Source organism: Sylvia atricapilla, chromosome 13, assembly GCF_009819655.1.
Source record: "Sylvia atricapilla isolate bSylAtr1 chromosome 13, bSylAtr1.pri, whole genome shotgun sequence".
Lineage (NCBI taxonomy): Eukaryota > Metazoa > Chordata > Aves > Passeriformes > Sylviidae > Sylvia > Sylvia atricapilla.
The window spans coordinates 2,718,867-3,141,759 of NC_089152.1; the positions used below are offsets into that span (position 1 = coordinate 2,718,867).

At 46.9% G+C, this 422,893-nt stretch overlaps 18 protein-coding genes and 1 long non-coding RNA gene across 24 annotated transcripts; 9 read left to right on the forward strand and 10 right to left on the reverse strand.

The window, feature by feature from the left end:
* Positions 1 to 4,834: 4,834 nt before the first annotated feature.
* Positions 4,835 to 6,517, reverse strand: LOC136366767 (gonadotropin-releasing hormone II receptor-like). Its single transcript, XM_066328028.1, has 3 exons — positions 6,011 to 6,517; positions 5,549 to 5,750; positions 4,835 to 5,261 (listed from the first exon to the last, which is right to left on the reverse strand). Exons 1-3 carry the CDS (start codon positions 6,515 to 6,517, stop codon positions 4,855 to 4,857), a joined length of 1,116 nt encoding a protein of 371 aa, XP_066184125.1. The 3' UTR covers positions 4,835 to 4,854.
* An 11,180-nt stretch (positions 6,518 to 17,697) lies between these two features.
* Positions 17,698 to 29,264, forward strand: CILP (cartilage intermediate layer protein). Of its 2 annotated transcripts, XM_066328223.1 has the most exons (10): positions 17,698 to 17,912; positions 19,416 to 19,539; positions 20,346 to 20,429; positions 21,171 to 21,224; positions 22,681 to 22,866; positions 23,975 to 24,289; positions 24,396 to 24,504; positions 24,953 to 25,110; positions 25,705 to 27,999; positions 28,480 to 29,264. In XM_066328223.1, the coding sequence occupies exons 2-10, from the start codon at positions 19,482 to 19,484 to the stop codon at positions 28,578 to 28,580; spliced, it is 3,360 nt and encodes a 1,119-aa protein (XP_066184320.1). In that variant the 5' UTR covers positions 17,698 to 17,912; positions 19,416 to 19,481; the 3' UTR covers positions 28,581 to 29,264. The 2 variants fall into 2 exon arrangements, with proteins under 2 accessions (XP_066184320.1, XP_066184321.1); XM_066328224.1 differs by lacking the exon at positions 17,698 to 17,912 and having other exon boundaries at positions 19,420 to 19,539; positions 25,705 to 27,967; positions 28,424 to 29,264.
* Positions 29,265 to 33,981: 4,717 nt separating this feature from the next.
* On the reverse strand, positions 33,982 to 39,155 carry MTFMT (mitochondrial methionyl-tRNA formyltransferase). The gene is made up of 9 exons (XM_066328225.1): positions 39,027 to 39,155; positions 38,402 to 38,614; positions 37,863 to 37,985; positions 36,974 to 37,076; positions 36,365 to 36,440; positions 35,750 to 35,841; positions 35,137 to 35,218; positions 34,745 to 34,827; positions 33,982 to 34,430 (listed from the first exon to the last, which is right to left on the reverse strand). Exons 1-9 carry the CDS (start codon positions 39,149 to 39,151, stop codon positions 34,230 to 34,232), a joined length of 1,098 nt encoding a protein of 365 aa, XP_066184322.1. The 5' UTR covers positions 39,152 to 39,155; the 3' UTR covers positions 33,982 to 34,229.
* A 3,962-nt stretch (positions 39,156 to 43,117) lies between these two features.
* Positions 43,118 to 50,058, forward strand: SLC51B (SLC51 subunit beta). 2 transcript variants are annotated; one of them, XM_066328229.1, is made up of 5 exons: positions 43,118 to 43,500; positions 46,915 to 47,013; positions 47,680 to 47,820; positions 48,244 to 48,334; positions 49,095 to 50,058. In XM_066328229.1, exons 2-5 carry the CDS (start codon positions 46,974 to 46,976, stop codon positions 49,312 to 49,314), a joined length of 492 nt encoding a protein of 163 aa, XP_066184326.1. In that variant the 5' UTR covers positions 43,118 to 43,500; positions 46,915 to 46,973; the 3' UTR covers positions 49,315 to 50,058. The 2 variants fall into 2 exon arrangements, with proteins under 2 accessions (XP_066184326.1, XP_066184327.1); XM_066328230.1 differs by having other exon boundaries at positions 49,101 to 50,058.
* A 159-nt stretch (positions 50,059 to 50,217) lies between these two features.
* Positions 50,218 to 54,630, reverse strand: RASL12 (RAS like family 12). 2 transcript variants are annotated; one of them, XM_066328227.1, is made up of 6 exons: positions 54,434 to 54,630; positions 53,444 to 53,560; positions 53,296 to 53,352; positions 52,147 to 52,220; positions 51,872 to 52,062; positions 50,218 to 51,103 (listed from the first exon to the last, which is right to left on the reverse strand). In XM_066328227.1, exons 2-6 carry the CDS (start codon positions 53,550 to 53,552, stop codon positions 50,719 to 50,721), a joined length of 816 nt encoding a protein of 271 aa, XP_066184324.1. In that variant the 5' UTR covers positions 53,553 to 53,560; positions 54,434 to 54,630; the 3' UTR covers positions 50,218 to 50,718. The 2 variants fall into 2 exon arrangements, with proteins under 2 accessions (XP_066184324.1, XP_066184325.1); XM_066328228.1 differs by lacking the exon at positions 54,434 to 54,630 and adding an exon at positions 53,832 to 53,991.
* Positions 54,631 to 55,939: 1,309 nt separating this feature from the next.
* KBTBD13 (kelch repeat and BTB domain containing 13) lies at positions 55,940 to 57,815 on the forward strand. Its single transcript, XM_066328226.1, has one exon. The coding sequence runs from the start codon at positions 56,049 to 56,051 to the stop codon at positions 57,429 to 57,431; it is 1,383 nt and encodes a 460-aa protein (XP_066184323.1). The 5' UTR covers positions 55,940 to 56,048; the 3' UTR covers positions 57,432 to 57,815.
* A 2,355-nt stretch (positions 57,816 to 60,170) lies between these two features.
* On the reverse strand, positions 60,171 to 68,412 carry UBAP1L (ubiquitin associated protein 1 like). Its single transcript, XM_066328233.1, has 5 exons — positions 68,258 to 68,412; positions 66,268 to 67,011; positions 65,186 to 65,395; positions 62,164 to 62,265; positions 60,171 to 61,303 (listed from the first exon to the last, which is right to left on the reverse strand). The coding sequence occupies exons 1-5, from the start codon at positions 68,387 to 68,389 to the stop codon at positions 61,169 to 61,171; spliced, it is 1,323 nt and encodes a 440-aa protein (XP_066184330.1). The 5' UTR covers positions 68,390 to 68,412; the 3' UTR covers positions 60,171 to 61,168.
* A 3,448-nt stretch (positions 68,413 to 71,860) lies between these two features.
* PDCD7 (programmed cell death 7) lies at positions 71,861 to 76,247 on the reverse strand. Its single transcript, XM_066328232.1, has 5 exons — positions 75,526 to 76,247; positions 74,314 to 74,452; positions 73,754 to 73,990; positions 73,061 to 73,148; positions 71,861 to 72,688 (listed from the first exon to the last, which is right to left on the reverse strand). Exons 1-5 carry the CDS (start codon positions 76,207 to 76,209, stop codon positions 72,571 to 72,573), a joined length of 1,266 nt encoding a protein of 421 aa, XP_066184329.1. The 5' UTR covers positions 76,210 to 76,247; the 3' UTR covers positions 71,861 to 72,570.
* Positions 76,248 to 76,403: 156 nt separating this feature from the next.
* On the reverse strand, positions 76,404 to 96,026 carry CLPX (caseinolytic mitochondrial matrix peptidase chaperone subunit X). Of its 3 annotated transcripts, none has more exons than XM_066328234.1 (14): positions 95,872 to 96,026; positions 92,042 to 92,202; positions 90,565 to 90,673; positions 86,016 to 86,170; positions 85,036 to 85,195; positions 83,817 to 83,858; positions 83,168 to 83,344; positions 81,833 to 81,997; positions 81,433 to 81,521; positions 80,739 to 80,903; positions 79,827 to 80,126; positions 79,598 to 79,690; positions 79,254 to 79,360; positions 76,404 to 78,217 (listed from the first exon to the last, which is right to left on the reverse strand). In XM_066328234.1, the coding sequence occupies exons 1-14, from the start codon at positions 95,939 to 95,941 to the stop codon at positions 78,127 to 78,129; spliced, it is 1,884 nt and encodes a 627-aa protein (XP_066184331.1). In that variant the 5' UTR covers positions 95,942 to 96,026; the 3' UTR covers positions 76,404 to 78,126. The 3 variants fall into 3 exon arrangements, with proteins under 3 accessions (XP_066184331.1, XP_066184333.1, XP_066184332.1); XM_066328236.1 differs by having other exon boundaries at positions 79,204 to 79,360; XM_066328235.1 differs by lacking the exon at positions 83,817 to 83,858.
* A 119-nt stretch (positions 96,027 to 96,145) lies between these two features.
* LOC136366768 (uncharacterized) lies at positions 96,146 to 96,822 on the forward strand. The gene is made up of 2 exons (XR_010744569.1): positions 96,146 to 96,248; positions 96,345 to 96,822. It is a non-coding gene; the product is annotated as an uncharacterized lncRNA (long non-coding RNA).
* A 171-nt stretch (positions 96,823 to 96,993) lies between these two features.
* SPG21 (SPG21 abhydrolase domain containing, maspardin) lies at positions 96,994 to 107,922 on the forward strand. The gene is made up of 9 exons (XM_066328237.1): positions 96,994 to 97,147; positions 100,131 to 100,224; positions 103,586 to 103,747; positions 104,545 to 104,625; positions 105,220 to 105,365; positions 105,818 to 105,926; positions 106,365 to 106,472; positions 106,835 to 106,975; positions 107,262 to 107,922. The coding sequence occupies exons 2-9, from the start codon at positions 100,162 to 100,164 to the stop codon at positions 107,382 to 107,384; spliced, it is 933 nt and encodes a 310-aa protein (XP_066184334.1). The 5' UTR covers positions 96,994 to 97,147; positions 100,131 to 100,161; the 3' UTR covers positions 107,385 to 107,922.
* A 205-nt stretch (positions 107,923 to 108,127) lies between these two features.
* On the reverse strand, positions 108,128 to 120,658 carry ANKDD1A (ankyrin repeat and death domain containing 1A). Its single transcript, XM_066328238.1, has 15 exons — positions 120,598 to 120,658; positions 118,113 to 118,216; positions 117,383 to 117,481; positions 116,668 to 116,766; positions 116,104 to 116,208; positions 115,766 to 115,864; positions 115,245 to 115,343; positions 114,011 to 114,109; positions 113,581 to 113,679; positions 113,270 to 113,368; positions 112,600 to 112,698; positions 111,208 to 111,303; positions 109,981 to 110,182; positions 109,144 to 109,275; positions 108,128 to 108,903 (listed from the first exon to the last, which is right to left on the reverse strand). Exons 1-15 carry the CDS (start codon positions 120,629 to 120,631, stop codon positions 108,842 to 108,844), a joined length of 1,527 nt encoding a protein of 508 aa, XP_066184335.1. The 5' UTR covers positions 120,632 to 120,658; the 3' UTR covers positions 108,128 to 108,841.
* Positions 120,659 to 133,838: 13,180 nt separating this feature from the next.
* On the reverse strand, positions 133,839 to 160,821 carry PLEKHO2 (pleckstrin homology domain containing O2). Its single transcript, XM_066328240.1, has 6 exons — positions 160,607 to 160,821; positions 156,024 to 156,176; positions 149,595 to 149,711; positions 142,603 to 142,707; positions 140,603 to 140,701; positions 133,839 to 138,323 (listed from the first exon to the last, which is right to left on the reverse strand). Exons 1-6 carry the CDS (start codon positions 160,613 to 160,615, stop codon positions 137,091 to 137,093), a joined length of 1,716 nt encoding a protein of 571 aa, XP_066184337.1. The 5' UTR covers positions 160,616 to 160,821; the 3' UTR covers positions 133,839 to 137,090.
* Positions 160,822 to 178,091: 17,270 nt separating this feature from the next.
* Positions 178,092 to 211,643, forward strand: PCSK6 (proprotein convertase subtilisin/kexin type 6). The gene is made up of 21 exons (XM_066328241.1): positions 178,092 to 178,310; positions 183,281 to 183,385; positions 187,952 to 188,062; positions 188,678 to 188,821; positions 189,382 to 189,458; positions 190,085 to 190,173; positions 193,255 to 193,427; positions 197,083 to 197,295; positions 198,083 to 198,183; positions 199,736 to 199,839; positions 200,309 to 200,426; positions 201,215 to 201,403; positions 201,652 to 201,788; positions 203,702 to 203,881; positions 204,468 to 204,570; positions 205,141 to 205,337; positions 205,774 to 205,861; positions 206,945 to 207,036; positions 208,300 to 208,429; positions 209,433 to 209,545; positions 209,985 to 211,643. Exons 1-21 carry the CDS (start codon positions 178,092 to 178,094, stop codon positions 210,080 to 210,082), a joined length of 2,781 nt encoding a protein of 926 aa, XP_066184338.1. The 3' UTR covers positions 210,083 to 211,643.
* A 3,213-nt stretch (positions 211,644 to 214,856) lies between these two features.
* Positions 214,857 to 220,792, forward strand: SNRPA1 (small nuclear ribonucleoprotein polypeptide A'). The gene is made up of 9 exons (XM_066328242.1): positions 214,857 to 215,014; positions 215,737 to 215,884; positions 216,392 to 216,470; positions 216,936 to 216,982; positions 217,671 to 217,773; positions 218,321 to 218,400; positions 219,549 to 219,624; positions 219,995 to 220,088; positions 220,620 to 220,792. Exons 1-9 carry the CDS (start codon positions 214,933 to 214,935, stop codon positions 220,676 to 220,678), a joined length of 768 nt encoding a protein of 255 aa, XP_066184339.1. The 5' UTR covers positions 214,857 to 214,932; the 3' UTR covers positions 220,679 to 220,792.
* Positions 220,793 to 220,994: 202 nt separating this feature from the next.
* Positions 220,995 to 226,496, forward strand: SELENOS (selenoprotein S). Its single transcript, XM_066328243.1, has 6 exons — positions 220,995 to 221,116; positions 221,248 to 221,379; positions 222,868 to 222,974; positions 223,815 to 223,904; positions 223,995 to 224,070; positions 225,662 to 226,496. The coding sequence occupies exons 1-6, from the start codon at positions 221,035 to 221,037 to the stop codon at positions 225,739 to 225,741; spliced, it is 567 nt and encodes a 188-aa protein (XP_066184340.1). The 5' UTR covers positions 220,995 to 221,034; the 3' UTR covers positions 225,742 to 226,496.
* A 7,740-nt stretch (positions 226,497 to 234,236) lies between these two features.
* On the forward strand, positions 234,237 to 310,530 carry CHSY1 (chondroitin sulfate synthase 1). The gene is made up of 3 exons (XM_066328244.1): positions 234,237 to 234,502; positions 243,322 to 243,817; positions 306,387 to 310,530. Exons 1-3 carry the CDS (start codon positions 234,237 to 234,239, stop codon positions 307,977 to 307,979), a joined length of 2,355 nt encoding a protein of 784 aa, XP_066184341.1. The 3' UTR covers positions 307,980 to 310,530.
* A 4,878-nt stretch (positions 310,531 to 315,408) lies between these two features.
* LRRK1 (leucine rich repeat kinase 1) lies at positions 315,409 to 387,620 on the reverse strand. The gene is made up of 34 exons (XM_066328245.1): positions 387,574 to 387,620; positions 384,623 to 384,831; positions 368,256 to 368,419; positions 367,234 to 367,405; positions 364,776 to 364,955; positions 364,019 to 364,167; positions 359,186 to 359,412; positions 358,579 to 358,706; positions 358,277 to 358,440; positions 357,446 to 357,583; positions 354,606 to 354,718; positions 353,424 to 353,500; positions 350,041 to 350,170; positions 349,399 to 349,511; positions 348,347 to 348,561; positions 346,287 to 346,451; positions 344,160 to 344,332; positions 342,090 to 342,210; positions 341,701 to 341,860; positions 340,770 to 341,046; positions 337,650 to 337,821; positions 336,098 to 336,261; positions 334,818 to 334,957; positions 333,174 to 333,423; positions 331,609 to 331,775; positions 330,401 to 330,598; positions 329,521 to 329,798; positions 329,142 to 329,336; positions 328,212 to 328,363; positions 326,509 to 326,626; positions 325,101 to 325,217; positions 319,308 to 320,146; positions 318,625 to 318,726; positions 315,409 to 316,832 (listed from the first exon to the last, which is right to left on the reverse strand). The coding sequence occupies exons 2-34, from the start codon at positions 384,687 to 384,689 to the stop codon at positions 316,655 to 316,657; spliced, it is 6,003 nt and encodes a 2,000-aa protein (XP_066184342.1). The 5' UTR covers positions 384,690 to 384,831; positions 387,574 to 387,620; the 3' UTR covers positions 315,409 to 316,654.
* Positions 387,621 to 389,347: 1,727 nt separating this feature from the next.
* Positions 389,348 to 422,543, reverse strand: ALDH1A3 (aldehyde dehydrogenase 1 family member A3). Its single transcript, XM_066328246.1, has 13 exons — positions 422,432 to 422,543; positions 418,954 to 419,058; positions 413,491 to 413,631; positions 411,221 to 411,350; positions 409,926 to 409,987; positions 406,978 to 407,106; positions 404,488 to 404,601; positions 402,009 to 402,111; positions 400,842 to 401,026; positions 396,376 to 396,540; positions 394,678 to 394,835; positions 393,379 to 393,453; positions 389,348 to 392,020 (listed from the first exon to the last, which is right to left on the reverse strand). The coding sequence occupies exons 1-13, from the start codon at positions 422,528 to 422,530 to the stop codon at positions 391,948 to 391,950; spliced, it is 1,539 nt and encodes a 512-aa protein (XP_066184343.1). The 5' UTR covers positions 422,531 to 422,543; the 3' UTR covers positions 389,348 to 391,947.
* Positions 422,544 to 422,893: the final 350 nt, after the last annotated feature.

The window sequence follows — 422,893 nt, forward strand, 5'->3', positions numbered from 1 at the left end:
ATGTGCCACAGTTCAGTCTCTCAGTCCAGCCTTAAACACAGATTTTCATTGCACAGTGAACCCTAACCACAAAAAAACCCCAACTCATCACATATTTCCAGCAAATGAGTCTGTGATTACTACCCTACTCATTAAATATTTCAAAGAAAATCTCTTTTTTTTCTGATGTTGTTCTGGTACCTAATTGCCAGAAATAATGTCCTGGTAATCAGGCTTTTTAATTCAAGGCTGAGAACAAGTTCATTTACAGCAACCCCTCTTCTTGGTGACTGGAGCTAGACACATTTATCCCAGTTAATTTTGCTGCCAGAACAAATTTATTTATTCACCATACAGCCTGCAAAACAAGAACATTATAATCCAATTCCCCATTGCCTTTTACAGCCCGTTAATAATGCTCACTGTCAAAGCACACTGCAGCACCTCAGCCCAAGAAGTGTCTGTGCTAATTATAGCAGAGATTTGCAATTAAAATGTACATAAACAAATAATTTATTGTGCAACAGGTTCAACTACTTTATAGTTTAGTCCTTGATATTTCAATGCAAAAACTTGGGGTTTGAGACGTGCATGGGGGTCCTGGGAATATTTGCCCACTTCTGGTCATCCTCAGCATGTTATAGTAAATGTGCCATGTAAATATACAAGTTTAGGGGAGGTAATGTGCCAGCCAGAAAACGTGGAGGTATTCGAAGCTGTCTAAATGGTACTGCTTTGTTAAAAGCTTGGTTTGCCTGAAAAAAACCCCATCTTTTGGAACAGATGGGCTATTTGGGGCCTTTTGGAAAAGGAGGTTGAGCAGCAGTTGTGGGATGGCTGTCTGCTGGCACTGCAGGGAAAGGCACAAACCTGGGAGCTCCTGAGCCAGATAAAAAGAACACAGCAGGGATTTAAAGTTCTTTTCTTAGGGTTTCTTTGCATAGGAAAGTTTCTGAGAGTAAGCAGAAGAAGTAATAATAGTTCCAGGCTATGTCCCCGGAGAGAAAGCATTGTGGGGGCTCATGGCAGACACGCACAGTCCAGATCTACAATGAAATCAGCAGGTATCAAAGGAAAAAACCCAGCTTTTTCCACTTTGATCAGTTTGAATAGACCCAAAAAAAAGGAGGTGGTTGCAGGTGGGGGCTGAGTCCTGATGGATGTGTCTGGAGTATCCCTTGGAGAGCTTGTAGCCCCTCATGCTCAGGCCTGCAGGGATTCTGGGCACAGCCTCATCATTGCTTCAGCTCCACAGCTGCGGAGCGAGGCAACAGCAGTGGGAAAATATTTTAAATACATTTAAGGTGCTCAGATCCTACCTAGCAGCCTGGCAAAATACTTAATATCCTACTCCCACGCTTGTTTTCTGAGCTCCCTGCTGATTTCAGCATGTGTTTCCCAACGTGGCGAGGTGCAGTCAGCTGGATTAATGCGGGTATTGTGCTGAGTAACTAACAGTATTATGAATTAACCCAAGGTTTGTGTTAGCCTCTTAAGCCACTTGCGTGGCTCTTTGAACATGCACAGGGCTATAAAAACACTAACAGGGAATGAATCAGAATTTCCTCCTGAACAAAGGGCCGCTGTATTTGAAGCAGGCGGCCCAGGGTGAGGTCGAGGAGTCGTAAAATACAGAGCTACCTGCTCTTATTAATATGTCCATTACATTACTGTGATGAATATTAAGGAATTGTTACTCAATCAGACAAATCTGATCCTGGCTGGGACTGCAAGAAGTGTGGTAATTGGTGTTTCCTTGGTGGGAACGAGCAGGTTTGAGGAACTGGGAGAATTTTCCTCCAACAAGCAGAAATAGATAATATATATAAAAAGTAACTTTTTCTCTCTCTCTTTTATATATATTTATATACAGAGATCTCAGGAGCCAGCTGAGGAGAAGGGCAGGTGCTGTTGGAGACAAAGGGTTTGAGGCAATTTGGGGAGAGAGAGGGAAGCACCACAGAAAGCAGGACCAGCCCTGGGGGTGAGGGGGAAAAGCGAGGCTTGGGGATTCATGCTCCCAAAAAGTGATGCAAAAAATCTTGCGCTCTTTAAAGTGTGAGCAAATATAAGGAAAGCAGAATCAGAAATGCAGGAATATTTAAACCAAGCCTAGGCTTTGGTCCACCTCTGGCAGGACCCAGACTGATCCCAGCTTCCCTAGGGAAGTGCTGCCCACCTGCTTGTTCCCCCTTCCTGCATGAAGTGGGCCATGGCTTGGCAGCACATGCTTCCAGTGACATTTTCCTTCTCTCATGAAAGCTGTCACTTTGGGCACCTTGCCCACACTCCAGGCTCCACAAGATGTCACTTCAAACATCAGCAACAGGAAGGAAGGTATGAAAGAGATGGGCAAAAGGAGCAGCGCTAGAGTGCCTGCAAAAATCCCAAGGAATGTGCCATGCTTCCCCTAAAGACTAAGGTACATATGCTTGCCAGAATGCCCATTTTCCTAGTCTTCATAGAGATCTTTTCCAACCTAAATTATTGTAAGATCACCGAGTCCCCCTGAAGCCAAACCCGCTTTTGCCTTTTCACTGTACCCATGGGGTGTAAAGGTCGTGAATCCTTCCCACAAGGAAAAAAGTGTTTCTTGCTCCTCAGAGAAGACCTCTGAGCTCTCCTGTTGCTGGGCAAGAGGAGACATGTGCATGAGCAATGTTGGATCTGTTCTCTCCCACTCAGCAAAAAGTGGATGAAGACAGTTTTCAGTAGATTAAAGACACTTTCCTGCTTATTCAAGGTTTGCCAGAAAACCAACTGCACCTTCAAGGTCTGCCTCCCATCAGCAGTATAAACAAAGAGACCAAAGGAGTGTCTGATGAATAGGTAAGCTTCCCCTACTGCCAGCCATTCCCATCACCTTACAAGAAGCCCTATTTTGCCAGGCTGGTATCAGCCAACCCCCACTCCATTAACATTGGGTAATTAGCATTGAGCAGAACAAGCCCAGGAAAGCCAAACTGCGATTATGCATCTCATTGGAGTTTGGATGCCTCCTAAATGGCTCACGCTAATCCCCACCAGTTGGTCTGGGCTCCTGCAGTTCTAATTGATTTTTTTTCTCCTTGGGCTACATGTTTTGCATAAATAATAATTAGTACCAGAAAGGCAACCCAGCATCACCCTAAGCACTGTGGCTTCCTGTGTCCTCACTGTCCAGCCTCAGCCAGTGGCAGGGACTGCTTGCCACCCCTCCAATTTCAATAATTTGTAGCTAGGGCACTGGGAGGCCAGCGCAGATCCTTTCTGGCTGACAGGGAGCCAACACCTCTTGGAAACAGGGTTGAGAAAAAGCCCCCTCAGTGCCCAAAGGAGATTTGTTTTCTTAAGGGGAAGACATCTCCCTGCTCCCTACACATGCAACCACAGCAAGACGAGTTGTTTTTAAAACAAAGCTCTTTCATCCTGATAAAGTCCAGATGCTCAATCAAAGCTGAGATGGCCACAAAAATAGCTAAGGAACTGCCTCCTGCCAAGTCCAGAGCCCCTGAGCTGTCCAACCATTTAACTAAGCTAAGAAAACAATCCACCTGGCTTAAAACGAAATTTCTCTTCAAAAGCAAACCCCACATTTAATAACAATCATCAGAGAATGAAGAAAAAAAGAAATAATCCACTATTTCTAATTACCTGGAAAGGACAACACAGTTGAATAAACTCATCTCTTCAACCCACACCCAGAGAAGAGACCTCTGCCTTCACAAGCAACGTTTGGCACAATAGTAGAAAGCAAACAACCCATGTTACTCACCACAGCTCAGCTGATCCCTCCAGAAGCCCTCCTTGCCCTCATTTGCCTCCATCTGGCACTAACGGTGCTGATGAACCCCTCCACCTACCAGCTGCTTCCCATCACTTCCACTTTCATTGGTACACCTTGGACAACACCTGTGGGGTGGCTGCAGCTGCTCTTCTGGGGCAGAGTCCAGGGGCTGGTGTTGCTTAAGGCAAAGCAAATGTGCCCATCATGTGGCCTGCAGCCTGCCAGCTTGTGCTCTGGGACATGGGGACAGAAAGGTCTAGGGAGGCTGGGCAGAGTCAGGTCTGGTTCTCATTACCCCAAATACCCTCCCTCCTGGTTTACCCTATGTCCCACAGAGCTACTGTGTAATGATGTACCATCCCCTTCACACCAGAAAAAGGTAGCAGGGACTGTTTTCCCTTCTGGCTCTTTTAAAAAGAGAGAAGAAACCTCACCTCGCCCCAGTGTGGTTCTTTGTACCACTCTTGCCTGAGTCCTTCCATCCCCACAGCACTCACACCCTGCCCACCACACCTGGGGCATGAATACCCCTACATTAGTCAACCTCCAGATATTTAGATCTTTCTCAGGGCTTGTCACACAGCCATGGGAGAACCAGGCAGATTCTGAGTCAGGAGATCAGAAATTTCCAGGGAGCTTCTCCTACAATGAAAAGAAAACAGAGTAAAAGCCTGTGATCACACCTTTGCAGGCTCAGGGTGACACCATCCATGCAGCTCTACAGCTGGGTGTAGGTGCAAAGGGCACTTGAAGATCATCCACTTCAGAGACATGACCCTGGACCACAGAGGAGATGGTAAATTTTCTCTCAGGGGTTGATGCTAGAAGTGTGGAGAAGCTTGATCCCAGAATCAGGGCAGGTCAGGTAAAAAAAATGGTGTTCTTCTCTTTGTCACGGTGCTGCCAGAACACAGCAGAATGACCATAAATACCCCCAAATATTTTTCACCCTGAGTACAGGCAGGAGACACATTCTCCAAAGTGTGCCAAAGACCTTCACTCACCAAAGCTGAGTAGGGAACCTCATCATGACAGTCTTTATAATGTTCCTACAGGACAAAACAGTCCCAAAACTGTGCCTGCCATCCCCTTGTGGGTACATCTCTTCATCAGACCATGCTGACAGTTGTCCCATTGGAGCCTCCTGATGCCACCCCACCATTTGCAGCACCATCCTTGATGTTCTTCTCTGAAGCTGAGATGGGTTTGTGTCTCTTTTGCCTAGTGATGGCTGTTTCAATGCCCCTGAGACACAGCTGCACGTCCTCCCGAAAGGAAGGGGTGTACAGTCCATAAATGATAGGGTCAGTGCAAGTGTGCAGCAAGCCAAAGAGGAAGAAGCTGTGGTTGACATACTCTGGCATCTTCTGGATCATGGCTGGCTGGAACCAGTACCACAAGCCCAGGAGATAGTAAGGGGTCCAGCAGATGATGAAGGTGGCAACAATCACTATGGTCATCTTGAGAGTCTTCATGCGTGCCTTGGAGATGTGGTCGTTTTGATTTCTTGTCAAACCTGCCAAGGAGAGCCAAAAAGATAGTTGAAGATAGGGGAAAACCAAAACAACACAATCATACATGACTCTGCTTCTGCCAGAGAGTGAAGACCATCTCATAATCTGGTCCATGTCCCACGGGAACCAGAAGACAGCAAGGACTGGGGCTGGTAAGTTTGTGCAAAACCTCTTGGCTGGTTTGTGCAAAACTTCTTAGCTTTCAAAGGATGTTGTGACAGGCCCAACAACAATTCCAGCATGGAGAAGTTCAGTCATGGAGGACATTAAAGGGCTGGGATCTACTTACCTTTATTGACCTTTAGCTGCTTACTGATCTCCCAAAGGATCCGGATGTAGCAAATGATCATGACACTCAGGGGGGTGATGTAGAGGGTGGTGAAGGTGAACATGTTGTAGACTGTTTCCTCCCAGTGTGCTCGGAAGCTTCCATGTGTAACACACTGGGTGAAATTCCCTCCTGGGACTGTGTTCAGGTGGAAGAGGAAAAGCTGAAATGGAGAACCAAGGAATAACTCAGAGAGGATTTGGAACAGAGCACCACATCCTGGAGATGCTGCTAGCTGTGCATGGAGAGCACCTCCCTGCTGCTGTTAGACTGGTAGATGGGCTCTGGGCACTCATGGCATATTCTGGTGCTGGTGGAGTCCCCAGATTGGGATGGACTGGTTGGGGATGTTGGGATGGAGAGGTCTTTCTCCAAAACCACCCCAGCCTAGGCAAACTCCATGGGGAAGGCACTGAACTTTACCTGGGGCAAAGCCAGGAGCACGCTGCCAGCCCAGGCAGCACGGAGCAGCATCCCATTGCGGCGGTGAGCACGGGAGAAAGGATGGAGGATGGCTGCATGCCGGTCCAGGCTGATGACCACCAGTACCAGGGCAGCCGCGTACATAGCAAACAGCTTGAGAAAGTTGAGGATCTTGCAGGAGATGTCCCCTCCATACCACTGCACTGTCACGTTCCACGCCGCATCCAGGGGCATCACCATCACTGTCACCAGCAGGTCGGCCAGTGCCAGGCTGAGGATCAGTGGCTGCACATGGGATTTCCTCCTCTTCCTCAGCAGGCTGCCCAGCACTGCCGTGTTGCTGCCCGCTGCCAGCAGGAAGAAGATGGCTGTGATGATCACACGGACCTTTGCTGCTTGGGTGAACCGGGGCTCCACCCAGTACTGGGGGTACTCGGAGGCTGAGACATTGGTGTCCTCCCGTGCGGTGGGGCAGTGGGGAGATGCAGGGAGCTGCTCCTCACTCATCCCCTGCTGAAACGAAAGCAGCAAAGTGAATCCCTTCTTAGGGGCTGTGTACAGTGCTGCAGCTTCAACATATGGACAAGTGGGGAGATGGTGGGATCTGCACTGGAGGTACCAGCAGCAGTCTGTCCCATCCTGTCTTGTTCTGTCCTGCCTCTGCCTGAGCCCTCTGTGTTGCCCATTTTGTGAAGCCACCACATCCCCCCACCACGGTGACCTAGCCTGGCTGCCCTGTCTGGCTCACCCCTGCTGTAGCTACAGTGACTGCTCACACAGACATATATTTTTAGTTCTTAGCGAGGTGGCTGAGCAGCTGGGAAAGCAGGAGTGGTGGCCAGGACCATGGAACCAGTCACTATCTGCCAGCATCCTGCTGGGAATGGGTCATACCAGAGCTGGCTGAGCCTGTGCTGGGGCAGCTGTGCTCTGCTCAAGGACTTGTCCTTGCAAAGGGGGTTTGTAAGCAGGGCTCAGCTTTTTAGAAACCCCACAGCCTTTCCCATTAGTGTGTTAAACTTTAATGGTCCATTTCTGTCTCCAGTGCCAGATCTGGCGTTGTGGGCAAGAGCAGCTGAGAGTAAACAGGCAAGGAGAAGGGACATCCCACATTTTCCAGAGTCTGACAGTGTCTCCTGGAAGAGGATCACAGTGGCATTTAGGAGCCTGGACCTTCCCAGAACCCAAGCAGCACCAGCACAACACCTCTGTCCCTTTCTATTCTGGAGGCAGAGGGGAAGGTAGAACCCTCCCTAAACCGGGGGTGGTTGGGAAGTGATGAGCAGTGTGGTTGTCCCCCACACTTGATTTCATTGCCCTTTTTACCTGAGCAGAACTCACGTTTTAAGGGCAAATACTTTCAACTCCTGTGGCCACAAGCTGTTTACAGTCCCAGCTGCAGGTACAGCACATCTCCTACTGTTTCAAGCACCTTCCTGTTTGCTGATTCGAAAATAGAGCATTCCTTACCTTTGTACAAATAAAGTAACAGCAGAGATTAAATCTGTCTCCCCAGCTCTGCAGGATGGAGATGCCAACACCTTGCAGCAATGCGCCCTCCTCCAGCCCCATCACGTACACCCCGAGCCCCCTTCCCCTCACTGCCTTCACCCCCTCCCTCCCCAAAGACAAATCTAACAAACAAGCAGCAAAAAGAACAGCTAAAAAGCACCAAGTTGCTTGCCTGGAAGAAACAAGAAATCCGTGTCCAGGTCAGGATTTATCCCAGCTGATGGGAACATACCTGGCATCCGCATGCCCTGATGCTGAGAGAAGACGCTCCGTGCCTTTCCCACGGGTCTCCCACCGCTGCGGTGCTGAGTCAGGATGCTCCAACGTTTCCTTGCATCAGATCCCTGCAACAAACCTTGAAGCAGTAAAATTTCCCCTTGCCAGCGGCCAAGCCGGGAGCGACACTGCTGTTAGCACAGGCATATGCAGGCATCTGGAGATGGGAATGCTGCTGCAAACACCCCCTGCACTGGCAAACCAGGAGCAGGGCACTGCGAGTTGGGCACCTATGGGCAGCCTGGCTCAGGCAGCCATCATCACCCCTGCCCTTGTTAGCTTAATGAGCTGCCCACTTAATGAGCAGGCAGCAGGGATGATGACAAAGCCGCTGTAATGCAAGAAATGGCCAAAATTCAAAATGTTGTGGCCAAATGTGGCTCCATCAGGGATAGGTGCCAACACTCCCTGTACTGGTTTGCTATAAATACAGGAAAATGAGTTAATTATCCTGGGAGTTAGTGATGAACGTCCCGTTGCTCAGACAACCGAAAGACTCGCAGACACGCGCACACACACACACCTCAGAGATGCTCCTGGACCACATGGGTCCGTGGACACATCACAGGTACATGCCTGGACTGGAAATGCTGTAAGGAGGGAATTAATAAGGGGAAATGTGGTTCATTTTGCCAATTTAATGACTACACTTTTTTTCCTGCAGTCTATCAGTTCCCATCATGTTTTTTTCTGTATTTCTTGCAGCATAACACGGTGAGAGGGAAGGACCTTGGGAGGGACAAAGAGCTCACAAGAGCTTAAAAAATACAATGTGCAATGTGAGGACAGGGAGGGAAACTGAGGACATGCTGCTCTTCTGGCCAGCAAAGAAGCTGTGGGGATGAAAGAGGGACAGCCCCAAGCCCTACTGGGGCCAGAACTGGCAAACACACTCCCAGAGGCTTCACCGGGACTTTAATAACATACAGATAGATCTTCACATTTTCCAGGCTATTAAATTAAAGAGTACGTAGTATACAAGTCCCTGCAGATCTCAGGCTGGCAGTGGTGGCTCTGCATTGTTCCCCAAGAGGAGGAGATTCCCTTTCTGGAATAGGTTTTCCATCATTAAAATTATTCCCACTTATTTCAGAGGGAAACGCCTGAGCTCTGAGGGTGGTTGCACCATCTCTGAGGCTGCTGTGCTGGCAGGAGTGCTCCCGGGCACAAACAGAAAAGATATTTTCCCTTTTTCCAATTTGACTCTTAAGTCTTTGTGGGTTTAAGAGTCAAATGTGTGGCAGAGGGACCAGCTCCTGAGACCCAGGAGATGCTGCAGGCACTGGACCATGTTTGCCCTAGAATCCCCTAAACTCTCCATCACTTCTGCATGGAGCTGCCAAAAGGGATCAGGATGGAAACTCTCTGTTCAGAGCCACAGAGGGCAAGTCCTACATCCAAAGTGCTTTTCATACAAGGAGAAAGAGGGAAACAGACCCTGCTGACACTGCGAATGAGCACCAGCCAGCCCTGTCACATGGGATTGGACTGTCCCCATCACCTCCTTACTGATGAGGGCATCACCCACCAGTACCTGGGGAATGAGCCTAGCCCTTGGGGGAAAAATAGCACAAAATCTACCTAGAAATTGGGTGGAAGCCTGTTTGTTCCAGCAGCCACCTCCTCCTGACATTAGGTTCTTGCTTAAAACTGAGATTAATTTGGCCCCACATACTCATCTTTATTTTTCTTTTCATTTAGCCCTTTGCACCTGCAAAAAAGCAATTAAATAGCAAGTAAGGAATGTATTCCCTGTTTGTCCTTTGTCCTGGCTGATGGCCTTATTGTCTAGAAATGTCCTCTCCATCATCCATCATGATGCAAGAAAGGGACAGGATTTTTCTTGGGAACTGTAAGCCTTGCTCATGCCACAACAAAGCCTTTAGTCCCTGTTCACAGAGGATTTTTTTAGCATACCATCACACAGAAATGTCCTGGGCATGCATTAGCAATAAGTCTTATTTTAAGGGTGGGGTCCCTTATTGAAATGACTGCTTTTCTCCAGCGTTTGCACAGTAACCCCCTTGTGTTTTCTCTCTTTTTCTTTTTTTGCTCATCTCCTCAAAGGTCAGTTTGGATGTTGTCTGCATGGCAGCCTTCAGCCGAATCTCTGAACACTGGTTTAACGATCAGAGGGTTTTGGTGTCCAGGATTAGGAAACAGTGCTGGCAGGCAGGGCTTGTTTCCATACATCCCAGCTTGGGTCTTCCAGAAATCTCCTCCTCTTGGGATGCTGCCCCAGTACCTCCCCAGAGCTGCAGTCCAGTGCTGGGTCATGAGGGGACATAGCATCCCCCAGCGTCCCCAAATAGGACTGGTCTCCTCAAATCCATATGGATCATCCTGGGATGCTGGAGAACACAGAAATCAGGGACCACACTGGGTAATATAGTCAGTGACAATTTCTGCACGAGTAGACCTTGAATAAACATGCAATGCTGTGTTTTTCCATCGGACACCCTGTATATACTGGGATCTCATCCAGGGAGAGCAGCGTGGGATATAATTTTCATTAACCTATTGCAAACATGGGGAAGGGAACCTGCTGCTGTTTATCGTAATAAATCACGGCCGGGGGCTTGGCTTCCCAAAGAGAAAAACTTGTATTTTCCTCTCTGAGAGAAACTCCAGTTGCTGGTTGTTGTGGGGGGTAAGGATGGGTGATTCTTCTGCTGCACTCATCAACCACACCCTCCCCCCAGGCAGGTGCTTCTGCCAGGCTGGCTGCCCAAAAACTTCCCTTTATTAAGAAAAACCTCATGATTCCAGAGCGTTTTTAATGCTGATTCTTTTTTTTCCCCCCTGTAATTCTTCTCCTTCTTCTCCAAACCTTGAATTGTCTTAGGAGCAGCTCATCCAAGGAAATTTTTGTCTCATACTGGACTCGAAACAGAAAGTCTAGTCAGGGACATCTGACATGCAATGTTTTTGTGAGTAAATACCAGCGTCCATGAAGTCATTTCCCGGGGTTAGAAATGAGCTCACCTCTGGAACAGCTTCTCTTCTTACCCAAAGTTCACAAGTCAAGCGATTGGGAAGCTCCCAGTTTTTCAGCCTTTTCATTAAATAACAGCATCATAAAAATTAGCACGGTGCCACTGTGCTGTAAGTTACAAACTAGTCTGAAACGGGGCATCACCCCAAATTCCCCAAAATCTCTGCAGCAAAAGACAGAGACACAAAGCCCAATGATCACCAGGGGTAAACCAGCACCTCATTCTGCCTGCTCAGCCAGCCCTGGCCGCCCTGCTGAACCTGCCAAGGAGGGATGGTAATTGCTGCCGCTCCTGGGGATAATCTGGATCACCCCATCCCCCTCCTAAAAACCCGTGTTTAAAGCAGAGGGAGGGCTCTCTCCTGCCTTCGGGGCTCAATTACTTTGTAAACTGTGGTTTTAGACCACTTCTTGGTGAGACAATGGTCTGTTTCTGCTCCGGTTTTGTGTATCAAAACCTCATTGATAAAAACCCTTCTCTGCGGGGTATCACATCATCAGACAGCGGTACAGGGAAAAGCATGCTCAAACCTGCTGCAATTCCCACCTTTCAATACCACAGCCTGGTGCTTCTGATCCTGCTGAGATCAGATGTCCAGAGCATCATTCCCAAGGGTTCCCCAAATTTATATCTTCCCATGCAGAGCAGCAGCTCTCAGGGTCTTTCCTCCGTCTTTCACCAGGACAGGTCTACTAGAGAAACATCCCCCTCCTCATCCTTAAACTGGAAAAGAAAGAGGAGAAAATGTATCACCCCATACCAAATCCTGAGGTCAAGCCCCAAGAAACGTGGTGGGATCTGGTGCTGAGCCCCATCTGCTCATCACCAAGCAATAAGATCTGGTGTTGTGTATCACTGCTCCACTCAGTTCAGCTTCCCCACAGCAGCTTTGCTTTCCTGCCCAGGCTGGAATTTATTTGGGGGGGGAAAATATTTGGGAACTTTCACCTGGCACCCCAGTCCTCAGTAAAGCAAGAAAATCACCCACAGGGTCAGTACAGGGGCCATGGGTCCCCTTCACCTTCAGCACTTACTGCCCTAACGGGGTATTTTTCTTGAGCTGGAAGAAATGATGAAATGCCAATGTTTTCGTTGTGACTAACCATGGAAGTGAACAATTTTGCCCTTGTATTTGGACAGGGTTTAGTTGCTCTCCTTGCCCTTGCCTTCCGTGCCCTCTTTTATCCTCTGCTTTTTTTATTCCCTGTGGGACCTTGTCCATCGTGTTGCTCCAAATATCCTCCCTCCAAACTCTCAAATAGGATTGTGTGTCCCAAAGCCATATTTCACTGCTCCCTTTAGATGCTCCTTCCCAAACATTGGCCAGATTCAAGGGCCGCTCTCCTCTGTTGCTCTAGGGGAGAGGTGAGATGTGGGGAAAGCTGACATCCCTGTGGGACCATTGGCAGAGTTACACAGGGCTTGCAGGAGCAAAAAGCAGTGAACACCTCCCCTGACACCTCTTTCTCATGAGCTTCATATCTCCAAGCAGTTTTCAAAGTCTAAAGATAATCCTGGGTGAACTTTATGCAGGCACATGATCCTTCTCTATGCTTTTAGGAAAGGATCAGTGTCTTGGTGGGGACAGACATCATCAGTGCTGAATTTAATAAGCCAGAGGGATATAATTTCTGCTCCCCAACCCTGCTTTTACCCTCATGCAAGAAATGTGCTCTGAGCCAAGCTATGGGACTGCAGGAACCCAGTGACTATCCCTTAGGATGAGCATTAGTGCTGACATCTCCCCCTATCCAGATTTGGCCTCCCAGGGAGGTGTTTCTGGGAGCCAGCATTCCATCTGCTCCTGCTGTTTCTGCAGAAGTGCTCATCTCCCACGCTGCATGCATGATCTGCTCCCAGCAGTTCTTGTCTCAGATGGGACAAGGTGCTCACAACCACCAAGAGCTGCCAGGCCTTCCTTCAGCTGCTCTTGGCCCCACCAAACCCTTTGGTGTGCTCCCAGCAAACACAGATTTACCCTCCAGTGAAAGCTGATATGACCATGTATTCCAGGGGGAATCCCAGCAGTGCTGGAATTAGCTCAGCAGAGAGTGGCTTTTCCAAGCATGTCCTTGGCATAGTGCACGAGGTCGTGAGATATTTTACATCTCCGGTCACCCCCATGACCACAGGCACTCCAGGAAGGTGAGGCATTTCCATGCTCTCTTTTGCCAGTGAGGATTCTGGGAAACTCTTTTGGAGCTGAAATCTGGGGGTGGATCAACCCCAATTACCCCAGTCCAGGCACGGCTTCACATTGCTCAGTGCAATAATTATCTTGACAGAAATTCCCACGTGGTTCAACGAGGAGTGCCCACCACCCTCATGGCTCCCCCTCTTCTCACCTTTCTGTCCATTCCATGTGGAGGCTCGTCTGAACACTAAAAAACACTTTTTACTCAAAGCTTCACTTTCACTGCCATCACTGTTACTTCTGGTCTGACTTACACAGCCTACACCTCTCCAATGTGCTGCCAGTGCAATCCCTGCAAAACAGGAGAAAGACAAAGTGGAGGAACCAAGCCCTACCTTGCACACTCATGGATGAGGCAGGATTTTTGCTGGTTTTTTAGGAAAAACTGGCTGTCATTTTGCTGGTGTAAATCACTGCAAACCTGCCCACTTCAACTTGGTTTATAGCAAGAATATGGAGGAAAAGTCACAAATGAGACCAGGGATCACCATCCCATGTGTGGGAGGCTGCTCCCCATGCCAGCATGGGTGCACAGCCTGGAGTGCATCCCAGCCCAAAGCCAATACCCATAAACAGGAGCAGTAAATCAAGGATTTCTTCAGGAGAAATTAATTCCCCAAATCAACATGGATTTTGACACAGGATGGTCTTTGTCCATCCAACCCTGTCCAGAGCTAAAGCAAACAGCCAGTGAACTGTGGGTTGGAGCTCTGCTCCTGCCCTTCCTTTGCAGTGTAAATGTCCCCATTGAGGTGCTGTCCTGGCTTGGACCTGGCCATATTCCCATCACGCCTGTTCCCATCACGCCTGTACCCATCCTGTGACCGCTTTTACATCATTGATCAGAGGTTGTGCAATAGCTCAGGCCCTGCCACATCTGTGAGCAGGATGTTCCCCACACCATGATGCTGCCCTGCAAATGTCCCTGAGAGGCTGGGATATGCATTATTCATAGAGGGCTTGAAAATAATAGCCTTCTCCATCTTGAAGAGAGTTTCTAAGTGAGTCAGAATTCTTATCTTAATTTCCTTAGCTCAGACACATAATTAAAAAGGGATTCACTATTGAGGCACTTCTGGTGCTCTCACAGAATCATGTTTTCTGATCCTCCAAGCTCTGACTGAGAAGGAGAGACAGCAGATATGGCCATGGCACCTAGGAGTGAAACACCAGTAGGACCTTCTGCAGTCCAGGACATCCCAGTGACTCCCTCCCCAGGGTATGTGGGTCTATATGTGTGCAGCAGGGTGTAAGGTGACAATCCCTGGATACTCCAATAGCAAACATGCCCTGAAAAAGCACTAGGAAAAGTCCTTTTCCTTTACAGATGGAATCATGGAACAGAGGGCACCCTCTTTTACATGTCAGGGGTGAGTTGTGTGCTCTTCTGCTGACAGCAGACATTTGCAGGCTTACCCCGTGGAACAGACCCCACAGCCAGCACAGACACTTACTGTCTCCTCTCTTCTGACTCTTTCACCACTGCAGAAAAAGCCTTCCTGAGCTCCAGAGTTAAAATCAGTCTTTCCCTGGATTCTGGATCTCCTGGTGTCCCCACTGTGCACTGCCTTTTGTATCTGTTCCATAAATGATGTTTATGGAGCTGAGCACTACTGAGCCCCAGCAGAAGCTTTAGCTCTGCTAAGCAAATCCTTCCAGAGGGGAAAAAGGTCCACTCACTCCTTTTCTCCCAGTCACAGCCTGTAAATCCTCATCCACACAATGAAAACAAGCTCCAGTAATTCATTTTTTTGGCTCTTTTCCAAAGATTTTAGGCCGCTGGACTGCGATTTTGTGCTGATGAAGCGGTGGAGGAGGGCTTAAGTGAAACAATATTGCGGTGGCTGTGAGGTTTGCTGGTGTTTCAGAGCTCAGAGAGAACCTCAGGGACCTGCCACATCTCCAAGTTCTCCTACAAACCATGGAAATCGCCACTCCGGCTCCCGGGATAGCAAAACAGGATTTAAAAAACAACATTAGCCACCCCTGGAGCATGGCTGGAGAAGTGCCGGGAGCCAAGTGCTTAATGAAATCCCAGCTCCCAACTCTCCCTTCTAAACCACGCAAACTTCCCCAAAGTGTTTGGGATGGAACAAAGTCATCAATCAGTTATTTTAACTCCCATCTCCGTAAACAGAAGCAAGCCCAGAAACATGCAGCAGGGGAAAATAACCGTCAGCTCCCTTTGGCAGAGCGGAGAGGGCGCAGGGAGGGAGGACAAGGGCAGCCGGCAGGGAATTAGGCATGGCCTTGACCCAAAGGGGATTTACAGGCCTCACAGAGAATTTCAGAGACCCCACAGCCTGTGAATTCCACATGCAGCCCCGAGAGCAGCCTCTCCAACCCTGCTATCCTCCTGGCATGGTGCAGCTGGCTTTTGGGGGTGGTCACTCAGCCCATGCTGTACTAGAAACAGTGGGAGGCATGAAGAACCAGGATGAGCGTTACTAGCCAGTTTTCCCCTGGATTTATTAGATGAACACAAGAGAAGTTATGGATACAACCACAAAGGAGTGTGGGGAGGGAGATGCTGGCACCATCTGCTGTCACACTCCTCTGACGCTGCCCCAGCCTCAGCACTGGCCAGAGGGAGCATTAAGCATGGCAGCATTCACATAAATATCTTACGGCTTTGTAATTACACATCAGTGATGAAACCATGGAAAAAACCCATGAGATTTGGGTAGGCTCCCCAGCATTAATCCAGGAGGGGAATGAGTCCAAGAGGCTGTGGATCTGCTGCTTTCTGATGGGAAGCAGCAGCCTTAGGCAGCTGAAGCCACTGTTGATGGGCAGAAAGGCAGGAGCAGTTTGGTCTGGGATGCATCCTTGTCATTTGCCACAGGTACTAGAGCCCTTACAGACTACCCCAGGCGTGGGGCAGCCCCTGACTTGTCCTCTCCACCCCATGGGTTGGGGTATTGTTCACCTCCAGGCAGATGGAAAGCATCTCCCAGAGCCGGTGGTGCTCAGCACTAAGAACATCTGGGGCTCTTCTCCAACTGTTCCCTCCAAAGTCAGCCACATGTCGGAGCTGCAGCAAGAGATGGTCAAGTCAAGAGAGACTGTGCAAACGAACTTTTCTAGAGACTTGGGGTTGGCATGAACTCACATGTCCCAAACCTGATCCTAAAGCCACCCATGTCTCCAGAGCTTGTCTTGAAGGAGACATGCTAGAGAGAAAACAGACATGCTGAGGAGGCTGCAAAATCTCCTGCAGAAATGCCGGCACCTGCACTGGGTTAGAGCTATTATCCCATTTCCATAACGTAAGGAATAACATTTTATTCCTTTTGCAGAACACCACATTTCCTTATCCAGCAGTGTGACCCATAGAAATTGATGCCAGGATGTGGGCAAGCAGCTGGTGGTACTGGAGATGTCTTGCCAAGGCATCAGTGCTGCTAAGGCTTAGTGTGGGTCAGCTGTGGTGGGAGGTAGGTTCCCGGGGAAGATTAATTTCTTGCTCTCTGTCTCCTTCCCTTTCCCACATCTTGTCCTCATCACAGAGGAGAAACAAAGACGATCTCCGTGTTTATGTCAGAGGTCTGGAGCTTCCAGCTCACTGGGCACTCCTTGCCCACCAGATAAACACTCTGCCGTTTTTTGGCACATCTCAGGTGTTTTTTCCTTTTCCCTTGTAAACATAAACAGGAGCTGGTGTAAGGTCATCGCTGATTATTTTTTATGTGACATCTTGATCTGTGTTCCTCCTCCACCACTCCCTCTGGCAGCAGGGCTGACAAGGATTACTAGGAGACAGCTTGGGACACCACTGGCCCCGACTGGCTGCCCCAACACCATCCCCTTCTTTTGGGGATTGCTCCTGACACATAAATAACATGCCTTCACATCACATTCCTGCAGCAACTCTCTGCACAGTCCAGTGGCTCCAGGGTTGCATGCATGGGTGGCAGCCACTTGCACAAGGCCACATGCTTTTGTCAACAGCCAGGACCCCTGTGTCCATGGACCAGTTGCCACGAGTTACATGAGAAAAATGTGGCTGCAAGGGGAGGAAAAGCCTGGAAGGCTGAAGCTAGACTTGGGCAAGCAGGAAACTCTGGTTAGGGGTCATTGCTAGATCTCCCCATGGCTCGAGATGCAGTCACACTCATTTACAAGGATGGTCCTGCCTCTGCAGCTCTGTGCTACCCCGGGTGTTCAAACTAATCCCACTTGCTTTGTCCCACACCCTCACATCCCCACATCATCCTCGTTTGACCCCTGCCAGAGCCAGCACAGGGGCAGAGGTGGGCAGGCAGTGCAGGGAACAGTGCCCAGCTGAGCCATACCCCACATCTGCAAAACGGGGCAAATCCAGGTGCACTGCTGAGTGGGCACCACGTTTGCTCCAGAATGTGTAAAGGCAAAAAAGCATCCCCAAAACTCATTGCCTGTTCGCTGTATCTCCACCTTCAACACTCAGTAGCATCTATTTCAGATCCAGACCCCGGGTGAACCCCTAACACTGACGGTACTGTGCTGGGATGCAGTGCCCACACCAGGACGGGGTACCCACGCTGTGCCCTGTCCCACCACCAGCTGCAGCTGCCACGCCGTGGCATCGCCACAGGTTTCTGTTTACCATCACCTTATTAAGGGATTATTCCGGCTGCGGTTCTCTTGCGCGCCCGATCTGTTTGTGCTCGCGGCCGGTGGCTCGCTGCCATCCCCTAAGCTACACGCCGGGCTATATAAGCGACCTCACCGCCTCGGCGGCGGGAGGTTCGCACACAGCCCGGCTCCGCTCGGCGCAGGGGAGGTTTCTCTAAGCTGCAGCTCTCTCTTCTTTCCAACCGGCTGCAAATCCCCGAACCCGCAGCTGACAAGCTCTCGTCTCGCCCGCGGATCTCAGCTCGGCTGGTGGCTCCGTGGTTAGAAGACGGGACTCTACTTAAGTGGGGTTTTTATGGCTTTTTAGGTAAGAGAAAAAAACCCAACTCAATCCTGCTGTTTTCCCTTCTGTGGCAGATAGTTGTTATAGAATTCTCTTGTGTTAAGGCTGTATAATTAAGAGCGACTGTAATTGAAGGTGAGGTGGAAATTAATTACTGGGCAGATGACGGCACAGAGGCTGAAAAATACCGATGGGGATGCAGTTCCCTGCGTCCCGCTCCTCCCAGCTAATGGGCTCGGGAAAGGGTTACTGGGACAGCGGGGGTTTGGGGGGCTTTGCTCACGTGGGGCTGTTTCATCTCCCACGGCTCTGTCCCGTGATGGCTTCCTCAGCCCCCTGCCAGACAGGGGACACAGGCAGTTCCAAACCTTTCCTGATGCCAAGATCCAGCCGCTTGAACTCCCCTCTTCTAGCACAGCATATGTGGGTACAGAGGGATGTATCCCAAACCAGTGCTGAACAAGCCGCTGTCAGCTCCAAAAATTGTCGCCAAGTGGGAAACAGGATTAATTTTTTCCTGGTTATTGTCTGGCTGCGAGTTCACAACCCCACCGTAAGCCCACAAAACACCACTCATGTGTTGCTTGTTATTTTTGCTTGACTGGGATTTGCTGAGCCATAATCAAAGTATTTCCTAGTCCCACATTCCCCAGTCTTAGAGAGGATGGTTAGTACCACTTACAAATAACAATATTCTTGCCACTGGCTGCTTTTTGTCAGCCCCATTTTATGGGTAAACTGAGGCACTGAGGCAATATTCTCCTCCCAGTTCATTAATTTTGGGTCCATAAAATAAAGCACCTGGAATTCCAGCTGGTGTCACTAGGGATAACACCAGCTCCACAGGTACATTCAGAAATTAAATACCCCAATGCATGATGCTCTAGGGCAAAGGGACTCACTGAAAACAAAATCCAAAGTGTCTGAGCTGGTGAATAGTAACACAAACCTCAGTCCCATATCTATCTGTGCCTGCAAGTAAAGAAAAATATTGAGCTTCTTGCTACATTTGCTGGAAAGACTTGGCTTGTGCATGGGGTTTTCTGCTTTCAGAGGTGCTCAGAAGCCTTCCCTCTGCTCACACTCTGGGATGTACTGGGATAAGATGCTATTCTCACACTATGCCGAGTTTGCAGGCAGAGGGATGGAGCCATGGGGCTGTCCCTGCTCCTGTGGGGAGTAGAGCTGGGTGCTGGGGGGCCTGCAGAGCTGCGTGGGTTGTCAGAGATCCCTGCAGAAGTATTTAAGCTGTTCCAAGGCATGTTAAGGAGATGCTGTTACAAAGCAGTGCTCTGCAGAATAGATTTGGCCTCAGATGTGATGGTGAGCAGCAGGGGAGATGAGAGCACAGATGTGGAGCCCCTGCTGCTCCCCACTGGTGAAGTAAATGAAGAGCTGCTGGGGGTGGGTGAGCAGGGGGTATATAGCGGCCCTGTGGCATGTTTTGGAGTGGCTCAGCCTGGGAGAAGCTCCCCGAAAGCAGCAGCACCTGGGTGAGCATCGACATGGTTGGGCTTGTCTCTGCAGGACGGGGGAAGGCGTGGGACAGCTGCGGAAACTCCAGGAAGCCCCTGGTCACCTCTGGAGACAACGATGGTCACCATGAAAGGCTGGATTCTCCTCCTCCTCTTGGGAGCCACATCTGTTTTAGGTGAAGGTTAAACATTTCCATTCCAGTCACCACACTGTCCCCTGCCCACGCCAGTTCAGGCACGTCTGTTGGCAGCTGCTGAGCCAGCAGACACAGCCCAATATCGATGCTGGGTGCTGGTCTGGGTCACTGCGGCGTTTGCTTGGCCAGACAACTTCCACACATGGGCTGGCTCCCATCCAGCTTCCAGAGTTTGAGCAAAGCCTGTCTGCGAGTTAGTGAGCCTCTGGTTGACCAGGGATGAGCTCCCAGGCCCACTGGCCATGCTGGGACCATCCCTGCCTGCTGTCTCTGAGATCCCATAGTGTCCACTCTGCACCCAGAGGAGCTGGGCACAGGGCAGAGCTGGTGCTGGGGCTTAGCTCCCCAGTTTATATGGGACTGGTCCCAGCAAGCACCTCAGGAACTAACCATGGCCATCAGCTCCCCTTTGGGCACACAGCAAGTTCAGAAACCAGTTCTTGTCCCATAGAAACAACCAGCATTATCCACCTTGGATTCATTTTTCCTTGCGCAAGGACAGGAAGGATATATTTTCTCTCTCCAGCAATAAAAAGATTGAGCTGCTCCAACACAAGAAGTACAAAAAGGTTTTCTTGGGTGATAAGGGAAATAGAAAATTTGTATCATACCTGAGCTGCAGTGATGCTGTGGGACATCTCCATTACATCCTTCTCTTGGCATCTCCTGCACTGCATATTACAGGAGATCTAACCAGTCAGAGTCCAATGAGAAAGCTGTAATGTTGAACCTAAGGATGCCTAATTCCTTGAATCTAATTTATTCTTTCATTTACTGACCCTTAGGACAAAGGATTCTGAAACCAGCCCTCAGCAGGGTCCAGATAGGACAGAGAACCTTCAGCCCGCTGGTAATGCTCAGCTTGGAGAGTAAGTTAATTCCCACCTTGGGTGGATTTTCCTGACTGGACAGTTTTCCCAACAATTTACAACTAACCAATATTATGTGAGTAGAAGAGGACATTTAGGGTTAGAATCATTCTGTGACTCTATGATTTAGGCAATGGAATAAATGTTAATCATCCGCGACCTCCTGTAGGGTTTTGGCTATCACTGACACACGCTGTTGGCTCCTCTCCTGGAAAAGGGAAGGTCAACGTGTGACCACAGCCCCAACTCCTGCGGGAGGCATGCGCAGGCTGGGAGGGTGAGAAGAGCCCAGGGATGGGCCAGCACATGCTCTGACCTGCCTTTACCCTGCCCAGCCTGTCCCCACACCCTGGGTGGTTTGTGACACCATGCCTTTAAAATCAAAGCCTGTGGGGGATTAATTACCTGCAGAACCCACTCTGCTCATTAACCCCCAGGAGATGCCCCGACCTCTCATCTTTACTGTCCAGGGCTCAGAATTTAAATTCCAGCAGGCACTGAAAGGGCTGGCCATGTCGAAGGATTTGGGATTTGCCCAGCTTTTTGTCCAGCTCCCAGCAGCTCTCTTAGCCACTGGGAAGAATCAAAACACCAAAACCATGGACACTTGAGAGGTCCCTCCACTTGCTGAGAGGTATTTTCAGGAAAATTACAAGTAAAATAGTGGATGGCACAAGGCAGTGATGCTGGGGCTGGTTCCCTGGCTGGCAAACCCTGCCTGAATCACCCCTCTACCCACAGGTACGAGGAGCAGCTCTCGCCGGGGAAACCCAACCATCACCTACGTCAGACGCAGTATGTTGCTGCTGGCCAGTGCCACGGGGCAGCCCTGTTCCTTCCCATGTCCCCACCAATGCTCGATACCTCAGCTTCTCCCTCATCCTCCACTTTCTGCTTTTCCTGCTGTCAAAACGCTACCCAGAGCCATGTAATGCCATTTTCCTCCAAGAAAATGCTCATTTCCTATCATCACCAGCCCTGCGGATTAAAGCAGCTGATCCCAAACAAGCTTAGGATCTTGCTGAGATCCCACTTTAATCTGTTGCACATTCAGTTTTTGCTTGGGGCAAGCATAAACAGGCATTTATCCACAGGATGTGACCACGTCCCCAAGCCCACCTCCTCCTGCATGTCTCAAATTGCTAAATAATAAATCATGGATCCCACTGCTTGGGATGCTGAACTAGAGATGCTGATGTGCCAACAGATGAAACCCCATCTAAGCCAAGTGCTCACTCCAAGCCAGACATGACACTCCCATATCTGTTCTCACTTAAAGGGTCTTTTCCACTCACCTGCTTTTATAAGCCAGGATTGTTTTCAACCATCCATTCACAATTTGAACAGTCCAGCCCTGTGCCTGTCTGCCTTTCTAGGAAACAAATCAACCTTCTCTATTACAAATTGGGTGGAAGAATAGGTATGGGAGATGACATAGCACATGTCTCCAAGAAACTTCATTTTTAGAAACTTTAGTCAGTAGCGGATCCTCATAAACATTATTAGAACACTGTCATTTTATAAAAAAAACCCAAACCACAGACTTGGAGTGGATCTCATCCATTCAAAGTACCTTGAATTAATAACATCTAGTAGCCTGGTTAAAAAAATTCCCTTAAAAATCTAACCTCATATTAAATTCTCAATGTGTTTTGCAAATTTTCTCTGTTTTACCCATCAGCTGGCTCCTGACATGTTCAGTCTGCTCGGTAGCATCTTAAGCTTCTGGTTTGCACTCAGTAAAAGTGTGCAAAAGGACACATACTGCCCCTATAGAAAACATATGTTGAAATTTGGTTAAAGGCATTCAACAAGATCATACCAACAATTTTACCCTTTTTTTGTAACTATTTAACCATTTTATTTTAAACTATTTAACCACATTTTAAACAGACAAGTGTTGCCCCTCAAACAACATTTAAATGAGAATGTGTGTTTGATTTACTTAAGCCGAAGTTACTCAACACTAAGCATGAGCTGCCTGCACTTTGCTCCCCTTGGGTTTATCTTAATCATCCTGAATTTGGTAGCCTGTGGGGAATTAAGTCAGAAGCCTTCAGATGCCTTCTCATGCTTTAATTCCCAGCTCCCTGAACATGCTTTGAGTTTGTTTAATCCATATGGTTTAATCCATATAATATCCAAATGTATAGTCTGAGCTCTACAGAAGCTGCTAAAACCCAACCGCCTGTTTTTGGTCAGCTGTATGTATAATGTGCATCTCAGTAACACACCACTGATGTTATTCAAGGTCCACTGGTGCAAGATTCAAAAAGGTTTTTGTCTCCGTGGTCGAAATGGAGCGAGTGCTCAGCAAAGTGTGGCCAAACCGGGGTGCAGAAGCGGACCAGATCCTGCCTAGCTGAGCCGCTCTGGGGCGTGCACTGCAATGAAGCAACTGAGGAAGGGCGGCTCTGCATTGGACATGTTTGCTCAGGTGCTCCTATAAACTCACTTACGGGCAGGGGAGGATGTTGTGGTCTCACCACTGCTCAGGTGTTGTACTCCCTTTGCTGTCATTTTTACCATTTTTCTCTCCTTTGACAGAATTTAGTGATTCCCGAACAGGGCTGGAGAGTACAAGGAGCAGAGCAAGGGCAAGTTTACAGCCAAACAGAAAGATAACAGCGACTCACAATATCTTGGGGATATACAAAAAAACCTCATTAATTTTGTTACAACAGCAGCTCTCAAGGTGGAGTCAGTGAATGCAGACAGCTGCCTCCATGCAACCTCCAGGAAAGAGATGATGTGGGAATATCAAATTGCCATAGTCCCTATGAAGGGGCTTGTAATTAATTATATTATTCTTATAATCACCTTTTAACCAAATAATTCTAAAAAAATTCTGAAAACATGTTTTTTGGAGAAAAGTTGTTTCAGGTTTTTCCCTGATTTCTTACATTTATTTCCATCTTCAAAATATCAGATAGCTCCTGGACAGGGGTGCTCTGTGATTGTAAAAGGAATGATCTGAGCCTGGGAAAAGACAGATTATTATTTAGGATTAATGACTATAGGTAAATGAGAACAGAGTAATATTTGTAGCCCAAATGTTAAACCCATTGGCTAATGCTCACTTGGCAATTACCCCACATCCTGCCCAAGCCAGGATACCATTGAATAAGGGGAGACAACTTTTGGGATTGACTAAAATCACAACTTCTGGGCATGCACTGGTAACAGAAACCTAGAAAGTTTATGACATTGAATTTGTAATTTTGCCAGGATTGAGCTAAGAGCTCACATGCTGATCTGGATTCAAATTTCACTGAAATTCAGCCCTTTGGGGAAGGTAAATAACAGTTCCTAGCTGTAATTATATCCACGTGGCTGATTTCTACTAATTGTCAGGTTCAAAATGACATCGTCTCTGCCTTTCTAACGCACAGCTGTGAATAATCAGGAAAAATATGTTTTGGATACAATTTACTCCTTATGCGGTATTTGCCTTATTGCATCTAAATTAAAAGCAGACACAAGAACGTGCTGTGAGTGTTGCAGGGACTTAGGGCTGGTTTTTGACCTGTCTGCTTCTCCTCTAGCCTGCAATATCACCTGCCCCATGGGCCATGTCAACGCCGACTGTGACACCTGCATGTGTGAGGATGCCACCCTGCACGGGAAGGTGTCTCTCGAGGACGGGTCACCTGCTGCCGATGCCCGGGTCTACCTGCAAGCCAAGAAACTCAAGCTGTTGACAATGGCTGATAACAGAGGCATGTTTAGGATCCCAGGGGTTTGTCCTGATGGGAAAAACACGCTTAAAATAAAGAAAGCCAAATATGCAACAGCGACTGTCACGGTGCCTGAGAGCAACCGGAGAAACCTGGCAATCCAAGTGCAGCTGCACCGATCAGGTAGCCCCAAAAAGGGGGGATGCAGGAAGCTTTATGCAGGCATCAGAAATAAACCATGCTTTTATGAGACGGAGAGTAATGAGATGGCCTTTTCCTTCTCCTGCAGGCAAACCCTACGTTTTCAGGAGCCCTGAGGACAAAGCCAGGAGAGTGGGACAGAGTGTGTCACTCTGCTGCGATGCCCGAGGGAGCCCAGCTCCCGACCGCTACCTCTGGTAAGGAGCTTGAATTTGATCTGCCAGAGCTCTTAGCTGTCCAAAGGGTGCCAGTTTTGTCTCCTTACCATCTCCATAAATGGGGAGGGTTAGCTATAAAACAGTTAAGTGCACTGAGAACTGATGGCTGCAAGTGATGGCTTCCTTGTAATGGCACAGTAATGTCATCTGCTGAGGGATTCACTGGAAAAACAAAGAAAGAAAGAGTTTAAAGATCTTGTCAGACATAACTGGCAGCTCTGCCTGCCTGCCAGCTGTCCAGGAGCCATACTGCAGTACTGCCAGTGGTAGGGGAAAAATTTTTAGGTGATGCCACCTAGCCAAACTAAAACCTCAGGGAAACTGAGGCAGGAAATCTGGGAAAATCCACATGGTAGGATGCAGGATTAGGCCATTGCTGTGCTCCAGCCAGACGTTCAGTCTCTGTCCCCTTAACTGTTCCTGGCAGGTACCACAATGGCTCTCTGCTGGATCCCTCCTTGTACAAATATAAAAACAACCTGATTCTGAAGAACCTGAAGAGAGAACAGTCAGGAGAGTATTTCTGCAAGGCCAGCAGTGCTGGGGGGTCAGCAAAGTCCCAAGTTGCCAAGCTGGCTGTCATAGGTAAGAGAAAATGCGCCTGATGTTCTCCAAACAGCTGGGGAGGTGTTGGTGTGCAGGAACCAGAAACTGTGGTACATCTGGTAAAGTCACAGGAAAAATACTTGAGGTTTATATCATTCATCTGTTTGCAGATAAGCTTGAGTGAGCTGGTTATGAAGCAGACATCCCCTACAAACCAGAGCTCTGGATTGCAGGTGGCCTATCAACCTCAACCTGCTGCTATCAGATTTCTCACTGTACTTGCTGCCTGACATGGGAATATTTGTTTATTTATAGTTGTTTAGAAAGTCTTGGGATATATTCCAGTCTTGCCATAGTCAAAAAGCCAGGCAGCAACAGAGCATCTAGCCGAGGGTGGGCTGGATGACCATAGTGGATAAGCAGGAGCACGGAGGATCCTGCAAACAGCCCTTAATCAGGGTCCTAAAGCTAAAGCTGAGCTACTTGCTTCAGTGAAATGAGTCAACCAGCTCACCGAAATCCTGCAAAAACCTCACTGCCTTTAGGAGCAATGTTTAGCTCTGAGGTTTCATACAACATAGCGATGACTGTACAATTATTTCATGCTGCTCATTAAGAAATCCTATTCAACAGGAAGAGAAGAGGCAGCCTGTGACCCCCAACCCCAAAGCCACCTCATCCGACTTCCTCATGATTGCTTCCAAAAAGCAACAAACTCCTTCTACTATGACGTGGGCAAGTGCCCAGCAAAGACCTGTGTGGGGAAGCTGGATAAGGGACTTCGGTGTAAGGACAATGTCTCCTACTGCTGTGGGGTATCCAAGATGGAAACCAGGGACATCTCCTGCGATGGCTACACACTCCCCACTAAAGTCATCACTGAATGTGGTTGCAAAATATGCACCGAGACCAAAATAATGGTTCGAGGCAGAGCCACAGCAGCAGATAATGGTGAGCCACTGAGGTTTGGCCACATCTACATGGGGAACAAGAGAGTGAGTATGACTGGCTACAAGGGAACCTTCTCCATCCACGTCCCAGCAGATATGGAGAGACTGGTTCTAACTTTTGTGGACCGGCTGCAGAAGTTTGTGAACACAACAAAAGTTCTGCCTTTCAAGGAAAATGGAGGTGCTGTATTTCATGAGATCAAGCTTCTAAGAAAGAAAGCCCCTGTTACACTGGAATCCACTGAAACCAATGTGATTTCTCTGGGGGAAATGGAAGAAGATGATCCAATTGCTGAATTAGAAATTCCTCCCAATGCATTTTATAGGAAAAACGGAGAGGTCTACAGTGGCAAAGTGAAAGCCAGCGTGACATTTCTGGACCCAAGAAACATTTCCATAGCCCCTGTGACACAAAGTGACCTCAACTTTGTAGATGAGGAAGGAGATGTATTTCCACTCCGCACGTACGGCATGTTTTCTGTGGACTTCACGGATGAACAGGGCACCGAGTCCCTCAATGCAGAAGAGGTGAAGATTCATTTGGATGCTGCTCAGGTCAAGATGCCAGAGCATGTGCAAGAGATGAAGCTTTGGTCCCTGAACCCAGAGACAGGGTTATGGGAGGAAGAAGGGGATTTCAACGTTGAGAAAAGCACACGGCGCAAAAGGGAGGAGAGAACCTTTTTGGTTGGGAACATGGAGATCAAAGAGAGGCGTCTTTTCAATCTGGATGTCCCTGAGAGCAGACGGTGCTATGTCAAAGTCCGAGCTTACAGAAGCGAGAGATTTCTGCAAAGTGAGCAGATCCAAGGGGTTGTGATTTCTATTATAAACATGGAGCCAGAACCAGGGTTCTCCTCCAACCCCAGAGCATGGGGCCGCTTCGACAGCGTAGTCACTGGTCCCAACGGCGCCTGTGTGCCCGCCTTCTGCGATGAGCAAAACCCTGAAGCCTATGGAGCTTATATCTTGGCAAGCATGGGGGGTGAAGAGCTTGAAGCTGTGCCCTCTGCTCCCAAACTCAACCCTGCTGCTATTGGGGTCCCACAGCCATACCTCAACAAGCTCAACTACAGGAGGACAGACCACGAGGACTCCAACATCAAGAAAACGGCATTCAGCATTAACATGGCCAAGCCAAGCCCTAATTCCCCAGAAGAGAACAATGGCCCTATTTATGCCTACGAAAACCTCAGTGAATGCGAGGAAGCTCCACACAGTGCTGCTCACTTCAGGTTTTACAGGATAGAAGGAGACCGGTATGACTTCAACACTGTTCCCTTCAGTGAAGATGACCTCATGAGCTGGACCGATGACTACCTGGCGTGGTGGCCCAAGCCCATGGAATTTAGAGCCTGCTACATTAAAGTAAAAATAAACGGACCCCAGGAAGTGAATGTAAGATCTCGTAACATGGGTGGGACACACCCACGCACCATTGGCAAGCTCTACGGCATCAGGGATGTGCGCAGCATCCGTGACCCCCAGCAGCAGGATGTGTCTGCAGCCTGCCTGGAGTTCAAGTGCAGTGGAATGCTCTTTGACCAGGACCGTGTGGACCGCACGCTCGTCAAAGTGGTCCCACAAGGCAACTGCCGTCGAGTGAGTGTCAACAGCATGCTCCACGAGTACCTGGTGAACCACCTCCCCATGGCCACCAACAACGACACCAGCGAGTACACAATGCTGGCACCTCTTGACCCACTGGGACACAACTATGGCATCTACACAGTCACTGATCAAGACCCGAGGATCGCCAAGGAAATTGCCCTGGGTAGGTGTTTTGATGGCACATCTGATGGCACGTCCAGAACCATGAAGAGCGATGTCGGCGTTGGGTTGACTTTTACCTGTACAGAGAGGAGCACAACAGAGCAAAGCATCTTCCAGTCTCAGAGGAACTTGGGCCAGCAGTCTCCAAGAGACTCAGGCCAGCAACCTCCAAGGTACTTGGGCCAGCAGTCTCCAAGGGACTCGAGTCAGCAGCCTCCAAGGTACATGGGTCAGCCATCTCCAAGGGACTCAGGCCAGCAACCTCCAAGGTACTTGGGCCAGCAGCCTCCAAGGGAATCGAGTCAGCAGCGTCCTAGGTACATGGGTCAGCCATCTCCGAGGGACTCAAGTCAGCAGCCTCCGAGGTACATGGGCCAGCAGTCTCTGAGGGACTTGGGTCAGCCGTCTCCGAGGGACTCAAGCCAGCAGCCTCCGAGGTACATGGGCCAGCAGTCTCTGAGGGACTTGGGTCAGCCGTCTCCGAGGGACTCAAGCCAGCAGCGTCCGAGGTATGTAGGTCAGCCGTCTCCGAGGGACTCGACCCAGCAGCCTCCAAGGTACATGGGCCAGCAGTCTCTGAGGGACTTGGGTCAGCCGTCTCCAAGGGACTCAAGCCAGCAGCCTCCAAGGTACATGGGCCAGCAGTCTCTGAGGGACTTGGGTCAGCCGTCTCCGAGGGACTCAGGCCAGCAGTCCATCCTGGTTCTGCCAGGGGAGAGCCCCGCGTACCGGAGGCCACCAGCAAGCCGTCGAAACAACCAAGCCAAGATCCCAACGACAGGTTAACGTCCCACCTACTAGAGCTGTATTGGAGCATTGGTAAAGTCGCTCACACTCAATTAAGTATAATTTGAAAGTAACATCAACTGCTAAGTAATGTAATTGAAAGCTGGTAGGTGTCATTATTTATGAGACATAATTAAGGTGCCATTTTTTTCCCCACCAGAAAGGAAAGACGTAAGGCGAGAACTGGGGGCCAGCAGAGGTAGTGAGTTTGTGTCTTATTAAATGCATCCACAAAAATCTTCTTTCTGCCTGACATTAAACAGCTTCACATGATAGCCTAAAGGGAAGACTAAACACATGATTCAATTAAGTCATGTACATAAAACATGCTTCTGTTCTGCATCTGCAGAGTTTGCCAGCCCAAGTACCTGTACAGTAGTTGGTAACATGAAAAGGAATAAACTGATTTCCTCATACTGAATTCAACTGCAAGGTTTTGTACTTGAAATGTAAGTATTTTATTTATTTCTAGCTTGTTTTAGAATGACTGTATTCAAGCTAAACTACTGGCAGCTGCATTTCTAAGAACTCACATTCTCAACAGTACAGAGAAGCCATGTGGATTTGTAGGCTCCACATAGATACAGCTAGAGTTTTCTCTTGCTTCTTGCATTATTTGACAAGAAAATCCATGCTCTATGATAGGGTAGATTAATAAAAAAAGTAATTTTGTAACTTCAACAACGTGTGTCATTTTTGTGTTTGAAATGCCCAAGTAAACAAACCACATGTAGAGCTGAGCAAAGAATAACCTGCAGGATTTCATCTTTCTGTTCACCAACAGGTCACAACTTTATCAGTGTGAGACTGATCCTGGATATTGGTGAGGGGTTTTGTAGGTGCCTGGCTCTCCTGCAGCTCCAGGGTTTGGCCATGGCATACTGCAGTCAGGGAATCTCTCTGCAGCTTGACATGTGGAGAGTCAGCAATGGTCCTAGGAGAATCAGAGCAGCAGGTCTGGGCAGCGATGAATTAAGGAGTGGCACAAGGAGAGGAAAGAGGGCTGGGAATTCGTGCTTTAAGGATGACAGGAAACCAGGCAATGTAGAGCAGTGCTGGGTGGAGATACAGAGAAGACAGGCTTCCCTCCACACTCAGCAGCAGTGAGCATAAGGAGCTGGCAAGAAGCTGCTCTTAGCTGAAGGTACAGCTGCCCACAGAAGGGGTCAGCAATCCCTCTCCAAGTGACCTATTAAATTGTCCTTTTAATCCCCACCCTTTCTAGAGTGAAATTAAGGACCTCACAGCACAGAAACATGTCTACAGGCAAACACTGGCAATAAACTTTTGGGGTGCAGACAGGCCAGCAAGTATCTGACACCAAAATTCCTACCAAGAAAGACAATAAAAAAGTGGACAGTGCTATTGGATGCAAACTGGAATTCAAACACATGCTCTAGCATGGATTTCCCTCTCCTACCCAATCCCCTCCTATGGATATGAAGCCAGTTCTATGCCTATGCAGCCATACCTACAGCCCATCAAGGGCACAAGTAATCTTTCATTAGTGTTTAGCAAGCCTCAGAACAGTTTCTCAGGTCTGACACGGGGCAGGCTGAATTATGCTTTAACATGTAAAAACACCCCTTAACAATTCACTTTTTAATGCAAATTGACAGTTATCAAAGAAAAGCAGAAAAGGAAGAGCTGTGGAATACTCTGGCACATCCTCTTCATACCAATGAATTTAGACTCTGTGTGTTTTCTTTTGTGTCTAGTCTGCTGCAAGGGCTTGGCAGGAGCCGGAGCCAAAGTGGCCAGTGGGGAGCATTAGCTTGGACCTTCCCACAGAGCTCTTGGCTTGTGCAGAGAAATGTCTCTTCCCTCGGCTCCCCTCCTCCTCTGCAGACAGACAGCCAAATCCCAAACTTAGTTTCATCACTTTGAAAGTGAAGTAACACAAATGACTTCTACAGACTAACCCAAGAGATAAATGGATGAAAGCAAACTCAGGATCTGATCCCTGTGCTGCATGTGGGCTTGCCAGTCAAACACAACAGAGTACAGGGCTCTTCCTTCTGGGGAGAAATGTGTGTTTAACAGCACTGAAATGGTCACGGCCCTACAGCCTGGAACAGCCAGAAGCTCTCCAAGTTTCCCCAAACTGTCCCCCTCTGCAGCTTAGCACTGTCTTGGAGGAACAAACTAATCTGTGCACTCACTGAGTCCCTGAGCTCTCCCAGGAGGCTGCTGGCAGACTGTGTTGGACACAGAGCAAGACAGAGGTTTCAAACACGGGTGTTTAAGCACTACCAACAGAAAACAAACCTTGACACAGCCACCACTCAGTGCTAACACTTCACCATTACTGATGAGCCACCATCCCAAATACATTAAGCAAAGTTTATATAGAAGCAAAGCTACAGCAGGGTGCTGGCATCTGCTACTCACACAAATTTTATGCTACAGTTCAACGTCAGTTCTGACTCCTCCAGCTTGTGTTTATGGTCAGTGTATGGCAGTGTCCTTTCTGAAACCTAACCCACACTCAGAGAGCATCATCTGGAGGAATGCAGGAAGGCTGGGACTCAGCTCCTCCCTTGGCCTTAGCCTTTGGACCACCAACCTTGAGGAACAGACTGAAGGAGACCTGGCTCCTAAACATCAGTAGGTTTGTGGCTAATGGCAAAGCAATCTCCCATTAAGGTCACTTAGTTTCCAATCTGCAGATGAATCCAGTGACCTATCCCTCCTGTTTTTAAAGGAAACTACTGCGTCTCAGAAGCTATCAGGATGCTAGCAGATAGGATAAACAAAAGGAGAGATATTCTTGTCTGGCCTCAACCAGCAAATTATGGGGGGATTTTGCAAGTAACTTTATAAAAAGGCTCAAGTACTTTGATTAGTCACTTACACTTTTTGTTTATTTGTAGTATATTCAGAAAACAGGAACAAAGAGGTTTCCTAGGAAGCAGAGGGAGCAGTAAGGTTGCGGAACATGAAACAGATGCATCTAATTGTGAGTCACCAGCATCCTAGGAAATATCACTCCCTCTATTAACATTTGTTTGAAATCCATGATGAAATCATCCCTATCTAACACCAGAGCCCTTCTGGCGCCCAAATATTTTGCAGTTCTGCCTGTAATTTGGTCCCAGTGATGTTAAATTGAGCCACAGTGGATGATGGGTCTGTGAATACCTCTGTTTCTTTCTCTCTCTCCTCCGAGAGGAGGACAGCTGTTTTATTTTGCTGCCAGGGTAGCTGCACTCAACCTCACCAGTGGTACTGGGGATCGAATCACTGTGTCTGTGTTCCACAGTCAACCCTGACATGCTATTCCACACCTCATCAGTGAATGCCCCATTTTTGTTTTGTCTGTTCTGCAAAAATAATCAGATTTTCATTACTTACTGAGCTAAATCCCTGCAGAGCCAGGTGAAAGCAAAGTTTCCAATGAGACATTTTGGCTAACAGCTGCCTGGGGAACACCAATTCCATTAAAAACTTCTCTGCCATGCCAAAAATAGCATGCCAAAGACTTTCTCCATTAAAAAATAAATTATTCTTACCTTCTTTTGCGCCACAAAATGACCTGGGTAAAGTTGTGCATATTCAGAGCTAGGACATTAACTGTTAAACAACACAGAATGATCTAATCTTTTATAACCTCTCACACAGAAAGCAAAAGAAGCCTTAAAGCGAACTCTGCACAGATCAAAAGATTAAGTTACAAGTACATGGGATCCTGGCTGCAATATGGTTTAGACATTATTCACTATTAAACAACTAACTGAAGGCGTTCTGTACCGGATTTTCACCATCTTCTGTCCAGCTGTCCCTGGTTTTCACCCAAAACGGATGCAGCGAGCTCCATCTACAGGGATTCTGGCACATGCTACCTCAAACTTCCCAAAAACACAGGGAAACTCTTCCTGTTGCTTTATGCTTGAGAGAGAATCAGATAATTATTGTCTGCCAGCAATAGGTCTCACACCGGGCATGACCTAAAACTGAGGATGAGAGATACACAAAGGAGTTAAAAGATTTTTCCTCAAGTCACTGCTAGGAAGAAGCTGCTGATAAAACAGTTTGGTTATCTAAAAGCCTTTAACCTGGACTCTTTAGCCTGAACTTTTAACACTCTATTCTTTCTGTGGGAATCATGCCTCATTGTTCATTTTGCTTGGGTTATAATGAGCAAGAGCTAATATTCCAGTGCCTAGGGATCTGGAACATCTGAAAAGTTGGATCCTGAAACACTGAAATTGCTGAGTCTTTTAACTAAAACATTTAAGTTCAAAACTCTTTATCATTAGTGCTTAAAATTATCTCTAAATTGTGGTGGTGTGGTTTTGCTACACGGTGAGGGAGCAAGCCCCAGAAAGCTGTCCAAACCACCCACCATCCCCACAGACACACAAAAAACTCACTGACCCACCCATCCTTCTACTGGCATAAAGCAGTTACTAACTTTTACAGACTGATCTGAACAGAGTAAAAACAGACTGACTCCACAACTTTCACTTGCAAAAAGTAGCAGGGAGCAAAACACAAAAATACATCATTTTCTTGGAAGGAAACTTGCCGGATTTAGAATTTCTGCAGCACGAATTGCACAGACTCTGCGGTCAGGAACAACAGGAATTCTCCACAGGAGCCTGACTTCCACCTTGCTGTTGTTTCCAGTTTTTGACTCTGATTCATAGGCTTGGATTTCTTGGAGGACCATGTGTTTTGGAAAACCTGTCAGAGGCAATTAATTGATGGACTAATGGCAATAGAAGAAAAATACTGCAGCAGCTGCTTTAACAGATGCTTCTTCAGAAACATTTTAATCCTTGTGATATGACAAATTTTTCTAGATTTTTTTGCTTTTACTTCAGTAGAACTCAGAAAAAGAAGGAAAAAGTTAGCAAATACTAGAACAGCTTCTAAGATACAGCCAGTCTTTGCTCTGCTGTTATGCTCAGTGCTACATTACTTTTCTTAAGACAAGAAAGTGTAAGAATCACAAGTTTTAGGATTCTTGACATGAAATACTTCTTGTGTATGCCATTAAGCAAAAACAGATTGAGGAAAATCTTGGATTAGATTAACAACTCCTCTTCAGGTAAAAACCTCTCCCATTAGAAAGTGAAATAGTAGAACATAAATCTTCTGGATGGAGGGCACAAAAAATTTAAATGGGACATGTCCCAAGATATGGAAACAGAAAGGGGAAGGAAGAAAACCATCATGGACAGGAAAAGGTTCTCTTATGTTCCCAGCTAAGTTATTCAACTCAATGCAGGAACACAAAGAGAATTTTAGGATCAAGAATATCAAACTAGACAGCCTAAGTCTCAGTAAGCAAGAAAAGCTCCCTGGATTTTAGTATTTCCAGATTAAAGTAACTGTCCAAAACTTATGCCTGAAGAAAATTATACCAAAGCCCTCAAAAAAAAAAACCCCTCGGAAATGTTGTATAAAAATAAATTTATTTCTCAACAGTGGAAACAGGGATTTATTCAATATCTACAGGAGTCATGGAGATTCTCTTCCTTAACAGAAAAAGAGAACAAGTATTTTCAGGAAGCCACCATGAAAACATGTGGATGACGATAAGATCAAACATTTGGGAAGAAATCCCTTCATTAAGTTGAATGCTATAGGTGGGCTTTGAAATATTTTATATTACCATTACCTTACAGACATTAAAAAATACATTTACTGCTTTATATCCTGTGCCAATGTTCCCCTCTCTTTCAGAGTCTTTTTTCCCATGTTAAGTTTGAGTGTTTGAAATCTGCATTCCTGATGAACTGTCCTTGGATTTTTCTGGAACCAAGGGTGCATATATCCATTGTAGAAGTCAACAGCTGTAAGCTTCTTCTTTAAAATGACTGTTTTGATTCCAACCCAGCCTTCCTTAAAAACAAACAAACAAACAAAAGGTGTAAGCTTCTTCCATGTTTAAAGCTATCTTTAGCTCCCATAGGCTGGCTTACAGAACACATTTTATTCAATGTCATTCAGGCTTACAGGTCAAATTCTTGCTTGCAAATATGCAAAGCCTGTTAATGGAAATCAAAAGTTTAAGGTATCAAATAAAACATCTGGTGCTGGTCTAAACTAGTACACAGACTGACAATGGACAATTAAGACAGAAGTTAGGCACCACACAAATACTAAAAACCTGATCTTTAGGGCAGTGAATATAAAACAAATGGGGAAAAGCCTACCTTGCAGCGAGCTATCAATGTTTGGGACATTTTATGGAACAGCACTGAACCAGGAACAACTTCACAGTCATTTACTATTTGATCTAAAAGCAAAGAAAGATCATCCTGCATTTTTATGCCAACAAGTACAGAAAAGGTTTGAACCACTTCTGTTCTTTTGAAGCACAATAACCATCTTGAGTCACTATTTTGCTAAAAAAATATTTTATTGTATTCTGTGTTTTATTATAACCAAATGAACAGAAACAATCAGAACAGTCATTCTCTGGCACTGCTCCATATTTGATCTGGGGACAGTCACTAAGCCCTGATCAGTCACACACCTTGGCCCACATGGCACTCAGATTCCTTAAGAAAATGTTTTTAAAAATTAATAATTTAAGAGTAAATACCAGAAAAACCAGGGATATTATCCACTTCCACAAAATCCAGGAGTTTAATGGTAGTACCCTTCCAGAGCGTCTGCAAAGGAAACTGCAAACAGAAACAGGTAACACATTGAGAATATTTTCACATTTACAGGCATTTATTTTCCTTTGGCAAAATACTTGTGATAATAACATTGGGGGAAAATTTAGCTGTATGTCTAGATAAGAGATTTTCCTTATCAGACTTAGTTTTCCTTACCCTTCCTCAACTGAAACCATTAGCCTATGCAGAAATGAGTTAAGCAATTAGCTACAACAGCTCTTGTTTGCACTGTTTACTGCCACACAGAGATGTCACTGCAGCATTCCAAACCTTCTCAAATACATCAGGGAAAATCACAGAGCTAATGAAACAATGTAAAATTTTTGAGCTGATTTCACAGTTGGGATCAAGTCTATGAAAATTCTCCCGCACATTAATTCCACCTCTAATGATAAACTACCAGGATTTTAGAACACATGCAAGATTACAGAGGCTAAAATAATTAAAATTGAGGTTTAGTAATTAGTTAAAATATCTACACCAAACTCAGCCATGCTATAGGACAGAAAAGGGTTCCAAAAAATCCAGTCTCACCATACTTCCTATTGCACGATGCAGTTGAATTATTTGTGCAGCTGTTTGCTCTTCCCATTTTATACAACTCTTTGCTATAGAGATTTTAGGAGCTGGGGGGAAAAGAAAAAGTAGAAGCCTTCTTATTTTGCTTTGCATCTTTTAGCAAGCAGCTGTACTACTTTATCCTATTTTAAACCTCAGTTTTTCTTGACCAATAATGGATCTACCATCCAGCCAAGGTACCTCAGACAAAAAGTGGAGAAAAGATTTTGTAAACAATTTGGATTATTTTTTATTTACTTGTTGCACTGCAAACTTGTATCATGCTTACAAGCACAGCTGTAACCCTTCTGTCTGCATTACAACCATGAAGAATAACAAACTCAGATTTTGTGACATCAATAGTGATTTTGATATTGTACAAGTAACTTGGAAAATTATTGTAGTAAGTCTGAAGAATTCTGAAGCATTTTTCTCCTGTATAACTTTTCTAAGCCAGAGAAAGCAGTGAAGAGAGCATATTGAGAAATGAAACAACAAAAAAAAATACAACCCAGGATGGAAGGAAACTTTCATTTTCCAGCTGATAAATGAAAAAATGAACAAGTCACATTAAAAACAATGTGTACCTACCAAATGTTACTCCTTCTTTTGGCTGCTCTTTTTTATTTCTTAAACTTTCAGGCAAGTTCTTCAAAACTGCTAACAGCTGCAAAATTAGATTTTGTGCAGAGTATTAGTCAAGCTAAGTTTAAGCAATAATAAACAAAGTAAAACTTAATTCTTCAACAGTGAAACCATCCTGTGAGCTTTTACAAAATTAGCTCAGATATTCAGAAGATGTGCATCCTACACACAGTAAAGACATCTTTCCCACTGAATCACAATTTAAAAATGCAAGGTTTTTTTACAGGTGATCTGTTCTCTGATATTAATCCCAGAACAGGACAAAAGATGTCTATTTAAATAAAAAAGCAGATATTCATTTAAATGAAAGAACCTGCACTGTTTCCACAGGCAACATTTGGGTTCTTTCACTGAACAGAAACACAACAGCAACACACAGGACTGACACTAATCACAGTCTTCTCAGCAAGGCAAAATGCTCACAAAACACCAAATTTCACATCATCCTCCCCCTAAACCTGAAGTCAGCTCAGAACAAGATTAGCAAGAATTCTGTTTGCACATGCTAAAAGCAAAGTATCAGTCAAAAGGGACACAGCTGGCAGGAGACTTTACCATGTTTGCACCCATCTTTGCCAACATCCCTTCCAGCTCCTGTGCTGTACAGTGGGGAGGAACAGCAACCTCTTCTTGCTTAATAATTGGACCTACATCAAACCTGCAAGGCAGAAAACATACAACCTTACTGGAGAAGCTGAAGCTTAATTAGCAATTCAAAAGTCTGCATTCGATACATTAGCTCAGTTACTAACTACCCTTTTTTATTCCCTCTAAAACTAATTTTCCAACTAATTTGCCATTATCAAATGTTTGATATCAAACACAAAGAAGAGAATACCAGACCTCTCCTGGCAGCAAGATTCTCCTCAGCAAGCTGAGACTGATATGAACATACAATTTACATGAGATCTCAGAAGAAACAACCTGAAATACTCTGAGGAAATTTGTTTCACACTTTCCTGAGATCTATTATTAGACAAGCATCCAAGAAAGAAAAGGTAACTAGAGTAATATATTTTCACAAGCCTCTTAAGCGAGAGTTTGGGCTGAAACTACAACATATAATGACAGGCAATTTCTTGCCTTCTGTTCACTTACAGGACATTACAGGCAACTCTAAAGTCTGAATACCAGATCTTTTCTGTTCTGTCACACCAAGCCTATACAACTTGTGCGACTGTCCTCTGTCTGTTCCCTGTGACAATGTTAAGAATTAGAGAACAGGCCTGGAGTACAAATTACACACTTACTAAAATACCGTAATTGTGGCAAACCTCATATAGTTAGATGAACGTTTTTAAGTGTTTCAAACTTTAAAATTAATCACACACATTAAAAAAAGTGGTTATGTAGAGTGACTTAAATGATGACTTCAGCAGTGATTATTTGAAGTCCTGAGAGGCAACAGCAACAGTGTGTAATCTGTAAAGCACACTAAACCTACCTTTTTGGTCTTATTTCCATAATTGTCACCCCAGTCACCTTATCACCGTGAAGCACTGTGTGGACTATGGGTGCAGGACCACGCCATCGTGGGAGACAGCTGGGATGGACATTCAGCACACCACTGGAGTGAAATATTCACAAGTTAGAATAGGAATGGCACCTGAAACATACGTAAATGGAGTGCAACAAACATTACAATGAAACTACTATCTGCTCATCCCTTCTCATGTGTTACTGGCTTAAATATGCACTTGAAGGAAAATTCACACCATATAAATGTCAGTTTCTCAGTGAACTGACTGAGAGATAATAAACAGTGAACTGAAAGAGAGATAATAAAGGCAAACATATTCTGCTGAATATTTGCATAAATTTATACCCATGTGTCAAATTACACAATGACAGCAACAGGGCGCAGGCTAAGCATGTGAACCCAGGGAAGCTGACCTCACCTACTGCAAGTCACAGATGCCACCTCAAAATGAGAGTGCAGCTTTGCTAACGAAGCGCTGACAGATGTCCTGTCCACACACTTACTATGGGAACTGCAGAATGAGGTCCTCGCTTAGAAGACGTCCGAAAGATGCCACCACTCCCACATCAAACTGCCCCACGGGTCCCGTGTGTGGCCACTCGTGCACAGGCAGCTGGAGCTCCTTGGCACAGCTCCTCACGGGCAGGTCCCTGGGCAGGCGGGAGGGCAGGGTCACCACCTCCAGCCGGGACACGAGCGAGTCCTCGCTGGGCTCCCTGGGGTGGACAAGGTGTTGAAGACCTCGTGCAGACAGTCTGAGGCGAGGGCTGGGTCGCCTCCGCCCCTCGCTGTGCCCCTGTGCCAATCCTCACAGTTTTCTGTGATCCCTGGTCCCTGTCCCACGCTCAGGCTCCTTCCCCCTCCCTTCTCTGCCATCCTCCGTGCCCAACCCCGCGACTCCACCTCATCCGTCAATAACCTCTGAGCCTCATCCCGAGCCCTCATTTCCCATCCCTCGGTGCCCAGCCCTATCTCACTCTCCTCAGCCCCTACCGTGACCCTCAGGCTCCGCGTCCCTCACGTCCCCGTCCCCCCTTCAGGCTCCTCCCTCACGTCCCCGTCTCCCGTTTCCCCTCTCTCCGGGCCCCGTCTCCCCTCAGACCCCTCTCCCCCGTGCCCGGGCGGTACCCGGCGGCCCGCAGGGCTCGCAGGGCGGTGACGGCGAAGCGATCGGTGCCGAAGAACAGGACCCGCCATGGCGGCCCCGGCGCCCTCCCGCCCTGGCGCCAGGCGCGCAGCAGCCGGGCCCGCATCGCGGGGCTCCCGCCGCGCGCGGCGATGACGCCGCGGGACCCGCCCCGCGCCGGGGCCGCCCTCAGCGCTGGGCCGGAGCCGCCGCGGTTGTGAAATTATAGAAATATAGAATTATAGAATTATAGGGGGGCCTGAGCGCGAAGGGATCCACAAGGATCGTGAAGTCCAATCCACAGCCCTGCGCAGGACACCCCAGTAATCCCACTCTGTGCCTGAGAGCGTTGTCAGAACGCTTCTTGAGCTCTGGCAGCCGTGGGGTCGTGGCCATTCCCTGCAGAGCCACTTCCAGTGGATGACCACCCTCTGAAAAACCTTTTCCTGACATATAACCTAAATCTCCCCTGATTCATCTTTATGTCGTTCCCCCAGTCCTGCCACGGGTCGCGAGAGTGAAGGGAACAGTGTCTGCCGCTCTGCTGTCCCTCGGGAGGATGCTGAAGACCACCATGAGGTCCCTCAGGCTCTTCCAGGCTGAACAAAATAAATTCCCTCAGCTGCTGCTCATAGAGCTTCCCTTCCACACCCACCCATCCTCCTTTGGATGCTCTCTAAGAGCATAATGCTTTTATATCGTGGTCAGCTGGAGAAGATTGACAGGGGATCTCGTTAATGCATCAAATGATCTCCTAGGGTGCTGAGGTACTAGTGCAAGGGAATTTTGGGTGGTACTCAGCAACAGGATGAGGAGCACTTAAATAAATTAAAAATACAAGAAGTTCCATCTCAGCATGAGGAAGGACTTCTTTATGTTGAGGGTGACAGAGCACTGGGTCATCTGCCCAGAGAGGGCATGGAGTCTCCCTGTCTGGAGACGGTCCAAACCCACCCGGACACCTTCACCCGTGTCACTTCCAGTTGGACTGGGTGATTTCCAGAGGTCTTTCCCAACAATTCTGTGATTTTGGTGTGGCCCTGACAGCTGCAGCCCCACAGTGTCGATGCTCCTGAGTGGTGTCACCCGTGGCCCCTTAACCCTGACCAGGAATTGTCCGCGCTGCCTCGGTGCAAAGATAATGCAGAAAAACGTCAGAGACTGAAAGGGCTGTTGACCCCACGGCCGCTGATCTGGCTCTGACACCATTCGAAAAACAGATCCATGGACAGCTTCATTTCAACAGTGACAGTGACTCAAAGAATGTTTTCTTGTAAACTATGGGGTCAAAATCACCACTTAAAGTAACTGTCTCCTCCCATAACGTAAGTATGAAAATATTTTATCATTCTGCAAAGTACATTCTTTCCCCCCATGGGAAGATGGCTTATTTGTATAGGTTTTAATGTAAATCACATAAATTCCCTGCGCATATAAATAAATCACAGTCTATCCTACAATCTTTGACACTAGGAATTTCTGCAGCATGGAGTGTGAGAATCTGTAATTGTCCTTTATGCCAGTGAAAATATGTAAATTACTTGGAAAATGGATGGCAGAATTTTATGTCAGATACATGAGAGAAAGATCAATAAAAAATTGAATTTTTCTGCCTTACTAAGTAATGCTATGTATATTCCTTCCCTTTTTCATGTCTGTTTGCCCATCATTAGGGTTTTCTTCTCTCAGGCATTGAAGATGCCACTGTCTCCTGTGGTGGTAAAAAGGAGAAAAGAATGAAAAATTGCTGTTACAGGAAAAAAAAATTAGTCAGGCCATCCTAACTGAGGTGCTTACATTCCTGCACCCTGAGAAAAGCAGAATATGCTACCAAGTACTGAGGTAATTTCCTAATCAGTATGTAAAAATCAAATGCTAAAAAACCCCTACAATTCTTTATTACCTGAGGAGTCCCATGAAAATACTTGGTTTAGTCACAGGCAGGACACTTCAACTCTGGGCACCTCATCTCAGTGTGTAAATGAAAAGTTATAGTAAAAACAAAAAATAAATGTAAACAGGAGGCTAGCAAGGATGAAGGAATGGCTTGTGCCTGAGAAGAGATTAAAACTCCCAGGGTGGTTCATGTTGGAAGGTGGATTGGAAAGAAAGGAAAGGCGAACAGTCTGACTTATCATAAATAGGGAACAATTCGTCATTGCACAATAACCAAGTGATTACAGGCAGTCATAGCTGTCAGGCCCCAAATGAGAGGAGCACTGTTCAGCACAGACTGTAATTTCAGGCCTTATCTCAGATGATGAAAAATACTCATGGTTTCCAGAGGCAGTGAGGGCAATTGCTGGAAAAAAAGGCTGGAAGGAGATGTCCTTTGTGGTGACAGCCAATACCAGTTCTCTGAGGTCTTGGGTGAAGCCCAGGATTTATCAACAACACTTCAGAAAGGCCAGGGACGTACATTTGTGTCTGGATTGCCCAAAAGTTGTGAGCTTGAAGCCAGAATCCAGCTGCTGCTCGATGTTAATTTCCAGGTATCAGATCCAGGCACTGAAGGTGTCATTGACACGGTATGTTGAGTTTCACCTGCTGTTCCTCCAGGACTTAAGCCCTGAGATGGATTCTCACTTCTGGCTGTAGTTAAGGCTCCTGGAAATGCTGTAACTCCATGCTGAGCTTTTGCCAGACTTACGCACAAACTAATTAAAGTTTCATTTGTAGTGAGTTTTTGAAGTGGACTTAAATTCCCTGCAGTACACTTGCTCCCACGTAATTCATCCTTGGCTCTGCTATGACAGCACATTTCAAACACATTATGGCTGTTATTCATTATTATGCCTTCGACGCAGTGTTCGTGAATTTTAACTGAAGATTTATTTTGATAGAAATTTTTTCAGAATGAAAGCAACTATCTAATTGTTTCACAAAAAGAAAAAAATCTGGCTTTCCTGCTGTATTTGAACTCTGCTTTTATACATGGAAAGGAAAAAAAAAAAAACCCAGCCCTGAATGTTTAGTTATTCTGTAACCAGGCATTTCAGGTCAAAGACACTGAAGGGATCAAAAAGATAAGCAAAATTAAAACACCAAGGTCAGACAAATTCTTCCCAAGAGTAGTGAAGACAAATCCAAGGAGGAAACAGGACACAAATCAGATCTTATCTCCACTTTCCTTCCTGGCCAAAGACACTGAAAGTGTCTCCAAGAAGTAAAAAGATATCTCCCATTAACCAGTGCCAGTGTTGTTGGGGGAGACACAGAATCAAATACGCACAGCCTCGCTGGAGAGGAGCCCTTCTGAGCACGTTTGTGGTTCTCTGGAAAAGGAGAGGATTACTGGGCACAAGAGCCAACTCTAACCAGTGTGGAACTGTTTTTATTTCCATGTACATCATGTCCTAAATATATCTCAGCCACCTGCCTGCATCCTGACCCTAGATATATACATCAAGCCATGTAGAAAATTGGGATGAAAGGGAATCTTCTGGGCTTTTGCAGTCACCCATTCTTGTGTTATAGTCTCTTCACCATAGCCAGTGCCAAATATCATAGAATCATAGACTGGACTGGGTTGGAAGGGATCCTAAAGATCATTTCTTTCCAACACCCTTGCCGTGGGCAGGGATACCTTCCACTAGACCAGATTGCCCCAGACCCTGTCAAATATGGCCTTGAAGACTTTATTTCAAGCTGAAAAACACGAAGAACAGGACAAACATAAGGATACTACACCCACCATCTGCAGTTCAGCTGGAGCTAACCAGAGCTAGCTGTGTGTCCCAAGCCCATTGGTGAGATGCATCTCTCTTGCTTTGCAGTGTGCAGCTCCATCCATGAATCAGGTAGCTCAGGGAGGAGGAATGCTCCTTTCCCAATGTGGCTGGCACAAAAAGCAGTGCATGAGTCTGCACAGCCTCTTAGCAGAATTAGCCAGGCATTACCAGTACCTGTGAAAAAGAGATGGAAAAACCTCTGACTGGTGCTTCAAGCTTTGCATGCAAAGTTGTTTGCTCTGCTAAGATTCTCTGACAGCCTTAGAATGGCCAGTCATTGGGGGAAAAAAAAAAAAAGGATAGTATCTGCTTTATCAGGACATGCTTCCTGTATGCAATGAGGACTGAGACAAGCAGAGTGAACATTGTGATTTATTTAACTGCAGAGTAACTTATTACTGAGTGTCATTCTACTCAGCATGCTCTTTTAATACTAATTATGCCAATAACTTGAGCAAATAAACTGGAAGTTGCTACAGCTCATTCTTTGGCAAAAGGTCATTCACCTCGTGCTGTAAATGGTCCCACTAAAGAGGTGTGTTTTTTCAGGGGCTGGAGTGCACCTCACCTGTTGAACTGGCCTTCACACATGACTCAGGAGCAGAATGAATCACGGCTTGTAGCATACCCAGAGCAGGAGCACAGGGAACCTTGTATCACCACGGTGCTCAGAGGAGATGTCTTCGGATGACAGGGCTTAAAGAAGAAATGTAGCTTCCTCCCCGCTGGGAACTGCATGTTTCTGGTGAGTTGGCAGAGATTAACGGGCTTTCCTGCTGCACTGGCTGCTGGGTTAATTTATAGCTATCTGTAAAGAAAGGCTTATTTATTTATTCCCGTTAGAAAGCTTGAATCCTTGGAAATTTTAAGTGAAGGCAGACTTTTTAAGGAGAGACTGTCTGAATGGCGAGTAAGAAGCAGGCTTTATATGCAGGGATAACTCCTGCATATAAAAGCAGTCAAAGGAAAATGTGTAATATAACTTAGATTTGCTCTTTAGCTTTTTACTTTACAGTGGTTAAAAAATAGCACAGACTGCCTTCTTGCCTTAATATTTTAAATATTAAACAATTCCTTGTGTTCTTTAATGGAGCTCAGACCTAATGTAATGTACCTTTATAAACCATACCATCCATCTGCATGTCTGTGGTGTGACATTGTATATATATCCTCTATAATCCCAAAGACAGGAGATCCCACTTTAACACTGTATTTGGAATAACTGACCCATTTTAATGCAATCAGCTAAGATAAGATAACCACCAGAAAAGAGTCTGGATGACAAGAGGGGACTAATTTAAACAGACTGAGATATTCTAAATGCATTGTCCCATATTGTGTAGTGAGTTTTGAATACAGAACCTAGAGGGACATCTTAACAGAAGCTGTACTTGATGGTCTTTCCGAAAGATTTTCCCCCAACTTTACTTAAACCAGTATAATACGTATCTAAAGTCTTCTCATTTGCAGAATGAGGGAAAAATGTGTCTTAGTGAGCAACCACGAAAATCAGAGCTGGCAAAAACCACCATCGAAAGCACAGGGTGGTTTCACAGCACCACGTGCTGTGCCCTGGCTGGAAAGAGGCCACGTGCAGCTGTGGATGTGCGTGTCCTTGTGTTCCCACATGGCACAGCCCCCTTGCTGGATTATGTCAACCTTTAGAGCACCAATCCCTCAGCTCTGCCTTCTGCATTTGATATGTCTCAGATCTTCAAGGGCTTCCATTAGGAGAAAGTTTTTTACCATTTAAGTGCTGGGATCAATGCATGCAGCAAAAAAGCAGTCCCTTGCCATTTTCCTGTAGTATCTTGAGATTTCAATGAATGCTAGCAGAGTCCACAGATCCACAGAAGGATTTGAAATAGCATTGGTGTGTAACTCTTTGTTCCTGAAATACATAATACTGTACAGATTTTGCAGCTTTTGATGTTAAAATTCCATTTGCGAAAAGAAAGTATTTACAAAGATGTTCAGATGTCAATATAAACTCCAAAGAACACAGGTAAAATGTTTCTTGAGAGGCACTAGCCTCTTTGTTCTTTCTGCCTCCTTCCATACGAGCATAAAATTGATGAGCTCTCTCTCATTTGAGCTTCCCCTGTTGTACCCAAGCTGGGAAGCAACCTCAGAAGGGTCTTGGGTGCCTTCAGGAGACCAAAGTGCACACTCAGAGTTGCAGAGGCCTGGATCTCAGGGCTCATCCCTGTCCATCAGCCACCAGAGTCAGTGCTGAGATGTGCAGGCAGGGGAGCAATGGGGAACATCCCTCATGCTCTCCCAGCTGGTCTTGTGCTGGTCACTCCCAGCTGTGCTCACCCACTTTGGGATGTGGGCAGCAGGGCAGAGCAGCTGTGTGGGGGAGGCTGGAGGAGGTGCCTCTAACAGAGTCTTTCAGGCTAGAAGATCCAAACTCCACAAGCATGTCCAGCCCAACTGTGGGAGTCACTGTTTCCTTACTGGGGAAATTGGTGGTTTAGGCAGAATCCTGCTCAGACTCCACTGGAGTAGACACACTGACCTGACAACTTTGTTTTGTAACTTTGATGAATTAAATGAATTTTTGTGAATTGATTTAGATGTAAAAGAAAACAGGAGTTTCCATAAAGTCTTTTAATATAACAGGAGTTTCCATGAAGTCTTTTACCTAAATGTCTTGTAAATGCACAATAAGTGTCCATTCTGCTGCTGTGTTTTACCTGCGAAGTTCTGGCCTCCCATGTCTGGGGAGATTTGGCAGTTGGTCACTGCTTGATGAAGTAGTGAAGTACTTCCAGCAGCTTTTCAGCATCCCTGCTGTGCATAGACACCAGGAGGTAACCCACAACTTATGAAACACCTTAGGGGAAAATCAGCACCATGCTTGTCAAATATTCCTCTGCTAGCAAATGATTACTCAGAAGCCTTGCACAGCAAGATTTAACACATTCAAGTGCCACTTCTTATTAGGGTGTAGTTGACTTGTAACTTATTTTCATTGGCACCAAGGCCTTATTTCCTCCTTTGTGAGGGGTGATCCATGTGAATAAGCTAAAGGTTACCTGGATGGAAAGGTAATTGGCACACCTAACTGCAGGGTGCAGCTTTACCCGTATTTTCTGAAATACAAAATGGACCATGTACTTGAGAGTCCCCTCCTCAAAGAATTGCTAGCAGGTGGTTTTCTGGCAGCAGGGAGTAAGCTTGCATGCCTGGTTAGCTATAAAATGTGAACTTTGAATTGTGAAGACATTGAGAATGGGGGGTAAAATAGTAGCAATCATTAGGTCTATAACCGAGGGGACAAATGCTTCCCTGAGGAGTCAGCAACAGTGTTGTGACACGCCTGGCACAGTGGAACATGCTTGTGAGCAAGTTTCAGACAGCACCGGGCCACACAGCAAAGGCAAGTAGAAGTTGAAAGTATCAGACTGTCGTAAAAGTGTTCATATAATAATTAATGGCCTGTGGGGCCAGAATGTCTGAGGGACACACGTGTGTTGTGGTGTCATTGACCTGGCAGTGGGTGATGGCCAGCGAGCAGTGGGCTGGGGAGAGCCACCTCAACTTCTCACCAATTCACAGTGGACAGCCAGAAACCCCTGCTCAGGGCAGGTCCCTTCAAAGGAGACTGAAAAACTGATTTGGACAAACAGCCATAGAACTTGGATTGATGCCACTAACAAATGAGGGACTAAAGGTCAAGGAGGACTTATTGTTTCCCTGAAGGATGGAAGACACCGTAGCCTCAATGGCAAGCAGCCTTGCCTCCTCTTGGAGCTCAGCCTTCCATTTCCTCATGTCCACACCCTTATTCTGCCATCCATGGGTTGGCATTAGGTAGCCACATGCAAAGTATGTATTTTCTAGGGATCATAGCAGGGGAACAAGCAGGGAAGCTTTGTCAGTTGGGGAGGGGCTGGCTCACAGCAGCTGAACTCTCATCTGCACACGTTCACCTCAGCAAGGCGTCCAACCCCAGGCAGCAGACACCGTGCCAGACCCCTCTGCTGTCTCCTTGGTGGTCCAGGGATTTCTGCACCCTGTCCTGGCAGCTCAGACTCACATTCATAGGAGGAAACAGATGCTGAGGTACATGAAATCCTCTCTCTGAATAGAGCTGGAGTAGGGAGGGGAATCAGGTTCTCTCTCAATTTCTTTGTTTCTCTGTCTTTTGCAGGCATCTCCGCACTGAAGAAATACTGTGAAGGTGTGATCCATCCCACCTACATATAAAATATGAAGTTTTTCTGGATAATCCCATTTTTCCTGCTGCAAGGTATAGTCTTGGCCTAAAGCATGAGAGTGTGGGTGAAGTAAGTCATATGTGCAAAGACCTTAACTTCCTAGAAATACAGTTCCTTTCTATGGGGCTATTTTCCTCAGTATATACCAGCAGCAGCCTGACTGAGCCAAGGAAAAAGTTGCATCCCAGTTCCAGAATTTGGTGTCGTTCCCATCGGCATTCTGTGTGTATGTTCTGTGCTTGGGGTTGGCCACACTTGTATGTTGGTTTCTTTGCAGACACTGAAGCTTTTCTGGTAAAAAATGCTAGAGTCAAGCTGTGTATACAAGCCAGCCTGACAAATAGGAATTTATTGCTGGAGGACTGCAGTCAATAGTCAGATTTCCAGGACTGGTCTTGGCAAGGCAACTCTTCGGTGAATTGTGGCACACAGAGCTGCCTCTCCACGGTGGGAGATGGGGAATGTGGAAAGGCCTTTTCAGCATCCTGGAGTCTTTGCAGCCCTGATGCCCCAACATAATGGGGTCTGCAGCCAAAAACACTCTCCACATCTCAATACATGAGATCAGGCTGTGCACTCAGGGCTGTATTCTGTCTGCTTGGAGAGACTGGGCAACCCTAGGAGTGAAGTGGGGAAAGTCACTTCCAGTCTGAAGGGCTGCAGTGAGTGACTATTGCATTTTTTTCTTTCCACCACAGCTGAGGCAGAGCACAAGTACCTCCCAACCACCCTGGCCAGCACACATGTGGACGAGCACACAGCAGCAAACGTTACCCTTCCACTGGGCTTGGAACTGCAAGAGTTGGAGGAGCTGCTCTGGTTCTTCCGCAGAGAAGACCGTAAGTCCCATCAGTGTTCCTGGGCTGAGACACAGTCCTTGGCTGTTAACTTTTCTGCCTAACAGAGATGCCTGAGGGCACTACCTGAGGAGGTGATTTACCCCAGACACATAAACCCCTCAGTCTTGCCTCTAGAATAAGCAGGCCATAGGTGAAGACAGGCAGGAGGCTTTGCTGAGATAGTGTCTCTGGGGTTCAGCCTCTTTCCCGGCAGAGCCTGCCAAAAGAGCAAAGGTCTCTTGTGATTTTGGCAGGGTGGAGGGAGCAGATTGACATAGCAGCAGGTCAGCGTCATGAGGATCAACTTCAAAGCCACAAAAATCAAGGACAGAGCATCCTGGGTGTCCTCAGAAAACCCCTGGCCAGGCTCTGTGGATCACAGTGTGCTGTGCCTGCTAACACTGCCTCTCTGCTTTCCCTCAGCCTCAACATGGAATTACTCTGTACTTGCACTTTCCCTCGCAACCCTGATTTTGGGTCTTGTTCTTCTGACCATTAACATTGTGCGAAACAGGTGAGACAGGAAAATCTGAGAATCTTTTGGTGTGTGGTGGTGCCCTGAAACCCTCCCAGGCAGACAGACACAGGGGTTTGGCAGGGCAGGACAAGCTCTGAGTGATGGGGAGAACAGCCATGACAAACTCCCACTGAACCATTTTGTTATAAAACCTTGCCTGATGCCTGCTCGCTTTGTGTCACTTGGAACAAGCACTTTCTCTGAGCCTTGCATCAAATAATGTTCTGCACAACTCTGCCCAGCCCAACAGGGCTGCTGGGAGGTGATGGTAAACGTGGTGGGAGGTGCTTTCCCCTAAGTATTGGCGCTCTGGAGCAGGACTCCCGACCTTTCCCAATCCACATCCCCACACAGCTCCTCAGTTGCTGCACAACCCCGCAGCTGAGGAGCAACTCGCTGTTTGCTACGGCGCGAAAACTTAGCACTGTGTCTGTCAGAGCTGCCGTCCTCAGACCAGAGAAAAAGTAACGCCGTGAGCCTGCCTCGCTCTCCCTCTAGTGACGGCTGGCTGCTTGCTGCTCCTGCCGTCAGGAGCTGGGTGCTCTCCAAGTGTGAATCCTACAGCTGTGTGTGCTCAAACACTTCAGAGCACTTACCTGGCACAGCTCACCTGGCGGCAGTTTGCCCACAAGCAGCTGACGTGTTCCAGGGACACAATGCAAACTGATGGCTGTGACCCTCACTGGGGTAGGTGCCCTCAGATGTGGGCTGGGCTTGCTGCTTCACTCTGTGTGTCCTTGCTGTGCCTTCCTTGCAGGAAAAGGAAGATGCTCGTGAACGGAGGAGCAGCACAAACCACGCAGGAGGCTGACCTGGATGCCAAGCAAGCCCTGATGCCTGTGCAGGAATACAGCCTGGCCGAGCCCCTAAAGCAGGAGCCAGGGCCCCAGGAGCAGAGACCAGGGGATGTCATGGTGCAGTGGAAGGATGGGACTGTCACATCCCTGTACACAGAGGTGTCTGAGGCAGCCATATAGTGGCAGCTGAAGTCAGCCCATTTAGGCCTTAAGGAAGGTGTTGGAATTCAGTTCATAGGGGTGCAAGCTTAAAAAAGCAGTTTAGCCTGGGGAAAGGGTGAAACAAGAAAGGAGCAGAGTTGTACCTGCAGGAGGTGCTCTGGGCTCCTGCCTGGCTGGTGTTCCCCCACTGCTCTTGGCTGCTTCCAGCCTTCCCTCCAGTGCCAGCTTCGTCTCCTCCCTCAGGTGCTGCAAACAGGTGAAAGCTGAGTCACTGGAGGAAGTGGGAAGCTTGTCCTGCAGTCAGCCAGGGAAAGCACCCTCACTTCCCATCAGGAAAACAGCAACACTGAAGCTGAGGCATTTTTATTCTTTTCAGAATCCTCTTTATTAAAATACTTTCCAAAGTGGTTGATCAAAATGCCATATTGATTCTCTCAGTCAGTAAGGTCATATATATATATATATATATATATTTATATGGCTATATGTACAAATGTAGACATGGACGTTTTACTCTGCAAAGTTACTGCAACTCCAGGGAGAAGCAGAACATTTAACCTGATAGAGCACCTGAAACCAAACACCCAGCCCTTGGCCCTGGCTTGGGCACAGGTAGAGCCTGGTCTGCTCCAGGATTCCCTTTGTGTCCTTCACTGGGCATGTGTAGAAGCCATGAAATAATTTAGGACATTGTTGGAAATGCATCTTTTAAACAAAGGCTTTTCAGACCATGTCCTTATCAGCAAAGTGTATCCTTGCAAAGCCTTTGGAAAGGGATGCTATAGTGTAAAAAGTTTATTAAAAAATAAAAAAGCAGCAATTTTGATGTGACTTTGCTTGATGTGTGGGTATCAGTTTCAGGCCACCTGAGGCCTTTAAGCAGCTGAAACAGTATTTGCACCTTTTTTATCTGGATTAAAAAAAAAAAATTCTTCTTACTTATTGCTTAGTCAGGGACCTGTGGGATGAACAAGATGGGTGCCTCCATGCTGGATTAATGATTAATTCCCTCTTCCTGGGCTCCTGTAGCTGTGTGTGAGGTACCCAAGCTGGCTGGTGGCCATGGGGCTGGTCCTTGCCCTCCCAATGGTATCCACAGCTCCGGCTTCTCTGGGAGCTGTGGCATCCTCACAGAAAACTGAGCTGGCCCTAGTGCCAGTGGCAGGACAGGGTGAAAACACCACAGCAGCACTGGGCAGGGGCAGGCAGAGTGATGCCACAGCCCATGTCAGACCCTTGGCACTCTGCCTGCATGCCAAGTTGCCACTGCTGGCTTTGCCCCAGCGTGGAGACTGAGGCCACCATCTGCCAGCAGCTGCTACAATGCCTGTGAGTCCACCATGGAAGGTCTCAGCCTCTGTAGAGCTGGAGGGATGGATGACGGTCTCTCCCCTCCCTCTCTGCAGCCCACAGGGATGTGTCCTAAAATATCTTGAAGCCTTTCAGCAAGGTGAGCGTGGGAGCCTTCCTTTTGCTCTGAGCCCGCGAGGACTTGACAGTGACCAGCTTGGCCTGGGCCACCGAGGGGATCTCCTTGTAGTTGACCGTGGAGAGAGTGTTGAAGGTGCAGGTGGCCAAGCTGTGGTGGGTGGGCAGGACCACGGGGGTGGCCACGGGTGGGCAGGGACGCTCCTCGGAGATGAAGAGTGGCCGCACGGGCAGGTTCCACTCCGCCTGGCGCCGCACCTCGCGCACGGCCTCGTGGAAGACGTGCTGCACCCGAGCGAAGTCCTGGCATGCTGACACCTCATGGAAGAGGCACCCAAACCTGCTGGCGAGGGACATCCCTTCTGCTGAGGGCACCTGCCTGGCGAGAGGGGAGAGGATGAGTGCAAGATCCCTTGAGGCATGGCAGCCACCCGGAAAGGGTGCAGGTAAAAGATCCTGCCTCCTTCCCAAAGAGCACCAAGGTAGCATCTGCTCATCCTTGCCCTGGGACAAGCAGGTACATGAATCCAAAAGAGTTTTGCCTTTCCCAAAATCCCAGAGTAATGGTCTCTTTGTGGCCCTGGGGAATCATGCAGCTTCTCCTGTTAGGGATGTGTTCCAGGAACCCAGGAATGGGTGTGATGACAGTGTGCTGAGAAGCAGGGAGGAGGAGATGGAACAGGTCCTTGCTTTGGGGAGGGGGATACCTCCATCCTGGGAGCGCAGGGGTTCCAGCAATGCATGTGACTCAGGGACCCGTGGGACCACAGAGCAGCACAAAAGGCCAGAAAAACATATTGGGCACATCCAGTCCTGGCAGTGGGGCTGGAACTAGAGGGCTCCAGGGAAAGGAAGGGCATGTCCAGAGGGGCTCCACTGGCTCAAGCCCTGCCAGGGATGGTGACGCTGCCTCACCACTCAGCCAAAAAACATCCTACTGAAAATACCGATGGGCTCAAAATAAACACATCAGCCCTCGGGCAGGAGGGCAGAAACTTCAGAGATGTGGGAGGATGTTGCAAATACTAACGGGGGTGGAAATAACCATAAAAAAAACAGATTTGGGTTTTGCATCCCAGCTGGAGGGATTGGGGATCTGTGAGCTCTCTCCCACGGGGAACAGGCAGCCTTACCGTGTGCCCCATACCTGTACTGCTCCATGTCCAGCTTGTTTCCCAGCAGGAGCACGGGACAACGGCGCTGGCAGCCCCGTGCATGCAGGGTGAGCACCTCGAGGTAGCGCTGGCAGCCCTCGAAGCTCTTCCTGTTGTCGATGCTGTAGACAACAAGGAAGGCACTGGCCCAGCACAGGTAGCGCTCGCAGTTCCCGGGGCCATCCTGGGGGTGAGAGGACAGGCTGAGCTACAGTCCTGTCATGGCCCAGCCATAGTCCAGCTGGTCATCAACCCCCCAGTGCCTTACCTGGTCAGCAGTGTCCATCACCTTCAAGAGCACAGGCTGCTGGTCCACCAGCTCCTCTGAGGAGTAGGTGTCCTCTGCAAGAAGAAGGGTGGTTGTATGAGGATGGGCTGGCACATCCCGTCTTCTTCAAAGCCAAGCAAAGCCCAGGATGCTTGGGACACCGTGGAAAAAATTTCAGCCCTGATGAGGAGCATCCTCCACCAATGCCTCCCACCTTACTCCTTCCTGAGACAACATTATTTTGGGGGATTGGTGGTGATGTTGCTGGGCAAGCCTGGCTAGCAGCGCTTATTTTTCCCCACGTGCTGCAAGCGTGGGCTCCCACAGGAGAAGGAGGGGAGGGGAAGGAGCTTGGCACAACAGCACCCAGCGCTTGGCCCTTATCAAAAAGCCATGGCCTGATGAGATAAAGTGAGCTGAGGGCTTGACATGGGACTGTTTCCCAATAAATCAAATGAGAGGAGCAGTCCTTTTTTTTGGAAGAAGGACAGGCAGGGAGAGCCGTTGAACCATTCCCCCAGGAGAAAGATGCTTTCTTTGGGCCAGCTTTTAACGGATGTGTTTCGGAAAGGTTTTGACGTGGGAAGATTAAACCACATTCCCAAAAATATCTGAGGAAGAAAGGATTTATCCTTCTTTCTAAGAGTCACTGAATTATGAGGGGCTGGAGTTGGTTCCTGGACATGGTCCATATCTCTCTAATGTCCTCAATAAATCATTTATGGTTCTTCCCCACGGCCTGGAGTCAGGCCTAGGAAAATAGTTATTAATTACTCAAATGAGTGGAAAAAAAATGCCCAGAACTCTCACTGCAAAACTCAGCCCCAGGGTCGCCTGGTGTGCACCCGTCCTCATTCCCTCAGCTTTTTCCCTGCCCAAGAGACATGAGATGCTCCTCAAAGAGCCCCAAGAATGCAGCTTTTGGGTTTTTGGGGTCAATGCAAGAAGTCAGCTTTCCCCATGGGAAGTACCCCGGAGAGGGCACTGCTTTCACTCCTATTTTCACGATGGTTTTGAGTCAAATCCAGCCCTTCTTGTTTTTTATGTAATTTTGGGTGCGTTGTTTTTTCTTTCCCCTTACATGCCACATTCATGGGAAACGTGGGACATGGGAAGGAGGATGCTCTATGGGATTAGAACGCGCCTTACCCAAGTTGGGATCATATTCACTGATGAACCTCTTGGTTAGAAACTTCACGGTCAGAGCTGCAGGAGGTGAAAGAGGCAGGTGAGGCAGGTGACCCCTCAGAGCACCTCGATGTTGTGCCCTGCCCGTGGCTGCGGGTGCCCGTCTCACCTGACTTGCCGGCGCCTCTGCACCCCAGGATGGCCACGTTGCACTCGGGGAGGGGACTCTGGGGCGGCCGCTCGCTGCTGGCTCGGGGTTTGCCGAACATCGAGGACATCCTCGGTCCTGCGGGACAGAGCGGGGGGGACGTGGAGCACCCGCTGCCGTGGGATGGGGACCTTCTCACTGCCTGGCTCGTGGGTGCCCCAGCCTGGGGGAGAGAAGGGCTCAGCGGCACCAGAGTAGGAGGTCTCCTCTCTTCCATCCGCATCCTGAAGCGAGGCTGGCTGGCATCCTCATCCCACGGTGGCGGACGGCACCCATCCAAAGAGAAGGACCCCCAGCCCTCTACCCACCCATCACACCCCAGAAAGAGAAGAGAACCGCGGCCTCCCACCTTAAAACCCACGGCCGGAGGGGACGCGGGTTCTCCGTAGGCGCGGGGCCGGGACAGCAGCAGCCCCTGCACGGCCGGGGCTGCGATGAATGAGGCGGAGGCGAGTGCGGCTCCCGCTGCTCGGGCTCCAGCCAAACTCCTTGTAAGGAAAGCTGCCACGCCGCGGGGCTGGACACGCTGCACCGGCCACCCCGAGGACGGTCCCCCCGGCAGAACACACGCCGGCACCCCGAGCTCCCCCGGCTTCGGGCGGGGACCCCGGGCCCGAGACCTGCCGTGCCTCGGCTTGGCGACCACCTCGCCATGTCCCGGCACCTTCTTGAGCTCTCAGCTCCTTGCCGTGTCCCCAGCAAGCCCAAGCCTTGGTCTCTGTGTCCTGGCTGAGGCCGGCGCACTCATCACACCTCCGGGAGGCAGGAGCGGCGCCCGGAGCTGCTGTCCAGCCACTCCTGCCCGCACCACCTGCCCGGCTCCTTCGGGTGCAGCTAAGCACGGACACCTTCTGCTGCCGGCAGAGGCTTTCGAGGGAGAAAAATACCCTTTTCCCACCCAAAAGACTCTGTCCCATGAGGAAAAAAAAAGGGAGCCCGGGGAGTACTCACCAGTGCCCGCACCAATCCATCAGCCGGCACCCAGTGGCTCTGAGCCTGAGTAGGTGGCGGAGGCTGAAGTCAGCGTTGTCATGGTGATCACAGCCATTTGGGATAGGGCTCAATGCCCGGGACCACAGGATACGGCCCCCGGGCCGGCCCCGAGGGACCGCGGGGGGGCCACAGCCGAGGCTGGGGGGCGACGGCTGCAGCGCCCTTGGGAATATTGCCCGTTAATACACGCAGGATATTTTTAAACTCTCCCAAAATAGTCTGGGAGTGTGGAAGTCCCTGCAAAGCCCCAAGGATGGGGAGGACGGGGATCACAGGGATAACTCCCCTGTGGGAAGCAGAGCCCCTCTGAGGACCCTTTACCCTAGACCCTCTTTGGTCACAGGTCTAGGGTGCTTAAAAGCAATTAGAACTAAACGTGGTGTTTTAAGCTGGGTATCTGTGAGGATCAGTGACAGTGGTGCAAGTGCAAAACTCTCCCATTCCCCCCTAAACTCAGATTTTTGGGGGAACCTGCTTGTTACCATGACTCTGAGGCAACAGTTTTGCTATCATGCACTGCCTGGAAAGTTCCCAGCTGCTGGGATGAGGGGGTTAAGGAAGGAGCAAAAAATAGACCTTCAACAGGATGAGCTGCTCAGGTTAAATTATCCATCAAAACAAAGCACCAGCTGCAAATTAATCACAGGTAGTGATGGGGAGATCCAGGAAGGAGCCCCTGCATGAGCCCTGCTGTCAGCCTTCCTTGGCACCCCATGGGGGAGCTGTAATGGGATTTCTAGCCAGAAAAAGCAGTGATTAGCACACAAACAAGAGATGTGCCGCAAGTAACAGTTTTCCTCCCTGTCCAAGCTCTGTGTCAGTAAACAGGGGTTTATCTCTTCGTACAGCCAGGTATTGTGGGGAGCTGAGCAAGCCCTGAGGCCAGAGGGAAGCTTTTTTTTTTGTGAGAAGAGGTTGCTGCACTTCCTTTTTCTCACCATGAAATCCCCAGGTAAAGCACAGGCTGGCTTATGGCTCCTTGCAGCTGGGATGGATGTTGCAGATGCCGCTGCCATGGGGAGGGTCACAAAGGAAGGTCTCTCCTTGCCCATGGCAACATCTGAGGAACAGCCAAGCCCCTTTCCCATGAGATTTGCTGATGTTGTTTACCTCCCTGGGCTGCAAACTCAGGAAAGTTTTAAAGGAAAAGAAAATAGTGTGGCCATATGCTCTTCCCAGCCATGCAAGCGTGTTGCCCTCCCCAGGCTGAGGACTGTTCCTTAGGGCATCATAAGGAGGATGCCTGAGAGTGGAGAGAGCAGAACCTGGTTTCCCCTGAGTGGCTGGGCATACTCCACGGGATGATCCAGGCACCTCTGCTGTGCCCAGCGCTGGCTGGTGACACTGGAACCCTGCCTGAGTTTGGGGGGGCAGCTGAGCCTGGCGGATGCCTTTGAAGGGCCCCAGTCACGAGCTCAGCTATCTTTAGCCCAAGGTATTTATATTACAAGGCCTCCAGGCAGTGCAGCAACGGCATCAAAGGGTGGAGAAGGCCGGAGGGCGCTGTGGCAGGGCACAGAGGGGGCATTGGGTGCTCCCTCACTCCTGAGATCTGCTGAGATCCTGGGTGAGGATGACCCCAGAGGAGGAAGGTTCCCAGGCAAGGCCCCCGGAGCGGGTGCGTATCCGGGTGGAGGAGCAGTCATTCTCGGTGGAGAAGACCTTGCTGGTGGAGAGCAGTGAGTACTTCCGTGCCCTCTTCCGCTCGGGCATGAGGGAGAGCACGCAGGAGGAGATCGGGCTGGGGGAGCTGAGCGCAGCCGGGTTCCTCGCCATGCTGCGGGTGCTGGCGGGCGAGAGGCCCATCCTTGGCAGCGAGGAGACCTTCCAGGCTGTGGAATGTGCTGCCTTCCTGCAGGTGAAGCCCTTGGCCAAGTACTTGATCCACTCCATCAACTCTGACAACTGCATCCTGCTGTACCAAGCTGCTGCCATCTTCGGCCTTCTGGATCTCTTCCACTGCGCTGCACTCTACATCAGGGACAGCTACGCTGAGCTGGAGGAGTACCTGGACTGCCTCTCCGATGACCTGCTGGCCTATGTGGAAGCCCTCCTACCCAGCACCTTTGTGGCAGTGGGAGCCCACACACCCACCTTCGAGTTCTTGGAGGACCTCTCCAGGACCATCTGCTACCTGGACGAGGAGACCAACACCTGGAGGACCCTCTCCTGCCTTCCGCTGAGTGCCAGCACATTCCTAGCCGGCATGGCAACCATGGATAATAAGATCTACATCGTGGGTGGAGTCTACGGGGCCAACAAGCAGGTGGTGGAGAGCAGCTTCTGCTACGATGCTGATGCCAACTCCTGGAGCCAGTTCCCCAGCCCTCACCAGCTGCGCTACGATGTCAGGCTGGTGGGCCACGAGGGCTACCTCTACGCCATCGGTGGCGAGTACGAGAAGATCTCGCTCAAGTCCGTGGAGAGGTACGACCTGGCCTCCAACACCTGGACATTTGTCTCTGACCTGCCTCAACCGAGCACGGCAGCGCCCTGTGCCCAAGCCTTGGGGCAGATCTTCGTTTGCCTGTGGCAGCCGCTGGACACCACCGTCATCTACGAGTACGAAACGCAGCAAGACGCGTGGCTCCCCGTCACCGAGCTCAAGCGGCACCAGAGCTACGGGCACTGCATGGTGGCCCATCGTGACAACCTCTACGTCATGCGCAACGGCCCCTACGACGACTTCTTGCGTTGTGTCATCGACTGCTTTAACCTGACGTCCCGGCAGTGGAGCGCCCTGCCCGGGCAGTTCATGAACAGCAAGGGAGCTCTCTTCACCGCTGTCGTCAGGGGTGACACCATCTACACCGTCAACAAGATGCTGACGCTGCTCTACTCTGTGGAAGAGGAGACCTGGAAGCAGAAGAAGGAGCGGGCAGGTTTCCCACGCAGCGGCTCCCTGCAGACCTTCCTCCTGCGGCTGCCAAGACGTGACCATGACATCGCGACGTAGCTGGTCCCTCATGTCAGGATGCTCTCCTTACACATGGCCTCAGCTCTGCACTCACTGCTCCCCTGGGCTCCTCTCCTCCTCCCCAGAGGTGTGCTCAGGTCCAGAGATGTGTCATGTTGGACCTTGGAGGTGACATTAGACACTGCCAGAGGGGAAGGGCAGCTGCTGTATGGCTCTTCCTGCCCTGCATGAGTACAAAGTCCTGTCAGCCATGAGCTCACAAGCCAGCTGTGTACAGGACATCATGGCTTCTGCAGAGGACAGATACCACAGATATGCAAACATGGGATTTATTTATTCTGACTGCACTCTGAGGGTGTGCAGCATTCCACCTCCTCTCTGCCTTGATGGGAAATCATTCATTACATGCCAGAATTAAAAGGAAAGCTATAGAAAAGCTTCTCATTACTGTGTTTTTTATCACTCTTGGGTTTGGGGTTTTTTTTCTCCTGTCCTTGTGAAGGAAAATACCTCCTAACAGAGATCTGTGACAGGACTCACTTCTGCCCCTGAATGCTTTTTCAGCTGTGGCTGTTTCAGAGCCTTACGTGAGAGCGCGGTTCCCACAAAGCCCCACGCTCCCCTGGGAATTCTCTGTGGCTGCAGCGGGGTCCTGGGAGGAGGAGGGGAGATGGGGAGTGAAGGAAAGCAACTCCTGGGCATCAGGTGCTTAATGTGCCAAGGGTTTTCTGGGACCTGGGAACCATCAATCACCCCCCTGCCCAGGCACAGCACAGACCCAACGGGGTGGCAAGTGCTGGCTCTCACCAGAGACTTGCTTGAGCCAAGTCAGGGTCTTTTGAGGACATGGCAAAGCTTGGAAGTACAGAGAGTGCCACAAGGGAATGAGGGGGAGGGAGCCATTACATGGTGATACCAGGCTTGCAGAGCTCCACAGCCAGAGGAGCTGTTCACATAAGATCCCACCACCTGGTGTTGAGGGTTCACAGCCTTCAACACCAGCTCTGGAGATAGCTGGGCAGTGCAGAGCTCCCCTTTGTGACCACAGGGACCAGGGCAGCGGCAAACCCAGACCCTGGCTCAGCTGGTTTCCCCTCCATGGGGCAGGCTTTGGGCTGCCTGTGCTGTCCAGGCCGGGAGAGAGCGGAAGGGATACCAGCTGGGATGCCTCAAATACCTCTGCTGCTGATTCCCGCCAAGTTCTCAGCATTTTCAAAACAGTTCCCGCATTTAAGAATAAACCCACTCAATGCAACTGCAAACCAAAACAAACCAGAAAACCCCAGCTTGCACCCACAGCCAGATGGAAAACCACTGGATGCATCTTGTCCCCATTTGCTCTCTGCCATTGGGCCAGGCCACCACCCCGATGTCACCCCTGAGGAGACTGCTGCTGGTGGAGCTGCAGGTCTGGCGGTGGCACGGAAGAGGCAGGGGACAGTGACAGACTTGTCCCAGCTCTGCACTGTGGGCATTGTGAGCTGAGCACCATTGCAGTCCCCAGGTGGAATGTTACAGCAACCCATCAAATCAAATCATTGTCCCCTTCCCAGACAAAGCCAATTAACATTTCACGTTGTCTTCTCCTGAGAGCAGCACATGGAAACGTGTTGCTTTAAAACAATTTTAAGTTGAACAAACAGCTTAAACATCCATTAAAATGAAGTTAAAATAATTCTGTTACTAAAATATTTATGTTGGGCTCCTCACACAACTTGGCAGGCTCACCCCTTCCCTCCAGCTCTGACACCAAGTGCCACAACCTCCTCCCCACCTCCACATGCTGCTTCTTGACAGTTCAGAGGTTTACAAAGATATTTGTCAACAAAATGCAAAAGGTTTTAAGATTTCAAGTGTGGCACTTGAAGGAAAGTGTGAGTCTTGGCAGGCAGCTGAGTATGGCATGGATGCTCCCAAGAGCCATTTATTGCATCCATCAATCCAGACTGTGATCCAGGAAGTAACACAAGATAATTTTAGGTGTAAAGGGAGGAAAAAAGATACATTTCTTACCTCTGCAAGAAAGGATCCAAGATTCAGGACCAAGCAAGCCACTAAGGAGGGTGAGAAGCTGCTCGCCTTTGCGCAGTGAGTTGGCACAATGCTGCCCCAGTGTGCTTTGTTCCACCAGAATTCAGCACCACTGGCACCAGCACAGCACCTTTATCTTCCCCTTTCCATCTTCACGGTGTTCTCTCCTCCAAAGATCACACTGGAGGCGACACAATCTGCCTAACCACAGTTTAACCTTTTGCAAGTCTCTTTTTTAAGGTGACATCATCTTGGCAAGGGGGAATGTAAGGAAAAACTGTCTGTAGATGGACTTGCCTTATAAGGGCCGTATCAGAAATAAAAGCTTGTATAACCAAGGGAAAGCAAGAGGAAAAACAGAGCTGGGAGTTCCAAGAAGAGCCTGTGAGCTCCCCAGAAATACTTCCCTAGGACAGACAGGGTGCCACATTTTGCATTTTGATGCCATTAAAGAAGAGCAGGAATAAAACATCCTTGGAAATGGATGGTAAAATCTCCCTGGATGCCAAATTTCCTTGTGGCATCCAGGCAAGAATGAAGGCAGCCATGGGGAGCTGTACCTTCCTGTTGTTGTCTGGCACACACCTGGAGATCCAGGGAGAAGGGACATAGTGTTTTACCTTGATGGCAGCACATTGCACTGGGAGATTGTTTGGAAGGGTACAATGGAAAATGGTACTAATACAACTAAGGATTTTCTCTGCTGGGTTGTGCCAGTTGGCATCCTGACAGAAAAAGACAAACATATTGCAGAAGAATGCCCCCAAGCATCTTCACTCAAAGAAATTACATCTGTATCTAATTCACAGGAAAATATCATACTTTATGTGAAAAACACTGTCCACTGTTCCACTGCCAAGCCAAGACACACATCCTGTACAGTGATCTGAATCTCCCATTCTCTGTCCTTCAGTTACATACAGAAATTCCCTTGGGCATCCAGATGTTCCTGATGCTGACATTCATGTTTCACTTCATTTAGAGCCACTGTCTTCACAGTTTAGGGAAGCATCCCCTGAATTTTCCTGATTTGGGCAGAGCATGAAGGCAGTGAGCAGTTGCCCATCTCTCTGTTCTGATTTCATGAAGTTGCCTGAGGACACCTTTGCCTCCACCATTTCTCATTGCACTGGATAAACCTCACATATTTCAGAACAAGGGCAGCTTGTTTTCTTTCTTCTTTTACCCACATGGAACTGTGTATTTTCCTCACATTTCTGGTTTAAAAGAAGCTAATGCCATCAAAGTAGATTTCAATTACAATATTCAACCATGACTAAGTCAGCTGAGACTCTTCCCAAGCCAGGATCAACACATGTTCCTGCAGAGCCTTCAGATTTTAGGAAAACAATTTCTTCTTTTGATTTATATAATCATTTAAGAATCCCCATTTGATTGCAGCTGAAAACATGGCACCCATCACCCCAGGTGGAGGGAGAACACTGGTTTGGTTTGGGTTTTGCAAAAATCTAAGCCGAAGGCGGTTTGGATCTTCTTTCATCTAATCTGAACAGCTGAGATGATCAAGGGTGGGGATGTGTGGGTGAGGAGACAAACATTCCTGCTATGCAGTCGGTGCCTGAATGACAAACACTCTTATGATGGAGCTCCATAAAATGAGACACCAAGGCAGAGCTGTGAAGTCGTGTGTCTGGTGCTTCCAGGGGTGGGGATGGAGCAACAAAATCCTTCTAGTCCTTCTAGTCTGGTGGAGAGGGGAAGCTGTGATTGCTCCAGGATGCTGCTCAGTGGGTTTTCATCACAAGCTCTTCCAGAGCCCTCTCCCTCTGGTTCCCACAAAGCAAAAGAACTTCTTTGATTTCATTTTGCTGGAAGCCCATATCATTAAACTGAGCCAACAGATGCAAGAATTCAGCTGCCTGGAGGAAGAAGGAGAATGATGTTATCATGGCTGGATATATTGTGTGATTGCAGCAAAAGCAGTGCTGTGGGACAAGGCTGCAGCCAGAAGATCTGGCTGGGTTGCATCATCAAGACAGCAGACAGAGGACACATATATCCCTGGTAGCATTGAAACTTCTTAAAAAAGAAATATTTCATAAAGTCAGCCTCTAGCTTCACTATCCTTTTAACATTTATATCAATTCCATGCAGTGTTTGCCCGCATTATGAAGAGAGCAGGGAATGGCAGTGAGCACAGCTGGAATTCATTTGTCCTGCTCACCCCCTTTGCTCAGGCTGGGCCTCAGCACCACAACATCACATGGAGCTGTGTCCTTAATGAATAAACCCTTCCCTGACACTGAGACCCAGGTGCCCTCCCACTGCCACTGCCCTAAGGAGGGGTGACACAGCAATCCTACAGCACTGGCACCCTGGCAAATGAATTTCATGCAGCTCTACCTCCCCAGGCTCTTCATTACCCCCAGGGGGAGACTGATGGAGACAAATGCCCAGTTCTCCATGGTTCTCCTCCCTGGGGGTAGAAGGAAGAGCTGGCAGGGCAGGAGAGAGCCTGAGTGCTGGTGGGCTCATTATGGGATTCCCTGTGTGGGGCTGAGTGAGCATTGTGCCATACAACAGGGGGTGAAGAAGGGCAGAGAAGAGTGAAGAAGCAGGTGTCCTTCCCCAGGAGTCCTTATGGTGACACTGCCCTAGAGGTCTGGCCCTCCATGAGGCTGCAGGAGGGCCTCTGGAGGCAGAGGGAAGCGTGCATCCCACTGAAAAAGAGTGTGGAGGACACAGCACAAAGGGCTGGGCTGTGCCATCCCATTCTGACCTTTTTCTCTGAGTACTGGAACATTTCCATGGCTTCCTCCACCTGCCCTTCCTCATAGCCCTGCTTCAGCAGCCGCTCACAGGCACCCAGGTAGCTCAGGAACTGCAGAGGAAGACAGACAGGTTAATCCAGCCTTGGGGATGGGGAGCAAGGCCAGCCAGAAGCCCCCTTGCCACCTCCCAGGGACCCACCATGGGGAGTACATGAGCCACCATCATCTTGCCAGTTTCCATCCAATGCTCAGCCAGGGTGGTCTGTCTGTCTGCAGGATTTCCAGTGGGAGACAACATCTTGGTCTCTCTTCACCCTCCCAGGGTGGGAATGGGAACAAGGTGGAGGGAGGACAAGGAGAAAACCAAACATGGGATGACTTTGCTCAGCTGACCCTGCATCCCTTTGATGCACTGGGGTTCAGGCACCCTTGGGTTTGATCCAGGGTCCAAGTGCAAAACCCACCCCAGGGGAGACCTGTGTGCTGTCATTACTGAAAGTAAACAGTTATTTTTGGCTTTCCTCGTTGATTCTTGGAGTGCTGACAGCACAATTCCCAGCAGCATCTTTTAAATACTGCAAGAATCACTCACTGTCCAAAAACATATGGGACAGGCAATAATAAACACAATATACAATAGCAGGGGGAATAAAAACATCCCACAGGTCTCTCCAAAGCTTCTTCATCCAAGGAGAAGCTGATTAGTTTCTCCCCAGGTTCACCAGCACACAGACCTCCATCCTCCCCAGCACTGCCATAGACAAGGAGAAGGACTCAGTGAAAGGCCATAAAACATATGAAAAAGACAAAAATCTCTCTCAAACACTGAGTTGATCTCTTTTGGCTGAACAGTCGAGTAGGGATTTTCAGAAATGTCAGCCTTAAGGAGCCCAGTAATTCAGAAAGGAGACAGTCACTGGTCATTGGCATTCCTCACCTCATGTTATTTCCCTTGTTACCAGGCTAATGACAGCCCCAGATCACTGCTGTATTTTCTTCCCCTGCTGTGGAAGAACAGCCACTCACCCACAGCATAACACAGATAGTCCTGGCAGCTTGGGTCAAGCCCAGCATGAGATCAGTGCCTTTGTCAACTTTTTTATCACTAAAAATATATCTATATATCTCAATATATCTCTATATCTATCTTCTCAAGACTTAACAAGAAGAGTGTTGTTTTTGACACTGACCAGCTGCAGCCTTTGTTATGTCTCAGCTCACATGTACATTGAGAGCTCCATGGATCAGTGATGCATTTTGAATTGACCAATGATCATTAAATCAAAATGCAATGGTGCCTTTTTGGCCACGACATCCTACATGATGAACCTCTGGCACACTGGGGAAAGTAATCCTGCTTGAGCCTTTCAGAGAAGTTCTCCCACCAAAATTAGGACAGCATTGCTTCTAAAGAAGGCTACACAAGACCTTGCCTTCTCTACTAGGGTGGGCTCTGCCAGTTTCACTTGACACTGCAAAGAAGTTGAGCAATTTTTGGCTACCATTTGGTACTTCCATCAATCCTCACAGTTGAAGTAGTCATTGTCACACATCGAAACCTCAGGTGTCTCCAGCAAGCAATAAAGAGCATAGGTCTTCTTTTTATCTTCAGCGGAACATATTTTCCAGGAAGATTTAGACTAATTTGGTAGTTTGGTACTTGTAAATGATGCATGAAGGGTCAGGCTTTATCTTGATTACACTGGGCATAAATGGGAAAGATGGGAACTGCTGTGAAGAAGGGATAGAAGCCAGACCTTGTCTTTTGGTGCAGTAATCTCTTCTCCAAGGGAGTGGGAGTCCTGGTGTTTATACAGAAGGGAGCAGGCTGTACCCATTTCCATCCTTAATAAGATGAACCGTTTCTTCATTTTGAAGCCAGCAGTTGCTCCGAGACACTCTCGCATGGCTCTGTGAAACAATGTGGGCTGGGCTCTGCCCCTCTCTCTGTGCCTAGATGAAACCTCTATGGTCTGAGGACATTAAGCTTCCCTTCCCACCTCAGCTCTTTGAAACTCCAGCGAGCCCTGGGGAGCTGGTCCAGCCAGGGTGAGCAGGGAGGGAGCCGGAAGCTGCAGATGACTCAGCCACAGAGCAGCTCCCAGGCGGGTGAGAGCTGGCCCACGCAGCAGAGGCAGCTCCCAGGGGAATGGGAAGGAGACTGGCAGCTGGCAGCAGCTGCTCAGGGCTCTGCCTGCTCATGCCCTGCCAGGATTCTCCCTCTTTTGACAGCCCCATGGATATCCCTCTTGCTCAGCTGTGATTAAGACCCTTCTCTCTCTGCAAGAACTATTTGGACAATTTAGCCCTAAAATGCTCTGCTGGGATGGGCAGGTCCGGCCCAAATTTGTCAAGGGAGTCAGAGCCAGCAGCCTCCCTCATGTCATGGATGCTCTGAGGACATCTCTAACAATCATCTGGACAGAGACATTGGGAATGAGGATGCAGCACAGCAGGCAGGGATGTACTCGCATACCAGGGGTAGGAAGAGGCTGAATGTTAAGTATTTTCAATAAATTTCAGGTTATTATAGAGGGTTCCTCAGGAAAAGAGCTCTGGGACTACACTGCAATGTTTGCATGGATTCCCTGCTTGCTTCAACACAGGGAAGTTGTGTCTTGGAGAGAGCCCAACCAAATCTCCAAGGTATTCCTATAGTCCCACTCTGACAGGATGAGCCATGGCAATAATCACACGAATCCAACAGCTGGGAAAAATTATGTGCAAAAAGTTTCCATATATGGGGGGAAAATGTGTACCTCAAAAGGACATGAAGCTTCACACAACAGATTGAACAGATAACAAAGCCAGCCGTGATAATGCGCTGAAAAGCTGAGGGCGACTCATTGCTCTTTTATTACAGCAAAAGTGTAATCTCACGGGAAGTCCTGTCAGCTGTGGTCTAACACCAAAGTGGAAAGGCAAGGCCATCAAAAATCTACCCCAAAGAAGACAGCCATTCCTTTCTCCATGAAAATCAAGTTTGCCTTTACCAAAAGTTTCTCACTGTGCTGTGGCAGCTCCACTAACCTGACTCAAGCTTTGCCTTCCCGTCTTCTGGAGGGTGAGGATGGCTTTTTGGGTGGGGTAGCCCAGGGCTATGACAGGCTCGATGAGATCTCGCTCCTCTTGGCTCAGTGCAGAGAGCAGGTCAGCCGAGGAATCCGGCTGGGATCTGTGGCAGCTGAGAGGTCGTCCAGGTGTGGAGGCAGGGGGGAGGCAAGTGTAGGGGCTGAGGGACTGCAAGGAAAAAAACAGATGGTCTTATTGCTTCCAGGTCATGGAATGAGGTGAAAAAACCCAGGCTGAGGCAATGCTTCTGAATGCTGGTGGTTACCTTGCTCTCTCCAGAAGAGGAAAATTCCCATACAAGGAACATCAAATGGGCATCAAATGAGACTGGACTTAATTAAATCCAGGCTCAGCTATAGATACAGGTCAGAGAAGTGTGCTCAGGGTGGGTGTTGTACAAATACACATGGGCATTTAATCTTCCTTAATTACTCCATGTCAAATGCAACTACATATAAATAACCTGGTCATTCATGTGTCTGATGGTTTTATTGCAGGTTTTCAGTAATTCATCTCCTAAATCTCTCAAGCAGCTGGATTAGAATTTCTTAAAAGCAGGGTGCATTTCAGATTTAAGGTGACAGCATATTATTTACTTCATCCTTTCACATCACTGTCTCTATCACTAAATGATCTGTATTTCTAGTAGGACTATGAAGTCCAAAGTTTCCTAGAAAAGACATAATGAGTGTAAAGGGACATTTCCCTATAAACTTTGCTTATTTCTCTTAGAATGGGATAATGTGGCAAAAAGAGGACAAACCTCCCATATTTCACTCTTTTTTAATGCTTCAATTGAAAATAAGATTAGACCCTGCTTGGGGAAAACACGGATGTTTTGGACAGAGCAAGTAAATGTGCACCCAGAAACCTTCTCTCAACCTCAGTGAAAAAATCAAACCCTTTCTTCACTTCTTGTGAAAACTTCAGCAATTCCTCATGGAACCTATTTCGGTTCCTTTTTGCTGGCCAGCCCCCACTAAACGAGACTCCCTCCTCTCTCAGCAATGAATAAAAGGCCACCAAAGTAAGCTTCTCACCGGTACAGTGGGCTTGTGCTGTTTGATGGGAGGGATGGGTGTGGCTGGAGGAGTTGGCAGGACTGTCCCCTGCTGGGCCACGTCCAGATCTGGCCCGTACTTGACGCTGGAGTTGGTGCTGGGGCACTGGGGGAGCAGCCGTGGCATCGGGATCCCCCTGCTCCCTGTGGCAGCTCTGTTCAAAGGATGCACCAAAGCAGCCAGCTTCCTCCTGGCAGCTTCCAGCTCATTCTTCATGTTGTTAAATATCACCATGGATCTTCTCTGCTTGCTGGGGTCTGGGCTGGCTGGGCTGTGGACATTGTTCTCTGGTGAGGGCTCCAGCAACCCGGGTGATGTCTTTGGTCGGGTCTGGTAAAAGCCCCGTGAAGACACACTTCTCGCAGAGCTTCTCCTCCTGGAGAGGAGCGTTTCATCCCTGTCATTCTCTTCCCAGGAGGTTGAGGAGTACTCATCATCCGAGTACTCACCCTCCTCTGAGTGCCAGGTGTCACTCTCGGTGTCGGACAGGACCGCCCTGCCTTTGCTGTGCCCGTAGGAGCTGTCGGCAGCGCTCAGGCTGATGGAGCGCCGCACCGCCCCGTCCCGACCCCGGCCCCCGTAGCTGTCAGCAGGGTCCACCAGCAGCAGCCAGCACGGCGGAGCCGTGGGGACCACTTCAGAGGTGACTCGATGGCGGGAGGTTTGCTGCTGAGAGGCCACCTCCACCCAGTACAGCACTTTCCTTTCCAGCGAGAAGTCGTGCTGCGGAAGAGCGAGAGGCAGCTGGTGAGGACGTGTGAAACCAGACCACATGGCACGGCACAAACCGTGCACTCCACGAGGGATTTTAAGAGATGCAGTCTTCCCGTATCAGCTCCTATTTCCTTGAACATTAGGGCTGGCTGTAGGATTGAGCAGTGCCAGCCTGATCTCTATAGGGAACCCCCAAATTTATACTTGAAAACAGTCTATGAAGTCATTACTATTGTGAGTTGCACCTACAATTCTTTGGAAAAGTGTTTTATGCTTGTGAAGGTGTTTGTGTCATTCTGACTGTGGAAGGCAGGAGTGTGCAGACATCCCAATTTTAGGCATCTGCAGACAGGCACCACCTCCAGCCCCAGGCTGCCCCCAGCATGGTGGCAGTTTGTTTGTGACCCTCATTAGCAGCACTTGGCAAAGACACTTCAGGGGCTCAGAAGCCACCAAGAAGGGAGATGCCACCTCGGGCAGAAGCAGAACCAGCCATGGGATTCTCTAGTGGCGCCAGGGTCTCGGCTGGTCCCCAAACAGAGTTGTCATTTCCACATAGTTCAGCTTAAAATATAAGTGTGTTTGTGACTGAAATCTGAGGGTTTTCCTGGAACAAACAAGCCTTGCCCGTCCCAGAGCTCTCCAAACAAGGTCTCCTCCTGACAGGCAGGCAAGTACATTCACAGCCCAGGAATGCTGTTTTTACTGTTCCTGCCACTTGGGTCAGCTGTGGACCCAAATCAGCCTCCCTGAGGAAAACACCCTCACATCCCCCCATAAGAACCAGCAGCACAATGGCTTGGCCTCGGAGGGGAACATCAAAACATCCCCAAATAGGGAGAAACACGGGGTGTATATATGTATATATAAACACTATCTATATGCTTCCAGCACAGGTAGTATTGCCTGCTTACAGCTGGTAGATTTATTGGTAAATATTTAATAAATATTGTTAATAAGTGAGAAAGTGGTAACTGCAAAGTAGAAAACAATTCCAGAGCAGAGTCTGAAGTTTGTCCTCCTATCGCAGAAAAACTTAACCCTCCTGCTTGGAAAGGATCTTTTAGAAAGCAGCCCCAAACCAACCTCATCATCACTATCACACGCCACAAACCATCCTCACCTCTTCCCAATACTGCTGCAAACCAGCCAGTGAAGAGGAGATCAGTTAAGAGGTTTCTTTTCCCTTCTTTCAGGAGAACACTGCTGACATCCCTTTGAGCATCCCCCAGCAGTGACCCGAGTGTGGACTCACCATGGTGCTCATGAGGATGTCGGTGCAGTCAGGGAGCTCAATGTCTGGGGCAGTGACTAAAGGGGTTTCTCCCTCTGAGTCCCCACTGAGGCTCACGGCCATCCGGAAGGGAACTTCATCCAGGTAGTTCATTGCTGCTGCCTGATTTCTTGCTGCTGGAGGAAAGGAAACAGAAACTTTAAGAGGAAGGAGGACTAGCATCTTTTAAGTTGCCTGGAAGGAGAGAAAGATGAGCTGTTTCAAGTGCCAGCTGGGTAAAAACATTGGGAAAATCTTAATTACTGACACCAGGATGTTTTGTCTGAACTAACCTTTGCTATTCTCAGCTTGAGCCAGCAGGACTTGACCAAGCTTATGGCTTCCTTTGGCAGAGATCCTGAGTATTTTTCTCCTCCATGCTTGCCCTGCTGCTTCCCATCTCTCCTGTCTCTCCCTCTCCCTCTGGTGCCATTGCACGCTCTCTTCCCCAAGCTGGGGACAGACTGAGCACTTTTTCCACTTACAGAGGGAGAAAGCACAGCCAAGGAGGACTCCCTGTCTGTACAACGTGACAGAGCTCATGCACACAGCCTCGTGCTGCTAAGCCATCACAGGGAACATCCTGAGGGAGCTGGGGTGAGGGCATCCCTTTGGGCACCACAGCAGCTTACTGGGAGCCAGGCAAGGGGCCTGGTGCATCAGTCAAGCTTGGGAATTAGGAGGATGTCAAGCCATTTTTAAGATTAGCTTTTAGGAACCATGCATTCATTTTAAGAGTGGTGATGGTTTTAGGTCAGGAATTGCAGGGGAGAGAAAAATTGCTGGTGAATGGGGAATGCTGTCAGGGAAAATATTACTGCAAGTGTCTCCATCAGGTCTCTATAAATGTCTCAATTTACTAAAAAGCCATTACTGGCTGCATGAAGCCTTGAGCTTTCAGCTTCCCAGTGATGACAGTGTGTAAAATCACTTCTTTTATAGATTATAAACTATAATCTGTTAGGAGCTGGTAGACAGTCTTCCACTGAGTTCTAGTACTGGTAGCATGTGCCTAATCATTCCAAAGTCCTCAGCACTCATCCTCAGGTCACACAGTAAATACGTATGTGACATCCCTAAGTGCTTTTCCCAATTATTTTTTTTCCTTTAAAAACAAACAGCTTCTATGACAACAAGGATAAACATTCCACTAAAAGGAAACATGCAGAAGAATATACACAAAGATGACAAAACTGCCTGTTTAAAGCAAAAATAGGAGTCTGTAATGGGAGATGAGGTTCAGAGTAGTTTCCTGTCTTGGCAAAGGATTCACAAAGAGCTTCCAGGGCACAGAGAGTGACATACACAATCAATGTGCACAATCACTTGGTGCAGCTCAGCTGGTCATACCAGAATGACAACAGGGTTGTCACTTTGCCTGCTTACGCCAGGAGCCTTTAATGCCCCTACACAAGCAGAGCCCCTAACGAGCTTTGTGCTCCTGCACATGTCCTGCCACTAACATGCCACACAGGCAACGTGTTGGGATCCCACATGGAGCCAGGCCATCTGCTCAGCTTAAGAGGGCTCAGCCTAAGGGACAATCCACGTCAGCACTGACAAAGGTGACGCTTGAAAACATCTGTAAGCAAAGCCACCTTCCCTCAGCTTTCTGCTGCTCCTTGAGCAGCTCCTGCCTGCAAGGGGGACTGACCTTCCCTGCAGCGTGGGCTCTAAACTGGCCCTTCCCAAAACCCCTGGGTGCTGAGGAAAGGAGTGTCAGCATCTGTCACCCAGAATGGCTCCACTCAGGTTCAAATTATACTTTGAGGGATGGTGATGGGTAGTGAGTGTGTCTGAAGCCATGATGAAGAACATATGAGGAGATGATGGTACTGTACCTCGCTGTATTTTGCTGCGTAAATACTGTGCCTTAAGAGAGGCTCACACAAGTGTTAATTCCCAAAACCACAGTTTAGAAAACAAGAAGTACTTTAGGGCAGGAGCAATCACAACAAAAACACTACTGGAAAAGGATAAGAGGGTCAATCATAAACACTAACTCTCACCAAAAGGGGACTCCTACAAAAGCTCTGATCTCATGTTCTCCACATCAGCCCTGCCCACTTCCACATCGCGGACACCAGCCAGTGCAGAAACCAGTTCATACCAGGAAGAGGATGTGCCTAAACATCAGGAGAAACCCAAACTGCACCAGGACCAGGGGAGGAATAGAATACAAACGAATCTTGGAAACTCACAGCCAACCTCTCTCTTCTGGGCTACACTAAGTTTTTAAAACTTAAAAACAGTGGGAAATACTATACTGAGAAAAACGGGAATCAAGTCTGAACACACACTTTTTCAATTAATACCCTGTGTCCATGTATTTTATGAGTTGAGATTTTAAACATTCCTCCCCATCTATGGCTGCAATGACTTCCTCACTAAAGCAATTAAACATTTTAATGCAGACATCATTAGACAGGAGCAAATACACAGAACACACCTAAGGGCAGATCCACCCCAGGCATTTTCAAGCCCTGTGTTTATTAGCAATATGAAGCTTTCCTTACCGTCAGATGAACTCATGGGGCTCTCTCCTCACAGGGCAGGGAGAACAGGGCTGCTGCTCTGCTGCCTCCTTATCAGCTCCTTAAATTCCTGCAGTGTCAGACAAGCAGCTGACTTGGACAGCTTTAAGATAATCGTAGCTTAAGTGGTAGGCCTGTTCCATCAGACATGCTGATGGGATAAGGAGCCTAATTATTTAAGCAGAGCATCCTCTGGTCACTAAGCTGCCTGGACTGAAAGTGTTTGGTTTGTATTGGTTTTATGCAGTTGTTTTTATTTTTTTATTAGATCTTGGGCGTTTTCATCAGGGAAGACTCCCCAGGATCTGACTCTGCCTTGGGTCTGGAGTAATGAGATGCTGGAAGTGACACTAGGGATGGGAGGATGTAGGGAAGAAGAGCAGATCAGAACACCACCTGCAGAGGATCTCACAGCAATCTGTATTTTGGGGTGTTACAGATGAGCAAGAACTGCAAACTTCTGCACTCATGTTCTATCAGGAACTACCAGTTTGTGTCTCTTCCTGACAGAACCCAGTGCAAAGGTTCAGCCAGGGCACCTACTAACCTTACCCCTAAGGCCCAAGGATTGAATTTAGGCAATGACACACATGAATTACGCACTGTTGTGACGCCAAGAGGCAAAGCACTGGAGAGATTAACTCGATTCCCACACACTGGGGCTAAGCAAGAATAAGGACTGCAGCTCTGGAAAGGTGCCACAGCAATCTGTGCAGAACAGCAAAGCTTCAAATCCATATGGGCTGTCACAGTTACAAGCAAACTGTCCAGAACATGGAAAGCTGACCTCTGTCACCTTGCAGGAGGGAGAAGTTCCTTCACACAAACCTTTTCCCAACAATTCCCTCCTTGCTGGAGTCATATTTGATGCAAAGTACTCAAACAAATCTCTCCCTTGGCGTGAAAATTCTTCAAACAGAAAAACAAAAATCCATTTTCCTCTATTTGTTCTGTACAAAAAAACCAACATACAAAATAAAGCTGTGGTTTTTAATCAAATATTATAGGCATGATATACCTCTGTACAAAAATATCTATTCAGTCAAAACACTTACAGTAGATTAGACTTCAGATTTTATTAGTTTTTTTTCCAGCAGGCTTATTCATCAAATTTGTATTTATTCACATGGCTGTCTGACCTATTTCACCACAACTGGGAATTTTTTCCATGTTTTGGTATCAGTTTTAGTCCACAAAAGTAAAATGTCAACAGCTGCTTTAATCAACCTTGAAAAACCCTGTCTTGTTTGTACTTCAGAATTCGTTTAAACTTGTAATAGGTTTGTCTCTACACCCAAAAATACAGGAACTATTTTGACAGTGATGCTTGACATGCTTCATTTAAGAAGAAAAACATGTTTACTAATGATCTCTTCTTTTTTAAAAATTTTCTTTATTTCTGAAGTTTTCATCATCCTTTATAAAGATAAAAGCCACTAAAAATAGTATGTTAATACTGGCACAAATACCTCCATCAGCAATGTTCCTTTATTAAGATTGAGATTTAACAAGAACTCACAGCTGGATTGTAATTCCACACCACAAGAGGCCTGGCAGCTCTGGGCTTGCCCAGCCATCTCCCTGCACAGTCAATCAGCAAAAACAATCCTTAAAACTTTTTTTTTTCAAGCTGTTCCAGTAAGGACATTCCATTACCTGCCTGCTGAAAGAGAGGAACGAGACTTCCCCTTTGGACCCTCTCATATTTACACGTAATTATGATGAAGCGATCCTCCAAGGTTGAAATAATTTATTACTAAATTATCTGACAGCAGTGGCCCAAGTGTCATTGGTGGGGAGGCTTGGGAGAACCCATCCTGGAGGGATGCAGCTTCCGTCAGGGTGGTCAGCTGGCACCAAGTACTGATCCCATTCATGCCTTTAACAGAGAGAGAGGGTTGTTTGAGAGGAGAGTTGGGATTCATTTCGTGGTAAGATTTATTACACACCCACAGAGATGTTACTGATCGATACAAAACCCACAATACTTGGTACTCTTAAACTTGTTTTTCAAAAGACAAATGTGAAATTTCAGTGTTCTGGTGTTAAATGGAATGGTTATGCATGGAAATGCACTCTGCCTCACACGGGCATATGCTGGATATGACTCAAGCAAGAAACTTGAAAAGAACAGAACAATCCATTGCATAACCATATTTGGAAGCTGACAAACCAAAAGGGGCACTGAATTTACAATTGCAAGAAACAGTGTTTGCCATCTCTGATGATGAAATACTTTCTTTGGGTTTACCTGATCTGGATTAGAGCTGCTACAGAATGTTCAGCTTGTAAGTAGTAGTCTCTAAAAGGCTGCAGTAGATGGCCAAGTGGGAATTCAGCTGTGAAAACACAGACACAGAAGTTGTTTAATAATCCAGAAAAACCTTCCATTCCAGTGAATCTCAGAAGCCCCAAATTTGCAAAATAATTTTCTACTGCCCAGCTGTAATTTGATATCAGGTCCCTAGGTAATGTATGAAAGACTGTTTACATGTTACACATCTCCTATCCATACCACAGCTGTCAGAGGGAAGCCAAAACTAGCAAAACTTCCTGACTCCACCATCTAAAAAAGAGGAACATATGGACACTGAATCTTTACAGATTACCCAACTCACACTTACCAAAGCACCAGACTAAAGCTTCTACTGGGTTCTGGAAGTCTTCAATCTATTCTGTTTATTCTCACTTCAATTTAATCTACAACCTCTTCTTGCAAAACATTATGAAACCAGCTTGAGATGTGCTGCAGTCCATGTCAAAGAGCTCGACAGCTCCTCTTACACCACAGGCATTAAATGTTTATCCCCCATTCTCAGACCATAAATTACTCCAGTGGATGATTCCTTTCTCAACTAGATCTGTGCCTGCATTTCAAATCCAGTGTCTGTGAGATGGGGATGTAAGTGGAAAAAGAGTGTTAAGAAGAGGATGCAGAATTTACCTGGATCCCCAAACAGCTTGGAATCCATTTCCAGTTTCTGCTGTAGCAGCTTTTCTCTTTCCTTCTTCTGTTTCTTTTCCATTTCCCTCTTCCTTTCCTCTTCCTGTTCTCCCTCCAGCATAACCCTTAATGCTCTTTCCTCAGCTTCATACAGTTCTGTGCGAGTTTTGAGCAATGTTTTGAGACTTTCCACCTGATTTTCAAATGCTTCATCTGCTGAAGGAGGTGGACAAACACCTGAACAGAAAGAGAAGTGATTTTAAGTTTTCAGATTAAGAAGGGCGGTTGATACCAGACCTGAGCTGGCAAAATCTCAGAGGAATATGAGCTTAATCTTGATTACAGATGGAATTCTTACTGGAATAATCCTTCTTCTAGAAAGGGCTTGGAAACATAGGAACACAACCACTGAATTCAGCATTTTGTACATACTCTTGTAATTAAGATCACAATGAAGACACAGCTTTTTGAAGCTGCACCTAGCAAATCAACACGGGGGCACCCTCATCTTATTTCCCGTGTGTGCAATTAAAAAAGTTTGGATCAATCTTGTAATGAACCTTTTCTGGCAGCAGCTTCTTTCCTCAGCTTCCGAAGCTTTTCCAACCCGCGCAGGATGTCCATCATCCTCTTTGTATCTGCCTGTTTCTTCCTGACTTCAGACAGGACACTGTCAGCAGCAGCCTTCAGCTCTCGTTCCTATGAAAGGAAGGGAAAAAAACTGGATGAGAGGCGTGAAATATCCCTCAAAGACAAGAATCAAATGGTGTTTTCAGAGATTAGCGAAGCACTGGAGAGCAGAGCGACTTCACAGTCACAGCAACAAGTCATGGCAACCATCCTTTTCATGAAAAAAAGGCTAAAACACCACAGACTTCAGAAGACAAAAAAGAATGCTGTGGGACTCATAAATCTGGGCCAAACCACAGAATCATGGAATTGTTAAGGCTGGAAAAGACCATCAAGTCCATCTGTCAACCCAGCACCCACCATGCTCCCCACTAAACCATGTCCTAGAGTGCCACATCCATACATTTTTGAACACTTCCTAGATGATTTATGGATTATGAAAGCCTGAGAGCCTTTAACCACAGAAATTTAGGGTAAATATTTTACAATAAACAGACATCATCCTGATTCCACAGTTCTGCAATTAAAGACCATTACCTGTCTGACCACAAACCCTTCCTCAGCAGCTGCTCTGGACCATCCCAGCAGCAGACCAGCAGAAAGGGAGCTCTTTAGCCAAAAACCAACAGAAAGGTGCCTACAGCACTTCCTAACAAGCCTAATTTGAGGTGGTATTTTTTGCTTTGGAGGTGTTTTACTTCCCCATGAGATCAAAAAGCTTGTAAGCCACAAGGTTTAGCAGGAGGCAAGGCTGATGGATACTGAAACAGCACTGACCACCACAGGGTAGCTGTGAGCTGTATGGACAGGCTGACACTTGGGACCAGAGAAGAAAACCTCCAGGAGTTGGGAAACAACTTAAACCTCAATTTCATGTCAAAGCCTGGAATAAGAGAATGGCAAAACCTAGATGCCCACCAAGACTTCTAAGCGAGAAGCAGGGCTGCAGGCCTTGGAAACAGCACGTGTCTCAGTATGCTGAAATCATCCAGCACCTCAGTGGCACCCTGAAGCACGGGGGTCAAAGCCAGGTGTGGGGCAGGCACAACCCGCCGTGACCCTGTTACGGGCAGGTCACCTCTGCTCCACCGCGCTGTCCTGGAGCCCCGGGGAGAGGCAGAACCAGGCACTCGGGAGCGTACCCGGTTCTTTTCCTCCACCTCCTGGATGCACTTCGCCCGCCACTGGTCGATCTTGGCCTCCCTCTCGGCGGCCCGGGCCGCCTCCTCCTCCTTGGCCGCTCTGGCTTCATGCTTCCTCCGCTGCAGGCGCAGCCTCCTCTTCCTCGCCCTCTCGGCCTTCCTGCGCAGCGCCTCGTGGTACCCGGGCTCCCGCAGGGGCCGCACAACCTCCCGCAGCTCCTGCAGCACCGCCTCCGCCTCCTCCCGGCACCGGGCCCAGCCCGGTTCGTCGGCCTCGTCCTCGCAGCGCCGCAGGGCGCGGCACAGCGCGGTCACCCGGGCCACCCGCCCCAGCGCCGCCACCGCCGCGGCCCGGGCGCTGCTGGGGCTGGCGGCGGCGGGCGGCGGAGGCGGCGGGGCAGCGGAGCGGCGGCGGCCCAGGAACTGCGACAGCCACAGCTCATCCTGCTGCCGCTGCACCGCCTCCTCCTCGGCCGCTGCCCGCGGCGGGGCCGCCGCTAGGTAGGGGACGCCCGGTGGGAAACGCGGTCCTCCCTCACCCGTAGGCGGCGGCAAGAAGAAAGGCGGCGGTGCCACCGGTCCCACCGCGAAGGGCGCTGGGCGGACGGCGGGGCCGGGGAAGGGCGGCGGGAAGGCGCGGAAGGGCGGCGGGAGGCGGGCGGGGAACGGCGGCGGCTGCGCCATGATCCCGCCACGATCCGCCACGGCCCTCAGCGCGCCGCCATGATTCCCGCCTCAGCGCCCGCCGCGGCACAGCGCCGCCTAGCGGCCGGGAGGACCCGCCCCGCCCGCCTCTCGCTCCAAAAATTTTTTATTTCAAAAACTATTCCTAAAACTTCAAAAATGTGGGGATGGCGTCAGGGATGACAACTCTCCGCTGCTTGAATATTCGCTTTTATTCAAACGCCAGAGGTGAAGTACAAACTGTAGTTACACGGCATTTTTGTTTCCTTAAAAACAGTTCTTGGTTACAGAATTCCAAACAACTTTCAAAACTAAGTTGTTGAACAGTTTCACCTAAAATGTGGTAGTTTTTTCTAGCTGTTTAAAAAAGGATTTGAATTAAAGGATTCAGAATTAAAAGCTGTTATATTTTTTCACTCTACAAAAAGGAAAGTGAGGATGCAGTTACAGATAGTTCACCACAGATTCCCATTTCAAGGGGAACAAGTTTCTAGAAATATCCTCAACTCCAAACACAGCTTTTTCTGAACCATTAGTGGGTCATTTAACCTGAAAAAAAATCTGAAATCCCACGGGACCTATCTGTTGCACCTGGCTACAACTGCATGTCACACTGCTGCTAGGGAAGAACAGAGGTACTACATAAAATTTACATGACAAAAATAGGGTCAATAGGTTTTCAGTATCCTTTCCTGTCCTAAAACATCCACTAGACTGAAAAGAAGGATGAAAGCTTTATTTAAATAGTGTGAATTAAAGTCTTAGGGAAACTCAAGTCCACATTTTCACTGAAGGACAAAACAAATTGTAAGCGACAATTTTAATTCCTGAAACAAATCAAAAACATACAGGTCCTTTAGTGTTTTTACAAAGGCTTTCCTAAAGGATTGGATTAATTTTGGTGGAGAACAGAAGAGGGAGGATTGCTTGCTGTGAGACTAAAAATCAAAGACAAACCCACAAGATGCAATACTAGCATTTGAGAATATAACTTAAAAGCACTGTCATGTGAACAATCACTACTGATTACAGCAAAAATATTATACATTTACTTCTTTCATCTCTTAACATTATAAGATAGGTTGGGCAAATACCTGGCACCAAAAAATTGATGCATGATAGTTCCAATATGTTAAACAAAATGTACTATATTAGAACATTAATATTTAAAAATTTATGGCGACTTCTCATCCAAATTTAGATGGTTTTACTGCTTCCTAGGAATCTTGTTTACCCCCTCTGGAAAACCAGCAAATGAGTGAATTCACCTTCTTTCACAGTATCCAAGGTGTCTAAAGTTCCCAACAGAGAAGTGAAGGGTATTATTCGATATTCAAATTACTGTAACAAACCAGTGTCACATTTCAGCAGAATCTCCCAGCAGTGTCACAAAGTGTATCCCAGTTTTTCCAAAAGGGCTTTCTCCCCCACCAATGTAACAAATCACTCCAGCGCCCGCTGCGTTTCACACACCAGCAGGATTCTAACACTGACCTGAACAAAACCCCCTGTGAGCCATACCAGGAGCTAAGATAGTTTACTCACCCTCTACTAATTATTAATTTTAATTTCCCATTTGTAGAGTAACATTATTGTTAAATCTAACTATTGGCAGCACCTGCACTGCTGGTTTAGTTTCTGGCAAAGGGCAGTGCAGGTGCTGCTGCATTTGTTATACATTTTAATTGAACAAGTGTAATATACAATTCGTTTTTGAACATTATGCCATCCCAGTCCACACTCTGTCCATCAAATCAGTGTGATGCTGCAATAAAATACACGATCTGATTTAGCTAATGAAATTCCTCATCACGCATCGTATCCGAGAGATCCGGTGCCTTTAGGATCAGGCTGGAGCCAGAGGCAATCGTAAGGAAAGAACCGAGTGAGCTTTTTGCAGGTGAGAGTTCTGAGTGTTTAATGGTTTGCAGCATCTGCCTGCCGAGGCCAGCCTTCCTCCTCCACTCCAGAGTCATACTCCTCTTCTGATGAGTCCTTGGTGGGAGCCCTAGGATTGAAAGGTATGATCAGACACCTTAGACATAGAGGGGGGGGAAAAACAAGAGACACTTTCCATGGCTTCTGACAAACATGTGACATGCACAGCGCCCCGTGACAAACGTTCTGACCTTCTGATCTGGAAATGCTGCTGTGCACATGCCAGAACAGCAGGCTCATTAACTGAATTCAATTAGCCTTCTGACTTTCAGTAAGTTGTTCGATTTGATCAATAGATTTAGTATTTCTGGTGTTGTACAAAATCACTTCAAGCAACCACCAGCGTAGTATTTTTCACTCCCTCAAACAATACAAGGCTGAGCCAAGCTTCAGCACAGACAAGGTGTTGAAATGAGTAAATGTACCTTAGTGGAGAATGCCAGTCAACATTGTCAGTGATAGAAACCAAAACAAAGTTCCTAAATTTCACACCTGAAATTTGGGAACTAATCTTTAAACCAGCTTTAACCTGACCCATTGTCTCACAATTCCATCCTTCATTCACTGAAATTGTTGCATTTCTTTTAAAATGCAGATTTGTCCAGTGTTTTCAACATTTCACATCATTACCATACCCTTTACAACATTAAATTGATTATTTTAACAAGAGTTCAGCAAATCAACAGATGTGCCTTTGTGGCTCTCCACTGCTGAAAGAATAATGTAGAAAACTGTTGCAGAGTGGAGCTTGTATCAAAAAACCCACATCAGTGATAAGCAGTAAGAAGAAAGAAACAGTTTCATTTCACTGATTTCAGCACAGTCAAACTGAATTTCAATTTTTTACTATTAAAATTTACTTCCATTTCTACAGGTATACACACACAAATGTAACTTCACATATGTTTATTTTAAAATTTCTGTTTAAAAACGAAAGCAATACAAATCCAAAGTATCTAGGACAGAACAGGCACTAATTCAGCTGCGTACAATATACAGAACATTGAATCTTTTTTAGGTTGTGTGCACGGATTTGTGTTTATTCCATCAGAATACCTGTCTAGTTGTATTACTGGTCTGTTCTGCTACTTCTGTTACGGTTTTACCTAATGTATCCTGGCTCTTTTTTGCCTTCTACAACATCTTTGTCAACTTCCACACATACGATGTCAGAATTGGGCACTTCAAACATGGGCTCCAGCAGCAGCTTTTCCTACAAGAAAATAGAAAGAAAAGTATTTCTGTATGTCCTCTTCTACATAAAAAGTGATTTTCAGAGCTAGAGAGTCTTCTTGGAAGAACTCTGAATATTCACAGCATTAGAAAGACTTATTGTATCCATGTAAGGGGCAGAACCAAGTGTGGTTTTCACTGGAAATGGTCACAATTAGGTCCACACACACAAATTCAGGAAAGTTCATTTATTGTTTATAAGACCTAATTTACTCACCATTATAGATCGAAGACCTCTGGCACCAGTTTTTCTGTCCAGGGCCAGTCTGGCTATAGCCTTCAATGCATCTTCGGTTACATTTAATTCACACTACAACACAGAGCAAAATGAGAAGTCCAGTTAATGACTTCATTTATAACTCAGCGTGTTGAGTACAAACATTACTGAAAACAATGCTGTGTTTGTAAACATGAACACCAAAGAGTCATCAAATAAACCCTCTGACCTTATCCATGCTGAACAGTGCCTGGTACTGAGGAACCACAGCATTCCGTGGCTCCGTAAGAATCCGTACGAGGGTTTTCTCATCCAGGCTGTGCAGAGGAACCACAACAGGCAAACGGCCCACAAATTCAGGAATCATGCCAAACTCGATGAGATCCCTGGCTTCCACGTGGCGCAGCAAGCGATCCTTCTCCTCAATATCCTCCTGGGGGTCAGACTCTCCACTGATATTGGCAAGATCAGCTGCTGCTGCAGCCCTTCTGCCTTTCCCCATGTTAGACGGTGTCCCAAATCCTAGGTACTGCAAAACAAACACGTTCTGCTTAGAGAACTGTAATAACTGGCTTTTCTTGATGTAAATAAATCACTTTCCGTGAGTATTAAAAAATCTGCAGTGACTGATTATGTCATTACATACTAAGTCGAGCTCAAGAAAATACTTAGAGTAAAATTAGATCCCTTGCATACAATCAGTTTCTTATAAAATTCAATTTCCTCAGTAAAGGATTAATACAAGAGCAATTTTTTTTTAAAATAAAGAAGGTTATCAACATGTTCTCATCATATTACAAGTACTAGTGACACTTCATAACTGAAGCAAATGCAGGCAAGTTTGCTTACATGGGAAGCTGCATCAATTACATGAACAGTAACTTGAATTTCAGTCACTCCTTCAGTGCTAGAGACAGGGAGCACATTTTGTCAGAATGCTACAGCCAGAACCCTGTCTCCCAGACAGTAATCTACAAAACAGTGAACTGCAAGACCAGGTTAAGATGATAATGGCTTTTAGCACCATTTGCTGAAATAAATTTAGTGTGTTTACAAACACAGCAAGACCTGTTAAAGTCTGTAGTGCAAACAGTAATCAAGATGATGATTTTTCAGCCCAAATACAGCCTGATGCACTCACTTTTTCATTTTTCCTCCTGCTGATAATTCTGTCAAGACCATTAAAAGCACCAGAAGCTACAAACAGGATGTTTGTTGTGTCAACCTGCACCGTTTCTCCACGTAGTTTCCGAGAATTCTTTTCTGGAACATTTACTATTGTGCCTTCAAGTAATTTTAACAAGCCCTAAGAGGGAAAGAAGAAATAAGCAATAAAAAATTTCTATTGTGTAGCATCATGTAAAAGGGCACACCATGGTATGTCCACTTTCACAAATACACCTGTATTTTTTTGTCTCTTATGCCTTTATAGTAACAGTAAGTGTCCAAAAAAGTCAGTTTGCCCTATAAGACAATCCCACTCAAGGACAAAAACGTTCCTGTAATGTGGCTCCCATGCACATTATGCATATAATGATTAGCTGCTTTAAGAGCTTTGTTTAAATAGGAAATGTTACCTGTCCTTGCCTACATTATGAACTGGCTGTCTGAATGCTGCAAAGACATTTTTGAACTAAAATGTTTCCATAAGGATGCCTCAAACTGCTTTTGAGATTATGTTTTTTAATGAAGTCAAGAGGAAAGATGTGTCTTTTGAAGGTGAATAATTAAGGAACTGAAGAACTATGACTCCATACATTCCCATGCTGTTTGACATGACAGGCTCCTATGGTCTGTTCACTCAAGAAGTAAAATCACTCCGTGGAAGTATTTACCTGTTGAACACCTTCTCCCCCAACATCCCGTAATTGATGGATACCAGGAACGCTGCCAATCTTATCTACTTCATCCAGAAAAACAATTCCTGCAGTTACAGAAAAGGGGTTTAAAGAAGACCCTACTTGTAAAGAGAAGCAAGAATTTACACAGAATAATAAGACTTGAGAGAGCAGCAGTCTGTTCTACCTGCTGACTGCAAAAACGTGTAATCTTGTCCAATTACGGACAAAAATAAAACTACAAGGTACACATTGAGCTCTTTTCAGGTTTATTTTATCTGACTTAAACTTTGGGTACATGCATCAGGAACACAAATTTCAGGAATACTGGTGGTCTCGAAAGCTTAGAGCACTTCAACAAAATTAGCAGTCTCTGAAACACACATTAAAAGTTTACCTTGTTGTGCTTTTTCTACATTGTAGTTGGCATCTTGCAGGAGTTTTGCGATGACAGATTCAATGTCTTCCCCAACATAGCCAGCTTGAGTCAAGGTGGTACAATCACAGATAGCAAAAGGGACATCTAGGCATTTAGCCAGAGTCTGAGCCAGCAGGGTTTTACCTGGTAAAATAAAAGCTGCATGTTAGAACTGCCACACATTTCTCTTAGAGCACACATATCCAAGTACTTGGACGGGGACTTTAACAAGGGTGTGTAGGGACAGGACAAGGGAGAAGGGCTTCAAATTGAAAGAGGGTGAGTTTAGATGAGATATTGGGAAGAAATATTTTTCTGTGAGGGTGGGGAGGCCTTGGCACAGGGTGCCCAGAGAAGCTGTGGGTGCCCCTGGATCCCTGGAAGTGTTCAAGGCCAGGTTGGATGGGGCTTGAAACAACCTTGGATAGTGGAAGGTGTCCCTGCCCATGGCATGGGTGGAACGAGAGGAGCTTTAAGGTACCCTCCAACCCAAACCATTCAAGGATTTGCCACAGGATCATCATTACTCTTATAAGACATCCTGAATCATACCAGCATCTTAATATAAGAATATTTTCCAAGGGAGATAGCTTTTGTGAGCAGTGGTTTTTACATTGGCAGGCTGTATTTCTAGTTTTAGTTTAATAATACACATTTAAGGCAGCTTGAAATGCATACAGTCTTACAAAATGTCACAATATAAAAACCATAATACATGTACTTGCAGAGTTTAAAGATTAAATAAATCAGTAGTCCTTTGCAGACACTCAGGGTGCAGTGCAAAGTCCAATTGCTCCTGCTTTGAAGTTGGGAAGAAACAGAATTAAAATACTGTTTAGTAAATGTTCTCCCAAAAAGTCTGCAAAATGCCATCACCTCAGCACAAACACTCCCAAGTCTTATGATTGTACAAAATAATCTCTTTCCAACCCCCTGCAACTAATCTGTCCCAGAGGTGAAACAGCACTAACTGCAGCATCTCAGCTTGCCAGCTAAAGCAGAGAAACTATAAATGCATTTTATGCCAGCTTATTCAAAACAGCATCTTTTATTCAGTCAGTAAATATGGGCATTAAAAAAAGAAAAAAAAAAAAGAAAAAAAGAAAACTACACAACTACTGCTCATTCCTTTTTAAGGCCACTAGCTCAGCCATGTTAACATGGCATGAAAACACTAGAATGAAAATTTAAAATTCAGAATTTAGGGGTTTTTTTTAATAAACTGAATCTGAATAATCACAAAAGAGGAAAATCACTCATTAGCAACAAATTCCATTAAAAATAGGACACCTATAGAAAGATGCAGCTGTATACCTGATCCCGTTGGTCCAAGCAGCAAAATATTACTTTTTTCAAGTTTAATGTCATCGTTGGGTGAATCTAGTACTTCTCCTCCCCGTTTTTCCTGAGGTATCTGCTGGTTCATTTGTTGCTGCATTGATGCTCCCAAAGCATTACCGTGTGGACTGATTCCAGCAATCTGCAGGAGTTCTGAAAGGAACAAAAACAGCACTGTTTGAGCACCAACAAGGTCTGTCACTACCTTAAACACACAATAACTGCTTGGTTCTTCTGCAAACCTAGAATTCTCTCTGTACTGAAGTTTACAGAGAGGAAAGCAACAGAAATACAGTACAATTATTATACAAACAGGAGTACCAATCATACTTTTGCAGAGGCACATAGGAAAAGTATTTCCAATGGCAAGGTGGATTACCTAAAATATTCCTCTACGTTAAAAGAGAAAGACATTTTCAGTCCTTACAAATTTACTCATATTAAGTGTAATTTCTTTTACTTTTTTTAACATATTAGAAGAAATAAACCCAAGTTGATTTCCATGACGAAAAAGTACAAGCACTTCACTTCACCCAACATTTCAAACTAGCAGTCACTAAAGACTCTTCTCCATGTCATGAAAGTAGGTATTGCAGAGGAGGACATGAGGAGAGGGTTCACTTACTTGTAAATCTGTACTCATCCTCCCGTCTTCTGATTTCTAATTCTAAGAGAGAGGATGAAAACAGTCATAAAAAAGTAAGTTTATAAAAGCTTATAAATTCTCCACCTCTTGCCCTCTTCTGAATACATCTCATCACTGTCTGTGAATGTATTTCTAACAAGAAATCCCCACAAGAGCTATTTTTATTGCTGTCAAAATTAACCCAAACCCCAAATTGCATGTTTTTAAATATGCCAGCAAGCTATCGACTTCTAAAAACAACAACCTATTTCCACTAATTAGATTTTCACTTCAAACCCAATTATAGAAGGGGAAAAAAATGCAATAACAGTTTTGAAGAGGCCTCCTTAAACTCTCCCTGAGTGTTACAATGTAAGACTTTGTTATAAGACAGAACTCTGAAATATGTAAACACGCACTGTCAGTCTCTGGGTATGGACCTTGGTATCTCCCTGTGGAGGGACGGGAACTTCCTAGTGCCAGGTACACAACTGCTCTCTCACCATTACCAGAAAAGTGCTACTAATGTTCCCCCCTCATTTAAAAGACTTCTTTATGTTAATTAAAAAAAAACAAAGAAGATTTCTATGGTAACTTTTGCAAGACAGAACAAAACACATTAAAAAAAAAAACACCCAAGGTACACGTTGTGAGTCTGAGATGGTAAATTAATCCTACTTCTAAAAATAAATTAGATCAACATAGCTACACACTTACTCAGCAGCAAAAGTACTGCCAGGAGTAACTCCATCTACACCTGCTAGATATGGAACAATGCTGTGGTGACCAGCAAATGCTGCCAGCAGGAGCAAGGGAAGTTAGAGATTCAGGTACTCATCAGTTTGCAACACCTATGCAAAATATCACCTTCCTGATCTGCATTGCAGCTTACAGATTAAGCAGCAGATTGACCATTAAGTAGTAAATGAGATTAGAAAGAAAAAATTAGGAGACTCACTTTAGAAAGTTAAAGGAGAATACCCCATAATATGTATCAGTGAAAAAGGCTAAGCATTAACATGGTAAGTACCATAAACTTTCTGATTACCATTTAAATAAATCAGAGAAGTTCACAGTGAAAATTGTTTTTAGTAGAAATTCTTATAGATCATTTCAATTATAGAACATGTACTGTCAGGGTAAAACCCTTCTTAGATTTAAATTAGGGCCCTGAAATGGTAATTTATTTGATCAGAAAAATACCAAATATGATACAAACCTCTTGGTGTTAAAGAAGTCTGTTTCTCAACTTCTGCTTGCTGTCTCAGGTTAGATGGGATATTATTGTAGATTCTTTTGTAATGATTATACACAGCAACTGAAAGCACCTTCTTTGCAAAACACTGACCAACAACATATTTGTCGAGGTAGTTGTAAATCTGAAAAATAGCTTTATCTTAGTAACACTTCTAAATCATCTTGCAGCAGAAAATAAAAAAATAGCATATTGTGCTAAAGATGGACTGGTCTGAATCATTACAGACCTGAGAAATAGAAACTAACATCTAAAAGACAAAACATATTCCTGTTGATAAATTTACTTTAAAAACATGGTGCTTACACACTCATATTGTGTCTTGTCAGTTCTGCCCTACTAATATGTAAGCCCATTGCCATTTTCATCCAAATTTTCAAGAGGAACAGAAATTTTAAGAACACTTCTTTCCTTAAAAGAGGTACATTAAGGAGCTGTGTGCAGGTTCAGCAACCATGACAGTCCACCAGGAACTGAGAAACGTAAAAGGCTTCCTCACTCACTTCCAGAGGGAAACCAAATGACTTCAGAAGCACCACAGCCACAAGTTAATCAGCTACAGCTCTCACCCAAACCCACACCCAAATAAAAGGCTCTGCAGCTACAGAAAGGAGCTGCTAAAATAAGGATACAGAATGCAAGGCTACAGTGAGAAAGAAAAGTTACTATGGCTGGTGAGGGCTGAGGCCAGCCTCAAGGTCACAGGAGAAAATGAAGTCACAAAACAAAGAGGAAAACAAGCCCAAATAACTTTATTGGCTTTACTTGTTCCCTTTATCAGTGCTCTGCTGGGTCACACAGCTCACAAAGGTTTAATCTTGAGCTAATCATCTTTATTGTTTGTTGCTTTGTCCCAGCAGCCCATTACACACCTGATGCAGATTAAGGGAAGCATTTCTCCAAGCTGCAACACAAGGGGACTCTGGGTGGAATTAAGAACATACCTTTTTCGGTGGAGGTGGTGGCTTCTGCTGGAATGCCAATTTCACAGCTTCTGCTGCTGACTCGGGCTCTTTAATGATGCTCTTTTTTGTGTCTGCCTCTGACAGGACAACAAAAAAGTGGTGACACTTTTCACACTTCACAAAACGGGTGGAAGCTGCAGAAAAAGTCAAATAAAATAGTAAGGGGAATTGCTTCTGTCCAAGTTCATCACACAGGATGAGCACTTGTAAGAGAGCACAGCCACTCAGTGTTTACACAACACTTCTCCCTTGCTCACCTTAGAACATTTAAAAGCTACTATTGGCCTATGAAATTTGACATAGAGGGAACATAATTTTCCCCCAAAAAAGCAGAATGCTGGTCAGCAACCAGACAATGGATTAAACACAAAACTCTTTTTGATACTTATCCAGTAGCACCACACTCAGGAGAAGACACTTTGCACTTTGGAGAGAGACAAAATTAATGAGAATTTAGCTATGCAGGCAATGTTCCTAACTCTCAAACTGACAGCAAAATAAAATATTGTGGTTAGGCACAGACTAAAGTGCAGGGAAGCAGTCTAGACTATCAAAGACAGCATTACAGGAGGGCTCTGGCAGCTCCTGCTCTCTGCATCCCACTGGCTTTGGAACCCTGTGGGTCAGGCCCGAGTCACCCAAGCCCAGGACACAGAGCACAGGGGGGTCACCCAAAGGGCTCATCCCAACAAGAGGCAGCTGTGGTATGCAACAGACCATCAGGACTTTGATGTTATGCAAGATCTTCTGCTTATTTATTTTTACTGTCAAGACTAGAACAAATTTCTTTCAAATTCCAAAAGCTAAACCCTCCTACCGTTGACTTTGTGAACTGTGTCTCAAGAAATCTGCAAAGGTTGGTTTCATAAGCCTGAAAATGAGAACCTGCATTTCTTCTCTTTTCCTCTGGCAAAGCAAAGTTGAAATAATAAACACAGACAGTAGGGAAGAATAATAGAAGTAATTCAGAATAGATTCTCTCTAGCCATATTACTATGCAACTAAATGCAAATCACAAGCAATAGGATAGATTGAAAGGAAATATACTAGTAAAGGTATTTATTTAGAAGTAAAGTAAATGTAGAAAAACAACCCTGTGAAAACATCAATGTCAGAACTTCTGAAACCATAAAAAGTTTTTAGCAAACGGCTTTAACACTGTAGCCCCAGCTGACTGTAACAACACCCTCTAGCAATAAACAAGCTGCTTATTTATAACTTCTTGTCTCCCATAGGACTGGCATCAGCAAGAGAGGAGTGGGTGGGGCTTTTCTTACCATTAATCCCACCTTATACCTGGATAAGCAAGACCAATAGATTAAGAATGTAGCAAGTAATACTGTGACCAACACAGCTGTATTAACTTTACTTCAAAGAAATTCCGGGTAACAGCCTGAAAGTTCTCCTGGCAACTTTCCAAATTACTGTTATCTGCCACATGGGAATGTGATGGAAATCCACTTGCACAAACCCATTCCTCTTATGTAACTATTATTTAGCAACAATATTGCTGGGAAAAACATCAACCCAACCTTTCTCCCAGGGCTCACTAAAAACACCTCTGATATTCATGATGACTGCAGTGCTGTGAGGCTGCTCTCCTCCATTTTACAAGGCTTATTTAGGATAGAAGAGTCATGAGAATGGTTGTTCCCTTTATAGATCCACATGAATGATTAAAAAAACCCAGAAAATAAGGAATGGGCTGTAAGAATACCATTGGGGCATCTTTAAAATTTCACTAAAAGAAAAATGAACACACAATTGAGTTGCAGGCAACTTTGCTAATCCTCAATACCAGCATGTTTTCATGTGTTCTTTTACCAAACACATAAAAGCACAACAAAGAATACCCACGTCAAATTACCTCCCTGTCTTTAAGATGCCTGCAAATATTTACAGTGTGCCAAAATGCAAGTGTTGTTTTTAATCAGACAACATGGCCACAGAGGCTGCATTAGCAAATGCATTTCTAAAGTCTGTGTGAGCTGACCTTGCCAAAAAGAAATTTTACAAAACATACAGGAAACAGAAACAACCAGAGGATTAAACTGAAAAAGAGTTGTAGGGCTGAGATAATGGGTTACTATCAAACTGCTTTAGGGTAAAAAAAAAAAAACCCAAACCAGGAAAAAGAAAGCAGGGAAGCTTCTGAGTATGTACAGCACCAGGGAAGTGCTAATTTGGAGGATGGAGTAACCTGATGGCATCAGATGGAGACAGTAAAAGCAGAATCCAGATAAGGCTTCTTATGTCAATCAGCTTTACAGCTATTGGATTTCACTCCACATCTGAGGATCAAGTCTTATTTCATTGATCACAAACTCTCCTTACAGACTTTCACAGCCCAAAACAGTACAGGCACTGCTGAGAAAGGAGGTCAAAGCAAAATGACTTTTTGTTTGCCTCATATTTTCCCTTCATTGTTAATTACTGGAAAACCATTGCCAAGCAAATCTTTCTGCAAGATTTGCAGATACAAAATGATGCTCCATCAAAAACAAACTCCACTAGAAAACCAGCTTGTCACACTGCCACTCAGTAGCAATTAATTTTCTAATGAACATGGCTTTTATTCAGTATTTTGTTTCTCTACTTCTCCCAAAATGACTGAAAACCTAATATTTAAACTAAAACAAATGCTTAATTGAATGTTTTCCTTTGGTTTTAGATATTTATTTAAGGCCCTGCAGGTTGGCAATTCAAACCAGAACTGTGCAAATCCATAATTTTTCCTGACTAAGCAACAACAAAGGCTTATCCAAAAAAATCAACTACAGTAGGCTTAATACAACTTGCAAACCATCCATTTTGGACAGAATGGGACAGATTTTTTTTTTCCAAATAAATTTTGAGATAATTAAAACTTCTGTTTTCCACCTGCTTTATAGAGTGGTTGGGAAGCAGTGTGCTCAAATTAACAGACTAAACCAGAATAACACAGGTCCAGAAAAAAACTTCACCAGGACTCACAGGAACTTTGGAAAAAAGTGGGTTTCCAGTCCCAAGCTGTTTACAGAACCTGTGTTATTCTGATGCTGCAGTTCAAGTGGGCTCACTACTTGGGAATTTTAGATTGTATCTAACAAGATACATTCTCCCATAGTGTTGGGATGAATAAATCCTGTTCCCAAGGAAGTTTCCAGGCATGCTTAACTGTTCCCAGCAACACTGACAAAACACTCAATCACATCTCTGCTTTCCAGGGATCGTTCTGGGACAATGCTCCAATGGTATTTCCAGATAAAAGCACAAACTGCAGCACCAAGGGAAACACACCAGTGAAGTGAGAGAGTTTCAAAAACATCTCTGGCCTGCTCATGAATCATAAGAAGGTAAATGAGATTAAAAATCGTTCTGCTGTTTCCAACCACACCTAGTCCAGGGAGAGACCACACTGAACACCAGACAGGATCATATTTCTAGTTCCATGAACTAGTGCCAGGTTTTGCAGAATACTTTGTTGCCCATAGTTTCAAACAAACTGGAAAAACAACCTTATTTCTGCAGGGAAAAAGTAACTGAAGACTGATCCTTTCTCTAACATAAAGAAATATACTGTTGTTTTTATTACTATGTAACTGTCTTGTGATTCATGACATTTGATCATTTTAAATACTATTTTATATGAGTAGCAGCAAATAATAGCACATCCACTCATTCTTTTTGCCAGCTGTTATATTAACAACTGCTGAACACGTTTATGCTGACCTTGTCCTAAGCCTCTTAGTGCACAAGAAGTCTGATTATGACTTGATACTTCCTCCTTGAGCCCCACCAACTAACAATGGGTATTTGCTTTCTGACAATAGTTTTTGTTTTCCAAGCTGGTCTCATTAGTGATGAAATAAGGTGTGAAATGTCTTAAAGTCTGACAGAACTTAAAGAATAAATGGCATTAATTTAGATTCTACTAAAAATAAAAAACAAAAAACATACAAACAAAAAAAACCCCAAAACACAGGAAAAGAAAAGTAGCAATTACTGCTGAAGAACAGCCATTTGGGATTTTTCTAGCTGGACTTTCCAGACTACTATTTGGAATGTATTATAGCTCTGACTTTGCCATGGGAGACTGTTCTAGTAAGCCATCTGTCAGATACTAATTCCTCTGCTGGATAAGCACTTTGGTTATAGTACATGCAGGATTAAAGTTTCATTATTTAGGAAAGAAAGGACAGACATTACAAATGCACATATAGAAAGTATATGCTTATATAATAGAGACATGAAAGTATCTGTAGTTAAAATGGTATTAAGTATAAAATGCCATCAACAATTTTAAAAATGCATAGTCACAGATGCAACGTGAATTCCACTACCACATTCCCACCCATCATGGGAATTACACAAATGTACCAAGGAGACAAGAAACAGTTACACCAAGAAAGCCAAACAAAAACAAAGCATAACAAAATTTCTGACATCATGTAATTAGGCAGGCTAACACTTAGCTATCAGGACTATGTTCAATCACAAAGTGGCATCTGTGCCTATTTAAAAAGAAGAAGTTTTAAGGAAAACTTACACACGAAGGTCTCCACGTGTGTGCACAAGTCCCCACACTTTGGGCAGCGCAGTTGGTTCCCTCCTTTCCCAGAGCTTGACTTTTTACCACCACCCTCACCAACAGATTTCTAAAAGAGAGATTTCCAGACAATTAGCCCCAAACAATGGAGCTGGTACAGTAGGCATTTTGCAGTGCGCTTATGGAATCAAATCATTTGAATTTTGCAATAGCTGAATGACAAAGTAGCTATTATCAGGATTTTTTTAAAGGCTGTGGAAACTTAGAAGAATTTTAACATAGACAGTTGGAAGTGTTTTACGTTTACAAATTATTTAGAAATACATCTGCAATTCCCAGGTCTGCCAGTCTGGGATGCCCATGGAAGAGCTATTCCATAGCTGCATTAGAGCTGCTTGACTGGCACTAGAACAGTAACGAGCTGTGTCAACAGTATTGTAACACTGTGTTTTAATGTTTTAATGCCAGACAAGAAAACAAATCATATTTAGAGTATTTCATTATCTCAGCTGTGTGGATTCTAAGGGTTTCTGAAGCCACAGCTCCTCTCACTTCCTTGGCAGGTGTAGCAATCCATGCTAAAACATGCATTTCAAAGTGCTTGAAAATACTGCATTTTTTACATATATCTGCATCTATGCCTTCAAACGCTGATTAATACAAAGTATTATATTTTAAGAAACAGCAAAAATCTCTCTTCCCCTTTCTAAGGCAGTTAATTTTTTAAACCTGCCTTGCCTACTGATTTCTCCTCACAACCCTTTTCAAGAAAAAAAAAACACTACTAATTTTTAAAATCTTTTTTATTAAAAAAAAAAAAAAAAAAAGTTTAATTGCACCTTCAGAACAAGCCCGTGTCCCCTGGACTGTTCCTCAGGTTCACAACACACCATACTAAGGCAAAGTTATTGCCTGTGAACTCTCAAAATGTTATTTGCTGACTAAAGAGCAGTTTTATTCTCAGGTAATCATTTATCTGAAGAAGCTGTTTATTAACTATAATTATAGAGAATGACTAGGATAAAAATAGACTACAACTGACTAACAAGAGGTGAGCTCATATCCTCACTGACTTGTCTTCACTTAAAGACAAATCAGTTCTAAACCCAGAAACATTTAAAATGCACTTTTAAAATGTCTGCTTTGGAGCACCAGGCTTTTGAAGGAGAACAGTTCTGATTATTACTCTTTCCTGACATCATGAAACTTGTTCTTTATGACATCCAATAAAGTTTTCAAGTGTACGCTGGGCAAAAAGATTTCATAAAACTAGGAAAAGCATTGTGGGATATTTACAAGGTTTATCTCCTAACAAATTCACAATACAGTTTATTTTTTCTCCTGCCAGTTGCAGCAATTTCAAGGATTTGAAATGTCAGTTGGCCAAAATTTTGAGATTAATTTTAAGTAAAAAATTTTTTAAAATTTAAGGAACACTTTACATAAACTATTGAAACTCCCAGTTTGTGGAGATTACCTTGCTTCCATCTCCAGAACCATCCTTGCTTGCACCATCCTTTGAAGCAAAATATGCTGGTGTTTCTGAAAAGTTTCTAAGAGGAATTCGTTTTAGGGAACAAGTTTCAAAAGTCCCAAGTTTTCCTAAAACGGGGATGCGTGTACGACCACAAGTGATACCTAAAAAAACAAAAACAAAAAGAAAAGGAAAAAAAGAAAAAGTTAAATACTGAAAATACTTCCAATTTAATTCCATTGCCACCAAATCTCAAAACTGATTTACTTTAAGTGAAGTTTAAACGTTTTGGCAACACAATTCAGCTCTGAACATCCATATTTTAGTCATTCAAAGTAAATGATTTTTACCACCTTAATGTTCATCTCATTAAAAGCTGCCTGCATTTTCCAAAAAAGATCCCAAAGTAATTCCAGGTCCTCTAACATCAGACAATTGAGAGTCCCGTTGTGACATGAAATAGGGAACATACCAATTATGAAACTGATCCTCAGAATGATAAACACAATCAGCTTACAGCTTTTATTGTGAAATAACTCAACCTGCCAAAAGAAACCTTTGAAGAGTCTCTTTGTTATGCAAATTCAGGTGTTTCACACTCAATGACTGCACGTCTGGATTTGGCTTTTACTCGGGAACTCCACTAAAAATTAGTTTCCAGGAATTTGAGGCACCTCTTGGCAACAGAAAGTGCGCTGAGGAAAAGTGAGAAGCCGTGTCCTATTTGGCACTCACCGACGGGCCGGGACCGGCAAATTCAGCGTCATCTTAACTCGGCTGAAATACCTTATTGCCAACACGGGGGGAAAAAAAAACAACAACCAACCTAATTGAGAAATTAAACAGCCTTTTCCTCCTCTTGCAACACGGGCAGGATTGCATTTCATGGCTGGGTATGATGTGAGCCAACATATGTTGTGCTTGTGATTTCAACATCAACAGCAGCCTGCAATCCGTATCTCATCTGTCGCATTTAAAGTGGCAAATTTCTCACTTGCTCTCTGGTTTTGATAAGGACTCTGTGCCTTACTGACAGCTCAGCTACACAGCAACAACGGCAATTACAAACTTGCTGACAACACATAGTTTTATTTTCATAGGGATGAGAGAATCCTATGGAAAAATCCAAAAACTCTTCCAAAAATTAAGAAAAAGTAAGAATGGCAAGAGAAGCACAGCTCGTTTGCTCTGAAAGAGGAAACAACAGCAACCAAGAGTTGGGAACTTAGCTGAAAGAGGATACTCTGAAAATTCACCTTGTCACTACAACAAGAAGGGAGAAAATTAAGAAGAGGAACCTTAATTTGCCAAGGAATCTCTTACAGGCCTCTGCAAACTCAATGAAGATGACAGTGTCAAATGAGATTTGAAGCTGGTTTATTAATTTACATGCTGCTGAAGATTCCTGAACCTGAAGATGACTTGTTGCTATTTTTAACACGACTAAAAATTAATCTTAAAAAAAAAAAAATCTTTTAACAGCATTGCTTCTGCCTGCAAACGTGAGGGAGGAATCGCAATCAATGAGCTTCCCCATTTTAAATTCCTCTTCTGAATGCCACTGCAACACATTTTAGATTACACAGGATAAGCGATGAAAACATCACAGAAAACTTGCAAACACTGGCTGGCTCTCAGAAGCAGTTGTGCCTTTTAAGTGAATGTGCAGAGAACTCTGATGACTCCGTGTGCCAAGAGCACTTGTCAGTAAAGAATAAGCTCTGGTGAGTGTTTACAATGCAATAGCTGTTCTGAGCAGCTCCTCGTCTTGGAGGCTCACTCCTCAGAGATGGTTCCTTTACTGAGATTTGGTTTAGAGACTAGAAAAGACCCCTTAATATAGAAAACAACGACCACCTCCCCTGCCTTGAACAAAAGCTGAAGTCACACAACTTTCCTTGTAGCACAGGGAGGTTTGGCCTGTGGAGAGAGGCTGAAGCATTAACACAAAAGCTCAAACATTTCAGCTCTCATTTTAATTCAGAGTGCTCTTGTGAGACAGAAAATGCACTGAGAACTGTATGTGATAAACTATGAAACCTTACACAGCACGGAGTACTGAGTTGTGAAGACTAAATCAGACAAAAAAAAAAAAAAAAAACACACTACTGCTACATCAGCTTGTGGCTAAGCATGAAAAGCCTCACATGTTTATTGTGAGGTCTGAGTGGTGTTTTTTCGACAAAGTATCACTGCATAATTACACAATGAAGCCGTAAGGAAGTTATCACCACGACTTCCTTGTGTCAATAAACCCAGGAGGAGATTTGCAGGGGAAATCAACATTCCAGCCCAATGCCTGGCAGCTGCCACTGACCTATCCAGACTCTGATAAATGTTCCAACACGTAGCAGTTGGCAGGATTTGCTCACACACACCTGGCACGGTGGCTCAGGTGATTTTTTTTTTTTTTTTCTGGAGCACTAAATTCAAAGGACGTGCCCCTAACGTTGCTGGCAGCAATGGAACCGATCCAGGGTGCTGGGATTTGTGTGTTAAGAAACGATGGGAAGCTCCTTAACACCCTATTAACCTCTAATTGATACTTGATGAAATAAATACTGACTTTTGGCCCAAACCTGAGGGATCTGGCAGGCATCTATTGCTCAGGAAAGTGACAGGGAGACTGTAACCAACTGTAACTGTCCCACATAACACTCGATTGATCCCATTGATCTGTGCACTCTGAACTCTCCCAAGTTTGCATACACCAGCAGCAGCAAACAAAGCTCCTGGCAGAAGACACAATTTAATATAAAAGGTACACAAATATAAGATACATTTATTTTTAAATAACTTTCAATGAAAGCTGATGGATAAATAATTGTATTGTTCTATCTGCATTTTATTCTCATTTGCTCTTTCACATAATCGCTTAGAATCTTAGATCTGACCAAAACCCCCCCAAAATTAAAAAATAAAAAAAAAAAGATAATTCTGTAGTGGATTCCAAATCGCACTTGCTTTAAAGTTGATTGTTTCAGAGGGATTGCATACGGCCAAACAGGCTGAGCTTGAAAGTACAGGTTCAAACATTTCAGCACAGGTGATATTTGAGATTCAAATGTAAAGTCACCTACAAAGAGTTAACTCACCTCTTAATGGCAGTAAATGATCTCTGAGTCATCAGCCTATTGCTAAGGGTAGTAATTGAAAACATTGCTCCAAATGTGGCAAAAAGAGATGTTTTTCAGCACAATTTGGGGGTGGCTCTACCGGTCCCTCAAAGCAGCACACGGTTTGTCTGCTCTCAGTAACCCCAAGAATACCAGGAAAAGGATAAACGAGGGAAAAAAGTAAATAAGTAAATAATGAACAGCCCTCAACTTCCAGGGAGTAGCTGGCACAGTCTCGTCCTTCGACCAAGTTGGAAATAATTAATTTTGCTAACTAAGCCTATCTCTATGAGAAATAGTTCAAGTTTAGGCGATCGCAAAGATAGGCTTTTAATTAATTAAGGTAATTAAATCATTTTTAAGCCAACTGAGCACATTTTCTCGCACTGCAGAGTAACACACACTGGCCGACAGCTGCTGAGCATCACTTCTGTTGAAATAAACTCCATTCTCGCATTACATTTCCCCACAGCGAGGGCAAATTCTCCGACACTTCACACCACGTAAAGCTGCCCTTACCCCGACTCGCACCGCGCGGGCGACACCAGCAAACGGTTAAAAGGAGGGAAAAATAAGAAGGAAAGGCCGCCGTGTCCCGCCGCTGTCACAGCGCGATAAGGGCAGCGGCGGGGCCGGGGCTCCCCTCAGGGCCGCGGGCCGAAGGGCCCGACCCCGCCGGGCCCGGTGAGGGACGGCCAGCGCCCGGAGCGCGGTTACCTCTGCGAGCGGAGGGCAGCGTGGAGCCGAAGAGGCGGGCGGCGGCGGCGCAGCTGTGGCAGGCGGACATGGTGCAGCGGCCGCGGGCCCGGCCGGCTCCCCCCGCCGCCGACAAGGCCTCGCTGGCGGTGCTCCGGCCCCGCCCGCCCCGGTAACGCCCCCGTGACGGCACCGCGCGTCACCGCGGGACTGCAGATCCCAGCGGGCATCGCGCCGCGCCGCGCCCCGCATGAACGCGCTTCTCGCGCGATGTCTCATGGGAAGTGTAGTCCCGGCAGTGAACGGTTGCGTGAGGGCTGTGTGGTATTAGAGGAAATGTAGTCTGCGAGCAGCAGCGCCCCCGGACACTCTCGGTCTGTCCTGGGTGCGCCGTCCAGGTGTGTGTATTCACGGTGATTCTTCCCTTTAATTCCTCTTTCCAAATGCGATATGCGAGGAATATTTCCATTTGATCACAGAAATTTTTTTTAAAGGTTTGCGTGAAAATATCAGGCTAAGACGGGAGCAGAAAAATTTCAGGCAAGCCGAAGGGATTTTGGGAGCGAATAGAAAATGATGCCGCGTGTTGTGGGGTGGTCTTCAAGCAGGGAAGAGGACCGTATGAATGTATATTATCTAATGAAGTGTATCCTTTAGGCATGCCTTATGGAGAACACACCTATATCTGCAGGTTAACTATAGGTCAGTTTCTTTCAGCTCACCTTCGACTCCTATTTATTACCTACCAATTAAACGTGGCTAATTGACTCCACCTGTTCATTAGAGGAATGACTCAGTATCACCTCTCGCGCTCCTTAATTAACCTGAGCTACCCCACAGCGAACAGGTTGCCCAAGAAGCTGCGGCTCATCCCGAGAAGTATTCAAGGCCAGGTTAGAGGAGGCTCAGAGCAACGTGTTCTAGTAGTCCCTGACCAAGGAGAGGATGGAATAAAACGAGTTGTAAAAAGTCCCTTCCAAGGCAAATTATTACATGAAGTACAACGGGGGGCACGTGACTTCCGCCTCGGTAACAATGGCTCCCCTCTGACTCACTTCCGCCTCGGTAGCTATGGCGCCCCAGCTCACTTCCGCCTCGGTAGCCATGGCGGCGGAGCTGTTTCCGCCCCGCCCACGCCCCGCCCAGGGGCGCAGCGCAGCTCCCGGAAGTGGCGGCCGGCGGGTGCCCCCGGCTGGGCGCGTGGGGCGGGAGGGGGAGACAGGAGAGCGGCGGCGGCCCCGGAGCTCCTGGTCCTGCTCCTCCGGTCCTGCTCCTCGTCCCCGGGCCCTGCCAGCCGGTGAGCGCCCAGCAGTGATGGGAAAGGCGGCGGTCGTCGCTGTGGAGACGGGCCTGCCCCTATTCTCAACGCCCCGCACCAAGGAGAGAGCTCTGAGGGGCCGGGTGGGCGCTGAGGGGAGCGGGGCGGTCTCTGCTCCTTCGGGACAGTGACAACCCCGGAAAAGCTGCGCCGGAGGGGACGGGGGATTGTGCAAGGCGGGGGATGTCTTTTGGGCTCTGGAGCGGGGTCGTTGCGATCCCTGAGGGAGGGAAGGGAAAAGGTCGGGACGCGGCCCCGCAGGGAGCCCAAAGCTCCCCCTTGGGCCTCCGTTTTCTGGGGGTCTCTCTGGGGAAGGGGCTGCCTCAGTCTGTGCTACAGAGGGGAAAGCCTGAGCTGAGTGTGGGCTTTTGTCCGCTTCTCCCTGCAAAGCTGTGGAGCCAAATGTGGTTGAGAATTGGGGGAAGGAGCAGGGGCTGAGGGCAGCGTGGGGCCGGGTTGGTGGAAGCAGCACTGGGTGAGAGGAAGGTGCCGTTGCCATATCCCAGTTCCCCTTATATCTTCTTTCTCGTTGTCTTTTTACATCAATAATGAATGGAGTATGTCATTAGTGTAGTGGAATAGCTCACAAGGAGACTATTATCAAGTGCTCTGAGCACATCCGTAGGTGATTCTTCTTTCAGGGGAATTGTTTTTAAGATGTCAAAGTTCATCAGGTTGTTTGGTTTCACTAAAAATGAAACTTGGGCGTTCAGAGGCTGATCATGACCAGCACAAGGCTCTTTATTGTCCGAGTTACCTTCAGGAGCTTAATCCCTGGTTTGAGTTCATGGCTCAGCTTCTCTGTGGCTGGAAAGCAGATGTAGTTGTTGTTAATATGAGTATTTGTGTGTACGAATTTAATGCTGCATTTCTGTGCAAAGGAGGAAAAACCCCATTTTAGTAACAGGACATTGTCTAATCCAAGTTTCCTCTTTCCTGGAAAGAAAGGAGTGGTGATCACAGATGCTCCTTTTGAAGAAGGCTGGTGGGAATCAGCCCAGGTGTTAGTGGCCAGTGCCTCACTTCTGTGAGTGGGAACATGTGAACTAGGAAGTTCAAAATTTGGGTTTCAGGTGGACTCTAAGCTCACTGTGGTACCAGACAAGGTACAGGGACAGCACAAAGTCCACCTGCATGGTCTCTTTTCCTTACAGACCATAATGACACAGCTCTGTGCTCCCAGCCCCCAGCAATTAGCTTAAGGGTGCTGCCAGCCTGAGGTGGCAGAAGTAAGTGAGGTGATCACAGCAGGAAGAGGTTTCCAACCCTCTCTGGCAACCAGAGCAAACAGCAGGAAAAATCTCCCTCTCAGGCGCCTCAGTGTCCATGCAGGGCCCTGACTGTGACTTCTGCTTCTTGGCTCTGCCACTGAAACAGTCCAGGATAATGTGTGTTTTAAGGCATTTCCTGTAATTTATCTGCCACAATTTTGTCACACTGTCGTTTGCTGAAGAGCTTTTAGAAAGCCATTGATGTGTGGTTATGGAAAAGAATGAGTCTGAACCGTGGTTTCCTCATTCCAGTGACTGTTGTCCCCCAGCCCAGGAAAGCATCCTTGCACCTGCTCTGCTTTGCAGATTGTTGGAATAGATGTTTTGTTACCCTTGCTGTAGTTTTACCTGCTGCCAGACTTTGACAGAGAGCAGAACAGCTGGTGCAAGCAGCAAAGTGAAAGCACACGAATTTGAAACAACAGCCACGCAGCTGAACGTCCCACCTTTGAACATGGGAGGTGTAGCACATGACCTATGGAAGATGTGTGTTTCTCATGCAATTTAGAAAGTACTTCCGCTTTTAAAATGCAAGTTTCCTGCACTTGGAAGACGGCAAATAAAGACTGAAAGATGAGGAAATTGTAATTAACTGTTAATCCAGCTGTAACCCCATAAATTGGTTAAGCTGCCCACCGGCAGCTCTCCTGCAGGGACAAATGAATTGGAGTGACTCACAGAACACAATGAGGTCTTATTTTATGCAGAATTAAGAAACAAAACCTATTGATTTAGACTTAGTGACTGTTAAGTAACAAGAGCAAAAGTTTCTTTGTTTTTCTTTGCTCGGTGCTGTGTGTAAATGCATGAAAATAATCTCCCAAGGCAGCTGGCTTTCAGGGTGAAGCTGTTGGTCTGCAGACTTCAGAAGTGTTTGATGCCATTTGTTGTATAAATGGAAGCTAATGGTCTCTTGCTGCTTAAAAAGAACCAGTTAAATCTTGGAGCTACTTCAGTGTTTATTACTAATTAATGGAGTATTATAAGATACTCATTATATATGCTTGGACATTCTGGCTGGGAAGTGAATTAGTGGCACTCCTGTGTGGACCCAACTCAGAATCAATTTGTGCTGTATTAATTGGTGTGCTTCAAGGATTTCTTCATTGGTAACTCCTGACAAGAGCCTGCTTCTGTGTAGATAGAATTAAAATTTCAAGGATTTTCTGTAAATTAAGGCTCGGATCAGGTGATGTTTCTGATGTGCTTTGGGACTCATTTGGGTCAGTTATACTCAGATGGCAAAACGTGACCTGAATACTGAGTAGGTTCATGAAATAATGTCTGTGGTGTGAATTCCTGAGTGAATTGTATAAATATTTATTAGCTATAAACTTGGAGTGCCTTATCAATTTAAAAGAAACCAAGAACATGCTTTAGGTTTTAAAGCCACTTACAGCCTGCAAGACAATTGACTTTCTCTGCAGCTGTCACACGGGAATGCTGCTACAGAAGCATCATCATTTCATAATTAGGTTGGTGCAGTAAGGCAGTCAGGTGACTGCCTCTTGGGAGAGTAATTGCATGGTTTGATGAAAACTGAGTAAAAGTGAACTCGGTGTGAGTCAGAGGTAGTGCCATTGAGTGATAAGGGCAGATCACCCTGCACTGCTTTATTTACATAGCACAGCTTTCCAGAGCTGCCCACGGTGAAACTGTGGTATTGATTTCTCATTCTCTCTCTTTTGCAGGCTGACCCAAACTGAGGTTTTTCTAAACATCATGGGAGAGATTAAAGTCTCTCCTGACTATAACTGGTTCAGAAGCACAGTTCCTCTTAAAAAGGTATGTACATCTTGTGTGTCAAATATCTCCTATAGTTTTCTAGGGGGAGAGACTCAGTGTGGTTAATGCAGAGCAGTTGTGGTTGTGCTTCTGAGCTGCTTTATCTCCTGAACTGTTGTCCCACGTGTCATGTGAGTGCATGAAAGCACACCCTTCATTTTCACATGCTTCTTGGAGGTCACTTCTGTCTGTGGTGGGGAGCACAGGGCAGTGGTGCCAGCCATGGCTGAGGAGGGGCTCCAGGGGAGTGGTGTGTGCTGAGCATCACGTGTGTGGCCTCCCAGAGCTGCCTGGGTGCACTGGACTGAGCTGCCAGAGCCACCTCCACTGTTCCTGCCCATTGTCCTCAGGACAAAGCAGTGTCCAAAGGCACCTTCCCAGCAGTCAGGCTGCACACAGAGTCCTGAGAGTGGGAATGTCCTTAACCACGAGGGAAAAACCCAGACAGTTTCTTCTGCTTAATCACACTGTCCAGCCACTTTCTCCTCTTGCTTGCATTTCCCCACTTGCTTTCACTGAGCCACAGGAGAATGTTTGAGGTGTGCAGGGCTCTAGTATTTGCTCTCAGCATGCTGAGTGGCAGAGGGCATGCAGAGCAGTAACTCCTGACCCAGTAAAGCACTCGTGTACCTTCTGCAGGTCAGGTTTGCTGGGGCTGTGGTTACAGAGTGACCTGCAGCAGCCCAGACTGCTCCAGACAGAGAGACAGCCCTGCCTTTACACCCTGCTGCTGCAAGCATGGCACTGCTGTGGCTGTACAGGCTGAGCAGCAGTGTCCTGTCTAGCCTGAGGTGTGGTATAGTTTGATTTTGGGCTAAGCTCACTTCGGTGTGGTTCCCGTATCTGGATGACTTGTGTGGGCTGCAGAAGCATTTTTAGAGAAGGGCTGTAGGATTCTCATTAATTTTTGCCAGTGTGTCTTCTGTAGATAAGAAAGGTGCATTGCTGTTGACCCCATGTGCTCTGTTGTTGCCTTCAGGCAGTGCCTCACTGGTCACCAAAGCCAGGGGCCAGTATTTCAGCACAAAGATGGGTGATCTGAGGCTCTGTTCTGTGGGATACAGGGTGGTGAACGGAAGGAGCTGGAGGCTGTAGTTCCAAGGGAACATGGTCCTGCTGCAGCTCAGTGCCAGCAGCCACTGCCTTCAGCTGCTGCCAGTGCTCAGGGTTTCATAACTGAGGACGTGTGTAAGCTGAAGCTGATGGTGACCTGGTGGCCTTCAGGCTCAGCCTCACCCTCTTGAGTGTTTCTGTCTCCTCAAAAGGCAAATCATGCCACAGTGGTGAATGTGGGGTACGAAGAAATAAACTAACTAGTCCTTGTTATTGGAGCAAGCATTTTAAAGTAAGCCCAATTTGAAAATGTAATTAATATCTGAAGCAGTGTTTGGGAGTACATTTGCCTGTATTATCCCCCCCAGAAGTGCAAAACATGTGCAGTACAGAGTGGGGAATGATCAGCCTTGGTAATTGCTGTCAGATCTAAGGAAGCAGAGCCCGAGCAGTTTGTTTGAGAATGTGCTGAGATGTTTCTCCTGACAGGCACAGGAAATGCACAGTTCCATCCTCCTTCCTGCCCTGGTCAGATATAGGAAGTATAGCACAGAAAATAATACTTTTAAACTGAATCTCCTCCTTTGCTTGTGTGCCTCTATTTGCATACATCACCTGCTCTCTTATCTGAGTCCTTCTTAAAAGTTTTCATCGAGGGACACTCTGGTCCTGCTAAAAACGTTCTGCTCTTTGTTTTGGGGCAGTGCAGATTTTACCTTCTATGTGAACTGTAGCTGATCCTGATCAATCAGCCAGAGCAAGACAACAGTTGGTGACCTCCCAAGTCAGGAGTTAATCACACTGCTGCCTTCACAGCTCAGGAGCTAGAGTTAAACTGTCCAGCATGTGGCTAGAAATCAACCAGAACAAGTGCTTAAATCATTGATTCACTGTCTAGGCTTGAGGAAAGAAATATTCTCTCTCACCCTCAGCTCTCTTGGCATGAACTAACTTCGGTGTCGTTATTTCAAAGACTATGGTCTGCCTTTGGAAATACTCCTAAAGGTAAACTTGGTAGTAGCCACCCTGAATGGATCCAACATTGCTGATGGAATAACAGCTGAGAACAGCAAGGCCTGGAGCCCAGGGGTTGTGTGCAAGGAGTTGTGGTGGGGATTGGGAGGGCTTTTTTACAAGGTTTATGTTTAAATGGTTTCAGTGGTCTGGAAGCTCTGGTATGCAGTCTTTTTTTATAGAGACTTTGGGAAACAACATTATCATGTGATTCCTCACATGCTCCCAGAGCCTGAAATACTGGCTTTATTAGGAGCAGATTTGTTAGTCAAGCAAATCTGATTTGTAATGCACTGTTCTTCTCTGATTGTTGAGAAGCTTAACTGCTGCGTTGGAAAAGCAAATTGTGTGTGTATATTACCATTCAAAAAGTTACAAAATCTCGATACAGAGGAGATGCTTTCTGACTGCTTGACTCAGGCTTTCTCCAGAGGTTTGTGCTTGTTCATCTGGTACAAGATGCAGCTTCTGCTGGATTGTGGAGTTGAAAGAACATATGGAATATAGAAAGCAGTTTCTGGTAGAACAGGCCTTGTCAAAACAAGTCATGGTTTGGTGCTGCTAAAAGAAGACACAATTCTTAACACTTCTGAAGATACTAATTATGCTAGGACGTGTGGTACTGTATGAGGAGCTGCTCATTAAGGATGGCACCTCATGTGTGAGTAATCTCTCTCAGCCAGCCACGTGTCCTGGGCAATCCAGATGCTCCTGAGATGCTGCCAGATGATGGAAGCATTTTTCCCTCCAGGTCAGCCTTGCAGTGCTGCCCTGGGAGTTGTATGTGTCTATGTTTCTGGCAGGCAGCTGTAAGTGTTTCAGATCAATAATTTGTGGTGATAGCTGCTTAATTCCACAGACCTGTGTGATTCCAGACCTGTAACATCTTCTGTCCGTGGATGCAAATATCAATGGTTGTTTAAAAAGCTGTCCCTGGGGCAGTGCTGGCTCTTCCAGCCCCCAGCTGCTGCTTTTGGTACCCTGAACTGACCTCCTGGGTCTCTCCTGAGCATGGTGGCTCCTTTCCTGAGGTGCAGTTCATTATCCAGCTTATGTCACAATGCACAAAATGTTCAGTCTGATGGTGTGTGGCCACAATTCTGTTCCAGCTGTATCCACATTGTCATTTCCAGTTAGAAAACAGCCTGAAAGCTATTGTGAAGAAGAGTAAAAGAAGGTCTTGAGTATTATAACGTTTACTAGAAGTTGGAAATTTCTAGAAGCCATCCTGGAAGCTGACTGAAGAACCTCACTTGTCTTGTGTTTCTTCTCCCCTGTGTGTCTCTCTTTCCAGATAATAGTAGACGATGATGACAGTAAAGTCTGGTCACTGTATGATGCAGGACCAAGGAGCATTCGCTGCCCACTCATATTTCTCCCTCCTGTGAGTGGAACTGCAGATGTATTTTTCCAGCAAATTCTGGCACTGACTGGATGGGGCTACAGAGTTATTGCTGTGAGTATTCTCAGTCCTGTGTCAAAGGTGGTTGCTCTGATTAGAGATTGGGTAATGAGCTTCTTAGTTTTGACTTAGAGAATCCACTAAAAATCTTCATGCTAAGTTGTACTACAGAGTAGCACTCTGTGGATCCAGGCTGGAATCTGCTCTATGTCCACAGCAGAATTTACCTAAAACCTTGTGCGTGCACACTGTTGACTTCTCAGACTACTTTTCTCCTTTTGTGTCCTGGGCACAAGTACTTTTTGCCTCCAGCTGCATCTTTGTTAGCCCTGAGGCAAACCACGAGTTAGTTCAGGGTTTCCATGTTTTCCTTAGGGATGGTGGATAACATGGTTCTTAGACTGTATAATAGCTGCGGATGCTATTTCACTCCTTAAATCCTACCAGCCTGCTCTTCTGGGGCTTCTCAGCTCCTGAGCTGAACTGAAGTGTTGATTTGTACAGTATATTAAACAGCCTGGCTTTTTAGGAGTACTGCTGTCTTTTGCAGCAGTTAATGATTTCTGTATGTTACACTCTACAAAATCACTGAAGAACCATTCCAGCCTCCCCTGCCACTGATCACAGAGTGAAGTAATGCTGCACTTTCCCCAGCAAACTGCTCTGTGGCACTTTCTGTGTTTTTTGTGTAACTGAGGGGGAGGTGTTGGCACCCTTGGACTCTGGGGACCTTGAAGAGGAACTTCATAACATGGGAGAGGCACAGCACTGTCTTGAAACCTTGACTGTGAGAACTGGTACAACTTTGAAGCAGATTGATCTCAATTTTTTCTATCTTTGTGTTATTTTAGTTGCAGTATCCAGTGTACTGGGATCACCTCGAGTTCTGTGATGGGTTCAGGAAACTCTTAGACCACCTTCAGCTGGATAAAGTGAGTGCTCCCAAAGAAGTGGACAAATTGTTGCAGTAAAAACCTGTTGTTTTGAAACAGCCTCATTTAAGAGCCAGTGCAAAAAACGGGATCCAAAAATACAGCCTGCAAATAAAAGAGGCTGTGTTGCAATTTCACATTTGAAACTAGTTTATTTTTGAAGGTGAATGCCCTTGGCAATTGTCATACTTGGCCTAAATTTAACTGCTATTCCAGGCCTATTAAATTGTATGGGTTAACTTCATTTTTTTGTGAGATCCTGTGGAAGTTCCTAACTCACATAGTACAGAACACCACAGTCGAGTCTCTTGGGCTGGAATAGCTATAGAGAACAAAGTGAAATGTTTGGGGTTTTCCTTAAGCTTGATAACACAAAGAAATTGGCACTGTGAGTCTGTGGGAAGCATTTCCTTTCATTAGTATTTATCATATTTATATTGCACATAAAACCAGGAGCTGAATGGAACAGTGATTCTTTCAAAAAATGGGTTATAAGGACAAGGTAAATTTGAATGACCTATTTTTGTAATAAAGCACTGTGCTCAGAGGTCACATTTCATCATCTGTTTGTTTGGGTTTTTTCTCTTGCATTAGGTTCACCTTTTTGGAGCTTCTCTGGGAGGCTTTCTGGCTCAAAAGTTTGCTGAATACACACACAAATCTCCCAGAGTCCAGTCTCTGATCTTGTGTAATGCCTTTAGTGACACTTCAATTTTCAATCAGACATGGACAGCAAACAGGTAAAGACAGACAAGCAAGCAGACTCGTGGCATTATTTTTTTTGCAATGAAATGCCACATCAATTAGTTGGATGTGTGTCTAACCTGATTCCAGCTTGGTGGAGGAGGGTGTGGGATGGAATACTTGTGACTTTTAAAAGCACACCACAAGGAGAATGGAAATATTAACAATTGAGAGTGTGGAATTAGACAAATCGTTCTGTGATCCTCTGTGGATGTGTGGCCAGATTTCAGAACTATGCCTGTTGTCTAACAAAACCATTTAGAGCAAGAAGAGTGTTTTTCACCATGTTTAAATTATACTTTTTCCATGTAACTAGAAGTTATTCCAAGGATTTGATTTGAAGTTAAAACACAAAGTCTGTGCAAGGAAAGGAAGCATTTACAATACAGTATCTTGATGTTGAGTCCTTGGTGGTTGAAGATATTGTTACATCTTATTTCTGTTTTAGCTTTTGGCTCATGCCTGCTTTTATGCTGAAAAAAATTGTCCTTGGGAATTTTGCATCTGGTCCTCTAGATCCTGAAATGGCTGATGGCATTGATTTCATGGTGGACAGGGTAGGTAGCTCTGTGCTCTGATGGCTGTGGTCTCACTCTGTATTTACTGGGTGGGAGGTTGTAGATACTTCTGCTGCTTTCTTCATTCGCTGACCCAGGAGGGAGGGATGAGAAATGGATCTTTAGCAGGTGCTGACTGTCACTTTAACTGATTCACTGACCCTCTAGCTTAGTTCTGTTTATTTGTGTCAATCAAGAGGAGTTAAGGAGCTGAGGTGGAAAGGGAGAAAATGCTGGGCTAGATCTGTAGGCCAGGCTCTGGGGACAGGAACAACTCATGGAACGTGGTTTAGGCATTTGCCTCATGCAGAGTAATACTAAATTTGAATTACAACCTTCATCCCTTTAAAGCTATCTTCTCTTTGGCTGTACTGTTAATATTGTATTAAGTTCCTGCAGTGAAATATGTTGTTAATCAGTGTTTCTCTCTACTGCAAGCTGGAGAGCCTGGGCCAGAGCGAGCTAGCCTCAAGACTCACCCTCAACTGCCAGAACTCCTACGTAGAACCTCACAAAATCCGAGACATCCCTGTAACCATTATGGATGTAAGTGAATCTCAATTTTTTAATTAAACACTGTTTCTTCCCTTTGGCACATGGAGCCACAATATTCATTTAGCAACTTAGCAAGCATTTGCAGCATGTAACTTCCTATTTAGGGAAGCCTTCTGCTGACTGGGCAACAGAGACTTTCCTGTGCTAAGTTATGAATTAGATATTCTGTGCCATATGTTTCAGTATTACAGTATTGGCTTTCTAGCTGTCAATGCCCAGGTTTGCTTGTTTTCTGTTTCATTAACACCATTCCACAAAGAAGCTGAGGGTCTCTTCTAGGAGCAGCATGCAGCCAGTCTGACGTAACACCAAAATCTGTGGTTCAGAACTCACTGCTGGGACTTGTTCCTCAGGTGTTTGACCAAAGCGCACTTTCAACGGAAGCAAAAGAAGAAATGTATAAACTTTACCCTAATGCCAGAAGAGCTCACCTCAAAACAGGAGGCAACTTCCCCTACCTCTGCAGGAGTGCTGAGGTCAACCTGTACATTCAAGTGAGTTCCTGAATTTAATCTATGAACGTGTTTAGCCACAACAGCAGAAGGAAACTCCTGTTGAGCTTCCTTTTGTTTCTTAACTTTCCTGTGTACTCAGTGCTGCTGATACTGAAGGGCAGGGCTCAGAGCAGCTGTGTTCAGCTTTGGGGGTTTTCTGTCTCTGAACTCTTGTACTCCAGAACCGTGGTTTCAGCCTCACAAAAGCTGCTCAGAAGGAATGTTTCTATTTTTCCAAACGCTGTGCTCTTACACCCATTTCTGTGTTATTTCCTCTGTCCAACAGATCCATTTGCTGCAGTTCCACGGTACCCGGTACGCAGCCATCGATCCCTCCATGGTCAGTGCAGAAGAGCTGGAAGTCCAAAAGATCAGCCTTCACACCAGCAATGAGCAAGAAGAGCAGTAGGCTTGGGAGTGCCAGTGAAACAGAGGCATTGGTTTGGTGGTCTTCCTGTGTACAATCAACTGTTCCCACTCTGCCTTTTCCCTTGTGTTAGCCGATTATCACTGTGTGATTCCAACAGGATCAACAGTCGGTGAACTACCCGTGGACAGCAACCTCCAGCAGTGTAATGGGATAGATCTGTTTAATTTTTAGTCTTTGGATTCAAGGAAGCATCTTTGAAGACTACACTTTTAAAAATAAAGACATTTTTTCTACCAAAGTCTTCACTATATCATGTTCTTAAGCAGAACGGTATTTCTTTTTATATTTTTCACTCAGCTGTATATATTCCCACATGCAGATTTGTGTACTTATAAGCTGACATATATTTTTGTTGAATATTTGATTTAAAAGATGTTTAAGTGTCAATGTTGCCGTCACTTACTTGCTTCGTACATTGTGTTGTAAGTTAGTTGGTTTCTATTTGAAATAAAGCATTTGATTTTTTAACTTTCTTGCTGCTTAAAAATGGTTTTCAATAAAACTTCACTTTCAGCAAGTGTCTCTTGTTTTGACTCCAAAACAGCAGCTGAGCTCACTGCAGTCCTGGTTTGCCTCTACAAACACCTCTGGAAATGAAGAAAATCATCACCATCTGCTTGAATTCCTCTCAAGCTTTAACTACAAGGTTGTACTGGTTTAGGTCTAAGAAAGAAGGCTGTAGTTATTTTTTTTAATAAAGATGATAAGATATAACCTGCAACTTTAAAGGGTAAAATCTAGATTTATTGAATTACAGACATTATTTTCCCCTTAAGATGCTGTAAAAAATAAACATGAAGGATTACATAAAAATTAAAAGATGTTTTGAAAAGATTAGTCACCTATCTTTGATTTATAAACAGTACATGTTCATGTACATTTATAAACAGCATATGTTAATATTCTTCTCAAACTTTTTGTGAAGAGTCAAAACATTAAAGATCCCAACACCTCAGGTTCCGAAAGGACCAAAGAGTGGCTTTGATTTTGCTTAAGTTCTCTTATGGTGGGAATGTATGGACATGCTTATGACATGAGACACCTCCCCACAAATAAGGTAAGTAAAGAACATTCCTGAAAACAAAGCCTTTGCCCTCATTAACTTAAAAACCTGACAAATGGAAATTTATATATAAAAATGTGCTGTAGACAAGTTACAGTAAAACTGTAATATTTCCTGATGCAGTACGACAAGGCTTGCTCACCAAACTCATTACAGTTCCCAGACAATTTGAAATTGCTGATAAAAATCTCCCTTCTGTGTAGAGGCATTTTTGACCATGAGCATTTGTTTTACCCTTGTCATTTCCTGTCTAGAATGCTGCAGCAGCGCCAGCAGTTTGTGACAAGAAGCCCTTGGGTTGCATCTGCCTTCTCTCAGCAGCAGAGAACTGTTTTTCCTGTAGCTCTGAGACCAGCTGAGGATGCCCCTGGTGTTACATTGCTGTGCACTTCCGTGGAGAGGTGGAGTCTGCATTTGCTTTTTTCCGGATACTTTCTGTAAGAGAGAATGATCTGCTGCAGAGAAGAATAAAGCCACGGCATTATGCTCATTCCTCGAACTTAAGAGAAAGTGATTACATGTAATGGAAGCAAGGGGGCAGAGCAGGTGCTTTCAGCTCATGTGAGTTGGCTTCACTGAAGTTTTCCTCTGTGTATGTTGTCTAAGTACAGAATTTGGGTAAATTAATTCGATAATGCTCAGTGTGTGTTATTTGAAGGAAGACAGAAGTATTACCTGCCAAATCTCTTCTCCCGATCCCCACCAGGCCTTCATACAGTCCCTTGATTGGATTTTCTCCTGCAGTGATCACACCATGGAGCCAGATCAGCAACATTCTGTGGCCGTGTTCCCTGTAGCTTTTAGTGCCTGGCAGGATCAAGCCACAGATGAAATCCCACACTCAGAGTGCACAGCCACAACCAGAGCAGATTCTGCCTTGGTGGGTTTGCACACCCCTCCCTCCCCTCTGGATTTTACCAGGAGGCTGTAAAGCATGGTTTTAATTCCTGCTTGTGATGTGATTGCTGGGTTTGTGTGGAACTTAATGAGAGTGGCTATGGCTGAGCTTGGGTTTCTTGCACAGCCTTCGATGGCAATACAGTTTCTGCCTTCAGCAGAGCACAGCTTGGCCCCTTACTCACATCATCCAGAGTTCTTGCAGCAGCCAAACTAGCAGTGATTGGTTTATGACCCTCAGTCCTTGCTTCTGATAATGTATTTCTTAAATGCTAAAGAATTCACTTCACTGTCTTCTAGCCACTCAAAAAAGTAAAACCAGCAACTTTCTTCTGTTCTACAGAACAAGAATTGTAGCAAGAACTCACAGGCCTGCCAAATATCTCATAAGGAGCAAAGAACCACTAATTCCCCTGCTTGTGTGCTTTATTCCTAGACAAATTACAGTGTGTAGGTAATTCCACGTTCAGTAAAACCAGAATTTTTAACCTAATCTTTTGGTTGCTTCAAATAAACCATCTGGCTTTCTTCATGCTTTGCTTTTACTGCAGCTTCATCTCCCAGAAACAAAGTCCAAGGAAAGAAAGGAAAATACCTGGCAAACTTTTTTTGTACCTGCCCATTGTTGCTCAATGGCCTTTATATGATCATCCGTGAATTTCCAGTAATGTGCCAGCTTCTTCCATTCCCCGGGTTTGAGGTACTTAGTGGCTAATCTCCACATGACTGAGCGAATGTGCTGTGTTTCCAGCCTGTGATCCTGCTTAAAGGTCAAGGGCTTTGCCACCCATGAGCCAGAGTTGCTGTTCAGGTTGTCCTGCAAAGCCAGAACAGAGGGGTCAGTTGGGTGCAGCAGCGGTGCCTGTGGTTCTGCAGTCTCCCACATCCTCAGCTCTGTGGTCCCTGCGAGCCCATTCTGGCACAGCTCATTTTCTTATTCTCTTTATTCTCATTTCACTCTGTGCTCATCAACGTTAAAACACCATTAATGGCCACTTGGATGTGGAAGCCCTTTCGGATCACGATTTGCGTTTCCACACTCACTGCCTTTTATCTGGGGTTTGGGGCAGAATCATTTAACTAAATCTCCTGCTTCCCTGCAGCATCAGCTCCTGCTCACAGTGCTTACACGCCAGGCTGCAGAGGCTGCACGACGTTCCCTAGGGCTGCATGGGAAGCCAATGCAAGGGCCTGATACACTGAGCATGACTCCCAAAGGTGCACCTGAGCGACAGGCACGGGCCCTCCTTTCCTTCCTTTTCTTCCTCCTCTAGAGCACTGCTGCGGGAGGACAACAAAAATCTTAAGAACGTGCAAGGGATGTGACACTGGGCTGTACTTTCAGCTCACTCTGCTCAGCTTGGCTTGGGCACAGGCTTGGGGCAGGCAGGGTTTCAGAGGGGAGATTGGGGCTGAGAGGCTGCACTTCGAGAGAGATTGGTTGGTTGTATGACTCCAACAAGAGCTGTCTCCTTCCACTGCTGAAAAACTCTCAAAATCCCATTTTGGTGACCTCAGGCCAAGCATTTTCCTGCTCAGTTCTTCAGCTTCTCCTTCTGGGAAAAGCATCTAATTCTATCCCTCTGGGAGCAGCTGTTAAATAATTTTTGGAAACCCCTATTCCCATCAGTGCTGCCTGGGATTTCTAACAACAGAGGCCTTTTTAAATAAGGAAAGCCTTAAGTAGATGCTGTTGTCATGGTGAGGACTTCTGTTTTTCTTAAGGGGATGAAAATAGAGGTCAGGTCATGGGATGTCCTGTATTTCTTTTTCTTTGACAGCTGGTATGTGGAGTCTCAATGGAGAAGAGAAAGCACAGGAGCTGTTGTGTAAGCTGCTCACCTTCTCCCATTTGTAAAATCGATCAGCTTTGATAATCATATCCACCAAGATGATGTGATTGCCTCGGGCAGCAACATCCAGAGATGTTTTCCCTTGCTGAAATCAAAAAGGGAAAAGACTTTGCAGCTCAGGAGGTACAATCTCCATGCCCACTCAGCATCTGCAGCAGCAGGCACATGGGACTATTGGTAATGCACCAGCCAGGACCTGTTCTATTCTGTGAATACTTCAGATGTGAGCTGGTGTCAAGCCCTTGCATTCAGGATATGGGAAGTGGTTTTCCAGGCTCTGCAGCGTCTCCTCTGTTGCTACAAGGGATCTGCCTGTTTTGCAGGAGCTTTTGCAGGAAAAGCTTCCTGCAACCCACCAACATGAGAGTAAACATCAGAGGACCAGCTCAGCTCTGCAGTCCAAGGCATTTTATAGCTTTTTACACAGCAGGCTTGCTGACACATGAAACCAAAGTGATTTATACAACCTCATTAACTTTACAGGCTCCAGATACACATGATTAGAAATGGTCTCCTAGGAGAAGCACAGGCTGATGGGACTATGAAAATGTGGCTACGTTCCTTTCATGAATATGATCGTCGATTGGGCACAGGGAGATTTCTATTTCTATCTAAAATCAGAAGGCAGAAATGAATGAGATTTGTAAGTGACATGAAGGAAAGCAAGCCAGCCCAGGCACCAGGCATAACAGGAAGAACAGTTCTAGCCTCAGATGTGAGCAGAAACCCAATTTCATACAGAAAAGTGTGAATGTGTCCCCTGTGCTGAGTGCCACTGCAGTTCCACAGAGTGCTGAAAGGTGACAAACACTCACCACGGCTGAAGGCCAATTCAGGTGGCTTCAGATCTGCACTTGCTCTAACCCACTGTGAATGGCAAACACCAATCTTTGCCCAAGGCCCTCCAGCAGCATCTGGGCACACGCTACATTTTCAGACCTCTTGTAATTCGTTCTGTTGATTTTATTAAATATCAAAAGCCCCAGAACCATACCAGATCTATACCAAACAGATCTCTTCAACCTATCAGAATATGTGTGCTGAAATTTTACAGGTATATTACTTATCATTGTTTGAGAAAGTCTTTGATATTACTGTTCATGATAGTACAAGTAGAAGGAACTAGAACAACTTTGAGAAGGAAAGCATTGTCCATTGTGTTATCTATTTGCTACCTGTCTGAGAACCAGTCACTTCTTTCCTGGAAAACACATCAAAATAACCTACTTAGCCATGTTTTAAGGGCTTATCCCTGGAAATATCCAAATTTTAATATTACTAGCCTTCCTTGAAAATTATGAGAAACATTAGCAAAGACCATCTATGTATATTTTCCCTCTCAGATTCCCACAGACCCTGTTTCACCCATGGAGGCCTTTACCTTGTCTGTTAGCTTCAGATTAACTCCTGCAATGAGAATCATCTCAGCAATGTCCTGCCTGCCATGCTCTGCAGCGATGTGGAGTGAGGTCTGCTGCCTCTGCAGAAGGAGGGAGAAAGGACTACACTTCAGAGAATGACAAGTGTGAGCCCGGAAGGACAGAACACTACCAGGAGGAGCCTTGGGACTGTTTAATGGAAACCAGTAAAATTGAACATAAAATGTGTCAATTTTATGGTATCATCAGGAGAGAACATTGCTACAAGTACAAAGATTAACTGAAACAAGCTACACAAAGCCCTCCTTCAGAAAATTACAATTTGGTGAGACAACCAGCTACCTCCAGGCTTGCCTCCTATTCTCAGCCCTCCAAACATTTTGCAGAATATCTTCCATCTTGAAATTTCTCCTAGCTGCTTCCAGCAAGGAGGAGAAAGCCTGACTATGCAGTGTTGCAGGGGACACAGCACAGCCCTCATGTTGAATACCATCAAGCGATTACCTCACTGCAACACTTAGAATCATTTCACAGGTTTTACATTTCCTAAGCTGCGCTTCCAGGTTCTCCACATTTTAAAGCACTCCTCTTTAATCCTGTCCCTAAGGTGATAAAAACCCCCATGAAACTGCTTCACATTTCAAACACAAAGAACAGGAGCTCCAGTCTTACATTATCTGGAATGTCAAGGTCACACTCTGCACTGATGAACAGCTTCACCATGGCTGGGAAGTTCTGCAGGACTGCGATGTGTGTTGCTGATGCATTTTGCTGTGGAAAGAAGATCCTGCACTTAGGGAGAGCTTAGCTCATAGCTCTGAAAGGACCATGCTCTGCCTACTCTATCACAGCTGCCAGTCTGCACTGGGGGCTGATAGGGATACTGCAGCACTGGTCCTTCCAGAGTTGCTTTGTGCTCTTGAACACAAGCTCCACAAACTGGTTTTACCTTGTTAGTGGTGAGAGCACTGAGAGGGACTCACATGATTGAGAGCATCTGTGTGTATTCCTGCATCCATGAGAATCCTGGCTATCTCCTCATAGCCATGCAGTGCTGCATAATGAAGGCAGTTCATCTTTTTCTGAGAGGCAAGGCAGAAGAGAGGAGTGTTACTCAGGGATTCTTCCCAGAGGCTGCAGTTGTTACATACTATCCACAAAGAGCTCCCTGCTCCCTCCAGCACAATTTCTATGCCCCAGCACTGACAAATTCATGGGGATTGTATCCAGCAAAACCAGTCCCAGTGAGCTTCATCTGTACAAAACCACGTTTACCTTCCTCTAAACTCCCTCTACTATTCCTAAATGCAGGGCTCCACATGACCTCTCTCTATAATGGATGACCTGGGAAGCCAGATGTCTGGGATCCACTAAGTAGGTATTGGGAATGGAAATCAGCTCCATGGAGCTAACCTGGGTTTGGGCATTGACATCAGCTCCTGCTTCCACGAGCAGCTTCACACAGTGGCTGTGTCCTGCCTCAGCAGCCAGGTGCAGAGCCGTGAGTCCTTCCTGAACAAGGCAAGAAAAGACACAAGCAGCATTTCTGTAGACAAGGCTGAGACAGAGCAGCAGAATGAGTCAGGCTCTACCCCATCTTCTGAATCCATGACATGTTACAGTACCAGTTCTGAGGGCCAGGGATCTCCAGTTGATTGTTACAAAAATAGAGGACACAATTATCTGCCCTGGACATACCAGAGTGCTGCTCTGTCCTGAATGTCACCGGCTGTGGGCCACAAGACAGACACTGTGTTCACCAACTTTCCTCCCCTCCAGCCTATCAATAAACCAAAAGGGATTTCACATGGACAGTAAAGACAAACCATGCTCCTGGAATAGCCCAGAGACAGAACTAAAAACCTGTGACCCTCTATCACTGGTTTTCCCTTCTGAGGACTGCAGCTCATTTCATTACAAGAAACAAAAGCAAGCAAGCAGAATTTCTAAGTGATTTAATCTGGTTTTATCATTGCTCTTTGCACAAAGGGCAGCTCATGTGGGGGTAGACAAATGCTGCCAGTTACCACAGAAGGTGGCTCCCCCTTTCCTTCAGATCTTAATCACCATCAAATACACTTTTCAAAGACAGTAACCAAATAAGACTAAAAAAAAATGCTGATAAACTTAATTGGGAGTGTGCCCTGGAATAAATAACAGTGATACTAAGCCAATATTTGCTATCTAAGTCATTAACTGTGTTCCAGCCACATAATTTTCCAGAGCGGATCTGTCAAAAGAGCAATCTCAAACAGAAGGTCCATATGTTCAGTGACTAAGTCAATACTTTAAAGCACGGTGAAGTTCAGTTTAAAACACACTCAATAACCATTTAGGCCCTTGAATGTACAAGGGTCAGGGAGAGAAAGGGAGATTAAATAGAGTGATAAGGTAGGTGAGCAGATACAGCAGGAAGAGAAGGCAACATTTTAAAGATGGAAATTGGTCCAAGACGGATGTCACCTTTCACTGATACTCTGCAAGTGTGACCTGCTTTTACCCACATAGGCTTTAGATAAAATCAGCTATTTTCTAGACCTCTCCTGGCAATACTGGCTTTTCAGCCTGATGACTGTGGCAGTAGAGTATTTCTAGGGAGGAAAAGGGCAAAACTAATGTGGTTTTGATTTAATTTAAGTGTACTTACTGAGTTTTTTTCATCAAGGTCCACTCCAACATCTATAATCTTCTCCAGCACAGAGAGGTGTCCATTTTTAGCAGCCAAATGCAATGCTGTATTTTCTTCCTGAAAGTAAACACTACCTTATAAATATATGTCTCACAGAACTGAGTGCTCATAAACCACAACCTTGCACAGAGAATATCCAGTGTGGCTGAAAAGGAGGTTGTTACCAGTAGCACAAATACGAAGCAATCTTCCTACAGTCGCAGCAGTGAGGGAAGAACCCCTCCTACCTTAAACTGGAGCATGGTTCACCAGACTTACTGTATATCCTGCCTGAAAAGCCCTGGTGAAAAATCATGAACTAAGCAAGAAAATGGCTTGAAGTGGATAGGCAAGAAAAGTCCTAACACACCACAGCCATAGTAACAACTGTGAACAACTTGCCTGCCTGAGCCTCATTTGGTATTCTGTTCCCTGTTTTTCACATTCCCTAATCCTTGGACTTCACCTCCCTTGCATGTGGTTTGGTTTTGTGCCTGTACCTTGTCTTTGGCACTGTGAGAACAACCCAGTCGAATGAGGAACTCCACCACCTCCAGCTGCCCGTACTCTGCGGCCAGGTGAAACGCTGTCCTGTCCATCTTTGAAAAGAAACAGAGAAACAAAATGCAAAAGGCTCAGAAAGCACAAGATCAGATCATCTGCTGCAAGAAGCTTGACCAGAGCCAGAACCCCCACGATCCCTAAGCTCACTCTGCAGGAAGATTTCTGGGAGTAGCATCTGACTAATTCTCTTCCCAAGACCAAGGGCAACACTCCTGCTAAGCTCAGCAGAGCAAGACCAGACTTCATGAAACAAAGCTGTGAAGACCCTTCCTACCTTGTCTGTCTCATCCACACACACGTCCTCCAAGTCCTCCATGATGAACTCCATGACCTGGATGTGTCCCCTCTGAGCTGCACAGTGAAGCAGGTTCCTGCCGTTCTGGAGAGGAGACAAAGGACTGCTTGTTCAACAAGTCCAAGACTGTGGGACAGTCAGTCTCTTTTGACAACCTGTTTCTGTTAGGAAAGGCCCATTTCATCCCTCCCTGCACCTCTAGGGCTAAACTTCCTTGCGCTGCAGACAGCAAGTTATGACTGAAATATTAATAGCCCTTTTCCTAGAGAAGGTCTGCTTTAGAATACAAGGACTGCTAATTCACTAAACCCACTTCCCATTTCTGTAACACCTTCCACATCAGCACTGGACAAACACGAGGTGAGGAAGCTGTGTGCATCTCTAGAGCTCCAATTATTACACCTGCTTCAGGGACAAGTCAGAGTGCAGGTGGCAGACCCCAGAGCAGATGCTGTCACACACGACTGAGCTCACAGGTAAACCTCTCTCTGTCCCCCAACACTGTCTAGAGCCAAGTGATGGATCCACACAGGGAGACCTCACCCTATTGACACGGTTAATCTTGGCCCCAGCATTGACAAGGATTTGCAGGACACGGAGGTGGCCAAACCAGGCAGACAGGAGAAGAGCATTCATTCCAAACTGGGCAAAAAAGAAGATACTTACAGTTAAACTGCAGCCACCACCATCCCCACCCTGGAGGGAAGCTGTCCTCTTAGCTTAATGAAGTTTTCCACATCTATTTGTTTCTCATTGGTATATTTTTTAGTTGCACTTTCTCCAGTTATTATTATTCCTGTCACAAATATTCACAGATAATTCACAGCAACTGCTGAAGAAGATATTCAGCAACTGAGCAGAGACCTGCTTCTTGGCAGGTACTACTTATTTAATGGTGTGTATTAGCCTGGCTGTATGGGGGAGAGAAAACTTGTTGGCTGTCACTGTCATCCCACAAGTACCATCAACACAATGACAAGAAGCCAAGCATATCCATGCTCCATGGAAAACTTCGCAGATTCTACCAGCCTATTCCAAGTCACTGTGCATGCAAGGAAGAGGCCAAAATACAGAGCACAGACACCTGTGCCAACAAGGCTTGCTTTGGCCCCTTGCTCAGCAGGTGCAGCGTGCCACCCTGTGCCACCCACCCAGGGCTAAGGCGCAGTCTGTAACTGCTGGCCTAGCACCCAGTCCCTGGTGCTGCCCCAGCACTGAGCACATCTGCAGCACATGCAAGGGAGAGTTGCCTCTGTACACTGTCTTCATCTTCCACAGGGACATCGTGCTCCAGGAGCAGTCGCACAGCATCCACGCTCCCTGCTCCCGCAGCCCAGTGCAGGGCACTCCGGTCTGTCTGCAAGGGAAGGACAGAGGCAGGGAAGGCTGATGTATGCAGAGTGTGTGTGTCCACCAGCCTTTCTGAAGCCCAAAATAGCCTTGGCCATCTATGAAGCCAGAATTTCTTGTACTGTGCAGAGTTTTCTTTGGATGCAGCTCTCTGTCTCTGCTCTCCTGTCAGGCAGACAGGTGTTAGTCACTTTCTACTCAGGATCTGCAGTTCTGGGCTATACTGACAGCACAGAGAGAAGGACGTTGCTGACCATAAATGGACAGATTGAAACACTAAGGATGGGTGCAATGAACCTACTAGTCAACAAGGAAAGACCTGCACTGGAAACAGAGTTTGTCCCACAGTTTTACTGTACAGACAGCAAAATCAAAGCCTTTCATGGCAATCATGTCTATCTGGCACCTGCAGCTTTCCAGTGTGGCTGGATGATAGTGCTGGGAGTCTCAGTGCTGGAGGTCTCAGTGTGTTGTGAAAACTGTTTGGTTGCCACAGGCTGTATTTGACACTGAGTGTTGTATTTCAAAGTGTTGACAAATTAAGCAGTTAATGAGAAGAGTAGCGTTAAGGAGCTGCAGTTCTGAAACACACCCTCGGCACATCCTGCAGCTTGGAGGTGGAAAAACCCAGGACTTACATTGTTTTTGGCTTTGATGTCAACTCCTCTCCTGATGAGTTCCTCCATCCTGGCCGTATCATTTCGCTTCGCCGCATCATGGAACTCCTTCTCTGACTGAAGCACTGCAGCAGAGCAGAACAGTGAGCATTAAAACAGTGCTGGCAAGGACCATGGAGCAGCATGCCTCAACAAACCTCCCCTTCATCTCACCGGCCAGGTGGCTTCAGGGAAGGATGACTGCAGAAAGAGTCTTCCAGGAAGGATCCCAGCCCTACAGAAGTTGGCATGTTTGGTGGATTTATATTCTACCACTGTCTCTCCTTCCCTGAGTACCCCTGTGCCACATCAGTGTTCTTCCAGCCCTACCCACTTCTCTTCTAATTCAGTGTCTTTCTCTGCATGGAGTTGCTCCAGCTGCAAAACCTTTTGATCCATGAGGTCCATATCCTCTGGGCACCCTCAGTGTGAAGGCTCTGAGATGACACAGACCCTTTCCTCCATCCTTCCTCTTACATCCCACTGCTCTACAAGGAGGCCTTTACACATGGTCCCCCTCCAGGCAACCTCAACCAGCCAAGCAGCACAAAACTGCCAGCCTGGCCTGTGATTAGTGTTGCATCTCCTAATAAACCGTGGCAGTTCTGCACATAACTTACCATGACTGGCAGTATTTGTCCTGCACAGTTAGGCACAATTTAAGAGTGTTTACTCTCCATGCTGGGCCTTGCCCCAGCAATCTTCTCCTTGATTGAATAAACCTTCCTGCCAAGAAACAAGAGCAAGGCTGTGACTGCCACAGCCCAACAGGGAGGGTCTGAAGGGTTTTGGCAAGGCTGGTGTCAGCGTTTGTTGGACTCAGTCTCTGTCCTACTGCTTTTGGGGAATTCTTTCAAGAAGTGCTTGAGTCAGACCCTTGGCCTGTCACATCCCTCTGGAGAGCTGGCCCAGAGGCTCTGCTCTCCTCTACACTTCTGCAGAGCCCAGGCTGCAGTTTGAGGGGCTCAGTGCTACTTCAGTTTGTTCCAGCATATCAACTGCTCACTAACCATATGCCATACAAAAGGCATCAAAACATATTATTGTTCCCATTCCACCACACTGAGGGAGGCAAACAGGAGATCTGCTGCCTAAATGGCACTATTAATCTTTTTGGAGGGCACAGAAGAAAGGCATCCCTATCGTGGAATCTTAGAGCAACAGAGATATAATCTCATCCTCCAGTTTCCATTCCTCTTGCCTTCAAAGAAAAAGACTTTAGCTCAAGAAAAACACAAATAGCATAAATTTTAATGCTAGACAGGATCATTCAATAGTGTGTTTATCCACTTAACACCAGACATGGTCATCTGAGAGGGTGTATTCAAGAGTGCTGGACCTGCTTTTACAATGAAGGCAGTAGGATTTGGACACTGATTTCTGCAAGAAACAGGATTTTCGATACTGTATATTAAGACTTTTTTATCACCTTTTCAGCTGTGTTAACAGGATTGCATTTGACCCTGCATGGACCCTTCATTTGAGACGAAATATCAAGAGAATTTGAGAAAACACATTGAGTTTTGGTTAATTATTAACACCAATGGCTACACACATACCACCTCCTTGCACATGCTTATCTCCCTTTAGTGGAGTAAATCCTATGTTTCAATTAAGAAAACGCTGCTGACCCTGCTCTCCAGGTGACAGGAATGTGCTCTTACATTTTATGGTCATCATTCTCAAGAGATGCCAAACCATCTTAGTTATTCTTTGCACTAGCTGTGAAGATGCATAACAAATCTGGCATCACTACGGCCATAGAAGTCGCAATTTCTTTATTTTCAGCAACACGTGAGTAACACTTTGATGGTCTGAGTCTCCTATTTAAGATCCACAGTGGCTCTGTAAGTGTAAATGCACTCCTCATCATGGCATGCACCTGTCCAACAGCAACAATTCAGTGAGTATTTAGGAGTTTTCCTTCTCTTTCAAGCTTAGATTCCACAGCACTTCATAGCTTACTGAATAGGAATCCAGTTACTGAATAGAAATTCAGTTATCACAAACAGTGTGGAAAACATTTTAAATCATTCATCCTCAGTGCAATGCACCAACTCACAGGCAGTTTATTACGCAAGAGATGTCGAAAAACAGCAAAGGAGGCGAAAGACATGCAAAGAAACGTGCCAAACCCATCCACCGGGCCCTACCTGGGGCTGCAGGACACACAGACAACATGGGATGGGGACCGAGGGACCAAAGGGGCCAAAACCCCCAAGTGCGGGGTACCACAGTCATGTGCAGCATCTCAGCGGCGCGGGATGCTTTGGGGAGACAGCAGCCTTGATTCACGGGTGGGTTTATCCACCTGTTTTGCTTCCGAGCGGATTTTCAGCCGTCCGGTTATTTTTTAGAGCATCCCGGCTCTGCCCCTCAGCCCCGCCATGCCCCCGCCACACGAATCGCCCCTCACGGCGCTGCGCCTCGGCCCCGCTGGGGCAGCCCCGGCCTCGGCCCCACTCACGGGTGTCGCCTTCTGACGCTAAGTCGTCCCCCATGTCGCGACACAGCGGGCTGCGAGGCGCGTCCCCGCCGCCTCGGGGCGGGCTGCGAGGCGCGTCCCCGCCGCCTCGGGGCGGGCTGAGAGGCGCATCCCCGCCTCCTCGGCCGCCGCCGAGCTGCTCTTTCGCTGCTCTTTAAAGTAAAATATCACAAACCAAGCGCATTTTCCGGCAAACGCGGCGTTTTCGGGCCGTTCGGGGAGGAGTTGAGCGGCGACATTCAACTGCTGCCATTTCGGCCGGGTACCGCCCTTCGCCTCAGCGCGGCTCTGCTGAGTGCTGCTGCTTCGAGGTGCTGGGTGGTTTAATTCAAAATTATTTTCATTCTGTTTCCAGAGCAATTTGGTAGGAGAGGGGTTTATAATCAGTAGGAAATGCGGGGGGTTGTTTTTTTTTTTCCCTGAAAGCAGGGCTCGGGTTGATGTTTCCCAGGAATGAGGTGCTCTTGGTACCACACCTCCCTCAGCCGGTGCAGGACGGGGCAAAAGGCCTTTTCCCTCAAAGTTTTAGTGAATTCTCCAGTTTCAGCCTCTGGAATGTTTTGGGTTTTTGGGGTTTTTTTTTGGTTTTTTTTTTTTTGTTTTTTGTTTTTTTTTTTTTTTTTTTTTTTTTTTGTTTTTTTGTTTTTTTTTTTTTTCCCTTCCCTCCGTTTCGATAGTGGGATAAGGAAGAAACCAGGGTGAGCTGAGGTTGGGGGGATAATCAGATCTGTTTCTGTGGGTCCCCCAAAGTACTCCTGACTCTGCTTCAATCTCTGGGGGTCCCATAAGAAGGACGTGGAGCAGCTGGAGTGAGTCCAGAGGAGGCCACAGAAATTCTCCGGGGGCTGGAGCACCTCTGCTCTGGAGCCAGACTGGGAGAGCTGGGGATGTTCAGCCTGGAGAAGAGACAACTCTGGGGAGACCTTATATCCATCCCTGAAAGCATCCAGGGCAAGGTTGGGTGGGGCTCGGAGAACCCTGGGATACTGGAAGGTGTCCCTGCCCATGGAAGGTGGTGGAACTGGATGATCCTTAAGGTCCCTTCCAACCCAGACGATTCTGTGATTCTTTGCTGAAGGTGACATCAGGTTTGTATCCCCTAGACCATGCTGGCCCACAGATATGGTCCTTGTCAGGACTCCCTGGACAAGTGTCCTGGAGAAGTGTCTGTGTCTGTACCACTGATTTTGGCTGTGAGCTCACTCTGATGCCTGTCACCACATGAGGGTGCCAGTGCTGTTCACCTGCCACGACTTCCTGCTCTAGCAATAAAGTCCAGGATGAAGATGGGGCTGTTCCCTGGGCTCGGGACAGTTTTGGGGTACATCCCGATCTCGAGGATCCTTGTGTGGGTCCGTGCTGCTCCTGTGAGAGAGCGTGGGGCGTTTGGTGTGTTGGGAGATGAGGGGAGGCGGGTTATGTCCTAGGGGTATGTAGATAAGAAGAGACCCTCTTCTTCTCCAAACATGTCCCTCAGTGCACACAACTACACCAGAACCGTCTTCAGGGCAGGCAGACGGTGGTTTCCATTTATTGAAACCCACCACTGAAGTATTCAGTAGCCAAGTGCTTGCTGATGCAGTTGGACCACTACGGCTTGGCCTGCCCAGCTGTGAAATGGGGAGGTGGACCCTAAGCTCTTGAGCAAATACAGAATATTATGTGGGGGTTTATGGATAGCTGCTGCTCTCAGAGATTTGGATTTGTGCTTTGTTTGCCTTTTATTCAAACTGAAGTAAAACCAAAACAAAACCCAAAAAATCACCCAAAAACCCCCACTCTCTCTGATAGGAAAAGTGAACATAAGGTCTGTCTGGATAAAGAGGAGGCCCTTCTTTTGTACAATAGCTTAACGGGTAGAGCATCCTCCCCGAGGAAAGGGGAAAGCTGGGCTTGATCCTTGTTTCTGCCGGAGGGGAGATGCAAACCTCGGGTCACACAAGACCCCAGAGAGCACCGTAAACAACAGGCTGCAAGCATGTCTGGTGCGGAGAGTTTTTCTTGGTCTTTCCTGTTATTTTAAATAATTAATGATTTGATGGAGCAGGGAGTGGAGAAGGCAGGTGTCCCGTCTCCCTGGAGAGCAGTCTGTGCACCCGGCAAGAAGGAGTCTTGCTCTTTCTCGATGAATATTTAAGTGTCTTCAGACAAACTGGAACGGCGCCAGCAGGAATGACTGAGAAGGGCTGAGCCCTTCCCACTGGGTATCCTAGTGCCTGGGGGCTGGGGAAACAGCCCTGAATAGGGCAGGGAATAATCCCTGCTTGCACGGACTGTGGGGATACTGTGCATCCCAGCCTTAGGTGGGACCTCTGGCTCTTTGCTAGCCTTTTGTTATGCTGTAAGAGATCCTTGGAAGGAAAACTGTCTGGATTTAACCTGCCACTGTTAATGTCATTGTCTTCCAGAGCTTGAATCAGCCAGGACTCATCACCCACGGCTCTCCTGCGGGTTAATGCTGATCTCGGAGGAGGAATAGCGCAGATGCACTGAGAGTTCGCATCTGTTTGTGAGCTTGGATGTTTCCAGCAGGCAGAAAAAAAAAGGCAATGTAGGCAGTTCCTTCTGCCCTTCCCAAAGCGGTATGTGTTCAAATGTGGAAGGGACCAAGACTTTCTGCTGATACTAAGTACAGAATGCTGTGAGGATTTATTAAGGACAATGAACATTTGCCTAGCGATCCATTTATTAGCTAACAGACCTAAAAGAGCTCTTGGATTTTTCCACTAATGTTGTAGCATAAGAATGACAGGGGGAGGTGGTAATTTGAGCCCTTTTTGAAATATATTCCAGACATTGACCCCATCTTCAAAATGGTGTTAAAATCTTTGACTTTATTTCACTTGAAGAATAATTTTAGCTGAGCCAGCTTTGTGCTCTTTCTCACTTAGAAGTGAAGCTCTCTGTCAGAGAATTTTGTGCTCTTATTTTGCCTGCACAATTTTTATGTATTGCTTTAGGATAATCATTATTTTTGATCATATTCAAAAATCATGAGCCAGGCTGCTTAAATTCATGTAATTTTAAAATGTGCCTGTTAGCTCCCTGGTTTAGTTGTATACACTGTGATTTTCAAGCCAGTCAGATTTGCAGTTAGCCATGTAATACAGCCCACAAACCAGTATGTGTTTATGCAGAAACAGTTGCTTACCTAGAGGTTTAGCAAATTGGACTTTAATTTATAATCTGCCTTTGGAAGCAAAACTGGAAGGTGACTCCTCCTGCCTGCAGCTGCCTGTAGTTTGGGAAGCCAAGCTTCTGCTTCTCTGGAGCTGCCCACAGCAGGGGAGCCTGGCTTGAGGAACAGCCTCCATCCTTGGAGGATTGTCTTTTCTGGCATATGTTGCCACAGACAGGAAATGGAATATTGCATGGGAGAGGGGATGACCACGTTCCCCTTTCAGTGCTGATGGACTGTTTTTACATGACAGAGTGTCTAACAGTCCAGTGTACTGAGGTAGCAGCCATGGGCTCTGCCTGGCAGCACCTGAACCAGATCTTTGGGCACTGTGGTACACAGCTGCCATTGATGAGGAACTCTATGTTTGTGCTTCTTTATGTCCCTGCTGTGGGTATTCAAAAGAGACCAACCATGCCAGTTCTGTACTCTTTCAGACATGTCCCATTAGAATGGGATACACGTTACAGCTCTGGCTACATGGCTTCATGTGTGGCTCCAGCTTATTTATTTTTTGTCTGGGTTTGGCTTTTAGTTGTTCTGTAGACTAGGTTATTTTTGGTGCTTTCTTTGATAACTCTGTTCCTGTGACATGCTGCAGAGCCAGAACTCCTCTGGGAACATCCCAGAAATGCACACAAACATCAGCCCTGTAGCTTCTAACACTCAACATATGAAGCTTTCAGAAGGCCTGGACACCTAACGGGACTCCACAAACCCACTCTGGAAGCCTGAGAAGGATTCCAGCAGTTTCCTCAAAGGCTGCATTCATTTCCTTGCAAGGCTTCCACAGAGGAACAGCTTGTTAGAGGGACCTGTGGAGCTTGGAAGCTTTGCCAATAATAATTCAGGCCCAATTCTGAAATCAAATATTTAGCTAAACAGAGACTGTCTGATGACTGGATTAAACACAGACTGCATCTGAGTGAGCTCGACATTTCAGGTTTTTGTCAGTGTCCATTTCAAGAGCCTATAATTCCATTTTTCCTGTCTTCCCAGACTCAGCTCATGCTGTGTAGTGTTTCAGGCAGCACAGAATGAGGCATTTCAGGAGCGCTGTTGCTCCTAGCTCAGGAAGCAGCCTGAATCACAAAATTATACTCTTCGCTTTAGGTATAGGAATAATCCAGTATTATGGGATTGGGAGGAAATCATGTTAGAGAAACTGAAGGGTTTGTTTGTTTGTCAGTAAGAAAAAGTCTCAAGGAACCAGGCAGAGATGTCAGAGAGGGTTAGTGAGTGAGGCTTGCCAGCGTGCTGCATGGTGCTGACACAGATAGCTCAGTCTGTATTAACAGCAGCTGGAAGTTGGAACTGGTGATTTGGCACTTCCCTCTCCTGTCACTCTCACTTCCCAAAGCTGATAGGCCTTTAAATCCCTTGTAAAGATAAATGAACTTAAGCTTGTACGTAGCTTTGAAAGTGAAGCTTACATGTAATTAGCACCGTGGCAGGGGTTGTTCCTGACCTTCAGGCCACTCCTGTTGATCCCTGACCTCCACATGGAGCTTACTGACACGAGTCTACTACATCTTCCAACTCAGTATGTTCTCCTACCAACTGTGGAGAATTGGGCTCACATCTGCCGTGCAGGAATATGTGAGAGGCAGAAAAATACCTCCCCAGCATCTTTTGTACCTGAATGATGCCTTAGAAATAGCTATAGGAGAAAAAATTTATTTCTGTGATGCTTGGTGGAGGGAGGTCTATATGAGCCCATTGTGTTCAGACGTTCTTAGTGCCAGAGTACCAGGTTTGAGCAGTAGCTGGGAGATTACTGGTTTGACAATCTGTGTCTCATGGTGGTGATCAGATCGCAGTGCTCATTCTGTCTGTGCTTTGAACTTTGTGTTTGCCGTACTGGAATCGTGGAACCTGGTCTTTCAATGCCAGGAATGTAACAGTAGTATGGTCTTAAAACATCTACTGTGCGACCAGAAGCAAATGTAGCAGGAAAGGATCTAAAGGCAGAATATTATTTTTTGAGTTTAAGAAAAGAAATTGGGTGACGGAGCTGGAGTCACTGCCCTCCCTCGTTTGAATGTGATGGTTAATTGAGCAAGTGTTTGGTTATGGGAGGTGGGAACGGCTGCCGGGTATAAACCAAGCAATAATCGGGACACTGAATCCTAATCCCCTCGCTGACATGCCTGCGGGCAATGTTTTTATTCTCACTTTACTGCATGTGTTAAAAGAGGGAGGATCCTCTACTTCCTGGGCCTTTGAGGATTGTCTGGCTCCTAAGGCCATCTCTCCCTGTTCTTTTCAAGACAAAAGTGCATCTGAAATGTAGGATCTTTTAACTATAAACCCAAAGTGCTGAAACCTACTTCCAGAGGCACAGCCCTGAGCTGCTCTTATGCCACGCTGAAGGACTCAGTGCAAAACTTGAAGTGAAACAGAAAATTGTGTTTGAGGATTTAATAAAAGCTAAGTGGAAGCAAAGGGTTGCTCAGTGATGCCATCACTCCCTTCTAATCTGACCCCATGGAAAACCATGGAGTCCAACAGGAGCAGGCAAGCACAGTGCAGCTTTGGATGTGTTTCATTTCTGTCTCTCAGCAATTTTCTTCCAGAGCCCAGAACATCTGTCTCTGCCTTCAGCCACATGCAAGTGCACCGAGAGCGTTTTGTTCCAAGCCTAATGAGTAATTTTATGGTCTTGGAATTGGAGGCAGGGGGAGGGGGCTGGGACAGCAGCTGGAGTCGTGTTCCACAAGGAGCTCTGCTGATGTCAAATTGTAGCCTGATGATTTTTACTTTACTGCAGCCCACCAGGCTTCCCTTTAAAGTCCTCTGCTAGAGTTGCTGGTGATCAGTGCAGGAACAGCTCTGACATCGGCTTCTGCATTCCCAGGGCTTCTTCACTGCTGGGTTCAACAAGCAACATGGAAAATAATGACATCAGTGGAGGGGAGGTGGGGGAGCTCAGCTGGGCGTCAGCTCCACTCTCTGTGTGTGGAGAGAGCACACGTGAATGCAGAAAGCACACTTTGCCTATCCTGCCTCTGGCTTCAGTGCTCAGGAGGGATGAGGGAACAAACAACCTCAGGCAGATGTGTGATCACATCACTCAGGTGTCGAGCAGATGGTGCTGAGATGTGGTGATACATGTGGTCTGAGAAGAGGTACAGAATGAATCGATTCAAATTGTCACTAGTCTCAGCAGTGTTTTTAAAGCACAACCCCAGCTTTGTCTTTGAGAAGAACAGGGTTATCTGTAGAGAGAGATAATCTGTACAGGAAACAGAAGGCAGATGTTGTCATATGTTTATCATATATTTCCAACACAGAGTCTTCCTTTGGGACAGGCTCGCAGATCCTAAGCCCCGGAGCAGGACTTGCACATGGAGGGACCATGCTGTGTTTATCCAGAGCACATAATACAGAGCTCTTCCTCCACCTGCCCAAGTTCTCTTGGTCTGAAAAGCAAGTTTATATTCAGTCACTGTGACTCAGCCATAGAATCTGACTCATTTTCTTGCTGTTACTCATAGAAAGGAAAAGCCAAATGGTAACCAGTCTGTGCCTGTAGCCACCTGTAATTCTCCAGCTTTCTGCTGTTATTTTCTGGATGAATTTCTGCTTATCGACACTAACACACTTAATTTGCTGAAGCTTTTAATACTTCTTTCTACAGAGGAAGACTGATTAGAAAATAAAATTTTCTACCCCTAAAGTGAAGAGGAAGTGTGCTGAATCTCCATGGCTGCTTGTGGAGTTCCTGAAATGGGACTATTTCAAGTGGACACTTCACAAAGGTAGCAACAGGATGGGACTAGATGGATCAACCACCAGGCAAAACTGGGAGCAGCTGCGGAACTGCTGCAGCTCCTGAGCTGACCTCTGTGGTCTGGAGGAGGGTGCTGGTGGTCTGTATCTTAAAGGTGCTCAGTGCTAGGAGATCCTGCTTCCAGCACGTGTTGATCACCAGAAATGTGTCTCACCCACACTCTGGGCTGGACTCCCCACTGCAGTGGAAGGACTTCAGCTGCTTGGGGTTCTGTGGGCTGCCAGACCTCAAAGAAAGGGATGGTGTTTTACTCTGTGTAAGCCTCTGTTGCACTGCCAGCTCAGGAGTCTCTGCTTATTTCAGACCTGACTGTTACTCACTTGCACGTATTTTGTCATCTCATCAGGGTGCAGCGAAACACCAGGCCCCGGTTCCTTCTCTTACAGTGTGATATGTGGCTTATTCTGTGCTAGAGACTGCAGGAGCATGAGTCAGAGCCTGCCACTATAGCTGTGCCAAACCCAGCCTTTCCCATTTCAGCTTCATTCCATGTAAAAACTGCAAAAGAAAGCACAGTGCAAAGCTCCAGGTGGGTGGGCTGTCCAGAGGACATGGAGGTATCCTGGGTATGGACACAAGACTGGTAATACATGTCCCTGGTAACACAGGGCTGTGTTAGAGCTAAGGCAGTTTCCTCTCTTGGTTGTGGGATGCTGAGGTTCAAGTCAACAGGCTGTGTGTTCCAGAGGGGGACTTGGCCTTAAACCTGGCTCTCCCTTCTCAGTGACCTGCTGCTGGGCTGGCAGGCCACCATAGCATTCTGCTCTTTCATCATTCCTCTGGATCCCATCTTAAGAGTTTTGATAAGAATTGTTCCACAAACTCTCAAATGAAAAGCTGTGATTTTGGTTATTTTCTGGTGGAAAAATATTTAATTGGAAATATTCCTTGGCATGCTTTCAGCTGGAGCACTGCTACCCCCTCTGAAAATATTGCTCATTTTGAGTGCAAATGCTTCTTGTGAGGGTGGGGTGTTTTTTTTGTTTGTTTGTTTGGTTGGTTTTTTTTTTATTGCAATCCCTCACTTGAGTTTCTTCTTGCCTCAAGCAGATGATGGGAATTGGCCTCTTGTTACATGGCACTGAGGTGACCTCCTGGGGCTGCTGCGTGTCTTTGCTGCCCTTCATGGCAGAGCATGGCTGAGAGAGGCTGGAGTAGTTGTGTAGCATGTAGGGAGCAGGCACTGCCCTGCTGCTCCTGGCTGTCTGCTCTTAATACCCGCCACCGCCCCCAGCTCTGGCAGCCGTGTTTGCAAAAAGCTCTGCGGGCAGTGGAAGTGAGCTGGTTTCTTCATGACAATGTAGTTATCCTTTTAAGGGAAAATTCCCTCTGGGAGCCAACCCTCAATTACCTCCTGCTCCAGTGCCTTCTTGCTGGAGATGGCTTGTAACGCAGCTGAGTTACAGCCACAGGAACTCAGCTGAGTGCCCAACTGCTTGGAAAAAATAATAATTAAACTCTGTTGGCCTCTGTTGTTTGCTGAATCTAGAAATTCGGGTCAGAACCCGATGGCTGGCTCTCCTCATCAGCGCATTTGTGCAGAACCAATCTGTGGATGCTACATCTTCAAACCCAGATGCTATCTATTCCCGCAGTATTTCTGGCATGTGCAGACCCCTGTGTGCTTGTTCTTCCCTAAAGCAGTTTGTTGCAATATTTGGGAGCTCTAGGTAGGACTGGACGGGTGATAATTAGCCAATGCAAGTATCTGCTAAATGCCAGGGAACTGGGGAAGGCAATGGCTGCATTTCAATTTGCTGTTATTCACTGTGGTGAATGGGAAGGGTCCTCTAAGGGTCCTGATTTGGAGGCTGAGAAATTCCTTCTATTCTGCTGACATGTCTCACAGTTCACGGGAAGGATGTCTAACAGCAGGATGGGGCTGCTGTGGATGTTGCCCTCTGCCTCTGTCTCAATGAGCAGAACAGGAGCTGTGGAGAACAGCCTGTGCTCTATTCTATAGGAGCGGTGGCCTTGGCTGCAAGCCCCTAAATTTACATGTCTTGTGTTTAGTGCTGAAAATACTTTAATTCCAAACAAGCAGCTTACTAGGAGAACATGACATTCTTGAATGCAAACTTGCCACAGGAACGAGACCAGACTCCTTACAGACGTTCTAGGGATTCCTTTTGATGTCTGCAAATTTACTGGGATTGTTGTGGGCATTTTCTCTCATTTAAAAAACCAACCACCTGTGCAGCTTCTGTTGTCTGGAGACAAAATAAATGGACCACAGCTCGTGGCCTGACTGGCTCATCTGAGAATGAAACAATGCCCCTTTGAAGAGCAGAGGAGCCAGGCTGGAACCTTGAGCCTCATTTTGAATGAAATGGACAGGAATCCTACTTTGCCTAGCTCAAACGGAAGAAGATTTCACATCTTCTCAGCTTTCCCAAGGGCTTAAATTTTTCCCTTTATATAGGGCAAGGAAAAACATTTTAAAAAATTTAAAACTTTAGTGAGAAAACAATTAGTAATTACATGGGCTCCATCAAAATATATAATTTAATATTTTTTAAAATGTTTGGATTAGTTACTTAAGAAATTGTAAACCAAAGTGTTAAAATCATGTTTTTGAGCTGCAGAGCAGAATTGTTACCTTTTGAAATGTCAACTTCTCAAAATTATTTTTTGTATTAGCTTTTGAAATTAGTTTTTGAAACCAGCACACCTTTCCATATCTGCAGTCCTCTGATAACAGTCTTGCATTGCTGTTTTGACCTGAAAATATTTTGCCTGAAAATTTCTCAGCAACTCCCATGAGGCCTTGATTCCACCCTCGAAGGTGGGTTGGTTTTGAATTCACCTAGATGGAAGAGCAGAAGTGTGGCTAAGCTGAGAGCAGTCCTGCCCTTTGAATACATGACTGTTGTTTGCATTGCTGACCTTTCACAAGTTCATTAGCTCCTGGCCATGGAAAACAAGTGGAATATATTTGCCTTGTTCAGGAAATTCAATCCATACTGTTGAAAATTCAGTATTGCTCCAGAGAAAGAGCCCATCGAAAGCTCTGTGGTTGGACACAAAGGTTATCCACTGGCTGAGGTATCTCCTGTGATCTCCCATATGACATCTGGCTGTGTTTTTTCCTTGAGCTTCCCCTCACCACTGTCTCTTGCAAAGCTGTACAATACATGAAGAACTGGGCCGTGCTTTGCTGTCATGGTGATGTGGTCTAAACAAACCCAGAAGACTTTGCCAGCATTTCAAAACTCACTTCTTGTTGCAAATGAAATAGCTGAGGAACTTACAGTTTTGTTTGCACAGATCCTTGCCCAGTTAGTCATGCTGGCTTGCATATCTGTTGAACTTCTGGAGATCTTCTGATGTTTTATCAGTTTCAGTGATAAATATCCCAGTGTGCGGTGGTGTGCTAGATAACTTGTATCTAAAACAGATTAGAATTTGTCCTCTAAGAAACATTTCTTTCTGTGCAAGGCATGTTTCTCTGGAAGGAAAGAAAAATCTTTCTTCCAAAGCTAAAGTTTTTGTGGAAAGGAAAAATACTAATACAGTTAAGAATTTCACAAGTGTCTGAAGCTATTTAGAGACCAAAAGGGAATTAAATGTTTCCAAGCCCCTTAAATAAAGGGTAAAGGAAAGTCAGTTATCAGCATTCAAATATCCTAATTTCTGGATATGCCCTGCTGTGTAGTTCTGTGGGGAAGGAGAGTTTGAATCTGTTTGCATTGCATAAATGTCATATCCTCACCCATGAATGACAGCTAGTACTTGGCACTGCATTCCCATGTCTTGCCCTCTTTCTGCCTCTGACCTCTTCTCCTCATAGTCTCTGCTCCACATGGCTTTGTGTTTTCCCCCAGAGCATCTCCAAAATATTTCAAGTTCTCATTTCTTGTTTTAAATGAACAATATCTGAGATATTATAGATATATACAGTATTTTCATAGTATGCCTTATCCACTTATGGGCTAGGAATCAAAGTCCTTTAACTGTCATATTGTCCAAAACAAGCAGGATTTGGAGGTCCATCCCAATCCCTGCTAAGGGTTAGAAGGGCCATCAAAGGACAAGTTCTCAGAATTGGCTTTTTTTGTTGTTTGTTTTTTTCTGTTTTTAGAGGCACTTCATGTGGTCATCTGATACTCTGGTTATTCAATGTTTATTACAAAATGTCACTAGTTCACCAACTAAAAATAAAAGTATCTGCTGCAGGAGAATGGGTTTGTAGCCCACCTCTTCAATGCTCTGTGCCTTTGCCTTCATTCTTCAGGGTGAGAAGCTCTGTCATCTCTCCTGGGTGTACCACAAGGCAAAATTAATTCATGGCTACAAAACACCTTTAGGTCTTTGTACCGGAAGACACTATAAAAGAACCATCAAGAGAGGTAGTTCTAGCTTTGAATGTTTTGATGCCTTTAATTCATTTATTTTGAGCTAGTAATTTTAAAATTCATTTCAAGAATGCCCAAGTTCTGAAGCACAAATGTCGTTCATGGGCATGGGGTGGGAAGAGCAAATGTAAAAATGGGGATTGTAGATGCAGGGGATGTAGAAACTGGATTGTGAATCTGATGACGGTGGGAGTAAGGATTTTCTTGGCAGCAGCACAACTAAAACTTTTGGAAGTTTCTGTCAACACAGTTTTGAGCTTTCTAGAGCTCAGTTGTTCTGGCAGAGAAGGGGCATGAGATGGAAAAGTAGGGAAAGATGAGAACTGAAATGTGGAGCAGAAGAAGAGGATCCATTTTGGGAGAAATGGCTGCAGTGGTGTGTGCAGGGTCTGCAGGGGCATCACATTTATCTCACAGCTCCTCAGTGAGAGGGAGGCCAGGGTTAAAGACCTGAATAGCCTGTGAAGTTTATAATTCCTTGAGTCTGTTAATGTTTTGTAACATCACCTACCAGTGGTTATCACAGGAATATGGTGCCTTGTAGCTGTGAGGTAAGATGCTAGGACACAGTGACTAAGTTTCCTGGAATAAATTATGCACTGGCTTTTTGAAGTGTGTGAATTTTCACAGCATAACAAAACAGTGATTTCCTTTCTTTAACACTGTGGGTACCTCTCACATCTATGAATTTTCTGACTCTTAAACTGGAAAGGGGAAATGTTGGAGAACTTCACTCTTGATGACTCATGGTTAAGCTAAAACACGCATTTTTTAATAGCAAGAATAATTAGTCATCAGTGTGGGCTAGCTCAGGCTGTAGTAAATCTTTTGGCCCCCTGGGACTGGAAGAGATCTTTCTGCTCCTTTTCAGTTGCAAATTACTGAGTTCTGTAGGATCACAGTAAGGAATCTAGGACCTGCATTGTCTATTGCAGAGTCTATTGCAGAAGACAGTCTCTTTGAACCAGTAAAACGTAACTACCCATTGAATTAAGAGCAAGTCAGGCAAATTATTCATTTGCCAATACTATGCATGTTTTCTTTTGCATATTTTTACAGTTTTTTATTGTTTCATACAGACATTTGCCTTCCTTTTCAACACCAATTTCAGGCCAAAATGTGATGTGTTGTGTGTTTTCTTAATGAGAGAAGAATGTTTTTCTCTACAGCATATCTGTAGAAATCACCCTGTGTTTTGGAGGTTCCTTTGAGGAACAGCCCCCTTCCCAACAAGGGATTAGAGGATTTGCTAACCAAAAAATGTTTAGCCAAATGAAGTGTTCTTATTGTGCAACAGGATGGCACATACACTTGCAGTCTTTTCCCTGCTTCCTTGTCACTTTTGAACCTACTTCCTACCTACTTTTGACCAATTTCTGACCTGTTATTGCAGAAAGGAAGCACTGTGATACCACCCCCTTCTCGTGCTGCAGCTTCCTGGCATCAGGGCAGAGGAACAAGGCTCTAGTGTGGCTCACCACCAAGGGAACGAATGCTGAGTGGGCTCCACATTCTGTAGACACCAGTAAGTCCACACGAAGGCGTTAAGAGCAGCCCAGCCAGCTCTGCTGGAGACTGCACTGAGTGAGGTGATGCTTCCCACTGCTTTCCAGAAGGAAATCCTGGCCTCAGCCACACTTTCTGGCCAGGGCAGCCAAGCTGGCAGGCAGGGATGAGCCAGGAGCTGCCCTGTGCACAGCAGCTGCCCCAGCTCTGTGCCAGCTGCAGCCCCCAGCGTTCCTCCTTCCTCCTGTCTTGTGGTTAGCACAGCACCAAGCTCACCTCAGCCTGACCACAGCCTGTGCAGTGTTCCCTTCTCCAGAGCAAACCCTAATGTGCTGCTTCTGGTGGCATTTCCTTGCTCCACTTTAGGACAAAATTACTCTGAAACAGCAGATTTTTAAAAGGAGGTTTTATTGCCAAATCTCAAAGCTCTTTACAAGCAGGAGACAAAAGTGCTGCCTTTCCACGGGCTGCAGCAGCTGCTATTCAGACCGTCATCCACACTTGCTCACTTGCAAACTCACTTCCTTCCTGTCACAGACATGTAAACTGGTGGCACAGCCCAAAACACAGACTCACACTCCAGCACTCCAAGCCCAGAGGGTTTTCAGGCACAGAACTCCCAAGCCTTAGTGCAGCCAGGAATTAAATGCAAGTTTAAATGCATATTTAAAGGAAGATTAAAAAAAAAAAGTGCATGGTGGCAGGATGTACACTGAAGATGGGAGTTGCCATAGAAGGCTGGATGTTTTAGAATGAAATTGCTAAACCTATTAGAAAAAATAGTTAAACCCAAGAGTCTCTAACATAGCATTTGCAGCAGTAAAATTACTGGGTGATACAGAGATTCCACTTAAGTTATACCTATTTACAGGACATAATAAAAATCTAGTAAGATCTGTTAGTACGGCACATACAGTCATTAGCTGTAGGTTGTAAAATTATTTAATTTGCCCACTTCCTAACAGGTAGAGGGTATTTATCTGTTAGGATTCCTACTGATGGCTATTCAGTAAAATGTCAGACATTTATTCATTAGAATATTGAGTATAATATAAAAATATACAGTAAAATATAAGCACATCCTGTAGGTTTGGCTGTAATAGAGAGGGATGTCTGGGTATTTTCACCAGCGTTTTGCCAGACTAGTATCCACAGAACACACTGCCACAAGGAAACAATGGGGAGAGCAAAAGCATTTGTGTATAAATTAGAAGACTGAACAACCGCATAAGCTGTTGTCATTCTCCTAAATTTCAGTTCCAGGCTTTGATTTGCCTGTCCTGAAGTTGAGGATTGGCTTCAGTTTTGGGATATGAACCTGTACCCAGAGTTTGCCCTGGTTTGTGTATACTCCTGTTAGTGTGAACTGGGTTTTCCCCCGTCTACCTATTGTTATAGAAGTGCATCTTGCAAAAGCCTGCCTGCTCTCTGGAGCTGATGTTCCTTGACTTCCAGTGCACACCAGGTTCTGACAGCTCACATTCATACCACACAGTGTTCGGTAAACAAAAGTGCACATGCAGAAAAATACATTTAGATAGCAGATAGGCACTGAATATTGTCTGTGTTCTTAGCCCTTGTCCTAAGTGTGTCTGGAAAGGTGAATATGACCCATAGTTCATATTGAACCCACAGCAGCAAATGGCAGAGGTCCAGAGTTTGCTCCAGGCTGTGTGCCTTGGGGTGGGCTTAGGACATTGGAAACTTCTTGTCCCAAAGCAAAGCTTTTTGGCACCTGAGTCCTGAGTGTTCGACCATGGAAAACTTTGCATGTGACAGAATAACAAGTGAACACAGATCTATGGCTTTCCTGAGAGGGGGACTCATTACCAAAACCAAGGTTAATTTAACCAAAAGAGGCAGAAGCATCAGTTATGGTCACCATCTGTCTTGCTGGCTCCATGTAGTAGAAACCAGGGTATTTGGAAGCCCAAATCCAACCTTTATGTGCTCAGATCTGAAGTACCTATGCCTAGCCTAAGAGGAGACTCAGATGAAACTTTACTGCTGCTGTGGGTGCTGTTTGCAGCCCCCTGCAGACTTGTGGGACCTGGGAAATTAGGAGAAAAAGGAATGGATGAGCTAAGAACAAAGTGCTGGCAAAGGAGAATAAAGAGTTTAGGTAGCATGTCACTCCTCAGAATCAGAGTGGGGAGATTGCCATTTTCCATGTTTCCAGAGCTTGGCTCAAGCAAAGGAGAAGCCCTCTGGGATGTCACACTACTCTCCTCAAGCAACTCTGGAGAATAGAAGAGAGGACCCAGCTCGGGTATGGAGCTATACAGTAGCAGTGCAAAGACACGATTTTGCCACTGCTGTAATCACTGAAGACCACAGGAACTTGTGGCGGACAGGGGAGGCTGTAGGAATTGTGCTGGGGCCTTCTGCCATGCCTTCCTCAGACCCTTCCATAGCAATGCATTTTTATTTTCATATACTTAAGCCATTGGGACCAGCCCCAAAGTTTTGTGTGCAAATGCCTTTCCCTCCATGTGTGTCAATTAGAGAGATCTGGGCCAAACCATGGCTCTCAGGCTGGCCAGGTGACAGCAGGTAAAGACACGTTCAGTGGGAAGGGGGATCTCATCCAGACCCACTGCCTGATGTGCATGCTCCTGTCAGTTACATCCCAAGACAACACTAAGCAAACACACATCCCCAAAACTCCTTTGTGACAGCTCTCCTAGGAAGCTCCTGGGGATCTCCTGGACACAAGTTCTCCAAATGCCTGGCTATTTGTTCCTAACAACGCTGAGGGCATCAGGTCATCAGTGTCATCAGATAGGTATGGTCCTCAATAATAAACATGTTGTCCTGGTAGAAGACACTTTCACAGGACAAGTGTAATCTCTATTTTCAATGAGATTACACTTTTCCCTATCAATAAAAGAGGAACAATCCATACTTGCCTGGCAATGATGCTTTGAGACTTGTGTTCACTCACACAGTGCTTAGCACACCTAAAGCACTGCAGAGCCAGAGTCAAAGTGCCTGCATACAGCTGCTCCACATCGAGGACACTGCTTGGAGTCAGGAATTGGACAGTTTGGTTTGCCTCTGTGTGAGGTCACTTTTTAACTGTGGATGTGGTTTTATGAGTATCTTTGGAGAAGATTAAACTGTTTGTCTTTACATTCCTGGATGTCACTGGGCCAGGTGGTCTGGGAAACCATGCCAGCAAGTGAACAAACACTGACTACATTTATCCTTAAATGATTTAACCGGGAAAACCAGATAGGTGCCAGTGTAATCTGGTATTTGCTTGTCTGTAAATACAGAGAGACAGGGGCTTTTGCTACAACAGCCATTCTACGCCTTTCAAAAAGTCTGGCTTGGTCTGATTGCCAGTAATTTTTAAGGCCTGATCCATTGAAAGGACTTTGGACAGAATCCTTAAGGAGCATTCACATTTTTGAAACTTTTCACTGTCCTGTAACCTTCTGCTGTGCTAAGAGGATTAGAACCAGATTGGTATGTACAACATGAAGAAAGAAAGATGCTATAACTGAAAGCTCAGTTCTGTCCCAGAAACATGATGGGTGCACAGCAAAACACCATCTTTAAACACTGGCCTAGCAATGGTACAAATCATAAATGCAAATGTTTAGCTTTGATTTTGGGAAAGAAGTCTCTGCAGAGTGTGTCAGGGAGCACTTCTCCTATATAGAGTCACTAGATCCTTTTGCTTTTCTCTCTGTTTCTGTGCTCCTTCTTTTTTCAGTTCTCCAAGACCTTTAATTTCTTGCAAAACTTGTGAAGCTTGCCGAAGCTGTTCTACTGCCTCATTGAGCAACGTCTCTGCCATCACTGGGGGTCCATTCCCCTCCTGGGCCTGTTCCAACCCTTCACGTAAAACCTTCTGCAGAAGCTTTTCTGTTTTTTCCCTTTCATTAGCAACTTTCTCCTCCATTTTAGCTAAGCACTGACGAGAATCCTTTGGGGAACCTTGGCCTGGAAGTGCTCTCTGTTTATTTTTGGAATCAGAGAGCAAGTCTCCCAGAGAAGAACAGCGAAGTTTGAGACCTGAGGTGTTTTCTGTAGAATCTTTCTTCTCAATAGTTGCTTTTACACTCTCATGGTCTGTTTCTGTAGCTAAGGAAGTCTCTGTCTCTTCTGCTGAAGTTTGCTGTTCCTTCTCGGTCCTCCCATTTCCTTCTTCTGTTTCAGTTGTCAGGGATGTGAACTCTGCCACCTCGCTGGCTGTGATCCCGTTCACTGGGGGCTTGGAGCTGCCAGACTCCTGCTCTTCCCAGCCCCCAGCTTCCAGGTCACCGTGGCTGGAGTTCACTGTGGCAAGCATTTTCTCTGGCAAAACCTTAGCAGGAACAGGAGGCTTTGAAACATCTGCAGCAGCAATCTCATCCAGGTTGTCTTTGCTATCATCTCCTGACGATTCCAAGTCTTCTGTCTTTATAGGTTCAATGGTTGGTTGGTCCCAAGCTACTTTCAGCTTGTCTGGCACACTCTTAGGAAGTGGAATTGGAGCTTTTGATGTAACTCTGTTGCTGACCTCAATGAGGTTCTCCTTGTTCTCCTCACTTGGTGCTTGGGATTCTTCCATGTTCTCCTCTGGACTTACAGAGTCTTCTTCCTTAGCATTTACACTGTCCTTTGATGTGATGCCTTCCTTAAGCTTCTTATCTGGAGGCAGTGGAGGAGATAGCGGTTTTTTATGCTCCTGGTCAGGAACATTATTCTCTGCCTCTTGGTTTTCTTTTGTGCCAGTGGGTTTTGTAGGTGGCATAGGGGGCTTTGGAGTTTCTTTTTGAGGTGGTTCATTGTCACTTTCACTGATAGTGGAATGAAAGGTTGGTGGTCCATTGTCTACTACATCCAGATCTAGTCTCAGGATACCATCTGATGTACACTTGGCAGCCTGAAAAACATGAGAGGAAGTTTTCAATATCTATCATTCTGTGTTTCATCCTTAAACTTCAAGTTAAAGTGCAAAACCCTCACAAACAGCATGGCAAGCAAGGGATTGCTGCTTCAAGCTGAGAGTTGAGGCTGTTCAGCCAGGAGAAGAGAAGGCTTCAGGGAGACCTTAAAGCCCCTTCCAGTGTCTAAAGGGGGCTTCCAAGAGAGCTGGAGAGGGATTTTTCACAAGGCCGTGGAGTGATAGAACAAGGGGGAATGGCCTTAGGTTGAAAGGCTGAAGGTTTAGATCAGATATTCAGAAGAAATTCTTCACTCTAAGGTTGGCTAGGCCCTGGCACAGGTTACCCAGAGAACCTGTGCACTCTCCATCCCTGGAGTGTTCAAGGTCAGGCTGGAAGGGGCTCTGAGTAACCTGCTCTAGTGAAAGGTTCTTTGCCTTTGCAGATGACTTTTAAGGTCCCTTCCAAACCCAAAGTAGCCCTTGACTCTAAGAAAAGCACACAACTTATTTTACTACTTCCTTTGAAAAGAATGTCTTAAAGCCTGTTCCACAATAACCTAATGTCTTGGTTTTCCTGTGGGCACTAGTGTTAAGCTCTGCCATTTTATTCTTTGTCCTGTGGTAGTGGGATCCCTCTACCCCCTTCCTTTACAATGTGCATCCCCAAAGGCTCACTTTTCTGCTTTTGAGCTTGTCATAAACAAAGTTGATCTTTAGATTGCTTGGCCAGGGATTGTAATCTTGCTGCCTTTTGCCTGCTTGCTCTAACTTGATGTCATCCCAACCTGACCAGGGCCAAGCCTCAGCTGGTTAAACCTCCTTCAGACCACAGACTGTGTGCAAATCTCACTAGTAGGGAGGTTTTCCTAAAAAGGATGGGCTTAACAAAGACATTGCAGTGTGTAAGCTCAGAGCACCACAGGGAGAACTGTGGTGACAGTTCCTGTGTGAGGGAACCCGAAACCACACGAAGGCATAGCTGCAGCCAGGGCCATATAGTGCAGAGCATTTAGTTAAAGCCTCTCTTTGCCTTTCTAGCCCATCAGAGAGACAGAGGCAAGCTGTATCCTGGCAACTTGGCCCTAACCCATCCTCACCTGGCCTGCTTTTAACATTGAAAATCCATGTTCATGCCACTTCCTTCATGAATCTGCAGCCAGCAGCCATGATACACATCTTTCTGCAGGCTCTATCCCCTCATTCATACTGCTAAATTTGTAAGCCAGTTTCCCCTGATTTTGGCTGAGGGTGAGAAGTCTTAGAGGTATTAACCTCGGAGGTATCTTGTGAAAATAGTGATCTGAGCAGGGAAGAGAGATGTTTTTAGTGCCTAGGGAAGGGCTCCCCACCTTACTGAACCCATATTAGGCAACAGAATCCACACTTCATTGTTGCTGTGACTTTTGTCATGTTTTCTTCTGCGGTTTTCTGGAGGATGGGAATCTATGATTCATTCTCATGAATTTCTCTGGGAGAGACACTCTCCCTCCATTTCTATGCAAAGTAAAAAGTCCCAAGGTATCTCATTTTCTGCACAAGGGTCATCTGAGTGTTGTGCAGGCACATAAGTCAGAGTCTTGGAAGTCTGAAGAAAGAAGGTTTGATTTAAAAACCTTCCTTGCTTGCGATTAATGCTCTGCTTAAATATCAATCTGTCTGTAGAAACTTTTTCATAAATCACAGGAATCAAATATTAGTAAGAACCTCTCCCCTGGAAATGAAATGCAGATTTTTTTTTTTTTTTTAAGTGACAGACCCAGAAAATCAGTTAAAAGTAGACAGGTTAGTCTATAAAACTGCCTAGGAGAATAATGTATTCTGTTTCAGACCTAGGGAAGGGCTTGTAAGCTTGAAAGCTCGTGTGCTTTCTCTGGTTAGCTTAGTAAAAATACATTTTCTCCCTGTGGACCATGCATTTCTTCTACCTTTAGACCACTGTGGCTACAAAATTATCACATCTTTGAAAATAAATATAGGAGCTTTGGTCTCTTCTGATGAAAATGAAACTAATGGCTCAGACCAGATGGTGAAGCAGCTTATGAGTTATGAAAAGCTAAATATATGGTAACGTGCTGCAGCAGATAAAGATCTATGGGAACCTGGAGCTTCATTAGAGGTGCTGGCACAGTCTTCCCTGCAGGAAGTTGTTTCCCTTGTCAGCTTTCTCTGGGCCGTTGATACCTGGAACTTCCCCTGGGGTTTGGTACCTGAAGGGAAGGAGCAGCTTTTGGTGATCCCAGCTGGTGGGATGGCTCACTCCAACAGGGTGCACTTACCTCCTTTAGGTGACTTCTCGTGGGTGGCCGACGTCCGTGGGACACCTTCACCCTGTCCCGAGTCACATGGTCCAAGGAAAGGCTCTCATCTACCTTCACCTTTAACAGGGGGAAGAGGAGGGAAACGAAAAAGGAAAAGGGTCACTAATTTCTCACGATATGTCTGTAAAGTTGTCACTGTCACACATGAAATGTTGAAGCATTTGGAGAATATTTCACCTCTAGTCTTTACCTCAGAGCTCAATTACAGCCCGCCTGCAAAGCCTTGCATGTATGTGATGGATATTTAAGGTCTCAGAGGTTTGCAATGGCTAAACTTGTCTCCACCTAAGAGGCAGGGGAAAAAAGGACACAAGGAGCTTTGTCCTCACTGCACCCTGTGCTTGGACCAGCTCCTGCATGTGGCAGAACACAGCACCAAAACTGCTGTTTCCATCTTAGAGGTGAAAGCTCATTAATAACTGTGACCTGACTGTGAACTGTATCAGCAGCACTTCGTTACAGCCCTTCCCTTCCACAGCCCTAATGACTGCAGGATACTGAGGAGAAGGTGTGAGCAGTGACCTGGATTAATTGCAGCTCCAGCTGAATTAACAAATTTATTTCCTGGAATCAGACAAGAAATCCAATGCCCCACACTCCTAAGGAGGGAGGTCCCAATGCCCTGACAGGTATTTCTCTGTGCTGGCTCTATGACCATCCACCCACCCACACTGTAATGGCCAAGGGCTGGAGTCTGCTCCCCATGGAGGGGCAGCACCAGTGACCAGGGACACTGAAACATCTGTGTGTCCTTGGTACCACAAGTTTGTACAATAGGAAAGCTGGCGAGGGTGAAATAGGGATTTAAAGATAAAAACGGCTGGTATGGCAGAGTGGTTTTTAAAGCTCCTTCAGGGGAGAACAGATAATCCAAGCTAGCTGAGGGCTTGACCCATTGGCCTGTGCCTGGCCTGTGTGGAAATACTTCAAATCTGAGGTTTGATCCTTACTGGAATGAATGAGAATTAGAGGCTGGCTCCCTCTGTAAGGAGGACAACCCCGTATCACAGGGCAGGGAGGTGATCTGAGATCCCACCCTGCTGTGCTGCTGAAGGGTGTGCAGAGTTCACTGCCCACTGTACCCACATGCTTTTGCCCTCTGCTGAAGAAAAGCAAAGCCCAACCTTGCAGAGTTTACACTTCTAGCACTGTATCTACACCAGTTAGCCTTTTCTTCAAAACTTTTACTGATTGCTTTGGTTTCCTTAGCTAAACAGAACTTGCTGATTGCTTTGTCACTTGTTACCCTACTAATTTTTTTTGTGTGTAATTTCCATGATCGTGGTTTTGTTCATTTCCTTTCAGTTACTGAAAGAACTGCAGAAGAGATGCTGCTCCTTTGATTTAGCTCAGGGTTCATTTACAGACTAAGAGGGAGCAGGGCAAGGTTAAACAGGCTCTAGGTTGTGCAATTTTCATCCTCCCCTCTGTGCAGCAGAATGGGAGGAGAATTTGAAAGTGCAGGTGTGCTGGGGCCAGCTGAGAGGCAGGCAGGTTTAGCCAGGGCCATGGTGTAACTTTCCACCAGACTTCTCTCCAGACTGCAGGCAGAATAGCTGGTGGACTGAGTCACTTCAGATTTTTCCAGTCCTGAAGACTGGGCTTTATCCTAACCAAGTACCTCCATTTCCTGGCTGCTTGGTGCTGAAGATCATGGCAGTGTAGGGAAGGTGAGTCCCTCCAGGCTGCATCCCAGCTCTACACAACTCAGCACTGCAGCTGCTTCTCTGCACCAGGCGCTTCAACTGGGAGAGGGGAACTCCCAGAGATCCTCTGATCCCAAGCTCTGAAGGGGAGGAACATGCCCTACCTTGCACACCACCTTTCTTTTTCCTTGGACAACGGCTGACATGCAGGAAGGATGAGGAGAACAGGAGCTCAGGCAAGTTCTAGTTTTAAGTAAAGGAACTATGGATGAGGACACAGAAACAGAGGAGTTTGAAAACTGTTTCTCTTACCTCATCAAATACTTTGTTTTTGCCTCTATTGATCCCTTCATTAAGAGCTTTTATCCACGATTCCTTTTCTTCCAAAGTTGGAGCTTGAAATTTGATATCATGAACCTGCAAGAGCAGAAAGAGACTTTTTGCCTGAGCATTCCTTGTCAAGACCAGAGGTACCTCTGAATTACTTCAGTTTCTATATAACATCCAGTTCTAGCCTGTGTTTAAACTACAGATACCTTTGTGCTTTGGCATAGCTCCCATGAACAGGACTTTGTAATGCTGGACAGCTTTTTGTTGTAGTTTTATTTTGGTAACTACTAAAGTAGTAAAAAAGTAAGTTTCTTTCTTCTACAAAACATTTGGAATGGCTCTTGGAGCATCAGTGAGTGGTACAGCAAATAGTCACACTGCATAGTCAGACTGAAAGTCCAAGTAACACTGGTTGCTTCAGTTGGAGTAAAATCCCTTATCTCCCACTTCCCCCAGAATACAAGGAACGGAAAGGCTGCATGCAGTGGGCTCTGCCTGCTTCCCTGTTCCTGTGGCTCTGCAGAACAGAACTGATACAGGAATGTGCGGCACTGACACTGGCTGCTCTAACCCTGACCCAGCTGGGCACAGACATGATGAGGCATAAAGGCAAAAGAAGTGCAAAAATTCATCGTATCTTTTTCTGTTTGCAAATGGAATCCTGCAGCAGTGAATGCTGCAGACAGGCAATCTTTGGGGTCTGAAGAGCTGCCCCAAGAAGAAGGGAAGAGCTGGCCACATAAGAGGGAACTGGGAAGAAGTATGGGTCACAGGATGGGTGGGTGATGGGTGGATGGGTGATTGTACGGCCTGTCCTCCAGCCAGCCAGCTCTTCCCTTCCTCCAGGACAGCCCCATGGCTTTGCTCAGTGTTTCTAATCACTTCTTGCCCACAGCAGGGACAATAGGCAGGGTGTTAATTCATTGCTGTTTTCTCTGAGCACCTCACCAGTATTATGTAGCTTTGCCACAGAGTACACCTCAGGTGAGAGAAATATCATCTTCACTTTATGGGTGGCTCCATGGCAGACCAGCGGGGATCCAAACAGCTCCATGTGGTGCCCTAATCCACACTGCACAGGAATACTCCTGTGCTAAAGGACATCAGCAACATTGCAAAATGAAGCACTTAAAAGTTAGACACTCCCAGTGTTTCCAGGCTGGAGGGATGTCAGCCTGCTGTGTGTGTTCCTCCGAGCACCATCCCTAACAACAGGGTGGCACTTCTTACTGAGTTATTCCATCATGTGTTTTATCCTCTTGGGTCAATATGTCTTATTGATTTCACTCTGCTCCAGCCCTGCCCTGAAAACATAATTACTGATTCCCCTGACAGTCTTTTTTCTTTCCTGCTTATCACTACAATATCTAGGGGGCTTCACAAATTCCTTTTCAGAGCAACTGAAATTACCCACCTCTTACAGGTGGAGAAGTGATCTACAGAGAGGCTTGCTCAAAACACAGCCTCTGGGGACAGCTTTTTGGGGGTATTTAATATCCTGTAAGTACTCTGCATTTTCCCATTGCCTTCAAGAGCCTCAGCCTTTTTGTAAATGAGGCCCTACATTCCAAAATCACAGCACTGTCTATATTAAACAGGGACTATATTAAAAGAGGGGGACAAAGCTAATGGTGACTGACAGTCAAGTGCTCTTAGCAGCTCCCTGTTCATGGCACAACAAAGCAGCAACTGTTCTGGGTCTCAGCAACTTCTGAAGGGACCATCAGAAATTCTGCAGAACTAAAGCCTGATCTCCTTACACCCACTCTTGCTGCTAGAAACCAACTGTTCTTCCTTTCTGTATTTATTTCTCGTGTCAATGCCATGGATTTACATCACAGCTGCCAAGTGCCAGACACTCACAACCACTATGGCAAGCAGGGAGTTAAGGAGTAATTTGGGGAAAGAGTCTTTATTCGATTAGTTTGCATGTAAGGTGACAGGACCACTGCCTTCCTGAGAGCTCAGAGGGGAGGTGAGGGCCTGACCCACAGCCCTCTGGAAAAAGAGCCCTTTGTCTGGGATGCTGAAGGGCCACTCTAACCAGGGAATGTAAGGGAAGGCAAGGCTCCAAAACAGAGCGACGGCCAGATTTTGTTTTAGTCCGAGCTGGCCTGGTTTTGCGTGTGCTTAAAAACTTTTTTTTTTTTTGTTTGGAAATGATTTTGCCCCAAAGCCTTGTGATTATAAAAGCTTATGAGAAAGCTCTACTTGTGAGCAGCTGAGCTGCTGCACTGCCTGGCAAAGACCTGGCAGCCTGCACCAGGGTTTAGAAATCTCCGTACATGTTGTCCAGGGGAAGGATTCCTGCCTCACTTCAAGCTTCCTCTTCCAATGCCACTTTCTGTGCCTCATTCCAAATAAAGCCTCCCAGACTCTGACTAAGCACTGGTGTCAGCAACTCTGTGGCAGAGCAGAGTGAAGCTCAGGGGGGTGGTTCCTCGTTAATGAGAAGCTGAGATGTCCCTCTGGCATGCAACCCTTTGCCATCAAGTACAGATCCAGTGGATGGTGAGAGAAAGGGACTCATGGTGGCAGCAGAAGGGAGATGGGTGAGGGAGGATGAGCAGCACAGCAAGACCCAATGGGCCGTGTGGGCAGTGCCAGCCTCATGTTGCTGCAGCCCTGCTCCCTGCTTGCACAGCTCCCTGGAGCTGTGACACAGAGGGGCAGGTTCCCCCCAGTGCCCAGGTATCTTAGAAATGTTTTCTCTCCCTTTTGTAACACACACCCACCCACAGACACCAAGGCAGAGTCAGGCTGCTGGGGCTCTGAGGTTCATGCTCAGGCTGCTGCCAGCCACAGCTTCTTTGCTGCCTTGCAGCCCTGGTCTGTCCGCATCCATCTGTGTCTCCTGTCCTCGGCCAAGGCACTGAGGAGAGGAAGCTCACCCAAACCGGGATAAGAGCTCTCTATAAAGCAGGAAGCAGCAGAGGAGAGGCAGGAAGAAGCTGGTCTCAGTTCTGCCTGTCACTGGGACTCTGCACAGTACTCTGAGACTCCCAGGCTATCAACAAACAAGAAACAAGTGAATTTCTCTTGTCTGTACCTCTACTCATTTGAATATTTACAGGTACCAACAGGTGCATCTATAGATAGGTATTTTCTACAAAACACTAAACAGGGTCTGCTCTCCAGCAGGAATTTAAGGCAGAGTCAGTGACACCAATATGAAAGGGCAGCAGGCAGGGTAACACATTTGCACTCCTTCTTGCTAAGCCAGCTGAGACTGAGTCATGCCATAAACAACAGGCTGGTGTGCCAGGAAAAGCTGTCGTGGCCAAACCTAGTGACCATTGTAAGCCATGAATGCAGGCTACGCAATTTACTGACAGTTACTCAGAGCACGGCACAGGCAGTCAGCTCCTGCTGAATCACTGCCGAGATGTCAGGCAACAAGAGCTCCCACAAGGATCACTGTCCGTGACGGCAGCGGGCACTGGCTCCCTCATTGCTCCTTGTCCTCCCTGAGACATCAGTCTTCTCCAGCACTGACAGTCTGATGGCAATGCTGAGCCTGCTTTCCAGGAAAGAGAAGTGTTCCTGGGGTCAGTCTGTTGTACCTGTGCTAAGTGATTTAACAGGGAAGTTCTGGAGAGCTGTGTAGCTGCAATTTAAGACTGTTTTCAACACTTTGCTGAGCAATTCTGCAGATCTGCTGCAGAGGTAGTGACACAAACCTGTGCTTGGTCCTTATCTGTTTCAGTGCAAAGCCTGGTGGAGCTGGGCTAAACTGGACTGTGAATTGCCAGTGAACAGCTGCAGGGGACGTGTTCCCTTCTGCTGACTTTCAGTACAGGGTGGTCACCTCCAGCAGAAGCTGGAGCAGAGCTGGATCAGTAACATCTTCAACTAGCATGAGTGCAGCAAAGTCTATCTGCCAGATGGGAAGTAATTTCCTTCCTTCTTCCACATGACTTTTTCAGGTTATATCATGAAGGGGAAAGGAGAAGACAAGGGACTCCCTAACTATGACAGAGAGGTTGGAACTAAGTGATCTTCAATATCCCTTTCAACCCAAACCATTCCATGTTCCTATGTGATGACTGTCAGAGGATTCTGTGGTTTTCCGTAGCTGAACCAAGAGCTACATCATCCCTGGGAATAATGCAGCATCTCTGCCAGACTGGCAGACCCCAGGAGCAGACTCCCCTAAGCCTCACTGCATTCTGCTGCAGCTTCCAGACTGGGCCCCTGGTGAAGGCAGTTCCAGGTACCTCAAAATTTGATGGAGAAAAAAAAAAAGCAATGGAAGTTTCCATCCCTGACCACACGTGCGAGGATGCATGGGGAGCTGCAGGACTTCCTGGTGGACTCTTTCCTTACTACTACTCTTTTCCCAATATTAATTTTTCCCTGCAGCTGAAGTTTTTCAGATCCACTGAACACCAGACTTATGCCAATCTCGGTAATTTTCACAGTTTCCACCAAGCAACATTTACACTGCTTTTTTGCATTGTGAATAGTACATTCACAATGTCTCCAAGCCAAGGCTGCTGCCCTTTCTTAGAAGCCCAACTCTCTGCATCCAAAAGTTTTCATTTAATTGCTGTGGATGGAATGAAGCATTTGAGATTTCTAAGCAGAACGGGGCTTTTGCACACTGCCAGCTTCCTTCACTGAAGAATTGAAGCTCTGGGAGCAGTGCTTTCTTTCAGTTCCATACCAGTGCAGGCGTGTGACATGCTCATATTGTCACAGCTTAACAAAAATGTCATCCTTGTGAACAGGCCAAGCAGAATCTGGGGTACATTCATCAATGACCAGTGTTTAGGCAAGACAACTTATTTATTCAGGTGCAACTTCAGCTGTAGAGTAGTTTTAACTGACTGATTCAATCTCTGCTCAAAAACATCCCATCCAAGATTTAAACTGGGATTCTCCTACAATTAAACTGGGCTCCCTGTATTCAGGATTTGTGCACTGAAACAAAAAATGGCCTTTCCTAGCTTATTCCTAAATCCCTTGAACTCATTCCTCAGCATTATGCTCAGGAGAGAGGGTGAAAAAAAAACCCAAAAAACTAGCAAGATGTGGCAGGATTTGGCAAGCTGGCTCACAAGGTGATTTTAAACTGGGGATGGCAGCAAGCCTCTCAAATGGAAAATGTTTAACTGATATATATCGCCACAGCTGCGATTTCAAAACAGAAGAAGGACAGTTGTGTACGTTTGCCTCCTAATTGAAGCCTGTGCTAACATCTGCCAAAGTATGTTGTGTGTCAACACCCTCACCAGATCCCCAGCCAAAAGAAGGGCGGGAGGGGAGCTACAAACAGGGAACTTTTCATTTATAAAAGCCCTTCCTTTCACCAAAAGAGCCTTATGAAAAGTAGCCTCTATCTAGGTCTCTATTGAATCAGTGGCATGAAAAACAGGGTAGCTGAAAACTTGCCAGCATGCCAAAAAGATGAAGTTACCCTTCTGGGCACAGTTTGGGCATATTTTTCTCATAGCAAGAAATGAAAGGTTTAGGAACAGGTCTCATGCCCTGTATTGATTCATGGAGCAGCGCAGAGACACATGCATCTATTACACAATTCTCTCTCAGTAACATACTAGCAGATAATACCTTTTCCTCCTGTGCTGCCCATCCCTGAGCACACACACAGTACTATTTGCCTCCTTGGGAATAGGTGTACACTTAGAATCACAGAATCCTAGAATCATTTGGGTTGGAAGAGACCTCAAAAAACATCTAGTTCCACTCCTCCTGCCATGGGCAGCAACATCTTCCACCATCCCAGGTTGCTCCAAGCCCCGTCCAGCCTGGCCTTGGACACTTCCAGGGATGGGGCAGCCACAGCTTCTCTGGGCACCCCGTGCCAGGGCCTCACCATCCTTGCAGAGAAGAATTCCTTCCTAATTTGTTCTGGGCTCCAACACTCTGCTGGAACTCACTAGGCCAGGATTTGGAGCAGGAAAGTCCTTGTTTTGTTGTCCTGAATGAAGTTTAGCACAATAATGCTCTGAACTCAGCTGGGGTCTTATTATATGAGTAAACACTAAGTGACTGGAGTGAAAGAATAAGCAACAGTGACAACAAGGACTAAACAATCTCCATTTATTTAAACAAAATGGAGATGGGGGAATGCAGCAAGTTGGTATTTTTGCCTGTTCTTGTTCTTATGGAAATGAATGTGTTTTGTCCCACACAACTTCACAGATTTGCATGGGGAAATTTAGTAAGAACTCTGAGGCCAAAAAAAATCATATTGAAATTAGAAAGCGAAGTGTGATACCCCAAAGAAACAATGAAGAATTCTAGCCCATAAAGATGCTGAAAGGGATAGCAGGCAAGTAGGAGCTAAGGAGAACATCCAAAGATGTGTAATGATAATAAATATAGACAGGACGTAAAGCAGGATGTCCTTGCATACACCCAGTGCTCAGATGGATGTATAGTCTCTTTGCAATGCCAGCCTGGTTTTTAGCTTCTGGATCTAACCAGATGCTGTGCAGGAAGCTACAGATGTAGGATTTCATGAATTCTGCAAAATAAATCTTTTCTCCTAGGAATTGTTTGGCTGCAAGTAACTTTGCAGTGGAGTTTCTCAGATCAATGGTTCTGACTCCAGGAACTGTCTCAGTACATGGATTGGAATTATTGATTTCATTGGAACTTGGGCAAAGCTGCAGCATCTACAGGTGCTCAGAGGACATGGAGGAACCATAGGGAATGATCATTCTCCACTTCTTAGGGAAGTATCGCAAGAAAGAAAATGCTAAGGCAGGAAAAAAAATCAAGAGGAAAAAAGTTGAGCCTCAGGAAGACCCTTTCCCCACAACAAGATATAAATCTACATCACAGTGGCTTTCCTTCTTACACACTGCAGACCCTTCACAGTTACAGGTCATTTCTCCCAGCTGCCAAGGAGCTCAGACTCAGAGCTTTTCATCTGCTCTGGGCACAGCTGGCTGGAACTCACTTTGGAGTTAGCTAAGACTCGAGGGTGATGAGAAAGGCAATCCTACCTTCTTACCCGGGGAGCGGATTAAAATGAAACGATTTTTCCTTTTTAGTAGTGCACGCAACTCCTGGCACTTGTCATAACTCTCCAGTTCCACCGTTTCTATGCACTTCTGCTCATCCTGCAGAGAGGGAATGAAACATTATTATGAATAGGAGGCATTGAAATCAATCATAGACCATCAAATTCTGCATTTCTTCCCTTTGCAACTGTCTAAAAGCTCTTCTGCCTTAAAAATAACCTGCATGAAAACAGAAAGCCCCATAAATCAGGCTGGCATCTCATTAAGAAAACACCCTGGTCTTTAAGCTACAGGCCTAGTGGTCCACAGTGGCTGAGCAAATAACAGGTTGGGGACAGTAACACCAGCTTCTGCCATTGCTGTTGGCCTCATCCAGGGATCTGCAGCCAGAAGTGACACTACCTCCCTCCCACAATGAAAGGAGGAGATGTGGTTCTGCTTTTTTACCGGGAAGATGACACAAGCATCAGGATGGTCCAAGCAGCCCCCTCAGGAAGCCTGAGCCAGAGCAGGGATAAGAGGGGAGCCCTGCTACCACACTGAGCTGGGACAGACTGGTGCTCACATCACAAAGGTCAGCAGGAGCCATGTGTGATGGACACAGTCCTCTTGCAGACACGCTCTGAGCTGTCAAAATGCTTAGGATTGGAAATACAGCCCTGTACAGCCAGCAAAACTGTCTGGGCCAGCATCTCAGTGGGGAATATTTATCTCTGGAGTATCTCCACTGATGACTGCCGGCCGCAATCTTGGCTCATTTCTCCCAGTAACATAACTAAAATTCCACACGTGGTGCGTGGCTCAGTTCAGCTGCAGAGCACCATCCCTAATAGGAATCGCAGCGTAACACTGGGCAGATAATATTCTTCATGTCTCAGTAGCCCAGCAGAGACCAAAGCTCCCTTTTGCTAAGCACAAATGACCAGTGAGAATCTCAGAACAGTTCTTGCCAGTGAAGTGCTAAAGTCAGCATGGCTCATGAACCTCTCAAGTACCATTCTGAATTAAAATCGCTGGCCATAACCACCCCCAGTTCAGGCTCTGCTCCCAAGGCAGCTCCTTGTGCCCGTATGAGTTTGTATTTAGCAATTCCTGTAGCGGAGAAGGGGTGTGGGATGAGGAAACATGTCGTAGCCAGGAAGCTGCTGCGTGGCTGGAGGCAGGGAATGGAGAGCTCAGAGGGAAGTGGGCTGCGGGGAATTTCCTCCCTTTACCACTTGACATTTAAGTCACTGTGCAGAACTCAGCCTGTGTTTCAGGTCTTTTAACCCTCCTATCTGGGGATGGGGGCCCAGCAGAGCTGATACCAGTACACAGAGCAAATCCTGAGCCACCGAGGGATGTCTGGATCTAATTTAGGTTTATTATTTTAATGACATTACTGTTTATTTCATTTAACACTGAGTAGGTGAATGTGAACTGGGAAAACGCATACTCGGAGGAGGAGATTAATCCTGCCCAAACCTAAAACCCAGCCGATAAAATCCTGCTGACGCTACTGGGCCCTTTGAAGGCTCCTGCTGCAATCCTGGTATCGCAATGTCACTGCAAAAGGACAGGGATGGAAATAATAACCCCTCCGCGGCCAACAAATGACAGAGAAGGGTGAGGTCAGGAATACATGCCTCGGGGATGGGTGATCTCATCCTGGCCTTCGGAGGACGACCGCCCACGTTACAGCCCTGCCGCACGGCCGGTGCAGCTCCCAGCTCCTTCCCTGGGCTCAGGATGCAGAGAGCTCAGCAGCGCTCTGAGCAGAGACCAGCCCTAAGTCTCCTGCCCACTCTCCCTGCTCTTTAGAGCAGCTCTGTGCCCAGCAGAGCCCCTGTCACCCTCCTCCTCCATGCCATCCATCTTGCCTCTAGGACAGGAACTCTTCCTCTGACCCCATGTAAGCCATGCTCCACTTCCTAAAGGCTGTGGAACACCAAGCTGGGAAACAAGGGGACTCGGCAGGATGGAGAGATGTGGGTTTGCTGTGAGATTGCCTCTTGCCTTCCAGCTGCCTGTCTTCTCCCTGGGGAGGCTTTGTGAACTGTGACAGGTTCAGGGAACAAGGGCAGAGAAGATGGGGACATGCAGGATGCTGTCTCTCAACAGACACTTTGACTGTTCATGCTATGGGTCCTTCATCTCAGGGACCTGAACTTCACAAGTGAGTTATCCTCTTCAGGGAAAGCAGGGAAGAAAGCAGCCAGAGAATTATAAAAACTCCATGTATGAGGCAAAGGAAAAGCATCTGAGTTCAGGGAGCACCAGAATGGGGCTTTTGTCTATGTTTTACCCTTGGCAAGCAGCCACCCCCTCTCTGTGAGCCTACCTGGGTCACAAAGAGATCCTTTATGTCTGTCCTGCACCACTAAGATAAAGAATGAAAGACCAAACCCTGACGCAGGTCCCCAGGTCCCTTCAGCCTCCTGGGACCTGAGGGATACACAGCACCATGCAGAGACAAGGTCACTTCCAGAGTCCTGCCCTGACACATGTTCTGGACAAGCTCAATCCTGGTACAGAATCCTTACAGTCATGATTTAATGCAGAAAAACTATTCCATTAACCCCTCATGGAGCAGATCCTGTGACAAACATATCTGTATCTGCTGGCTTGGCCCATAGGAAGAAAGTTACTGAACATCAGGACATACTAATGCATGTGCTTAACCAAAGAATCACACTTGGCAAACAGCTTCCTTAAGGAAAAGTTTATAAAAAGGCAGAGGGAAAAGACTCCTTGAACTTTTTATTTATACGAAGGTGTAATTCCCAGCAAAAACCTTTTCACTGACATACACTCAGGGGCTGAGACCCTCCATTCAGTGTAAAATGTCTAGACCTGAAACAATAATTTATTTCTTTATTTGAGGCTCTCAAAGTGTTTTAACAAATCAGTTTTGGGTATGCCTTGCTATCACTTTACCAGGGGCAAAATGCAGATGTTAAGTGTCCAACTGTTGAATGCCAAGTGGATCCTCTGGTCTCTAGAATCTAGTAGGATTTTTTCCTATCAAATAATACACTCACAAAGAAACCCTAAAACAACAAGAAAACAGCTTTAAGCACTAGCTGCACTGTTTAGGGGGCAAAAAAAAAAAAAAAATCCAAATTCAAGACTGATGCTTTCTAATCCATGAAGTGATGATATTGATCTGTCTAGTTAGCCTACATAGGACTGCCTGGTCTTCAGACACTCTCTGTAGGTTTTTTAATTCTCACAAGAATATGCAGAGACAATAAGACAAGAAACCCCACTAGAAAATAACCTGCTTGGTTCTGTGCAGACCTGCACAGCAGTTTCTTGGGATCCGAGCACCCTGTGTTTGCATCAGTGCCTCCTTTCCTGACATTTGGGTATGTGATACACAAACAACTTGCTGAACTGCATCTTCATTTAGGCGAGGGTACAGATGCAGGGTGCTGTAGATGGAGGCACAGCAGAGAACAAGAAATCCATCTCCCTTCATTCCCCATCCACTGAAAGAAACCTGAAGCCGTGTGGCATGAGTTTCACCCCATCTGCTCCAGGTAACACAATCGGTATTTGCCATTTGCCTTCAGGAGGTGGCTCTGCTTTAAACCAAACCCAAAGCCTGATTAGCAGATGCAACTTGGGGAACACGTTCCCAGGGCAGGCCAGGAGCACACTGTGGAGATTGCTACTGACGATGATACACGGTGTTTGTGTGCTGCTCAGACTGTACTTTTCAGTAACACTGTACAATGTTCTTGTCTGTATCTCGTCTTGGCTGTCCCCTCTGCACTTGTTTTGCACCTAAACCTCAGCTACAAGTGCAGCCAGGCTTATGCAACTGCATCAGCAAGGTGGCCCGCATTGCAAACTGCTAAAGGCAACATTAGCACCTCTTTGTGAAGGACTGGACATGGGAGGGACTGAGAAAAGCACACTGAGTTCAAGGGACTACTCAGTTCCTGGAAATCTGATGGGCCTCAGACCAGCTGAAATGCTCAGCCTCCAAACCTGCCTGCTCGCATGGAAGCTGACCCTCCGTTTAACCCATCTAAGTCTAATTTAGGATACATATGGAGAGATGCCTTTTATTCCTGTTGCCTGAGGTTTTATCTCTCTTTTTTTTTTTTTTTTTTTTTTTTTTTTTTTTTTTTTTTTTTTTTTTTTTTTTTTTTTTTTTTTTTTCCAGCAAGCACTGAACAACCCCATTTGTAAATGTTTCAGCCTGAGGATGGTCCAGAATGCTGTGTCCTTCTCCAGGGTCACACAGAGCAGATATGTGGAGAAGGTCCAGTGGGAAAAATGGCACCTTGAACTCCAGAAATGCAAACCACCATAGCATACTGCACCACAGACTCTGCTTAGACATTGACCCTTCCCATCTCAAAAACTTAGTTCCCCGTTTGTAAGACAGAGACAGCCACACTGCCCTGACTCACATTAAAGGAAGATAAATACAGTAATAAACATGAACTGCCTCAATTCTCTTGCAACAAGACCCCTCCTGAGTGCAGAAAATTGCCATTTCCTTTGGTTTCCCTGTAGTAAGTCTGCACAATCACATGTTATCCTATTGTGCTACTAGATAATTTTGCAGCAATTTCCTCTCCTAAGACATTTGACTTCACTGTAAGCCAGTTTAATAGCCTATAGATATTAACATGATCCCTTATTTACAATAATGGGACCTTGCAGCTACTGTAGCTTACAGATGCAATTTATTACAGGATGTTACCACAATCCGCAGGCTACCAGAAAACATTATGCCTGGTTGTTACAAATGCCATTTTCCTGGTTGAGATAATAAAATAACCCTTTAAATGATTGGGATTTTTCCTTCTTCTGAATGTCTGTGAAAATTAATCTTACTTTAAAAGCCTCCTTTTCCCTTGTGGTAATGAGAGCCTCCATGTATCTTGTTTTTAAAGGCATGCCCTTTAAAAAAAAATCCCTACGTCATGTTTATAGATTTTGAATCTTTGAGTTCCTGAAGCTTCAGCTGGAGTCAACAGGTGTCCAGGGCACTGAGAAATGATCTACACAGAGTCAACAGTTTGGAGGACCAGGCTGCATCCCTCCAGGTAAGAGAATCCCCCCCTTGCTTTTCCTGCCTTCTGAACTGCTCATCACCTGACATTGACTTCTCCTGTCATTATTCTTGCACTCTTCATGACATTTCTCAGCTAAGAACAAATGACACCAGAAAGCCTTGGGATTTGGGAATAGCAGAAGTGTCAAGTGTAAGGGGAGAGGTAGTACCCTTTAACCTAGATTGTTTATAAGAAATCTTCTTTATTAGGCAAGAGTATGTTTTTAAAAAAGAGAACTGAACTCACTGTCAGTCCTGTTGTTCCTGAAACCACAGCAGCAATGCAGCTGCTGAAACATTTCCCCATTCTTCTTCCCTTGACACACTGCACATGAAGCTTTACATGATTTTGCTTTTATATCATCCTGATGCCCACACATGACCCAGATCCTCTTGGGCCAGACACCTCACAGGCACGTGGTCCTTGTGCAGACCAGGACCCCACCCTGCTGCACACAAGCCACCACAGGGCTCAGACCTACCCAGCCCTCTTCTCAAACCTCTCTTGCTTGTAGCTTGTGCTCTGCACTGCAATTTCTAACTTTTTGGGCAATCTCTGCTCTTTCAGAAAGCTGCTTCCAGCCCAGGAACAAGGGTTTGACTCAGGACAAAGCTACCTTTGGATCCTGGCAAGACCAGCCCTGCGCTTTTCATTCTTCTCGCCTGAAACTGCAGGACAGATTTGGCTTGGCTCTTTTTCCTCATTTGTCTGGAAACAGCTCTAAGTGCGGCCATGAACTTAAGGCATGCAGTTTATCTAGGGAAGTCCAGGGACAAGGCTCCCAGGGGTCCTTCACTCAGAACTGGCTCAAGTAAAGGGAAAAGATGAGCCAAATCCAGACTGTCCGTTTTTAAGGAGGACAGCAAGCACTCACAATCTCACTCTGCATCTTTCAGTGGCTAAAAGAAACCTTGAAGAGTCTGGCTGGCAACAATTTGAGCTGCTTGAGGGATGCCAAACAGCTGCAGGGTTGCCTGCCATCCCCTCAAGTGGCAGGTGGGAAGTCAGCCTGCTACAATCACTTTTATCCTTCAAAAGCCAAAACCTCACTGCACATATCCTGCTTCCGCCCAAAGCTTTACTCCGATCACCTTCTCACAGGATGTCCTGCCCCCCATTTTTTATTATTTTGGCAACGGCTCTGTCAAAATATTCAGTGGCTAAAATATTTATAATGTATAATATATTTAAAACGCAGCTGCCGTCTCTTTTACAGAGTTTACCCTTCCTGGAGATATCTGGAGAAGCCCTTTCAAAAGGAATGGGCTGGAGGGAAGAGTAAAAAACACAGGGACATGCATGTGTCCCCAGGGGCCTGCTCCTGCCCCTCATTCAAGGCCATTAGCTGTGACCATACCTCGTCCTCGTAGACCACGAGCTGTGTTTTCCGTAGCTGGATGTAACGATCCTTCCACAGTCCCAGGAGCCCCCCGCTGCTTTTTTTAATCCAGCCATATTTCTCTGCAGTTGGAGCACACTTTGGTTTCTCTGAGACCTCTTCCTTTGTATCCTGCAAGGATAGAAGGCATAAGGAGTTTCCATCATCAGAAAACCAGCCCAGAGAAGATTTTGGCACCCACCAAATGTGGTCCCTCCCCACCATATCATAACAGGAGACTGGCATCTTCTAGAGGAAAATTCAACCAGCTCCCACAGGACTGGGAAGTGGGCACAGACCCCAGCCATCCCTGGAGACACTGTGGGGATGGCAACAAGTCCACCTTGCTCCTCTGCTCCCCCAGGGGCTCTGCTTCCCTCTCTGGGGAGGCACCCCTTGCTCACTTGTGCACCAGATGCAGCTTGAAAAAGAACAGTCTCCTCTCCTCTTTGCTCCTCCAGCTTTCTGATGAATCCCAGCATGATGGATTCTGCTGGCATCAGGAGCAACACTCATATTTAGGCCACTTCTGCAAGCTTCTCTTCTAGGCATCTATCCTTGTTCATCATCCCCAAACCAACTCCCGTGGGCAAATCCATGGCATGAGGGGACAGACCTTCATCACATCCAACTAAAATGTTCCTAGCAGGTTAAAGATGAAAGCTTTCATCCTCTGCAGTGCACTGGAAGAGCCTTTGCAAAGGCAGGATCCCGGTACCCCTCCCTTGGAGCACTCTGCCACTCCCCACACCCCATGGACCCCTCAATAAGCCTCTTTCCCTGGAGCAAGGCAAGGGGAAACCCTTGCTGAGCCAAATCCCCTTACACAATTGCCTCACCAACCTTGTGATTTGTCAGAAGAGGCCAAGTCCAAATCCTCCAACCTCTTCCCAGGGACCCCACTGTCCCCCAGACTCAGCTTTCTCCATGCCCTCACATGTAATAGCAGCAATCCTGCTGCAGAGAACAGGCACACCAAAAGAGTATGTGTGACAAGAGAGCCCCAAACATTCCAAAAAAGCCCTCACTGCACAAACTGGACTGGCTGGAGCTCAGACATCTTGTTTCATAACATGAGAAAATCCCAAGTGCATGGAACAGAGGCAGAGCTGGACACTCCCCAGCCAGGACAGAGCAAGTGTGTATGGACGAGCTTCAAAACTTTGGAGGAGAGCCTTGCTAACGAATGTTTTCATGCTCCAAATTCCCACTGAACACACCCTTGGACAGCAGCTTTCATCAGGGTAAGCTCTTACTCCAAAGTGGGAGCTCGCACCCCATAAAAAGAAGAAAAACAGCTTAAACACCCTGTGCACTCACATTTATTCTGACCTCCACTAAGATCTGGAAGGGGCTGGGCTTTGTCGGTAAGCTTGAGTACAGACTGGGAACAAGAAAATCAAATACACTGTGTTTTACCTAAAAGAAAATTGGGCTGAAACCTTTAACAACCTTGGTGGCTTTTGTAGAAGTTATTTCAGTTGTACTGAGATGCATCTGAAATGGCCACAATACAGGATGACTGAGCATCAAAAAGTTTTCCGGGAAATGGAGGGACTGCGTGGGGGGGTTTTTTAAACCTGACTTTTTAGGTTGCCAGGAAGTTGTATTCAGTTGAGATATGCGACTTCAGCAAACATCAATTCCTGCACAAATACAGACCTGCTGGTTTCCTGATCGAGAACCCTTCTGATGTAATTTTTAGATAATTGGGCATGGACTTTAACCTCCCTCGTAGCACTTGTGCATGGATGTAGCTGCATAAGAGTTTATTCAAGTGAGTGCAGACCAACAACTGCTAAAATGTTTTTACTCTTTAAGGCTTTTTTCTGCTTGGCAGGTGAATTTTTGCTGGGGTTTTTTTTCCCACCTGGCATAAAGGCTGAAGTCACATGGTAAATATGTCTATCCATGCTCTGCTCTGCAGAGCGAAAACTACTCTGGTTTTAAAATAACAGTACTCCCTGTGAAGACACAGAACCTAACATCTACTGCTGAAAAACAACCTGCCCCAGCAGATATGCAGCTCATGTTAGCACCTCTGCACAGTGAAGACAGAGCTGGTTTGAGGTCTGGCTCTCCAGCCTATCAGGGACTGTACCTCAGCTCCTTGGCATTGAAGGGTTGCCTTGGAGTTCCCCAGATCACTCAGGAGCCCTGGCTGGAATCCCTGCCTGAAAGGAGCCATGCATGGGGGAACCTTCCTGCTGTTCCAGCACATGGGAGCATCCACAGAGAGGATCCATGACTCCAAGCCACAGCTGAGTAGCCCAGGAGAGGGAAGGTGCAGTGAGATGGAGAGTGATAACAGCCACAAGTGGGGGGCTCTGCCCCTTGCACTGCACAGGAGTCACCTGAGCCTGAGCCACCCTTCTCCAGTCCCTGCTACAAGGCAGATGTGAGGGGTGAGATCCAGCACTCAGAGGGATGCTGAGCTGCTGGGCTTTGGGTCAGCAGCTTCCCCCTCACATGTACACACCACGTCCCACAAGGGGGGACAGGTGCTGTAATCCCTCACCTGCAGTTTAAGGACACAAAACCCCAGATGATTCAACTGGGAACTTTGATCCTGCAAAAGCAAGAAGAGTCTCAGAGATGGTGCCTGACATTTTTGCAGATTATTTTTATGCCAGCCTTGCCCCAAATTGGAAAGGAGAGGTTGGCCAGGGAAGCGCACTGGCAGCAGGGAATGTGTTCATCCTGTGTTCTCTGCCTGCAATTCCACAATTAAAATGGGAGCATGACATAAAGACATGAGCTGATGTTGTTAACTCAGCCGTATATGAGCATTCTACAAGAAATATTCAGATATCCTTCCTGGGATACTCTTGGGCTGGATTCATTCCTGTGGTAATTCCATGAGAAGAAGCCCCCCGACATCAGCCAAGTGAGCCAGTGGAAAGGAAGGAAGAACCAAGTTATCCTGGTGCTGGTTCATGCCAAAGGCATCCCTCCCAAAAACAATCCATAAGAGTCATTTTTACATTTTATATCATGGCAGCATTAGAAACGAAACATGAGTTCCCCTCCTTCAGCTCGGTTTAGCCTCACATTTTGCAGCTCAGCAGAGAGCCCAAATCAGACAGGATGGCTTTTTATTTAACAATTAGGCAGTTTTTTCTCCCCTCCCCTGCCCTGTATTTTATGGGCCCACAAACCCACATAGTCTTCACGTCTTCCAACAAAACCAACCCCCAAGAGCTGAATCGCAGTGGTGCTTTTAAAGTTACACAGAGCACAGAAGTGCCTTAGCCAGTTACATCAACTTCATTTCAATCAAGCATCTCACTTATCCCACACTCCTTTCTACCAAAGTGCTGATGAACAACTCCCAGGAGACAACCTGCATCCCCACACGTCCACTCTTTTTCTCCCTTTCCACATTATCTCCCAGACCCTGCTGTTAGCACTTCCACTCCTCCCCAGCCTGCTGGAGCAGAACAGTTTGTTTCACTGGAAACCAATTGCTCAGATCCACACGGAACTTGGGGAACTGCCTGTGACACCCCTTCTACAAGCAATCCTTGGAGGATTCGTGTATCACTAAAGAAGAGAAGCCCGTGAGACAGTCAGTCAGTGCCGGGGTAGGTGTGAAGCCCCTTTGGCCGGTGGCCACCAGCTGGAAGCAGTTTCTCTGCTGTGGATTAATTTCATGGATGCCAGCGGATAATAACAACTCTCAGTCACTACCAACTTGGGCTGCTTTGCCGTCTCCCTGCTGTTTTAAAAGAGCTTTCATTCTTGCCACAGAATGTTGGGAGCTGAAATAAGGGAGTGTGAGGGGGGGAGAGACAAGCCACAGCTACAGGGATAGCATGTACCAGACACAGCCTGAAGTCCTCCAGCAGTCTGTCCTACCGGGAGCTTTCTTTGTGCACGAGCAGCAAAACCTCATCCAAGGAAAGGAAGCAGGAATAATTGCGTGGCCAGACGAGGGGAGAAAGCGACCTGTTTAAATTGCTAACAAATTTGTGGCGTCTTAATCAGTCGTCACAGGGACGGATTATTGGGGTGTCTGATCCCATGGACATGAAAACCGTGTGCAGAAGAAGCACCGCTGCCCTTCTCCGAGTTAAACCCGTCCCAAACGGAAAGGAAGAGCAGAAGTGGGGAAGGCTGGAGGTGCGTAGACATGTCCAAGCTGGCGATCTGACCGAGGGCCGGCTCCAGCAGGGCCGGACAACACCCCAGCGGGAGCCACTCGGGGTGGCCCGAGCACGCGTGGAACCAGCCCGGCTCTGCCAGCGCCGGCCGAGCCCGGCAGCCCCTCCCGGCCGGGTCCAACACCCCGAGGGCTCCGGGGATGCGCCGCCGAGGCTCTGTCCGAGCCGCTCCGGGGGCTGCTGGTGATGTGGAACCCCCCACCCCACGGTCTCCTTCGCTGTCCCCCGGGCGCCGCGGGGCCGGGATGTCCCAGCGCCGGCAAACACCAGAAAACACCCCGAAGTGGCCGGTTGCGGTCCCTCTGCCCCGGCAGACGCTTCTCCCTCCCTGTCCCGAGGGTCCCCCCTCCCTGTCCCGGGGTCACCCCCGCTCCCCGTCCCGCTCCCGGCCGGACTCACTTGCTCCATGGCTCCTCGCCGCCCGCTCAGGGGCTCGGCCGCCGCCCCGCTGCCCCGCTGGGCTCCGGGCGGACGGTCATGCCGGGCGGGCCGGGGGCTGCCGGCCCGGGCCCCGCCGCTCTCCCTCCGCAACAACTTCTCGGGGAGCCACAGCCGCCGCGGCAGCAGCAGCACCGCCGGGTTTCCGGCGGCTCCGGCGCTGCCAGCGAGGAGGCGGGGATGCCCCCGCCGCCGGCCCCGGCCCCGCCGCCGCCTGGCCCGGCCCCCCCGCCCGGCCCGGCCCCGGCTCCCCCCGCCGACGTGGGGCTGGAGCCCCCGGGACGGGCTGGGACCGAGCCCAGGGGACGGCGATGAACGGGGTCCCTGCGGTCAGACGGCGGCCAAGGGGTGGGACGTGGACCCTGGGGTGGGCCAGGATAACCGGGGATGACAGGATAGCCGGAGTGAGACATGGAGTTTGGGGTGGGAGAGATCCCCCCGGGGTCGGATAGGGTCACCAGGGATCAGGCAAAACCCCCGTGGTAGGACAATATCCCTGAAACAGGAGGATCCCTGAAATCAGAAGCCCCCAGTGTCTTGTCGGGGTTCCCAGGGTCCAATAGGTTCCCCAGGGTTAGGCAGGGTGCCCCGGGTCAGATACAGTTCCTGAGGTCAGACAGGATCCCCAGGGATCAGGCTAGACCCCATGGTAGGAGAGTCCCTGAAATCAGCAGGTCCCAAAGGTCAGGGGTCTCCCCAGTGTCTCACAGGGTCCTCTGGGATCAGAGAGGGTCCCATGAGATCAGGCCGGACCCTTGCAGTAAGACAGTGCCTGAAATCAGAGGGTCCTCAGGGTCAGGCAGGGTCCCGGAGCTGAGGCAGGGTCCAGGGTGGCACAGTGTCCCTGGGGCTGGGGTCAGGTCAGGCCCCAAGAGCAGCAGGACAGAGCACAGGGTGTCAAGAGGCGAGGGATGCTCCATGAAGCCAGCATGGAGCAATGTCCAGGGCTCAGGTCTGTGTAGCCACAGGGATCAGCTCCCTCAGCCACAACAGTGGCTCCTGGCCATGGGGTGGTCTCTGGACAGTGGATTTTGGCAGAGGAGTGATGCCACTCATCCAACCCTAGGTGGACAGCTGGGAAATGGTCTTTGGTAGCAGAACTGGTTAACACTACTCATGCTCAGAGCTATTGTTCTCCACTGGTATTCAGCTTTGCAGACTTCTGCAGCTATTTCAGGCCTGCTGGAGGGCTCATGTACCCAACAGCCTGCCTGGTTTTTCTTCTAATTATTTCAGTCAGTCTAAAAAAAGACATTACCTCCCTCTGCAAACCTTGCCTCCATTGTACTTAGCACAGAAAATAAGAAGGAAAGGAGAATAAAAGTCTGACACCCTCTATCTCCGGGTTAAATGCTCTTCTGCATAGGTATGGCAAGTGCTGAGAGGAAAAACAGGAGGCAGCTTCTGCTAACCAGAGGTAGAAGGGATAGCAGAGTATCCATCAGGGCAGGCTACCCTCATCCTGCAGGGCCAGGGGTTAATGGAGGAGCTGGGAATCACCCTGGGGCACACCAGGACTTGAAATGAGAAATCCTGGTACTGTCAAGGCACGCTGACAGGAGAATGATTGCCGTGTCAGCAGAAAGACATCTCACATGGGAGGGAGCAGCTAATAGCTGTGCTGTGATGAATCTGGGTTTTGACAAGAGGCTGAGGCACCAAACACACTCGGAGAAGCCAAAGGAGGACAGACAATGTCTAACTGGTCATAACTGGTGTGAGCAGGGAGAGAACATCAAGAGGGAGGTTGCATTGTGCTGAGCACCATGGTCAGGGTATTGCCCAAGCGTTGCCCTTGCCCTCCCTCTCCTCTCACCTGCAAGATTTTGGGGTAGGACCTTCCCGTTTGCTCCAGTTGCACAGGGCTGCAAGAGCAGCAGGAGCTGAGCCAGGACTGGGGCTCCTAAGAGAAACTACACACAAATAATTATTAGTGATAATTAGCAAAAACACACTGATGACATCTCCTTCCTATCAGCTTAGCTCAGTTTGGCAAAGGCTCTGGTCTCGCCGAGACAATCCCCATGTTGTATAAACAGCTTCTGTGGCCTCCCCTGCTCCTCCTCCATGGCCAAGAGCCAAATTAGGCAAAGAAAATGCTGCCACAAGCATCAGTGATGGCACAGAGGGGCCTGGCCAGTGGCCAGGGGTTTGACAGCATCCTTCAGGTTCCTTCTTTACCTGACACAACAGGCACCTCTGAAAGATATGACAAGAAAATCGTGACTGGCCATCAGCACGCAGAGCTGTCACCAAGCCAGCATTAGCTCTCTGCTGCCTAACACCAGGTGGGAGCTGGTTTTAAAACATATTTTCTTTGTTTAATTTCCTGAGCCATCAGAATGGGATTTTGGGTGGGAAGTGGGATCATCCCAGCTCACCCACAGCGTTCTCAGTGGGAGTGTGAGAGCATGACAGGGTGCCAAGTTTGGCTCCAGAATGGTGCCAGACATCACTAAATAAACTATTGAAAAAAGATTATATTTTAGCCAGGCTTTTAAAAGAACCAAAAACCCCCAAATTACCGGAACTGTTGTTCAGTATTCTCTGTTTTCCTGGCAGGGCTGGGGGAGGTGAGGGGAAGCCTCTGGCTGTACAGATAGGGTGAGGCTGTGGTTCCAGCTCTCCTGGAAAATTTTAATCGGTCAAAAAGTGAAGAATATTTTTAGCATGTTGTCAATGTGCGTGTGAAGACGTGTGTGCTGTGAGAGCATGTGGTGCAGAGGCCATGTCCCTGTGATTTATCAGCTGTCCTCACCCTTGCAGGCAGACCTGGAGAAACCCACTCTGACCCCCTCCAGCTTTGCAGGGGAACCTGTTGTTTGCAAGAGGATGTTCAGTTCACAACAGTGGGAAGGTTGGTCGAAAAATGCTGCAGGGAGAGATGTTGGACACGTGTCTGCAGCTGGGACAGGCTGCCCTGTTGTCTTCTGCATTGATAAGAGATGGTGAAATGCTGCTGCAGCAAAGTCTAATGGAGTCACGAGTGACACCAGGGAGGGTGGGATGGTGAGTCATGAACTGAGGAAGTTTTTTTGCAAGGGGACCCATGAGTCCTCCTGCTCTGTGCCTCAATGGCTGCATTTGGGCTCTTGCAAAACTTGGAGTGCAGGATGTAGAGGAGTTCCACGAAGGCGGGTGTCAGGAGTGCTGACTTACAGAGACACAACTTCCCCAAAGCCACTCAGGGATGAGGCAGGACTGGGATGGGTGGGGAGTCCCTCCTGCCCTCCCAAACGTGGACAAACCAGTCTCTCCAGCCACAGACACCACATTAGAGAGCTGTGGTCGCCCTCGTGTCTACCTGCCATCCTTTCCCTGATCCAGGCAGGGAGCTCTGTCTCCTGCATCCAACCCAGGGTACCGTGTGACCAGGGTCAGCCACTCCACCTGCTCTCACCTTGGTTTTCCTCCACTACAGATGGCAATGACCCATCTCTGGGGCACTCTGAAGCCAAGTTCATTAGTGGCTGGCTTTGTTAATTGCTTTGAGCAGGGCTGGACAGACAGAGACTCATTATGGCAATTGCCCTGTTATCTGTTCAGCATTGGGAAGGGAGGAAGTGAACATGCCTGTGAGTCTGGAAGCCAGTGCTGGGCTCAGGGCCACAGGGCTCCTGAGCTGGAGGAGAAATCTTCAACCCCTTAAAATGCATGGCAAATTAATGGGGTTGTTCTTAATTTCATCTGTTTGGTTGGGGCTAAAACAAAGATGCCCAGAGAAAGTGCTGGATCTGAATGGATGTGCGAAGGTAGAGCTCAATTTAGGCTCTTGATGCCAAGCAGAGCCTGTGTCACCTTCTCAAACTGCAGCGTGATTGTGGGACTATATCAGTTCTCAGGTGGACTGCAGTCCTCCAAACTACCTGTGCTAGACAAGTGTGGGAGTAGCCAAATCCTCAGGTGATGATACATGGGGAGTTAGCAGCAGCAAAGGCTGGAGGAGATGGGAAACCACACATCTGGAGCTGGCAGGGAAGAAAGTCTCTCTTCACCTATCCACCAGCTTTTTGGGCTTAAATCTTGTATTTTATGGACAAACCATGTAAAAGGATGGTGCTTCCAGCCACATTCCCTGCTGCAGTGGTGCAGTCAGGGTTATCTGGGCTTCCCCCAGGAGACTGGTAGTACTGGAAGAAAAAAGCATTTTTCATGAGCAGGGTTATCACACCTGGTCTGAGGCTTGGCCAGTACCTCCTGACCTGCCCAAATCCTGGTTTTACCTGTTTTCCTCTTGGCTGATACCAGTCCAAGCTTCTGCCCAAATCAAACTTGCGCTTTTCAGCTACTCATGCCCCCTATTTTAGTTACATGTCTGGAAGAGAAGACCCAGCTATCTGCCAAAGCCATCAGCCTGCAAGCACTCTCAGGAACTCGTGTGCTCTCCCTGTTGATCTTGCTGGTTCTGTAAAGAAAAGCAGTCCTGGCTGCAGAGGATGTCCGGTGCTCACAGGAGGGACAAAGCAGATCCAAAACTGTAGGTAAGGAGGTCACTTGCTGGGGGAAAATGGGAGAGGTGAGTGGTTTAAATGATCTTAAAACCAGCAGTGAGTGGAAGGACTGTGGCCAAGCCCTGTGGCACAATGGCAAGTGGGCAATGAGAGATGCTGCTTTGTGCTCTCTTCTTCCTTTCTGTTTTAACACCGCATGAGCAGTAAGCCCTGATGAAAGACAGCAAGTGCAGGCTGGAAGAGGTGACTGGTGATGCCAGAACATCCCTGCTGGTGTCCAGGTGATGGCCACAGTCCATGCACAGGCAGGAAAGGTGGGAAGGAGTGGAGCACCTGGTGGGTGAGGGCTCAGGATGACACTCCTCCATTGCTGCACAGGGTGTATGGGAGCAGTGTGGGGCTGGAATAGGATGGTCCATGCTGCTCTTAGTCCCCAGGTGTTTTGAGGCCAGGGCTGTGCTCCACATCCTGCAGGCAAAACCCAATCCCTGTGTAAATGGTTTGGAGGCACTGCCCACATCCCTCATCTCATCATCCTGTACCTGGGGCAGTTGCCTCTGGGCTTTCCCAACAGCTCTGCGCTGTTCCTGGCCTTCACTGACGTCTCCACCAATGACAAAATATGCCAAAAATAACCCCTGCTCTCCGGCAGGAAGGTGGGATATAAACACACTGACTGTTTGTTAGTGTTAGTGCTTGCCAGGCTTTCAAAGCAGACTGAGTTTGGGGGGGATCACTTCCTGCTCCACAGTCCTGACCTCTCACTGCCTCCCTACTCTATCTTAGCATGGGAGCTCCCCAAAACACCTCTGCTCTGGGCATGCCACTTTGAGAAGGGGAAGCTGCAGCCCCAAAGGTGCTGGAGGGATTTTTCTGGGTGAGTTTAAAGTAAAGCAGCATCTCTGGGTGAATTGCAGCCACTGGCTTTCCTGTATGCAATCCTGGAGCTGCTGGGATATATAAAAAATACTACATATATATATATATATATGATAATATCCTCAGAACCTGATTTTGTTTGCTGTGGCAAGAAGCAAACCCTCAGAGAAGTGTAATCTGCTACCTGAAGAACTGATGATCCCTGGTAACATGATTCTGCTTTGTGCAGTCTGGGTCTCAGGGCCATCCTGATTCTGATCCCTACCTGCCACCCTGCCTGGATCCTGAGCACAAAGGAACCCCGGAGTTTTGGGGACTAATGGCTTGTACGGCAAGAAACCATGGAGTTTGTCTGAAACTATATTCTCTCTGATTTGGATAAACATGTGAGGAACACAGAGAGGCAGCAGAATGGGTTAAATCAATAGTTACATTTAAATCAATATTCTGATTTATGCACCTGTCCCAGTGGTGCCGACTTCCTTTGCCCCCTGATTGGAGGGTGCAGACCTCAGTGGCTCATTCTGAGCCCCCGTTTCTGTGCTGAACATGGATTTTGACAGACATGGTGCAGGATTGGGCAGGTTTGTTGTTTTTTTGTTGAGAAGAGGGGGAGCAAAAATTAAACAACTTGACCATGGCTGTGGTCTATGCACCTAACTCACTGGTGAGACCAGCTCCCCAAAATTTAGTGTAAAAACATGTATACAGTTGTTTCTCACATCTGGGTTTCCCTGCAGATGCTGATGGCCAAATTCCCGCTGCTGGTGCTTGGGTCCCTGCAGGAGGAGGCTGGAAAAATCTTATCTCTTGGATCAGGATTTCAGGGTGATGCTTTCCCTGAAGATGCCTTGTGCAGTGGCTGTGGAAACAAGCTGAGTCTTGGTGTGAGGAGGGAGGAGGTGAGATTTACAGCTGTGCCCTGGTTTTGGTGGTGATTCATGAGGTAGGATTGGATCAAGTGAATTCTATAAAGATTTACAGCAAGTAAACCCTTTCACGTGCAGGGCTTATTGCATTGGCCCGTTCTGTCTGAGACAGATTCTGGAGGTACTGGCCATGGCTGAGCAGCCAGTGTGAAACACTTGCCTGTGATGGAGTTTTCCTCCTGACATGGATTCATTCCTCCTCAGCTCAGCAGTGAGGTCATACTGAGACCACAAGCACTTTGCATCCCTGTCCCAGCACTGTGGCCACCTCCCAGCCTTCCCAGTGAGGCCAAAAGCTTGGTGACCAACTGCCCAGCTCTCAGCTGTGCCAGTGTCCCACTGTAGCACAGACCCGTGGATGGAACAAGCTGTCGGATGCAGAAGGTCTGAGTGAGAACATGTGGGAAATACTTCCTTTCTAAAATTTCAAAACGTAAGGAATGTCAGTAATAACTGATACCAGCCTGAGTGGGGCGAGGAGAGGGGCTCAGACTGTCTCACAGCCCCAGCCTTTGCAACAATGCCTGATTTGGCTGCCTGATGCGGTACCGGGTCCGTGCTGCCTCCGCCACTGTCTCCCAGATCCACTCTGCTTCCAGCGTCCCGGCCATACCGCCCGCATCCCTGCCCCATCCCTCCCCTCAGCCTTTCCCTAGAGCCCCTCTCAGCCCATCCCATCAGTCCCGCAGCCCGAGCCCCTGCTGCTCCCCGGGCAGCAGCAGCAGCAGCACAGCCCGAGCCCGGCGCTGCCCTTCCTCCTGCCCTTCCTCCTCCCCGCGGCGTGGTGCCATCCCCACCTAGTGCCGGCCCGGCGCACCGGCCGCGGGCAGCCTTGGCGCTCCCCGGGCTCCCCGGGCTCCCGGGACCCTGGCGTCTCCTGCCCGCCCCCAGCTGTACCCGGACACCCGCGGCACGGCCCTGCGACCGATTTTCGTGCCCTGGTCCCGAGGGATGCTTCGGGGTAAAGGAACGGTGGGAGGAAATGAGCTGATGCAGTCTTTGCGCTGCTCCAGAGGACGGGGATAGGCAGAGGCCACAATAGATCCCACGCCTGCTAGGGCTGTTGGTCTCCTCATGCACCAGCTTGTGGTCCATGAAAACGGGATTCCCCGCTTTTCCAGGAGGGGGAACCCAGCCGGGGAGGAGGGAAAGGGCCACATCTCATCCACAGTCACCGACCTTTTCTCATCATCAGGGCTGGATCTCTTTGGGTATCACTTTGGCGATGCTCCTTCCTGCACATCACAGGTTTGGAGTTCTTAGTGGCATTTCCCAAGGACACATCACCATGGACCTCACAAATCTGAGTGCCCGGGGAGCATCACTCCCTCACCCCCCTCCAGACCCTGTAAGCACCAGCTGTAGATGTTTAGGGCAGAGTAAGAAGCCAGGAAATGCCTTGAGCAGTGCCCCCCTGTACTGGGTCTGCTCTTGTTCCCCTCTAGCCCATCAGAGACTCCCAGAGCCGCAATGTCTTTAGATTTTCCTTTCACTCTGTTGCACCTCAGATCCACACACAGCTTCTTACCAGCCCTGTCCCTTTGGCCACGGGCTGTTTTCTCTGCCCAGGTGCTATGCAAGCCAGCCAAAGCATCCAGAGGTGTCTTCTCCTCACCTGGAACAAGGAGATGAGCAGTCATCCTCTGCTTAACCACACCAGCTTCCCTGGGCTTGCTACATCCTTCATCCAGTATAATTTTGGTTGAATGGACCCTCTACATGTTGCTGCACTCAGCCCTTGGAAGGAAGTGGCTCCTTGCACAGACATTTTCTGAAATTTTTATTTGTGCTTTTCTATCTTTTGTTTGACTCCCCCTTCCCTGGCCATAGGGACTATGGAGGGTTTCATAGGCACTTTCCTCAGCTCTCTTGGGTGCTGTGGCCTTGATGTCCCAGCCCCACGGGAGATACCGAGGTCCCCTGGAGTTTCTCCATGGCTCAGGGGTATTCAAAGGGAGGATGCTCTGCAGGGGGATGCTCCTGCTTGCCCATGGCATCCTATGGAAATCTGGGAATATGCTCTGAAATTTCTGAAGACCACAGGAAAGCACAGGAAAGACAAACTGCAGGATGGGAGAGGAGGCAGGAAGAAAAGAAGATTAAGGGGCGATGTGGCCTCCTTCATATTTCCTGATGAAACAAGGAAAAAGCCCAACACTGCCTCTATTTTTCCTTGGAAAACCCCTTGCAGCTCAGCCCTGAAAGCAGGATTCAGCAGCTTGGCGCAACTCAAACGTTTCCTCTGCTGCTTTAAAGAAAATGTTGAAACAGAGCAGGCTTAAAGCCTGCTGAAGCGGCCCATTTATCTGGGAACTGAAAGAAAATATTGGGATAATATTTGGAAAAGCCTGTGAATGGGCATGGCTCAGCATGTGCTGGGCAGCAGCAACCTGTGAGCTGCGGGGGAGAAGCCACCCTCTGCGTGTGGTTAATTTTCCCCTTTTCCCTCATTTCCTTCCCATTTCCTTCCCTGCTCTGAAAGGTTTTGCCGTGCCTAGGTGGGTCTTTGAGATGTGTTTCCCCCAGGAGAGTGGTAGTGCTGGAAGAATAAGCAATTTTTCATGAGCAGGGTGGGCACAAACCCAGCCCAATCTGAGTATCCAGGGGGGTTGATGGGGAGAAGGTGTTTCTTTCCCCTGGTTAACAACTGAGGCTGATCTGCAGGATGCACTTAATCAGATATCACTAAAAACAGGGTTGATTCCTGACTAATTGGTCAGTAATAACCATTTAATTGGCAAAGCTGCAGTGAAGCTCCAGCCCTCCCTTCCCAGAGCCATTAGCAGCATCAATTTTAACATTTGGAGCCTGGCTGGGATTCAATAAATGGGTTTTTGTTGTTTTTTTCACATTTAAAAACATTAATGTGTGTTCAGAATTCAGTTGGACATCTCATTTGGCTTTGAAGCATAATTATGCTTGATGAGGACTAATAAGCAGCTTTCAAATCGAGACCAGGTTAGCATCTCTCCTGCTGTCTCCTGCAGGGAAGCCGATATTCCACAAGAGCTGATTTTTATGGGATTAGTCCAGATATGTCCAGGGCTCCATAGAACGCTGCTTTGTCTTTGAGAGGCTTTAAAAAAAAAAAAAAGTTATTTTTCTACCTAGGATGAGTTTTTATTGTTGTGAAGTTTTGCTCTGTGTGGGATTTCCACCCACTGTGGGTCTCAGGGTGCTTTTGCAGGATGCAAAGGGTGATTTGCTGAAAACAGACTTTTTAAACCCCCAGCCTCATTAGGAAAGAAAATAAACATTGGAGGGGATTTATTTTCAAAGTTACTAAGGGAAACTCTAAATTCTCAGCCCCAAATTGATCCCAAGCCTTGAGACCCTGATGTTGGCTCGAAGCCTGGCTGCAGGCTGAAGCAGATGTCGCCAGTCCCTGGCACAGATGATGGCTCATGGGTGATGGCTGATGGTTGAATTGGTGTCGAGGTCGGCCCTGCTCCAGCACCAGCGCCTGCCCTAAGGTGGAGCTGCTTCTCTTTCAGCATCGTGGCGGCCCAGAGAACACTGGATCCAGTCTGGTCACCCAAACACCGCCTGCCTGCAGCTTCTGAGCAGGGCTCAGACAAAAGAAAACCCATCCAAACTGTGGGTTTATGTTTGTTTTCCACGCTCCCCCCGTTGAAATTCCATGTCAGAGGTAAACTTGCTTCTAGAATAGGCTTTGGCAAGTCTTGCTGTGCTGCTGAAACTTCCAGAAATGCCCTTGGTGAGCCTCAAGCATGCTCTGCCCTGGGATGGGGAGTGAATCCTAGTCCTGGCTTGCAGGGGATGAGGGGACACAAACCCATGGGACATTCCCTTCTTCACCAAAATCTGTCCCTTCCCAGTGGGGGCCCTCCTGTCCTTTGCCAGCAGAGCCCCTCCACTGTCCCATGGGGCTGCTCTCACCCATGTCACCCAGAGCTTTCTCTCTGGCAAACCCCGAAGCTGCTACTCTAAACCCCTCAGATTCCCAGCTGAGTCAAAATACTCCCAAAATCTAAAGGTGGCAAAGGAGAAAACCCCTCCTGTCCTGTTCTGTCATGGCTCTGGGGGCTGGTAGAGAGGTTAATGGCTACCAGCCAAAAGCTGTGGAGGAAAGACCTTCAGTTGTGAGCCCTTGGTGCTTGGGCAGCTCTCCTGCATTTTTTTCTAAGACATTTTGCAGCTATTAAAAAGCTGCAGATAAATGCCAAACCCCAAATCCTGGCAAAGATGCCAGCTGCTCTGCAGTCAGGACAGACCCAGCCACTGACTCCGGGCTGACCATGTTCCAGCCTTAAATAGCTGCTTTTCAGGGACAGGTGTGTCACGGGAAACTTTATTTTTCTGGAAACAGCAAGCACATTGTGCAGGGCAGGCTTTCCAAGGATGCTCCCCACACCCTTTTCAGGAAATACCATGCAGCTCTCCTTCGTGCCATGCCAATTTTTTTTTTTTTTAATTGGCATAAATGATAGCCTCAGCAAGAACACACCGTGTTTTCCCTGGGCTGTTGGATTTTATTTTGAAATCGCTGCTGGTTTGATCTTTGCATTTCTCCACCCCCAGGCTCATCGCTCTCCTCTTGTGTTTCTGCTCCTGGTGCTTGCTCCAGTGCAGTGGGGTTTGCTGGGAAGTGAAAATGCAGTGGGGAGATTCATCCTGTGCTGGTCACAGCTGGGTCCTTGGTATATCATCCCACCTGGGGTGTAATAGAAAAGTTGTGTTTGAACTGACAAAGCCACCATAGAGAGCAGACAGCAGCTGTCCCTTCCTGGTGACCTCCAGCCCCTTCTGGGAGTCCAGCTTTTGATCCCTCCAGCCCTGGAGCCATCATTCCAACAGCAACAGCCATGCTTCCTTTGGGGTAACCTGAAATAGCCTCCCCTGCATGGTGACAACACATCCCCCACGTGGCACCGGTGTAACCGGCTTTTCCAAGACCTGCTCTTCCAGGGGTGGGGTTGGCTTGGCTCCGTTTATTACCAGCACCCTCTTGACTCTGATGCTTCTCCCTGGTACAGTGCTCTCAGATGAAGTGGGATGGTGGGAGCAACCAGGAGAGGTGGAAGAAGGATTCTTATTTCACATGTGGGATGGGTGCCACCAGGACACATCCTTGTGGTCTCCTCCCTGTCCCAGCACCCTCTCCAGGTGAAGCATCTCCCCATTCTACCACCCCTTGCTTAGGCATTTCCTTCCTTGTCCTAATTTCCAAAATAACAGTAAACCCTAAACCTACTTGAGATGAGTGAAAAAGCTTGGCTTTGTTTCCTTTTAGTTTAAGACCAGCACACAGTCAATTATCTTTGATTGATTTCCCCACCCTATGAATGTGTTTGCTGGGCCCAGCAGTCCCCAGAGTGCCCTTCGGCCACCGAGCTTCAATTGTTTCTAAACTTCAGGATCCATCTTTTGGATACTTTTTCAGGCCTGAGTCCATAATGGGCCCTTTCTCTTTTTTTTGGTTTTGTTTTTTTTTTTTTTTATTACGAGCATTTTTACTAGGATGACATTTGGACGAGGCAGGGAAATCTTCTTGCCTGCTTCACCAGTACCTGACAATCAAGATTTAATCTTTCTGGAGAGGAAGAGCGCATCAGATAGAAAAAAAAAAAAAAAATCTGATATCTGTGAAATTGCAGAAAAGCGGAGCAGGAGGAGCCTGTGGGAAATCTCCAGCCCAGCCTGGAGCAACACAGCGACTGCGCAAGCCTCGACCATCGCTGGACAGATGTTGGTCTAATTACAGGTAAAACCTCTGGCACTGGGGATGCTCTGCTCCCCGTACCCTGAGTGTATCATTGCAGCCAGGCAGCCTCTCTAATCCCAATTTAAATCCCTTTGGCTGCTGCCTTCAGTGCTTGGAAGAGGTGCTGGATGGCAGAAAACCATAGGCACATCCTCCTTAGTGATCCCTGTTCTGAGCTCTTCTACCCTGGCAGGAGCGCTTTTTCCTCTGTAATTTTTCCCATTTCTCACTGAGAGCTGCCAGGGATCAGAGGTTTATAAAATGGGTATTTCAAAGATTTGGAAATTAATTTCCCTGTACCTGCAGTGTTGTGACTAGGGCTGGGCACCAACACACAGCTGCCGCTTGTCCACACCTCCATGGGCCTTGCTCCACCTTATCCCCCCCTTCTGCTCCATCACATCTGATGTCACCTCTTCAGACTGAAAGCTTAATCCAGATTTAGAAAGGGAAGGAAAAAGGCAGGGACAGGATTTTTCCAGTGAGCATGAATCTCCTGGGAATTCACCCAGGGCTTTCCCAGCTGCAAAGCTGGTGGCTGCTGCACGCTGACAGCAGTGGTGGCATTGCCAGAGCCCAAGTGCTGCTGTGACACATCAGCCGTGGGGATGAAGCTCCACGGAGGCTCCAAATCTTATTTTCCACTGGCAAGTTTCACTGGCAGCTCACTTGTGTGCAGGATTTTACCATTAATATCCCCAAAAACATCTGGCCGCTAGTGAATCTGGGGTTATTTTAACACCTAAAAGGGCAAGCAGAGGAAAAAAAAAAAATTGTTTGAGATGAGTGAACATAAATGTGCCGTGATTTAACACAGTAAAAAAGGAAGAATACTGATTTCTCTTGCAGATTTACAAGTCCCTGGAGAGGAGCAGGGACTGCAGCCGAGAGAGCCCGGTGCTTTGCCATCGCTGCTGTGCGCTGGAGTGAGCCGGGGCAGCTGCCGGGGGACGCTGGAGGCATCGTGCTGCCGAACAGGTTTGAAGGCTGGTGTTAATGAACTGGTGTTAATGGGCTGGTGTTAATGGGCACCCTGATGGTGAGAAGTCAGCACTGGAGCCGTGCAGGGGCTGGAGCTGGGGGTTCTTTCACGTGGCTGTCAGCGGAGAGTGAAGAGTCAAGCTGCAGTAACTCCCCGGTGCAGGCAAGATCCCGAACCGCATCGCTTTAATTACACCAGCGCAAATTTCATTCATTTGGTTAAGCCTGGGAGCTACAGAAAGAGCTATTTCCAGGTGTGCTGGTTTAATTATTGCATGCCCTGGATTACCCACCGTGCACAGCTGCATGGCCGGGGTTTGTCGGGCTCTCCGGCAGACCGGGACAAGTTTGTAGCCATCAGCACCCACTCACGCCTCTGCACATCCCAGCACATAGCTTCTGCTTGGGTCAGATAAATGGGTTTTAACCTGATTTGTGCTGTGATCTCCATGTCGACAGGCTTTCATCACGCACAGGATAAAACCTCAGCTCCTGTGGCCGGGGCCCTGTGGGATTTCACTGGGCAGCTCCTGCCAGCAAGGCTGGCCTATGACTCCAAGCCAAGTGGCTTCCCCTGTCCTGGCATCCCAGGGACACCTCTGCACCGTGGGTGTTTGCAAAACGGCTTTTGTTTGCTTAACTCCTTGCACTGGAGCAGGCAGAGGCACATCTCCCACTGTCCTGTCCCTCCTCCACAGGCAGGAACAGGGTGACAATCCTGCTGCCCTGGGCAGGCAGCTCAGTGCCAGCCCTGCATCCCACCCCTGGAAAAAATAGCACCTTCTGGGTGCATTATTTGTACTTTCCTTTTCGGAACATGCCCTAAAAAGAAGGGCTTGGTTTTCAAAGGAGCAGCATTTAAATTACATTCTTGCCTGCTCGTCCAGCTCTTCGCTGTAATCCTGTTGCTGTACAGAGCAAGGAGTGTGTGTGGGATGTGGTGGGATTTTAACTGTAATTCATGGACAGATATAAAATGTCAGGGTTATTATGAATTTTATTCAGGAGAGTTTAAATGTTACTGGTTCAGCAGTGCCTCTTTCCATGCTTCCTTTGCAGCAGCTTCTGTTTTAACCTCTCAGCTCACAAAATTTATTGTATTGTTGGTGGCTCACTGTAATTCTCCAGGTTTTCAAATAATCCCAGGAAAAGAGTTAACTGGAGCCTCTGCCTTAGCCTACATCCACTGTAAAGCATGTGGAGCCAAAGTCTGTCTTTCCTGACACCCCTGCTAAAATCCCTTGTCTTCATCTGGGAAAACTGCCACTCTGAATTTCAAAATTATGTCAGTGGGGAACAGGTCAGGAGCCGTGCAGGGACCAGGGAGCACCAAAACCTGGGTGCCAACATTGCAGTCAGCATTTAGGCAAGGGTTTCACCCAGCTCACATGGCCTTGCAGGATGAGCTGGCACCACTGGACCCACAGCAGGGCACAGAGTTTTACTGGTACCAGTAACTATTCCCCAGGCAGATACACTGGGAGTCATGGTAAAAGGTCTTGGGACGGAAGGTCTGTGATGTAGCTTGGAGCTAGGTTTTGATGGCAATGATGATCACTGATAACCATTGCAGTGGGAGGCAGAGCACTCCCAGACATGGATTTGGCCTGATTCTCCTGGGATTTGCCAATTTTTCACCTAACAGAGACACAATGAGGTTTTGCACACACATCCCCACAAAGGCAACACCTTTCCTATCTTCATCCTCTTCTGAAGAGCTTCAGAAAGCTTTTCCCACTGCCACAACCTAAACCCTCCCTACTGTTGCCAGAGCTCATTCACCCTTTTCTGCTCCCTGTGGAGATACTTTGCCCCTCCTTTGCATCCCCTGCTGACATCCCTCAGACCTTCCCCAGCAGAGTGAGGTGAGGTGGATGTTTTGAAACCAAAGGCTTTTCTTTCATCTATTCCCACCTCTCCTCTGGCTCTGCCCCGCTGCATCTCTCTGGATGTGCATCGCACACACGTAGCACACCCAGCACCCGCCAGCCCTGCTCATCCATCTCACACACCTTAATCAATGGGAAACTTGAGGAAAAACCCATAAACCGGATGGGAAGTGAGGATTGGATTTGCAATGTGCTGGTGCTAATGGAAACCATCCTTCACTGCATAATCAGAAGGAATGGCCATACAAAATGCATCATTTCTGCCCAGGGTGCCCACAGGGCAGCCCTGTGAGGACGTGTGGGGTGATGAGCCCTGGATGCTCCAGTGTCCCTGCAGTGATAACCCACAGTGATTTCCCTGAGCAACATCTTCTGGTGAGCGCAGAGTCACCAAACTCCCCATTGCCTGCAAATTATGGCAGCAAATTGTCACATCCCTAATGCCAGCACAATACTGCACACAGAAACCCTCCAAATCCCCATTTTGCTGATATTTGCAATTTCCCAGGATAAGCCTGCTTGTAGCAGAAGGACTCACCTCCGTCTGGCCCCTGCATGTATTTGCTGCCTGCAAATGGGTCAAAGCCAGTCCAGCACAAGAGCTGCCAGAGGATTTTGGCCCCGTTTGATGCAGGACAGGCTCCCTATAAATTTCCCTTGGATTAATCTCACAGCTGAGCTGGGAGTACTTCCCTATTTCCTCAGGCTGTCACTAGCTCACCTGCCCAGTGGCAGGGCTGGTACAAGTGCGTGGCACCGGACTGTTATTTTTCCCTCCATCTCCAGTGGTGGGTTGTACTTATTGCTCCTTGGACACCCCCTCCCCCTCCCACACCTGGGTGGGTTTTGCAAATCTGTTTGGGGCCCAGGAAGATGTTTGTATTCAGATGGATGGGGTGTGGGGCTCGTGCTCCAAATACCAGCCAAATCTGGTCAGGGTCTGGAAAACAAACACCCTGAGACCATCTCTGCTGGACCCTGTGGATGCAGCTGCTCATTGTCGGGGCCCTGGGAGCCCCGGGCACATTTCTGAAGCTAGAATAGGATTCAGGTGAAGCTCTGGTGTGCTGTGAGTGAATGCAATGCCACTAAAACATCCTCTCATTTTGGGTAGTCATCAGGTCCCTGCCAGCCTCGGCCCGCATTGGCAGGGAGGGCTGTGGAACAGAACATCCCTGGCCCGCTCCTGAGCCCGACCTTTGTATGTGCAGACACCTTCTCCAAACAAAGCCCAGTTTCTAATATCCCACGAGGTCTCTGCTGTTCCCTGAATGCCATCCGTGGGAGGCAGAGTCAGCACTCCAGTCCGTCAGTCCCAGCCCGTGGCTTATGGTGGTGCCCCTCGGGTGTCCACGGCCAGGTTTATCCCCACTCCTGTCCCCAAACCCTCCCCACTGGCCAGTTCCTCCTGGCCTTTCCCAAGCCCTCGAGGAGCTGGCTGGGGTTTGCCTGGGGGTGCAGGGGGTGGGGGTGGGATGCCCAGGGAATGTGGGGGCAGTGCTGGAGGGATGCAGGGGGAAGGTGCAGTGGTATGTGCTTATGGGGGTAGTACAGAGGGATGGAGGGTGAGGGAGATGCCTAGGGGGATGCAGGGGGAGTGGGGCGGGGGAGATGCTGGCAGTGCCAACGCATTCCAGGGAGACAGAGGGGGAGGGGGACTCAGACTGGCTGCCCTGGGGGATACAGGCGGAATATGGGGAGTGGAGCCAGGGAATGTTATGCTGGGCTGGCTGAGGGAATGCAGGGGGAATGGGGGAGTCTCTCCGCGGGGTTCAGGAGGTACCTGGAGAGCAGATCTGGGAGGATGCATGGAGGGCTTCCCTGGGAGAATGCAGATGCACGAAAGAAGATGCAGCGCCGGGGCATGCAGGGGGATGTGGGGGCGATGCGGGGGCTCTCTCTGAAGGGTGCCATGGGTTACCTGAGGAGCAGAGCTAGGAGGACGCATGGGGGCTGTCCATGGGGGAAGACGGTTTTGGGGAGTCGGAAATCGGGAGCACAAAGGAGACCATGAAGTGAGGCGCAGGGGAAACCCAGAGGGCAGTGCTGGGGCGTGCAGAGGGATGCGGGCGGGCGCGGGGGGGATGCAATCGGCTGTTCACGGAGCAGCACCGGGGCGCGCAGGGGAGGATGCCGAGGACAGAGGGGATTGTCCGGTCACATGCAGGGGAGGCAGGGGGGGTTCCGGGGAGCAGCACCGCGGCACGCGAGGGTTCGCAGGGGGTCTGCTCGGGGGCCAGCGCCGGGACGTGTAGGGGGGATACCGAGGGGCACACGGAGTTGTCTGGACATTCGCGGGGAAGGGACACAGAGCCATGCACGGAGATGTCCGGGGAGCTGCCCGGAGTCTGGCAGCGGGGCTGCAGAGGTGAGCGGGAGGCTTTCCGGGGAGCAGCGCCGGGTACGCGGCGGGGCTGCCCGGCGGCAGGCGGGGGTGGGGGGCAGTGCCGGGGGCCGCCCCGTCCGTCCGCCTGCTCTCCCGGGCCCTCCCCGCCTCTCTCCCCCCCCGAGCATCCCCCCGCCCCCGCGGGCTGCGGGGCCGGTTAAAAGGCGCAGCGCCCCGCTCCGCCCAGCCCGGCCCGGCCCCGCACCATGCCCGCCGCCGGCCCCGGCGCGGGGAGCGCGGCCGCCCCGCTGCCCGCCCGCCTCTGCCTGCTGGTCCTGGCGCTGCCGCTGGCGCTGCCCGGGCGCGGGGCCGCCGCCGAGCCCGCCCGCACCGTCTACACCAACCACTGGGCCGTGCGGGTGCGGGGGGGCCCCGCCGAGGCCGCCCGCCTCGCCGCCGCCTACGGGTACATCAGCCTGGGGCAGGTAAGGGGCGGCGGGGGGCTCCGGGAGCGGGCAGGTGCTGGGGCGCCGGGAGCGGGGGATGCGGGGCTGGGGGGTCGCGCTGGGACCGGCGGGTCGACCGGGGAGTTGCCGGGGGTTCTGGCACCGCGAGCCTGCGGGGGATCGGGAAGATGCCGGAGGTCTCACCCCGGGGGTCCCGCAACCGGAGAGGAGCCGAGGGTTCCGGGAAGATAGCGAGGGTCCCGGGATCGGAAAGGCGGAGCGGTCTCGGGAAACTGCCGGGGATTCCGGCACTGGGAGCCTGCGGCAGATCCCTGGAGTGGGGAGCTGCCCGAGGTCTCGCACTGGGACTCCCGGTACCGGGAAACTGACGGTGATCCCGGGACCGGGGAGGCGTCGGGGGTCCCGCGGAATTGCCGGCACTCCCGGGACCGGAACAGGATCCCAGGAGCTGGAGATGGACCCCGAGATCTCCCCGCCGGCGGAGATCTCGGCGAGCTGCACGGTCTCCCCGGGACCAACCCGGTGTCGGGGGTCCCAGCAGCGGGAGATGAGCCCCCGGAGCGGTGGGGTGAGAAAGGGGAGCATGTGGAGATGCTGTCGGAGCGCTTTGGCCCGGGGGCGGGCTCCCCCCGGAGGGATGCCCCTCCTCGGGGTGCCCTAGCCCCGCACCGCTGGGGGGTTGCACAAGTTCCTCCCACCCCGGAAAGTTGTATTTGTGGGTTGAACAAACTTTGGACTCTCTGGCCCGGGTTTATCGGAGATCTTGGGAACACAGAGAACTTTTGCTTTCAAATCCCCGCAGTACACTGGTGTCTTAAAAGCGATTTTCCGCACAGCAGCTCGTTTTCCTCTCGATTTCTTCATCCTCTGCAATCCCAGATGCAGGCTGGTGTCCTCGGAGTTTGTTCCAGAGTTTATTGCTATGGCGCTGCCCGGTGCTTTTTTGGCTGAGTGACACTTCAGGTTGTCCTCCTGCCCAAGGTGTCTCCCGGACTACAAATTATAACCTTGCTTTATATCGCAACCCTGCTTTTAACTATAATTAAAGTCACAGGGTGCTGCATAAACAATTTTTTGGGGGGAGGCTGAATTGGGCACATTGTCTCCTTCACCCGTGACTGTGACCTCCCGTGGGGGATAACCCCTCACATCCCACCCTCAGTCTCCCATCTGCGTGCTCAGATCCCGTCCCACCAAGGAGAAGATCACATGTATTGTTCAGTTGCCTCTATCACAGGGTTGGGCGAAGGTAGTTGTGCAACCCGAAGGGCTTTTCAGTGTTTATTCCTCTTCAGTCAGAGAATATCTTGATTGAACTTCCCACTCTCCCAAGTTGCATCAGCCTAACGTCAGCTCCTGTTTTGGGGTTTTGCTGTGTCCCTTCCCTGCTGGAGTGTCTGTCACCCCTCCCTCCTTCCCCAGCATCCCGGTTCTGTGAGCTCATCCCTATAATGCTTGTAGCATTTGGCCCATGGGCACAATGTGGCTCCACTGGAGCATCCATCCTTCCCCCGAGCCCTTTCCCCGGGGCAGCCCCGTGCAGGCTGGAGAGCAAGGGAAATACTTCTGTGCTTGCATCAGGGTGTTCCTGGCTCCCGCCTTTCCCGTGGATACTGGGAGCTCGTGCACCACTGGGGCTTCCCCAGCTGCTCTCAACGCCCTGCCTTAATCTCTCCACCTCTCCAAGCTCTTCCCACTGGGTTTTGGGCTTTTTCCACTGTGTCCTGTCCAGAGTCAAACCTTGTGGAACTGCTTTCCCTGCACGTGTGCTCATGTGTGACATTTGCAGTGTTGTGCTCAAGGTTCATGGTGTGTTGAGCCTCGTGGGGACCTGGGTGTCCCCCTCTTGTCCTCCTGCATCATCAGCTTGTGGAGCTGCTGGTGTTGGCACTGTCCCCAGTGAGATGTGCCCTCCTGGGGGGCCTGATTTGGGACAAAACCTGCTGGAAAACTCTGCCAAGGATGTTATCAGCCTGGGAAGATGTTTGAGTGGAGTCCAAAGAGGTGAGGGAGGAGGAGAGGTGATGGACGCTGGAAGACCCATCTGGGTGCAAGGAGGCTCAGCCCTGCCTTGGTGGCTGGTGACCTCTTTGCCATGCAATCCTGGAGGCTCCTGGCATGATAGTGCCCGGGAAAGGCGCTGCTGGGGTTGGCACACACAGCTCTGAGCTCTACCAGCATTTTCTCGTGCCCAAACCAAGAGCCAGGACACTCTAAACCCTTCTGGGTCATGGCAGAGTGACATTTCCCTTGGGGAATCACTTGCGTCAACTTCTATTTAAGTGAAGCAAACAACTAAACAAAAGAAACGGCTTTTACACCCTCGAACGCCTGCTCATTCCTCGCCTGCTCGTTCCTCCCCGCCGGGCTTTGTTCCCTGGCCGTGCCGGGGCGAGCCGGGACAGGCCCTGGCCGAGGGCGCTGCGGGGACGGTGCCGGAGCCCGGGGCAGCGCCGCCGGCTCGGGGGTGATGGGGAACCCCTTCCTATCCTGGTTGCAGCGTTTGTATGGGTTTTTCTATGTATGGTTTCCAACACTAAGTTTTGGAAGGGCTGGTGCATCCTCAGGGGTCTCACCTGCAGTGCAGGAGAGGGGTGGGGTTAATTTTGGGCTCTATTTGGAGCTTTCCTGGATTCCTGTCATTTTGCAACTCTTGGCTTGATCCTTAGTGAGCTGAACACATCCGTGATCATTTGAGAATTACATTCCTGAAGGCAAGAGTTCAGCGACTGGACCCCTTGTCCCTGATGGGAGTGGGTGGTATCCTCAAGAGGGGAGTGCTCACTGCCTTCCTATTTGGATCCACCCTTCTGGAAGGCACCAGTGCTGGCATAGCTGTACTTTGCACAGATGAAATTATTTGGGTGAGATGGGGTTGCACTGCAGAGCCCTTACTGTGCTAACTGACCACAAAGAGGACAACAAATCCTTTTTCATTTAAAAGTAAAATGACATTTACAAGTTTTTCTGCTTAGAATATCTTAGGTAGAGCAGGACGTTTGGAGGTCTACCAGGTTGGTCCACTGGGATCAACCTCTGCTCAGACTTTCAAGGTATTCCCAACATAAGAAGGTTTTTCTTATTTTTCCACCCATAAATCCCAGGAGGATGAAGTAGTGGGGCACAGAGTTCTTTTCCTGCTGCTCTGGCTGTGTATCCCCAGAGCCCGTGATGAGGTCATTACCTTCCCTGTGCTCTTGCTGCTTTGCATTGCATTGTAATTTTGCATTTATTTGTGAAAAGAAAGGAAGAAATTCTTTACCTAGGAAGGAATTGTTTACTGTGTGCATGGTGAGCCACTGGCACAGGTGGCCCAGAGAAGCTGTGGATGCCCCATCTCTACTTCAGGCCAGTCTGGATGAAGCTTGGAGCAAGCTGGTCTAGTGGAAGGTGGTCTGCCCATGGCAGGGAGTTGGAACTGGATGTCTTTAAGATCCCTTCCAACCCAAACCATTGCAGGATTGTATGGTAAGCCCTGTGCTCTGATTTCCAGGCAGAGTGAGCAGGAGGCAGGATGGCCTCATCAAGGTTTCCTTAAAATATGGAGAGGTTGAAGCACCCTCCTTCTCTTTTTTAAATGCAAATGAATTTGAAGAATGGGCTTAAAAGGCAAATGCAGATTGCAAAGAGCAACCTCTTTATGTGGATGTTAAAGAAAATGTCCAGCTATGCTGTACTGTAAAGGGGGAAGAGGAAGGGTTTAAATTAATTTGAGTGGAAATAAATTATAAAAATCACACTAAACAGCAGTAAAGTTGGTGAAATGACATCCTGGCATAAAAGGCAGAGCAAGACTAATTAAATATTTAATGCCTGTAAGAGACACTGGCAGACCTCAAGGTATCAAGTGTGATAAAGATGTAAGTAGTTGTCATCTGCCTTAGCATCTGATCCAGACAAACCTGTTTGTCCCCTGCTGTTCCATTGCAACCAGCTCTAGTCTGGCCTCAGGAATGTCACCCTGGCCCCTGGGTCACACGTGGTCTTAAAGATGTTGCTTGTGGGCTGCAGATGGATGCTTGGAGGATGGCCTTTTCTGGTCCTTGTGAGCAAGACACAGGGAATGTCACTGGCTCCCAACACCCAGCTCCTGACATGGAATGTGGGGATTTTTTTTGGCAGGGAGAAAAAAAAGAAAACCGAACTCAGGCAAAAGTGAATTTATAGCAAATTGTACCCAAATTATGTGATCTGGGAGCCACATACAAGTGACTGCAGATTTTGGGTCATTCCTGTCCCTCTGGCTGTGAATCCCCATGGGATGTTTCACATTCGGTGTCTGGTGTCTGGCTGAAATCCCTCGATTCATTGCATAGCCCCAGGACTTTATCCTATCCGTGCTTTTAGGATGAAAAAAGAGGAGTTGTGGTGTCTCCAGATGCCAGGATGAGAGGGCCGGAGGCAGCGCAGCCACCCCGGGGCTTGGCAGGGTGGTGTGTCTGGCACCGTGTTTTCCTGCAAATGCTGCCATCCCTCGCTCCAGGCTATGCACATTTATATCCCACGCTTCCCAGGAGCATCCCAGGGTGAGCAGAGATCGCATCACCTTTCCTTATGTGCAGCCGGGGCGAAGCCGGAGCGTCGGGTGGAGAAGGCAGGAGGATGAGGCACAACTCCCCTGGCTGCGCCGCAGCTGCTGAGCTCATTTTTAGCTCATTATTTCTGCTTGGGAGCCGATGAAAGGCAGTTTTCAAAGATGCATTTAATGGGTGAAAATTCATAAAAATGTTTTCCGGGCTCTGTTGTGCCAGCGCAGTGTCCGACCACCAACGCTGTTTGTCACAGCAGTGGCACCGGGGCTCGTGCCAGCATCCTGCATCCTCCCGAGCCCCGGGAGCTCTGTTGTGAGTGAGGGATTTGGGGTGCAGGGCACGGCTGCACTGATGCTGCCAGTACAAAATGGGGGGGGCAGCCACGGGAAAACAGACTTGAAAAAAAACCAACCCAAACAACCTCTTTTTGTTGTTGTTGTTTGGTTTTTTTTGCAGATTGGAAGCTTGGAAGACTACTACCACTTTCACCACAGCAAGACATTTAAGCGCTCCACGCTGAGCAGCCGGGGACCGCACAACTTCCTCCGCATGGACCCCAAGGTATGGGGCTGGGCACCCTGGGGTCCCCACCTGTCCCTGGAGAAGGCTGTTGGCTTGATCTGGGTCAAGTGTGAGCTGGAGCATCTTGGGATGACATGTAAGCCTTGAGCCACAGCCCTGTGCCCACAGGAGTGACTCATTGGACACGGGTACGGAGAGCGGTGGTGAAAAATACGTAAAAGTGACTAAACACTAACATCTGCCTGAAAGCCAGGAGGAAGAAAAGGGGGAAAAGCTTTCCAGGACAGAAAGGCTGTTGCATGCTCGGGGTGTTGATCCAGTTGCCACAACACTTGCTGCCTCAATGGTTGCTATGTGTGAAATCCTTGGCAATAGCTCTGCATTGCTTTTTTTCCTAGAGCAAGCATCCAAAGGGATTTTCAGTGCAGCTGAATTGACAAAAGTAATGGGGAGTGGGGGGAAAGAGGCAAGGAGGGACCTGGGCGAGCTGGGTTTGGGGTGGTGGGGAGGGCTTGGGGCTCCCCTTTGGCTATCCTCCTCCCCCAGTTCCCCCTGAGCACTGCGAGATGTAACTTGTGCAGACCAGGGGAAGGGTTAATGGTGAGGAGGGGTTTTTTTGGGAGAGGGGGACATAAAAGCAGAAAAAGCTGCTTTGGTGAAGGTACCAATGCTTTAGCAAGCTACTGGTGCCTGCAGTGCTGCCTGGCCATCCTTGGGGTGCTCAGACACCCTTGGGATGCTCTTTCCCAAGACATCTCCAACCCACTCTGCACCACATGTCCCATCCACATCTCTCCAGACACACGCAGCAGCCCAGCCCTCCCCAGGCTTTCCGGAGAGATTTGCTGTTAAATATTTGGACAAGGTCTGTAGCACATTTTTGAGGAGGAGGCGAACGCGTGGCTGCATTGCCAGCGGGGGAAACCTCTGCGAGGGGAGCCTGGTGCCCTGGAAGTGTGCTGGGCTTTAATTAAAGCTGTTCGCCCTCAGGGGGGTGCATAGGAATCCCAGCAAACGATGAATTCTCTGCATTTGAAATACCCCCATTTAAATGAGTCTGGTTATAATGCAAACTAAATCAATTGGCTTTTAGTCATATTAACCTTTACCTTACCTTGCTCTGTGGGCTCCAAGCTGGAGCAATTAACTCCTTTTCTCTTAATCTTTCCTTATCAGTTCAAAACCTGTTGGCATGTCTTGTCTCTCCAACTCTCCCCCCTACATTTACAAATCGTTTAAGTGATGCATTTGGATGGCACCAGCTTTGCATGCATGCAGGAAAACATCACCTCGAGGCAGGAGGATGGGAGCTGAAATAGGAAAGATGGAAACAAATCTTGCAGAAATCCTGATGAACCAGCCAATCCGGTTGTTTGCAGATGTTGGGTGGTTCCATGCCTTCCAGGGGCTATTGTTTCCAGTGCTGGTATTTGTTTGCTGTGGGGGTCGGTGGCATGAGCTGGGCAGGAGGACCACAGCCAAGCTCTTCACCCCCAGGAGAAGTCTGGGAAAGGGGAAACTCCAGAACACACAGGGAAGCAGCCAGGGTCCTGATCCTTGTGTGACCACACTGCTGCTGAGCTGCCCTGTTGCCTCAGGAGACCCTGCAGCTGGCTGCTTCTTCTGGGGCTGATATGAGCCAAGAGATGTGGCAGGTGATGAAAAGAGAGACAGGTTGTGGTGGGGAGGGGCAGTGGGATGCAGAGTGGGGTCACATCATGCTGTGCCACCCCCCTTAGGGCTCCACTTGCAGCTCTTACTGCCATAAGCTTTCCTTGCTCACTGGAATGCTTGTGTTGGTCCATGAACTCCTTGAGTCTCCATCCTCACTGCTCCAGTCTCTTCATCCTCATCAGGGGTTGCCATGGCCTTGTCCCTGTGCCTCTGGCCATGCACCGTGGCAAAATCAACCCCATCTGAATAGTTTGCTGTGCTTTATGGCAAACATGTGCTGGAACCATCTTGTTAATGCTGGATCTCCACTTTAACTCCTGCACACCCACTGGGATAAGTCAGGCTATCATTGTTCTGGAGCTGGAAAGGGAGTTGCACCCTCACATGTGCTGGTTTATTGTGTTTGGTGGAGCCTCCCAGGCTGGCCAGATCCAGGCCTCATTCACTGAAAATCTCAGAGTGAGGGGAAACATAAAAAGCTCCTGCTCTGTTTCCAGCAAGGGTGAAGGGTCCATCTTGGGGCTGCCTGTGCTGCCTCCTCATGGGGTCTTTTGGTGCCACTCACAGTCACCTCCTTACTGCTAATTGCTGCCAGTACCTAAAGGAGCTCCAGGAGAGCTGGAGAGGGACTTTGGATGAGGGCCTGGAGTGTCAGGACAAGGGAGAATGGCTTCACACTGACAGAGGGCACAGTAAGATGAGATACCAGGAAGAAATTCTTGGCTGCAAAGGTTGTGAGGCCCTGACACGGGTTATCCAGAGAAGCTGTGGCTGTTCCATCCCTGGGAAGTGTTCAAGGCCAGGTTGGATGGGGCTTGGAGCAGCCTGGGATAGTGGAAGCTGTCCCTGCTCATGGCAGAAGATTTGGAATGAGATAAACTTTAAGGTCCTCCCCAACCCAAACCAGGCTGTGATTCTGCAATAATTAGGGTTTGCAGGGTTAGAGCCAGGGCCCTGGGTCTCAGGACTATAACAGTTTGGGCCATTTCTAGTAGTATAAAGTCTTTCTTTTCTTTTTACATTTCCAAGAAGCTTTCCCCCACCCTGGATCAGCAAAGGAAGTCGATCTGAGTTTCATGAGCTGCAGGAGCTGTTGCAGGGATGCCTCTTTTCTGCTTGCCCATTTTCCCATGCCAGCCACACTGATTTATCAACTCTTCCTTGAAATCAATGTCCTTAAACTGTTGATTTCTCTGTGTCCACACATGATGTCTCCATTGACTCCTGGCTGGCAGCACTGGGGTCGATCAGGAGCCTGTTTGAGATGAAGACATCCCTGTGAGGCAGCTCCTGGCAAAACCCCCCAAAATCCCACACCTTACCATCGCTCCTGCATCCTGCAACACAGCAGGGAAAGGTGCTAGCTGTAACTTGGGCAGTGAGACTCATGGAAATGCTGCCAGGGAGTGGTGCTTTAAAGAAAAAAGCCCGTTATTTGGGCCATAACCTCTATTTATTGTATTTTTATTTTTTTTAACTAGACCATGAAGTTATATTTTTGCTTCCAGTGTTTAAATCCATCACTGTGTAAGCAAAGCGGTGCGCTCTCGGCAGCCAAGGCAGCGTGGAAAATCATTTTTCTATGAAATACATTTTTTCCCCCCTTTCAACAGTGTTTTTTTCTTTATAATATATATGTGTTTAAAACCCAAGCTCTAGGCTGGAAGCTGTCGGGTTTCTGACATCCACTTCCATCCCAGGCACAAAGCAATAAACTGTGCAAGAACTCAGGCCAGCTGACACTTTTACATAAATGAGCTGAACAAAAGTTGCACTTTGTATTTTTATTCCTTTTGTTAAAAAGCCTTAGTCACAACAATAGAGACATTCCCATGAGCAGCTCCCAAAAGACCCAGAGCCGTCAGGAAAAAAGTGTCCAGCAAGGAGGGATGTGCCACACAGCCCTCACAGTTCATTGGCTGGTGCCTCCGTTCTCCCTCAGCATGAACATCTGTAAAGATTTGGTCTATAAATTACTTTTATAACCTTTTTTTCACTAAACTTGTGTTTCACCTCCATGCTGAAGGCAGGAAAGCCCTTTGTGTGGCAATAAAGGGTCTGGGGGTTAGTTAATGCTTGATAGGGATGGGATGTGACTGCTTCCAAAGCAGCACCTTAGGCAGCTCCCGCCACAGCACTGTGGGCAAACACCAGCATTTCCCAATCATGGCCTTTTCCAGATCATTTCCCGTTTGATCTCTCTGCGTGTCATGCCCTGCTGGAACGCAAACAAATGTCAGCGTAGTCAGCTCCAAGGCCACCTCACACGCAGCCACTGCCAAAAATACTTGTGTGGAGCCTGCCACGTCCCCTGAGATCCGCCACAGCCGTGTGTGGCCATCACATAGTTTTGGGAAATGCGTGTTGCGGTTGGGTAAAGCCCCCAGCTTTTATTATTTTATCAGGAGGAAGGAACTCGAAGGATGAGCAGCCCCGGAGCCAGGTGGAACAGCTTCAGGGCTGAGCTGCTGCCTCCCAGCCAGCAGGAAGGATCAGCCCAAAAACTAAGCCAAGCACCTGAGTCTTCTCCAAAAGTTTGACTAAACACTGAAATATGTGGTCTGTCTCCAGCGGGACTCCAGCGCGTGCTTCTGTGCTTGGCTAAGCCGGGGGCTCAGCACGCGCTCGGAGGCGACGGTATTTGTGCTCCAGGGTTCTGCTGCACCAGCAGAGGAATCTGGTCTGGCTTAGGCAGCACAATGAGCTGAGCTCACCCTGTCTGTCTGTCCATCCCTCCCGTCTCCTTCCGAATGGAGCTGCCATCTCCGCAGCAGCTCTGGCCACGGAGATGGGGGTTTGCCAGGGTGTGGGGTGATGCTGGGATGGGTTCAGGCTCAGGCTGGCATTGCTTCGGCATCCCACATCCCATTTCAGTGGGCAATGCCAGGCTCAGTGCTCACGGGTGACGCTGACCCAGGTCTCTGTTTGCAGGTAGACTGGCTGCAGCAGCAGGAGGTGAAGAGGAGGGTGAAGAGGCAGGTCCGAGGGGAGCCGCATGCCCTGCCCTTCAACGACCCGGTGTGGCCCAACATGTGGTACCTGGTGGGTGTCTCCCTGTCACTGCTTTATGGGGAGTCATTTATTTCTGAGCAAATGCATCATCAATCTTTGCCCAGCCCAGCCATATAATTTATAATGAAATAATAGCATCAAATGTGCTTGGCAGCAGGATTTTAAAATAGTGAATTAATACACTTGAGCATCTGGTTTGAAGTGTTTCACCCTTGTTAGCAGCCCCTCACCGTGGTCTGCACAGCAAAGGCTTGGGAGCAGCACGGCTGTATTTTACCCATCCCAGAGCTGCAGCCATCTATTTGTAATATAATTTTTCCCTGCCTGCTTCATCGATCTGTATTTGACAGGGAAATTCATTGAAAATTAAGGGTGGAAAGGAAGTGAGCACTTCAAAACCCAAGAGCCCATAGTACTAGAAATGGAAGAGGAAAAGAATAATAGGGAGATAGCATTGCCTGGATTAACTGCTGCTGGATGGGTTTGATCTGTGGAGTAAAGTTATAACAAATCTGCAAGTTATATGGCAGGGGGTGGGCTGTAAATATATTTTCTGCTTGATTAAACGGGCTCCCAGCCTGGCTGTTTGCTTAGATGGGCTGGAATGGGGTTGCAGCCCTTTTGCAGCTGTGTTTGTCCCCATAGCACTGCAGTGATAAAAACAGTCGGTGCAGGTCCGAGATGAACATCCTGGCAGCCTGGCAGAGGGGCTACACGGGCAAGAATGTGGTGGTCACCATCCTCGACGACGGCATAGAGAGAAACCACCCCGACCTCCTGCAAAACTATGTGAGCTGGGGGATGGATGGGATGGACTGGGGCTGATCCTTGCCATGAAGTGATTTATGGAGAATTTCGGCGTGTAAACACAGCTGAAGTCTGTGCATTGGCATATTTGGAGGAAAGTTTAAAAAAAAAAAAAAAAAAAAAAAGAGCTTGAGATGTTTTTAAGAAGGAAATGAGGTTTTTAGATAAGGAGGTTTGGGGGAAACTCCCTTTGCAGCTGCCTGGGAAGCAGCCTCCTCCCTCTGCTCACCAGGGCAGAGCCAAAAACCTGCGTGAATCTGTTCAGCCCCAACTCAAACCCCACATAGCCACAATGGGAGGGAGGGAGGTGCTGAACCCAGCAGGATTTGGGGTTCAGAGGAGCAGTTCCTGAGGTAGCAGGATATTTCCCCTGGGAAACATACAGGACTATAGCCTGAAACTATTTATTCTGAGCAAACAGTCAGAAACTAAGGAGAGAATGTAATTTTTTGCCCTGCTTGTCTGCACGGGCCATCACTGCAGCTCCTGGCCACCACAACCACCTAGTAGGTTGAATCTAATGGTGAATCTAATATTTTCAGGACCCTCTTGCAAGCTACGATGTTAATGGGAATGACCACGACCCAACTCCACGCTATGATGCCAGCAATGAGAACAAGTATGTGATGATAATTGTAATGGAGCAAGGGGTCTGGGGGTGTCCGTGAGACTGGGTGTCCCCTCTGGGGTGTCTTTCAAGTCCCTTTCCCCATGCCCAGTGCTGTGGAGGAGGCTGTGTTAAGGGCTTTGCACAGATTCCTTGTGTTTAATGCAAATTCAGCTGGTGCAAACAACACTAGTTGCTCATGAGTCCTCCAGCCACCCAATACAGCACCAGGGGGTTCTTTGCCCTAACTGAGGATTGAACCACATGAGTCAGTGTGGGTGACTGAGATGGCAAGGCCTGGGTGCGTTTTTTGGGCTTAAGTTAAAGTGTGATGGTTACAGGTAGAAAGGAAACAGAAGTGCAAAGAGCAGCCTGCATAGAGGTGCAAGATGCAAAGAGGAAGTTGCATTTCGGTGCAAAATGCAAAGAGGAAGTTGCATCAAGGTGTAAAATGCAAACAGCAGATTGGATTTAGGTGCCAAATGCAAACAGCAAATTACTTCCAGCTTGGTGTGGGTTTTGGGTATGGGCAGGTTCTTCCTCTGCTCCAGCCTTGGGGCTGGTTTTGGGTGCTGGGTGGGGTGTTGCTGGGGGGATCCTTTGCCATGGCCATCAGCTGATGGGGTTTGTCCTTGCAGGCACGGGACTCGCTGTGCAGGAGAGGTGGCGGCGGCAGCGAACAACTCCTACTGCATCGTGGGCATCGCCTACAACGCCCGCATCGGAGGTGAGGCTGGTGCCTCCGTGGCTCCCCTGCCCTGCACCATCCCCTGAGGGGCCTTGGCCACCCTGCTCACACCAGCAGGCTCCTGGGGGAGAGGTGGCATGCTGCTCCCCCAGGAGACAGTCTCCCGCTTGGTGCCTTGGCTGCAGGGAGCCCCAGGGGTGTTGGGGGAGGATGGGTGATGCGGCATGCAGGGGACTCTGGCTCCATGTATTTAGGGTGGAAACTTTCTCCTTGGGCTGCATCCTTGCCATGAGGATTCATGTGGATTAAAGATGTGGTGTTTTCACCCCAAAAGTCCATAACTGCTCTTGGGGGGTCTGTCTTTAGGGTGGGTGTGTTCGCTATGGTCAGTGGTGCTGGCTGAGGTTCAGAGCTGATTTTACTCATTTGTGGGCTCAGGGGATGCTGAGGAGCCACTCAGAGCAATGGGCCTGGGGACAACCACAAAAATACCCTCAGGGGCAAAAAACACCAAGAAGGTGGGGGGGCAGAGATGCTTATGGGGAGGATTGTCTGCACAGCCCCTCTAATAGCACGAAGTGTGGAGAGCAAATGAATCTCTATCACTTAGTTGGATCCTAGTGCTAATTAGCATTGCTGAGTTAATTTGCATTAGCCGAGCTGGTTTGAGCTGGGGCAGTTCTGGCCAACCCAGGCAACCCTGGGGAGATGAGGCTCTTAGCAGGGGTGGGAGTGTGGTGTCCCACCTACATGGCTGATGGAGCTGTGTAGGGGACAAATGCCTAGGTTCTTTCAGCCTTCAGCCCCATCCCTGGCATGGTTGGAGCAGGAGAGAGGCTTTTCCTGCAGCTCCTCCTACCACCCCGGGAGAAGTGACTATCAGCAGCACGGACCCAAGTGCCCACGGGTGGATTTTGGGTTTGAGTCCTTCTTTTGGCTTATTCATCCTGGTTGTGCAGGGAACAGCTTTTGTTAGAGTTGTGTCTGCATGGGAGCACTGTCCACAAAGATCTTGCTGTAGGCCAAGTACCTCCTGTAGTTGTCTGTGCTGGAAAAATCCCCAGAGGAAAGAAATAAATAACCCCAAGGAGGGTGAAGAGTGGACTGGTAGGGCTGTAAGGGCTATGGCACATCATCCCATCTCTTCTGCCCCCTACACGTGTGATGGCTTCTTGCTTCTTAGAGGCTTCTTGCCTCTAAAAACCCATCTCCAAGCACACAGCAAGCAGCAAAGCTCATAGTGGGATTTATTGGATCTTGCAGCATCAGGCCATTCCCTTCATGCTCCTTTCTCTACAGCAGCTGTGGAGACGAGCTTTCCTTGTTGACTTTATGACGACCTCTGGGTCTCATTTTAATTTGCTCCCTTTAACGAGTGCCTTGCCTCAGGGGTGTGCTGGGGAGGTGTTGAGTGAGACAAGGCACCTGGCAGAGAGCTGGAGGCCGGGGGCTTCCCACAATGTGAGCAGGCAAAGGGGAAAAATAGAGTCTGAGCCGTATCAAGTTTGGGATCGTGGAGGAAAATACACTATAGCTGCAGCGAGAGTGATTTTAGATGGATTACACAAATAAAGCAGCGATTAATGAGCACAACTTGTTGGGGAAGCCTATTTGTCACACTCGGAGAGCTGCCATCTAATTTTACTGGCTGCTCTTCAGTGCTCTTGCATTGCTTTTCATATGCCCTGGGCAAAACACATCACTGCTCAAGGAAAGGGCTCCTGCCATTCCTCCTCCTCTTCCCTCTCCTCGAACTCTCGCTTGGGAGGTTGGTGTTGCTCCCTGTGTGACACAAAGCTCATTTATTTTGCAGCACCCACTCCTGCTCCCTCCTGTTCACCCTCATTGTGGGTGGCTGTCTCTGGGCAGGTTTTGGGTTGACTTTAGGCTGATTTGGGGCTTGCTGATGAAAACAGCCACATACAGCAAGCACAAATCTCATTCCTCAGCTGGTTTTCCTTGCCGGGTGCAGCTCAGACACTGGGCTTGGCTTTCCGCCCCTTCTCCTTGTGTTTTCTTGTTGACAAAGAGGAATTTTTTGGGAACAGCTCTGCTCCCTGATTTTACATTTCTAAGCTTGGTTTTGGCTGGTTGGGGACAGCGTCAGAAGGAGATATTTGAGTTGACTGGTGTCCAGAGCACAGCTGCAGCTGGAATGACATCTGCCTGCATTTGTTTGCTTTAAGACAAAATACATGTGGAAGGGGAAATGCGTTTTTATAAACCAGACTCTCCCTGGCTGACAAAATACGATGCTGAAATTTCCAGCATCGCTTTTCCTGCAAAGGCTGTTTCTGGGCAGCCTGTTGGGGTGCCTGGCACCCTCTACCCACTGTGTGGAGAAGAAATCCAGCAGGGAAAGGGTGATGGAGAGCAGAGGGGGTTGTGCTGTCGTATTGCAGCAGTCAGAGGTTGGAGGTGTGCAGCAATCCCCCAGCCCATCCCACCATGGCTGGTGGGCTCTGCCTGTGAGCATCTTGGCTGGTACCTGCTGGCATTCCCAGCTGGAAGTGAGAGTTATCCCGGGTGGTGTTGTTATCCAACCACGTGTTGGGGTCCTGGCTCTGATTTGGCCAAACAAACCACAGCCTGGGTTTATTTCCTGGGGCTTCTCCCTCTCCAGGGAACCGTTGGCATCAGTTGGGCAGTGATTGGGTTTGGGGACAGTCACAGTCATCCCCGCTCAAGAGGGAGGCTTCATCCCACCAGTGAGCCTGAAGCTGGGGGGCATGAGTGTTCAGGAAACACCAAAATCTTCCATGTGAAGAAACATGCTAGCAAAGGAGTAAAAAGGGGAGAAAAAAAGATTTTAGTGGGGGTTTGTTGCTGGGAAGTGCAGTACCACTACCACTACCCATTCCCCACCAATGGAGGGGAAATGAATTTTGACACCCCCTTCTCCATCACTTGCCAGGAAGCCAGCAACACAGAAAACTTCCCCCGTAGCTCCCCAGCATCCTGCTGCCAGGCTCGTTGGCATGCGGGGCCACGGGTTGAAGCTATTCCAGGCGCGCCTGAGCCGTGTGGTTTCCGCCGCCGTTAACAAAGCCCTTTGATTGCAATCCTCACACTGTCATCCACGCCATGAAGCCCTAATGTCTGATGTTTTTGTGCTTTTAGGCATTCGTATGTTAGATGGAGATGTAACAGATGTTGTTGAAGCGAAGTCGCTTGGCATCAGACCCGATTACATTGACATTTACAGCGCGAGCTGGGGGCCAGATGATGATGGGAAGACAGTTGATGGACCTGGTCTATTGGCCAAACAGGCTTTTGAGCAAGGCATTAAAAAGGTGTGGATCCCACAGCGCCCAGATGCGCTCGCCCTCCTCCTCCTGTCCCTTGGGAAGGGCCACAGCTGGCCCAGGGTCTGGCGTGGGGATGGGCAGCTCAGCCCCCTGAGGCAATGCCAGCACTAGGGCTGGGGTGGGGGGGAGTCAATCATCTCTAATTTTTCCTAGTTTTCCCCGGCGTCCCTAAGAGCTCCGGAGGATTTGGCAGCCGAGGGTGGTGACGGCGGGAGGTGCCTGGTGCTGGTGGGACCCCTCGGCAGAGCCCCAGCAGAGCAGGGAGGCCCCAGGTTGTGTTGCGAAGCTCTGCCGGGATGAGAAACCCAAAGTGGTCCTTTGAGGGGGTGACTTTGCACCCCAAAATATCCCTCCTGGATGCTGGTGTGGACGGAAACAGCAGTATCCCAAACCCCAGTATGTCCAACCCCCTCCTCCATACTCCTTGGGCTCCTGGTATCCTCCCCTCTGTCACGTTAAGCATTCCCCTGGCTTTCCACCCAGAGCAAGTGGCTGTGTCATGGCTGGGGAGGGACACGGGTGTTGCCACAGGATCTGACAATGGATTGTTGTTCTTGCGATCTTCCAGTAAGAAAGTTCAGCCAAACATCACATTTGATTGACAGCTGTCAATCCCTGCTGGGGATGCCCTGGCCTTCCTGTGGCCCTTCCCTCTTTGTGTACTTTTTAGAAACGCCTAATATTTTCTAAAAGCATTGAGAAAAAGGCCTTTTTGGCAGCTCGGTGGGCGCTGTGGGTAAGTGTCACAGTGGCTCAGGGCTTCACAGTGGTTGTTCCCTGGGTGCTCCAGAGAATCTTGGGTTGGTGTTCCATTGCCAGCAGCCCCAGGCTGGGCTGTGAAGCCCCCACTTCAACCCCTGCCACCACTCCTTCCTCTGCTGCCTCTTCCCGCAGCATGCTGGGAGTTGGGGTGGCCTCTTATCTAAAAATAGGGTGGAGCGTTTTTCCCACTGTTTACTTGATTTCCTGCTGGGGCGGTGAGCCTGCCCAGGAATCCATTGAAGTGCCGGGGAGTTCACGCCATGTAAATACGGGGGAACAAGCTGCTTTTTAGACCTTATTTTTCCATGCAGGAGCAAACAGGCAGCAGCAGGGTACTTGCCTAACACTGTCTTAGGATGCTTGTTTTTGCCTCCCAGAGGACACCCCGTTCACCCCACTGCCACCCCGTGTTTGCAGCACCCACTATCCCACATGCACACCTCGTTATTGCCAACTCCATCTCCTTAAATAACGAGGAAAGCTGCAAGCAGATAGTTAACCGCCACCTTTAGCCCGAGCAAACAGCTGTAACCGAGTTATAAATCCTTAAAATTGAGTTTTTAATGGAAACATTAAAATAACCTTTATCTATTAGCGATAGGACTGCACTGGGGTAATTTATCATCTTGTTTCTTGTTCCCCCGGCCACACTTTATTAGTTCCCAAGCTAACGAGGGGATATTTATCCTGGTCATTCATGGAGTGCTGTTGGGCAAACACTCAGGCCCTGCAGTGCTGTGGAAGCAGGAGATGCTGTGCATCCCACAGCCAAGCCATGAGCTGCTGGGGTGAGCTGGATCAGCCCCAGCTTGGCCAGGGAGGGATTCCCTGGTTCAAATGATGCCCAGATTCAGGTTTTATAGCAGCCAGGAGCCCCTCACTGGCATTGCATTGGATTAGGAGCATGGCAAATTAAGAAGCTGGATGTTTAGGGTCTGCTTACAGAAATCTTGTTTGTTCCTTGTTTGAGAGCAAAGGGAAAGAATGGATTTTTCCAGTCCGAGGGAGTTGCAATATGTGGTGAGCTCTTGCTCTGCCAGGAAATGCTGTCAGGTGTTAGCTGTGCATTTTTGTAGTGTCATTCATGTGCCTGTTCATGTCCTCATGTGCCCGTGCTGTCTCCAAACCCACTTTTCTCCAGTGCAGCCCTGCCTGGGCATCGTGGGGATGTGGGTTCGGAGCAGGTCTGAGCCTTTCATGGTCCCGTGGGTACAACGCTCGGGGCGAGGGATGAAAGGGAGGTCTGGGCTCCCAGTCTTCTGATCCTAATCAAGTTCATTGCTACATCTCCAGATGCTTGGCCAATTGTGTCTGGTTTTATTCCTCTGATTAGTGATTTGGGAAAGCTTGGGTTGCATGCAGTGGGACCCATCCTTGGAGGTGTTTTGACTTTGGTGTGGGCGAGCTGAACGGACACTGTCTGCGCCGAGCGTGTGGGCTGGGATGCTGCCTCTTTGCAGATCCAGGAAACCCTGGAAAGTGGGGTGGGAGATGCCAGCAGCAGACTTGGTGGGCTGGCAAGCTGGGTCGAGCTCTCTGTGATGCGGAGCAGGGCAGTAATTCCCTTGGCAATTGCAGTTTTTCTTGCAGAGCTCCAGACAGCTCTATTAATCTTTGCGAGGGAAATACCCACCCAGTTTGGCTGGGAGGCAGCCCAGATAATGAAAACTTTCATAAAGTAAGGAAAGAGACTGACTTAGACTGTGTATCCAGAGGCAGGGTCAGCTCAGAAAGCCTCTGCCCCAGGAGGGGGGCGAGACAGGTAATAAACCATCCTGCTCCCCCCAGGCGCCTAAAGCCCACAATAAATCCCGGTGAATTCCTCCAGAGCAAAGCTGCTTTATTATTATTACTATTATTGTTATGATTATTTTTTGTGGAGGAAGCTGCCACAGAGCAGTGGGAGGGAGGTAAACACCAGATCTGCCCAGGCGAGCGCCGAAATCTCTCCGTGGCAGGAGCAGCCGCGGGGAGGATGGGGCTGCTCCACTGCTTCCATCGCCTGCCAAGCCCGGCAGAGCTCCATCCTCCCTGGAGAGCCCTGCCTTACAGGGCACGGAAGAGAACCAGCCACTTCATTTCCTGCCCCTAACCCTTTTGGATCACCAAAAATCCTGCTTTTTGGGATGTTGGCACCTTGCTTGTGACCGCCGCAGGGCTGGGTTATTCCTGGGTGTCCTGGCAGTGGGTTGGATAAAGGGGTGAGTGAGGCTCATTCCCGTGGTGTCGGCTTCTTTAGGAGCCCCTCGTTGGCACCATGGCTGCTGCTGCCAGGTGGGATCTTCTCCTGGCTCCAGGGAGGTCTGGGCAGCAGGCACAACCCCTCAATTCCCAGTGGGATCCCACAGCTGTACCCAGTGGGAATGGCTCCATCAGAAGTTCCAGCCAAGTGATGGGAAGGGGAGAAAAGGGTGGGATTTAAAAACCAAAAGACAAGCAAAAGAAACCTAAAGGATAGGCTGGGAGAAGGTTTCTGGTGGTTTGAGTGATTCGTGGGCTTGGGAGATTTGGGGTTTGGGGGTTCCCTGCCAATTCCTCCTGCAGGACCATCCCTAATAGCACCATGCTGTGTGTTAGCACCTGGTCCAGGGACTTTGAGCACCCAAGATGTTTTCCCCCATGGAAAATGCTGAAATTCTGTTGCTGAAGGCTCTCTCATCCTTTTTGGGGAGTCACTGTGTGTAAACTGGGACTGACTGAGCCGAGGAACACGTGTGGGGATTGATGCAGGGGGCTGAGTGCTAGGCAGGGTGGGACCCATCCTTCCACTTTAACCAAACACCCAAAAATCAGATTTATCCCCTCCTTGCGGTGCCAGGATGACCTCTCATCCTGGGCTAACACCTCCTCTAACCCTCCATCCCCTCTGTGCCCACAGGGTCGCAGGGGACTGGGGTCCATTTTCGTCTGGGCTTCGGGGAACGGCGGCAGAGAGGGCGATTACTGCTCCTGTGATGGCTACACCAACAGCATCTACACCATCTCCATCAGCAGCACCACTGAGAACGGCTACAAGCCCTGGTACCTGGAGGAATGTGCCTCCACCCTCGCCACCACCTACAGCAGTGGGGCCTTTTATGAGCGGAAAATTGTGAGTTTTACTCCAACATCGAGTGGGGCAGCATCCTCTGGGTGTTTTCTTTATGGCTGGGCTGGATGATGGCTCAGGTGGAAGAGCTAGGCGTTGTCCTTAGCTCTGCAATAGGTTTTGCTCTGGATTTTGCTCAGGGATGTTGTGTTTTCCCTGGGTGAAATGGGTGAAAGGGCTGAAGGTTTGCAAAAATACCCATGTAAATATTTACCTGTTCCCCAATGTACTTGCTCACTGTATCTTGTTATTTTTTTTTTAAAGTGAATTTCAAAGATTTTTAGCCTGAGAGAGAAAAAAGGGGGAGGATGGAGGCATTTAACAGGGGTGTGGCAGTCCCAAACTGGGAGCTCAGGCTTTCTGGAGCTGGAAATGGTGCGTTTTTTCCCCCTCTATGCAAATGGCAATTCTTGTCCAAGACCAGGAGCTGGAGGCTTTAAAGAAAATGTTTACTATGGCTCAGCTCAATATGCACCCCAGGACGTGTACCCACACCAGCTCACACTGCTTCATCCACATTTTCCTCCAGCTGATTTTTTCCCCCTTCAAATATTTTTTGCACTTTTGAGCAAAGGAAAATATAAGTACAGGGGTGTTTTCTCATGCACCAAATGTATCTGCAGCCCATTTTTGGGGCTCTGTGCCCCCCGATGGCATTGGAGTCGTGGCAGGGGTTGGGTACTAACAGGCTCATCTCCTCTCTGGCATCATCCCAAGCAAATCTGGGGTGCTGGATGGGTTAGTGCCCATGCTGGGAGCATTTTGGGGGCTGCAGCTCCTCTCTCCACAGGTCACCACGGATCTCCGGCACCGCTGCACCGACGGCCACACCGGCACCTCCGTGTCCGCCCCGATGGTCGCGGGCATCATCGCCTTGGCTTTGGAGGCAAAGTAAGTGTAACCTCCTCAGGAGAAATGTTCCCACATTTAGCACCTGGTGAGCCCAACCTGAAAGAAACAAGGCCGTTTTGTTTCCTCTGGAGCAACCAAAATGACACAAAGTTATTTTAAATCGCCCCTTTCTGGTGCTGTTGCTGTTTTGAATCCGATCTTCCCACAGGTGTTTTATTGGTTTAATTTTTCACTTGTTGCCATCTGTTGAAAAGTTTGGGGTTGGTGACATCAGTCAGGCTTTTCAGTAGATGCATTGAAACTGCTGACAGGCAGCTCCAATGGGAGTTTTATAAATACTTCCTGGAAAGAAAAAAAAAGTCAGAAAACATCACAGACATTGGGAAATGTCAGCAGAAGTGATGGTTTTTAGCAAGTGTTGCATTTCTGGGGGAAAAGGACTACTTTTTCATAATGTCAAAAACTCACAGGACTGTATTGCCAGCGACACACTCCAGGTTCAAATGAGCTGCTCCTTTCCTTTTGTCCCCATCCCAGTCCCATCCTGGTTCCATCATGGACCCCCAACCCAGGAACAGCCCTTGGGCACCCCTGTGTTGCTTCATGGAGTGCCTTCTCATGAGCTGATTATTATTTTTATGGAGTGGAAATAAAATTAAGGCTGGGAATAAAAATAAGCCTCAGGGCAGCGCTGCACTCTCATCCACGGATGGTGATTGTGGCTCCATTCCTCCTCCTCTGGTTTAATCCCAACACCCAGGTCGGGTGAGAGCATTTCCGGAGATGCCGTTTTCATTACAAATATATTAAAAGCTTTAGATGTAATTTTTGAATTGTTTAGCTGAGGCATAAACGGCAACATTAACTACCAGAGCTTGGTGCTCAGGCATTCCGTTGTGACAAGAGAAAATAAATTGAATTTCTTTCTTTAAATGTTGCTCGAGAGCAATATAAATCCCAGCTCGAGATGCTGAACAACGGAGTGTAAGTAAAGCGGGGAAAATTCTCCAGCAATATCCCTGAGCTGGGGTCGTGAGGGGGCTCAGAAGCACAGAGCAGTCAGTGTCCAGCACTCTGAACACACAAACCCAGTCTGGGGAGCTACAGGCAATTTGGGTTTAATTTTTCTGTTTAATGAACAACCCAGGTTTTATTTCCAGCAATTTTTTTGCTGTTATACATACAAAGGGAAGGTTTGCTCAGCATTGTGTATCAGCAAGGTGCTGAGCCCACTATTCTGCCTCAGGATGTGCTTTGCTCCCTCTCTCCCAAAAAAATGGGGAAAACCTTCCTGATTTACTTCATTTCTACCTTAGAGACTGAGAGCTAAATGGCCTAATCCAGGAGTAAATCCTGCAATTCCCCTGGGCCTGTGATATCCCTTCCTGGGGCACACCACTCTGCTGGGACACTTCAAATAGTGGCAGGGTGTCAGCATTTAAATCATTAATTCTTGCTTTTTTTCTAACAGGAAAGAGGGGTGGCTGGTGTGGATTTTTTTTTTCTTTGTTTTTAAATTCAATGGGGTACCTGCTGCTGCTGGGAGGACTGGGAACAGCAGAGCCACCCCATGAGCCACCTGTCATTGCAGCCCCCTGCTCACCTGGAGGGACGTCCAGCACCTGCTGGTCAAGACCTCACGGCCAGGGCACCTGCGAGCACCCGACTGGAAAACCAACGGAGCAGGGCATAAAGGTGAGAGGCCGTGGGGATGGAAGGGCAAGAATGGCCAACCAAGGGAAAATAAAGGTCTCCAGAGCTTCACTCATGGGGAAAATTCACTGTGGGTGGTCACTATCAAGTTAATTGGGGGTTCCTAACTTCAGGGTAAGTGGAGGGAGGAGAGAGCGGTTATTCATGGGATGAGATGTTTGGAGCTCTTGCTTGGTGGAGACTTGGAAAACTTGTTTGGTGGAGACTCTTGAGCTGTTTCTTGCTATTTTCCTTGGGCTGCTCTCAGGAGTGGGTTTTCCATGGTACCAGTGTGGACTTGAGGTGTAACTTGGACAGGGTGATGAGCTCCATGTGCTGAAACACCTCATACCCCAACGGGGTCAACTCCACACCTTTCCTGATGGTTGGAGGGTGCTCCACCAAGCGCTGAGGAGGAGCTCCTGATCCCTGCTGGGAAGGCTGAGGGTTTCTGAGTCTTCTCTCTTTCCAGTTAGCCATCTATATGGCTTTGGGCTGGTGGATGCTGATGCTATTGTGGTAGAAGCCAAGAAGTGGAAGATGGTTCCTCCCCAGCACGTCTGCGTGGGAAGCCTGGACAGGGTGCCCAAGTGAGTGTTGTGGGGTCTGTGCCTACGGCTCGATGAAGTGCAGGTCCCATTTGGGCTCTCCAGGGCCAGATTTGCCAATGGGTGATTTTTTTTTTCACTTTTGCAAGATTTTGCTTCCCAGATGAGTGACCAGCAGGGAATTTTTGAGGGCTGACAGTGAGAGACCAAAACCCACCTTGCCTGCTGGGTCCTATGTGAGCAGTGATGTGTTGAAAGACACCAAAAACTGGTGATTTGTTGCAAAGATTATCAAATTTCCAGTGTCTTGGTTCTCTTTGAATTTTGCTTCAGATTCAATCCAATTCACATTCACATCTCATCCTTGATAGGTCAGTCACTCCTGGGTGAAGAGTGGCATCAGGGATCTCACCAAGTGGACACTCTTCATTTACCAATGCCTGGCTGTAGAGCAAGAGAGTTGTTAATCAGAAAAGTCTTTTAGAGACTTGCATATGCAAAACAGGAATGAGTGCGGAGCCAAGTGTGTTCATGAAGCTATTTATCTGATACAGACACTAATTACAGCCCAAAGAGGAGCGCTGCACTCGTAATTATAATAAAGCAGCGCCCTTGCAGCCCATAAGGCATAGATCTTCGAAGCACTTCAAACTCATCTTGTTACCATCCAGCAATTCAGCAAATTCCCGTGCTAGGACACTGGGAATTGCAGTGGCAGATAAGATAATTTTTGCTGTGAAGCAGCAGGAGACCAGGTTCAAATCCAACAGGGCGTGCATGGCTGGGAGCCAGGGGCACTCTGTCCTGACGCTGTGTCCTGTCCCTGGCAGGTACATCCGAGCTGACCACGTGCTGCGTGCCAGCACCCTGAGCAGCGCCTGCGCCGAGCAGCGGGACCAGCACGTGCTGTACCTGGAGCACGTCGTGGTGCGGCTCAGCATCGCCCACCCACGCCGGGGGGACCTCCAGATCAGCCTCATCTCTCCAGCTGGGACACGGTCACAGCTCCTCGCCAGGAGGTGAGAGCAGCCAGAGCCAGGGCGTGTCCGGGCTGGGCAGCATCCTCCTTTAGGGGTTTTTGTGTTGTGAGTGTATTTCCTTGGGTTTTGAGGGGAAGGTGGGGAGCATACGCAGGTTTCAGCTGCAGGAGAGCTTGCTGCAAGGGTGTGTGCATGCAAGGATCCCTAAAACCCTCAATTACCTATCTGCCTTTCCTGATAAAATACAACATTCCAAGTCACATTTCTTGGTGGCATTACCGTTGCAGGGTGTTTGACCACTCCAATGAAGGCTTCAAGGGCTGGGAGTTCATGACTGTCCACTGCTGGGGGGAGCGGGCGGCAGGGGAGTGGACCCTGGAGATCCACGACACACCATCCCAAGTGCGCAACCCCGCCATGCAAGGTAAGGACCCCCAGTGCCCACCAGTCAGTCCCTCTCGCATCCAAAACCCTTTGTAGGCTGCTTCGTTTGGCTGTAAATTTTGCTGTGAGTTTTATGCTCTCCAGCAAAACTGTATTGCCCAGATTTTCCAAAATGGGAATGAAATGTCAGCTCGGAATGCAGAAAGCTGCCGGTCTGGCTGAGCTGGAAGCTGGTTTTCTTTCAGCAGCAGTAGCAGTAAACTGGCTGCACCCGAGAGCCAGGTTTCCAAAATTAAACTTGTAATGAGTCAAAACGAGGAAACCCAAGAGCTGTAATTGTTGTTTGTTTGTTTTGCTTCACTGCTGGGACATCTGGCATGTGGGCTGGTTGTGCAATGGCGCAAGGGGATGATGCCCCTCGGGCTGCAGACGGATGGACAACCTCCCTAAACTGCCACCATGCTGGTGGGGGGTTGGCTGGGCTCAGCCAGGCCCCCTGCATGTCCCCAACCCTGCTGTGTCCCCCCTCTCCCCAGCTTGGCCCCCTGCTCCCTGACCCCTTCCCAGCACAGGAGCCGTGTGGGCAGGATCCGGCCCCGCTGGGAAGCGGCAGCCGCCTCGCTGGCTGGGGGCAGTGGGATGTGAAGCATCCTGCCTGGGGCTGGCGTGTGTTGTGGGGGTGTTAAATCCACACAATCATTGATAGGAAGCCAGGAGTATATTAAAAATTTCTCCCACGCTACTTTCTGGCGGGAGGTGCACGTGGGGGTGCGTTGCACAGAGAGTGTTTCTGTTTGCAGCCTTCACCCCAAATCTTTTGAACTCTGAAAGCAGCAGCAAAGCGCCCACAGAGCTGCTTTTGCCCCTGTATTTACAGTTTGTGGCGGGTGTTTCTGAGCCCCTCACGGGCATCAGAGCTTGGCAAAACAAAATGAAACCAAGTGCATTAAGTCATCCCCTCAAAAAGTCTGCGCCGGGTTTGAAGCAGAGAGAGCACAGCAAGAGGAAAAAGAGGGAAGATGCTCCCAGCTCGTAGCAGAAATGGGGATTTAGTACCACTAAATTGGTTAATTTAATATCAATTAAATACTATGAGTATCATGTCACTGGTACTGCTGCACCCCCACATCAGCCCTGTGGAGCCTGGGCTTTCCTCACACAGGATATTTTAGATTTAAAGCAAATTCTTTTGGCAAAGGCACTCCCCTAGCTGATGCTGCCAGGGCTTGACCTGCCTCCACACCAGTCCTGCTTGGTGCAGCAGGTGTGTCCTCTCATGCCTTTGGGAGAGCCAAGGGATTTGGGTATTGCAAATTTTAAGCCCTTCCTGGAAACACAGGGATTAGGAGTTAAAGCCGAGCACGCTGCAGGCATGAAGTGACTCGCATTGATGGGGAATTGGAAGAAAAACAGTGTTGGAAAGAAGCAGCAGCATTTTTGGACTCTCTCTCCAAATCCATGTGGCTTGTGGAGGGTGTTGATGTGGGTGTAAGGCCTTGGGGGGGTCTCACCAGGTGCACTACAGTGTTTTGGGGAATGGCAAGCTCAGACCTCTGTTGTGTCAGGCAAAGAGATGGCTGGAGCAACAGCAGCAAGAAATAATCCAGTGTGTGCCAGGTGGCTTTTGTCAGACAGAAATAATCCTCTATTGTGGAGCTTTTAAAATTACTCTCCTGTGTTGGACTTGGAGACTGTGGTGATGCTGCAGTTCATCAGATGAGTTATGGAATTAAAAATCTCTTGTAAGTGCTTTAAACAGCTGCATTTGTGTGGGCTGGAAGCTCAGGGGCTCATGAACATTTCTGGGTGTTCACTGCTACCTTCTGCATTGCTGTGTCAGTGTTGACACCCTGATGGTCCAGTCCACCCTCCTCCTGCTTCCCCCAAAACTGGGTCCCCCAGAGATGGGTGAGACAGGGAAGCAGGCTGGGTGACATTGTGTCTGCCCCACAGGGAAGCTGAAGGAGTGGAGCCTCATCTTCTACGGGACAGGGGAGCACCCCTACACTGCACTGGGTGGGCCCCAGTCCCGGGGGAGGTCACTGGAAGTGCCAACATCAGAGATGGAGCCATCGAGAGCCGCCTTCCTGCAGAGCCAGGTGGAGGTGGCGGAGGAGGAGGAGGAGTACGCGGGTGAGCACTACCTGAGCTGCCACGTTGTTCCTCCCAGAGTACCCAGGGAAATGAAAACCCTGATAAAAACTGGGGGAGCCACGAGGTCTGATCCTGCCTGGGACTGAGGCAGGCTGGGAGGAGCAGTGCCTGTGGCCAGCACGGGGCAGCAGGATGGTGAAATTAGAAGGTAGGAAAATGCCCCGTCCTGGCCACAAATTGGTGGTGCAGCTGTCTGAGGGGTAAAAAAAGCTCCTCTGCCCACCTTCCCCCCTCCAGCACGGGCAGGGGTGGGTGTGTCTGCTGCTCCCTGAGGAGCAGGTCTCTCTTTCTAAGCTGCTCCTGCACCAGTGTTCAGCCTGAGGATGGTTGGGTGGGATTCATTCTGGGAAGGATGAGCTGCAGGAAAGACAAGCACCCAAAGCCATGCAGTTCCAGAAGATAGATAGGATAAAATTTAAAGTATAACAGATATAGGATATAGAATAAGATGAAAGAAGGGTCCAGGTGTCCATTGGTCCAGGAAGGGTGTGCTCAGGGTATCCTAGCTGTGGTGCCTGGAGGGTGCTCAGCCTCTCTCACACTGTGCTGGTCTCTCCCTCCTCAGGTCCGTGCCACCCTGAATGTGGTGACCAGGGCTGCGATGGCCCCAACGCTGACCAGTGCTTGAACTGCATCCACTACAGCCTGGGCAGCATGAAAACTGGCAGGTGAGGGGTGGTGGGGTGTACCCATGGGGTCCCCAGGCAACAGCAGCAGCACCTTTCCTCAGGTCTCACAGGTTACTGTGTGTGGGAGATATTTGCATAGAGAAAGAAGTGTGTGAGAAATCAAATGGGTGGAGGAGGAGGAGGAGGTGTGAGGATCCCTGTCCTGAATTAGGGTACAGTGGGGTGGGGGACATGGAGCTGGAGAGTGCTGGAGGATCTGGGCCACATAATCATATTGGTGAAGAAGCTTTGGCTTCACTGGTTGGGGTCACCCACACCCAAGGTACAGCCAGCTGAGCTGCCAAATCACTTCAGGCACTGGGGTTTCCACTCCTCAGTCTCTTGAGATGGCATGGGGAAACTTTACTGACATCTGGGACAAGAGTCCCCATCTCTGTATTAGAGCTGTGGCTTCCAAGACACTGTAAATCACAAGAATAAGAAGTAAACGAGCTCAAATTGCTGCCAAGGCTGGGGACACCCCAAACGCTGCGGGCGAGGGGACAGTGGTGGGTGCCTGAGGCAGGAGGTGACCAGAGCTGGCACCAAAGCCCAGGGTTCCCTCCCCAGGATGTGTGTGAGCTCGTGCCCCGCTGGGTTTTTCGGTGACAACGGCGCCCGGAGGTGCCGGCGGTGCCACAAGGGCTGCGAGCGCTGCGTCGGGAGGGGACCCAGCCAGTGCACAGCCTGCAAGAGGAACCTCTACCACCACCCCGAGATGGGCACCTGCGTGGTGCTCTGCCCGCCCGGGTTCTACGCCGAGGAACGTAAGGATGTTTTTCACTTGCCAGTTGCAGCGTGAGGATGTGCAGGGGTTGCTTCTGTTTTAAGTGCTAGGGGTGGAGAACGCACCTTGACCCTTGAGTATTGGCTTTGAATTTCCTTCTTGACACACTTTGCATGCTGAAGGGAGGAGGGAAACCTCTAGGTGTTCAGAGGGTGGTGCAAAGCAGAGGTGCTCAACTCAAAGCTCTTAATTAGAAGACTGTAATTAATGATCCTGGCTGCTTGCAAAGCACATTTCTTTTTAGCAAGTGGTGACAGATAAGGTCACCTGCAATAGTAGGGATCTGTTGGGGAGGGATGTGCCTTTCCCCCCTGGGAAGCTGGAGCTGGGGTGCAGTGGGGATTTGTGGCTCTGACTGCTGCTTCCAAATCACCATCCGGATTTTATTCTCCCTGCTTTGCTTTGTTTTTTGAAAGGTCAGAAACGCTGTCTGAAATGTCATCAAAGCTGTAAAAAATGTGTCGGCGAAGCAGACAAATGTACTGCATGCAAAGAGGGATTCAGGTAAAACGCCAGCACAGGAGGAGTTTATACCTACAGCATTCATACCTGTGGTTTAAATTTGGGAAAACCGATGGGAAATCAGAGAGTGAATTAAGTTCAAGACCAGAGATCCTGCTTCCATGGTGCTGCAGCTGTGGTGCAGTGTGCTGGAGGTCTGGGATTTTAAAGGTGGTGATTAGCTTCCCTTTCTTAGCTGAAAACTGTGATTTAAATATAAATTCATTTTCCCCAGCTTTTTCCAGGGTGGTGGGTAAGTGCTGTGTAGAGCTGATATCAGCCTGACCAAGCAGCTGAGAATCCCCACTGTAAATGCAGAAACCCTTCCCTCAGATTCATCCATGCTGAAAATTTTGTTTGATATACCTGTTGAGTGGGGCTAGTTCAGGACAGTGATTTTCCAGCACTGCAGGTGCAGGCAGGGCTGCCCTGACCACTGCTGCTGGCCCCACACAGTGTGTGGGACACAGAGCCCAGTGTCAGCACTTGGGAGAAGCTGTTTTCCATCCCCAGTGGCTCATGGAAGTACAATCCCATAGCAGTCTGCAGTGTTCAGTGTTCAGTAAGCGAGTCAGAGCCGTGGTGGAGCAGTGGGACTTGCTCAGACAAAGAAATTCCCGCTGCCAAAAGATTATCTACTCCCTCAGAAAAGCACAAGTGGAGGCACTTGTCAGACATAATCCACACGGTGCTTGTTTTTTATTGTCCAATATCCTTTTAAGCCGGGACTTCAAATCATCCCTGCCACGGTGAAGCAGCACCGGCCCAGCCACGGCGCTGAACCAATTTCCTTTTATTCCGGGGAGCCTCAGTGGTGCAAAAGGTCTTCAAGAGAGCCTGGCTGGCTGCCCATGGGAAAAAATAATTTTATTTCCTCGTGGATACTTAATTAAAGAACCTGCAGCTGTCCCTTTGGTCCAGGCAGGATTTTAATTTCTCCTAAAATGCTGGCTGGCTTTCCAGCACCTCCTGTGCTGCGGGCTGAGGATGCCATAGGACATGGGGGGATGAGAAGATGGGAATGGGCTGTGTTGATTCCCCTTATCCCATAGCTTTGGGTGCAAATGTTCTCTGCTTTCCTGGCAGCCTGGCAGGGGAGAGCTGTGTGCCAGAGTGCCAGCCTGCCATGTACCTCAGCCGGGAGCCCCGACGGTGTGAGACCTGCCCCGCCAGCACGGGTATGTCCTTGGCCCCACGGCATCCCATGCAAAACCCCAAACCCCTCGTGCATCAGATGCCAATCCCCACTGTACCCACCCTGAGCCGAGGCAGAGCTGGAGGGAAAGCAATCCCAAGTTTCCAGCACGTCCCGTGAGGTATATGTTCATGCTGGAAAGGTTTTTAGGGGAGTTTTTACATTTTTATTAGAGCCATTTTTTATTTCTCGATCTCCCTGAAGCCAGGTGCTTTAGTTTAATAAGGTTGCGGGGGAGGCTGTAAAACCCTCTCGGAGTGATGGAAGGTGGCTTTGCAGCGGATAAAAATGTCAGGCAGCTGAGGTGTGTTATCCTATGTTATCCCGTGTTATCCCAGCCGCCCCACGGTGCTGGGCTGGCCACTCCCAGCTTCCCCCAGCTGCCTCAAGTTGCCCAGCATTCCCTTTAAACCCTGCTTTTCTTGCTTCCTGCAAGTCCAATTATTTTCCATTGTTAATGCTTGTGTCTGCCCTCGAAATCATCATAGATCTGATGATAATATGATCTCTAGACAATCCATGTTCAGTGGCATGAACCTCTTCTATCATACATGGGCAATTGCCTTAGTCTAAATCCAAAATATTTATTGATCTTCTTGGCAAGCCTGGGAAGGGAATGGGCTCTTAACCTCTGAAGAAAATTATTTCCCTTCTAATTCTTATTCCAGTCAGTGTGAATGTACTCCACCACAATTATTTTTCCAGCCTTTTCTCGTCTGCTTTTCCTGCATAACCATTTCTCAAGCTTGGTGCGTGGAAGCCCTTTAATGATACCACCTCCATCACTGAGCTTTGCTGTCCAGCCATAACACACAGGCATCGGAGTGGGGCCCTCTGCTTTCCCAGCTCCTCTCTGGAGCACTTGCCTCCTCCAGCTCCGCCTTGGCCCAATTCAACATCTTCTTTTCCACTCTGGGGAAGTCCACACCCCCGGTGCATGCTTGGGAGTTGTGGCTGATGGTCCAGAGGGGATTTTGATGTGCTGTTCCTCACTGAGCCCTGGTAGCCAGCTCTTGGCTCTGCAGAGGGACAGAGACTGGCTCCCAGTTGGGTTTTTTGGGATGGGAGCTGGGTTTTTTGGGGTGGAAGCCAAGCACATGTGCGGGACCCTGTGGCATGACAAGCGTCTTGTTCACAAGCAAGGGAAGGCCAAGCTGGTGCCCCCATCCTATGTGGGCTGTGGCCACACTTGCACTGTCTCCAAAACCACCCAGGTGCCATTTTGCTCTTTTCCCTGTCCCCACAGGGCCAGGAGAGGAGGACTGCACTCCCTGCACCCCCGAGGGCCCTGCATCCCACTGGCGCTGTGTCCCTGCCTGCCGTGAGGGTTTCTACCCCGCCGACAGCCACGGGCTGCCCAACAAAGTCTGCAAGAGGTATGGAGCCACCAGAGCAAAGCCAGGGCCGATGAGGAGCATTGCCAGCCGTGACAGGGTGAAGCTGGAAACAGCTCACAGCTTGATGGAAATTCAAATAGGGATGAGGGAGCCAGGGCAGCTGTGGGGCTGGACCCCACACGCCCCTGCCCTGTGGATTTCAGAGCAGTGGGGCCACACGCTCCCCTGCCAGAGCCAGCCAAGGTGTCTTAGGGCTACAGTGGAAGGGGCTCAGCCTCAGCCCCGGGCTCTCTGGAGGAGGTGTGGGAGGAACAGAAATGTTTAGGTAAATATTCCAGCTTTCAATTAAACCTGCCCCGTTCGCCCTGTGGCCATGTTGGAGGAGTGCTCCCCACTCCTTGGCCCAGCACGGGGCTGCGTGCGGGAGACAGGGAGATGCCGGCAGGCAACAATTTGCTCCCACTCTCTCCGGAGCTCTGTGCTTTAAGTGGGGAGTGGGAGTGGATTCAGCCTCATGAAAGCAAACACAAGAGGCAAGGATTAAAGTTGACTTGGGAACACATAACGCCGTCCCTGCCTGCTGGGGTTTCACTCACCTGCACTGTTTGTTCAGCAGGGAGGAACAAGGGACCAGCATCCCTTCCCAGGGATTTCAGGCACAGTCTCCACAAGCCACTGTCCCTGGGCAGGAAGCACAGTGCTGGGCTCTTTAATCTGAGCAAATGGACAGGAGCAGCACAGGTTCGCTTTGCAGCTGTTTTCCTGGCTGGGATGGCTGGGAGGTGAGGTGTATGTCCCGGCGAATCTTCTCAGAAGGCAAGAGCTTTTGGGATGTTACCAGCTGTCGCTGGGCATTAAGCTGGCCTCACCAAATCCAGGGCTTCAATAACATTTCAGGCTTTGAATTTGCCATTTTGCGTGTCCTCTGGTTTGGTCTGTCTGTCACAGTGCCAGCAGATGTCTTTTGGCTGACAGCCCACTTAGGGTGGCCTGACCAGGGTGTTGGTGCTGGCTCAGGCCACAGCAAGGTCTCTGTCCCCAGGTGTGATGAGCACTGCTCAGCCTGTGAGGGCTCCAGTGGAAACTGCCTCAGGTGTAAGGAAGGTTACAGCCTCCTCGGTGGCTCCTGTGTGACAAATGAAACCTGTACCAACGGTAAGTGGCACAACTGCTGGCACAGTAGTGCTCTCCTGGTAGCAAAAACGGGAGGTTTGGGGGATTCCCTTCACCATTTAAAGCTGGAAGTGCTGGAGCTCTTGGGCTTGCTGGGGCATGGCTGCAGCAGGCTGGGCTCTGGCTGTGGGGGGCAGGTGGCTCACCTGGCATTGCTTCTGGATATCTGCCTGTTGCTCAAACACATCCAAGCATTTGTATTTCGTTATAGTTTAGTCTTGGGGCTAATTCTCCCACTCACTGCAAAGCTCCTTTATTCCTTCATTAAAACCATGTGAAAGGTGCCCTTAAAAAGCGACTCCTTTTCAATTCTGTCTCCCCCAACACTGGCACAGTTGCTGCTCCTGTTACGTGCAATGTTTGTTTATTTAAAATGTTAATCTGCTCTCATTTTCTCTTGTTCCTCACCCCTGCCTTCCAGCTGACAAGACTTTCTGTGAGATGGTGAAATCAAACAAGCTCTGTGAAAAGAAGCTGTTTGTGCAGTTCTGCTGTCAGACGTGTCTTATGGCCGGGTAAAGTTCAGCGGCTGCATCCATCCAGGACTTCCACTGACTGCCAGCCCAGTTTTGCCAAATGTTTAGGACAAAAGTTTATTTTTTCAGCTTTGGGAGAGTTTACATGGTGCTGTCAAGCATTCGCTCGTAAGTTTGATAGCTTTAATATCACTGTCGGCGCGTTTCTATAGCAATATGTTAAGCAGAGATTGGAGCGTACCCTGAGTGATCAAGGCCTGGAAGCAGCAGACAAGTGGTGATATTAACACTCTCAAACACTCCTGGTGAGCAGGGACCAGTGCATGATCCATGTACACACGCTTGGTTCTTCGCAGAAATCCTACTGATCCTCCCGCTCCGAGCGGCCGGCGGGAGCCCTCGCCGCAAGGGATGCAGGACTCCACACACCTGCGAGGAAAGAGCAGATTCTGGCTCATTTTTGGTACCCTTTTGTGCCAGGTGCCAGCTGATCTAAACCTGCATTGCCAGCGCCGTGCTCTGTACATAGGTAAAACGATGAACCAGGCAGTTCTGGAGCAGGGCCCCACGCCCACTCCGGCACTCCTGTTCGGATTCGGTCGGTCACTGCTTCCCTCTGGCCGTGGCAATAACTGGAGGTTTGAGGACCAAAGCCAGAGCTGCCCCACGTGGCTCTGCAGGTGTGTCAGCCCAGCAGGGCTTTGCCCTGCAGGTAACTGCAGCCAGGCAAAACCCGTGTGCCTACAAGGAGTTGTAGGTTTTGGGGGGGAGGGTTGTCCACACGGACCAGCCTTACCATGAAATGTATTTCCCTCCTGGAACTGCTTGTACATTGCTGATTAAGTCAGTTCTGGAACAAGCTAAATCCTTCCTCTAAACGAGATGTTGTCCCAATTAATCTTTCTTGGCATTTTACGTTACGATCCTCCCCGTTTCGCTGGGTACACCCCTCTCTCCCACAGAATCCTCCTGTTCATGGCAGTGATTTTTCTTGGGCATCCATTTCCCAAATGAGACATTCCAGGGATCCAGCCAGGAAACTTAATTCTACAAAACCTTTCCCTGAAACAAACCTTTTCATGCTCTCTCTTAATAGTAAGTCATGTGGTGTTTATATAATTGTGTTTAAAATATCCTTGGCTATGTTGTTTTACAGATTTTTAAAAAATAACTTATACAATCCTTGTTTTTTTCTCTGTGGACTATTTTTTATATGGGAGCGGGGTATCTTTTTGTGTCTTATTCCTTTTCTCTTCTCTGACCCTGCAAAGCCACTCTTTGCACCAGATGTATGTAAACACTCTTTCCTACACTGCATGTTCTGATTCTCATTGTTAATAGTTTTAATGAGTTAAACCTTTCACCAGTGAAATTCCCAGAACGAATTGTCACCAGTTCCACACAGAGCTGGGATAATCCCTGCTTGGTTTTGGCTGCAACGACACCTGCCCTGCCTGGGCTTGCCCACAAGAGCTCACCCCAGCCAGGTGAGGAGGGGAAAGCCACAGTCTACAGCCCTCACCTGCCTGGACCAAATCCAAGGGAAGATGGAGCTTTGGTGAACTGATCTTTAAGTTAATAAACTATTGATCTCCCCTGACAAATGAATCTGTGCTTTTTCCAAATTCATGCAGCCCTGACTGGAGGCACTGCATGTCTTTACTTTGCTGGACAAAGCAGCTCCCCAGGCTGGAGCTCCTGCTCAGCTCAGAGCACCTGTGGGAGAAATGCTCAGGAACAGAGGAGCTGTATCTGCCCAAACCTCACTATTGCTGTTATAAAGGTCTTTTACCTCCAGAAGAAACTCAAATCCCAAATACCTGCCCTGTGCCAGGCTGGGCTGGTGCACCCAGAGCCATCTTACTGGGGTTTGGGGCTGTGCTGGGGCACAGGTAGGTCTCTTCTCCAGTGTGGGGGATCCTGGATGAGCGGGCAGAAGGGCTTGTTCCCCATTCCCACTCATACAAAGAGCATCCTGAGCCCCCCAGTTCCCCACTGCAGTTCCCAGCAGCTGGGAACCACGGGCCCCATGTTCCCTGTTGGCTCCCTGGGAAGGAGAGGAGCTGCTGGTGTGGTTGGGGAATGGAGGGAGCTGTGGAGCTCTTTGTTTGTTGTGTTGGTTTTGCAACAACCATGGACCAAGTGCCCAGGGTAGTGCCTGGATATCTGGAACTGAGCTTTTTAAGTGGGGAAAAAAAGAAAAGAATGGAGCCCTCCCACAAGGGAAGATGCTTCCTCAGAGATGTGCAGCTCTTGCATTTTGTTGGTCTTCACATTCATCAGATGATAAATGTGAATTAATCACACATAGTGATTCCTTCTCTTGCTGCAGGATTTCCCTTTCAGTCTCAGGCCAAACCAGAGGTCAGAACTGGGCTGACACACTCCTGGCTTCTGCCCTTTTGGTTGGAAAATACCAAACTTCATTTCTCCTGCTGTGCTAATGAAAAAAACAGGAGCTGTGAATACGAATACTCTGCCAGCCTTCCAGTTCTCTGGCTCACAGCAGCCTGCTTCTAAATACTGCTCCCTGATATATTTAGATGTACTGAAACGCTACAAAAAAGGAAAATGCTTACTCTTACACCTGACATAACTTACATAACTTAAAATACACACTGGGGAAGGCAATGCAATTTAAGATGACCAGTCCCCAGCAGTCCCAGCTTTATTCTGCTTTCTGCTGCCTTCCAGGCTGCCAGGGAAAGAAAAACAAATTCTGCACATTGAATTCATGCAACAACATCAGCTTCCAGCGTTTCCCTCAGAAATCATTCTTGTAAAGTAATAAAATTCAGATTATTTCTCCAAGCTGTTGCAATACTTGCTTGGAGCTATTAAAGTCTGACTGGTATGCTCAGAGGATCAAAGTGGCTGTGTCTTCAAGATAAATGCATATTTAGGCAATTTATTAAAGCTCATTTCTCTGTTGTCTCTTGGCACCAAAGCCAAATTTATAATAGCTGTTTTCTGGAAAATCTTAGCGCAGTCTGACTCCTCATTTGCAGTTTGGCCGTGGGGTTGCAGCCACGGCCATCTGCCATTGTTCAGTTGGCAGGTGGGGAACACAGATCTTAAAAATCATTGCTTTGAGTTTCCATTGCAAAGAAAGGACTGTCGAGAGTTTGTGCGCAGCGTCTGAGACCCAGAATCCATCTGCTTGCAATTACAATTCTATTGTGGCTGTAGAGCTGAGGCAAACAGATGTATTGTGCTAAGGGAGACAGGTCCGTGTTTTATTTGGCTTTGTCAGAGGCAGGACCTCCTTTCCAGAAGGCTGGAAGGAGTCTCCTCTTAAGAACTGCCTGAAATGACTAAAGTCTCTGTTGTCTTTAACGCTGCATGATGCCTGAGTCACGTACAGCAGTGTTGCTAATTCTTGAGTTTTTTCTTGTGACAGCTCCCTCTTGTTCTTGCTCCCTCCTATGTTATAAAACAAATGTAGCTGTTATAAAAACCCGAGTCTGTGCTTTACCATACAGCTTTGGTGAGGGAGTTTTCACAGCAGGGAGCACAGGAGCTGCCTGAGCCCAGCTGATCCCTGGCAGGGCCAACTCTGACGCTGCAGTCCTGGGGACTGAGCCAGGCGGCATGCCCGGGGGTGATGCCCTGAGAAGCTCCCAAAAGAAAAAGCAAGAGCTGCCCCTGTGCAGTGCCAAGCGTGGCTGCAGCTTTTAGCATTTATCCCAGAACATCCTCTGGGTTCACAGAAATGTCATGGCTCACAAAAAAATATCCTTCCCCCAATAGCAGTGGAGAGAGAAATCACCCTTCCTCATTCCCTCTGAAGGCCGAGGAAGGATTTCCCCAGGAGTAGTGGCTTGGTGGCATTCAGCAGGTTTTGAGGGTCTGGGGGTGTCCCTTTACATGTCACTTGCAGTCCAGTCACCTGCACAATGGTTCACCCACCAGCTGAGCCCTTCCCAGCGGTGCCAGGCAGTGCCCCAGCCCCAGACCCAGGGACCTGGGAGGGAATTCCTGGCCAGACACAGCAGCCAGAGCCACCTCAGCCCCCCCAGCGCTACTCCCAGCTCTTCCTTGCGGTTCCCCGAATTCCTAAAGCCCTTTAGGGGATTGTAGTGATATTTGCAAGCAAGTTTTGTCCTACAGATAAAGGGTGTGTGTCGTGCTGCAGCCTGAGGGGTGTCCCCAGCCCATCACAGCACCTCTGAGGCCAGGAATGCACATGGAAGTGACAGAGAAACTGCCCCAAATGCTGCAGGGGGAAGGTGCTTATGGGCAACACGATGCCCAGGAGCAAAGGCTGAGCTGCTGCTGGGATGGACAGAAAGCACCGAGAGCTGTGGTCGCTGTAGAAGCCCTGGTTCTGCAGCAGGAGGGGAGCAGCAAGTGCTTGAACACAGCTCTGTCCGAAGGGAAGCACCAGCCATGGCACGAAGTGTGTTCCTGCTCTGCCCGAATTTCTGCAGATAAATCTGTGCCTGGAAACACCAGGAGGCGGGAGGGAACCTCTGGTGGCATCTGTGCTGCCTTTAGGGCACTGCTGAGGGCAAAGCCAAGTCCCTTCGGCTCAGGCGTGGGGCTGGGAGCGGGTTCGGGGAGGACGGGGATGCAGGGATGGGGTGTTGGGGAGGCTGTACCAATCCCTGAGGACGGGAATGCAGGGATGGGATGTTGGGGAGGGTGTACCGATCCCTGAGGAGATGAATGCAGGGATGGGGTGTTGGGAGCCTATACCGATCCCTGAGGAGGGAACGCAGGCACGGCGCGGGGCCGCTCTCTGCCGTTCGCTGTCTCGGCGCTCGGCTGCCCGGGCTGCGCTGCTCGGGGCTCGGCGCGCTGTCCTGCGGCGGCGCGGCCTGGCGGGGCCTGGCGGGGCCTGGCGCGGTCTGTCGTTCTGCGGCGCGGTTTTGTCGCTGTTTGTTTGTCGCGATGGTGAAGCTCACGGCGGAGCTGATCGAGCAGGCGGCACAGTACACCAACGCCGTCCGCGACCGGGAGCTCGACCTGCGAGGTGCGCGGGCCCCGCGGGGAGAGAGGGGCTGTGCTGGGAAGGGAGCGGGCGGGGGCGGAGGGCTGAGGCCGCGGTGTGTGCCGGTGTGTGTGTGGTGGGTCAGTGATGGAGCCTGGGGGAGAGCTGTCTTGCATCCCGGAGGAGAGGCTGTGATGGGGCTTGGAGGATCCGTGATGGAGCTTGCAGCGGGGCCTGGCGCCTTCCGTGGCCGGTGGTGCCGGAGCCGGACGGGGAAGCCGCGGGGAGGTTGTTGGAGGAGCTGCAGTGCCCAGGGGTTGGGGATGAAGAGCGCTTAAAGAGGCTCCAGTGGCTTCGGAACCTGCGGGAGATGTGACGGGATGAATCACAGAGTGGTAGAATGGTTTAGGTTGGCAGGGAACCTAAAGATCATCACGTCCCAACCACCAGGAAGGGAAGATTGGGGGAAATATGGGACGAATGTGCTGTGGTGGGGGTGGGATGTGTCCTCAGCACGAGGGATGTGCCACAAAGGTGGTTTTTCTGAGGAGGAGGAAGGAAGATTGAAAGAGCCGTGAGGGCTGTTGGGTTTGAAGGGCAGAGTTTAGTCTGGGATTAGGTGAGGGAGAGTAGATCCCGAGGTGTTTTGTCTGAGATTTATCAGCATCCTCAGTCCATCCAGATTTGCCCCCACGCACTCTGCTTTGCTTTGGTCTGTTCTGCAGTGGGCACCATCTAATCCCTGCCTTGCACTCTCTCTCCAGGCTATAAAATCCCTGTTATTGAGAACTTGGGTGCCACTTTAGACCAGTTCGATGCCATTGATTTCTCTGACAATGAGATCCGAAAACTGGACGGATTTCCCCTGCTGCGGAGGCTGAAAACTCTTCTCATGAACAACAACAGGATTTGGTAAGGGGCTGTGTTTTGGCCTGATGAGACCCTGGGGCAGAGGAAAATGCTCTTGGGAGAGAGGTGTGTGTATCTTTCCTTGCTGGGTAGGTGCAGGAGTGTTTGTTTTAGCCCATAAAATCAGCACTGAGCACTGTGTGGGCCCTCTTTCAATTTCCTTCCTCATTCAGGGCACAAGTCAGTGTTTGTTTCTCAGCCAGGACAATGAGATGCAGAGTTTGGGATTTGGCCAGGTCTTTGGATTTCAGTAATCAGCTCCATAAACACACAAAAAAAGGGGATACCTGCAAGGGAATGGATTTAAATTTCACATTGCATCTAATATTCTCGCAGTGATTTATTGCCAGCTTTATTAGAAAAGTGTTTTGGATGCTCACCCAAACTTCTGCCAGTGTCAGACTGGGTTGTTCACAGGGAGATCCTCTGTGTTATTGTGTTTCTCTGTGTATTTCCATCATTGCTAATTCCTGCCCTGATTTAAACCTTTGTCTTTTTGTTGTTCTTCAGTCGGATAGGTGAGAACCTGGAACAGGCTCTGCCCAGCCTCACAGAGCTCATTCTTACCAACAACAACATTGCTGAACTGGTAAGCTGTGATGCAGGATAAAGCCAAACAAGCATAAAATTTGTGGTTTTCATCTCTCTAATTAACCATTTTTCCTGAGAGTAGTGCCATATGCTTTTGGTAATAGTTAGTTCTTTCTCTTTAGAGTAATATCCTACAGTTTTGTCACTGGTTAATGGTGTACATGCTTTAATGAACACAATTTGTATCATGCAGTGGAACAGCAGTCACAAAGCTTAGTGGTTTTCCTATTAAAATAACAAGAAATTTAATGAATTTAATTTCCTATTAATTAATTAACAGGAATATAATATATTCCTATTAATAGGAAATGAAATTAATAGGAAATTAATTAATAGGAATATATATTATAGCAGTAATTTAATTAATCTCGAAAATAGATATGAGTTCAGGAACTTTGTTTTCACATAACTGGTTTTTTTGCTAAAGGGACTTAAAATTTCTTGCTGTGCTCCCTTTACCCAGGGTGAACTGGACCCGTTATCAAGTATTAAATCACTGACTTACCTGAGGTATGTAACCCCAAAAAGAAAAGCTGCTCTTTCTCTGGTGTTTGAACTCTGCTGCTGGCCCTTTGCTTTGGTCTGGAATGCTCTGCTTTTTATGAGCTGTGACCTAGATCCTTTAGATCCTTTATGTCCCAAAACTGAATTGATTAAGCAGTGTTTCCTCTACTCTTCATAAACATCTGGTATTTAATGTCTGAGGTTTTATATCACTGACAGACTGTTGGTATAATGAGATGTAACATCTGTATAAACCAATACACAAGTGCTGAAGGGAACTTTAAAACCTTAAACCTAAAAGATTTAATCTATTGATTAAAAACATAATTTAAAATACATGTAAACAAGGATTTTTCAATAATATTACATTTGGTGTGAGGGACAGAAAGAAACACAGTCCTGTGATTTTTCAGTGATGTTTCAGTTATTTTTTATGGGAGTATTATGATTATTTTGAGGTGGTTCTTTATGTCATCCTTCAGTTAAATCTACTGAATTGCTGAAGTGCAAGTTTTTACTGTAGCTTCCATATTATCAAAGAACTGTCACTTGGCTTATTTCACAGTGTTATTTGTTATCTGTTACAGCAGGAAGTACATGAATGCATTTCAAGTATATTAATATATTTTAATACAAATGTATTTTAAAACATTTTGTATTAAGAGCCTCTTTATAACCTTTATTTACTTCACAGCGTTCTAAGGAATCCTGTAACAAATAAGAAACATTACAGATTATATCTAATTCATAAAGTTCCCCAGGTCAGAGTGCTGGATTTTCAAAAAGTGAAGCTCAAAGTAAGTCTGCTTGCTTTTGATTTAGGTTTGGGATATTCTTGGTTTGGTTTGGGTTGGGTTGGGTTTTTTTGCACTCTTGAAAATTCACCACTAACAATTATCTTAGTTGCCACAGTTGTAAATTTCATTGAAACCCTGTAAGCAGCTCTACAACACTTTCATTGTTTTCTTTCATTATTTCATTCTGTTAAGGATATAATCTGTTTAATTATGTTTAATTAAACTTAGTGCCTTTGTTTAGTGTTACTCTTTTCTGTCTCTCTGGTGTTGGTAGGAGACACCAGTGGAGGAAGAAATGAGCAAACACCACAGCCCTCAGCTCTGGGTGGGGGATGAGTGTGGGAAAGAGCTCTTCATTTTAAGAGCACGAGGTTGATACATCTTTGAGTGTTTGGGCAATGTTTATCTGCTTGTTCTCACATCTGGTCTCCATGTACCAATTTCACTGATGAAGATGAGCCAAAGTGTCTTTCTTGGCCAAGACAGAAGCTTTGCAAACTGTGATGTTCTCAAATTAACTTTGTGTGTGTGTGTGGTATCGCTGTAGGAGCGACAGGAGGCAGAGAAAATGTTCAAGGGCAAACGGGGTGCACAGCTTGCAAAGGATATTGCCAGGAGAGCAAAAACGTAAGATAAAACAAACAAATTTACACTGGCATCCTCCTTCAGAAACACCACTTTCTTTGTGTGCAGTTATCAGGCAGAAAAACTGAAATATCAGCTGCTGGCAGGATGCCTCAAAAGCCTTGGGAGCCACAAGTGCCCTGTCCAGGCACCCCAAGTTTTGGATGGTGGTGAATACATCTCAGAAATATTTCTGAAAGAGAGAACTTGGTCAAGGTGGATTCATTGAAGTCAGCAAGCAGCAAACCTTAATTTTATTTGTTTAGCTGCAGAGAGGTGGCCATTATTTAATTTGTGTTTGGTGGGGTTTTTCTCCTAGATGATTGGTAACTTAGTTATTTTGTTTTGCCAGGGAATAAACTGCAAAATCTGTAGTTAGGAGAAGAAATACAAATGAAAATCTTGAATTAAGCTATTACTTTAAAAAAACTGTAATAAGCTATTACAGTATATATTAATTTAGTTTAATTGTTAAGTGGTACATCATATGTTTTGATCAACCTGTTTGGTGAGAATTCACATCATGTGTGGCAACAGCATTTCCAAATTCATAGTTAAATAGAAAAATATCTTGAACTTATTTAGCATTTAAATCCATCTAACTAGATGGATTTGAGCTCGAGTTTGTGAGTGGAAAGGGATTCAGGTCTGTGAGAGTTTTAGAATAAGCAGGTGATTTTCCTTAAAGCAGCAGCAGATAACCTTTTTCTTTTGACTGTAAAGATGAATTCCAGTTTAGTGTAGGCTTTACTTCAGGCTGTTGTAATACCACATTGGACACATGGGAACAGAAAACCCACTTTCAGTTAACACTTTATTAATCCACCCTGCTTTTGTAATGGCAACAGACCAGCTGAGTGTTCAACAACATCCAAATCAAAGAGCTTTTGTCAACTGCCTGATTTAATAAAGTTGAGTTCTGCCTCTGAGCAGATGAAAAGGTTGGGGGGGAATGGGACAGTGAGGAGAAGTTGCTGGTGTTTCTGAAGGAGGCAATTCTTCACTGTATCAGTTTGTTAACAAAGATAAGATACTACACTTGATGGAATGAAATGCTTTCAAACCTAGTTTGGAAGCATTTCATGTTAAGAGAAGCAGCTACTCTTCAAAAAGTGTAACAGGTCTTTTTTTTTTTTTTTTTCCTTTTGAAGCTTCAATCCAGGGGCTGGTCTGCCAACTGACAAAAAGAAAACTGGGCCCTCCCCAGGGGACGTGGAGGCAATTAAGGTAAATGTGTCAGGAGAACAGAGGAGGAGAAAAGCTGTCATGGATCTAAATGGAACAAACGTTTTCTTTGTGTTGTTCAGACAAATAGATCAGCGTGTCCTAACTCTACTTTAGGTTCTTTTGCTGTAAGTTTCCTTCTGACCTACCTGTGTTTTGAAAACTTAAATGAAATGTTAACCTGATCTCAGAGTTCTTCCAAGAGAAGGGCGAGGTAACGATTCGTCATTTGTAGAATTTTCTAGAACTAGAATTTAGTAGAACTTTCGCAGGTGTCAAGTGTCTCTTATCTGGTGGAAATCTGGGTTTTGTGTTTCTTGTGAGGAGACTGACAGAGGGGGTGTGAGGATTCACTGAGTTCTCTGTTCCTCAGGCTGCCATCGCCAACGCCTCGACCTTGGCTGAGGTGGAGCGGCTGAAGGGTTTGCTGCAGGCGGGACAGATCCCCGGCAGGGAGCGCAAAGCAGGTCACTCTCTACTTCTGCTGCTCTGTTTTATCACAACCCACCTCTCTCCCCTGCTGCCTGATGCTTTATGTGATCTCTGTAGGGAGCTGGGTAGAAAAAGTGGGGGTTTGTCATCTCTGAGAAAAGGTGTGAGTTTGTCCCTGGCTCTGTGTGATCTGCCTAGCCTTGAGTGCAGCTCGGGGCTGTCACCTGCACTCCCCCCAGAGCGAGGTGACAAACAAGGTGCTTTGCTGCATTGGATGACTCCTAAGTCCATCCCAGTTATTTAACAAAATGAGATGAATTACAGAGTCTCTCTGGACCTGTGCTGAACATCGGTACCTCGGGGTGTGGGTACAGCAGTGAGTCTGCGAGCTCTGCAGAGATGGATCTCAGCTGCAGGCTGGCCACAGCATCAGTTTTCTCTACATTGGGGCTACCTGGATTTTCCTTTCTGTAGAGTTTTTAAACGTTCCACTCCCCTGCAGAGGGGTGGGAAAAGAACGGTGACGTCTGCAGCAGCTGCCCTAAAGCTGTGACGTGTCCTTTCAGGCCCTTCGGAGGACGGCGAGGAAGAAATGGAAGAGGACACAGTGCCGAACGGATCGTAGCCCGGTCCGTGCCGCGCTCCGGCCCTCCCCCGGAGCCCTTTCCTGTGCCGTGCCGTACCGGTGTTCCCGTCCTCGCGCATTTCGTTGTTCAATAAACGAACGATCCCTTTTTTCTCCCGCTGGTGCCGCGTCCGCTTTCCGCCCGGGGGCGGGACGGGGTGGGAGGTGTGCACCCTGATTGGCTGCTTTCCGCCTGGCCCCCTTCTCTCATTGGCCGCCACAGCCGCACGTTACCCTCGGCCCTTTGCCAGCGGCGGCGCGTCGCTTCCTGGCGATGACGGACGGGGCGGTGATTGGCGGAGCGGGGCGGTGATTGGCGGAGCGGGGCGGGCCCGGACGTGAGGCGGCGGCGGGCGATGGAGCTCGGCGGCCGCGGTCCCGCGGCGGGGCCCGGGCCGGCGCTGGGCCCGGGCGGCCTGGAGGCCCTGCAGCACACGGGTGAGGGGCCGGGGGCCGGGGGTGAGGGCGGGGGGCGGCGGGGCCGAGGCGCGGAGCCGGGGCCGCTCCCCCGCCCGGGTGGGCCCCTTGCCGTGCGGCCCGCGCTCACCCCCGGCATGTCCCCGTCGCAGTGGGCTCGGTGCTGTCCAGCTATGGCTGGTACATGCTCCTGGCCGTGGTCGCCGTGTATCTCCTGGTGCAGAAGGTGTCCCGCAGCCTGGCCCGGAGCAGCGCCCGGCCCGGAGCAGCTGAGGCGGCGGAGGGTGAGTACAGAACGCGCCGCGGCCTCTCGGAGCCGGTGTTGGTGCCGGGCCCGATGGCTGAGGGCCGCTCGGCTCCGCACAGGGGGCTGCGGGTGGGAACAGCCCAGAGCAGAGCCGCTGCTGAGGGGCTTTAACGGAGAGTCATCCTCGGGATAGCTTCAGCCCGCACATCCTCAGCCTGAGGAGATCACCGGGAAAGGCTGGGCCAAGGGAAGTGTTTTTAAAAGGAATAAAGGAAAAGCTGTGTTCCAAAGTGAGGTGTTTGGGAATGAAGGAGCAGGACATAACTGACCATCTGCTCTTTGGTGGTGCAGGAGCTGAGGGGATGGACGGTAAAAGCACATGTAGTCAAGTACCAAATAACTTTTAAGCTTGCCAAACAAAACCAAAATGCCCAAATCGAAATCCTGGGGAAAACACTTCTATAAATATTCATATTTTCAATTAATATTCATCATCTCCTTTCCACTTATTCTTTCCCAGTTCCTGCTGTGGCAGGACTGTGTACATTTGGGGTGTGACACTGTGTTATCTTTGGGAGTGTGGCACAGGTTGTAAATCCCACCCAGTCACGATCCTGCTGAAAAGCACAGGCTGTGCTCATGGATCTGCCAAATCCATGAGAGGCTGGCACACATCCCTTGGGCATATTGGCACAACAGGACATGGGGCCCCAGTAAAATCATATTTGCTTGCCCTTATCCTTCTGCTGTTCTTTTGTGATGATAATTAAATGGTGATTCAATTGCCCAAACTGCCTGTGAAATGAAATTACTGAAAGTACTGACATTTCTTTTTCATATTCATCACTGGATCATAGCAAAAAAATGAGGTAAACAAATGTGGAGATGCTTCAGCTGCTGGAAGAAAACAGAGCAACATTTGCCCTTTTTGAGGGGGGGGTATAATTTTCATTTTGACCTTCAAAGGCCACTCGTGAAGAGCAGTGGTGACTCAGTGTGGATTTTCTGAGACCTCCAGGTGTCTCTTGAGATGCGTGACATGTTTGTAAGTGATTTCTCTGCTGATGGAGGTGTTAAATCCACTGCTGCACTGACACCAGCAGGACCCATTGCCAGAAGGAGTAGGAGTGAATGTGGGCTGCTTGCCTCATCCTTCTGCGCAGAAGTTGTTCTCTGGGTAAAAATGGTCCCTGCAAAGCCTGGGTGATATTTCTGAATTAATTTGTATCTAACAAATACTTCAGAAATAGAAGGAAGTGTCCTTGAAGTGTGAGGTTTAAATTTTATGGTTAGGTACACTTGTGTCCTTACTAAAATCCTGTTCAAGTAATTGCTTTAAAACAGTAAAACATGATGAAGTTTAATTCAGCATATAAATTACTATAAAGAATTAGCTGGAAACTGAACTTGAGATGTGATTTTTCTGCAAATCAATTGCAGGGAGAGATGTGAGCCTTTCTTTATTACAGTTCTTTGAGGAGACCATCTAGAATTCAGCTTTACAAACTCTTTCCTGATTTCCTAGAACCTGATGTGGTGGTAAGAAGGCAGGAAGCTTTGGCAGCAGCTCGCCTCAGGATGCAAGAAGAATTGAATGCTCAAGCAGAAAAGTACAAAGAAAAGCAAAGACAGGTAACCAGAGAGCATTTCTTCCTTTAACTCATAAATTTGTCATCAAGCACTTTGCTGCTGTGAAAGGCAGCAGCAAATTGTAATTGTGTGTTGGGGTCACTGTGGGCCTGGTGTTGATTTTTTACAGGTAAATCTGTACCTGCAAGAGCTTAGCTGTGTGCAGTGAATGGCTGGAGGGGTTTTGCTGGCATTTAAATTAACTGTACCACTTCTCATGTGTGTTTTCTGCTCTTAATGGGAAATGTAAGTGTTAGAAATGTAGCTTAGCATCACTGCAGTTTAAGGGTCTGAATTACAGCTCGAGATCATGAGGAATAGCAAATTGCTGAGTGGGGCAGTGCAGAAAATGGGTGTGATCAACGTAGCAATAACACTGATCATCATCCCACCTCTTCTGGTTTTGCTTTTGCAGTTAGACACTCAGACCTCAGTTTATAGCTGATGCTTCAAGTAACATTGGTAGTTATAAACAAAGAAAAAGTCCTTTCTTTCTTTCTTCTGTAGAACCTCACGTTGTGCATTAAGTTACTGTCATAGGCACTAATCTTTACGTAGTACTTTTTATAGACTCAGAGTTTAAACTTGCTACTTGGTTCTGTTTTACTTTCAAAATCTTTTAAAGCATCAAGTGGTCAAAAGAAGCTGCACAGACTCAGTCAGTACATCCTCAGGAGGGGAAGAGATGTGGGTGTATAAAAAGAGTAAATTCTTCCATAATCCCAGAGATACTACATCAGATAAACACAGTTGGATGAGTCTGTTGTAGCTGTTTCTGGGGATTCTGTTAGCTCTGAAATCCTGGTTTTAAGATGAAGCCTGTATCCTGGGTTTGTTCTGTAGCTGGAGGAGGAGAGGCGAAGGCAGAAGATCGCCATGTGGGAGAGTATGCAAGAAGGAAAGAGCTACAAAGGAAACCTGAAACTGAATCAGGTAACAGCCACGTGAACCAGGTCACAGTCGTGTTCATGTGATTAAGGGAGCTGAAATTCGTATTGAGTAACTTTTTGCTTTTCTGAACAGCAAGAAGTAGAATCTGGTGCCTCTGCCTCAACAGTCCCGAAATCTAAACCAAACAAAAAGCCTTTGAGAGGAGGTGGTGAGTATGGAATCCTTCAGACACTTTGAGCTTGGGACAGGTCATTTATCCAGCTGTTTCTGCAGCCTCTGTACATCTTGTCTTTCTCAAGGAGGAAGCAAAATGTTCCTTACAAATGAGTTCTTTATCTCTGATCAACTAGTCTGCTCTGCCCTTTGTGCAAAAGCTGGCAGGAAGTTTTGGGAGGGCTTTTCCCTGGGAAAAAAAAATGTGTCAGGTGTTTGGCAAATATGCTTTGGCATAATTTACTGAGATTTTTGTCAGTCAGAATTACAGATTCTTACAGTATTTCTTGCGTCCTTCCCCCATTATTCTTTAACTTCAATAATTTAGTATCTGGTCTGTCTTTAAAGCACCTGTAGTACTGACTAAATGCAGGAAGAGGATATTTTACTTTGTATTATGTAGATTCATAAGATGAAAGAAATTATTATTATGTAAAATGTGACCTTATTTTTCATATACCACAATGCTAACCTATTGCCTATATAAATCCTGTAGGTGTATAAACTGTTACCCACATTTGAAGGAATTAGTGATTGAATTATCTTAGGTTGTTTAATATGAGGGCAGTGTGATGTTTGATGCCATCAGGTGTCTTAGATAGTTCTATTATGGGACATTTACCTCCCCGGGGGATGAGAAGTGCAGGGGTCAGCTGTGCTGAGAGCCAGGATCAGGGCAGCTGGGTTTGGGCACCCTTCCAGCTGCTACCTGTCCTAGTTTAATCCTCAGCAAAGTCTTTGCTTAAGTAACCAATTACAGAATTAGAGGTCCCAGATCTTCTCTCGAGGTAGATCAGCATGAAGTGAAAGAACCGTCTGTGCTGCTCAGCTGCTCAGTTGAGCTAGAAAGCAAAACTTGGCTGGTATGAGAAAAACCCATATCGAAGATGAGGGTGATGCTGGGAGTTTCAGTGAACAGGTTGCTTTGAAACCCCCCTAATTAGGAGTGCTCCTGGGATTTGGGTTCTTTGCTTTGTGCAGAACAAATTGAAGATGTTTGCTAAGTTGTAACTTTCTGAGTGTGTTCTCCTGAAGGGAAGTTTCCCATGGTTACAGCATTAGGATGTTCAGCTAAAGTGTATTTGCCTTACTGCTTGTGCTTGCCTTTTCAAATGCTCAAAAAAAGGACTTTGCAGTATTAAATGAGTGGATCTACCGTTTGACCTTCAGGGTATTCCTTGCAGGACTGGAATAAAGGATTATTTTAAGACTGTTGAGGCTTTTGGAGAACAGATACACTCTTAGAGAGTTTACTGTAAGGGCTGCTGTTACTACTCTGTTTATCCTGCAGAGCAGCACTGCAGCTTTAGTGCAGACATAGAAAAATTAAATGGCAATTCACTTCAATTTCATTTAATCCAAGTTGATCAAATTAAAACACAAGTGTTTTGCAATGACTTTTAAAGAAAAAAAACTCCTTTCCAGTCTGGATATTTTCTGTGCTTTTCATTTTCGTTAAAATGCTGCGTGTGTAAAGTATGAGCAAGGTGTAAATGTTATAAGATCTGGTTTTGGTGTTCTTTGTGCGTTGGTGAAGGGCTGTGGAGGATGAATATTAAAAGATGGATTTCTCCTCTGTGTTCTAGGCTATAATCCCCTGTCTGGAGAAGGAGGAGGAACGTGCTCCTGGAGACCCGGCCGGCGCGGCCCGTCAGCAGGTGGATGAGGCTAACGTCCCTGGTGTCCCCTGGCACTAGCAGGCTTGATCCTACCCCCTGTCTCACTGCCTACAGCTGGCCTGTCACAGGGACTCCTTTGGGGCTGGTTTAGTGCACTTGTTAACTTAAAACAGTTCTTTTGTTTGTTTGATTTACACCGTTCCCAAATTGTAACACATTGGCTGGTCCCAAACCAGAAAAATACCTGATCTCTTAGAGAGGGCAAGGAGAGAAGCAGTTTCAGTACAATCAGTTGATTTTCACTCTTCTGTAGAGAGGGAGCTTAGTCTCCAGCCAAGGTGAAGTCTCCAATCTCCTGGGACTGTGAGATCTGGGCTCTCTGGCAAATTTAATTGTCTATGCTCACTTTACCTCTGTAAGATGAGGGTATTTACCATCCTCAGACACGTTACCAGATTTACCTTCCAGCCAAACACAGCCATTTAGAGAGGAAGGATATTATCATGGGCAGACACCTTGAATTTCGGCAGAGGGACTTTCAGAAAAAGCACAGGTGATCTGAACAAGCGCCACAGATTTGCACTGAGGGCCAGTTATTGCAGAAGAGTCTCTGTGACAAGCCAGCTTGAATGATGTTTTCCTTATAAATGGTGAACAAACCAGTGAGGATTACTGATGCTAGACAGCAGACAGGGGGGTTCTTGCTATTCCTTTTGTTTTTCTTTTTTTTTTTATTTTTATTTCAACTGCTTTGTAAAAACAAGACACTATTAATATTAAATATAATTGCAAACACCATAAATCTAGTGTTCACAACCTCGTGGTTTTCTACAGCATTTGTGTCACACTGGCAAGTGAGGGGGGCAAGGAGTGTGTGCTGTTCATCCTTCTGGTGTGTGCCCAGCACTGAGGACAGAAAACAACTGGTCATCACAACCAAACTTTCCAATTATCCCATCCCCTTGATTTTCTCTCTAAAATGCAACAGACAAATAAAATCCAGGTTGTCTTTGGAAAGGAGTGAAATAATTCCCGTTGGCATAGGACAAGTGTCCTTCTGTCCAGTTGCTGTTTCTGAGTGGTCTGTGGGCATCAGGGTAAGGAGCAGTGGTTCCTTAGAGCTTAGGGCAACTTGAGCACTTGTTTCTGAATATTTACTCTTGGAATACTTGTGCTTATCAATAGATACAAGTGTCAACTTTGAATACACTGTTTATATGCCTGTCGGTATTTCTCTTGACTAGAAATGCAACAGGAGCGTGTTATTAGAGAGTTTTAAAGTTAGGAAGGAAATTGAAAGGCCAAGAACCTTTTGTTTTAGACACAACAAAGTGCTTGGCCAAGTGTGTGTGGAAGGTGAAGTGAGGCTGTTGATGTTCCTGTGAAAATTCATTCAGAGACCAGTGTGTGTAACTTCAGGTTTAAATCCTTAATAAGGCAAAAAGAAAGAGAGGTAGGGAATGATATTTTCAAGATCTGAAGTCTTCCTCAGGAAAGAGGACTAAGTTGTTATGCCTTAGGGAACATCTTCTCCCTTGTGTTGGGGAAACAGGCAACAGACTGAGTTGTTGTCTTCAGAAAAACAAATGAGGGAAGTTGTCTTAAAGAAGCAGAAATCCTTCTGTTGATATAATGGTCAGAGATGGGTTTATTTAATTCAGTAAAAACATTTGCAAAATAAATAAGCAGGTCTCAACTGAGCATATGCTAATCTTTCTCTGTGTCTCAAGACTTGCTTCTGGCTGGGACTAGCGATATGGCTTTTTGCCCAATTCTAAGGTTTAATAAGACATGTCAAGTGAAAATGAAATGATGTATGTATTTCTGGGAGCTTCAACCTTACTTTTCCTTTTTTAGTTTTTTTTTTTAATCCTCAAATTCCTGATTTTTTCTTAGCCAGACACTTCTAAGCTATTGAGCAGGGTGGGAGGACGAGCCTCAGTTCATAAAACTTTTGGCTCACAACCTGCACCAGAGGGAAGGGTTTTTCCTCTGACTTCACATGGAAAGCTCTCCCCTGACCACAAGCATTATGGAAAGGTGGTTGCTTGCTGCTTTATAGCTCAGGAGTGAAGCATGCAGAAAGCATTAGGTGAAAGTGAACTATTTAATGCATCCATTGTTCCTGGTTTGGTATGAATTCCCAAGAACGTGAATTATGAAAGATCATATTAAAAAGCCTTCAGGAGATTTTTTTTCCCCCCCTACTAGAGCAGTTATGCAAGAAGCCTCTTGCTTTACTCATGCAGATGTTCTGGAAATACCTCTATCTGGAAGAAGCTGGGTAATAAACTATTTAACTGCTGTATAATGGTATTTAACCACTGAAGAATAATCTGTTTTGTGTATTAAAAAATCCAAAAATCAAGCAAGTGTTCAGAGGCACAGAAAATTCCTGAAAATGTTGCTTGTATTAAGTAATTTTTGTTGCTTTTAGATGATCTATATGCTGGAGGAGCAGAGCTTTTTGTTTTCTTTAAATTGCAGATGAAATCTGGTTTGTGCATAGTTCTCTTAACTATTCATCAGGAGATATTGAGCACTGAAGTTAAAACTGAACAAAACAACCCATGTTGTCAGACTCATAAAAATTATTTGGCTTTATTTATGCCCTTAAAAAACGTTGTGAAATGAGAGAAAGATTTTAAGAGTGATATTGCATACTTGGGCATTTAAAAAATATGTTTCTGATGCTGGAAATTTTTAATAACAAACAGAAGAGGGAGTTGGGGAAGTGAGGGCAATGGGGGAATCTGTCAGCAGAGCTGTTCCCAGGTGTTCCAGAGTTATCTGTGTCTCAATCAAAGATCAATGTGAATGAAAATTATAATTGCACCTGCATCTGCAAGGAACTGCTGTCGTTGCAAAACTCTTGAGTGCAGGTGTGAAATGCCAGTACTGACAAATCTCCTCTGCTGTGTTTTATGCAGTTCTGTACTATTCTGACTCAAAACTCAAGGAGCTGGTCTGTTCTGCAGTGGCTCTGTGCTCAGACTCTGCTGATACTCAGCTCAGGTATTGAGATTGGGTTTTTTGGGGGTTTAGTTGTGTCTTATTCCCCTCCCTAGAAGATGGCTTTGCATTCCAGAGCTCAGTGAAGGGAAATGGCATCCAGCCTGAGAGTCTCCTGTACGTTTTACCAGCAGCTCTGTTGTCATTTGCTGCATTTAAACCCCTCTAATGGCTGTTCTTTCTGCCTCCTGCTCAAGCAGGCAGCTCCCTTCTTGTACAGTTGGGTCCTTGCAAGTCTGGCTGCACATCAGCACACATCTCAGCATCAGTTCCACCTTCTGGATTAATTTTGTCCTTGTATAGGCTAAAAAGTGGCACCTTTTCAGGGATCAGTTTAACCATAAGTGGGGCTCAGCTTGTTTCTCTCCGTGCTATAGCTTAAGAGTGAAACTATGCAATTTCCAGATGCAAAAAAAGCTGGTCTAGATTTGGATGGGTTGAAGCTTTGGGGTTTCTTTTTTGTTTGTTTGTGTTTTTTTGTCTCCCTCTTGTGTGGAATGAAAGCTTGGCTTTTGGAACAGCTCTTCAACCACAAAGGAAAAGCACAGGGCTGCAGGCTGGGTGGTGTCCTGGCCTGGCTACACCGTTGTAAGCTGATTTTGTGAGGGTTTCCAAGCCAGCCTGACACACACCCTGCCCATATTCCCAGCTCCAGAGCCAGCAACTTCAAAAACTTCTGCTGTTTATTTTATGAAGAACCCATGTCTTCAGTGGAATAGGTGCTCTCAAAGCTCAGCTTTGGTGAGGAAAATGCACATTTCTTGTTGAAGGTTTCTGTGGCAAGGGAGGAAGGTGCTGCTCTCATATATTTATTACTGTGATTTTATTTTGAAGTGCACACCTGCTAAAAAGCACTTTCAGCACAGAGCAAGATCTCCAGTGGTAAATTTATAATTTCACTCCTCCCTCTACCAAAGATTCTTTTTGTGTGTTAATGAACTGATCTTCTGAGCTGGTTCTGTGGGTCACAGTCGTGGAGGGAGGCAGGGAAAAGAACTTAGAAAATTTTATTTAAAGAGAGTGGAAAGGAAACAGATACCCTGAAATACCTGGCATTTAAGTCTAGTTCTAGTACCTTGTATTAAAATGGGGAGTTAGTGTTATCTTGCCCTAAAAATGCACTTTGAAAAAACCAAAAAACCAGATTATACACCTTATCATATACTGGGAGGACGCAACACTACCTGTGAATTCCATTTCTTAGGTAATACAATTGCCACTTCTTTAGGTGTTCTGCTTTTTAGGCTATGACATCTTGCTGCTCGCTTTTTAAATACACATTCCGAGCTTTTCCAGTGCCTCCTTGGCTCAGGTCTGGCAGCACCACGTTTAAAAACGCCTCATTCCCCTCCGCGCTGCAGAGCTCCAGTGCCGTGTTACACCCCGCAGTGCTGCTCCTCTCACCGGGCCGATGAGACCTGCAGGTTGAGCAGGCACCTGAGGAGCTGCTGGAGGAGCAGGAGGTTTTTCCGTGGCGTTGCCACATGTCCCAGCCCTGAGCGCGGCTCCCGGCCGGGAAGCTGCACCGCGGGGCCGGGCCGGGCGATGGCAATGTCGGGCCGGCTTTGGGAGCGCCTGGAACGGGCACTTCTGAGTCATCCGGCTGAGGAAAGGCTGGGACTGGCCCGTGGCAGGACCAGAATAGGACGAGAAGGGAAAAAAAAAAAAAGAAATGGGTGCTGGAGCTGAGAAAGGAGTTTCTGCATCATTTGGGAAAATGCAGCGGTGCTGGAAATACTGTCACAGAGACAAATGCTACTGGTTGCCCAGTGAGATTTTTTCCACCGTGAGTCTGGTACATTGAATATATGAAGTATGCTCATTTTCCAGTGCCTGGGCAGTTTTTAAAGTATAAGTTTGAGTACTGGAACATTCATAATTAAAGTTTCTGGAGCATTTGGGGAGTAGTTCACTTCTGTAACTATTATTTTAAAATGCGGTAAAGAATGTATCTTGTAGAAGGTACATCCTGCAAGTATTGGAGTGGGCTTGCTGGAAATCAAAATTAGTGGGAAAAAGAAGTGTAATAAAGCAAGATAGTCCTTTCCTCTACAGGGCAGTCTCCTATGTGGAAGAAACTTTTTTCATTTGGTATTCAGGTTCTTTATTCCAAAAGGGTGACGTTTATTCTGTATGCACACACACACGGCAGCTCAAGGACTCGGCTTTTTCATTGTTTAAAAATAGGATTACTGTTTTGTTAATCTGATTATGAATCTCAACCATGTGGGCCTGTCAAGTGGGCTCTCACCGGCTGGTCCGGGTGCTAATCTTGCTGGAGGGAGTGGGATGGGAGCGTGGAGATGAGCACACACCATGTGCATCCTCTGCAGATTTTGGAGAGCCCTCAGAATACTTCCTCCAGCCATCCCACAGGGAATTGAAATCATGCTGCATAAAAATGTGTTTATGCTTGTAGACTGTGTTACAAAAGCAAAAAAAAATCCCATCTTTGTATATATAGTAACCATGATATATAGTGACAACTATTGAGACCAAGAGCTGTATTAATAGGGAATGGCACTTAAATGTGATTATGCAGTATGACCTTTCGCTGCCATCCAGATTAAAAATATACTCTAGGCAGGTAACAGTGTTATAATTCACTGGAAGACTTAAGCCATGCTTTTCAAGTTTTCCCTAAATCTGCTTTTTTCCCCCTTTTTTCCAGCAGCTGCTCTGTGCAAGAACAGGGGAGGGGGAAGAAGCAGTAAAAGGGGCATGTGCCTTCCTAGCACTTTGGAACATGAGTTTGGCACAGTCAATGACATAAAGAGAGGCATGTGGATGTGCTGTGAGAGCTGTGTGAGCATTGCAGCATTCCCAGGTGGCACCCCCTCTTCACAGCTGGACATCTCAGCCTTGCAGCTGGGGGTGTGATCTCCTATGAAATCTGTCTGTGCCTCCTCTCCAGGTCAAATCCTGGCACCAGGAAAGCTCCCCTTCCTTCTCCTGCCCCTTCCCAAGCATTCTCTGACCCTCTCTGCACACGGTGAGCTCCAGGACCACAATTGCTCTGGAGGGGCAGCGAGGTGGGAACATGCCCAGGAGAGCTCTGGGCTGAGGAGATCCATCAGGGGAACGTGCTGCTCTGCTTCATCATTTCCATGTGTGCTGAAGTCGCACGGAGTTCTCAGTTCTGATGACTAACTTCTTTTCTTTGTGGGAAGAAGCCAACTGACAGCTCCTCAGCCCCAGCCCCAACCTTTCTCTTTTTTATTGCCTTTTAACCACGCTAGCTCTGCCTTTTCCTGTAATTCATAGGCCACGGTGGCTTTCCCTTGAATCAGGAGATTTTTACAGCTGATCTGGAGCAGGCAGGGAGTATTCTCATTCCTGCTCATGAGCTTGCCACATGTGCCTCTCTTGGAAAGGAGTGGCCTTGCTTTTTTTGTAGCTTGAATGTCTCTTGCTGTCGTGTATTTCAGGACCTGATGATCAGTGGGGAGAGGAGAGAAGCAGAGTTTAATGAAGAACCTTTTAAACGTGCAATAAAAGATCCACATGTGCAGAGTGGCACAGGCTGAGGATAACCCCTGGAAAGGATCAGTGCACCAGTAGTTAGAAATAATTGTGAAGCATTGGAAACCCTGGGAAGTAGAAAGGAATTAGAGTGGTGGCTGGGGAGGGGATGGAAAGGACAGTCCAGCTGGTCTTTGCCAAGCAATGGTTCCTGCCCTTCCTGGCTTTACCTGCCTTGTGTGTATTCCAATTTGGACTGTTCTTCCTTTCTCTGTCTTTCACCATTTAGTTCTTCTCTTCCTCTTCACACAAACACATCTTTCTCAATACATCTCTGTTCTGCCCATGGGCCAACAAAAGGAGATAACCTGCTCTTCCTTCCTGTTCACTGTTTGTATTTCTTATCTAGTCTCTATTTGTACTCATTTTTATTATTGTTTAATACCATAAATCCAGGTGGCACTTTCCTTGTGGTATTTGCGCTCCGGACATCATGAGTTCATCTGTGCTGACCTTGGTATGAGGATTGCAGCATCACAAGAGCAATAAACCCCAACAAAAGCATTTTTTCAAGACATATCATCAAACTCATCAGATAAGCAGATTGTGTCATTACCTGCTCAATCCCAGAAGTGAGACAGTTACTTGTGATCATAAAAAAATCTGTCCTTGATGTGTCTTTTTGGCTTATTACTGTAGAGTATTAATGTGGTACGACATCCTCTTTTGCAATTCTTGCTCAAGAGGTTGCTGGTTACACCAAGACTTTCTTCTGCCCAGCTCATTGTGGATGACATCATGATATAAATAAAATTTAAAACGGAAAAGACTGGCAATTGGAAAGGCCGAAATGGGCAGGAAATGGAAGAAACCACAATGATAAGCAGGAGGTCAGTGGGTGGTACTTGATAAGTTTCTTCTGTTGAGACTAGAAGGTTTTTTTCCTGTGAAATGTAGGGGTTTTGTGGCTGCAGCGTTTGAAGCTGAAGTGCTCTGTAGATGAAATGCACATGGAGTTCAGTGTGGACAAAGGAAATCTTCACACAATACATAAAAAATCTTCAATCTGTTGAGCACTCACTATAGCCTGCAGATGGAAACAGACTGACCTATTTCTGGTCGGTTTAATTAGCAAGGTGGGAAAAAACAGAGAGTGTCTGTGCCTTAGCCCCCTGGCACCACAGCTTGTGCTGCACAAATGCACCAGTGCCAGGGAAAACAGGGCTGGAAGGCGGCTCCTCACTGCCTGCATCCCCTCGGTCTCCGCGGGTGCTGTGGGGCAGAGCCGGGGCTCGGGCAGCAGCGACCCGACCTGGTGCCTACCCTGGATCTGCATCCCAGGGTCTTCCCATCCTAGTCTGAAGGGCTGGGCTTCCAGTTCTGGCCCCTGAGCCAGGGTTCTGCCGTGGGGTCTTGGTGCAGGGTACTGCGATGCCTATCCTGGGGTTATGTCCAGGGTCTCTGTCCCTGTCCCCAGAGCTGGGCATCCACCTTCCCTCGGCCTCCTGTCCCTTTTGGTGTGGACAGCTGGACTGGTGTCTCGGTTCTGAGGTCCCAGAGAAGGATGCCGGGCCAGGTTCCCTGTCCTCTGTGTGGAATGCTTGGTTAAGGTCCTTGTCACAGAACCACCGATCGGTTGGGGCTGGAAGGGTGCGTGACACTCATCTCATCCCAACGCCTGCCCTGGGCAGCAGGGACACCTTCCCACAGACCGGGCAGCTCCAACCTGGCCTGGAACACTTCCAGAGATGGGGGCGGGACGTTCCAGCGGTGCGGCGGCGGGGTGGTGCTCCGGGAGCCGCCTCCCCAGGGCTATGCCCCGGAGCCCCGCTCGGGCCGGGGGCCGCACCGGGGGCCGCACGGCGGCGGCGGCACGGCCGGGCGGGGCCAGGGGCAGCGCGGCGGGGCCGCACACGGCGCCTGTGCCGAGGGGCAGGGCCGCGGAGGCGGGCGGCCCCCCGCTCCCCTCCCTCCGCTTCCCGTCCCTGCCCCTTCCCCCATGGCGGCGCTGGGCGCCTCGGCGCGGCTGGCGGCGGCGGCGGCGCTGTGAGCAGCGGGCCGGGCGGGCATGGCGGGCCGCGGCCGCCGCGCCTGGCTCAGCGTCCTGCTGGGGCTGGTGCTGGGCTTCGTGCTCGCATCGCGCCTCGTCCTGCCCCGCGCCTCCGAGCTGGCGGCGGCGGCGCGGCCCCACCGAGCCCGCCCGCAGGGCTGCCGCCCGCCGCCCGCCGCCGCCGCCCCGCCGCGCCGCCCCGGCCCGCCGGCACAGAGCTTCCTCTTCGTGGGGGTCATGACGGCGCAGAAGTACCTGCGGAGCCGCGCCGTGGCCGCGCACCGGTGAGCGGCGGGGATGGGGCTCCGGTGGGGCAGCCTTGGGCTGGGGTCTGGGATGGGCTTGGGGTCGGCTTGGGTGGGCTCGACTCGTCTCGGCTCGATTCGGTCCCATTCAGCCGAGCCGGGCTTGGCTCGGCTCGGTCCCATTCAGCCGAGCCGGGGTTGGCTCGGTTCCGCCCCATTCAGTTGAGCTGGGCTTGGCTCGATTCGGTCCCATTCAGCCGCGCTGGGCTTGACTCGATGCGGTCCCATTCAGCTGGACTCGGGCCGCTCGGTCCCCGCAGGGTCAAACCGCCCGGCCCGGGATGCCCTTACAGCCGGGATACCCCCGCCGGCCCCGGGGACCGCTCGCCCTTCCCCGGGGCAGGTGCGAGCCAGCCTGGGGGCACGCTCAGCCCCAGCGCTCGTCGGAGCCCCGGGGCTATCTCCGGGCGGGCTGCGGGAGGAGCGGTGCCCCGGGAGCGGCTCCGCTGCCCGGGCACCTCGGCACAGACGCGAGGGGTCGAGTGAGTCGCGTTGCCGCTCCCGCAGGGTCTGCCTCAGCCGCCTTCCACCTGGCAGGTGGCCCCAGTGACCTTGCCGGAGGGTCAGGCAGCTCTGCCGGTGCGAGGGGACACTGACCGCCGGTCGCCGCCGGCGACACGGGCATCAGAGTGTGTCCCTCAGTGCCTCTGCCTTGGGCGCAGCTGCGCCACGCTGGTACGGTCCGTGGCTGCTGCTTGTAGAGCGAGCTGACGGCCTGATGGTAACAGAAATAAAGTTTGGAGACTGCTGTAATCCCCTGGATAGGGAAGCAAAGACCACTGTGCCAAGCCGAAAGCGTGTGCTTGGAATGAGACCCAGAAAAGGCATCTGGGAACAAAGAGTAAAACCCACCTCGGCTCTCCACAGCCGCTGCTGAGGCTGGACCAGGTAGTGAAACAGCTCGGATGAGGACTCAGCCTGGGCGAAACGCTCCGTGCATCCAACTGGTTGAGCTAATGCAGGAACCAGGGTCTCCGAGCCGTGTGTTTTGTTACCTGAGCGCACCTAATTTTGGAGCAGGAGCAGTCCCGGTGCTTTGCACTGTGTGCTCCTCACCGTGGTCCCCAGGTGTAGCCGGGTATGGCTGTGAGTGCCACGGGCTAACAGGAATTCTGTCCAAAGCCTCAGCAGTAGCATCAGGATAATCATCTCTTCTGTGAGAGATGCGTGTGTGGCTTTGGTGGAATATGCTGGGATCTGCTCATCGCTCTGGTGTGTGCGCCAGCAGGCAGTGCTGGAAGCCGCCTCGGGAAATCCGAAAGAGTTCGGAGCTAAAATGTCAGCTCGGGTATACCCCAGCTCTGGCTGAGCCAGCACCCTCAGAGAAGCAGCCAGGAGCTCTGGGGCAGATCTTTAATAAAACGTCCCCTATAGTCTTGTGCTAGAACAAGCCCTTCTCCATGTCCTGCATACCCGGGCTGAAAAGTACTTGGCCCTGTTTGACCAGTAAGAATAGGATGGCAAAACTATGTATCGACATATTAAAAAGTCAGTGTGATGGGCCATCATACCATCATTCCCAGCTCAGCTCTGGTTTCAGGAAATCTGTCTTTATATCAGCATCAAATGCAGTAAAATTGCTTTATTTGGGCAATCTGAGGCATATTGTCCACCAGCGATGGTTTTAATGGAAACTTAATTCCTTGTTCAGCAGTAGACCTGTAATTAAGTTACAGAGAGCGCATGATGGTTGCTTTGAAATGGGTGAAGGAATCTGTTTCTTTAGGGTTTTGTTCTCCACCATGTGGGATGGAGCATTTTGGATTGCAAATCTCACGGGCTGTGCAATTTAGATTTACATACAGAGAGGCTGAAGTCGTGTTGGGACATCACGTAGCAGGTTTCATGGCAGAATAGTTTGTCTACCATCCATCAGATTTTGCATCAATTCGGAAAAGGGGAAATTTATCACTGTGTTGGCCAGAGTGTTCTTTGGGGAGGAATTCACTTTGCTAGTGGGGGAAGGATTCTTGTCTCTGGTTTTGCCTGTGCTTGCTGAACAGTCTCCTGCTGTGGCGGAGCTGGGTTTAGAACAAGATCTGCAACATCTGCTCACGCAGAACAATGGCTAAAGACACAACTTAACAAATTCAGCTAATGGAATCGGGCTCCTTCAGCCCTTAGATGGAGATCTGAGTATCGCTTTTTACTACACTGCTATTTTGGTTTAACCTCTAGAGATGATGTCTGTTCTTGGAAGAGACAGATAAAGAGACTCTTAGTCGGGCTAAATGCGTTTTTCTCACCTCCGTTGGTGAAAGAAATGAGCTAATGTCCTGGTGACAGGAAGACATCTTTGGGGGAAGATGAGGAGGGGGGGAATAGGAAGACAAACCTGAAATCTTAAATGGCTTTTGATTGCCATGAAGTACTCAAGCAGACAATTGCTGGGATTACTACATTGACAAAGCATCCTGGTGAGCTGAATCGCTGGCACAGCCAGTGAAATGGGAAGCTGCTAGCAAGGCATTCCCGGGGTGGCAGCGTGTGCAGAGCCTTGATACCACGCTGAAAGGAATTAGGGATTCAGAGGCTGAATACCTCCAAATTGCTGTGGCTCAAAGGCCATTTACAGACACAGCTAAAAGGGACCGGAGCGGAAAGCATTTGCTGATCCTGGCTGCTGTGAATCCAGATAGGGTCTAACAAGAGGGGAAGCAATCCACTTCCTGAACATCAATCATGAGCAAAATGACCACTGCAAGGCAAAACAGGCCTGCTGGATTTTCGGGGAGCCGCCGGCTCTTTGTAACAGTCGTGCTTTTGTAGTCTGTGAGGCAGAGAATAAGCTTTAGATCCACAGGTTTTTCGGAGGGCAGATTTGCAGCCTCAGCAGTGATTGCATCTGACAGCCAGGTTAGCAGAGCTTCCCTTCCAGGAGGTGAAGTGCAGCAGCAGGAACCACGGTGTCGCTTGGAAGGACGAGGAATAGTCAGGAAAAGAGCTGAGCAGGAAGGAGTTAAAGGCATGGCTGGGGTTCAGGGAAAGTGCAACAATATGTGCTAATGGTTTTGCTGTTGAGGGGAGTTGTCCTAAAAGAGCTGCAGGAAGGAGAGGATGGGAATAAGCAGTCTCCCAGAAGATTTAAGTCCGCTGTCTCAGGAACAGAAATATCAGGCAGCTAACCCTTTTTTTTTTTTTTTTTTTTTTTTTCTTTCCCCGTTTGCGTAGCAACTAGATTTCCTGGGAAACGTGGCAGGAGAGTGGTGTGAATGCAGTTAATAGCGAGATGTCAGCGGCTGGCCTTTGGCAGCATCTCTGCAGGAACACAGCTGCAGCACTTCTCGGTTTGGGACGGTCCCCACGGCACCGTCAAGTGCCACGAGGACCATGAGTGATGCCCAGGGCTGGTGCTGAGCCATCCCTGTCCTGTGGCAGAAGGAGGCTCCATTTCGGAGCTCCATTTCAAAGGTGTTGCCTCTGTTGGTGGTGGCTTCCAGGAAGCTGCTGTGCCCTGGGATCCAAACACCTGAGTGCTCAGAAGGATTTGGGTGGGGTGTAGGGAGTCTGTGTTATCTGTCTAAGCCTGCACTTACGCGTTGTTGTGCTGCTCATAAATTCAGATCTGGGTCTGTTGGGTGGTTTGGCCCGTTCTGGATGCTGGTGAAGGGATGTGATGGATTGTGAAGTGACTTTGCATGTGGTGCCAGCACAGTACGTGTTTTACTTCATGTGTGAATCCTACCACAGTATTGCACTAGTGAGAACTCGGTGTCCTGCTCAGGTACCCTCCACCAGAAACATGATGTACTTGGGATTTCTGAGCAGTGACCTAAAACTTGTGAGGATGTTTAAGGACAGGTATGAAAGAAACACAGTGAGAGCAAGTATCTTTAATACAGGGGGGTAAGTAAAACAAAATAACCATATGGCCCAAAACTCTGAGACACTTGGGCATTGATCTTAGCCTGACTCTCTGGCTGTGTGTGTGCCTGGGAGTGATGGATCCATTTCTGTCCCTGTGTCCACAAGGAATGTGGACAGATATGCATAGACAGAAAACTGGCATCACTTAAAACTGGAGGAGTTTAGCTTCAAGGACTCAAAGAGCTGTGGTACCTACTTAAAGCAATTGCTTAAAGCAATCCTGCAAAAACCTGAAAGGAACTTCTCAAAATTCAAATTCTGTACTGCAGATCCTAGTGACAGAGATCTGGAAATTTACAAAACCAGCTTTTTTTGGTGACCTCCCACGCTGGATATCTACAGTACCACGTGCAGGAGCCGTGTGCTGGTTTCCATGCTCAGTTCTCCTGCCTAAGCTGTGGTTCATTGCTTCTGCTGTAGCAAATGTTGTTGGAAGAGTGGGACCTTGAAGAACAGTTATGCCAAATTCAGCGCGGAATTCAGCTGCATTCAAGACATCAGTTCTTTATGTCTGTTGTCTTGCTGAGTTCTTCACAAGTTATGATTTTCTTCAGCGTAATTATAAAAGATGACTGTTTCTCAAAACTTTAAATGATTTCTCTGATCTCCTCAGAGGGAACTTCCTGAGCTGCAGACAAAAACCAAATACTTTTTTTGTCATAGTCTTCAGCTTGGGCCTCTACAAAGGGAGCACTGTCTGCATAACGCCACTGACTGTGCTTCTGCCGAGTCTGCAGAGCTGATAACAAAGCAAGATAATACAAATAAATAATAAATACTGGAAACTGAAGATAAAACATTCCAGATCTGTTCTGTTCCTGCTGCAAGCTGTGCTTTTAAGCTTCTTTTTAAATGAAGAAATAACTTCTGACAACATTTCATGACTGCAGTTGTGGTCACTTTTAGAAAACACTGGGGGTTTTTAGCACTCTTGGAGTGCACAAGGTTTTCTGTATTTCACGAGTACCTGGGAGCCAGCTGGGATAAAATCTTTTCACCCAGTTTGCTTGTGACTTGCATGGCCTAGGGTACACTTAGGATATCCAATGTGCAAAACTTTGCACGTTGTGCAAAGAGTGAGGGAGGGATGGTAAAATTGGTTTAGTGGGCACCAGTCATTGGAGCATTACTGGACTCATGTTCTCTGCTTAGAGCTTTTTTTCCTGAGGAAGCATTACTCATTTTGTTTGTATTTGTTTAATTTTCACTTTTATTTCCATGTCAACACAGGCTTCTGGTTTGTGGAGTTCTGTGCCCCGTGCACTGAGAGAAACCAGGTCACACAGCATCTTGCAGGTTTTTTACCTCCTGGGGAGAGTAATAGAGAGCCTTGCCGTCCTGATTCATGCACATCCTCCTGCTTAAGCAGCAGATTCAGATTACACGGGGGAGATAAGGTTGGGATCTGTCAGGGTTTTTAAATGACCAGTTCAGTACAGTATCAGTTGTATTCACAGGCTGATATTTCTCTCTGGACAGAGTCAAAATGGCTTTGACTGAAGCCCTCAGTGATTGATCACTGCAGCCCAGGTGGTCCCTGCAGGTGCAGATACAGGAGTCTGGTGGCAGAAATGTTGTGTCAACGTGTCCTTTAAACAGCTCGGGGTGACAGTGTGGTGGGGAAGAAGGAGGGTGTCAAATTTCAATAAAAGTATTTTTCTTGAGTTTTTTTTTATTATCAAACATACAGTTCTTTTGCAGATAGAGCACGCAGATCTTATTGTGATGAAAGTGAGGAAGGTGATGTCAGCTGCTGGAAGGGGATGTTGGTGAGGCCACAGAGGTGGGGAGATGGTGAGACAAGAGCTCTGTGTTCAGGAGCTGAAGGGTCAGGTTGCTGCCCATAACCTGAGAGCAGACAAGGTAAACTACAGTGAAGGTGGGAAGACTGGCAAGAAATATAGGTTTTACATACTAAACTACAGAATTGCTGGTGACAGAGCCAGGTCTGATTATTTGCAACACTGCATAAAAAAAGTTAAAAGCAGCTTTGGTCAGACTTCATCCCTGCGTTTATCAGTCCTTAGATCTGCTGATAACTGGAGTCAGAAAAAACCTGCTTACAGTTCATCTCACCCTCTGTGGTTTGGCTCCTTTGGCCGAGTGTGACAACTTGTTTCCTGAGCAAACTGTTCTCCCTGTGCTCCGTCCCCAAAAAGGGCCACAGCTCTCTGTGGCTCCGACGTGAGGAGCAGCCCGTGGTGACTCCATTGTCTCAGCCTCTGCCCGAGCCGTGCTGGTGTTGACACAGACACTCGGGCTGTTTTTCCATGTGGGAGTGCTTCATCCCTTTGGGTTCAAACAATTGCTCAAAGCCATGGTCACAAAGAACACGTCTTGTTGTCCCATCCTAGAGATTGTGTTGTTGCAGGAGGTGAACAAAGGCTCAGTCAAGCTGTGCTGGTGCACGGTCGATGTGGTTGACATGACATCCCAAGGCTGGAGTAATGTTGTGGTGCTGACCCGGGTCACTCAGAGGTTCTAGGGATGGGGATATTGTTAGGGCACTGTCTTTCTGTCCCTGTTGTGCTCTTCACACGTGTGGGAATGTCCCTGTTGTACCTCTGGTCTAATGTGACACCTAAAGATGGCCCATATGGAAAGATGGGCTCAAACTGGCTTTGAGAGGAGGGGTTTAGTGCAATAAAAAGGCTGGGAAGCAAGCAAGTCAGGGTTTATGGATGTGCATGCATTTTGTTCCCTTCCTGTTGAATGGGAATTCTTCTCTTGATAATAGTTTGTGGTTCTTGAGGTGCAGTTAGCTATTTGGAGAGCAGGGAGTAAATTTAAGCTGGGAATCAACAGAAAGGCTTGATGGCTTCCAGAAAGGAGCTAAAGCTTGGAGTGATAGAAGACATCCCGTGTTGTCCATAGATTATAGATGTGATAAAGACAGCTCTTTCAGGATATGAAGAGTAAGTCTGAAAAGACATAATTTACTTTTGAAAAAAAATAGTAAACAAATTTCTGTAAGACTTTAGTTTATATCTTCAGCCTGGTGGTTGTCTGCAAAATGTCCTGGGTCCACCCAAATGAGCTGCATTTCTCAGTAACTCCTTCTGTCCTTTCTTTCTGTGACACTAAAATTTAAATGCATCTTTAGTGAAGAAAAGTCTTTTAAGCTTCGACTGGGAGTTGATATGGGAAGAGCTGTGGATGATTTGTATGTGGAGTATGGGTGTCAGAGCTGTGGATGATTTGTATGGAGTGTGGGTGTCAGAAAATAAACAGCAGAACTTCCTTCATGGTTAGTGAAAGCTCAGGATATGACCATGTCTCCTTTTAAAAACTGGCAGTTCTCAGTGCTTTAACAGGATATGATTTATAACCAGTAGTACTGTGCATTAATTGCATCACTGATGATTAGAGGCCTCATCACCTCTGTTGTGAACTCAGTAGGAATGTTTCCATTTGCTTTACTCTGTGCTCTTCTGGGAAGCTCGGATCTAAACTTTAGCTATGAAACACTACCCATGGCAGGAAGAAATCCAGAAGACAAAGCTTTTAAAGTAATTGGGTGCTATTCATTACACAGAGTGGAATTAGTGAGAAACTGTTAAGGTGTCAAAGTTAAATACCTCTGCATTTTCTGGTGGAACTTCAGGAATAATTCTCCAGAAATATTTCTACATTTCAGACTTTATATAACAGCTAATTTTGGAGATTACAAATTTCAGATGGTCTGTGCTACCCAAAATCTGCTCAGGTGTTGGCAAGAAGCCTATGCTGAGAGGCATCTGGTCAGAATGACAGTGATGCATTGAGGGAATACTGTGTCCTTTACCTTGAAAGTGTTTTCACATCAGCTGTAGGTTATATTCTGAGTATAGTCACCAGATAAAATTATAAATTATTCTCCCTCTATATACAAAGGGGAAAAAACCTGCTGGTGTACCAACTAAAATACTTTCCTGTGAGCGGTATGTGATCTCTTATCCCTGATGGAATCTCAGAAAATGGTACTGCAAGCTCAAAATTAATAATTTTTGAGGGCAAGGCTGTAGCAGTTACGTGACTGAAAATCCTCCCTGGAGGAGGCTGTGCTGTGCCTTGAGGAATCATCCTACAGCTCTTCCTGCACTATCAGTGACCCAGTTTGCCCACGCAGGTGGGTTGGATTTGTCAGAGAGGAGCACGGAAGGTGTAGAGCAGGTATTGTTGCTGTGCTGCTCTGCACAGGAAAGGCTCCTCTTCTGTGCTGTTCCTCTCCACTAAAACCTGAAATGAAGTGTCTGGAAAGCTGCTGGAGGTGCAGGTGTTGGGTAGCACCCATGTTATTGTGGGAATTATGAGTTTTACAGGCATCTCTTGGAACTTTGCTAGCGTGGACAAAGCTGCTTGGGGTTACTTTTGCTCCATGCTCTGTGCTTTGCTTCTCCACACACCATCTGGAGAAGTTGCTGTTTGGTTGGTTTCCCAAGGGATGCTGTTTCCTTAAAAGTTCATGTGAATTTACTCTCTGGAAGTCTGTATTTCTGAGTGTACATTTGGGCTTTTGGGGAGGCTTAGAGGGAGTGGAAGGTGTCTGTGATGCTGAGTAACTTGCAGGGAAGCTTTGGAAGCAGTAAATTCAGTTGTGTGTGAATTGTTGGCCCGTATTGGCTCCCCTCCATATTTTGTGATCAGTAGCTGTTCGTGCAAAACTGGGTGTGCTTAAGGAGTCCTGCTTCCCACTAGTGAACTGCTGCTATGGAATTATTTTTCCAACATATGGAGGGACAAAAATGGTGCTCAGATGCTTGTCATATCAGAATTTCGTGTGTGCTGTACCAATTGCCGTGTGAATGTCCTCATCTGTGTGGGAAAAAATAACTTTTCAAGGTGTTCAAAAGAGGAAATTTGTAAAGCGGCTGAGCCATAGTCTGTGGTAGCACTCTCTGCCTGCCCTGGTTTGCATATTTAATTATTCCTTCTTGTCTTTTTCAACATAGAACGTGGTCCAAAACCATTCCTGGCAAGGTCGAGTTCTTCTCCAGCGAGGGTTCGGACACCTCGATCCCCATCCCCATCGTGCCTCTTCCCGGCGTAGACGACTCCTACCCACCGCAGAAGAAATCCTTCATGATGCTCAAATACATGCATGACCACTACTTGGACAAATACGAATGGTTCATGAGGGCCGACGACGACGTTTACATCAAAGGGGACAAACTGGAGAACTTCCTGAGGAGCCTGAACAGCAGCGAGCCGCTGTTCCTGGGGCAGACCGGCCTCGGCACCACGGAGGAGATGGGGAAGCTGGCGCTGGAGCCGGGTGAAAACTTCTGCATGGGGGGGCCAGGAGTGATCATGAGCAGGGAGGTGCTGCGGAGGATGGTGCCCCACATCGGAGAGTGCCTGCGGGAGATGTACACCACCCACGAGGACGTGGAAGTGGGGCGCTGCGTGCGGAGGTTCGCGGGCGTGCAGTGTGTCTGGTCCTACGAGGTAAGGACGAGGGTGCGGGAGAATCCGTGGATGGCTGGGACAAGGAGTTCTGCTGGCCTGTGTATTCTAGAATATGTGGTTTTTATTGCAAGGGTTGTGGGTGAAAGGGCCTTGCCTTCAGCCACCAGCCTGGGCTGGAGGGAAGTCCCAAAGAGAGAGGGAGAGAGAACAGCAGGGTGAGAGCTGAGAGAGAAGGGATTGAGAGAGGAAAGGGCAGGGGAAGACAGCAAGAGAGAGCAAGAGTAGGGGGAAGAGGAAGGGTAAGAGAGGAGTTCAGAGGAGAGGTAAGAGTAAGAGTTAAGAGCTAAGAGGTAAGAGTGTTAAGAGAGTTAAGAGTTTAGAGCAGGAGAGGTAAGAGTAGCGGGAAGGAGAGGAGGAAGAGGTAAGAGAGTTAAGAGTGTTAAGAGATAAGAGTTAAGAGAGCAACGTCTTTGTTACAATACATTATATCTCCTTTTGTGATGAATATTCTAATTTACAGTGACCAACCAATACAAGACACAAAATCCTATAGAATCTACATACAGCCTATAAGAACTACCTTATTACCATACTGTGTTGTATTTTAAACTCTAAAAACTCCTCTTTAGACTTCTGTTTTGCTACATTGACCTTTGGATCTCTTAGCCAGCAGAAAGGTTTAATCAAAAGGGATTCTCCTTCAGCTAGCTAGACCATTGTTTTCAGGTTATATAGTAACTAAGACTCGGTATCCTACAACCCAAACTAAGCTTTCATTTCTATTTTGATTATAGGTTTTGTATTTTCAGAATCTTTTGCTAAACAATCATATTTATAAGATTTCCCTGATTCATCTTCCCCAACACAAGGGGAATGGGGAGGTGTCTTTTTTTGGGAGGTAGAGGGGAGGGTTGCTGTTGTACACAGCCCTCACCTCCCTCTGCAGCGTCACCATCCAACTGTATGGATCTCTACAGCTTTTTGTTCCCTGAGAGTGACACGCTTGGAAAGACCTACAGAAAATTTGGAAATGCAGCAGTAAGGAAGGAAATGGAGGAACGTTCATTATTCATAACAGATATTTTTTATTTAGATAGAATGGGAATAAGATTAAATCAAAATGGCCTCGGGTGCCTGCGGTCTTGACTGTCCAAGCCTCTTTTATCTTCTTTAGCCAAGTGCGTCATGGTGTCAGCATGGAAAATGGATGATACAATTACCGTGTTTCTTACCGCAGTTGAAATGTGTGAGGCTGACAGATGTTTGCCCTGACAATGGCAGTTTTTCCCCAAACTGGAGATGTCTCTTGGTGTCTGGCACTGTAACCCTGGATGCTGAGCTGCCTCCTGGCAGCCCAAATCTGTTGCTGCTCCGGGCACTCACTGGCAGCCCCATCCTTTAGATGCCTGCTCAGCAAGTCCTTGACGTCAGCAGAGACAAGCCACCACTCTTACTGAAACTCGTGGTCTGCCCACACTGATGTGCTTGAAAATTCGGCATTTTGGGGGAGAAAAACATTAGAGAACCTACTTGTGGCAGAATTTCCTGCTGCTTTTTGTTGGGAGCTGGCAGCTCCTCCCCAGGGGCGATGAGGGCTTCTCCTGCCTGGATGTGCCGGGCTCCTTGAAGTGTTTACAGACTGCCTGGTTGAAAATACCTGCTGGCCTTGAGCTGCACCTTCACCAGGGCAAATGGTGGTGGGTCTGCCTTAGAAATACAGGAGAAGTTAAAAGCAGAAGAGGAGTTGCACAGTTTGTCTCTGTACCCAAACTTTTACCACCTGACGCAACTAGGGCTTTGTCCTTTTATGAGATGTGGTGAAGGGGGGTTCCTCTGCCTGCGTGGCAGGACCTGTGGTCACAGTGATAGATACTGCTGCTGAGCCACTCTTTCACTGGCAAAGACTTGGGTTTAACTTTTGACACTGAATTTCTGCTCCCAAAAGCTGTTGCTGTGTTTCAGTTTACAGTTCAGCAACAGGGAAGCCTCTGAGGAAGGGGAAGGAGGTTTCCAGCTGCAGTTATTAATTAATTATCTTTGTTCCTGGAGGTTTTCTGGACTAACAGTGCCTCTCCCTGCTTCCAGACCTGGAACTAGTTTATGTCTTGCCAGCATTGTGGTTTAGCCATTCGTAAGAGTCGGTAACTTTTTCCACAGTTTTTAGCAGCATAAAATTTTTACTATAGACATTCAGAGTTGAAATAACTTCTGCTGTGAATGCCTGTACCATCTGACATTTGGTAAGTTACTGAAGGCCAGCATTTTGGTCCTATTGAAACTGGCAAAGAGCTCCTAAATTCAATATAACCAAATGTTGGCTTGAAATAGCCAACGATAGCACACAACTGCACTGGGAATGCTGTCTGACAGAAATAGATGGGGCTTTCTCATAATCAGTTTTGTTTGATGAGCTTCTGTTATTATCCATAATGCTGTATTCTCCTGAGTGCCATGATTTGCTTAAAATTGGTTTGTGTGAAGTGTATAAACTGTTGTGTGTTCAGAAGTAAGCCGTGAGTGTGGGATGTTGAGGCTCAGCTGTCTGGGAGAGTAGGACGAGTTTCAGTGACAAAAGCACACAGCTTCTGCAAGAAGTAGGGCCACTCTCATTTAGTTGTGGCCTTTCAATTTAAATACCTGTCATCTTTTTTGGTCTGGTCCTCTCGTTGCCCAGATGAAATGTGCCTGGTATTTTATTTCAGATAAAGCAATAGCTGCGTGAAAAAACACAGCTGTTTGCAACAGCTGTGTTAGGAAGGCTTGGTGTAAAAACGACATTTTCCGTGTCTTGTACGTTCACGAACATCAAGTAACAGGCCACTGTAAGTGAATTGCAAAATGTTGTGTTTCTCTGAGCTTCTGATGGAGCAAAAAGTTTATCTGTGCCTGCTCTGCTGGGGCACAGCCACCGCATCCTTCACAATTCCCGTCGGAAGAAAAGCTGTGACAGCACAAAGCTCAGCAGACAGAGCCGTGTTGGCCTTAGAAACCCCAAACCTCAAACTTCTCCTTTGCAGCCTGCACTTCTTATTCTGAAGAGGCTCAAGTGGCAGCACAAGCGAGGAGCTCGTGTCACTGCAGTCACCCCCCGGCTCGCTGGGTTTCGTTCTGAGCATCCCGGCCGTGGAGTGCCCTGCTGATCCTCACCGTGGGTGGCTTTTCCATGCACTGTTCTTGTGGTGGGCTCCCTGCCCAGAATCGTTTTACTCATCTCCATGACTGTCACTGCCCCCTTTCTCTGATTTTTGGATCCTACAATGTCTTTACTGTGCAGCTCATCTGCCCTGGCTCTGGTGGTGTGCCCGAGCGCATCGCCAGACCCGGCTCGGTGTGGCTTTTCTGCTCACAGCAGTCTGTCTCAAAACCCCTTTTTTCCCCCTTTTCCTGTGTTTCTGTCACTCCACTGCTCTCTGCAGTGCCTCTCAGACCACTTCATTGGAGTGGCATCGGTTATTGCCCGTTTGAAGACTTGTGAGGATTTGTTCGCTCTCTTCCTGCGTCAGGAGCTTTTCAGCAGATGCAGCAGAGGAACTGACACCACCATTCTTTGGGCTTCCTGTGTCATCTCAGCCCAGAAAAGCAGCAGCAGCAGCAGCAGCATGTGTAAGGTTGAGGACAGCAGCAGCTCTCTGGGCTCAGAGGAGCTCTGACCCTCCCAGGCTGCTGCTTTGGGACCAGCTCACAGCCCACAGTGGATTTTAAGTTCCTGTGACCAGGCTCAGAGCTGTTGCCTTATTTGACAAAGGTTGAATGAGTCACAGATGAGACATAGCTGTTAAATGTAAGTTCTTTAGGGCAAGGATTATCATCACTGTAAAAACAAAACCCAGACTGTGGCTGCTGTTTGACAAATAGCTGTAAAACTCAGCCCTCTCTATAGGGTGGAGCAGCCAAAGCCAGAGAGTTTATGCAGCAAATGGTAAGAAAATAGTCATGAGAAGAATGGAGCTGTGAAATCTCTGAAGCTTCCAGAATGGAGCTTGGGAGTTTATGAAGAAATATAGAGTGTGTTCCTTTTTCTTGAAGAGAAGGAAAGACTTGGAGTGAACTTTCTCAGAAGTGGTTCTGCATTTCTAATGGATGTTGGTGCTTTAGACTTCTGGTACATTGCTGGGCGTTAGTCTCAGGAAAGGATTGCCTGCTTAAGTCTCCTTTCTTCTCCCTTTTCCTCCCACCAATAGTTCTTCTGGTCCATCTCATGGGGATCACAGGGACATGGAATTTTTGTTTTCTCCTACACTGCCATGTGGTGCCATGCAGGGTCTTGGATTTCGCCCTGAGAACATGTTCTGTTTTTGATGACAAGCTCTTTCATTTGTGATTTAAACCATCCCAGAAGTATTGTTGATCTCAGTTTTGTGTCTAATATTTCCTTTAAATGCACCTGAATTACAAAGTCACTGCTGTGTAGCTTGGTGTTGTTTCAGCCTTGATTTGCAGCTGTTGCTGAGTAGTGTTCTAATCTGTGGTTAACATCTTCACAACTTTATTACAGGCTCTTTGTATAGCTGCTAGAAGTCGAGGCAGTGCTGTATATCTCATTAATTTATTCAGTATTAAAACTCTTCTGACGCTACTTTCAGATGATACCAATTCCTTCCTCTGTGTCCTGCAGTGCAATAGAAACAGGTGGATCCATCTGAGCATCTTTTGCTGCCTCTGACAGGTATAAATGACCAGTTCAGTCTGTTTTATCTCCTGTTCTGATTGAAGTCGTGGGAGAAATTAGGTGAGATGCAACAAGTGTTTCTGTGTGGAGAAAGCAGTGCTTTCCTCCAAACTGCAACAAGTAATCTAAAATGTTCTGAAAGGAGACAGGAATTTTTATAATATACATGGGAAAGAAGGTAAGACAAGGGCACTGATCACACCAGGAAATGTGAGCAGCAATGAAGAGCAGGTCCAACCTTTTGGGTGTTGGTGAGGGGAAAAAATAGGGCAGTGGTCACCAAGGATAGCAGGGGACTTTGGGAGAAGGGGGGCTTGAATTAACATTTTATGTGGTCTTTCATCTGGAGTAATTGAAGACAATTGCCACTCTGAAATTCACTGAAGTTAAGAAAGCCCTTAAAGTGCACATTGTATCTGCCAAGTACACTGGCAGTGCCAGAACATACCATTTCTGGGATGGATGTTCCCAAGGGCAAAACTGAAGTTTATGGCTTTCTGTAAGACAGCTGGAAGTAAAAAGAAAAAAAAAAAATATATATATATATATAGTGCTGCAATGATTGATCATATCTGAAAGACTGGAAAGACACACTGCTGTTAATGGCTAACCTCCAGTTCCTTTGCTTTATCCTCTGTAAAAACCTTCTCTCATTAACAAAAGAAGATTGATCCTGTTCTGAGTGGGTGGTGAGTGACACCCAGCAGAGAGTGTGGTCTCAGAGGAGGGCAGGATGGGGTCTGGGAGGAGGTGCTGGGGCAGGGTGTTCTGGAGCACCTCTGTTCTCTGCAGACACTGGGGGCAGTGGGGATGGACTGTGGGTGTTTGGTTGTTCTTGCTCCATGAACCTCTCCTTGGACTCCCAGCCGGCAAATGAAAGATTTGACTTGTCTTTGTGGCAGGAGCTTCCAGCAGCACTCCTGAAATCAGACATTATTGTACGTGTGCATTGTCCTGCCTTCAAAGCTTGGAGATTTTCTGAAGTCAGAGCATGGAAACTTGGCAAACCCTGAGAGCACAGACACCTTATCTCCCTGTGTGTGCAGCCCACTGCATCTCTTAGCTTCAAGAAACGTGAAGTGAATTTTGTTAGTGAGAGAGGGAAGATACAAGCATGCCCAGAGTTTTAGGGTGGATGTTTATAAACCATCTTTCCTCCAGCACTAAATTTTACCTTGGAATGCCTCAGAGATGTCTTTTTGGGTTCAGATTAAGATGTAAGTGGGTGGCCAGGCATTCTGGGGATGGATGGAGATTGAGCTCCCTGAAGGTAATGAGGAATGGCATTTTGTCAAAGGACAGACAGGTAAGACTAGAGAAGAGCATTATCTGGGCAGGGGAGGTGATGCATGGGGCTCAGGGTGAGACAGAAATACATGACTGATGTGACAGGGAGTCCATGACAACAGTGGGGGAGGCAGTGTGGTATGTCCACTGTGGTCTAATTTTAGTGTTTGCTGAGGAGGAGGGCAGAGAGGTCAAAGGAGAGAGTAAAGGCTGGAGACTAGGTTTGTGAAACCAAGGTGTGTGTTGGGAGGGTTTGGAAAATTTGGAATGGGAGACAGGTCTCAGGTCTGCAGCCAGGTGCTGACCTGGCTCTTTCTCTTCAGAAAATAACTAAGTATTTGAGAACCAGATATTCCAAAGAGGGAGAACTTGACATTACTGAGTGGTTTCTTACTGACTTCTGAATGCAGGTTGGTCAAGGTTTATTCTGTGTTGTTGAAATGAAGAACAGATGTTGTAACAAAACTTGAGTCTGGGTCCCACTCAGTTCCTGCAGAACTTCCTTTTCAGAGGGGAGGGCTGGGGGATTCATGCTGACCCAGAGAGGCCTTTCCAGGCTGTTTGGGACTGACCTAGTTTTTGTGAGCACATGGTTAATCTGTCCTTAGTTAGCTGGATGACTTGACCTAATGCCTAAGCTGAGGGTTGCTGAAATGAGGATTTTGATGGTGTCGTGCAGACTCTTAGGAAGCTTCAGCCATGAATCCAGCAAACAAAAGTATTGCTTTCTCCCCATTACTGTTGTCTTGGAGTGCACTGTTTTGTTATAAATTAGGGTCTGTGCAGCCTGTTGAGTTAAGGGAGACATCAGGATTAGTTATTATCTTGAGGACAAGTCAGGAAAGGCTAATCCTTCATAGCATGACAGGACAGAGGACTTTAATAAAATAGCTCATCATGCCAGTTTCTTAATTAAGGCACTCAGAAGATAGTTGGGGATTTGAGTTTGTTCTGTTGAACAGCAGTGGGGGTGGGCAGAAGGAGGTGAGTCTGAGACTAGAAGCTTTCTTCTGTATATTTTTCATTTGAACTGATGGGAAAGCCATCCTGCTTTTGCAGGGTAAAATCTCACTTTACAGCTTGCTGGAGTTGTGAGACTCTGGTACTTGTGATGTGATCACAGCTGCCTTTGTAGGGGAATCCCACCTGGCTGGAGACCTTGGAAGGACACTGTTAAATTCCAAATCTAATCAATGTCAAGCCCACTAATACCTTTGCAGTCAGTTATCTCCTATGGGTCAGTGATATCTGACCAAACATTAACCTGGCGAGTTTCCTTTTCCATTTTCTTTAGTACTTATTTCTGTGTATAAAAGACGAAGGTGGGGGGAATAAACCATTTAATGGATACCTCTGTGTAAGAGCAGGATCTCTCTAAGTGTCCTGTGTCACTAGACAGTCATAAGATTAGCTTCAAAATTTGTCCTTCTTGACTGAAGGGGTCACAAAATGTTGTCAGCTGGGAAACCCAGTATGGAAGTTTTTAGCTGATCTCTGTGTAGAGGGTGACTGTGAGCTGGATGCTTGGAGGAGGGAGGTTAACTCTGTTAATTTGGAGAGAATATTTGTATTTCTCCTCTCAATCTATTAAAGCCAGGTTCTGTGAGTAGCTTAAAGCATCAGCAGCAAGGAGATATCTGAGCCTGTGCACATGGGAGAGAAAAGCCAGACTTCTTTGGTGGTGGGAAATAGAAATGAAACACTGATGTGGGGAAAGGGCTTAATATAAACTTACCTGAGGTCACCAACAGGAGGGTAGGAACACACAGCTCAAATGCTTTCAGTGCTGCCTGTACCATAGTTGGAGTATGGTGTTTTAAGAAATACTTGGATTTTTTTGTTTCAATAAAAACAATTGAATTATTACCGAGAACAAACATAATTTTTTTTTAAACTTGAATTTTTTTCAATGGATGGATACGACGGGTCTCGGTGTATTTGTTACTTTAAAAAAAACAAAACACCCCAACAACCAAATTTAGCATTAAAGATCATTTTCTTTGGAACTTTCAATGAATGAGCACAACCCAGAGGTGTTCTGGACAGTGGTTGTAGCCACAGTGGTGTGTAGCACTGACTTGCTATGAAGGCTTTTCTTAATGCTTTGGGAAAGAATATTTCTTTCCTTTATATTCTTTTCTCCTAGCAGGCTCTGTGCTGAGACACTTCCCTTGCTCCCTGGGCTGACAGTGCACCAGGGCAATGTCTGAGGATGCTTTTGTCATCTGTACAGTCACATTTTCACCAGTTCACACTGTTTGCAGTCACTGGTCTGCTGCCTGTGCTGGGAGAGGTCCCAAAAAGAGCTGTCAACACCAGCTGACTCCTCACCCTAGCCAGGAACTCCAGTTCATCTCTTGCTTCTCCGAAATTCAGTGATGAACTTTATGGTCCCCCAGTGCTGACAAGGCAGAAGATGGCATTTGGTGCTGCTTTTTTCATAGTTTGCATCTGCAGTTACAAATGAGAATTGCACGTTACAAATGAGAACTGCTTGTCTGGAGTGTCCCTGTGCTGTCCCCGAGTGTACCTCACATGTCAGTGGCTCTTCAGGCTCTGGGGGAGAACTGCTGGATGGGCAGGGAAGATGCAAGGTGACAACCTGCAGCAGTTTAACCCTGCTCTGGCTGTGTCTGGTGGCCCTGGGGATGGGGGGAGTCTGTAATCTGACTGCACAGAGGATTAATTGCCCTGCATTTGTCTAACCTCATTTCCTCTAGACACCTCCCAGCTCCAGAGCTGCTGTTTTGTATTCTGAACCCATCTGATTTGCAGCAGAGAACTCAATTCTACTTTGCTGGACTGTTACACCATCTTAATTGATCTTTAAAATGCTTAAAACATTTTCGCACTAATTTCCTGTGTTAAAAGCTTATCTGGACTCCTGGTGGTGTGAACTTTTCATGGTTATCAGCTGGAGACCTCTTAAAATCTTGCCAGAAATCCCAATTGCCTGAAGGGTGGGGATTATCTTCCTGCATGCCTAGACCGAAATGACCTTTATGTGTCATAAAGAAATTGGGAACTTAATTGGAAAAGTTTGGGGGACTAACTGGCTTTGTTTTCTTAAATTTTTAAGTGTCAGCTAAAAGTGTAATTGGAGGCCCTTGCAAAACTGAAAGTTGAGTTCTGGTTACTTCTGGTTAGGTTTTTTTTTTTACATGAAAGTCAACTTCTGCTGGTACCCTCAGTGAGAGCAAGTTAGTGTCTTTTTCAGTTGTGTCCTGAGCCAGTTAAAAGTGGTGCTACAATAATGAAACAAAAGTAAAAGTAGTGACATTTTTATGGGGGGACTCATGAGAACCTGTTGAACTTTATGCCACTTACTTGCAGCTTGTGTGGTAGTGGTGACTTCAGGAAAAGGATCAATGCCTGCATATAATTTATATTGCTGTTAGGGACCCAAGCTGTTAGGGACCATTCTTTTAAAGGCTCTTTGAATAGGAAATGTCTGTTTGTGCATTTATCTCTTGTCCACACTTCAGTGCTGTGTGCTGATGTGAAGTGTTAGTGGCAAGAAGGGGGCCACTACAGTGAGCTCCCTTTTCCAGGTGAGCCTGGAAGCAGTTTTTCCTTTTCACAGAGAGCTTTGCAGCCTGTGTGATGCCGTTTTCACCTGAGCTGCTGGAATGGACTGACTGCCAGGGCTGCAGTGCAGGTGAAGCTTCAGTGGTCAGCTTCTGTGCTTGGTGATCTGATGTCCTGGGAGCATTGCCACAGACAGCTCCATTTGGGTCTGGTTTATACTGAGAGCAGATGGATGTGAGCCCTGAATGTTTGTGCAGGGCTGTGAGATCAGGCTCCTGGAGCCAGTGCTTTGGAGTCATTAGCTTAGAAAGAGGTTTAGGGAAAGGCAAAGGCGTGACATGCTCTTGTGTAATGAAGACAGCACAGGTAGGGTCATGCCCACTGGATCTAAGTTTCATCCAAGTCTCTGGGTTTAATCCTTCCTCCTGAATGGCTTTAGGGAGCTCCAGCTGAGTGCTGTTTTTTTGTTCTTGGAAGCAGTCTTCAGAAGCATCCGGTGCTCTTTGTGGATTAAGCACAGGTTCTTACACAGAGGCTAGGATTAGCAACGAAATAAATGGGAACCCATTGGTTTGGCCTCGGCCAGCAGTTCATTAGAAAGCAGAAAAGGGTAGTAGAAAACTGCCTGCAGTTCCTGAAGTGCCGCTGTCACCTTCTTTCAGCCGCAAAGCAAAAGCGTGTTTTGCAAAAGCGTGTTATCAGAAAAAATAAAGAAGGCCATTACCAGAAAGCTCCTCTAGCTCAGGGCTGCCCCAGCCCTTCCCGAGGAGGCAGCCAGCACTTGGATGCTGTGTCCTCGCCTGCTGTCCTCGGGGCTGTGCTCAGCCATGTGTCAGAGTGTCTTGTGAAAGGCAGGCACAAGTCTGCTCATGAGCACTTGTTGCCTGTTCTTGTTCATGGTTGCCACTTCAGATCTTCCAAACGCGCCCCGGGAACGGCGGCGGGGTGTTAATGAAGGTTCCTCTGCTCATGGCCCTTCAATGGGGGTAATTACTTGGCAGTAACTTCTTTAAACCTTTATTTGAATTAAGGCTGCGTGTTTTGGCTGGTTATGTCACCGCTGTATTAGTGAGGAATGCGGTAGAGAGTGCTAGTTTGCATTAACTGAGCTGCCTTAATCCTTTGTAACCATACTTTATTTTATTGTGTGTTACTGTCTTACAGAGGGAGAAAACACTAGCCCAAGGGGCAGCAGGATTCACTCCTCAGCATCTCTGCGTAAGGGCAGTGTTCTTTGTCCTCAGGACAAAGTTCCTGGTAGATGGGTTGTTGAGAATTAACATTATGTGTAATTTTGCATAGATATTCAATGGGGAACTACCTGTATCTAAAGTCTGAATTTTTATAAAGCTTTTTTCCTACAGTCCCCCTCAAATGTTCGGGTGCAGAGTGGGTCAAACGCCTGCCCCAATTTTTTAATGGTTTCCTACAGTCTTCAGACCATATGCTTGAAAAAAAAAGTCTTGTCCAACATGAGTGACGCAGAACATACACCTCTCACAGTCATTGTCCAGGTCAGTGAAAATATTGTGCCCTTGCATGTGTATCTTTCCTGTCCTGACAAAAGAGAAATTTGCTTAACCTTATCATAGATGATTTATCAAGAAACCTTACCCTCACCTTACGTCTACCTTGTTTGTTTAACCTTATCACAGATTTAACTGGCATACTTGTTTTTATACCCTTTTCTTATTGAAGATACTTCCTAACATCTTTGGCCAAGGGGAACTTTATTTAAAAAATAAAAAAAAAGCAAACAGCCAACAACTGTGAGACAATAGCAGATTTAATCTTCATAAAGCAGCAGGGCTTTCGCTTCCCCGGGAATGTTTGCTAACTGTGGCTTTTCCAGGTTTTGGACAGGGCAATTTTTCTTTGACTTTTTCAAATATTCTTTTTTTTTTTTCCCCCTCCCTCTCTCTGCCTCCCTGGAGTTGAACCATGCGCTGCAGTCGCTGCGAGAGCCTTTTGCAGTTGCGCTTTTTCTTGCCGTGTTTTACTGGGCCCGACTGGAAGCCGCTTCTGATCCTGTGGAATAATGTGTTTGGCCGAATCCTGAAGTTTGCTGCTGCTGTGTGTGTGTCTGCTTGTGCTGAGGGAAAACCATCCACATGGTTCCTTATCTTCCCTAAGCCAAAAATAACGCGGCGGCTCCCGCGGCCTTGAAGAATTAGCCCAATTTCAGAGCTGCAAACTAGGGCGAAGATGAAAAGTGCGTTTCAAAATATATAAAATAGCAGCTGGGTGCTTAAGCATGAGGATGAAAAGCCTTTGTCTGGGGGCTGGTGGATCACAAGTATTTGTGACGATCTTCTGCAGGGACGAGCCTCTGCTGAATGGCAGGTGAGCTTTACTTTAATCCAGGTTGAGTTCTGACACAGGAGCTGCAAGCGAAGGGGATGGAAGGTGAGGGATAAGTCACCTTCCCTGTGGCTGCAGAGTGGCCGTGGGTCATTCCTCCAGCCTGCCTCGTGCCATCTGTCCCCGGCGCAGGGGAGGTGTGAAATGTGTAACCCCGTTTATCCTGAGAGGTGCTCAGGCCAGTCTCCCGTACAGAAAATGCCTTGTTTCTCTTCAGCCAGCACAAAGGCTCCTTTATAGCTGCTTGGCCATACATCTGTCGAGGTGCCTCAGACTGTTAGCACTGGTTACTGTTGGAGGTATGCAGCTCCCAGGCTGTGATGTACAGTGATATGTTGTTTATGTGTTGCCTCCCTTTCCTTTTGAGGCTAGGGAGCTGTGCTGTGTCCTGCCCTGAACAAAGCTGGTGTTAGTTATGGGATGGAGCAGTAGCCTGGAGATTTTCTCTTTAAAAGCAGACTGGAATCCTTCTGTTTCACACTTTGAATTAAACGTCTGAATTTGGCAGTGGCTGCAGGACAATAGAACTTTCTCTGGGGGGAAAGTGTGTTCAGTTTCTGCTCCAGGGACAGACCTGGTTTGAAAGACATTGTGTGCACCATAACAGAGGCACCCCAGTCCTTCACCAGGCACTTAAATGGAAAAAAAAAACCAACCCTGACTGCTTAAAATCTTTGAACTTTATTGCAGCCTTTGGATTAATTTCTCCATCTTTTCCCTGCCTCCACTGTTACTTTTTTTTTTCCTCCTGCACGTGTCCTCATGCTCGTTCCACAGACACTTTGCTGAAATCAGTCCTGCCCAGAAATGCACACTCATCTTCTGAAATGTAGGGGAGGGAGTGAGAGGAGGCTCTGTAAACTGACAAAGTCCTGGTGATGTGGGAATCTCTTGAGTTTTTCTCCTGTGGTCTTCAGACATCTTGAGGTTTGCCATCCCGTCTCCTGTGTTTGGTTTTCTAAGTTGGTTTTTTTAACCCCACAAAGCTATCTGACAGCTCTTCAGTTCCATTCCCAAATAACTTTCTGATGCTGTCACTGCTGGCTTCTTGACTCAAAGTAGAGCTTGGGAGGAAAACCAAATTTTCCTTAAATTACCATGAGATAGGTCTCGTGGGACGGAGGAAGAGCAGGAGAGGGATGTGCTGTTTCATGTTAAGCTCTTTTGCTTTGACGTTGATCTTCCCTTCTGCTCCATTAGTGTGGATAAATCAAGATATTTGGTGGCTGAGTGTGGCAAAAGGTGACTTGGGGTGGGTCCATGGCACTTTACTCCACCGAGTCCCTGTCCCTTGGGAGCAGCAGCTCTGCCCTGTCCAGACCTTGATGTCGACACCCAGCTCTGCCTTGGAACATGTGCCCGTGCTTGCTCCCCTCTCCAGGGAGCATTTCTTGTTGAAGATCTGTTTTGGCTTTGAAGATGCATTTAGGCTTTTCTGTGGCCTGTTTCGCAAGAGGGTGAGAAGTTACTTTTCAGCTTAATTTTAGACTGGCTGTCATTCTCAAGCAAACTTGGGAAGCGTGGTTTTGACCTTGCTCCCAGGGAGACTTGGAGGAACCTGATTTCCCGGTACATTGAGGGAACTGTTACCCCGGGTCTAGAATTTTGTGCTTTACCATCAAAGGGCTTTGCAAACCTTTCCCATGCTCCTTGCAGGCTGTGGAACAACAGCCCTCCCTGCATGGCACGGGGTTATCCCCAGGGCACAGGAGGAGGTACTGTCAGGGCAAGGTGTAGAGTGTAAGAGGTCCTGACTCTGTGTCCTGCAGCCAAACCACACCTTCCCTCCCCTCTTTCACCAGCCACTGCAATTAAAATTCCACCATCAGGGCTGAAGTGAGGTGAGGCAGGAGCAGACTTGTTTTCAGGAGGGAGAGGGAGAACCAAATTTTCTGCTGGAATGGACTTTTTCCTAGAGCGGGGATCAGGAAATGTCCCCTCCCCACCTGTTCAGGGGTAGAAAAGTCACAGGCAGAAATTGCAAAAAATAATCAGCATGGCATGCTCCAGTTCCCAGAGGGCATCAGAAGGAATGAATCGAGCTGGGAGCCCTGCAGACAAACCTGCAGCTCTCCATCAGCCTCTCTGAAGCGTGGCCCAGGGCAATCACTGGAGATGATTTCCTGGTCAAACTGGGGGAGTCCAGCTTGCAGGGGGGCAGATGAGACCCTTCACTGGCACCAGGGAGCAAAGTGGAGCAATGGGAAAATAACCTCTTGGAGGTGAAAGGTGGTGAAAGCAAGAGAGCCAAACTCAGAGGGGGTTCTTATTAATGTGCTGAAGCCTAAGTAATTTCAAATATTCTAAACAGAGGTCCCGTGAGCAGAGATACGAGGGAACCAGATTCCTTTGGCATTTGCAATATCAGGCAGGCTAAAGTAAGTGCTCTTGTGCAATGCTCTGCTGAGTGCTTACGGGGCAGATGTTGCTCCTTTTGTGGCTGCTGCTCCAAGTGAACCAGTTTCTTGCCTGGGTAAATCAGGGAGCTCTTTACAGGTGCTCACCTTTGCAGAGGACCAACAGAGGGGCAAAATTTGAGGTGGGAAGTACTGAGGAGGAGGAAAAGCAGTCGCTTGGAGATGTGTAAGGAACTTATTTCCTTAAGGAGTGTCAGGATGATGTGAAACTTAGATGTGCTTAACCTTAGTAACAGTTTCTCTGAGAGTAGAGAGGGCTGGGTGTGTGGTAGGGGTGGGCAAAGAGGGACTGACAGGCCTTCAAAAAGGAAGTTAGTCTAAAATAAACCTGGGTAAACAATAAAATGTTACAAGGTGCAAGCTAAGGAGCAACCTGCTGTTTTCCCTGGCTCTTGCTGGGACACGGCTCTAATCCTTAAAGCCGGAAATCATATCTGATGGGCTACAATAATCTTATTTTTCCTAGACGTAGAACTCTTGTACGCCTGTCTCCCTTAGGCAAGGTGGAATACCTGCCAAGAAAGCAACATGCTGTGAGCCTCAGCTGCTTCCACGTGCCAGCAAAACCATCCTGCATGGAAGTGACAAGTGTGTTGCTGATGGGATGTGTTCTGGCGTGGCATCCGAGTTAAATCCAAGTGGGAGCACTCTTGCACCTGACTGATGGGCAACACAGGAAAAACACTGAGCTGCCTGAATTTGTAGCTGGTGTAATTTCATGCCTAGTTACCATGCAAAACAGCCAACTCTTCAGAGGTCTCAAAGTGACTTCTTAGAGTATGTTTTCTTCCTGTCCGAGCAGAGAGCGTGCAGTGAAGAACAGTGGCTTGGATTTTGTTTTCTTTGGTAGCCAGTATAACGTCACTGGTTGTCTTTGTGTCTGCCTCTCTTTGTGTGGTGGGACAAAAAAGCCGTGTCCAGTTTGGGAATGCAGCCAGTTTTATCAATATGATGATTATATTCAGAAGAAAGGAGCTGCAGTGGTTCTTGTGGTGCCTCCATGGTAAATAATAGTAAAATATGGCTGTCTCTTAATATTCTGGTTGCCACACACTGGAAAGCACCCCTTTTCATGTAGCTGCATGCTCGTGCACTCTGTGGTCAGCTAAAGTAAATGTGTGTGCTGGAATGTAGCAGAATTACTGTCAAAAAATATTGCAGACCTTGTTCCTGAGCATTGTCACTTCGATGATGCTGTTGCAGAGCTGGGGTTTTTAAAATTTATTTTTAAATCTTCAAGTGTTTTGATAGAGTTGCTGCAGTCCTTTCTAGAGGCTTTGGGGATAAAACCATAGCTATAACTTTGCAGCTTGGAAATATCTGCACAGACTCAGTCCTGCACCCCACACCAGACAATAATGAGCGCTGAAAGCTAAACTGAGCCCATTGATATGGTGATGATCAGTACTTTTTTTCTTTCTGATTAATATTCAACCTGTGTCTTCTATAACGTTTCAAACAGACCATGGGATTGTCCATTCTCCTCAGATCCAGTTGCCCCGTGGATTTGAGCGTGTCCTGCCAGGGAAGCTGCTGGCACTGTGTCCTGTTAGGGCAGTATCCCTGTTGGCCTGCGGTGCTGTGGTTGTGTGGATGGTCCATTTTGGGTTGTTTTTCACTCCCTGAGGGTGGGCCTGGGCTGAGGTGATGGACTGCAGCGTGGAGAGAGTTCCCTCCGTGTGTGACAGCGTGGGGTCTGTAATCCCACGGGGGCTGCTGGATCTCAGCTGGGAGCTGTGCAGGAGTGCAGAGGGCTCTGTGCTCCAGCCCTGGCCTTGGAACACTCACGGGCCAAGAGATTTGAGAGAGGAGCAGTGAGTGGCAGAGCACCACACAGTGCCATGGCCAGCACTTAGTGAGCAAGAGCAGAACTACGTATTTTGAATGATGTTTTAGCTTGAAGCAAATTCAGTTTACACAAGCAGCTTGGGAAAGAGAGAACTCCTTGCATGTGCTTTAGGAGAGCTTTGTGGCTGCTCTGCCAGCTCTCATCTGCCCTGTTTTCCTTGTCACCTGCAATGTGGAGTGGCCACGTTGGGTCTCTCATGGGATCAAGAGCTCACTGGCCACCAAAGGAGGCAGACCAAGAGGCCAGCAGGCTCTGAGAGGCTGGGGATGAGCTGTCCTATGGCTCTTGGACTTGAGATGATGTTTGAATGAGATAATGTAGCATTGGGAAGGCCAGCACCCTCCATCTCGTGCTGGCTTTTGGCAGCTGTCCTTTGGACATTGAGAGTGGGGACTTGGATGTACAGGTTAACCAGGCTGGGATGGAAGATCTCCCAGGTGGAACTACAGGAAATGTAGTTCCAACCTCCCAAAAGGGCAAGAGGAAGGGTCTGTGTCAGGGGGCCAAACACACCTTCTCTCCTGCCCACTTGGGCTGAAGGTCAAGGCTGAGAGCTCTGCTTTCCATTCCGAGGTATCCAGGGAAGCTCACAGCCATGTAATGTCATTGGAAGTAGGAAATTCATAGCATCTGAAGGGGAATTAAAACACAAGGGCGTTCAGAGAGTGCTGAGGCATGCTCATCTCTGGGCTGTGCACTTCAAACCAGAGCTGCTGCTGGGTAAATCCCTGCTTGCCCAAACCACAGCAAATTTAACAGGATAATAATTTGGAGAGATGATAGATCACTCTGTTTGTTGGTTTCTCTGCCTTCTCTTTGTGTGGAAATGCTGGAAGGAATGGGGATTTATACATGTAAATGTATCTAAATAGATCTGTATATGTGCTCCTGAAGGGGGAAGGTGCCCCACACTCAGGGATGGGGAGATGCTCTCCCAGCACTTCCACATCTTCTCCCCATGAGCTTTCAGGAACTGGAGCTGTTGGAAGGAGCAGGGAAATGAGGAGGGAGAGGAGTGAAATACCGTGAGGCTCATGCAGCCTTTATTTCTCGCTCTGCAATAAAGATGACCTTGCTGGCTTGATTGCTTTAGGTTTGCTGCAAATCTCATCCACTCAGCAAACTGCTGGAGGGAGCTGCTGGCAATGTCTCCAGGTAACAGTAATAAAACCCCAAGCGATTATAACATTATTTCATTTGCAACTGAGTGAAATGCATCGGGGATGTGCAGCAGAGCAGTTATTTGACAGGGTGTGCAGGCAGAGGGGAGGGCTCAGGCTTCCCAGCATTCTCCATATGCACAGCTCAGGATGTGAGCTCTTTTTTTCTCTCCTAGAAAAAAAAAAGATTTCTAGGAAATGCAAGATGAAGTGGCCTTTGTTTGGACTGGCCACACAATCCCCTCACGAGCAAACACTTTATCATGCCAGTTAGGCTGTGATGAGTGATGTATTACAGTAGCAGGCTTGTTGCTCAGTGTAACTGCTGCTGCCTTTATGGCCAGAGAAAACCAGGCAGAGAGCTTGCTTGGAGCAGTTCAGTGCTAAAATTGCTGTTACAGCCCTTTCAAGGGAAATCCTTGTGGCAGAAGGCTTTCACATTTATTAATTAGTCTCATTTCTCTGCCTGGTGAAAGAAATAATTCCAAAAATTAAGAATCAAATCCAGGTAAATTTTTATTTAATGAGGTGACGTTATAATGAATGAGAATCTTGTAGTTATACAAAAATGTCTTAGAAGTGCCTTTTGTAGTTGTAAAGTGCAGTGAGGGTATTTTTTTTTTTTTTCTTGCATTCCCCCTCCTCCCCAGCAAAACCTCTGAGCACGTCTGGACAATGAATGTTCTTTTGTAGGGATGAACACACAATCTCAGAGGTTAAATTTGCCCTGTAAGATGTTTGCACTCACATAAAGCTCTTTTATGTGTGACATTTCCTGCGTTACACCGACCAGCTTCAAAAAAATGGGTGTTTAACGAAGACTTGACTTCACATAAGCAAGGCTTGAGTTACCTTTTGAAAATGTCACTGTCACTTGACAAAGCCCTTCACACTCTCCTCAGATTGCTCCCAGTCCCCTCCCTGACCTGGTGCTGGGGTGTCCAGGACTTCAGTGGGTCCAGCTGGGCAGTTCTTGCTGTATCCAGCCTGTGATAAAGGTGCATCCAACGCCTTGGGTACCACGGAGTCCTCCAGTTTGTAAATCACTGAAGAAGTCCCTCAGTTGGGCAGAACTTCATCTGGGCAGAAACTCAGCACAAGGCTCTTCTCAGCACATCCCTCCCAGGAGAGGTGCATTTTGTTTTTTTAAAAAAAGTTCCTCTTATCCTTTCAAGACTGTCACCCTTAGGACTTTACAGTGCCTGGAGCAGACCTTTTGCTTCACATGGGCAGCCATGTGTCCACTTATTGGCTCAAGTCACTCCTCTCCATGCATTTATTTGCCTTTTTTCTCCTTTTTTTCATACTCTTTCTTCTGCAGATAGACTTTGGACACTGCTTTTAAAATTATTCAAATTTCCATCTTGACTAGAAGAGGCTGACCACTGAAGCTGCCTTGCTTTTGATGCTATTCAGGATGTGTCTTTTTTTATCTCTTCTTTTTTTTTTCCTTTCCTTCTTTAGTCGAGTCTACAAAGAATACTCTGTTTTATGTGCTTTATATGTTTGATTTCTTCTTAAAGGACGACTCATTTCCTCTACTTTAGAGGTATTTTCTTAAATCTGTCACTTCCTGTCTCTTTCTTTGCTTTCTGATTTGCCAGTTTTTTACATTTTTTCGTAACTATTCCACTCATTAAACGCTCAAATCCTTCGGGAATTGCATTTTGCCCAGGCGAGTGAAACTTCTTTTTTATTCTCTGGCAAGAAATGTTTGACGATTAATTTAATTGCTAAATTGGCTTCTAAGCAGCAGCAGGCTTGGAAAACTGGAGGGGAATTAATCACGCTAGGTTAACAGGAGAGACTTGAAAACGTGAAAGCTGCACCAAAGACATCAGTGAAAACTGAGGTGTACAGTAGCTAACAAGCTTTTAGTATTTTGTCATACTTGTTTTTTTTTTTTTTTTTAATTATTTCTTGCTGGCTTTCACTGCTTTTTGCCTGCTTGAAGAACAGATTGTTCCCTCCCAGGGAGAGAGGAAAAGCTCAGATCCATGTGCTCGTGGGATGAAGACCAAGGCCTTCATCCTTCACCTGTCCTGCAGCAAAAGGAGCATCCTCAAACACCCTCATCCTGACAAATGTTTCACTGGAACTTTCTACTGACACTCCCACTTGATTTGGATTAAGCTGTCTTTAATGTACAAACAATTGGGAATTAATTCTGCTGTAGTAAAACGCTCAGTTCGAAACAGTGAGTGTTGTATCAGATGACATTTAAGATTATTCTGTAAAAAATAGATTTATACTGAAAGGGAAATGGAGATAAGTTGCAAGAGGTACTGCTAAATAAGACCTGGCATAAGGTTGAATTTTCCTCTGATGTAAATAGGTGTAACTTGATCAGGTAGCAAGGTTATGCTGATGTACATCAGCTAAAGATTAGAAATCTTGTAGATAATTACCTACAAGTACTACTATAAAATACTGACGTCTAAAGAATAGGGTTCTCAGTATTTTATTAAAACAAATTGGATCTCTATTGAAAAGGTTTCTGCCTGCAAGACTACGTGTCTTGAGTGAGCTCAACTTCATGGGCCTCCAAAGGCATTATTACAACTTCTGTAATTACCCAAAATAGCTGTTCTGTACATAAGATTGGCACGACATTAAAGCTCATTGTCTTGGACTTCTGCAGGACTAGGCTCCAGTAATAAATCTTCTATTATCGAGTTGGTAATCTCCCTTTGAAATGCATAAAATCCTTTCTAGTACTGGGGGTGAGGTATCGAGCTGTAAAATGTCAGATTTTTATTAACCATCTAAGATCTCCTGTTGGTGGGAAATATCAATGGAGCCTTACACATACTGTGTCTTGGGGGAAAAAAAAAAAGGAAATTTAGGAAGAAAATTTGTATTTGGAGAGGTAGGAGAAGCAATTTCATTAAGGGTTACCTTATGTTTTACCTGCCGTCTCCATTGACAGAGGGAGGGATTAGCACTGTTGTGGCAGTACTAGGTTTGATGTTTGGAAGTTAAATAAATTGGAGGAAATAAGTGAGAAATTAAAGTGTGAAAAATGTTCCTACATAGGTTAAAACCACTGAAGTTGTTCCATATATTAACAAGTGACATGTCTTGTAAAATGCATATATAATACTAACTTCTGCAAGATGCCTGTAACTTGAATAAACGCTTCCCTGCAACACCTAGATAAAGACATTGAGGTTTTCTGCATCACTTGCCATGTGTTAATTCAGACATGCAAATTATGACTGAAGAAATTTGATTTCCATAGTACAGGAAGTGTTTTCTGAAAAACAAGCAACCCCAGATGGTATCAGCATTGTCTTGAACATGGACCTATGCTTCGAAAACCTTTTTCACTGGTTAAACTGGCTCCCGTCAAAAACCTTCTAGTGAATATTCATTATTTTTGCATTTGTTTTTCAGTAAACGTTTGTAGTCTGAGAACTTCAGTTTATCGACCATTTTCCCATGATTTGTGTAGTTAGTTGAGCAGAGCAAATACAAATCTGATTAGTTTTGAGCGTTTTTGTTTGGTTAGGTTTATCAGGGGTTATAAGGTAAATGAAAACACAGCTGTGGTTCAGGCAGCCCTGCCCAACTGAATGGTCTGGTACTTACACAGGTGATTAAATTCAAAGTGTCTCGTGCACACTGGCACATAAATTGAGATCTAAAATGCCAGAATTGTAGATACACATCGTTGATGCACAAATTTCTGATGTACCAGCTCAAGGGCTGGTGAAGTGCTGAGCAGCTGGTAAAGGCTTCAGCCTACGGATGGGAAAAGTAACACAAAAAATATGCAGTAAACGTGGAATTTCCTAAATGGAAAGGGGCAGGGTGTTTTTATAATAGAAAAGAGTAATTGGACTTGACATGACATCTGTAAACTTTACTTTTCCCTCCCTTGAGATCCCATGGGAAAGCCCAGGACTTCCTTCTTGCTCATCCTGTAGTTGTGTTCTAGACGTTTCTCAACCACTTTTCAGTGGCTTTTTCATTAGTCCCTTGGGAGTTCTGGTTTTTTCCCTTTAAGTTGTAGCCAGATAGTGTCTTGCCCTAGGGTCAGAGGAGAATACCTTAGTTGTTACACTGTTAACTGGTTCCTTCACATTTAGGTTATTGTTTTACAAATCTTAGTAATATTTTCTTGGGTCATACCTTGGCTCCTTTCAAACCAGTGGCATTACTCTTTCCTGTGCACAGTCTGACATGTATTTAGGGAGTTTGTTGGGGTCATGTCCTCCACAGACTTTTGTTTCTGGTGCTTTTCAATCTTTCCTACAACCAGATGACTTGTGGGCCATTCTCTTTTTTGCTGTGGTGGATTTGCACGGCTTCACCTCTGTGCCTTGCACATTTAGTTTGCTTCAACCAGTTTTCCTCCTCTTATTGCCACCCAGAGGATCCTGTGAGGTCATTTAACATCCTTCAGCCTCTACTCTCTACCTGTTAATATTTTTCTTTGGATTCCTACCATCCTCTGGAGCATTGCCTCTTACTAATTAAGAGCTAATGCTAAGTAGGGCAAACATTGTAAAGAGCAGCTTTTCCATGAAGAGCCTCTTTAATTGCTGGCAGGAGAGGGTAATATCTGTAGTGTTTCCTTTCCCTTTGCTAGTGTAGGTTCAAGTATTGCCCTTCCTGCTGTATGTGAAAGCACTTTAGTGCTTTGTACTTGATGGTAGTGATTAATGAAGCTTCATGGCATTCAGGATTATTTTTGGTATCAGGTAAAGAAATGGGCATCTGACTGTGTGTGTTTCAGTAGTATCAGCATTAAGCTTATGCAAGAGCTTCTGAGGTGCTGGTGGTTTTCTGTTTGGTTTGGGAGGAGACATTACTTGGACAGAACTGACCAAGGGGACCCTCCTGTGTCAGGAAATGCTCAGGAATGCCAGGTCAGTGGCTTTGGTTCTTACCTGGCCATTGAATTTTGGCAGGTTTCTCAAGCAGCGTTCAGACAATTGCCCAAAGCTGGTACCCAGTTGTGTGAGCAGATGCTGTCTCTTGGTTTTCACCAACAGATCTTGTGCTTTCCTCCTCCACCTCCTGGAAACATGAACTGTTCAGTGGAAAACTTCCCTGACGAGATGGAGATATTAAATATTTTTGTCAGCTGAACTTTCAATTCATACATGAGGCTGGGTTGCTTTTAATGAGAATGCCTCGTTTGGTTTCTCTTCTCTTCCATCTCTTTAATTCTGTTTGTCCTTTACAGCACTCCAAAGGGCACAGCAGCAGAAAGGGAACACCTGAACAATGCAGCTTGAAGCCAAGAGCTTTTTGTATTTGAGTTAATATGCTTTCTTAAAGAGATTTGGCCTGGGGCTAGGCGTGTGCAGGTGGGAAAGGTGGAAAGACACGTCTGCTTTTCCTACTGATGTCTAAAAATTTAATGGCACTTGTGAGGTTGTTTGTTCTTCTGGTGATCAATAATACTGATGGATCAGGGTTTCTGGCTCTTGGAGTTTTTTTTGTTAGATTTGTGTTTCTCCTCCCTCCCAAAAGGAGAACTTTCCATGCTTTGAATAAAGTCACACGGCTGGTTAATTTGTTTCTAACTGCATTGATGGGTTTGACTGGTTAATCTGTGCCAACAGTGCTGGGTTTTGGAGTGGTTAATCTGTGCCAACAGTGCTGGGTTTTGGACTGGTTAATCTGTGCCTAACTACAGTGCTGGGTTTTGGACTGGTTAATCTGTGCCAGCAGTGCTGAGTTTTGGATTTATTAATCTGTGCCTTCCTGCAGTGCTGGTTTTTACCCATGTGCTTGGTTAGAAAACCCCATCTGGCCTCAGCACTGAGGCTTGGGCTGCTCCTGAACCTGAGAGGCCTTTCCACTTATCCCAAAGTGATGATGAACCTGACCTGATGAACCAATCTACTCTGAAATGGAGGTTCATTAAAAATCCAGACACTTTATAAGCAGTGGCATGGCCAAGGGAGCAGAGCAGTTGCAGCCTGGGACTTTGACCCAGGCTCCCTGAACTTCTTTCATTTATTCAAAATGTGATTTCATGGGTATGGGTCTGTATCAGTATTTAGTTTTAAGCCAGCAGCTTTAATTAGGCTTTTGACAAAGGCACTCCTGTAGTAGTTTATTAACTTTTCAGGAGTTTTGTAGACACTTGGATGTCACTTACTTCAGAAGGTGAGGAGTGTGTCTGTGGAGTCCTTTTTGCCTCTGGTATTCAAATCATCTTATCTTGCCCTTGAAGCTGTAGGTTCATTCCAACCCTGCACCACTCATTCTGTTTGTGCTGTGGGTTTTTCTTCTGTATAAAAAGGGAAGGATTTGCTAGTTCATCATAGCTGTTAAATTGGGGTCGTGGAAGTGAATATTAAAACTGAAGGACTTTTTAGATGAGAAACAGTTTTGGAAAGTAACAATTTAGGAGTTGTTTCCTAAAAACTTGTTGTTAATAATGATTTTTGTAGGTGGAACGTGTTATTTCTATAGTATTACCTTGAAAATGTTCTCCTTTTTCCTTTGCCTGCAGCCTTTAAAATAAATAGTATTACATGATTATGGAAACTTAAATAGCAAAAAACTCACCTAAATTTTGCTAATGCATGCAATTCCATACACTTTCCAAAATGCTGGAGATTGAAGGACAGAACGAAGTTCCTCTGTGTCCTTAATCCTTTTTTCTACTAAGAATTACGGCTCCCACAACAGAATCAGACACGAAAAAAGGGATTTTTTTGCAGCAGGGCTTTTGCCTTTGCTGTATCTTAAGCACAAAGATAAGCATGTTTATGCTTGAACATGACGACACTATGGAAAAATAATTGTTGATCTGATTAACTCCATTGAGAGGGAATTTGCCTTCCTGTGCTTGCTGGGTGTTCATCTGCCCGGGGCGGTGAGGGCTGTGCCACAGGAGCTGCTGCTTCATTTCCACTCTGCAGCCACTCAGAGCATCCAACAAGTTTGGACAGCAGACAAAAGACAGGCCTGTAAGAGTCCCTTCTGCATGTCAGACTTTGACAAGTTGGTGTGTTTAAAGAAGCTGGAAGTAATAAAGGCAGAAGCAGAAGAGGCTTCTTGATACCTTTAGGGAGAACCGTGTGTAGTTTTTTATTAAAATGCTGCTAGATTATTTTGTTGGTTTTGGTGTTGTTGTCTGTCTTGGCTGATTTTTTATTTTTTTTTTTCCCCTGTGAAAAAATGGATTTTTATTTTCACCTCTTTTTCTTTCAATCCAGGCATTCAGGAAACCTGAAATTGAAATTGGCTTGTATTGATGGCTAGATAGAGCTGAGAAGCAGACAACTGGAATTTCTCTCTCAGAAAGCAAGTATTCAGTTAAATAAGTAAATCCCCCTATGACAGTTTAATCCTAAGCTGAGCACAGAGTCTCATGCAATGAAACAAATGTCCACAATATTAGGGAGGACTCTCAGAAGCCTCGTTTAACTGCTGGAAATAAAGACATGTTAACGTGCTGCTCATTCCATAAATATTTCCCAGTTGTGAGGCATAATGGGCAAACACATTACCTTTCACCACAGTAGTGATTAAGAATGGCAGGATTGCTAAAGCACCAGCATACAGAACTCTCCTGGAGTGTGCATCCACATGAGGTGGTGTCTTTCCTCTGCCCTTAACTTTTGCCAGAGCTGGAATGCAAAAGCCTGGGGGCAACAAAGCCTGGTGCTGAGTCTCTGTAGGATCAAGCTTAGGGGAATCACTTATTTCCTACCTGGAGTCCAGGTTTTGAAAGGGCCTGTGCTTTAAAAAATCAATCTGCAGGCCCACCACATGAAAGGATAAGGTGTGATGGAAGGATCTGTGTTTCCTTGGTTTGGTTTCATCTGGTTTTTTGTAGCCCCGTTTCCTCTGTGTGTCCCTGCCAGGTGGATGTGTTTGTGCCTCACCTTTTGCTTTGTGCTCTCTCTGCTCTGCCTGTACTTGCCTGTTGTGTGTCACCTCACTTTTGGCTTGTTTAGTTTAGAGGTCAGAGAGAGGTTGGATTTTTTTGCTGGATTTTTTTTTTTTTGTTGGATTTTGTTGTTGTTGTTTGTGTTTTCTTGGCTGCTTTTTTTCTTTCCGTATTGTTACCAAGCCTCATGGCTTCTCCTCTGGGGTAGGAGAGTGCTTTTGGCCATCCCAGGACTATAAATTATGAACAGAATTGTCTTTAACTTGCAGATTATGAGCAAATCTTTCTTGGAGTAGCACTGGAGGTGGTGATTAGAGCCGAGGTTGGTTGTCTGTTGAGTGTGAAGTTCTCACAGCTGTCTGGCAGAGCTCTTTGCTTGCTGCAAAGCCTTCTTGTACAGTTGGCTCAGGTTCTGTGGTAATAAAGTATCTTTTGACAAGTTATTTTTCTTTTTTTTTTCCTTTCCTTTTAATTTTTTTAAAATAATTTTTAAATGATTCACTCTTTTTTGATTCTAGCACGTGCTTTCAGGTCTGGCCTCCATGACAGTAAAATAGAGCTTTTTCTTTTTGAGAGTGGGCATTTCTGACTTTTCCCCAAATCTCCCAGGGCAGGGACATTGTACTTGGTTAGAGACAGCTCTGCCCAATCTGTAATACCACTTAACCAGGCTGTCATCTGGCTTATTAAATGCATGGGAAAGCAGTTTCTTATACCTGTCCAGTTTCCATTTCCAATTTCCATTCCGTGGAATGGACATTTCCCATAAGTCATACAGGAATTTTATGACAAAACCTTACCTGGAGCCTGTTTTGGACAATGAATCTTGTCTTTTAGTTTGCCTCTTTGTAAGGAATTGTTCATAAAATGCTGAAGACGCTCATTTAAATTCATCCCAGAAGTTTTGCTTGCTGAAGAAATTTCAGTTTATTCCAGACACTTATCAGGAGGAGACTCTGGAAACAGAAATGTGTGTAATTGGATACGTGCACAGAGATCCCTGCAGGGTGTGTGTTTCAAACTCTCTTGTCTCTGCTGTTAATAACAGCCCAAAAGCCCTCAGGCATCTATTTAAGGCTTTTTTTACTAAGGGGTGCAGTGAAAAATATATATAATTTAATACAGCATTAAAGTGCAAGTCACATGCAAAGCTGACCTTTCTTATTTAAAGTACTGTAAGCCTGTAAGTCCTCCTATTTGGTCTTGGTTTTGATTCATATTTTTTCAGGGAGGGATGGAGGCAGCTGATGTTTAAAATACCTCTTTAATTCCTGCCTGTCTTCCCAGCATTTGGCAGTGCTGAGTCTCCCTGCGGATTGTCTTCACCCGGCACAGGTTTGGATGCTGCTGGAAGGGTTCTGCTCAGCTCCTCCTGAAGGGTGAGAGCAGTGCAGAGGAGCCCCAGAGGTGCTCTCAGAGCTCCCTGAGCTGCAGCTTTGCCTTTTGCAGAGCTGGATTGAGCTCTGTGGCACAGGCTGAGTGCCCAAGCCTGCCGCTGGGCAGCCTCTCCAGGTCTCCTTGGAATCACAGCTTGGCAGGGACATCAAACCCTTCTGAGAACTGCATGGGTGTGAGGCGAGACACAGGGATGGGCACAGCCCTGGGTTTCCTTCCCTGAGCCTCACTGTGGTCTCTGCTCCCTCAGCAAGGAAATCCAGGAGCCAGTTTGCCACAGTGCTGGTGTTTCCTTGCAGCTTTGAGCTGTCCAGTTGTGCCTCACTGTTGGAGAGGATCCCCTGGCAGCAGCATCATGTGCTTTTTTTGGGGTAGGGTGGCCAGATTCTGGGAGTGACAGGTCAGCAGGGTGGATCTGTAATCCTGCCTGTCGAGCACGTCTTTGGTGGTGGTGTCTGTGGTGTGAAACCATCCCGGAATATGTCAAACCATGGAAGAGACACATCTGGTGGCACCTTTTAGAAGCCTTCCAGTATCTGCAGGAAGGCTGGAGAGGGAGTTGTGACAAGGACAGGCAGTGTTAGGACATGGGGGGATGACCTGAAGCTGAAGGAGGGCAGAGTTAAATTAGACATTCAAAAGAAATTTGTTACTGTGAGGGTGGTGGGGACCTGGCACAAGTTGCCCAGAGAAGCTTTGGCTGCCCCATCCCTGGAAGTGCTCAAAGCCAGGCTGGATGAGGCTTGGAGAAACCTGGGAGAGTGAAAGGTGTCCCTGCTCATGGCAGGGGGGTTGGAATGAGATGAGCTTTAAGGTCCCTCTCAACCCAAACCATTCTGGGATTCTCTGGTTCTGTTAAAAGTCGCCTTTGGTGAAGATCCTTGTGAGCTTCTCACATCCAGCAACATCCTTGGTGGATGCAGCTCCTGGAAGAGCCCCTGGCTGTCCTTGGTGGTGATGAGGTGACATAATTTCAGATGTCCCCAGTGACAGACAATTTAAAGTTGTAAGGATAAATAAACCCTCTAACATTGTCTTTTAATGTTAGCAAGTAAGGCACTGCTTTATTCTTGGCCAGGAGGTGTGTGAGGGGCTGACAAAATTCTGGCCTCTACACAGACATGGATACAAAACTTTTCCACCTATTTATACTTCGTTAGCAAACAAAGAAAATTGATATTCATTCTTCCTGAATTACATCATTCTCTTTCATTAATTAATATTTCGTCCTCTAGTGGTTGTTGATTTATTGCTATTTATATTAATTAGTCCATATATTTAGTCTTCTCAGTATTTTTTTTTGTATGAACTTTCCAAGACATATTCTGAATCTTTGTTATCTCCTTTATCTTCTGGTTTCTGTAAAATGTCTTCTCCCAGGCTTTGCTAATTGAATCATATCAGAGTTAGCTGATCAAAATTTAAAATTTCAGTAATTTTCCCAAGCTGTGTTCCCCCCAATAGCAGATTATGACATAATGACACAATTTGCTAAATGCTGGCTAAAAGTGATTTAAGAGTTTTAACACGGCTGCTTATCGTTAATTAAAATGATTAATTAAAAAGTGTAATAAAACCATTAAAAAATTAGAAAAGTTGTATCATTCCCAAGAAAGCCTTTAAAATCTGGAGGAATAGGCATCCTCCTGCTGTTCCCTGGCTGCTGGACTGAGCAGAAAGGATTTGCAAACCTTTTGCTGTCTTCAAGCAGTCCAAAGGTACATTCATCATTTAATGGTTTAGTGGTGAAGCCTTGACAGTTTAAGTCAAGTGAGGGGAATTTAGAGGAGGACCGAGTTTTCTAATTTTTTTTCTAATATTATTTAGTCTGAGCAGAAAGGTTTTCAGGCCAACAGCCCATCTTCAGACTGGAAAAGAAGACTTAGATGTTGAAAGCTTGTCAGTCTCTTTGCTTTTCCCAGCCCCTCGGGCTCCTTGTTTGTATCTGTTGGTCTAATAAAAGGTATTACATCTCCTGAAAAATGTTTCCTCGCTAAACATTTAAACACATTGGTTTGGATTTGTCAAAACTGTCTGGACGAATTAGGCAGGTTTCCATAACACTCCTGAACGGCCTTTAAATCATGAAGATGGATTTTGGGAATGCTATCCAACTTTTTTTTTTTTAAGTGGGTGGTAAAGTACTATGGACAGTACAGAGGCCTTTAATGTTTCAGTTATTGAAAACTTCTCATTTTGATGTCTAGGTTGTGTCTATTTAAACACTAGTCCTGCAGCAGATGTTTGCTTTGCTTTTCTCCCTGCTAAGGCAGCCAGGCTTTTTGATTTCTGGAGCTTCTGCTGTATCATAACCTCATTTACCTGCAGCTCTTGTAACGCATTTCTGCAGGAAGCTTTGCTTTATTTAGTGCCGTTGTCAAATGAACCCATCCGATTCTTTTATTTTTCATTAGAAACTGCACATTCCTGTCTTTGGGAAGCACTGAAATGTGTTTGTGGCCAGCAGCTCCTGATGTGCCATAGCCACAGGAACTCACTCTCCTCCTTAAGGAGGGGATGTGCCCTGTTGGGAATTTGCTGACTCAAGAATTGCTCCAGAAGAGACCCCTCAATCAAAGAGCTCCCAGAACACCAGGGACAGACTGCAAGGGCTGGGAGTGCAGCCTGCCCCTGGGCTGGGGCTGCTCTGCTCTCTCCTTCAGAATGTGACAGGTTCAGGACCTGGGCTATTGGGATTTTAGTGTTACCTGGGAAAACTTATTTTTGATCACTGTCAAGTGCTTCCTGCAGGTGAACCTTGAAGTGCTGGCTTCAACTAGAGCTAGTGCTGCTTTGAGGATCATGAAACTCTTAATGTTCCTGTTTCAAATTCTGGCTTTTAAAACAAAAAGCATTATTTGGTCATGCCTGCAACAATCAGGGAAGGAGGAACGAGGTAGGTGCAGCCCTGGGTTTGTTCCCTTCCAAAATTGTGCTGCAGGAGAATTAAAGGCACTGTGGGGAGCTGGTTCTTGCTTCTGCTGCACTGCTTTTTTTTTGTATTAACAAGCAATCTCTGTCAAAGTGACAGTGTACCAGAATCCATGGTGCATGAGGCAGCTCAGCTGACTTTCTGTTTTTAAATTATGGTTTTTGTAACCTGCTGAATGAACACCTGTATTAGCCGGGGTCTGGTGCTCCTGAAGATCTGCCTTTTCAAGCACTCAGTGCTCTGCTTTTCAGTGGCTTTGCTGACATTACTGCCTTTTAAAATTATTTTGGGTCTTTGGCAGCCCATTGACAGATCTCACTTTTTTTTTTTTTTGCCTTCAAGTGGGTAGTTCCAGGCTCACAGATAATGGTTCCTGTGGGTGTCTGCGGCACAGGGCGGTGTGAAAGCAGGGCCTGAGTGGGAAGGTGTGAGAAACACTTGCTGGAAGCTTTCTTCCTGGAGTAAAGCTCTACCTGGGACCTGAGCCGAGGCATTTCAAGTCAGGCTGGGTGTTGCTGTCCCACCATAAGGCAAAAAAAAACGCCCCATGACTGCAGCAAGTTGAAGTGTTTGAAGAAGCTGAAGGCATCTGATTTTTCTCCTGCTGCTCATGGAGGATTTCTTTAGAGGTTTCCAGCAGTAGGTTGGTCCTTGAAATGACATTTTTGCAGGAGCTGGGTTTAATTGTAATTCTTCAGTTGGTTTGTTCAGTCCCCCAAACCTTAAAGGAGCACTCTTTTAAACTGTCAGGAACATTTCTGTTGGTCTCTGTCCCATTCCACACAACCTTGCAAGTTAAATATACAGAATTATAAACTCAGCCAGTATCTCTGAGGAAGATAGAAGTTGGTAGACTCAATTCAGTAGGGCTGAGTATCTTTTTGAAGGTAAGAAATAACAGCTCCCCAAAAAGGTGCTCCTTTCTCTTTAGCATCTAAGACAGAGGAACAGGGAGATTTTTCATGGGAACATGAGAACAGTGTCCTTTGGACTGTGCAATCTTTCCTCTGAAATAATTTGTATTTTTTTGGGAGAGAACAGAGGGCTTAGTCTTCACTTTCTGAACCTCTTGACCCAGAGGAATTTGGCCTCTGCCTGTGCCTGCAGTGTCCAGTCGTGCTGCCATCAGCCTGGGCTGCCACCATGGGAGGCTGGTGGCAGTTCCCTGCTGCAGAGGCAGTTTCTCTTTCTGCTTGGATGGCTTTTTTTTATTTTTTTGAGTCCCTGAACTTCGCAGGAAGGAGTGACTGTAGGAGTTCAGTGGAAATGGCAAATTTAATGGTTTCTAAAACTAGCAAGCATCTTATTTCTTCACATCCTACCCTCTGTGGAGGTTTCCTGCTGGTGCTGTTGATGACATTTATAGCTGTTGCTAACAGGGAAAGGGCAAAAGAGAAAAAAAAAAAAAAAAAAAAAGAGACTTGTTATTTTTGCTGTCATAGATGTACTCAGGACATCAGCTTTAGGAAATTGGAACTGGAGAAGTCTCTTATTAGCTATTCCTCTTCCTGTCCTTCCCATGTGTGCTCCCCAAAACTTCTTTGCAGTATTCTGCAACATGAGGCTTTGAAGAATTTGATTATTCACTTTAACTACAGCATTTGATTTACATACACTTTCTTCCATAAGAGCTAAAAATCTTATTTCTTTCCTTGAGCAAGCTGCTTTCACATCTCAAAGCCACCACACAACTCCAGAATTCAGATTGTTTCAAACGTGCCAGGAAAAATGAAACATTCACCTTCTGTTGTAAATTGAAGGGAATAAGGTCTTCTGCTCCCTGGCCTGGTCTTTAATATCCAAATGGCTGCTAAAAGGATTTTTCCACTTCTGAGCTGTCTGTGCAGCGACCAGGAGCTCTGTGCTCTTCCCCCACATGGGAGATATTCCAAATGTTTAAAATGGTTTGAGAATGAATCTAGGAGCCTTGTAACAGACTGGTAGAGCAGGGAATAAATGTGTAATGTTTAGAAATGCAGCATTTGGTGCACAGTGGTTTTCTTTTTTTTTAATATATAAAAACAACACAAAAGACTGAGGAAAATTGGCAGGCAGAATGAGACTGAAGATCACAGTTCCTGCATGGAGTGGTGTTGAAATCTGCAGGCTCTCTTGAAATAACGAGTTTTTAAAGAGACACCTACTCTAGACTCTCATTTTTCTGTTCTCTGTGCATCTTCATGACCCATGTTTTTATTACATTTGCCATGTCACAGCACTTACACAGGATTCTGTCCTGCTGAAAGCAGTCATAAAATCGTGGACTGAGATGGAAAGGACTTGGAAAATCATCTCATTCCACCCCTTGCCATGGGCAGGGACACCTTCCACTGTCCCAGGCTGCTCCAAGCCCCATCCAGCCTGGCCTTGGACACTCTCAGGGATCCAGGGGCAGCCACAGCTTCTCTGGGCACCCTGTGCCAGGGTCTGCCCACCCTCACAGCCAGGAATTTCTGCCCAGTATCCCATCTTCTTCTGGGGCTGCTTGAGGTTTGCCCGGTTTTAGCTTCAGAAGGTGCTGCTCAGGCTTTCTGTGAAGCAATGATCTGCAGGGGCTGTCTGATATTTTTAAAATCTTTTAAAGATATAATTTAACATCTGGTCTGACACCATCCTCTTTTTTTTTATATTTGTGGTGCTGAACTTTGTCTTTACTAAGAGCAACGCTGCAGAAATTGGAAAGCTTTTCTTCCTGCCTCATTGCTTGTAGCTTGCATGGTTTGGTTAAGAAAACCATGTTTTGTTGAGTTGCTGGTGTGTATTTCCAAGAAGCTGTATAGAAGGGAGTTCAGTTCAGGACACCTCTAAAATCTAGGTAGGTTTGGCTACTCACCTGAGAAGATATTGTGGGGAAGGAAGTGCTGCTGGCTTTGAGCTCACCCTCTCACCCAGACAGCACAATTTCCTTTGGGATATCAAGCTTACTTTCTTTCTTTTTCCCCTGAAATTAGAATTAGTGCATTGCAAGGGCAAACTGCTGCTTTCCCCCCATCATGTCTTCCAGAGCTCTTGCTTTGTTCATGCTTTAAATATTAATATAAGGATTAATTCCTATGGTAACACCGTGAAAGTCTTCCTTTGGTAATTACTAAAGGTAACACTTCTGGTTTTCTCACTGTGCTGCTCCTGAACCTCTCCCTAATCCCCTTTGACTCAGACTGAAGGTTGCTTCTGAGACCCTACCAGGATGAAAAGGAGGGGGAAAAGAGTGACCCAGCTTTAAAATTTGGTTCTTGCCAGTTTTCAGCCCAAATCATTCCAGCACGACAAAGGAGGAATGATCTCTTTTGCCGTGCGGTCACAGAAGAATAAAATTCTGTGTTTGAGCTTTAAATGGATTTGCTGGCATGCACTTACAAGATGTTAAGGCTTTGACAGAGGCTGCTTTTATTGAAAGGAAAAGGAGGGATGTGGTCGTTTGTTTGGCTTCCCTTCACAATTAGGTCTCAGTAAAATTAACTTGATTTCCCCCCTCCCCTTTTAATTTTGTTACACGTGCAGTGAGAAATCAAATAATGGGCGTGTGCAATTCGGTTTCACCTTTGGGAGGGCAGCTTTTGGCTTGGCTGTATTGGTCAGCTGGTGCTCTGCATTAAACCCACCATGAAGGAGCTGAGCATCCCTGAAAGTTGTGGCAGCTCATGATTTTAACTCTCTTGTGCCCAGAAACTGAGCTGTCTCAGGGAAGAAATGCTGCTGTGCTGTTCTCTGGATCCTCTGGCACCTTTGTCATAGGAGCCAGCACAGTGCTGTGCCCTGTGTGTGTCCTTGCTTACTGGGGTAACAGAAGGACTTGAATTTTTAATCACAATAATATAATTTGTCTTGCTTGCAGAGATCAAAAGGTTGTAATCATCTCCAGGAGAGAGAATGCAAATTTGAAGTGAGACAATTTTAAGGCTGTTTGAGGGGTTTTTTTAATGTGCTGTCTCAAGCTTTGATTTGACTGGCCTGCTCTTTGTTACCTTCCAGTTGCCTTTTAAGCCCACAAACAGTAATTGCTGTGCTGACACTGTCATTACATGTTGTTTTACAGTGTTATTTCCTCGTGTGCTCTTTATTCAATGGTTCCAAGCACATTTAATTACGCCAATTACAACGTTAGGCTGATTTTTTTTTTTTGATCCATATCTAATCTGAACTTTGCACTTACCTCAAGAAAAGGACCTTTCAGGTGTCACACTGGTGGCATTTTGTGACAGCTCAATGCAAATGGGCGAGGCTCTGGGCAGACTTGGGGGTTTGCCACGGGCTGGGTGAGTCAGCTGGCTGCGTGTGGATTTTCTGGCTGTGGGAGTGCAAATAGGGACTGGGATGGAAGGAATTGATGTGAAAGAAGTCTTGTAACTTTACTGAGTTCACACAGGTCGTAGGGCACTGACTGACTGGCTGGCAGGAGCATTACAGACAGGGATGTGGGGTCCTCCTGGGCAAAGAGTTCCAGGTGAGATGTCACCATGTCCTCGCAAAGATGAGGAGCAGCATCCTGGGATGCTTTGGGCAGAGCACTGCCAGCAGGTCTGAGCGAGGTGACTTTTCTTCCTGCTCAGCCCTGCTGAGGCACATTTGGAGTGCTGGGTCCAGAGCTGGGCTCCCCAGTGAGACAAAGGCATGCTGGAGTCCAGTGGCACACCTCGAGGAGGGTGTGGGAGGACTGGAGTGTCTGAGGTTTGGGGTGAGGTGGACAGAGGTGGGGCTGCTCAGCCTGGAGTAAGGAGGCTCAGGGGAATCTCATCAGCACATATAAATACCTGGTAGAGTGGTAGAGAAGAAGGGTCCAGCCTCTCCTCAGTGGTCCTTAGGGGCTGGAGGGAGAGGTAGTGGGTCCAAACTGGAATTCAGGAAATTACATTTAAACGTAGGAATGGTCCTTATTACTGCCAGGGTGGTCAGTCATGGTATCCAGTGGAGTCTCCATCCCTGGGGACAGTCACACCCAGCTGAGCAGGGTCTTTAGTGACCAACCCACCTGAGCTGCCCTCCTTTGAGCAGAGTGGTGGGAGCTGATGATCTCTAGAGATCCCTCCTGGCCTGACTCATTCTGTTACACTTACTGAAGCCTCTTAAATGGCTTTTGGACTGGCTTTGGCCGTTGGGTAAACCAGTGGGAAACACAACCCTTGTGCAATCCTTGTGCAATTGGTGGTTGGTTGTCTGTTGGATGTACCAGTGCAACTCCAGTTACTCACATGTATCAGAGAGAAGGAGTCCAAACTGCTTGCTCATAAAACATTTGAAACTTGAGGCTGTTGGCTGCAAATTGGGCAATGCATTCAAATTGGGGTTGTGTGTGGTAAACCTCTATCTGTGTAATACAAGGGTAGGGAACCTTTTCATTGCTACTGGCCCAGTAAATGTTTTCAGCACTTTTAACAGGCCACATCTTGACACACACTTGTTACTGTCTGTATTGTGCTACGCATAATAAACTAGAACAAATAATATGGCTGAGAGCCATATGTTCCCTGCCATTGGCTTACTAGGGCAGAGATTTTCAGAAGAGATTGAAACCTTTGCTTTCCTTGTACGTGTTGTCTTGCTCAGTCATCCCTGCTCATGCCAAGTAAAACTGCTCTTGTTCTTGGGGCTCGTGGTCTTGAGGTGGAGGCTGAGGCCTTAAAAGCTACAGGTCTGTCACTCTTTTAGCCCCGTAACACACACAGTTTTTCCCCATCAGGCTGGGCATTTGTATGTTACGTGCTTACACACCTCATCCATGTCAGCACAAGGACACTGAATGTTTGCCGGGGAGAGACCCCAAACCTGCCTTCATTAATTTTAACTGTTGCCTCAGATGCATTCATATGCAACTAGAGCAACTATCCAGGAGGTCATCCTGCCATCCTGGCAAAATTACAGCCTGCAGTAAATAGGGCTGATTGTGGGAACTGCCTTTCTTGTAAGAAGACATCAGGATAGCAAACAGTTTGATGGGTGACTTTCCCTTTTGGCCTCCTGCAGTACTTTGAAAGCCTGGGTGGCCACTTGCCCTGTCAGCATCTTCCTTTTCTTTTCTAAGAAAAGAGGGGGTGAAAAGAACTTTTAACCAGCTGTTGGTTCAAGGAGTCATAAATGAGAACAAAGCACTTGCATGGGGATGTGATGGTGCCTGGACCTGGTGCATGGGAGCCCTCAGAGTGACATCCTGGGTGAGCTGGAAGTGAAAACACATCCCTTTGGGGCACACTGTGCAGCAGCAGAGTCATTGCCCCTGTGCTGGGCTGGCACTGGGATTTTGCCTTCAGTGCTCCAGCATTCCCAGCAGAGCCCCCTCCCTGGAAGGCAGGATGGGTGCCAGGGGCAGGGCTGCAGACCTGCAGCTCCCAGCACAGCCTGTCTTGGAGCTGACCCTGCTCTGAGGGTGCAGGAGAAGCTGCAGGGAAGAACAGAAGACATCTCTGATGGTGGAGGTGGAGAGGTGTGTCCCCAGCTTCCAACCCTTCTCCAGTCCTTCCTCTCCAGCCGTTTTGGGAGGGCTGATCCGTGACTACCTCTGGGCTTGTAGGATGTCAGCTGAAAGGGTTGAGCTGGGATGTGGTGTAGGATGAAGCTGAACCATCCTTGTAATGGAGGCAGTAATTTTGACTCTGCTTGTTCCCCCCACAGCTTCACTTGACGCATGAATTATAAACCATTTAAAAGGAAAATCTCAACCACCCCCCCCAACCCCTTCCCTGTTTTAGTTTAGTTTCACCTTTCTCAGCAGGTGAACTAGCCCAAGAGAGCAGAGGGGCTGAGGTGGTGCCTGGTCCTGGCTGTGCCCTTGAGTGTGGAACAGCCATAGAAAGATATGAGATAGAACAGCAGCTCTTTACATCCCCCTTAAGGTGAACAGCTGTTCTGAAAGAAGTCCAGTTCTTTCTTTTCCTAAATTAATGCAGAAAATAAGGAAGACCAGGGCTTCACTTGCCAAATCTGATCGTTTAAGTGGTTTTCCAGGATGCCGTGCTTTGTCTCCTGTTGATTAAATGCCTATTTATAGGGAGAGGGGAAAGCCATTATGGATTAAACTGCCCTCCTTTTTCTCTGATTACATAAATGCCAATGCATATATTGTATAAAAGTAAAAATGTTCCAAACTGAACTGTTTATAACCCTTAGGCTTTAAATATATTTAATACTCTTATAATTAATTTTAAGCAGGAAACAGCACTAGTTCAGGGCAAGGAATTTGCTAGTATTGTCATGTTGCTTTTGCATCTTTAGTGCCTGCCCATCAATAAATTTAACATCATCTATACCTTCAAGGCAGGAAAATGCTGTTACCCAGATTTTTGTGCATTTATCTGTGTGCATATCTATCACTTCTTAAATAAGGAAGGCAGACGACAGGAGAAATGCTTCAATCTGGTGCCACAGATATCACTAGGGATTTAATGTGTGTGTGTGTGTTGGAAGTCTGGCCAGCAGGATGAGGGAAGCTCATACCACCTATGTTTGATACTGGTGAGATACATCTAAAATACTATCCCCTCAGCTCTAAAAGGTCCTGGAGAAACTGCAGAGAGTTTAGGAGAAGGCCACCAAGATGACCAGAGTCCCATGAGCTGCAGATGCCTTCCAAGGACAAGGGGAAGGAGCTGGCCTTGCTTCCTCTGGTGAAGGAGCTGCAGAGTCATCTAAGAGCCACCTACAACTCTTTGAGGGGCAGATGTGAACGTGATGGAACCAAACTCTTTGTGAATTTGGGCCACATAATGAGGCTCCTGGGGTTCAGGGCTGTGCCAGTAGCCCTGCTTCCATCAGGAGCCTTCAGAGGTCCTTTGTGATGAGAGCTTCATTAATCCTGTGAGGAGCTCGCTCAGACCCCGGGCAGAATGTGCAACAGCTGTCTACCGCTGTGGTCTTGAAGCAAACAAAACCTGATCTGGCAAGCCTGAATGTGGCTTTGTTCTGATGTCTTCTGAGTGACTAATGCTGTGAGGAGGTGGGTGGGAGGGAGGCACGGACAGGGAACATCTGGATTGTCACTGCGGGGCCAAATCGCCTCCAGCCCTGGTCTTCAGTTTGGCCACTTGCACCTCCTTAATGTGCCTCTGGTTGTGGTGGGTTTAATGCTGCATTTTGTTAAAAGGCTGAGTTGTGGTGAGCCTTTTGGGGTTGGGTAGTGTGGATCTCCTCATTCTGGAAGAATGTCACTCAGGAGCCATTGTGTAAGGGGCTGAAGCAAGACACATTTTCTGGGCTCGTCTGCGATGGAGACAGCTTAAGGATGTTGTTGTCTGCATTGAATTTTTAGGCAGGAGGTGGCGAGGAAGTGAAACAGATTTTGTTGTCACATGCAGCATAGACACTCCGTTGCAGTTCTGGCAAGAATTTCTACCTCTAAGTGATGTTCTGTATAGTTTGACCCTCAGTACTGCTACCGGGCAAAGTCTCCTGAGTGTGTCAGGTTAACACCTGGCAGGTTTTTAGGTCGACTTCCATGAACGTTTCTCAGCACTCAGCAATGCATGTGGTCAAGAAAGTGTCTGCCTGCTAAGGATGTGGTTTTTGCCCTGTCACAATATTGCTTGAGGTAAAATAGTTTCATTTAGGGTTTATCAGCTGATGTGAAGATATCTGGGGTCTGGCTGCTTTCATGGATCAGCTGCACCTCGTTCAGATACACTGACAGCTCCTTCTCCCCTTTTGGCTCATGGGGTAAACTCCTCCCTCACAGGATATGACCAATTTACATTGACTCAGTGTGATTTTGTCATACTCTGTGGGAAGCAGTGGGCCCAGAGCAGATACTGCTTCTCTTGAGGTTTTGCAGCAAAGATGTGTAAATCTCTTTTGCTGCATTTCCACTGTCTGCTGTGGCCCCAGCCGTGTCTTGGGTTTTCGATATGAAAACCGATAAGCTGACTTTAAACTAAATATTTCTGGGGAAGTAAGAGGATGCAGAGTTAGTGTACATCTTGCATTAATTAAAGGTGAAGTTGTGCTTGAAAATACACTGTTTAGAGGCACTTTGACTTGTAGGAAGGCAGAGCTTGGAGGCTTGCCACGCTGCTTCACTGAGCAGTGGTGGTGAATGTCCACATGCTGTCCAGTCTGGTGCTGATGGCTTAATTTAAGGCTCTGCAAATGCTTGTAAGACCTTCCTGAATGTGAAATGACACAGTGGAGCAACGTTGGCAGTGCTGTTCTGCTTTGGCTTACTTTTGACTGGTTGGCTTAAACCGTCCTATCCACTGTCGTGGCTTTTTATGATTCATTTTTAGAAAGTGCAAGCGTGGAAAGCTGTCTGCCTGGCTTACTTTGCTGATGATGTCCAAGATTTTCAGTAGCTTAGATATGACCACGGTCTTCCTTCCTTCTGTCTGAAGGATGGCCGCCAGATTGAGGAGTAGCATCATCCCACTGCTGACGCACATCCAGGGAAATCCGGGAGCTGTCTGCTGGAACAGCTGCTGGCTTTATTTTTTTTTTTAAGGAAACCAGAAAAAAAAAATTAGGAAAAAAAAAAAAAAAAACCAAGCAGGACAAAATTGAGCAACAGTGTGTGATACTTGAGCCACCGGTGCACAGACTGATTGTCTCCACCGCCGCCGGAATCAGACATTTGATAAGCAAGTTGGAGCAGCACTTGGGAATTTTGAATAGGGCTGAGATGTCCTAGTTCGTGAACAGTCTTCTCAGGGTTGTGCCTGTGGGCAAATTGTTCAGAATAATGATTATTCAGGATTTGAAACTTGCAAATCAGGGAGGAAGGGAAGGATACGTACTGAGGAGCTGAATTTTTTATCATTTTTAAGTGGAAAGATTCCAGTCAGCGTGCTTTTAATTGCACATGGTGCATTTTAATGTGTTTCCATCAGCTCATGTTGCTGGAGAGAGTTATGTCCATGCAGAGAATCCTCTTATCTTACCATTTAGTCCTACAAGAAAGGACTGAGTGGCTGATCTAGTTTGTGTTAAAACCCCTTTGCTGTGTTTCTGGGGAGCAGCCAGGCAGCAGAAAGCCCAGAACAATGTGAGAGCCTTTGCAGTGCTGGGGAGAGGGATGTCAGCGCTGCAGGAAAGAGACTTTGTGAAGTGAGTGATGAAATCAGCCACTAGCACTGGACTTGCTAAAAGCAGAAAAAAAAAAAAAAATTCACTCCCTTCTCCTTAACCTCTTATTTCTGTCTCCTGCATCAGCCCTGCTTAATTATTGCTAATGAGTATCAGGGAATTTAAATGAGAGAATTTCACAGAGTCTGTAATGAAATCAGCAGTTGGACAATAGAGGAGTAAAATCTCTAATTACCCAGGCTGGGAGCTCAGCTGTGGTAGTATGGCTGTGTATTCAGCAGTGTTACATTTAAGATTACGTGTCCTTCTGGACAGATCTTTAGTTTAACTGGCTCTGTGGGAGGCGACAGGAATCAAGCCAGAATCCTATAGTATGCTGAATAAGTCATGCCTGGGATTGCACACGCAGCTCCTGTTTTAAAGGGGCATTTTGTGAAGCATTTTGAGGATGGAAATGTTTGAGTCGGTGGTCAGAGGGGAAATAACACAGCAGGGAATGTCACTGGGGTGATGGTAGAGACACGTACATGAAACATTGCAAGCGTGTAAAATGCAGCTTGTATGTGTGTTCTAGCATGTGTGGTTTGAAAGGTTTATGCTCCTGGAAGCTGCATCTCTGCACTTCTTCCAGTAAAAACTCACTCAGGTGAGTAGTCTAGACAGAGGTGACGGAGGATTTCCCTCTGAGCAGGAACCCAGGAGAAGCTGGAAGCTGAGTGAGGCTTAATGGGAGAGGACAGGCCTTGGGATTCTTTTTGCTTATTTCTTTTTTGTTGTTTTTTAATACTGTAGTTAGCCAGCAGTCCATCCAAAAGCAGTTGGCTGTATTAATTCTGCCTAAGTGAAAGCTTTACATGGGTGTAACTCCTTCTTTTCTTTGGCAGCCAAAGCATTTTTATTTCCAAAACCAGAAAAGTCTGGGTTTTTTTTTCTTTCAGTGCCACTTCTAGGTAATGGAGCTTCAGCTAGCCCAGCACTTACCAACATTTTAAATTAAATTAAAAAGAAAAACTGGGGGAAAAGGGACACAGATGCAAGCTGGGAAAGTGGGACAAGGGCAGTGCTGCAGCTGGCTGCTCAGATGGATAGCATGGAAAGGGCATGACATGGTGGGGGATGTCATCACAATGTTTGAGAAAAAACATGTTTTAAAGCTTCCAAGGGCAAGCTTTTAATGGAACACCTATTAACCCCTAAACCTTGTTGCTGTGTCATGCTGATCTCCCAGAGATCTCCGCAGGGTTAGGAAGGATTATGGCCAGATATCAATATTGGCCTTGGCAGCCATGCTACAACAAAAAATGTGCATCAGTTGTGAGCTTTCCTGGGCCAGGCAGTGAGTTAAGTGGGCTTAGGAGAGTCCATTCCAGCAGAGAGATGCTGCAGAGTGGAAGTGACCATTCTTGGGAATCCTGGATCCAGTCCTGGATCTGTCTGCTGCTCAGTGCTGCAGGTGGGGCTGTGCAGTGATTCCAGTGTCTGCCAGGAGATGGGAAGCAAATTCTGTGCGCAGAACCACAGGATATGGGTTGGGTTGGAGGGGACTGTAATGAGCATCCTGTTCCAACCCTGCTGCCATGGGCAGGGACACCTTCCCCTGCACCAGGATGCTCAAATGGAATAAAGGGACATCACTGGAGGTGCTGGTTCAGTGTGAGCTCATGTTGGACACAGAGACCCCACAGAAAGCAGAGCTCAGCTGAGGAGTGAGCAGGTGCCTGTCCTGTCACAGCAGCAGGGTGAGGGGAAAACCCTCCATGTGAGCTCTTCTTCATTCTGCCCTCTCGATTTCTCTCTGAGACCTCCCCTGGGTCATAGGAGACTTAGATGTTAAATCAGCACTTCAGATCGTGGGGTTTTTGGGGGGTTTTTTTAGGAAAAAAAGCTTTATCCTTAAAAGCTTTTCTCCTTGCCAGGTGTTGTGGTTTAGCCCCAGCTCCATACAGCCCCTGGGATGGAGGGAGGATCGGAAGAGTAGAAGTGAGAAAACTTGAGGGTTGAGATAAAGGCAGTTCAATAGGTAAAGCAAAAGCCACAAATGCTTTGCACACGAAGCAAAACAAAGGGTTCATCCCCCACTTCCCATTGCAGGCAGGTGTTCAGCCATCCCCAGCAGAGCTGGGCTCCATCGTGCCATGTGACCTGGGAAACAAATGCCATTGCACTGAGCATCCCCTCCTTCTTCCCCCAGCTCTGCATGTTCAGCATGATTCCATATGGTCTGGAGTAGCCCTTGGGTCAGTTGAGGTCAGCTGTCACAGCTGTGTCCCCTCCCTGCTCCTTGTGCCCCCCCAGCCCCTTTGCTGGTGGGATGAGGAGCAGAATGGTCCATGACTCTCTTAAAAGCACTTCTCAGTAACTGAAACCTCCCTGTGTTATCAACACTGATCCAATACAGCTCCACAGAAGGTATTATGAAGAAAACCAACTCGATTCCAGCCCAAACCAGCACACCAGGATGTCTGGCAAGGGGTTTTGTCTCCTTTCAGTCATGCTGCTGAGGCTCCTGCATTGAATCTTTCCTGGCACCTTCCTCGCAGTGTGGTTGGAGACATTGCACAGGTTTATGGATCCCTACCCAGATTTCCAGAAACTGGCAGTCTTCTCCTCAGCTGTGTGGTAAAAAAACCTGGAGTTGGGAGGCAGGACCAAACCAGCAGATCTCTTCTGAGCGGCCGCCTGCATCCCAGGGGGGACAGGTTGGTTTAGTCTGTTAAAAATAAGTTTGTGCCAGCTCTGTAAGGAGTGAAACGTCTGGGTGTGCAAGCTCTCACATGGAACAGCTCACACAAAATATGCTTTTCAAACTGCAGCATCCTGCATTTCCCCTGTCCCCCACTCCAAAAACATCCTCTGGGCTCAGCAGGATGCTTCCTTGTAAAGGACAACTGAGCGTTTGAATGTGACTTCACAGCTACAGGGAGGGAGGTGACGTGGGCTTTGTGTGTTCAGCAAGGAGCTCCTGTGATCTCTTTTGTATTTTTTTATAGGACGTAGAGATTTTTCCCATCCATGGTGGTTCCCCGCAGGGGCTCAGCTCCTTTCGGAGCTCCTTCTGCGAGGGGTGTTGTGTGTGGTCGGCCAGTCTGAGATCTGGGAGCTGGAGGAAGTGAAGTTTGTGTTTGGGAGTTGAAATACTTGAGGAGAAGTAATTGACCATAATCTGAGAGCGGATCTAGCTATGCAGAGGACAGCTCATCACCATGTTCACAGTAACGGGCTTGTGAACGGAAATGGAGCTGATGGATGTTTTCTAATTATTCCCTTGTGTTGCAAATGTTAGAGAGCCAGCTTGAAATCTCTGCCCAGAATTCAGAGCCTTAATTTGTTTGACCTTTCCACTGCTGCAGACACAAGGCTCTGTGAATTGCAGTCATCTTCACTAATTTCTCTATTGTTCTGGGGATGCACATGAGCATGTTCTTCTGCAGATACCGTGTGGAAGATGGAGATACAGCTCGGTGTTGGGCAGCACTTCTGTGTGTTTGAGGGGGATGCTGAGCCATGCCTTAGTGCAGGGTGCTCTTCCAGACAGGTTCAGGGGCATCCTGGCTGCCTGGAGCTGGAATGCTGTTTAAATCCACTGATGCTGGAGAGGTTTCTCTCCCTTTCCCTGTCTTTCTTAGAAATAACCAGCTATAGCCATTGTAGACATCCATTTGGACAAAGAATGGTACATTTCAGATAACATATCTCAAGGATGTATAATGCTCCAGTATCATCCTCTTGGCTTAAAAATATTATTCCAACTAATCAGCCTAAAATCCCTTTGAAAGCACATGTGTGTTTTCCACTGGTTTATCAGGGAGACTTTTTAGGCTGGTTTGCTCTCGTGTTTTAATGACCAGAAGATAGAGCTGCCAGGCATCTGGTGGTTCAGATGGATGTCCTGGTACCAAATGTATGTGTCTGTGAATCACCAGTGGGTGCAGCAGTAATTTTTGGTAAGTAGGAGGCAGACAAAATTGCTGGTTATGATTTGAAGTCTTGCCCACAGCAGAGCAAGCAAAAGGGATGAATTAGAGACAGGAATAGTAGCATAGCCTTTTTTTCTTTTTGTGTGCAGGAAACCTCAGAGCATATAATAAACTATTGCCATTTTGATTACCAAAAAAGAAGAAAAAAAAAAAAAAAACCAAAAAACTGAAAGCAAAGATAAAATAAGAAAAACCTCAAGCTTAATGGGTTTGCCAGTAATAAAAATACAGCCCAGAACAAAAGGCTGCAGAGTGTTTTTTTATATCTTGTATTCAGTATGCTGGATTGAAAAGAAATTGGCAAAAGTGTATTTTTAAAGTCCCCACCTCACTTGCAGTTTCTCCCAGGAGGAGGAGTTGCCTTCGTGGCAGCCAGCAGGAACAGTGGCGAGTATGAGAAAAGACATAATTAGGATAGCATTAATTGCTCTTATCAGAGGATTTATTTTACAACAGCCCTTTAATTCAGGCAGCCCCACCAGAGTTCAGTGGACTCTGCAGTGATGTCTCTTTCAGTCCTGGGAGCCTTGCAGGGCCTGGCCAGGGACTCTCCCAAATCCAGAGCTGCTTTTTGACTTCAATGAACAAAGAGCCATTAAATTACACAAACACAAAGCTCCTTCGGGCTGTTCTGCCCGGTGGGACTTGTTTGAATCCTTATAAATACATTGAACTGACGTTGGCAATTTAAGTAAAGCCTTTCATGTCCTTTCTATATAATGAGTATAGCCTTGGCCACAGCCAGTAATCTGCTTCTTTCTCTCATCCCTTCCCTCCCCTTCCTGCTGGTTCCAAACCGGGGAAAAATTTTTCTGACAGGGGAAAAAAGCGGTACAGAATGCTGGTTTTCTCTGGACATAGATTAGGCTGCATTTTAAAGACAGTTTGCTGAGTGCATTGCACTGGTACATTTTCTCACTGTCTCAGTGAACCCCAAAAAATTTACTTGTTCCCGTATTCTCTTGCTGTGGGTGTGGGAACATAGCACCTTTCTAGCACTGCTGGGATGTGCTGGGGCATGGGGAAGAAGCTAAAATTCTGAGTCAGCATTCCCTCTCTGCTGCTCTTTTAGACTCAAACCCAGGAGTTTTTTGGTCTCCAGCACTGACAAAACTCAGAGGATCCAGCTGTACTGCAAAGTGCCTTTCAGGGATATCTGGCCCAGCTGCTGTGCTCCACCCAGGGTAATAGTCTAAGCAAAGCAAAACGCTGCTTAATCCCAAGTCACTTTTTGTGCCCACAGCTTAACTCAGACTTCCTGCTCTCCAATGCTTATCCTTGGGGGTTTGGATTGCTCCAAACCAGTGTCATTACCCAAGCGGCATAAAATGTGCTACGGGAGCAGCCGGTGTCAGGGGGAATCTTGTGTCCCTGCAGGTCCAGGGGCGTCCCCCGTCCACGTTGATGGGGAGGCTGTAGCTGCTCTGGGCTGATTCCTGGCAGTGTTTGGGGGCTGGCTTAGCACAGGGCTTGACAATGGATTTTCCACGAGGTGCAGCACACGGCGGTGCCCGGAGCCGGCTGCCGTCCGGCCGCTCCTCGTTAGGAATTTGGACGCTGCACTTGGCAGAGGCAGCAGAACTGCAGGTCCACCGTGGCTCTAAGTCAGCTTTTCCTGCCCAAAATTCGGAGCCCAGGCAATTGGAAAAGCAGGGGATGTTTGCATTTGGAGCTGTGGCTTGTAGAGCACTCGGTCGTGTCCCCTTCCCCGGACTTTGCTGGTTTGATCTCACCCGCATCCCAGGCTCTTCAGTTTCTCCCAGGTGTGTCTGTATTAACTCAAGAATTTCTGCCTAATCCAATTTTGCTCCGGAGGGATGAGGGAGAGGTTAATTCCTGATCGTCTCCACAGACAGATGATTGATTAGGGGAGAGATGCTTAAGTGGTCCTAAGGGAGAGGTCCATCCCACACTGTGGTAGGAGAGGCTCTGGGGGAAGGATTTAGTCTCCCATCTGTCCTGGGATAGGAATTGTTCCTGACACGAGCTCTGGTGACCTGCAGTGCCCTTCACCATGGATAACTAGCCAGACCTTTTTGAAAGAAGTCTGTGTCTTGGTCTGGTGGGAGATGCTGAGCAACTTCTCAGAGCAAAGCCCTCCTGTCCCCTGACCTTCTCTACTCATATTTTTGCCAACAGAACTATATTTCATAGAAAACCTTTCCTGATCCTGGCGGAATCTTCCAAAGCTCTGAAATAAAAGTTCATTTATGAGTGGTAAGGAGAAGTGGAAAAAGATAAAGACAGTTGTGTAAGGTAATGAACTGTATGGATAATTGAGGAGTTCTGGTCCAGACAGGGTAGTTGGTCATATGTAAAGCAAGTGAGATGCTCTATGCAACAGCTTCCAGAAAATTTATATAAAATATATAGTTTTTTTAAAAAAATAGGCTTCAGTCTGATTTTTAGGTCAGAACATTTGGGCAGTAGTATATAATCTTGCCCACTTTCTTCATTTTGGTGAAGCTCTTCAAAAGTTCAGCCACTTTGATAGTGTGGTGTCCCTGTTTTCAACTCTTGGATCTTCTTACACCTTTAAATCAATAATGGAAGCCTATTTCCATACTGTCAGATACTGACTACCCACACCTAGTCATCAATTGTCAGTGCCTTTCCTACCTTGTTACTCCTGCTTTATCTGTCATAAACCCTCCAATGGCCAGTGCATGTGGTGACAATTCTTTTCTGTGCCAGGTACTGAAGTAAATGTTGGTCTGTAGAAAGTGCTTTTTGAATGTGCTTTGCCCAATGGAAGTTAGGTGTGAACAGCTCCTATTTAATTTCTTGTTGGAGTTTTTTTTTTATATTGGCTATTTTGCCATCTGCCACTGCTGTCCCTCATGTAGCAGAGACTGATGCTGCTCTCCAGGCCTGTTCTGAGGTAGAAAAAGTGGCAGATTTGTACTGCTGAGTCAATGGAACAGTGACACACAGCAGCATTGCTCTGCCGTGTGTCCAGAGAGCATTTCAAATGGAATAAATACTGCAGTCCTGTTAAAACCGTGCCAAAATGCTTTTCAGAGTGGGTATTAATAGCAGGCTGACATGAGTTTCTTGTGGAGTGTCATCTCTCGCTTAAGCCACCTTGGGCAGGAGGATCTGTGTGGGTTTCTAATCCAAAATCTGTGAGGCTCTTTCTCTCCTTAGTGGAGGAAGGAACTGATGGTCAGATCTCCAAATGCTGTTTAATATGCTCCCTGTTTAAGCCATCGATCCAGGAACAGAAAGTCCGTGTTCCCAGATCTTTTAGAAGAGTCACTCTTACAGGATAAGGTTGCCAAGTCTTCCAGGACTTGAATTATCACGCTGTAATTCCATCTGTGACCTTAATAGAGACGATGTCGTGAGTGGTGATCTGCTTTCATCCTCCTTTTGCATACCATGGGCTGATAACGAATGTTTGCATTTTTGGCATTCTTGATTTTTAGGTTTTTTTTCCTTAAAATGAGAAGAGAGACTGCATGAGAGTCAAAAGAAGTACAGTCAGTCGTCAATGCAGTCGAGGTAGAATTTGCACAGCTGCCAGAATGAGGTTCAGATATTTTACTGGGTGACACAAAATAAATGTTTAATTCATAGTGCGTAACACTTTAAATAAATATCACTTGGCCACCCTCTAATGAGGATATGCTTGACCATTGACACCTCGTATCCTGGCTGTAGTTTCTCTCACTGGTTTTTATGGCAGGCTGTGCATGTTTTAGAAAAAACAACATTCAAAATACAATTCATTCAATCTTGTCTAAAATGGGTCTTCAGTTTTGTAATGTCATGTTTGAAACCCTACCTTTAAATTGCTGCTTGCAAACAGCCTTCAGGATGCAAACTGAGCTTAAACCTGAGGTTTATGTGGCAATAAACTGCAATGTCATAGACTAGGTGATGGCAGCATGCAGCTACTGTCTACTTTTGATTGAGAACCTAAAAATTTCTCCTTCATTTTGCCTTCTTGAGAGACATTTTCATATTCCCTGCATCCCATGCCATGCTGGACCCAGCTCATGCTGGTTTCCTGGAGGTTTATCTTGACAAGGGGAGCAGTTAGTTTGTGAGCCTGGCTGCACAAAGGAAGCAGAAGTTTGGCTAGTGATTATTCTTTCTCACTGCTTTTTGTTGCATAACCAGAGCTGTTTCTTGGACAAACCAGCCAGAGAGTGAAGAGGAAGGGAAAATCTGTGGGAATAATGGAGCAGCTGGAGGAGAGCTCCCCCTGCTCCTGGTTGTAGCAGGTGGGAGGGCAAAGGGAGTAGAAGGAAAACAGAACCATAACTGTTGTAAATATGGATTTCCTAGGTAAACAGGGATTTGTGGAGCACAAATCTCATCCACTGCAGTGAGTTATTTGTTGCAGGTGTAGCCAGTCCCTTCTGCTCCCTCCACAGCTGCTGCTTCTCACCAAACTTTTGTCCTCCTAAGAGTTGAGCGTCTCTGATTTGGGGCAGCCTTAGTTCTTAAGGTGTTATCACATTAGCACCGTGCTGTTCTTTCTGGGAAGGTAGGGAGTTAGGGTTAAATGAAGTGGGAAGTTAGTTAGGGTTAAATAAAGGCAGTTGAGGGGGAGGCAGCTCTTGACCACCACAGAGTGCTCCGTGGGGCTCCAGCAGCTCCTCAAATCAGCTCCCCCCTGGTTGGTGTCAGCACTGAGACCCAGATGGTGCTGATAAACCTTTGGCTGTTTCAGTTTTGCTGAGGAGGGCTTGGCAGGAGATCACACACCTCTCCCAGCATCTTCCCAGACTGCCTCAGCAAAAGGGGCTGCAGCTCTTCCACGACGTTCTTGGATGGAAAGCTGAGGAAAGCTGCTCCAGAAGCTCACTAGCACCACTCCTCCATCCTCAGGCACGGCTCTTCCTGCTGCTTGTGTAGCTGCCAGGACTCAAACATCAGGGAAACCAGAATGTTTGCACTGTGAGCTAATCTACTCTTTAAAGATGTTAGATAATGTAATAAAATAGCTCAGTGGTGCATTGCAATTACCTTTCACATTTCGTCATGCTTCGAAAATTTTTGTCTTCTGAAGCTAGGACGGTATTTTTAGTACAGTGCAATCAAAAATGTCTGGCCAAGAACCTGATATAGTACCTAGGAAAATGGAAATATTCCTTTAAATGTCTTCCAGAGCTGTGGTTTCCGCTAAGTATTAAACTCCATTTGTTATGTCCTGATTACATACTTTGGTCTGGGTGATAGATGGCTTGGTTTTATAATTCCATATATATGGACAGTTTGATCTCCTCCTTGTATTTTTAATAACAGAAAGCACAACGTAGACTTTTATTTTAGCATGATGTAAGCATAATTATTTAGTGGGCAGGAGAATCAAGATTACATTCTTTTGCTTGCCACTGAGGCTTACAGATCTGTTATTGTTTTGTTTTTCCCTTCACGGTTATGGCCAAACGATTCATGCTGTTATGTCAGGGTGATGGTTTCTGTAACTTGGAAGTGAAGAAAGAAACTGAATCTAGAATTGGCTAAGTCACTGCTGGGTTTGGAGTGGATTTGACATTTGGATTTGATATCATTCAGCAGTGGCATGAATCAGTGCATGTCTTACAAAACCTGCATCATGATTCACAAAGTTCATTCCTCGCAGCATCCAGGGCACAAATGATTAGCAGTGGTCTCGACCACTCTCATAAACTACAACCTCTTGCTGTCATCTGCTCTTTCCCAGTCTCTAGTGTATCTCTTTTCCTGTAAGGAAATTTCCAGGCTGGTATTTATTGCAGCATTCCTGTCTAACATTGAGCAGGACTGCTCAACTCCTGCTGCCACCTTGAGCGAGCCATCAGCTGCTGTAAGCACACACTCTGGTGGCCAGGAGCCATCTGATCCCTCTAGCTGCTCTCCTGTGGAACACAAAGCAAGCCCAGAGCAGAGCAGATAAATGTCCTTTCAAGACTGTTTCAGTCTCAGTACCGATGTGAGTTGTCTGAGGGATGAAGATGAGAAGGATGTTGTGGGTAGAGTTGGGGTTTGATGTGGGTTTTTTGATGCCATGGGGTTGTTTTACTTCCCCCTTACTTTAGCCCTTTGACAAAACAGAGAGGCTGACACTTCAGGGGTTGGATGGTTTCTCTCCCATGCAGAGTGGAAAGGAGGACTACACCACAGGAGAAATCCAACATGCAAGGAGCCCAGGAAGCTGGACTTCCAGGAAGAGGAATGTTTTCTTTCAGATAATTCTTGGCTCATTGCAAATAACATTATACATCTGCTAAGATGATGCTGTTCTTCTGCTTATGAGTCCCAAAACCTGGACACTCATCCCTGCTGCCAGGGGACAGTGCCTGCTGTAGTAGGAAGGCGTTGTCAGGCAGATGCCAGCTCTGTGAGTCCTCACGTTCTGGCCACGTCACTTCAGTCCCAGCCATAAAACCTCTTTCTTAGAAATCCTCCAAGTGTGAAATCCCAGTCCTCAAGAACAGGCAGTACTTTGGTTGGAAATCAGCATAGAACAGTGAGCAGTACAACATATTGTGTAAATCACATGTGTTTGTGTCCTCACCCCTTCTGAGCGAGGCAAAGAAGTGTCCTTGGGAGCTGATGGATTTAGTGGGGTTTGTATGTGATTTCTTTTAATGTGCTTCAAATTAGTCATGGTGCTTTATTTCCTAGGCTTCATTAAGCTTGTGGTCTGACCATATTGTGATAGTCACTCCTCACGGTTTGCTCAATACCAGTTTTAATATCCGGATATAGATTTCTTCAATATCCTGCAATGCATTTTTCGGTGACTTTCTGGATAAATGCTAATACTAAACAGTCTGTGATGCACCAGGCCCCTGAGCTACGTTTTAAGGTCAGCATAATGCTTTCCATCTCTCATCTTTGTGCAACACAGACTCCTGTTACATGTTGAGGTTTTTTTAGGACATAAAGTACCCGAAAGGAGGTTCTTGCTTAAGAATTGTTATGAGACAACACAACGGTGCTGCAAACTTGCCCCTTCTGATCTGATCTGTCCTTCTCCCTTCTACTCTTGCTCTGTCTTTGCTCCTCTCCTTTTTTGATCTGTGGGAAATATCCAATATGCACTGTTTCCATGGAAAACAAATGCCCAGGAGAGCATGTCTGTATTCTTCTGGCTTAAAGATCTGTAGAAACAAATGCCATTCCAGGGGGAAAAATAAAAGTTCTCTTTTGGCAGTTTGCTGAATAAAAAGGTGGCACGCTGAACAGATTTGGCTCAAATTTGTTGCCTCTGTTCCTGTGGCACTACTGAATTAGCTCTTAAAATTTCTGTGAAGGGAGGAAACAACTATTTTGAAAGTCAAGTAGCCAAACTTCTCTCAGAGAGAGAGATTTGTTAGTTGCTGGTGTGTGTTGAAGCACTTCTGGGCCAGGTGTAGATTTGCTCTCTCCAAACAGAAGAAAGAGCCTTTGAACATATTATCATTGCCTTAAAAATGAAAAAGAAAACTCTCGCCTCAGGCATTTGACAGGAGGCCAGACCTCAGAGGACAGCTGAAGAGAGACAGACAGGTTTCTAACATCTGGTTTGGGTGGGTGGATTATATTTGACTTTGGCATTCACATCAAGACGGGGCAAAGGCAGGGCTTGATGAAGAGCACAGTCTCACAGCCTGCACAACATTCCCTGGCTCTGGGATGGGAAAACCCCAAACAGGGATGGGCAAAACAGGCACAAAACGAGGGTGAGGGTCCTGGGGTACACACAAAACTCTTTCTGTAGGCTTTAGAGAAAAGTACTGCTGGATTGGGCATCCCAAATCAGGTTGTGGCTATGGAGGATGTCCCTGACAGATGTCCTTGAGCACAGTGAGAGCTGTCCTCCCACCCAGAGCTCTGGGGGTGCCTCTGGGCCCTGCCAGATGAGCTGTATTGAACAGTGCTGCTATTTCAAGACTCAAATCATGTGTCAGTGCCCACTTTGCTTTCTGACACGAGTGCAGCCCCCAGGACTGAGTCAGCAGTGGATCCCTCTGCCACCAGCTGAGCCTGTTCCCAAAAGCTTGCTCCCAGTAGAGGTTTCTGAGCCTGCTGCTGGCCAGGAGTTGGGAGCACCTATTTGCTCATGGGATGCACGTCAGAGCCCGGATTAGCTCAGCTCAAAACCGCACTGAACTCGGGAGCGACCTGCAGTTCAGATGACACAAGTACATCTGGGAAGAGTACTGAGGAAAGGGCAGCAGAGAGTAGTCCTGTGTGTCCCTCTGAAAGCCCCATTGAAGGGCTCTGGCTCCCTGGTGGCCGTGCCTTTGTGGGACAGCAGAAGAACACAGTCCCCATCCATGCCCCCTGCCCTCCCGGACCCGCCTGCCTCTGAACCGCGGCGATTTATGACACCCCGAGGACACCAGGGCCCGCTTCAGTGCAGCTTTGAGCTGTCAGGCTGTAAATTGTCTTGCTTCAGGAGCTACTTCAAAGCAGCCCAGGCTTCCTGCAGCAAGGAGAAGGCTTTTTGGCAAAGCCAGCACAAGTCATTCGCTATTCATGAGTCAAATCCCTGAAATGTCCTCAATCAGCAACTAAAAATGGGTTGTAAGAAGACAAGGCATTGCTGTCTGCTGAAGAAAGCTGCAAACTCCACTGGCCTTCTCCATCTGTTGGCTAAAGCTCCTCCTGCATGTTCAGCAATGGCTTTTCCTCCCTCCCTGTCTTTCTCTGTTGAGCACACATGAGGTTGCTTGAAGCAGCAGGACCTTGACCCAACAGGCAAACCCACCCATTGATCTCCCATTGCCTCTGCCTCCCAGATGAGTGGAAAAATGTCACTGGAGTATGGGAAAGTCCCAAATGAAAATGATAAATTCTTCCAAGCTGCCTGGTTTCCAAATCTAGAAAGGCTGCAGTGGCAGAGGGAGAGGGAAAGGAAACAGCAGCTGGGTGCAAGCTGAGGCTGGTAGACTGCAGGCTGGCAGCTGGAGGGATGGAGGGACCAAGCTGTGGTGGCTGCGGGCAGTGGGCACAAGTTTTGGTCTGCTCTACCAAAACTACACCTGTGACAGCTTGGTTACAGCCAGGAGAACAAAGTGTGCTCCAGGTTGGAAGCAAAGAAGACCCTAGAAAGACCCAAAAACTCTTTGTATGTGCGGCTGATATTCAAAAGAGAGTTTACTTGTGTTGTGTGATTAGCAAATCCTTCCCCGAGCTGGAGAGTATTTTAGACAGTGTATTTTTTTCCCTTTCCATTTTGAATGCATTTGCATTCAGCACAATTGCATTTATTGGCATCCACATCTCCTGTTTTAATTTAGAGCGTTACAAAGGGAGCAGTTGAATATTCTTTTTGTCAGAGCTGGATGATGGATGGTGAACATCAGCAGGGCTGAAACACCCACATGGAGGTGAACCCCTGGCTCTGACAGACCGTGTGTAATGCAAGAGGCACTTGGTTACAGAGCACTGCAGAGTAACACTGCTTGTTCCTTGTCCAAGTTGTGCCAGACAGCAAACTTCCAGAAAACCTCAGACCATATACAGTGAGCCAGCAACACTATGTGAAATCTTTAACCATATTTGAACGAGCGGGCTCACTTGGACACGGCGAGGAGGGAAATGCCAGTCTGCCTGACAGCTTGTTTTAATAATGAGAAAGTTGTTCCACTGACAGGAGGACAATAAAAACTGGGGCTGCTTAGAAAGATGTTGCCTTCCTTCTAGTTCTGAGCATATGTGAAACTGCAGAGGAAGGGATTGGTCCCAGACCTGTCCATGTGCAGCAGTGCTTTTCCCTTTTCCTTTCTTTCACCATTTTTCTTTCCAGGGTGTTGAATCTGCACCCACCCTGCCAACCCCATCCAGATGAGTAATTAGTAAATCACTTCTTTCTCCTAAAAAGTGACTTATTTTAAATACATTATCCCCTGCACTTCAGCAAAGCAAGCAATAAAAATAGGTGACCTTTGTAGTTAGAGCTATTAATGCACAATTTATGGTGCTTTTGGGTTACAGGGCAAGAAAGGCAAATTCTTGAGAGATTAATGGGCAAACCTCCCCTGCTGATCCCTTATTGATCAAGGAGCTATATCTTTTATAACCAAGCTGCTGTGTATTACACTTACTTTAGATGGCAGAAAACTGTTTGAGGCAGAGACCTTGTCATGGAATGGTTTTGGCAGTGCCACGTCTACACTGGATGATGTACATCTGTTTTCCAGTGATGAGACAAAGGGCAGATTTTGTTTTTAAACTCAGCACAGAAGAGCAGGAAGGCTTTAAGTCGTGTGTGGTAATGGTACAAGCACTAGAGAAAGCCTTGTGCAATCATCACCTCACTGTGGAAATTCTGTCTGCAGCAGCAGCGTTACTGCACGGTGCTTATTACCATCACAGCCTTCCAAAGCTCTGCTATCCCCAGGCCAGGGCTCAGCTGTGGATCTTCGTGGGCTGACTGAAACATGTGGCTTCTCCACATAAAACAAGGGTTTGTGACTTTATTTTCCTCCCCTCCTCTGAGCAATTGCTAAACAATTCTTTGGGGAGAAAAAAAAAAAGTGCACACGTTTCATATAGACACTTGAGAACAATGCTGTGCAGCTTTGGTGAGCCCTGGAAGCCGTCACCCTGCGCTGCTCCCCGTGTGAAACAAGCTGGTGATTGAGTCCAGGCCCTTGTAGGCAGTCTTCAAACCAGCTTCAGAAATGGTGGCTCTGGCTGAAAATCCAGACTGAAGATGAAGAGGCACTCACAGGCGGGTGAAAGAAGAGTGAAACCCTTTGCCTGTGTCACAAATGTTATGTCTGTACTGGGCACTGCTTCTGTGGGAGGTCTGTAAGGAACTCCATAGCTTGTTCTGGTTTTCTACCAACAGGAGTAAAAGGAGATATTCTTTTAAATCCTGATTAATTTGAGTTCCTTCTTCATTGCTGGATGCCATGGAGGCTTGTACTGAGATGAGCTCAGCTGGTTGAGCATGGTGTTAATAACACCAAGGTCATGGGTTTCATCCCAGTATGGGCCATTCACTTAAGAGTTGGACTCAGTGATCCCTCTGGGTCTTTTCCAACTCAGAATGTTCTGTGATTTCTGTGATTGTGATTACTGCTGACAGCAGACCTGAGCAGGAAACCCAGCAGTGCCTCGTGCTGCCAGCTCCCACCCCGCTCAGAGCCTTCAGCAGCGGCCAGCCATGGATGTATCACAGCATGACCCTGGAAACAGCAGCTAGAGAGCACCATGTTGAAATCCAAGCCTGGAAGAGAGATGGGTGTGCCATGCAGTTAACACAGAGATTCACCATCATCTTGTCCTTTGTGCTGTTTGCCGCACCGATCCAGCGGGACCAAGTGGACAGAGTGAGCCCTCTCAGAGTGTTGCTTGAGTGCTGGCTGGCTCTGTGTTTCAGATAACCCCACCAGCTTGAAGTGCTGTGCAGCTGCCACCTCCTAGGGACAAGCCATCAGCTATTTGAAAGGGGCTAAGGTTTCAAGAGTTCCTCCTGAACAGCATCCCTTCTTCCAGCTGCTTGCCTGGCAGAGGCACAACGCAGCAGCACTCATGGAGTGGCTGTTGTGGCATCTGGGAGGAGGGGTCACCAGCAGAGGAATTAGAAATGTTATATATTCCTGGTTTTCTGTCAGTTTTCATCAGCTGGTACTGATGTGGCTGGCACGGAAGTGCTTTTAGCATCAGTTGTTAGGAGAGCATAATACAGATGGATTTGCAAATTAAGTTGGAAGATGCTCTCTCACTTGGAGGCTGTGCTGGCACTGCAGGTCTGAGGGGCTGCACCTATGACACGGGCAGTTGAGCAGTTGGCCTTGTCTTGGGGATTTAATTCAGCATTGCCAGCTCCCTTCTTGTCTCTTTCCAAAAGGTGTATTCCTGACACAAACCTCAAGGGATCAGAAACAGCAAGCGTGTTGCCATGAAAAAGGGGCAGTGGCCCTCCTCATCCAAAAAGGTTCTGTTTAAGCTGGAAGTGATGAATGCCTTGCAAATGCATCTGTTTTTTTAAAATACAGCCCCACCTTTTTACATGCAGGGAAGAACTGCAGCTGCTGCGAGGCTGAATCTTTGCCTAATTAAATTCACAGTAATCTCCTGTGAAGGCTCAAGAGAGATTCAGGGCTTTGTGCTGATGTGACTTGCTCAGCCCTGTCCTTCAGTCCTGTTACTGTGACATTGTCTCCCTGTGCCTGCTCAGGGGTGGAGGTTCCTGGAACATCTTGCAGCAAGAAAAAGCTGTGCTGGTGGGCACACGTGGGCTGGACTGACGGGAGGGATCCTGCAGGCAGACCCACTGGAGCCTTGGCTTCCCCTGGGCTTCTTGCAGAATCTGGTGTTGGCAGAGATCTGGAGACCTGGGGTGGTGGTGATGCAGGATCACTGCTGTCCCCATCCAATCTGGCAGAGAGGCTTTGCTGCTCCAGCTGGGATTTCTGATGTTGGACTGATGGCTGCCTGGGCTGCAGCTGAATTTTCTCCAAGCAGAGGGTTTCTTCTCCATTTCCCTTTAAGCAGCAACTTTTGGTAGCCTTGCCAAGTGGACCAAAAAGGCTCATCGTCCATCATGGCTCACAACTCCTACAAAACCACTGGATGTGGAAAGCAGCTCCCAAATAGGAATCTTTGAATTCCATGAACAAAAGTATTTCTAAATGATTACATTACTGCTTCTTGAAAACACATGGTGGAAAATCACACAGCAGTCCAGAAGAGGTCTTCTCTTCTGTAGTCTCTGTTCAGAGGAGACTGCATCCCTGTAACTCTGTTTTTAGCATCCAAAGAATATTGGCCAGGGTGTCAGAAGCTTTCTGCTCATCATCTCCAAGAAACTTTCCTCCAAGGGTCATGTGCTGCTCCTCTGGAATCTTAACACTTTGCATGAGAAAGAGCAGATACACACTTCCAAGGCTTTGGCTCTGGCTTTCATGGGGCTGTTGAAATTCATAATGAAAACCAAGTTTTTTCTTGCGCTCTGCCTGTACTGTGGGGTAAACGTGTGGAGTTGACAACAGGGAAAAGAAATGCTGAGACGCAGTAGATTCGGTGGGCAAGTAATTTGGCATCATCCCTGAGTCTGGCCTTTAAATGAGCAGTCAGCAGCGAGTCACTGTATCCCTGGTTTTGTTTGGATCTGGGACAGAGGCTGGAGAGGGAGAGCTGAATCATTTGCCCCATGGGTCAGAGCCTTAACTTGAGCAAGGGCGAGCCTTGTGAAGAGCAGCAGTTTGCACCAGGACTCATAATTTGGAAATTATGCTAGAAGCAACTCTTGATTGCACTTTCTCAGGCAATCCCAATGACAATTAGTCATTTGCACCTACGAGGTTCTGCTTCTTTAATAGCTGTAGCATAGAACATTTGTTACTATTTAGTGGTATTATTTGTTTTTCTTTCTGTCAAATCAGAACCTTTTTGGACGAAAACCTTGCAATCACATCCAGCTCTCCTAAGGTTCACACAGTTAAATCTAAATATCCTAAACTGGCACATTCTGTTTTATCTGCTTTCTGTATCCTCATTTAGACCAGGAGGATGAAGCTCAGTTTAATGCAGGGCCAGGATCAGGGAAGTTCTCTGCTTCCTAGCTGGAGGATCTCAGTTCCCAAGTGCCTTGGACTGCTCCCACGTGTAGGTTTTGGGTAATGAGATCGTGGAGCTCAGGGTCAGAGGTGAGGTACTCCATGCCAGTTTTGAAGACCCATTCATTTTTGCAGGTTTTCTTCTTTCCTTTGCCAAGCTGGAAATACTTTAAAGGCTACTTGGTTCGAGAAACTTTAAATGAATAAGTAATTTTTAAGCTCTTCTACTTGCTCAAACAAGAAAGGATTGGGAGAAAAACAGTTGTTTAATTAAACAGCTACTTGGTATGGTTCACAAAAGCTTGAACTCCAGCAGTAACTCTCCTAATTCACAGATTCCTTGGGAATTCAATGACCTTGAGTTTGCTGTGCTTGAAACTTGCCTTAGTACTTGGCTTCCTTTCTGGAATACTTTGGAGAGGAGAGCGGTGCAGCAGGCACTGCAAGGCTCTCGAGTGAGACCAGCACTGTTTCACCAAGGATCATATAAGAAGAGGCATTTGTGTTGTACAGAATAAACTTGTTGCTTCAGAGCATGCCTGGGCTTACTGCACCCAGAGGTCACAGCTGGATCTGCCTCTGCTGCCCCAGCCATGGAAATTCTGAGTACTGGCTGCTCGGGAGGATTTTCCTGCCTCTCTTTATGAAACAAAGCAAACGTGAACCAGCAGTACTTGATGAAATTTGTGTGAGAAGTAACTTGTCTGAAGAATCACATCATTTAATTGTGCTCCAGAGCTCAGGGCCTCACTTGCCAGCTGAGAGGGAAGTCTGATCTCCCAGCACCGAGTGATGTTTCCTGCATCCTTTCCTGTAGTAGCAACTGGGGAGGTTAAAGCCATGAACAAGTGGCCAAGTTCACTGGAAATGAGTGTTTATCCTTTACTTCCCCGTGTTTGTCTCCATCATAATAACTCTGTCTGAAGGAGCGCCTTCAGTCCTGTCAGTGTTTAGCTGTGGGATATAAAGCATCAGGATTTAAACAGAAAGAGCCCTGAATGCACAGAGTTGTATCCAGGAGGTCCCTACAGTCTTCCCCTCCAGCACAGGGAAGTCAGCAGTAAACAAAACCTTGATGCTCCTTTCCCTTGGAAAAGATTTTCATCAATTGAGCTATATTGGTGGTGTATAAACCAGAAAAATGGAGATCTGTTGTGGTTAATCAGGGCAACATTGTGGTAGTGCAGCTACAATTGTTTCATGCAGTTCCTTGGGATGTGGGAGCAGAAAGACTTCAATTTCACTTCAGCCAGCCAACAGGAGCTGCCCCTTGCACCAGCTCTGGCACATTTTTGGGAGGAGGAGATGGACATGAGCATCCTGCCTGTGGGGCAAGGGTAAGGGCTGTCCCAGCATCTGCATTGCCCCTGTAGGAGAACAGCTCCACACTGGGACCCACATCCTCATCTCCTCTGACAGAGGTGCTCTGAGCTAGGTGACATTAACCATCGTTTGGGCTTTTAATTGGCTTGGGCTTTGTATCTAAAGCCCATCTTGGGCATTTCAAAACCTGCCGTACAACATGTCTTATCCATGATTGCTTTTCGTGAGACTTGTGGGGCTGTGTTTTCTGGGCTCTGGTAGCACAATCTGGAGCTGTGAGAGAAAGCCCTCGGGGGCTAATCCGTGGCTGCAGGCCAGTTTCTGCATAAACTGGTCTTATTTTTAAAGTCCATTTTCTCCAGTACACTTTTTTTTGGCCTGCAAAAGACTTCTTCATTTAAAACGAAGAACGTAACACTCTCTCCTTTCAGTTGGTCTTTTGGACATGAGCCAGCAGTGCCCACAACAGCTGTACCACAGTTTAAACATTCAGTCTCTAATGGTTTGGGGAACATTAGGGTTTTTAAGGCTTCAACAGGTCTAGAGTAAATAGTGGTCAATAAAGAGTAGCTCTTCTTTGTATCCCTATGCTCTCAGTGCTCTGCACTAGAATAAAGCCTGCTTAGAATATAATCATTGCAAAATTAATATCCATGAAAGCTTCTTTTTTTAAAAAAAAAAAAAAGGATTATAGAGAAACCTGTTTCACTAGAAGAAGAGTTTGCAAGAGTTCAGCTCTCAAGGCTCTGCTAACAGGCATGGGGTAGTTGGCACATAATGTCTGTGGGAGACGTGTGTGTCCTGGGCTTGTGTCAGTCCCCACATGTGTGTTTAGTGACTGGGAGGAGCAAGTAAATCATAGGTATTCCTTTCTCTATGGCCTTCTTCCACCCACCTATTGATGATGTACACAAGAGTTATTTATGATTTTGTATCTTCCTTATGGCGTTCTGGTGTCGTGTAGAGTTGAAAGCCAGCCTGTGCTAATTTGTGATATTTAGCAGAGTGTTTTGGACCCAAATATGGTAAGAAATTATATTAGCTGTGATTTATGATAGTTGGGAATTGCCCTTGTTAGTGATTGAACCGAGTGCTGGGGAGCCTTAATGATTTGAGCAAATCAGTGTTGGTGGAGCTGTCAGGTGGTGTGGAGGGAGCTGCTCATTTCCTTCAGGTTTGGAGGTCTGGGTGAGCAAACACAATCCATGTGGGGCTGGTTTCTGGGGCAAAGCCCTGGCAGCCCTTCTGTGGTACTGGGTCAAGCATCTACCAGCACCTCGGCCCAAGAAGGGTTAAACTGCTCCCTTGGCCATTAGCCACTTGGACTTTGTGTACAGCACTTGGTGTCTCTGTGAAAAAATAGTCTGTAACTCCTTGTGCTCTCTGTAGGGAGTTGATTAACCCCTTCCAGTACCCTTCTTTGTGTTTCCTGCTGGTGTGGGGTGTACCTTGGCTCCCCAAAGATTGGAGCTGTGGGATCCTGGCACACCCCAGGGGACAGGGGGGACGCTGGAGTAGGAGATGGGGAGACTTTCATAGGAAAAACATTGAACGTGCCAGCCTTGCAAGGCATTCTCCTGAAAAATAGGATTATATAAAAGCCTGGCTACTGTGGTGCTTCTCATTAGCTGCAGGGTTGGCTGCAGTGTAGGGCTCAGGCAGTTGTCACCTTTTTGGCTGAGCAAGGTGGCTGTTAATAGAGGTTTCAGTTGTAAATTGCCTTGTGTTGAAGCCCCAGTAGAGTCTTGCTGATATTTTTTATTTTCAGGTTTCAAAGCCAGCCAGTTTTGGGAAGGGGCAGGAAGGAGTTTTGAAAGGTAACTGGTCTACCTAAGAGGTTACTCCTGAGTGGCAAGCTAGACCTTTAAAATATGCTTCTTAATTTTAATTTGTGCCATTTGGTAGGGCTTCCTATCTTTACTTCCATTGGGAAGTTTCGTAACATTTTCCTACCCATCAGTATTCTATTAAAACTTTGTTGTGTAATCTGAAAGCCTTACTGCTTCTCATGGTTTCCTCTTCAGAATGCCCTAGGTAGCAATTTTGGAGTAAATGCATTCAGGCTGCATGGTCTTGATTTTGTTGTCTTATAAATTCAAAACAAGACCTGAAATTAAATCCTATTGTCAATTTTCCTTTAAATAATGGCAGTCTAATGATGTGGTTTAAGAATTTTTATCTGATGTCACAGTACTCCTGGAAAAGCCTCTGCCTATAGTTGTTAAAATGTCAGTGAAATTGGTAACCATATGCATTTAATACTTCTAGTTCTACATATGCATGGTGTTAGAGGATAGATCAGTGCTGTCAGTAAAATCAGTGGGTCCTGCAGTACTGGGCTGATCCTGTTCTTCCCGTGAGAGCTCTCCACTGCAATAAATGGTGCTCACAGGACTGATCCTAAGTGGGTGTGATTTAAGGTCTCCTAGAGCCTTTCCCAGCAGCAGCGAGGTTTAAAGTGACCAAAAAATTAAAGCATTATCAGTAGAGGAAACAATACAGGGATACAAATGAAGAACAGTTTTTTGGGTGAGTGGAAAAAAACGCGTTTCTTTGGAAAAGCATGAGGTTCATTCAGTTTGGATAACTCTGCTGGACGTGGGATTAGACCAGCTAACCTCTGCCCGTAGCGCTCTTTTAAATCTTGCATGACTTCTAAAGGGATATTATACATCTCGACAGGCAGCTCATCTGAGGCCTGCCAAGGGGCCATGGCCAAGATGTTCTCCTTTGGCTGTGTTGCTGTGCAGATCCATCCATCCTCTGGCCTGGATTGCTCCCAGACAGCCTGCACGCAGCAGGGATCGCTTGGGGAGAGCGGGAAGAAGGTGAACTCGAAGGAGAAGGGGGTGGGGGACTGGTGGTGACCCACGAAATAAATGTGCTTTCTTTCTCAGTCCGCCTGAAATCCCTGCCTCCCTCCTTTGCAGTGATTTACATTTGCTCAGATTAAAATCCGTGCTCCCAGTGGGCTCAGCTTGCTCCGTGCTGTCGGCGGCGATACGCCGAATGTCAGGTTTCAGCATGCACACAGCCAGCTTGTTAAGATAGCAGCAATTAAATCCAGGTGTAAGTTTATCCCTGAGATTCAGTGTCTGTCCACAATAATGGGAAAAATGCAACCGAAAGCCCAATAAAACAGGACTGGTGCTGGCTCTGAGCAGATGGTAAAAGGAAGGTTTCTGTGCTGGTGATTTTCTTTCTAGTGCTCTGTTTGATTGCCATCATAGTTGAGACATTTTCCCTGGTTCTTTTTTTTTGAGTTTGGCTCTTTGCTGACCTGCACAGCCCTTTTACACAAGCTTTATTGCTGTGTTTCCTGTGGCAGATTCCACTGCCAGTAACAGAGATTGGATCCCATATTGAATGAAGGTGCTGTGTCAGCTCTGGAAGGTTGATGACATTTGTTCTGTGACAGAATCTGCCTGTGGTCTTTTTAAATTTCCATTATCTAAGTTGGTATATACCTTTGGCCTCAAGCTTTATTTATCAGTTTAGTTTCCACATTATCATCCTGGCTTGTCTTTCACTACGTCAGCTACTGCCTGAGCTTCTGAGGACTGTAAAGCTGGTTTGTCTTCTTTCCTAAGACTTGTGAATCTAATCTCAGCTCATTATCTTCTTGTTTTGAAATAGCAAATGCCAAGTTAAGGATGTTTTTTATTCTGGTGTTCATATGCATCCTGTATTACCTGACTTCTGAAACTCTAGGAATCTCAGGTGCACTTTACTGTCCATTGACATTTTAAAATGACAACTGTAGCTTTGCATGGCAGCACCTGAAGTAACATATTTGGCATCTTGACTAAAACATTCAGCAACTTGCATTTTTAGTGCCTAACCCTGGATTTTTAATGCCTAAATGGCATTTGGATGTAGTGGAAAAGCTTTTGTCTGGTTTGCTTAGTATGTACATGGCATCTCTTTCTGTTCTTTTTTTTTTTATAATTATTGTTAAAACAATGGGAAACGAATAATGAGAGTTTTGTAGTGAACACTTCACGGTGTTATTTTCCTGGTGATAGTGTGTTGTTGTGAAGAAATGAGCTTACAATCGACTTACTGCAGAATTGTTTGGCCGCCGGTGATACCTCTAGAATGGGCTGTAGTAATCCCAAATCCATGATAGATTTTTCTTTCACCAGTTTACAATGAATAATCCTCTTAATTTCCTTGAATAGCAGCTGGTATTGCCACAACCTGTGCCTAAACCCAAGAACAGCTTATTCAGAAAGCCCTTCTGGCCCTGTGAGCAAGGGGGAATTCTCTCCCAGCGGGGTTGCGTGGGCAAACTTTCACAGGGTCAGCACCGCCAAGACTCTGACTCTTCCCCTCCCTCTCTCTTCTCTAGATGCAGCAGCTGTTCTACGAGAACTACGAGAAGAACAAAAAAGGCTACATCCGAGACCTGAGGAACAGCAAAATACACCGAGCCATAACGCTGCACCCCAACAAGAACCCCCCGTACCAGTACAGGCTGCACAGCTACATGCTGAGCCGCAAGATCGCCGAGCTGCGCCACCGCACCGTGCAGCTGCACCGCGAGATCGTGCTCATGAGCAAGTACAGCAACACCGAGATCCACAAGGAGGACCTGCAGCTGGGAATGCCGCCCTCCTTCATGCGCTTCCAGCCCCGCCACCGGGAGGAGATACTGGAGTGGGAGTTCCTGACTGGAAAATATTTGTATTCGGGCGCTGACGGGCAGCCGCCTCGGAGAGGGATGGACTCGTCCCAGCGAGAGGCGTTGGACGACATCGTTATGCAGGTCATGGAAATGATCAACGCCAACGCCAAGACGCGGGGGAGAATCATTGATTTCAAGGAAATACAGTATGGGTACCGCAGGGTGAACCCCATGTACGGAGCAGAGTACGTGCTGGACCTGCTGCTTCTCTACAAGAAGCACAAGGGGAAGAAGATGACGGTCCCCGTGAGGAGGCACGCCTACCTGCAGCAGACCTTCAGCAAGATCCAGTTCATGGAGCACGAAGAGATGGACGCCAAAGAGCTGGCGAGCAAAATCAACCAAGATTCTGGGTCCTTGTCCTTCCTCTCCAACTCGCTGAAGATGTTTGTCCCCTTCCAGCTCAGTAGGTCCAAAGCAGAAAGGAAGGAGCTCAAAGACAAGAAGATCAACATCCTGATCCCTCTCTCCGGACGGTTTGACATGTTTGCAAGGTTCATGGGGAATTTTGAAAAGACGTGCCTCATTCCAAACCAGAACGTGAAGCTGGTCGTCCTGCTTTTCAATTCCAACTCCAACCCCGACAAAGCGAAGCAGATCGAGCTGATGAGAGATTACCACTCCAAATACCCCAAGGCTGACATGCAGGTCCTGCCGGTGTCGGGGGAGTTCTCAAGGGCACTGGCTCTGGAAGTCGGATCTTCTCAGTTCCAGAACGAGTCTTTACTTTTCTTCTGTGATGTTGACTTAGTGTTTACCACAGAATTCCTCCAGCGGTGTAGAGCCAATACGATTTTGGGTCAGCAAGTATATTTTCCCATCATTTTTAGCCAGTATGATCCAAAGATTGTTTATAGTGGAAAGGTTCCTAGTGACAATCATTTTGCCTTCACGCAGAAAACAGGTTTCTGGAGGAACTATGGCTTTGGTATCACCTGTATTTACAAAGGTGATCTTCTTCGAGCGGGTGGCTTTGATGTCTCCATCCAAGGTTGGGGCCTTGAAGACGTAGATCTATTTAACAAAGTCATTCAAGCTGGCTTAAAAACTTTCAGAAGCCAAGAAATTGGAGTAGTCCATGTGCATCACCCTGTTTTTTGTGACCCTAATCTTGATCCAAAACAATATAAAATGTGCTTGGGGTCCAAAGCTTCAACTTATGGGTCCACACAACAGCTGGCTGAAATATGGTTTGAAAAAAACGACCCAAATTTTGGGAAAAGCAGCAATACTAATGGCTCAGTGAGGACAGCCTAATGTCCAGCTATGCTGGAAAAGACTTTTTTTTTAATTATCTAATTTATTTTTGGGAAAATGTTTTTTGATAATTCACTTTTAAAAGACCACACAGGATATATTTTAGAAATCATCGTTGTTTTCTTACAAAGCGCTCGTTTTGAGAAGAACAAGGCCCTTGGGTTATTTTGTTGTTGTGTTTTTGGTTTTGAACAAAAACTGTGATCAGTATTTGCCTTCAAACAAAAAAAAAAGAAAAAAAAAAAGAAAAAATAATTGTTTAAGAGTTATCTTATCAGCGGAAATCTGACTTGAATTAGAATTTCCTTATGAACAAAAGATTGTTTCCTACCATTTCTGTTGCCGTCTTCATGGCTGGGATTCTGTAAATGTGGACCTGAGCGTGCAAAGCCAAGTGACAAAACGCTGTGTCTAAATGTTTTTGGTGTGACTGCTACCGTGCAAAGATTCTGCTCCTTTGGTTCAGGATTAGCCATTAATTTTCAAATTGCGTTAGAAAATCCGAGTCGCTGTGGCCATGAGAAAGGGTGATAATCGCAGGAGGGTTTGGGTATTTTTTTTTTTTTATTCCCTAACAGCTGATTATTTCAGTTTAAAAATACACTTCCACTTATTATGGGCAGGTGAGGGAAGGAAGTAAGCACAAGCCGTGATCCGATTATTCCTTGTAGAAATTGTGTTTGACATTCGGTCCGTGCGCGGACGGAAGGTTTGGGGAACCCGCGGTGGGTTCTGTGTCTGGTCCTCAGCATGCAACCAGGAAATGCTGAAGGGGAAGGGAATGGGAAATGGGAATCTCTGGCAGCCAAACGACAGCACACAACGATTAATCCAAGATCCCTGAGGAGAACTTGGAAAACTCTGCACCGAGTGTCCCGCGCCCGATCGCATCGACTTCGTTCAGTCGGTCACGTGATGTTAATGGGAACAATTATTACATTTGATTACTAGTTTTGTTTTGGGATCCTTTTTTTTTTTTTTTTTTTTTTCTGTATCTGCTAGACCGTTAATTTATTTAATATCCATTGTTTTAGGTTCTTGACCTTTCCTTGAATATCTGTTAGTCATTTTAATATTTTATATATATATATATGTGTGTGTAAATATATATATATATATTAGGAATGTATTGCATCTTCTCACTGATAAGGTAGTGTACATCATACTTACAGTAAATGATCTCCAAAGATTACTTTCTAAAATATTTTTTTCATGGATCTTCCCCCCCCCCCAAATTCCTTTAACATTTTTGGAATGACATCAGTGAGTTTAGGAATTTTTTCGTATTCTAAGAGGAACTGGGGATGAGGAGGCTGAATACAAGGAAAGTGTGATCCCTATGAGTTACCACCTAGCAAGGTAAGAGAAAATACACGAAATAAAGTGCCTTAAAGCCAGATAGGGAACCCTGTACACTGAGACTTAGACAGTCACTGAACATTGTCATTGAAGCAGATAATCTCTTGAGACCTATGTACCTGTAAATATCCTGCTCAGCAGAAACAAAAAAATAAAAACCAGCGAACAATATATTTTTCTATTGTATCCTCCAGCCCCATTTCATCTCATTGCCCTCAGTTCCACTTTACCTACTCTTTGGGAAGTGGAGGCAGGTGAAGGAGTGGAGAAAACCCAAGGCTTAGGTGGTTTTTGCCACTTTTGAAGGGATCTTACAGAGCAATTGCTATTCCAGTAGAAGAAATAACCATTGTTTACACGTGTATGGAGTATGAACTGCAATTAGCATAGAGTCTGTGTCTTACAATGTTCATCGTTTTCTGGTGACAGTCCCAACGATGTAGGTGCATGGAAAATTTTTCTTTCTTTTTTTTTTTTCCCCTTTCTTTCTTTCTTTTTTTTTTTTTTTTTTTTTTTTTTTTTTTTTTTTTTTTTTTTTTTTTTTTTTTTTTTTTTTTTTTTAACTTGCTTCTAAGATGCAATAAAGATTTTTTTATTTGCAATTGGAGCTGCTCACGTCGTCAGTCCGTATCATTCCAGCCAGCATAAGCACAGAGTAACACACTTCAGGAAATAAGTCCAGGTAAAAAGATCTCCTTCTTCCAAAGGGTTTTGACCTCTTGTGTTGTGTTTTGGTCTGGGATGAGCTCAGTGCTTTTACCTCGGCGCTGAGGGAAGGGAGAACAAATCCATTCATCAGGCTCTGGTGCTGATGAGCTGTGCCATCCCCTGGTTTTGACCTTTTCCTCATGAAAATTTTAAAAGTACTGCTGCTGCCTGAAAATACCCATAAGTGTACATTTCAAATGCATCCAGTGACAAGGCTGCATGGTGCCCTAATGTTTTGTGTATTCAAAACACAGTAAAAATATTTATTAAGTGGGTTGAGCACTTCTTTTTAATAGCTCTAGTAGTTGTTCAGTATTGGTGTGAGGACAAAATTAATTCCCAAAGCAAGAATCTTAGTGATTGCAGAGGGGTTTCTTCACACAAGGGAAGGGGAGGTGTAAAAAAAGGCAACTTATATTTGTGGTACAGAAAAGAGCTTAAAGAATCTGAACCCCAAAGAACGGCAGCAAAATGGGGGGAGAAAGCCCTGTACTTGTACTGTATTAATTAACATTTATGATTATGTAGAACTTTTTTTAGCCCATAACAGCTGGTAAAAGCAGAATGTATGTAACTGGAAAAAAACATTTAGTTAACAGCACCCATCTGGTATTGGGGTTTTTTCCCTAGGTTGCTACAGTTCTAATTCTGTTACCAAATCTCTACAAAAAGTGAGTTTTGTACCAAGCTTGCACATGCACCTTTAGGCTTCACCATGCAATTGATGACATATTTTATGGACTATAGCTTAAAAGTAGTAGTCCATTTTAAAGTTAAATTTTAATTATGACCCTTTATGACAAAGTCTAAACACATAATCTCAATTTTATACTAAAATAAGAGGCAGTTGTTGCCCCAGTTGTAAGGAACTGGAGAGAGGTGGAAATCATCATCTGGTAGGTGCTAACCCAGCCTTGACAAAAATCCCTTCTGGGGCTGGAACATTTCATCCTCAATTTACTCCGGTTGTTTGCTTCAGACAGAAAGTTGCTTCATGCTGAGGAAGCAGGAAAATCATGGAAGGTTTTCCTCCAGGCCACAGAGGTGTGAGAAAATGAGATGGTGTCATCCTGAAAATGAAGGCTGTGGTGCCTAGTCATGTCCTATCTCTAGAGATGCTTCTCTTATTAAAACAATTAAAAATGTGAGACATTTCTTTCCCTCATTATTCTGATGGAGGTAACCTGGGTTGGATGCTGTGTTGGCCATGGGCATCCTCAGAGCAATAAAACTCCCACCCAAACAGAGCTTTGCAGCCCTTGGGCACGTGGTGTTAAACCCTTCACCTTCTCTGGTCAGTCCTGGGTGAGGAGCTGGATTTATCAATGCTGTTTTCCAAACGCTTTTCCCTCCTGCTCAAGGATCCATGATGGCAAAAAGAGGCAAAGGGAGATGGGGGAAATGTGAGTCCAGAAAGGCAACGGGTAATCCTGGTGACTGTCATGCTGGATGTGACTGTTTACACGTAAAACATTTATCTGTAACTTTGCAGAGTCACAGTCCGTGGAAGGATTTCAAGTTTTGGTCCTGTGGGCACAGTCGGGGTTTATTACTCAGAAAACTCAGTGACCAGCTCCAGCCCCATGTAGCTCCCCTGGACCTGGCTGGATGGTTCCTTTCAGCAAAATCAGCACAAAGTCCCGCTGACCCAAATCTGCTTACTCTGAGTTTTTGTGGAAGCCTCTAACTTTACATTGCAAATTATTATCCTGAGCCGTTTCGCATGAATACTTGCTAAAAATACTTGGCTTGCACAGCCAGCCGCAATCGGGAGCTTTTTGGAAAGAAAATCTTGCAGAGGCATTAAAAATGGGGAGAAGGTCCAGGCTTCTGCTCTGGCCTTGGTGATCCCTGGGCTGGTTGGACACTGCCCATGTGGGACCTGTTTTAATTAATGTTTTTGTACCCAGTGGACTCTGCCAGTATGACTTACTGTGCTGACCAGAGCAATTTCAGGGGGTTGATCCCAGCTGGAGCTCAAAAGCCACCTCCTTCCCGGAATTAGGCAGCCTTGGAGACAACCTGGGCTCCCCAGCCAAGGCAGTGCATCCCATGAGGAATCCTTTCCAACTATTTTCCTGAATTTTACCTGTCTGCTGCTGCCAGAAGCGCTTTTATTCCTCACGTGCAGACTGCTGCCGATACTTTCCCAGGTGTGAGAAACGTGTCCATGTCCTTTCCAAGCTCCACAACCATCTCCCAGCTCTCTTCCAGCCCAGGAATCCCTACCACCTTCCAAATCACTTTTAAAAGTAGGGTGAAAAAAATTAACATCAGAAAAATAACAGCCCAAATACTGGGCTGGCAGTGCTTACTTTCACACTTTAATTCAATAAAAACCTCAACTCTGACCTGGATGGGCTCCAACATTTCCAGCAGGCTGGGCTGGAGTATTTTGGAAATTGGGGGTCACCCCTGTTTGGCTGGGTGTGTCAAGAGGACTTTGCCAGGGTCCTGCTCCACCTCTTAGAAAAAGAAGACAAAAGTAACACCACCTTTGTGTTTTACTGACTTTTCACCTTGAGGGCTCCCAAAAGGGGCACAGTTTGAAGTGGCTCCATGATAAAACTAACTTCCAGTGAAATCAGGCTGGGATATGGGGCAGGTAAAGGCTGTTTGCTGTGCCAGCCTTGGCTCTGCCAGGATGGTTCTGAGTGCTGGGGAGGACCATAATGGCCCTGGGAAACCTGAGTCGCTGTGGATGTTCCACTCATGGGTTGGAGATGTGCTCCATCCTTCTGCCCGCTGCCAGCATCACCTGCCAGTGATTCCCCCAGTGATGAGCACCTGTCCCAGGTGAGCTCAGCCCCAGCACCGTTTTTACCCCAACCCCATTCCTGGTCCCATCCTTCTCGTTTTCATCTCCAGCTCCATCCCTGGCCCCATCCTCACCCTGATCTTCATCAGTCTCTACCCTCATTCCCATCTCCATCTCCATCCCCATTCTCACCCTAATCTTCACCACAATCTCCATCCTCATTCCCATCTTCATCCCCAGCCCCATCCTCACCCTCCTCCCCTGGGTTAAGGCACTGCAGCCCATCCCAGCTCCCATCCCAGCTCCTGTCCCAGCTCCCATCCCAGCTCCCATCCCAGCTCCTGTCCCAGCTCCCATCCCAGCTCCCATCCCAGCTCCCGTCCCAGCTCCTTTCCCAGCTCCCGTCCCAGCGCCGCCGGCCGGGGTAAGCCGAGGACAGGCCAGCAGCCCGAAATAGCCACGATATTTCCTGTCCTTTTAAAGCTTGCTTAAAGAAAACTAATTTCCTCTGTCCTTTCGGTAGCAGAATACAAAGCAGCCAGTGCTGCCCCTTTCCCCACCTCCCTTAGAAATCACCTTATGCTGAAGCTGAGAGCCCTCGGTGCTGTGTGGGATGGGGAGCATCCAGCTGGTGTGCCCACGTTCACCTGCCCCCACCCTGTCTTGGGGGCTCAAGAGGTGGGGTTTTGCCCTAATACATCAAATTACAACAATTCCTACCCACTGTCCAGGGCACTGCCCAGAGCCAGCCCTTCTTTCCTTTCCTAGCAGAATGAGCTGTAATATTCCCGGTTTTCTTAGGCATGGAGGGGTAGGTTGGGTTTGAACAAACCCAGGGTGGTGGGGTCTGTGCCCCTACAGTGCTGGGGCCCCAAAATGTCCTCAGTGAGCATCAGGATATGGGATCTTGGATATGGGATGCAACCAGTGGTTTGCCCCTACATCACGCCTCCTCCCAAAAATATTCCAGCCATGCCCCAAACTGGATACTGCTATTTGGCACAGCTTTCTCCATCCCAGGGCCTGACTCTGCACTGATGCCAGCAAAGGAACAGCCCAAACCAGGAACAGGAATCAGTCTCCAGTTGGGAATTTAATATAATCTTTTCAAAGCAGGTAAAGGACCACTGAGCACTCCAGGGAAAAGCCCAGGGACGTGTGTGTCTCTGCTCTCAAGAGGCAGCTGAGTGAGGGGGCTGGCGAGGGGAGGCTTTTGGGCTCAGTTAATCCCAGGCAGGTCCTGTTCCTCTCTCTGTGCTTCCTCGATGAGTAATTAACAGCCCTGGCACCCGCTGCCCTCCCTCTGCTGGTGCCCTCCCAGTGCCTAGCCCCTTCCATGTGCTCCCGCTGCTCCCAGGCTGGCTGGGGGAAACCCAGCCTTGACAAAACAAACCCAAAGCTGTTTTCCTGCCTCTCCTCAGTCAGCTGAAGGAATAACCCCACCTGCCAGGGCTCTGCTTGGGCTTATTTTTATCAGCTGAAATAAAATAGTGAGGACTGGGATAGGTGCAGCTCCCCCAGTCCCACACCTGGGGCTCGGAGGCTTTTCCTGCCTTTGGCTGTGATCCCATCCCTTCCCCCCGGACACCTGATGGCCCTCACCTGGACCTGCCATCAGGAGAACAGGCTTTGCTGGTGGGAGAGATGGAAAGCATCACTGAAATCTCAAACTGTTGGACCTGGTGGGAACTGTTTTAATTTTGTTTTGAATGTCTGTTTATTTCTGCCCCTGGGGAATCATTCCTGCAGCACGTGCACTGCTCACTTAATGCAGCCTTGTGCTAATGAGGTTTCAGGTCTCCTTAAGGGAGGGATTTTGTTCTTATTTCAGGGTTCAGGAACCAACCCCCTGCCCTCAGGATTTGGGACACACACCCACCACTGCAGCATCTCTCACAGGTCCTGTGAAACCCAGGTGCCACCCCCTTCTCTTCCCACCCCAGCTGACCACCCTGACCCACCTGGCAAGGAGCAGGGATGTCTCAGTGTGTCGGGAAGGATGCTGTGCAGTAACAGCCCCAGAATGTGGTGTCCAGGAGAATAAAGGCCCTTTCATGTCCAGGCATTGGCCAGGGCCCACCAAAGGTTTGGGAGATGATCCCAAATGAGCCCACGGTGGGCACAAGGCCAGAATGGCTTTGGAAGCAGCACAGCACCCAAGGTGTTCTGGTCAAGAAGGACAATAAGGAACTGCTGTGGCTGTTCCACAGAGTGTTTCATCAAAGGAAACCTGCAAGGCTGAATGAAAGAATGAGCCCCTTTGTAGCTCCTGTTCAGGGCTTCAGGTATCACAGGAAGAGTTCCTGCATGTCAAAGGAATCTGGCAGCTGGAGAAAGTGATCATGAGACCTCACCCCAGCCTTTAGACAACAGGCAGAGAGTGTGTCCTGGCAAAGGAGGGAAATTTTGGTGCTGCCATACCTGCTTCATGAGCTGCTGGGGAGGCACAGGGTGACAGCCACAGCAAGGCCAGGTATGGGGACAGTCTGTACTCGTAGCCCTGATTCCAGCTGTGCTCTCACTACAAGCACTTCAATCACACTGCAACCCCCCAAACACCCAGTGCCAGCTGGGCTTCCAATAAAAACCACCAATGCAGTGTCATCCTGGGAAGGAATCAGTTTATTTTGAGATACATTCTGTTTCTGAAGAAGGTTATTTTAGCAGCCTGCAACAGAAATGTGAACCAGAGGGTTAACCTGCCCGTTCGGCCTTGGCCAGCCTTGCCGATGCTCACACAAGATTCTTGGGATTTAAAAAAAAAAAGAAAAAAAAGAAAATTAAAGGTCCAAAATTCAAACTGTACACCTTTATACAGGGTGCTTAGCTGGGGGCACTTTTTACACTGCTGTACATGCTTGGGATAATTAAGTGCAATTGGATTCAGAGCCAATACAGCATCCCAGGCCACTAATGAAGATAAAATACAAGCTGTGGTGGGCGGAAGCTGCACAGATACACAGGCAAACTGAGCTTATTGTGTTCCTGCTGCTCCAGAGTGCATTTCCCAAGAGAAAGAGTAGTGGAGCAGAGACAGCTTATAAACCTTCCTGGTAAGGGGGCTCCCTTCTCTTCCACCAGGAATATCTGTCACCCCCAGTGACTTTGCTTTCCATCAGCTCCACCAACAAGGCAGCAGTGCCATGAACCAGCTCACTAATTCCTGGTGCAGCATTCCTGGCAGGTTGTTTTGGGCTCCCTTACAGGAACACTGCACCACTACAGCTTTTAGGAACCAGAAATGCAGTGGCCAGCCACAGCTTCTCACTGGTTCCTACACCAGGGTGTCCCTACACAGGGACTACACCTGAAGTAGCCCCAAATGGATTGCAGGGAGGTGGGAAGCAGCCTCAGAGATGCATTCCTCCTGGGAACAGGGTGAATCAGCCCACAGTGCCCGCACTGTGGCCAGCAGGCAGCCAGGACTGAAATGTGCTCAGGATCCCAGGGAAGAGCCCACAGAGCTCTCCTGGCTGACACACACACACAACAACAGCAGCAGCAGCAGCCAGGGCATGCTGAAGGTGAGGAAGGAATTCAAAACGGGGAAGAACAAACTGGAAATGGGGAGATGAGCAGAACTACAGCCACTTCTGCCTCTGCTCTCGTGCAGGGGAGTGTGTGATGGAGCAGGGGAGCCGAGAGCTGGCCCAGCTCCCAGGCCTGTCCCAGCCCTGCTCACACCGGCTTCTTCATTCCCCAAAAGCCCCGATGGGGCTCTGGGAACCCCACGGCGCTCACTAGCAGCAAACCAGACACACACTCCCCTCCTCAGCCCTGCTCTGGGCCGTGTCTCCGAGTCCAGGACACTCCTGTCTCCCGTGGAGTGTCAATCCCAGTGCCATGGGCACTACCTCCTCTTGCGCATGCAGGTCTCCAGCCTGCCCAGCTCCTCGTAGGCCTGGTAGAAAATGTCAAAGTCTCTGGCACTCCAGCCCCTCCAGACAGCCAGGCACCGCTCCATGTTTTCATTCTCAAAGCAGCACACAACTGTGTCCTTTGCTACCAGAGCAGCATCCACCAGAGTCCTGGGGAAGGGAGAAGAGAGAAAGGAAGGGCATTACAGAAAAAGGACATTACAGGGAAGGACATTACAGGAAAGGGCATTACATGAAAGGGCATTAAGGGGAAGAACAGCTCTGTGAGCACAGCACTGGCTCATGAGCTTCCCTTCCAGCTACACAAGCTTTTTATAAGCTGCAAATCCTTCAGCAAGAAGAATGTAACAAAGAGAGGGATCAGAAACTGTGTCACATCAAAACCAAGCAGCTCAGTGACATGGGAAAAGGTTTTTAAAGGGATTCAGGTGCCTAAACATGCAGGTGGGGGCTTAAGTCTGCCGTGGCATTTGAAGTTGCTGCTAATCTCCTGATTTGCTAAATCCACAGACTCTTGTTCCTGCTGCCAGCTGGGCATTTTCAGAACAGCTCCATCATAACACAGCTGACAGGCTGCCGAGAGCTTCCACAGCCTGGAATAAAGCATGGAAGTGGGATAGGGACTGCCTGTGTCAGCCGAGCCCAGAGCAGCAGGCACAGCTGTGGCAGCACTCAGGGATCCATGTGGTCCGTGTTGTATGTGCTTCTCTTCATGGTCCCTGTTGAAGCTGGCCCTGCAGGGACCTCAGAGGGAGGTGGCTGGGGAGAAAATGACACTTTTCCCTTGCAGGGTCCAAGGAACAGGAGTCCAGCTCTCACTGGGCTCCTTCTACCACTCCCACAGCAGATGGGGAAGGCTGGTCACAAACTGCTCCCAGAAAGGTGCCCAGATGGGAGCACTCTCCACAGGACTGTTCTTGGCAGCTGGCTTTTATCACAAACTGCCCCTGCAAAGCCCCCTCCCTTTCCTCCCCTCTCTGCTCTGCCCCTTCCATTTCCTCCCCTCTCTGCTCTTTATCCTGCTGCTCAAACAGGGAGGGTCAATGGCCACGGTGCCTGGTCCAGTCAGGCAGCAGGGCAGGACAGGTGTGAGGTGTGGTATCCCTTTGCCTGAACTCCACACTCAGTGTGGGTTAAGCAAAACCAGCCTAGGAGTACCTGTGACCAATAAAGAGAATTCTCTCCTCCCAGCTAACTGATAAAGACACTCATTTCAGAGCAGAGGGAATGGCAGGAGCCTTTGATCTCCTGTTGTGTTTGCCTGGTGGTAATAAACGATCATTTATAATCCTTAGCACTGCTTAACCTGCATTTGTTTGGACATAAATAGTACAATCCCAGACTGGTATTTAAGTGATCAGCAGGAACACCCCCACCTCTCCAGCAGCTATTTATTGCCTTGTACTCTCCTTCTCTGTATGAAACATTTCAAATTAATGTATATAACTGCTCTCCCCTGTGCTCCAGGAGCCGTCCCCTGGCCTGTCACTGCCCACAGCACAAAGGTGCTCATTTAGAGCCAGAACATCAACCTGACCCACGTGAATGCAGGCACAGACAAGCGCCGTGCTCTGCATAAATGCACTTCTTGTTCTGAGCATGGGGCCTGAGTCTGCCAAGCTACTCTGACCTTCTGCCAGGTGCCCTCAGAGCAAAGGGAGCCAGCTCCAGGCAGGATCAGGCCAACCTGATCACATTGTGCATGGTCTGTGTCATTATAGGGGGTTCAGTCTCTGTGGATTTTGGAGACCAGGTTGTGGTCACAGTGCCTTCCCCTCACCGTCTGCCCTGTCCTGAGAGTGTGCACACACCTTCATGTGCAACCAGCAACTCTGGGAACTCCCACTGGGAACTCCCCAGATGCTGCTGGAAGCCAAGAGCCCTGAGAGCCTGCAGACCCCCCCTCTGCCCCCCCTGTGCCCCTGGGTGTGCCCAGCCTCACCCGTAGGGAGCCAGCTCGGCCGCCTTCAGCACCGCGATCACTCTGCCCCGCTGCGTGCCCGACTCCTTCTCCAGCCCGATAACAATGATGTCCCCTCCTCTCCTACAAGAGAAACCAGGGACATGTCACACCCTCAGCACTGGGGATGCTGTCAGCTGAGCAAGATCCACGCTGGATATCCATCCTCTGCTCCATGCCCACCTGCAGCCACATGATGTCTCGCAGGGGAGCGGGCACTGCGATGCCACGGGGGCATGCTGAATCCACTGCAGTGAGAGATCCTGTGACAAGCAAAATCAGCTTCCCAGAGGTTCCCATCAGCTCCACAGCAGGCAGCAGGACTTGCCAGGGCTGTGTCCAAGCAAAGAGGCCGCCTGCTGCTCTTTGTTTCCTCAGTAGCTGGGGAAACACGGCTTGGAGTCTGACCACCCCCTTCTCATCCTGCTGAAACCAACCCAGCAAAGGCCTTCCACGTGGCCATTCTGCTCAACACCACGTACTTTCAAAAGGTGTAGAAAATCCATGTTCCATTATACTGGGAACAGAACTTCTTACTGGCAACTTGACTTTCTGGCCAGGTGAATCATACTGGGAATGCAAAAGCTGTTGAATTAGCCTGAGTTAATCTCATGTTCAGCCAGGAGGGATTTTGACTAAGATGCCTGGATAAGTGACCCACGTACCTGGGGATCCAGATGAGGTCTTTTACGGGAAGAATCTTGACTGCTTGGAGATGCTCCGTGTTGTCACTTGCAGGCGAAGAAGCATCGTGATCCAGGGAAGCCTTCAGCTCATGGAACTTCTCAGACTCCTCAAAATCTGTGGAGAACGGTGCACTGGAAGAGCTGAGGGGCGAGCTGGGCAGGCTGGAGGGACAGCGGGTCACCATGTTGGGAGGCGAGGAGGAGTAGGAAGACACAGAGCAGTAATCTGTGAGCGAGTCCTGGTGGTTCAGGATCTGGGTGCCCACGTCTGGGCTGTACATGATGCTCACATCCCCCTGAGGGTTGCTCTCCACCGCCCCGTGGCTGATGGGGGCTGTGGCTGGGATGGCAGCCGAGGGCTGCTGGATGGTGAACATGTCTCTGAGGGGGCTGCAGTCCCCGCAGAAGTAGCGTGCACACAGCTGGTAGGTGGAGGCGTGGTACATCACCAGGAAGTTGCTTTTACTGTCCAGGCACCAGACCACCTCCTCCCCGTGGCACTCGGAGTTGCAGGCCATGGAGGCGATGACGGAGGGCGGGCTGAAGGGCTCCAGCCTCCTGCTGATCTCCATGGAGGCGCAGTTGATGACCAGCACGCCGGGGCCGTTGCTGTACCACACCTCGGCCCCGCTGTTGGTGACCTCCATGGCCCTCACCGGGTACGGGTTCTGCCGCGGGTCGTCGTCCGAGATGTTGAACTTGGACCTGTTTGCTGTGTGCGAGCACAGGTAGGAGCAGTTGTCCCCTGGCAGGCCCTGGGACACTGAAAACACGGCTACGAGTCCATCGGACAAGCCAGCCAGCACCATATAGGAGTTCTGTAAGAAAGAGAGAAAAATTTCATGGAATTATAGAATGGTTGGGTTGGAAGGAAGCTAAAAGACCATCTCATTCCATCCCTCTGCCACGGGCAGGGACACCTTCCACTAGACCACACTGCTCCAAGCCCTGTCCAACCTGCCCTTTAATACTTCCAGGGGCAGGGAGTCCACAATCCCTCTGTGCCTTATCACCCGCCTAGAAAAGAATTTTTCCCTATTTCTTTACTTCTCTATAATAGAAGAGCTTTCAATCCCAGATGCTCTGCCTGCTTCTCACATTCTGCAAGAACACCAGTAACTTACCCCAAAACAGCAACATAAAAAGAAGTCATTCCCTAGAAGCTGCTGCAGAGCCACGCTCCTTTCACCCAGTGTTACCTCTCTCTTTACTGGCAAGGGCAGACAGACAGACCTGGCAGCCTGCCCTGAAGGTTAACAAATTCAAGCTGGAGTATGTTCAGAGACAGCCATCATGATCCTAGGAATCCAGCTGTAGAAACCCGGCTCACTTCCAAAAAGGAGTAAAGCTACTGCTATCAATGTAGGTAGGAGAGGAATGGAAGAAATGCAGTAAAAATGGAAAGAGGGAGCCAATATCCTCACAAACAAGAGCATCCAGTGATTGCTCCACACCCAGAGTCTGCTGCTCTGAGAGCACTGCTCCTCCCAGGGATGTGCTCTGGCTCTGGGATCCCTGGCAACTCAGACATCCCAGCCGAGGGCACAGAACCTGCCAAGTACCACAAACCATTCTGCAGGTTGGTAAAAACCTGTCTCTCAATGTACAGATGTGCTGGATGCAGCTCCAGCTCCGTGGCCATGCATCCCTGGTGTCCCAGGGGCAGGAGCTGCTGAGAAGGCCACGGCTCAGCAACTCCTTCAGCTCATCCCAGCAGGGGAAAAATGCTGTTAAACAGACTGGGAAATGGATCTCTTGGGAACAACACTTCCCGTGACCTTGGGCCTCTACCAGAAACTCCCCCATCTGTGAAGCAGATAAAACAATACTTACCTCAAAGGCCTTTCTATTTCCTCCCTGTGGAGCAATAAATTTTTTTAAAAAAGACCATTTTACCCAAGACTTTTTTGCTGCCTGGACTAAGCACAGCAAACCAAACAGAACCAGACGGAGTACCAGAGGGCTGACAGAACCTCACCCTCCCAAGCCTCTCCACAGTGCAGAGCCCTGGCTGAGCATGCCAAGGGGGTGGGCTGAGGGCTCAGAGTCACCCTTTGCTGGGAATGCAAAAATTAGATTAAGGCATCCCTGTGCCCTCCCAGGGATTTTGATCCTGCCATGCCTGGACAATAGTTCCCAGGCCGTAAATCCACAGAAGAATCAGTATCTTGACTTGCTCCAGCTGTTGAGGGACAGGTAGTGCAGGGTAAGGGTTATTTAATTGACAGCTCTGCTTGCAAGGCTCATTGAGAGTCCTGGACAAAGAGACACTCTCTGCAAACCAAGTATGAGTAAAACCACGAGAGCACTGAGCCCCTATGACTAATCCAAATCACAGCAGAATTTTACTGTAATGGGAAAAACTAGGAAAGCAAGTGGAAAGTTGTGAAATGGGGCTTGGACTAACTCAGTCCAGTCCCAATTCTCTAACCACTAATTAAAAGAAACCCCAACGACCTGCAGTGCTCAGTGCCATGTGCCTGCTGCCATGTGGATCTGGTGCAAAGGCTCCTGGAAGTGGCTTTGCCAAGGAGTTGCATCAGTAGGTTGGATCATGGCACCACGCTTTGCACAAGCTGGGTTTTGGGTTACTTTTTCTTTGGAAGGGAGTTCCAATATTTAAAACTGAATAAAACAAAGCAGAGCAGCCCACATTTCTCTGGTAAAAAACGGTCCAACTTTTTCAGTCTGAAGGACCCAGTACAAAAGGCATTTATTACTAGAAATGGAAAATTTAAATTGAAGTGGGAACATCAGATATTAACTGTAATGTGGGTATTGTCAACCTGAACTGCTCCCAGCATGACACAGGACACTATTAAAATCTTCAGAGATTATAATTTTGTCTCATTTGATTTGATAATGCTGAATTATCCAAGCACAGTCTTCACAAAAAATTATTTTGAATTCCTTGATTAGTGTCAGCCACTACAGAACAGAATCCCTATTCCCTTTTGGGTTCCACAGGCCAAATTTCCCTGGCACTGAGCAGTCAGCACCACAACCAGCCAGAGGTGGCTCAGGGACCCCCCTCCTGGTGTTACCACTAGTACCAATGCCAAATCCTGGCCTGTCTGGGATGGAACAACCGTGGAAGCAAAATGGGAAGCTATTTTTCCCATCGGGGCATTTATTGCTCTTTGTATTGGCCTTCAAGACCTGTTTCTATCTACCCATTGTTGTTATCTCTCAGAGAGATAAGAAACAAGGAGCAGGAATTCAAATGTTGAGGAATGCCCTGACCCTGCCATCTCTCACGAGACTGAGCTGAGGGAGTGACCAACTCTACAGAAGACCATGTCAAAAACCACCTCCCCACAGATGCCATCCACTTGCCAGATTTCATCCAGCAAAACTCCCCCAAATCAGGGTATTCCAGCAGTGACCAAAGGCAGGCACGGCTGCAGCCTCCAGAAACCTTAAGTAACTTTCTCAGAATTCATTTTCAACATTTGGGCTCCACGAAGAGCCAACAAAAACAACACAGCAACAAAAGTGCATTTGAAGGCTCCGCGCTGCCAGGAGGAAGGCCCCGAGTGGGGCTGGGATGTGCGGGGATGAGCCGGCTCCAGACGTCCTGTCCTGCTGCCAGCAGGTCAGGAGAAATGGCAAAAAATGCTACACCAGGGCCTGGTCACCTCCCTCCTCTCGTCCCAGCAGGTTCTGGCACTGCTGGCTGCAGCCTTTAAATGCAGCTTTTGTTTCCATGTGTTCCAGGTTTCTGCGCGAGGCCAGAGATTCGCACCCATTCAGGTTTCTCTTCTCTCTCCCTCTGCATCTCTTTGTAAGAAAGCTGCAAGCCAAGGCAGCATGTGTCTTGGTTTGCCCTTTTTTAACCTGCTCATTTGCTAAACTGTTTCCTTTTTTCTTCCGAAAATTGTATTGTTTACTAAGAAGAATCATCCTGGTGACAAAAAGCATTGCAACAAAAAGCTTAAATTGTACAAGACTTTTCCTTGGCCGAGTGTATTTCAGATTCTGGGCCCCTCTCGCCTGCTTTTGAATTTCCATGATGCTTCATTTGGATAAGAAACCAAATTTTGGAAACTATTTCTTTTGGATCAGCCTTCCCAAGGCAGTCGTAAAGAATTCCCCTTCCCAGCAACATCCCTCGGCAATTCTCTGACTAAAAGTGACCTCACATCTCACCAGCTAAAGGCTTTCTTCCCAGGGAAATGCAATTCTCTTCTCCCCTGCACAGCAATGACTGTGATAACCCTGATAGAGCTTGCTGGACAGGCAGTGAGTGTGACAAGTGTAAGCTTTCCATATAGGTTTTTTGGAAGAACTGGCTGTTTTAGTTCTTGCCAGCCTGGTCTGCACATCCCCAGGCTGCTGCTCTGGCCATTTCACTGCCAAACTCATTCATAGAAAGGAGAGAGGAAAAAGTAAGTCCAATAAACTAAGAAGGAGTGAGCCGAAGGGAGGTGGATTTCTGGAAGGTTGGGTAGGGTCGGGGGAGGAAGGGAGGTGTCTAGACTCAATATTGCTATTGTAGGGCCTGGCATTATTTATGACATTTTCTAGGCAAGCCACAAACTGGAAATAGAAACCAGGAGACATAAAGCCACTCGTAACCCCTGAGGAATGGCTTTGCAAGCTGTGTGACAGTGGAAAAGCTGAAAGCAAAAGACTCCTTTGACTGTCCTGGATGGAACCTCAGGCAGCATGAGAAAGAAATTTGCCCAGCACATCAGAAATGAAACTCCACGGCGGACAAACACTGCAGGTCCGGGAGCCAAGGCAAGCCAAGAGATGCAGAGAAATCCAGCCCTGTGCCAACTCCACATCCATGCCCTACTTTAGTCCTACTTACACCATGTTTGGAAGTGCAGCAGCACACCTTACACAAACCATCTGCCTCAGATTCAGTCCATGCAGAAATCCCAGCAGACGAGCCAGAAATGGACAACAGCTCAGGACAAGCCTGGTATAAACCAGCAGCTCCGAGAGCTGTGAGCTCTCAGACACATCCCAGTCTGCTGGCATTTGCAAAGACTGCACAGCTACCAGTAATGCTGGAGCATAATTATATGTTTTCACTTGAGGTGGCTGTAAGCAAACCGGAGGTAATTTAGCTCGAAAACAGTTTTTATACATCTCCCAAGACTTGCCCGCAATAGGCACTCAGGTCAGATTTCTCCTGCCAGGAACGGGATGTTGGCAATTCCAGGGCTGGGCAGATAACATATAACTTGTTTTAATGCCCATAAGAGTAATTACCCATGTTACCCATAAGAGCATTACCCAAAACAGCTGTATTATCTAAGTGTTCTCATTCAAAACCAAAACAGGCGCGTGGCTGAGCCCAGATAACGTTAATAAGGATGACTGTGCACACAAATGACGGCAGGAAAAAATGACAGCCCAGGAAAACAGGGGATACAAGAGGCAGGATGTACCCACGTCCTGCATTAGCACTTAACAAATCTCTACTCTAATTATTGTTTCATGTCTTTTCTACTTTGCTTCATCAGCCTAAATCTTGTGTTCCAGTGAAGTGGAAACGCAGCTGGAAAACTTCCTTGTCAAGGAATTTGATCTGTTTTGACTATTTTCCCAGCAGGTCTGGAAGTGCCAGCTTTGGTCCCCTGACTCAGGTTCTTGCCCACACCTCTGTCCTCTGGCAGAGGCAGAAAGACCTGGAAACCTTCTCCTTCCACTGCCAAAATGTTCCTGGGCACTGCAAGGTCCTTCAGCACCAGCTGAGAGTGGCAGCTTGGCCCAGCAGCAGTCTCACTACTGCCCCTTTTCCTTGGGGTTGTTCCTTACCCTTTTGACAAGAGGCATCACTAGGAAGCAGCTCACAGTGGCAGGAGTGTCCAAACCCTTCAGTGGAGTCTTTAAGGGACACATGCCCTGCAATCCATACACAGAAATCTTCTGGTCCTGTGAAAGAGCACATAAAATTCTATAAGTGCAAATCACCTCCCTGCTTTTCATATCTTGATACCTAATCAAGATCTATTCGGTTCCAAAACTGGATTTTATTTATATTTTTTGATATCCAAAGTGTGAATTTCTGTTTTCCATGGAGAGCTTTTGGCATGTGGGTAGAAAGTGGGTGCTGCATTCCCCAGAATGGGCTCTGGGAAATATATGCATTATCCAAAAGTCAGTAAAAATCACCAGTGTAGTGTTTTTATCACCACATCTAAAAGCAGCATCTGACAATCCTGAATGCAAAAATCCCAAACAACAATTGAAGCAGGTTGTATGTTATTTTGCATTAATCTGTCCATTCAAGGGATTTGAAGGATATTACATTTTATGTGGAATTACACCTGCCCCACACCTCCTCAATCTACTAGACTGGCAAAGAGCACCCAGTCTGGGAACCAGCAACACTTTTCATTCTGATCCAAACGGTGGAAATACAATGCTTTGAGATCTTTGAATCTTAATTTTTCTATACTTACTATTATGAAGAGAAGTATTTGGTCTTTATCTCTATTTGAGAACAGAAAATGTAAAAATATCTTATTTTCTTACGGGAAGAAAAAAAGCCTCTACACTCACAGCACTCATGCCAGGGCAGAGTGAAACAGCCAACACAAATTATTTATTCTGTGAGTGTGGCCTTTTTTTACCCCTCTCTAAAACACTGAACTTCAGGTACATTTTTTTTTTTTGTTTGTTTTTTTTGTGTGAAATGATTGTGCCAGAACTGGTTGACACTTAACAGCCCTTTTTGATGGGTGGACAGGGGCTCTGGGGGATAAATCAGCCACGCTCTCTCCTTCTTATCTCTTTAGCTGCAATTTTCTGTGGCGAACACAAAACTTGGGTAAACTCATTTCCCACCAACCTTCAAATCCCTCAGGCCTCTTTCAAAACCCCACCCTTAAATGCATGTTTTCTGTCCCTGCCTCCCTTTATCACCCACAGATAAGGACATTTCCCAGATGAACCCCTGGGTACAGACTGCTCCAACCCAGAGAGTTTCCCCTTGGAAGGCTGAGGTTCCCACGCTCGCCCTGGGCTCTGGGAGGCACAGCCTGGATCCGTGTGTCAGGTAGAAACAAAACACCTGGAGACAGCAGATGCAAAGTCACGCTGCTCATCTGAGACGCCTTTTGTCTGGCACACTCTTGGCTTTACTAATTTAACAGGCTCTTTCTCTTCGTTTGTGGCTCCCCTAACGAGGCCCCTCTCGAGGGGGGCACAGGGGAGCGCTCACCTCCGTGGCTGCCCACAGGGCATTCTGAAATTTGAGTTGGCAGCACAGCTTCATTCCTGGGCAGCTCATCCTCTGCACTTCCATGACTCCTTTCTCCAGGTTCACCACCGTGTAGTTCCTGAAAGGAACAAGAAATTATTTCACGCAGCCAAATTCAAGATTTCACGGGGCCGAGGGACTTGTGGCACTTGTGGCCAAGCCATAACACAACTGCCCAGATGTGGATGCTGCTGCAAGGATCTACAGCCCTCCAAACTGTAAATTCCTCATTGCAAAGGAAAAGAAAGCTGTGCCACAGCTCTTCCTCAGAGGCAGATGTGCAATTGCTCCTGTGAAGATTTACACTCGGTTCCCTGACTTTGCTCCGGGTTAGGAGGACATATGTGGTCTGTTCCTGTAATTGAGCTGTGAGACAAACAGCTCCAGCTGAACAGCAGTAATTAATAGCTGGGAAGTCTCAGCCCATCTTGCCCATTAGGTTCTCAAGGGAATATCTGGTCTCCAAGTTCATTGCCTTGCTATTATCTGGCTGCATTGTTATTCCAGTACATAAACAGAGGAGCATGATTCTACAGAGCAAAGATCTGTAACCAAATAAAATTATTTATAAGTATGACTAATTAATAGTTTTTTGTAGCTAAAAGGATTTTGTTTGTTTGGGGAAGTTTATTGGGTTTGGATGTTTGAACAATAACTGGATATTCACAACCACATCTGTGAGTCCCAGATGTTTTACCAACTGTGGCACAAGCAATTACACATCCTGAAATCTGTCACATGTGAGTAACTTGTTATTCAGCAGTCTCCAGCAAGTGGATTGTCCAGTCAGGAAGCAGATTCACTGAGATATATTGCTGTGAATATTTGGACAACATCCACGTATTCAAAATACATCTGGGGGTGCCATGTGCTTCACCAGTTCAGTAGGAAAAGTTACACTGCCTGCACTGAACAACTGACCAGGGACCACAAATGGCAAAGCAAATAGTTCAACAACAAATCTCGTGCTTTTCCCATTAGCTTAATGGCTACAAATAATGAACACATTAATATAAAATTCAGATCAGTTTGTGAATGTTTCCAAATAAGACTGAGGCTATAAAAAATCAGCAGCATCCATAAAAACGAACCTAACTAGCCACAGGTCACATGTGGCTGAGCAAAATGCCATCATCACCTCAGTCACAATTTAATAACATTTTAAGCACATGCCTTCAGTCCAGAGCACATTTTACTGGCAGTGCACACTTGGATGCACACACAGCTCCAGGCATGTGGTTAACTCCCAATGATTGCAATAGGATTTAAGCATGTGCTTAATTGCTTTGCAGAAGAGAGATGGAACTGCAGCCTCAATTAGGAAAGGTTTAGTGTTAAATGGCCTCATTAGGAAAGGCAGAACACGTCTGTTCTCATGTGCAAATGCTTCATCCTGTGTGTGTGAATCATTACACTGCCCTAATCTTCTCCTCATATTAACTGAAGCAGAGTTAAGCTCATTAAATATCCTTTATAAAGCAACCACTGTTCCCAATTAAAAGAGTTTGGGAAAACAGTGTTCACCGTATTCTTGGCGTTCATCCAAGTTCACTTTCACCTTCTTTACCTCCCTCCCAGAGGCAGAAGCGATGATTCTGAAGGATTTTTTTACTTAAAAAGGAAAAAGAAAAGAAAAAAAAACTTGCTCATGTGAGTTGTCTCACCTGGTGTCCTCCTTCCCATCCCAGAACACCACCGTGTACTCCTGCCCCAGGGAGCAGAAGAAGGAGGACTGCTTCCCACAGGGCAGCAGGTACATGAACGTGGCAAAGGTTGGATCTTTCATCTGCCCGACCACAGAGATGGCCAGGGGACGCTGAGGGGGAAGGAAGAGAGAAAGACACGTCACACAAGATGAAATAGGAGAACCACAATAAACAGGAGGTTCAACAAGGCCGAGCACAAGGTCCTGCCCCTGGATCAGGGCAATCCCAAGCACAAGCACAGGCTGGGTGTCCCTGGGACTGGATTATATTTAAAGTTCCTTCCAACCCAAACCATTTTCTGATTCTGTGATTATTTATTAAAGCTTAGTCTGTCATTCTCTTACACATTTTACTGATTCATTCCTTCAGGCTTACGAGTTTTGGAAGCTGACCTCATTGCATGACAGTGTGTAGATGTTGGAGAGTCAGGCTGACCTTTGTTTGAAGGACAGCAGTTCTAAAACACCAACTGAAATTAATGAAGAATGTAATGCAGCATAATCCTTTTCTTGCACTTTGAAGCTTTTTCTTCCTCATACCTCCTTTCATAATCTCGGGTATTTTGAAGTCTTTGTAGTTGTGCTCACAGCATGACACTGGAGCTGTTTTTCGAAATTATGGATAATGTCTTGCCCTGGTGAAATCAACAGCCTAACTGCCATCAACATCAAGGGACCTTCAAGTCACCACAGATGTCTAAGGCCACAAATCTGTCATCATTTCATTCATAAAACTCTCATTTAAGTCAACAGAAATTCTGGGCCAGATCAGCAGGAGGGGTAAATGGGCTAATGGAGCTGTTGTGCTGCACCAGGAGCAAGTTCAGCCCTCCTGCATGAAGAGGGCAGCCAGGCCAGAGAACATGGGTTCAGGAGGGTGGTCTTGTACCTTTTCTGGCTTAGTGTCCCAACACTCCATCATGAGTGCCTGCATCCTGTAGAGCTGTACCTCCTCGGGCTGCCCGAGGACAGGACGGATCCCTTTGGACAGTTTCTTTGCGATCTGGAGCTGGTGGTGTCCCAGCACAGGCCTCTGCCCTGACAGCAGCTCATACAGGACCATCCCATAGGAGAACATATCCACCTACAGCCAGAAACAGGGGGGAAAATCAGGGCAAAGCTCTCTTGGTGGGTGGAGAGGAGAGCAAGGGAAGCCACAGTGGGAACGCCAGCGCCACCTCCACACACAGATAAGTGAACTGAGCCATGGGATGGTGGCAGCCCCCCAGTGCCATGCCAGGGCTGCCCCACAGAGTCCCCCTGGTCACCTTCTCGTCGTAGACGATGCGGGGCCGGATCTCGGGGGCCTGGTAGCCCGGGGTGCCCTCCACGCCCAGCGCGCCCTCGTGGAACGACTGCCGCGAGATGCCGTAGTCGGAGAGCTTGATGTTGATGTGCTCCCTGACGTCCAGGGACCACACCAAAATGTTGTCCGACTTGAGGTCGCAGAAGATGATGCTCTTCTTGTGCAGGTAGGCCAGGCCCGTGGCGATCTGGTAGGCTATTTTGTGTGTCAGCATGTGTCCCAGCGGCACAAAGGAGGACCCTGGAACAAAGGAACGGCTCCTCTAATTGCCATAACTGCTGCTTCTTCCCCCTCTCTCCTCTTTTTAACTCCAGAGGAGTAACTGACAACCTTTAGAAACATCACTCAATGCCATGACACTATTTATGTTACTATATGTGTCTGACAGTCCTATTAGATTCTTTTTTTAAACCCTTTCACTTCCAGGCCACTAGATCTTCTGGTGAAAATTAGTGTTTGACTGAGAGTTGACACAAAGCCAAGGGGCCAAGAGAGTCAGATGGCCTCAACTTATCTTGGAATTTGTGTTGTTCATTTGACAATGACAGCAATACAGATAATGATGAGATAATTTAGAGTACCAGACACCCATGTGCAGGGAGAAAAACACAGCACCATCCACGCAGCACTGAAGAGAGATGCACCCCATATTAATTTGCAGAGAAATTGAAAATCCAGGTTCCCAAACCGAACGACAAGCATGACATAAGAACAATTCCACCCCTCCCACTTCCCTTAGTCTGGGGGAAAAAAAAAATTCCCCTCCAACAAATCAAGCAGTAATTTAACCACCTCTGAGCATTTGTCACTGGGAGAGGAGTGGAGGGGGAGGCTGGCTTTACCTTTGGAGTTCTCAGACAGGACGGTGGTGAGGCTGCCCAGTGGGGCCAGCTCCAGGGCGAAGCAGAGTGGATGGATGCTGATGCCAATGAGGGACACGATGCAGGGGTGCTGCAGGGAGTGCAGCATGCTGGCCTCCTGACGGAACTCCGAGAAGTTCTTCATGGCATCCATGGCCCTCAGGTGCTTCAGCATGGTATCTGGCAAGACACACAACCCCCTTCTCACTGCCCAGCTCAGGAAATGAGTCACAAACTCTTTGGGAGGTGATCAAAGGCTGCAGGAAGAGGCTTTAAGTTGAATCCTTATGCTGGTATATGAACCACTAAGAGACACTGGCTATAAGCAGGACGTATCTGGTGCCTCAGGAAGCAAGAGCTCCCTTGGTCCTTAAACACCAGGCTCAGGTGTGTCTGGCACATGCTGCTCTCACATATCCCCTGGACAAGTCTGGAAAACTCGTGCTGTGCTTCTCCCAGCAGGGACACTGTGTGGATGACACACTGCAGGCCCTTTGCTGGAAGGGCTCTTTCCTACAGTTTCCCAGCTTCCCTGCCTGAAGAGAAACCCATCACAGTAATGGTCCTGCTGCCACAGCACACCACAGGCTGCTCAGGCTCTTCCCAAAGGTTATTTGTCACTGGGACAGCAGCTGGCCTCCTCCTCAGCTCAGGGATTCACCACATCCTCCCCTGTCAAAAATGAGGAATGTGAGGCACTTTCCCCTTTTCCTTTGTCCACGGACTGAAGCTCTGCTGGAAACCTGGGCTTCACACAGGAGAGAGCCCATCCCTGCCTGGAGAAGCTGGTGGGCTCAGAAGGATGCCCAGTTTGCTTTCTTCAGCTGCTGGCACAGAGGGAGTAGAACACTAACTCAAAGGTGGAGACCCACAAGTCCTCAGTGCAAACCCATTCCTCATGGACAAATAGCGTGAGAACAGGAATTAAAATCAAGGGCTCTGCCTTGGCACCCTATAAATCCAACCTCTGATCTGCAGGAGATAAGCCTCCTGCAACGCCAGTGACCTTCATCACTACAAGTGCTCACGAAGAACTCTCAGATCCATCCTTTTCCTCCACTGAAACCCTTCAGTTTAGCTATCTATTTCCATGCTGTGTTTAATCAAGTGCTGACAGAGCTTTGCAGACTCTGGTCTTAGCTTGGGATCCCAGATTCCCAGATTCCTGGCACCAAATCTGTGCACTGTACCTGCAGCTGAAGTAGGAGAACCCTTGCATTTTTTAATCTGAAATCTCTTCACAGCCACTGGTTTTCCTTGGTATCGTGCCCGATATATAACAGTTCCACTTCCACCCTGGCCAAGAACGTTGTTTTCATTTTCACTGCATTCCAGTTTGCTATTTTCCAGGAACAGTCTGCCAAACAGAAATTGAGGGGTTTTAATTAAAGTTTCAAAGACATCGTAAATTCGTGTTTTTAATGTAATTTCCATTTTCACAAATGCCTAATAGGTTCTCGCCTTATCTACCAAGAGGACTGGATCACCTAAACTACCTTGGTCATCTCAGTGCACTCCATGCTGGCTCATACTGTACAACAGATTTCTCATAGAAAAAAGTAATTTGAGCAAAGAAGCACAAAAGGCTTTTTGCTCATTTATCCCACAAGAATCAAACAGATCTGGAAAGCACATAAGCTCCTTTTCCAAGCAGATGACACAGGTACAGATAGCTGTGCCATTTATTAGTATTAACGATTTTTTTTTTGCTTCATTTACCTCCTGCTCCTCTTTTCTCCACCAAGGCAGGACAGGATGTTTATGAACAGCTCCACACTCTGAAACCTGATTATTCAAATCAGCTTAGTGTTCCCAGGCTGCAATTCATCATTTCCCCACTCTCCCAGAGACTACTTTTACAGCTGTTCACACTTCAAACATCTCCACTCACCTCGCACCCGCCAAATGGATCTGCAGGAGATAACAGTGTGAGGAGGGCTGGTGTGACGAGCTGATGGGGTGTTGGCCCAGAAAAATGACCCCAATAAAGCAACAAGGGCCAGTGAGAGCACAGAGAGCTCTGATGGCAGCCAACAGGACAGGTCTAGAGGGCTCGTGATTCTGCTTTGGGCACTCAGAGGTCTGAGAGAGCAGGAGCCAAAGGGGACATTGCTCTCCTGTCCTGCCTGCTCTGCACTGAGTAATAAGGGGTATAAGACTCAGCCCATCTGGGAATGCAGTTAAGCAGCTTAAAGGTTTGGCAACGGGTAGGGAAGAGCTCCTTCAGCTACTCAGGGCTGCCACACACCCAACACATGAGGCTCCAGCCCTCAGCCGAGCAGGAGCCCCAGCTCAGTGTGAATCCTCTTGTGGTGTCCATAAACTCACTCACCTACAGGCCCTTACAAAATTAAGGCTATTTCAGTGCCAATCTTGTGATGCAGCAGCGCTTCCTTTTAGTTTTGCCACATTAAAATCTCCTTTTGTGGGATCCCAGAAAGGCTCCAACTACAGTCCTGGCCAGAGTTCTGGGCAATGCAGGACAGCTGTGCCTTTTAAAAGGGACTTTCACATTGCACCACAGTGATCTCAAAGGACCCCTGGTGTGATGACTCGGTCAGCACACAGCTATTGTCTGAGCAAGTTGCTGAACACCAGGGGTGCAGCTCAGGATGAACTGCCAGAGCATGGATTGAGAGCAGATGGATTTGTTTCCTGTGGTCAGTACGTCCCTCCGGCAGAGTCAACTTAGGAAAAGAGCCCAACCAAATCACACAGGTACACTGAAACTCCATCAAAGGCTATCACACATTACCTGGCAGGAAAATCAGTCATGAAAAGCTCAGGGACCAGCTCTTGGAGAGACACAGGGATGTCAGGGTGGTTAGGACACGTGATGTAGTCCAGCTCGATGGCAGTCAGGACACAATCCTCCATGTTGAAGTACTGCACATCCTCTGCCCTCTCATCATCCTCGCCCTGCCCTGGCCTGGCAGCTGCACAGATGTGGCAGGGCACATACTGCTCCATCAGCAAGGTGCCATCACTCTCCGTGGCTGTGAGGGCTTCAAAGAGAGCAAACAAACAGGGAACAACATCATTCACAGCAGCTGAGAAGGAACAACAGCTCCGAGTGCATTCCAATGTCCGCAGCACGACCTGGATCCGCTGCCTGGGAATGGTCACACTCACACAGCAGCAGTTTGCTGCAGGCCATCAACTGGAATAGAAAGTAGCTTTGCAAAGTACACAGGGACAGTGCTAGGGAGACAGGATTAGAGCTATAACCCAACACTCACCCTGCTCTGGTCACAGGTAATGCACAGGCTTGCGAGGCAAATGTACTCAGGACCAGCAAAAATTAGAAGGATGTGAATAAAGCATTGGAGAGACCTTTCTACTAGCTGGGTGTCTCTGTCTCCTCCCAGACTGCGAACTGCCAGATGGCTTGAGGTGGGGATGGGGCTGGGAGCAGGCAGGCACAGCACACTGAGCTCAGGCTCAGCATTCACCTGCAGCACCCAGGCTGGGAACACAGGTCCTGGGGGCTCCCTCATGGACAAACGTGGATTCTACCCCGACTAAGCCTTTGGGAGGTTCACACCTCTCCCATAACTACAGAAGTTTTGCGGTGACAGGCTCTGTTAAATGCCCATAATTAGTCAGGGTGAACATAGGCTGCAGCCTTTGAAGTCGTGGCTCTTCTCAAGCTTCACTGATTAACTTTAGCATTATTTTAATCCAAAGGCAAATAAAATGTTCTTTTATCTTCAGAACATGTAGAACGTGAGTATGTGAGAGTGCACCACTGTTTCCTCCACAGAGCTTCCAATTAAGAGACTTTGGCACTGCTTTCTAGACCAGGGTAGGATGACAAAGAGCACTTCAGATTTTGTTTTGGTTTCAAATGAAGTATATTGGGGTTGCAAACAGCCTGCTGGGTAACAGCAGGATCTGTGCTGAGCACAGGAAAAGCAGCTGCAGGAGTCAAGGAAGTTACCTTGGCATGGAGTTCTTGGTACCATATTCACTCACAGGTCTCACATCAGGATTTTGTAACACACAGGAAGTCAGAAATGATGGGCAAATCCTCATCCTGGCTGATGCCAAAATGAGTTCAGGGGACAGCACCCAGCAGTTTGGGCCAAATCCTGCCCCTGCCATGAGCACTGGACGAGTCTCTCGAACTCCTGCAGGTCCTGTTTGAACTGCAGTGCTCCACCTGTGCTCCTGTGACAGACAGACTGGAAGACACAATGTCTAGACCAAAGGGTGTTGGCAAATAATCTTGATCTGTCTGCAGGTTTATTAGCTTTTATCAAGTGTTATTGGCTTGAGACTGTCAGAGCCTGAGGGGTCTTCAATTAACACACAATGTTGTGCACCTGGAGAGCCCTGCCAAAGAACCCCCTGCTGAAAAGATGTAATAATGCACAGAAAATTACAGTTCTTCTCTTACCAGGGAACCACTGGTCTATCAAAGAGTTGACATGATCCGTGATGAATGCCATGGCTGAAAAGTCTCTCACTTCTGACTGGGAAATTATTTTAATTCCACCACTTTTTTTCTTTTTCCAGTTCACATCAGAGGACTCAACGCTGTGTGAGAAAGCCAAAAGACAGACCTGTGAAGCTTTCCTTTAGTATCAATGTCAACAAACTTTCCTTCAGGCAGGAAACCTGAGTTACATAATAACACACAGTTCATGAGTCATCCAAACACAAAGCAATGTAGCTTCGAGGGTGATTTTCAACTCGGTCTGTTCTGAAAATGACTTTCAGAAGAGAATTCCTGCACAGAAATGCCAGCTCCTCAGAAAGAGTAAGTGCTACAGAAGGTCAGGCCTAGGGGAAATTGTGGCCTCAGCATGCTGAGTACGATGGAGAGTTTTGACAGAAATGCCCTATACAGAATGCTGGAAGGTTGGGAGCTGTAAAATCAGTAATGAAATTCCAGTGGAATAAGAACTGCATTTCCAGAAACCGTTAGGAAAAGTTTACGAACATAAATTTTGCACAATTCCCATGGAAGTGTAACTCCCTGAAATACAGGGGGAGGTAACAGCATCACCACTACCACGGCCCAGAATTCAGGATTCCAGCCTGTGGTTTGCAGTGTCTGGGCTTGGAAACTTGGGAAGGTCACTGTTTCCTTCTGGCCTCCAACCATGCAACAGCACCAATGGTTCCTCCCTGTATTGCCAGGGACTGAAGGAGCAAACCTCCTCAGTGTCTGCATTTGTGAAACAACACGGACAGGAGGTTTTCCCCAGGCTTGCAGCCAGCAGACATTCTGCCTTGGCCAGGTTGAGGCACTTGTCCACAGTTCCTGCTGCACAGAAGCACCTCCATTGACCTGGATTACAGCCACGCAGTGGTGAAGTTTCAGGATTCAGTGGAAAACTCACTGAGGTAAGGAAATCTCTGCATGCAAAAATGCACGATTTCAAGCTGCCAGAGCCCCGCTCTGAATTTCACTTTCTGTTCTCAGGCCTCTTTCAATTTGTGGCTGCAATAACAGATAAGGCTGATACACTCAGACCTGCCAAATAATCAGTCATTCATCATTTTATCAGCAATTGTTACCAGATGAGTTACGTCCATTAGGAGAGCCTCCTCTTCTCCTGATGAGTGAGCACACGGCCTGGGTCAGGCCCATTCATCTCCATTCAGCTGTGATGTGTTTCATACACACTATTAGTCCCCTGTCACACATGCTGCATCATGAACACAAATTACCTAAGATAGCCTCCATCAAAGGTAACGAACAGACCTTCCTGCCAGTAAACAGTGTGAGTCCTTTTGACTCGGAATGTGCTGCAGCGGTTCCTTTGGGTGCCTGTGAAGCTGTAGATGGTCACCTTTTTGTTCCTTGTCTTAGTGTTCTTCTTGTTTTCAAAGAGCTGAAACAAGTAGAAAAGCACGAAAATCGTTAAAACTGCTGAAGTTTCTCATAAGGATGTTTTAATCAAGCAGGAAAGTGATTTCTTTTTTTGGCTTTCACAGGTGCTGTTGCACCTTTTCCAGTAAAAGTGACTTGTGCTCATATAAAATTTTGCGATGGAATGGAAATACATGTGGTAAAATTGATTTTTCCACAGTGGAAATCATTTTCGTGCCACTCAAAAAAGAACAATTTCGTATCAGTGCACAAAGCTAATTCTATAACTGTGACATTTGCTGTATTTATTCTGCATTCACGAAAGTCTTATAAACCCAAAGTACTGAATGTTCTAGTGAATTATGAAGTCTGCCCTCAATGCAGAGAGTTAACTTTTCCACCTGTTTTAGTGGGAGGAAGATGGCTCCTCTCCAAGACACTTCAATCCAGCACTTAGAGCAAAATGTATTTCTGTTTTAAAACCAAGAAGTTAATCTGCAGGACTCCGCTCTACTCATTGCTCCAACATTTATTTGCCTGCAGACAGATCTGACGCCTGGCATGTTTTCCACTCCCTTCATGAGGAACTGGATGAAGCCCCTAGGAAAGGTGCTCTAGGACTATGTAGTGCCCAGGAGGATGTAAGCAAGGGGCTGCCAAGACAGCCCATTAAAAGAGGTAAAGTTATTACACGGTTTGAGAAGCCTGGAACACAGAGGAACTTCCAAAAACAGGTATCATGTTTTCCATGTTCTGTACATCACTGACAGAGCACAGTTTAATGGAGAGCTGCTAAGGAGATACCACAGCAGTACTATAAATATTTTGCAGGTATTTACTGCAGTTTCAGAGAGAAACTGCTGCAAACATGTCTGCAACAACATTAGAATTCACCTGGCTCTCAGAACCTTGCAAACATTATTTTAATGCCACTCATAGCACTTGCACTAACAGGGTGCCTCATGAAGGCAACAGTCCTGTAATTTTCTTCCCATTTAAACCCATAGAGATTCAGATATTTGGCTTTGCTGGAGCTATTCAAGATCTCCTCTGGCAAAGCCATGAGGGAGTCTGGCCTGGTGGAATGGTCATGGACAAGAGCTGCAGGCAGAACTCCAATTACTTGTAATCGGAAGATGCTGCAGGAACTGAGACCTTCCAGGGGGATCACGTTATAAAGTGGCTGTAGAGAACTCAGATTTTCTCCCCCAGTGCCAATTGGTTGTTCTCAATGACACCTACTGTAAAAACAGAATCAGACTTTCAGCGCAGAGCCTCGTCCCTCCCTGTTTACTCAAATAATGTTTCTGAAGTCTGTGACAGAAGCGAGCGGGATGTGAAGAGACATCCCACTTACACTGAACCACTTTAGCTGTCTGCTTTTGTTTGCAGACAGACACAGTAACCTACCTGGAGGTCCATCTCTGCCAGGCTAATTAACATCCGGGCTATGAACCTCTGCCAAAAGCCAACAGGGACAAAACTCATCTTGAAGACCCTCTGGACCGTGTTTGTGGTCTGGTGGCAGAGCCCGTGGATATCTAACGCCGGCTTGGTGGGAAGCAGATGAGGGAGGAGGTAGCTGAAACACATCAAGTTCAACAGCTCAGATTTTAGCTACAGCTTTTAACAGTGAGTACATTGTTACCAGATAATAGGGCGATTCAGGCTCCAAAGAGATTTTTAATGGCACAGCCTACTGCATATAAAAAAGCTTTTAGACTAAAGCGCTGCAGCAATACATGGAGAAATTAATTTACACTATGGAAGCAAGCAGAGGCAAAACAGACATTACATAATTCAGCCAGGGCTATTGGAAAGGGCTAAAATTGATGTAATGAGCATTTGTGTACTCACAAATTAAATGCATTAAAATATTGAGAGTCATCAGAACAGCTGTGATGTCTGGACTCTTTTTTTTTTTTTTTTTTTTGTACTACGCTGCCCTGGTAGTAAGCAGGGAATTACAGCTGTGGAACAGGAGGTCAGTGCAAAAACAAACCTCCAGCAGCTCAGGTTCTGTAAGCCCAGAAGTGGGGGAAAACAGTTCCAGGCTGGAGGATTGGGTTGCTCTGCCTCAACCATGCCCCAGCATGAAAGCACCTCATGGGTCAGCATGACAGGGACTCCTCCTGCTCCATCCTGCAGCTGGTGGATCCCTTCCACATCCCTGACAAACCCCTAAAGCAAGAGTTCCCTTTGCCAGGCTGTTGCCAGCAGAGAAATCACTCGTCTAGCTCAGACTCCTCTGCAATCAGATTATTAGCTACTTTGCCCAAGTGTGAAGGAGACCTGATGTTATCTGTGCCTGACCAGTCAGCAGTAACCGAGTTATGCTGCTGTAGGGGTCCACAACGTTTTCAAATAATTTGCAGATCTCCCAGTAAGCCCAGAATATTCATTTGTCCTGATCTTTCATATTTGGGAAGTTAAACGTCCTGGAACACAGCAACTGTTTTGAAAACCATGAGCTTATGGCTTTCAATACTCGCCAGTAAATCTCTTGTCAGTGATACTCTTCTGTACCAAACACATCCCAGGACGCCTGTACAGTCTAAAATGTTATTTGCTTATAAGCAGACACACTGCTGTTTTATCAGTGTTGAGCCTGAGAAAATGTGTTGGCATCTGGGGCTCGTTGATGGGCACGATGACAGAAACAAGGCACATGGCCAAGAGACCTGACCAAAATAACACTGGCAGGGACTAGACACAACCAGAACTAATGCTGGGTCAGAATCCACTGCTTTAAAGCCTCTCATGTTTTCTCTCTAGCAGCTGCAGAATTCTGTAAAATCTGAAATATCAGCTCAGAAAACACAGCCATCATTAGACAACAGCTCTCTCCATATGTCACACGTGATGACATATTACATGATCAAATTATCTGTTTCACGAAACATCTTTGGAATGTAAAACGGGCAAAAGTTTCAATTATAAATTACAGTAAGAATGGTCATGCTTTTAACTTTATTTAAAGAAGCAGAACACAGCTGAGTTACATGCACCTTAGGCAGAAAAGCGGAGTGCAACAAACTAAACTAACTTCTTGCTCTACAAAAGTAGTGGATGCCTCATCAGAGAGCCAATAAATTTCCCCCAGCACATCCAAGAAAAGGTTTAGGAGTGTAAGAAGGGCCAGCGAGGCCCTTCTGGGCCACACTATCTAGTGGATTATAACACAGATGGTGATTCGACGCTCTTGAACAACAGCCAATGCAAATTTTGAAAATATGTGAAACATGCCCCCATCCACCCTTTCAGAACAGAAACTGGCAGCTGCTTTCTCTACTGACTGCACAGAAACCCTATCTGGCAATCTAGACAATAATTGCAGCAGCACAGTAACAAATAACTGCTCTGTGTCTGGCTAGTACATTAAATTAATCCAACCTGCTATAGCTACAGCCCATCAGTGGGAAGAATATTCTGCTAATGTGGCTTGGATCGCTCAGAAAAACATTGGGCAGGCCACGAAAAAGCAGTTCCCTTGTTCCCGAGGCACAGACAATGTAATTGCCTTGGTGAAAAATGGCAGATAGTGACAAGGAGTCCAAAAGGCATTTTGGACTGAGCAGAAACATTGCTGCTTTATCTGTGTTAAGCCTGAGAAAATTTGTTGGCATCCGGGACTGGGTAAGTGACAGGCATAATGACAGCCCAGAGAATGCTGCACTTGTGCTGGCATTCAGAGCTCCCCAGAGGCTCAGGGCGATGCAGCCGCGCTGTCCTGCGAGGGCAAGGAAGTGAAATGCAAATGCCACATCAAAAGTGCAACACAGCTCTGGTCTCACCGCTAGCCCAACAACAGGCTGTCGCCAAGCAGATGGGAGAGAGAAAAATCGCAGGGAACTCTGCCCAGAGGAAAAGGGACTGGGGGGCAGAGGGGAGGAGGACTCATTAACATTTAAAGAGAATGGGGTTTCTTAGACCATTTCTAGGAAAACTATTGATCAACACCTATTGAGGTTAAAAACCAAGTAAATCCTGCTGCAGCTACGCTCTCCTGATTTCACCAGGAATAAAATGCTGCTGCTTTCAGGGCTGACACAATTATTGATTACCCGAAGTTTTCTGCCACACTGAAGTGAGGATCTTTCACTGGAAACAGATGACTCCAGCCCATCTATATTTCAGGCCTGGCAGCAGTGGCCTCACATCCTCTCTGGGCTGCAGCTGCGCCGGCTGAGCCCTTACAGCTTCCACCTGCTCGTGGCCACATCCCCAGCAGTGTCACTGCCCCTCCGGGCTGGTGGCTGAGCCTGTCACCAGCCTCAATGCGCCCAGTGGACAAAGACTGCTCTGGGAAAGCTTTCACACGGGCTGGTTTGGCCCAGAGGATGCTCAGTTCAGGAAATACAGCCCAAATGGATGGGTGCCTTCCATGACACTGCTGAATGCTCTCAGATATTTTCTCAGCACAAGAGCCCTGTCAAGACAACCACTTAGAGTGGCAAAGCCTGCTAATATCCACTGACTAAATTGCTGTTTTTCTCCAGCCTGACTAAGCCTCTCTAATTATCAACATACCTGTTATTGGCCACAGGCAGGGCGATCTCAAACTTGGCCAAGAACTGGAAGTACTGCTCTTCAGTCTGCTCGGTGAAACCTGTCCCAACCAGCAGCATCCTGAGGTCCTCTGCTCTGATGACTCCATTCTTAGCTACAGACTTGGAGCTCTTGATGTTGAAAATCCTCTGTAGACACTCGGAGAGCCAGACAGGGTCAAGGAAGTAGAGGTTCCTCAGGCCGTGGCTCGTGTCTGGGAAGTGCAGTAGTGTCCCTGTTTCTATGAGAAAATTAATGGCTGCAAAAAAAGTAAAGAATTGGGGATTAGCAACAGACCAGGATTAGGAGACCACAGTGCAGAAGAGTAAGACTGTGAGGCAGTTTTATGCATTCCAGATACAGCCAGCACACAGCCAAGCCAAGAGAGTAACATCTATCTGAGGAGTGCTGCTATCTGACACTCCACTTGTAAAACCCACATCTCACTTCTTTCACAGCCAGTGTTTCTGTCCCCATGACACCTCCCCTTCACCCTCCTCCTGCCATCCTCACAGGGAAGGGCTCTCCCTGCCTCCTGCAGAGCAAGGTCTCCGTAAAGATCACAAGATTGGGGTCCTACAGAGAAGCCAGACTTGAAACTATGGCAACCCTCACTCTACACAGACTAGAAATGCAGTTTTCTGCAGACTAGAAATGAGACACAGCTTGTAAAAAAAAAAAAAAAAAAAAAAAAAAAAAAAAAAAAAAAAAAAAAAAAAAAAAAAAAAAAAAAAAAGAGAAAAAAAAAAAAAAAAGAAATCAGTAACCTCAGACCACCTTAGAAAAATTCCAGTCGTGTCCTCGAAGTCCCAGTGACCTCTACACTGGTGTAACTTGGATTTACTGCTTGTGGAATATTTCAATTGAACATACATACTAATTTCCAAGAAACTACTGGTCAGCTCTGACCTACCAGTTTGTAAGTCTTCATAGTCTTTGATATCATTTCCAGGTGTTTGCTCAATCATCAGCTCTATTTGTCTGTCTGTTAAATACTGCACATCATCATTTTGACTTCTTCTATGCTGTTCTGCAAGGACAGCTTCTTGAAGGCTGAGGTAACTCCTCGGTATCTGCAAGCCACGTGAGAAAACCAGCAGGATGAGTATCAGCCAGTGAGGGATGAACTGGCTGCCATCTTCCCTTCACAGGGATCTTTTACTGCTGTCTTTTCCCAAAGCCAGATTGCCACCTTAAATATTCACATGGCTCCTGCATCCATCAATAACTCCTGAAGTTCACCCCCCAAGCCCCCCAGAAGCCCTGCTTTGGTAAGGGACATCAAGACAGCCCAGCTCTCACCAATCTCCCTGCAAGTTTCTGGGAGCAAATGGAGCTGCCGACATCCTTCATGTTGCAAGTGACATGAAAAATCAGCTGCCGCAGTCCCTCGAGGCCTTCCAGAGTCTTACACGAGAGCTCACTGCAAAAGTCATGCAAGGGAGAAGGTTATCAAACCTTATCAGCACATTGGCTTCCCTTCCAGGCTCACTTTCCCTTATCACTGACTTTAAATTTCCTGTGTCAGCTGAATGGGAGGAAGGCTGTCAGTGAGTATTTTTAGAATACTTTGGAGAGAACACAGAGAGGCCTGGAAAAGATGTATTAGGCCACATCTGTATTAGTCCAAGCTCTGCTCTGCCTGTTTCACTCACTGCACTGCTGTCCATCCCCTGTGCACTGTCATGTCTGGGGACATCTCTGGCAGCCTGACCAAAGTCATCCCCCTCTGTCCCTGCAGAGCCACACACATCCTGGAAGGGGCTGTGGGGAGGAGGAAAACTCTGCCCCAGCAGCCTCTGGAGACAAGTCCAGTCCTCCCTGACTCAGATCAAAGAGGCAGGATGATGACTACCAGACACCTTTTCCCACCCTCATTCCGGTCCTTGATCAGCTGGGTCCTGCAATCTGGGAATTGATGCTTAGATCCTAAAAGCTGGCCTTCATTATCTCTTTAACAGCTAAATACCTGCTCTCTTCAACTCCTACTAGTTATCTTTTTGTGGGCTGGATAAGAACAGTTCTATTCCACTTTCCCCAACAAAGGGTCTTTCTAACTGATCCTACACACGTCCCCATGGCAGACAGAAAATCCTTCTCTAGTGAAATATGCTTTATCTTAAACCTCAGCCCTGCATGGCACCGGGAAGTGTGCAACTCACTGGGATGCTGGATGACCTTGACCACTGATGGAAGCCCCCAGGGTCACCCACACAAGGATTTCACACTCCTCACACTCCTCCAGCCCTGGAGCCTAATACTATGCATATTCCAGGTGGATGATGAGGTGTGGAGAGGCACAGGAGGAAGGAGGTATGAAATCAGGCTGGGAAGAAATGCAAGGGGAAAGGAAGCTGAAGAGAAATGCTCAGGATGCCTCTCAGGGTGAAAGAAAGTCCCCTTGAGAAAGAAGGATCGAGATTGTGTTGTGATGCTCTGAGGTGATGGGAAAAGAGGCTTGAGGTGACACAAACACAAAAGCTTTCTCCTTCTCACTCTTTGAGCCTCACAGTGGGTCCCTGGTGCTCCTTCTAATGCTGGCTGGGATGCCTGACAGTGCCTGGGATGCCTGACAGTGCCTGCAAAGCAGCGTGTGGGAGGTCGGCTGATGCCTTTGCCAGGCAGCAGATGGGAAGTGCTGGGGACATCACAGGGCCCTTCCTCACTTGCCAGCTGCCACCTGCTCTTGCCCCAGGGCAGAGGCATTTTCACGTGGTTTGGTGCCAGGCTGCTGCATCCATGTTCAGCCCCTGGCTCACAGGCACGCCTCATTCCCAGACTGAGGAGCCTTCTCTTCCCAAGGGCATTCTCGTGGAGCAGTGTCAGACTGTGCAGCCTGAGTGACACCATGTCCTAGGCAGCCCCTGCCCTCTGCTGTGACACCTGGGCATGGATGGCACAGGTTTGGACTGCCAGGGGACTGACTCCTCCTTGCCCAGCCAACGGTGCCACGTGAGCCGTGTTCCCACGTCAGGTACCACCCACAGCCTCCCCTCAGCAAAGCCCCTGGCACCCACCCTGTGACAGTCACGCTCCCACAGCATTAATTAGTCAATCTGCACCTTCTCCCCTCGTGACTAATGTGTCACCATTAAACAGTGAGAAACCTGAGTGAAGGGGGAGCAGTAAACAGGCTGGTCAAGGTCATGACTTTGGAGCTTCCAGCTCTCAGACTCATCATCAGCCCCCTGAGCAACACTGACCTTCTCTCTCATTATAATACATTATCTCAGTCAAAAATAGATGAAATGCAACGCTGACGAGTCTCTAAATTGGTTCCGTTGCCAAGGAGATCAAGTATCTCAAAATTGTTAAAAGTGTCATAAAATGAAAGAGTGAGTGACTGAACTTCACAAAGGCACAAGTACTCACTGCAGGTGCTTGAAGGTGATATCTGGGAAGCCAGTTGCTCTGGATCCAGAAGGAGACCGACACAGAGCCAGGACATATGCCCTCAGGGTTGCTATCCTCTCCACACGGAATTTCGTCTCAATCAGATCAAGGTGTGTTCCCACCACCAACACCACTGAGTTTGGAGCCTTGGCCTGCAAGAGGAAACCCTGACAGTGACCTCATTCAGATTACATCAGTGAGGACAGGTGAAAAGTGTAATATTTAAGAAGAGAGAGTCACACATATTAATAAAATGGAATATATATATATATATTTATAAAATAAAGGCTACCTGTCGTGGCAGCTTGACAAGAGCTACAAGTGATCTGGGTACTACAGAAGCTCTGCAGAGCATGGCTTAATCATCTGCTGCTGCTGCAGAGCAGGAAACTGCCACTTTGGCTTTCTGCATCAGGGTTTAACACAAAGTTGCTGTGAGTTAGTGAAATAAAGAGGAGAAGCATGTCTGCCCAGACAAAGTTAACTTAACCTGCAGCCAAAAGATCTGACATCCTGAAAAAGGCTAGTTACAGTCTGGAATGGATACCTGGGGAAGTCACACAAACTTTTTCATAGGATTAGTAATTTTCATAGGACCAGACTAGTAATTTCATGGAGAGATGAGATAAACTTCTAGAAGTCTCAATCTACTTAATCCTGAATCAGAGCAAAGGAATGGATTAGGTGACTTCGTGGTTTCTTCCAACCCTTCCATGACTTTATTACGAGCCTGGAATGTATCCAGATCTCAGGGAAAATGCTGCCAAATACAACGGGATTGCACAGGCTTACGCAGGGATCATTTGCCCATCCAAGTGACTTTGACCATGGAAGAATATCCAGAGACAGAAAGATCTCCTTCTTTGCAGACAATCCATTTCCCTCCTTTGATGCCCAATGAAACCTCCCAACCTGAGTGACACCAAACAACCCCAGGAGTGGTGGCTGCACCGAGCCACACCGAAGGATCCCACGGCCAGTCTGCTGCTGCCTGGAGGCTCATGGAGAGCACAGGGTAGGACGGAGAGATGTTCCCCAGTGTGTTCTCCCAGTACCCAGCAGCCTGCAGCTCACTGACTTCCTCAGCACGAGGGAGGGTCTCGGAATTAACAGCACTTGATGGAGTTTTTATTCACCAGTTTGTCTTTCCAATTTCTGGTACCCCCAGCCCACTGTATTTCCAGTGAATTCCACAGGTTAGTCATCCAGTGTGTTCAAGATATTTCCCATTGTTTGCTTCAAAGCTACATTTTCACTTGTTCTCTCCTAATTCTATTGTGAAGGATCACGAACAAAGACTCTCTTGTGGTTTTCTTCTTTCCCCATCACAACTACACAGAGTAGTCTCTTCATTTTTCCCTTCTTTTAACCACCATGATCCTATTCCTCTGCATTTTTTCCTGATGTTACTATGTGCTTGCTGGGATGTATTAAGGACATCATATTTTTTTGAAATACAGTAATTTTCCTTTCATCTTTGTTACCTAGTTTGGGTTTTTGATTGCTGCTGACCATTAATATTTTGATAATTACGAGGTGTTTGTTTTTTGAAAGGCACTCATTTTTGTGTATTTCATGTTAAAACAGTTGTCAGATACTGAAGAGTTACAAACAATTATGAACATAGTGTTACAAAAATCAATCCACAGCAACGAATTCACTGCAGCTCTGAGTCTAAATGAGAGCTGGTTTGGAAATACTCTCTAGCTTACCTGAATCTAAAGTGTTAAAAATATAACCTCAAGACTAATGTGTGTCTAACCCACACAAGAAAGAAAACGCTTCAAACCCCCCTTGGAGCACAGTGTGGTCAAACACTAATTCCAAAATAAGTATGTTCAGCCTTACTTAGCAAGGGTTTATAAATCAGCTTTTGTTTCATTCTCGGCTGTGTGTGAGGGAGAACAAAGCAAATGATAAATTTAAACCATTAAATATAGTGATACGCCTACAGCGTAATGGAAAATGAATTCCAAATGCTGTGCAAAATTCATAGCTTGGGGAGCTTTTAAAAGCAGAGCAAAAAGAATCTGCAATATCACATATCTGCGTGCTGAGCTGCTACTTGATAAATAGATATCCCAGAGCCCACCAGTGACTTCTTACCTCAATGTTCAGCAACCAGAACTGTAAGTTTGCCACAGCTTCTTCCCCCAGTGCCAAGTTCCAGACCACTATGTACAATGCTTTGTCTGTGAAGAAACACTGATTGACTGTAGACATGCTCGCTGGGCCTCCGATATCCCAGACATTGAACTCCACTGAATCAACCTACTTAGACAAAAGAGAAGTGTTCAAATCAAACCGTGGCAGTAAATCACTGGGAGATAATAGCTGAAGCATAAACCTACGCCTGCATAATGTATGACACAAGAAGGGGTTCAATGTCCTAATTGTGCCTCCAGGAAAGATAAATCAACAAGCAATTGTTAAGCATGGCTACCACTTCCCCACAGGAAATCAAGACTAATTACTTGCTGCTAAAACGATAGAGGTGCCCTTGATGCTGGTAAAACTCCAGTTAATGCTGTGGATTCTCCAGTACAAACAAGGGTCTCATTCTGAGCCCTGCATTTCACTGCATTTGTAATAGAAACTGTTTCATCTTTGCCTGTGCCACGCTTGACAAGACCATTGAAGCTGCTTATCTGCCACTGCTGTGGGGAACAGGAAACCCCTGCTGAAATCACTTCCACTGAGCTCAGACTGAGCTGAGCCAAGCAGAATGGAGATGCTCAGGAGATGGGAAGCTTCTCAGGCCTTCCATAAACACCTCCTACACGTTGCTCCCAGGCTTCTGACGGCTGTGCCACGCCAGAGACGGGCCAGAACCACAGTTGCTGTGATCCAGACCCACTGATTTCTGGGGAATGCTTAAATGGAGGCCTCTCCAGCTCTGGCTCCCTTCCCAGTATCCCTGCATCCATTCCTCTGTGCAGCCTCATGACAGCACAAGAGAGCCTGGCTCTCTGCTTCAATGGCATCCAGGCTCCCAGTTGCAGCAGGAAGTACCTGCATACCTGGAAAGCTCTGTCCCTAAATCACTTGGCCCTGGAGAGTCAAAAACTCTGAGACTGAACACAAAACCAAACCTTCCTCCAGCTACCATCCTCAGAGCATCACGGAACACCCAGTGAGCTCTGTTTAGGGGACTGATCCCACATGGAAGTTACCCTCTGAGAGTTCAGCAGGGCTCTGATTCTGTGCAATCCGTGTGAAGTCTCCCAAAAAACAGCTGGAAGAACTTCCATATTGTTGAAACCAAGCCCTATCCAGCACAAGGACTGCTTTGTTCACCCAAAAGACCTTCAGCTGTGAGGGTGTGTGTGGACAGACAGACTCAGAGATAGGGACAAAAGCCCGTTCAGTGTCTTGATCCCACTCCAGGTCTCTGGTGCTGTCTACACTTCCATTTTATTCAGCTGCTCTTCAACACAAAAGACACAAATCCCTTCTCCCACCAAAGTCTACCCTTGAAGGAGTCAGCCTCTGTTGCTCTTTTCTGTCTCTGTCCCTGGCACTCTTTGCTGTGGAACAGCTGAACTCAGCAGGTTCCTTCCCCCTTTCCAAAACAATCTGGTGGTCATGGCTCACATCTGTGAAGGTGGAATTGTGTTTGCACCCCCTCAGCTCTGACAAGACCTCAGGACCAATTCTGCATCCTCTAATCCCTGGGCTACTCTGCAGGCAGTGGACAGGGCCACCTACAAATGCCTGGATTAAATCAGTGCTCTCCAAATGAGTTCAGTATGACACACTCCAAGAATGAGCCATCTGATATTCGGGTGTTTAAGATAGGCCTTAGACATCCCTGGATCACACCTGCCACCCACATTCCCCACCTAGGACAGTTCTGATAACAAGGAAGTCCAGCTTTAGGTACTGATGTCCCAATTGAAAGGACAATCTGTTGCTGAGAAGCTGATTTAAAGCACTCTCTCAAAATTAGTGTCCACATGAGGTGGAAAAGCCAGAATCTCGGCCTAGCCAACTCTCTTTAGTTAGTCAGGAAAACAGACCTGCCCTCTAAGTACCAACTGGAAATTAAACAGAGTTGCAACGGGACTAAAACCACGCCACTTGTGAGGCAATGCAAACTGTTCTTTGCAAAAAGGACTTGTTCCTTCATCCCAAATGGACCCTGCAGATCTCTGACCGCTTTTCACCTTCGCCTTGTGCCCCACGGGCTTGGGGAGCTCCCACTTTGTGGTGCGGATGGTGGCATCGCTGTGCATCATCTGGGGCACCTTCCCCGTCTGCAGGATCTCCACCAGCGTGGACTTGCCCTGCCGGGGAGGGCCCACCACGATCATCTTCATCAGCTTGCACTTCTCTGCCCGCCGCAGCTGCGCCCGTAAATACGCCAGCACCGTCTTGGGGCCTGGGGGGAGACAAGGGGCTGGGGACTGCAGGCACTGCCCCTGCCAGGGACAGCACACACCCCACTGCTGCACACACACTGCCCCTCAGCTCCTGCAGGCTCGCCTCGTGGGCTGGGAACAAAGGAAAAAACCTCCAGAGGACAAACCTGAGACAGAGACCCCAGGGAAAGGTCACTGCTCTGGGGGGACCTTACAGTGGAGCACTGTAAGGAGAAATTCTGGGGGCTCCTATGCTTCAGAAGCTGAAAGGAAATGTAAAATACTGATTCAGCGTTGGAAAATACTCAGTTTTTCCCTCTGGTTTTTTTATGTTTCCAGTTAAAGTTAGATTGAGGTTTCAACGGCGTACTGCTGGAGCAGGAATAATTCCTAATAACTTTGTTCTCACAGGATTTTCTAATTAAAATGCACCAAAAAAAAAAAAAAAAGACAGCATTGTAACAGATCCAAAAACGTAGCAGCTCACAATAAAGTCATTTCAATGGGACTGTGACTGCTGATCCTAAACACTTCAGTCTTTAGAGAGACCATCTAAATATCCTAAAATATCCACACTCAGGAAGCAAGCCACCGAATTTATGCATACTGCAAATGAAATACTGCATTTATAAGCCATCGTTTTAAATTGTCATCTGTCTTAAATTGATCATTACAGCCAGAGCTTAGCACTGACTATCAAATCTGTAAATATGAGCAGGAAGTTTCCCTGTGCAATTCCAGTTAACCCCACGGGGGCTCAGGCATTCACTGTCTGCTCCTGCTCTTGACCATTGAAAGGAAGAGATTTTATTGCATGTTCAGTCAATTTAATAAAGAATACACAGCATCAGCCTTACCCTCTTTTCTGATCTCTGCAGGAACGTTACTGATATTTAGTTCCTCGATATCCAGCTGCCAGAGATTAGCCAGCTGTCCAAGTTCTGGAGGAAGCTCTCGGATACCAGGGTTACTGCACAAAAACAAATAAATCTACCAACAACCAGGCTTTGTGTGCAAGTAGCTGCTCTCACGGACTCTCAGATTGTGCTATTCTATCCTTGCAGAAATCTTCCATTAACATTTTAATAAGACTACTCAGCACTTTAACAGCAATTTCCATCCTAAAAGTGATGCATAACCTCAATTTATCCTCTGAGGCAGACAAATGTAATCATCTTCGCTGGATAGTTGAGGAAATAAAGGCAAAAATGATGAGTTATTGAATGTAACACTACAGAAACTGACAGCAAAAAGCCAGAATGAACTAGAGGCACATTAGATTCCCAGGCCTGTATTCAAAGCATTAGATCATCTTCCTTAAATCAAAAAACCAGCCTCCTCCTTATCTAAACCATGGGCACAGCTCTAACAAGGGGCTGACTATTTCCAGTTTTCTGACTTCAAAAGCACTGGACATCTGGGGTGGGGCTCCACAGAAGACTGGTCACTAAAACAACATGGAAATAAGACTGCAAAGCTTTTCCAGGACATGGACTTACTTTCCTAAATAAAGCTCTGTTAAACCTTTCAGGAGGCAAACGGACTGTGGGACAGAGTCCAGCTGATTGTCGTTGAGATAAAGAACCTCCAGAGAATCACTCAGAAATGCTGGAAACTCCAAAAAAGGACCTGGAATGAGACAGGAAAAAAAATTGCACCTTTAAAAAAAGGAACAACAAAACAGGCATCAAGGCTCTGAACCAAGAGCTTCACCTGAACTTTGCAGGCAGGACATGAGGTCATGTCCACTGGCAGGGGCCACCACCAAGCAAGAGCAGAAAAGCAAATGGCCTTCAGTGACAATCAAACATCAATGTTCACATCTCGATGTCCTAAAGTCACAGTGCTGGAAGGTGACAGTGTCCAGGATTTATGGGGTGCTGAGGGAGGAACTCCAAGCTTGCCTAAACAGCTCAGGGGATGAGTGGCACCTTATTTTCTGCTGTTGAATACATGGTAATACCTTGTGAACTGCCCCTCCTGCAGCCTAACAGCTGGCACAAGTGTGAGAGAGAGCATCCCATGGGCACAACTGGCTCTTAACATGGCACTGAAAGGGCACACCCAGGGCACAGCTGGTTCTCACCCTGTTTTTTCCATATTACCAGAGAAAAGCCAGAAGCCAGTCAGAATTTATATTCAGGCTCCCACAGTGATTTATGGTGGATCAAAGTCAGTAACAACAGAGAAGAAAACCCAAACTGCAGCTGACAGACTGACTTATGCTGCCTCTAAAACATGCTGCTGTTTGCTCCTCTGTTCTGTTTTAGACAGAAGGACTCAGGGAACTTCCTCTATGCCTGAGGAGCATCTTGGGTATTTTGGGAGCAACCCAAGCAGTAAGAGCATCAACTGCATGGCTGAGTTGCTGCTGCTGGAGAGGTTCAAACAAAGGGAAGCTCTGCAAGTTCCAAAGAGCATTATTTTACTCCAGAAATGGATCCTGGGACAGCAGCACAAAAAGCTGCCATGGATTATGTTGCTGTATTGAGGGTGTCACATTTATCTACCAAAGAGCATCCTGAAATGAAGAAAAACCAGGCAGGTTTGGAGTCTGATTAAGGAAAGTACAACCAGCACCATCTGCTGCCCTCGTGGTCTACCAAAGCAGCTTCCTGAGATGCAAGACTCTCCCTTCCTAAGGGATGGGACAGTTCCACTTCTACCAAGATCTTCTTCCTTTACAGAGAAGACGTGAGGAACTGTAATTGGACTCAGCCAAAAAGAGGGGAAAGAAAATGGAAGACATTTTCCTCAGGAGAAAACTCCCCAGTTCTAATATTAACAGCACTTCCAGCCTGAGCTGTGATCAGAAAAGGAGCAAGATAGAGAACCACTGTCTGCAGGGGTGTTTCATACGTATGACAGGACTGTCTGCTGTGGGCAGTGTCACAGTCTGCCTTTGAGCTTTCAAATTAAAAAATCATCTTTGGGATTATTTTAGGAGTACAGCAGGTTTATTCATGGATGCAATTCACTTCCTTTCTGGCTCATCGCTGGACTTAAACTTTGCATTGTTGCTCTTCAGTAGGTACCCAGGCACAGACAGATTTAGCCCCTCTCGGACACGTAGGAGCAAACTCCTAAAATAGCAGCAATACCCTGAATTTACCAAAGAGTCCCAGGTGGAAAGGAGTGTACTATATTGGAAGCAAGCTCGAGGTGTTTATGAATTGTAATTATTTATTCATGAGTTATTTATGATTTCCCTGGCTTCAGCTCAAATTTTCTTTTAAAGAACTGTTGAAAAAATTAAAACAAATCCCATCTTGAAAATGTATTTTTGGATGAATAAACGCTACCAACACCACATATGCGTGTGCAAGAAGTTATTCTGAGACTTATCAATCAAGTAGAGTGAGCATCCATGAATTATTCTCTTTAAATAATCTAGACTTAAGTAAACAGCTTTGTTGGTAAGTCATATGAAAACCTGTCCACCCCCACCTCACCAGGAGACTTCTGTGAGCAGCTTATGTACTCCAGCTTCTGTTTTCTCTTGATGTTTAAATTCTTGGCCACGTTCTCTCGTCTCACCAAGCTATACTTGGCAGAGGAACAGAGAGAAAAGGATGAGCTGGCTTTGCTCTGTCTCTGTGGCTGCTCATCCGTGCCACCAGCCAGGTGGGCTCTGTGTCCCCCTGCTACCTGAGGCCACCTGAGGCAGCTCCAGGTTGCTCCAGGGCGCAAGGTGCCACGGCTGTTCAAGTGTTACTGATGCAGAGCCCATCTTCTGCTTTCTGCAGGGGGTTATGCTGGGTTTGCAGCATGTAGAGATTTCCATTAGGACAGCAATTCCCTTTTAGAGCTGGTTTTAGCTGCCTTTGCCTGCTGCTCCTGCCCTTCTCTCCCCTTTGGGAAATGCTGCTGTCACACTTCACAGCGAAGCTCCGAGGATATGTCAGACTCCACAGACTCACAAGGTTCAGACCCCTTGTCCAGTTCTTCCGTATTCCAGCAATGTCACAACATTTCTACTTCCATTTCCTGCTTGTGAAGCAGCACAGACCAACCTCTTCTCCCCCTGGGGGGACACACACACCTTACTCAGCACAGCAGCCCCCACTTCCATGGAGAGGAAAACGAGGCAGGACCAGCCCTGCCCGGAGGTCCAGGTAGAGCCTCTGCCTCTCAGAGGAGCCAGCTGGAGGTGAGGATCTCCAGCTCTAACCTACAGCTATGGCTGTACATGGTACATTTAGCAATTTCACCTCAGGCACAGTTTTCAGGGGGACTGAGGGAAGGATTTGCTGCTGGAGGGCCTCTTCCTCCCACCAGCAGCCGAGGGATGTGCGTCAGGACGACGCCGGCTCTTATCCCACTCTCTGACTGGCAGGGAATGTTTTGAGCCAGGCATTCTGCAGGCAGCCAGAATGAGAAAACTCCCCAAGTGCTTTAAAATAAAACAACAAACAAAAGAAATGCAGATGAATCCCACAGAGAGCAGGAAGCAGAGCAATATCTTCTGATATCCCTTTGTTCTCTCTGGGATTCCATGTGCTCTGCCCCAAACTGAGGGTGCAAATCAGAGGCAGGGGAAAATGTGTCTTTTACAAAGTCAGCAACAGAAATCATCCCCAGAGCCACAGGGATAATTATGGGTTAATTTCCTTTCAACATACCACTTAGTACTTTGGCTAAAAGGCATAACCTTCATGGAAGAGCAAAAGAAACATGTTTCACATCATCTTTCTATATTGGTGGTACCAACCGGCTGCATCATTTCTTTAGAAACATTTGATCTGAACGTATTTCCTCTTAAAGAAATGCATTTGCACTTTAAATTGCAGAGGAATTTACTCTGCTATCCCTGCAGCCAAACTGCAGATTCCTGCTGCTTCCCAGCTCACCTGGCAGTGCCAGCACTCCCTGTGTGCCTTACCTGCCTCGGGGCCACCACGCACCCTGTTCTTCATGGTGAAAAAGGGGATCTTCTTTGTTTTAAATCCCTCATCGCTCCTGTGGGCCAGACAAAACAGAGACTCGTGGGGAAAAGAGCTTGGAAAGGTGCTGAGCTACAGAGGGAAGAAAGAGCTTGACCCAGCTCACAGCTCCCACAAGATCCCACCTGCTCTGGAGAGATGGGATTGAAATCCACTGTGCAATCAGACTCCAACATTTGTCCAGCCCAGTGGTTTTCTCCTGGCAAATCAACAGAGCTCCTCAAGGCAGCGCTCCCAGCTCCCAGGGCAGGAGCACTTGACCCCTGGTTTTATGGGTGTCAGGGTTAAGTGGTTGTCAAACAGCAAATTGAAGGAGTTTCACCAGAAGCGCTGGAGAACCGACCTGCTGCCACTGCCTGCCCTCCCCATGGAGTCTGGGACCCACCAGCACGACTCTGGAAATGCACTGGGACATTCAAAAAGTGGTAATTTGTCTTTTGCAACTGACACAGAAGCTCCTAAGGACTCCAAAAACTGTGTTGGACAGGCACCCAAATGAGAAGATATCAGCATGACACAATTCAGTGCAATTTTGGAGATGATAAAGGACCTTTAACTCTCTATATTAAACATCCCTATTGGAATTCCTAAATAGAAAAACGTCACTCTTTTATTGGACGACCTTATTAACATCAGCCTTAGAATCACAGAATCCTTTAGGTTGGAAATCTTCTCTATGAACTTGCAGCTGGTTATACTTCCATTTAAAAAACAAAGACTTTTCATTTTTTCCAAAACAATACTCCCACACTAACTAATAACTGCAGTCCAGCCAGATGGTTTATGGTTAAGATACGCTCCCCACAAACTTGTGTTTGTAGTGATGAACCACACACTGGGCTGAAGAAATTCCTACATGCTCAGAAATTAAACTGCCATTATCAATAATCTATCCACTTAATAAATGATACAGTGTGCTAAATGCCCAAAGGATCAGCAAAGGATAATTCATCACTGTCAAAGACACACAATATACTTGGGGACATGGTATGTGGGTATCAATGCCTTCTATGCAGGTGATTAATTCTTTCCTGACACCCTTTGTGTTACACGAGGGATTGGGTTTGCTGTTATTCCTCCAGCTTTTGTTTTCTTAGCCAAAACTTGAAAGAAACACTTACTTCCCAAGCTGATTTTTTGAAAGATCCAGCGACTTAAGCTGTTTGCAATTCCACTTATCCTGTGAAGGCAACGTAACTAACTGATTTCCCAGCAGCTTCAGGGACACCAAAGCCTAGGAGAGGAACAGCCTGGAGTTAGAGAGCACCAAACACACAGAAAGAGCTTTTTAAGCATGGCTATTAAATAACAGAAACACCAAGAAAGTACAAGAAAGTACATCTTATTCATCAGAACATCCTGTCCGTGCTGCCCAGCATGCAAACATTTCCTCCCTGTCCCCAGCAAGTTCTGCACGGAGCAGCACCACTCACTCCAGGGAGATTATTGCTCCACTTGCTGACAGATGCACTTGGAAACAGCCCATGCAAGGAGACATCTTACTTTTCAGTGAGGAAACCTTTCCAAACGGAAAAGAACAGTCTGATTTACCAACACAGGATGCCACGTGTGGGTTATATATATATGTAATAACTGTATGTGTCTGGTGGCAGAGTGGGCTTACACCTGCAGTACATGCACAAAATCAGGGTGCAAAGCATGAACCACTTCACACAAGGAAAGGTTTTGATTGCTTTTTTATGACATCTCTATTAAAATGGACAGGATTTATATTCACTTTCCAACATTTATACAAGTTACACATCTCTTTTTTTTTTTTTTTTTTTTTTTCCCTCTTAGCAGAGACCTGAATTTTAAAAACAAGTTAAGCTGATGGATACAATACAGTTAACACCACACAGATAGGACTCAGCTGGAAATACCAAGTTAAACATAAGATCTCCTTTGAATTTAACTGAAATATATTAAAAAAAAGCAGTTCCCAATCAGATTTGTAAAGTTTATGCTCTTCCATCTGCCCTTAATAATACTGAGGCTCAAACGATCATTTTCATTTGGCTGAAAATCCATTTTTCCACTGAAAAACAGTGTTGTCTGTAGAGTTTCCAACCAGGTTTATCCAGCAAGTTCCCCCTCCCCCCATGAAAAAACTGAGATAAAGCAGAATGTCAGCTGAATTGTCTCCTGCCAGAAGCACAGCAATATTAATGAATTATACCCCATGGAAATCATGTTTTACCAGCAGAGACTTCAGCGTCAAGTGAGTTAAATGTTTTATGTGCTCCATGTTAATACAAAAGGTTTTATGCCCCTTTTCATCGAGCAGGATTAACAGTGTCTCACAAAGCCAGTTTGTTGGCCTTCCTCCCCTTTTTTAGATTGGAAAAATATGAGGTGTCCATGTGACATAAGCGATGGGCAACCAGCAGTGGCTGGAATGGGAATTATCGTGCAAAATGCTCCCTCTAGTGATGGAGAGGGGCAGAATTGGGCTTTGCTGGCATTTGGGGAAGGTGAAAACAAAACTGCAGAGTGAGCCACTGAAGGAAAGGGAAAACTGAAAACTGAATCCTGACAGCCAGTGCTTTTACCATGACTCGTGTTCCCCTGGAAAGGAGAGCCCAGCCTGCCCCTGGCTCCTGGTGTGGGGCTCTCTCCAAGTGCAGGGACAATGCCTCAGACTTCTCCCCCAAAACACCCTCGGGCAGGGGGTGGGAGGAAAGGGAGGCTGCATGTCCCAGAATCAGCACAAACTGTGTTCTGTGGGGTCTGACTGGAGGGTTCTTTTTCAGTCATTGTGTCTTTGTCCCCCCAAACACTGACCAAAGCCACTCTCCAGGGAGCTGAGAGCCTGGGGAGCTTCTCTCCAGTGGTTCTGTGCATGGGAGGAAAACTAGTGACTGTCAGCTGGCTGTGCTTCTTCATGACTGAAACTCTGCAGATCTCTAGTCCTTTTAATTTGCCTCTTCTCTGTATAATTTTTCCATTTTTGCTGCCTGGAAGTGTGAGAATGGGGTCCTCCAGAAGGAACACGATGGCAGTGGCAGACAAACTTCCTTCAAAGCTGCTGCCACAGCGTGCAAAGGGGTGTGAGATGACACCTGAGTGAAGAGACTGCATCCAGATTAAGGTGCCTCGGTCAGGTCACAATGTGGAAAAGCTGACCAGAGTCTAACCTGAATTATTCCACCCAGAGGGGGGCAGGAGACTTCAGGAGAAGCAAACCAGGGAGAAGCAAACTAGTCTAGAGAACTAAGACATGGCTTGCTTGGTTCCTTTAGAAGGCAACAGCCAGGAAAGCTGAGGACATGGATATGAACCATCACTTCTGCATCCTTCCCACAGAGAGCAGTAGGGAAAAGCATGGAGCTTCTGCACCTTGGTTTCTCCCTCCACAACCCTGATGTTCACAATCTTGCAGGGAGGTTTGGAGGAAACCCCAAGTTCTGCTTGGTTTCACATCAATACCACGTGAAAGCAGAAATTCTGACGAATTTTGACATAAACCCATGGATCTTTGGTGTTCACAGGAAAGAATTATTTAATCTTTAAACCTTTAAGATTACAGAAGTCCCAAGCATCACTGTTTAGGGCATTCAAACGTGATATCTTCAGCACAGAAAGACTAACCCTAATTACAGAACGTTTTTTTTTTCAAGAAAAAGCACAACTATTTGTGAGTGTACTTGAGTACATCAATATTTCAATGACTGGAGCTTGGAGCTACAATGCAGGGCTTGTCTTCCAAACTGTGCTCCTAAATTCTGCAAACCACAGACATCCAGAGAGCTCTCAGAAGACCTGTGCCAGAAACTAGATATATCTCACTGGATGAGGGCCTGAATGTGGTGATTCAGGTGATTCAGCCTGCTGAAGGGCTTTGTGCAATTGCAGCAGTTCCAATCAGCACGTGGGCTCCTGCCTTAACCAGGCAGCCAGTGGAGGTCTGAGTCAGTATTGGGAAAAAATAATACAAAAACTATGAAGAAATGACACTTACTTCAAGCTGAAAGAGTCCTGATGGAACTTCTTTCAGTGAATTCTCAGAAAAATCCAGTTCTCTCAGGTGATTTTTCCAAAACACAGTCAATGCATCAGGTAGGAATTCCAGTGCATTTCTAGATGCTTTACAACATTTCTGGAAAACAGAAAAAGCCTCACACTTACAGAGCAGTAATCACCTCTTTAAATAATGTGGTAGATCAGCTGTCACAAGTTGAAAGCTTTAAAAAAATTAATTCTAGGTGGTCTCTTTAGATATCTTGAGCTAGATAAATAATTGGTCATGTAGGCACATGGGGTTTGCTTAGGAGATGCTCTCAACTGCTGGTGAATTTCTCGGTGGGCAAAACGTATTCTAAAAATTATTTTGAACATCACCCACCCCCACATTTGCTTTTCAGCCATAAACTTCCCCAAAGGATACTGCTCCCCTGTAAAAATGAGGAATGAAGTCACAGCGATGGGGGTGAATACAGATGTCCTAGTTTGCCACGGGTTTGGGGAAAGTTCTCTCTAGTGAAAGCTGGGTGTTTTGGAAAATGATCCTAACAATAAATACTTCTGCTCACAGGAACTACAGATAAAATGAATACATCCATGTAAGACACATTTCTACAACTTTTCCACCAATGCCATCAACATGGTGAGAACAGGGTGGAACCTCAGAAAGACTGGATCTGAAACCCATAAACCAAACTTGGCAGGGGCACTCCTACAGAACAGCCTTTTAAGCATCTAACAGCTTTTAAAGCATCACAGTAAATTTTTTTTTTTGCATTGTTTCAACAGCTTTTTCAGCCTCTGACTTTGTCAGAGCAGTTCAACTTACCAGGGGGCAGGCCCAGGGATCTGGAAACACTTTCAGCTGATTTCTGGAAACATTCAGTATGTTTAGGGACTTGAAGCAGTATAGAAAAACCGTTGGAAGTTCCACCAACCTGTTGTCAGAGACGTCAAGCTCCTGCAGCTTCCTTAAACCAATCCAATTAGTTGCTGGAAAACATGAAAAAATTGTGGCCTTGGTATAAGCATTGAGTGTTTTTAAGGTATTTAAGCCATTACTTTAACATTTTTGGGTTCTTCCCTACAGCTCAGCCTTGACATGCAAGCCAAACACTGGACTGTACGTACTGTTTTCCTCGTCAAATAACTTCTCCATATAGTTTTTGGAGGCGATGAGTTTTTTAAGGTTTTTAAGATGCAGGAATCCAGTAGGGAGAGTGGAGAGCCTGTTGCTGGATACATCGACTTCAAGTAACCTGTGAGTACAGAACAATCTCAGTCAGGCATCAGTGGAACACCAGCAAAACCTTCTGTTGCCACAGACATCTGTTTTACCAGGACAGCTTCAGTTCTGAATGAAAGCAGCTGAAACGAGCCTCACAAAGCAAAGCATAAAAGCCTAATTAGAAAATTAACCCTGCCAGGGAGCAGAGAGAGGAGGTCTGGACAGACAGCAGATCAAATCATTGGTATCAGCCAGTAAATGTCACTGTGAGGCAGCTTAGAGGAATGGGGCTCACCAGAGCTGGAGAAAAAAAGAGGCCACATGAGACAACACAGGAATAAAAGTCCCCACAACTGTCCTGACAACAAACTCGGGAACACTGAGAATGCAAAGGGGCAAATCCTAGGCTACACCTGGCAGCAGACAGAAGCTCCTGCAATGTGCAGAGTGTCTCTCAAGGCCAGCCTGAGGCTGCTCTCCCACAGGCTCAGCTTTGTGTGGAGCACCCACCTCGTACAAATGATCTCATCAGAGGACTGCACACTGGGTAACTCTGTCAGCTGATTGTCAGCCAGGCTCAGCCTCCGGAGGTTTATCAGCCCCCATGGGATCACGGATGGGAGGGACACCAGGCAGTTGGCAGAGAGGTCCAGCTCAGTTATCTGACAGGAGATATCGATCAGCCAGTCCAGATCCACCCAGGGCAGTTTGAGGTTTGACCAGTTCACACACAAAGCCTGCACGGGTCAAAGAGACAAGAGGAAACCACATGAGTGAAATCCCAGTTGCTCTCAGCCTGTGCTACACCACTGGGAATCTGGCAGAGCAGAGCACAGTCCATAAACATTTTGCTCACTTTCCCATTTTGCTCACTTTCCAATCTGCTTCTAGGAATTAAACTGACTCAGAGATGAAATCATGCCTGGATATCAGCAGCCCTGCCATATCTGCTCCATGATTTCACTCCAAAGACCATGAGCAAGCTCAAGCAGGGGACCTGGACTTCTTCACCAGCCAAATTATTCATGGTCCAGCTTGGACAGAAGAAAGTGTGAACACATAGTGGCCATCAATGCAAGGAAACAACCCAAGGCTTCATTTTCAAGATCACCTCGTTGCATTCCACTCCTTGTCCTGAAATGCACGTTTTAAAAATTATATTCCCAGAACGTTTTCATAAACTTGTTTTTGACATAACTCATCCTAAAACCAGCCTCAACGGAATGACTGTTAATTCTCCACCAGGAGGCAGCAAGAACCCGACAGCAAATTTAATTTGCTTTCCAATACCCAGTATTTAGCTCTTTAGGCTTTTAACCCCAAATTTAGAATTAAAAGGAATGCATTTGAGGAAGGCAGAGAAAGAAAAGGGAAACAAAGGCCTGTCTCCAATGCTTATTTGAGACTCAGAACTGGTCATGTAGATCAGACAGTTCAAATATTTAGGAGAATGGAACAAAGGGTTAAGTACAAACAGATGCACTTTTTAGATATTGACAGCAGTTGTGCTTAGTGTAGACACTGTGCTTTTCAAACCTCCACTCGTGATGCCTCAGGACAGCCCTGCAAATATGAATGGAAATATTATGCCCATTGTGCCACTGAGGAAACCAAGGCAGAGAGCTCCAGCTGTTTGTTTAAAGCTACATCCACTGCCATGCCACAAGGCACCCCTGTAAAACACAGCAAGCCAGCAGCAACAAGAAATCAAGCTAAGCAGAGTCTCCACTGGCACTGCAAAGTGCACAGCATCCAGTGGGAGCTGCACTGCAAAGCTTTCACCCTCACACTGAACACATCCTGCTTTACTGCTACATTTCCCAGGTCTGCATATTTAACAGCTTCCTGCTCAGAAACTCTTGGTTTAAATTCATCAAGTAGTTTTCTGAACTTTTCTCTCACCTGTAATATGTACCACAAATCCCCTGGCTTAGGAAAAAAGTACTTGTCCTTGTGTGCACCAACCAATGCAGTAATAATACAACCTTACAGCCTTCTTTCAGGGGGTGCAAGCAGAACCTTGTGTCTGTGATGCTCCTCTTTGCAGACTGATAACTCATCCTTATTTTGCATTTAGATTGCCCTGTATCATTCCCCTAAAAAAATGCAGAGGCACGGCCTCAGGGTATTTAATGTGATAAAGAGATACCTGTAGAATGCAGACAATGACTTCTCAAACCACAGACAAGATTGTAAAATCCAGCACCTGCTGTAGATGCTGCCTGTACCCAAGGCAGCTTTTTGAACCCCAGCAATCAGTGCCCTCCTTCCCATTCACAGAAAAGGACTGTCAGTGTCTCTGCAAACTGGAGGAACTGCTAAATCCCTCTGACTTAGAGACAGTGGACAAAGTTCAACTGGTACCAGTAACCTGGTATCAGTGGTTAGGGGGTTGGTTGGCTCAGGACTCTGCAGTGAAAATGTTACTTAAGTGAAAGAAATCCTGACAGCAGTGCCACAAAGAGAGGGGATTTACTCCCCAACCCATACTTAATCATCTGCACTGCTTTTTCCCAGAAAAGCTGTTTCTCTGATGCCAAAGGTCTGTGATGCCAAAGTCGCAGAGCTCAGCCCAACCCTCTTCTGTTTGGGGCTGGTGGTGAACTCTGTGCTAAACCAGGGACAGAGTTCAGAGGATGTTAGCTCAGGGCTGACTGCAGGCAGCTCCCTGCTCCTCTGAAGGCCAAGGAAAACCTCTGCAGACTCCCCTCTCCTGCCAAAGGAAGAATTTCTCAATACAAGCCCTGAAGACTAAATTGAAATCTACTGCAGCAATGTCAGGAGATGCACTGAGGCAAAGGACTGGAAATTGTGCAGGAGCAAGAAACCCTGCTGCTCTTGGGCAAAGGATCAGCTATAAATATGACAAATATTTACTTAAATCTGAGGCTGTCTGGTAAGGTGATTAAGAAAGGCTGTTGTGCATTTCTCCTAAATGACGTGACGTGCTCCATCAGAACCTCGCTCCTGCTGCAGATGGGATAATCTGAGGACAGGGATCTGCTCCCTCCATCAACAACCCTGCTCTGAATGTTGTGTGGGACTGCTGCAGAGCTCAGTGCTGATGGTGATGTAAGTGAGATTACCAGGATAAAGAAATGAGAGGAGGATCTCCCCCCCACGCACATACATTTGTATGCTTGAATATAAAATTATTGGTAAAATATCTCCCAGGGAAAATACAGCAGACAAAACTCTTCTCTGGCCTGTAATGGAAAAATTAAATATATCTCACACTTTACACACTGGAAAGTCCATTTATCTCCCTGCTGACTACATCTATTGAAGTTTGGAATCTGTGCCCAGCCACTTCACTGCAAAGGCTGTCTTTGGCATTTGTTACCTGTTCCTGTAAAAACAGACCATTTCCTCTCTTTAGCAAAACTCTGGTTTGCTGTGGGTATAAATTTATGCCAGGAAAGAATAGAAAAAGGAGAATCAGGTATTAGAAAAATGAGATGTAACTCCTCTTGCCTGAGAAAGGGCAGCTCTGCTCAGTGCAAGGGCTGTCTGGAAGGTGTGGCAGCCAAAACCAGCTCTCAGGCACATTTTATGCATAGCTCTGCATTCACTACTGTGAAATCGATTGGAGCTCAGCTGTGCTCAAGTGTTCCCACTCAGAGATAGCACAGAAGGGACAAAGCCTTTTGAAGTTCTGGGCTCACTCTGAAATGACCAGAGCCTGGTTTGCCCTCCCTGTCCAAGTGGAGAACTTTCTGACATCCAGCTGGCTGCCACACACATCCCAATCTCCACACAATCCAGTTCTGCTTCCTCCCAGTGCAAAAGCCATCTCAGGATGAGCCCTCAGAGACAAGAAGAAAGTGCCGAGGCAGTTTGTCTGCAGCTGCCACAAAGTTGTTTTTTAAGAAGTTATCAGGGTGTGTGAGTGTCACTTCCCAAAGATCTGAGCTCTGCAGACAAACTAGGACAGATCCTCCTGAATCTGTCCCAGTCTGCCAAAATGAATTCAAAGAGAAAGCATTAAATAAGCAAACATATTAAAAATAAACAGCTACTAGGAGAATCAAGGTCAAGGTTCTGTGTTTTTTCCTCTGCTTTTTTTTTCTTTTTCTTTCTTTTCAAACCAGGCCCTTCTGGCAATTAGCTGATGTCTGAAGACTGCTCTCTTTTTCACTCAGGGTGTGACAACAGCAAAGCTGAGTCACTTTTACAGCAGCTAAGTTAAATATTGCCAGCAAATTCTCATGGAAAACAGACCTCTTGCCTGTGATTCAAACATTTATCTCAAGTTTATTCAAGCTGAATTATCCAGTTGGATTTCTTTTTTTTTTCTTCTGAAAGACATTTCACCAACTCTCATCCTCATCTAGAACTCAGACTCCTTTTGTTTATCAACAAAATTAAGAGTAGCACAGGGAAGGCTCTAAATCTACTGACTGAACTAAAGAAGCCAAGCTCACTTATGCGGTCTAACACTCAGGGTACCAACAGGAACACAGTGAGAGGATTCTGCCAGGAAAACAGAGATTGGAGAAGTTTGTAAAGCTACTAAAACCTCTCTCCTTATTTTCACTTAACACCAAAGCAGAAGCAACAGCCTGCAAAGCTACAAGCTGAGCAGACAGATACTCAACTGGATTGACCAGGGATGTCTTTTCACTGCAGAATTTTTGTGACGTGATTACAACTGTAAGCATTGAAAGCTCAGGGATCTGAATTGCTGGAGAACAGTATAAATAACACAGAACACTGTGTGTTTCCTTATGAAGTAGTAACAACACCGGTGTGAGACACCTTTTTTTACTGCTGAGGATCTCAAGTAGGGAAGATACTCAGCAGATCATTGCTTTGCTCATGCTCCTTGCTAACACAAAGCCACCCAAGCCCATTTTTACCTCAACTGTCTGACACAGAAGGGTTCCCGTGCTCAGCTCTGTGCCATGCCAACACTTGGGGACACCACAGAGTTTGTGGCATCACCTTGCAACCAGGGGGCACAACAAAAACCCAAAGAAGTGATGATCCTGGGGGCACAGAGGAAAGCTGTGCTAGAAGCAGCCCAGCTTCTTCTCTGGAAGACTCTGAGCCCAAAGTTGGTGTTTCCTCTGCCCAGCACAGCCTGGCTCACACGATGGTGTTTAAATTGCCCCACAGAAGGTGCTGAAGTGTCTGGCACAGCATGTCATTAAAAGCCTTGATGTTTTACACCCTGTAATTCAGCATCAAAGCCACTTTCACGGCTTTCTAAAAGGGCAGCAAACCACAAGGCCCTGAGTTGAGAAGAAGCAGCAGCTACATGTCATGCAAAGACAATTATCAGTTATTAACGTGATGCCCCTTTAAAACAGCATCTCCTCAGGCAGATAAATGGTTACTTACTGTTTTTGCTGGAGCACTACCTGGTAGTGGGGTTGTCTCAATGAAATACTTCCTCAGAAGGTGTTTGCTGGATTCAGGACTGTCCATCAGGATGTAGGAACAAAAGAAAGCTCCATTCCGCAACAGAAACACGGCTACATCTTCATTCCCTTTGGAGAAAAGCAGATTGTTTGCTCCCTTCACCTCATGTAAATGAACCAGCAAGGAGCTGAACAGAAATCCTGGGAAATAACCACTTCTGAAAAAAACTGTGGGGGTGTTCAAAAAGGAAACTGAACTGTGTAAAGGCTGTTTCCTCCAGTGGCAGGACTCAGTTTGGTCAAACTGAGACAGCAAAGACACTGTGCAAAAGTGCTGGCCCAGGCTCTTTCTTCTCTTTTTTCCCCATCTTATTAAACTATACACACAGCTGTGCTTTGAAGTGTAAATTACTCAGCCTAAATCAAGCATGTGTGCCAGAGTGTCCATAACAATAATGCTTTCACTTGCAAGGATTCTGGTTTTAAAGGGTCTTTTCCCAAGGAGTTTATAGAGGAAAGTTCAGCCTCTCAGCATTCACAGTTATCTAACTTCCCAAGGCCCTGACTCCAATCTGGCTGAGCCGAAAAGACTCAGAGCCAATTTTATCTTAATTCATCCTGCTGGAAATCCAAACTCCAGACAAGGCACAGATACCATCCCCTGTGTGAACAGCTCAGCCATTCCTTTGAAGACCTGGCAGCAAAGGGGCAAAGTGTGGAAGCATGCAAATACACACCTGCCTTGATGGCAGCGTAGAGGGGCAGGCGGATGAGGACGGGGAATTCGTTCTTCCTGACTGCACAGCTCTCAGGGTCAGCACTGTAGGCACGGATCAGGAGCTTGACAATGTCCAAATGGCCCTGCTGGCAGGCTATGGCCAGCATCCAGTTCAGGAGCTGCTGGTACGTATTAGGACCTACCAAAAACACACAAAATGTGGCTTAGTTGAGGGTACCGGGCTGTGATGTGAGAGGAATACCCACAGATAGTGGCTGTGCAGTGGGGTTTGGGGCAGGGTGAAGCTCCTGAGGACAAAAGGAACAGGTTACACTGCAGGAGTGTGTCACAGAAGGGTGCTAAACTCGTCAGGTACAAAGTTTTCAGCTTTGCTTAATTGTTCTTCTTTACCCACCCAGCTAATGGGTGAAATTTTTTATCTGTCTCTGACCTCTGCATTCATAAGGCAGCAGCAGTTCTGCTAAAACATCAGCAGACAAACATCTGACCCCAAACAGCGATGATCAGGACTGTCCTTGCATCCAGATCCAAAGAAACATTAGATCCAAACACCCAAGACTGGCCACTTCTTGCAAGTTCATGAGAGGGGATACAAAGAATGGGGAAAACCAGGCAAGTTTTCATGTTATTTGATAAATAAAACAAAAATAAATGCTTCAGTCAACAAAAAAAGAATTGCTTTAGCTTGTTTTTGCTGCAACCTGAAGTTTCCCACAAGAACTTTCACTTCCCCTTCAAATATTTCATTTCAGGTCAACTCTTTACTATTAATTCATAGTGAAGTCAGACAAATATCATTTAAGGCTACAACTAAAACGCCAGGTTCTGAATTCTGCATGAATTTGCTGATATTTTAGTCATTCTCAAAGTGCTTTTTTTTGGTCAGAAATAATGTTTTCCTGTAGAACTCCACTTTCCTCTAGGAGTGCCTAATTCTGGGCATGTAACTAAATGCCCAGGACAGAATTATTCCTGCTAACAATAAGCAGTCCCTAAATCTTCCCTAATTCCCTGTACTACATCCACATACTTTACAAATTCACATCCTCTCTGAAACACTTACAGGAACATCCACAAGCCCAAGTTTTACATGTCAAGGCTTTTTTTGCAGCTTATCCATGTGGAAATTACATCGCTCTTTGCATTCTTAACAACTCAAATAAATCCCTCACCCTCCTGCTGCAAAAAAATGGGCTCCACTGAAGCTGTAAGCCACAAGCAGTTCTCACTGTTCCAGGGAGAATCACTGCAGTGCAACGGCCAAATTGCAAATTTACTCAATTTATACCTAAGCCCTGTGATTGGTTTCTCTGTAACTTCCCAAGAAAACAGCTGGAAGGTCCTGCATAAAAATGTCTGAAAGCTGCTGTTTGTACAGAGCTCCTCCTCTGAACCCCCCTGAAGCAAGAGTTGGAGGGAATTTGGTCACTTCTGAACTAAGTTTCCAGAAACTACTTAAGTCATTTTTCATTACTCAGTGTATTATATTAATATAATATCATTTTTGCTGCTAGGTTACTCAGCTTCCTTTCTGGCTGAAAGGGTGTGAATTTGCACCCCCCAAACTGGAACATTTATTTTGCTTACCAGTGCTCCAACAGAACACCAAATAAACAGGTTTCCCAACAGGTTATTCCTGTTCTCAGTGAGGCCACTGGCAACTATTTAGTCCCAGTGAGGAGCTAGAGCTATACTGAGGTTAAATATTGCAGAAACCAGCTTAGCTCTTGTGTGACTGCAGTGTCTGAGGTCAAGGATTTGCCCCAGATGTTCTGCAGGACCTCTGGACCCCAAATGCATGGAAAGCCCCAGGGAGAAGCAGCTGCCAAGCTCACAGAACACTGAGAGAGCAACAGGGACCCAAACACAGCTCCTGGTCCTGAGTCAGAGCTGTGCTCAGCCCCCCACTGCTGCCTTAAGAATCACGTCTGAGTCAAAAAATGTCTCTGCTCCGAAATAATTACTGTAATAAAATCTAAGAAAAATATAATGATTATTCTAAAAAAGGAATTCCCCTGGAAGTCAAAACAAAATGTGAAGCAGAGAACACAGTGGGTGTCAGCTGTGCACCCAAAGTAACCCTGACCAGTCAGACCACTCACTGCCAGCACCACTGAGATTGTTGGATCAACAGTGGGATGATGCTGCATCCTGAAAATCCCCCAATTTCACCGTAGGGTCTGGGATGTTATCCAGCTGCAAGACCTGACAGGAATGAACTGTCTCAATGGCATCTTCCTCCACTTCCAGTCTGCAAACATGGAACACTTGTAAGAATGTGTTTCTCTTCCCCAGGGCGGGGGGAAGTTTTCTTCAAGCACGGCAGAGATCTGATCCCTCCACGCCACTTTCCCATGGCTAAACCCCTCCCAAAAAATCCCAAAATGCCTGCTAGGAGCTGTTAGCACACAGCTCCTGAAAAACTTGAGGAGAGGCAGGCTGAGCCCAGGGCTTACCACGCAGGGAATCCAGCAGCTCTTTCACGATGTCCTTGTGCCCAAAATACGCCGCCACCACCGCTGCGTTGTCATCGTTGGGCTCTGTGGGTAACACCACCAAGGCTTCCTTCAGCAGGTACCTCACTGCCTGCAGGTCTCCATATGCTGCTGCAATGCCTAAAAGCTGGCACTGGGGAAGGAGACACAGCAGAAGAAACTCTCTGTTTAGGGCAGCAGGCAGAGAAAAGAGCGTTTCTAGAGCTGGATGGGTTTGTTTGTGCCCACGCCAAGGCACTGGTTAATTGGGAATGTCATAATCACTAGTGGGCCATTGTAATCGTGGGTGATAAATGTATTAGATTAATTTGTTTGGGGTTTGTAGGACAGTATGTCTTTTTTTGGTATGGTTTTTTTTCACGTAAGTGCTTGAGGCACAGAAAGGTGAGTGTAAACCTGTTTTTCAAGGACCAACAGAAAAAGCATTTGCACAGCTCAGCTGTAAAATGCAGTGTTACCTGTTTTGGAGATGGCCAAAATGACTGGACATGCAGAGACCCTCCCAAAACACTCACATCAGCTCTGTGCAAAGGGCAGGCTCTGAAGGCAGAGCAGGGCAGAAGATGGCACAAGAGTTTGTGATAAAATTTCACACACAGGCAGCAAAATCTTCCCAGGGGGCCATTAACCCTCTTTGCACTAATGGGAGAACACATTTTTTTGCTAAGTCTATAAACTGCTTCCTTTTTACAGGGAAAAATGCATTTCCCTGTTTCGGTGACCACAGCAGCAGCACCCCTCCTCACACAGCCTCCTGTTCCTACAGACACTGCTCCCTGTGGTCTGTCCCATGTTCCTGATCTGTGTTTTCAAGGGCAAACTGTGTCCCCGAGCATGTCTCTGCAGATGCCCAGCCACGTCTGGGACTCACACAACCACACGGATTTTCTCCATGAGGAAACGACAGAAGACAGCAGCACCTTGAAATTTTGGCATCTTTGCCAAAAAAAAAAATCTGAGAAAGAGCAGTAACCCAACCCAACCTTTTCCACTTGCAGTGCAGTCTCCTCACAGGACAACCTAATCAACTCTTGGGCCTTGCTGGTGTCCCCAGCTTTGTAGGCATCCTGGATGCTTTCTGTCACAGGGGTCTGGATGACGGAGACGTCGCCACTCGTGGACTGTTTGCCACCCATGTCCACAGTTCCTGCAGGAAAAACAGGACACAGAAGTCAGGGAGAAGTACCTGCTCACTACTCATGCACAGCTGCAATGTCAGTGAGTCCTGGGAATAAAAGAAGTTGGTGATTTTTAGTGGAGTATTGACTGCACGTAATTAAAAAAATAAAAATAAAAATAAAGAGTCTGATAAAAGAAAGTGATAAAATGTGAAAGTACTTCCCAACAGGGACATGAAACTGAGAGGGACAGTGAGTTCCCCAATGGCTCCCAGGGGTGGTTTCCAAAGGAAGGTGTGGAAGCTCACACACATGGACACATGAACCCTTCATCTGCCTGGCACATCCTCCTCCCACTGAGGAACCAGGGAAGAGGAGCAATTACATGGAACTGGCATCCTCAGGAATTCTGACAAAGCCAGGAATCTGAAAGGGAAATCTGGTATTAGTGGCTTTGCTTTAGTCACACTCCACTCCTAACAACAGCCTGATAAAATCCCACTGTCCTCCAGCAGTTTCAACCAGGATTTTAGGCACCTCTGCAAGTTTGAAATGAAAGAAATTGGAAATATTTACACGGGAAAAAAAAAAAAAAAAAAAAAAAAAGGTAAAAGGAGATTTTGCAAGATGCCCAGTGTCACCTTAATCAATCCTGAAGAATCTCCTAGATCACACTTTCTTTTCCTAAATGGTTTTGGGAGCCAGAAGAGCTTTTAAATGTCAGAGATTAAAAGATGAAGCCATTAGAGAAGATGCTTAGGTGGGTGGCTAATGAGGCAGGCAGGAAGTCTCACACCCAACCATTCCCCAGTTACCAGTACAGGGAAAGCTGCATCAAAGTTACTGAAATACAAGATGTTTTCAGGTCCACCCCTGAACAACAAGAAAGACAGAGGAAAAAAGCATTTTCCACTTGAAAACAAAGTGAATTCTCCTGCTAAAGCATTATGAATTATTATTGCTTATTTGCAACTGGTTAAATAAGGCACTTAAGCCCACAGTTCTTCACATGTACTAACAAGGATTTATTTTTTATAAAGAGTCACATATGTCACACAGGGCCTGGTTTAATGGAGCCTGGAAAGAGAAGTAAATTCGGAGCAATCTATAACTGTCAGTAAATATCTTTGAATAATGCAGTCTGAATCACCAGTAGGTTCTGACTAACACTTCTCATCAATTATTTAAACGAAGCTCAAATCACTCAGACATTGGAGATGGCTCCAGAGGTTTGTGCCATTAGAAGTGTACCCTCACCAATAACCTTTCCCAGAACGTGTGAAGGACAAGGAGCAGAAATCAAGGCCCATGGAAGTGGGATTAAATTACAGCACAACAAACAGTATCTCAGAGCTCATGGAAATGGGTGTAGTGCTTCCGTAATTCTGTAATTTTAGGGAGTACAGGGGAAAAGAAATTCCTTCTGCATTAGGTTCACTCTTCTAAAGCAGACCACACACCTAATAAGGGATCATTAAGAATATCATATACGATTTAATTTTAATTTTCATGGACACAGAAGATTGGGAAAAAAGTATTCTTAGGCAAAGTATGTTTAAAGGATGATGGAAGGGAAAGCTTTGAAGCAAAGCAGTTCTCCAGCCAAAACAACTCAGAACTGGACTAAGAAAATGTGAAAAGCATAGATTCAAACAAACACTGCAGTTCCTGGAACAAGCAGCCTCCCCACTCGGCACCCTGTGATGAAATCCTGAACATAGAGAGAAGCTGTGGAATTCCCCTTGGAGGAAAAAAATGCCTCACACTGGAGATACAAAACAGCTGGAAAGCTCCTCAGCCTCCTGCTCAAGGAGCCCAGCAAACCAGGGCTGACAGAGTAGAGCAACTTCAATTTGCTTCCTAGAGATTGCAGAAAGGAGGGACAAATTTTACTCAGTTCCTGCCTCAATCCTGATTTTGGGGACTGTCACTCAGGGCCCACATCTGCAGCCATTCCAGATGTGAAAGCACAGCCTTTCTGCCAAAGGATTGAGCATCTCTCTTTGATTTTAGATCATGGCCTGGGAGGGTGGAGATACAAGAATCTCATGGTCAGAGATTCATCAGATCCTGGTGTCACATCCCCCTGGAGCAGAGAGGTCTCCAGCCAACCTCCCACACACAGAACTCTCCTGAAAGGAGCATCTTCCAACTCTCCTGCTGGAGCTGCCCCACTCCAGCCAGCACAAGCAGGGTCACAGAGCTGTAACTGAGGGAAGGAGGAACTCTGCCTGCTCAACCCTAATCCCAAAACCACTTCTGTGTTTTGCCAAATGACTACTTCACAAAACAACTCAGCCAATGTGTTGGGCTTCCCCTTACATTTTTGGCCCCCACACAATTTCTGAAGTCCTCTGTAGTGCAATGGCTCAGTCACAACCTCTGGTGCCACCAGCTCTGGAAGAACAAGGGCTGGCCATGAGTTAGGTTCTAGGAATTCCTGGGATCTCCAGGAACTGGAAGGTCACTGGCTCCATGGAGTTTATTCCCAGAAGAGTCTTCAGCATATTCATTTTAGTCCTTAAAACTCCGTTTCAGTCTTGCTTTAAGCAAATTTTTACTGATCTGATCAAAACTGCTCAGTTTAGAACATCTGAATTTCCATCAAGCAGAATTCAATAAAGGTTTCACTGAGCGTAATAAATCTGGGAAATTCTACTGTTTGAAACCAATATTTTTAACAGTAAATATTCTTGGCAGCAAGATAATGCTACCCCATCTCTCAAATTTCTTACACCAAAACTCCCTTCTATGATTGCATTCTGCAGAGTAAATTGACCTCCTGCCTAAGGCCTGAGGGAAGAAGCTGCCAAAGTTCTCCAGCAAAAAATAGTCCTTGTGACTATCAACTGAAAGCCTGAAAAGAGCAAAACTGGTGAAATACAGATTAAAAAAAAAGTTTGCTCTCAACCAGCAGCTGTACTCACATGGTTCTGTCAGATTTTAGTAGAGCTTTCAGAGGTTGAATGAGAGAATGTTGGTTATCCATTCCCAAACTGCCAAAAAACACAAATGCCATCCAAGGCAAAGCTAAGCATCTCACCAACAAAATTACCCAGCTCACAGAAGACTTCCTGGTGACTTAGTAAATGATATAGTGGTTTTTGAAATACAAGGGCAAATTAAGAACCGGCATGTTCTATAAGCTTCATTTATACTAACCAATGGGGGGAAAATAAGTGAGGAAAAGTACATTTTTACTGACTAAAGGCTGTTTTACTTATACAAGATGCATGACTGACCTATCATCAGCAGTGGCATTCACGTAGGCTGGGAATAAAGTTTCGCCAATACATGCACCAGCCATTTTTAGCAGAAATCTAGGCCAAAATCCAAAGAAATTCTGCTCTGCTTTTCAGCTTACATGTCTCCTGCTCCTTGCCTGAGCTCTTCATGGCTTTTCCTGTCAGAGCCACCTCACTCACACCCAGCCTTGAGCAGTGTGACAGGAGGGCAATACTGGAGCTCAGTAACACTGAACCTCTGTTTTTGGACTGGATTGTGCAACACGTTGAGCATTTGAGCCCAGATGTAGCAAACTGCTTTTAGTTCTTAGATTTTATGGATTTAGGAACTGGCTCCTGCACTTTGCACAACAGGGTCTGTGTTAGTGCACGTTGCTGTGTGCAAACCAGCTCAGCAAGGGATGGCAGCCCAGCAGGACTTCTTGGATATCCCTGTGCTATCCAAGAAACTCCAGAAACTTTACACACCCAGTGCCATCTTTCTTAGTTTCTGCTTTATTGCACACAGATCTGGGCAGCTCCTGAGCTGGCACAGGTTCCTCTGAGAGCACTGCCCCAAAGCAGCCCCAAAAACACATAAATGAGGCCTGTTTGAACTGAGGAGGGTTCTTTTTTTACCATTGAACATCTATGAAAATAAAGCCATGGAGTTTGCTCCCTAATGTGCAGCCTCTGCATCCCCACGTCATATTTGTTTAACCTCTCCATAGATCCACAGCTTCTTTCCTTTTCTTGCTTTCTGCTAAAAAAGCTGTAAGCAAACTCAGGGCTGTTAGTGAAGGGGAAAAGGGGAGGCACCTGCTGACACTGAAAATGCATCCTTCATCACATCCTCACACCACTTAACAGCTTGTACAAAACCAACTAACTTTGGAATTATTTCTCTCTCGATTTAAATGATTTATACTTTGGAAATACCTTTTAAGTTTGGCTTTGCTGTAACAACCCTTTATAAAAGCTAAGGGCAAGACTAATTTTCTTTTTAAAAATATTCCAATGAAACCAGAGGTTATCAATAAAAAAGCAGTTATTTCATTGCCATTAAAAGGGCACAAGGTATCACTTTTAATGTGCAACAGACTGCTGACCCAGCTCAGAGAAACAAAATAAAAATAAACCTTTTTAGTAATAAAGAGCATGATGAGAATTTTAGGGTCATGTACAGTTAGACCCTGTCACAGGCCTTATTATTACAGCAGGTGAAAAAAAACCCCTCTAAAATTTCTCAATTGACAGCATGCCATTAGTGCAAGGGGAGGGTTTGCAGGTCAGTGCTGTGAATCAGCAAACAGCTGCACAACAAGGCAGCAAAATGCACAGATGATTATTGTCCTTACAGCCCAAATCACTGCATCCCTGACACAGAAGCTCACAAGAGTTTGAAAATGCCACATTAGGCCCTTCGATAACCAGCAGCTCTTTGGCAACCAGGCAGGATGTTTTTATTCAGCAGACAGAGAGATAAATGAGATGCTTTACCCAGGAAAAATCAGGTAGCTAACCTCCTCCAAAAAAAAAAAAAAAAACCAAACCAGAATTACAATAATAATACAACTTGAAAACCACTACTGACCTTGTCATAATGTGTGCAGGAATTTCCAGAGACAGGAGCAAATCAAGCTGAAGCTCTAACACAGCATCCCATCCAGCTCTGCCCAGTTCAGGATTAATTCCTGGGACTGATAACCACCCACCTCTGCTCCAGCACCAGCAGCTCCTGCAGTGGCCACAGGATGGAATGGCTCCTTTGTCTGAATTAACTAGCACCGTTCAGCCTCGACAGATATTCTCATCTCCACGTCCCATTACAGCGAAATCCAAGCCTCTGGTGCAGAGGATGTGGGGATGGGGGTGGGCAGGGAGCCTCTCTGGGCTCAGCTCACATATTAATTCCTCAACAGCACCAGATGGCTGCAGCTAACCTTCACCAGCTTAATAGTTTGCCATTTTGACTCCTGAGCGCTGCCACAGCACAGATTAAAAAAAAATAAAAATGGGACAGGGATGAGGTTGAAGATGGGCTGAGTATTTAAAGGCAGCACCTCCAAAACACTCCCAGACTCACGGGTGTCACTGAGCATTTTCCAGCACTATTCCACAAAAGCTCTGCCCAGCTGGTTTGCAAAATTAATGGAAAGCCATGTTATTTCTGAGTCTCTGCAATGGACACATGCATCTTGTGCTGCTTTGGGAAACTTCAGGCTAACAAACTGAGCAGCAGCCAACGGGAAACCTCCAGTGATTTCAAAGGATGATGGATCTGCCCCACACTGCACTTTCCGTTTAGATGGGTAAGAAAAGTTTTTCAGTCATCTAGAAATTTTTGAGATACTGAAAAATCCCAGCCCAAACCGGGAAGAAAACCTCAAAATCCTGGATTCTTAAAAAAAAAAAAAAAAAAAAAAAATTCAGTCAGCCCAAGAGGGTAAAAAACACTGTATGAAGCAAAGGTATCTTTTGTGGTCCTTTTCTAATTAGCCGACACTTCAAGGTTTCTTCTTTTTTTCAATAAAAAAGTTACAAGACTTTGTTCATTCATTTAATTCTTAGAAGATAAAGCCACAGACCAAAATCTCTTGTGCCCCCCACCTGCCCACATTGCCAGAAGCTAACTCAAAACCATCCTGCAGCAAGAAGCCAGTGATCTGCTTCACCTTTTCTCAGATTTAGGTGAAATACATGTGGCTCAACCAATTCTGCTTTAAAATGTTCCTGTCAGGATTCAAAAATGGCCAGAAATACCAATAACTCCCCCTGTGAGAGGACACTGAGAACAGGATGGTTTATCTGGGAAGTTCCAAACCCCCGCTGGAGAGTCTGTGCCAGAACTGGGTCATGGCCCCTCTGACCCTAATTAATATTTCCCACAACAAATGGGATGTGCCAGCTTCTCAGGACAGTGGGAGCCCTCCACACACTTTTTTCTGCCTGTTTCCTGTGGTTCCATTCCCCCCAAACATCCATTATTGCAGCTAATTAAAGGAGTGGCTCTGTACTAGGCTCTGCCTGCCAAAGGAAAAGATGATGAAGCACAAAAGCCACCCACATCTACAACAGAGCTCAAAATCAATGCTCACTGCCCCAAAAGGAGACTTAAAACCCTAAAAGAAAGATATGAAACACGAAGAAATGCTCCAAAGGCAAAAATCCAGCACTGAAGGGATCTTTTTCACTATTATTGAAGATTCTGGAAGTATTTTCAAATTGTTTACGTGCCATACCACACATGCATGGCGCTGATCTGCACTGAACATTCTCCAGCAAGCACCCAGGGCACCCTGACAATTTTAGGTACAGTTGTGTAAAGTGAACAGTTATCACCAGAATCACTGGAAATTTACTATTTATAACACTTTTAACCTGCAAGGAAAAAAACCATTTGCTAATGCAAGCCTGAAAGGAAAATATTAAGTCCCGGGTGGAAAAATGCTCTGGATTTCTGCCTTTTCACTGGGCTCCAGAATGGAATTATGAGAAACAGACGCCTCCAAAGGCTTTAGCTCCACACTTACACAATCATCTCTTCATCATCCAGGAGAATGAGGGAAGAGGGAACAGAAAAGCCTCAAACCCTGGTAACACTGGGACTCAGTGGGCAGCACCAGCACGGCCAGATCTGGGCAGGCATTTGTGTGTGCACTTCCCAAATTCCTGGGACTCTGGGAATTGTTTGTATTGTCCAAGGAGTTAAAACAAAACTGAGCTGGTTGTTCTTTGCTGAAGTACAAAAGACAGTGCACAAAGGCACTACAAGGCAGTGGGGTCAGAGAGAGCACAAAGAATTACACTGGAATATGATTGTCAGGACATCGTGGCACTGTGCAAACCACACTGGAAAATGGATTCAGGGTCATTAATGACACCGGCAGCTATCCATGGAAAAGGAACAAGGGATTGGGACGTGCCTCTCCTCATCCTGCAAGAGGACAGGATGTTCCCCACTGGTTGTTGGTGAAGTGCAGCTCCCCTTGCTCTGCTCTGGGCTGTACCTGGTGGGAGAGGAGCAGGGCTGTGATTCCCTCTGGGCAGGGAAGGAATGGGGCAGGGATGTCCCCCAGCAGGCACAGGGCACAGACTGCCTCTCCCAGAAGATGGGAATACCCCTCATCCCTACAGCAATGCCCTCTGTGGGGGGAAAAGGATCAGCAAAGCCCACGGAGAACAGTGATGCTGTTACCTTCCACCCCCAAAGAGAAGTTATTGAGAGCTCCAAATGGCCAGAGAGTTGCTGTATTGAAAATACGAATGACTCAGCTCTGGAGTGAAAGTTTCTATTTTTGTCTTTTGGCCTCAGTGATTTGGTTCCCATCCTACAGCTTGAATCATTCAGAAATGTGCTTCTGCAGGAAAGGCCAGCTATGCCACTCTTTCTTTCCAATTTTTAAATTGGAAGATATACATTAAGCGTGCAGAAGTTTGACAACACTTTTGGATTTTCTTTGTGTTGATTTCTAGGCATGGCTGGAAAGGGAGGATTGTTAAATGATGAAAGGTGTCTCCAGTGAGACCATTCCTGTCCAACTGAATCAATATTACAGCCATGAAACCCAACTGAGACTGGATTTCATTTGAAACTCCACAAAATAAAATTCCATTTGAAACTCCACATCTGAACCATTTCCCTAACATCCAAGCTTTCATCAGGAGGGAAAAAAATCCCACACACCAACGTTTTCTCTCTTTCAGAGAAATAATTTACTCAAAATTCTTCTTCTAAAAAAATTAAAATATGAATTATTCGCATTGGGGAAGCACCATCTCGTGGCCAGCCCACTTCTGCTGCTTAGACACGTATTTAAAACTTGCTTTAGAAAGAAGCAAATGCTTTTAGAGGCTACACGTGGAGGGCTCAGGAGGGCTTTGTTGTGTGTGAGAGGAAGATGGGCCCCAGGTCTCTGCTCAGGTCTCTTCTTAACATAAATCTTCTACCAGCTCCACCAGAGACACGTCCAGCAACCCCACACCTTCTCTCAGTTGGGCAAAGCAGCTCCTAAGCTTGTGTTTCACTTTAATAATACATGTAAACACCTTCCTCAATGAAAAAACCCATTTACAACACTGCAACCACACTGCTGGTCAAAAATAAGAGCACAAATAGAGCCAAAATCTGTCTCTCCAGAAAGACATAAGGTGTAGGAGTGTGACACTGACCCACAGTGATCCAGCACTGATCCAGCTACTCTGACTAAAGTTTGGAGAATATTCTTTTATTAAAAAAAACCTGATAGATTCAGGAGACACATCTAAAGGAAGAAGCCTTTCAAGGGATTTGAGGAGGCAACATCCCACGCAGCAAAATCCAAGCTTAGTACATGTTAGACACAGTTCAATGAGCTCCTTTACTGTGCCTGCTTGACTAATAAAATACTCCTTGCTACCCTCACTTCCCATTTATCACTAAGACAACTGCCCTGGATCAGTTTAAGCAGAAGTGCTGCATGCAGAGAAAAAGAAAATGCAACCAAGATATTGGATGTGGCTGGTATGAAGAGACTCGAAGGGACAATTTGGAAACAGCAGAGCCAAGGGAAGTGCAGAGCTGGGAAGAGCACCAGGGGAAACGGATGGATAGGTTACTCTGGAAAAGAAAACAAAAATCCACACAAAACAGTGAAGAAAGAGTGAGGCTCCACTCCAGCCTCTACTGAGCTCAATGTGAGCACTTCCCACTTTGGACTCTGCTCCCACAGCAGTCAGAGAAATCCTGGTTTCCAGGACAGACTGCCTCAGAGGGAGGATCACCTGAACAGTGTGTCTGGAGCAGAAGAGAAACCTGATGCAAAGTCCTCTGCTGTTGGCCCAGCCAGCCACCAAAGCTTTAACGGGGCTACCAAAAAAACCTACAAAACCTTCCCCTGTTTGTGGCAAAACCTACAAGCGGCAGAAATGCCTGCTTTTGCAGGGAGGTGTTTTGTCTTCCTGGTGCCTGGGAATATCAGCAGCCATCTGAGTGAAGGGAGGACAAGGATTCTGCCTGGGAGGCTCCTATGGCCATGTTGTGACCCCGCTGCAGCTCACAGCATTCTTGGATGTCTGCTTCAAGGCAGAGAGAGAAAAATCAGGGAGGGCACAGTTCATCCCCTTCCCACCAACCTTTACAAGCTCTGATCCATTGCATCCAGGAACCTGGCCCTGTCCATGCAAATGGCTTTGATTTGGCAGCTTTTATTCCCACCCTGCCACCATGCAAAACATAGGAGAATTATGGCCAGGATTACAAGCACACTTAAGGAGCCAGGCTTTTTGTTTTTCAGGCTACGTATGAGATCTGAAAAGGGATCCTGTCCATTAACGTTGTAAAAAAAATAAAAATAAAATGTTTCTGTTTGATGCAAAAATAAAAGCATTTTCAAAGGCTCTTTGATGTGAAAGACAGAAAGACGTGCAGGCAGATTCTGGAGGAGGTCTTGTCTTCAGCAATTACCAGCACTCTTTTTGAATCCTACTCCCCAGACAGAACTTGTATATGAAGTAGATAATCACGCTGCAGAGTGCATCAGCTCTAAACCTTGTGGCTTTTCAATTAAGCAGCAATAACCTCCAGTCCAAAAACTCCTTAAGCAAGACGGGAATAAAACAAACAACCCCCAAAACCCATTAACTGCAGGTGAGGCAATTCCAAAGACATACTTGCTTTTAAAGGATTTAATTTTGAGCTCTTCTCGGATAGCCAGGCCAGTTTTCCAAGCAATATTTTGATCATTAAAACAAGAAGTGATGCAATTTCCACAGTGACCACAAACATACCAAGAATATTTGAGCTAAATTTATCCAGACTTCTTGTTTGAGTCACTGCTTTGGTTCGTTATTTTTCCATGAATTTTCAGCTATGCACAGAGAGGAGCTGGGGACAGCTTGGGACTGAGTTTTCCCCAGCAGCATCTGAAATGCCAACCTTTATGCCTGGGAACCACACATTATTGACTGTGAGAGAGGAAATGAAGAGCTCCTCCAGCTCCCAGCCCCAAGTCCCTGCTCCTTCCCACCACTCTTCCTGTGGCACACTGACCCTTTCTCTCACCCCTGGGTGACACTAATGGGGCTTGTCTTTGTAGATGAGAAGTTCCTGAAGCTCACCGGGGATCTGCTGCCCTCTCCAACTGCAGAGGGAAAGCCAAAGCAGAGAGGATCTGCCCCAGGTTTCCCACTGTGCATCTCCATGGCAGACCCCAAGTCCTGCCAGCAACACAAACTGCTGACTCCCAGAGTCCCTCTGATTGCAGAAGGGCTTTTGGAAGGGTGAGAACCTTTCCTAAAACTTAAAGACTTTTTAAATAGGTCCTCTAAAGCGAGGGCAAAACATAAATTAAAAAACATGGAGATACTTTTGTTGTGAAAATATCAGCAGCTTATTTAAAAGAGCTGCTGCCGTGGTGATACACAATCATGCAAATAAGCAATTGCTGACCCACTAATGAGCACACAGACTTGGATTAAGGGAGAGAATTAAATATCAGCCTGACTTGATGTAAGATCTGAAACAGAACCTATTAAGAGGCAGACTTCACGGTTGAGTCACCATCCCTGGGGGGGTTTAAAAGCTGTGTCAATGTGGCACTTGGGGACATGGTTTAAGGGTGGGCTTGGCAGTGCTGGGGGAAGAGTGACCTTAAAGGTCTTTTCCAGCCTTAAAAATTCCATGATTCTCTGGTTTTATATAGCAGATTGGGAGTTGAATGGTATAAAATCCATCCCCCCACCTGCAATGCAAACAGCTCCTCCCAGCTCACTGCCTTCTGCAAGCACAGCCCTGACAGCCCCATTATTGATCAGAGCAGTGAAAAACAAACCAACCACAGACTTCATGCTGTAAGGATCCCTGAAGATCCCATTATGTCAGTGCAAAGAATTTAATGGGTTTTGGATAAGGCCCCCATAGACTCTGGCGAGGATAAAACCCCATAATTCATAGCATTTTCTTAATGCAAGTCTAAAATCCCCTGCAACATCTCTGTCAAAACAATCCATCAATTACAGGCCTGGTAAAGGCTGAGTTGGTGTGAACACTATCAATTGCTTTTTTCCCACTGAAACAGAGGACAGCAGTTCCATGACCCCAGAATCAACCCTCACCTGAAAGCTCCCTCATAAATCACACCTCAGGAACACTGTAAAGAACTCCCTGTGTACGAGTTCTATGGGCAAAGGATTTTCTTTACTACCTTATCACCTTCGTTTTTACCAGGCTTCTTGATAGAGCTGTCATAAGTTACATTTCAATGTAATAAACCACAAATACATTTTAACATGAAGGTGTAAAAATAAAGCTGTAAAGCAGCAAATAATTCCAGATGCAGCTCGGATAAAGATCAATGTTTTGCTGCTGCCTGTAAATCAAACTGGCTCTCAGGTCAGACTCTCTGCTCAATTAACTTCCCAAGGTCTTTACTGCACCACTGGCTCTCCCAGCAGCTCTGCCCTCCTTGGTACAGCCCTCAAGTTCAAGAGCAGGCTGGCTTTGATGGTTTTTGTCAGGAAAACTGTAAATGCCTCAGCATTCCTTGCCCCTCTTTAGAAGGCAGGTTGGGTTTGGAGAGATGTTGTAACAGCCAGCCCTGCTCAGGAGGGCAGGTTTAACCACAGGCATGTTCAGCTGCAGACCAGCCTTCCGCAGGAGCCCTTGGCCCCTGGTGAGATTGCACCACTTCTGTATGAAGGATTTATTTAAATATTTAAAAATACAAGCCTATTACTGCCTTACTGGTGTACTTCCTATTCCTGCTGAGCATTTCCTACTTCTCCTTCTGCAGGGCACTCTGCAGTGAGACTGACTCACATACAAAACCTGTTCTATTTTCTGCTTCTTTAGCTCACAGGAACCCTTTCAGCTTGCTGTTTGGACTCCAGTTTACTCACAGCTTAACAAGCAGGAAGAAAACCAGAAAACCTCCAAGGCTGATTTAGTCTGATCATGGAGAACTTCACACAACTGACACACTTTGCAGCTCTCCAGTGCTCTGTGTGCTCAGTTCACCTCCCAGATCCTCTCCTCGTCCTTCTCACCCCACACTGTCATTAAACACTCAGGGCAATGTTACTACAGGGTGATGTGTGCATGGAAAAAGCAGGACAGAGGCTGTGAGTAATTCTCCCCTGTTACACAGCACAATGTGCCCCAAGGCCCAGCTGCTGCTCCTGTCCCCACACATGGCTGATGGGAAGGTTTTCAGGTTTGCATAAATGATTTAATGAGGAACAAACTGGTATCAGTGGTGCTGCTTTTCCCTTCCTCCTCTATTCAGCAGGAAAGATTTTTAAACAAAATTATTCACTCTGCAAGTTCCTGCCCTTCACATTTAAGGCAACAAAGGTGCAGAACTGTGAGGAAATCACAGAATCAGAGAACAGGCTGAGTTGGTCCCATCAGGACCATTAAGTCCACCTCTGCACACATCCTGCCCTGATGCCAACCAGGAGCAAAGCTGGGGGCACAAAGTCTGTCCCAGGAGGATAAACTGCTCCATTTGCTCTTGGCCAACCTTGAACTGTCACCACTCAAACTGGTGTGAAACTTTTCCTTTCAAATTGCACTTGCTCCTGAGCAGCCCCACTTGTTCAAAAAGAGCCTTTGGCTTTTCCAGTTCCACCCTTACTCACATCAGAGCCTTTTCCAGGATTCAGGAAGCAGCAGGGCAGGCAGCAGCTTTCCCTGTGAGTCAGATCCGAGCTGAGACATGCCCCAGCTGGGGTTGCAAAGGTCACTGCCATTGTGGGCAGCTTCTTTCTGATAAAACAGAAAGCCCTGTGAGCTGCAGGGTCACCACAGCACCTGCAAAGCACAGCTTTAGGGGCCTCTGATCCATTCCAAACGACAACCCGAGTTATTTGTTCTGGTGACTTGTTTGGTCCCTCACGTAATGTTTAGGTACCTTTTCCAGGCACACTGTCCACGTCCATCTGTGCCTTCCTGGACAGTGGAAAGTCACCAATTACATCTGATTTGCCTCCAAAGAAGTTGTGAAGGTGCAGTTAGTATCTGAAAAGCTACTATAAAAGTTTCAGGCAGCTCTCCTTGGCACTGTTGTCCCTAATTATGTAATGTTAGACACCTTCCACCCTCTTCAGTGCTCGTTTCTAGATTTAGCAGGAGAGAAGAGACACCCTCTGGCATGTTTGAAGGATAATCCAATCCCACCTCTGAGACACACACCAGTGGCATATGAATGCTCTGTGACTTTATTCAAAGTTCACAGTAAGAAGGAGATAAGCTTTTTAACACAAGTACCCTTATGTTTCAGAAGACAACGATTGTTCTCCTACACCTCTGAGGAACTGTCTTCTAGAAAACCACGCAAGAATTAAATCCCAGCTGTGAAATTTTATATGGTTCAAAGGAATCAATCAGCCCATAGAAAGGCTAGGAATCTTTATGCTTTTCTACACATTCATGAAGTGATGCCTTTGGGTTTCCATTGTACTTCCTACAAAATTCACATCATGTCACCTCCTCTGTATTATGCAGAGCTCTTTAACTAAGTCTTTAAAAAACCCCAAACCCTGTATTTCATGAGAGACTGCAGCCACCCCCATATCCCTGCTCAGTTTCTTTTAATTAGGACAGGATGAACAAATCCAGGAGAGGGGGAAAACAGGGTTTGAGGAGGCAAGGGAGATACTGAGTGCACCCACCAGGGAGCCTCATCCTGTGCTCTGGTGACAAATCCCCTCCAAAGGCTCAGCACCACAAAGACAAGCCCAGCACCATCCCTGGAGGGCAGAGAGGTTCCAGTTCTGACCCACAGCTCATCCACTGCCAGAGAAAGCTGGCATCCTGCTGGCAGACAGGGAAAGCTGGCAATCAGGAGGAACAGCAGAGGAGACACCTGAGCAAGGTGAGCTGCTGCACCCTCTGTTACATTTTCTAACTAACAAGGATGCCCTGAACCTTTTCTCCACATTTAATTTGCCACGGCTTTGTAAGTGCCAGAAAAAAAAAAAAACAAAAAAAAAAAACAACCAAACAAAACAACTCCTTAAAAATCCTAAGGCTTTAGCTAATAAAGGTGCACAGGGACCTGCTGGAAGGTGCTTCCAGCCCTGCTGATCCAAGTGATCCATCCTGGAGCCCCCCAGCACCACTGTGCTCTGGTTAAACCCTCCACAGCCACAAGCCTGAGGGGGGAAAAAAAAAAATACTCCAAGCCCTAATGAGCATTAAAGAACTGATCCGGGCTCTCACTGCCCTTCCCAGCAGCTCCTGCTGAATGGGAGCAGGAGGCTGCAGCCACATTGTTCCCGAAGGCGTGTAAACAGTGGGCTCACATGTGGAGGCTGAGTGAGTCACCCTCTCCTGCTGCAGCCCCTGAACGGGATCCCAGCGCAGAACAAGGACAGGCTAACTCAGGGAGTGGAGCAGTCAGCTAGTGACAATCATTCCTGGCAGGACCCAAACAATCCTGGAATAACAATGAGTTTAAGCATGTACAAATACCCGTGTAAAGAGGAAATCCGCCAAGGCAACGTTGGTGCCTTGTTCAGGGATCTTAAGCTTTACAAGGATCCCTCTTGCAGTTTTCCAATAGTGTAGACTATTTTAATATAACCCAGATATATCCATATAGAAGAGTCTACCACTGGGATCTGCATGCTTCCAGCTAACCACTTTAACGGAATATAATTACATAACAGGAACGTGTAATAAAGTTCCCAGGAAAAAAAAAACAAAAACCCGAACTCAAAATGTAGCAAATAGAACCATTCCACTTTTCACTTCATTATTCACTCCTACAATAATTTATTTGCTGTATCTTTAAGCGGTGGGAAAACTTGTAAGATCACTACTGCAGAACAAAAAATTTAGCAATTCTGAACAGTTGAGACCGTTAGCGCAGATTAAAATTCTTCTCATGGTTTATAGCTTAGTACTCAAGTGGAGATAATTTTTCCAGGGAGAAACACAGAAGAGACAGAATTCAAGAATTTTAAGAATATTCCATAACCAAGCATTACAGAAAGGTACAATGCCAGTTACCAGAAGCAAACAGAGAAAACCAGTACGACAGAACAAGCAGAATACGTACGGAGAAAGGAAAGAGTTCCCAGAGCTCCCTGTGACGCTGGCGAGAAACGTCTTCAAACAAGACAAGGAGGCCTCTGAATAAACTATCAGGTCCTGCTTCATAGTTGCTGATAAAATCCAAAATAAGGCTGCAAAAACATTAGCTTCTGTTGAAGCCTGCTTACTCACTACAAAGCGTCAAACACACCTTCTTCCCACACTTCAAACGCAGATGCTGCCTCCTAATGAAGCACTTGCTGCAAGGGGGGAACACCGTTACACAAGAACAGGAGGCTATTTCTTGCTGCAGAAACATAACTGGGGTTTGACTCAGAGAAAGGCAGCAGTGCCTGGGAGCTGAGAGGGTTGCAGTGAGAGAAACCATCCAAAAATAATTTGCCTGCTCAGGGGAAAAAAAAAAAAAAAAAAAAAAATCACAGGAAGCAACCTGAAGCATATGTCCCTTCCAAAAGGGGAATTTCTTTATTACATAAACACAAATCTTCTAATCTAGCCCAACATGAAATCACTGCAAGCCACTGAATTGGAGCTGAGGGTAAAACTGGAGCAGGCTAATATATGTTCAGGCTGAGAAGAGATGCTCTGATTTTAGCAGCTTTCATACCCTGAAAACCCATTGCATCAGTGACTGGGAACATATTTGCATCCACACACTGAAAAAGCACAGATCTTGTAAAACATATTTAGGAACTGGTGAGACATGATACATATATTGACTAATTCCGTAGGCCTTTGGAGAACATCCATCCTCAGGGGAATGCTATATTCTTACCCACCTCCACAGTTCAGCATCATTCTCCCTGGAAGTTAAATTCCTTGTTCTAGATTTGTAAATTTTCAAAGACTGGGGCTCCAAAAACTTTCCCGTTTTTAAACTTCATCAAAGCCCAGTGGCAGCTGGCTACTGAGTTCTCTTAGAAACTTTTGTTCCCAGTGTGAACAGGAAAGAAATAAATCCTCCCATTTACCATTTTGTGGATCCATGTTGCTCTCCCTGCACACAGCGGATTCCTCCGTTCCCACACACCAGTACATTCTGGGGCACAGTTGTGAAGGTCCCACAGACAAACTTTCCACTTCACACTGAGCAGTGTTGTCAGAGCTGAATGATCCCCATCACGTGAATCCAGGAGCAGAGGCTGCTAGTGAGCACCATCCCGAAGAAACATTATTTATTCTGTTTAAAAATAAAGAACAAAACAAATTAATCATTCTGCTACAGAAATGGTGAGATGTTCATTCCTCTCCACTGTTAATACAGTTTGCCAAATGTCACACTGCAGCAATACACTTATCTTCCTATAAATACAATTATTTTCATAATAGCTTTGTTAAGAACATAACATGAATTAACAGAGGGGACTAACAATTTCTGCACTACAGAAAGATAATGTTCCTAATTTTTCGCCACCAAAGCTGCTCAGTCTTTGGGCAGAGGACAAGGAGGTGGGCAGGGGTCACAGCTGCAGTTTCAGATTCTCCACAAGCTGGTGTAAAGGCAGACCATTGAAACCCTGCAGTGCAGCTGGAAAAATCCTAAATGCAACCTCAAAACCTCTCCTATCCACAAAGACAACCACGGCTCTTGTAAGACTATGAGAAACTGAAAAATACTGATGTGGTTAGCGAGATAATCCTCTGTAGGAAAGAGAAACACACCAGCTCCTGTCCCCTCTGCCCAGTCATTTTTGAGAACTCTCTCAACCCTGGAAGCATCAAGCTTCTTCATTCAGAGAGGCAAATCAGGCTGTTAGGAGCTATTAAAGGTTGGCTTCTTGTGAACTGCCTGGTATAACAGGCAGCAGAAAATTGCACAGCTCAGTCTCCTGAGGCATTTCCAACTCCTTCCCTTTTCACAGCAGCACAGCCCCCCCTTAGCCTCTTCATACAGAGGTTCAAACTCCTGGAGGGTCTGCAGTGTTTGTCCAACGAGCATCAGGAGCTCCTTTATTTTCTGCTTTCAGTTTCATTCGGTAAACACCCCTCAGATGTAACACGATGCTCCTCAACTGACTCTTACTGGTTCTTCTCATGTCTGGTGAGTGATGATGAAGTTTTGTTTTGAGGCTGCAGCTCAGCAAAGCTCATAACCCACCTCCCACTCCAGCCTGCAAGGCCTGAGATCTTCCCTGACTCTCCCTGAGCAGAGCTGGCATCCTGAACTGGGATCAAAGGCCAAGGGGAACACAAAAATCTGCTGATCCACCACCACTCTCCAGGAAGACAACACTCTCCAGCCAACAGCACGAAAAATCACTGCATCCTATTCCAGTTGTTTCTAGGCAAATATTTCAATTTTAGGTGCACTCAGCTTCCGCTGACCCTGACTTTGTAGTGCCTGGCAGCAAGAGTCAAAACTCCCACCCCTGAGCCCCAGTCTGGGCATTGGGTGCTGCAGGAGGCAGAGGTGATCCCTAATCCCAGACCCAAGCACACAAACTGGTGAATTGGGTCATGTTGGTGGAGGACTGAATTCTGCCCTGGAATGTGCTGGGCCCCACCAGACTCAGCTTCTCTCCTGGTCTCAGCTTCCCTTGACCACACTGGCAGGAGGAGCTGCTCCCTCCATGCCATGGGTGGGACAGCCCAGGTGTCAGGGGGGCTGTCACAGCTCCCCAGAGCAGTGCAGGTTGTGAACTCTGACAATGGAGGGGAATGTGATGCTTCCAGTAGCTGCTTGCCCTGTGCCTTTGATGCACTGAGCAGCTCCAGAGAGAGTGAACACTTCCCCATCACACTCTGAGCCACCAGCTCTGCAGCAGACGATGGTTTCTGAGGCACTTCCTTGCTCTGAGATGGGGACAAACCATGTGCACCCACAGCAACTGTACAAGAAACACTGAATGAAGGTCAGCATGGCCCCCTGAGGCTTGAAAACCACCCCACTCCTGATTTTTAGCTCTCTACTCAGTCTATTCCCCAGGCTGAAACTTTCCTTATATAAAGTGAAAGGAAAAATAACTTTTAGGAAAAATAGTGGTGCGGTTCTGGTAATCAGTTCCCTATAACTGCAAGTAAGTGAATGGTGCAGCCATATGTGTTACAGCCACACAGTGCCCATTTAAGCAGGATTTCCATATTTCAGGACCTTTTTGTATAGAATTTAAAAAAAAAACTACAGAGCTTTACCTTAAGCAAGGTGCACACAAGTGTAACGCCTGCAAACACCACGTGTGGATTTGATTTAGGGAGCCTATGTGCTCTGCAGAACCTCGTTCCGAAGGAAATGGACCATGCAGAATACACCTGAACACGTGTAAACGGGATTTACATCCCACTTCACACATCCCCAGTCCTGACACCTGCTGCTGCCCATACCTGAACCACCTCCTCCTCCTCCACTTCTCCAGCCCGCCCCGTCCTACCCTGGCCGAAAAACAGCCAGAAACATCACGGTTTGCCCAAAATCGCTTCCTAATTCACTAAGAAAATCCCAAAAAAACTCTGCTAAAACTTCAGATCTTCACGCAAACCACCTGTTGTTTCTGACCATCCCACCTGGGGCTGGGTATCACCGCGGGTCTCAGAGGGACAGCTGGCGCTCCGGGGTCACAACGCGGGTGACAGCGACCCTGGGGCCGGAGTGCCCGCCCAGGGATCCGCATCCTTCCTCCCCGGGGGAGCAGAGAGCACCCAGCCATCCCTCCTCCCACAGCTGGGGGGACAGCGGTGGCTCCAGCCCGTTCTGGGTGTCCCCCGGCCCCTCCGGGCTGGGCCCTGCCCGCGGAGCGAGTCCCGGGGCTCTCGGTCCCCGCCGGGCGGGGCGGCCGCGCTCCACCCGCCAACTTCCCTCCAGACTTTCGTTTTCTTTAAAAAAACAAACGCGTTTTCCCCCCTCGTTTCTACTCGAAACGCCCCCCACACCGACTGCCCTGGCGGCGGGGCAGGTGCCCGAGAAGCGGCAGCAAAGCCACGGTACCTCCAGCGTCCCGGGCCGGCGCTCCCGGCGCTGCCGCCGCCTCCTCCTCCTCCTCCTCCTCGTCCTCCCGGTGCGGCGCCGCCCGCACGCCTCGCTCCGCGGCCCGGGAGGAGGAGGGAACCCGGCAGCGAAGGGAGAGGGACAGCGGCTCCTCCTCCGGCCCCCGGCCCCTCTCCTGCCCCCGAGGGCAGGGCTGGCCCGCAGGAGGATGGAGCTCCTTCCCCACGGCCGACCCACACGCCCGCCCGCCCGCCCACGGGCAGCCCCCGAGGCTCCGAGGATGTGAGGGGTTTTAGGAAAATCCGGTCTGGGAATGGCAGGAACCCTCCCGCAGCGCTGCCCATGGTCCCGGCAGGGCCCGGCCTTACCGCGGCAGCGCCCGGCGCAGCCCGCACTTGGAAAGTTGCTCCTTCCCCGGGTCGCGGCGAGTTCGGTCCTCGCTGGAAGAGCAGAGCGAGGTTGCCCCCTCTCTTCGGAAGGAGTCAGATCTTGGTGTGCGCAGCCCGTCCCTACACTGACCCGTTCCTGTCCAGGAGCCTCTGTTAAAGCCATTGCTCCATTTCCCCCACCCGTCGGACCAACTAAGATAAAAGCCCTCGATGTTTGCTTGTCTTTTGCTTTGCTGCTCGTAGTCATTCTGTAAATTAAACCCAGAGGATGGTTTTTTTTTTACCCTGGTCGGTAACTAGCAATGGGTCACTGATAGTCTCTTGAGGCATTCACAGAACTGGGGCAGTGTGAGATTTGGCCAGGGGCTTCTTTTGATGCTTGTAGAGACACAGATGGGTGTTCACCGGTGCTTTTCCCGGTGTTCAGGTCCCCATCAATCTGCGTCCAGTTGCAGCCATGGGTACAGAGCAAGAACGTACCAATACTGTTGTTTTCTGGCTTTTAACACGGGTAAAAAACAGCGTTACCTGGTTTCAGCACTTTTCCACCTCTTACCCAGCCTGCTCGCCTTTGTGCCTTACAGCCCAGCTCTTACTCAGATCTTTCTTACACCACTTTTAGCACGATGTTTGAAAACACCCTAAAATAACTCCTTTTCCTTTATTATGATAGAGCCTCTAATTTCCTCTGGCAAGAATTTACCCTCATATTCAAGCTAATTTTTCCCTTTTTTCCCCTCCCCAAATCTCATCCCACTCTTCCTTATGTCTCAACTAATTGTGTCACTCACAGTTATGCCTTTGTATCTCCAGCCTTCCCTTTTCTGGAGTCTGAAAGCTTCAGAGTGATGCTGTCAGCAAGTGGAAAATTCAAGGAGTTTGGCTTGGCCTGTGTAGGGACCCGACAGGAATTTCTCACACATCAGATGGGAAGAGAGTTAAAAGACAATGGAATGTTCTTGCTCTGTATCGACATTGCAGATGAGAGAAATAAAACTGGGCTAGGAACACATTTAGCAGAGCCACACTGGTGGTGAATGTGTCTCAAGGGGTTTAGGGAGCAGCCAGAGCAAGGCAGGAAGCCCCATCTGGCTGCAGGAGCCACAGTGTCTTGCAACACTTCGTTTTGAAGCTCACCTCAGAAGGAAAAGAGGATCCATCCAACTTTGTGCTTGCCCCTGCCAGCTGCAGCTCTGCTCTCCTCCCTCTGCTTACACTAAGTGGCACAACTCAAGCTTTTCTGTGCAGAACACTGACCACACTTAGCACTTTACTCTTAAAATTGGATAATTCTTCCCCAATTACAAAAATTAATCCAAGTGCAGATTCCTTCACAATCCCCCAGTGAGATGCTAAATCCTCAGATACACCCATTTCACAAAGTTAAACATTTATTAGGAACAAGAACTATTACAAAAAAGATATCCGTAGTCTAAATATATACATGAGGTTTAAACATAACATTTTCATGTACCTTTAGCTATAAAAATACATTAGATTAACTGTATCCTAATTTATAAATATAGTTCTTTTCTTTAAAAAAACCCAACTAGTATTCATATGAAAGCCTTACTGTGCAATGGAGGAATATATATACCCTCTAAGGGGTTATTTTAAAGTTAGTGTCTAGTGTTATATAACTTAGAAAATTCAGTGTGTAGAGTCAAACCCTGATTTATACAATAAGAGATACATTGATTTTTAAAAATTCGATAAGGGGGAAAAAAAAGTGAAATATATATCATACATATAAAGCCAGAAGAGTAGGATTTTAAGAATTTCAGATTATTTCAGTTTCCACCACTGTTCATCAAAAATACAGAGATACATCAAGATAACCAGCCTTTTACTGTTTGCCTCACCTCCCTACTGTCTGGCTGCAGCCCAAGGAAACCCTCAGGTGGGCAAGAGTAAAATGTTTGTCTGAGAAGATGTTTGCACTCTTAAGTGTCTTACAAAAATAGAAACTTATTTACAATGATCCCATTTGGCCTTTCATGGGGAAGGGAGGACATCTTCATCACTGGATGGGGAGATTTACCTGCCTCACACCCTGTGGAAGGACAGGCTCATGGTTACACTGTTGGAGGTATGTCATGTCAGAAGTGAAGTGATGTTGAAGTGCAATTTCAACATTCACCAACTAATAAGGAAGTTTAGGCTCATGCAAACTTTTTTCCTTATTTATCGCCGCCCACCTTCCTTCCTCCTCCAAAAAAAGCTCCACTCATGCAACAGAAGTTGTTGCTGTCTGAGCCTATCTGTGAGGAAAGGAAGGTACTGGGTAAATCCTGTCTTGCAGCAGAGAAGAGAGGTTAGACCTGCATTTCTGCTTCAAGCTCTGACATCTGGAGCAGCATTCCTTATCAGTGCTCCCTGGAGATCTGCTGATAAGCCATAAGGAACCTCGGTGGGCTTGTTCTCAGAGGACAATCCCAGAGGGATCAGCTGAACTTCCTAACAAGCTGTCACCACTAACTCCTGCAGACGTGGGACTGGCTGTGCCTTTGCCAGGGTTCTCCAGCAGAGTCAGGAGGAGAGGAAGAGGGAAAGCAGTGAACCCAGGAACTGAAGACAGCCTGTGGCTTGGCATTAATCTCATGGTAATTAATCTCAATAATGTCTGGGCATGCAAAGAAGTTACTGCAGGAGGTGCTAAGGCATGAACTTGGTGTGACAGCCACTCCATGGACAGCTGTGAGCAAGGCACAAGCCAAGGCAGTTTTCTCAGTGAAGGATCAGCTACTCTGTGCTGGCCACGAGGTGACAGCACTCACACGGACAATGGCTGCGAAGCTGCTGACAGACTGAACTCCAGCCACAGCTTATTCCATGGTAACTGGCTTGTACACCCTCCTCTTTAGCACTCATGGTGTGCTTGGGAGCACCTGCCTTTTCACACTGCACTTCCAGGAATGTATTTTTAAGCTACATTCATACAGGATAAAGAAACAGTGTGAAGAGCTTGTAAGTTTTACTCTCATAGTAACGATCCCTGGCTCAAAAAACAAACAAAGAGATGTTCAAAAAGCCTGAAAGTTGGAGAGAACGGGTGTGCAGGACAGTTTCCTGCAGCTCTTCTGCTCCTTCCCCCAGCTCAGGACTGGTATGGAGTGTTTTCTGTGGGGTATCTACCATGCTACATGCTCAGCATCCAACTCGGTGTCACCACGGTAAGTGCAGTGCAAAATCCTCTTGAGAAAAGTGCTGTAGTGAAGGTTTGAGATACAATTGTGACTCACTGGGAGCCAGAAGGGTCAGCAAGTCAGCAACTTGCATTTGCAGCATGTGTAGTGTGTGCACCCCCAAACATCAGGTTCCAAGGACACTTCAAAGGCTGGCTCTGTTGGGTGACAGACTGGCCCCAAAGGAGTCCTCTAGGAAATTCCCACGAATCTCATTCAGGGCTAGAATATCACCAGGATGGAGAATGCACATATCTTTAGAGAGACCATGATAGCTCTTTCAAAAAGAATTTCCTTACAGATCCTTCCATGAAAGCTTGCACTCCATTCCAAACTCCAGTTGCAATCTTCACACAAACTCCAAGTCCAGTCAGGTTGTTCTAACCCTTACCACCCAAGTCCATCTCTGCCAAGGGAAACCCAAGTGCCTCTGAAGGCATTTGCCAGTACTTTTGATGGTACCAGCAGTCTCTCTAACATGCCAGTGATGTTCATGTCCTTCAGGGGTACAGTTTGGAAGCAGATGTCCCACCAACACTGTGACAGACCAGCTTCTGAGTCACAGGGAGCAGGCAGATGTACAGCCAGGGACTTGTAGAGTACAAGTGTGTACTGCCAGTAGGGTCAGTGAATCAGTTTTTGAAGAGCCAGTTGGCAAAATGAAGTCCAGTAGATTCAGTGTTTCTAGAGGAATAAAGACAGGTGTTTCCATTTTCCTTCCCACCCCTCCCCTCCCCCTTGCTCTGAACACGTCCCCCATGTGTCACATTCAGAGTGTCAGCATTTTAGGCCTCCTGTTTTCATGGACTCTTCTGGGAGAGTTTAATGGTGACTGTTTTCACTTCAGTGTATTCTGCCAGAGCATATTCCCCACTGCAAAAGAAAAGAGGACGAAAGGGACAAACAGTTGTTGAATGTTAATGTGTATTTCCCTGAGAGAACAGAGTTGTACACATGTGCATTTTTGACAGCAGGTCATTAAAACCAGACCTGAACAATTTACACCAGCTATGCACTTGTCCCGCCACTTCTAATAACCACCAAGTACATGCACATATGTACATACAACTACACCCTGTTGTGAAAGAAACATGGAATGCTTTGGTCACTGTAACCCACAAGATGACACCTGTGACTCTGCCTAGTGCAAACTGAGTGCTGCTGTGAGAAGCCATGCAAGAGACAGCCACCTACACACAGTTATTGGTGCTTAGACAGCAATTAAAGTTATTTTTTCACCAAAAGAAACCTTCTATCTGCAAGATACCATATCATCAGGAGGGCAGAGCTGCTCCAGAAATGCATACTGATCAGAGAGCACACCACTGCATTATGTCTTGGTTGGTGATAACTGGCTCTGTTCCCATGCCTTTCCCATGGGAAACCTCTGACATCCCTTAATTAGCCAAGCAGTCAGGCAAAGCTAACCATAAGGTCTCAATATATATCTATGTCCCATCTGAGGATTCATTTATTTGCTGTGCTTAGCAAATAAGGCACCTGAATGTCTTGGAGCAGCAGATGTAGCAGAACAGTTACTGGAAAAGGTTTCTGAGATTAAATATTACTTGTGAAAGAAAAGGTGTGTTAGATTCCTCTGCAGAGTCTGCTGAATGGTCTAAGAAATCCCATCTTCTATACAAGAAGAAAATTAAGATTTAACACAGTGTCTCAGCTCTGTGTGTAACTTGTGGGGTGACTTTGGTTAAAAAAATTCAGCTTTAGTAACTATTAAGAGCTGAAGTGTCTGGTAACTCCACTCTAACAGGCCACAAGGGGAAGAGGGACAGAGGGTTCTTCTGTAATTTAGCAGCCACATTGGAAGGTGGGTTGTAGAATTTGGGAGATCATTCCTTCCCACCTGAACAAGAAGCAATGATACAGCAGCCAAGAAAGGCACAGACACCATCGTGGAAAGATGGAGCAGGTTTGGGGTGGATACCAGTGTCCCCAGCCACGGTGCCATACTTCTCCATCTAAAAAATCTAACTAGCATGGAAATGTACTTCCAAGTGGACTTGACTGAACTGGAGCTATTAAAAGCTTATAAAGCAGATGAAGGTGCTCCTAAAGGAATGCTTTACATCCACGCTCCACTGGCTTAGCACCTCCCTGTGGAGCATGCTGCAAGCCTGATTAAACTTTAAAAGCAAATTCAACAGTGTTTTCACAGTCACAAATGTTATTGCATTCACCACCCACACAGAAACAAAATATTGAGCAAAACTTACAGTTCTCTGCCATTGCCTGACATTTTAAAGCCACCAAAAGGAGCCTGAGCATAGAGCGCATTGTGACAGTTGATCCTACAATAAAAACATCAATTTTTAAAAGACAATTCAATACCAAGGAAAAGCACGATGATGACAACACCAACAATACAATAAAAGGCTGAAATTTTTCCATTTTTTATACAATTCAGTCAGTTGAGAAATCAGATTTTTGCAATAAAATCTTCTTTTGCTGAAGAAACAGAAAATATCTGAGTACATCTCAGTCTGACCTACATCTCACTTCATATCCTCTGATGGCAAAGATATTAACACTTGAGCTAGAATTTATACCATGCTCAGAGTCATGATTAAAATAAATAATCCAAGCTATTCCCTGATTTATTAAGCACATTCTGAAAGGAACATGTTTACTCAGAAAGCTGTCTGAACACTCACAATGAGGCCCCAGCATCCCCTTCCATGTATAGAAAACATTTGGACTGTATCAGACAATTGTATCAGAGTAAAATAAAAGCACTGGGCTCATTTCTATAGATGCTTGGTAGAAAATGCACAGGTGTGGCTTGTGCTGTAGGTGTGCACCCCCATGTGTGTTCAGCACATGTATCCTTCAAAGCCCAGCATCTCATTTTTATGTAAATATTTGCGGCTGATTCTTCTGGTGCCAACTCTTGACATTAATCCTGTACATCAGAATCAGACACCAGATCAACTTCCTGTCTTGAGTGGGGGAAAAAAAATCAGGATTCCATCTTTAAAACCATTCTAATATAAAATAACATTTCTACGCAAAAATAGCAGCTTTTCTTTGTGACAGTGGTGTGTTGCCATCTACTGTCCATACTGGTCCGTGCAGCAAAATCCCATCTGGTGCTGGCTAAAGGTCATGAGAATTGCTTTTTACTACGTACAGGGTTTTGGAAGGTATCACACCTGGTGGAATGTATTACAACCCCGATAAAGAAATACCTCAACTGAAGGAAAAAACAGTCCATTTCTTGACATGCTGTCTGGGCCTCACTATCTTTTTCTGAGGAATGGATGTTGCTTCTGAGCAGAACATCAAGAATTAGGCAGGTTACTATATCTTACCTCCAACATTTAGAGAATCACAGATATTCTGAGTTAGGAGGGACCAATCCCACAAGGATTGTGAAGTTCAAATCTTAAATGAACACCGCAGACGTGGATGGAGCCCACAACCTTATTACCTTACCAACGTGATTACAAGTCCTAAATCCCTTTCTCCTCCCAGGAAACAAAACCCCAGTCCTCCTCTGTTCCCAGCCTGCTCACCAGACTGTTCCTGACTGCAGAGCTGAAGCCAAGGTTAAGGCTCTGTCCAGGTTCTTGGTGAACACTGCGGCTGTGAGTCCGTACTCGGTGCTGTTGGCTCTTCTTATCACCTCTTCTATGCTCTTGAACTTCATAATTGGCTGAACTGGCCCAAAAATCTGCACATATCAATTAAACTTTAGTACAGGAAAGCATCAGCTAATCATGGCAATTTTGAAGTAATCAGAATCAGATGCTCTGTTTGGATAATATATTTAAAATATATTTTAAATCTTATATCTTAGCCTTCTAGGCTGATAGAGTGCCTTAAAAACTACTAATTAAACTTCAAAGGAAGCATTGTAATGTGCTGTAGTGGTTTATAAATGTTAAGATCCAACAAATAATGGATCATCTGTAACAATCAAAATAAGCAGTTCGATTTGGACAAGTTACAAACGATTCATCCATACTCCATTTACAACTCTCCTTTTGAACTCTGAAGCTGGGTGTACTCAAGTAACAATTAATTTATTTCAAGGACTGCAACTTTTCTTCCTTGGTTTTAACCCTGATTTTGTCACTGAGTGCATTTTATTTGCATGCAGTGCATTAGCCATGTCTGTGTTTGACCACAAACTTGGCTTGCCAGTAGAGGCAACAGCCATACAAAAGGCTTCCCAAATTTGGGGATAGAGTCTCTCATCAGGTACAGTATCAAAGGTAGAGCCCTTTCTTGGTCTGCAGGCTCTCAGAGCACAATAAAGTCCATTGAATGTGAGGTACAGACTCGTTTGGGCCACTTTTAGGCTCATACAAGGATTTCTAGAGGTCTTTGTTTTGGATACCAGGCTCTTACATGGAACCTCAATCCTCATGCAAAGGATGAATGTGCATTTGCAACAAAACTGCCAATGAATGGAACTGGATAAGCTTTGTGAATCATGGCTTGGGATTTGGAGTCAGTTCATTAAGAAAAGGTCTGTCATGGGATTTTCAGTTCTTTTTCTCTCTATTTTTAGCATGTAACTCATGCCCTGACTGACTGATATCTTTCCCAGGTTCCTTAGAGATTCTGTGGCAGATCTGAGACATTTAAACATCTTGCCAGGAGTGAACAGCAAACAGCCCCATAAAAAGCACTAGGCTAAACTATAAACTACAAATGCCAGTTAAGACTTTGGCAACTACTTATTTTCCATTAGGGAACATGATGAAAAGTAGATTAACTTCTATTTCAAAGGAATATCACAGGATCTAATCACATGCAGCTTGTTCAACATTTCTGCATATGAATAATGAAAGCCAGAGTATTAGATCTGCACTTTGCTGGCTTTAACCATGTTTTCATATAGGAAAGAAATAGTCAGTCTCAGAGGATTTTGCCATGAGGATGGAATCTGGGATTGTTTCAGATGCTAAGGCTGCTTCAGAGAACTTCAGTGGTTGTTCCTTTGCTCCTTACCAGCATCAGGTCCCAGAGTTCTTTTCCCACCTTTCTGCAACAAAACAACCCCTTATCTACAAAGTAATGGAGCAGGAACACACATTACATTGTCCACTGTCACTGGCAATTACAGGATAAATAATTGCTCCAGCCTGCCACAGTGTCAGTTATTTTTAGTCAGTTATTTATATTTAAAATTAAAGATTCAGACAGAACCCCCTCCATCACCACTATTTCTGAAGCAGCATTTTTCTAGGTGATTTGTACTGTACCTCTTCTTTGGCAATTCTCATGTTGTCAGTGACCTCTGAAAACACCGTGGGCTTTATAAACAGGCCTCTGTCTTCAATGGCAAGACCTCCACACTCCAGCTTAGCCCCTTCTTTCTTCCCACTTTCTATCAGCTCCAGGATTTTATCAAATTGTTTTTGGTCAATCTGTCAGACAAAAGGAAAAGAAATAAACAGCAGCACCTTTATTATCATGGTTCCAGAGAGGAGTCATGGAATGTGGCCCAGGGGCACGTTTGCAGGGCACTGTCAAACTGGGTCAGTTTACAGCTCAGTTTAGGATGTGGCAGTCAGGCAGGGAGAAGGACAGGACATGGGCACAGCTCTGAGCCACAGGAAACAGAAGGTGAAGTGACACGTGACAGTTGAATCTGATCTAATGGTTTGCTGCCATATAGAGGGGTCTTCAATTTCCCTTCCTCCCTGTCCTGGATGTGTGCTCCCACAGCTCACCTCACTTGAGCTCTGGGATTTGCTGACTTTCTCCAAGCACTGGTTTATTCCAGTGGCAGTATGAGAACAGCCTGAGATGGACTAGAAAGCTCAGCAAGAGATCTGACCTGCAACAGAATCAGTACAGGAGAGGAAGGACCAGGATATAACTATTAATTTTGCTGCAGTGTGCAGTTTTACCCACAGCTCTCTGTCCCCAGCTGGAAGAACCTTGCAAGGTCTGCCTCCATCTCCTTCCACAGTGCACACTACATGAACAGTCTCAAAGGTGGTGGGGTGAGTTCACAACAACTGCTGCACCAAAGCCTTGCTTTTAAAATCAGAATCACATTTCACAGTTCTTAGAGACTAGTATAATCCTGCATTTTTTTTTCTCTCTGCACTGGGAGCCATATCCCTTACTTTTAACTACCTTTTCTAACTCCTCCTCCTAAATATGGAGTGATCTCAAGTAGTGAGTGCTGCTGTCAGCCTTTAACCAGGAATTTCAGTAGGGGTAGAGAAAGGCCAGTCCAGTGACAGGACCCTGAAGCTGCACAGCTGCACCAGAACTTGGAGGACACAGCACATACTCCACAAGAACAGTGTGTTCTGTGCTGGGAAGAGGTGCAGAAGGCCACAGCACTTCCAATCACTGCTGATCCTTCTTCTGCAGGAGTGGGCTGCAGAACTGCAGGTTTCAAACAAACAGACCTGGCTCTTGACATGATGTGGAATTAAGTGATGAAACTCCTCATGACAGCACACTGGAGATGGTAAAAGACTTACAGAGATGTTATTAAAAAGAAATTCTTAATGAAAAGCTCAACAAATTTATTGAGGTGATTAAAGAAAAGACTCCACCCACTGGTACAAGGTGTCCTGGAAGCCTGGGGGTTTATTCTGATTGCCAGGTAGCTCCAGATGCTTATTCTGGCTCAATCCCCCTCCCTAGGCATCTGGTTTTATTTCAGCAGGGCCAGTTGCCAGCTGGGGCTGTTTACATGGAGTGTTCCACACTTGACTCCTCCAGATTACAGACTGTATCCTGTCCCTAGTTAATCCTGGCCACACACAATCCAAGTTTTCATGCTTTTAGACAAATATCAAAGCTGCAGGAGGGTGTCCTCAAGGTACTTCTGGTACACAGTGGAAACAGAGGCCAGCACATCTCCAGGCAAACAGATGTGTGTGTAGCACATGCACTGTGGGCAGCATGTTTTAAGTGCTTGTGTTCTCTCATGTGTTAAGGTGCTACCCAAGGACACCCTTAATTCCTGCTACTGCCCAAGGAAATGGGTGCCCTCCTGTAGGATACAGTGCCACACTGAGTTTGGCAGGTGTCATACACATTGTCTATTTGTCTGGTTGCTTAGTTGCCAAGTGTAAATAATTTGAAAATATCTGCAAGTGCTTTCCATCCTGGCATGTCTGTGATCCAGACCAATCCAGTCCATCCACTTCACATCACAGAAAACAAAACAAGGATATTTATACAGCTGTAACTTGTTGCAAGGCAAACTACAGTTAGATGAAAAGACACTGGGGAAAGAAAACATTTGTAAAAATGACATGCAAAGGGTGGAACTGTTTGTCATTGTAACTAGAGCTTGCAAGGCTTGTTTAAATTCTGTCCCCTACTCCACTATTATTTATGGTTCAAGCATTGAATTCTATTAAAAACACATGATCTGGTAGAGTAAATTCTACTATTTGTTCATCTAATTCAATAGAGAAGGGAGCTTCTAAGGATCACTGCAATACTGAAAATCTGGGAACCCCCAAATCTTCATCTCTTGCTTCATTTCAGTCAAGACCACAAGGAGAATTTTTTCCATGTGCAAACCTAGTGTTTGTAATCCTACAAAATAGCCCACAACTGGGTCCAACAGGCTGTTGGACAAGACCCTTTCTACTTAAATGTTTTATTTTCACATTTTTATCCTAAAGTGCATATCTATAGTATAAGGAAAATATTCACTCTCTTACAAATCAAATTACGTGTTTTGGGCTGAATAATTACTGGCTAACAAGTGCCATGATTAGTGCTTTTATATTTCTGTAGACTAGGTCTTGCAGTCCACAAATCCCAGTATTTGGGGTTCTAAAATAACAAAAGTAGTCTAGTCTTGTTCTAATGTAATCCCTGTTCTATTGCCTCAGGATGTCAGTCTCCTCTAATGCAGTTTGCTGTTCACAGTTGTATAATGCACTGGTTAACCAGTTTGCCATCTGTGCAGATTTACTTTATTGCTTCCTGTGATGCAGCTCCCAGGAATCCAAAGTTAAAAACTGCCCTTGGTCTGCATTTGAGGTTGGCACTCTGCTCAAACAGCCCTGATCACCCCTCAGGTTTCTTGTGGTGTCCTTTGAATTCCAGCCAGTCAGCACTGCCAGACACATGTGAGTTTTGGAGAAGTCTCATCAGAAGCATGCCTCATTTCTGTCTAAATTTAATGCTGTTTAAAGTTGACCCAGTTTTAATCAGAGCAGTATAGTTTATATCAGCATAACCCAATACTGCAGCTGACACAATTTTTTCCCCACTGCCATGCCATGAGCATCTATGCCAGTGAACAGTAATCCACATCAGGGGACTGACCTGAGTAAAACCTTTCTTCCTCCCTTCCAAAAAGGCTGGATTAGACCTGAATCAGCCAGTTCCCCAATCTAGTACAGTGCAGTGTAGGAACAAACATGGTACCACTTTTCCAGGACTAGCTTACATCAACCACATGTTCTTGTGGAGCAGGATTATCATCACCTACAGCTGATGCAGGACCAAAGAGATCATGAGCTACAACCACTGTCAGCCTGAAGGCTGGCTTAATTAGAGGTCTGTATGCAAAGGGTCTCCCTTAAGCCACAGCAGTGATCCCAAAGGATGGAGCTGTGCCATAGTGCACCCTGGAAGTGCTCTGACAGCCTGGCAAGAGCTGGGAACACTGATGAAGTTAAACAAGCAGCCCAGTTCAACATGCTCCAATCACTGCAGGGTGTTTCACCCTTTAAAACTCACAACTGAATTGATTCAGGAGCTGTTCTCATGAAATCAGTGTTTGAGGGTCAGCTCATCTCTGTTGGAGCAGGTATCAACATGGGATTCTTTTCCTAAGAGCCTTGAGCAGTTTGAAATATCGAAGCAAGTTACAGGGCCAGATGCAGCCTCAGCATGTACAGGGGATGTACATCATCTTATTCCCCATGCATAAGGGCAAGCAATGAGGTTTTGCCATGCATGAATCGTGTGCAGGTTCAGATCCAGATAAGGAGAGGCAGATGTCCTCAGAGCCACCCCTTCTCTGAGGGATCCTACACAGGCAGCACAGGAAGAAAAACCCACAGTGCAGTACTGAGAAAATGAGGCCTTGGCTGTAAGTTTCTGAGAACCTTGCTTTATTTTTGGTACCAAATAGTGGGCCTGTTAGAAGATGTGACCTAAGGCTCATCTTCCCCCAGAGCTCTCCAGCACAACTTCGATTGCCTCAAAAGGAAAAATCTAAGAGGAAGGCTCTGGAAGCATTGAGGAGGCTGGTTCTGACAGCAGTTTGGCATGTTTCTTCCTCCTAATTCAGCTGAAACTCCTCCAAAGGATCAGAAAGGCAGCAGAGGAGGAGAGGGAAAGTGAGGACTCAGGAGTCTCTGGGCTCTAACTACTTGTCATCACCCACACAGCCAAGGAGCTGAATAGCCATTTAGCTGCACTCTTCTGCACAGAGCTATGGCTCACTGCAACATGCTTTGTGTTACTGTACCAGGGAGACAGCCCCTTCCATAATGCTGGATAAGAACTGAATTAAATACATTTGTGTTTTTTAAAAAATTACAACACAACATTTCAACAGTTGTGATTAATTGATATTTAAAATAGAGAGGAAAAATAAAGCCACGATACATTACTCACCCCTCGGCACTTCTGCCGGGACCGCATCCGTAAGGATAATATTTACACAAGGAAAATTAAACAAAACCACAACCAAAAACCAAACAACAACTGCTCTGAGACACACAGTTACCTGGGGCCCTTGTTCAGTTCTGGCATCAAAGGGGTCCCCAACCAGTCTCTTCTTGGCAAACTCCACGCTGCGCTTGACGAACTCGGGGTAGATCTGCTCCTCCACGAAGACGCGGGAGGCAGCCGTACAGCACTGCCCCTGGTTGAAGAACACGCCTTGGTGGGCACATTCCACTGCCAAATCCACTGTGACATGACCCAGGAGGGAAAAGTGTTACTTGCAAGTGTTACCACATGCACAGCTCCAGCGTTCCAGTGTTTCCAGACTTGTTGTTTTCCTTTTTCTTTGGAAAACTTCCTTAAAAAATGCTGACAATGGTCCACACCCATGGAAGGCACTCACAGGGCCTCACTGCCCCCAAAACCAGATACTTTTTATTGTCTCCACCTCCCTTTCTGCCTTTTGTCTTGAGGTCTAGTTGGCCATGGTTCCTGGTATTTTTTTTCCACAAGGACTCACTCAAGATAGCGACCAGTTTTTCTTGGTGTAGGAATTCTTGATACCATGCATTGGTTCTTAAAGACAAGTTTCAGCCATGATTGTTCAGAAAGCAACATGCCAGCTTTGGCCAGCACCTTGCAATGCTCACTATTAGCAGCTGGCACAAATACCTCTGATTTGCAACCTGTGCTGTGCAGGACTGGAAAGGATTTTCCTGAAGCCAAATAGGATTTCCAACCATTTTGGTGGTGACAGTTTACACATATCTCCTAGTACTACTGAGTCATGTAACAAGATCACAATGAAACACAAAATGATCCCTGCAGACCACCAAGATAGAGGTGAAGGCTGGATTAGATCAGGTCCTACAGAATTCCCCTGTCACAGGAATGCCTGCAGAGGGGCTGCTTTGCAGAAAACTGCTTTCCCCAGTGCTTGGCTCAGGCTCTGCAGCACTGCCAGCCAAAGAGAAAGCCCTCAAACAGCAAACACACACAAGTGCAAGATTTAACTGCAACTGCAGCCATCCCCAGGGAAGGCCACATCAGCCAAGGGAATGATCCCCATCCTGGAATGCAGAACTATATCCTGCCCTTGGACAGACATTTCCTCCAGCCTTTGGGGTGGAAACACGAGCCCTGTGAGCTGCCAGAGGGTAGCAGAGACACACAAACCCCGCCACCCTCAATCCTCTTACAGCAAACACACCCAGCAGCCCATACTCACAGTCTGCATCTGCACACACAATGCAGGGGTTTTTCCCTCCCAGCTCTAACGTCACCCTTTTGAGGTTGCTTTTAGAAGCAGCTTCTTTGATCAGTTTTCCAACCTGTGAGACACAAAGAGGACATGAGTTGTTTTCCCTACAAATCTCGAGTGTGATTCCAGTGAGGGTGGAAGAGCCTGGATGGCAGCTGAAGCAGCAGAGGTCAGGGAGAGCACTCTGAAATGGTTTGAGTTTCCTACTGCTGTGATATGTTAGGTCAAAACCAGCCCCAGAATTAAGGATTGCTTTAGGCAGGTCTGAAAGGACAGGCTGTGTGGGGAAAACTACATCTGTACCCTGAAGGGAAGGATTTACTCTGCTTTCAGAACTTAGTAATCTGATTTTGTTAGAAACAGTATGAATTAAAAATATTTGGGACCTTTAGTTGTTAGGGCAGGTTATTGTCTTAAAAAGTGATGCAATGTTTGAATTTACTCATAATATAACTGTTTTCTTATATTTTACCTTTGCACATGGAAAGCTTATCTTTATTTCTGACTAAAACTATTCTTGCCCTGGAGTGGAACTGTGAGGAAGGAAAGCATGGGGCAGTTGCCTGGCAAATACAGATCTGCATTTCTCTTGGTTTGCCCTTGTCACTCGAGCATGACTCCTGAACTTAGCAGAGATCATCTCTAGTCACTCAGAGCTTAGGCCTAGAGACAGCAGAAATGAGTGATGCATCCTAGCTTTGTAAGAGGCATTACTGCAGGCTGGCTGGCCAAAGAGGAGCAAGTTAATAACCTAAGAGAAGAGAGCTATATGGGAAAATTCTCTTTGAGTTTAAGATTAGTATTTCCAAGCTGGCACTGAGCCCAAGCTGGGGCTTAATAACTAAGTCAAAATATATTTTGAATTAGCTTCACTTCCTGGCTCAGAAACAGTAGCATTGTGCTGCAAATGCTGCAGAGATGCAGCTGAACTCACAGATGGGTGGAGGGGGAAGAAAACACTTCTAAATTACACGTGCATTAGCAAAGGATCTGTCTCCCTTGGTGTTTCCTGCACACCCATGATTAGGAGACAAGCACAGTGTCTACAGGAGTTTTTTTGCCTACAGGCTGTAGCAGCTGAGATTTTCCTTCTGCCACTAATCCACTGGATACTCTTTTTTCATTAAAAACCCAAACAGATCCATGTGGGCTGGGTGAGTCTATAAGCTCTATTGTTTTCACACAGCTAATGTCTCATCTGGGCTAAAAGTTTCTGATCTAGGATTTGGAGAGAAGCATGTAACTGAGTTAACTCCAAGATTAGACCAACTATCAAGAAAGCAAAAGCTCACTGAGAACTTCTACTTTATTGTGTTCTGTTTGTTCCCATGATCCCTGTACAGAAACAGAGGCTTAGCACACCTTTTCCTATGGGACAAGCACAGGATGTACACAAAGCCACTAGATGGTAGTGTTGGTAAATGCTGCAGCTTCTGAGTGTTTGGCGTTACCTTTACCAATCGGGAACACCTTCCAAGGTAATTTGTCATCATTATACATTCACATCACACACTGCAATTATGAGGGCAGACATAAGAATTCAGCAAATGCTCAACAAGAATAGTGTTCCTCGAAGTAAGAGACTGAATTTGCCTCAGCTCTCCCCACTGGTGTGAGCATTTCCATTCTTTGGACACTGCCTCTATTCTGGAGGTGCAGATCTACTGCAAGAAACATCTGAAGCAGTCAATGGAAAAATGTTACTTTTCTAAGCAAGCTTTTGAGAATTTTCAGCAGTGCTCACTGCAGTCAGATTTGTTTGCATGCCTCAGCTATGCTCAATTCCATGGTCTTGGCCATGCCATATGCACTTCACCCATGTAAGCATGGAAGAGGATGGCTGTAGGTGATTGATAGTGCAGAGGTCTTGTGGTCATCCCTCTCATAAACAAGCCAGAGACATTTATTTACAGGAAAATAAGCTAAATAGAAGGTGCTTTACTGTGCATGTCTCAGAATGAAGCCCAAATGTTAATCTCCTCTACGTCAGCAGAGAAGGCCTTGGGCATGGAGCCATGTTTTTATTTAAATCCTCGTTCTTCAGAGGTAAGTAAAGCCAAGGAAGAATTGTTCAGGGCTCTGACTGACATGTTTTCCAGTTGCAGGGCAGGACTGGCAGGCAAATGTGCCCAGAAGCTCCATCAGGTCAATGACAGGATGTTAAGTCACTGCCAGACTTACCTGTGTCAGAGCACCTTTTCCTTCCAGTTCTTACAGAAATGTGGTGGTTTGGCAAAACCCAGCTTTCAGAGATGTGGAATTATTACAAGGATCTGAATTAGACAAATACCAAACACTCCTGAGAAATCCTGTCACATGGAATGTGATGGAAGAACTGTTGGTTATACAGAAATCACTGACATTTCATAGGTCCAGTCTTGTATGGGTGACAGTTTACAAGAGAATGAAAGAGGAACAGCAGGTGTCTGAGAAATCCATCACCTACCTTGGTTGATCCAGTAAAAGCAATTTTATCAATGCTGTCATGGGTAGAAATTGCAGCTCCAGCTGTGGGGCCATAGCCTGGCACAATGTTCACCACACCTGGAGGGAAACCCACCTGAAACAGAGATTAAAAACAGCTCTGGAGAGAATTTGAGAGCACAGCTCATTTCTCAGAAAGCCTGGATTAGTTGTACTATACTCCTCTGAGCTCTTACCAGATAGATCCTCTGTTTTCCAGACTTTCCAGTAACATGGCTGCATGCTACCACCTGGAGTAGATGTGGGTGAAACTAACAGCCATGCTTAGGAAATGCCAAGTTTCAGTAAGAATTCTTGGAGAAGTCCCAGTTTCAAGTCAAGAGAGTGAAGTCTTTCTGCCAAACTTGGCCCCCAGCTACTGCAGTGCAGCTGCAGCCAAGGGGTAAATGAATGAAAGTTTGTTTTGAACAAAGGTTGACATTTGTGGTTCTTCAGGGACCAGAGGGATTAAGAAGTCAGTAAAACCTCACTAGATGATGGGGCTAATAAAACAGGAGTACAAAAGCAGATGGTAACAAGACTTATGCAAGTTTCCACCACATTTACAAGCTAGATTAGCCAACCAGTAATTTTGCCAAAACAGACAAATGGCAAAACTTCAGGTGAAATTCTAGTGCAAGGAGAACCGAGGGACTGACTGGTTTGGTTTTACATCCTGAAACAAGAGTTTCAAATATTATTGCTCTTCTTGGTTAGCCTTTCCCTACTACTGATAGAACAAGGTTGTTTTCCCTGCAATTTCTAATGAAATTGCAGAATATAATACATTTGCTTCATTTCTTATGACTTATTAATACAAAATTCCAATAAATGTAATTTCTTTTTAATAGAGAAAGAAAGGAAGCAATTGCTTGTGCACTGCCTTGCAAAAAAATTATTCTCTTAAGACTTTTTTTCCCCATTTTTCCTTCTCATAAATTGGAATGGCAGTCTCATTTCTTCTGTGGATGTGACAATGACAAAAGTGCATTTAATGGAGTTTGCATCTTGGCTAATGAGTTTTCAAGCAAACCGAATGCACATCAAACTGTGCCAGTAATGGTGTTTGGAGTCAGCAGCAAAGCCACAAGGAAGCAAAAAAATTGGTTCAGAACACCCTGAGCCAGAAAGTTCTCTGTTTTTCAGCAAAAATGAAAGCCAAAATATTTTGGTTGGCCAAAAATTATTTCATTGAACGCAACACATTGCTTTGCGTGTGTGGTAACATCTTCTGCATCCTTTTAAAGATGAAAACCCCAAAACTTCAGCTCATTTTTCTGAAAAATTGCAAAGAATTCAGCTAAATTTGGGTGGAGAAAGGAGCGTCTTCAAATAAAATTATTCTGCTCTAATTACACTCCTGCCTTGAAAGACAACTGTGAGAAACAGCAAGCTTAGAATTTCAGCTGAAAAAAAATTAATTTTACCAGAATTGAATCGTGGTTTTTTGGGGGGAGAATGCTATGCCTGTGTTTGGGGAGCTGCATGTCAGAGTTAAAAAAAGCAGTAGTGTGGCAGGGCTCACTAGAAGTCATGACAACTGCACCCTGTGCTCACTCACTCATCTTGTGCAATCTCATTAAGCCAAGTAACTGTAGGAGATACTTCACTGGTATTATTTTTCCACTTCCTTTCCTGATGGAAGGGCCCTAAGTGTCAATTATCAACATATCTGTCTATTTTCTCTCAGGCTAAGCCAAGAAAGGACAAAAATCATCATTTGATGGAGCCTAACAAACAGACATCCAGCTGAGAGGCAAAAGCCCATCTACAACTCCTTTAGTTTTCCTCAGTCAGTCAAATCCATAGTTATAGGAAGCTGATGTACTGAGCAGTGCTGGAAGGTTCTCTGCACCTCCCACCTCCTCTGTACAATTAACAGATCTGTTGGCACACAAGATCCTAATGGACAAGCCCTAAACCAGCATTTTAAAATCCCAGCCTATCATCTTGCCTTTATTTCAGTTGACTTTACAGGCCAGACACAACTAAATTGTTCTGTGAACCACAGAAATTATGAGGAATTGTTTCCCAGGGCACTCTGTCTTGGTTGAATTATCCCACTTAAAAACAACAAACACAACACTGCTGTCTAATCACTCTCTTTTTTTGTCTCATTGTCTAATAAAACTGAGCTGTTGTCTTTCTCCTCATTTGGGAGGGGGGAAGACAAGGTAGGGGAAGAAAACCATCATTTTTTCTCTCTGCAGCTTCCTGAGAAAGGAGAAAAATGAACAGGTTTTGTGCATTTTGTGATGGTTGCCACCTGCTAGTCAGTCACAAAGGCCTTTGTAAAAAAAGACTGAAGACAGAGGTTGTTCTGACTTTCCTTTGTGGGACTATTAAAGCTGGAAGCCTGTTTGCTATGCTCAGACTCTTTAAAACCCAAAAATCAGGACAGCAAATTCAAAATACAGCCTTGCTTACGACCTTAAGAGAACAGAACCTCGATGGGCTGCTCAGATTTCCTCACCTCCTTGATCAGAGAGCCAATGTAGAGCGATGTGAGCGGAGTTTGTTCAGCTGGCTTAATGACCAGAGTGTTTCCACAGCACAGCGCCGGTGCCATCTTCCAAACCAGCATCAGCAGGGGGAAGTTCCACTGCAAGAACACAGGTCACTGGTCAGATCAGCCTGCCACAGTCACCTACTCACTTCCAGGCAGCCTTTTCCCAGCTCAGGGAGGAAAGGAACTGGGAGGAAAGCCACAAAGAGAAGCGTCTGTTTATAATACTGTGTTTGCTTGGACTAAGGAATATAACTTCCTCGATTTCCCCCTGAGATTCCTGATATTGCTGGCAATCCTCACACTAATCCTGTAAGTTGGACTGCCTTCTGCACGATGTGACCTCATTCTTTAAAGGAGTCTGATCACATTTTGTGATTTTGGCTCTTCACCGAAACTGTGTTGGAGGCAGTTTCCTGATGCATCACTTCTGTACAACATCTGTACGTGGGGAATTACAGAATGCAACTACTCATTGAAAAAAACCTAATATTTCTCTGTTAAGCACTGGCTGAGTAGTTAGGAGTTATAAAACTGGAACTGAATGATATTATATAACTAGGAAACTGCAGTGAGTTGTTCAGTCATGAAAATCTAGGGGAGATTGTAAATTGTTCCTTTCCAATTAGTTTTCTTATTTGGAATTAGGAACCAATCTACATCAGTTTTCTCTGTGCTAATCTCTTTCATGGTCATGTGTATTTAGGGATCTTGGAGTCTAAGCAAGAAGTGGAAAATCTAGCTCACACTGAATCTCAGAAAGGTCATTTGGCAGCAGAAAGGATTTCTTCATTAAAAATAATTAATGCTGCTTCAGGGATGATGGAAGCAGGCCAACAGCAAGGGGACTTCTTGTCAAGACTCAAGCCAAGGGCCTTCAGCTATCAACAAAGAAGCCAAGTATGTCAGGAATCCACAAATTCACACTTACAAATAAATTAGCAGTGTAGCTTTTGAGCCATGAGTTCTATTCTAACCCTGAGACAAAGCAGAATTTAGTCTCAAGTGTTATTCTTCAACTTGCTTCACCCTTTTTCCCAGACCTGTTCCATTTCAGTGATCTGCTCCAATGGCCACATCCCATAATTTGCCCATTTGTCTTTTTCTCCTAAGTTTTCTTGGAGGCCTGGCTGTGCAGCTTGAGCCATTTACACCTACACTACTTTTCTGCAGTTTCAGAGCATGAAATAGCTCCATTAGGAGTTTTCTGCTGCAGAGTGGCTGGTGAAAGTAACAGTAAAGGACTCCAGGGCTGTCTCGTGATATCACCTTGGGATAAAAATCAGCCATATGCTGCACTTCCTAAGAACTTTTCTTGCTAAGAGCATTGCTTTAAATATAGTCAAGCCATAGGAGAAAGGGAGGACTGTCAATTGCTCTAGGGAAACGTACCCAGGACAGGGCCAGAATGTTTTTCAATCAAGTAGGAATATACAAACCCACAGGCTGTTGGTGTTATCAAGATCAAAATGGGGGAAAAAAATTGGAGATTTGTTCTGAATAAACTGAAGACAGATGTGGTTTTGTTGACCCCAACTATTCTTTATATAAACACAGTGTTGAACTTAAGTCAAATTTGTTTCTGTAGTTTCTGTTGTATTTTTTGCTGGTCTAGGGTGAACCTGAGATCCTACAAGTCCCACTATGTCCCCTACAGTGGCCTTCCAAAGCATCCTGCATGTAGGCTTTTAAAGGGATAGTTTCCAAAGCACTGCTGAGTGCCAAAGGTGGCTGAGAGTGACAGGGAAATACCTTTTAACTGGTGATCAGTGTGAGGAACCTGAGATTTTGATCTTAAGTCATAAATTCTGCTCACCAGCAGTCACACTGCTTGCTCAGCCAGAAAAACTGCGTAGTCACCAAGACAATTGTTTGAAAACCTCCCACTTTGCCTCACCCTGACACTGTCAAAGAGACCATGTCCTCTCATCACCTGGGTTATAAACCCAGTCCTGCTAAAGGAAAAAGAAGAATTTCCCCAGACATCTTTGGGATCTGGTCTAGACCTCATATTCCCAGGGTGCAGCAAATTCAATGTCTCACATGCATTTCTTTCAGTCTTTAACCTTATCTGAAAAGGGAAAGTCCTCCATGAACTCTAATTGATCCAAGTACAAAATAATCATGGAACATCCTGAGGCTGAAGGGATCCACTGTGATGATCAAATTCCAACTCCTGGACCTACACAGGACAGTATCAAGGCTCCCACCACAGCTCTTAGAGCATTGTCCAAACACTTCTTGAGCTTGGCAGTCTTGGTGCTGTATCCAAACAGAGAATCTTGACACAGCACCACTTGCCTCACAAATTGTAGCATACCACATTCAAAGCATTTACAACCAGACAGGAACAAAATCTGTCTCCCATGAGCTGTAAAGTCTTCCTGGCTGTCTGTTGAAACAGAGCAAGCAATACATGCTAACACTGGAGGCATTCCAAGAGCTAGCCACACTGTCCCCTCAGCAGAGAATGAGACCTCAAGGAAAAGAAAACTATTCAGTGAGATTTAATCCCAGACAGCTCAGAGAACAGCCAGACGTAATTAATTGATAATAGATACGATTTAGAACTCAAAATTATGCATCGCACGAAGTAGCAAAAAGCCAGCACTCCTAATGATGAGATGGTTGTCCCAGCAGTGTGAGAGTCAGAGCTCTGACTGGTCTCTGGTGACTGGTGTCAGCCTCAGAGAGCAACAGAGCATCTGATTAGGAGACCCACCCTTCCACTGCAGAGCCTTTCTGTTGCCAAGAGCAATTGGCATGGGGGTAAAACACAAAACTACATGAGGCCACTGAGATGGGAGTTCCCTGCAGAACAGCTGTGCTTAGCCAGGCAGCAAATGGAGTAGGATGGAGTGCACATGGATTTTCCAGTTCTTTGGGAGATGCAGGGCACCAGCACTGTCACTTACTGGGGTTATGGCTCCACAGACACCCATCGGCTCGTGCCGGGTGAAGCAGACAAAATTTTCATCTGCAAGACAAGAGAGTAAAAGGGGACAAACCAGTCAAAATCCTCAGGTTTACAGAAAGTGTGTGAGACAGCTGCACAGTAACAGGTTGGGGACAGAACTAAACCCATGTTAGACAGAGAACACTGTGTCTGTTCATCCTGACTCATGTCTTTGGAACACCCCAGGCAGAAGATCTGAGTACAGGTCTTGTGGCAGCTTGAAAGCCAAACACCACTCACAGTCACACAGGGACCTTTCAAAACCAGGGTTCAGTTCCTTCTGCAAACTCCCTGAGTTGAAGCTGAGGGGAGGATAACGTTTTATCACACTAGAGAGCAAACAACTTTCATTCAGATTGTGTCCTACTGAAAAACATAAAGCACTTGTCTCCCCAAGGGAGAGAGTTTTAAAAACTATTTTATACAGGAACCTGTTCAGTATAACAGGAATTACACTCCTGGTAAGAAATCACAAAAAGATGAAACTCAGGAACTAAAGTAATACTATTCACCTTAAAATACTGCTTACTCTTCCAAAGAGTAAGCAGGAAGAACATTTGCCTTTCAAATTTATTCTTGCTGAACACCTAGTTTCATTGGGAAGATGTGACAGAGAGCAAGGACATTTCTAATGATGCTTTTTTTGAAGTGATTTCAAATCAGGACAAACAAGCAGTGTCCAGACAAGCAAAGCTTTGCACCACTCTGAATGAGGGTGACAAATCTCAGTTTATAAGACTGACATGGTTCCCTTTGCTGTCTGCACAGACTGAACTAGCTCAGCCTTCCAGAGCCCTTCCTCTGGTGACTAATTTCTGTCTGCAGTGTCTGTCCTTCACACAGCCTCAGTGGTCACCCACATGCAGGGACTGAAGAGGCTGAATTTGAAAAGATTCCATATTGCCTATTGTGCCACAAGGCCATCCATTCTCTCAACTTGTTCTCACTAAAACCATATTTGAACTTCTACACTCGACCAAAGTGTTCTCTCTGTGTGACTGCTCTGAACAAAAATCTCTCTGTTAAAAAAGCCACAGAAGAGCCAACACATTATTTTCCAGAAATTTATCCAGGCATTAACCAAGTTCTCCCATTAGTTGCAATATGGAAACACATCTGCTCTAAAATGCATCCTGAGATAGAAAGGAGTGCAGACTATTTTTGCAGGTTTTCAGAACCCAGCCTTTCCATGGATCTCCCCCCCCTCAAGTCTCATCCCATCCCAGCTCTGAAACTGGGTCTGAAGGTACTCACCCACTGGGATAGTTCTGCCCTGAATTTTATCAGCCCATCCAGCGTAATACCGGAGTGTTTTTATGCAGCCTTCCAGGTCAATGAAATAAGCCTGCAGAAAAGGTTTTCCTGTGTCCATTGTTTCCAGAGTCTGAAAAAAAAAAACAAGTTGCATGCACTGTCAGACAAGTCAATGTTTTGGGGTGTTTTTCTTAAGAAAAAGCTTTTAAAAAGCCCTCTTCTCAGCTTTATTGTGCTTTCTTCTGAAGACATGCAATGTTCTTCCCTCCTCTTATATTTAGAGAATGAGCTTGTTAGTACAGATACTGCAGAAAGGAAAGGAAACACAGAACTCTGATGTGTACAGGAGCTGCTTTGTTCAGGGCCTGTGCTCAAAGAGCACCTTCCAGAAGCCTCCAGCAGGTGAGTGTGGGTGGGATACAGGGCTGGTGTCTGGGGCACTGGTCAGAAACAATGTGAGTATCATGACTTCACCCTAAGTGACCATCCAACACAGATGTTCTGGAGTCCAGATGTTGTCACTGAAATCAGGCAGAGCTACTTTCCTTCTATTAGACAAAAATAATCTGCTTTCTCTACTTCATAAGCCTAAACCAAACTTCTGAAAAGCTTTTTTTGTCCAATGATTAACACACTTTTTACAGAGTTCTAGTAAAGTAACCTTTGGGCTCATATCTGTGCTGAGCCCAGGGCAAGGCAGAAGTTGCTCCACTGGTACTGATCAGCTCAAAACAAAATCCAGGCTGAGCCTGTGTCCTTCACACTGTTCTGGACATTAGCTCAGGGAATGCTTTGTTCTCCTCTCAGGTCATTAAATGGGATATTGGTGCAAATGGCCAGCACATCCATAAAGGAAGTACTATCCCTTGGTAGATTGAAACATCTTTGTTTACACATGAAGTCATACCCTGTCATCCTCCACAGACATTAGGGTCCAAACAGCACTCGAACAGACATTCCCCTTGGAATGGCCAGGATTGTTATCCACTGAATGTCTTCTAAAACAACTGATTTTTATAAGTCCTTGCTTAGCACACAGCCAAGGCAGCCAGGGCTGGTTTTCTGCAGTGCAAACAGCAAGGCCAAACAAGCCCTCCCAAACCAGAAGGACAGCAAAAAGCTTGAAGTGTGTTCTGGTTAAAGGTGCTCCACAGTTTCATTAAAAAGTTTGCAAAAAATAAACAGGGTTTATTCACACGTACATTTTTTTTTTCTTCCCAGAACTGTCTTCAGAACTGAATGTTTTGGTTTTGCCCTGCTGAAACTGAAAGCTGTCATGCGGTTGAGAGAAGGCGCTGGGGAAAGAGACCCAGCTCAGAATAGTCACATAGCCATAAGCTCCTGAGCACACCCCATGGATGTCAATTCCCACTGACCTCAGCAGGACACTGGCTCAGTTACCTGCACATCTGACAGCACGGAATGTCATCAATGCCTTTCCCTGAAGATAAAAGTGCAGCACTGAACTGGAGAGTGCTCAGATCCAAGAGCTTGGGTGTGGATGGACAGCAGCCCCAAGCTGAGGCTCTGTGGGTGCCATTTGGAAAGATGTACAAGGCCTGTAGAGTCCAAAGGCTTCCACCAACTGAGCACATTTTAGCTCAGGCTCTTATCCCTTTATCTGCACCAGCAGGACTCCTCCAGACAGGATCATGGAATCATTAGCAATAGTTCTTCAGTGCAAAAGTCCAAGTTAACATAGCTTCACAGCTATAAAGAGATTTTCCTGAGCCAGCGCATTCAACAGGAATGTAAGAAACAGTTCCCACTTACATACATTTTAAACTTTGGATAATATCTAGCAAGAGAAAGATTCTCTTTCCAGCCCTCCATTTTAAGGAAAGGAATTAGCACAGAAGTCAAACCCACCTGCATTTTTATTATAAAGAATGAGTCAGCTGTGGTGGTTTGGTGTGAGTTTTTTTTAATAAGAGCTGGGAGACAGCTATAAACATTAATGATTGTTAAAAATATTGCTATTTTTTTTTTGAAAATTTAAGTGTTACTTTGAAAAACTTTGAAACTTTAAGTGTCACTATCTTTAATCACTTCAGTAACTAGCTAAAGTTGAGCAAAAGTCAACTAAGAAGGCTGACAGTTCTTCTACAAAGACACCTAAAATCCTGCAGAAGGAGGAATAAAGCCGTGACTCCTGTGCCCTTCGTGAAGGGAGAGAAAAGGAAAATACTAGGTAGATATGGATACACCAGAGGGATGGAGCAGAGTTATGAGCCAACTGTTGCTGGCTTATCACTGCTCCCAGTACTCACTGCCAGGGTGACTCTGTCCCGCTCAAGGAGATCAGCCAGTTTGTGCAGGAGCCGTCCTCTGCTTGGGGCATCCATCTGTCTCCAGGGAGAGCCCCTCTGGAACGCTGCCTTTGCTGCCTCCACTGCATTATCCACATCAGGCTACACAACACACAGGGAAACCTCTGGTTACAAGGAAGGAGCTGGACAATGGCACAGACCATCCCCCCAGGCTGCTTCCTAGTTGATGCTGTGGTGGCCAAAATCAAGTTGTCCAACAAAACCACTTTCATTTCACTCCTGGATTTGAATTCAAGCCTGGAATATGTTTTAGGTTTGGCCTGGGCTCATAAACAACCTTGAGATCTGAATACCAATTGGGTCTTTCAAGGGTAATTTAATGTAACTGACTTGTTTATAAAATAATCCAGAATCATGTTCCTGCCAATACAGGATGTGACACTGGGGGAGGATGAAGAATCATGACAGGCCACTGGCCTACATGAATTAGCCTCCTCTAAACAAGTGTGGGCAGGAAAATCCCCCATGAGATCAAGATTTTACCCAAGGAAGTAATTACAGCTCAGATCCCACCATCCAGTTCCCCTGGAGCCCAAGCCAAGGCAGTCAACACACTGAAAATCTCCCTTAGATCCTAGAACACATTCCCAGAACATTTCCACCAGATGGGAAAGGTTTTGCTGGTCAGTGCTATGACAAAGGCATTTCCCCTGCACAAACTTAGTGCCATTCTCCCTTCATCTCCCAACAGCTTTACCATCCTCTGTCCAAATCCAGCTCTAACCAAGTTACTAACCAGATAGGGAGCAAATTCTCTCCTTCCCACACCATCACCTCCAGAGCTTCGTGCATTTACTCTGGCCACAGTATGCCCTGGACTCCTCTCTTCACCTCACATACATTGATTAAAAAAGTGAAGCCAAGGGCTCCCAATCCAATGGAATCTATGGGAACACTGCCACCAACATGGCTAAGGCCATACTTCAAGCACTGGTAAAGCTTTGGACAGACTCCTGCTGCATGCAAGGTCTGGCACAGCCCAAACCTCACTTCAGCTGATGCAGAACTTGCACCTCACTGCAATATATGGCTCAAAAAGGTTGCAAAGGAGGGAGGGTGTCAGGAATGTTGATCATTCCTCCCAGCACTTCACCAGTTGCTCTCATCTATACCTTTTCTCAAGTCTTATCTGGATACAATTAGGAAATAAGCCTCTGCACTTATCCAACAAGGTCTGGCCATACCCCCCTCATGGAGAGGATGTGTGGAGCCCAAGCAAGAAAAAAATGTTGTAGGGAAACACGTTGTCTTCTTAAAAAGTCCACGGTCAAAACTGCAAGTCATCACCCAAGGCAATTGCACCTTGCATTAAATTTGGCTCCATTTCTTTACAAAGAGATCACACAGCTTTGAAACAGTCTGACCTGTACTGTCAGGAGAAGAAACCCCACTGTTTGGAAGAGCACTGATGGGAAACCATTGGAGGAAACTTGTGGTGTCACAGGATGGCTCTGGTCCAGCAAGGGACGCTGGTGGGGCAGAGGTGTCCAAAGCCACTGAGCACAGACAGGAAAGTCCTGTCTGGGGCCCATCACCCATGGGAACAACAGGCCTTTGAATGGCTCACTCTGCTGGAGTTGATCTGGATTCAGCCTGGCACATCACAAAAGCCAGAAGGCACCACCAGCCACTGCACACTTATGTATCTCCCCCTCCTGCCTGCTGGAATGAAGGCTTAAGCTGAAAGAAGGCAATATTTTATGTGACAGAGCAAGCAAAGGAACATAAGTGTGTCAGGTTTAAACAAGTCTTCCCTTAGCAGCAATTAATTAGTTCTGCAACCAGGCTGGGAGCAGGGAACTGGGTCTGCAGTGGCACAATGCCTTTGGTACTGTGAGGGTCTTCCCTCCACCCTGGTACTCAGAACACGAGGGAGATGACTGCGTGGGCAGAGGACTTCAGGGCATGCCCAGATGTTCCCCAGCCTCTAAAAACGGGAACACATGAGCCCTGCTGCAGCTCCTTCTTTCTCAGACATTCTGGGTACAAACAGTGGCTCAGGGCCTGCAGTCACTGTCACACAGGCAAACAGGCTTTACCTAAACACCCTCGGGGTAGCCACCACCAAGTGATATCCTAAGACAATGTACAGCCTCAACAGGCCTGAGAGACCAGCAAAAACAAGGAAATTCTTCAGGAAGGCTGAAATGCCATTCTTAATCCATCCTGTTATGACTAGGCATTAGGGGAGTCTGAATGGCATGTTCATTGCAGGCATGTTGCAATAGGTAGGCACAAGGCGTGACAAAGTGACTCCAAACTGTCAAGGTGCCAGGAACACCCTGTGATGCACAAAACCACAGGAGGAGGAGATCCATGCATCCTGGTGCTCCACTTGGATTTATAACAGATTTACTGAGCATTACATAAAAAGCCTCACTAAGAATATTAAGATTGCAAGGTCTTTACAGTGTTGAGAAATGCCTATAAACCTCCATACCCACCTGGGGTGTTTGAATTATGATACAACCCCCAGTTACACAATCACATACCTTCCCCCCTAAACAAACTGAACACTGTTCTTTGTCCTAAGCTGCTTCATCCATATTCTTCCTCTACCTCAAGTCCTGCTCATTGCTATTCCTTTTTCCTTTCCCATCCTCTTCCTCTCTCCTGCCCCAGCAAGAGGCTGCAGAGCATAATGAAGGTCATCAGCCCACTGGCTCTGTGAGTGGGGAAAACACCTGCAAAAAAGCCTTGCTCTTCTTCAATCTCAAGGTGCCCCAGAGTGGAGATGTGCCAGGAATGGAGGACACCCACTGGAGACCCTCTTCCTTCAATTCACCTACTGACTTCTTCAAAAAGCCTCAGGTGTGCAAGTCTTTGGAAAGACATTCTTAACACAGGGCATGAGAATGTCACAGATTTTCAGTTAGAAGATGTTCCCTGACCTGCTCCCCTGCAAAGAATCCACACGTTGAATTCAGTTTTAAGTTCCAAACTCGAATTCTAAACAGCTACAAACAGCATCCTAACAGCCTGAAATGTCCAAAATCATTATTGAGGGCATTGCAAGTCTGCTGTGGTTTTACCCCAGCCTGCCACTAGTCTGAAGGGGGCAGGCTGACTGCAAACAAATCCACAATGTTTAGAAATGATTGTGACAGATACTTGAGAGTCACAGCTGTGGAGCTGCTGTCCTTCCTCTGTGGCAACAGACCAGGCACTCCTTTGAGGAAGGAGCACTTTTCCCCTACCCTTGATGGATGTCAGCAAGCTGCTAGAAGGAAAAAGCCTGTCTCCAAGTGTTAGGGACAGCACTAGAGTTACCTCTCTTCCATTTTCAACTTGACAAACACTTGGACACTAAGCTTTTATTTGTGAGGTATCCAGCATCCAGTGGAAACGTCCACCATTTTATTTTCAGGGCTTCTTTTTCCACACAGACTTTTCTTTATCCCTCAACTGTCCATCAAGGACAATCCTGTAACTAAAGAACAGACAACAAAACCTTTGCTTCTAGGCTTATAAAGCACTGGCGAAGTTTCAGCACCAGACTAAACTGTCATCGCTGAGATATTGGCTGCCAAATTTCCACCCCTCACGTGCAGCCTAAGCAAAACACTCTGCATGGCCAGGGAGGGGCAGGGCTTGGGAAGGGGAGTTCTGCTCTCAGCCTGCTGTGCAGGCAGAGCACAGCCAAAGCCAGAGCCAGTAGCAGGAACTGCCACCTCTACAGTGGCACTGGCCAGGACAGCAAGTCCAGCAGCACATGGGGACAAGGCACTGGAAAGCACCACCAAACACAACTCAGCACTTCCTGTGGTGACTCCAGCAGACTGCAGTTACAGCCCCAGGAGGGGCTGAACCAGATGCAAGGGAAGCCTCAGGGACCTTAGTCCGCCAGAAGAGAGTGGGACATGGTCAAGTGTCACCAGAAGGCAAACAGCAAGTTGGGGATGGTTGTCACCCATGACTCTTTTTAATTAATCCAGATCCAAGTCTAATCCCCCCTCAGTTTCTTGGAAAATCCTAGCTAGAGCAAAATACTGTTTTTAAAGGCGTGATGTATAGAAGAGGCTTTCAGCACCCAAAGCACAGCTAACTTACAATTTTGGCTGCAATTTCCACTAAGAAATCAATCACCTGTACTGAGCATTAAGAAGGAGAGAGCTCCACTGACTGGAACAGTTTACAGTGACTCTCCTGCAAGCTAGAAGCTGAATTCAGACAGGGACAAATCTCAAGGAGGTGAAACTGGCCTGTTAGCTCTGTATAACAATTTTCTTTAGCCAACGTTAAGAAGCAGGCACAAACTGCTCATGTTAATACTCTGTAGCTGTTTGAGGAGACACTTCACTCAGGGAACAATAACAAAGTCATGGTTTCTGCCTATCAAAATACAGTTGCATCAGTCAGCTTCAATTCCACTGTTTACATGCCACTGCAATTAAACACTGTTGTGTCCTACTCAGTCAGGATAAAGAAATTACACATAATGTTTGGTTCTGCCTCAATATGTAATGGCCCCATGGATGCACAGATCCCCAGTGGCAATAAGTCTTGGAGGCTGCCTCACAAGCATTGGACAAGCTTAAATACCAAGAAAAAGATCTCATTGCAGGCAGAAATGGCCACACTGCCCATAGCAATGAGCTACCAAAGCCCTGGCACAGCACAGCAGCTGTGAATCACCTTCCCATGACTTCCTGCACAAAGCCAGATGTTGGCCCAGCACTTTTCCATAGGTCAGACCAGTTGGCCCATACATGATGAGCTGCTTTGGACCAGAAAAAGTGTCACATGTGATTGTTCCTCACTTCAGACTGTTACCAAACCCAAGGAGTTACATCTCAGGTTACTGTACAGCACACCAGGGCCAGCCAGGCACTAAAGCTCTTGAGATCCTGATTTGGTTTTAGTGAGGGCTGCCACATTTGTGCAGGAGGCCAAAACCCACAATATCAGGTGGAAAAGGAACACCACAGCTCCAGCAGCAATGTTTGCATGACCAAGCTTAAATTCTCCCAAGCACTCAGGTTATTTGTGTTGAAAAAAGGGGGAGTGTCAGTTCAGTGTCTCCAGCAGGCTGCCCTGCAGCTGTGGTACAAAATACCCCCAACACAGGGCCCAAATCCAAATGGGGTGTGCACACACCATCGTTGCTATTTGCTCAGGCTGGCTACTTCCTTCCAGTCTATGGCACAAGAATGATGCTCAATCTCATTCCTCTGACAGTGTTCAGCAGCCAGTTCTTACCAGGGAAAGTGCCTCTGGCAAGCTGGACAGGACTGATGACACCCAGCCCACGTCATTCTTGAGCAGCACATCCAGTGTCCCAGACTTCCAGCTCGGTCTGGCCAGATGGATGTGGCTGTTAAAAGCCAGCTTTTCCACTGTGTGCTTCCCTACACAAAGAAATCCCCTGGAGAATGTCTTTTGCACAGCTTGTCCAACACTTACCTTATCTCCTTCCTCAATGTCACAAATTTTCTCCAGCGTTGAAGGGTTGTAAGTGGGGAACTTCTTTCCACTTGTAGACTCGTGCCATTCATTGTTAATAAATATCTGAAGAGAGAGCAAGGGGACTGGGATGGGCAGGAGAAAGAAAACCAACTGATACAGACAAAAAACCCACAAGTGCTCCTTCAAGGTCCAGAGGCTCTCCAACTTCCATCCTTGGCAGAGTCAAGTGTGCTCAGTCTCTCTCCCAGGGACACTGCTGAGAATACAGAAGCATTTCGACAAACTTTGTGCACCCAGTTAGTTTAGAGCCAGAGCAAAGCATAGCATGGGTCCCACTCAGAACAACACTGGGATTCAGCAGTGAGAAAAATGGGCAGTTTTTGAAATACATCTCCATGAGGACAGCAAGCAGACACCAAGAGAAACTTGTATGGTTGAGGCAGGAGGAGCCCCTTGCTACGTGTTGCTGTACAATCCTTACTGGGCTGTTTGTGCCCTGCCCTGGGCTACCTCCACAGCTTGCTCCTCCCTCGGGCAGTGTCTGCAGGAGGCAGGTTCTGGCTCACTTCTACCCCACCAGGCCTTGTCACAGGCCAGATCAAGCCTCCCACGTCACTTGGAGTCATCTGCGACAAGATTTAAGTGTTTCAAAATATTGCATTTCCAGAGCAAGAACAAACAGTCCCAGCGTTGCGTAACTAAAAATGCATTAAATACTGGAGTGTTGTTACTCACTGTAAACAGAACATGAATACCTATATACAATTAATTGATTCAACATGCATCTTATCCACGCTGTGATCTGACTTGGCAGTGTTATATTTTATAAATATACTTTAAATAAGATTAGATGAAGTAATCTTTATTAGTAGCCTGCTAGTGGCTGTAAGCTAGTACTTTTATTTGGAAGCCATCCACATTTGCAATCTTGTTTATGAGTCTCTACACACCACCAGGAGATTAATGTTGCATCTCTTATATTCAAAATTCCCACTGCTTTGTGTCACAGTTTTCTTTCCCTGGGCAGCTTTTTTACTGAAAGGACTTTTTCTTACTATTTCTGCATAAAGCATCCAAAGCATAATTGGTGTAGAAATTGCACTGCTGGACCCACCTGTTTCACACAGGCTGAGAAGAAAATTTCACAAAAAATGTTGCCAAGGGAAGTCACAAGAAAAGATACAATGTTAGAAATATTAACTTCAGTTTAGGACACCAGCCCTCTCGAACAAACTCTGTTATTCAAGTGCTATGTTTTAACATTTACACATTTTGACTGCAGTTTTTTCCTTATTTCCCTAATAAAGAAAAGTCGTATTATAAACATAGGAAATATGAAAGGAACCATAAAATTACAGTATCAGGTATATGCTCACAAACTAAAAACTGGAGAAGGATACTGATTTTTCGTTTGTATTCAATGCTAATTCTGTAGGAAAGTGATGTTCCTACCAAGGAGTAAAACACGAGTGAGAGGATCAGGCTGGTTTAAATGTAACATATACACTGGCATCATTCTGGAAACCCACCACATATCACAAGTCCTTAGTGCCAGGAGTTGAAATCAAATCAAATAATACATCAGCAGTTCATGCTTCAGAGCCAGAATTTGAGACAAGGAACTGTGGACAGATCACTTCTATCACACACCCATGACAAGTATTAAGCTGCTCTATAAGAGAAAGATCTTTGTTGAAAAAAATTGCCTCTCCCCCAGCCCCATAACTGGTAGAACCAAAAAATAAAAATCTCCTCTAAGCAGAGGGAAGCGTGCTGTCAGCTGTAAACATCTGGTGAAACTCAGAGCTTACACAAAACCCCTCACAGTTTTATGAAAATTGACTGCTGCTCATTATTTTCTCAGATTCACCAGGAGCATCAGATCAAACACCAAACTCACACTTTTAATTTACGTTGGTTTCCACTTTTAAGATACTGCCTTGACTCTTTTAGCACTCACAGTCTCTGGCAAAACCGTGGAGCATAAACTGCATGTTTTAAAACATACACGGCTGCAGGATAAGATCCCTAAGGAGTGTTTAAAAGTGTTCACAACAATAAAAATAACAAAAACCAGAACATTTGGACGTTTAAGAAGAACTCAAATGGCCGTGTCCATTTTGGACGCAGGAAAGAGCTGTTTGTGCAGCATTGCGCCATTCTGCAATCAGCAGCTGCAGATCCAATTTGCTGCTAAATGACAAGTTTATCTGACAAATAAAGAGTAGATAAATTTCGGATGTTAAAAATTAATCTAGTCCAGTGATTACTCCTAATTGCTAATCTGTTTCAGTACTTTGGATGCATAATTCAAATCAACACCTCGTCGGATAAGCTACCGCTGTTCACTCCTTCCCGCTACAAGGGAATGAGCTTCAAATTTTGTTTTTTCTTTAACACTTAACACAAAAACGCAACACTAACACACTCATTCAGTCCCTCCAGCCCTTTTAGTCCAAGCACAAAGCTGAAATGATGGCAGCCAAGGCTCCTGAGCAGCATAACCAGCCGGGACGCTTTCCCCACTGCGCAGGGCAGTGCGTCAGGCTGTTGTGGAACAAAAAGCGACTCGGCGATCGCAGAGCTACAGCTGCACCGGGAGCAGGGATTTCTGCAGCCCTGCTCAGCTCCAGGCCAGCCCCACCTCTGAGGGACAGAGATACCAAGCCCAGGAGCCTTTGGTTTATACCAAAAGGTCAGGAGCTGCTGTTTAAAGAGAAACGCAATGGAGAGCGGAGAGGTGAGGGTTTGTGTGGACTCAGTGCCTGACTCCTCATCCCTGGAGAAGCCATGGAGCTGAGACGAAGAGTCACCAAGATGAGCATCACGCCTCTTGAGGAGCTGCAGGATGGCTCCAGTCTCATGGCAGAGCCTTTCCACAAGGCCCAGTCCTGCCAGACACTGGCTCTGTGCTCGCCACCACCCAAACCCACCACTGGTTCTGAGCCACCTCCCCGCAGGGAAGCTGTGGGTCAAGGACAGTTGAACAAAAACCCAGCAAGCGGCTTCCTGAGGGATAAACCCCTCCTCGCCCTGCCCAGGCTCACCCCATCCAAATCGGATTTTGCTGAGCGCCAGCGGGGAGCTGGAGGCGTTCACGGGTGGCTTGGGAGGGGAAGATGGTGTCAGGCACCACAGCCAGGGAGAGGAGCCCAGGGCGCCTGGGGCAAAGCAACGGCTTTGGTGGAGTTATTTTATTAAAAAGAAAAAGGTAGGTTTGGGGCATTAGAGATTGGGACAAATGTGGCTCCATTAGAAACGCCACTGTCATCTGCTTGCTCAACCTCAAACCTCCACAAACCTACTATCTCAGAAAGCAGAAGGAATAAGAGAAGCTAAGAAAAACAACACTGAGAATAAAAATTTTCTATTATAAACATAACACCTCACCATCACCCTGACTCCACGCCGGAGCACCGGCGACACCACGGTGAAGCCCACCCGCCGCCCAGCGCCCCATGCCTGGCGGCCTCACCTTGGTGTACTTCACCTCCAAGCTGCGCAGGGGCCGCGGCAGCTGGGGCACTTTCTTGTCGGGCTGCCCGTTCTCCACGGCGCCGTTGAGGGCAGCCATCGCCCCGCCGTCGAGCCCGGGCGCCTTCTACCCGCTGACAGCGGCCGCGCCGCCTTAAGAGCGCCGCGCGCGCCGCCCGCCCGCCCCCATTGGCCGCCGCCCCCCGCCTCGAGCGCAGGCCCCGCCCCCAGGCCCCGCCCCGGCCCCTCGCGCGGCCGCAGGTGACGGGCGGCGCCGCCCCGCCGAGGCTCCGCGCGCGCCGCAGGGGTGGGGGGGCGCCCGCGCGCCGCCGCGGGGTCCCCACAGAGCTCCGGGCCCGCTGTCCCCTCAGCGGTCACAGGGTCCCACAGCACTCCGGGCCCGCTGTCCCCTCAGCGGTCACAGGGTCCCACAGCACTCCCCTCGGGGGTCACAGGGTCCCAC

Coding starts and splice junctions, on each gene's coding strand:
- LOC136366767 (XM_066328028.1), bottom strand. CDS start 6,517: ATGAGTGAGGAGCAGCTCCCTGCATCTCCCCACTGCCCCACCGCACGG. Junction 5,751..6,010: donor TGCTCCTGGCTTTGCCCCAG/GTAAAGTTCAGT, acceptor TCTCCATTTCAG/CTTTTCCTCTTCCACCTGAA. Junction 5,262..5,548: donor GCAGCTAAAGGTCAATAAAG/GTAAGTAGATCC, acceptor TCTCCTTGGCAG/GTTTGACAAGAAATCAAAAC.
- CILP (XM_066328224.1), top strand. CDS start 19,482: ATGGTCACCATGAAAGGCTGGATTCTCCTCCTCCTCTTGGGAGCCACA. Junction 24,290..24,395: donor AGTGCAGCTGCACCGATCAG/GTAGCCCCAAAA, acceptor CTTCTCCTGCAG/GCAAACCCTACGTTTTCAGG. Junction 25,111..25,704: donor TGCCAAGCTGGCTGTCATAG/GTAAGAGAAAAT, acceptor CCTATTCAACAG/GAAGAGAAGAGGCAGCCTGT.
- MTFMT (XM_066328225.1), bottom strand. CDS start 39,151: ATGCGGGCCCGGCTGCTGCGCGCCTGGCGCCAGGGCGGGAGGGCGCCG. Junction 37,986..38,401: donor CTCATTCTGCAGTTCCCATA/GTAAGTGTGTGG, acceptor ATTTCACTCCAG/TGGTGTGCTGAATGTCCATC. Junction 34,828..35,136: donor TAATATCCCTGGTTTTTCTG/GTATTTACTCTT, acceptor CTTTGCTTTTAG/ATCAAATAGTAAATGACTGT.
- SLC51B (XM_066328229.1), top strand. CDS start 46,974: ATGAAGTTTTTCTGGATAATCCCATTTTTCCTGCTGCAAG. Junction 47,014..47,679: donor CCCATTTTTCCTGCTGCAAG/GTATAGTCTTGG, acceptor TTTCCACCACAG/CTGAGGCAGAGCACAAGTAC. Junction 48,335..49,094: donor ATTAACATTGTGCGAAACAG/GTGAGACAGGAA, acceptor CCTTCCTTGCAG/GAAAAGGAAGATGCTCGTGA.
- RASL12 (XM_066328227.1), bottom strand. CDS start 53,552: ATGTCCTCGATGTTCGGCAAACCCCGAGCCAGCAGCGAGCGGCCGCCC. Junction 53,353..53,443: donor CAGAGGCGCCGGCAAGTCAG/GTGAGACGGGCA, acceptor CACCTCCTGCAG/CTCTGACCGTGAAGTTTCTA. Junction 52,221..53,295: donor TGAATATGATCCCAACTTGG/GTAAGGCGCGTT, acceptor TTCTTCTTGCAG/AGGACACCTACTCCTCAGAG.
- KBTBD13 (XM_066328226.1), top strand. CDS start 56,049: ATGACCCCAGAGGAGGAAGGTTCCCAGGCAAGGCCCCCGGAGCGGGTG.
- UBAP1L (XM_066328233.1), bottom strand. CDS start 68,389: ATGAACTACCTGGATGAAGTTCCCTTCCGGATGGCCGTGAGCCTCAGT. Junction 67,012..68,257: donor ACATCCTCATGAGCACCATG/GTGAGTCCACAC, acceptor GCTCTTCCGCAG/CACGACTTCTCGCTGGAAAG. Junction 61,304..62,163: donor TCCAGTACTCAGAGAAAAAG/GTCAGAATGGGA, acceptor TTCTTCCTCCAG/GCAGCTGAATTCTTGCATCT.
- PDCD7 (XM_066328232.1), bottom strand. CDS start 76,209: ATGGCGCAGCCGCCGCCGTTCCCCGCCCGCCTCCCGCCGCCCTTCCGC. Junction 73,991..74,313: donor AGAAGCTGCTGCCAGAAAAG/GTTCATTACAAG, acceptor CTTTCTGTTCAG/GTGTTTGTCCACCTCCTTCA. Junction 73,149..73,753: donor CAAGCTGTTTGGGGATCCAG/GTAAATTCTGCA, acceptor GTGTTTTCACAG/CTGAATTCCCACTTGGCCAT.
- CLPX (XM_066328234.1), bottom strand. CDS start 95,941: ATGTCCGCCTGCCACAGCTGCGCCGCCGCCGCCCGCCTCTTCGGCTCC. Junction 83,345..83,816: donor GGATGAGTACAGATTTACAA/GTAAGTGAACCC, acceptor TGTTCCTTTCAG/AACTCCTGCAGATTGCTGGA. Junction 80,904..81,432: donor GGGGAGAAGGTGTTCAACAG/GTAAATACTTCC, acceptor TTTCCCTCTTAG/GGCTTGTTAAAATTACTTGA.
- SPG21 (XM_066328237.1), top strand. CDS start 100,162: ATGGGAGAGATTAAAGTCTCTCCTGACTATAACTGGTTCAGAAGCACA. Junction 100,225..103,585: donor GCACAGTTCCTCTTAAAAAG/GTATGTACATCT, acceptor CTCTCTTTCCAG/ATAATAGTAGACGATGATGA. Junction 103,748..104,544: donor GGGGCTACAGAGTTATTGCT/GTGAGTATTCTC, acceptor GTGTTATTTTAG/TTGCAGTATCCAGTGTACTG.
- ANKDD1A (XM_066328238.1), bottom strand. CDS start 120,631: ATGGGGGACGACTTAGCGTCAGAAGGCGACACCC. Junction 112,699..113,269: donor ACCTTGACATTCCAGATAAT/GTAAGACTGGAG, acceptor CTCCTTCTGCAG/AGGCAGCAGACCTCACTCCA. Junction 110,183..111,207: donor GATTTTACAAATGGGAGAAG/GTGAGCAGCTTA, acceptor CTGGCTTTGCAG/GACAACCTGAACAGCAACTC.
- PLEKHO2 (XM_066328240.1), bottom strand. Junction 149,712..156,023: donor TCGTGGTCTACGAGGACGAG/GTATGGTCACAG, acceptor CCCTCTCTGCAG/GATGAGCAGAAGTGCATAGA. Junction 140,702..142,602: donor AAAACAAAGTATTTGATGAG/GTAAGAGAAACA, acceptor CCCCTGTTAAAG/GTGAAGGTAGATGAGAGCCT.
- PCSK6 (XM_066328241.1), top strand. CDS start 178,092: ATGCCCGCCGCCGGCCCCGGCGCGGGGAGCGCGGCCGCCCCGCTGCCC. Junction 188,063..188,677: donor GGCCCAACATGTGGTACCTG/GTGGGTGTCTCC, acceptor TTGTCCCCATAG/CACTGCAGTGATAAAAACAG. Junction 199,840..200,308: donor CAACGGAGCAGGGCATAAAG/GTGAGAGGCCGT, acceptor CTCTCTTTCCAG/TTAGCCATCTATATGGCTTT.
- SNRPA1 (XM_066328242.1), top strand. CDS start 214,933: ATGGTGAAGCTCACGGCGGAGCTGATCGAGCAGGCGGCACAGTACACC. Junction 216,471..216,935: donor ACAACAACATTGCTGAACTG/GTAAGCTGTGAT, acceptor CCCTTTACCCAG/GGTGAACTGGACCCGTTATC. Junction 219,625..219,994: donor GGGACGTGGAGGCAATTAAG/GTAAATGTGTCA, acceptor TCTGTTCCTCAG/GCTGCCATCGCCAACGCCTC.
- SELENOS (XM_066328243.1), top strand. CDS start 221,035: ATGGAGCTCGGCGGCCGCGGTCCCGCGGCGGGGCCCGGGCCGGCGCTG. Junction 221,380..222,867: donor AGCAGCTGAGGCGGCGGAGG/GTGAGTACAGAA, acceptor CTGATTTCCTAG/AACCTGATGTGGTGGTAAGA. Junction 223,905..223,994: donor GAAACCTGAAACTGAATCAG/GTAACAGCCACG, acceptor TTTTCTGAACAG/CAAGAAGTAGAATCTGGTGC.
- CHSY1 (XM_066328244.1), top strand. CDS start 234,237: ATGGCGGGCCGCGGCCGCCGCGCCTGGCTCAGCGTCCTGCTGGGGCTG. Junction 234,503..243,321: donor CGCGCCGTGGCCGCGCACCG/GTGAGCGGCGGG, acceptor TTTTCAACATAG/AACGTGGTCCAAAACCATTC. Junction 243,818..306,386: donor AGTGTGTCTGGTCCTACGAG/GTAAGGACGAGG, acceptor TCTCTTCTCTAG/ATGCAGCAGCTGTTCTACGA.
- LRRK1 (XM_066328245.1), bottom strand. CDS start 384,689: ATGTACTGGTGTGTGGGAACGGAGGAATCCGCTGTGTGCAGGGAGAGC. Junction 329,799..330,400: donor CCTGTCTGAGAACTCCAAAG/GTAAAGCCAGCC, acceptor CCTTTGTTCCAG/GGTCCTCCTTTGTGCCGCTG. Junction 326,627..328,211: donor GATGGGAAGGAGGACACCAG/GTGAGACAACTC, acceptor TGTTCCTTTCAG/GAACTACACGGTGGTGAACC.
- ALDH1A3 (XM_066328246.1), bottom strand. CDS start 422,530: ATGGCTGCCCTCAACGGCGCCGTGGAGAACGGGCAGCCCGACAAGAAA. Junction 413,632..418,953: donor ACATTGAGGAAGGAGATAAG/GTAAGTGTTGGA, acceptor TGTGTTGTGTAG/CCTGATGTGGATAATGCAGT. Junction 394,836..396,375: donor TGAGAATTGCCAAAGAAGAG/GTACAGTACAAA, acceptor TGATATGTGCAG/ATTTTTGGGCCAGTTCAGCC.